The sequence below is a fragment of the Bufo gargarizans genome, chromosome 1 (genome assembly GCF_014858855.1).
Source record: "Bufo gargarizans isolate SCDJY-AF-19 chromosome 1, ASM1485885v1, whole genome shotgun sequence".
Taxonomy (NCBI): domain Eukaryota; kingdom Metazoa; phylum Chordata; class Amphibia; order Anura; family Bufonidae; genus Bufo; species Bufo gargarizans.
The window spans coordinates 702440751-702877419 of record NC_058080.1 but is presented as its reverse complement, the minus strand read 5'-3'; the positions used below and the strand labels follow the sequence as shown (position 1 = coordinate 702877419).

General features: G+C 45.3%; 6 protein-coding genes across 14 annotated transcripts; 3 read left to right on the top strand and 3 right to left on the bottom strand.

The window, feature by feature from the left end:
• Nucleotides 1-43582: 43582 nt before the first annotated feature.
• UBAP1 (ubiquitin associated protein 1) lies at nt 43583-84916 on the top strand. Of its 2 annotated transcripts, XM_044292616.1 has the most exons (7): nt 43585-43706; nt 60206-60246; nt 61870-61994; nt 66117-66992; nt 75472-75672; nt 82090-82191; nt 83325-84916. In XM_044292616.1, the coding sequence occupies exons 2-7, from the start codon at nt 60213-60215 to the stop codon at nt 83463-83465; spliced, it is 1479 nt and encodes a 492-aa protein (XP_044148551.1). In that variant the 5' UTR covers nt 43585-43706; nt 60206-60212; the 3' UTR covers nt 83466-84916. The 2 variants fall into 2 exon arrangements, with proteins under 2 accessions (XP_044148552.1, XP_044148551.1); XM_044292617.1 differs by lacking the exon at nt 82090-82191 and having other exon boundaries at nt 43583-43706.
• A 24131-nt stretch (nt 84917-109047) lies between these two features.
• On the bottom strand, nt 109048-150628 carry KIF24 (kinesin family member 24). Of its 4 annotated transcripts, none has more exons than XM_044276269.1 (13): nt 150404-150628; nt 138345-138919; nt 136551-136740; nt 135305-135402; nt 133455-133670; nt 131575-131662; nt 124054-124175; nt 121088-121193; nt 116800-116871; nt 115871-115980; nt 112784-114910; nt 111952-112045; nt 109048-109555 (listed from the first exon to the last, which is right to left on the bottom strand). In XM_044276269.1, the coding sequence occupies exons 2-13, from the start codon at nt 138896-138898 to the stop codon at nt 109409-109411; spliced, it is 3924 nt and encodes a 1307-aa protein (XP_044132204.1). In that variant the 5' UTR covers nt 138899-138919; nt 150404-150628; the 3' UTR covers nt 109048-109408. The 4 variants fall into 4 exon arrangements, with proteins under 4 accessions (XP_044132204.1, XP_044132207.1, XP_044132206.1 ...); XM_044276272.1 differs by having other exon boundaries at nt 112784-113017; XM_044276271.1 differs by having other exon boundaries at nt 138345-138916; nt 150404-150497.
• Nucleotides 150629-150694: 66 nt separating this feature from the next.
• Nucleotides 150695-154714, top strand: NUDT2 (nudix hydrolase 2). The gene is made up of 3 exons (XM_044276278.1): nt 150695-150866; nt 153426-153551; nt 154306-154714. The coding sequence occupies exons 2-3, from the start codon at nt 153431-153433 to the stop codon at nt 154623-154625; spliced, it is 441 nt and encodes a 146-aa protein (XP_044132213.1). The 5' UTR covers nt 150695-150866; nt 153426-153430; the 3' UTR covers nt 154626-154714.
• A 6597-nt stretch (nt 154715-161311) lies between these two features.
• Nucleotides 161312-216682, bottom strand: LOC122924817. The gene is made up of 7 exons (XM_044276274.1): nt 216660-216682; nt 199253-199425; nt 164927-165412; nt 163479-163595; nt 162487-162552; nt 162256-162346; nt 161312-162179 (listed from the first exon to the last, which is right to left on the bottom strand). The coding sequence occupies exons 2-7, from the start codon at nt 199305-199307 to the stop codon at nt 161975-161977; spliced, it is 1020 nt and encodes a 339-aa protein (XP_044132209.1). The 5' UTR covers nt 199308-199425; nt 216660-216682; the 3' UTR covers nt 161312-161974.
• A 258-nt stretch (nt 216683-216940) lies between these two features.
• On the top strand, nt 216941-343701 carry FAM166B (family with sequence similarity 166 member B). Of its 2 annotated transcripts, XM_044276275.1 has the most exons (7): nt 216941-216994; nt 217841-217931; nt 325613-325839; nt 339312-339487; nt 340833-340971; nt 341749-341967; nt 343109-343701. In XM_044276275.1, exons 2-7 carry the CDS (start codon nt 217861-217863, stop codon nt 343195-343197), a joined length of 921 nt encoding a protein of 306 aa, XP_044132210.1. In that variant the 5' UTR covers nt 216941-216994; nt 217841-217860; the 3' UTR covers nt 343198-343701. The 2 variants fall into 2 exon arrangements, with proteins under 2 accessions (XP_044132210.1, XP_044132211.1); XM_044276276.1 differs by lacking the exons at nt 216941-216994; nt 217841-217931 and adding an exon at nt 317451-317586.
• Nucleotides 343702-344627: 926 nt separating this feature from the next.
• On the bottom strand, nt 344628-409408 carry RUSC2 (RUN and SH3 domain containing 2). 4 transcript variants are annotated; one of them, XM_044276265.1, is made up of 12 exons: nt 409247-409408; nt 397085-399076; nt 366884-367669; nt 365610-365807; nt 363431-363565; nt 362350-362426; nt 360399-360573; nt 358746-358851; nt 358621-358667; nt 355285-356143; nt 353587-353742; nt 344628-348868 (listed from the first exon to the last, which is right to left on the bottom strand). In XM_044276265.1, the coding sequence occupies exons 2-12, from the start codon at nt 398988-398990 to the stop codon at nt 348712-348714; spliced, it is 4602 nt and encodes a 1533-aa protein (XP_044132200.1). In that variant the 5' UTR covers nt 398991-399076; nt 409247-409408; the 3' UTR covers nt 344628-348711. The 4 variants fall into 4 exon arrangements, with proteins under 4 accessions (XP_044132200.1, XP_044132201.1, XP_044132202.1 ...); XM_044276266.1 differs by lacking the exon at nt 409247-409408 and adding an exon at nt 400134-400249; XM_044276267.1 differs by lacking the exon at nt 365610-365807.
• Between the last annotated feature and the right edge of the window lie 27261 nt (nt 409409-436669).

The following is a 436669-nucleotide window of genomic DNA, read 5'->3' as shown; positions in this document are numbered from 1 at the left end:
CTTTATTATGATTTTTTTATTAGAAATAATGCAGACAATTAAAAAAATCCCCATCAATTCCAATACAAAGCAAGTACAGAGCTCAGAACAAAATTATTTCAGGATGTCGTTAATTCGACAATGATTAATCAATTCGACACACGTCCCCGGATAGGGGACGTAACAGGGATTAAACTGATGAGAATAGTACTACAGAAAATACCACTCATATCAGGTGTGACAGTATATTGCACGGCGCAGACACAGTGACCGTGGCGTGTATTCAAACAAAGGGGAGGGAGCCAGCATTTTTTTACCCATCTCACCATTCGAAAAATCTATTCAATTCACCTTTTGGGGACCCTTGGTGTTGTACGTGGCTGGGTGGAGGAAGAAACCTTCAATGACATCAACGGGACATGGTTAGCTTGGTATCCAACCTTGTGCAAATGGGAAGTTTGCTGTTGGGCAAATGGACTGTTTGCGGTGCATTAAAAGGGGAGTTTGGTCTGTCAATGTCTGTGAAGCGGGTGTAACCCTGACACTACCTGATCGATACAACATCATACCTGATCGTATACACACACTGGATGTTTTAAACCACGTTGTTCAAAATTTTTTGGGATTGTTAGGTGATTTATGCCCTTTATGGATTAAAATCCAACTCTGTGTCAACTATGTAATTTTCCATGGGAGTTTTGCCATGGATCCCCCTCTGGCATGCCACAGTCCAGGTGTTAGTCCCCTTGAAACAACTTTTCCATCACTACTGTGGCTAGACAGAGTCCCTGTGGGTTTTAAAATTGGCCTGCCTATTGAAGTCAATGGCGCGAACATTTGCAGAAATTTGCGTTCGCCGTTCGCGAACGGAAAATTTTATGTTCGCGACATCTCTAATCACCACCCCTTTAGACAGTATGAGACTCGGATTTTCAAAATCACCACCTCCAGGAAAACAACGTGACAAGGCATCTGCCTTGACGCTCTACACCCCAGGACGATAGGCGACAGTGAAATTTAATCTGGTTGGGCCGACTCCAGGTAAGCCAGATTTTTGTGATCAGTGAACACCGTGATCGGATGAATCGCTCCTTCCTACCAATGACGCCACTCCTCAAAATCCAACCTAGTAGCCAGTAATTCTCTGTTACCGGCATCATAATTTCGCTCAGCGGGAGAGAGGTTTTTTTAGAGAAAAATGCACATGGTCACCAATTACCAGGTGACAGGCCTTACGATAAAATTGCTCCTACCCCCACCTCGGACGCATCCACTTCCATAATGAAAAGTTGTGATGCATCCAGCTGCACCAATATAGGGGCAGAAAAGAAGATTTCCTTAATCGCAGAAAAGGCTCGGGTCACGGATGATCCGCGAGAATATTGAACTGTCCTCTCAATATTATCAATATTACTCTGCCTTATTGATCAGTAGGTCTATTAAACAGTAATTATTTCCCTAGGCCCCAGAACCTACAATTTGATTATTCAGAGCGTCTCCTTCTGTCCTTATGTTGTACCCAGAGAACAACATAGTCCTTTTGTTCAAGTCAGTCAATAGATGCCCAGCAGATAACGCAATTACAGCTGGCTTCCTCAGGTTGACAAAAGAACTTCCCTTTCTGAAGAGATATCACAGCTAGGTGTGAAGACTGCACCTGGGGGGAGCCATATGGTGTCGCTGCCATAAGGGCCTGTAAGCTAGCTTGCTGCAGACAGGCCGGCACCAAGGTTTCCCAGATTGCAACATGAATCTGAGATATGATTTTTACCTTTTTAAGAGAGACCATGCATCTTACGGACGTAAAAATTACATCATCGTGTCACTCAGAATTCACTGGACGTTTACATAGGACAAACATAACTCTAAGATGTGCCCAGGTAAAGTTATAGTATTACCCCATCATAGAACCAGTTATAATAGTAATATTTGGTATCCCTGAACTCCATATTTTGTGGGGAATATGAATATGTGCTTGTTACTTGTGTACAGCGGAGACATCCCGCGATATGGCACATGCCATATTTCAGAACTGACATTCACCTCAGGAATACAGCCTGCCCAGCAGGCGGACTCTCAATTCCCCGCCTTGATTCTGGGACCCTTTATAACAAAGACCTAGAATCTGCTAAAGGAGTTCTCCACTTTTAACAACACCTGAACAGAACCTCAGCTAGAGAACCTGTGGGCTGAAGGCATATTACACTGGACAAAGGCTTCTTGGACTTTATCCCTGCAACGGACTATTTCACCAACGGACATCTTTTCTGCGGAAACTAAGTATTTTCTTTCTTTTCTCTCTTTTTGTTTATTGGACTATACTTTCCTTGATTATTGTGTTAATAATTACTGTGCATCGTGATAATTTGTATTGTTTATAGATATATAATAAATGACCTCCAAGTCATTTCTCTAGCCATATGCCTGTTTTCAAACACTGCAAAAACTTACCCTAGCCTCTCCGAAGGGAAAGCTACTCGGTTGTGTTATCTAGATAGTGGGTTCCTTGCTCCCATAAATTGCAAGGTGGTGGCAGTTAAACTACCCTGTGTGTAGTTCCGGTCGCAGTTCGTCGCACGCTTACTTGCGGTCAATCGGAGGTCCACTCCCTGCGCTTTCAGCCTATCGACTGTACGGACTCAAGTTAGACTGTCGGTGTGCTGGAAGTGGCCGGGAGGCCTGTTTGCGGATTGACCACTAGGGGCGCTGTGACGGTTTCGTGACGTATTGTGGCCGCGGCGGTCGCAGTTCGTCACATATTGGTAGGCAGCTACTGGGATTCCTTTTTGCATGTGTTTAGAACATCTGAACAGAGATTAACTAATTTACCTCTGTCAGAACCAAACCAATTTGGTGGTGGTGTGGCTGAGTGCAATACATTTATCTGTGTGTACAGAGAGACTGTGTAGTCCAGTACCCTCCCCGAAATCTTGTTTTCTTTATCTATCTTTTATTTGGCGTGAAAATGTCCGGGGAATACAAGAAAATGGCTTTGACAGATCTGGAAAATCTGTGCCAAGAACGGGGCATTGAAGTCGGTCGCAAGACGAAGACCGACCTGATAAAAGACTTGTTCCGATGGGATAACCAACAACTGCGGCTGTTGGATGTGTCTACTGCGGGAGACACCGGCCCATCTGACTCAAGTCCTGAGGAACCGGAGACTGAGAATCCTGACTACTCGGAGGGGGAACATCCTGCGGGCCCTGTTGGCCCCCCAGCGCAGTATTTCAGTACGGATCCTAATTTTTCTTTAAGTACTCGCCCGGAAGCGGCCAGTACCGGACTATCTATTTGTACGGACCCTATGATGCAGCAGGCCCTCCAAAAACTAATGGACACTGACCCGGTAAAGTACCTGCAGTACATGGCGGAGCGCGAAGAACGCCGAGCTGAGAGGGAGGCCGCTGCTGCAGAAAGCCAACGTCGGCATGAACTGAGCATGGCCAGAATACACCAACCCAGCCGAAGCTCATCACCCAACTTTCCTGCGGAAGGAGCAGCATCACACGTGAGTGCAAAATTTAAATTTGCTCCCATTGAAAAGGACACTGACATAGACTTGTTTTTGCGATCCTTTGAGAAAGCCTGCCGTCAGTATCGTCTGCCCCAAGAGCAGTGGGCCAGACACCTGACACCCCTGTTGCGCTACAAAGCGCTGGACGCGTTTGCGGAGTTATCCATAGAGCAGGATGAAGATTATTCCGCCATAAAAGACGCTATCATTGCTAAATACCAGCTGACCCCTGAAGTCTATCGGAAAAGGTTTAGGTCCTTACAAAAGGATCGTACGGACTCTTATCCGGATGTGGTCAGCAGCTTACGCACTACATTCCGCCAGTGGACTTTAGGCCTAACAAAAGGGTCTTATGACATCCTAGAGGACTTGATGGTGCTAGACCAGCTTAAATGTATTTGCCCTGCGGATGTGAGACAATTCGTGCTAGAACGGAAGCCTGCGTCAGCAACCGCTGCTGCAGACTTAGCTGAGACTTTTGTCACAACCCGAGTGCCCGATCTGCGTAAATCTGCACCATCTCACTGGAGAGGAGGTCTGCCCAATGTCAGGGCAGACCCCCCTGCCTCTGTGGGCCGTCCACCACAGAGACCACCAAGTGCAGCTACTGCTTCCAGACCTGGGGCACCTAATGGAATCACCTGTCACTACTGCCGCAAGCCTGGACATATGAAATTCAACTGTCCTGAGCGGAGACAGCCACAGCCGGCATCTAAACCACCTGTACCTCGCCCACGACAGACACAGCCAGCCAGCGCATCCCAGCGTGAACCATCATCTTCAACTGTTTTGTTCGCCGGTGGGGAGGAGATTCACCCCATCACCAGCAATCACCAGCTTGTTACAGTGAATGACCAGCTAGTCACCGGTTTCCGGGACACGGGAGCCGATGTCACCCTGGTGCGTCCGCACCTTGTGCCCACAAAGGACATCATCCCAGACAAGTATCTCACCCTCACGGGGGTGGGGGGCACTCTTTCTCACATTCCCCAAGCCCGGGTTTCCATCGACTGGGGGGTGGGTGTTCAAGAAAAGGTAGTTGGTATCCTAGACCAGCTACCAGTTCCTGTTTTGTTGGGGTCCGATCTAGGCAAGCTGGTATCCTATTATGAACCCGCCACGAACCCCTCGGGATCCCAGGAAGGGGGTCCGCCCTCTGCCCCCACCCAGGTGCTTGGCATCCGGGGGCAAAAGTCTGGGGGAGGGGGGTTGAATGTATCCAATATTAATGTTGATGATATGCATGACGTACCTGCTAATGTGATTTCTACATGTGATATTGAAAATGCTAATCTGCCTTGCTCCGAAGTCATACCTGTCCTAGCTGTGACTCGGAGTCGGGCCACCCAAAACTTGAACTCAGAACACGGGGGAAGAGGCTCCGGTCTCCTCCCACTCCTATGACCCCAGGGAGGGTGACTGTCAGCCACAGGCCTCGTACGCCACGGGCCAGCTGGCTGGAACGGATCAGGCGGCCTTCGAGCATGCACTTCAAACCGATCCTAGCCTGGAGGGTCTCAGAAGACAGGCTGCTGAGCCCCTCGCGGATGGGGCCGGGTTCAAAGTGTACTGGGAAGGTGGGAAGTTGTATAGTGAGGCGATACAACCCACCGAAGGCGAAATGACCGTGAGTACCAAGTCGCTTGTGGTACCTAGTGCCTTCCGGGGGCATGTGCTTAAATCCGCACATGACATCCCCTTGGCAGGGCACCTGGGAATTCGCAGGACACTTGACCGTATTCAGGGGCATTTCTACTGGCCTAGAATGAGGATAGATGTCCTCAATTATTGTCGCTCCTGTACAGTTTGTCAGAAGGTTAAACGAGCTGGGAATCCGCGCAAGGCTCCCCTGTGTCCACTGCCAATCATAAGTGAGCCATTTCACCGAGTGGCAGTCGACATAATTGGACCTCTGCCCATTCCCAGCCGCAGCGGCAAGAGGTACATCTTGACGCTGGTGGATTACGCGACTCGCTACCCAGATGCGGTCGCCCTCTCCTCCCTGAGGGCAGACAAGGTAGCAGACGCGCTAATTACCATATTTTCACGTGTAGGGTTCCCTGCGGAGATGCTCACAGATCAGGGACCACAGTTTATGTCTGAACTGATGGACGCCCTGGCGGCAAAGATCCAGGTGACGCACCTCGTCTCCAGTCCATACCACCCGCAAACCAACGGCCTCTGCGAGCGCTTTAACGCGTCATTAAAGCAGATGCTGGCCACGTTCGTTGAGTCGCAGGGTGGGGACTGGGAACGATACCTGCCTCATCTGCTGTTTGCCTACAGGGAAGTACCGCAAGAGTCCACCGGGTTCTCCCCGTTTGAACTCCTGTATGGCAGGAACGTCCGAGGGCCACTACAGCTGATGCGAGAGACGTGGGAAGGCAAAGGTGATCCCACGGATGTCTCTGTAGTGGATTACATCCTGAAGTTCCGAAACAAAATGGAGTCACTCTCTGCCATGGTAACGGAGAATCTGGCCCAGGCCAAACAGAAACTATGGTACGACCGCACCGCAGGAGACCGGACATTTGAAACAGGAGACAAGGTCTATGCCCTTCTTCCCATAAGGCACAATAAGTTACAGGCGGCATGGGAGGGGCCATACACCATAGAGAAGCGTTTGAACCCCCTGACATACTTGGTGAACATGGGGGGTAGAAAACAGAAGGCCTTTCACATTAACATGCTGAAGGTTCACCAGGATAGAACCCAGTATGTACTCCCAGTGTGCAGCCGGTTAGAACAGGGCGAGACAGGCCCTCTGGTAGATCTGCTGGCTGACACCCGGGAGACGGACGGGGACATAAATGTCAACCCGCAGCTCTCCCCGTCCCAGAGAGAGCAGTTACAGGAGGTGTTAGGTCGGTACCACCGGACCTTCTCAGGTATCCCGGGACGGACCAATCTGGTCGCTCACCGGTTAGATACCGGAGCACATCCCCCCCATCAAGCAATCTGCCTATCGCGTCTATCGGAGGTGCAGGCGGACATGCATCGTGAGGTGGGGGAAATGCTAGAACTGGGGGTCGTTCAGCGGTCCTGTAGTCCATGGGCGGCACCCGTCGTCTTGGTACCCAAGAAAGACAAGACAACGCGGTTCTGCGTGGACTACCGGAAGTTGAACGCTGTAACCACTACGGACGCCTGCCCCATGCCTCGCATCGATGAGATGCTAGATAAGCTGGCGGCTGCCAGCTATCTATCAATCATGAATCTGAGCCGGGGGTACTGGCAGATCCCTCTTGCCCCGGACGCGCGGCAGAAGTCGGCCTTTATCACTCCCTTCGGGCTCTTCGAATTTACGATGATGCCCTTTGGAATGAAAAATGCGCCTGCCACGTTCCAACGGGCTATGAACGACCTGCTGGAGGAAATGCAACCATTCGCTGCAGCATATTTGGACGATATTGCGGTGTTTAGCCCCACCTGGGAAGAACACCTCAAACATCTGTCCCAGGTACTGCAACGGCTGGCTGCAGCCAATTTGACAGTTAAGCCAAGTAAGTGTCAGATCGGCATGACGGAAGTCCAGTATTTAGGGCACCGAGTGGGAGGGAACACCCTGAAACCGGACACGGGAAAGGTTGACGCCATCTTAGCGTGGCCTCGGCCTATCACCAAGCGACAGGTTCAGGCATTCCTGGGGACCGCGGGCTACTATACTCCCTACCTAGGCCTTCAGTATATATTTTTCCTGTGCAATTGGCGATACTATGGCACATGCCTCATTACGTCCGATTGAGGACGAACAGGAAAGATTCCTGAAAATGCCATTTTTGAAAAGCCACAGCAGGATATCCAGGACAGCTTGCTATCAAGTACACTGATGTCTACATTAGAACAACTGCTACTAAAAGAGCTTCGCACCTGGTGGGACTATACGTCATTACAAAAATATATTGAAAAATAAATGATCCCAAGGGGCCTACGCCTAAAAAAGAAACCGTCTATTATTTACTCAGATTCATTTTTAAAGGAATGGGAATCTATTCTGTCCAGCTGTTCCCTAAAATTGATGGACTTAATTGTTCAGAATGAAAAACAGACCTTGGAAGAGTTAAGAAGAGAAATTAAAATCACGCAAGACTCACTACTTGAATATACCAACAACCCAGCTTTTCTCAAGTTTGATGGCAAACTAAAGGAGGATCTTACCTCAACGGAAGAAGCACTCATGCAAATGAAGCAGTCCAAGTTCAATAGAGACTTGCTTGATTACAGTCGCAAAGAAGTGTATACCTGGCCGGACATGCGAGCACAGACTCCAAAATCTATACTAAGAGGCCTACGATCCAAAAGGGCTCAGCGTCGCAGAGTCTCATTCAGCTCTACGGAGGCGGACTCACCTGAATCAGAATGTGATACCAACCAGACACAGACAGAGACATCCAAAAATCGCCCTATACCAGGAACTAATCCACACAGACAAGCGGCAAAAAACGCAGAGGAGGGCGACGACATCGCAAGTCGCCGTTATCCCGCAAGATTCAGGAAGGGAAAGACGACCTACAAATAATTAATTTGTCAGCCTGCTTACGGTCAGACCATGAGCTCAAAGTTCTAGGTCGAGGTTTAACATTTGCGCCGTCATGCCATTTTGATTTGTACAGGACCATATTGGACGTGAACAGACTAGCCCGCAGTCTAACCCTGCAGCAACATTTCCAACCAACAGACTCGCATGTGTGTAGTCCAGGAGATGCTGCGGCTGGTGTGTTCACCTCCAACGTGGATCCTGACTTAGCTATGAATACAACTTTGAACCCAAATCATATATATGATCCAGCCAGTATGTCCTTTAATGAAATGCTACATGTGTATGATTTATTGGAATTGGGAAACACTTGCCCACCGTCCAATCCTGTTTACCGTTCGTCAGATTTCAATCCCTCTAATCGTGATTTCTATCCTGTGCAATCTAGATCTCATGCACTGGATAGATTTTAGGAATTAGTTGAAAAGGATTTAGTCTCTTTGCACAATTCTGTTGTTTCACAACAAAGGGATCCAAATGCCCACAATCTATCCAAAAAAGAATTCCAAGCATTGCATAACCTCAGCAATAGAAATGACATTGTTGTGAAGCAAGCTGACAAGGGGGGAGCGGTGGTCATTCTAGATAGTGAACTCTATAGATCCCTTATCCATCAGATGTTACATAATGACAAGATCTATGATGTTTTACCTGGTGACCCGCTCCCCTCTTTTCAGAAAGAATTGAAAGATCTGTTGTTACAGGGATCCAATATAGGTGTTCTTAATCAAAAAGAATGTGATTATATCTTTGTTGCAGCCCCGGTCATTCCGATCTTACATGCTTTACCAAAAGTGCATAAATCAATCTTCCCCCCTCCACTGAGACCAATCGTCTCAGGCATAGGGTCGTATTCCGAACGCCTATGCCAGTGGGTCGACTCGTTACTGCAACCCTTGATTCCAAATATCCCTGGTTTTTTGAGAGACACTAAATCAGTTTTACAGGCTGTACAAAACCTGGAATGGTCCCAAGATTATCTATGGGTGACAGCTGATGTAGTCGCACTTTACCCTATCTTTCCCCATAAATTGGTGAATATTTCCCTGGTATGGTTTTTGGAGAATTTTGGAAATTTTTCTGTGGTGCTAATGGAGTATGTGGTGGCCGTGGTGGACTTCCTCCTGAGGCGGAATTATTTTATGTTTGATGGAAAGTTTTTCCTGCAGACATCGGGTGTGTCAATGGGGGCTAAGTTCTCTCCCTCCATAGCCAATATATTTATGGCATGGTGGGAGAGGGGCTTTCTCCTCATCGACACCAACCCATTTTCGGATAGCATAAGATGGTATGGCCGTTACATCGATGACCTGATCTTTATCTGGTCTGGTGATGTGGCGGCCATCCCATCATTTGCAGATTATCTGAACGCATGTGTGAACGGTATCCAATTTACCGTTCAACATAGCGCCAGGAGCATCGAGTTCCTGGATCTCCGCCTCAGGGGAGACTCCGCCTCGGCCTCCATTTACACTAGCACCTACAGAAAACCAACATCAGGCAATACAATATTACATGCACAATCATGCCATCCCATGCATACCATCAGAACGATTTTACCATCCAGCATAGGGCAGGCAGCAGACATCAAAATGCGGATGGCTTATCCCGGTGCAACGGCGATCCAGACCGATCAGCGCAGGTTAGCGGCGACGCCACCCGTCTTGCGGACGGATGTCTAGCCACAGACACGGGGGGAGGTGTCACAGATGATCCGCGAGAATATTGAACTGTCCTCCCAATATTATCAATATTACTCTGCCTTATTGATCAGTAGGTCTATTAAACAGTAATTATTTCCCTAGGCCCCAGAACCTACAATTTGATTATTCAGAGCGTCTCCTTCTGTTGTACCCGAAGAACAACATAGTCCTTTTGTTCAAGTCAGTCAATAGATGCCCAGCAGATAACGCAATTACAGCTGGCTTCCTCAGGTTGACAAAAGAACTTCCCTTTCTGAAGAGATATCACAGCTAGGTGTGAAGACTGCACCTGGGGGGAGCCATATGGTGTCGCTGCCATAAGGGCCTGTAAGCTAGCTTGCTGCAGACAGGCCGGCACCAAGGTTTCCCAGATTGCAACATGAATCTGAGATATGATTTTTACCTTTTTAAGAGAGACCATGCATCTTACGGACGTAAAAATTACATCATCGTGTCACTCAGAATTCACTGGACGTTTACATAGGACAAACATAACTCTAAGATGTGCCCAGGTAAAGTTATGGTGTTACCCCATCATAGAACCAGTTATAATAGTAATATTTGGTATCCCTGAACTCCATATTTTGTGGGGAATGTGAATATGTGCTTGTTACTTGTGTACAGCGGAGACATCCCGCGATATGGCACATGCCATATTTCAGAACTGACATTCACCTCAGGAATACAGCCTGCCCAGCAGGCGGACTCTCAATTCCCCGCCTTGATTCTGGGACCCTTTATAACAAAGACCTAGAATCTGCTAAAGGAGTTCTCCACTTTTAACAACACCTGAACAGAACCTCAGCCAGAGAACCTGTGGGCTGAAGGCATATTACACTGGACAAAGGCTTCTTGGACTTTATCCCTGCAACGGACTATTTCACCAACGGACATCTTTTCTGCGGAAACTAAGTATTTTCTTTCTTTTCTCTCTTTTTGTTTATTGGACTATACTTTCCTTGATTATTGTGTTAATAATTACTGTGCATCGTGATAATTTGTATTGTATATAGATATATAATAAATGACCTCCAAGTCATTTCTCTAGCCATATGCCTGTTTTCAAACACTGCAAAAACTTACCCTAGCCTCTCCGAAGGGAAAGCTACTCGGTTGTGTTATCTAGATAGTGGGTTCCTTGCTCCCATAAATTGCAAGGTGGTGGCAGTTAAACTACCCTGTGTGTAGTTCCGGTCGCAGTTCGTTGCACGCTTACTTGCGGTCAATCGGAGGTCCACTCCCTGCGCTTTCAGCCTATCGACTGTACGGACTCAAGTTAGACTGTCGGTGTGCTGGAAGTGGCCGGGAGGCCTGTTTGCGGATTGACCACTAGGGGCGCTGTGACGGTTTTGTGACGTATTGTGGCCGCGGCGGTCGCAGTTCGTCACAGCTCGCAACGCCGAATCCGACCACACTGAGACATCCGTCCCTTTAATAGTCGTCAGTTAAGGGTTTTACTATTGTCGAATAATTTTCGGTAATAGTTGGTAAACCCTAAAAACCGCATAAGAGCCTTCAGATTTTCAGGTTGATCCCAGTCCAATAAAGCACGAACTTTCTCTGGATCCATTCGAAAACCCAAAGATGACAGCAGATAGCCCCAAAACTGCACCTCGTGTACAGCAAAAACACATTTCTCTAATTTTGCGTACAATTTATTGTCTCTTGGGATCTGTAACACCTGTCTCACATTATCCTGATGTGTTTCCATGTCTCGAGAATAAATTAGAATGTCATCTAAATACACGACTGCAAAACTTCCCACCAGGTACTGAAAAATGTCATTCACTAAGTGTTGGAACACCGCAGGAGCATTGGTCAACCTGAAAGGCATGACAAGGTTCTCAAAGTGCCCCTCAGGAGTATTAAAAGCCATCTTCCATTCATCCCCTTCCTTGATCCTAACTAGATTATATGCCCACCCTAGGTCCAACTTGGAGAACACCTCAGCGCCAATAATCTGGTTAAAGAAATCGGGAATCAAAGGAAGAGGGTAAGGATCACGAACAGTAATTCTATTGAGTTCACGAAAATCCAAACATGGCCGAAGACCTCCGTCTTTCTTTTTAACAAAAAAGAACCCTGCTGCCACTGGAGACTTGGAAGGTCTTATATGTCATTTGGCCAAACTGTCAGTAATATACTCTCTCATGGCCTGTCTTTCAGGTTCAGAAATGTTATACAACCTAGATTCAGGCAACTTAGCTCCGGGAATAAGATTGATAGGACGTGGAGGTAAATCCTGGCATCCACTCTCAGAAAACATGTTGGCAAACTTGGATATAAAGGAGGGTAAATTCTTGGTAGTTACAACAGAAAAGGATGTATTAAGACATTTGTCCATGCAATAATCACCCCAATCCAGAATCTGCCTAGCTTGCCAATTGATAGTTGGATTGTGCTTGCTAACCCATTGCAAACCCAGAACCACCGATGCAGGGAGACCTTCCAATACAAAACACAAGATAAATTCTTGATGAAAGTCACCCATTCGTAATCTGATATCATGCACCACTTGAGATAAACACTTCTGAGCAAGAGGTGCATAATCAATGGCGAATACGGAATGTTTTTTTTCTTATACAAATGGTGACGGACAACCCGTGCATACGGACAAACTGAGCATCAATCAGGTTCAGCCCTGCCCCACTGTCGATAAATGCCTCAATCCCCACAGTACTGGACTCTAGCACCACCTCGGCAGTCAGAAGAAATCGGGTACTACCAGTAAAAAACTAATGCACATTTTCTGACTCTCCTTGACCAAGAGTCAAATGAGAATGAAATGTCTTTTTTTCTCTCTTTTTGCCATTGCATGTCTGGACATACATTGATAAAATGTCCCCTTTTTCCGCAGAAAAAACACACTCCCTTCCGATTACCAGTGGATCCAGGGGTAGCTCCCCCTAACTGCATGGGTTCGTCTCCCGACCCAAACCCAGGAGTAGCTTCCCCTAAAGTGTCAGAGGAAGATGATATGTTATGTAATAGAACATCCTGAGAGAGTGGGCCCTTTGATCTCTCTCTCAGGCATATGTCAATGCGTACATCAAGAGACATAGCGGCTTCCAAAGACTCAGGATTCTTATGAAAGGCCAAAGTGTCCTTCAGCCTCTCAGATAATCCCTGACAGAACTCACTACGGAGAGCCGGATCATTCCACTTAGTATCCATAGCCCACCTCCCAAACTCGGAGCAATAGATCTTTGCAGAATGCTCTCCCTGAAGCAGGCCATGTAACTTGGTCTCGGCCAGGGAGGTCCGATCTGGATCATCATAGATTTCAGAGCTCTGAAAATTCATCCACAGATCGGAGGGACTGTGATCCGGTCGGCAGAGAAAAAGCCCAAGACTGGGTGTCCCTTTTAAGCAACAAAATAATCACACCCACTCTCTGACTCTCCTCCCTAGATGAGTGTGGACGTAGCTTAAAATACAATTTGCAAGCTTCACTGAACCGAATAAAATTATCACTTACCCCCGAGAATCTATCCGGGAGGGCAACTTCAGGTTCAAGACAGGTCTGGTAACCACCACTAGGATCAGCCGCCTGTGGTCTCTAAATCTGTGAGACAGTAATGCGGAGGTCAACTACCTCCAGAGACAGCCCCTGCAGCTGTCCTGCACTGATAGCATCCATGGCTGAACTGATACAAACAAAATGACGGTTATTCGGCGGTTTATAATGTAACGGATGCGGTGTGGGTGGGAAACTCCACACCAAGCACAGAAGGAAAGGGGACAGGAACTAGGCCTGGAAACTAGGGTAGAGAAGAAGGTTACCTCCTAAAACAACCCTAATCCAAGTTCTGACTAACTATCAGTATGAGAAAAAATAGTCGGCACTCACTCTGTTTGCACGTTGCACGGGATAGGAATGATATCCACGTATGTTCAAAGAAGGATCCCAGCAATCGTGTCTTCAATCAATGGGATATTTATTTCATCAAACTAGAAATGTCCACAATCCTGGACGCGTTTCGGCTAGCATGCCTTCATCAACAGATACAGGTATATAGAATGACCTAGTTTATATAAAGGAATATACTCCTCCCCTTATGACAACATCACCTACTCCCATTACCTACACAGGTGATGGGAGGAGTGTATAATTAACAAAGAAAATACGCCCATCAGTGAATCACTAAAAATGGGTATGTGCCTCAGATTATACTTCACAATCACATATATATGCAAGAAAAAAATTCCAAATCATGTATATATTTATATACATATTGTACATTTCCAGGTATATAAGATCCCTCGCCGAATATTAGATGTCTGAAAAAAATTAAGCATAAGTATAATGTTAGCTTATTAGATATGCATGATCTCATAATCCCTATTGAGGCCTCTGGGATGTAAAGTATCCAACGTATGGATCCAATACGCCTCTCTGCGCAATAACAGCTTCTTCAGATCACCTCCTCTCCTAGGTCTTTTGACCTGTTCCAAAACTTGGAACCTCAACTGAGCAATCCCATGTTTGCACTGTTCAAAATGAGATGGGATAGGCAACAATACATTTTTTGTACGAATAGTAGATTTGTTTCCCAATGCGATCCCTAATCGCTTGTGTAGTCTCCCCAATATATAATAGGCCGCAGGGACACTTTATCAAATATATCACATTGGTAGATTCACATGTGAAAAAACCTTCAATAGAAAAAGGGCGTCCACTATGGGGATGAAAAAATGTAGAACCTCTGATTATATGGGAACATTGAGAACAGTGCAAACATGGGAACGTACCCTTACGTTGTGTCGCTAATACCGATTGTTTCAGGGTCTTCTTTGTACTTCCAATATCCGAATGTACCAATTTATCCCTATAACTAGAATTCTTCTTATTGCATATCAAGGGTGGATTTTACTCCTCAATGATAGGATAAGCCTTCTGCAACAGAGGCCAATGTTTTCGAATGATATTATCCAATTTCTGGTTATAGGGATGAAATTTATGTACTAATGCTACCCTAGATGATGTATTTCTAGATGGTTTACCAGATTCAATGAGTTTTGTTTGTGTTTGACTCAGGATGGAACGGGGATAACCCCTTTGTTCAAATCGCTGTGTCATCTCATTCATCCTGACAAGTTGCATGTCAGGGTCAGATACAATCCGCTGTACTCGCTGATACTGGGATTTAGGGATAGCTCTTTTCAATGCTGGTGGATGAGAGCTTGTAAAGTGGAGAATGCTGTTCCTATCTGTATCCTTTCTAAACAGGTCTGTAGATAGCTTGCCATGTTGATCCTTTATCACCATCGTGTCCAGAAAGCTAACTTTTTCATTATCCTGAACCAAGGTAAATTTTAAACCCCCGTATGCATGGTTCAGGTGGTCAAGGAAGGTCAATAGGGTCTCATGTGACCCCGCCCATATGCAAAAGATGTCATCAATAAATCTCTTCCAGATAAGGACATTATTTGAATACCATGCGTTGTTATATACTTTTAATTCCTCAAATTGTGACATATATGCATTTGCATAGGGCGGGGCCACATTCGACCCCATCGCGGTCCCCTGTCTTTGTAGGTTAAAGTCATCTTCAAACATAAAATAGTTTTCATATAATACTAATTTCAATAACTGCAACAAAAATTCCTGTTCATCCTTAGTGTATTGACTCCTACCTAATAATGATTTGACTGCTTCAACACCAGTAGCATGGTCTGTGGAGGTATACAAACTTACCACGTCTATAGTTACTAAGAGACTATCAGGTGGAACTGTTTCTAAATCGGCAATTGTGTTGAGAAAATGCTGTGTATCAGATAAAAAAGATTTTGTATCCTTAATTAAAGGAGTCAAAGTTTTCTCCAACACAATGGCCAATGGTGATAGTATAGAGCCTACAGAAGCTACAATTGGTCGCCCTGGGGGGTCAATTAAGGTCTTATGCACCTTGGGCAAAACATAGAAAACCGGGGTGATCGGTGTATGATTAATCAAAAACGTATGTAATTTGCCATCAATAACCCCTAGGGATAAATATTGGTTAACTATTTGCATAATTTTATCTTTGATACGAAACACCGGATCCCCTGATAATTTCATAAAGGTGTCTTCATCCGAAAGTTGACGCATTATTTCTGCAACATATTTTCCCCGATCCATTAGCACAATAGCCCCGCCTTTATCCGCAGGCTTCAGAACAAGATCTTTATCCTCCATCAATGAACCGATAGCCATATTTTCCTGCAATGTCACATTATGTGAAAAACGCAATTCACCCCTCTTTATCGAATCCAACTGGCTCTGAATGTCTCTGTTGACTAAATGAATATAAGTCTCAATAGGGTGGTACACCTTAGGAGGCATGAAACGGCTCTTAATCTTGAGACCCAAATCAGCAAGACGTAAACCAGAATGTCCCTCCTCAACCCCATGCACACCATGCGATTTTTCTGGAGATTCCAAAAAATGCGCCTTAAGTCTTAGTTTACGAAAAAAACGATTCAAATCGATATCAAACTGGAAAAAATGAGTCATTACACTAAGGATGAACAGGAATTTTTGTTGCAGTTATTGAAATTAGTATTATATGAAAACTATTTTATGTTTGAAGATGACTTTTACCTACAAAGACGGGGGACCGCGATGGGGTCGAATGTGGCCCCGCCCTATGCAAATGCATATATGTCACAATTTGAGGAATTAAAAGTATATAACACTGCATGGTATTCAAATAATGTCCTTATCTGGAATAGATTTATTGATGACATCTTTTGCATATGGGCGGGGTCACATGAGACCCTATTGACCTTCCTTGACCACCTGAACCATGCATACGAGGGTTTAAAATTTACCTTGGTTCAGGATAATGAAAAAGTTAGCTTTCTGGACACGATGGTGATAAAGGATCAACATGGCAAGCTATCTACAGACCTGTTTAGAAAAGATACGGATAGGAACAGCATTCTCCACTTCACAAGCTCTCATCCACCGGCATTGAAAAGAGCTATCCCTAAATCCCATTATCAGCGAGTACAGCGGATTGTATCTGACCCTGACATGCAACTTGTCAGGATGAATGAGATGACACAGCGATTTGAACAAAAGGGTTATCCCCGTTCCATCCTGAGTCAAACACAAACAAAACTCATTGAATCTGGTAAACCATCTAGAAATACATCATCTAGGGTAGCATTAGTACATAAATTTCATCCCTAAAACCAGAAATTGGATAATATCATTTGAAAACATTGGCATCTGTTGCAGAAGGCTTATCCTATCATTGAGGAGTTTAAAAATCCACCCTTGATATGCAATAAGAAGAATTCTAGTTATAGGGATAAATTGGTACATTCGGATATTGGAAGTACAAAGAAGACCCTGAAACAATCGGTATTAGCGACACAACGTAAGGGTACGTTCCCATGTTTGCACTGTTCTCAATGTTCCCATATAATCAGAGGTTCTACATTTTTTCATCCCCATAGTGGGCGCCCTTTTTCTATTGAAGGTTTTTTCACATGTGAATCTACCAATGTGATATATTTGATAAAGTGTCCCTGCGGCCTATTATATATTGGGGAGACTACACAAGCGATTAGGGATCGCATTGGGAAACATAAATCTACTATTCGTACAAAAAATGTATTGTTGCCTATCCCATCTCATTTTGAACAGTGCAAACATGGGATTGCTCAGTTGAGGTTCCAAGTTTTGGAACAGGTCAAAAGACCTAGGAGAGGAGGTGATCTGAAGAAGCTGTTATTGCGCAGAGAGGCGTATTGGATCCATACGTTGGATACTTTACATCCCAGAGGCCTTAATAGAGATTATGAGATCATGTATATCTAATAAGCTAACATTATACTTATGCTTTATTTTTTTCAGACATCTAATATTCGGTGAGGGATCTTATATACCTGGAAATGTACAATATGTATATAAATATATACATGATTTGGAATTTTTTTCTTGCATATATGTGATTGTGAAGTATAATCTGAGGCACATACCCATTTTTAGTGATTCACTGATGGGTGTATTTTCTTTGTTAATTATACACCCCTCCCATCACCTGTGTAGGTAATGGGAGTAGGTGATGTTGTCATAAGGGGAGGAGTATATTCCTTTATATAAACTAGGTCATTCTATATACCTGTATCTGTTGATGAAGGCATGCTAGCCGAAACGCGTCCAGGATTGTGGACATTTCTAATTTGATGAAATAAATATCCCATTGATTGAAGACACGATTGCTGGGATCCTTCTTTTAACTATCAGTATGAACTGGCCTTGATGGTAGGAAAGTTCATACACAAGAACCTAGAGCCCTAACACACCCTGTAGGGCCCTGGTATAGTGACAGGACTTGAGACAACCTATTTCTTCACCAAAAAGATGAACAGGAGTCTCCCTCAGGCCTAGATACAAAAGACAGGGAAATACAACAAATAAAATGCAAATAGGGAAGACAACACTTAACTTCACGTGGAGCAAAGGCAGCACCAAGAGCTCAACCGAGATCCAACAACCAGCAGGCCATAGTCCAGAAACTGAAGCGTTAAACTGCACCCCCAGAAGGGGTAAGCAGTAATAAATAGGGGAAGTTAAATGACCAAACTGACAAGACCATCCAGAGGTATGGTCAATACCAAAACAACACAGACACCAATGATCCACAAGGAACCATTCAGATTAACCCACATATTGCCAGCCTCTCTGATCTCCTGGCACCTCTCCCAGGAGTGTCCGTGACATCTATTTCTTCAGGAAAGATAGTTATTCTGATGGTAGTTGATCGCTTTAGTAAAATGGTGCACTTTATAGCGTTGCCGGGCCTACGTAATGCTGTTGAGAACATTGTAAAACTCCATGGCATTCCCTCTGACGTGGTCTCGGATCGTGCGACTCCGTTTATTTCCAGATTCTGGAAGGCGTTCTGTAATCGACTGGGGGTACAACTGTCCTTTTCTTTGGCTTTTCATCCTCAGTCGGACAGACGGAACGCACTAATCAAAGTCTGGAGACTTACTTGAGATTTGTTGTCTCTGAGAACCAGGAGGAGTGGTCTTCGTTTTGTCTTTGGCAGAGTTTGCCATAAACAATCGTAGACAGGAGTCCACTGGTAAGTCGACGTTTTTTGGGGCAAATGGGTTTCAACCGCAGTTTGGCACATTTTCAGGAACGTTTTTCGTCATCATTGTCATCTGTATGGCGGAAAATTCTAAATAACTTGATGAGTATGGGCAACAAGTATAAACGTGTGGCTGACAGGAAACGTATGAATGGTCCTAAGAGTGGGTGATTCTGTGTGGCTGTCCACAAGAAACATTAAGTTGAAGGTAACTTCTTGGAAGTTGGGTGCAAGGTTTATTGTTCCATATAAGATCACTGCCATTATTAATCCTGCAACTTTTCGTCTTGAACTTCCTCAGGCCCTGAAAATTCATAATGTGTTTCATACATCTTTGTTGAAGAGATATGTTGAACCTTTGGAGCTGTCTTCCTTGCCACCCTCTCCTGTCATGGTGGACGGTAGTTTGGAATTTCAGATCGCCAATATAATTGACTCTCGAGTTCTCCGTAGATCTCTTCAGTATCTTGTTCACTGGAAGGATTATGGACCAGAGGAGAGGATGTGGGTACCGGCATCTGACGTGAATGCCAGTCATTTGGTAAAAGCTTTTCACAGGTCTCACCCGGATATGGTCGGTCCTGGGTGCCCGAAGGTCACCCGTAGAAGAGGGGGTACTGTCACGGACATTCCCACGACAGGTGGCAGGAGATTGGTGAGACTGGCAACATGTGGTTTGATCTGACAGGTTTTCCTTGTGGATCAATAGGCATCTGTGTTGTTTCTGGTAATGGCCAAACCCCTTGCCTCAGGTGTTACTAATGTGGTCATTTAACCTTCCTTATTTATTGTTGCTTCTCCCACAATGCTGTGCGGTTTATAGCGTCTTACGGAACTTGGCTATGAAAATAAAAAGTTTCATTTCTTCCAATAAAACATTGCTCTAGCCCCAAATTTTTCATTTTTATAAGGGGTAACAGGAGAAAAAGCACCCCATAATTTGTTACCCATTTTCTTCTGAATACTGCAACACCCCATATGTGGTGGCAAATTGCTGTGGGGGCACATGGCAGGATTCAGAATGGAAGGAACACCATATGGCTTTTGCAGCACAGATTTTGATGGATTGGTTTAGGGGTGCCATTGGATTTTATTTTTAAGTGATTGTCTTATGTGGGGGGTCATTTTTTTGCGGGATGAGGTGACGTTTTCATTGGTACCATTTTGGTGTATATAAGACTTTGATTTGATTGCTTGGTATTACACTTTTTGTGAAGCAAGGTGAAAAAAAATGTCTGATTAGGCATATTTTTTTTTTTATTTTTTTTACAGCATTCACCTGAGGGGCCATATAATGTAATATTTTTATAGAGCAGGTTGTTACGGACGCGGCAATACCTAATATGTTTATCATTTTTATTTTTGTTCAGTTTTAGACAGTGAAAGCCTTTTTGAACGGAATAAAATCTTGTTTTTGTGTTGCCATATTCTGAAAGCCATATTTTTTAAATTTTTATGGGCGATTGTCTTAAGTAGTGTCTAATTTTTTTGCGGGATAAGATGACGGTTTGATTGGTACCATTTTGGGATACATAAGACTTTTTGATCGCTGGTCGATATGGACACGGCGATACCTAGTATGTATACTTTCCTCTTTTTCCCTATTTAAAAAAATAAATATTACTTTATTTTGGGAAAAGGACCCATTTTTTTACTTGAAACTTTTTTATTTTTTATTTCGTAAAACTTTATTTTTTTTTAACATTATTTTTTTACTTTATTTTTTGTCCCACTCTGGAACTTCCAGCAGAGCAGATATGAGACTGCTAGGCCAGGACCGCTGCACATGAGTGCCTATGTGCTCTCCCACAGTCCTGGTCTCTAGAGCAGCCAGCGCCTTTTCCTATGTGGCAGCCTTCCCAGGACTGTGGGAGAGAGGCTGATTGTGCTGAAGGATCGATGGTTGAGAGGCTACAGATGCCACAGTTACTACTACTAAGATTGATGGTACGACCACACAGCGCCGTCATGTGGGGTTAGCGATGTGGACGCACTGTGTTCAAGTACTGCATGGCAGTACAAGCCCTAATTAAACTAATAAGACGCACTGTTTAGTCGGTCTGCACCTTCAATATCACACTGCCATTAACCAAACAGGCCGACTAATGTATATATAATGTACAGTATATAATGAAAATAAGACATTGTATAGTACATGACAACCTTTAACAAACTTAGAACCAGCCCTGTACCTCACATGGATCCAGAGATGTCCCCATTTTTTGCTCTGCTAGAATTATATCAAGCTGACAGCTTACGGGCAGTGTCCTTTCTGCTGCAGCTCAGGAGCATTGTTGCCAACCAGAATTTTCTTTTTTCTGGACAACTTATCCCAAAATAGCGGACAGCCAACGTTTTTTACGGACAATTTAGAAAAATTTAATCTATATCTATATAGGACGTATGTATGTATGTTCCGCGATCACTCAAAAACGCTACCATCAATTTCAACGAAACTTGGTATACACATCCCTTGCTTCCTAGAAAGAAATCTTGTAGGGGTCACAGCTCTCTAGGACGTACTATTCCTAAGATATTCGCAAAAAATGCAAATATGGTACTGTTGAGGGAAGTGTCATATTTGAATATATATGTATATATGCCGTGACATATATACATATATATATTAGCCCTTGTATATGGGCTCCTCCAGGTGGGATCTGTGGATATGCACAGAGATGTATGTAGGCCCCCTTGGCGACATGCATCTCTGTGTATACGTATTGATGGAAGTTATATATGTGCCCCCTTTATGCCCCTTTAATATATATATATATGTGTGCCCCCTTTATGCCCCTTTAATATATATATATATGTGTGCCCCCTTTATGCCCCTTTAATATATATATATATATATATATATATATGTGTGTGCCCCCTTGTTATATATATATATATATATGTGTGCCCCCTTGTTATTGCCCCCTTGATATGTGCCCCCTTTATGCCCCTTTAAGATATATAACATGCCCCCATGTGTAATGTCCGTTCCTATATGCCTATGGATGTGCCCCACGCATCTATAGGCATATATGGCCGGAATCATGCCGTTTGCTGGGAGGAGACCGACAGTTGGACAATCATGTCCAGCGTCGGCCTCTACAAAGGACAGAGGATCAATAGATCCTCTGCCCTTTGTCACCATCTCCGGCCACGCCGGAGATGATGCTCCTAACAGAGACATGGGAACAAAGAGTTCCCATGCCCCTGCGAGTGGCTGACCTCCGGCGCTGTAATTACAGCGCCGGAGGTAAGCGTCCGCTTCACAGGCGGGAGGATCAAGGATCCCCCCCCTGGAAGCGCGCTCCGAGATCCTCGGGCCGGCGCGGTGACGTCATATCACCGCGCCGGCCCACGTATTGAGGCCGGCGGTGCGCATGCGCACTGGCGCGAATAGGAAGACTGCGAGCGGGCGCCGCCAAGTTTAAATAGACCGGCGGCGCCCCGCTCAGCAGTCGGGTAAGTACACCACCAAGCGATCATCCCCTGGACTGACGAGCCCCCCTGGACGGACGAGCCCCCCTGGACAACGAGCATTAAGTATCATTAACCCCCTGCAATATACCCCCCTGCTGCTGATCTATATACCCCCCTGCTGCTGATCTATATACCCCCCGGCTGCTGATCTATATACCCCCCTGCTGCTGATCTATATACCCCCCTGCTGCTGATCTATATACCCCCCTGATCTATATACCCCCCTGCTGCTGATCTATATACCCCCCTGATCTATATACCCCCCTGCTGCTGATCTATTACCCCCCTGCTGCTACCTATATACATCCCCCTGATCCTGCATTCCTCTGGTTAACCCCTAACCCTCTGTGTTCCCCTATAGCCCCTGTTTCCCCCCCCATAACCTTGGGCTACCCTTACCTTCCCCGGTCCTGAGCCCCCCACCCCCTGTGTCTCCCCCAGGATCCCTCTTATTCCCCGCTACCCTGGAATATTGCTACCCCTGTTACCCTTGTTGTGTTTAACCCTTATTTTGTGGCAGCCCTGTCGTGACACCCCCCAGGTACCTCACCCCTAGTACCCCATAGGGATAGTATAGATCCAGGCGGGAGGGCTGTTATACCTGTATGTGTGTATTGTATAGTTAGATTGTGGGTGGAATTTGGGAATGTACTGTGTAGTGTAGTCAGAACCGTGTTAGTATATTGTATTAGCGTGTGTATTTATATTGTAGTGTGCGGTTATAACAATATATATCTATCCCCTTGTTATAGATATATATAGTTATAAACCTAATACCTTTTTGGTTGTAAAGTATCGCCGCAATAGAGTTAGTATATTGTTGACATTGTATTACTAATGTATTATTAATAAATACCGTGTCATTTATCCCTATTGTGTAATGTGTGATTACGAGTGGTAGTCAGTAAGGCGCGTGCAGCTAGTTTAGTGATTAGTGTAGGACAATCAGTAGCGATTTGTTGTTCATTAAGGCATAAATAGGCAGAGCCATCACAAGACGACTACGCCTATTTATGAATATAAATTATTGAGATTTGCATAAATACCAATAGTTAATATCCCCTTCAACATTGGCGAGCCAGGCCCACTGCTGTGAGTTTGTATCTGTGGTTGGTTTTGGAACGGAAAAACCGCTTACGCTGTGAACTAATCAGGTGGGAAGGACGCGGTCAGTGGATCTGAGCGTCCATAGCCTGCAAGTTCAGACAGGTAGAGCGGGTTTTTCTCGATCAGAACCAGACACAGAGCAAACTCTACAGCAGAGAATCTAAAATCTTTCCTGATCTTTGTGTACTAATATTTTCTGATTCCCTTACACGCTAACTGGAGAGAAGTCATCACAACACCACTGAAGAGAGAACCATCATCGTTGAAACAGAAGTCGTCTAGCTGAACGGGAGAAGGCGTTCCGAATATTGAAGGACCTCCTCCACGCAGCAACACAGTATCAACGACACCAATGAAGATGGCCTCTCGTCAAAAAGTGAGTATGAACTTCACCACACTGCAACACCTCAGCAAACATAGCACATACAACCCCATCATCCCCACCACTTACAAATCCACTGAGCTGCTATGGTCCACTTTATTGGACCAGGCATACGCTCACGATAAACTGTGCATTAATCGTAGTGTGTTCAAAAAAACAAAAAAACGACTCCAAATGTTAGCCAAATTGGTTCATACCTTTGAGGATATCATTTGGAAGCCAGAACATCTAGAAACGCTTAACAGCACAACAAAGGCAGAAGAAGTTTCCAACATGGCAAACTTTCACTGCAATTGTTGTGTTGAGAACATTAAACAGTTACACACATTACAAACACAACTACAAGAGAAGTCCCAGTGTACAGCCGAGAGGGGCAGGGAGATTTGCGTGTTAGAGTCTAGACTCTCGGACAAGGAGAGTTTCTACTCTGACATGGACAAGGAACTGCTCAGATTGTACACTGAGATAAATCAGTTCAGGAACAATACGGTATCTATGGATAGCATGATTGTTCAACTTCGAGAGGACCTAGCTGCAAAAACGCAAACCATTGCGGATTTGCAGCAGGTCATCTCGAATCTGTCACGGCCTGGTACTAATAGCATGTTGCCCACGAAACAGGTTTGTGTTTCGGGAACGGCACATGGGGAGACAGCGGCGACAGCGCCAATATCTTCCACGGATCAAACACCCGAGGCAGTAGACACCAGGGGACAGGTGGAACGGACGCTACCTTTTACCCAAACACCCAGGGAGAATAGGGGTAGCAACCGATTCCAGGAACAGGACAACGATTGGAGAGAGGAAAGTGGTTGGCCATTTACCACTTCCAATCCGCCAACGCGTCCGGAAAGACAGGAAGATTTTTATCCTAACCATTCCAGTATGGAAAGGATAAACTTCCTGTTACGGATCTGCAAGGAGATCCCAAAATATGATCCCATTGTAGATCCGTTTACTTCATGTGATATCTTCGAGGGTCACTGTAACAAGTATTCAGTGGCTCACGAATATCGCATGGAGTTATTCAAGTTATGGTTACCTACACACCTAAACCAAAGGTATGAGGTAACTGGGAGGACACAACCCATGAATGGACAGTTTTATGACAAGGAGGAACGTCTCTCCATACTCATGAGACTGGCAACGGGCCATTGGGACGTCACTCCAGATATCCTGTCCAAGTTCAAACCCACTATACATGACGAACCTTTGTCTATGTGTAGTCGGTTTGAAGCCATGTATAGAAGGGTTACAAAGGATCACGGTGTCGGAATTCCACAGGGTATGATACGTATGTTTGTGGAGAAATTCCCATACCTTGATACTGCAATCCGGTTGAGCGCAGCCAGGGAACCATCCCTCACGGATGCTGCTATGATTATTGAGCAGTGCAGACAGGATACACTGCTCAATAAGAAATTTGTCAAAGTGACGGAGCGTGCGCCTGTACCTGATATATCTCAAGATGATCGGGTACAGCACACAAAGGGTAATTCAACTATTCGCCCCACGGCCCCGCCATTGGAAAGGATAGGAAGCATTCGATGCTTCCTATGTTTACAATACGGGCACATAAAGAGGAATTGTCCACAATGGTCACGTAATAACCGGACAAATCCTGAGAGAACGGGCAATAATAACGGTTTCAAGATGAAACCTAATTATGCCAAACCAGTGGGGGAATATCTGGGACATTCACAGGTCCAGACACCAAAACGTGTGGCTGTTGTGAATGACCCTGCGCGGTCGGTAAGGAGTGAGGAATCCCTGGAATCCACACTAAGGGTCCATAACAAGAACCCACAAGTGGCAGTATGTACCTCACAGGTACCTACTGGGAGTCTGGTAGAAATTGATTGAAGATCAGGGATCCCTAAAGAACTGGCGCCAGTATGTCCTATCATACTGGATTCTTCAGGGAGACCCCACATAAAAGCCAAAATCAAAAATCAGGACGCCGAAATCATGCTTGACACTGGTGCGGAAATTTCCATTACCAATGTCAAACATGATTTACATCCCAACAGCCCTCAGTGTGTGGTGATCGGATTTGATCACCAACAAGGGGGGGTGAAGGCCCACAGAATAGAAGAAGTAATTGTCCAGATTACCACTCACACAACCCTTAGGATCCCCATGTGGTATTACCCCGGTTCTGACAACATTATTGGAACCGACGTAATGACACAAAATGGGTGGATCCTAGATCTGGCAAATAGTATTGTATGGAAGGGTCCCAGACAATCCAAGGTGTTTGTCATCCAACGCCAGTTTCTGGGACCACCATTGCCAACAGTAGATGACTCTACTGAAGTACTTGAACACAAATGGCCTGAGATCTCGCATAATCCAGATCTTGAGCCTATTGTGTATGAGTACCCCGACCTGTGGGCCCAGGGAAAAAACGATTGTGGCAGACTGATTGGAGTTCAGGTGGACATACAAGGTCCCGACCCTCCACCTCAACGCCAATACCGCTTTCCGCCAGAAGCCACCCATTCAATTTTGGACACTGTCCAAGAATTGAAAACTAAGGGGGTGGTCATAGAGGGCAATTCTAAATGCAACAATGCCCTCTGGCCAGTAAAGAAAAAGGACACCAATGCATGGAGGCTCACCATAGATCTCCGGGTCCTCAACAAGTACACCCCAATGTCCGCTCCAGTGGTGGCACAGACTCCCGACATCATGGCCAGAATAAGCGGCAAAAGTCGCATATTCTCAACCATAGATGTTGCCAATGGGTTCTTCTCTATTGAACTCACTGAAAACTGTAGGTACAAATTTGCCTTTACAGTAGGGGACAAACAGTACATGTTCGGTGTACTCCCCCAGGGATTCCACAGTAGTCCCACGTATTTTCACCAGGCATTGGCGGCCGTTCTGAGTGTATTTTCACGGCCAGGATGCCTTCTGCAATACGTGGATGACCTGCTCTTACAAACAGAAACCATAGAAGAACACTTGGTTCTGTTAAAAGAGCTATTGGGACTCCTGGCCAAGTCGGGACTCAAGCTGAGTCCCCACAAGGCAAATTTGGCCAGAACGGAGGTGACTTTTCTTGGAGTCCAAATTTCTTTTGGAGCCAAAGGGATCGTGGCAGCCAGAGTGGAAGCCATGGTAAAGTTACCTAGGCCGGGCACTCTACAGGATTTAAGAAAATTCCTGGGAGTTGCTAATTTCATGAGGGAGTTCATAGAGGATTTTGCTGCCAAAGCAAAACCCCTCTATGAACTCCTCAGAGGAGAAGACCCTTCAATCAAAGGTTGGTCTGATGCACAGGAAGAGGCCTTTTCTACTTTGAAAAGGGACCTCTCCTCTGCCCCTGTATTGGCTACCCCCCATCCTGAAGGGGAAATAGCCATACAGGCGCATGCAGGGACGGAGTCTATCTCAGCGGTACTCCTACAGCAGATAGGGTATGACACTAGACCGCTGGGATACTTCTCCAGGTTACTTTCGCCTGTTGAACGAGGGTTCGATGAGTGTGCCAAACAACTGGCAGCCATACACTATGCCGTCAAAACCACTGAGCATATTGTAGGCTTCAGGCCCCTCACTTTGCAGACTCCACACTCTCCATTGGCCCTCCTGCTCCGTGATACACTCCCTGGAGTCTCCCAACAGAGATTTGGGAGGTGGATTATGGATCTCAGTGGCCGGAGTCTACAGGTGAACCACAAAGCCAAGTATGTTCTGTCCCAGTTACTGAACCTAACTGGCACCGAACATGACTGTGGCCAACCAGCGCACATCAACGCGCCACAAATTTTCAGGACCGATAAACATCCAGAAGACAGAGTCATCTTTGTTGATGGCTCTCGATTTTTCATGGATGGGACATATGTCACAGGTTTTGCTGTGCTGGATGAGACCACAGGTACCCAGAATCTTGTCAAGTTACCAGGTCACATGTCGGCACAGCGGGCGGAACTGGAGGCAGTCAAGAAAGCCTTGCTTCTTCAACCCCCAGGGAAACGAATTATATATAGCGACAGTTCATATGTAGTTCGTTCTCTCACCCTGCACCTGGACACATGGAAAAGACGAGGATTTGTGGATAGCCAAAACAAACCTCTGGCTCATTTATCGGTCCTGAAAGAACTTTGGGAATGGGGCATGGCACACCCGGCGGAAGCAGCCATCATAAAAATCCCTGCGCATCAGAAAGGGGATGAGCCTTTGACGCTAGGTAACAACAAGGCGGATGAATTGGCCAAACTAGCGGCAGTATCTGGGATCCTTCAGGAAACAGACACTGAGGCGCTACCAGCCTACCACATTGCAGTTCGTACCAACCTGAGTAAAGGCCCGGTGTCATTTGAGGAGGAACAAGCAAAAGACCCTCTTCTAATGACACACCTCACATCTCCTCAGCATCCCTGGTCAAGACAGCAAGGGATCCTGTGTTATGATACCGGTACACAACAACTTCCTCTTCCCGTGGTTCCACAGCATCTGCAAGCAGAACTGACCCGATTGAACCACCAACTGTTTGGACACCTGGGCCGGGATAAACTCTTGTCTCTCCTGAGAGACAAATTATACTGGCCGGGAATGTCCAACACAGTAGAGGAAGTAACACAACAGTGCCTGGTATGTGCTCAGGTGAACCCAAGGGCTCAGCCCTGAAGCCGGTGTTGCAGCGAGTCCCTCCTGCAGATGGTCCATGGTCCGCACTACAAATAGATTTTATAGGACCTTTACCAACAGGAAGTCGTAACTATCGTTACGCACTGGTGGTAGTGGATGTTTTCTCTAAATGGGTAGAAGCCATCCCCACGGTTAACGATTCGGCTACAACCACTGCCCGTGTTCTCTGGGAACAGGTTCTGTCACGATGGGGGATCCCCAGATTGATAGAGTCAGACAGAGGGACCCATTTCACGGGTAAGGTAATGAAAGCGCTTTGTGGTCTTTTAGACATAAAGCAAAGGTTTCATGTGCCTTACCACCCTCAGTCAGCGGGCATCGTGGAGCGGATGAACCGGACCATAAAAACACGACTTTCTAAAGCACTACTGGAGAAAGGTTCCACATGGGTAACCTCTCTGCCAGCCGTGCTAATGGGAATCCGAGCTACCGAGGCAACCAGTACCGGTATCACCCCGTTCGAACTAATGACCGGACGCAAAATGCCCTTATGCCTGCCCAATGAACCCCTGGTGTCAGAACCAGTGAAGAACGCCATCGCCAGAGACCTGTTTCTCCAACAGGTACAACTAAACCTGAAGGAGTTATTGCCTCATGCAGCAATACGGCTACACAGACCGTATCTACAGGGGGAAACACCAATGCCCTCTGTAGGAGAGCTGGTGATGGTGAAAATCTTCCGTCGGGCCGGCCCCTGGGATGCAAACTGGGAAGGACCCTATCAGGTCCTTGAAGTAATGGGTGACACCATGCTAAAGGTGCAAAGGCCGATGACGACCAAGAAAAAGTCACGTAGGCGGCAGGGAGTTTTGTGGATCCATATCGACCAGGCCAAGGCCACCCGAGCCTCCCCAACTCAATAACATGAACCCTCACAGAGTTGGGTGACCAGGGGGGGGGGGGGTGTGTATTGGTGGGTCGAGGGTGGATCCATGAAACTAATTACACACACATTGAATTAACAGATCACAGGAGGGAGACTCACCAAGGCTACGACTAGCCTGAAAAGATATAGAGATCCTCTGAACATGGCATATCCCCAACTTGTGGCACTGGTGGTAAGCATGATGATGGCGGGCTCAACCTCTTCGGGGGAGGGCCTGGGAGTTAATAAACCCGGCCTTTTAATGGTGGAATGTTTGGAGGGCAAAATCTTGAAACCATACGAGAACTTTTCCTTTATACCAGGACAGTGGTATCTGTATGGTTTCCAGAGGGAGAGTTTTGCCCAAGGTGTAATTCAACATTATACCCCTGTGGAGAATGTGTCTGCCATACAACATGATTTACATGCCCTCTGCCTCAAAGAATTCAGACATTTTCGGGACTCTGACCCTACTCCTATGAGATCCTCAAGATGGGTGTCTAGGGACCCTCACTTGCATCCTTACAAACAAGTGGAAACCAACACTACCACAGTGTTGTGTACCAAGGAGGGGGTTCTGAGTCCTGAGGATGTCACGGGTGCAGAATATAGTGGCTGGTATATCCTTAAGGCTACCTTTATAAGGAGGGATAGCCAAGATGGGCTGAGGGTAAGGACATATTTTGACAGACCCATTCCGGTAAAGGGCACCCTAAAAGCTTATTGTATGTTAAGAGATTCCCAGATGATTATCACTAGGGAATCCAGTTATGTTCAGGGACATGTGTCCACAGATTACATACGAACCAGTATAATGATGCTAAAGTTAAACTGCAGTAACTCTGGCCAGGTCCTATGGAATGACCAGAGTGGTCCGGTAAAACTGGAAGGCTTTTACCGAGCCACCATTTTAAAAGTACGGACAGATGCCAAGGATCTCAGGTATGCTCAGTTAAAGGGATCTCCATCCATACGGTCTTTTATGATCACCATCATGAGAGACAATTGTGTTCAGGAGGTGACTGGATATTATTTCATCACCTATGCCCACTGGGAACAAGATACCCAGATGGTAACCTTGGACACTAATCCCTGGAGATGGGATTTGGTGTGCAATGGAGTGGATACCCCTACAGTGGATGTATGGATGGACGGTACCCCTATGAATGAGGAATACCGGGGTAGGTATGTGTCTTCCGATTGGAAAGACCCCAGTAGCAGGGATATTAACTTTGACATCAATATAGATGGTTCGTTTAGATGGCCTTTTTGCGAGGCAGTAGATGAAGGGTGCTGGACCTTTACACAATGGGTCTATCTGTCTAAATCCAAACCCGTAGGAAAACTAGTGCTACAGGTTGGAGAAAGTGACCAATGGTATCCGTTCAAAGGTAGAGGGCAAGTTTGTGTAACCGTGGTGAGGATCCCCTATGAAGCAACAGGTCTCCAACCTGTAAAAATGCATTTAGACTCTTGCAACGCCCCTATCCATCAATTGGCAGATCCTATAGCTCCTCAACTGTCATCCCCATGGAAGATCATCACGGGGACAAAATTCGTCCTATTTACTTGGAGAATTTCCGTAGATGACTTCCGAGTCGACCAATGGGATCACAGATGTGGGGAGTTTGTGAGGAACCAAATTGACATGATAAGAGGTTGGATAGAGGCGGGGCAAGAGGTAAGAAAGGATGATCTCATACACAGGAATCAAAGGGGAAGAAGAGATCTGATAGCCATGGGACTAGGCGGAGGTGCGTTGGGAGTGGGCGCCCTGAACACTATGGACATGGAAGTCCTGGGAGGTAAACTTGGGGATGTTGCGCGACACGCCGGAGAAGGATTCGAGACCCAGCTTGATGTAAACCACGTCTTAGAGGGTTTGCAGCATTCGCACATAGATGCCACTACCTCTCTATCTTCTGCTTTACGAGAGAAGTTTAGAAGGTTAGTCGTGGGTCTCTTGGAAGAACAGGATAGAGCTCAGCTCGCTCTGGCGTGTACGCAAGTCCAGAGTGAACTCTCAGGCAACCTTAAACATATTGTATCATCATTGTACGGCGGCCACTTTCCATTTAACCTCCGCCAACGTGTAAGTCCTCTTATATCTCCTTTTGCAGCTAATCACACCAACTGGTGGGTAGTACAGTGGCACGGCTGTAGGAATCTCACTTGCACTGCTTCATCATTGGCTCCTGTATCTGGCCATCTTAGACAAGGTTACAGTGCAATTAACTTAGGGGTTGTCATAAATAACCAGACGGTGCTTCATCCACAGCTCCCCGCGGGCGTTCTAACCTATGAGAAAGGCCATCCTTATCTGTTAGACACAGAGGGATGTTGGAAGAAAGGGGATGCTATCCTCTGTCAAGGTAGTCAGGATCGGGTGTTAAGACACCAATGTTGGAGCACCGAGGGGTCCTGTGAGATGAAGGCCAGCCCAATACCCTCTTCCCTTAAATACTTGGGACAGGGGTATTGGTGCTGGTACCAAAGGCAAAACATGTCTTATACAATCTATGGAACTAACTGCACTGAGAGAGGAGTACTCCTCCCTGGAGCGTATTGCACCCTTAGCCCCGTCCTAGGTTTAGATGTCGCAGAGATACAAGGAAGAACACCAATTACCCCGGAGAAAAGACTCGACATCCGCCCCGACGTACCCGTGAGACTCCAGAAAATTCCTCTTGGCTTTGGGGTAGAACTCAAACATCTCCTGCTGGACTTCAGCCAAGAAGACAAAATACTTAAGAATCTTCGAGAAACAGAGAAACAGGCCACCATCCAACTGACGCACGACAAGAATAAAATTACGGCAATCACAACCGCGTTGGACAAAGACTCCAAGATCTCCTGGTGGGAAAGTCTGTTCGGCTACAGTCCAAAGGCAACATCCTTCTTCAACCTATTGATTCATCCGGTGATAGTTCTTCTGGTTCTGGTAATAGTCATGTACACGGGACTGTGTCTAATCTACAGGAGGGTCAAGAGACTTGCGGACCAGCTAAACCAGAACCGGACAGAACTTCACGAAGTTAATCGCAGGAGGCTCAGGACTTAGCTCCAACAAAGTCCTGAAGCCAGAGATCGCATGGACATACGGTTTCCTATGAAGGTCGGGATGAAAATCCAAAAGCCATCCTGTGACCTCATAACATTGTGTGTATGCATACACATATTGTAGTAGATTTTCGTAGGAGGATTCGGGGTATAATCATAGACCACCCTGTGACCTCATCATATTGTGTATAGATTTACATTGATTATTTGCATGTGAGTTCCTCATGTACCCATGGACACTCTAGGTGCAGATGGGCGACAGCCATACTACAATATGGCTGGACGCACACTTGCATCCTATAGTCATTTCCCCAAGGACACAAGGGTCTGTTAACTACCAGTGTCTTGGGAGGTATAGAGAGTAAGGCCAGGTGGCATGAGTCTCTATGGGTACACACTGAATTGAATTGGACTGTATTGGGAGGGATATGACATGTTTGTGTGAGTGGGGTAGAGTAGATTCCCTAGGGTCAGGCCCCTCATCACTAAGGTATTTGCCGCTTCAATATCGACAATGGTGACTTTTTGTAAGGGTTGGACTGAATGATGGTAGTGCGGGGTTCCTTCCCGCAGGTAAAATTTAGGTACTATGACATCACCTCTCACCAGAAAATCTGACCTGCCTTGTAAAAACTTATGTATCTGTCCCGGAGAGAACCTCTCCAACAACTGAGTCTTCAATTAAAATAAAAGTCATTAAAAGGTCAGCCTACGGCCGTCCGTACCCCATAAGGAGGTGCTACATTTACCGGCACTAACATTGGGGGTAACGGACGCCAGAAGAACAACACTGGCAAAGAGAGAGAATACGGTCGCTGAATGGAGTGATCTAAAGACTGCAAGGGTGAAGCCCTTCCGGAGTCAGGAATAGACTACGTTGGGAGTGGCCGACACCTGAAGATCATAGGATACCAAGAAAGTTATCTAAGGAGAAGAACATGGGGTACTCGGGGGATGGAGACGTTTTAATGAGAGGCAGGATGGAGCACGATGGGTGATGTCTAGGTACCTAAGAGTCAGATTACTTTAGTCCTCCCAGAACAGTCACCAAGGGTACGATTGAAGAGGCAAGTGCATCCCAACCCTTCCCCCAAAATGTTTATTGTCGTATTCCCGACAACAGGGGGATTGTTGAGGGAAGTGTCATATTTGAATATATATGTATATATGCCGTGACATATATACATATATATATTAGCCCTTGTATATGGGCTCCTCCAGGTGGGATCTGTGGATATGCACAGAGATGTATGTAGGCCCCCTTGGCGACATGCATCTCTGTGTATACGTATTGATGGAAGTTATATATGTGCCCCCTTTATGCCCCTTTAATATATATATATATGTGTGCCCCCTTTATGCCCCTTTAATATATATATATATATATATATGTGTGTGCCCCCTTGTTATATATATATATATATATGTGTGCCCCCTTGTTATTGCCCCCTTGATATGTGCCCCCTTTATGCCCCTTTAAGATATATAACATGCCCCCATGTGTAATGTCCGTTCCTATATGCCTATGGATGTGCCCCACGCATCTATAGGCATATATGGCCGGAATCATGCCGCTTGCTGGGAGGAGACCGACAGTTGGACAATCATGTCCAGCGTCGGCCTCTACAAAGGACAGAGGATCAATAGATCCTCTGCCCTTTGTCACCATCTCCGGCCACGCCGGAGATGATGCTCCTAACAGAGACATGGGAACAAAGAGTTCCCATGCCCCTGCGAGTGGCTGACCTCCGGCGCTGTAATTACAGCGCCGGAGGTAAGCGTCCGCTTCACAGGCGGGAGGATCAAAGGATCCCCCCCCTGGAAGCGCGCTCCGAGATCCTCGGGCCGGCGCGGTGACGTCATATCACCGCGCCGGCCCACGTATTGAGGCCGGCGGTGCGCATGCGCACGGCGCGAATAGGAAGACTGCGAGCGGGCGCCGCCAAGTTTAAATAGACCGGCGGCGCCCCGCTCAGCAGTCGGGTAAGTACACCACCAAGCGATCATCCCCTGGACTGACGAGCCCCCCTGGACGGACGAGCCCCCCTGGACAACGAGCATTAAGTATCATTAACCCCCTGCAATATACCCCCCTGCTGCTGATCTATATACCCCCCTGCTGCTGATCTATATACCCCCCGGCTGCTGATCTATATACCCCCCTGATCTATATACCCCCCTGCTGCTGATCTATATACCCCCCTGATCTATATACCCCCCTGCTGCTGATCTATATACCCCCCTGCTGCTACCTACAGACGTGGACAAAATTGTTGGTACCCTTTGGTCAATGAAAGAAAAAGTCACAATGGTCACAGAAATAACTTTAATCTGACAAAAGTAATAATAAATTAAAATTCTATAAATGTTAACCAATGAAAGTCAGACATTGTTTTTCAACCATGCTTCAACAGAATTATGTAAAAAAATAAACTCATGAAACAGGCATGGACAAAAATGATGGTACCCCTAACTTAATATTTTGTTGCGCAACCTTTTGAGGCAATCACTGCAATCAAACGCTTCCTGTAACTGTCAATGAGACATCTGCACCTCTCAGCAGGTATTTTGGCCCACTCCTCATGAGCAAACTGCTCCAGTTGTGTCCGGTTTGAAGGGTGCCTTTTCCAGACTGCATGTTTCAGCTCCTTCCAAAGATGCTCAATAGGATTGAGGTCAGGGCTCATAGAAGGCCACTTTAGAATAGTCCAATTTTTTCCTCTTAGCCATTCTTGGGTGTTTTTAGCGGTGTGTTTTGGGTCATTGTCCTGTTGCAAGACCCATGACCTGCGACTGAGACCAAGCTTTCTGACACTGGCTAGTACATTTCTCTCTAGAATTCCTTGATAGTCTTGAGATTTCATTGTACCCTGCACAGATTCAAGACACCCTGTGCCAGACGCAGCAAAGCAGCCCCAGAACATAACAGAGCCTCCTCCATGTTTCACAGTAGGGACAGTGTTCTTTTCTTGATATGCTTCATTTTTTCGTCTGTGAACATACAGCTGATGTGCCTTGGCAAAAACTTCGATTTTTGTCTCATCTGTCCACAGGACATTCTCCCAGAAGCTTTGTGGCTTGTCAACATGTAGTTTGGCATATTCCAGTCTTGCTTTTTTATGATTCGTTTTCAACAATGGTGTCCTCCTTGGTCGTCTCCCATGTAGTCCACTTTGGCTCAAACAACGACGGATGGTGCGATCTGACACTGATGTTCCTTGAGCATGAAGTTCACCTTGAATCTCTTTAGAAGTCTTTCTAGGCTCTTTTGTTACCATTCGGATTATCCGTCTCTTAGATTTGTCATCAATTTTCCTCCTGCGGCCACGTCCAGGGAGGTTGGCTACAGTCCCATGGATCTTAAACTTATGAATAATATGTGCAACTGTACTCACAGGAACATCTAGTTGCTTGGAGATGGTCTTATAGCCTTTACCTTTAACATGCTTGTCTATAATTTTCTTTCTGATCTCTTGAGACAGCTCTTTCCTTTGCTTCCTCTGGTCCATGTCGAGTGTGGTACACACCATATCACCAAACAACACAGTGATTACCTGGAGCCATATATATAGGCCCAATGGCTGATTACAAGGTTGTAGACACCTGTGATGCTAATTAGTGGACACACCTTGAATTAACATGTCCCTTTGGTCACATTATGTTCTGTGTTTTCTAGGGGTACCATCATTTTTGTCCATGCCTGTTTCATGAGTTTATTTTTTTACATAATTCTGTTGAAGCATGGTTGAAAAACAATGTCTGACTTTCATTGGTTAACATTTATAGAATTTTAATTTATTATTACTTTTGTCAGATTAAAGTTATTTCTGTGACCATTGTGACTTTTTCTTTCATTGACCAAAGGGTACCAACAATTTTGTCCACGTCTGTATATACATCCCCCTGATCCTGCATTCCTCTGGTTAACCCCTAACCCTCTGTGTTCCCCTATAGCCCCTGTTTCCCCCCCCATAACCTTGGGCTACCCTTACCTTCCCCGGTCCTGAGCCCCCCACCCCCTGTGTCTCCCCCAGGATCCCTCTTATTCCCCGCTACCCTGGAATATTGCTACCCCTGTTACCCTTGTTGTGTTTAACCCTTATTTTGTGGCAGCCCTGTCGTGACACCCCCCAGGTACCTCACCCCTAGTACCCCATAGGGATAGTATAGATCCAGGCGGGAGGGCTGTTATACCTGTATGTGTGTATTGTATAGTTAGATTGTGGGTGGAATTTGGGAATGTACTGTGTAGTGTAGTCAGAACCGTGTTAGTATATTGTATTAGCGTGTGTATTTATATTGTAGTGTGTGGTTATAACAATATATATCTATCCCCTTGTTATAGATATATATAGTTATAAACCTAATACCTTTTTGGTTGTAAAGTATCGCCGCAATAGAGTTAGTATATTGTTGACATTGTATTACTAATGTATTATTAATAAATACCGTGTCATTTATCCCTATTGTGTAATGTGTGATTACGAGTGGTAGTCAGTAAGGCGCGTGCAGCTAGTTTAGTGATTAGTGTAGGACAATCAGTAGCGATTTGTTGTTCATTAAGGCATAAATAGGCAGAGCCATCACAAGACGACTACGCCTATTTATGAATATTAATTATTGAGATTTGCATAAATACCAATAGTTAATATCCCCTTCAACAGGTACATCACATGACCTACATTAGCCAATAGAAGCCTGCAGATCTTTCTCTTCATATCCCAACTGCCATACACAAGGTCACATGTTCCTTATCAGCCAATAGAAGCTCGCAGGTCCTTAGTCTCCACATACACACAGCTTTACATTAGGTTTCCATAACAACCCAGCCATTTTTCTTCACTGCTATAGGTCAGCTTTAAAGGGGCAGAGCGCTGTGGATGACACTGTTAAGGGAGCGGAGTGCTGTGGAGGTCACAGTTCAGGGGCAGGTAGGGTGGTCATACAGGCCACCCTCAAAAGACGGACTTAAAAACCCTGCCCCCAGGTCCCGCTAAGCCACGCCCCCCTCCCACTCTGCAGTCGACGGGGATTAAAAAAAATGAAGGTAAAAATCAACTTCTGTCAGCTGCAGGGGTGGGAGGGACGGTGACTTTCTCCCTGCAGCTCGCGCTCAGACAGCACAGTGCTGCTGTCTGAGAGTAAGCTATTCAAAAGAACATACCTGTGTTCCCCGAGGCCCTGCGCAGGACGGAGGACAGGGAGTCTGAAGGCCGGGCTGTAAAACCGGACCTCTGGCCACCCTAGGGGCAGGCTGCTGTGGAGGACATAGTTAAGGGGACGGTCCGCTATGGATGTCAGTGTTAAGGGGCAGATTGCTGTAGAGGCCACTTTTAAAGGGGTTATCCCACTTTGCCTTTTTATACTTACCTGCTGCCACCGCGCGTTCACTTCCTGGATTCTGGCTGGGGGTGGGCTTCATTTTGATTGAAGTCTTCTCCAGGCCGGGCTGCGCACTGGACTGAACGCGCATGCCGCCGCGCATGCACCATGGTGACTTATTTCTGGCCAGTATAGTACAGAGCCGACGTGCGCGTTCGCAGCTCTGTACTATTCTGGCGGGGAAGAAGTCACCGTCGCGCATGCGCGGCAGCGTGCGCGTTCAGGACAGCGAGCGGCACGGCCGGGAGAAAAGAAGGAGTCTTCTGCGCAAGCGCGGCCATCGGGATTTTGGAGAAGAGCGGTGGTCGTAACCAGGGGAGACCGAGTCACAACAATAAGGTAAGTGGGGATGAATTTTATCCTAAACGGTGGGAATTTGTTAATCAAATATATTAACAAAAATGATCACTGTCAAATCATTAACAGATTTAACAGTGATCATTATGATGGGAATACCCATTTAAGGGGACAGGGTGTTGTGGAAATCACTGTTAGGCCTCATGCACACGACCGTTGTGTGCATCCGTGGCCGTTGTGCCGTTTTCTGTTTTTTTTCGCTGACCCATTGACTTTCAATGGGTCCGTGGAAAAATCGGAAAATGCACCGTTTTGCAGCCGAGGCCGTGATCCGTGTATCCTGTCCGTCAAAAAAATATGACCTGTCCTATTTTTTTGACGGACAACGGTTCACGGACCCATTCAAGTCAATGGGTCCGTGAAAGAACACGGATGCACACAAGATTGGCATCCGTGTCCGTGATCCGTGGCCGTAGGTTGCTTTCATACAGACGGATCCGAAGATCCGTCTGCATAAAAGCTTTTTCAGATCTAAGTTTTCACTTCGTGAAAACTCATATCCAACAGTATATTCTAACACAGAGGCGTTCCCATGGTGATGGGGATGCTTCTAGTTAGAATACACTACAAACTGTGTACAAGACTGCCCCCTGCTGCCTGGCAGCACCCGATCTCTTACAGGGGGCCGTGATCAGCACAATTAACCCCTTCAGGTGCGGCACCTGAAGGGGTTAATTGTACTATCATATCCCCCTGTAAGAGATCAGGGCTGCCAGGCAGCAGGGGGCAGACCCCCCCCTCCCCAGTTTGAATATCATTGGTGGCCAGTGCGGCCCCCCCCTCCCTCCCTCTATTGTAATAATAGCTTGGTGGCCAGTGTGCGGCCCCCCGGCCCCCCCCCCTTCCTCCCTCTATTGTAATAAATCGTTGGTGGCACAGTGTGCGCCCCCCATCGGGCCCCCCCCTTCCTCCCTCTATTGTAATAAATCGTTGGTGGCACAGTGTGCGCCCCCCATCACCCCCCCCCCTTCCTCCCTCTATTGTAATAAATCGTTGGTGGCACAGTGTGCGCCCCCCATCGGCCCCCCTCCCTATATAGCATTAACAACATTGGTGGCCAGTGTGCGGCCTCCCATCTCCCCCCCCCCCCCGATCATTGGTGGCAGCAGAGTTCCGATCGGAGTCCCAGTTTAATCGCTGGGGCTCCGATCGGTAACCATGGCAACCAGGACGCTACTGCAGTCCTGGTTGCCATGGTTACTTAGCAATAGTACAATAGTAGAAGATTCATAGTTACCTGCTGGCTGCTGCGATGTTCGTGTCCGGCCGGGAGCTCCACCTACTGGTAAGTGACAGGTCTGTGCGGCGCATTGCTAAATGAACTGTCACTTACCAGTAGGAGGAGCTCCCGGCCGGTCACAGACATCGCAGCAGCCAGCAGGTAAGTATGAATCTTCTACTATTGTACTATTGCTAAGTAACCATGGCAACCAGGGCTGCAGTAGCTTCCTGGTTGCCATGGTTACCGATCGGAGCCCCAGCGAATAAACTGGGACTCCAAACGGAACTACGCTGCCACCAATGATTGGGGGGGGGGGAGATGGGAGGCCGCACACTGGCCACCAATGTTGTTACTGCTATAGAGGGAGGGGGGCCGATGGGGGGCGCACACTGTGCCACCAACGATTTATTACAATAGAGGGAGGGAGGGGGGGGCCGATGGGGGGCGCACACTGTGCCACCAACGATTTATTACAATAGAGGGAGGAAGGGGGGGCCGATGGGGGGCGCACACTGTGCCACCAACGATTTATTACAATAGAGGGAGGAAGGGGGGGGCCGCACTGGCCACCAATGATATTCAAACTGGGGGGGGGGGGGTCTGCCCCCTGCTGCCTGGCAGCCCTGATCTCTTACAGGGGGATATGATAGTACAATTAACCCCTTCAGGTGCGGCACCTGAGGAGTTAATTGTGCTGATCACGGCCCCCTGTAAGAGATCGGGTGCTGCCAGGCAGCAGGGGGCAGTCATGTACACAGTTTGTAGTATATTCTAACTAGAAGCGTCCCCATCACCATGGGACGCCTCTGTGTTAGAATATACTGTCGGAAATGAGTTTTCACGCTGTAACTCATATCCGACAGTATATTCTAACATAGAGGCGTTCCCATGGTGATGGGGACGCTTCAAGTTAAAATATACCATCGGATTGGAGAAAACTCCAATCCGATGGTATAAAAGAACTCCAGACTTTACATTGAAAGTCAATGGGGACGGATCCGTTTGAAATGGCACCATATTGTGTCAACGTCAAACGGATCCGTCCCCATTGACTTGCATTGTAATTCAGGACGGATCCGTTTGGCTCCGCACGGCCAGGCGGACACCAAAACGACTTTTTTTTCATGTCCGTGGATCCTCCAAAAATCAAGGAAGGCCCACGGACGAAAAAACGGTCACGGATCACGGACCTACGGACCCCATTTTTGCGGACCGTGAAAAAATACTGTCGTGTGCATGAGGCCTTAAGGAGATGGGGTACTGTCGAGGTCACTAATAAAGGGACGGCCACTGTGGAGGTCACTGTTAAAAGGGGCAGGCTGCTGTGGAGGTCACTGTTAAGGGGGCGGGATGCTGTTGAGGTCACTGTTAAAGGGGCGGACTGCTATGGAGGTCACTGATAAGGGGGCGGACACTGTGGAGGTCTCTGTTAAGGTAAAGGGAACTCTGGAAGTCACAGTTAAGGGGACGGTCCGCCATGGAGGTCAGTGTTAAGGGGGATACTGTGGATATCTTTTAATGACATACACAAACATAAAATGATCTCCAGCCTCAGAAAAAATCACAGACACAGGAAAAAAGTCACCTATTTTACGGACCATCCAGAAATTTCTGTAAGTTTGGTCAGTAAGTGTCTGTGTGTTTGTCAGTGAGTATATGTGTGTGTTTGTCTGCCAGTGAGTGAGTGTCTGTCAGTGAGTTTCTGTGTGTGTGTGTGTTTCAGTGGGTAGGTGTATGTCTCTCAGTGAGTGTCTGTCAGTGAGTGAGTGTGTGTTTGTCAGTGAGTATGTCTGTCAGTGAGTTTCTGTGTACGCCATTCAGTGAGTGAGTGAGTGCGTGTCTGTCTGTCAGTGTGTGTGTGTGTCTGTCAGTGAGTGACATGAGGGGGCAGCAAAATGGATCTTTGCCTAGGGCGGCAAAAATCCTTGCACCTCCCTGGTAGTGATGTCCGGATCATGAACGAATCGTTCTTTTGAATCGATTCAGTTCACTGAACCGGAAGAGTTGATTGCTCTGACTGAGCTGATCCGAGTGAAACAGCTCAGTCATATAGCATAGAGGCAGCAGCAGGCAGTGTAATAGGAGCCGACAGTGGAAGCTAGCCCCGCCCCGCCCCGCCCCGCCCTCCAACCAATCAGAGGCAGCCAGCAGTCCAGCACTGACTCACAGCACAGGGGAAGTCGTGCAGGGACTCAGAGAATCGTCTGAGTTTATTAGTTAAAGGGATTCTGTCACCTCCCCTAACCCAAAATCCGATTTTAAAGCAGCCATGCAGCACAGCTTACCTTGAATAGGCTGTGCTCTTTTATCTTGTAATCCGTCCAGTAGTTTCTGTAAAAAACGACTTTTATGGTTATGCAAATGAGTCCTGAATGTGCCCAGAGGGGCGTTTTGTTCCCCTTAGAGAGCCCAGTACCGCCCCTCTTACAGTGCCCAGCCCGCCTTCCTTGCGACTGTCTAACCGCCCCCAGCCTGCTACAGCCTCTCCTCCCCCTCCCTCACGGCCGAACGAACTCTCGCACAGGCGCAGTACCCACTGATGCTCGCTCTTCCCTGCTGACTGAGGGAAGAGCGAGCATCGGACGTCACTGGGCTCGGCGCATGCCCAGTGACGAGGATGAAGCTCCTGCCCTCAGTCTCCTGCAGATCGCACTGGCGCAGCCCTCAGTGGGTACTGCGCCTGTGCGAGAGTTCGTTCGGCCGTGAGGGAGGGGGAGGAGAGGCTGTGGCAGGCTGGGGGCGGTTAGACAGTCGCAAGGAAGGAAGGCGGGCTGGGCACTGTAAGAGGGGCGGTACTGGGCTCTCTAAGGGGAACAAAACGCCCCTCTGGGCACATTCAGGACTCATTTGCATAACCATAAAAGTCGTTTTTTACAGAAACTACTGGACGGATTACAAGATAGAAGAGCACAGCCTATTCAAGGTAAGCTGTGCTGCATGGCTGCTTTAAAATCGGATTTTGGGTTAGGGGAGGTGACAGAATCCCTTTAAAAGAATCGTGTCACCGTCCAAGTCCCTGCCAGGCTTCCTGCTCTGCGGCTCCCTGTCTCCTGACAAGTCCGTGGGTGGAGGGTGGTTGTATAGTAATGCATGTAGCAGAGCTGTGTGTGTATAGGGTGCTATGGGGGGGGGTATAGTATTGCATGTAGCAGGGCTGTGTGTGTATAGGGTGCTATAGGGGGTATAGTATTGCATGTAGCAGAGCTGTGTGTGTATAGGGCGCTATAGGGAGGGTATAGTATTGCATGTAGCAGAGCTGTGTGTGTATAGGGGGGTATAGTATTGCATGTAGCAGAGCTGTGTGTGTATAGGGTGCTATAGGGGGTATAGTATTGCATGTAGCAGAGCTGTGTGTGTATAGGGTGCTTGTAGCAGAGTAGGAAGCCTGGCAGGGACTCGGTGACAGGATTCTTTTAACTAATAAACTCTTAGACAATTATCTAAATCCCTGCAATAACTATACAGTGTAATTACATCCCAGTCTGCCCCACTGCATTCACTGCAGCAGAGCTGTGTTTGCCAGGAGCGAGTCCCTCCAGACCTTCGGTTCACTTGAGAGCCGACTCAGCAAGTGAACCGAAGATTCGATGAGCTGAGCATGCGCATTGATCTTCAGTTCACTTGCTTCTGCCGGTTCAGGAAGTGAACCGAAGATCCGATTCATGAATCGGTTCTTTTGAATGAACTGATTCAAATGAATCGATTCATGAAAAAGATCCGAACTTCCCATCTCTACTCCCTGGTTGAAGGATGCATGTGTATCTGTGAGAAGGTCAAAGGAATAAGAAAAACAAACAGCAGGTGGCGCCATACAGATACATTTTACGGAATAACTCAGGGGTTATGTTAAATTTGTAATCATATGCAAATACAAAAGATCTCAGATCCAGGTGGTGGTTTGAAAACTTTAGAAACTTTTGGTGTCATACAACCCCTTTAAATTAGAGCATTAGGTCACAAGCGCCCCAGGACCATGCAAAACTATTAGTTATGAGGAGAATGGAGGGGTCCCTCTTAGAAGCCAATAAAATTTCAGCTCTAATCTTTCAGAGGCTCTTTGGAAAATGAAAGCAGAGATGTGATTAGTTACAGCTTCACCTAGGTGTCGCGCTGCTTTTCCTAAGCGTCTCCTCTGGTGTACGTACGTCATTATCCAGGGATAATGTATGCAGTCAGCCAGGCATTGCCGAGCGTCACGTGACTATCCGCGTGTCAGCGTCTCACGTGTTCTACGTGATTACGTCATACGCCAACTTTTGCAGGAAGGAGGAAGTGTTTCAAGATGGCATCGCGCAGTGAGGCCGGGGTTCGGGAGCTGGGTGTGTAGGCAAGTGACAGATTCACCACCGGTAGAGGAGGCGGCCCAGCGGGTGAGTGCCGCCGGGACTTCTTTTTAGTGGGGCTCGCTGGTTTCTGTCACCTGGGTGTTGCGCTCTGTGCCGCCTAACATTGCAACTGTGGGTGGTAAAGGGAGGACAGATTACCGTTTCTCAGCACAGTACCGGGTCCCGCCTGTCTGCTCTGTGTCCTTATCATCCTAGTGTCTGGATCACTGCGCTGGCTGCCATGGTGACTGGACCGTGGACATGACTGGGTTATAGGCATGGTGACTGGATCACTTCCCTGACTGACATGGTGACTGCATCACTGTCCTGACTGACGTGGTGACTGGATGACTGTCCTGACTGACGTGGTGACTGGATGACTGTCCTGACTGACGTGGTGGCTGGATGACTGTCCTGACTGACGTGGTGGCTGGATGACTGTCCTGACTGACGTGGTGGCTGGATGACTGTCCTGACTGACGTGGTGGCTGGATGACTGTCCTGACTGACGTGGTGGCTGGATGACTGTCCTGACTGACGTGGTGGCTGGATGACTGTCCTGACTGACGTGGTGGCTGGATGACTGTCCTGACTGACGTGGTGGCTGGATGACTGTCCTGACTGACGTGGTGGCTGGATGACTGTCCTGACTGACGTGGTGGCTGGATGACTGTCCTGACTGACGTGGTGGCTGGATGACTGTCCTGACTGACGTGGTGGCTGGATGACTGTCCTGACTGACGTGGAGGCTGGATGACTGTCCTGACTGACGTGGAGGCTGGATGACTGTCCTGACTGACGTGGAGGCTGGATGACTGTCCTGACTGACGTGGAGGCTGGATGACTGTCCTGACTGACGTGGAGACTGCCTCCCATTGAAATGAATGGAAGACAGCAACCAGTTGGAAAGCCATGTGACTGACAGCAAAATTTCTGCGAAGACTTAGTGTGAACAGCCCCTAACGCCTGTGTGCATAGTGAGTCTGAGGGGCTCTGTTACATCGTGTTAGAGGCGGGAGGTAATAGCAGCCCGGACACAGCAGGCTTCCAGCAGGTCCCTGGCTGCCTTGACAAGTACTTGTCGCCCTGCAGTTGCATATGTGGGGTGCTTGACAGAGGGAGCTAATGACAGTAGCCTCTGAGGGGTTAAACAGCTTAGATCCGCGATATCACCGATCCCAGCAGTTTGAGCAGAATGCCTGCAGTATAATAAAGCTGACACTCCCATGACGTGGTGTGGGCACAGCTGATCAGCTGGGGTACCAGGGGTCACCCACTCAGCCGATCTGATATATATTGCTTTATCCTGAGGATAGGTCGTCAGTATTAAAAAAAGCAGACAACCGCGGTAGCCTGATCAGACGGGCTGTTGTGGCATAAATGCTGACTGCCAGACAACAAATGCTGCATTCAGTTTGTCCAGCTGAAACCCTGCATTTATACCGGATAAGCGGTCAGATCAGTGCTGGGTTCCATTCTAGTCAGTGGGGATCTGGTGGTACACCAGCATATCCGGGAATGGCTGTCAGGCTACCGGAATTCAAACGCCGTTGTGATCGGGGCCTTGTACACACAACAGAGCCGGGCCGGGGGCTTGTATGGCTGCTCGTGAAGCGGTTGTGTCGCGCTGTAAGCACTGTAGAATGGTCACTCTGTATGGGAAATCTCCGTAGCGCAGCGTCGGCGTTAGACATACCAACGTGCAGGATGGGCTCACAGCAGTCTGTGGGCATTGGGGCAGATTTACTAATCCTGTGGGTGGCATGAACTTATACTGTTTAGACCTGAGCCAGATTTATCACGGGGGCTCAGGTGGGGTCATAAATCTGGTGGTGGGATAGACACTTTTTAAAATTTTTATACCACATATTGGTTGGCTTGGGGTACATTCACGCCGTTGGGGGGTAAAAATACAAAAAACTGTTTTTAACAGGTGCTTTCTGAAACATGGCTGTTAGAAATGGCCCCCTTTAATTGTATGGGGACTGTGGGTCTGTGAAAACAGCCCAAAATAGGACATGAATAAGTCCATTGTCTTCAATGGTTCTGCCGTGTACCCTTATAGTTTGAGACGGAATTTTAATGCGACATAGAAGACAGATTTATGCTGCTGTGTTAAGATCACATGAGGTTGTGTAGACTGGATACAATTGTACCAAACCCTGAGCTTTGAGAAGTTTTAAGTCCACATGGTTCTGAATGCAAATAATGAATATTCCCATTCACTGTCAGCAAGCAGAGATCTTTTTAAAGGTGCTGAATGTTTGGAAAAGAAGCAATAATCATCTATCCACTGGATGTTAGATCAATGGGGGTGCAGTGGTTGGTACCCCTACCGCCTGCCAGAACAGGGGACTCGGCAGTGGGGCATCGTTACATATGCGTCCTGGATTCTATGTGTGTGGTCTGCAATATACATGCAGCGGCCATGTGCGCTCCGTATTATGGATGCGGACCCCTTCACTTGACTGGATCTGCAAGATATGGAGCGGAAGCACTACCAAGCGCATCTGTGGGATTGTACTGCAAAAAGAGCATCGAGGATCCATTCATGTAAATGGGTCCACATCTGTAAACGGGCACGGGGCAAAGGCGTTCGTTTGTGTGAGCCCTAAATCACAGTTGAAAATACTTATGACCAGATATACAACATGGTGCGGCAGAATCTGCGACTTCTTCCCCGCACGTGCCAGATCTAAAAAAGTGGGCGTGGCATTGACGGGCAAGGGGACAGACCAGCAGGCCCGTCTCATTCATAATTTTCTCTGACTTTTAGGCCTAGAAAAGGGTCTAAATGTAAGACGGCAAGGAAACTCTTACGTTTAGAATCGGCGGTGGATACGCTAAAGTTATGTAGAGGCCAGCGTCTAAAACACCGGTCTTAATACATGTGCCCTTTAGTACATGGTGGTTAGTGGCAGTTCCTTCAGACTGGAGTGCCCCTTTAAGCTCCCATCCATTACTGTGCTGGATTATAGAAATATGCTTTTTCCAGCCCGGCCTAATGTACCTGTGCGATATAGGGAGCCAAGTTTCCATTTATGAAAAAGGCTGACTTGTAATACGTGCGCTGCGAGGTGTCTGGACGCTTGGCGTGGTAGGCTGTCACAGCTTTCATTGATTTTAACGGGACAGAATTTTCTCCCTGCATGTTAATTATAAGCGACAAAGATGCCAGTGTGACCGTCTGGGAAAGAAGACTATTTATATAAGCGTCACTGGGCCTTAAAGGAGAAGTCTAGAAGTTATACCGGTAATTTTTTATTTATTTTTTTGCTTTGTGTATTGAAGCTGTCACCCCAATCAATTGTGGAACCTAGGGGTTCGTTCACACATTGCAGTCATATTGCGTTCTTTGCTGTAATTTTGTGAGACTCTTGAAATAAAGAAAAAAACAATATGGCTGCGACATATGACTAAGGGCTCATTTAGACGTCCGTTTGTTGCTTTCCGCATGTGATTTGCAATTTTGCAGATTAGTATGAGGACCCATTCACTTCTATAGGGCCCCAAAAGATGCGAACAGCACTCCGTGTGCTCTCTGTATCTTTTCTTCCGTTCCACGGCCCCGCAAAACGAATAAAACATGTCCTATACCATTGAAGTCTATGGGTCCCCAAAAATGTGGAATGCAATCAATTTTTTATTTATTTTTTGCAGACATGCTGAACTCGCCACAAAAAAAAAAAAAAAAGATCAGCATTTTCGCAGACCTCAAAAATAATGTCCCTGTCTGAATGAGCCCTTAACCATAGGGCATAAAAGCACAAGCTAAGGCCTCTTTCACACTTGCGTTGTCCGGATCCGGCGTGTACTCCACTTGCCGGAGGTACACGCCGGATCCGGAAAAACGCAAGTGTACTGAAAGCATTTGAAGACGGATCCGTCTTCAAAATGCTTTCAGTGTTACTATGGCAGCTAGGACGCTATTAAAGTCCTGGTTGCCATAGTAGTAGTGGAGAGCGGCATACTTACAGTCCGCGCGGCTCCCGGGGCGCTCCAGAATGACGTCAGAGCGCCCCATGCACATGGATGATGTGCCATGCGATCACGTCATCCATGCGCCTGGGGCGCCCTGACGTCACTCTGGAGCGCCCCGGGAGCCGCGCGGATGGTAAGTATGCTGCTCCCCACTACACTTTACCATGGCTGCCAGGACTTTAGCGTCCCGGCAGCCATGGTAACCATTGAGAAAAAGCTAAACGTCGTATGCTGCAATGCGCCGAAACGAGGTTTAGTTTTAAGGCCGGATCCGGATCAATGCCTTTCAATGGGCATTAATTCCGGATCCGGCCTTGCGGCAAGTGTTCAGGACTTTTGGCCGGAGCAAAAAGCGCAGCATGCTGCAGTATTTTCTCCGGCCAAAAAACGTTCCGTTCCGGAACTGAAGACATCCTGATGCATCCTGAACGGATTTCACTCCATTCAGAATGCATTAGGATAATCCTGATCAGGATTCTTCCGGCATAGAGCCCCGACGACGGAACTCTATGCCGGAAGACAAGAACGCAAGTGTGAAAGAGCCCTAACTGTGAAATCAGTGCATGACGATTTCCATTACTTCAGCGACAGATTATAAACCAATGAACCCTCAGTAAAGGAATTGCGCCCCGAATACTGAGCCCAATGATCAGAGTACTACTTTTAAGAACTACAGGATTTTACATTGTCACCTGATCGGCAGGGCTCTGACTCCCAGCATCCCCGCCAATCAGCAGTAGCTGCAGCACTGGAACTAGTAGTGGACAGAACTGGTTGCTGCAGTGGGAGTGGGCGGGGCTGTGTAGTTCTGGGATCTGACTCCCAGCGCTCCTGCCGTGTGTGTAGGATAGGCCATCAATGTAAAAATTCTCAGTTGAAAAGCACCATTGCGACCAAATCTAGCCTCTGCGTTTAGTTGTTCAGTTTTTTCCACGCGGGTGCAATGCGTTTTGATGCGTTTTTCACGCGTGTGATAAAAAACTGAATGTTTACAAACAACATCTCTTAACAACTGTCAGTGAAAAACGCATCGCACCCGCACTTGCTTGCGGATGCAATGTGTTTTTCACGCAGCCCCATTCACTTCTATGGGGCCAGGGCTGCGTGAAAAACGCAGAATATAGAACATGCTGCGATTTTTCACGCAATTCGGAACTGATGCGTGAAAAACAACGCTCATGTACACAGACCCATTGAAATGAATGGGTCAGGATTCAGTGCGAGTGCTATGCGTTCACATCACGCATTGCACCCGCGCGGAAAACTCGCTCGTGTGAAAGGGACTTAAGGCCTCTTTCACACGAACGATACGGATTGGCTCAGGATGCATTCAGTGAAACTCGCAGCATTTCGGAAGCAAGTTCAGTCAGTTCTGTCTGTAATTGCGTTCAGTGATTGTTTTTTTTTTTCCGCGCGGGTGCAATCAGTTTTCATTTGTTTTTCACGAGCATGAAAAAAAGCTGAAGACTTACAAACGTGGACTGCCGGAGGAGGCATTTTATTTATTTCGGGGCCTCTGCTTCATTATAAATTAAATGCCGCTTTCGGTGGCACAGGCCCCATCAAGACCAGCGTGGCCCGCACTGGTCTTGATAAATTGGGGCCTATGTCTACATGTAAAAGTAAGTCACTGTTGTTAGATACATTACTTATTTTGTACAGATCTTGTGGTAAATCCTGAATGATCCTCCAGAGCTGCACTCACAGTTCTGAGGTCCTTCTTTCACGCTTTTTTCAGCCTGGTTGCAGTGCAAGTTAGTAAACGCTTTTCTGAACCCTCCGTAGCTGGTCTTACGGAGTGCCGTCTGCTGCTCTTTGGCTGGAAGACCTCGCCTCAGTTCGTGGGAGGCTTCGGGTCACTGCTTTTTGTCCTGTTTCAATTAAATGCAATATTTAAAGCAGAACTACTGATAATTAATGAAGTGCTGTCAGGAGGGCAGCCGCTCCCTGCGTTGTGTCAGACATAGGCGGGTGAGTTTTCACACGGGTGAGTTTTCCACGCGGGTGCAATGCGTGAGGTTAACGCATTGCACCCGCACTGAATACGGACCCATTCATTTCAATGAGGCTGTGCACATGAGCGGTGATTTTTCACACAAGCAAGTGCAGGCGGTGTGATTTTCACGCATGGTTGCTAAGGAGACGAGGGATGAGCGACCCCATTTACTTTAATTTCGATTTATAACATGGTTATAAGGGAAAATAATAGCATTCTTAATACAGAATGCAAAGTCCAATGTCAATTGAGGGTTAAAAAAAATAATAAAAACATAACTCACCTCATCCACTTGATCGCGCAGCCGGGATCGACTTCTTTGTTCTTCTTGAAGGACCTGCAAAAGGACCTTCGCTGAAGTCAGTGAGCTCACCATGTGGCGAGCGCGGTGACGTCAGCGCAGGTCCTGCTGAATGAAGTATAGAAGGTCCTTTAAGAAGAACAAAGAAGGGGATCGCGGCTGCGCGATCAAGTGGATGAGGTGAGTTATTATTTTTTTAACCCTCAATTGACATTGGAATTTGCATTCTGTATTAAAGAATGCTATTATTTTCCCTTATAACCATGTTATAATGGAAAATAATAAAAATCTACAGAACACTAAACCTGAACTTCAGTGAAGTCCAGGTTCGGGTCTGGGTACCACATTCAGTTTTTTTTTGTTTTTTTTTATTTCTCACGCGCGTACAAAACGCATTGCACTCGTACGGAAAAAACTGAACATCGCAACGCAATCGCAGACAAAACTGACTGCAATTGCGTGCCTACTTACGCGGGTTTCCTGCAATGCACCCTGAACACATCCAGTCCTCTCCCGCGATGCCTGTGTGAAAGAGGCCATAGATTTGAGATCTTTCCAAGTATGAAGAGGTTTCCACAGAGAAGGAAGCTGAGAGGCCTCGTGACTAACAGGATTGCACAGATCTTTGGTATGTGAAATCTTGTCTAAGCCTGAATGGACTAAATGTGTGAGAGGGCAATAAACAAGTTATAGCCAATCATATGAGCGAGGGTTCTGTGCTAAGTCTGTGATTTAAAGGGACAGTAAACCTAATGTATCTGCTTGGGGTGGAGGTGAATGTAATGTGTTCTCTCCTGCTATTGGCTATTCCTGGTGGAGGTGGGGACTCACTGAGGACCTCCATAGACATCTACTTCTATATATGTGAAATGGTCAGAAAGGAAACATGTAATCCTGCTGAGCTGGTCACTTAGACAAAATTCTCTCCTCGTCTAATGTCAGATCCGTAGGGACACTTTAAGGAGCTATAGTCTACTGTGTAGTGGAAACTTGTATGTGGGGGTCCAGGCAGGGTGAATAAAATATCTGACCCTGGTAGGACTAGGTTCACTTATCGTGATGATGATTTAATTTTTTATTTTATTACTTAAAGAGGACCTTTCACTAGAATAAAACATCTAAACTAACTATACAGACATGGAGAGCGGCGCCCAGGGATCCCCCTGCACTTACTGTTATACCTGGGCGCCGCTCCGTTCTCCCGTTATAGCCTCCGGTATCTTCATAGTTAGGCTCCACCCAGGGGAACCTGCCGGCGTCTCATTCTCCCATGCTGCAGCGCTGGCCAATCACAGCGCTCAGCTCATAGCCTGAGAGGCTTTTTCTTCTCTCTCAGTCTATGAGCTGAGCGCTGCGATTGGCCAGCGCTACAACATGGGAGAATGAGACGCCGGCAGGTTCCCCTGGGTGGAGCCTAACTATGCAGATACCGGAGGCTATACCGGGAGAACGGAGCGGCGCCCAGGTATAACAGTAAGTGCAGGGAGATCCCTGGGCGCCGCTCTCCATGTCTGTATAGTTAGTTTAGACGTTTTATTCTAGTGAAAGGTCCCCTTTAAAGGGGGTGTCCAGGACCAAGATATCCATAGGATAGGTCATCAGTATCAGATTTGTGGTAGTCTCACATCCAGCAACCCCGCAGATCAGCTGTTATTTGTGTCTGTGGTTCCAGAAAGTAAAGAATGTACAGAGTTGGAACGCCCCAGCTCCATACACTGCATAGTGGTTGTCTAGGGCAGTGTTTCCCAACCAGTGTGCCTCCAGCTGTTGCAAAACTACGACTCCCAGCATGCCCGCATAGCCAAAGGCTGTCCAGGCATGCTGGGAGTTGTAGTTTTGCAACAGCTGGAGGCACACTGGTTGGGAAACACTGGTCTAGGGTACTGCAGCTCAGCTCACCACCATTTGAATACGATCAGTTGCAGTACCCGAGAATAGCCACTACACAGTATAAGGCGCTGTGGTGTTTTGATTCTGTACACTGTTTACTTGCTGCTGGTAACAGCTGATTGGGGGGGGGTGCCGGGGGTCGGAATCAGTCTGATACTGATGACCTGTTCTGTGGCTAGGTCATCAGTATCTTAGGGCGCATTGACACGACCGTGTTGCCGCCGTGCCTCTGTTGCGAGCTGAAAATCACGAACACCGGCAGTGTGAACTCTGCACTCCCGATTGACTTCAGTGGGTCCATGATTCGTCCAAGATGCGGCAAGAGATAGGACATGTTCTTTCTTTTGCAACGCAGAGGCACGGACCCAGAAGCACGTGGAAGGCCTTGTGTATGGACATTGTCAGGTACATTTAAAGGGTTTATCTGGTAGACACTAGAAGCCTTTTTGTACTGATACGTTTCCATGCATGTTTTATTTTCTGTATGCTCAGAATAGAATACGACAAACCCTTCCAAGAGGAGGACCTGTGCACGGTACAACATAAAATAGTGAGCAAGCAGCCAGCTCCCTCCACCCTTCTTCATCATAGTTTGTAGACCTATCATTTAACCTCCCGTCTCGCTCTCCGTGACCTCTTTTTGCATTTACATGTATTGGACGTTGTTTATACGCCTTAGCCTAAATGAGGTCATTATGTTGATCAGCTGCTGAATCTGTGCCAGAACCCAACGTCTATGCACTTTTTTGGGGGGCGGCCTAAAGTGCAGATATGACGTTCCTGGAAGCTTCCAGCAACTTTCAATCACTTTTTGACTCGCCTGATAATGGCGACTTTGTGCTCTACTTAGAATTGCAGGCATTCACTGTGGACAGAGCTATTTTCTGAAAGTAAACTTTTTTTTGTGTGGTCACTCGTCAGCCAATAACATGAAGTGAGAGCGTTCCCTGTTTAGAGAGAACCTTTTTATAATCTGCCTCTTTCACATGGGGCCTTGTCTCCATTATTTTCTTACAAGGGTCAACAATGGCCGTAGATCATGAACTGTAGCCACGGCCCATGTAACGCACGGTGGTAACCATTTCTGTATAGGTGGAGGAGCAATGTGGCGGTCGCTTTGCTTGATGCAGCGCTACATTTGTTTTCCTTTGAATAAAAAAGGCACATTTATTGCTACCCCTTCCTTTACTACTGCCTCCCAGTCTCTCCATGTAAGTGACGCTGGTATCAACTGTTCCCCAGTAAATAATGTAAGAACATATAGTAGTGTTGTGTTCTCTTTCTAAATGATATAAGCATAGATAGAAATACTGTCCGAAAAATAATGTAAGCCCGAATAGTACTGCCCCCCTGTCTGTCCCTGTAAATAATGTAATCCCGAATAGTAATGCCCCCCTGTCTCTTCCTGTAAATAATGTAAGCCCAGATAGTACTGCCCCCCTGTCTGTCCCTGTAAATGATGGAGGTACAGATAGTACTGCCTCCCTCTCTTCCCGCTTCGCTATCCACCAGTACATGTCGGTGGGATGGTGGTGCTGAGTTTGTACCATTAGCTGTAACATACAGCTGACACCCTTCTGTGGCATCTAAGACAAAAGGAGAGGGCCCCTTGTTTGCACCCGGTCACCTACTCCCTGCCAGTATAATACACTGCAATACACAAATATTCCCGTGTTTATAAGGATTTTCATATTGATGGCCTGTCCTCAGAATGTCATCTATTGGGATTGGCAGGAGTCCGACTCTGGGGACCCCGCTGATCAGCTGTTTAAGTAGGCGGCCTCCTTGTAGCTCTGTCCATATGATAGTATATCTTATTAGAAAAAAATGCCTATTTTTCTACCTTTTTTTTTTTTTTTTTTTCTCTTCCTCTGTCCGCTGAACTGATCTCTCACCCTCAATTCAAATCCATCTTGAGAGATGAGACAGACTATCAGATCATTGGGAGATCAGGTTGCATGGCCCTGATAAGTCTGGGAAAAGGAGGGGTGACCTGCTGGACAGAAGCGCACACACTGGGGGAGATTTATCAAACTGGTGTGAAGTAGAACTGGCTTAGTTGCCCATAGCAACCAATCAGATTCCACCTATAAATGTCAGATCCAAAGTTCAGAAAGACGTTTTTTTTTTGTTTTTTTTTTCACGTGGCCCAGCGAAAGTCTCCAGAGTTGACATGAGTAGTGATGGATGAACATTGGCTGGGAAGTTTTGCGAACGCGTGTTCGCAATCAAATGTTAGCGAACCGTGTGTTCGCGGTGGGCCCCATTCACTTTAATGGCAGGCCAACCTGAAAAAACCTTTAGATCATATTTGCAGCCACCAAATATTTACTAGAAGAACACAAATAGTCCCACAACATGCAGTGACATACCAGAGGGGGATCAATGGCAAAAATTCCCACTAACAAATATGTATTTTAATCAGGGGCCATTTTTATGCGTCTTAAAGGGAAACTCTCAAAATTGTGCCCTGCTGGAGCCTAGGAAGTTTTTATTTTAACCTATTTGGTGGAAGCGGGTATATTGCACCCCTGCCTCAATCAGTTTTTTTTGGGGGGGCACAGGGATATCACACCAGTAGAAATCAGTTATTCCAATAGCGTTTGGCACTCTGTGTGGCAGCAGAACCGCACACAACTGCTGCTCAATTCAAATGCACTATAATATACTCTCTATGTTAGAAAGTAGATTATAAGTATATCACACCCTTCTGTATGTCACACCTCTCGATTAGCACACCTACACCAGTCTTTAAAAGGACTTTTGTGGCCCTATTAGCTAGTGTTTGGTGTCCCCAACAGCCTGTCCCTGCTCCACACAGCAACCTCTCCCTACACTAGCAAAACACATAGGGCCAGATTTATCATGACTCTGACAGCTCACTCCACTTTCTCATATGGCTAAAGTCAGTTTTAGCCAAGTCAGATTTATGATCGGCCCTTTAAGACTGTAATAAATGTGGTTTGACGGTAGCAGTTTATCCGTCAGTAAGCAGCTTTACAAAAGTTGCACGTTTTTATGAAAAAGTCGCATGTTCTATTAAAAAGTCTCATAAGATAAGCATGGTCCTCACTGGAGTGAAATTGCGGCTTTTTTAAATAGTCCCAATAGTAAATCTGTCTAGAGATTCATTTACATAAGAAAACACGCCCACTTTCAGAAAAAAGTCGCAAATTTGTGCGCAGTTTTAGCTTTTGGGACTTTTTTGGGGGACTTTTTCACTCCATTATTCTGACCTGAGCTAATGATAAATCTGGCCCTGAATGTAAAATGGCGACCAGATCGGGTTTATTTATAGGTAGGGGGTATGTCCATGTGCTGAAACGTCTCAATTGGCTGTCCTGTCCCACCTGATGGATGTGTCATGGGTCAATGTTCGGCGCAATGCAAAAGAATATGGCGCATGCGAACATCGCCGTATGTTTGGCAAATCGCGAACGATCAAAGTTCGCCGCAAAACGACCGCCGAGTGAACCGCAAGGCCATCTCTAATAATGAGTCATGTGAGTGGTGAACCATCTCCGAGTCTTCTGATTTGGTTCATGACTTGGCATCTTTCGTAATCGTACTTCCGTTTAAACCGGCCTTTCCACATAGATTACCAGAGTCCTACGGCGTTTTAGTCTTGGCCGTAGCTACCAGTTAGGCCCCATTCACGCGTCTGTGATTTCCATAGGTGAATATGAGCCAAAACCAGGATTGGAGCCTCCACAGACATGAGGTATAACCCTAAGTTCACACCTGAGCGTTTTACAGCGCGTTCAAACGCGCTGTAAAACGCTCAACACATGAAAACCAATGCTTCCCTATGGGAATGGTTCTCACCTGGGCGTTTTACAGCGCGTACGATCGCGCTGTAAAACGCCCGACGCATAATCAAGTACTTGAGCTTCTTTGGGGCGTTTTGACGCGCGTTTGTGGCCATAGGACACTGCAGTCAATCACACAAACGCGCGTCAAACGCGTGTTTACTATTACAAAAAAACGCGTGTTTACTATTACAAAAAAACGCGCGTTTACTATTACAAAAAACGCGCATAGAAACGCTCAGGTGTGAAAGCAGGGTAAGGGAAAGATCTGCATCTGTTCTGTGTTTAGAGCCGCTCCTGGTTTTGGCTCACAATCACTGATGGGGATATCACTGACCGAACACTGATGTGTGAATGAGGTCTTATTCCTTGGTTGCTGTAGGAGACGGCACTGATTTGCCTGGTTTTAGTTCCTTTTTGACCAGTTCTCAATCACCTGCATTAACAGGTTGCCTTACATTGTAGCTTCGCCCTTGGCAAACACGACTTCAATAAGGAGCTAACTACACATTTGCTCCTTGTAATAGAGGTCCTCTCCCCTCTCCTGACAAGTCTGTTTTAGTAACTACTTGCATTCCCAAAGTAATAACAGTTATGGCGTATCTGTTCTCATAAGGGTCCATTCACACATCCGTAATTTGGGTCCGCATTCGTTTCGCAATTTGCGGACCCATTCACTTTCAATGGGGCTGGAACGGATGCAAATCCGCATTTTCGGGATCTGCAATTTCGTTCCTGAAAAAAATACATGTCCTATTCTTGTCTGCAATTGCGGACCAGAAAAGGCATTTTCTATTCTAGTGTTTGGGATGTGCGGTCCACAAATTGCGGATTGCACATTGCGGGTGTACGTATTTTGCGAATCCGCAAAACATTTACGGACATGTGAATGGAGCCTAACTCTGTGCTGTGCCCTTCCTGTATTATTCCTGCTAAAAGTTTACGGATAAACTGTCAGCAGTCTGCAGTAAAGGTTCTGCTGGGTGTTACCTGTAGTGGGCTTGTCTGACTGTCCAGGCAGTGCTGCTGGTGCCATACTGTGCAGGTACACCCCCCCCCCCCCCCTAACTGGTTACCTCCCCTCTGTACCCTTACTGCAGACTGCTAGCAATTCATTCATAACTTCTAGTAGAACTAATAAAGGAATGGCACAACATAGAGCCATAATAATAGATGCTCCAGAATTATTACATGGGGAATGCAGGTAGTTACCGAAAGAGACGTAAAAGGTCTTCTTTAAAATCCAGATTCACCACAGCTTCCGTTTTTGCAGGCACAGACTGTGTATGATGTTCTGGGAGGTGTCTGGAGAGCCACACGCTGGAGACCACCGATATAGACTGCAGATAATTCCTGAAAAGGATTGTGTAGGACGACCCCTATACTTCTGGAGGGATTCTCTTCATTTTTACTTTACACCCAAAGCTGTAGAACTCTCAGCCTGGTTCCTCCCTCTTGCCATCTGCAGGCTGTATGCTGATCTTACCCCGGCCATACACGTGATATAGCAGTTGGCCGAAGGCTCATGTGACCAACAGCCGTTCCTTCAGACGTTCCCCACCCCCGGTACACATGAATGTTTGTTTCTGCCAAGTGTGCATGTGTTCTCACTGGGGAAGTGTAACTGCCCGAGATAGATGGTAGGGCAGACCTGCCAAAATCTCTGGGTTCAGCCAACATAAATCTAATGTGTATGCTCAGCTTTAGGGCTCATTCACACGGCCGTTGTTTGGCCGTTCTGTGCATCATCCATGCAGCTGCCGCAACGGATCCAGACCCATTGAACTTGAATGAGTCCATGATCCGTCCGCACCTCCAAAAAATAAAACATGTTCTACTTTTTTTTTTTTTTTTTTTATACGGAGGCATAGAGAGAAACCCCATGGGACCACTCCATAGTGCTGTGGGGGTTCCGTGCCTCCCTTCCACACCAACCTTCCGGATTGTGGACCCATTCAATTGGGCAATACGGGCACGCCCTAACAACGGCCGGGTGAATGAGCCCTTAGGGTACCTGCACACTATGCGGATTACAAGTGGTTTTCCGACACAGAATTTTATGCCGGAAAAATACAGCGTAATACAGCACCAGCAAAGTAAATGAGATTAGCCGAATCTCATGTACAGTTTGCTTTTTTTCTTCCTTGTGGAAATTGATTTGTTCTGATTTTCAAATCCGCAGCCTGCCATTTGTTTGCCTTATTCCGCACCTTATGTAGAGTGGTTTTCCCCATAGACTTCAATGGGGTTCTTAACATAAACAGAAAATCTGCACAAAAAAACGCACCAACCCCACGAGTGTGGATGTATCTGCAGTGTATCATGGGTTGTGGTGCAGAGGTTCTGCATACAAATCTGCACCGTGTGCAGCTACTCTTAGGCCCCTTGCAGACGAGCGAGTATTCCGTGCGGGTGCATTGCGCTGCATGGAATCCAGACCCATTCATTTCAGTGGGTCTGTGTACATATGCGTTGGTTTTCACCTTCGGTAGAACATGAATAATAGCGCTGATGTGAACATGGCCTGAATTTGTTCTTTATTTTATTTTTATTTTTTCATTAACCACTTCACTACCTTTTTTTTTTTTTTTTTCGTTTTTGCATTTTCATTTTTCTTCCCTATCTTCCTTGAGCCATAATTTAATATTTCCGTTCACAGAGCTGTATGAGGGCTTATTTTTTGCGGAACAAGTTGTACTTTCTAATGCCACCATTAATTATGGCATACAATATAGTAGGAAGCCGTAATTTTTTTTCCAAATGGGGTGGAATTGGGGAAAAAACACAATTCCTCCACCGTTTTACAGGTTTTGTTCCCATGGCGTTTAGTTTGCGGCAAAACTGACCCATAACCTTCATTCTCTGGGTCAGTACGATTGCAACAATACCCTATATGTATAGGTTTTTTGTCTAAATAGTGTAAAAATAAATGAAACTTAGAATTTTTTAGAATTTTTATTTAAATCGCCATATTCTGACCCCCATAACTTTTTTTTTATAGTGTTATCTACTGTGTGGGGGCTCTTTATTTATTTTTCATACTATTTTGGAGTGTGTGACTTTTTAATCAAATTTTATTACAATTTTTTGGGTAAGAGAAGCAATAAAAAAAGGGCAAATTTCCCATTTTTAACCTTTTTTCCGTTATGTCCACAATGTTTATTTTTCTTGTTATTTGTTTTTTTTGTTATACGGAAAGGGGGGGTGATTTAAACTTTTTATATTTTGTTTATTTTTTGTTTTAAGTTTTTTTTATTCTTTATGATTTTGAAGCTCATGTATGAATGATTTTTAAATGTTTAATGTTTAAAATGACTATTTACTGTATATTGTTCTATTCTTATGTTGGCCTGCAATCTGGTTTGAATACTCTGGGTCTCTTCAGCGAGACCCAGGGCATTCAAACCAATTGCCGGCATTCCCATCGGCTGCAGGGGATGGCGGTAGGCTTCCTGTAAGGCCTCTTGCACACGAACGTTGTGTGCCCGTATTGCGGCCCCGCACGGATGCCGACCCATTCACTTGGATGGGTCCGCAATCACGGAGATGCGGAACGGAAGCACGGATCGGAAGCTCTACAGAGTGCTTACGTGGTGTTTCTGTCCGTGCCTCCGCACCGCAAAAAAATAGAACTTGTTCTATTTTTTTGAAATGTGGACGAATCGCGTACCTATTCAAGTTGAATGGGTCTGGATCCGTCCAGGCCGCCGCACGGATGCTGCCTGTACATTGGGGACCCCAAATTGCGGTCCCCAGTGCATGGAATGGATGCACAACGTTCGTGTGCAAGAAGGCTAAGGCCTGTTTCACACGAGCGAGTCCATTGCGGGAATCACGCTACGTGTGTGAGTGTGATCCTCTGCTCTGGACTTGCAGGAGCGCACGGCATTATCATGATTTATAATGCTATGTGTCTCTGCATGGCCTTTTTTTCCACAGAATCATAGTGACCTAAAGCTGTCAGTATAATTCTGTAGAAATAAGGTCAAGCAGAGGCACATAGCATTATAAATCATGATAATGCCGTGCGCTCCTGCGAGTCCAGAGCGGAGGATCACACTCGCACATGGAGCGTGATTCCTGCAATGGACTCGCTCGTGTGAAACAGCCCTAAGTGCGAGCTTCCATGTTTTTGACACTTCAGATGCAGTGATCTCACTTGATCACGACATCTAAAGGCTTTAATTAGCGGCAGGTCTCTGCACACAATATGGATCAAAAATTAAACAAATTGTAAAAATAAAATAAAAATAATAAAGTACATTTGTATTCTCATGTGCAAGTGTGACTCAGCCCTCAGCCTGCATTTGGTGTTTTGCTGTAGTTTGTAGTGGAAGTCTGTGTCCCAATCCTACATGAATTTCTAAAATGGTATCCCCCCAGTATGCCTGGTCTGTGTATTCTGTGCTACTTCACAATTATTCTTTTGGCATTTTCTGTGAATTCGGCTACTTGTTTTTGAGGATGAGGACTGATAACATCTGAATATTCATGGTTTGCGTGTCATGTGGCGATCATGTGAAGGGCTCGTTGCTCTGCTCTCACTCCTGTCTTTCTGTTCTTACAGACTCTAAATGGCTTCTAGGAAGTCGGCTTCGGATTTACACGGTAAGAATAATAGGCGATGAGCAGTCTGCCCAGCCGATGTCCACATCTCCTCTAGTGTTTGCAGAAGCTTTGGCCCTCTCTGTCCCTTCTCTCCAGGTTCAGGGCCTTGCAGTTTCCTAACACGCTTTTGACACAAGCCTAAATGTGTTATCAGTGGAGTATGCCGGCTCCTCGCACATCTGGCGGTAACTTATGTCCCTTCAGCAAATAAACGTTGACCAATCACACAAACTAGATGGTTAGCTAGTCGCCCCCAAACTTCTGAGATTTTTTTACATTTATTTTTATATTAATGAGCCATATGCAACTTTTAGGAACTTAACAAAACCGAGTCGCTTATTTTTTTATATCAGTTTTTTAAACTCCATGTAAACTAGATCCCCGGTTTCATAGTGAATTTTTTCTTTATTTTTTATAATTTTGGGGTTCATTTACTTTATTAATTATTACCTTTATTCCTAGAAATAAAGTAAACAGTGATGTTAACATTATTTTTTGGGATTAATTTTATGGCAATCACTGTGTGGTATAAATAAGATGATAGCTTTATTCCATAAGGCATGATTATGATGTTGCCAAATATATATGATTTTTTTATTTTCTCCCATCCCGGCAACCTGTCAGCTCCCCCACTCTCCCCTCCTGCAGCCTGACTGAGATCACAGCCAACCGAAGGGGGGAGGGAGGCTTTAAGCCCCTTTCAGACGTCGAACTCACAGCGTGAGTATGCGGCAGCTGCCGTCCTGACCTCCCAGCACTAACCCGTAGCAATATATTATGATGCTATGTAACCCTTACAGTTCTGGAATGTACTGGATAACACTGACAGCATTATGTCAGTGTCATCCAATACCTTCGAAAACTATAAATTTACCTGGCATCATAAATCAATATAATTCTATGCGACCCCATCAGGATGGGAGCTGATGCATACTCGCACTGTGAGTCCGGAGTTTGTAACTGTCGCTTGTCTGAAAGGGTCCTTAACTCTTCATATCTGGGGCGTTTTTCACTTTAAGCTGCTTCCAGATCCATCCTGATTTCTAACAGCTATATCTCCCAAAGTAGAGGACATAATGCTGTGACTGTTTTACAGCTTAGTTTGTCAACTTTCAAACAAGGCCAGGCCCATGTCTCTCGCTGCCACCGAGATATGAGGGTGAGTGGTTAAAGCTGCCAACCCCTTTTACCCAGAATGAAGTGTAGAAACTCCAAATGTACCACTTTTTATACAGATTTTTACTGCAGACATATTAGTAAACTTAGGCCACTGTTCTTCTGATGTGAACTCAAGGCATAATAATGTATTTATGATGTTGGGCGTTCCTGCCCGACCACATGTCTACTGTACTTCTATAATGCTGTGAATACAGTACAGGAGACCTTTTGGTGAGGGCGAATTCGCAGCATCATAAATCATTAGAGGAACAGTCCGGCAATCACATAGAACATGTTTCCTGGACCGAACACGCACGTATGGAGTTGGCCCTAAACAATAAAATATACTATAAAAGTTGCAGAACCTCTAATTTATACAATGATTGAGCTTTAGCTAAATGAAGTTTGAAAGCCACTTTTATAACTAATGACTGCTATTCTCTGTGCAATCTGTCTTTATTTTAGGGCCCCTTAGTTACCTAGAGGACGTGCCGTTTAAGATTGGTGACAAATTCAGAGTGCCGGATAAAGTTGGCTTGCCTGTTGGTTTCTGTGTCCCAGACATCAGCCAGCTCATCAGTGATGTCCAGGTAGGGGTCTCTGGTTCTATTCACTGTGTAAAATCTTGGTACCCCCACCAATCAGCTGCAGCCTCTTCAAACAGCTGATCAACGGGAGTTCCCTGAGTTGGATCCCCCGATCTGATATTGATGACCTATCCCCAGATAACCCCTTTAAAGAGGAGTTTTCACCTGTCCTGGCATTATGTATGTAATGTCAGGACAGGTGAAAGGTCCGCTTTAAGTAAAAGGGCAGGTAAATAGTTTTTTTAAAAGGTTTCCTTTTGAAGGGTTTCTGTCACCTTAAAAATAAGTATTACTATATTAGTCACTGCTGTGCGCTTGTTTTTATATGTCATCATTCTCAGGGGCGAACAGCTGTGGATGACGGCGTCGGCCGTGCCCTGTCCGCCTCTATATAAAACGCACTTGCGTCATGACGTATTGAGCGGCCTGAGGAAGCGCGACCCTACGCGCGAAACGGCCGTCGCCGCCTGCAACAGTGTATCCGCCCCTGGACCCACATGTATCTTCTTCCAAGGAAGCCACAATAAAGGTTACCGATTTTTATCCTGGTGAGTGCCGCAACGCTATTATTTTCTCCTCCTTCAAAGAATTACTATATTAGTGCCATCTCACTGCTGCCGCCGTTACTGAGAAAAACGAGCTTTTATAATATGCTAACTAGCCTCTAGGAGCAGGGGGAGGGGGGGGTGCACCTGCATCTAGAGGCTCCGTTCTCCCCCACAAGAGTTATTGGCAAATGGGGATGAAATTTGAGAATTTCATTTTTTTGCCTAATTTTCCATTTTAACCCATTTTTTCCAGTAACAAAGCAAGGGTTAACAGCCAAACAAGACTGTATCTTTATTGCCCTGACTCTGCCGTTTACAGAAACACCCCATATGTGGCCGTAAACTACTGTGCGGCCACACAGCGGGGCGTAGAGTGAAAGGTGCGCCGTTTGGTTTTTGGAAGGTTTTGCTGGACTGGTTTTGCTGGACTGGTTTTTTGACACCATGTCCCATTTGAAGCCCCCCTGATGCACCCCTAGAGTAGAAATTCCATAAAAGTGACCCCCATCTAAGAAACTACACCCCTCAAGGTATTCAAAACTGATTTTACAAAGTTTGTTAACCCTTTAGGTGTTGCACAAGATTTAATGGAAAATAGAGATACAATTTAAAAATTTCACACTTTTGGCAGTTTTTCCATTTTAATATTTTTTTTTTCAGTTACAAAGCAAGGGTTAACAGCCATACAATACTCATTATTTATGGCCCTGATTCTGTAGTTTACAGAAACACCCCATATGTGGTCGTAAACTGCTGTACGGGCACACGGCAGGGCGCAGAAGGAAAGGAATGACAAACGTTTTTTGGAAGGCAGATTTTGCTGGACTGGTTTATTGACACCATGTCCCATTTGAAGCCCCCCTGATGCACCCCTAGAGTAGAAACTCCAAAAAAGTGACCCCATTTTAGAAACTACGGGATAGGGTGGCAGTTTTGTTGGTACTAGTTTAGGGTACATATGATTTTTGGTTGCTTTATATTACACTTTCTGTGCGGCAAGGTAACAAGAAATAGCTTTTTTGGCACAGTTTTTTTGTTATTTACAACATTCATCTGACAGATTAGATCATGTGGTAATTTTATAGAGCAGGCTGTCACGGACGCGGCGATACCTAATACAATTTTTTTTATTTATGTAAGTTTTACACAATGAATTCATTTTTAAAACAAAAAAAAGTTTGTCTCCATAGTCTAAGAGCCAGAGTTTTTTCAGTTTTTGGGCGATTATCTTAAGGGTCTCATTTTTTGCGGGATGAGATGATGGTTTGATTGGCACTATTTTGGGGTGCATATGACTTTTTGATTGCTTGCTATTACACTTTTTGTGATGTAAGATGACAAAAAATGGCTTTTTTTGCACTGTTTTTATTTTTTTGCGGTGGTCATCTGAGGGGTTAGGTCATGTGATATTTTTATAGAGCCAGTCGATACGGACGCGGCGATACCCAATATGTATACTTTTTTTTAAAATTTATGTACGGTAAGTTTTACACAATGATTTCATTTTTGAAACAAAAAAAATCATGTTTTAGTGTTTCCATAGTCTAAGAGCCATAGTTTTCAGTTTTTGGGCGATTATCGTGGGTAGGGTATGATTTTTGCGGGATGAGATGACTGTTTGATTGTTACAATTTTGTCGTACATGCGACTTTTTTGATCACTTTTATTACCTTTTTTGGGAAGTAAGGTGGGCAAAATTTCAATTTTCTCAGTTTTTATTTTTTTATTTTTATGGCGTTCACCGTGCGGGGAAAGTAACATGACCGTTTTATAGATCAGGTCGTTACGGACGCGGGGATACCTAATATATGTAGTGTATTTTTTTATTCAGTGATAAATGTGTTTTTTTATCTTAACTTTTTTCACTTTTTAAAAACACTTTAAAAAAAAGAAATTGACCCAGACCCACTTGGTTCTTGAAGATCCAGTGGGTCTGATGTCTGTATAATACAGTACAGTACACCATATAGGGTACTGCACTGTATTTTACTTACACTTTGTCTGAACAGATCTATGCCTTTAGCATAGATCTGGATCTGTTCAGCACCATGGACAGCAGGATGCCTGAGAAGGCGTCCTGTTGCCATGGGAACCTGCTCAGTAGTGGTTAGAACTGCGCAGATGGGGAAGGGTAAGGACGGGGCTCTCGGGGGGGGGGGGGGGGGGGTCTGTCTGGGGGCTCTCTCCCTCTCCCATCGGAGGGCTGCAAAGGCACAGCAGCCCCCTAATGGGAGAGGGAGGGAGCTCCCTGGGCTGTTAACCTTTTCCATATAGCGGTCTGTACGGACCGCTATATGGAAAGGATTAAACTGCTGACATCGCATCACCGATATCAGCCGTTTATACCAGGGTGCCAGCAATGTACCCACTAGACGCCAATGATTATTCAATGGAAGGCGGGCGGGGGATCACGATCCCACCGCCCGCCTCCAGCACCGCCCACAACCCTCCCCCTGCACCTCCCACCCGGATAAAATCATTGGTGCAGGGGGGAGGGATAAATTTTTTTTTTTTTTTTTTACGAATGCTAAAGTTTCTGATTCCAGATCAGAAACTGCAGAAATCGCAGCAAACCGCAGGTCTGAATTGACCTGCGGTTTGCCGCGATCGCCGACATGGGGGGGGGGGTCACGGGACCCTCCGCGCATTTAGCCGTGTTCCGATCACTGCCAGCCGCACGGCAGTGGTCGAAAATACATGTACGCCCTGTGTCCTTAAGTACCAGGACACAAGGACGTACCTGTACGCCCTATGTCCTTAAGGGGTTAATACCCATTTTTCAGGTGACAGAAAATGTTTAACTCTTCCATATGTAGGCAAAAGAAATATAGTTCAGATATATGTACAGTTTTGAAAAAGACCACTTCTCCTGATATGGCAAACCCTGTGGATGTCGTGGTTATACAGCATGGCCTTCACAGGGCATAGGAAAGAGGCCTTCAAAATTTCACGTGAATGTCAGGAAAGTCCCTTGAAGTTTCCTTATGTGAAAGTGTGACTTCATGTTCCCTATCATCCCACCAAGTTTGGCAATTACATTTGCTTTACTTACAGAGAGGGTATGAATTTTCTATTTAGTTGCGATGGACAGTTTTATAAGTGACAAATGAATATACGTGCTTCCATCTGTAATAAAAATTAAGTAGAATATAATAGCCAAACTTTGGCAGCTGCTCTCTTAATTTTCTACTGTATGGCCATAGTTGACATTCCCTTTTAGGATCCATTCACATGTCCGCATAAATGGGTCCGCATCCGTTCAGCAATTTTGCGGAACGGGTGTGGACCCATTCATTTTCACTGGGGCCGGGAAAGATGCGGACAGCACACTATGTGCTGTATCGCACTTCCACAAAAATATAGAACATGTCCTATTCTTGTCCGCAATTGTGGACAAGAATAGGCATTTTGTATGAGAGTACTGGCCATGTACGTTCCGTGTTTTGCGGACGTGTGAATGCAGCCTAAATATGACACTACTAGCTTGTATAACGCTGCCAGGGAAAGTAAGCGCCATACCCAATGAAATCAATTTGCCAGCCATGAAAACACACCCTCTTTTCTTTATTTTTGACAGTACGACTTTTCCCTGGAGAAGAAAACTGTTCGATGGGCAGAAGAAGTGAAACAGATCAAAGCTGCACAGAAGGAAGCTGAGAGAAAGGCAGAAGTGGCTCGTTGCCAAGCTATTTCTGATGCTCAGGCGGAGAGTGAAGGTGATGCAGGTATAGGATGCCCTCCCCCCTTCAACCCTATCCTTGCAAGCTTCCAGCATAACCGCATCCTGACCCCGACCCCTGCCAACAGCAGAGCCTTTCCACAAAAAGTCTTGAGCCCCCCTCATAGTAAGGCAGATTTTAACCCTGCTGACTTTGAGTGTGAGGAGGACCCCTTTGACAATTTGGAACTGAAGACCATCGATGAGAAAGAAGAGTTGAAGAACATTCTCGACATTCATGTGAGGCCTGCTATGAGCCCAGACTCGAATAGCACAGACACAGTCCAGAGCTCCCAGTCACCACTGAAGGATGAGGACATGCTGTCCACCCTGAAACAGGAAGCTTTAGACTTTAAGCATCTCCACAAGCCCAATGGCTTTATCACTTTACCACAGTTGGAAAACTGTGAACTGCCCCCGTCTTCCAAAGTGTCACTTGCCCCCATGACCACGGTCAGCAATATCAAATCCCTGTCTTTCCCCAAATTAGACTCTGATGAAAGCAGTCAGAAGGTGGCACATGCAAGCACTAACTGCCTGCCCAATGGCACTTTCCTCGAATCCTTAAAATCCAGATCTGCTTATAATGGTGATGAACTGAATGGACACCTGATGTGGAGCCCTTCCCTGCATTTTGACAGTGGGGTTGTGAAGTGTGTATTTCCTCCTTCCACTGTGGGCCCAGTCAGTGGTACAGAAGGAATTTCGAGGACCTGTCTAAGCGGCGACACAAAGGTAAGAGATGACTATTGTGCATAAAGATGTTATGGGAACTGATTTTTAAGACCAGCAAAGTGCTGCATTATAGTTAGCCTGATCTGCACAGATCATCTCCAGCTTTATATTTATTTATATATATATATATATATATATATATATATATATATATATATATATATATTATAATGGGTCCACCATTTCTCAGTAATTTCTGTATATTTCCACTTTTACACATTGTAAATGTTCAGATTTATTACAATATCCAACTCCTAGAGCAGTGATGGCGAACCTTTTACAGACCGAGTGCCCAAACTGCAACCGAAAACCCACTTATTTATCGCAAAGTGCCAACCTAGCGATTTACCCTGAATACCAATACAGTATATCTTCCATGTACTTTATCATGTAGCTGTAATAGCCTGCCTACATTCAGTGCGCTGCCTGTGCTGTTCATAGTGCGCCCTACTCTGATGAATGGCAGGGAAAGTCTAAGGCAAATTGGTACACCATAGACTTTTTCCAGGGCGTCGGTGCCCACTTAGAGAGTTTTAATATATGCAAATTGACCTTTAGGAGCAACAGGGGCGTTGTCATTACACCTAGAAGTTCTGCTCTTTTTGCAACTGCCACGCCCTCTGCACTTTGACAGGGCAAAGCAGTGTAAACTTGATCCCACCTGGCCCTGACTTCTCCTAAAGTGCAGAGGATGAGGCAGTTGCTGAGAGAGCAGAGCCTCTAGGTGTAATGGCAACGCCCCTGTTGCTCCTAGAGGCTCATTTGCATATATTAAAACATCATTTTTCTCAGCAATGCGGACACATATGAACATGGGATCAACATAGACGCCTTCAGCTGCCAAGTGCACATGTAACAGGTCAGCCAGTATCATAGGTACAAATCTGCTGACAGATGCCCTTTAAAGTGTAGACTGGAAATCTGTGCAGCCTGTCAGTTTTTTGTTTTTTTTTGTGTTTTTTTTTTTTTCTTTTCTAATACTAAGCTCCAAATCATCTGCTTCCCTTAGCCTTACATAATTGGCTCCAAATCACCGCATAAGATTGCTGCCAGAGCTTTTTACTGTAAGTCTATTGTTGTGCAGCGTCTGGATCAGAAAGACAGAGCTCCCGGTAACAGTCTTTTTCAAATTAATCAGAACTGAATTCAGGACCCTAAGGCCCCTTTCACGCGGGCGAGTATTCCGCGCGGGTTGAACGCATTGCACCCGCATGGAATCCTGACCCATTCATTTATATGGGGCTGTGCACACGAGCGGTGATTTTCAGCACAGTGACGTCATCAATGGTCCTATTCCTGTGCACAGCAAAGAAGAAGACAGAAGAGAAGCCGGGCTGCGCAATCAAGTGGATTAAGGTGAGTTAATTTTAATTATTTTTTTTTTAACTCCTCCAGCCTTATTGTACTATGCATTCTGTATTAAGAATGTATTATTTTCCCTTATAACATGGTTATAAGGGAAAATAATAGCAATCTTCAGAACACCTAACCCAAACCTGAACTTCTGTGAAGAAGTACGGGTTTGGGTATTAAACATGCAGATTTTTCTCGCGCGTGCAAAACGCATTACAATGTTTTGCACTCGCACGGAAAAATCGTGCATTTTCCCGCAACGCACCCGCATCTTATCCGGGCAAAAAACATGACGCCTCTTTCACACAAACGATACGGATTGGCTTGGGATGCGTTGCGTTAAACTCACACCATTTTGCAAGCAAGTGTTGTCAGTTTTTTGTCTGCGATTGCGTTCAGCTTTATCTGCGCGGGTGCAATGCGCTTTGATACTTTCAAACGAGCGAGTTTTCGATGCGTGAAGTGAACGCATTGCACCCGCATTGAATCCTGAACCATTCATTTAAATGGATCTGTGTACACGAGTTGTTGTTTTTCCACGCATCAGTTCTGCGTTGCTTGAGAATCGCAGCATGTTCTATACTCTGCGTTTTTTACGCAGCCCTGGCCCCATAGGAGTGAATAGGACTTCAGTGAAAAACGCATTGCATCCGGATGTACTGTAACCTGGACGAAGTCCGGATGCAATGTGTTTATCACTGATGGTTGCTAGATATTTGTAAACCTTCAGTTTTTTTTCCACACGTGTGAAAAACTGATAAAAATATTACACCCGCGCGGAAAAAGCTGAACGCGATTGCATGCAAAATTGACTATTTGCTTGCAAAATGGTGCGAGTTTCACTGAACGCATCCTGAGCCAATCCGTATTTGTGTGAAAGAGGCCTAAGGGCATGTTCACACGGTGTTGCCGAAAGTTCATCATGGATTCTGTGCCAAAATTTCAGCATCAGTTTTGTGGTGTCTGCTTCCTGTTTTCAGTTGGAGGTGACGCTGCCATTTTCGTGGTTTAGAGCTGTGACTGTGGCAAGAAAGGATATGTACTTTCTTGGCACAGTGTACTGACAGACCTCCCTGGAAGCCCTGTTAAGTTCGACTAAACCGCGAGCGGGTCTGCGGTATTCAAAGTGAAATGTCGCTGTAGAAACCGCAATGTCCGTTTTGCGGCCCCTCAAAAAATATACAGCATGTCCTATTCTTGTCAGTTTTGCAAATAATGAATAAAAAAATAAAATAAAATGGTGGCACTCAGGCTGGATCCGTGTTTTGTGGACCGCAAAACACTTGCAGCCATGAGCCCGAGCCCAGAGTCTAGAGACACTAAATATTAGCAGCCCCTGCTCTGGAACATTTAGCCCTGCCTTGTATTGGATCCAGGGGGCCACACAACACTACATGTATAGCCGCACAACACTGGCACTGCAGCTATATCAGCTTCTTGCTGGACCAGCTTCATTGAAAAAAAACTAAAAACTGTTGATTAGAGAAACTGTAACGGATCTCCTGGCACCCCGACCGGGTACCTCAGTCGATGGATGCTCCTAGCGCTTCCCGAGGAATCCAAGCACTCCACTTGACACCGTAAGCACTGCAGACTCCACGAACCGCCGAAGCTTGGTTGAGGTCTCAGTCTCCTACCCACCCTGGACCTACGACAAGGCTCCAGTGGGTGAACCTCTCCTAAATCCAGAGAGCAGGAACAGCTCTTACAAGAGCTAGAAGTTATAGCCCGGGGAATATACAGCGTATAGCAATCCCCATACACATGAGACGAGGCTCTCTGTTGAATGTAAAACAGGAACTCTTTATTGAACACACAAGCATTGACTTATACACATTTTCCAACAAGGTTACCATCCCCGTGGACCTGGTTGGGAACTGAGGACATGACATAGCAGCCAATGCTTTACAGTTTAAACACTCCCATACAAAATCCTCCCCTCTGCCTGTGATACAATTACCTTACACAGTGGGTTGATGTAATTATCCCAGGCAGGAGAATACATAGTTTTAAACAATGTTTTCTGTCCTGGAGACAACCGAGGAGTAAGTCAATTATCTCTCAGGACAAAGGGAAATCGCCAATACACACGTGGGGACAATAGGACAGACATCACTATTCAAATATACAATGTCCCAACCATTACAGTAAATATAGACATTTAACATATCCCCAGATGGCTTGGATCTGAGCGCTCAATATATCCAAACAGCGCTCAGATGCCACAAACACAGTCAAATCGCCATGGGGTTTAAGTTTAGCATGGGCTGATGAGAGGGCCCATAATTCTGGGGCAAGAGGCTGGCAACCAGGCTTCTCCAGCATCCAGTGGCGAGGTTGGTTTCGCCACAGAAACAATCCCGGAGGACCTGAAAAGTAATATCAACCCTATTAGGCTAGACATACTGCTTGGTGGGGTTGATCCTCCTTATTAAAACGATCCCTGGATGGCAAAAAATCTGTTTTAGCGTTCCAGTGACAACAGAGGGTTCTTTTTCTATATGTAAATTAGGGCTTTTTTACTTATTTTACTTGTTTGTATAAGATTTGTCTAAATCTGGTCCACTTTGCTACTGCTGTAAAATGCTGTGGCAGTTCCAACCACAAACTTGTCTACAGGCCCCACATGCACTGTTAAAAGGGTTTTGCAATTACATCTATCATCATTCCACATGATAGGTGATGAGTGTGTGATCACTGGGGATCTGACTATTGGGGACCCCCGCTGATTGTGAAATGGGTGTGCCTGAGTTCAATGTGTCAGGGGAGCGTTGGTGCATGTGTGTGACCACAGCTCCATTCACTTCTATGGGACTGATGGAGAAAGCCAATTGAATGGGGGCAGTGTTCACATACTGTAGGGGAAAGCTTGGGATCTAGTGATCACCAGTCAGTGTGGTTTACTATAAAACAGTGACTGAGTCACACCACACAAAAATAAAAGTTTAGGATTTTAGAAAAACTGACTTTTCTAAAATTTGATGAATGGTATACCAGTCCCTATCAGATTGGAACAGTTTCAATGGAGTCCAGAAGAAATGGGACTACTTAAAAGTGGCACTATTGAAGGCAACAGATAATTGCATTAGGCTAGTCAGTAAAAGCAAAAAAAGGAAGAGACCACTGTGGTACTCGGCAGAAGTGTCCAAAATCATTAAAAACAAAAAGATAGCATTTATTAATTATAAAAAAAAATGAGGATGACAAATTTATAAGATTAGGCAGAGAGAGGCCAAACAAGTTATAAGAGCTTCTAAAGCACAGGCAGGAGAGAAATTAGCTCAGTCAGGGAGCGGTCCGTGGTATGCCGGGCTGGATTCCTGTTGAGAGCAGGAGCGCACGGCGTCATTGGTTGCTATGATGCAGTGAGCTTCATGCCGCCGCTGCACTACAGTAATACACTCCTATAATGTATTACTGTAGTGCAGCGGCAACATGAAGCGCACGGCGTCATAGCAACCAATGACGCCGTGCGCTCCTGCTCTCAACAGGAATCCAGCCCGGCATACCACGGACCGCTCTCGGACGCGGAACACGACCTTGTGCATTCGGCCTAAGTAAAACTTTTTTTTTTTTTTTTTTTTTTAGGGGTCAGGAAAAAACAGATCTGACACCATTGACTTAAATTGTTTTTAGTGATGGATCCTGTTTGTTCAGTTTCGAAGACAGGACACAAAACCACAGCTTGCAGCAGTTGTGTCCAGTCACAGAAACAGAATTCTGCCGGAACGGAAGACATCCTGAACGGCGCATACCCCATGCACAATACATCGGCCCTAAACTGAACCGTTTTGGCCCGGTTTTGAGGTCCTCTGCTGGGTCTCAAAACTGGAATATCAAAACGTTGATGTGAAAGTAACCCTACTTAGGGTCTATCCTGGGAACAGGCACTGTGCGGTTATCTGATATTGGAAAGAAAACTAGAACTATTAGCGCTCAGTTAAAGGGGTTGTCTCACTTCAGGAAATGCCATTTATTATGTAGAGAAAGTTAATACCAGCCACTTATTAATGTATTGTGATTGTCCATATTGTCTCCTTTGCTGGCTTCATTCAGTTTTCTATCACATTATACATTGCTCGTTTCCATGGTTGCAACCACCCTGCAATCCAACAGCGTGGGCCGTGCTTGCACACTGTAGAAAAAAGCGCTGGCTTCTCTGGTGGCTGGGACCACAGGAGCGCACATAGGCTGGCGCCTTTTCCTATAGTGTGCAAACACGACCACAAATGCTGGATTGAAGGGTGGTCGTAACCATGGAAACAAGAAGTATATAATGTCATGGAAAAATGACCCCAGCCAGCAAAGGAAGCAATATGGGCAATCGCAATACATTAGTAAGTACCTTGTATTAACTTCCTCTACATGATAAACAGGGTGGATTTGATTTAAATCAAAGTTTTCTACATAAAGACTAATTCTTGCTGGTATAACTTATAATATACAAGTAGATGAAGATTAGGTTGATTCTGCATTCATAGGTTTGTAGAAGTTAGGATTAAGGTATTTTTCTCAACTCTGTTCATGTTATAACATTTTTGCTGTGAAGAAGAGGCATGTGATCTCTGCTGAGTCAAATTCAGCTTTGAGAACTGCAAAAGTAAACCAAGCATCTGTGATAATATCTTGTAGGCAGAGAAACTGCCCAATAATCTTACAAAAACCTCTGGAAGAGCATGACATTGTGAATGGGTTAATGGAATTTATTTACCAAAAAAATTACACATATAGAAACATAGAATGTGTCGGCAGATAAGAACCATTTGGCCCATCTAGTCTGCCCATATACTGAATCCTATGAATAGCCACGGCCCTATCTTATATGAAGGATGGCCTTATGCCTATCCCATGCATGCTTAAACTCCTTCACTGTATTTGCAGCTACCACTTCTGCAGGAAGGCTATTCCATGCATCCACTACTCTAATTTAAAACTATGTCCTCTTGTAGGAGTTTTTCTTTTAAATATTCTCTCCTCTTTTACCTTATTGATTCTCTTTATGTATTTAGAAGTTTCTGTCATATCCCCTCTGTCTCGTCTTTCTTCCAAGCTATACATGTTAAGGTCCTTTAATCTTTCCTGGTAAGTTTTATCCTGCAATCCATGTACTAGTTTAGTAGCTCTTCTCTGAACTCTCTCCAAAGTATCAATATCCTTCTGGAGATATGGTCTCCAGTAGTGATGAGCGAACTTCTGTTTTAAGTTCGGCGTCTAAAGTTCGGCTTCCGGTTAGCGGAGAATCCCGATATGGTTCCCGATATGGATTCCGACTTCCGTTGTGGTCCGTGGTAGCGGAATCAATAATCGGCCATTATTGATTCCGCTACCACGGACCACAACGGAAGTCGGAATCCATATCGGGAACCATATCGGGATTCTCCGCTAACCGGAAGCCGAACTTTAGACGCCAAACTTAAAACAGAAGTTCGCTCATCACTAGTCTCCAGTACTGAGCACAATACTCCAAATGAGGTCTCACTAGGGCTCTGTAGAGCGGCATGAGCACCTGCCTCTTTCTACTGGTAATGCCTCTCCCTATACACCCAAGCATTCTGCTAGCATTTCCTGCTGCTCTATGACATTGTCTGCCTACCTTTAAGTCTTCTGAAATAATGACCCCTAAATCCCTTTCCTCAGATACTGAGGTTAGGACTGTATCACTGATTTTATATTCTGCTCTTGGGTTTTTACGTCCCAGGTGCATTTTCTTGCACTTAACAACATAAAATGTTAGTTGCCAGATTTTTGACCATTCCTCTAGTTTTCCTAAATCCTTTACCATTTGGTGTATCCCTCCAGGAACATCAACCCTGTTACAAATCTTTGTGTCATCAGCAAAAAGACATCTTACCATTGAGGCCTTCTGCAATTTCGCTGATAAAGATATTAAACAATATGGGTCCCAGAACAGATCCCTGAGGTACCCCACTGGTAACAAGACCGTGGTCTGAATATACTCCATTGACTACAACCCTCTGTTGTCTGTCCCTCAGCCACTGCCTAATCCATTCAACAATATAGGAGTCCACGTACAGCCTTATTCTACATAATTAAAAAACGAATCTTTATTTCATGATGGAATAACCTTTGGATGGTAATATATTTTCCTCCAAAAAGCATTTTATATAAAAAAAAATCTGATTTAAAATAAAAAAAAATCTGATTTTAAAATTAAAAAAAATCTTGATTTAAAATTTTAAAAAATCTGATTTAAGTTAAGTTTTTTTTTTATCATTGATTTTTATCCACCCTGATGATAAATGCTATTTGCTGAAGTGAGACAAACCCTTTAAGCTGTTTGGAATGTGGATTAACCCAGCAGAATAGTGAATGCAGCTCTGGATGATGTAATTTAGGCTCAGTATAGGATTCATAATTTTCATAATAAAATGATAGGACAGTCAGTATAAACCATATTTATTTTTATTTTTTATCCCTTAAAGGGGTTGTCCGGGTTCAGAGCTGAACCCGGACATATGCTTTCTTCACCCAGGCAGCCCTCTGGATCGAGCAGGGCAAGAGCTTTTTCAGCAGATCCGGTGACGTACTGGGTCTCGGCTAGGCGGAGGCTTCCACCTAGCAGTATTCCTGGTGACGTCACCGACACTAATGGACGGCCTCCGCCTAACAGTGTAAGTTTGTAAACTTTTTTGTTTACAAACTTACACTGTTAGGCGGAGGCCGTCCATTAGTGTCGGTGACCTGCGCGATGCTCATCTCAGAGGGGCTGCCTGGGTGAAGAACAACCCTGTTAAGGCCTTTTACATGGGCGGTGGATCTAGGCAATTGTCGGGAACTAACGCCCATACCCAATAAATTGGCTTTTATAAAGGTTCTTCCTTTCATCTTTGTCGGGTGTTCATTGGCAGCACTTTGCCCTGTGTTCATAGGGATGTGCTTCCAACAGACAAGGAACTTTTATGGGAATGAACAATCGTACTAATGATCCTTCATCCTCATACAGCAGTGATTTTTACTGCAGGGGATGCACGATCTTCTGAACATTCATTCATTCATTCATTGTCTGCTCTATCGGACTGTGTAAAAGGGCTTCTATAATTGGTGAAACAGAAAATGTATTTGTCCTTTTTTAATAGATTTTCCTCCTTTCTTTTCCTGTTTGCAGTTATCCGCTCATCAGGTTGCGGTGTCCAAAGTGCCCAATAGTGTAACTAACATGAGGCGACTCAGTGTCCCGGGGTACGAGGAGCTACTCCAGGTGCTGTCGAGCAGCGAGCGGCAGTGTGCCGAGACTATTGTCAGTATGGGGTATTCCTATGAGCACGTGATGAGAGCCATGCAGAAGCAAGGACAGAACGTGGAGCAGGTGAGGGCACTTGTAGTATTTGCTGTGTGCTGGTATTACCCTGTGTAACAACACACTTGCTGTGCCAACCTGGCAGAGAGCTTGGTAGGAACAGAAGTATTATGGGCAGAATGACTTGTACAAGGAAATTACCTTTACTGCCATCCAGTATTGCAGCAACAGCTATGTCTGTTCATGTTGCTGCAACACGGATTTCCTCCATTTCTATGAGGGCAATTTGTGATGTGGCGGGTATGGGTATATGAGTATATATATATATGTATATATATATATATATATGTATGTATATATATATATATATATATATATATATATATATATATATATATATATATATTACACACACATATTATATTCCAGAAAAACCTCATTGTGCTCCAGTTAGAAGGGCTGTTTTAGATTTATTAGGGAGTTTGCACATATCATGGGTAAATGAAGTACTCCTCAAAGAGTAAAGACATGACAAGTATAGATATATTTCACATGCACACAAACATTTGAAGGGCATCTATCAGCAGATTTGTCCCTATGACACTGGCTGACCTGTTACATGTGCACTTGGCAGCTGAAGGCATCTGTGTTGGTCCCATGTCCATATGTGCCCGCATTGCTGAGAAAAATTAGGTTTTAATATATGCAAATAAGCCTCTAGGAGCAACAGGGGTGTTGCCATTACACCTAGAGGCTCTGCTCTCTGCAACTGCCGCGCCCTCTCCACTTTGACAGAGCCAGGTGCGATCACATTTACACTGCCTGGCCCTGACTTCTCCTAAAGTAAAAGTGCAGAGGGTCCAGCAGTTGCAGAGAGATCTGTGCTTCTAGGTGTAACCGCAACAGCCCCACCTTTCCTAGAGGATAAGGGTTCATTCACACATCCGCACTTTGGGTCCAGATCCGTTCTGCAATTATGCGAACGGGTGCGGACCCATTAATTTTCAATGGGGATGGAAAAGATTCGGACAGCACAGTGTGCTGTCCGCATGTGCATTTCCAGTCCGCGGCCCCAAACTTCCAGTCCACGGCTCCGCAAAAAAATAGAATATGTCCTATTCTTGTCCGCAGCTGCGGACAAGAATAGACATTTCTATTGGGGTGCCGGCCCGGTGTTTTGCTGATCTGCAAAACACTGCAGACGTGTGAGTAGACCCTTAGGGTGAAAAAGCTTTGATAAATATCCCCCATAGAGTCCAGAAAAGTTGTCATGTTCTACTAAATGCTGTCAAATCGTGATCCGTTAATTTTTACGGGAGAATAAGTTCTGCGTGCAAGACTTTTTCTCCCATTAAAAATAAGGGATCTCTGACCGAACTGAAAAAAAAAATGGATGCAAAATGAGCACAGCTGATATTTAAAATAAAGGATCCTTTTTTTTTTTTTCTTCTGGTCTTATGATAGATCAGAAGAACAGAAAACAAAATGGTGATGTGAACGAACCCTAATGGAGATAAATTCCTAGAGGGAGGGTAACATGCAGCAGTACAGATATAACAGTACACCAGACGCCCTGTGCATTTCCGATCATTCAGCAGGCACTCTGTGACAATGCCGATCATTCAGACCTGCGGTTTGCTGTGTTTCCGTGTCATTCGGGTCTCCGGTGACCCGATAACCCGGAATAGGATGCTTATAATACACCACCAATCACCATCCTTAGATCCTGAGAGATGGCGGTGAAATCACCTCTCAGGATCGCATTCTATTGGCTGGATGGGTGGGGGTTAACTTTCCACAGCTCTCCTTTCCTCCTCCACACTGCTTCCGTGGAGCCAGGAGAGAGGAGCCCGTCCGTCCATCTCTGAACCCAGCGCCACCATAGTGCCATCTGGGACCTCAAGTTATTAGGGACAGGTTAGATTAGGCAGGGAGACTGAGGGATAGTTTTTTTTAGTTTTTTTTCTCTTAGCGTTCCGGCCACTGTTAGCGCATCGCACACCCCACCGCTGATCACCGATATTGAATCTTATTTTTATTTTTTTTTACATTTTTGGGGCTTTCATAATTTTTTTAAATTTTTTTTTTATTTTTTTCTGTTCGGTTTAGAGTGGGTTAGGGCAATGTATAAGTGAACGTGAACACCCCACACACACGCACACTAAAGTTTTACACACACATGCACACTCCCCTATGGCATGCCGGACGTTCTCGGCCGAGGAGGCATACGCCCAGCTTGCTTCCGACTCGGAGAGCCCCAGTGAGGACGAGAATGACCCCACTTTCCTCTTGTCATCCATGTCCTCATCAACTAGTGATGATGATGAGCCCCCAAGGCGGAGCCAGGGGACCCCCATGCCAGGGACCCTGTGGCCCAGCCTTGGGGCTCGTACTAGTTTACCGGCCCACCAGATAAGTCCACCTGAGCCCCCCTACCGGTGAACTTGTATGATGTACCCCAGAGGATTTTGAGCCCGTGATTCCTGACTTTGTTGGCCAACCAGGAATCCAGATTTCCACAGTGGGCTTCACTGAATATGACTTTTTTTTTTTTTTTTTTTTTTTTTTTTCTTCAGTGACCTCTTTGTGAGTCTGATGGTGGAGCAAACAAACTTGTTCGCCTAACAGTTCGTTGCTCAGCACCCGGGCTCCTTTTTGGCTAGGCCTGGTGGCTGGACTCCGGTCAGTGCAGCCAAGATGAGGACGTTTTGGGGCCTCGTGCTGCACGTGTGTACGAGGGGCGAGATTCCCGTATTGAACCCCCAGAATGTCCCTCCACTCTGGGTGTTAGCGGTAAACTTGTGTGGGACCTTATGCACCCACTGCTAGATAAGGGTTACCACCTGTACGTGGATAACATTTTATACTAGTATCCCCTTGTTCCAGTCCCTCGCCGCCAGATCTATGTCCTCTTGTGGGACCGTGCGGAAGAATCAACGCGGCCTCCCTACCCACCCCCTCCAGGTACCTATCCCCAGGGGTGAGACTCGTGCTCTTACTAGTGGAAACCTGTTGCTGGTCCGAAGGCCAAGACTGATGTCCTTATACTGTCCACAATTCACGGTTACGGCACCACCCCTGTCCCTGTGCGAGGTACTGCGGCAACGGTCCTCAAGCCCGATTGTATTGTGGACTACAATCGGTATATGGGAGGAGTTGATCTATCTGATCAAGTCCTTAAGCCATATAACGCCATGGGCAAAACCCGGGCATGGTACAAAAAAGTTGCGGTCTACTTGGTACAGGTTGCCTTGTAAAACTCTTTTGTGCTGTCCCGGAGCGCTGGCAACACAGGGAAATTCCTCCAGTTCTATGAGGCAGTCATCAAGGACCTGATCTTTTCTTAACAGGAAAGAGCAGGCCGGAGTACCTCGGGAACTGGAAAGAAGGGACGGTCCCAAAAAAAGTGCAGCGTGTGGAGGGGGATACAGAAGGACACCACCACTCAGTGTGACACATGCCCCGATCATCCAGGCCTCTGCATTGACGGTTGCTTCAGGGAGTATCACACTTCCATGGAGTACTGAATTTATAATCCCATACCCCAATTCTATTTGGCCACAGATGATCGCCCAGGAAAAAAAATAAAAATAATATGGATCTCAGACTTTGGAGACACTAAAACAAAATTATTTTTTTTTACCAAAAATTATAATATTTTGTAAAACTAAAATAAATTATACGCGGCACCTGAGGGGTTAATTGTGCGGATCACAGCCCCCTGTAAGAGATCGGGTGCTGCCAGGCAGCAGGGGGCAGTCATGTACACAGTTCTTAGTATATTCTAACTTGAAGCGTCCCCATCACCATGGGAACGCCTCTGTGTTAGGATATACTGTCGGATCTGAGTTTTCACGATGTGAAAACTTAGATCTGAAAAAGATGTCTAATGCAGACGGATCCGTTCTGAACGGATGCAAACGTTTGCATTATAGGTGCGGATCCGTCTGTTCAGATACCAGACAGTATTATACATGCAATATGTACAGATATATAGTATATACCGCAGTGCACTGATATGTAAGGTATGAGGTATAATAGATGCAGTGTGTACAGATATATAGTATATACAGCAGTGTACTGATATGAGGTACGAGCTGTCAATACACTGCTGTATTTACTATATACCTGTACACACTGCATATATTATACCCCGTACCTCACATATCAGAACACTTGGGAATATACTATATACCTGTACACACTGCATATATTATACCGCGTACCTTACATAACTGTACACTGCTGTATATACCATACATCTGTACGCACTGCATCTATTATAGCTCTTTTGTGTGCCAGGGCTGTTTTTGTAATCCCAATCCGGCCCTGATGGCATAAATTTTAAAACGCAGCAGCAAGCATAGTTCATGGAACAAAGGGAGAGGCCTGCAGTGGGTAGTGGGAGGGGCTATTAAAGGGGAATGAGGGCCCAATTTAGATTTTTGCTATGGGGCCCAGTGATTTTTATGTACAGCCCTGCCCCCTGATGCACCCCGAGTAGAAACTCCCAAAAAGTGACCCAATTTTGGAAACTACACCCTTCAAGGTATTCAAAACTGATTTTACAAACTTTGTTAACCCTTTAGGTGTTCCACAAGAGTTATTGACAAATGGAGATGAAAGTTCAGAATTTCAATTTTTTTGTAACCTTGCCTCACAAAAATGTAATATAGAGCAACAAAAAATCATATGTACCCTAAAAATAGTCCTAACAAAACTGCCACCTTATCCTGTAGTTTCCAAAATGGGGTCACTTTTTTTGGACTTTCTACTCTAGGGGTGCATCAGGGGGGCTTCAAATGGGACATGGTGTAAATAAACCAGTCCAGCTAAATATGCCTTCCAGAAACCTTATGGTGTTTCTTTCCTTCTGTGCCCTGCCGTGTGCCCATACAGTAGTTTACAACCACATATGGGGTGTTTCTATAAACTACAGAATCAGGGCAATAAATATTGAGTTTGGTTTGGCTGTTAACCCTTGCTTTGTTACTGGAAAAAATTTATTAAAATGGGATATATGCCCAAAAATTTAAATTCTGAAATTTCATCTCAATTTGCCAATAACTCTTGTGGAACACCTAAAGGGTTAACAAAGTTTGTAAAATCAGTTTTGAATACCTTGAGGGGTGTAGTTTCTAGAATGGGGTCATTTTTGGGTGGTTTCTATTATGTAAGCCTCACAAAGTGACTTCAGACCTGAACTGGTCCTTAAAAAGTGGGTTTTGGAAAATTTCTGAAAAATGTCAAGATTTGCTTCTAAACTTCTAAAGCCTTGTAACGTCCCCAAAAAATAAAATGGCATTCCCAAAATGATCCAAACATTAAGTAGACATATGGGGAATGTAATTTAATAACTATTTTTGGAGGTATTACTATGCATTATAGAAGTAGAGAAATTGAAACTTGGAAATTTGATCATTTTTCCAAATTTTTGTTACATTTGGTATTTTTTGTATAAATAAAAATTATTTTTTTTTTTTTTTTACTCCATTTTACCAGTGTCATGAAGTACAATATGTGACGAAAAAACTATCTCGTAATGGCCTGGATAAGTCAGTGTTTTATTCACACATAGTGACACTGGTCAGATTTGCAAAAAATGGCCTGGTCCTTAAGGTGAAAATGAGCCCGGTCCTTAAGGGGTTAAAGAGGAGCTGTCACCACACAATGCAATGTAGTCTGCAGGCAGCACGTTATAGAGCAGGATGAGCGGAGTAGATTGATATATAGTTTTGTGGGAAGAGATTCAGTGAAACTTGTAATTTATTCATTTAAATCTCTGCTATTTCTAATTTTATTGTTCAGAGTAGGTGTTATCAGTAACTGACAGAAATATATATATATATATATATATATATATATATATATATATATATATATATATTATATATTATATATATAATTTTCACTCACTCACACTCTTAGGCCTCTTGCACACGGCTGTTGTGGTTCCGTTCTTTGGGGACCGCAATAACACCTCCCCGTGTACAGCTATCAGTGACGGACAGCTATGTCTGTATACACACTTACACAGAGAATGCTATCAATCACTGGTAACACCTCCCCGTGCACAACTATCAGTGACTGACAGCTATGTCTGTATACACACACAAACAGTAAATACTGTCATGCACTAACACCTCCCCGTGTATAACTGAAGTCAGAAATCACAAATTTATATGTATAAATTGCAAATTTAACTGAATATTTTCCCACAAAACTATATATCCTTCTGCTCAGCTCCTCCTGCTCTAAATATGCTGCCTGCAGATTGCACTGCATTTTATGGTGACAGGTCCTTGTTAAGTAGGAATAAGTTGTTTTGGGTAAATTCCATCCGATGTTACTTTTACCTGTGCTCCATATTGATATGAAAAGTGATACTTTGTCAGGTGCAGCCATGAGTGCAAAGTTACTGTAGTAGGTGTCACACAAAATGGGAATTATATTGATTATGGTGACGATGATCTCCTCTTTACCAAGGTGCTGGAGTACTTGTTCATTCACTCCCAGCTTTGTGAGAAGGGCTTTGATCCATTGCTGGTGGATGAGGCTTTGGAGATGTATCAGTGCTCTGAGGAGAAGGTATGTACACATTGTATGGCTCTATGGTCCATTTATCCTCTTTGCCTTTACTATTATTAAAGGGGTGGTCCACCTTTGGGGGGGGGGGGTTGGGGCTTAGTTGTCTTTAAATATAACTACTATAATACTGCTCCTATGTACAAGAATATAACTACTATAATACTGCCTCCTATGTACAAGAATATAACTACTATAATACTCTGCCATAGTCAGCCTTATCACAGGAGAGGACGACTCAGAGTACAGACAGGGGACCCAGGATTTTGAGGACTGGTGTCAGCGGAACCAGCTCTAGATCAACGCGGGCAAAAACAAGGAGCTGGTGGATTTCCGCAGACACAGGCCCTCTGCTTTGGTTCCGGTGAACATACAGTGAACGGACATTGAGGTGGTGGACTCTTATAAGTGCCTGGGTGTTCACCTGAACAACAAACTGGACTGGAGCCATAACACTGCTGTTTTCAAAAAGGGTCAGAGCAGACTGAGGAGACTGAGGTCCTTTTGAGTGCAGGGGACACTCCTAAAGACCTTCTTTGACTCAGTGGTGGCATCAGCCATATTCTATGGTGTGTTTTGTTGGGGGAGCAGCTTATCGTTGGCTGAGAGACAGAGATTAGATATGCTCATTAAGAAGGCCAGCTCTGTCCTAGGTTGTCCCCTTGATCAAGTGCAGGAGGTGGGTGACAGAAGAACTCTAGCAAAATTAACATCACTGTTAGACAATGTCTCCCACCCTATGCACGAAGCTGTTGTGGAGCTGGAGAGCTCCTTCAGTGACAGATGGCTGCATCCTAGGTGCACGAAGGAACGTTATCGGAGGTCCTTCCTCCCAGCAGCGGTTAGGATTTATAACCACCACTGTTCCCAGAAACTCAGTAGTGAATTTTTTAAGTAAATTCTGTTATGTTTTTCTTGTATTTTACTCTTTAATTTTCTAATTACTCTTATTTTGCTGCTATTATGCCAAAATTTCCCCACTGAGGGACAATAAAGGGATTTTCTTCTATGTACAAGAATATAACTACTATAATACTGCCTCCTGTGTACAAGAATATAACTGCTATAATATCTAATGTATAAAAGACATATTAGTGTTTTATATTAATATTAGTCTTCTGCTTTCTTCTCTCCAGACAATGTTGTTTCTTCAGTTGATGAGCAAGTTTAAAGAAATGGGGTTTGAACAGAAAGAGATAAAGGAAGTTTTGTTACTTCATAACAACGATCAGGACAAGGCGCTGGAAGAGCTAATGGCACGTGCCGGACCTAGCTGAACACCCCCCCTCCCCCCCCATCACAATAGGCTCTTAATGAATGTTTGGATAGGAGAATCCTATGACAAGCTTTCCGTTCAGAGGAGCGCAGAGAGAATACGGCCAAACCTGCTGCGTCCCGCCATGTCACGTGTTCTACTCTGTTTTTCCCTTTTCACAAAAACGCCAGCTACAGGAATATTGTAAGAAGTGCCCTTTCACATCCAAACCTTTACCCCCTTCGATGGAACGAGCAGGTTTCTGAACCATTATGTGCACGACAGTGGGGGAGCTGAATTTAGTATTTGTTGCTTTGCATTGTAAATGGGAACTGAGAAGAATTGATGTGTGAAGCTGCTGATGCTTATACTGGAATATGGACTGTTGTACCCTGATACCGCAAACATTAGTGCAATTCTTTTTTTCTTTTCAGTTATTTAGTGCTACACTGGTCAATAAAATACTCAAAGGAGCATAGAGTGAACAGGGTTAGTCTGCATTTTACTCTGTCCTCCACAGGATCGGCCCCTGATTCTGGCGGCTGCTTGATGGTGGTTACAGTTTAGCGCGGGTAAAGCTGTGATTACTTCTCGGGATTGTTTAATTATATGCTATAAGTTATTGAGTTTTCAAAGCTTTATCTGTGCATCAAAAGACCTTGTTCACTTTACCCCTTCCTCCTGAGGGACTCCTTTTGGAAGCTGTTGACTTAAAACAGGTTGAAACCTTTTGTGGTTCTAGCAGCTGTTGAGCTGTGCAGGGAAGGCGTTTGCAATCTATCAATGAAAATTTTTTTATTTTATTTTTTGGACCGAAATTTACAATTTTGGTTGATGTGGTTTCTTGATGTTACCACTTGCTGGAGAAACAGAAAAATTGACTGAACGTGATGGATTGTTCGAGCTGTCCCTAGGCAAGTATCATGATCAGTTCACAGGATTGCAAAATGGGGATAAATGATCGTAAGTGAAAGTAAAGGAGAAGACCAACCTCAGCGGACGCACTTGGAGGTAGGATGAACAGTTGCCACAGACTTTCCCACAATGCTGTGGCAAAACTACAACTCTCCATCCTTTGACCGCCAGTGGCGGAAGGCCTGATTGAAGTTGTGCTTTTGCCGCTGGTTGGTAACTGTTGCTTTATGGCAAGCTTCGCCTTAGATTTTCATTGATCAGCTGGAGGAATGAGGGTCCCTGCAGCTCAGCAGCAGCTAAACCAAGGCGCAAAGTGGCACGACCTGTCCACGTGAGGCAACTTTCTTTAAGCACTTTGTTCTCCTTGCTTCTGTTCCTTCCCAGAATTATATCTAGTATTTCAAATCATCTTTTGATAGTACAAAGTGTATTATGTTGTACATTGTTTAAGATCAAAACGAGAACATGTAAATCTTAAGTCTTGATGAATATATAAGTAATTTGCTAAATATTTTCTTTCTCCCTACAGAGGTACTAATAAAACTCTAAAAGAACAAACATTTTGTTGACTGCTTCATTTTCCTTGGCTTTGTCACAAGGTTAACTTATTCCCTATCCCCAAGACGGGAGGTAACAGTCTGGGACCCCATCAATCGTGAGAATGGCGCGGCAGGTCAAGCATGCGTGCTGCTGCTCCATTCATTTTCTATGGGACTGCCTGAGATAACCAAATGCTGTACCCAGCTATCTCCAGAAGTCCTATAGAGAATAAATGGAGTGGCAGCAGGCACATCCGACCTGCTGTTCCATTCATACAGGTGGACAGGACCATTGGGGCGGATGCTTAGAGCTTTAGATGACTACTTGCTTATCTTCTATCCTGTCAGCTGCTTCCAGCAGATGACAATGAAGTGGAAAGTCATTTTTAAAGGGCTTCTGTCACCCCCCAAAACAAATTTTTCATTTTTGGGCATATTAAAATTCTTATTGTAAGACTATTCCCTATATAGGGCTCTTACCTTGTTCTGTGGCTTCGTTTCATTAAAAATCAAGCTTTTAAAATATGCAAATTACTTCACTACCATCAAGTAGGGCGTCTACTTGCTGGTAGCCGCTGCATCCTCCTTTTAAAAAAAACGCCCCCTCCTCCAGTTGATTGACAGAGCCAGCGAGTGCTCTCCTCCTCGGCTGGCCCTGTCAGCATTTCAAATCCCGCGCCTGCGCCTTACGTGTCTTCATTCGGCGCAGGCGCTCTGAGAGAAGGACACTCTCCATCAGCACTCCCTCAGTGTGCCGATGACGTCACCTCTAAACCCGAAAGAGAAGACGTCATCGGCGCAGGCGCACTGAGGAAGTGCTGAGGAAGCGAGCGTCCTTCTCTCAGAGCGCCTGCGCCGAATGAAGACCCGTAAGGCGCAGGCGCGGGATTTGAATAGCAGACAGGGCCAGCCGAGGAGAGCCCTCGCTGGCCCTGTCAATCAACTGGAGGAGGTTTTTTTTTTTTTTTTTAAAGGAGGATGCAGCGGCTACCAGCAAGTAGACGCCCTACTTGCTCGTAGTGAAGTAATTTGCATATTTTAAAAGCTCTATTTTTAATGAAACGAAGCCACAGAACAAGGTAAGAGCCCTATATAGGGAATAGTCGTACAATAAGGATTTTAATATGCCCAAAAATGATAAATGAGTTTTGGGGGGTGACAGAAGCCCTTTAACCACTTCAGCCCCCCTAGCTGAAACACCCTTAATGACCAGACCACTTTTAACACTTCTGCACTACACTACTTTCACTGTTTATTGCTCGGTCATGCAACTTACCACCCAAATAAATTTTACCTCCTTTTCTTCTCACTAATAGAGCTTTCATTTGGTGGTATTTTATTGTTGCTGACATTTTTACTTTTTTTGTTATTAATCAAAATTTTATGAAATTTTTGCAAAAAAAGTCATTCTTCAGTTGTAAATTTTTTTTAAAAAAACCACATCCATATATAAATTTTTTGCTAAATTTATTGTTCTACATGTCTTTGATAAAAAAAAAAAAAATGTTTGGGTAAAAAAAAAAATGGTTAGGGTAAAAGTTATAGCATTTACAAACTATGGTACAAAAATGTGAATTTCCGCTTTTTGAAGCAGCTCTGACTTTCTGAGCACCTGTCATGTTTCCTGAGGTTCTACAATGCCCAGACAGTAGAAAAACCCCACAAATAACCCCATTTCGGAAAGTAGACACCCTAAGGTATTCGCTGATGGGCATATTAAGTTCATAGAACTTTTTATTTTTTCACAAGTTAGCGGAAAATGATGAATCTTTTTTTTCCTTACAAAGTCTCATATTCCACTAACTTGGGACAAAAAATAAAAACTTCCATGAACTCACTATGCCCATCATGAAATACCTTGGTGTTTTCTTTCCAAAATGGGGTCACTTGTGGGGTAGTTATACTGCCCTGGCATTTTAGGGTCCCAAATGCGTGCAAAGTAGTTTGAAATCAAAATCTGTAAAAAAATGGCCGGTGAAATCCGAAAGGTGCTCTTTGGAATGTGGGCCCCTTTGCCCACCTAGGCTGCAAAAAAGTGTCACACATGTGGTATCGCCGTACTCAGGAGAAGTTGGAGAATGTGTTTTGGGGTGTCATTTTACATATACCCATGCTGGGTGAGAGAAATATGTTGGTCAAATACCAACTTTGTATAAAAAAAATGGGAAAAGTTGTCTTTTGCAGAGATATTTCTCTCACCCAGCATGGGTATATGTAAAATGACACCCCAAAACACATTCCCCAACTTCTCCTGAGTACGGCGATACCACATGTGTGACACTTTTTTTTTTTTTTTTGCAGCATAGGTGAGCAAAGGGGCCCACGTTCCAAAGAGCACCTTTCGGATTTCACCGGCCATTTTTTACAGATTTTGATTTCAAACTACTTTGCACGCATTTGGGCCCCTAAAATGCCAGGGCAGTATAACTACCCCACAAGTGACCCCATTTTAGAAAGAAGACACCCCAAGGTATTTCGTGATGGGCATAGTGAGTTCATGGAAGTTTTTATTTTTTGTCACAAGTTAGTGGAATATGAGACTTTGTAAGAAAATAAATAAATAAAAATCATCATTTTCCGCTAACTTGTGACAAAAACTAAATTCTAGGAACTCGCCATGCGCCTCACGGAATACCTTGGGGTGTCTTCTTTCCAAAATGGGGTCACTTGTGGGGTAGTTATACTGCCCTGGCATTTTAGGGACCCAAATGCGTGCAAAGTAGTTTGAAATCAAAATCTGTAAAAAATGCCCTGTGAAATCCGAAAAGTGCTCTTTGGAATGTGGGCCCCTTTGCCCACCTAGGCTGCAAAAGTGTCACACATCTGGTATCGCTGTACTCAGGGGAAGTTGGGGAATGTTTTGGGGTGTCATTTTACATATACCCATGCTGGGTGAGAGAAATATCTCGGCAAAAGACATCTTTTCCCATTATTTTTTTTTATACAAAGTTGGCATTTGACCAAGATATTTCTCACCCAGCATAGGTATATGTAAAGTGACACCCAAAAACACATTCCCCAACTTCTCCTGAGTACGGCGATACCACATGTGTGACTTTTTTGCAGCCTAGATGCGCAAAGGGGCCCAAATTCCTTTTAGGAGGGCATTTTTAGACATTTGGATCCCAGACTTCTTCTCACGCTTTAGGGCCCCTAAAAAGCCAGGGCAGTATAAATACCCCACATGTGACCCCATTTTGGAAAAAAGACACCCCAAGGTATTCAAGAGGGGCATGGCGAGTTCATAGAATTTTTTTATTTTTTTTTGGCACAAGTTAGCGGAAATTGATTTATTTATTTATTTATTTATTTATTTATTTTCCTCTCACAAAGTCTCCCTTTCCGCTAACTTGGGACAAAAATGTAAATCTTTCATAGACTCAATATGCCCCTCACGGAATACCTTGGGGTGTCTTCTTTCCGAAATGGGGTCACATGTGGGGTATTTATACTGCCCTGGCATTTTAGGGGCCCAAATGCGTGAGAAGTCTGGAATATAAATGTCTAAAAAAATTTACGCATTTGGATTCCGTGAGGGGTATGGCGAGTTCATGTGAGATTTTATTTTTTGACACAAGTTAGTGGAATATGAGACTTTGTAAGAAAAAAATAAATAAAAATTTCCGCTAACTTGTGCCAAAAAAAATTCTGAATGGAGCCTTACAGGGGGGTGATCAATGACAGGGGTGTGATCAGGGAGTCTATATGGGGTGATCACCCTCGGTCATTGATTACCCCCCTGTAAGGCTCCATTCAGACGTCCGTATGTGTTTTGCGGATCCGATCCGTGGATCCGCAAAACACATACGGACTTATGAATGGAGCCAGCCTTACAGGGGGGTGATCAATGACAGGGGGGTGATCAGGAAGTCTATATGGGCTATATGTCATTGATCACCCCCCTGTAAGGCTCCGTTCAGACGTCCATATGTGTTTTGCGGATCCGATCCATGGATGCGTGGATCCGTAAAACGCATACGGACATCTGAATGGAGCCTTACAGGGGGGTGATCAATGACAGGGGGGTGATCAGGGGGTCTATATGAGGTGATCAGGGGTTCATGAGGGGTTAATAAGTGACGGGGGTGTAGTGTAGTGTACTGGTGGTTGGTGCTACTTTACAGAGCTACTTGTGTCCTCTGGTGGTCGATCCAAGCAAAAGGGACCACCAGAGGACCAGGCAGCAGGTATATTAGACGCTGTTATCAAAACAGCGAATCTACAGCCTGCCAGCGAACGATCGCCGCTGGCAGGCTGTAGATCCAGTCTCTTACCGGCCAATCCTGTGAACGTGCGCGCCTGGGTGCGCGTGTTCACAGGAAATCTCGCCTCTCGCGAGATGACGCACGGATGCGTCCAGGAGGAATGAATCGACCGCCTCCAGGACGCATCCGTGCGTTATGCAGTCCTGGAGCGGTTAAGGAGGTGTGTCTAAATGGGGAATCTCAACTTATAATCCTGTACCACCATATGTTAAGCGACAAAGGTATGTTTTTCATGGGTTTCCTCTGTGTACTTTTAATAGGAACATGTTTTTTCTCGTGCATGGCATTGGGGGGGACAGCACCATGGGTATATGTGCAACTACCACTAGGAGGCACTAGACACAAAAAGTGTTGGCTCCTCCCAGGTGGGGTATACCCTCTTCACAAGCACAAGGCTATTCAGTTTTAGTCTAGTGTCCGTAGGAGGCAGACCTGTCCTGCTTTTTTTGCAGGTCCTGCTGTTTATTTTTTTCTCTCTTCTGCAGGTCTCTGTGATCTCCACCGTTATACCTGCTGCAGGCTGGGGCTCCATCGTATTCCACTTTAGTCCCTACAGACTGCATCCGCAGTGGCTTGCCGGCATTCCCACGGTTCCCGTGTTGAGTCTGCCGAAGGGGTGACCCTGCGGCGCCCGAAGACATCGGATGGTGAGTACTCCCCTGTCCCTGCCCCAGTGTTAGGTTCCCTCCTGTGGCCAGGGGGGTGGGATCCACCTTAGCTGGGGGTCCTGGGAACCCTCCATCTTCCTCCAAGCCAACCCCCCCCCCCCTTTTTTTCTTGGTGGGGGGGTTATATTCTTGTTTCCCCACCTTTCTCTTCCCCCTTGGTTGGTTTTTTTCTCTCCTCCCTGGCCCCACAGTCTTCTCCCCGGCCTTCCCCGCTACTAGGCCTCATCTTCCATGGCCCGTTCCCGTCTCCCAGGTGCTCTGTTTGCCCTGTTCTGCCCACCCCCAGGCGTTGCTACCGGGTACCGGGTCCGCCAAGGGGTAGCTCACAGTACAACCTCGGGTGGTCTCAACAGGGTTACATCCCTCCTCGGCATCCACGGGTCCTCCCCAGGACAGGCCTGAGGCTGGTCACGAATCCTTTCCTGTCACCCCATCTGTTGCCTCTGGGGACACCTCTGCACCGATTCCCTCGGAACAGAGCATCAGGTGGTCTTCCTCCATACAGAAGCCCTCTGGGAGGTCAAGACTGACATGCACGGAGGAACCTCTCCTACCCAGGGTTGGTATCCCTTCTAGTGGATTTTCGGATGGCGCTCCCCTGACTGCACAGGTATTCAACCGCACAGGTAAGGCAGCCGTCCCCGTGTTAAGCATACTGAGTCACCTACGCGGTGTCTCTGGTATGTACGCCTTCTCCTTAACAGGGGGGGGGGTACCTGCACCACTGCCATAGGCTGTACCTGACAAGCCTTCCTGGTTCCCCTATACCAGGGGCTATGCTCTACACATTTGAGAGAGTTTCCACCGGATCCCCATCCTAGTGCTGGTGTTCGCCACTCTCCCTCATTACAGGGGGTCCCTGTTCTAGGCAAGCTGATAGCTCAGGCAAGTGCCTCCTGTAGGTTGGTAAGGAAAAGCAATTATATCTGGCTGTTTCCATCCGCCTTGCTCCTTTTCATAGGTAGAGTACCTACACCTACTCCAGATGCTGAAGCCATTACTCCTGGCTGGATCTATGGTGTTTCATGTGGCACTATTTCTCCCTTCCAGGCGAGATATACAGGCCGCCTTCAATTGCCGTAGCAATTGCACCTGTCTGTTCCCAGCCACTTTGCTCCTTTCATAGGTAGAGTACCTACACCATCTCCTGATGCTGTAGCCAATACCTCTGGCTCCCTTCCGGGCGGGATATACAGGCCACCTTCAATTGCCATAGCAATTGAACCTGTCTGTTCCCAGCCATTTTTGCTCCCTTCATAGGTATAAAACAAACAAATCTCCAGATGCTGTAGCCAATACCCCTGGGCTCTATTGTGTTCCATGCAGCAACATTTCTCCCTACGGGCGAGATATAGAGGCCACTTTCAATTGCCGTAGAATTGCCTCTGTCTGGTTCTAGTGGGCACCAAGCTGCCACCTTGGTCCCTTCATAGGTAGAGTACCTGCACCATCTCCGGATGCTGTAGCTGTTGCTCCTGCCTGGCCTTATGGTGTACCATGTGACATTTTCTCTCCCTTACCGAACGAGATATTGAGACCTCCTCCAATTGCCGTGGCCATTGCACCTACCTCATCATAGTGTGCACCAAACAGCCATCTTACTCCCTTCATAGGTAGAGTTCCTGCACCGTCTCTGATGCTGCAGCCGTTACACATGTCTGGCTCTATGGTGTACTATGCGACCCCGTTTCCCTTTTTTTTTCAGGCGAAATAGAGGGCCTCCTTCAGTTGCCATTGCACCTACCTGATTGTAGTGTGCACCTGTCTTGTTCTCTGTGGTACCCTGCGGCCCTTTTTTCCCCTTCCCGGGCGGAATATAGGTACCATTGCTAACGCGGTAGCTGTTGCACCTCTCTGGTTCTAGGGTGCACCATGTGGCCACATTGCTCCGATCTTAACTGTAGTACCTCTACCATCTCCAGATGCTGTACCCATTACACCTGTCTGGTCGTATCTCTGCACTACACAGCCGTATTTCTACTTTACCGGTTGAGTACCTGTACCCTCCAAATGCGGTCGCATTCCCAGATGCTGTGGCTATGTTTCCACTCTCCTTAGACATGCAGCCACTTTCCCTATATTTTAGGCGTGTGTTTGTATTACTCAAAGTGCTGGGCCCTATGGTGCAATCTGTGGCCCATACAGTTTCTGTATTACTGGGTGCTTTCTGCCCCCGGGTTCTAATCTGTGCTGCGGATGTTGGTTCCACCCTTTTGGTTCTTCCATACATCTCCACTCCGTTACTGTCGTGCTCAATGGTCTCCTTGGACTTCTCAGGGCACTGTCTACAACAGGCCATCCTGGTTGTGCATGGTTACCATATCTGGCAGGGATGGGCCAGCCCAACCCCCACCTTGTCGGTCTAGTGCTACTTCTTGTAGCTCCAGTATATGACTGATCTGTTCTGATCTGGCGGGTGGTCCACATACAACCACGCTCCCTACACCATACCCAGGTGGTTTGTTGGCCTTTGTGCTAGGGTTGCTCTTGCCATCTCTATAAGGTAATACGGTATGCTGTTCTCCGCGTTACCCCAGGTTATAGAGGAGTACTCGCGTTGTTTCCTATTACAGAGCGGCCCATTCCTGGTGGAGTACAGGGATCTCCACTGGATCTTCTACCTTGTTGGGGCACGTAGCTGGTGAGCATCGGCCGCTGCAGCAGTTTTCGGTCATCGCTGGATGTCCTCCGCCACACGGAATCCTTCTGGGGTCATCAGCATTTATCGTCGCTGGACGTCCTCCCTGACGGGTCAGGGACAGGACCACTGAGCGCCACGCACCTGTCTGGTAGGTAATTTTTCAGCTGATTGCTCTGGCATCGGACAGGGTCCCGTAGTTCCTTCTGGGTCCAGGTGTTCTCGGTATTCCCTTATATTCTCTGCTTAGTTGTACTACATGACAGAGAGGCAGTCCCCTTGGACCTTGCCGTCGTCTGCATCTGTCAGGTACTTTCTCCCCCCTGGGAGTTTTCAGTATGCTGGTCGCAGCTGGTTTCTACATTTCTGTGTAGTCTCACCTGGTTTTTTCATGGTGACTTCTGCATTCCTTATGCATATGGATGTCTGTCTATTTAGTGGTACATCCCGAGCTGCTGTACTTGCCCTCTCTGGGACAATGTATACAGTTTGCTAGTCACTATTCTTGGAATGGCTAGTTGTCCATTGCCAATGTCCCTTCCCCTATGGTAGTTTCATTTCTCCTTTCCTGGATATTCTGGCTTGTGTTGTCTTCTGGTGGTTCAGCTCCTGGTTCCTTGTGAGCCCATTCCGGGTATTCCTTTCTGGAGTCCCTGTCCCCGTTCATTTGACCACTCAGGTTCTGCATGACAATCGTTTTTTTTTTTTTGGGGGGGGGGGGGGGGGGGGGGGTCGGGGCCTGGGTTGATTCCCTTTATGGGTTCCAATTGTGGTCCTCTTGGGATTCGTGTCTCTTTTCCCATCCTCCCAAGTCAAGTACCTGGTATTGAGTGGTTTAGTGCTACGGTTTGCAATTCCGCCGTATGGTCTCCTTCGGGAGGGACCTCCTCCTGTTGTAGAACCTTTCCTCCTTAGGCTGTTTGGAGTACTCTCCTTCTACTTCCATGTCTTTCAGTCCAGTGTGTCCTGCTGAGATTTCCTGGGCCTGTATCTGGTTCCTTTTTTCCCCTGATGCTTCACATGCCCAGAGTTTCCTCTGGTCTTACGCTTCACAGCGATATCTTGTTTTCAGAGGCTCGAACCTCGTCTCCTGTTTTTGGGATGCAGGTCTTACTCTCTTTTCCTGGCATTTACCTACAACCCCCTCCTTCTCCAAGGGTTGGCGGTTTCCTCTAGCAGCCTTGGGTTTTCGCCTTTTTAAATAGGACGCTTAACTTCATCACCTGGCCTTGCGGTGAGGGGAGACCTGCTCCCTTCACATGTGAGCCTTGCAATGGCTTCCCTCACTCGTTTGGCTTCCAGTACTTCCTTGTTTCCTTTCTCCCCTGGCCTGTCAGGGGTTGGCCACAGGTTTTTTCGCTCTTTGGGTCTGAGACAATTTAGAGCATTAGGTAGTTCCAACAAGCGGTGCTGTCCTAATTTTTTATCCAGCTCTTGACTGAGCTCGGTGTTCCCTTTTGCCGCCGCCTTGCATTTGGGATTTTCTTCCAGGCATTTTTCCTGGGGTGCTGACAGTCTTCACTGATTCTTCTTTGAGGTTTCTTCCTTGTTATGGAACCTCTTGCCCATTCTGTTTTTTCCTGTTGGGTCACATGGTTCTCCTGCACCTGTATACCCAACCGGTGGCATGGCTGTTCTTTTCCCACCCTCGGGGACGTCCCATGGTGCTGTGTCCCCCAATGCAATGCACGAGAAAATTGGATTTTTGTAAAAATCCTTTTGTCGTAGTAGGCATTGGGGGACACAGATCCCACCCTATGTTTTTACTTCCGCTTCTCCGGGCTGGTCTCTTGATCTTTCCCGGTACGGGAGTTGTTGGTTCCTTGCTTTTCTTCTCTCTCCTACTGCTTTTGGTACAAACTGAATAGCCTTGTGCCTGTGGAGAGGGTATAGCCCACCTGGGAGGAGCCAACACTTTTTGTGTCTAGTGCCTCCTAGTGGTAGTTGGACATATACCCATGGTGCTGTGTCCCCCAATGCCTACTACGAGAAAAGGATTTTACGGCGAGTACAATAATTTTTTTTATTTTAGAGGTAATTGATCTCCGTAAATCCTTTAATCAGGTGTTCGGTAATGCAGCTCAGCCCCACGTAAATGAAAATCAGATGCTGTTTATAAACCAGAGTGATACTGTGTACGAGCACAGCTAACCAGTTTCAATGCATAAGGGTCATTTTCATCATGTTTGGATTATTTTTTTTAACTGATCTATAGGTTTTCATGGAAGTGTGTTTCAAGATTTATTTTTCAATTGCAGAGACAATGCAAGTGTTTTAGAAACCTGTTGCAGGTAGGCATCACCGGTTGCACCACCCTGTATGAAAGCAGTGCCATTTATGTCTTGTCTATGTAGGTGAATTTCTTAGGGGTACAGTTTCTCATTGAGAGACGCAGCAGAATATGGTGACTTATTTTTCACGCCATGCTCCATGGGTAAAAAATATGCAAATTAGTTTATACAAGCTAAGCCAAAGACACTAATTTCTAGATAGCTGTTTTTTGGATTCGTGCCCATCATAAGTACAGAGCCGGGAACTGGATGGATGAAATACCTTTTGATGCTTTGGGGTACTGGTTTGCATACACTTCATATGGACCATTGCCTAAAAAAATTGGTCTCTCTACGCGGTGTGTCTGCTTTGAGAAACATAACCTGCTACCCTGAACTTCATCTAAGGACTCATGCACACAACTGTTGCCGTTTTTGTGGTCCGCAAAACTCGAATACCAGCTCTGTGTTTCGCATTTTACAGAGTGTTCTCTCCTTAATAGAACTTTCCTGTTCTTGTCCATAAAATAGACGGCGATGTGAACAACACACAGGTGTGCTTTCTGCATCTTATGTGGCCCCATTGAAGTGAATGGGTCCATATCCAACCCACAAAAAATGCAGATCGGATGCGGACTAAAAATACATTTGTGTGCATGAGCCCTAAGGGCCCTTTTTCACGTATAGATGATCTGGCAGATATGAACGAAGCAGACACTCCCGATATCTTTATATAGTTATATTTTCTCATTAATATCATTGGGGCACACAGCACCATGGGTAAGCGCCCAGCTACCACTAGGATTCGACACTAGACATTAAAAAGGTTGGCTCAGCCCAGGTGGGCTGTATTTAGTCTAGTGTCCATAGGAGGCAGACACGACCTGCTCTTCTCCTGCAGGTCTTGCTGCTACTTTTTTCATTTTTTTTTCTTTATTTTTATATTTTTTCTCTTCACTTTACAGGAGCAGGTTTTATCCTGCAGCAGGGGGTCTTCATCGTGGAGGTCGGCCTGTCCCCCATTACTGCATCCTCAGTGGAGTACCGGTAATCCCACTCTAGTGCAAGTTTACCGAAAGGGTGACCCTGCGACGGCCGAAGACACCAGATTGTGAGTATGCTCCCTACCCTAGTTAGGTACTCCTTCCCTCCCATCCATCCATACTCAATCGGGGTCCCCCCTGGCCGTCCTTCCTTCCCTCGGCCTCCTATTTTCTCTAGGCCACGCCAGTTCCCACCTTTTTCCTGGCATCCAGAATCTCCGTGGCTCATTTTCTCTCTATATGGTGGTCGCTATGACCCGCCCCCCCATTTCCCTCCCCCCCCCCCCCATTTCCCTCCCCCCTCAGGGCATTCCTTCCTACCCTCACCAGGTCTCGCGGTGTACGCCCGCTTAGGGTGCTTCATTTTCGGCTGTGGCATCTACTTCAGTCCCCGGCTCCGGCTGTGGCATCTACTTCAGTCCCCGGCTCCGGCTGTAATGAGGCTGCATCTGTGTTCCGATTATTTTTTAAAATTTTTTGTTTTCCCCCTGCCATCCAGGGGTTCTATTGGGTAATTTTTTTCTCACCAGTGGCGGTCGCTTTGACCCCCTTTCCGTGCATACTCTTTTTTGTAGCCTTTTGGAGCTTTTTTCCGCTTCCCAGCACCCTGCAGCTTCAGTCCGCTGGGGGTGCCTCATTTTTGGCTACACTATCTACTCTAGCCCCGTCTAGCCAAACTCTTTCCCGGCTTCATGTTTTTTTTCTAGGGGTGTTGCCTCCCTCATGGCCTTCTAGAGGTCTCTGCAGGGAATTTACGGTGGGAAGACGGGATGTCCTTCTTCCCAGAGGGTGCTTTTCCTATCTTCAGTGTCCCTGCCCGCATATAGCGTCATTGGTGGGATGTATTATCTTGGGCCCCTGTTCGGTGGTTAATGTTGTGGCAGGTCCCCTTGCCCTCCATCCCTCCTCCTGGGTTGCATCTGCTCCTGCGGTGGCAGGGGGTTGCTGTGCTATCGGCTTGGCTGGCCTGCATGCGGTGACTGGATCCTGGGCTCATTCGGGTTACCCTAATCTCTGTTCAGGGTTCACCACCTCCCCATGTGGGTCCCTCACCTCCACCGTAGCCTGCGCCCTTTCTCAGCTATGATGATATTATGGAGCTCTTCCCTGCCCTCATGCGGCAGCATCGGGCCCCCTGGAAGTCCTTAACTTCCTGCCTCGTTCCATATCAGGGGGCAGAGTCCAATAGCAGCCTAGGGTCTACCCTCATAGGTTCCGCTCATCCCCTGCATCCTGGAAACTCCTCAGGTTTCTTCTGCCTCATTGGGGGACTCCTCTGCACCGATTCTGACTCTGAACAGAGCACCAGGTGGTCTTTCACCATACAGAATCTCTCTGGGTGGTCAAAGACAAATGTCCACTGAGGAACCTCTCCTCTCCAGGGTTGGTATCCCCTTTAGTGGATTTTCAGATGGCACTCCCCTGGTTGCACAGGTAATTAACCACACAGGTAAGTCAGCTTGCCGCCTCTCCAGTAGGTGGTGCTTTACCCACCACAGTGTTTAGCACGCCGGAACATCTGTGTGGTGTCCCAGGTACGTACGCCTTCTGCTTCACAGGGGGGTACGTGTACCACTGCCAAATGCTGTGTCCAGCAGACTTTTCTGGTACCAATGTATTTCCTTTTCAGCTGGAGTAATTTCACTATTATCAGGGGCTATATTCAACACACCCTCCTAGTCCAAGAGTGTTCCAGGACACCGTATTATTTTTCCAGACGCTGTAGCTAATACACCATCCTGGTGCTAGTGTGCACCACGCAACCATATTACTCCCTTATCAAGCGGAGTACCTGTACCATCTTCACATGCTATAGCCATTTCACCTGTCTGGTTCTAATGCACTCCATGCACCATATTACTCCGTTATTGGGTGGAGTATCTGTACCATCTTCAGACGCTATAGCAATTTCACTTGTCTGGTACTAGTGTGCACCATGTAGCCACATTACTCCTTTATTAGGTGAAGTACCTGTACAATCTCCAGAGGCTGTAGCCATTAAACCTGTCTGTTTCTAGTGTGCACCATACAGCCGTATTTCTCCATTATCAGGCGAAGTATAGATGCCATCTTCAGATGCTGTAGCCATTACACCTGTCTGGTTCTAGTGTGCAACATGCAGCCAAATTGCTCCCATTTTAGGTGGAGTACCTGCACAGTCTCCAAATGCTGTAGCCATTACACCTGTCTGGTTCTAGTGTGCATCACGCAGTCATACTACTCCTTTATCAAGCGAAATAGCTATACCATTGCTGTAGCCATGTCTCCACTCTCATTATAGTGTGCACCATGCAGCCAGATTACCCCCATTCTCAGGCGGAGTAGTTGTAGTATCTCCAAGTGCTGTGCCCTATTGGTACAATCTGTGGCCCATACAGCTCCTGCATTACCCTTTCCTGGCTCTAATGTGTGCTAGGCAATCATGTGGCCCCTTTCATGCGGTGCGATGGTACCATCCCCAGACACTGTATTCATCACTCTTTTCTGGTTCTAGTTTGCCTCTGGCACTTCATTACCGTTGTCCTCGGCGGTGTACTTGTACTATCTCAAGGCGCTGTATCTGACAAACCATCCTGGTTGTAGTATGTACCTGGTAACCATATGTTCTTCCCCCCCCCCCCCCCCCTTCTTGGGCGGAGTAGAGTTGCAATTGTTAGATCCAGTATATTGCTGGCCTGTTCAGATCTGACACCCGGTGCAGTACCTCCTGAACCAGGCCCTCTGCACCAGGTCTTTTTCATTGCCTTGTACTAGGAATGATTTTAAATGTATTGCTTGATGCACTATTTAAGAAGACTTCTCAGTCCTGTTATACACCAGACAACCACACTCCCCCTGCCATGGGCAGGTTGTTGGCTATCATGCTAGGTTTGTTCTTGGTCAACCCTATAAAGTACTGCTGTATTTTGCACAGCCGCGTTACCCCATTTCATGGATGGAGTACTCGCGTTGTTGTTACTGCCTCTCTGCAGACATCACTAACCTGATCAATCACTGTTTTTGATAGAAATTATATTTCTACATGGCAAATAATTTACTAGCAGGTGTAGTAGAGTAATAGAAATCCAACAGTCATGACATGCATGCTGCTGATTCTGTGTAATTGAATCACTAATTGAAAGGGACATGTTCAAAATAATAGCAGTAGTTGCAAAAACAGATGGCAATTATTGCTCTTATTTAAGGAAGGAAGGCAGCAAATGTACATGCTGGTTACAGTGCAATTCTGAGGAAAATGGGTCGTTCCAGACATTGTTCAGAAGAACAGCGTACCTTGATTAAAAAGTTAATTGGAGAGGGGAAAACGTATAAAGAAGTGCAGAAAATGATAGGCTGCTCAGCTAAAATCGCAAATGCTTTAAAATGGCAACCAAAACCTGAAAGACGTGGAGGAAAGCGAAAGACTACCATTCGAATGGATAGAAGAATAGCCATAATGGTAAGGATTCAGCCAACAATCAGCTCCAGGAAGATCAAAGAAGGTCTAAAGTTACTGAGTACTGTTACAATGAGAAGACTCCTATGTGCAAGAAGCCCCTGCAAAGTCCCACTGTTGGGAAAAAAAAGACGTGCTGAAGAGGTTACAATTTGCCAAAGAGCACATTGACTGGCCTAAAGAGAAATGGCGCAACATTTTGTGGACTGATGAAAGTAAGATGGTTCTTTTTGGGTCTAGTGGCCAGAGACAGTTAGTCAGATGACCCCCCCCCCCACAAAAAAAAAAAACACTGAATTCAAGCCACAGTACACTGTGAAGACAGTGAAGCATGGTGGCGCAAGCATCATGATATGGGGATGTTTCTCATACTACGGTGTTGGGCCTATTTGTCACATACCAGGGATCATGGATCAGTTTGAATACTTGAAGAGGTCATGCTGCCTTATGCTGAAGAGGAAATGTCCTTGAAATGGGTGTTCCAACAAGACAACGACCCCAAACACACCAGTAAACATGCAACATCTTGGTTCCAGACCAACAAGATTGATGTTATGTAGTGGCCAGCCCAATCCCCGGATCTTAATCCAATAGAAAACTTGTGGGGTGACATCCAAAAAAGCAGTCTCTGAGGCACAACCAAGAAATAGAGAAGAACTGTGGAATGTAGGCCAATCATCCTGGGCTGGAATACCTGTTCACAGGGGCCAGAAGTTGGTTGACTCCATGCAACACAGATGTACAGCAGTTCTCAGAAACAGTGGTTATACAACTAAATATTAAGTGATTCAAAGGAAAGCAAAATCTTCAAACATTTTTCAGTTTATATAGTGAATGTTTGAGTTTGTAAAGAAGAATACAAACTGCCATTTTTTTGAACAGTCTATTTTTTTTTAGAGGAACCACACAGATTATATATATTTCTATTCATGTTTTTGATTTGGAATAGAATGTGTAGTGTTCCCAATGCAATTGTGTGTTTGGAAATAAAAGCTATTAGAAGGATTTAGAGCTATATTTTTTTTAACACCGTTATTATTTTGAACACAACTGTACATGGCCCAGTCCTGGCAGAGTATCTGGATCACCACTGGATGTTCTATCCTGTAGGGATACGAAGCATTGTGAGCACCAGCCGCTACTGCAGTTTTCGGGTCATCGCTGGACGTCCTCTCTGAATAGGCTGTGACAGGACTATTGAGCGCCACACATCTACTTGGTGGGTGGAATTTTCTGCTGCTCGCTCTGGCATCGGACATGGTCCCGTAGTTCTTATATGGTCCGGGCGTTCTTGGTACTCCCTTATGTTCTCTGATGAGTTGTGCTACATGATAGAAGTGCCATTCGCTTGGGCCTTGCTGTTGTCTGCATCCGTCAGTTTTTTCCCCCTTCCTTGGGAGTTTCATTGTGCTCTGCCGGTAGCTGGTGTCTAAATGTCAGTGTAGTGTCTCCCGACTTCCCAAGGCAAATTCTGCATCCTTTTCTGAAATATGGATGTCTGGCGATTATTTTATTTTTTTTTTTCTTTTACAAAATCCAGGGTGCTGTACTTGCCCCTTCTGGGGCAGTTATACAGTATGCTAGTCACTACACTTGGTATGGCTGGTTAACCATGGCTAATGTTTTTTTCCTTATAGTTGCTACATTTCATTTTTCTGGCTATTATTGTCCTCATGTGGTCCAATTTTGTGGACCCTACTTGAGCCTCTGGTTAATTCTGCTTGGAGTCCCTGCCCCAATGATTCTTAGACCATCTAGCTGGCTGGTTCCCTCTGGGGAAGCTACTCATAGCATCTCTGAACGGACATGCTCTGTATGACAGCTGCTTTATTGGGCCCGGTTTGGTTATTTTCCCTCCTGGGCCCCCATAAGCTTGTCTTCCTCTTAAGATTCTAACCTCTCTTCCAGTCTCCCCAGGTTCAGGTCCTGGTACCTGGGAGTTTGTTGCTGCGGTTTGCAATTTACATTTGTATTAGCCACTTCTGGGATGGAGCTTTCCCTCGATTTAAGAACTGTTCCTCCTTAGGCTGTTTGGAGTCCCCTCTCTTCTACTCCAATATCTCAGACGAGTGTGGTTCCTTTTTTCCGGAGACTTCATGTGGCCAGGGATTTCTCTGGTCTTACATTTCACAGTGATATTTTGTTCCAGATTTTCTGAGGCCTCCATTGTATGGGAAGCATGTCTTTACGTTCCCTTCTCCTGGCCATTACCTAGGACCCCCTTCTCCCCCAGGGGTTGGCTGCTTTCTCTGGCAGGATGGGGTTTCCACCTTCTCATAAGGTGTTTCTCTCTCTTGCCACCTGCCTTGCAGTGGAAGCAGGCTTGCTCCTTTCCCATGGTGAGTCTTTGCTATTCTTTCTCTCAATCGTTCAGCCTCCAGTGCTTCCTTGTTTCCTCTCTACCCTGGCCTTCACATGGTGTTTTCCACGGACAGGCCATGTTTTTAGTCTGAGACTATTTAGATTTTTTTTTCTTGTCGTGTTCCTTTGCTTCCAGGTCTTATGGAATCGCCTTCCTTTTGCCGAGGGGTGGTCCACAGGGTCTTCCTTTTAGCTTGTCTCCAGGAAGTTGTTTTACTTGGTTCATGACTGCTCCTGTCCATTTCCCAGGCATTTTCTCTCCTGCCAGGTTCCATCATAGTCAGTTTTCTTGTTGGGTCTGTCCTCTTAGGCCCCTTTCACATGAGCAAGTTTTCAGCGCGGTTGCAATGCATGACGTGAACGCATAGCACCCGCACTGAATCCTGACCCATTAATTTCAATGGGTCTGTGTACATGTGCGTTTTTTTTTTCTTCACGCATCAGTTTTGCGTTGCGTGAAAAATGGAGCATGTTCTATATTCTGCGTTTTTCATGCAGCCCTGGCCCCATAGAAGTGAATGGGGCTTCAGTGAAAAACGCATTGCACCCATAAGCAAGTGTGGGTTGCTAGATGTTTGTAATCCTTCAGGGTTTTTTTTTTTTTATCACGTGCGTGAAAAACGCATTGCACCCGTGTGGGAAAAAAACTGAACGAAATCGCAGACAAAACTGACTGAACTTGCTTGCAAAATGGTGTGAGTTTCACTGAATGCACCCGGACCTAATCCGTATCGTTCGTGTGAAAGAGGCCTTGTAGATCCTCCTCCAGGAGCATCCTTCTATATGCAGAGCGCTAGGTCATTACCAACAGACGCCTTTCCAGTTGTGCTCCTCTCCTGTTTCTTCAGGGGCTGCCCTAGTTCTTCCACATCCTTCCTCTGGCTCTCTAGTGCACACTTGTTTAACTCTCTGTTCTTGCTCAGGGCATCTAGCCCTGCTCCCTATCCTAGAGCTTCTTTATTTTTCCCACCTTGGGTGGAGTTGGGTGTTTCCCTTTGTTCCTCTCTTGCATATGGCCTTCCACCACAGCCACGTCTCCCATAATCTTTTTTTTTTTTACTCTTCCAGGCCCTGGAGACTCTCGGCTCCCTTCCTTAGTTTTTTATCTATCATTTCATGCTATGGCCTCTCCTGGTCCTGTTGGGTCACATGGTTCTCCTGCATTCTAATTAGTCTTGCTAGTTCATGTGAGGAGAGCAAGGGCTTATGGGAAGTGAGGGAAATACAGGATGGCCTCAAGGGCATGGCAAAGATCACCACAGGAAGTGCAGCAGAGGCCATCTTAGGAAGTTGCTGAAATAGAGGCACAGAGAAATAGGGTTGCTAAGGGCTGAATATAGACATCAGAAAGGTAAAATTAACTTCATGAATGTCTTCCCTTCAGTATCACATATGTTATTAATTTCATTTTTGGTAGTGAAATGGCAGTTACACTTTCAGTGTCAGTTTTCTATTACAATCTTTCATTCTTCATCCCTATATCAGTTTTGTGAGTTAATAATGCAGCATCAGGCCAATTTCAGATGAATATTACAGACTACTGTCTCGGCCTGACCACGGGTCTACTGACCTAGACTCATACCATTATAGATCCTTATGATGCTGTGAATTCAGGTCTGTGACCCCCAACATAATGTGTGCTCAAACACACCAGTAACACACTAGTCTGAAAGTGGCCTAAATGAACACAAATCAAATTCTTATTACATACCTCCAGACACCCAGGATGAGTGTATAAAAAGTCACAACAGGGTAAAAGGCATTAAAATCTTTAATTAAAGTCCCCCCCCAAATTTCATTGAGATAATAATCATGATGAAAAATGAACAATAAAAGTGATGGTCACATATCCCTAACCTGAACCTTCTGCAGTCCAGAAATGACCTCTCATTGCATTGACTCAACCGTTAAGAGCACCCGTCCTGACAGGTTAATTTTATGATGAATACACATTAGACAATTTTGGAGCATCTGTTCATAGAAATCTGCATTGTGGCCTCCTGATAATTTTCCAGGAATTGTATGAATAAGGCCTGTTTCACATATGCATTTTAAGATTCAGCAGGAAAAGGCCTGTGGGATCTCTCTGCATTCCCAGAAGCAACCGCATCACTGTCCAGCAGAGTCACCCAGACAAACACCGCTGCATGAATGGGGCTGGTGGGTATCAGGTAGTGAAGCTAGCCTAAGTTAAGGCCCTATTAGACAGCATGATCTTCAGACCAATTATCAGGAATAAGCTTTCATAGAAACACTTGTTCCCCATAATTGGCCTTTATAATTAAGAAGCACTTATTTGTTAACTGACGGGTATCTTTACTCTTGATAAAAGAAGCCCAGCTATTGGTAACACATCTCCCTGTGTAATCAGCGACGTGCTGCTGATAAAATACAACTGAATATGGGAGTAATGACTGCGGTGGCAAACGCATCACTGCCGCCCCCCCCCCCCCCCCCCCCCCCCATTCAGTTTGCATCGGCCTGTGTAAGGGTGGCCTTTACAGGCTGCAGATTGTGTTGCAGAAATCCATGCGTTTCACACCCAGTTCAAATTAAGTGAACTTATTTTCAGTTGTGGAAATTTCAGCAACAAAATTGGCAGAGTGTGAAGGCACACGAATAAGGCCGGTGCAAATGAGCACCGATGTGTTACCATTAGGGTTGTTGCGGGTATCGAAATTTCGATACCCAATCGATACTTTTGTCCCGGTATCGATACGATACCGGGATTTCCGTTTTTTCGATACTGGGCTGCGCTTCTGCGCAGTCTAGTATCTCTGAACATGAGCGCGCTGCTGTCGGCGCGCTCATGTTCTCTCTCAGCAGCACGGGGAGAAGGAAGCTGTCCTCCCTCCCCCTGTGCTGCTGCTGCTGCCGCTGCCACCAATGAGAAGCGAGGGGCGGAGGAGGGGCGGCAATGAGAAGCGAGGGGCGGCAATGAGAAGCGAGGGGCGGAGGAGGGGCGGCAATGAGAAGCGAGGGGCGGAGGAGGGGCGGCAATGAGAAGCGAGGGGCGGAGGAGGGGCGGCGCCGGCAATGAGAAGAGAGGGGCGGAGGAGGGGCGGGCGCACTGCGCCACCAATGATAGGATTATTTCAACACAGAGCTGCGCCCAGCGATGCCCCAGCACTCACCATTAGTCCTGGGCGCCGCTCCGTTCGCCTGCAGTGCCCCATTACTGTCTCCTCTCCTGCTCCACATGCTGCTGATTACTATCGGAGCGATGGGAGGAGATATCAGCTTCACTAGTGGGCGTTCCTTCTCCCTGCGCTGCGATTGGACAGCGCTACAGCCAGGGAGAAGGAACGCCCACTAGTGAAGCTGATGTCTCCTCCCATCGCTCCGATAGTAATCAGCAGCATGTGGAGCAGGACAGGAGACAGTAATGGGGCACTGCGGGCGAACGGAGCGGCGCCCAGGACTAATGGTGAGTGCTGGGACATTGCTGGGCGCCGCTCTGTGTGGCCTGATAGTGAAAGTCTGGACTCATATACAGTAGTCAGTCTTTAACACATACAGGAGGCGGGTGCCGGCAGCAGAATCGCATTGCCGGCACCCTGCCCCTGACAGGGAGCTGCGATCAGCGGCAGTTAACTGCCGCTGATCTGCCAGTACCCGCCTCCTGTATAAAGAGGTAGTTATCATTGCCCCCCCCCCCCTCAACCCACCCACCCCATTAAAATCATTGGTGGCACAGTGTGCCGGCCCCTCTCAACCCCCCAGTATTAAAATCATTGGTGGCAGTGGCCACAGGGACCTCTCTCCCCCCCCCCCCCCTCATTGGTGGTGCAGTGGCAGCTTCTGATCGGAGCCCCAGCTGTGTAAGCCTGGGGCTCCGATCGGTTACCATGGCAGCCAGGACGCTACAGAAGCCCTGGTTGCCATGGTAACATCCCTGATGCTGTGTGCACAGAGCAGCAGGGACAGTGTGGAGTCCTATTCACCCTGATAGAGATCTATCAGGCTGAATAGGAAAAGGGATGAAAGATCCCAGGTTCTAGCCCCTAAGGGGGAAATAGTCATTAAATAAAAAGTGTAAAAAAAAAAAAAAAAAAAAACACTAAAATATGAAGTATAAATCACCCCCTTTTCCCAATTTCACATATAAAATATTTAAATAATAAACATATTACATCGCCACGTCAGAAAAGTCCAAACTATTAAAATATATTAAAAAAAATCTAGGTGGTGAATGCCGGAACAGAAAAAATAAAATAAAAACTGCGCGATTCGCCATTTTTAAAAATGAGGAATGCACGTGGCTTTTTTTGTTTATTTTTTTCGCGTGGTATCGAATGGTATCGAGTATCGCAATACTTTTTCATGGTATCGAAACCGAATCAAAAAATTGGTATCGCAACAACTCTAGTTACCATCCATCACTGCTCGCACATCGGACTGTGTAATACAGCCCTCAGCATTCCCGTTTGCGCACACTCCAATATTGACCAGTCGGTGTAGACAGAGGCAATGGTAGCACAACATAGAGCTCTAAGAAAAGAGGCCTCTGAATTATTTCACACAAACTATTTGCAACAAAAAAATAATTTGTCCGAGCTGGCAGGTCCTCTTTAGCATCAAGATGGGATCTTTTCAAAATCTGCAGCATACTGTAATAGGACAGATGCGTATGTTCTCATAAATACTGTCCGGTGGAGGTTTTGCTTTGTCCTCATGATTCACAATCTTCTCTTAATACTATTTTATACTGTTTGTATCCACATTTCTTATGCCTGGTTTACTAGGGGGAAACGGATGCTAGAGCTTTGTCCCAATCATCCCAGAGTGTAAATGCCAATCAGTACACATGTAAAAGTTTGTTATCCTGCTGTGATTCATGTTACACTTTTTTTTGTTGCTATGAGGCATCTTAAAAATCAAACTGCACTGCTGCATAGCTACCATCGGTATATAGACAGTGCCACGTGTCTCCAAAGTAACCGGCTACCTGCTGTAGTCTGATTGTACAATAATGCGGTACTTTTCTCCCAGTGCCCAGGGGCGTAGTGTGCATGGAGTAACAGGTGGCTGCAGGATCAGACTACGCTCCAGCATGTCTGTAATCATTGATAGCCGTCTACACAAAACAAGTATATTTAATGAAATCTGTTTCTGAATTTTTTTTTTTTTTACCCCCACGGCAGAAAGAGTGAAAATTAAGTGCTATAGACTACAAGCCTTAGGCCAGGTTCACATCTGCGTTGTGACCGCGGGCACTCTGATGCTGTAACTGTATGCCAGCTTTCAGCTGGACAAAAAAATACTACACGCAGCATGTTATTTTTGTCCAGATGAAAGCTGGCTACATGCACATGAATAAACTCCTAACTCCTGCAGTGTACATAATGTCCCCCATATTGGTCCTCAGCTCTAATTTATTTATTTTAGCAGAAATAAAAACACAATCACCTCATCCACTTGCACACGCAGAGACAGTGGATCCTCTCTTGATTGTGAAGGACCTGTGCTGTGCTCCGTGTGATGATATCACCACACGAACATGCTGGAAGCACGTGGTGATGTCATCATGCTGAGCACAGGTCCTTCATAATCAAGAAAGGAGAGACTGCCTCTGCATGTACAAGGTGAGTGATTTTTTTATTTTTTTTTAACCCATAAAAGGCAATTTTCCACTAGTGTGCCAGTTTTTTCTGGTGCAGTCCTGTCTAAGCAACCATTAAAAACTGTCCTATTGATTTTAATGGGGCCCATCTGGCCGTGAAAACGACCAAAAAATAGGATATGTCCTATTTTCTTACAGTAAATAGCCCCCATAGACTTTAATTGGTCATAAAAATAGTAGAACAAAAAGGATAAAGCTAAAATATTCCCTTCGCCCAATCCCTCTCTCCACCCCGACAACTGTTGGGGGGAGAGTCGGGAGGTTCCCTCACACAATTCACTAATGTAAATGAGGGCCTTTTATCATCTCCCAGCAGCTTGCCTGAAGGAGAGATGGTGAGATACCTACAAGACTTTCACCATCCAGACAACCTGTGGTCTCATTTACATATCTTAACACTGCATATTGTCTTGTTTATATGGCTGTTTTTGTCCATGTCAGATCCTACCAGTTACTGTTCGGTAGTTGTAACATCCATCACTTGCAATGCAGAGTGTACAAATTTGTAGTGCAGAATATCTGCCATGTCTGAACTTTGCGTCACGCACAGGAAAGTATTTTTAATCTGTATGCTATCCACACCAACCCATTTATTTCTATGGTGCTATGCATGCATCCATATTTTTGCAGATCTGTGTGACCGTTCCAAAAATTATAGAACATGTCTTATTCCTGTCTGTATTGCATATGAGAATAGTCCTTTCTGTTGAGGAGAGTGATGAACATGGAAGGTATCTATATCTTACGGACATGGCCGTGTCATGAAGCCTAAATAAGACATTGGCCTAGGGTGGTGGTCTCCAATCTCTTGCTGTATGCCAGGGAAAATATCCCAGCTCACTCTTGTCCTCTCTTTTGATCTTACTGTCCAATTGCAAACTGTAAGAAATATATGAAGAATTTCACGTCCTAGGAAACCAGACCTCTGCTCGGTTTGCTATGAGACCTAGACTTCTAACCTTAGACCCTCTGTCAATTAGAAGGAAATTATCTTCTGCAGGAATTCTACGAGAAGAAGCTCCAAAGAGAAGAACCCTGCAGACTCATCGGTGAAGTAGTGAGTGGTTTTTTATTTTTAACTCCTCCTGACCCACTTTTTAAAGGATTCCCCTAGAAAACCTCTTTACAGGAATTATACTGTATTTTGATACATGTTTCTCATCTTGCATCTCTTGATCATATGTCACATGCTTTGCTTTGAGGCATATTCTGTAAAAGTAGGGGACTCTGAACACACTAAATAAGATGATCATCTTCTGTACATAATTAAAAATATTTCTTCACAAACTAATTTCATATTTTTATTGTCCCTTTTTCTCCTCTCTGTCACGGTTTCCTGATTCAGTTGTGGAGAAAAAAAAAAAGTGGGTCATCTATGAGGATAAGGCCACATGATCAGGTTTTTTGACACCGTTTTTGCAAAAACTAATTCAAATCAGAGGATACATAGTATCCGTGCTTAAAGGGCATCTGTCAGCAGATTTGTACCTATGACACTGGCTGACCTGTTACATGTGCACTTGGCAGCTGAAGGCATCTGTGTTGGTCCCATGTTCATATGTGCCCCCAATGCTGAGAAAAATGATGTTTTAATATATACAAATGAGAGACTGTAGGAGCAACGGGGGCATTGCCGTTACACCTAGAGGTTCTGCTCTCTCTAGAACTGCCGCACCCTCTGCACTTTGACAGGGCCAGGCGTGATGACGTTTACACTGCCTGGTCCTGTCTATCAAAGTGCAGAGGGTGCGGCAGTTGTAGAGCAATCAGAGACTCAAGGTGTAATGGTAACGCCCCCATTGCTCAGAGGCTCATTTGCATATATTAAAACATTTTTCTCAGCAATGAGGTCACAAATGGACATGGGACCAACACAGCTGACTTAAGCTGCCAAGTGCACATGTAACAGGTTAGCCGGTTTCATAGGTACAAATCTTTCTCTTATGATCCATTTGATTTTAAAAACTATATATAAAAAACCTGAACATGTGGCTGTACGCTAAAAATGTTGCTTTATTGTTGGATTAACCAGCAGCACTCAGATGATGCTTAGAATCAAAATTCCTGCAGCAATGCAGAAAATCCCATAAAACTTTTCCATCGATGGAAATACATTTTGGGCTGTTCCTGTGTGTGCAGGACCGGACCGTGGCTCACGATGCAGGTGACTGTTTTTTACCGCCCTCAGCTGACGTGTCAGTAGCAGGTTAAGAGCAGCAGACACAGTCGTCCAGCGCCATAAATTCTGTGGGTTTCTGATCCAGGAACTTCTGCAGCTGAGTTCTCAGGTTCTCGATGTGCTTACACTTGAGGGTCAGGATTTCATCAAGCTTCTTCACATATTCTTGAAAATCCTATAGACAAGATAGCGACATTGTTTCAACCCCTTCCTGACAGTGATTCTCAACTTATTTTCCGTTCACATAGACGTATGAGGGCTTGATTTTTGCAGGACAAGTTGTACCACTTAATACTGTGTATAGGGTTAGAAGCTTGAAATAAAAATTCCAAATTGGGGTGAAACTGGAGGGATAAAAAAAAATAATTCTTCCCAATGCAGTTCAAATTATGGTGCACATTTATTAAGACTGGTATTTGAGCCGCCGGTCTTAAGCCCCTGCACTGGTGGTGGATCGTTGATGTTATATAACTTCAGCGCATCCATTGCCGATTCTGAATGTAAGACCGCTTCTTTGCCATCTTAAATTTAGACCATTTTCTACACCTAAACCAGGCGTACAAAATGATGAATGAGATGGGCCTGCCGGCCCGTCCCCTTCCTCGCCCACACCATGCTCACTTTTTTAGACATGGCGTGAGCGGGGAGAAGTCGCAGATTCTGCCACACCATGGCATGCAACAGAATCTGCACCAGATATACGTGGCGTATATCTGGTCATAAATGACACCCTATGTTAACTTCATTCTGCAGGTCAATACGATTACAGTGATAAAACATTTTTCTTGTGCTTTAAATGCTAATTTTTTTTTTTTGCAAAAATACATTTTCTGTTTGCATCACCATATTCTGCCACCCATAACTTTTTTATATTTACGTCTACAGAGTTGTGTGAAGGGCTGATTTTTTTGCAGGACGATCAATGATACCATTTGGGGTGTGACTTTTTGAGCCCTATTTGTTTTTGCGCAGGGAAGCAACAGAATCGGCCATTCATATGAGACAAATACTCTTATGTTTTAATAGTACAGGCATTTTCAGATGCGGTGATACTAATGATCGTTAACATTTTTTATTTACCGTATTTATTTCTACTTGTAAAATAGGAAAAGGGGTACATTTTTATGTCTGTTTTTTATATTTTAAAAAATGTTTTGACCATTCATTTTTAGTCCCTCCAGGAGACTTCAACATGTGATCATCTGACTGCAATGATTTACCTTTGCAGTCTATAGGAGAATTAGTCTTTCTTCAGGGCTCGACAGGAATTTTGCTATGGCAGGCCTCGGAGTCTTCATGGGGGGCAGCTGTTCACTCACCGGAGTGCTCCAGTAAATGAACACTCAGATGCCGTGGTCACGACTGAACATGTTCATATACTTTTGCAGCATATGCTGGGAAGGATTTAAAAGGGGCTTTTCAAGATCAAGTATTCACAGCCTATTTTGTAGGGTATAACCATATGTGACACCAGACATTACCCATGTACAAAAGCAGCGTTGTTTCTGGAAAAACCCAATTCTTGTAATCAGTGGCGGCCCCAGCGGCTGGACTCCTTCGCTGGCCTAATTCATATTTTTTTCAAATCACATTATATACTGCTTGTTTTCAGGGGTTACAGCCACCGCTGCAGCACAGATACGAGTTGGCCAGGATGGGCGCTGCTATGCCACCAGAGAGGCCAGCACCTTTTCCTGTAGTGTGCTAGCACGACCACCACTGAAATTGCAGCATGGTCATAACCCCTAGATACGAGAAGGATAATGTAATGGATAATGAATCCAGCCAGCAAAGGAGACAATATGGACAATCACAATACATTAGTAAGTGGCTTGTATTAACTTCCTCTACATGACAAATAATATTTGCTGAAGTAAGACAGCCACTTCAAAAAAATAAAAAAACTTTGGAAAAAATTGTTTACTTCTTTCCATCTCCATATTTTGACCCCCATATGTGCTCATTTTTTGCGGGGCAATCAGTGATTTTGGGGTGTGTACAAGTTTTTAATCAGCTATAGAATAAATATTTGTATAAATTAATAGTATGGGCATTTTGGAACACTGTCATGCCCATGATGTTTATTTTTTTATTGTTCATTTTAATTATGGGGAAAGGGGGGTGATTTGAATTATATATTTAATATTTTTTATATGTTGAAAAAAATTTTTTTTACTTCACCCCCAAACCCCCCTTTAGGGAACTGAACATGCAATCAGATTGCATTTCCTATACACAAATGTAATTTAATACATTAGTTTATTCCAATGCATTGCTGCGACCTGCAAACCTATATTGGAATATACCAGCGAAAGGCCTGGTAGCCTCCTACAGGCTTTGGCCTATCACCAACACGGGACAGCTTCCCCAATCTCAGTGCAGGGAAGCTGTTCTGGCCCCGTGGTGCAGCACTCCCAGGGAAAGCTGCCTCAGAAGCAGTGGTTACAATTGACCACGGCATCTGTGGGTTATAGGTCTGTAAACTGTGTTATCGTGTACAACAGCAGAAACTTGGCGCCATTTTTAAAGCCATGATGGGGGTTAAATACAAGGTATGATGAATGCACTCACTGAGCTGGACGTGTGATTCAGAAGCATTTCCTCCTGTGAGCTCAGAGCAGACATCTCATTTAGCTGTTTGCAGTGTGCTTGAATGACAACCTGTCTGAAAAGAAAAAAACATGAAGGTTAATAGAGGGCCAGAGATGACCGGTGAAGGACTTCTATTATGTTGGCTATTTTGTGTACAGTGTGCCTAGAAATACCGACCCCACTAATGACGGATTTACACCAGAGCGGGGAAAGTGGAAGAGGGCGCACTGTGTATGTGCAACGCCCTTCATTCATTTCTATGGGGCCACCCAAAATAGAGCGCTGGCTTGGCTATTTCCATCGGCCCCATACAAATGAATAGGAGCGGTGGCCACGCAAGCACAGTGCGCTCCCATTCACTTGTATGGGTAGAGTGCTTGGCGGTGGCCGGGGTCCTCCAGCCACCACTCTCCCTGCTCCGTTCTCGACGTTCAGACAGTAGGGGCATATCCTAGCGATTATGCCCCCATTGGCTGTGATGGGAATACCCCTTTAGGCAGAGACCTAAATCATCGTTTCTGGGCAACATTGTACTGTGTAAACAGCAATCTTCTGCCCAGAAACAATGAATCTGTATGAAGACATGTCATTACTGTAGCCATCGCTCATCCCCGTATAGTAGAGGTGATTGCTGCATGTGAATGCAGCTCTTCACCTCCACTGATGAGCAGACAATTATTGGGAAGCAACTTATTCTTTCTAAAGAACGGTGTCCCCAATGACTAATACTTCCTTGAATCATGACATCATTATTTAAAAAGTTCACTAATTAACCCCCCAGACAATCTTCATAACCACCAAATTCACTTACTGAGCCTTTTCAAGCATCTTCACTTCTTGACTTGACACACGGGACGACTGTAACGGGCCACTTGAGGCTGGTGTTGTTCTCGGAGTTTGATCCTCTCTGATGAGGACACATTTTGGTGTCTGTTTCTCTTTGGCACCACAGTGGGTAAATATATATTCCATAAGTCTATTTTTAAGATGTTCCAGTTCATTGTCACTTAACGGCAGCTTGAAGGAATCTTCAGAGTCCACCCCGCTGGAATAAAGAGGATCAGTGCTGACATTGGTTGGCGAGGTATTTAAGGGCTTACTGTGGTCTTTGGCAGCTTCTTTTAATTGTTTCCTACCAAATACCAGTGATGGCATAACTATTCCATGAGTTTTTACATTTCCACTACTGTCCTCAGTATCTGCATCATAAAAATGACTAGTCTGATCCCTACATTTAGGTTGAGAAAAATCTAAAAAAGAATCGCTAATGTAGAAGTCATTTTTCCCAGAGGCCGGTGATTGTCCTAGTCTAGGAGAGTTTTTCTCAGCCAAATCTGACTGTATCGGGAACTGTGGAGAACCAGCAGAACTAGACTTTGGTTCAAAGCTGCTGTCTGGGAACCAGTTCTTGCCTCTACACTGGGAGTTCTCAATATGCAAGCTCTCGTTATAACGAAGCATTTTTTTAACAAGATCTGATAGGTTCTTCTCAACAGACTGATCATCCGTGTGAGATTTAACAACCATGGCTTTATCTGAAATTGCACTACTTGATCCATCGCCAACTCCAGACAGATCATGAGGCTCAAGGTTATATGTTGAATCCAATGACCAGTTATCCTTTAACAGGGACACAGTGAGGGGAGCCATCATTGCCGTTTCACACGAGGTATTTGCGGCTGGACTTCTTCCTTCAGGGAATTTGGGTCCTGTTATCGGAGAGCCATTTAAAGACACTGTTTGATTACACCTTTCTTGTAACGGATTTAAGTCTGTACTTGATTTGCGAGACAAAGGCGAGTCATTTATTGTCTTTTTTTTGTTTTCTAGGTCTTCCTGAGAAGAATATGGCTTTTCTGGAGTACGGCCAGTATTGTCAAGAGAATTGGTGGATTCTTCTTCTGAACTCCACATGGTGTGATCACCATTTTCCACTCTTTTTCTGTCTGACAGTCCACAACTACATTTACTGGTTATCATGCTTTTATTCTCCTTCGATTCTGACAAATGATAGTGGAGTCCCTGCCCTATCCCTGAAACTTTTCTGACCTCTAAACTTGGTGTACCCTGATGGAGAAAAAAGGAAAGCCTTTCTCGGACCATCTCTTCTTTTCTTCCTTTCTTCTGGTTGGAAGTAAATGAAAAGGAGTCTTCACTAAAGTCACTGTCATCGGGATCCTCTACTGGAGTCTCTTCACGTTGTGATGCAGCACTCCTGACATGACCCACTGTGACCTCCTGGGGCTTATACTGGTCCAAAATCTTTTCAAGTGGTTGATAGTGAAGTTTCTGAAGAAGAATGGGAGGGTGCTGAATCTGCTGGTGATAGTATCTTAAGTGTTCCTCCCTTTCTTTCTGCTCTGGAAGACCCCTATTTTCACCACCTGTCTTTCTGCAAGTGGGATCGTCATGAGCATCCCACATTCTTGCCGTTATATCTGTAAACATCCCACCTCTGGAAACAATTTGCTTCTGTACCGGCTGCACAGCTTGTACTCTCTGCAGAGGTTGGCGACTGCGATCTTCTTTGGGTTCAATGCCCATGTCTGCCTTAACGCTGTGAGGATTTCTAGGGGTAGGGATCTTATCATGGCTCTCACTCTTCTTTTTGCCTGTCTTTATTGTGCCCTTGACTGGGGTAGTATGGGTTAGCCAAGCTTGGGTTGGACAACCTCTACCCCCTGTATTCGGCTTAGTGCAGATTTTTGGAGTGGATGACAAGGGAACATTGGTTGGATGGAAAACCGATGGACATGACTTGTGCTTAACGATAGTAGAGGAGGAGCTTGACAGCCCGAGTTTTACTTTCTTTGGAGATATTTTTTCCCCCAAGACAGACGGAGAATTCTGACCTCGTTTTGGAGACAAACATGGGGCAGATCTGCCCCGACCGTTGCAGGAGGTAGTGCACTTCATTCCTTTTTTCAGCTCTTTTACTCTAGAAAACAACATGCACATTTAAAGTGGTAGTCCCTATACTATACTTTTTGCATAAGTCAGTAGAAAATATAAGTACATAAAACTTTTTGCTATCAATACAAAAGGGACTTCTAGGCCTACTCTAGTAGCTCCACATTGCAGTGACACCTATTGCAATCATCACCAGTCTCCAGAGGAAAATTCCACTTCTGAAAGACATTTTACAAAAATAACTTATGTTCCCCAATTGATTTTGGTCCAATGCACGCAAAACAAAAGGGGACACGACTTTGCAACTAGTCTCCATGGTTATAGACTATATTTGTAGTCTGATCATGCAGTGATCCTTTCTTCCATCTGCTCTTCCTCTACTGCCTGTGAGCTTAGAGTACCATGACTGCAGAATCAGACTACCCAGGATTTTTTTGCCATAGATACTCATTGGTCTGCATAGGAGCTGTAGACACAATACTATACGAGATATATGGAGCAAGTGTGTACATGGCCTTAAAATAAAGCTCCAGGCAAAACGTTAAAATTCAGTCCATGCGCATTCCCCAAAATAGGGTTAGGGTGGAAAAATGGCTTGTACTAGTTATGTTTGGTTGTCACAATACATTTTTCTTTCCTTGCAGATTCAGTTTTAACTTAAAGGGTTGTACATGGATGGGAGTTTTTGGCAACTACCCCCCCCCCCCCCCCCCCCCCCCCCCATAAACACACACACTTGGCCAGACCTTTAAAAGGAAAGATGAATGACCTACATGTTTCCTGGGGCGACGGGTTGCCAAACCTCCCCCCATTCTTGCACAACCCCTTTAAACACTTGTTGGAAATCCATGATAAGAGGCTACTACATGCAGCCTGGATGCCACTTGTACAATGATGGCTTACCTCAGACCAATACATAACACAACAGGAGTAGTAGTTTCTCATGTTACTACCACTTCTCATGAAGACTCAGATGGTAACTACTTACCTATCGGCATAGCGCAGTGTGTTCAGTGTATGCTCGGTAGCGATGTGACTAGGAGATATGTTGGCAATCATGCAGGTCTTGGAGTTTCCAATAAAGGAATCTTTCAGCACCTGCAGTTGAGATGCAAGAAATCCCTTTAGTGTTGTCTACATTATAACAAATATTGTTCACTCTTTGCAAAATGTAAAAAAATAAGATTCTGCTCCAGCATCACCCAGATCACCCTCATCCTCTGGGTACAAGGTGATAGGTGGTAACCAAGAGAGTCAACCTGTGCTGGTGCCATCACACAGAAGAATTCGAATTGGTAGCCAAGGTCATGTGACATGTCAGATGAATGTTATAAATTTAGGGTACATTCACACAACCGTATTATTTTATCCGCATCCGTTCCGCATTTTGTGGAATAGATGCGGATCCATTCATTTCTATGGGTGAATAAAATCTGCGGACAACGTTCAGTATGTTGTCCGCATCCATGTTTCCACACTTATAGTCCGCAAAAATATGAAGCTTGTGCTACTATTGTCCGCACAGATCGGTCCGCAGCCCCATTCAAGTCAATGGATTCGCAAATTGCGGATGGCATACGGAATGGTTTCCGTATGTCATCCGTTTTTTGCGGCTCAGTTACCGTATTTTTGAAAGGCCTTAATAATTCTATCTTTTTTTTTCCTTCCATTTTTGTGCAGACCGTAAAAACCAGAAGACATACAGAACACAAACGAAAATGTGGACACACAGTTCCGTTATTTGCGGACCGCAAAACGGAAAGGATTACATACGGTCGTGTAAATGTACCCTTACCTTGTAAGTAGGCATGACAGACAACTAACCAAACATAAGGTAAGGCCGGTGAATTTTAATACACAGTCATGTGAACCATGATGGAGGCATAAAACAATCAAACCCTTGAAGATTCTTCCTACCTGGGTCAGTTTGCTCTGTCTGAAAGGTGTATGGGCCTGCTCCTGATCCAGCGCACGTATACATTCTTTCAGCTAAAAAACAAAAGGCAGTTATATAGAAGTAATAGTGTGAGACACATAATACAGTTTTCTAACACATTTCTGCCCAACTGAGTCGCATAGGTGCTTCAAAATGAATCTCCACCTTTAATTATCATGCCGTTTTATATCCAAAATTCTGTTCATATTAATTTCTCACTATAACTCTAGTAGTTGCAGCATAGCTTTTTTCTGATACAAAGCTCCAAATTTCTCAGCCTGACTCTGGTCTCCCTTCCATAGTCTCTTCCTCCTTATATGTACTGTCTATTAGGTTACTTTCACACTTGCAGCAGAGAGATCCGGTCTTAAAAATGCCTGATCAGTCGAAAAAAATGCATTGAAATGCCAGATCCGTCTTTCTGGTGTCATCCGGCAAAACAGATCCGGCATTTATTTTTTTTCACCTTTTTTTCAGTCTGCGCATGCACAGACCGGAAGGACGGATCCGGCACTAATACATTCCTATGGGAAAAAAATGCCGGATCCGGCATTCAGGCAAGTCTTCAGTTTTTTTTTCCCGGGGATAAAACCGTAGCATGCTCCGGTTTTCTCTTTTGCCTGATCAGTCAAAACGACTGAACTGAAGACATCCTGATGCAAACTGAACGGATTGCTCTCCATTCAGAATGCATGGGGATATGCCTGATCAGTTCTTTTCCGGTATAGAGCCCCTGTGACGGAACTCTATGCCAGAAAAAAAAAAGCAAGTGTGAAAGTACCCTTAGATATGTTACTAAAAAACTATTTTACAAGTTCCCTCCCTATTTGTCATGCACTGTTCTCCTTTTCCAGACCCTTCCCTGCTTGTGTAGTGAGCACTGAGCAGATGATGAATTAACAGTAAGTGTATAGATCGGTGTTAGCGCTCATTGCTGCAATGCTGTTCGCCATCTGCTCCGCATCTACTAGGCAGGGAAACACTGGGCAGATAGAGGGGAATGGAGCTGCAAAACAAAAATTAATTCATTGCCCAACTATTCTCAAAAATTAAAAAAGTTGCACAAGGCTCTATAATCATCGGTGGCGATATTATGTTCCCGGATCTAGACTTCTCTGCTCTGTCTAGACGAAACTCTAATGTACACAACCTTATCATAAAAAAGGTTACCTAGATGTATGGAGAGGCCACCACGGAACTGAAAAAGATTATACCTTTTATTCTATACCAAACAACTCCTATTCCAGAATCGATATGTTCCTCTTAAGCAGACTAGACCTACATAAAACCCAAAACCCCATCAATTGGAAATATTTCATGGTCAGACCATGCACCAATATCAATAGATATTAAAGAACAATATCTAGGTCCATCAGCCCCATTATGGAATCTAAAAGATTATATTCACCAATCAATCTCCCAGACTATATTAATAGACATAATATAACTTTCACGGTAAAGACCACTGCTATCCCTATACATCAAGACATTAATGTATAGCAGTAAGATAATAATGCTCCCTCCAGTGGCAGTTTCCAGTAGTGCAGTAAATTTGGCACTGTGTAATTATCAGAAAAACAAAAGCTCCCACCACTATAAAGATATACTAGGAAATACATCAGAATACAATGTTGAACCTATTTGAATAGAAATCTTAATAGTGTTGAAGGGTGGACATTCACTAGAGGTTGTAGAACAATAAGCTCCAAAGGTGGTTAGACAGCTCTACAGATCATTCTTTTTTCTAAATTGCACCTTTTGGATATCGAAGACACGAGTGCTTTTGTTATTTTTTTTTAAGGCTTAAAAGGCAGTTACACTTATTCTTTTTCAATTATTGAGTCATTCATTGACTTCGACACACAAAACCTGTGCTGGAGCTGGTCTGCCCCCGAGACACCCAGTGATCACATGATTGCTCCAGGGCCGTCTTTACCAAGGGGCAAAAGGGGCAGCTGCCCTGGGCCCAGTTGCTCCTGGGGGGCCCAAGGCAGCTGCCTCTTGAGCCCTGCTAGCTACTGCCCCGGGTGTCAGGCTGTCGGCTACACAGGCATCATGATCGTACTGTGTTAATGATCTTAATTCTAGGACCTTAATGAGTTTTGCTCTAGGACCTTAATGACATCATTACCATGTGACCAGTAACCTAGCAATTACTGGTCACATGGCTATGAGGTCATAACAGGTCCTACTGAGTGTTGCAGAAGTTAACTGTGGAGCTTTTTTGTGTAAAGATTACATCAGAAAAAGGTGACGGGGCTGTTATGTTAATATACTGTAAACTACTGTATAGTGGGGTGCTGTATATTGTGTGGTGGGCTGTATATTGTGTGGTGGGGGGGTGGGCTGTATACTGTGTGGTGGGCTGTATACTGTGTGGTGGGCTGTATACTGTGGGGGAGTGCTATACTGCATAGTGTATAGTTTGGGGTGCTGTATACCGTGAGGTGCTGTATACTGTGGGCTGCTATACTGCTCTACTATATACTGTGGGGTACTGTATACTATAGGGTGCTATACTGCATACTGGGGGGTGTTGGGCTGCACTGTAACACTAGGGTGAGCCGAGCCCTGGTCTCCTTTCTGCAGAGCGGTGCCCACTTCCAGCCCAGAGCACTGATCCTGAGCCGCTGGAGTCTTCAGAACTGGAAGTATTTACAGTCATTCACTGGACTCTACCAGATGTGTGGATTTTGTGTGTGTGTGTGTTGTGGTGGAGGGGCGTGATTGCCTGCTAAAGTGTGGGAAGGCGGGATCCAGGGGGCCCAAGTAAATTTTTGCCCAGGGTCCAATCAATATTAAAGACGGCCCTGGATTGCTCTCTCTATTTACTGCATAGAACTCAGTAATAAACCAGTTCTGTCTTCTCGGCCCCCCCCGGCTGTCACTGACAGCCGGGGAGTCAACATGCTCTGATAGATTGCAGGAGAGGTACCTTTAATCCAGTGCAGGACAGTGGCCGCAAACCGTAGCTATGTGGGAAGACTAGATGGGCCAAATGGTTCTTATCTGCCAACACATTCTATGTTTCTAAGTGGGCTGCATGCGGTCTGCAGCCCACGGATGATTCACCCCAGTATAGAGCTTTCCGCATCCCGTCCGTACACTTCTAGCCTCTGGCACTGCGGCAGCCACAAACAGCTGATTGTGGGGGTGCAAGGTGCTGGACCCCCATCGATCTGTTACTAATGACCTATCCCGAGTATAGATCATCAATATCTCTAGCCCAGAGAAGCTCATTAAAGGGGTCGTGTCACTTCAGCAAATAGCATTTATCATGTAGAGAAAGTTAATACAAGGCACTTACTAACGTATTGTCATTGTCCATATTGCTTCCATTGCTGGCTTGATTCATTTTTCCATCACATTATACTCTGCTCATTTCCATGGTTATGACTGAAGGCAAATGTGACTCCATGTTGTCTTCCCTATGATGTACAGAATTGTTATAATATCTCACCTACGCACTTCACATCCTCCCCCACTGTGAGTTAGGTTCACTTCTCTGTCTCAGGACAGATTTTGGGAATCTCCCAGAATTAGAACAAATGTTCTAATTCACTCAGGGTCATTCGGCACAACTGCGTACGTTCTTATATGTGACGTATTACATACCCATAAAAGGGATGTTCCAGTGGTATCTGTATGGGCGTCAATGTTTATCATTTATGATTGGTTTAACTCTGTTGTTGTACAAACTTTTCTGCTGCCTATATGAGGCCAAGCAACAGCATAATAAAATTAGAGTGTTTCTCAGTGATGTGTGTGTCTATTATTGCCAACTGAGAAACATCTCTCCTGACGTCAGTGTCTCAAACCAAGGTTGTCGTAGAGGTCCAGAAAGGTCCAAATCCTTTCAATGACCACCCTGCAATCCAGCAGCATTGGCAGTGCCCGTACACTATATAAAAAAAAAAAAGCCCCAGCCTATGCGAGTTCCCATGGTCCCGGCCACCAGAGAGGCCGGTACTTTTTCTTATAGTGTGCAAGCATTGCCACCGCTACTGGATTGTAGCGTGGTCGTAACCATGGAAACGAGCAGTGTATAATGTGATGGAAAAATGAATCCAGCCAGTAAAGGAAGCAATATGGACAATAACAATATATTAGTAAGTGCCTTGTATTAACTTTCTCTACATGATAAATGCCACTTACTGAAGTGACAGAACCCCTTTAATGATTTTTCCTGGAATCTATTTTGTAAAGATTTAGAATAAAAAAAAAAAAAAAAAAACATATGTGTAACGTTCCAGGGAGGTGCACACTTACTGCTAAGAGGCTCTGGTTAATTTCCGCTCCTTCCATTTTGGTTTGCTTATCTGACTCCCGTGCATCGGATGCTCTTTCACTTCCAGCTAAATCAATGAAGGACATTCTGAAGTAGAAACACGGAAAAGACATCACATTGGTGCATAACACCTGTAACACTGGAATCTAGAACTGAATCCATTCAATATGCTCCTAATGTATGTGGGAGACTCACTATTGACTTGAACATGAGACTATATAGCGTTTAGTTTTTAGGGTTCAAACTTTATATACATCTTTACAGGCGTCAGAGTTTTCTGATGCAGAGCTCCAAAACCCCCGCTTCCCTTCAAATAGCCATGGAGTTAAAGGGATGCATCTTTAAATAACTTTTGATAAATCACAATGACAAGTCAAAAGTTCTGATCATTGGTGGTCTGGGTGCCTTGGGAAGCACCAAAAGTAATGAAAGTAAGGTCTGCTCCTTTAGGACTGACCTATCTTGCAGTAGACGAGTACTCCCACCCCCAGGAGCATCTTAAATGATCTTGTCCAGTTTGTTGCTGGATAGATGGTGACCAGAGAAAGGAATGGTTGTGAGCGCTTTTTTAGAAGCATCGTCAGCCACCCAACAGGAAAGCCATAGGATCCTACGTATGGCTGCCAACAGTGCACAGGGAGGCTTCACAGATGTAGGAACCCACCTGTAAAATTTGAAAAACAATATCGGCTAATTTCTCTGAAGATGCTCTAGCGAGAATACCTGAGCGAAGGCAGGAGGCCGATGCAGCCATAGCTTTGCTGACCCATTTGAAAGCAAAAACAGGGCTGAGCACGGACCCGAGGACTTCAAAAGATAATTTGGTAAAAGACTCAATCTTCTAATCCTTTTGGTAGGAGAAAGAAGCTGCGTCCACCAGAGGCAGGGTAGAAGGTTTTGCAAAGTGGGCGCACTAAAGGGGGTGAAGAACATTTTTTAACAAGGTCCTCAGGGAAAAGGTAGAGCAGATCGAGGCATTTGGGCATATTAAACCTCCTGTCTGGAAAATTCCACTCTTTAGAAAGAGGAGAATCAAAGTCCTCATGATTGTGAAAAAATCTTGGAGAACATTGTGAACAGTGAAATTAAAACCCTTCTTGGTCGGCAGAAGTCTCAGTTTCCTTGACTTGAAGTGTCTCAACTACAGTTGAAATGAGACTGTCTATCATAGAGGAGAGTTTGGAAGACTGCTCCTCATCCATAGTTTGCTCCATATTAGACCACTCAGAAGTGTAGATTACTATTGGGAGAGGACGCCTCTGATCAGTGGTCCCTAGGTATGTGCAAGATACTGTAGAGACTGTGTGAGTAGCCGCCAGGGAGGGTCCGAGTTGCTTTTTGGGGCATCTATGGAGGAACCTAGTAGTAGGGTCTTCTGAGTCCTGTGCTGCAAAATTGGTAAGCAGCCCAGCATCTCAACGATGGCTTTACTAGTAAGAAAGATATCCTGCACTATTTTGGAGATGGAACGCGCCTGTTCCGGGCTGGGACGAAGGGGTCACAGTGGTGGGGTCAGAGAACACCAGCAGGCAGAGACAGGACACGCAGACGGACTTAGTGCGACAAGAGGAGCATGCAAAATGACTGACTGATGTTACCACCTGTCTAGAGTAGCTATGGAAGGGTTAAACCCTATCCCTGTAGGAAGGGGAAGCCAACAGGAGCAGAGATAGCGTTCCACGGAGGTACAGAGCTCTGCAGCAGCAGTGGAATGAGTCTGCTTCATGGAGGATGGTGCTGGGAGGAGCTGGGCTTTCAGGAGTTGCGCAAATGTTCCCGCCACAGACGAGGAGTGGGAGCTGAAGCACGCACTGAAGAGGAAGTCCCACTCCCACAAGTGCAGCCTACACGCCGTCATATCGGGGGCCTAAACTACTGGAGCTCTGACCTTGAGCAACTGAATAGGAGAGCAAAGTCTGCATTTGCAAAGGAGAGAGATGCATCTGGAGGCCTCCAGGGAAGAAAAAGAAGGCATCCAAGGATACTGGATGGCCTATCCGCCATCCAAAACCTACTGCGGAGATGGAGCAAAACACAGGAACGGAGAGGGCAGAGAGAGCTGAGGAACTTGGGACAAAATATGGACTAGTCGCACCTCGCAGTGACAGCAACTATACCCATGGTTTTCTGTGTTCCCCAATGACACATACAGATGTAGCAGGGTTAACACACATGCTTTATGAGACATGTTATCTAAACTAAATGCGTTAAGCATTTGCTTTTCAATGGCTTTTGTTTCAAGATAACGCGATGAGTTAAGAAATTTGAGTTAAGAGTGTGTGTGTTACCCCTGCTATATCTGTATAAGATATTAAGTTTTATTCTGCTAGATTCTGCTCAAGTGCAATTGTGGCAGAGCTTTACTATGAAGTGCACTCTTCCCTCTGCATTGAACTGGTTTAGAGCCCCTCCCCACAGTTTGGAGTGACAGGTGTAGTATCCAACCAGGAGGCCAGTAGAGGTGTGACTCAGAACAGAGGGGAGGGGCTGAGAAGCAGCTCAGTGTAGAGAGCAGCGAGCCCTTCACAGTGAAGCTCTGCCTCCGCTGCACTCAAGGAGCAGAATAAAAGTTCATATTCACACTATTCCTGATAAAAGGTATCTTTGTCCTGCTCTCCCCAGCCCCTACTCAGTACTGTGAACAGTTTGGCATGGTCGAAACTGCTGACTGCTTCCCTTTAATTCCATGGCTGTGTAGTGGAAATCAGGGGAGTTGGTGCTTTGTGTGGAAAAAAAGCCATGGAGTTAAAGGGATGCATCTTTAAAAAACTTTTGATAAATCACAATGACAAGTCAAAAGTTCTGATCATTGGTGGCTCCAAATCCCATAATTAAATATTAAGTTATTCTTATTTTAGGCCTTAAAATAAAATGGGCTGTTTCTACAGGACCCTTATTGTATTGGGGAAAAAACACTAGAATATTGGAGAACCTAGTATTATCTCACCTGCCAAGTTTGCGGTTCCCAACATCTTTGATCTGGATCTGAATGACAGCATGTGAGCGCGAAGAGTCAGAATTCACCCCTGTGGCACCAGTGCTGCGTTCTCTGCTGCCCCTCAAAATCACCTGAGAGGTAAATGGAAATGAGGAATGATGACAAACTGATCGGCTCCCTTCATTACAAAGAACTATGGGGCACATTTATCACCTATTTTTCTGTGGATCGGATGTTTCAGTTTCTCCTATCGATCAAGTGTTTCTATTTCAGTTGATAAATCAGTTTTTTGCTATTCTTTTTAGATTGTTTTAAGGCGTGTCGTATTTTCTACGTGTTATTTATGTCTGGTGTGGCTTTTGAAAGTCATTGAACTAATGGTTTACAAAGTCGCATTTTCCCCAGAAAAGTCGTACATATATTTAAAACAAAATCGCTAATTAAACTGAAAGTCGTATCCATTAATTTTGCGACGGTGTATCTACCACAGAGTCGCAAAAGATCCAACTAATTGCAGCTACATGTGCCAGCCAGGAGCTGACAGAGTTTTGCGCATGTAAACTAATCAAATTTAGACTTTAAAAAGGCGCACTCCCATAAATCGCACTAGTTCGCTGATGAAACAGTTAACTCGAGCTCCGAAACAGACGGAAAAAAAACCAAAAACATGCGCAAATACGATTTTAAGTCTAAGAGAATTCACAAACCTAACAAATGTGATTAAATTGAAAAGTCTGGCCAACACAAATAAAAAATTAAAAAAAAATCTTGATAAATGTGCCCCTGTGTGTTAGGGCTCATTCACACAAACTTAGTTTTCTTCTTCTGTGTCCGTTCCGTTTTTTTACTGCCCGTATGCAGAACCATTCACTTCAACTGGGCTGCAAAAAAACGGAAATGACTCCGTGTGCATTCTGTGTCCATATGTTATACCCCCAAAAAAATTTGGGAAATGAAATAGAACATGTATTACGGACAAGGACAGTTCTATTAGCGCCCATTCCTCCAAATACGGAATGCACACGACCGGTATCCATGTTTAGCGGACTGCATTAGCCCTTACTCTGAAACTCTGCACCTGGGAACAGGGAAAAGTGTCTGCTGGGCGGCTCCCCCACCCCCAACTGGCTCGCATTGAATCAAAGTTCTGAACCTAAATGCTTCCATTTTTTACACAGCTTTTCTCAATGCAATGGCCAGGACAGCCCGGGGGATCGTAGAAGATTTCTGTAAAGTAAAAGATGACTGAAAAAGGAGATTTTTTGTATAACTTACCAGTTAAATCTCTTTCTCGCTCTTCCTTGGGGGACACAGACCTTGGGTATAGCTCAGCTCCCTAGGAGGCGTGACACTAAGTAAAACTGTTAAGCCCCTCCTCCATCAGCTATACCCTCAGCCTGGAGATAGAGGCTACCAGTTGCGTGTCCAAGTAGTGAAAGGATAACAACCAATAACGGAAACAACCAGCCAGCAACCCAACGGGCGCCAGACCATAACCCTGTAACCAAACACAGAAGGGTGGGTGCTGTGTCCCCCAAGGAAGAGCGAGAAAGAGATTTAACTGGTAAGTTATACAAAAAATCTCCTTTTCTCGCCCATTTTCCTTGGGGGACACAGACCTTGGGACGTTCAAGAGCAGTCCAAGAAGGGAGGGACCACAAACCCAAGGCGGAACACCACCAGAGCATCAGGAAACCGCTGCCTGCAAAACCAGGCGGCCCAAAGCAGCATCCGCTGATGGATGCGTATGCACCCTATAGAACTTTGTGAAAGTGTGCAGAGAGGACCAAGTGGCTGCTTTGCACAACTGTTCAGCCGAGGCCCGATGCCTCTGCGCCCAGGAAGCTCCGACTGCTCTGGTGGAATGAGCAGTGATGCCGAAAGGCGGAGGTCTGCCCTTGGCTCGATAAGCCTCAGACACCGCCAGTTTAATGAAACGGGCAATAGCCACCTTGGAGACCGCCAACCCTCTGCGCGAACCCTCCGGAACCACAAACAGGGAGTCCGTGCGCCGAAAGGACCCGGTGACCTCCAAGTAAATCCTCAACGCCCTGACCACATCCAGACGGTGCAGTTCCCGTTCTCTGGGGTGGGAAGGAGAGGGACAGAGCGACGGAAGGACAATGTCCTCATTGATGTGAAAGGCGGAGACCACCTTTGGCAGGAAAGTCGGGGGACAGGCCGAAGCACAACCTTATCCTGGTGGAAGATCAGGAAAGGTTCGGAGCAAGAAAGAGCCGCTAACTCCGACACCCGTCGGAGAGACGTGACGGCCACAAGAAAGATGACCTTGCAGGACAGAAGGCGAAGGGAGACCTCCCGTAAAGGCTCGAAGGGGGCTGATTGGAGCGCCGAGAGCACCACATTCAGGTCCCAGGAAGGAACTGGAGGGCGGTACGGCGGAACAGAGTGAGCCACCCCTTGTAAGAAGGTCTTAATTGGCCCTAGAGGGGCCAGGGGACGCTGGAGAAGAATAGACAGCGCAGAAATCTGACCCTTCAGAGAACTGAGGCACAGCCCCAGGTCCAGACCCGACTGGAGGAAGGACAGGATTGTGGGAAGAGAAAACCGGAGAGGTGGGATGCTCCGGGACTCACAGAACCCCAGATAGGACCTCCAAACCCGATAGTAGATCCTAGAGGATACGGGCTTACGAGCCCGGATCATGGTGCGGACTACGTCCGCGGAGAAACCCCGTCGCGTTAAGACGGCGGTCTCAATAGCCACGCCGTCAAACGTAGCGAGCCTAAATGCTCGTGGAAGATCGGTCCCTGAGAGAGAAGGTCTTCCCTGGAGGGCAGTGGCCACGGTGCGTCTGCCAACAGCAACATTAGGTCGGCGTACCAAGACCGGCGGGGCCAATCCGGGGCGATTAGAATCGCGGGGACGCCCTCTGCCGCGATCCTCCGAAGAACCCGTGGCAGGAGGGGAAAAGGAGGAAAGACGTACAGAAGGGAGAATTCGCGCCACGGAAGGACGAGCGCGTCGGCGCCGTATGCCTTCGGGTCCCGTGCCCTGGCCAGGTATAGGGGGACCTTGTGGTTGAATTTGGAGGCCATGAGGTCCACGTCGGGGCGACCCCAGCGAAGACAAAGGGCTTCGAACACCTCTGGGTGCAGGGACCATTCTCCCGGGTCGATGGTGGACCGGCTGAGGAAATCCGCCGCCCAGTTGTCCACCCCCGGGATGTAAATCGCAGATAAGGCCGGCACGTGCGTCTCCGCCCAGAGGAGAATGAGGGTCACCTCTTGCATCGCTGCCTCCCTGATGGTTTATGTATGCCACAGCCGTGGCATTGTCCGATTGGATCCGAACAGGGTGGCCCCTCAGCAGATGGGTCCAGTGTCTGAGGGACAGAAGAATCGCCCTCAGTTCCAGAATATTGATTGGAAGTCTGGACTCCGATAGAGACCAAACGCCCTGGACGGACCGGGGAGGGAAACCCCCCCCCCCCCCCCCCCCCCGTAAGCTGGCATCTGTGGTAATCACCAGCCAGTTCAGTGGAAGGAAGGACTTCCCCCTTAGAGGGATATGCAACCACCAGCCGAGGGAAGCCCGAGCCAGGGGAGGCAGAAGAAAGGTCCTGTCCAGACTCCTCGGTGATTTGTCCCAGGCCGACAGAATTGCCCTCTGAAAGGTGCGGGATCGGAATTGTGCGAACGGCACCGCTTCGAAACAGGCAACCATCTTTCCCAACAACCACATGCTGGATCTGAGGGAAGGGCGGTGATGACGGAGGAGACTGCGAACCGACCCGCGAAGGGCCAGACGCTTGTCCGACGGAAGGCGGACCTCCGCCAACTCTGTATCCAGGAGCATCCCCAGGAAGATCAGCCGTCTGGAGGGGGTAAGGGAAGATTTGGGGTGGTTGATAATCCAACCGAACCGCGTCAGGGTCTCCAGAGTGAGTTCCACACTGCGGGATGTCTGAGAGAAGGAGGGTGCCTTGACCAGGATGTCGTCCAAGTATGGGAGAAGAAAAACACTTCTTGAACGTAGAAGGGCCAAGACAGGGGCCAGGACCTTGGTGAACACTCGAGGAGCCGTCGCCAGACCAAAGGGAAGGGCGACGAATTGGAAGTGATCGTCCCCCACCGCGAAGCGCAGGAAGCGGTGATGACATGGAGCAACCGGAACGTGGAGGTATGCATCCTGAATGTCGATTGAGGCCATGAAATCCCCTCTTTCCAGGGAGGCCACTGCGGACCTGAGAGACTCCATCCGGAATCTCTGCAGTCGGAGAAAACGGTTCAGGCGTTTTAGGTCCAAGATCGGACGCACTGAGCCTTCCTTCTTGGGAACCACAAAGAGGTTCGAGTAGAACCCCCTGAACCTTTCCGTCGGAGGCACGGGGGCGACGACACCCTTGTCCATTAGAGAGTGAATGGCCGCGAAGAAGGCGGCCACTCGTACGGGATCTCGCGGAGGACGGGATCGGAAGAAACGGTCTGGCGGAATGGACGCAAATTCGATTTTGTATCCGCAAGATACAATCTCGAGCGCCCATGCGTCTGAGATGTGGGCCCGCCATACGTTCCTGAATAGGAGAAGGCGGCCCCCCACCCGGGTGGGTGGGGGCGCACCTTCAGGCAGAGGGCTGCTGGCCTGTGGGAGCCCGTGCAGGCTGGGACTTGCGCCAGGTAGGTTGCGTCCGAAAAAACGGCTTCTTGCGTCTATCCTGGGCTGGGCCAGAGGAAGAAGAACTGGCCGCGGGTCTAGACCCGGTGGGCTTGCGAAAGGACCGAAAACGGGACGAACCAGCGCGACCACGGGGGGCGCCCATTGGCCTGGACTGGGGGAGGTGAGTACTCTTCCCACCCGTGGCCTCTGATATAAGTTCGTCCAGACGGGTTCCGAACAGGCGGGAACCCGTGAATGGTAGGCCGGCCAAAGAGCGTTTGGAAGCGGCGTCCGCCGCCCAAACCTTCAGCCAGAGTTCCCTCCTGACAGAAACTGCCAGGGCAGAGGAACGGGCAATGAGGGCACCCGCATCAAGGGAGGCCTCACAGACGAATTTTCCGGCCTGAACAATTAGTTGGGCTAAGGAACGGAGGTCCTGAACAGGGACGACCGACCCTAACTCCCGTTCCAGTTGCAAACCCCATCCAGAGACCGCTTTGCCAACCCAGGCGGAGGCAAAGACCGGTCTAAGGGCCGAACCAGAGGCAGTAAATATGGCCTTGGAGAGGGATTCCGTACGACGGTCCTCAACAGACTGGAGGGAAGATCCGTCCTGTACAGGAATAGTAGTGCTTTTGGACAGGCGAGCCACGGGAGGATCAACCTTAGGCGGGGATGTCCACGTGGTCACAGAATCCGCTGGAAAGGGATAACAAATGTCCAGCTTTTTGGGTGTAATAAAGCGGACGTTAGGCCGAGTCCAAGCCTTGGATACCACAGAAGAAAAATCAGCGTGTATGGGAAAAACCTTGGAGGCCTGTTTGGGGCGGAGAAAGGACACGCCGGCCTGTTCAGAGCTGGGGGGGTCATCGTGTAGCTGAAAGGTATCACGGATGCTAGTGACAAGATGCCCCACCGCGGACGCCAATTTGGACGGAAGCTCTGAGTCCATGTCCACCTCCGAATCCGCCAGTTCTCCCTCAGAAAGCGTATCCCTTTGAGAGGATAGACTTGACTGAGCTCGCACGCATGGCGGAGAGAGCGAAGCATCTGGAGAAGATGTGCGCTCAACCCTTGAACGTTTCTGAGTATGCCGGGCCCTGGAAGATTCGCTGGGAGGCAGGGAACCAGTGGGGGCGGCAGAAACGGTAGTCCCAGCGGGTGCGACAGGGATTGTGGCAGCCTGCGGGAGAGGCGGTCTATCCACGAGACGGCCCACTACGTGTGTAAGGCTTTCCACCGCCTGAGACAGAGACCTAGCCCAGTCAGGGGGTTCAGAGGCACCGGGGGGCGCAGCGGGAAGCGGGCCCTGCACCGGGGCCTGACATGCAAGGCAATGCGGCTCAGATTGCCCACGCGGAAAAAGTTCCTTACAGGCGGTACAGGCATGGTACCAGGGTTTGGGGGCACCTGTGGGATCTGACATGCTGAAGTGTGGTTGTACTCTAATATAGAGACCACAAAGGGTTATAGCAGCTATGACCAGGAGGGTTAGGAGAGGGTTAACTGTCCTACCAGTGCCTCAGAAGAACGTCAGGAGATGGCCCAGATCAGCAGCAGCAGAGAAGCAATGAACAGCAGTGAGCAGCAGAGAGCAGCAGAGAGCGCCCACAGAAGCCGAGCGATGTACACAGGAGGTTAGAGTCCCCCACCGTGTCCCAGCTTCCTGTCAGGAGTGAGGAAGCGCGGGAAACCTCAGCAGAAAGCGCGGGGAACAAGGTCCGCCCCCTCCAGCGCTTGAAACGTCTCCTGTGAAGGAGAACGTAGCTCCGCCCCCAAAATGACGCACGCGTAAGCCCCGCCCCCTGCCGGGACCGCTAAGCCCCGCCCCCCGGTCTCGGCGGGAAGGGGGAGAGAGAGAAGAGAAAAAATGGAGTCAGCCCCGAATGAGGGGGGGGGGGGGGGGGGAACGGCGTGGGGGTGCTGAGGATGCTGCTGTGCTGCATTGTCCTGCAGATGAGCGCTCAGAATGAGCGACCACGGGTGCCCCCCTTACCCAGAGGGGTAGATGCTGCAGATAGGGACGGGGTATGGGCTGGAATAGCCATCTCACCGTCCGACGTCTTCACCCTCAGTCCTTTCCAGCAGGGTCGCCCCTTCAGCCACTGGCACCGCAGTGGCAGGAAGCTGGAAGAGGGGCTTGGCGTGCGGGCGACCCCCTAGCTGGCGGGATGTAGGGGAGCCATTGCTGCCCAGATCCTCCTATTGTTTCTGTGGGGGAGGCAGCAGTGCAGATAAGTTGGCACTGGCGCAGCTCAACCCCGGGAGAGCAGAGAGGTCTAATGCGTCTCTGGTATCCCTAGGAAAAAATAAAATAACAAAATTAGAAGAAAAAGTAAAAATAACAAGGAGAAAACAGCCCTGCAGTAGCAGAGAGTGTCTTGCCTCCTTGGACACTAAGCTAAAACTGGTAGCCTCTATCTCCAGGCTGAGGGTATAGCTGATGGAGGAGGGGCTTAACAGTTTTACTTAGTGTCACGCCTCCTAGGGAGCTGAGCTATACCCAAGGTCTGTGTCCCCCAAGGAAAATGGGCGAGAAATAATAGTTTATGGAAAGCATTGAGCAAACTTGTGTTCTAAGTTAAGCATCCAAAGTTCGGGTTATCGAAGAATCCAGTTACGGATCCTGCTACCACAGACCATAACGGAATTCGGAATCCATAACGGAACTCTTTAATAACCCAAACTTTGGACGCCTAAAACACAAGTTCACTCAACACTTTTTTTTTTACATGCAGCATTATGAGATGGAGTCGCTCAGCGCAGGATTCAGCAGTATATCAAAGCTTGCTGGACATGTGAGGTCGTATTGGGAACTTTGCATTGAATCCATTTCATAAAAGAAACTACAATAAATTGGCAGCCGACATTCTTTACAGCAGGCAGAGCCAGACAAGGTGCGCCGCTTACCTCAAGCAGGAAATCGACACTCTTAACTTGAACCTCTCGCAGTCCCACGACCTGCACAACGTGCTTCCCGTCTTCTCTAGCGTAGAGTCTGAGGGAAGGAGGCGCAAGACTTCATTAGATGGCACTGGATGTGGTGTACGATAGACAGCTGATTGACCGACACTGACTAAATACAATGGGAGCTGCCCTCGTACATTAGGGGATGGAGCTCATAGCCCTGCTACAAAAAAGGTGCCCCATACAAAACACAGTGGGCGATTTAGGTTCTTCCTATTAAACTGGCCTCCCAAAAAAAATCCATCCTGACAATCAGATGTGACTGCGATCTGTGAAGAGAGACACGTCATTTGCTATTACATAGCACCAATCCAAACAAGCATGGTGGTACCGAGTCCTCCAAACCATGGAGTGCTCTTGGTAGCATTTTCCTATTCTGGTTAAAGGGTTTCTCAAAGATTTTGTCAAATCTGACAGGGAGCAGGGGACAGGGTAAGATTAGAAAAAAATAAATAAAAAAAAAATCATGAAATCCCCTTCTAGGCCTGAACTGATGATGTCACTTTCATTGGTCCGTTAACACTACAGCAAATCACTGGCCTCAGTAGTCACGTGTGACATGGACAGCACAACACTGCTGAGGTCAGGGATTGACCGCAGCAGTCAAGGGACTGATGAAAGGCATGTGACTGCTGCAGGCTCAGGGCAGGGGTCAGAGCACTGATGTGGGACTGGTGGGAAATGTTTAAAGGTAAATAAGTTTCACAAAATCTTGGAAAATCCCTTTAATTTGGCATGGTGCCTTAAAGGGAATCTATCAGTTACTTTGGCTGTATATAACTAAAGACAATGTAATATAGAATCATTCCAAAGATACCTCTGTGCGGGTAAATCCATGTAGCTGAACGCCTGAAAATGAAATTGGTTAGTTATGCTAATGAGCCTCAATGAGCCGCATAGTGGGGCATGACTAACTATTCCAGAAGCCGAAGCCTCTTCACTTGTGCCCAGTACCTCCTTTTGTGACTTCCAGTCTGCTCCTTTCCTCTGCGACATCACCATTTTCTTTAAACTCTGCCCACCTTGTCCCGCTGTGAAATCTCGCACAAACGCAGAACAGGCAACGGCCTGCACTTGCCTGCGAGGGGCATCTGACTTAGTGAAGCTACAGGGCATGCACCAAGTGCTATGACGTCATCCTCTGGATAGGACGTCAATATCTGATCGGTAGGGGGTCTGACACCCACTGACCAGCTGTTCGAGAAGACACAGATGCTCCTGTGAGTGCCGCTGCCTTCTCGCAGCTTACCAAGCACATTGGATAGCAGCTGTGCTTGGTATTGAGCTTAGCCCCATTAACTTGAATGCACCTAGGCCACGTGACCAATAAACATGTCTTCACTGGCCTAGGAAAAGCAGAGAGAAGGCCACGGCGTCCAGAGGGGCGCTGGTGCCTTCTCAAACAGCTGATCAGCAGGGATCCTGGGAGTCAGACCTCCACCAATCACATACTGATTACTTATCCAGAGGATAGGTAATCAGTATTAAAATTGCGGAAAACCCCTTTAAATCACGCCCCACTGGGCACTCTGAGGCTCATTAGCATAACCAACAAACTTGATTTTTGGCAGTTTAGCTACATGGATGACCCACACAAAGGTATCGTTGTAATGAAGGCACTGCTATATCACATTCGCTTTAGTTATAAACAGTAATATACAAAGTAGCTGCCAGATTCCCTTTAATGTGAAGAGAGCATGGCGTGGTGATAGGATCACTTTGACCTACAGCTATACATTAGATGCCAGAACTAGAATTGCACCCATACGCTGACTATGATAAACATTACAGTACACGGCAGCCCCTCCTGGGGTCGGACCTACCTTTTCCGTCCATTTAGCAGGTCATACAGCTGCCCACAGTAGATCTCATAAAAACTGATCCAAACCGAATGGTCTTTTTTCTGTTGATTAGTCTCCAGTTGCTGGAAGATGTCTTTAGCGGCTAAGGCGTAGAGTCCAGGGTTCTTCGGGGTGCCAATCATGGTGTAGGTTTTACCAGCTCCTGTCTGACCATAAGCAAAACACGTGGCATTTCCCCTGATAAAAAAAAATAATAATAAACCATTTCAGGTGACTACCTCTTGAAGCTCATCAAGAGAATGCCAAGAGTGTGCAAAGCAGCAATCAAAGCAAAAGGTGGCTACTTTGAAGAACCTAGAATATGACATATTTTCAGTTGTTTCACACTTTTTTGTTATGTATATAATTCCACATGTGTTAATTCATAGTTTTGATGCCTTCAGTGTGAATCTACAATTTTCATAGTCATGAAAATAAAGAAAACTCTTTAAATGAGAAGGTGTGTCCAAACTTTTGGTCTGTACTGTAGGTGTTTTAACATACGAAGCTGATACAGCGACATTCTTTATGTTTAGTTTTGCCGGAAGATTTCTTCCGGCAAAACTAAGGGTTTTTGCTACATACAAAAATAAAGCAAAACACCCAATGTTATTTGGAGAGGATAAATCTCACCAACTGTAGAGTCAAGCTTCCCCACTCCTCGGGTCCAATACCGGGCTTGTCGGCCTCAAGGGTTCCAAAGGATCGGCGCGTCAGGCGTCACCTGGTTCCGATGTGCCCATGGAAAACTCCAGATCCTGCACAACACTGTGTGCGCACCAAGGCTGGCTGTCCCCTCCTGCTGCCGACTTGTAAAGTGCCTCTTAATTCATTTAAGAAGGTGCCCCTCCACCTTCCGGCCAGCGCCACCGGGAATGACTGCATACTCAGAGCGCATCAAAAGCGCGCAGCACCATCTTGGAAGCGGGACGCCGGCCATCCCCACCACTATGGACCGGGAGCTGCCTGAACACTGCCACAGCGGCTCCCCAATGAGGCTTGGGAAGAGGCTGGAAGCAGGACAGACTTAGGCAATGGCTCCTAAGGAGACTTACGCCACCAGGGATAGGTCCCATTACGGCTCCCAGAGGTGGGAACCAAGTAAGAAAGGAGCGAAAGCTCCTCAGGTACCTCCTATCCGGAGGACAGGAAACCAGAACTAAGGTGTGGTGGGGGTGTGAACCCTTTTATCTCTTCATGTTTCCTATTCTGGATGGGAGGTCCTAGTCGCATGGGTGAGGGGAAACAGCATTGCATGCAGCGCTATAGTTCCCGTCCAAAACTATGGAATCCATAATGGAGACTCCTGATGACACCTCCAATACAGATGTGAACGGAGCCTTACGTTTTTGAAGAGCACCATCAGCCCCATTAAACTAAGTATACTTTTTGGTAGGGTTAATTCTGCTGATTTATTTTCCTAAAAAAGACGTATTTTTTACTGAAGCCCTCATTTGCATAAAGAATAAAAAAGTCTCTCAGGAACCTCAAAACCAGGTATCATTTTAAACAACAGGATCAACCCCAATACGTAGTATGCCTGGTTTGATAGGTTTGAGTCTGCAGACAAGTGTTCTTTCAGAAATTTTAAGGATTTGAATGCAAATTAGAATGTTTTAATTCAATTCACTGACAGTATGTAGAGATCTTGAAGGTGGTGAAGAATTGATCTAAAACGTATTTAAGAAAGCTGCAGGATTTATACAGGGATTAACCTGGGTTAACCCTCAACACCTCGGAATGACATTGACGCACCACATTCATTCACACATCCATAAAATAACATGATGACATAAGCGCACAAGATCACATGATGGAAGAACATCCCCTACCCATTAAACACATGCCGGATGAGCGGGTGAGCAGTCCTCATGTACACATCCTGATTGGTGAACGTCTCACTAAACACTTCATCAAAATAAAATACGTGCTGAAAAAAAGGAAATAAAGCCAATGAAGATCACACACAAGATGATGAGCAAGTCAGAAAGGCGACTGCGGCGGCTGCTGCTTTTAGCCATGCTCAGTGTATGGGCCAATGGGTCACATTTACTGCAGAAGCATAGGTGCCCGTTCCTGTGGGTACTATGATGTGGGCAGTACTTTGAGAATAGTACCATGTGGACTGTTATGCATGGGGCAATGCTTTTACCAGGGAGGGATCAGATTTCACCATTTGGGGTCATGCACATGAACTTATTTTCCTTCCGTATCCGTTCCGTTTTTTTTGCAGACGGTATGCGGAACCATTCATTTGAATGGGACCACAAAAAAAAAGGAACTTACTCTGTGTGCATTCCGTTTCCGTAGGTCCATCCGGCAAAAAAATAGAACATGTCCTATTATTGTCCGCATTACGAACTAGGATAGGATTGTTCTATTAGCGGCCAGCTGTTTCATTCCACAAAATACAGAATGCACACAGACAGCCTCCAGGTATTTTATGGGCCACAAAATACATACGGTCGTGTGCATGAGCCCTTATTCTGACATATTTGGGAATTGTTTTTTAAGCAACTTATATTTTCTGTGCTGTAAATTTAAAGTGGAGCCTCACCTTTTCAAGGGTTCATCACGAGGTCAGGCATGGCGCCAAAGTAAATGAAAAATTAAATTAAAAAAATACTCCTCACATGTCACAGGTGTTCTGCGTCCAGGGCCAAACTTCCATCTCTGATGTTTCCAATCCCAACTGGATCGGAAGTGTGATTTGCCATCTACATGCATGTCACTACCGCCGGCCAATCAATGGCCTTAGTTGTGACCAATGCAGGAGCGGCAGCTCAGTGGTACATGCTATTCCTGCACTGGTCACTAACTGGCCGGCAGAGGTGACAGCACATCACACTTCTGTTCCAGCAAAGATGAGAAGCTGTATCGATGGAAGTTCGGTGCTGGACACGGTGTGCTCGTGAGAGGTGATTTTTTTTGTTTTTTTACTTTGGCACCATGCCCAGCACAATGACCACAAGTTCCCAGCCTCGGAGAACTCCTTTAATTTCAGCTCTGTGGGCGTCCTGTTGAGCACCAGACACGACATTTTAAAAGGCGGCTATCAAGATGCCACTATAGTCATACCTGCAGAATATATTCCTTCAGATTAACAGCTTCTTTCTTCTCATAAATTGCAATGGTCTCCTTGTCTTCTACGGTCACCACACTTACTTCCCCGCGTCTCTCTTCCCTCAAACCCAGTGGACGTTTGCGGACACACACTCTGATTTTATCGCTGTCGGTCCAGGTTCCATCCTTCTCTGTGCAGCTGGGCCTGTCCAATGAAAAAAAAAAAGGTAATAATTAAAAGGGGTTCTCCAACACAAGCACAGATGACATATTGATTAGTCGCTTACAGCGAGGAATTCATGGCACCATCACAGGAAGAAAACATGCCTTGGTGGTCCCATCACTGGAAGATCTCCCTGGATAACCTTAATGGAACGGCCATGGTAGCTAATAAGGTCCTGTGTGTCTCCGCAATAGGCGCTCTGCATCCCTCCAGTGAACGCTGATGTGGCCAACCTGCTTTCATCACTGAACACTATGGTTTGCCATTGATAGCCGCATCAAAGTTCACAGGAGGCCTGCAGAGCGTCTACTGCCGTCCTACACAGTGCGGAGACCCTCGGGGCCAATACCAGGTGTCATGATGTGGGGCACCATTAGCAACCATGGCTTTTCCTGTCTAGTATTTGTGGAGGGAACATTGACCAGCCAGGACATAATGAAACAAGTCCTTTTTGACTCGGGAGACGTGGTATCCCAACAAGAAAACACCTGTACACTGCCTGCCACACAACGTGCTCTTCAGGGTATCCAGTACCTCCTCTGGCCAGCTCCATCAGATCTCTCCTCCATCGAGAATCTCTGGGACTGGATCTCCCGTGCACAGCAGTCAACAACCACCTTGGCTGAACTATGGCTCCAAGTTGAAAGAGCTTGGAATGACAGGAGGACATCCAGCATCTGTATGACCATTACCATGCCAGCCTGTCACAGCATGGGGAGATGCCACTCACCCTGCCTCACCATATATCTGCTGCAGAACCTAAAATAAAGGGGGCACCACCTTGGTTGTGCGATCAGTGACCAAGCACCACTAGCAGTTTATACTTTGTCAATCATATTAGGTTTTCCAAGTGGTTTATTTTCCAGCAGTGTATATTGGCAAGTTTGATAAATTCGATGCCATTTTTGGTGACTCAACATCATTCTAATTTGTAGAGGTAGCAAGCCTTACACATTTACAGTAATAAAGGGGAGAGCCTCCCCAAAAAAACTTGATGGATCTCATGTGTAGGACCATTTTCATACAGCAGCTATTGCAACAAATATCACATCTAAGTCAGCAATAAAGATTACTAGTCAGATGCAAAAGTTTGGGCACCCCTAATTTAGTTAAAGGTATTACCTACGATTAGAAAAACATGGCTGCCTTCTTCCAAAATGAGCACCTCACCGGTCCACAATTTGGGTGCGGTGTCGCAGCTCAGTCCATTCACTTCATTGGAACTGGTACCAGACAACCCAGGAAAGGAGGGTGCGGTTTTTGGAGGAAGGCAGCCGTGATTTTCCCTGACAAACCCTCTATTTTTTTTTTAAATTTAACACAATAAAAATACATGTTAATAAACAGGGACTGAAAGCGCGCTCACATTTTTGCACAGTTTTTACACTTCTGAATTTGTCCTTGTGGGGGCAAAAAAAAATGAATATAATGAGTAATTACACATCCCATTTTGGCGATATAGGTGACTGTTAAGGGAGCTCCCTGCGGAGGTTGACACTAGGAAAATATGTCACCTTACAAAGGGTGCACAAACTTTTGCAAACGTCTCACACAACTAGAACAGACCATGGCATTATCTTCATTACCGTACGTAGGTCTGTGGCACTCCATAGTTGTACCCGGACAGGTGCATCACTCTGTGTACGATGGGGCCCTCGCTATCTGTGGAGCCCGATGTTGTGCCCCCAAGCGCTTTAAGGCAGGACCCCTCGGTGGATGAGTTGGGACTCTCCTCTCCCTTCATTGTGCAGGTTTTCTGGTCGGCAGATGGCACTGGTTCACATAATCCAGTAACATGGTGAGAGGAGGGGAACACGTTTCTGTCTGTCTCGAAGGAGATGTCAAATTGCAGCTGTCTCCGGGTGGCCGATCTGTTACCGGGAGGCTGAAGGTAGACGCAGCCGGGCTGCAGCGGAGGGGTTTGGCCGTCATTGCTTTCCTCAGCTGCCACGCTCTGAATGATTTTTATCAGCTGGAAGAGGCGTTTGCGGTCCTCCATGCTGTGAACGCCCAGCTTGGCGTAATCCCTCATCGTCACCTTTGCCAGCTCCTCAATCTTCTGGAGTCCATGGGCAACAAAGTGCGGATAATACTGCTCCAGGTCGGCCTCGCAGAGGCACTCCAGGAGACAGGAGGCCATCCTTACCAGGACAGGTTACTGCTGTGGATGGAGTAACAAAACAAACACTTTTACAATTATAACATGTAGCAGAGGTATAGCTAGCAACGTTGTCACCAGTTTGATAAGAATTTAGCTGGGACGAAAGTTCAGGAGCTGTCAGGAGTTCAGAGACCAAGCTTGAAGATTCAGCCGACCGGGCAGTTCTCTGACAGATTCAGTGTGAAGCAGAGAGCCTGCTAGTCTGAATGCATTCAAACTGAAGCTAAAGAAAAAAAAACGTTGACAGTTTTTAATTAAGATCAACTGGGGGAAAATATTTTTTTTTCCCAAAATGAGAAGCATATAGTAATTTGAAAAAATGCCCCAAAAGGTGACCATATCCTTTAAAAGAACACAGGCAGGAAAGTGAGGTGGACTTAGATACATCCTAAGGTGACCTGCTGCTAACGTACAGAATTTGTTAAAGAACCAACATGTAAACTATGGGAGTTATTGTCCGAGGACAATAGACATTCTAATGGTTTTCCTACGGCCATTTTTGCAAGTGGAAAAATTCCATGTTACATTATACTCCAGAGCTGCACTCACTATTCTGCTGGTGGGACATACATTACATTACTTATCCTGTACTGATCCTGAGATACATCCTGTATTATACTCCAGAGCTGCACTCACTATTCTGCTGGTGGGACATACATTACATTACTTATCCTGTACTGATCCTGAGATACATCCTGTATTATACTCCAGAGCTGCACTCACTATTCTGCTGGTGAAGTCATTGTGCACATATATTACATTACTTATCCGGTACGGATCCTGAGCTACATCCTGTATTATACGCCAGAGCTATTCTGCTGGTGGAGTCACTGGGGTAGATTTATCAAAATGGTGTAAAGGAAAACTGGCTTAGTTCTCCATAGCAACCAATCAGATTCCACCTTAATTTTTCAAAGCTCCTTCTTTTCCGTCAGTGATCAGTTATTTTTGACAGGAGGAAAAGTCCTGAAAAAAATGACTTTTCCTCCCATCAAAAATAAATTCTCTCACGGAAGTGACCTAAACCGATCATAACTGAGGCTCAAAATAAAGGATCAATTTTCTTTTTCTGTTCTTCTGATGGTGATGTGAACTCAGCCTCACATTGGCGGTTCTCCTGTACCAGTGTACCGACCGCACCAGTATCGGCCGCTTGTGGGAGGGATTAATTAAAAGTAGTTTTCTCACTTCAGCAAATGGCATTGATCATGGCACTTACTAATGTATTGTGATCGTCCATATTGTCTCCTTTGCTGGTTGGATTATTTTTTCCATCACATTATACACTGCTCGTTTCCATGGTTACAGACCCATCTGCAATCCATCAGCGGTTGTCGTGCTTGCACACTACAGCCTCTCTGGTGGCCGAGACCGTGGGAGTGCATATAGGCTGGTGCTTTTTCCTATAGTGTGCAAGCATATAGTGTGCGGTCGTAACCATGGAAACAAGCAGTGTATAATGTGAGGGAAAAATGAATCCAGCCAGCAAAGGAGACAATATGGACAATCACAATACATTAGTAAGTGCCTGGTATTAACGCCCTACATAATAAATACTATTTGCAGAAGTGAGACAACCCCTTTAAGGGCCATCTCCTAATATCGCCATTTGCTAGGGCCATTGCACAGCATATCCTGGTCCCGGTTACTTGTGGTGTGAATTGTGCTTGTACGTCGCCTCAGTTCTGCATTGCGAGGGTTAACCCTTCCCTTGCTGTGTGTGTATGCATCTGTTCGACTAATGAGTTCTGTGTCAGTTTAGTAGATGTCTCTTGAAGGCTATGACCTTCCCTGGTTGAGCAACTTTCTCGTCTCTCATGTCTGTCCTTCCATGTCTTTCTTTGTCCCGTTTGGAGTCTGCCCGTGCCATAGTCATTCTCATAGTCCTAGGGCAGTGTTTCCCAACCAGTGTGCCTCCAGCTGTTGCAAAACTACAACTCCCAGCATGTCCGCACAGCCAAAGGCTGTCCAAGCATGCTGGGAGTTGTAGTTTTGCAACAGCTGGAGGCACACTGGTTGGGAAACACTGTCCTAGGGCAGTGATGGTGAACCTTTTAGAGACCGAGTGCCCAAACTGCAATCAAATACCCACTTATTTATCGCAAATTGCCAATACGGCAATTTAACCTGAATACCAATATAGTATATCTTCCATGTACTTTATCATTTAGTTATAATACCTTAATATCCCACATTCAGTGCGCTGCCTGTGCTGTTCATAGTGCGTCCTGTGCTGATGAATGGCAGGAAAAATCTAAAGCATACTGGTACACCATAGACTTTTTCCAAGGAGCGGGTGCCCACAGAGAGGGCTCTGAGTGCCGCCTCTGGCACCCGTGCCATAGGTTCACCATCACTGTCCTAGGGGGTCTTAATAACCACCAGAGGTCACACTACGTTTTTTGCAGAAGAGTAAAAATATTCCTCCGACCATTTTTGAGGAGTATTTTTACCCGAGGAGGAGTACGAAAGTTGCGGTAATTCAGATATATAATACGTAGGCCTACACTCGCTCACATCTGCGTTGGAGGCTGCGTTTAGAGCCCCTGTGGCAGATTCTGTCGAAAGACCTGACAAAAGAGCCTTGTATGCAGCATTTTTTTGTCCGGTAAAAAGACACGGATCCCATCGTAGGCTACTTTCACACTGGCGTTTTGGTTTCCGTTTGCGGGATCCATTCAGGGCTCTCACAAGCGGTTCAAAACGGATCAGTTTTGCCCTAATGCATTCTGAATGGAAAAGGATCCGCTCAGAATGCATCAGTTTGCCTCCGCTCCGTGCCTGCAGTGTTTTGCTGTCCGTTTGATGAAACTGAGCCAATCGGATCCGTCGTGACACACAATGTAAGTCAATGGGGACCGATCTGTTTTCACTGACACAATTTGGCACAATAGAAAACTGATCCGTCTTCCATTGACTTTTAATGGTGTTCAAGACGGATCCATCTTGGGTATGTTACAGATAATACAAACGGATTCGTTCTGAACGTATGCAGACGGTTGTATTATCTGAACGGACCAATCACGGATCCGCACTAAACGCGAGTGTGAAAGTAGCCATAGTCAGTGGAGACTGTTCAGCTTCTTCCCTGTGGGGTGACAGGAGGAGGGGGGAGCAAGGTCACCAATGGGGGGGGAGAAATCCTATTAGACTTTGTGTCCCCCCCTTCTTGTATTTCTGTAGGTCATGTCCTCATCATGGAACACATGCCTGGGGGCAGCTCTTCTCTCAGACCGGAGACCAGTCACATGAGTCCGCGGCTCCTTACCTCTCCAGCGGCCCTGTCATGTTTCCCGGGGTCCTCGGGCAGCGCACCCCACTCTCCTTACAACCCCCGGAGCCGGCCCCTCCTGCTTCCAGCTCCCCCTGCGGCAGGATCTGTATCGCTCCGGGGCGCGCCTATACCAATAACAGCTCCATGCTGTCCGGAGCTTTGCTATTGGTTATTTCAGGAACAGGCAGCATCGCTGCGCTGCCCGCGCCGTTCACAGTGCAGATGAATCTGGAGGAAAAGTCCAAGGCGTATTGGTACGCCTTAGACTTTTTTCAGGGAGTAAATTGGCCTGAATAGGCGTCTATGACGCTTGTACAGGCGTTATTGCGACCTCTCATAGCCCCTATAGCTAGTGGTGGATCCGCTATAGTTATGAAGAGACGCAGGCCTCCACATAACTTTGGCGCATCCAGCGCCAGCTTCCTAAAACAGGCGTAGAAAATGATGAAAGTAGGGCGCTGCTGGCCCCTCCCCCACCACGCCCCCTTTTTTTAGACCTGGATCGAGCAGGGACATGTAGTAGGGATATTTCTGGATAATAAATTACCCCCCAGTACATAATATGTGTCTGGATCCAAGTGACGGGCTGAATCCTGTTCCGTGTGTTCTCTGCATTCCATCCTAGTTCTTCTGCGATCGGTCCTGCCCATGTTATGAATGTATCTGCTATGTCTCAACTACAGTACGTCCAATTTCCTGAAGTCCGTTCCTGAAGTTCTGTATGTCCATGTTCTTGATCCGTTTGTCTTCGGCCTCATGCACACAACCGTTGTTTTAGTCCGCATCCAAACCACAGTTTTGGTGGCTCGGATTCGGACCCATTCACTTCAATCGGGCCGCACTCTGTGTGCTGTCCGCATCCGTTGCTCTGTTCTGTGGTCCACCCCAAAAATATAACCTTTCCTATTCTTGTCCGTTTTGCGGACTGCAAAGCACACAATGGTTGTGTGCATGAGGCCTTCCAGTGTTCTGTATTCTGCCAGGTTCTGAATTATTGTCATGCCTGTGTCTCTGGCGTTTTCACCAGTGTCTCTGACCTCAGTGGGTCAGCTGCCAAATACACTGGGAACAGGCCAGGAGGTAGCGGTCTGGTTGCTAACCTGCAGCAAAGTCCACATCTCTAAATAGGGGTTAAAGGGTGAATACAAGGGAGGCTCCAGAATAACGCCCTTAAGGTTTTGCCCAACTGGTTACTTGGCACAGTGGTTCCACAACTATTATCCACATGAATGTCCGTAACATAACTCAGGATCAGCACAAAATAAGTAATATATCTACACAGTGGGGCACGTTTACTAAGAACAACTTTTATACTGGCCTTAGGCTACTTTCACCTTAGCGTTTCTATTTTCCGGTATTGAGATCCGTCATAGGGGCTCAATACCGGAAAAAAAAAAAAACGCTTCCATTTTGTCCCCATTCATTGTCAATGGGGACAAAACGTAACTGAATAGAATGGAGCGCTCCAGAATGGATTCCGTTCCGTTCACATACCGTAGAGCAGCATGCTGCAGATTGCTTTCCGTCCTGGGATGAAGACACAATAGAAAACGGATCTGCCCCCCTATCGACTTTCAATGGTGTTGATGACGGATTTGTCTTGGCTATGTTACTGATCTGTTCATAACGGATGCAGATGGTTGTATTATCCGTAACGGAAGCATTTTTGCTGAACCCTGCCGGATCCAGCAAAAACGCTAGTGTGAAAGTAGCCTTAGTTTCTCCCTTGCGCTGCCCCCAAGAATCAGCTTATTTATGACGAGGCGTGCACCTCATCACAAATTAGGTGCAACTAAGGCAGTCCTTGCGACCTGTCGGAAGTGCAGGGGAAGCACCTAAGACCAGCGTAAATGTCCCCCATTGAGTGCAGCTCTGGAGTATAATACAGGATGTAACTCAGAATCAGTACAGGATAAGTAATGTAATGTATGTACACAGTGACTGCACCAGCAGAATAGTGAGTGCAGCTCTGGAGTATAATACAGGATGTAACTCAGGATCAGTACCGGATGAGTAATGTAATGTATGTACACAGTGACTCCACCAGCAGAATAGTGAGTGCAACTCTGGAGTATAATACAGGATGTAACTCAGGATCAGTACAGGACAAGTAATGTAATGTATGTACACAGTGACTGCGCCAGCAGAATAGTGAGTGCAGCTCTGGAGTATAATACAGGAGGTAACTCAGGATCAGTACAGGATAAGTAATGTAATGTATGTACACAGTGACTGCACCAGCAGAAAAGTGAGTGCAGCTCTGGGGTATAATACAGGAGGTAACTCAGGATCAGTACAGGACTAGTGATGTATGTACACAGTAGGGCTGCAACGATTAATCGATGTAATCGATTATATTCGATAACTGGATTCGTTGTCGACGAATCCAGTTATCGAATAATCGCCGATTCGTTGCTATTCGGGCGGGCGGGCGGTCGCTGCATCTTTATTTTACCTTTTTACAATGACGCTCCCGCTCCTGTAACAGCCAGGCAGAGCGGACGGCGGCGTAACGTCACTCAATCACGTGACGCGCCTGCTCCGCCTCCTTCATTCATGAAGTGGGCGGAGCAGGCGCGTCACGTGATTGAGTGACGTTACGCCGCCGTCCGCTCTGCCTGGCTGTTACAGGAGCGGGAGCGTCATTGTAAAAAGGTAAAATAAAGATGCAAGCGCCGGGGCTGTTAGGGGGAAGGGGGGGTCTGTGTATAGCACTGCTATGGGGAGGGGGGAGGATCTGTCTATAGCACTGCTATGGGGAGGGGGGAGGATCTGTCTATAGCACTGCTATGGGGAGGAGGGGGGGTCTGTGTATGGCACTGCTATGGGAAGGGGGGTCTGTGCACTGTTATGAGGAAAGGGATCTGTGCACTGTTATGCCCATAACAGTGCACATATCCCCCTCTCCATAACTACGCCATCCACAGATCCCCCATAATAGTGTCGTCCACAGATCCCCCATAATAGTGTCGTCCACAGATCCCCCATAAACGCCGTCCACAGATCCCCCATAAACGCCGTCCACAGATCCCCCATAATAGTGTCGTCCACAGATCCCCCATAAACGCCGTCCACAGATCCCCCCCATAAGTGTCGTCCACAGATCCCCCCATAAGTGTCGTCCACAGATCCCCCATAAGTGTCGTCCACAGATCCCCCATAAGTGTCGTCCACAGATCCCCCATAAGTGTCGTCCACAGATCCCCCATAAGTGTCGTCCACAGATCCCCCATAAGTGTCGTCCACAGATCCCCCATAAGTGTCGTCCACAGATCCCCCATAAGTGTCGTCCACAGATCCCCCATAAGTGTCGTCCACAGATCCCCCATAAGTGTCGTCCACAGATCCCCCATAAGTGTCGTCCACAGATCCCCCATAAGTGTCGTCCACAGATCCCCCATAAGTGTCGTCCACAATTTGTTTTAATATGGCCTTTGAACATAATTTTTCAAGTAAGATCATATAAACCTCTGTTTTGTAATTTTGTCGTTTTTCCCGATTAATCGATTAATCGTAGAAATTAATCGGCAACTAATCGATTATTCAAATAATCGTTAGCTGCAGCCCTAGTACACAGTGACTGCACCAGCAGAATAGTGAGTGCAGCTCTGAAGTATAATACAGGCCATTACTGTAATTTTTACATGTAAACAGTAAATTGGTGATTCTACATATTAATCAATGGGGACTATGAACGTGACATGGTTTATATATTGAAAGTGATGAAAGCTCTGCTGATGCCAATTTCAACACTACGTGGTACATTACCAGATACAGCTGGCAGCTGCTCCCGGCCACTGAAGGTCAAGACCCCGAGCATGGAAGGAGGGTGGGGGTGATTGTCAGGGTGTATTTTTACACTCCTCCAAACTAAAACAACAGATCTCCTCACTGCGCGGCTTATCACACCGCCTGACAGCTGTCACCCATCCATGCCCGGGCATCATCAATATTAAAACAGTCATTCATCTCTGGGGTGTGACAGAACAGAGGAAAGGGGCGACTTTCTCTTGGGTTACAGCCTAAACAGCAGCAGAGCATCCTCATCAAGTGAGAGGTGATCAGGGTCCCACAGCATCGCAGAGTATTTCAGACGAGGACTGTGCTGATCTCGAGGGGGGCATGGATGGAGCAGAATCCCAGATAGCTTCTAACTATCTTGGTGCAGCTCACAGACATGTCAATAATGTGATCCAGGCAATAAGGGGAACGCCCATTGGATTTAGGGCAGGGAAGCGCTGACACATTAATGAGGAAGCATATGAAGCCAGGTTATGTGGGATCTCTGCGGATGGTGACAGAGGAGATGAAAGCGAAGGACCCATAAGCAGCCCGCACAGGGGCACACCCAGCTCGTCAGAGAATTCAGGGCGCAGGTACCACGTCCTGCACACACAGCTATGGGAGCGCCCTACCAACGCACAGAACTATTTCAATATTCCCATAATAACTTGCTAAGCCGGGCAGATCACAGCTGATAGAGGGGACAGCTGTCTCCTGGCAGCAACTGGAGCCACCCTGCCCACCGCCGGGCACGACAACCATCAAGTATGACCACAGTGTGGAATCAGGCTGGGGGAGGGGTACACTATGCAAGGCTGGTATCTGGATGGACGCAGTGCCAGTGCTAAAGACCTGTACGTGAAATTAGGAAAACTAAAGGGGTATTCCGGTTATAGAAAGTTATCAATTACCCACAAGATAAGGGATAACTATCGTATTGGTGGGGGTCCTACTGCTGGGAGCCCCACTGATTACAAGAACGGGGACTTGCGTACCCCATGGAGCCCCCGTGAAATTTACACAGCAACTGGTTGGAAAAGTGCTCGCTGCTGCATTCATTTCTATGGGAGGGCCCCAGCTTCTTTTCCAACCAGCCACTCCTTCCAATTCAGGGGGGCTCCACAGGGTACACAGGGTCCCCGCTCTTGTAATCGGTAGGACCCCCACTGATCTGATAGTTATCCCCCATCCTGTGGATCAGGGATAACTGTCGGAATACCCCTTTATGGCCGTGTCCGATTACCTGCAGACTTTCACATGACGAGACCACAGCGTTGCACAGCACCAGCAAAGCGGACCAGAATTTCTGAATTCTGCGTACAAAAACCGCAACATAAATTCACCTGCGGTGCGGATTTGAAATATGATGCTCGCCAATTTACGGTGCGGATCTCGCGGGTGAAGAATGTAATACATGCGGAAACACAGCAAAAACCACAGCGGATTTATTTTTTCCGCTGGATTTTCAGTCATATGTGAACCCAGCCCAAGGCTACCTGCCCATTCTGCACATTACATGCAGTTTTTCCACACTAATTTTCATGCGGAAAAACCTCTGCGTAAGTCCTCATGCAGACGACCGTATTTTTGGTCCACGTCCGATTCACATTTTCTGCGGATTGCACGGGGACCTATTCATTTCTATGGCTCTGCAAAAAACAAACAGACAGCACATGGATGGATGTCATCTGCCTGCGGTCCTATTCTTCTAGTCTGTTCTGAGGACTTTAGGCTTTGAGTGAGTCCACTGATAATTGCGGAACGCACGCGGCTTGCAAAACGGATACGGTCGTGTGCAGGAGGACTAATACAGAACCAGCAAAGTGAAAGAGATCGGAGAAATATCATGGACACCCAGTAGGTCTGTTGTTTGTGCCGATTTCACACCTTGCAATGGTATAGTTGGGATCGGGGCAAAACTGGAACAAAATCCGCAATAAAATCGGCAAGTATCACGTGTGAAATTTTGGCGCAGATTTGGTGTGAAAATGCTGAGAAATCCACAAGAAAATCCATGCGGAAATGCTGTTTGAAAACCCGCGATGATTTGCGTGCAGTTGTTATTTATAAGGCCCCTTGCAGACGAGCGAGTTTTCCGTGCGGGTGCAATGTGAACGCATTGCACCCGCACTGAATCCGGACCCATTCATTTCTATGGGGCTGTGCACATGAGCGATGGTTTTCACGCATCAGTTCTGTGTTGCGTGAAAATCGCAGCATGTTCTATATTCTGCAACTCTGGCCCCATAGAAGTGAAAATTGCATCACATCCACAAGAAAGTGCGGATGCGATGCGTTTTTCACGGATAGTTGCTAAGAGATGTTGTTTGAATACCTTCATTTTTTTTATCACGCGGTTGAAAAACGCATTAAATCGCATTGCACCCGCGCAATAAAAACTGAACACGATCGCAGACAAAACTAAATGACTTTGCGAAATCGCGCATTTCACTGAACGCATCCGGACCTATTCCGCTCACGCTCGTCTGCAAGGGGCCTAGAGTCACATTTTTTTTTTTCAATCTTTTTTTCTGCTTTGCGTTTGGAAAGTGCTTTCTTCACTGTTCTATGGGTAGGACACCTCTTTACGTCACATTGGCGCTCCCGACCAGTAATAAATGTCTGCTTGCTGCCCCCCAGTTGTCCATGGGCCGTGTCTGGTACTGCAGCTCAGGTCACCTCACCTGCATTAGGCTGGGCTGCAATTGGCTCCACTTACCAGCGGCCGGCCGTGATCACAGGTGGACCAGTCACCGGCATCACACAGAGGCCGAGGCACGATGACAGGGAGGACCCCGAGTAAGAGCGCGGCCAGGTACCTGCCGTACAACTCCTACCTATTACCATGCTGCGGACCCGCCGGCTAGCATCATACTCCCATCCCTGTGCACCACAGGAGCGAATCTCCAGTGCAATGTCCCCCAGGATGTATACGGTATGTACAGTACACACAGAGGCCATAACGCATACACCGCGCCTCTACAGAGCACTATAGTGCGGTACAGCATCTACACGGCTCTATAATGTACAAGGAGCCTCGACAGAAACTGCAGCGCAAGTATAATATCTACAGTACGTAATATATACTCCACCTGCACAGTGCCTCCAATGCCTCCTCTCCCCCTGCACAGTGCCTCCAATGCCTCCTCTCCCCCAGCAGAGTGCCTCCTCTCCCCCAGCGCAGTGCCTCCAATGCCACCTCTCCCCCAGCACAGTGCCTCCAATGCCACCTCTCCCCCAGCACAGTGCTTCCAATGCCACCTCTCCCCCAGCACAGTGCTTCCAGTGCCACCTCTCCCCCAGCACAGTGCCACCTCTCCCCCAGCACAGTGCCACCTCTCCCCCAGCACAGTGCCACCTCTCCCCCAGCACAGTGCCACCTCTCCCCCAGCACAGTGCCACCTCTCCCCCAGCACAGTGCCACCTCTCCCCCATCACAGTGCCTCCAATGCCACCTCTCCCCCAGCACAGTGCCTCCAATGCCACCTCTCCCCCAGCACAGTGCCTCCTCTACCCCTGCACAGTGCCTCCAGTGCCACCTCTCCTGCACAGTGCCACCTTACCCCTGCACAGTGCCACCTCTCCCCCTGCACAGTGCCACCTCTCCCCCTGCACAGTGCCACCTCTCCCCCTGCACAGTGCCTCCAACGCCACCTCTCCCCCTGCACAGTGCCTCCAGTGCCACCTCTCCCCCTGCACAGTGCCTCCAGTGCCACCTCTCCCCCAGCACAGTGCCTCCAGTGCCACCTCTCCCCCAGCACAGTGCCTCCAGTGCCACCTCTCCCCCAGCACAGTGCCACCTCTCCCCCAGCACAGTGCCACCTCTCCCCCAGCACAGTGCCACCTCTCCCCCTGCACAGTGCCACCTCTCCCCCTGCACAGTGCCACCTCTCCCCCTGCACAGTGCCACCTCTCCCCCTGCACAGTGCCACCTCTCCCCCTGCACAGTGCCACCTCTCCCCCTGCACAGTGCCACCTCTCCCCCTGCACAGTGCCACCTCTCCCCCTGCACAGTGCCACCTCTCCCCCTGCACAGTGCCACCTCTCCCCCTGCACAGTGCCACCTCTCCCCCTGCACAGTGCCACCTCTCCCCCTGCACAGTGCCACCTCTCCCCCTGCACAGTGCCACCTCTCCCCCTGCACAGTGCCACCTCTCTCCTGCACAGTGCCACCTCTCTCCTGCACAGTGCCACCTCTCTGCTGCACAGTGCCACCTCTCTCCTGCACAGTGCCACCTCTCTCCTGCACAGTGCCACCTCTCTCCTGCACAGTGCCACCTCTCTCCTGCACAGTGCCCCCTCTCCTTCAGTACTCTGTGCCTCCATTACCAGTCACCAAACATGTGCTGCCCTGTCCCTATGCCACATCACACAGCAGCGAACACAGTGCCCGCGCAGCACACAGCAGACATTACCGGGGCATGTACCTGTCCGGCGGCTCTCATCTCATCTCATCTGGAGGGGATGGTGACCGTTCGCTCTCTTTTCCCCGCTCTCTCTCCAACCGTCAGTAGGAACACAGCTGTTCTCGTCTCCATGACAACACCGCTCCCGACTGACCAATCCCAGCGTTCAAGGGGTGTGGTCAAGTTAGTATACACACGTGACGCTACCAAACTTCCGTCAACTTATTGGGTCCGGGCTCTGCATATACGTTCTCCTCCGTTCACCACTGGAGCGAACGCCTTCCGGCCACAAACTGTTAAACCACGTCATAAATACATGTCGTGTTGGTATGTGTTATGACGTGATTTACCGGTTTGTGGCCGGAAGGGGTTCGCTTTGCCCACAAGCAAGATGGCCGCTAAACAACTAAATCACGTGACACCTGCAGCTCGTTACTGAACATCCAACTTCCGGCTACGCATGCGCAATATTTCCACTGCCTGGGTACGTATGGAAGCTGGGGCAGGGGCAGGGTATAATTTAGTAACCTAGATTGATAGAAGACTCGTCTGTCAGGCGCAGTCATTATCTAGGGCGACTGTGGACATGTTTTAGGGACAAAAGTCCTTTCTGAGCCCACAAGGACGTCATCTAGGATTCCCAAACCCTATAGAAAAGCTCCATAAGTAGTTGCACTGCTCTTACTGTAAAGAACCCAGGGTTTTCCTGTTCTGGACTCCAGGCCAATAGCTGGGATTCTTCACTGACACGTTGTAACAAGCCTAAAGCAGGGGTGCACAACGTTTCCCGGTTGGGGGCCACATTGCCAGACTAAACCAATGACGAGGGCCGCAATTAAAATTTAAAGGTGTAATAACAACTGAAATATTGTACTTATGGCATATTGAACACACATTATATACCAGTAATGTCTAGTTACACTTCCAGGACTCCCCTCTAATGGGAGAAATACATGAAAAATACATGTGAGCAGCAACAAGACATAGGCATACATGTCTGTTACCAGATGGTTGGGGCCGCACAGAATGGTATCAAGGGCCGCATGTGGCCCCCGGGCCGCAGGTTGTGCACCCCTGGCCTAAAGCCTCTGGCTGTAAAGAAAGAATATTTCCATTCACTGACAACAAGCCATCTCTCCAATCATTCTCCGCCTGGACATGGCGCCCCCTCACTAGGCCTCCCGTTCTGTAGAATGGTGCAGAAGTGGGACTCTATCTGTCCGAAATCTAAATGTCTGAGGTGGAACTACCCCTTTAAGTTTTAAACAAAGACCAGACTACCCGTTTAAAGGGATTGTCTACTTGTATGTGGTGTGCAGTGGAACTGACCCTAGAATGGGGAGACTGATGCATTTATTTAAAGGGGTTTTCCGGTAGGTAATTATATATGAAGGTAGCTGTCATTTCATAATATACTTTTATTATCTTTATTGCTCCTATCTCCCGGTCTGGGCTGTGGTCACATGACCGTGTCCATGCAGCTCTTTCTTATTTCCTGTGATGTCATGTCTATGGGCGGGGCAGTGATAGGGGAGTGTCTATGTAACTAGATGGGTGGGAGGAGCTATACACTAGCTGGGCGTTAGGGGGCGGTGCTGGAGCAGAGAAAGGAGAAGTGCATCATGGGTTTGGTTGGATACAGCAACAGGAAGTGCTACATACAGGACGGAGAAGAACCGCATGATGAAAACGGGTCAGGAAGGTCCAAACTGAAAAAAAAATATAAAATCAACACATCACTATTTTTCTTTTCCAGATTTTTATTCTGTTTTTTGCGGATCCGTGTTTCCGCAAAAACCTTCTGTTATTAATTGTACATCTGCATCCGTTCAGTTTTTCTTCCAAAAAACGGAAGGAGGAATATATGTGCTGCCCCATAGAAATGAATGGGTCCGCAATTAATTGCAGACGTGTGAATGGACCCTAAGGGCTCATGCACACAACAGTATTTTGCGTTCAGTATACTGGCCGTTTTTTTTGTTCAGTATGCGGTACATATACTGAACCATTCATTTCAATGGTTCAGCAAAAAAAACTGAAGTGTCTCCGTGTGCATTCCGTTTCAGTATTTCCGTACCATGAAAAGATAGAACATGTCCTATTCTTGTCCGCAAATCACGGTGCTTGGCTCCATTCAAGTCATTGGGTCCCAAAAAAAACGGAACACATACAGAAATGCGTCCGTATGTCTTCCGTATCCGTTCCGTTTTTGCTGAACCATCTATTGAAAATGTTATGCCCAGCCCAATTTTTTCTATGTAATTACTGTATATGGCATACGGAAAAACGGAAATGAAATGGAAACACAACGGAAACAAAAAACGGAACAACGGATTCTTAAAAAACAGACCGCAAAACCCTGAAAAAGCCATTCGGTCGTGTGCATGTCACAACCAGACAGCTGAGAAGCTCTGACAGAGGCCTTTCAGAACCTCCTCCTTGAGTTTCTTTGTTGTGCTGTTCAGTTCCTCATCTCGTTAGCCTCTCTCAGCTGTCATGGAGTTGGACTGATTGCATCCCTTTAAATTCCTCCCCATAATGCATTACTGGGCGGCTTATACTTCTTCCTGGAGTGTGTGCGCATGCTGATCTTGTTTTCCTGTCTGCTACAAAGTTAAGTGCTGAACGTTTATCTGTTATTTTCTGTTTGCTGGATCCCAGGTGACCCTGACTCCCTCCGTGTCTGGAGTAGGGAGCCGGTGGTCGTGTCCCCTCACTATTGTAGGGTGTTCAGGGGTTATATAGTCGAGGTACGTGGATATGCAACCTTCCACCTCTGGGATCTTTGCATAGGCTGAGCAGCCAGGGAAAGTCTCAGGTCTTGTGCAGGGGTCTCCCTCTTGGTTCCTTAGCTTTGGATCCACTCAGTCATATATGCATGTTGCTTTGTCTTGTTTCCTGTACACCGTCCGTGACAGTGCATGAGCCCTAAAGCTGGATATCCTATGAAAAAGTGATTTAAAAGTGAAATGAATCTGTTGCTCTCGCCCCCATCCCCCACCACTCCTTCCTTTTAATCTGTGGTATTTTGCTGGGCTTGCAGGGACCATGGCGTTGAGGGCCTGTGGTCTGATCATCTTCAGAAGAATCGCAGAGGCGTCTGTAAGTGATATTGAGTTCCTTCTCCTTCAGACGTCCTATGGAATACATCACTGGACCCCTCCCAAAGGTAAGACCTTTACCTGGGTCTCCCTTAAAGAGGACCTTTCACTACAATAAAAAATCTAAACTAAGCATACAGACATGGAAAGCGGCGCCCAGGGAACTGGGCGCCGCTCTCCGTGTCTGTATGCTTAGTTTAGATTTTTTTATTGTAGTGAAAAGTCAGAAAGAGGAGGCGCCACTTGCGCCCGACACCTGCAGGGCCTTATTGCTCAAAGTGAACTTTGGTTTGGTCATAAATCTGCTTCTCTCAGAAGTTCATTCCAAAGAGGAGAGCAGGTCTGGAAATTGAGCTGTCAGATAGTCGGTCTGATGGAATTATCACAGAATGGTATTCTGCAGCTGCCCTACACTGTGAAACACAAAAGCTGCAGATGCCAAACAAAGCAAAAATTTCAATAAAGACCTATTACAAAAATATTTTTTAGGCCAAAATACATCTAAATTATTCAAAAGTTGTCTCCAAAGGTGTCCATAGCCTTTAAGGGTTGTCACAGGTTCCCGATTTATTAGCCTGGATGAAGAGCTGCCAACAAAAGGCAGTTCTGGCTCAGGCAGACCCAGCTCATCCATAGAACTGACCATCAGCTAACCAGCGACCTGCCCGAATCTGAGAAGGGACCATCTTGATGACTAGGGCCCATCAGATATACATCTTAGTATAAAGTTGGTTTCTGTAGTCCATGGGGGACTAGGAAAGGTGCCACGGTGAGTAAAAAGAAAAACATAAACCAAGTTTGTGGCCATTTTGTTTTGTCCAGGCCATGTTGACCCCGGAGAAGATGACATGACCACAGCGTTACGTGAGACAGAGGAGGAGGCCGGACTGCAGCCCGGCCAGTTCCATATTATGGATGGCTTCAGGAAGGAATTAAATTACGAGGTCAACAACAAGCCAAAGACAGTCATCTACTGGCTGGGCGAACTAAAAGATCGGAACGCGCAGGTGAAGCTCTCGAATGAGCACCAGGATTATCGCTGGCTGCGGCTGCAGGAGGCGTGTAGCCACGTCGGCTACCAGGACATGCAGAATACACTAAATGAGGCTTATCAGTTCCTGCAGGGACCGACCAAACCTTGATGCTGCATTAATAGTCTTACCTCAACTGCTCCTGTTTTTTGTCTTGTATTTTTACACTAATGTAACAATAAAAAGAGGGAGAAGAAGAATCCGCCCATTGTAATATCTGGTTATTGTAAAAGCTGCTTTTCAAAACTTTAACACTTTTGGGGTCAAAGAAATGTAGGGTCCCAGCGTGATCGGCGATGGGGAGTGGTCCAGTCAGTGAGAACAGGGGTCCTTTGTCTCCCCTTATGAATGGCGCAGTGGTCGACCATGTGCACTGTGGCTGCATTCATCTCTATAGGACTGCTAAAGGGTTTATCCCACGGAAAATATTCTACAGTTTTCCCACCAGCCCCTGGATCTGAATGCTTGTGTAACTGCATGTAATGTATTCAGTTTTTCACTGAAATCTATCTCTATAGCGCCACCTGCTGTTTGCTTTTTTCTAATTTTTCTGTCCAGCTCCCTGAAATAGAAGCACATGCTCCGTTCCATCCTTTAACTGCCACTAGCTGTAGCGGACAGGACACGCCTTCTAAGGTGCCAGCTTGAAATAAATCTAGCAGCAGAATTGGAGCAATGACTGGAGAGATCTCCGGACCCATGTGACGTACAGGGGTGGTTCTAGCTTTGTGAGGTAGGTAGATTGTATATGTCTGATTTTCATTTTTTTTTATTAATCGTGGTATAACCCCTTTAAAGAAAAGACAAGTGTAGTACTCTGCCTGTGCAGCGCAAATGCTCAGCCACACAGGACCCCCATTCACCCCTTGATTGTATTATGAAGTTTAAAACGTGGCACAACCCCTTTAAAGGGCGGCATATCACCAGGACTGATTGGTGGGCGTCTGACAGCCAGTTAAACGGGTTTTTCCGGCATTTTCATATCGATGGCCTATCCTCAGCAGCGGTATGAGGAGGCTGCGGTGCTCCGTTCTTAGGCCTCTTCCCAGGCGATGTGATTTCTCATTCATCGGACACATGGACTAGGCGCAGCTCAGTCCCTTTCACTTGAATGCAATATCAAACCCAGCCACTATCAAATGGACAGCGCTGTGCTTGCAAGGATGCTGCGGTGCTCACCGAAGCTTCCGCGGCTTCCTCAAGCAGCTGATCAGCCGGGGTGTCGCGAATTGGACCCCATGCTGATTTCATATTGATGACCTACCCTGAGGATAGGCCTTCACCATGAAAATCCCAGAAAACCCCTTAAAAGGGGTTATGCAATATCATAAACAGCCCCCCATGTGCATCATGGGTGACGCTAGGGAGGCTCATCCCCGCCTGCCATTGGCTGCTCCCCCCGACACCGGATGTTTTTATCTGTGTACAGGGAAAAGCGGTGGTGCGGGAGCGGGGTAAGTATATTCCCTGTGAGGGGCCCGGCACATGGGGGGGCTGTTTATTCTATTGGATATCCAGATTTTCCTGTAAGCCAATGCTCCTGGCCACTCACTGTGCAGGGAGCTACAACCAGCCCCATTCACTTGAATGAGCCTCTGTCCCTTCATTCTCATGATCGAGGTTGGACCCCCTGATGATGATGATGTTATGGCATTCCCAAGTTAGATGCTGTAACATTATAAGTTGGGACATACCCCTTCAAACTTTTTTTTTGCTTTTTTTAATGATTTACTGTCTCTTCGGAAAAAAACTGTTAGACGTGCCGTGTAGTAGAAGAGTTTTTATAGGGGTTGTCCAGGATGGCTGCTTTTTACAAAAAACAGCGCCACATTTGTCCAGACATTGTGTGTGTTATTACTGCTCAGCGCCATTCACTTCAGTGGAGATGAGATGCAATACCAGACACAACCTGTAGGTAGGTGTGGCGCTGTTTCTGGAAGAAAGCAGCCATGTTTTTGTATTCAGACATTTTTTGTTAGTTTTAAAAAGTCGTTGTCTACTTTGCATTGATAAGCATATTGGTGCCCTGTGCCCATCATTGGGAGCGTTTGAAGTGATGTAGGCTGTGGCGCTATACCCATATATCATGCAGTCATGTGACCGTAATGCTTTCTTATGGCCACAGACTTTCCATTGCGTGCACTGGTTGCATATTTCAGCAATAAGTCCCCATTATCTTGTATGGTACTTATTATTTTATTTTAGAGGGGTTGTCCTTTAAAATAAAAAACAAACCAGTACTTGGATGTGAATACTTTTGTAATTGTATTGAATTAAAAATTTAGCATGGCCACTGAGTCATTCAATAAAATGTATGTGTATAGCTCCACCTACTGTCTGCTCTTTTCCTTACTTCTCTGTCCACATCAGTAGCATCACTAAGGTGGACGCACATGCTCAGTTTCATTCTTCAACTGTCATCAGCTGTTTCTCCTGTAAGAAGCTGTGACAGATACAGGACGAGAGCTGCAGCAGGACACCCCCTGAGCTGCAGTAGAAAGAACATGCCCTTTGAGCTGTGATAGGGAGAGAGCAGCAGCAGGAAGGACACCCCCACCACCTGAGCTGCCACCATGAAATAAATCTAGCAGAAGAGTTGGAGCAATGAATGGGGAGATCTCTGGATCCATGTGAGGCACAGGTCTGCTTCTAGCTTTATTAGAAAAAGATTGTCATGTACTAGATTATTTCTGACTTTAATTTTTTTACGTTAAGAGTGAAAAAAACCCTCTAAGCTTAATGTCTTAAAGGGATTGTCTCATCACAGACAGTGGGGGTTGGGACCTGCACCTATATCGAGAACGGAGCCCCAAAAGTGGTGGAGAGCGCACTGCGCATGCGCAGCCGCCCTCCATTAATTTTCTATGGGGCCGCTGGCTGAGCTATTTCCGTCGAGCCCATAGAAGTAAATGGGGGCGGTAGCCGGTCATGTGCGGTGCGCTGCCATTCACTTCCATGGGGAGCGCGCTTGGTGGTGGCCGGAAAGGAGTCCTCCAGCCACCACTTTGCGGGGCTCTGTTCCCGATATAGGTGCGGGTCACAGTGGTGGGACCCGCACCTATAAGACAATAGGGGCATATCCTAGCGATATGCCCCCATTGTCTGTGATGAGACAACCCCTTTAAGACCTGAAAGATCCCTTAAAATGATCCCAGGAAAAAATGAACCCGAGCAGGCGGATATTTCTCTCTTTCATGTCTTATCCTGTCTCGACGTATCACTATACACAGTTCTCAAATATCACGTTAAAAATGGCAATGCACCATCTGTTATCAGCGGATTATTCCAGGACTCCCAGTGAATGTAACCGCAGCAAGCATCGGGGGAGGGGAGAGGGTTAGGTGTCCTCCACCAAAGACGCCCTATTCCCAGAGACTTTTAAAAAATGATGTACAAAATTCAGATATCCAGGCTCGCTCATCTACTTGCTGCCTGGGATTATTACACTGTACAATGCTTAGAATATTCACATTATTCATTATCTGAACAAGTTTACAGGATTTATCCCTCTGATAAGAATCAAACCATGTTAAGAGAGTTTTGTTCATCCTGAGCCGCCTGATTTAGAAGTAGAAATACAGAACTATAGTGAGCACTGACACACGGGCAGAGTCAGGGGTTCGTTCATACAGCATTCTTTTTATGCGTGGATTTCAGAGCATATTTTGCCCTAAAATCCGCCTCTCAATAACTATTACCCTATATTGGTGGGGGTCCCCACCAATCACGAGAACAGTGACTCCATACCCCTTGGAGGTCCCTGAAGTGAATGGAGCAGAGGGTCGAGGATGCACACTGCCCCTCTATTCATCTCTATGGGAGTTCCGCAGTCAGATGAGTATATCTCTCAGGTATTTCTGGAACCCCCATAGAGATTAATGGAGTGGCAGTCCACATGTCTGACTTGCTGTTTCGGGGTGCGCTGAAGGGTATGGAATCAACATTCTTGTGATCGGTGGGGATCCCAGTTGTAGCATCCCTGCCAGTCTAATGGTTATCTTTTGTATAGGGGGATAACTTTTAACAACCGGAATACCCCTTTAAAGGTGTATTCCCATCTCAGACAATGGGGGCATATGGCATGCACGACCACCCTCCATTCATTTCTATGGGGCTGCTGGAAAAAAAAAAAGCCAGCGCTCAGCTATTTTCAGCAACCCCATAGAAATGAATGGAGGGCGGCTGCTCATGCGCGGTGCCCCCTCCTTCACTTTGCCGGCTCAGTTTACGAGATAGGTGCGGGTCCCAGAGGTGGGACCTGCACCTGTCAGACATATATGCCCCCATTGTCTGAGATGGAAATACCCCTTTAAGTAAAAAAAAAAATTAAATAAAAGAGAGTGATTTTGGATATTTATGCTAAAATCACTGGTTCCTCAAGGGTTAAATATTGAGTTTGATATTAAATGCCTTGTGAACTAGCAGGTTATATGGGAATCGGATTAGGTGTGGCGCTCATTATATTTTTCCTGATGAATAATATCATGGAGTGACTTAATTATGGGATTAAGAAAATCATTTCCACAGTTAAGTGAACGTTTACTCTATGGTTCACGATCGTCTTTGAGGATTGTTTGATATTGTATGAGATACGCCGTATGCGAAAGCTATCCAGTTGCTTTATATTATGTATTAATTATGTAAGCGTATTAAGCTGCACACACCCTGGAAGAAGGAGGAGAAGCCGAAATCTGGGTCGGGTGGTTTCAGTGTTCCATGTTTTTAATCATGATAAGCACTAAAGGGGGTCAGAAATACGCCTAAGGCTACTTTCACACTTGCGTTGTTAATTCCGGTATTGAGATCTAGCAGAGGCTCTCAATACCAGAATTAAAGGGGTTATCCGATCTTAGACAATGGGGGCATATCACTAGGATATGCCCCCATTGTCTGATAGGTGCGGGTTCCCATCGGTGAACGCTGTGGCTGGAGGACCCCATATTTCCCGGGGTCCGTCCACCACCAAGCGCTAATCCCCGCCTCTCCCATAGAAGTGAATAGGAGCGTTCCACGCATGCGCGGCCCATGCTCCCACTCATTTCTATGGGGCGGACGGCAATAGCCGAGCCAGCGCTCAGCTATTTTCAGCGGCCCTATAGAAATGAATCGAGGGCGGCTGCGCATGTGCAGTGCGCTCTCCTTCACTTTCGGGGCTCCGTTCTCGATATAGGTGCGGGTACCACCAGTGGGACCCGCACCTATAAGACAATGGGGGCATATCCTAGCGATATGCCCCCATTGTCTGAGATGAGACAACCCCTTTAATCAGATCCGTTTTTATTCAACACATCAGGATGCATCCGTTCCGTTAGGATGCGGTTGTGTGAAATACTAAATACATTGTAAGTCAATGGGTGGTGGATCCAGTTTTTTAGGCTTCATAAAAAAGCGGATCCGTCACTATTGACTTACATTGTTTTCAGTGCTGGATCCGTCTTTTTCTGTTTTTATGACCGGACACAAAACCGCAGCTTGAAGACATCCCGATGCATCCTAAACGGATCTCTTTCCATACAGAATGCATGAGGACTAAACGGAAACGTTTTTTCCCGGTATTGAGAACCTCTGCCGGATCTCAATACCGGAAAACAACAACGCAAGTGTGAAAGTAGCCTACATTAGGCATTGTTCATTAGTTTTGAACAATGTCAGCTCACGCACCTTTCCACCCTCCCCTAAGAAGATAGTGGAACAGAGGTAAGGACAGAATTAAATGTGTAAGAAGAAGCATCTAAGCTGCATATCAGCACACACTTGGCTGACACGTTTCTGATCTGTACCATCCTCAAGCATTGCTGCAATGAGTATGGACATGCCATGCGTTTGCTGGGTTACTGATGTGATACTTTGATGCTTTAAATTTAATAAAGAAGACATTTTTTAGAAGTTATTTCTATTTTCTAGATCATGTATTGAAAAGTTACTTGATTTCTGGATTAGTTCATGTCACATTCACCATAATTCTTTATAGTTTCTGGAGGCCAAAGATGCTGTATATATATTGTATTATACTTATTTATATACTAAACACATATGGGGTCATTTATGAAACTGGTGTAACCAATCAGATTCCACCTTTCATTTTCCAAAGGGGCAGTCAAAAATGAAAGGTGGAATCTGATTGGTTGCTATGGGAAACTAAGCCAGTTCTACTCTATATCAGTTTGATAAATGGCCCCAATACTGTATACTCTCAAGAGTTTGGGTGGAGGAGGCTTTCTTCTGCTGAAGAGCTGGGAGATATATCCATGTAGAGTTCTTTTGCCATAAGACAATCAGTTTTAAGAATACATTTTACAGGTCTTCAGTTTAGTATGAAGCCTTGTTGAGGCCAATTTTTGAATGGTCCCACAAGCCTTGGATGGTTAAACAGAGGCTTAGATTGTTAGGCCTCAAGTACACGACCATAGCAGGTCCGTGCCTGTATTGCAGCCCGCAAACAGCGGGTCTGCAACATACGGGCATCGGCCGTGTGCACACTGTATCACAGATTCGGACCCTATTCACTTGAATAGATCCGCAATCCGAAACAGAAGCACAGATCGGAAGTCCACAGAAGCACTACAAAGTGCTTCTGTGAGTTTCTGTCCGTGTCTCCTCACAGCAAAAAAGTGCTGCATGCAATACTTTTTTGTGATGCGGACTGTCGGATGCTGATTCCTGGCGCCATTCAAGTGAATGGATCCACAGGCGGTGCCCGTGTATTATGGACTGCAATTTTCTGTCTGCAGTACGGGCATGGCTGGTTGTGTGCATGAGGCCTAACTCTGTGCAGTAAATACAGAAGGCTGGTCATATATTGGTTGGAAGGTCAGGAATTTAATAGTAATGCAACCCATAAAAGGTCTAGTAGAACCACAGATTATTGTTCTTCCAACATCCGAATACAGGTTTATTATTTGGGAAGACGAAAAACCTATTGGTCTAATGGAGACATAGATTGTTCTTACTCCAACCACCGAAGATGTAATGATGGTATAATATCTGTTTGGAAATGTAATGATTGTTCGAGATCAAGAAGAGACATAGATGTTGTAACTTTAAGTACTATAGACAGATGGTCACATATTAGAAGGACCGAAATCTCATGGTCACGATTTGGAGACAGATTGTTGTTACTGCAACCAATATATCTACAGGTGGACAGTCATAAATTGGTTGACAAGTTAGGATTCTACTGGTCCTACAACCGCTGGAAGGTCTAGAAAAGACATAGATTATTGGGACTTCATCTACTACAACCTACTAAAAATGAGAGGATAGTTATTTATTGGTTGGGAAGACTGAAATCTAATGATCATGCAACCCTTGGAAGTGTAGAGGAGACATCTATTGTTGTTGTGTCACAACTACACAGGAAATCAGAGTAGTCATGTTTTGGCCAGGGAGGAATCATGGATGGGCATAGTTTGGTCATGATGACACATATTTTCATATAAGACTAGCTTTTCATTTTCTTTTCACTGATGATCATACAGAGGAGTGATGGTACCATCCTTCCACTCAATTAGGATCTCTCCATGTCTCAGTGTAGGTGCACTGGAATCTGGACCCGGATAGTCAGACTGGTCAAGCTTGGCAGTTAAAGGGGATTGCTCATAGGAAGAACCAAATTTATGGTGAGGTTTGACGTGGCTTGGCAATGCGGATAAAAGTTTCCGTTTCCTGTAAGGTAAAATATTTATAGAATTTTTAAAATATCCTGTACAACCCTTACAGCAGGCTATTCATTTGGACTTACTTGTTGACACGGACATTCAGTACAAGTATGATGACCCCCAGTATAAATGTGAAGGGGCTTAAGACCAACATGGCTGTTCTCCATCCACTACCTATGGGAACAAGAAGAATATCAAATAAATAAATCTTAAATTATAGTCCAATTTCAGTGCTGAGTTTCAAATTTTCCACCTATTTACTATTTACATCATAAGGAAAAAATTATTATGGGATAATCTAAAACATTACTTACCATCTTCCTCCAAGACGTAGATCTTTTCAGTCAACCTCTCCCAGGAACTGGCAAACTGCTCATCACCTATAATAGTGTTAATTAATAAAACCACATGTGGACTTTAACTGTCAGATTCCTGCTAATATTACAAAGGGTTCCCCTGGTCCTCAGCAACCAGTTCCAGTATTTTGGACTCCCTAAATGCTCCCATATGCTATCCAGGCCTTGCATTGTCAAGGAGGTGTGGTCCTCAACAGGGAGTGGTGCGGAGCTTCCACATAGATTGGACAGCATCTCCTCTGTGGTTCACTCCCTCTCACCTCCTTGACAATGCATGGCCCGCATAGCATACAGGGAACCCAAAATACCAGCAAAAAATCTGGTTCTGTAGAGTGGTGGCTATAGCCAGGTCTAGTTTTTAAAAACCGTGACAGGTTCTCTATAGCCTAGTGATGGGTACTACCTTAAAGGGGTTGTCGCACTTCAGCAAATAGTATGTATCATGTAGGGAAAGTTAATATAAGGCACTTACTAATGTATTGTGATTGTCCATATTGCCTCCTTTGCTGGCTAGACTCATTTTACCATCACATTATACACTGCTCGTTTCCATGGTCACGACCACCCTGAAATCCGTCAGCGGTGGTCATGCTTGCACACTATAGAAAAAGCACTGGCCTCTCTGGTGGCCAGGACCATAGGAGCGCACATTGGCTGGCAATTTTTTTTATGGTGTGCAAGCACAACCACCACTGATGGATTGCAGGGTGGCCGTAACCATGGAAACGAGCAGTGTATAACATGATGGAAAAATGAAACCAGCCAGCAATGGAAGCAAAATGGATCATAACAATACATTAGTAAGTGTCTTGTATTAACTTTCTCTACATGATAAATGCCACTTGCTGAAGTGAGACACAACCCCTTTAATGAGAAATTCCATGCTAAACGTTTTTATCAGCGTTCAAGTATAGGTGGTAATAGCCAACATACTGGTTGTTTGGACTTACCAGAGTCTGTAGTGTAAGCCTGTCCAGGGATGTGTGTGGCGGCGGTGGTGGTCCACTCACTCATGTATGGTAGATGGGGTGAAGATTTTATTCCATCTATTATGTTGCCGGATTTCGCTTTCAAAACATAAAGACATGAAATCGTTTAATATAATGACCTTGGAAGGTTGAAGTTCTGGTCCCATCAGGGCAGCCATTGTCCATATGGCCTATTAGGGCATGCAGATGTGATATGGCACTCCCCATTATGTGTCAAAACGGAAACGGGTCTCTGGCAGACTCAACTTGTCCATCCATGCATTACATGGGCGGCCATTTATTTGCAACTGCTGCACAGGTTCCCCCACTGATAGCTAATGGAGAAACCCAGACGATCAGCTGCCTCATCATCTAATGAGTGGATGTGTTCTCATAGCTGCTCATTTTAAAGACTATGGGGGTGATTCTAATAATGATATTTATATAACAAGTGATTTAATGAGACTAGCGTCCTCTATATCGGTCTTTATATCCCTTTCTCTTCCGAAAGATGCACACCTCATCATAAATTGGGTGCATCCTCCAGCAGCCCGTGCACCAGATTTCACTCATTTATGGTACAAAACTTGTGTATATGATGAAAAATGTGCCAATGGTCCCACATACTTTTCGGAAAGTAGCAACGGTGACCTAAAAATGGCAATTGCGACCAAATTTAGTTGCCATGGCTTTTAAAAAATTTGTAGTATACCGTATGTCTTTTCTTTTTATACAAGAAAACTGGGGTATGGAGTAGATAAATCTCCCCTTTGCGCTTCTTGCGGTCACTGTTACAGTATGGTTTCTACAGTATAGCAGCTCCTCGTCGTTATCTTCAGGACATATTTTTTTCCCACCAGGAAGGTTGTAGGTTAAGGACCTTTCTCAAAGCTGGAGTCAGTTGGGTCCAGACATTTGAGTAACCGTGCATACACAATCCAGCCAGCTGGAAACAGTCACATAAACTCCGCTGACAATTTAAAGGGGTTCTGCAAGACTGGGAACCTCTTAATATTGCAGGACAGGGTGCAGGGATTAAAAAAGACTCATTCATCAACGCTCTGGTTCCAGTGCTGTGCTCCCTTCTCCTCCACTGTTAGTCCCCAATCAATGGCCACAGCAGTGGCAGTGGTCTACTGCCATGCTTGCACACATCACCTCTGAGGCCACTGATTGGCTAGCAGTGGTGACCTGTGTAGACCAGAAACGGACAGTATAGGAAAGTGCTTATCTATACCGTGGGCCCTACAGAAGAATATATGTATGTTTTATTGCGTGAGGGCCTGTGGGTGGCATATGCCATATAGTAGAACACACAAAACACTTTGGTTGTCTAAAGGTAAAGATAACAAAATTAGGCATATTATTTGTATGCATGTATGACACCTGATAATGCAGACATGGCTACCATAAGCCTTTTCTCCTCTTACATTCGTAAGGTACAGTTGTCACTTCCTCTGGATCTCTCTTGGTACTTTGCTCGAGATGAGATATTGGTGTGAAGTTCCTCGGAGGGTGACTCTCTCCACACACCGGTGAGTCCTGCAGCATTTTCCATTTGCTGAACTTATCCATTCTGCTTGACATGGACACCTTTTTGGTCCCTTGCTTGGCAGACAAATGTAAGTTGTGACCATAGAGTGTAAGATAACCCATCTGGTCGCACATCCAGACCTGGTTCCTTCTGCCCTCACAAGGTGCTATCTTCAGCATATAATGGTTGTGGGATTTCATCACTGTTAGGCACTTGTTACTGAGAACATTGATGATGAAGTTGGTGCCCAGGTCCCAGGACCAATACTGATGATGGGAATTAACTTTACACTTGGCCAGCGAGACTCTACCAGTGTCTTCCGCGGCATGGATACACTTCTCCAACTGGATGTTTCTTATCATGAAATTCTGAGCCTTGGTGACTGTGGATTAAAAAAAAAATGTATACGATAAATACAATGTGTCACATCTCAGCCAATATCTCATCCACAGTATTTTCTTCATAAAAACTATAATACTTATTGCCCACGTTGACTTCTGCATCTTGTTTCTAAGGGGCATTGCACAGCCATATTTTCAGTCCATGTTTCATCCACAGATTCCAGATTGGATCTGGACATCTAATTTGGGGCAGATTTTATAAAAAAAAAAATATCTGATAAAACACAGATCAATTGTTTTTCAGAAATCAGTGGGACATATTTAAGAAACTTTGTAATATATATAGTCGTATTGGTTGCCCCTCCTCTGCCTGCAGGCTCTCTGTAAAGAAATCTCCTCAGTCACCATAAATACATCTAGTGTAAAACTGTCCATAGTAGACAGGCAAGAGGAGGGAGGGATATGGCTGCCTATTCTCACTCAGTATTTCAGTGAAAAAACATGCTAGAGAGAAGAACGTCCGACTGACTCAGCAGCAGCTCTTAAAAGGGAGAATGCATGTACAGGGAAGAAAAAATATTTAAAAAAAATATACAGGTTAGGGTACTTTCACACTAGCGTTTTTCTTTTCCAGGACTGAGGTCCGTCAAAAGGGCTCAATGCCGGAACTGATCAGGTATATCCCCATGCATTCTGAATGGAGAGTAATCCGTTCAGGACGTCTTCAATTCAGTCGTTCTGACTGATCAGGCAAAAGATAAAACCGTAGCATGCTACGGTTTTATCTCTGGCTAAAAAAACTGAAGACTTGACAGAATGCCGGCATTTTCCCCCATAGGAATGTATTAGTGTATTCAAAATACCGGAATGCCGGACGCGCAGACCGGTAAAAATGACAAGCGGAGAGACGGATCCGTTCTTGCAATGCATTTGTGAGACGGATCTGGATGCGTCTCACAAATGCTTTCAGTCACACCCAGATCGGCGGATCCGGCAGGCAGTTCCGGCGACGGAACTGCTTGCCGGATCACACTGCCGCAAGTGTGAAAGTAGCCTTACATAGACTTTTCTGAGACATTTCTGGCTGCAGTGGAAAAATGAACAATCTGCGGGATGCTTGCGCTGTTACGGCTTTTCTTTCTGACCTTTTCCCCTTTGAGTGCAGCAGGATTGAAATCTGCAGTAACACATGAAGGTTTTGCTGCAGATTTGAAGAAAGATCCAAGAAGAAACTTTCCATCGCATGTGGACTCAACCCTTTGCCTTTTAAGTTCTCCAGGATTCTTCTTATTATTACTACTATGTAACAATACTCTATGCCTGCAGTGAGGAGAAGCGTCCTCACATACAATATAGATGGTAGCTTCATAGTCATTGCAATGTTTGTACAGACACCGCTTACAGGCGGTTTGGTGACTAATGAGGCTGGACTTTCTTTGTTGATGATATTTTACTGTGACTATAAAGTATTACATCCGCCCTCTGCTGAATGTTTTATGACAATGCTCCGCCACTGATATTAAAATGTGTAACGATGTTCCGACATGCACAGTTTATAGACAGTTTGGCGACAAAGGCTGAGCCTTTGTTGATGGCACATTTCTCTCAATGTATAGTTAAATATTCACAATGTGGTGTTCATGTTATAAGAATCCTCTGTCACGGATGTTATAATGTCCTGTTGAATGCTCTGTGGTATTAGACGGCTTTGGAATTGATATTAAGAAAAATTGGCCAATACTCAAAAAAGCATATCCCAACATAGAAGAGTTCCGTCAGCCACCACTTACATGCTACAAGAGGCCCCAGAACATTAGGGATAAACTCGTCAGAGCAGATATAGGAAGTTTCATCAGATTGCCAAAAGAAATGTTCCTTAAAAGCCAAAGACGAGGAACATTCCCCTGTCTCCACTGCGCAGAATGCTCGAGTGTAATTAGGGGTGAATATGTCACTCACCTGCATACCGGACGACTATACCCCATTAAAGGATTCTTTACGTGCGATTCCAGTTTTGTGGTGTACCTGCTGAAATGTCCATGTGGTCTCGCATATGTAGGTGAGACCACACAACATGTCCGTGACCGCATAAGTAAGCATAAATCCAGACTCGGACACGTGTTGTTACCCATTCCACTCCACTTTATTGAAAAGAAACACCAGATTTCGCAATTGCGATTTCAAATATTGGAACAGACTGATCCCCCCCAGACGTGGCGGTAATCAGACTTTACTTCTGAAGCAAAGGGAAGCTCACTGGATCCATAAACATGGGACTTTATCACCAAATGGTCTTAATCGTGAATGTGACTTCTTTATAGATGCATAAAGTTTATTTATGATATTTGGATACTAACTCGTTCTTCATCTCTCTTCCAGGCCCGCTGACACGCTTATCACATCTGGTGAGGGTGAGCAATACCTTCCTTCCCCCTTCCCCTTTTTTCCCCCCTGCCTTCTGTCCCCTCTTTTTCCCCAATCCTTCCAGGGTAATCTTAGTACCGGGTTTCATCATCCTATATGTACCTACAACCCATACACTCTAATATGGTACACCACATGCACAATTGACCAGATTTGGGTCTTGTATATATACACCCAATACTTTAATGATACAACCGTACTGTTCTTTCTGCCCCTGTTTCCGCCAGTATATATATAATTTTAATACACTTTACTCCTATATAGAGTCACCTACTAGCATCTACTCTTAGGTACATAGCATCCATTCCCACTTGAGGGAGCCTTAAGATGCCGATCGTCTGGACCATGTGATCGGCACTCCGGGGAGCCCATACATTTTAAATAAGGCGCGCATACGGACACAGATCCTGTGATCCAGCGCCGGAGCTACATTGAAGCCACATTAAGGTAACTACATTACAAACGGCTATAAGCATGAGACCCCAGGACCCCCTGCTATCCATAACTACTATCTACATTACAAACAGCCACCAGCATTAGACCCCTGGATTCCTTTTAAACCACCCACTTAATCCATATTATATACTTAGCCACACTTTTCCAACTGGACCTCATTCCTTCACTGGGGTGGCCCCTTTATACATCCAATACTCTACATCCTATACTTTATATACAAGTACAAGTCTATACATGATTCTGCCTCCACCAGACTTACCCATACCATGTCAGGTTACCACGTTTCCTCCTTTATATATATTCTGTTATGTATTCGATTTGTGAGCGCAGGATGCCACATGTACTCCTGCCTGTTCCATACTTGTTTATATGTTTACTCCATCGACCTATTTGATTATGCACTTGTTTGCCTTTTATTTAATTCATTTTTTGCTGTGAATATATCCAGTGCCTCATAGCATGTATGTTATTTTGCCATAGATAATAGACCGCTGAAGAAGGCCTTGACAGGCCGAAACATCCGGTCACATAATCTAATACCTATAATCAATTGCGCTTTTGAGAAATTACTGGATCATGAATTCTGTGTGATATAAATAAAATGCCTTGAACTGCAAATGAAAAGCAGTGTGCCGCAATTTTCTATTTAATTTGCTACGACTGACAAGTCCTTGCTGGCACTGGCAATTACGGTGTGCGGTGCTCTACTTTTATAACATCCATCTGGTGGGACAGGACAGCCAATTGAGACGTTTCAGCACCTCGACACCCCCCACCCTATTAAAAGAACCCGATCTGGCTGTCATTTTACATTCTGTATCACAAAAGTCCTTTTAAGGACTGGTATAGGTGTGCTATCGATAGGTGTGATATACTGAGGGGTGTGATATACTTATAATATACTTTCTAACATAGAAAGTATATAGTGCATTTGTATTGTGCAGCAGTTTTGTACGGTTATGCTGCGATACCGCAGCTATATAGAGGAACAAGCGCTATTGGAACAACTTTTTGCAACGGTGTGATATACCTGTTGCCCTAAAAACTGATTGAGGGGTGTGATATACCTGCTTCCACAAAATACAGATTATGGGGTTCGATACATCTGCTTCCACCAAATATTGATTGAGTGGTGCGATATACCTGCTTCCACAAAATACTGATTGAAGGGGTTCGATATACCTGTTTCCACCAGATATTGATTGAGGCCTGCGATATACCTGCTTCCACAAAATACTGATTAAGGGGTTTGATATACCTGCTTCCACATAATACTGATTGAGGGCTGCGATATACCTGCTTCCACAAAATACTGATTAAGGGGTTCGATATACCTGTTTCCACCAAATATTGATTGAGGCCTACGAGATACCTGCTTTCACAAAATACTGATTATGGAGTTCGATATACCTGCTTCCACAAAATACTGATTGAGGGCTGTGATATAACTGCTTCCACAAAATACTGATTAAGGAGTTTGATATACCTGTTTCCACCAAATATTGATTGAGGCCTGTGAGATACCTGCTTCTTCAAAATACTGATTAAGGGGTTTGATATACCTGCATCAACAAAATACTGATTGAGGGCTGCTATATATATGCTTCCACAAAATACTGATTAAGGGGTTTGATATACCTGCTTCCACAAAATACTGATTGAGGGTTGCGATATACCTGCTTCCACAAATACTGCTCTTCTCTAGGGACTTAGGCACAGGGCCATTTTGAAAATGACAGGCAGAGGAAGAGGCAGGCCGTTCCGCAGGGGTGGTAGGGGTCGGACAGGTGCACCAGGCTGGACCCTAAATGGGAAGTTGGAGAAGGCGTGTGCGATTACTTCAAAGGGCGCACCAGAGTTAGTTGAGTGGCTCACTCACCCTTCCGCTTCTGCACCCTCCTCATCCTCTGTATCTGCACCCTCCTCATCCTCTGTATCTGCACCCTCCTCACTCTCTACTGTGTGCACCCCCAAAGACACCACCACCAGAGCCCCTCCACTCGAGTCAGAGTAATTATTTTCCCATCCATTCCCAGACCTTACTGATGTGCAGTCATTCTTGACATTGGATGAGGAAGAGGAGGTAGCAACGGCCGCCACCCAGCGGTCTGACGACAGTACCCAGATCAGCCCAAGGAGGGTGGTCCCCACTGTTGCTGCCTACTCCGAGATCTCTAATGTCAGTGGTGGTGAAGGTGATGATGATGACGTGTCAATGAATGTCACGTGGGTGCCCACAAAAGAGAAAGAGGAGGAGAGTTCAGAGGGAGGGACGGAGCAGCAGAGAGGGAGGAGAATTAGGCAGTGCTCGCAGGGCACAGGAGGCAAAAAGCAGACTGCAAATGTATCTGGAGCGAGCCATCCACCATGCACGATCACTTCTGGCGCTCCCAGGACGCCGGCACATGGCTCCGCAGTGTGGGCTTTTTTTAACGTGTCAGCTGCTGACAATAGTGTTGCCATCTGCAGCCTGTGCTGTGAACACATAAGTCGCGGTAAGCCCAACACTCACCTAGGGATGACCGTCTTAAGAAGTCACCTGGCCTCCCAACACCGAACCCAGTGGGAGCAACGCCGTCAGAACCCACAAAGCCACACTCCCGGCGCTCCACGTCCTGCCTCTTCTCCTTCTCCTCTTTCCTGCCATTTGTCCCCCACTCCACCGTGCCGTCGTCGTGTTCATCTGGCAGAAGGCAGGCTTCCATGGTCCAAATGATCGAGCGTAAAAAGTTGATGACGCCGGATTATCCTCTTGCCCAATGGCTGATCGCTAGCTTGTCGGAACTGCTAGCCCGCCAACTACTGACATAAAAACTGGTAGACTCGGTGGCCTTTAGAAAATTTGTGGCCATTGGCACACCGCAATGGTAGGTCCCCAGAAGGAAATATTTCTCCCACAGGGGCATCCCAGAGCTCTATGACCATGTTCAGCAGCAAGTTAATATATCTCTGGTACACAGTGTCGGTGCCAAGATACATCTGACCACAGACACTTGGTCTAGCAAACACGGGAAGGGAAGGTACATAACTTTTACTGCCTACTGGGTGAACCTTCTGACAGCAGTCAAGCATGCAACCCGTGGCTCCCGTGTGGATTTGGTGTTACCGCCAAGGATTGGATGCAGGCCTGCCTCTTCTCCTACTCCTTCCTCTGTCTCCTCTTTGGCTGACTCCTCCTTTTCCACTGCTACCGCCTCTTCTGCTCCCCAGAACCTATTCGACGTCCCAGGTAAGACGTTGCCATGCTGTGCTGCAGCTGTTGTGCCTGGAAGCCAAGAGCCACACCGGTCCTGCACTGCTTTCAGCTCTGCGGTCACAGGCCAATCAGTGGCTAACCCCGCTCAATTTGACAGTTGGTAAAGTGGTATGCGACAACGGTGCCAATCTGCCAATCTGCTGAGCGCGCTGAAACAGGGCAAAATGACACACGTGCCGTGCATGGCACACATCCTGAACTTAGTCAGGCAGTGATTCGTTGCCAAATACCCCGGGTCTAGGACGTCTTGCGGCAGGCCAGGAAAATCTCTGGCCATTTTAGAAGATCTTACACGGCCATGGCATGCCTTGCTGACGTTCAACGGCGACACCACTTGCCCGTCAGATGTCTGATTTGTGACAGCCCGACGCGCTGAAACTCCACCTTGTATATGCTTGATAGGCTGCTCCAGCAGCAACGTGCCGTTAACGACTACCTGTACGAACCCTGCAGCAGTACAGGTTCTGGGGAGCTTGGTTTCTTTTTACCGGCCCAGTGGCTGCTCATGCGCAACTGGTCAGTCGCAGCCAGGGCGCCATCAGTGACAATGTATAAAAAGCATAAAGGGCAAGGACCAGTACTGGGTGGCAACGTACTTAGACCCCCGGTACAAACACAAAATGGCGGACATGTTACCAGCATCATAGCGGGCTGGCAGAACGCAGCATTTCCAGGCCTTGCTGCGAAAGATGCTGCATTCTGCTGTTGCGAGCGCTGGCAGAGGAATTTCCACCCACAGAGAAACAGGTGCGTGTACCAATCCTACCGCACCTGCAAGAAGAGGGCGGTTTGAAGATGTGTTGTCACTTCTGATATAAGATTATTCTTACAGTCAACCCATCGACAGCCGCCCTCCAGATCCAGCCTCAGGGAATGCCTAGACCGACAAGTGTGCGACTACATCGATTTAATGGCCAATGTAGACGCTCTGAGAAGCGAGGAACCCCTGGACTACTGGGTGTGCAGGCTTGACCTGTGGCCAGAGCTGGCACAATTTGCCATGGAACTCTTGGCTTGCCCCTTGTCGACTGTCCGAAAGAACGTTCAGCGCAGCTAGTTCACGACAGTGTGCACTACCTCACATTTCTAAAAATGAATAAGACATGGATCTCGGAGGAATTCAACACCTGTGACGATCACGTGTAATTGAATTTCCTCATGCCAACCCACACATATCTGCCACCACCCAGAACAAAGAATGGTCCTTGTCTTATGTCTATACAGCGCCATAAAAGGCACAGAGGGGCTGTTATTACTGGGGGCTGTTATTACTGGCACAGGGGGGCTGTTATTACTGGGGGCTGCTATTACTGGCACAGGGGGGCTGCTATTACTGGCATAGGGGGCTATTATTACTGGCACGGGGGGGGGCTGTTAATACTGGCACATGATTGGGGGCACTATAGGGGCATCTACTGAGGCCACAAAGAAGGGGTATTTTATATGGGCTCTCTGTACAGTACAATTTTATACTGGGACACATGGTGGGTACTATGGGGAAGGGGGGAGAGGAGTACTATGGGGTCATCTACGGGGGGCACTAAGAAGGGGTATTTTATACTGGCACATTATGGGGGCACTATGAGGACATTAGCTCAAATGGGGGCATTACAAGGGGGTATTTTTTGCACTGTCACATTATAAGGAGAATTATTACTACTGGGGGGGGGGGGGCATTATGGTGGGCTTTATTACTCCCCCATGGTATGACCCCCTAGTAGCAGCACCAGCCTCTCCCTGCTCTGCTATCCCTCTGCCCCTTCTCCAAATACTTATTATGAAATCTTTCTCATTAGGATAAAACACCTCATCAGCTCCACCGAGCCCCCGGCCAAAGTGTGGAAGTGGCGTCCGAGATCCCCAAGGGCCAAGCCAAGTAACTGTAAGTTTTCATGTGAAATATGTTTGTTATACACATATAGCCTACACTGTGCCACACAATATTTTTTATTAATTTTTTTTGAGGGGGAGGGGGGGCGCCACAAGGTTAGCTCGCACAGGGCGCCTGAACACCTAAGGCCGGCCCTGGTTCTAGCTACATCACTGCACATCTCCTCTCCTCCAGGCCCGGCCCAGCAGTGACGTCATGCTGCAGCGGGCCTGAGGAGAGAAGGAGCGCTGGGAGCTGCGGTTAGTGAATGACAGGACCGCCGGCTCCCCTGCGCTCCAGCAATGATAGGTATGTGAGGGAGCCACTGGGGCGGAGGGTCATTACACTGTGAGGGCCTCTTACACTGTATAATGACTCCCAGTGCCCCCCATTTAGTATAATGATCCCCAATGACCCTCTATTCATTATGATAACCACCAGAGTCCCCATTCAATCTAATGACCCCCAGTGACCACCATACAGTATAATGACCCCCAGTGCCCCCTCCATACAGTATAACCCCCAGTGTGGGGGCCACTAGGGGTCATTATTCTGAATGGGGGGCGACTGGGGGTTATTATTCTGAATAGAGGGCCACTGTGGGGTCCTTATACTGTGTGTGGGCCACTGTGGGGTCATTATACTGTATTTGGGGGCATTGGGGGGTCATTATACTGTGTGAAGGGCCACTAGTGGTCATTATACCGTATAGAGGCCACTGGTGGTCATTATACCGTGTAGGAGCCACAGCGGGACATGTAAATGTACAAAAATGCCTCAAGGGGCCCACTGGGATTTATTTCCCAAGGACCCACATGAATATCGAGCCGGCCCTGCCTCCAGCCACATCATCACAAGTTCCTTTCTGTCAGGTGAATGCCTAATTTTTGGGGCCTGTACTCCGGTGGCCTAAAATAATTTTTTTCTATGCTCCAGGGGCACATTTTTGAGAGTCTCCCTTTAAGACGCATAAAAATGGCCCCTGATTAAAATACAGGTCCTTCTCAAAAAATTTGCATATTGTGATAAAGTTCATTATTTTCTGTAATGTACTGATAAACATTAGACTTTCATATATTTTAGATTCATTACACACCAACTGAAGTAGTTCAAGCCTTTTATTGTTTTAATATTGATGATTTTGGCATACAGCTCATGAAAACCCAAATTTCCTATCTCAAAAAATTAGCATATTTCATCTGACCAATAAAAGAAAAGTGTTTTTAATGCAAAAAAAGTCAACCTTCAAATAATTATGTTCAGTTATTCACTCAATACTTGGTCGAGAATCCTTTTGCAGAAATGACTGCTTCAATGCGGCGTGGCATGGAGGCAATCAGCCTGTGGCACTGCTGAGGTGTTATGGAGGACCAGGATGCTTCCATAGCGGCCTTAAGCTCATCCAGAGTGTTGGGTCTTGCGTCTCTCAACTTTCTCTTCCCAATATCCCACAGATTCTCTATGGGGTTCAGGTCAGGAGAGTTGGCAGGCCAATTGAGCACAGTAATACCATGGTCAGTAAACCATTTACCAGTGGTTTTGGCACTGTGAGCAGGTGCCAGGTCGTGCTGAAAAATGAAATCTTCATCTCCATAAAGCTTTTCAGCAGATGGAAGCATGAAGTGCTCCAAAATCTCCTGATAGCTAGCTGCATTGACCCTGCCCTTGATAAAACACAGTGGACCAACACCAGCAGCTGACATGGCACCCCAGACCATCACTGACTGTGGGTACTTGACACTGGACTTCAGGCATTTTGGCATTTCCCTCTCCCCAGTCTTCCTCCAGACTCTGGCACCTTGATTTCCGAATGACATGCAACAGTCCAGTGCTGCTTCTCTGTAGCCCAGGTCAGGCGCTTCTGCCGCTGTTTCTGGTTCAAAAGTGGCTTGACTTGGGGAATGCGGCACCTGTAGCCCATTTCCTGCACACGCCTGTACATGGTGGCTCTGGATGTTTCTACTCCAGACTCAGTCCACTGCTTCCGCAGGTCCCCCAAGGTCTGGAATCGGTCCTTCTCCACAATCTTCCTCAGGGTCCGGTCACCTCTTCTCGTTGTGCAGCGTTTTCTGCCACACTTTTTCCTTCCCACAGACTTCCCACTGAGGTGCCTTGATACAGCACTCTGGGAACAGCCTATTCGTTCAGAAATTTATTTCTGTGTCTTACCCTCTTGCTTGAGGGTGTCAATGATGGCCTTCTGGACAGCAGTCAGGTCGGCAGTCTTACCCATGATTGCGGTTTTGAGTAATGAACCAGGCTGGGAGTTTTTAAAAGCCTCAAGAATCTTTTGCAGGTGTTTAGAGTTAATTAGTTGATTCAGATGATTAGGTTAATAGCTCGTTTAGAGAACCTTTTCATGATATGCTAATTTTTTGAGATAGGAATTTTGGGTTTTCATGAGCTGTATGCCAAAATCATCAATATTAAAACAATAAAAGGCTTGAACTACTTCAGTTGGTGTGTAATGAATCTAAAATATATGAAAGTCTAATGTTTATCAGTACATTACAGAAAATAATGAACTTTATCACAATATACTAATTTTTTGAGAAGGACCTGTACATATTTTTTGTGGGAATTTTTGCCGATGATCCCCCTCTGGTATGTCACTGTCCATGTTGTGGGACTATTTGTGCACTTCTAGTAAGTATTTGGTGGCTGCAAATACATATGTTTCGCCTGCCATTAAAGTCAATGGGGCCTGCCGCGAACACACGCCCGTGAACCGTCCCGGCGGATGTTTGTCCATCACTACTGCTCAATGCTCTGTGGTATTAGAATTCACTGACATTGATATTAGGTTGTTCTTTTCAATGATCTCGGGCGGCAGAGTAACTCCCTGATGTCACGTGCCTGCGCCGCCTACTTTATGAATGAAGCAGGCGGCGCAGGCAAGTGACGTCAGTGAGTGACGCGCCGGCCGTCCGGCCTGCCTGCCGGTATTCTACTGAAGCTGTTAGGATGTACGGTACTAATCGGAGTGAGGGGGCATTGTAATCACTTTTATTTGAATAAGTCATTTTATATTTGTGCAGCACTGGAGCGGCGGGGGGATCTGTGGATAACATCCGTGGATGGCACAGTTAAGGGGTGGGGGTCTGTGGATGGCACAGTTATGGGCTGGGGGGGTCTGTGGATGGCACTGTTATGGGGTGGGGGGTCTGTGGATGGCACATATATAACAGTGCCATCCACAGATCCCCCCTGTAACAGTGCCAGCCACAGATCCCCCCTGTAACAGTGTCCGTCATCCACAGATCCCCCCGTAACAGTGTCCGTCATCCACAGATCCCCCCATAACAGTGTCCGTCATCCACAGATCCCCCCATAACAGTGTCCGTCATCCACAGATCCCCCCATAACAGTGTCCGTCATCCACAGATCCCCCCATAACAGTGTCCGTCATCCACATATCCCCCCATAACAGTGTCCGTCATCCACAGATCCCCCCATAACAGTGTCCGTCATCCACAGATCCCCCCATAACAGTGTCCGTCATCCACAGATCCCCCCATAACAGTGTCCGTCATCCACAGATCCCCAGTAATAGTGCCATCCACAGACCACCATTAGTTCCAAACCCACCAAAAGCACACCTTTTGGTTAAAAACATTTTTTTTCTTATTTTCCTCCCCAAAAACCTAGGTGCGTCTTATGGGCCGGTGCGTCTTATAGGGCGAAAAATACGATACTTGAATACTTTACTTTTAATAGTGCTAAAATTATCTGAATACAGAGATTTCTAAAAATCCAAAATCCATCAAATAATGAAATAATATACAAGACTGGCTCTAAAATACAGAGAGGAACCAGACAAACACTTTTATTGTAAATATAATAATGCACACTATATCTCAGATCAAAAAGAGGGTCAAAGAGGGACAGTGGGACTTGGGTCAAAAGTAGAGACTTTCCCTCCAAAAGAGGGACAATTGGGAGGTCTGGTCAAATCATTTGTGTTATTGCAACGCCCTGGAACTTGAATGTTCTATGATATTAGACTGCTCCGACACTTATATCACAATGTGCTGTAGAATGTTCTATGATATCAGACTGCTCCGACACTTATATCACAATGTGCTGTAGAATGTTCTATGATATCAGACTGCTCCGACACTTATATCACAATGTGCTGTAGAATGTTCTATGATATCAGACTTGCTTCTAATAAACACTTTTGCGACAGGAGAAGTAACGGATGTGTCAGTTTTGCGGTCCATATATGAACCTCACGGCAGGCGGAATAGTAAAATATGAGAAAAGACAGCCATTAATCTTCACAGGATAGTCCCCAGAATGGTAGCAATAGAAAGCAAGTAGCTGGACGGCAGCAGGTGGAATCAGGAGAACCTGGGCTAATATACCTGTCGGCTTAGCAGGATTGATCCACTAGGTATAAGATATTATCCAGTAGAAATTTGGGCACGACAGATGTAAGTTGGGCAGGGCCCACTCCCCACAGCAGTTAGGAGAATAGGTCTCTTCCAGGGCACAGTAACTTGCACATTAGCTTCTATTACTGGAAGGGAAGTCCTAGGTATCCCCTCATCAAGCCCTCTACAGAGCGGTCCTTTTTCCCTCTATTTACAGAGTATCAGTAGGGTGTATCTGCTCTCCTTTATCCAAAATGGCGCCCGCCACGTGTCTTCACCGCCTTCACCTCCGTCCCCTCCGCTTCACAGACCGCTCCACCAGCTTACTGACAGGATCTCAGGGGCGCCGGATGGCAAGCAGGCCAAGTAAGGGATGGTGCAGGCCAGGTAAGGGATAGTGCTGCCCAGCGTAGTGCAGCTCCCCGCTAAAGCGCCATATACTGTACCGGCGCTCTGTCCCCAGCGGGGCAGCGCTACTGCCGACCTCTCTCTTCTTCTCCCCCAAGTCAAAACGCTGGGAGTTTGATGGTGTAACTAATGCTGGGTGAACTCAGGATTTTCTCTGGATTCCTCTGGAGCACTGCGTAGCTGCTTCCTTACACCTTGCTGGTTAGGATACGCCCCAGTGCGTGTTATTTCTAGTTGATATTAGAATTAGCTTTTTCCTTGCCTTTATGGGAATCATTTTTACTTCTTGTATTGTTAGAAATCATTTGTTTTCCTATCATCAGCGTACATTGTGAGCCATGTATACACTGCTAGACACATAAACACTGGCCGCTATAGATAATGGTTGTTACGAGCCCAGCGGGGCGGCCATTGTCTTCCAGTTCACATGATGGGAACAGTAATGTTAAGACGCCAAACAGGAAATAGCTGCCTGGTACTTACAGCAAGTTAACGATGAATGCAAATCATAGTATAGAAATTATTTTTATGCTAATTCTATTTTATGCTCTATTTATCAGAATTAAAATTGTGTATGGGGTACAATTATGCCCTCTTATTAGGCTTTATTAAAGGTGTTTTTTTTGGAAGTATAATATTAATGACCTATCTCAATGTGTACGGCGCTGTGCTTGATGAGCTGCAAGGAGGCCGCAGTGCTCAGAGCTTTCAAATAGCTCATCGGCGGGTGTGACAGGAGAACGACCCAGGACACACCAATATTATATTGATCGTAAAAAATATGGATGACTCTATGTGATGTTCATGTTGCATCCAGTTTTTTTTTTTTGCAGACACATTGTAAGAATAGCTATATGACTAGTGTGCTGTCTGCATTTTTTGCAGACCAATTGAAATTAATAGATCGAATGAGGAGCGAAAATACAATCGTGTGAATAGGGCCTTATCTTGATGATAGGTACTCCTGGAAACCTCTTTAAGGCATTTGGACATCTTTGAGGGGCAAGTCTCTAAGGGCTCTTTCACACCTGCGTTATTGTCTTCCGGCATAGAGTTCCGTCATCGGGGCTCTATGCCGGAAGAATCCTGATCAGTTTTATCCTAATGCATTCTGAATGGAGAGAAATCCGTTCAGGATGCATCAGGATGTCTTCAGTTCCGGAACGGAACGTTTTTTGGCCGGAGAAAATACTGCAGCATGCTGCGCTTTTTGCTCCGGCCAAAAATCCTGAAGACTTGCCGCAAGGCCGGATCCGGAATTAATGCCCATTGAAAGGCATTGATCCGGATCCGGCCTGCATTGCCGGATCCGACGTTTAGCTTTTTTAGAGTGGTTACCATGGCTGCCGGGACGCTAAAGTCCTGGCAGCCATGGTAAGTGTAGTGGGGAGCGGGGGAGCAGCATACTTACCATCCGTGCGGCTCCCGGGGCGCTCCAGAGTGACATCAGGGCGCCCCAGGCGCATGGATCACGTGATCGCTTGGCACGTCATCCATGCGCATGGGGCGCTCTGACGTCACTCTGGAGCGCCCCGGGAGCCTTACCCTTCCATCGAAAAGGCTCAATGCTGGAAAAGAACTGATCAGTTTTATCCCCATGCATTCTGAATGGAGAGCAATCCGTTCAGTTTGCATCAGGATTAGAGTTGAGCGAACACCTGGATGTTCGGGTTCGAGAAGTTCGGCCGAACTTCGTCCCGAACCCGAACCCCATTGAAGTCAATGGGGACCCGAACTTTTCGGTACTAAAAAGGCTGTAAAACAGCCCAGGAAAGGGCTAGAGGGCTGCAAAAGGCAGCAACATGTAGGTAAATCCCCTGCAAACAAATGTGGATAGGGAAATGAATTAAAATAAAAATTAAATAAATAAAAATTAACCAAAATCAATTGGAGAGAGGTCCCATAGCAGAGAATCTGGCTTCACGTCACCCACCACTGGAACAGTCCATTCTCAGATATTTAGGCCCCGGCACCCAGGCAGAGGAGAGAGGTCCCGTAACAGAGAATCTGTCTTCATGTCAGCAGAGAATCAGTCTGCATGTCATAGCAGAGAATGAGGCTTCACGTCAGCCACCACTGCAACAGTCCATTGTCATAAATTTAGGCCCAGCACCCAGGCAGAGGAGAGAGGTCCCATAACAGACAATCTGGCTTCATGTCAGCAGAGAATCAGTCTTCATATCATAGCAGAGAATCAGGCTTCACGTCACCCACCACTGTAAGAGTCCATTTTCATAAATTTAGGCCCAGCACCCAGGCAGAGGAGAGAGGTCCCGTAACAGACAATCTGGCTTCATGTCAGCAGAGAATCAGTCTGCATGTCATAGCAGAGAATCAGGCTTCACGTCAGCCACCACTGCAACAGTCCATTGTCATAAATTTAGGCCCAGCACCCAGGCAGAGGAGAGAGGTCCCGTAACAGACAATCTGGCTTCATGTCAGCAGAGAATCAGTCTGCATGTCATAGCAGAGAATCAGGCTTCACGTCACCCACCACTGCAACAGTCCATTGTCAGATATTTAGGCCCAGCACCCAGGCAGAGGAGAGAGGTCCCGTAACAGACAATCTGGCTTCATGTCAGCAGAGAATCAGTCTTCATATCATAGCAGAGAATCAGGCTTCACGCCACCCACCACTGTAAGAGTCCATTTTCATAAATTTAGGCCCAGCACCCAGGCAGAGGAGAGAGGTCCCGTAACAGAGAATCTGGCTTCATGTCAGCAGAGAATTAGTCTGCATGTCATAGCAGAGAATCAGGCTTCACATCACCCAACATTGGAACAGTCCATTGGCATATATTTAGGCCCCGGCACCCAGACAGAGGAGAGGTTCATTCAAATTTGGGTAGCCTCGCAATATAATGGTAAAATGAAAATAAAAATAGGATTGAATGAGGAAGTGCCCTGGAGTACAATAATATATGGTTAAGGGGAGGTAGTTAATGTCTAATCTGGACAAGGGACGGACAGGTCCTGTGGGATCCATGCCTGGTTCATTTTTATGAACGTCAGCTTGTCCACATTGGCTGTAGACAGGCGGCTGCGTTTGTCTGTAATGACGCCCCCTGCGGTGCTGAATACACGTTCAGACAAAACGCTGGCCGCCAGGCAGGCCAGCACCTCCAAGGCATAAAAGGCTAGCTCTGGCCACGTGGACAATTTAGAGACCCAGTAGTTGAATGGGGCCGAACCATCAGTCAGTACGTGGAGGGGTGTGCACACGTACTGTTCCACCATGTTAGTGAAATGTTGCCTCCTGCTAACACGTTGCGTATCAGGTGGTGGTGCAGTTAGCTGTGGCGTGTTGACAAAACTTTTCCACATCTCTGCCATGCTAACCCTGCCCTCAGAGGAGCTGGCCGTGACACAGCTGCCTTGGCGACCTCTTGCTCCTCCTCTGCCTTGGCCTTGGGCTTCCACTTGTTCCCCTGTGACATTTGGGAATGCTCTCAGTAGCGCGTCTACCAACGTGCGCTTGTACTCGCGCATCTTCCTATCACGCTCCAGTGCAGGAAGTAAGGTGGGCACATTGTCTTTGTAGCGTGGATCCAGCAGGGTGGCAACCCAGTAGTCCGCACACGTTAAAATGTGGGCAACTCTGCTGTCGTTGCGCAGGCACTGCAGCATGTAGTCGCTCGTGTGCCAGGCTGCCCAGGGGTAAGGACAAGCTGTCCTCTGTGGGAGGCGTATCGTCATCGTCCTGCCTTTCCCCCCAGCCACGCACCAGTGACGGACCCGAGCTGCGTTGGGTGCCACCCCGCTGTGACCATGCTTCATCCTCATCCTCCTCCACCTCCTCCTCATCCTCGTACTCCTCGTCCTCCAGTAGTGGGCCCTGGCTGACCACATTTGTACCTGGCCTCTGCTGTTGCCAAAAACCTCCCTCTGAGTCACTTCGAAGAGACTGGCCTGAAAGTGCTAAAAATGACCCCTCTTCCTCCTCCTCCTCCTCCTGGGCCACCTCCTCTTCCATCATCGCCCTAAGTGTTTTCTCAAGGAGACATAGAAGTGGTATTGTAACGCTGATAACGGCGTCATCGCCACTGGCCATGTTGGTGGAGTACTCGAAACAGGGCACACAGGTCTCGCATGGAGGCCCAGTCATTGGTGGTGAAGTGGTGCTGTTCTGTAGTGCGACTGACCCGTGCGTGCTGCAGCTGAAACTCCACTATGGCCTGCTGCTGCTCGCACAGTCTGTCCAGCATGTGCAAGGTGGAGTTCCACCTGGTGGGCACGTCGCATATGAGGCGGTGAGCGGGAAGGCCGAAGTTACGCTGTAGCGCAGACAGGCGAGCAGCAGCAGGATGTGAACGCCGGAAGCGCGAACAAACGGCCCGCACTTTATGCAGCAGCTCTGACATGTCGGGGTAGTTGTGAATGAACTTCTGCACCACCAAATTCAGCACATGCGCCAAGCAAGTGATGTGCGTCAAACTGGCTAGTCCCAGAGCTGCAACGAGATTTCGCCCATTATCACACACCACCAGGCCGGGCTTGAGGCTCACCGGCAGCAACCACTCGTCGGTCTGTTGTTCTATACCCTGCCACAACTCCTGTGCGGTGTGGGGCCTGTCCCCCAAACATATGAGTTTCAGAATGGCCTGCTGACGTTTACCCCGGGCTGTGCTGAAGTTGGTGGTGAAGGTGTGTGGCTGACTAGATGAGCAGGTGGAAGAAGAGGAGGAGGAAGTCGAGTAGGAGGAGGTGGCAACAGGAGGCAAAGAATGTTGCCCTGCGATCCTTGGCGGCGGAAGGACGTTCGCCAAACAGCTCTCCGCCTGGGGCCCAGCTGCCACTACATTTACCCAGTGTGCAGTTAGGGAGCTATAGCATCCCTGGCCGTGCATACTGGTCCACGTATCTGTGGTTAGGTGGACCTTGCCACAGATGGCGTTGCGCAGTGCACACTTGATTTTATCGGATACTTGGTTGTGCAGGGAAGGCACGGCTCTCTTGGAGAAGTAGTGCCGGCTGGGAACAACATACTGTGGGACAGCAAGCGACATGAGCTGTTTGAAGCTGTCTGTGTCCACCAGCCTAAATGACAGCATTTCATAGGCCAGTAGTTTAGAAATGCTGGCATTCAGGGCCAGGGATCGAGGGTGGCTAGGTGGGAATTTACGCTTTCTCTCAAATGTTTGTGAGATGGAGAGCTGAACGCTGCCGTGTGACATGGTTGAGATGCTTGGTGACGGAGGTGGTGGTGGTGTTGGTGGTACATCCCCTGTTTGCTGGGCGGCAGGTGCCAACGTTCCTCCAGAGGAAGAGGAAGAGGCCGAGGCGGCAGCAGCAGAAGAGGCCGAGGCGGCAGCAGCAGAAGAGGTAGCAGGGGGAGCCTGAGTGACTTCCTTGGTTTTAAGGTGTTTACTCCACTGCAGTTCATGCTTTGCATGCAGGTGCCTGGTCATGCAGGTTGTGCTCAGGTTCAGAACGTTAATGCCTTGCTTCAGGCTCTGATGGCACAGCGTGCAAACCACTCGGGTCTTGTCGTCAGCACATTGTTTGAAGAAGTGCCATGCCAGGGAACTCCTTGAAGCTGCCTTTGGGGTGCTCGGTCCCAGATGGCGGCGGTCAGTAGCAGGCGGAGTCTCTTGGCGGCGGGTGTTCTGCTTTTGCCCACTGCTCCCTCTTTTGCTACGCTGTTGGCTCGGTCTCACCACTGCCTCTTCCTCCGAACTGTGAAAGTCAGTGGCACGACCTTCATTCCATGTGGGGTCTAGGACCTCATCGTCCCCTGCATCGTCTTCCACCCAGTCTTGATCCCTGACCTCCTGTTCAGTCTGCACACTGCAGAAAGACGCAGCAGTTGGCACCTGTGTTTCGTCATCATCAGAGACATGCTGAGGTGGTATTCCCATGTCCTCATCATCAGGAAACATAAGTGGTTCTGCGTCAGTGCATTCTATGTCTTTCACCGCTGGGGAAGGGCTAGGTGGATGCCCTTGGGAAACCCTGCCAGCGGAGTCTTCAAACAGCATAAGAGACTGCTGCATAACTTGAGGCTGAGACAGTTTCCCTGGTATGCATGGGGGTGATGTGACAGACTGATGGGGTTGGTTTTCAGGCGCCATCTGTGCGCTTTCTGCAGAAGACTGGGTGGGAGATAATGTGAACGTGCTGGATCCACTGTCGGCCACCCAATTGACTAATGCCTGTACCTGCTCAGGCCTTACCATCCTTAGAACGGCATTGGGCCCCACCATATATCGCTGTAAATTCTGGCGGCTACTGGGACCTGAGGTAGTTGGTACACTAGGACGTGTGGATGTGGCAGAACGGCCACGTCCTCTCCCAGCACCAGAGGGTCCACTAACACCACCACGACCATGTCCACGTCCGCGTCCCTTACTAGATGTTTTCCTCATTGTTATCGTTCACTACAACAACAAAAATATTATTTGGCCCAATGTATTGTATTCAAATTCAGCTGAATATAAATTTGAGGCCTAGTATTTAGGCGCTGGGTGACCGGTATAGATTTACTGACAGAATTAGACTTGGAAATGCACAGTAGCGTGTGTGTGAAGTTATTCTGAATGACCCTATGTGCACCTTGAATATTATATACCCTTTTAGGGATAGATTTCAAATAGCTCTGATATAGCAGAAACCACTAAATTATGAAATTGCTAAATTGGGAATTGTTTTTCAACCCAGAACAAAAAATGTGCTTTGACGGACACTAAATAACTTGCCCAGCCAGAACAGTACAGCGGTAACGACAGATTTAGCGGGATATAAATTTGAGGCCTAGTATTTAGGCGCTGGGGGACCGGTATGGATTTACTGACAGAATTAGACTTGGAAATGCACAGTAGCGTGTGTGTGAAGTTATTCTGAATGACCCTATGTGCACCTTGAATATTATATACCCTTTTAGGGATGTATTTAAAGTAGGCCTGATACAGCAGAAACCACTAAATTAGGAAATTGCTAAATTGGGAATTGTATTTCAACCCAGAACAAAAAATGTGCTTTGACGGACACTAAATAACTTGCCCAGCCAGAACAGTACAGCGGTAACGACAGATTTAGCGGGATATAAATTTGAGGCCTAGTATTTAGGCGCTGGGTGACCGGTATGGATTTACTGACAGAATTAGACTGGGATATGGCCAAAAAATAACCACACTATTGCTGGTTAAATGCACTTGGTGTGACAGCTTGGCCAACCACACTACTGAGGGTTAAATGCACTTGGTGACAGGCGCAGCTTGCCCCTGATGTAGTATATGGCCAAAAAATAAACAGACTATTGCTGGTTAAATGCACTTGGTGTGACAGCTTCACCCTGATGTAGGCTTTAGCCAAAAAACAACCACACTATTGAGGGTTAAATGCACTTGGTCGCAGCTTGTGCTGGCGCACCACAAGACACAAAATGGCCGCCGATCACCCCAGAAAAAAGTGACTGACAAACGGTCTGGGCAGCCTAAAAACAGTGAGCAATTGAATTTCAGCAGCTCAATGATGCACAGCTGCAGATCGATCGATTAATCAAGTCCTTTGGAGGAGTTAATCTGCCTAATCTCGCCCTACTGTCGCAGCCGCAACCTCTCCCTACGCTAATCAGAGCAGAGTGACGGGCGGCGCTATGTGACTCCAGCTTAAATAGAGGCTGGGTCACATGGTGCTCTGGCCAATCACAGCCATGCCAATAGTAGGCATGGCTGTGACGGCCTCTTGGGGCAAGTAGTATGACGCTTGTTGATTGGCTGCTTTGCAGCCTTTCAAAAAGCGCCAAGAAAGCGTCACAAAAGCGCCAAGAAAGCGACGAACACCGAACCCGAACCCGGACTTTACAGTTTGGGTTCGCTCATCCCTAATCAGGATGTCTTCAGTTCAGTCTTTTTGACTGATCAGGCAAAAGATAAAACTGCAGCATGCTACGGTTTTATCTCCGGCCCAAAAAACTGAAGACTTGCCTGAATGCCAGATGGCATTTTTCCCATAGGAATGTATTAGTGCCGGAAATACCGGATCCGTCCTTCCGGTCTACGCATGCGCAGACTGAAAAAAAGGTGAAAAAAATAAATGCCAGATCTGTTTTGCCGGATGACACCGGAAAGGCGGATCCGGCATTTCAATGCATTTTTCTGACTGATCAGGATCCTGATCAGTCTTAGGCGCCATTCACACGTCCGCAATGTGTTTTGCGGAAACACGGAGCCACGGATCCACAAAACACGGAAAGCGGCAATGTGCTTTCCGCATTTTGCAGACCGCACATTGCCGGCACTAATAGAATATGCCTGTTCTTGTCCGCAAGAATAGGACATGTTCTATTTTTTTGCGGAAACGGAAGCACGGATGCGGAAGTGCGGATCCGCAAATGTGGATGCGGACAGCACATTCCGGCCCCATTGAAAATGAATGGGTCTGCACCCGTTCCGCAAAATTGCGGAACGGATGCGGATCCATTTTGCGGACGTGTGAATGGACCCTTACAAATGCCATCAGTTGGCATACGTTTCGTCGACGGAATTGCTTGCCGGATCACTCTGCCGCAAGTGTGAAAGTAGCTATAGTGATATAATTTCTTGCCACGTCTTTAATATCAACTTTGAACTCAGTCCAGAACTTTTTCACCTTTTGGTATTGGCCCAAAACTTTTTCTCTTTTTTGTAATCTGTCTAAAGTAGTTCCCATGTAATTAAAAAATTTGTATAGCCACTGAGTTAGGGTACTTTCACACTAGCGTTAAAGTTTTCCGGTACTGAGTTCCGTCATAGGAGCATAATACCAAGAAAAAAAAACGCATCAGTTTTGTCCTAATGCATTCTAAATAGAAAGCAACCGTTCAGTATGCATCAGGATGTCTTCCGTTCCATCCCTTTTTATGGTATTTGGCAAGAGGGTATTTTCTCCGGCTAAAATTCCGGAACACTTATTAACATTAATTTCCATTGAAATGTATTAATGCCGGATCCAGTACCAAGTGTTCAGAAAATTGCTGAATTGACAAATCTGGTTTTCCGGTCTGCGCATACGCAGACCTTTAAAAATTTGAAAATAAATAAATGACGGATCCGTTTTTCCGAATGACACCGGAGAGACAGATCCGGTATTTTAATGCATTTGTCAGACGGATCCGGAAACAAATTATATCTGTTTGCATACTGATTTCCGGATCCAGCAGGCAGTTCCTGCATCGGAACAACGCTAGTCAATAAAATGTATTTGTATATCTGTATAACTACTGTTTGTTTTATTTCTTATTTCTTTGTCCGTCTCAATGAGATGGCCGCACATGCTCAGTTTCATCCTTTACCTGCTTCCTGCGCTGTGATAGGGAGAGCATGGACACGCCCCCTTAGCTGCAGCAGAAAAGACACTCCCCTTGAGCTGTCAGATTGATATAAATCTAGCAGAGCAAAAAATGGGAAGATCTCTGAATCCATGTGAGGTACAGGCCTGTTTTGTTAGAAAGAGAGTGTCATGGACTATATGAGGCCTGGTTTTTATTTTTTTACATTAGTCATGGAACAACCCTTTAAATGGGTTGTCCGGGTTCAGAGCTGACATTGGCTCAAAAAATAGTGGTTATTAGTTATCTTAAAACATAACTTTTACTCATGAAATTAAGAGTCCCGCTCCCTACATGCACGTTTCATAGAAATCATCAGGGGAAATTTAACTAGGACTTTTAGAACAGAGACGATCGGGTGATACCAGGTATAACACACCCATATGATCATCTATAAACTATATGGACTGCTGGAGGGAGTACTGGATAACGCTCCTCAACCATAGTACGGGCATCTCAATAGCCGCGGGCAATAGATCGCACCCGCACTATGTTTAGCGCCAGTTTTTAAATGCCAGATAAGGCAATCACCTGCTGGCGTGCCGCGTCATCGCATCAAGGCATGTGACGAAACTAAGACCTTCGCGCATGCGCAGTGACATGATACTCGGGCGCATTGACCCAGCCGCTCGGCAGGAATCTTTGAGGACGCTGCTCAAGCTAGATGACGTAAGCGAGTCCGAACGCCCTTTATTGACAAGGCGATCAGCTGACACTTACCTCCATTTTCACCCAGGCAGCCCCCCTGACTTCTTTTGCCCAGGCATTTTCAGGAGTTCCGGTGACGTACCGGGCTCTCCATGGGTATGTCAGGGTTCAGCTCTGAACCCGGACAACCCCTTTGAACAAGCTGATGACATCAATATATGACGTAATACATAGGAAACACATAAAGAGGATAACAAATAGGATAACAAATCATCCAGGCCAGGAGGCTGCACCTTGAAAAGTTGTAAATCAAGAGAATTCAACCAGTGATTATTTCTCAGCTGCTGAGCGCAGACAGAGAGGCTTTTATACAGAAAGGACAAGAGTTCTGAAGACATTTACATAATGGCGCTCCTCCTCGTTAATCATCCTGTAGAATTCCTGCTACTATCTCTGGGTTTTATGTATGGTCAGAGGATACTTGGCCACAAAAGAGTTTGGGAGGCACAGTTTTAGTGTTTTCCTTAACACAAGATTAGCAAATATAGTACTGCATAGTCTCTATGTTACAGTGGCAGCTGCTGTGATAAACTTACCTGGTAGACCGGCCCTGCCTCCTGCTGCCACCTGGGCCTGGCTTCCGGACCAGCTCTGTCCCTCCATGCAGGCTGAGGCCTGTTTGTCAGGAAAACCTCTCTTCCTTTGCCCACTGACTTAGCTGACCTGTGCCTGTTACCCTTATTGCCTCTCTGCTGCCGGATTCCCGTATTGCACATACTTCTCCAGCCCTGACCTGGCCTGTCCCTGACTACAATTCTGCGTGACCCCCTGGTGCCTAGTACCAGAGTCTCTGAACCCAGGGATCAGTTGTTAACCACACACAGAGACTACTGCAGGAGGTAGCGGCCTGGTGGCTTCCATGCAGAGAAGTCCACATTCTTGTATAGGGGTTATAGGGTGAAAACCAGGGGACTGCCAGGATAATGTCCTTAGGATTAGCCCAAAGCCAAATCTGTTGGTTAACACAGTTATTCCACACCCACTGCCGTAACACTATAGAGAGCAGAGCAATAGTAATTCTATACTTGTAAAGAATAATAATAGTTACTGTAGTTTTCGCTCCATATGACCCACCAGACCATAAAACACACCTAGAATGTAGAGGAAGAAAATAAGAAAAAAATATTTTTCATCAGACTTTAGATCCGCCCCCCAATCTTCATCAGATCCTGATACTCATCAGACCACAGATCAGACACCCATCAGACCCCCATTTCTCATCAGACCTCATATTCAGACCTCAGATCAGACCCCCATCAGACCTCAGGTCAGACTCCCATAGATTATCATACCTCAGTCCCTATCATACCTCAGATCAGAACCCCATCAGACATCATATCAGACCCCTATTGATTATTTGACCTCAGATCACACTCGAAGTTGGGTCCTAAGTTTATTGGGCCTTACAAAATCTTGTCCGTCATCAATCCCGTTGCCTACCGTCTTGATCTTCCTCAGACTTGGAAGATCCATAATGTTTCTCACAAGTCCCTATTAAAACCTTATGTCCAACCCACTGTACCCTCCTCTTTGCCTCCGCCTCCGATTGTGGTTGATGGTAATCTTGAATTTCAGGTCTCTAGGATTGTGGACTCTTGTATTATCCGCGGTTCTCTTCAGTACCTCGTTCATTGGGAGGGTTATGGTCCTGAGGAGAGGATGCGGGTTCCAGTGGCGGACATTAAGGCCATTCGTCTTATCAGGGCGTTCCATAGGTCCCATCCTGAGAAGGTGGGCTCTGAGTGTCCGGAGTCCACTCGTAGAGGGAGGGGTACTGTCACCGCCAGATATCTGAGAAGTTCTGACAGACGTTCTTCAGTACCTCCTGCATGATGTTCTTTTGTTTTGGTTTCACTTTGACATCTCTTCTCCCTCTCCCAGCTGTCATCTATTAGCAGTGATTGCCTCCCTTTATATCCCCTCCCATACTGCCTCACTTTGCGGTTTATACTACTTCCTGGATTGTGCTCACTGCTAGAGGTTTGCTACTGCTGGTTTCTCAGATAAGTCTATCCCTTTATTTGTGTTTTCCTGTTGGCTTGATTCTAGGTGACTCTGACTCCCTCCGTATTTAGTGCAGGGAGACGGTGGTCGTGTCCCCTCACTATTATAGGGTTTTCAGGTGTCACTCAGTCTAGGTACATGGACATGCAACTTTCTATCACAGAGATCTTTGCATGGGCTGAGCAGTCAGGGAGAGCTATAGGGCTTTAATAGGGCTCACCCTTTTGTTCCTTAGTTTGGGATCAAGTCAGTCGGATCTTTATTTGTTACTTCTTGTTTTCAACACCATCTGTGACACACATCCCCATTGATTATTAGACTTTATATGACCCCTATGAGTATGAGACTTAAAATCAGATTCCCAATTTAGACCCTCATTTATTATTAGATCCCAGACCCCATCGGACCTCAGAATAGAACCCCATTCCTCATTATAATTCAGATTAGAACCCCATCAAACAACTATTCCTCATTAGACTTTAGATCAGACCCCAATCAGACATAAAATAAATAAATTAACTTACCTCTCTTGCTCTGGACTGCGCCGCTACTCGGGAGATCCAGCGGCTCTCTCTGCACTCACCGCTCTCTGCTTTTCTCAGGCCCCCACTTCACCATGACATGACATCACACAGCATTAGTTCATAGTGTGCGCACTACGTCCTGATGCTCTACAGTGAAGAGCGACGTGGAGAAGACCAGGCAGCGGTGAGTACAGCCAGCACCAGGAGTGCTGTATTCACAGTTCCCTGGTCCTGCTGTGTAGTAGTTAGCGCTTCCATAATTAAAGCACGTACTAGTGTTCATTCCATAAGATGCACTGCCATTTTACCCCCACTTTTGGGGGGAAAAAAGTGTGTCTTATGGAGCAAAAGTACGGTATGTTCTTGTACACTGGGCACAGTATTTTAGTAGTTACTAGGCATCAGGGCTGGATTGCCCATCTCCCAATTCTGCCAAATGCCAGATGGGCCAGTGCCGGGATGGGCAGTAGTTGAGAGTATTTGACACCGCAAATGCAGCTGTGCAATTTACCTGATTTTTTTTACTATGTTGGAAAAAGCTAGCTAATGTGTTCCCTGCTGTCCCCATGTACAGATCACTGATACCAGTGATATAATAGTAACAGTCACATACTGTAGATCACTGTGATCACAAGCGCTGGCTCAGCTATCTCCCGCAATCCCATTGAAATGAATAGAGCAGTGCCTCGTTGGCGCGGTGCGCTCTCATTTTATTTCTATGAGACTTCCAAAGTTTGCTCTGCTGATTTCAAGACTAGCATAGAAAGTAATGGAGAGGATGCCCCGCATACGCAGTGCGCTTTCTGTCGCTTTTGGGGACTTTTCTGGAGATAGGTGACATTGGTGGCATATTCTAGTGATATAGCAAAAGATGAGATAACCCCTTTAATCCTAATTTACATGATTATTTTCATTATTTATAATTATTTCATTATTTTTATAATAAAATAATATTATATATATATATATATATATATATATATATATATCTATATATATATATATTTACACACACACACACACACACACACAACTGTTTCCACAGATTTACCATGACAGGTTGCAGATTTCCTTTATTTTCTCCAGGTTTTTTATCTGTTTCCTATTTGAATAGCGCTAGTGGTATGTTGAGTTGCCATGTATAGCACCTGAGGCTGGCACCCCCATGATGGTATGTCACACAATGTACAAATAACCATGTCAAACATTGCCTAAGTATACAAGTACAGACCAAAAGTTTGGACACACCTTCTCATTCAAAGAGTTTTCTTTATTTTCACGACTATGAAAATTGTAGATTCACACTGAAGGCATCAAAACTATGAATTAACACATGTGGAATTATATACCGTATTTTTCGCCCTATAAGACGCACCGGCCCATAAGACGCACCTAGGTTTTTAAGGAGGAAAAAATAAAATAAAAAAATTTGAACCAAAAGGTGTGCCTAATGGTGTTATGTGGGATCTGGGGATGGCACTGTTATGGGGGGGTCGGTGGATGGCATTGTTATGGGGATCTGTGGATGGTACTGTTATAGGGGTCTGTGGATGGCACTGTTATGGGGGGTCCGTGGATGGCACGGTTATGGGGATCTGTGGATGGCACGGTTATGGGGATCTGTGGATGGCACGGTTATGGGGATCTGTGGATGGCACGGTTATGGGGATCTGTGGATGGCACGGTTATGGGGATCTGTGGATGGCACGGTTATGGGGATCTGTGGATGGCACGGTTATGGGGATCTGTGGATGGCACGGTTATGGGGATCTGTGGATGGCACGGTTATGGGGATCTGTGGATGGCACGGTTATGGGGATCTGTGGATGGCACGGTTATGGGGGCACTGTGGATGGCACGGTTATGGGGGGCACTGTGGATGGCACGGTTATGGGGGGCACTGTGGATGGCACGGTTATGGGGGGCACTGTGGATGGCACGGTTATGGGGGGCACTGTGGATGGCACGGTTATGGGGGGCACTGTGGATGGCACTGTTATGGGGGATCTGTTGATGACACATAAATAGCATTTTACGCTATGTGTCCACAGACCCCCATAACAGTGCCATCCATAGAATGACCCCCAATAGGGATGAGGGGCCGGCGTCCAGCTCTGTAACTACAGCGGGCCCGGTGCAGTCACTGTATTCTGCTACACCGGGCCCGCTCACTGTAGGAATCCTAACTGCAGGCAATGCTAACAGTCTTTTATCCAGCCTGTACTTACGATACTAACTTTCCGGCAGGCAGCGGGCAGGAGGCTGAACTGGTGGGCGGGCGCTTACATCGTAACTCACTATGTCACGCGCCGGCTCTCCCTTCTTCATTCATAAAGTGGGCGGAGCCGGCGCGTGACATAGTGAGTTACGTTGTAAGCGCCCGCCCACCAGTTCAGCCTCCTGCCCGCTGCCTGCCGGAAAGTTAGTATCGTAAGTACAGGCTGGATAAAAGACTGTTAGCATTGCCTGCAGTTAGGATTCCTACAGTGAGCGGGCCCGGTGTAGCAGAATACAGTGACTGCACCGGGCCCGCTGTAGTTACAGAGCTGGATGCCGGCCCCTCCTCCCTCATCCATGCCCACTAATACACCCGCCACCGCGCTGCGCAGCATGCGGTCGGCGGTATACAAAGTCAAGTATTCGCCACATAAGACGCACTGCCTTTCCCCCCACAATTTTTGGGGGGAAAAAGTGCATCTTATAGGGCGAAAAATACGGTACATAACAAAAAAGTGTGAAACAACTGAAAATATGTCATATTCTAGGTTCTTCAAAGTAGCCACCTTTTGCTTTGATTACTGCTTTGCACACTCTTGGCATGAAAATAAAGAAAACTCTTTGAATGAGAAGGTGTGTCCAAACTTTTGGTCTGTACTGTAGGTGCCATATAATATGGTGCTCTAATAACACAGCCATAGGTTGGCTTAACAGACAGTGTATTAACTCATGGTGCTACCAATGTGAGAACACAATCGATATGAAAGAAGAAAGCAAAGAATATAGAAAAGAATTTGCACATCTGAATCATAGATCTGATCACAAAGCTATGCCCCAGGCTAAACGTTAAAGCCAAAACTGTAAACTGCCCAAAAAAAAAATACTGCACAAAGTAAGTCTCACACAGTTCAGTTTAAAAGAGTTTTCCGCAATTTTTTTACTGATGACCTGTCCTCTGTCCTCCTCTCGGTACCCCCGCCGATCAGCTGTTTTGAGAAGGCAGCAGCGCTTCCATAATTCCGCTTCTTTTCCTTCTTGGTGTTGCAGTTTCAGTGTTGAGCAGTGTATTAGTGCCTGGGCACCTGATGCCCATGCAAAACGCACTTGTATCACGCAAAATGTCTGTGCTTGTGCTTGTGGTTTTAGAGTCTTTTTAAAAAAATCTGCGGGTGTTTTTTTTTTTCCCTCATTTTATTTATTTTTATGTATTTATTTATTTGTGCATGATAATATATCTATTGATAAATTAACTAATTACTTTATTACTATTAGGGGCCTACTTATTAGCTATCCCCATATACTGATCACTGGTAACAGCACATCGATTACTGACCTCTATAGACAGACAGGCAGAGAAGACAAACATCAGGTCTATGTGCAGGTATGTCTCTGAGCCCCCTCTGAACAAAGTCATTTCCTTTTCTATTTTTCCTGATTTAATTTTACTTTGTAGTTTTAGGATTTCCTCTATTATTTTATTGTAAGATTACATCTCAGGGAGTTTGATAAGCAATGATAATTTTTCTATAGAATCCTAGTAAGAAGGCTGAACCAAAGAAAACATTGATCCTTTGCATCATGTCCGCAATTCTTTTCCACATTTTGCGGAACAGAATTGCGGACCCATTCATTTTATATGGGGCCGCACGATGTACTGCCCGGATCCGGAAATGCGGACCCGCACTTACGGGTCCGCAATTCCGTTCCTGAAAAAAATAGAACATGTCCTATTCTTCTCCGCAATTGCGGACAAGATTAGGCATATTCTATTATAGTGCCGGCTATGTGCGGTCCGCAAAATGCGGAACGCACATTGCCGTTGTCCGTGTTTTGCAAATCCGGCATGACTGTTGCTTTAATTTTATGTGTTATTTTCATGCTATTATACCTGTAGTTGCACTGATGTATGATAGGCCATGTTATTTATGTAATGTGATATGTTACATGTGTGCTGTGCAGGTCTGATAATGCTGGGAAACGCCACCTAACGTACCACAAGAGTAGGTAATGCACTAAGGAGGGTAAAAAGCCCTGTGTGCACAGACCCAGGACTTAGCTGTCAAATAGTGGAAATGTCAAAAGTGGCCCGTGGCGACATATCACCACCCTTGGGCAGGCTGTGATTGCCATTGTAGATGAGCCGCACTGGAATATAATGTATTGCACTGTGATGTAAATGTATGGACTAGAAATAACTGTATCGTAGGAAACACTGAGATTACACTGCCATCTGCTGACAAATTGTATTATTACTGTTGGATAATATATGTAGTTGCAAAGACCTTTCGGGTCGCACCTAAATTGATTTGCATAAGGTCCGTAGAGGGGTTGCGCAGGATGTTTATATTGATGACTTTCTCTTCAAGAGTACACTGCGCATCATCTCATTTGCACTGTGCTAATTGCACTGCACCGCTTATGGACCCCCTTCACAGTAGTTATGCCCAGATATGTACCCACTTCACAGTAGTTATGCCCAGATATGTACCCACTTCACAGTAGTTATGCCAAGATATGTGCCCCCTTCACAGTAGTTATGACCAGATTTGTGCCCCTTTTACAGTAGTTATGCCCAGATATGTACCCACTTCACAGTAGTTATGTCCACATATGTGCCTCCTTCACAGTAGTTATGCCCAGATATGTACCCCTTCACAGTAGTTATACCCAGATATGTGCCACCTTCACAGTAGTTATGCCCAGATATGTACCCACTTCACAGTAGTTATGACCAGATATGTGCCCCCTTCACAGTAGTTATGACCAGATATGTACCCACTTCACAGTAGTTATTCCAAGATATGTGCCCCCTTCACAGTAGTTATGCCCAGATATGTGCCACCTTCACAGAAAGGAAAAAAACTATAAAATCTCACTTAGTTCCTCCGATCATCTGTGCTCCCCAGCAGTAGCAGGATAATGTTTACTGCCCCCTGTTCCCCTTTTGTCAGCGCTCAGCTTTTGTCAGAATGCCATGCATGTGCATAAGTCCTCTCCATTATGTTAGACCTGACTGTGTATTTCAGTGCAACTCTGAAGACTGGGGGGGGAGTAGAAAATAAAAAAATAGAGATCTGAACTCCATATTTGCAGTACTACTCATGTATTACTGTAGATAATGGGGCAAAATCAGGGTGACAGATTCCCTTTAAAAGTGCACAGCAAGAGAGTTTAGATGGTCACATCCAAAATCACAGGGGCACATCCATAAAGCTATCATGAAGACAGCAAACAAATAGTATATGGCAGCACACCGTTATGCATGCAAACAATGGATTAATCTGAATTGCATCATTACTTTACTTACTATAGATGACAAATGGAAGCTCTTTGTGCACATTTTTGATCAAAATTGTGTCGGGCCCATCTACCAACGTCAAGATGACTTCTCCAGATGGGTACCTAACACTAACAGAACTGCCTTTCCTGGCCTAAAGGTCTCATGCATGCGGCCGTTGCCCGGCCGTGCCCATTTTGTGGTCTGCAATATGTGGGCATCGACTGTGTGCTCACCACATCACGGATGCGGACCAATGAATGAACATGTTCTATTTTTTCGCGGTGCAGACGGATCACAGACTAATTCAAGTCTGGGTCCGTCAACAGAATTCACACGGATGTTGCCCGTACATTGGGGATAGTGCACGGAACGGCCGAGCAACGGCTGTGTGCATGAGGCCTTACACTGTAGATCAACTAAAAAGCACAGTCTTCATTAGTTAAAAAGAGCCAGCTGCGGCCCTTCTACTGCGCAGTATTCAAACACAGCGCAGTCGCATCGCAACACAACCGCACCATGTGGTTGTGCCCCACGAGTAGCATAGTTCAATGGCAAACAGACTGCAGTATCTTATATGTGCTACAATTACGTTTCGTATAGAAGTAGTTTAGGCAGGGCCGGCTCCGGCTTCATGTGGGCCCTTGGGCGATAACGTCTCAGTGGGCCCCCTTGTGGCATTTTGCACGGTAACTGCATGTATCATAGATTAAATACCTTACACAGAGCATGCTACAGTGCGGATATATGTGAATCAGTACTTATGTGCCTACTTTTATTTTCTACCCAGTATTTCAGTCCCTCAGGTCTACTCACAGATATGTGCCCCGTACAGTAGATATGCCAAGATATGCCCTCTTCATAATAGATATGCCAAGGTATGTGCCCCCTTCACCCGGCTCCTTCCATGATCTGCGCTCCCCATCAGCAGCAGCAGGACACTGTGACACATCGCGCTGCTGTGTAGGAGGAGCAGAGGCCGATTCCCAGCCTGCCCCGCTCCTCCTCCTACACAGATCAGCAGGACCATGGGTGAGGACATTGTGCTGCTGTGTAGGAGGAGCAGAGGCCGATTCCCAGCCTGCCCGCTCCTCCTCCTACACAGATCAGCAGGACCATGAGTGAGGACATTGTGCTGCTGTGTAGGAGGAGCAGAGGCCGATTCCCAGCCTGCCCCGCTCCTCCTCCTACACAGATCAGCAGGACCATGTGAGAGGACATCGTGCTGCTGTGTAGGAGGAGCAGAGGCCGATTCCCAGCCTGCCCGCTCCTCCTCCTACACAGATCAGCAGGACGATATGAGAGGACATTGTGCTACTGTGGAGCGCTGGCGGCTCAATGGTGGAGCGAGGAGTGAATAGTTCCCTGCTTCAGTGGCGTGCCTACGGTGTTTGGCACCCGGGGTGGGTCCTTTCTCTGGCACCCCCATCCCCCCAATACTGGCACCCCCTCACAGTAGTATTGCCCTCATTGTACAACCTTCACACTAGGTTTGTACAGATGTGTGCCCTCCACAGTAGTTAAGCCCACATTGTGCCCTCTCAGAGTAGTTATACCCTATCTGTGCCCCCTTCACAGTAATAATCCCCATTGTGCCCCCTTCATAGTAGAAATCTCCATTGTGCCCTCTTCACAGTAATAATGCCCACTTCACAGTAATAATGCCCACTGTGCCCCCTTAATTGTAGTAATGCCCTATGGCTCTGTGCCCCCTCCATAGTAGAAATGCCCTCTGTGCCCCTCCACAGTAGAAATGCCCTCTGTGCCCCCTCCATAGTAATAAAAACCTGTGCCCCCTCCATAGTAATAAAGTCCTCTGTGATCTCTCTGTATTAAAAAAAAAAAACACAGTAACTACTCACCTTGTCCCGTTCCTGAAGCTCATAGTCCTCTCTTCCTTGTAGGCACAGATCGCTCTGCAGCACTGTGTGGGTGGAACTTATGCAGATTACCGGTCTGCAGGCTCCGCCCACACAGGCCAGCAGAGCGATCCCTGCTTGCAGGCTGAAGGGTGGAATGGGTAGAAGCCTTCCTGTTTCACCATTTAGCGCGCCGCTGGCCTGAAGAAGGGGAGGAGCGCGGGGAGCTGAGCGGTGAGTGACAGGACCCAGATTCCTGCGCTCCAGCAATGAGTGCTTCCATCTGTATTGATGGAAGCACTCATTGCTTCTGGCAGCTATGCTGTGGGCCCCGGCACTTGCCCGGGTATGCCGGGTGTTGATGCCTGCCTTGAGTTTAGGTAATACCACAGATACAGGGATTTATGGTTCACATGCAGGGATTTGTTGCTGTAATTTCAGCAAGTTAGTATTTTGTAGAATAATTTCTGCTAGCCCCGTACAGATAAATTAGAAAATTGCATGGTTATATTGCTTTTTGGGTTTCTTTTGTGACGTGGTTTGAATTTCAATGAATACCATAATTATACTAACAATACGACTAATAATACACATATTACTACTAATAATAATAATAGAAATAATATTAATAATATCAACAACAGTATAAGGCTACTGTCACACTAGCGTTAATATTTTCCGGTATTGAGATCCGTCATAGGGGACAATGGGGACAAAACGTAACTGAACAGAACGGAATGCTCCAAAATGCATGCTGTGGTTTGCTTTCCGTCCTGGGATGCGGAGCAAGATCCGTCATGTCCCCCATTGACTTTCAATAGTGTTCATGATGCAGATGGTTGTATTATCAGTAACGGAAGCGTTTTTGCTGAACACTGCCGGATCCAGCCAAAAACGCTAGTGTGAAAGTAGCCTAAGAATATTATTGTATCAAAATATAGTGTACTAATTATTAAAACATGTATCATAACTGAATATTTATAACATATATGTATATATACACATAACAACAATACAATCATTACTATTACACTTACCGTATATTATTACTATTATAGTGTTATACGATTATTACTACTACTACTATATTGTTATTTTTAATGTTATGATGTTTGTGATTCTTATTATTATTATTACTGTTATTATATTGTTACAATTTTGTGATTATTATTATAGAACAATACTTTTTACTTACCCTGCAGGAAGATGCAGACAGACGCCAGCAGCCACAGACTGAGAATCCCCATCATCTCCCTAATATCAGAGTAAACTGGATCTCTATCTCTTGGAGTGGAGTTCTGTGTGCTGTGAAATCCTCCAGGCTGCAGAGAGTCAGAGCTTTTCAGTGTCAGGGTGGAGTGTCCATTACTGTAAGGGAAGGGGGTCTGCACAATGACGGGAAATCAGGCCTCAGCACATGGAAAAGAAAAACTTAGAAGGAGTTCTCTTTTGTCAGGCGCAGCAGTCGGCGGTTGAGGGGAGAATGTTAATCAGGGAGACTGGACTCAGAATTAGTTATCCCCTTCTGGTCCTTCCCCCCAATATCATCATCAGACCACATTTAACATAATTAAAGCTAATATCTATCCAAATACATTGTCCATAAGTGACGCCTTAACCCTTTGGTGACCGGGCTGTTTACTGACCAAGCAATTTTTTTTTGCATTTTCTCATTGTCACATTCCAAGAGCTATAACTTTTTTTATTTTTCCATCGCTGTAGCCGTATGAGGGCTTGTTTCTTGCAGGACCATTTGCAGTCTCTAGGACTCGTGCACACGACCATTGGGTGTTTTGCGTTCCCAATTTTCAGATTCTCAAAACACGGATACCTACTGTGTGCATTCCGCATTTTGCGAAACGGAATGTCCGGCCCTTAATAGAACAGTCATATATTATTGTACATTATGCGGACAATAATAGAACATGTTCGATTTTTTTGCGGAACAGCCTTGCAGAAATATGGACACGGAATGCACATTGAGTAACTTCCGTTTTTTTTTCTGCCCCTTTGAAGTGAATGGTTCCGCATACAGAACAGAAACAGAAAAAAAAAACTTTTGTGTGCATGAGTCTTTAATTACACCATTTTTGGGCGACACGTAACTTAAATTTTATTAAAGGGGTAATCTCACCTTAGCCAATTGCATTTATCATGTAGAGAAAGTTATTATGAGGCGCTTACTAATGTATTGTGATTGTCCATATTGCTTCCTTTGCTGGCTTAATTTATTTTACCATCACATTATACACTGCTTGTATCCAGAAGTTACGACCACACTGTAATCCAGCAGCGGTGGCTGTGCTTCCACACTACAGGGATATCGGAAAAAGCGCTGGCCTCTCCGGTGGCTGCGACCGCAGGAGCGCACATAGGCAAACTTGCGCAGCAGCTTCCATCCCAGCCACCTCATATCTGTGCTGTAATGGTGACCATAAGCCCCGATGAGCAATGTATAATACTTTTGCACAGTTACCTTTTCTTTTTTTTTCTTTTTATGTTTTTGCATCACCATATCCCAAGACCCATAACTTTTTCATTTTTGTTTCAACGGAGCTGTGTGAGGGCTTAAAGGGGTATTCACATCTTAGGCACTGGGTGCATATCACACAGCTCCACAAAAAATCTGCAATCATAAAATAAAAACATAAAAAAATCTCTCACATAGCTCCATCGACAGAAAAAAAAAAAATGAATAGTTGTTAGAAAATAGCTGAACTGGTACCCCAGAGGCTATTTGAAAGCAACATGGTGCCTGTGCTGCATTTTCTTCTGAACCCTGCAGCGTACCCAAAAAGCTGTTTACGTCCAAATTTCTGTACCCAGTAGAATCCACCAACTAATTAAGTGATGTGGTATGTCTCAGATAGGGCGAGCTGGGCACAGGATATTGGGCACTGGAATGCCATATCTGTTGAAAACTTGCATTTTCATTTTGCATAGTCCCCTGCTAATTAAATTCTGCAAAATACCTGTGGTGTCAAAATGCTCAATCCACTGCTCGATAAATAACTTGAAGAGTGTAGTTTTTAAAATGGGGTCACCTATAGAGGGTTTCCACTGTACCGGTACCTCAGGGTCCCTGCAAATTTGATGAGCACCCAAAAACCATTCCAGCAAAATCCACACTCCAAAAGCCAAATGGCGCTTCTTTCTTTCTAAGCTTCACCATGTGCCCATACAGCAGCTTACGTCCACATGTATGGCCTTTCCGTATCCAGTAAAACCTGCCTATAAGTAGTGTGGTGTGAGTCTCAGATCGCTCCAGCTGGGCACAGCATATTGGGCACTGAAATGCCATGTTTGTGGAAAAATTGCATGGTCCGCTGCACATTGATTTCTGCAAAATACCAGTGAGGTCAAAATGCTCATTCCACCCCTTAACCCCTTAAGGACTTGGTCATTTTTTGCAAATCTGACCAGTGTCACTTTAAGTGCTGATAACTTTAAAAGGCTTTGACTTATCCAGGCCATTCTGAGATTGTTTTTTCATCACATATTGTCCTTCATGACACTGGTAAAATGAAGTTAAAAAAATGCATTTTTATTTATAAAAAATACCAAATTTACCAAAAATTAGTAAAAAATTGCAAATTTCCAAGTTTCAATTTTTCTACTTCTATAATACATAGTAATACCTCCAAAAGTAGTTATTACTTTACATTCCCCATATGTCTACTTCATGTTTGGATCATTTTGGGAATGATATTTTATTTTTTGGGGATGTTACAAGGCTTAGAAGTTTAGAAGCAAATCTTGAAATTTTTCAGAATTTTTTTTGAAAATTTTTTTTAGGGACCAGTTCAGGTCTGAAGTCACTTTGCGAGGCTTACATAATAGAAACCACACAAAAATGACCCCATTCTATAAACTACACCCCTCAAGGTAGTCAAAACTGATTTTACAAACTTTGTTAACCCTTTAGGTGTTCCCCAAGAATTAATGGAAAATAGAGATACAATTTCAAAATTTCCCTTTTTTGGCAGATTTTCCATTTTAATATTTTTTTTCCTGTTACAAAGCAAGGGTTAACAGCCAAACCAAACTCAAAATGTATGGCCCTGATTCTGTAGTTTACAGAAACACCCCATATGTGGTCGTAAACCGCTGTACGGGCACACGGCAGGACGCAGAAGGAAAGGAATGCCATACGGTTTTTGGAAGGCAGGTTTTGCTGGACTGTTTTTTTGGACACCATGTCTCATTTGAAGCCCCCCTGATTCACCCCTAGAGTAGAAACTCCATAAAAGTGACCCCATCTAAGAAACTACACCTCTCAAGGTATTCAAAACTGATTTTAGAAACTTTGTTAACCCTTTAGGTGTTCCACAAGAGTTATTGGCAAATGGAGATGAAATTTCAGAATTTCAATTTTTGGGCAAATTTTCCATTTTAATCCATTTTTCCCAGTAACAAAGCAAGGGTTAACAGCCAAACAAAACTTAATATTTATGGCCCTGATTCTGTAGTTTACAGAAACACCCCATATGTGGTCGTAAACTACTGTACGGGCACACGGCAGGGCGCAGAAGGAAAGGAATGCCATACGTTTTTTGGAAGGCAGATTTTGCTGGACTGTTTTTTTTTTTTACACTATGTCCCATTTGAAGCCCCCCTGATGCGCCCCTAGAATAAAAACTCCAAAAAAGTGACCCCATTTTAGAAACTACAGGATAGGGTGGCAGTATTGTTGGTACTAGTTTAGGGTACATATGATTTTTGGTTGCTCTATATTACACTTTTTGTGAGGCAAGGTAACAAGAAATAGCTGTTTTGGCACCGTTTTTATTTTTTGTTATTTACAACATTCATCTGACAGGTTAGATAATGTGATATTTTTGTAGACCAGGTTGTCACAGATGCGGCGATACCTAATATGTATACTTTTTTTATTTATGTAAGTTTTACACAATGATTTCATTTTTTAAACAAAAAAAATCATGTTTTAGTGTTTTCATAGTCTGAGAGACATAATTTTTTTAGTTTTTGGGCTATTACCTTGGGTAGGGTATGATTTTTGCGGGATGAGATGACGGTTTTATTGGCACTATTTTGGGGTGTGTGTGACTTTTTGATCGCTTGCTATTACACTTTTTGTGATGTAAGGTGACAAAAAATGGTTTATTTAGCACTTTTTTTTTTTTTTACGGTATTCACCTGAGGGGTTAGGTCATGTGATATTTTTTCTGGAGCAAGTTATTACGGATGCTGCGATACCTAATATGTATACTTTTTTTATGTACGTTTGACACAATGATTTCATTTTTGAAGCAAAAAAAATCATGTTTTAGTGTTTCCATGGTCTGAGAGCCATAATTTTTTTAGTTTTTGGGCGATTACCTTGGGTAGGGTATGATTTTTGCGGGATGAGATGACGGTTTTATTGGCACTATTTTGGGGTGCGTGTGACTTTTTGATCGCTTGCTATTACACTCTTTGTGATGTAAGGTGACAAAAAATTGTTTATTTAGCACATTTTTTATTTTTTTTGCGGTGTTCATCTGAGGGGTTAGGTCATGTGATATTTTTATAGAGCCGGTCGATACCTAATATGTACGCTTTTTTTTATTTATGTAAGTTTTACACAATAACAGCTTTTTTAAAACATAAAAAATGATGTTTTAGTGTCTCCATATTCTGAGCCATATTAAATTTTTTTTTTTGCGATTGTCTCAGGTAGGGGCTAATTTTTTGTGGGATGAGATGACGGTTTTATTGGCACTATTTTGGTGGGCAAACGCCTTTTTCATTGCTTACTGTTGCACTTTTTTTGGTGTAGGGTGACAAAAAAATGGTTTATTTAGCACAGTTTTTATTTTTTACAGTGTTCATCTGAGGGGTTAGGTCATGTGATATGTTTATAGAGCCTGTCGATACGGACGCGGCGATACCTAATATTTTTTTTCCTTATTTTTTTCCTATTTTTTTACTTTATTTTGGGAAAGACGTTTTTGTTTATTTTTACTTGAAACATTTAATTTTTGGGGGGGAAAACTTAATTTTTTTTAACTTTTCTTAACTTTATTTTTTGTCTCACTTTGGGACTTCAACTTTTGGGGGTCTAATCTCTTTTACAATGCATTCCAATACTTCTGTATTGGAATGCATTTGCTGTATGAGTAATACAGTGTGTATTACTCATACAGCTTCCGGCCTGTGAGATCCAGGGGGCTGGATCGTCACAGGATCGTCACCGGAAGGCAGCGCAGATGCCTAAGGAAGGCATCGCACTGCCTTCCATGCCATCAGGTCCCCCCTACAGCCGCATGGGGACCCGATGGCACCGTCGCCCGCCGGATAAGGTAAAACCGCAAACTACAGGTCTGAATTGATCCCCCCGGCGTTGTGACAGGATGCCCGCTGAATGATTTCAGCGGACATCCTGTTCCAATTAACCCCTGCCGCAATGTAATTTTAAACTTAGGACGTACCGGTACGCCCTGGGTCCTTAAGGACTCGGCAAACATGGCGTACCGGTACGTCCTAAGTCCTTAAGGGGTTTCTAAAATGGGGTCACTTCTTGGAGGTTCCATTTATTACTTCTTCCCAGGGCCTCTACAGTTGTCAGCACAAGTGATGTAAATCACCACATTGGGCCTCAAAATGAGCATCGTACTCATATACCTGAGCCCTCTCATACGTTAAGGCAAAGAATAGGGTCACATGTAGGGTGTTTCTGAAAGCAGGAAGCACAGCATAACTATATGATGCCTTGCTTTTCACATGGGTACATGGGTCACTTTCTTAGGAGTTTTTTATTTTTATTTTAGCTCAGAGCCTCTGCAGTTAGCGGCCAGTGCCATATAAATCAACAAACTAGGCCTTAAATGCACATGGTGCCCTTTCCTTTCTGAACTCTGCAGTATGCCCAAACAGCTGTTTATGACCAGATAGGGGGTATTGTCATACTTGGGAAAAATGATGTAACAAAATTTAGGTTACATTTTCTCCTATTACCACTTGTGAAAATTAAACATTTGAGGCTAAAACTACATTTATTTGAAATACAATGTAATTTTTAATTTCATGTCTAAATCTTAAAAAAATTCAGTGAAGCACCTGTGGGGTCAAGCCAATCACTATACCCCTGTGTGAATTCCAATGACTATACCCCTGTGTGAATTCCAATGACTATACCCCTGTGTGAATAGGGTTACGTTTTGGGGGGTTCATACTGTACTGGTACCTCAGGGGCTCTGCAAATGTGACATGGTACCTGGAAACCATTCCAGAAAAATCTGCCTCCTAAAAGCCAAATGGCACTCCTTCCCTTCTAAGCCTTGCCGTGTGCCCATACAGCAGTTTATGACCACATATGGACTATTGTCATATTCAGAGACAAATGGGGGGAAAATCATATTATGGGGTCCTTTTCCTGTTACCTACTGTGAAAATTGAATATTTGGGGCTACATTTTATTAGAAGAAATTATTATTAAATTTATTTTTTTTACAGCCAAGTGTCTCTAAATTCTATGAAACGTACGTGTGGTCACTACACTTCTTAAAAACTTATTTGAGGAGTGTAGTTTCCAAAATGGGTTCTGTAGGGGTGCATCAGGGTCCCTTCAAATGTGACATGGCACTCAAGAACCATCCCAGCAGAATCTGCCCCCCTGCTCCTTCCCTTCTGAGCCCTGCAGTATGCCCATACTACAGTAGTTTACAACCACATATGAGGTGTTTCTGTACTGTAGAGTCAGGGTAATAAATATTGAGGTTTGTTTTGCTCTTAACCCTTGCGGTGCTACAGAAAAAATGGATTCAAATTTAAAATTTGAACAAAAAATTACATTTTTAAATTTAACCTGCATTTTGCTTTAATTCCTATGAAACACCTAAAGGGTTAACAAAGTTTCTAGAATCAATTTTGAATAATTTTAGGAATGTATTTTCTAAAATGGTCATTTATGGGTGGTTTCTATTATGTAAACCCCTCAAAGTCACTTAAAAAACTGAACTGTACCTTAAAGTCAGTTATGGAAATTTTCTTGAAAATTTAAAATAATGCTTCTAAAATTCTAAGACTTCTAACATCCTAAAAAAATAACATAATATCATTTATTTGGCCAACATAAACTAGACATATGGTAAATGTTAACTATTTTTGATGTATCACTGTCTTAACCACCTCCGGACCGCCTAACGCAGATTCGCGTTCCGGAGGTGGCAGCCCTGCGCACAGTCACGCATATATGCGTCATCTCGCGAGACGCGAGATTTCCTGTGAACGCGCGCATACAGGCGCGCGCGCTCACAGGAACGGAAGGTAAGCGAGTGGATCTCCAGCCTGCCAGCAGCGATCGTTCGCTGGCAGGCTGGAGATCTGATTTTTTTAACCCCTAACAGGTATATTAGACGCTGTTTTGATAACAGCGTCTAATATACCTGCTACCTGGTCCTCTGGTGGTCCCTTTTGTTAGGATCGACCACCAGAGGACTCAGGTAGCTCAGTACAGTCGCACCAAACACCACACTACACTACACCCCCCCCCTCCCCCCGTCACTTATTAACCCCTTATAAACCCCTGATCACCCATGATCACCCCATATAAACTCCCTGATCACCCCCCTGTCATTGATCACCCCCCCTGTCAGGCTCCGTTCAGACGTCCGTATGATTTTTACGGATCCACGGATACATGGATCGGATCCGCAAAACGCATACGGACGTCTGAATGGAGCCTTACAGGGGGGTGATCAATGACAAGTGGGTGATCACGCATATAGACTTCCTGATCACTTCCCTGTCATTGATCACCCCTCTGTCATTGATCACCCCCCTGTAAGGCTCCATTCAGACATCCGCATGATTTTTACGGATCCACTGATACATGGATCGGATCCGCAAAACACATGCGGACCTCTGAATGGAGCCTTACAGGGGGGTGATCAATGACAAGGGGGTGATCACGCATATAGACTTCCTGATCACTTCCCTGTCATTGATCACCCCTCTGTCATTGATCACCCCCCTGTAAGGCTCCATTCAGACATCCGCATGATTTTTACGGATCCACTGATACATGGATCGGATCCGCAAAAAGCATACGGACGTCTGAATGGAGCCTTACAGGGGGGTGATCAATGACAAGTGGGTGATCACGCATATAGACTTCCTGATCACTTCCCTGTCATTGATCACCCCTCTGTCATTGATCACCCCCCTGTAAGGCTCCATTCAGACGTCCGTATGATTTTTACGGATCCACGGATACATGGATCGGATCCGCAAAACGCATACGGACGTCTGAATGGAGCCTTACAGGGGGGTGATCAATGACAAGTGGGTGATCACGCATATAGACTTCCTGATCACTTCCCTGTCATTGATCACCCCTCTGTCATTGATCACCCCCCTGTAAGGCTCCATTCAGACATCCGCATGATTTTTACGGATCCACTGATACATGGATCGGATCCGCAAAACACATACGGACGTCTGAATGGAGCCTTACAGGGGGGTGATCAGGGAGTCTATATGGGTGATCACCCCTCTGTCATTGATCACCCCCCCCCAGTAAGGCTCCATTCAGACGTCCGCATGTGTTTTGCGGATCCGATCCATGTATCCGTGGATCCGTAAAAAATCATACGGACGTCTGAATGGAGCCTTACAGGGGGGTGATCAGGGAGTCTATATGGGTGATCACCCCTCTGTCATTGATCACCCCCCCCCGTAAGGCTCCATTCAGACGTCCGCATGTGTTTTGCGGATCCGATCCATGTATCCGTGGATCCGTAAAAAATCATACGGACGTCTGAATGGAGCCTTACAGGGGGGTGATCAGGGAGTCTATATGGGTGATCACCCCTCTGTCATTGATCACCCCCCCCCCTGTAAGGCTCCATTCAGACGTCCGCATGTGTTTTGCGGATCCGATCCATGTATCCGTGGATCCGTAAAAAATCATACGGACGTCTGAATGGAGCCTTACAGGGGGGTGATCAGGGAGTCTATATGGGTGATCACCCCTCTGTCATTGATCACCCCCCCCCCTGTAAGGCTCCATTCAGACGTCCGCATGTGTTTTGCGGATCCGATCCATGTATCCGTGGATCCGTAAAAAATCATACGGACGTCTGAATGGAGCCTTACAGGGGGGTGATCAGGGAGTCTATATGGGTGATCACCCCTCTGTCATTGATCACCCCCCCCCCTGTAAGGCTCCATTCAGACGTCCGCATGTGTTTTGCGGATCCGATCCATGTATCCGTGGATCCGTAAAAAATCATACGGACGTCTGAATGGAGCCTTACAGGGGGGTGATCAGGGAGTCTATATGGGTGATCACCCCTCTGTCATTGATCACCCCCCCCCCCTGAAAGGCTCCATTCAGACGTCCGCATGTGTTTTGCGGATCCGATCCATGTATCCGTGGATCCGTAAAAAATCATACGGACGTCTGAATGGAGCCTTACAGGGGGGTGATCAGGGAGTCTATATGGGTGATCACCCCTCTGTCATTGATCACCCCCCCTGTAAGGCTCCATTCAGACGTCCGCATGTGTTTTGCGGATCCGATCCATGGATCCGTAAAAATCATACGGACGTCTGAATGGAGCCTTACAGGGGGGGTGATCAGTGACAGGGGGGTGATCACCCTGATCACCCCCTGTCATTGATAACCCCCCTGTAAGGCTCCATTCAGACGTCCGCATGTGTTTTGCGGATCCGATCCATGTATCCATGGATCCGTAAAAATCATACGGACGTCTGAATGGAGCCTTACCAGGGGGGTGATCAGTGACAGGGGGGTGATCAGGGAGTCTATATGGGTGATCACCCCCCTGTCATTGATCACCCCCCTGTCATTGATCACCCCCCTGTCATTGATCACTCCCCCTGTAAGGCTCCATTCAGACATTTTTTTGGCCCAAGTTAGCGGCAATTTTTTGTTTGTTTTTGTTTTTGTTTTTTCTTACAAAGTCTCATATTCCACTAACTTGTGTCAAAAAATAAAATCTCACATGAACGCACCATACCCCTCACGGAATCCAAATGCGTAAACATTTTTAGACATTTATATTCCAGACTTCTTCTCACGCTTTAGGGCCCCTAAAAAGCCAGGGCAGTATAAATACCCCACATGTGACCCCATTTCGGAAAGAAGACACCCCAAGGTATTCCGTGAGGGGCATATTGAGTCCATGAAAGATTGAAATTTTTGTCCTAAGTTAGCGGAAAGTGAGACTTTGTGAGAAAAAAACAAAAAAAATCAATTTCCGCTAACTTATGCAAAAAAAAAAAATTTCTATGAACTCGCCAGGCCCCTCATTGAATACCTTGGGGTGTCTTCTTTCCAAAGTGGGGTCACATGTGGGGTATTTATACTGCCCTGGCTTTTTAGGGGCCCGAAAGTGTGAGAAGAAGTCTGGGATCCAAATGTCTAAAAATGCCCTCCTAAAAGGAATTTGGGCACCTTTGCGCATCTAGGCTGCAAAAAAGTGTCACACATCTGGTATCGCCGTACTCAGGAGAAGTTGGGCAATGTGTTTTGGGGTGTGATTTTACATATACCCATGCTGGGTGAGAAAAATATCTTGGTCAAATGCGAACTTTGTATAAAAAAAATGGGAAAAGTTATCTTTTGCCAAGATATTTCTCTCACCCAGCATGGGTATATGTAAAATGACACCCCAAAACACATTCCCCAACTTCTCCTGAGTACGGCGATACCAGATGTGTGACACTTTTTTGCTGCCAAGGTGGGCAAAGGGGCACATATTCCAAAGAGCACCTTTCGGATTTCACAGGCTATTTTTTACAGATTTTGATTGCAAAGTACTTCTTACACATTTGGGCCCCTAAATTGCCAGGGCAGTATAACTACGCCACAAGTGACCCCATTTTGGAAAGAAGACACCCCAAGGTATTCCGTGAGGGGCATGGCGAGTTCCTAGAATTTTTTATTTTTTGTCACAAGTTAGCGGAAAATGATGATTTTTCTTTTTTTTTCTTTTTTCCTTACAAAGTCTCATATTCCACTAACTTGCGACAAAAAATAAAAAATTCTAGGAACTCGCCGTGCCCCTCACGGAATACCTTGGGGTGTCTTCTTTCCAAAATGGGGTCACTTGTGGCGTAGTTATACTGCCCTGGCAATTTAGGGGCCCAAATGTGTAAGAAGTACCTTGCAATCAAAATGTGTAAAAAATGGCCTGCGAAATCCGAAAGGTGCACTTTGGAATATGTGCCCCTTTGCCCACCTTGGCAGCAAAAAAGTGTGACACATCTGGTATCGCCGTACTCAGGAGAAGTTGGGGAATGTGTTTTGGGGTGTCATTTTACATATACCCATGCTGGGTGAGAAAAATATCTTGGTCAAATGCCAACTTTGTATAAAAAAATGGGAAAAGTTGTCTTTTGCCAAGATATTTCTCTCACCCAGCATGGGTATATGTAAAATGACACCCCAAAACACATTCCCCAACTTCTCCTGAGTACGGCGATACCAGATGTGTCACACTTTTTTGCTGCCAAGGTGGGCAAAGGGGCACATATTCCAAAGTGCACCTTTCGGATTTCACCGGTCATTTTTTACAGATTTTGATTGCAAAGTACTTCTCACACATATGGGCCCCTAAATTGCCAGGGCAGTATAACTACGCCACAAGTGACCCCATTTTGGAAAGAAGACACCCCAAGGTATTCCGTGAGGGGCATGGCGAGTTCCTAGAATTTTTTATTTTTTGTCGCAAGTTAGTGGAATATGAGACTTTGTAAGGAAAAAAGAGAAAAAAAAAATCATCATTTTCCGCTAACTTGTGACAAAAAATAAAAAGTTCTATGAACTCACTATGCCCATCAGCGAATACCTTAGGGTGTCTACTTTCCGAAATGGGGTCATTTGTGGGGGTTTTCTACTGTTTGGGCATTGTAGAACCTCAGGAAACATGACAGGTGCTCAGAAAATCAGAGCCGTTTCAAAAAGCGGAAATTCACATTTTTGTACCATAGTGTGTAAACGCTATAACTTTTACCCAAACCATTTTTTTTTTGCCCAAACATTTTTTTTTTATCAAAGACATGTAGAACAATAAATTTGGCGAAAAATTTATATATGGATGTCGTTTTTTTGCAAAATTTTACAGCTGAAAGTGAAAATGTCATTTTTTTGCAAAAAAATCGTTACATTTTGATTAATAACAAAAAAAGTAAAAATGTCAGCAGCAATAAAATACCACCAAATGAAAGCTCTATTAGTGAGAAGAAAAGGAGGTAAAATTCATTTGGGTGGTAAGTTGCATGACCGAGCGATAAACGGTGAAAGGAGTGTAGTGCCGAAGTGTAAAAAGTGCTCTGGTCATGAAGGGGGTTTCAGCTAGCGGGGCTGAAGTGGTTAAACGCAGAGAAATTCCGATTTAGAAAATTAATAATTTTCCAAATTTTCTGTAACTGTTAGATCTTTTTATAAATAAAGGTAAAACATATCGGCCCAGATTTACCGCTAACATGAAGCACCGTGTGTCAAGAGAAAACAGTCTCAGTATTGCTTGGATAAGTAAAAGCATTCCAAAGTTATCACCACATAAAGTGACACGTGTCAGATAAAAGGCAAAAATTGCCTTTTCAGGAAGGTGAAAAATGACTGTTTATGAAAGCGTTTGGAGCTGTGTAAGAAGATAGAAAATATCTTTCACTCTTGTAAGAGAAGAAAGCATATCCTTTGCTAGTCCTTTTGCTATTGGTTGCCGCTGACCCTGTTGTCAATGATGTTAAAGAATCACTCCCACAAAAGTTTTTATTCTGTTAAAAAGGTCCATGATATTAACTATAGTCAAGGTAATCTTCTTACCAGTAACTGTATTTGTCCTTTGTAACCTCCCTTGTGATCCTCAGCGGTATGTCATGTGACCAACACTCTGACTCTTTAACTGATACAGAGACTTATGTGTGGACAGGAAGCCAGATTCTCTATGTATTTCTATGGGAACCTCAATGTCAGTCTCATAGGAATGAATAGAGGAGTAAATGACTTCCTTTCCTGTGTCAGTTGGTGAGGCAGAGTATTGGTCACATGACACAGCTGAGGATCAGAAGGGAGGTTATAACTTACAAATACGATCACTGGGAAGAAGATAACTTTCACTACAATTTACATCATGTACATTTCCAATAGTCCAGAGAATAAAGATTTTTGTGGGAGTGCTTCTTTAAACTTTTAAGTTGCTGTTGCTGAGAACATGACAGTATTGCAAATGTTATACTTATGCATGATCTCCCCTCACTTAAGTGTGCCATTTAACTTGCATCCATGTATGAAATGCCATGTAATGTGCCTGTGATCTGATGATGCATGAAACGCCAACTATATAGTGAGGCATGGCAGGAGGTGTTCTTGTGATGCCACAGGTAGCCTGTGGTGTAATACTAGCACTTTGAGGGTCATATACCTTGGGCAGGATGTCAATAGGCTTTGCAAGAGAAATACACTATGAGGTGGTGAACCGCCCTGTGTGATCTGTGGGTCATTAGTAGTAGTGGAAAGGGTTAACTGCAGACAAAAGGCTACTATCAAAATGAGGTCACCAGCATCATCACATAAGCTAGCACGTCCCTAGAGGAGATAAACAGAACTGTGCACAGAACTCATGGAGAAGAGACTAAGACACAGCACTGAGAGAGAGAGAAAGAGAGATGGAAAGCAATGTAGATTCCTGCGTGTAGCTAGCTAACAATGGAGGTGAGTAGTACTAGCCATAAAGTCACTCAACTCAGGGCCTGGATGGAGCAATGATGCAGCTGAGTGCCATAAAGGTTGTCAAGGGAGAGAGCAAGCTGTGGACTCTTAAAGGGACTGTGAATAGTTGCCTGACAGTATCTGCATGTAACCTGTTGCCTCTTACCGAGACTGAGCCTTCTTTGAGAGACTATAACCATTAAAGGGGTTTCTGAGACATTATAACTGATGACCTATCCTCTGGATAGGTCATCAGTATCTAATTGGTGGGGGTCCAACACCCGGGAACTCCGCCGATCAGCTGTTTGAGAAGGCACCAGCGCTCCTGTGAGCTTTCCCTAGGCTGTGTGATGACACGTTCATTGGTTACATGGCCTATGTGCAGCTCTGTGAATGGGGCTGAGCGCAATACCAAGCACATCCGCTATACAATGTACAAAGCTGAGCTTGGTGAGCAGGGAGAAGGACATGGTGCCCACAGGGGCTCCGGAGTCTTCTCAGACAGCTGATCGGCGGAGGTCCCGGGTGTCGACCCCCCGATCAGATAAAGATGAGCTATCCAGAGGATAGGTCATCAGTTGTAAAATACTGGAAAACCCTTTTAATTATGTTGCCACCTCAGTAACCTCCAAGCTGCATGTCTCTAGTGTCAGCAGTAAAATATGATGCTCCTTTTAGATTCCTTAAACCATCCTAGAGTAGAGAGCCACGCATACCACTCAAGTTCTGACCCCCTTACAGCTAAGATGACTGAATGAAACAACATAAATATACAAATATTAAAGATATGTAAGGGATCGCTCTCTCACAGGGGGTCGCAATCACAGACTTCTCCCCTGACAACGGGGTTCAAGTCCAAATTGTGCTTTATTTTGGCACTCCAGCACAAACATAATGAAATAAATAAACACCTGCCCGTCTAGGCACTACCTCACCTAAGGTTGTCTCTACTTCACCTATAGAGCGCGGTTCTGACACGGAATTTGATCCGGCTTTCCTTAGCCAAACGGTCCAGCAGCCTCAAAGCTGTGATCCCACCAGTACCTTTGGGGGATTATAGAAGAAAACGTAAGGCAGCTCTCACCTGCAGTAGTAAAATCACCAGAGGTGCACGGATGCCGCTCCTGGATGCGGTATATACAGTAAGAAAAAGAAGAAAATCCAGCTCTCTCCGGTGAAAAAATGAAAAACTTTAATCCAGCAAGTTTAAAATCCATACAGGTGTACAAATAGCAGTCAACGTGTTTCAGACCTCAGAGAAATATGGGTCCTTCCTCATGACAAACGTGTTTATGAAATGGGAGCTCCCTCTTAAGTAGCACATACTAACCCCAGGCTGATAGGTATCACCTGGGAGGTGGAGACCCAAGGGGGCGTTCCCATGCACATGACACAGAAGAAAACCCTTTTTAATCAAGGGCAAACACCAGCAAAAAGGAAAAAAAAGGAAAAGAACCTTATATACAGGTAAATTAAATCACTAAAACAGTGATCATATATAAAAATACAAATACAAAGAGAGCAAAAATACTAATGGCAAAGAATGTGTGTAAGAAAAAAGACGGCACGATCCCACATTAGTACTGTAAAATGAGATCATGGCGTCTATTCAACCCACAGGGCTGGCGAGATTCTAACTGGAAGATCCAGAAGGCCTCCCTGTTAAGGAGTTTCCTCCTGTGATCTCCCCCCCTAGGCGGCAAAAAAACTCTTTCTATGCCCTTAACCTGTAGGTGGGATACATCACCAGCATGTACCACTGCAAAGTGCAGGCTGACCGCAGAGACATTCCGGTCCTTATAATGAGGCACATCGGAAATGTGTCTGCGGATCCGATTTTTTAAAGGAGTGGTGGTGCAGCCCACATACAACAAGGAACACAGTGTACATGTAATAAGATACACCACATGCTTGGTATTACAATTAATATAGGACTGAATATTGTATACCCTTTCGTTGTTCATGGACTTAAACGTTTTTTCAGTAGTCATGTGTTGGCAACAGATGCATTTTTTGTGACCACACTTAAAATTCCCTTTATGCTGTAACCAGATGGCTTGTGGTTTTTTGGACACTGAAAAAAAGCTGGGACTAATGATATTACCCAGGGTGGGTGCTTTCCTGGCTACACATTTAATTCCGTTGGACACAATATCAGACCATTCGTTATCAAAATTGAGTACATTCAGATATTTCTTCATAATTTTACATATGGCAGAGAACTCTTGGCTGTATTGTGTAACGAAATAAGTTGCTTGCTGACAGTGAGTGGAGTTCACTAGTGGTCTGCGTGCCTGGGACTGTTCCGGAAAAATCAATGACTGTCTGTTGATTTGTGAAACCATTTTTTTAGCATGTTGTATATCCTGCTGTAAATAGTCCCTGCGTAACAGTCTATTAGTAATATTAGAGGCTTCTATCTCAAAAGCTCTCTGATCGGAACAGTTACGACGGGCACGTATAAGTTCCCCCCTAGGAATGCTATGGATAGTATGGGAGGGATGGCATGACTTGGCCAGAAGTATGGTATTACCTGCTAGTTGTTTGCGGTGAGTTAGTGTATTAACTACACTGGTGGAGGGGTCCCCCCTCAGGCACAGATCCAGAAATTGTATCTCAGTTCGGTGAGTATGAAAAACAAATTGTATGTCATCCACCTTGGAATTAAAATATTTCATAAGCTCCGGTATGGACGTCACATCACCAGACCACACCATCAGCAGGTCATCAATGTAACGTCCATACCAGAGTAGGTGGTCCAGGAGTGGGAGGGTGTCGATGAGGAGAAAGTGTCCCTCCCACCACGCCATAAATATATTAGCTATGGAGGGAGAGAACTTAGCCCCCATCGACACCCCCGACAGCTGAAGATAAAAATTCTCACCAAACAAAAAATAATTGTGCCTGAGGAGGAAATCCACCACGTGGACAACATATTCCCTCAAAGTCTGGGTGTAGTCACTGTAGTATTCAAAAAACCACCTCAGCGCAATGATGGCCAAATTGTGGGGAATATTAGTGTATAGGGATGTAATATCCGCTGTTATCCACGAGTCGTTATCCTTCCACTTAAATTCAGCAAAGGCTTGTAGCACCGCCCTAGTGTCCTTGAGAAACCCTGGAATGTGTGGTATCAGGGGCTGTAATAGGGAGTCCACCCACTCAGAAAATCGCTCGGAATATGAGCCGATACCAGCCACAATGGGTCTGAGGGGTGGGGGGAATACATCCTTGTGGACTTTAGGCAAAGCATGAAAAATAGGTGCTATAGGATGTTCCACAAAGATGTATTCCCTCTCCCTAACACTAAGACAGCCACATGATACCCCACAGTCCAGGAGTTTCTTCATTTCTGATTGAAAATTCCTCAATGGGTCATAGGGCAAGCGAACATAAACATTAGTATCATCTAGCATGGTGGTAACAAGGGATCCATACAGGCCCTTATCCAATACAACTACTGACCCCCCCTTATCTGCCTCCTTAATGATGATATCCTCCCTTGCTCCTAGATCACGCAAGGCAATTTTTTCCACTGCGGTCATGTTGGAATAACTCTGTGTCCTCGAAGTATCATGCAAAATACATAATTCTTTTTCAACCAATTCCTGGTATTTGTCTAAGGCAATTGAACGGGATTGAATAGGGTAAAAATCCCTATTATGTGTTTTAAAGGACACAGAGGTATTAACATGACCCCCCTCATCCCTAGTACCAGTTTGAAGAAAATTACAATGGACAAGTTCAGCAAAGCTCATAGTATTGCCATATAATACTGGCGTAACATTAACACTAACAGACTTACTACTAGACATATCAGTGCATGCTGTAGATAAAGGCCTGCTGTCATGTCCATGATTAATGGCAGGGTTCATTAGGGGCTGCTGGGGAGAAAAAGCGGCATTACCATGGTTCCTACCAGAGTCTCGTGTGGTCTGCTGTAAGGAGGGAACAGTGTTGCTATGGACGATATCCGAGTCCCATGGAGCTAACTGCAAAGAGAGAGTGGCGCCGTCATGACCACTGTCGGGGTCACGTGGGCCCCCGTTGCAGGGAGGAAGCAACATCGTCCTGACGGATATCAAAGTCCAGTGAAGCTTGTGGTGAAGAGGAAACAACACTGCCAAGTGCATCACCCAGAGGTTCCCCCCGGAAATGTTTCCTCAACGTTAGGTTCCGGGCGAACCTATTAACATCGAGGATCGTTCGGTACAAGTTGAAATGATGCGTGGGAGAAAAACGAAAGTCCCTTTTGTAAGACCATAATTTGCTGGGATGAAATAATAGATGCCGACAGATTGATGACTTGTATGTCTTCATTTATCTTTTCTGTCTGGACGGGTAGCGGTGACTTTTTCCGGTGCCGCCAGCCTGCCCGTCGTTTTTTGCATCTTTTCTGTGCTGATTGGCAGGTGTTAAACGTGGATTGGGATCCCTTTCCACACTGCTCATAGGGGGATCAGTAGCATCTGGTGAAGACTCCTGTGAGTCGCGTTCAGTAGAACTAAATGATACACGGCCAGATCTTTTTTGTCTATTGCGGGATCTGCGCAAAAAAGGAGCACGGTGTGCTCATGCGTACTTCAGCCCAGGTGTAAACTGTGTTGTTGCTGTAGTCAAGCAGATCCCTATTAAATTTGCTCTGCTTGAAGAGTATAAGATCTTCCTCTACCTTTTCAAGATTGCTCTTAAGTTGATCGTCTGCATCCGCAAAACTTGGCATGTCGGCATGGGCTGATAACAGGTCCTGTGCTGTTTTTATTTCCTCTCTCAAGGCAGAGAGGGAATCCTGTTCATGATGTATTATCAGCTCCAGCAATTTAAATGAGCAATCCGATATAATAGTTTGCCACTGCAAAACAAAGGAGTCAGAATAGATGGTCGTCGGATTCTTCTTAATCCATAAGCCACGGGAGATCATTTTCTTGTCAATATACTTCTGCAATGAAGTGGCATCCCACCATGTCCGTAACTCCTTTAGTAACAGATTTTCTAATGTCGACATCTGCATTTTCATATTGAGTACATCCTGTAATTCCTGTTTAGGAGCGTCAAAAATGGCATTCATCATTCTTATCCTGTTGTTATCATTTTCCACAGGGCGTAACGAGATATGTGCCATGCTCCAAGGGAATACGGAAAAAACTTGCTGTATGTATACAAAGTCCTTGCAGGGAGTGCACGCCACCAGGTAAGCAATAATAGAAGAAAACGTAAGGCAGCTCTCACCTGCAGTAGTAAAATCACCAGAGGTGCACGGATGCTGCTCCTGGATGCGGTATATACAGTAAGAAAAAGAAAAAAATCCAGCTCTCTCCGGTGAAAAAATGAAAAACTTTAATCCAGCAAGTATAAAATCCATACAGGTGTACAAATAGCAGTCAACGCGTTTCAGACCTCAGAGAAATATGGGTCCTTCCTCATGACAAACGTGTTTATGAAATGGGAGCTCCCTCTTAAGTAGCACATACTAACCCCAGGCTGATAGGTATCACCTGGGAGGTGGAGACCCAAGGGGGCGTTCCCATGCACATGACACAGAAGAAAACCCTTTTTAATCAAGGGCAAACACCAGCAAAAAGGGAAAAAAAAAAAGGAAAAGAACCTTATATACAGGTTTTTTTCAGTGTCCAAAAAACCACAAGCCATCTGGTTACAGCATAAAGGGAATTTTAAGTGTGGTCACAAAAAATGCATCTGTTGCCAACACATGACTACTGAGAAAACGTTTAAGTCCATGAACAACGAAAGGGTATACAATATTCAGTCCTATATTAATTGTAATACCAAGCATGTGGTGTATCTTATTACATGTACACTGTGTTCCTTGTTGTATGTGGGCTGCACCACCACTCCTTAAAAAAATCGGATCCGCAGACACATTTCCGATGTGCCTCATTATAAGGACCGGAATGTCTCTGCGGTCAGCCTGCATTTTGCAGTGGTACATGCTGGTGATGTATCCCACCTACAGGTTAAGGGCATAGAAAGAGTTTTTTTGCCGCCTAGGGGGGGAGATCACAGGAGGAAACTCCTTAACAGGGAGGCCTTCTGGATCTTCCAGTTAGAATCTCGCCAGCCCTGTGGGTTGAATAGACGCCATGATCTCATTTTACAGTTCTAATGTGGGATCGTGCCGTCTTTTTTCTTACACACATTCTTTGCCATTAGTATTTTTGCTCTCTTTGTATTTGTATTTTTATATATGATCACTGTTTTAGTGATTTAATTTACCTGTATATAAGGTTCTTTTCCTTTTTTCCTTTTTTTTCCTTTTTGCTGGTGTTTGCCCTTGATTAAAAAGGGTTTTCTTCTGTGTCATGTGCATGGGAACGCCCCCTTGGGTCTCCACCTCCCAGGTGATACCTATCAGCCTGGGGTTAGTATGTGCTACTTAAGAGGGAGCTCCCATTTCATAAACACGTTTGTCATGAGGAAGGACCCATATTTCTCTGAGGTCTGAAACGCGTTGACTGCTATTTGTACACCTGTATGGATTTTAAACTTGCTGGATTAAAGTTTTTCATTTTTTCACCGGAGAGAGCTGGATTTTCTTCTTTTTCTTTGGGGGATTATGGTCCAGAAGTCCTCCCGACTCCGACTGTGCAACCCTCTTTCCGCAAGCGTCACTGAGCCCCCCAAACTTCAGGCTTTCACACAGCCTCGTGGCCCCTTAGCACTCCTGGCTGAGACCACACAGACCCTCTGCAGGGTTCTTTTCCAAAATCCCCTCTCTCACATACACAGAGGGTTGTTTTATCCCTCCATGATTACAACAGCAGGCCTCACCTGCGATCTCCTCAGCTAAAGGCAATACGTGTACTGGAAGGGTGTGGAGTGGCAGATCCCACTACCAAACCTATCCACCAGTCAAAATAAAATCCAGCCCAGACAAAACTGTCTCAGCAAACTACACTTATTTATTCTGCTTGCCAGAAGAATAAATTGAATTTCCTGAGCCTTGATGCAAAACCTATAATAGGGGTTCTCCGGGTTCAGGGTTGGACACGGACATAAGTTCCCCTTCATTCCTTTAGCATGTACGAGTGGAGCATCAGAGCATTTCATTGCTCTGATGCTCCCCTTGCCTTGCGCTGCATTGGGTAATAGTGATACCTGCCTCTAAAACTGCCCAGAACAGCACTATAAACCGCTCATCGTGTCGGTTACGTCACCGGGCTCCCTGCTAGGCAGAAGTCTCTACCTAGCATATTGATGTGAAGCCTGATACGTCACCGGCTCACAACAAACAGACCTTGCCCTGCGCAATGCAGCACAAGGCAGGGGGAGCATCGGAGCAAGAAAATGCTCAGATGCTCCACTAGTACATAATAAAGCGTTGAAGGGGAGCTTATAACCGGGTTCAGCCCTGAACCCGGATAACCCCTTTAACAGGGCCCACAACTTCACATACAGTTTATAGTACTAGTGTGTATTCTGCTACCTCAATAATAATAATAAACATTGGGATGTAGAGTACAGGATAATATACAGTACCTTGTGATGTCACAGTACAGGATAATCAAAATTGTGATGTCACAGTACAGGGATAATATACATTGTGATGTCACAGTACAGAGATAATTTACATTGTGATATCACAGTACAGGGATAATATACATTGTGATGTCACCGTAAATGGATAATATACATTGTGATGTCACTGTACAGAGATAATTTACATTGTGATGTCAGGGTACAGAATTATAAACATTGTGATGTCACAGTACAGGGAGAATATACATCGTGATGTCATTGTACAGAATAATAAACAATTTGGTGTCACAGTACAGGGATAATATACATTGTGATGTCACAGTACCAAGATAATATACATTGTGATGTCACAGTACAGAATAATAAACATTTTGATGTCACAGTATAGGCAATAGCGGATTACAATAGGGGCGTTCGGGTCAGCAGCCCCGGGCCCAGCATCGCTGGGGGGCCCAACGCCTACCCGAACTCCCACATACTGCGGCAGGGCACGGGAGCGCATAGTTCCCTGCCCTCCCGACGATCACTGCCATAGGCTTCAAGCCTAGTAGGCCTGAGGCCTATGCGGTAGTGAAATCCCGGCGCATGCGGGCGTGATGACGTCATTGCGTGCCTGCGCTGGGACGCAGCACAGTGACGTGTGAGCGCCTGCCTCATCCTGGCCTGTACCTTCTGTGAGCAAGCGCCTGGCCCTGAACATAGGTGAGTATTTAGTTTATTGTTTTATTTTTTATGTGCCTACTTTGGGGACATGGGGGGGGACAGGAGGACATATTAGTACAGACAGTACATCAGGGGGAAATTACTATGTGGGGAAAAATTATTATGGGGGGATTACTATGTGGGGACAAATTACTATGTGGGGGCAGCATGGGGCAAATTACTATGTGGGGCAGTATGGGGGAAAATACTATGTGGGGGCAGTGTGGGGGAAACTACTGTGTGGGGGCAGTGTGGGTGAAATGACTGTGTGGGGGCAGTGTGGTGGAAATTACTATTTGGGGGCAAATTACTATATGGGTCAGTGTGGGGGAAATTGCTATATGGGGCAGTGTGGGGGAAATTACTATATGGGGCAGTGTGGGGGAAATTACTATATGGGGCAGTGTGGGGGAAATTACTATATGGGGCAGTGTGGGGGAAATTACTATATGGGGCAGTGTGGAAAAAATTTGTATATGGGGCAGTGTGGAAAAAATTTGTATATGGGGCAGTGTGGGGAAAATTAGTATATGGGGGGAAATGACTATGTGCGGCAGTGTGGGGGAAACTACTGTGTGGAGGCAGTGTGGGGGAAATTACTATTTGGGGGAAATTACTATATGGGGCAGTGTGGGGGAAATTACTATATGGGGCAGTGTGGGGGAAATTACTATATAGGGCAGTGTGGAAAAAATTATTATATGGGGCAGTGTGGGGAAAATTAGTATATGGGGGGAAATTACTATGTGCGGCAGTGTGGGGGAAACTACTGTGTGAAGGCAGTGTGGGGGAAATTACTATTTGGGGCAAATTACTATATGGGGCAGTGTGGGGGAAATTACTATATGGGGCAGTGTGGGGGAAATTACTATATGGGGCAGTGTGGGGGAAATTACTATATGGGGCAGTGTGGGGGAAATTACTATATAGGACAGTGTGGAAAAAATTATATGGGGCAGTGTGGGGAAAATTAGTATATGGGGCAGTGTGGGGAAAATTACTATGTGGGGGAAAATTACTATGTGGGGGAAACTACTGTGTGGAAGCAGTGTGGGGGAAATTACTATATAGGGCAAATTACTATATGGGGCAGTGTGGGGGAAATTACTATTTGGGGGAAATTACTATATGGGCAGTGTGGGGGAAATTACTATATAGGGCAGTGTGGGAAAAATTAGTATATGGGCAGTGTGGGGAAAATTACTATGTGGGGGAAAATTACTAATGTGGGGCAGTGTGGTGGAAATTACTAAGTGGGGCAGTGTGGGAGAAAATACTGTGTGGGGGAAATTACTATGTGGGGGCAGTGTGGGGGAAATTACTACGTGGGGGGAAATTACTATGTGGGGCAGAGTAGGGGAAACTACTGTGTGGGGCATTGTGGTGGAAATTACTATGTGGGGCAGTGCTGGTAAAATTACTATGTGGGGGCAAATTACTATATGGGGCAGTGTAGGGGAAAACTACTGTGTAGGGGCAGTGTGAGGGAAATTACTATATGGGGGCAGTGTGGGGGAAATTACTATGTGGGAGCAGTGTGGGGGAAATTACTATGTGGGGGGAAATTACTATTTGAGGCAGTATGGGGGAAACTACTGTGTGGGGGCAGTGTGGTGGAAATTACTATGTGGAGCAGTGTGGGAGAAACTACAGTGAGGTGGCAGTGTGGTGGAAATTACTATGTGGGCAGTGTGGTGGAAATTACTATGTGGGGCAGTGTAAGAGAAACTGCTGTGTGGGGGCAGTGTGGGGAAAACTACTATTTGAGGGCAAATTACTATATGGGGCAGTGTGGGGGAAATTACTATGTGGGAGCAGTGTGGGGGAAATTACTATGTGGGGGCAAATTACTATGTGGGGCAGTTTGGGGGAAACTACTGTGTGGGGGCAGTACGGTGGAAATTACTATGTGGGGCAGTGTGAGAGAAACTACTGTGTGGGGGCAGTGTGGTGGAAATTACTGTGTGGGGCAGTGTAAGAGAAACTGCTGTGTGGGGAAAACTACTGTGTAGGGGGAAATTACTATATGGGGCAGTGTGATGGAAATTACTATATGGGGGCAGTGTGGGGGAAATTACTATGTGGGGGCAACTTTCTATATGGTGTCAGTGTGGTATAAATTACCATGTGGGGCAGTGTGGGGGAAACTACTGTGTGGGGGCAGTGTGGGGGAAATTACTATGTGGGGGCAACTTTCTATATGGGGTCAGTGTGGTATAAATTACTATGTGGGGCAGTGTGGAGGAAACTACTGTGTGGGGGCAGAGTGAGTGAAATTACACTGTGTGGGGGCAGTGTGAGTGAAATTACTATGTGGGGGCAAATTACTGTGTGGGGGCAGTGTGGGGAAAACTACTGTGTGGGGAAAATTACTATATGGGGCAGTGTGGGGGAAATTACTATATGGGGCATTGTGGGGGAAATTACTATGTGGGGGAAATTACTATATAGGGGCAAATTACTATGTGGGGCAGTGTGTGGGAAATTACTATGTGGGGGCAGTGTCGTGGAAATTACTGTGTGGGGGCAATATGAGGGAAATAATTGTGTTGGGGCAGTAGGGAAAATTACTGTGTGGTGGAAATTACTGTGTGGGGCAGTGTGGGGGAAAATTACTATTTGGGGCAGTATGGGGGAAACTACTGTGTGGGGGCAGTGTGGTGGAAATTACTGTGTGGGGCAGTGTGGGAGAAACTACTGTGAGGGGGCAGTGTGGTGGAAATTACTATGTGGGGCAGTGTGAGAGAAACTACTGTGTGGGGGCAGTGTGGTGGAAATTACTATGTGGGGCAGTGTGAGAGAAACTACTGTGTGGGGGCAGTGTGGTGGAAATTACTATGTGGGGCAGTGTAAGAGAAACTACTGTGTGGGGGCAGTGTGGGGAAAACTACTGTGTGGGGGGGAAATTACTATATGGGGCAGTGTGAGGGAAATTACTATATAGGGGCAGTGTGAGGGAAATTACTATGTGGCGGCAACTTTCTATATGGGGTCAGTGTGGTATAAATTACTATGTGGGGCAGTGTGGGGGAAACTACTGTGTGGGGGCAGTGTGGGGGAAATTACTATGTGGGGGCAACTTTCTATATGGGGTCAGTGTGGTATAAATTACTGTGTGGGGGAAACTACTGTGTGGGGGCAGAGTGAGTGAAATTACTATGTGGGGGCAAATTACTATATGGGGCAGTGTGGGGGAAACTACTGTGTGGGGGCAGTGTGGTGGAAGTTACTATGTGGGGCAGTGTGGGAGAAACTACTGTGTGGGGGCAGTGTGGGGAAAACTACTGTGTGGGGAAAATTACTATATGGGGCAGTGTGGGGGAAATTACTATATGGGGGCATTGTGGGGGAAATTACTATGTGGGGTAAATTACTATGTGGGGTAAATTACTATATAGGGGCAAATTACTATGTGGGGGCAGCGTGGTGAAAATTACTATGTGGGGCAGTATGGGGGAAATTTCTGTGTGGTGGCAGTGTGGGTTAAATTACTAGGTGGGGGCAAATTACTATATGGTGCAGTGTGTGATGAAATTACTATGTGGGGGCAGTGTCGTGGAAATTACTGTGTGGGGGCAATATGAGGGAAATTATTGTGTTGGGGCAGTGGGGAAAATTACTGTGTGGGAGAAATTACTATGTGGGGACAGTGTGGTGGAAATTACTGTGTGGGGCTGGGGCAGTATGGGGGAAATTACTATGTGGGGGCAAATTACTATTTGGGGCAGTATGGGGGAAACTACTGTTTGGGGGCAGTGTGGTAGAAATTACTATGTGGGGCAGTGTGGGAGAAACTACTGTGAGGGGGCAGTGTGGTGGAAATTACTATGTGGGCAGCGTGGTGGAAATTACTATGTGGGGCAGTGTAAGAGAAACTGCTGTGTGGGGGCAGTGTGGGGAAAACTACTATTTGGGGGCAAATTACTATATGGGGCAGTGTGGGGGAAATTACTATGTGGGAGCAGTGTGGGGGAAATTACTTTGTGGGGGGCAAATTACTATGTGGGGCAGTTTGGGGGAAACTACTGTGTGGGGGCAGTACGGTGGAAATTACTATGTGGGGCAGTGTGAGAGAAACTACTGTGTGGGGGCAGTGTGGTGGAAATTACTATGTGGGGCAGTGTAAGAGAAACTACTGTGTGGGGGCAGTGTGGGGAAAACTACTGTGTGGGGGGAAATTACTATATGGGGCAGTGTGGGGGAAATTACTATGTGGGAGCAGTGTGGGGGAAATTACTATGTGGGGGCAAATTACTATGTGGGGCAGTTTGGGGGAAACTACTGTTTGGGGGCAGTACGGTGGAAATTACTATGTGGGGCAGTGTGAGAGAAACTACTGTGTGGGGACAGTATGGTGGAAATTACTATGTGGGGCAGTGTAAGAGAAACTGCTGTGTGGGTGCAGTGTGGGGAAAACTACTGTGTGGGGGGAAACTACTATATGGGGCAGTGTGAGGGAAATTACTATATGGGGGCAGTGTGAGGGAAATTACTATATGGGGGCAGTGGGGGGGAAATTACTATGTGGGGGCAACTTTCTATATGGGGTCAGTGTGGTATAAATTACTATGTGGGGCAGTGTGGGGGAAACCACTGTGTGGGGGCAGTGTGGGGGAAATTACTATGTGGGGCAATGTAAGAGAAACTGCTGTGTGGGGGCAGTGTGGGGAAAACTACTGTGTGGGGGAAAATTACTATATGGGGGCAGTGTGAGGGAAATTACTATATGGGGGCAGTGTGGGGGAAATTACTATGTGGGGGCAGCTTTCTATATGGGGGCAGTGTGGTATAAATTACTATGTGGGGCAGTGTGGGGGAAACTACTGTGTGGGGGCAGAGTTAGTGAAATTAGACTATGTGGGGGCAGTGTGAGTGAAATTACTATGTGGGGGCAAATTACTATATGGGGCAGTGTGGGAGAAACTACTGTGTGGGGGCAGGGTGGTGGAAATTACTATGTGGGGCAGTGTGGGAGAAACTACTGTTTGGGGGCAGTGTGGGGAAAACTACTGTGTGGGGGAAATTACTATATGGGGGCATTGTGGGGGAAATTACTATATAGGGGGAAATTACTATGTGAGGGCAGTGTGGTGAAAATTACTATGTGGGGCAGTGTGGGGGAAATTTCTGTGTGGTGGCAGTGTGGGTTAAATTACTAGGTGGGGCAAATTACTATATGGGGTAGTGTCGTGGAAATTACTGTGTGGGGGCAATATGAGGGAAATTATTGTGTTGGGGCAGTGGGGAAAATTACTGTGTGGGAGAAATGACTATGTGGGGACAGTGTGGTGGAAATTACTGTGTGGGGCTGGGGCAGTGTGGGGGCAGTGTGGGGGAAATTACTGTGTGGGGCTGGGGCAGTGTGGGGTCAAATTACTATGGGGGATTATTATGTGTGGAAAAATTTTGGGGACACTATACAGGGATTACTACTAGTGTTGATCGCAAATATTCTAATTGCAAATTTTTATTGCAAATATCGTCACTTTGAGAATTCGCAAAGAGCTAGAATTTAGTGCTTTATCTTCATAATCGTGAATATTCTAGATTTTTTTTCATTAGTACCCTCACTGCATCTTGCTTGTGGGCCAATGAGAAGGCTGCAATATCGTTGTCTGAGCTTAGCAACATCCCTAGCGACCAATAGGAAAGTTGCCTACCCCTTAATATATAGGAAACTCCCATTTTCTGCAGTTTTTTTGCAGTTCTGACACAGGACACAAACTCTAATCTATAGACTGTGTGTGTGTGTGTGTGTGTGGGGGGGGGGGGTATATAGTGTGCGGCAGGAAAATGGATGTGCAATGTGCATGTGAGAGATATTTCTTTGCTGTCCATACATACACGCTACAGACATAGTGCTGTTACAACAATACTTAGTGCAACAATCAGTAATATCTACCGAGGCCTGATAAAATGTGAAGTTGCATGTATTGCGCCAAAAAATATGCGCATCATTAGTTCCGATTTGCGCAATCGCGAATATATTGGAGCGCTCTATCTGCATATAAAGCTATTGTTCTGCCATGCATGCAAAATGTAATCGAAAACAGTGTTGTAATGTAAAATTACTTACAGTGATCAGGAGTTCTTCCTCACAGTCACGAAAGTTGCTGCCAACCATTTTCTCCAGTCTCAGGAAACTTCTAGCAGCTTGAAAAATTTAGCAAAAGTGATCCACGCCTGTATTGCGCGCGCAATATGCGCATATTACATTGCTGGTTTTCGGAATCAAGAAAATGACTGGAGACCACGAAATCTAGAATTTATGGCAAATATTAGGCCAAAAATGTGCGAAATATCACAAAAACGAATATTGCCTATGCTGCTCATGACTAATTATTACCTGGAGCACAATATAGGGTGTTATTATTACTGGGGGCACTATAGGTGACATTATAACTGCTGTAGACACTATAGGGACATTCGGGGTAATTTATCAAACTTGTGTAAAGTAGAACTGGCTTAGGCTACTTTCACACTAGTGTTTTTGCTGGACCCGGCAGGGTTCAGCAAAATCGCTTCCTTTACTGATAATACAACCATCTGCCTCCGCATTCCAGGACGTAAAGCAAACTACAACATGATGCGGTTTGCTCTCCGGTATTGGAACGCAACTAAACGGAGCAGAATGCATTTTGGAGCATTCCGTTCTGTTCAGTTTTGTCCCTATTAATTGTCAATCCGCCCCTATGACGGATCTCAATACCGGAAAACTAAAACGCTAGTGTCAAAGTAGCCCATAGCAGCCAATCAGATTCCACCTTTCATTTTTGACACCTCTTTTTCGAAATCCAGTTCTACTTTACACCAGTTTGATAAATGACCCCAATTATGTCTATTAGGGTCACTATTTTTTCAGCGGTATAGTACCTGGGGCATTGGGGAGCACAACAGGCACAGTATTGGGAGTGGCAGCAGGATGACACTGTTGGGACACCAGGATGGGGAGGTTGATGGAAAAATTGAGAAATCGAACGTGTCTAACTTCGGTAGAGACGAGATGCGGCTGAAAGAATTTGTCATGGCGGACTGGGTCGAATGGAGGAGAAGAGGAAAGAGAAGGTCTACATGACAGGAGATGTCCCTGGATGTAAGTGGTATGTCGTGCTATATTCTCCTCCAAGTGTTTTTTATAATAGGGAGGGGCCCAAGTTGGGTACACAGTCCCACGCCTATCATGCACTTAATCCGCCCCTGAGTACATGGATAATAAACTCTGTGATGTCACAGTACGGGGATAATAAACACTGTGATGTCACAGTACAGGGATAATAAACACAGTGATGTCACAGTACAGGGATAATAAACACTGATGTCACAGTACAGGGATAATAAACACTGTGATGTCACAGTACAGGGATAATAACCATTGTGATGTCACAGTACAGGGATAATATACATTGTGATATCACAGTGCAGAGATAATATATATATATATTGTGATGTCATTGTACAGAATAATAAACATTCTGATGTCACAGTACAGGGATAATATACATTGTGATGTCACAGTACAGAGATCATATACATTGTAATGTCAGAGTACAGAATAATACACATTGTGATGTCACAGTACAGGATAATGTACATTGTGATGTCACAGTACAGGATAATGAACATTGTGATGTCACAGTACAAGATAATGTACATTGTGATGTCACTGTACCGAAAAAGAAAATAAATAGTGTGACATTCTTTTTATGGCAAAGTGGCCCCACGACCTAGCTGAGCCATGAACCACTTCATCCCCTTTAGTTAGGTCTCTATTGCTTGCCTACATGTGTAGCAGTTACAGACAATATTCCAGGGTTTTACTTCAGTCTTGTTAAGATCTCTGCCTACTGACAGTGAATGAAAACATTTAGTCCAAAGCCTGTCATGAGTTAGTCCTACTCAAACAGCTGCTAGCAATATCTCTGAACAGAAAAAACAGGAGAGAGATCTCCTCTTTTCAAAACGGCCACCCAAATAAACTCATTTAGGGAGATTTACTTATAAAAAGCAGAGAAATTATTGAGCAATATGCAACAAAAACTTGACATACAAACATAATACACAAAGCAAATTCCTTGCCTCGTCCATCAAAGGGGTGTGGCTTAGCTGGAGCATGGTGTAGATATTGGAAGGGGAGTGGTTTTACATGGAAAAATTTGCACCAACATTCTCGCGCAAAATTCCAGTGCAAAGTAAGCCAACTAATAGATGGTATAGACTTGTATAATGTATAAATAGCTTTGCACCAGAAAAAAGTATAGTGCCATTAGCCGTTTTGTTGGTGGGGTATGATCTGTGACAAATTTAAGACGTGATTGCAAAATCTTTATGTGTTTCATGCCATGCTCAGTGTTTATTTTCTATTTACTGAAGGTCAAGGATTTTTAGCTAGATTTATCAGTTGACACATTTTAAAAAGTTTCAAAAAAAAGTCACAAGTTTCTCCAGTTCCTTGCTGCTCTAATGGCATGGACTGACAGAAGTGACAATCCGGTGCATTTAACCCCTACATGCCGCGGGCCATAGCACCTGCGGCAAGTAAGCGGTTACAGATTGGCACCCCACAAATGAGATTGTGGGGTGCCGATCTCTGAGGAAGCAGGCAAGGGCCTGATGGAGACCCCAGGCCTGCCTCCAGTAAGTCTCTACATGCTGTGCCGCTCTGGGGCAGCCTGCTGGTGAATGTCAGTATAGCACTGACCGGAAAATACATTGTGCTACATGGATAGTGCAATGTATTTTAGAAGCTATCAAAAGATCGCCTATTATAGTCCCCTTGTAGGACTATCAAATGGTTAAAAAAAGTTTTATTAAATTAATTAAATTCCAAGTTAAAAAGTACACCTTTCTCTATTAAAATGCTTTCCAATGGAAAAAATTACAAAAATAAAATTTCCTTCACATTTTTGGTATTGCCGCATTTGTAAAAACCCGCACTACACAGTTTTCATGTAACTTATCCCATCTGGTGAACACATACCCCAAAATGATACCAATGAAAACTACAATGCGTCCTGCAAAAAGCCCTCACACAGCTCAGTAGAATTATTTTTTTTTTAAGTTATGGGATGCAGCGATGCAAAAACATTTTCTTCTTTTAAAAAAAAAGGGTCATTACTGCACAAAAGGAGCAAAAAGTAAAAAAAATATTATTTAGTATCTCGTAGTCGTACTGACACAGAGAATATGAACACAACAAAATTTATAACACAAAAACTCATTGGCAATATTGCAGTTTTTTTCCTATCTCCTGCCAGAACGAGTTAATAAAAGTTAATCAGTAAGTTATGTGTACCCCAAAAATAGCACTATTAAAAACTACAACTTGTACTGAAAAAACAACCACTCACAGGGCCGGCCTTTGGGGTGTGCGAGCTGTGCGGCCGCACAGGGTGCCATGGCAACAAAGGCGCCCGGCGGCCGACACAGCTCGCAGTCGGTCTCTTACAGCAGGCCGGCCCGAGATTTGTGAGGCGAGCCTGGCAAGCTTAGCCACTGCAGCTGCCAGGTCAGGTTCCGGAGCGTGGAGGAGGAGCTTAGGGGCGCAGGCGCAGCGTCCAAGTGCTGCCCCTTCAGAGAGAGCCGCTCAATGTGTGAGGGCGGCGGCTGGTGCTCTGCAGACAGGGAGGGAGCAGAAGACTTCAAATAGTGAGTACCTGTTCTTTATTGTTTTTCTTTTTTTTTTTAACCAAATATCTTTGATTAAATGGGGGCAGGATCTAATTATGGGGGGCAGGGGACTGGATAAGAGTGACAGACACTGGGTATGATTAAGGGGGAAGGGGACTGGATAAGGGTGACACTGGGTATGATTAAGGGGCAGGGGACTGGCTTTGGTTGTGTCACGGCGGACGTGCACTCAGTATAACAGATAACGCACCAACCAGGCTCTGGACGAGAGACAGGGGAAGGGTCACCTCCTAGCTCATCCCTGACCTCTTTCCCTGCACTGCTCAGCCCACATGCAGACCTTGAAGGTAGGTGTGCTGTGTCCTCCAGCCTGGGCTGACAAAACCCTGAACTCCCTGAGATGGAGAAGTGGGGAAATAGGAGCAGCCTGCTCGCACAGAACAGGGCCGGCGTTATAACCCGGCATCCCCGGGCAAGTGCCGGGGCCCAATGCTCCTGGGGGGGGCTCACTGAGCTGCTATGAGCACTTCCATCAATACAGATGGGAGCTCTCACTGCTGTCATTTCACTTACGCAGTACCCCCCTGGTGGGCCCTCTGAGCTGCAGAGACACAGAACACGCCCCCTCTACACAGGACACATGCTGCCTGAGGAGAGAGACCGGAGGGCTGGAGCTGGAGCAGAGAAGTGTGAGGACAGTCTGTGAGTCTGCACTGTGACTGTCTCTTGTCTGTGGGACAGAAGGGGGGGGGGACTCTTCGATCTGCTGCTGCTTCATTCTATTTAGTTGTGTTACTGTTTCATTAAGCAGTTTGTCTCCATGACACCTGCCCCCCCCCACATATCCTGTCCTATCTCATCCTCATGGGGCCCCTGCTGTCTCCTTTCCTCCCTCATGTATCCAGAGCTCCTGTCCCACCCTTCTATCTCCTATTGCTGCCCTGCACAGACCTCCTGCCACTACTTCTTGTATGAATCCCCCTCAGAGCCCCTTCCACCTACTTGCTGTGTCCACCCCTCCTGTCCATCCAGGGCCCCTGTCTCACTCCTCTGCCTCTCATTATGGTGGCATCTGAACAGCATTCACCATAAGGACCTTCTAACGTCACAGAGTCATGTGACTGTGCCCCCCACCCCGTACTGTACCCCCTTTATACCCTGCATTCTGCCCTCTTACCACACCCTGTGCAGTGCCCCTAGTCATTCCCTGTACTGTGCCCTCTTATACCCTTTTATCCGGTCACTGTATGGTGGTTTTATCATTGTATGGCGGTGTTATCACTATATGGCGGTGGTATCCAATAACTGCATGGCCATAACTGTATCCCCTTCCATGCCCACACCACTTTTTTTAGACCTGGCATGAGCAGGAAAAGATACAGATTGCGGTGCTAAGGACCTTTGCGCCACAATCTGTGTCAGAAATACGCCTAATATAGACGTATTTCTATATAATAAATGACCACCTAATTGTATTATTATTCGGGGGTAGGGCTAATATCTTTATAGTATATAGATTCTAGTGTATTATACTGTGCCCTGTATTTCCCAGTAGAAAATGATCCTTGGGAAGCATAGCCCTCATCCCTGACCACCAGGACCAGGTAGCGCTCTGTCAGTACATGGCGGCCTCCCCTCTCGGCCACGCTGCTCCGCTGTGTACTGGCGCTTATTCTGACACTAGGGCTGGGTTCACATCCCATTTGTGCCATCCATTTAATGTATACCAAAAATGTATGTGTTAACAGATGTCTCAGACTGATGCCGTACAGTGGCGTCCGTTCACCATACAATCCTCAGACTGATGCCGTACAGTGGCGTCCGTTCACCATACAGTTCCATGGTAGAAAAAACATATACGTTAACATATGCATTTTTTACTTGACTCTGCAGGATACAAAAACGTGGAGTGCTGCACATTTGCATACATCAAACCGATAGGAAAAACGTGATGTGAACACACATTGGGGGGGAGGGGGCGTACAAAAATTTGCTGTGGGGCCCAGTCAGTTCTAGCTACATCACTGCACATCTCCTTCTCTCCTCCAGGCCTGGCTCACTGCTGCAGCGGGCCACCGGAGAGAAGGAGCACAGGGAGCTGCGGTTAGTGAATGACAGGACCACCAGCTCCCCTGCTCTCCAGCAATGATAGGTATGTGAGGGGGCCACTGGGGGGTCATTCATCACACTGTGAGGGCCCCTTACACAGTATAATGACTCCCAGTGCCCCCCATTTAGTATAATGATCCCCATTGACCCTCCATTTAGCATAATGACCACCAGAGCCCCCATTAAATAGAATAACCCCTCGTGCCCCCTCCATACAGTATAACCCCCAGTGTGGAGGCGACTGGGGGTCATTATTCTGAATGGAGGGTCACTGTGGGGTCATTATACTGTGAGGGCCCTTTACATAGTATAATGATCCCCAGTGTCCCCCATTTAGTATAATGATCACCAATGACCCTCCATTCAGTATAATGACCCCCAGAGCCCCCTCCATACAGTATTCCCCCAGTGTGGGGGCTACTGGGGGTCATTATTCTGAATGGGGGCGACTGGGGGTTATTATTCTGAATGCAGGGCCACAGGTGGTCATTATACAGTGGGGGGGGGAATTGGGGGTTCATTATACTGTGTGAAGGGCCACTAGTAGTCATTATACTGTGTGAAGGGCCACTAGTAGTCATTATACTGTGTGAAGGGCCACTAGTAGTCATTATACTGTGTGAAGGGCCACTAGTAGTCATTATACTGTATAGGGGCCACTGGGGGTCATTATACCGTGTGGGAGCCACAGGGGGACATGTCAATGTAAAAAAATGCCTCATGGGGGCCCACTGGGATTTATCGCCCAAGGGCCCACATGAACCTGGAGCCGGCCCTGGCACAGAACCTGGATGGGATAGATGACACAAACAACCAAACTAGAAATAACACTTATCTTAGAGAGCAGGAACTGACAGCCAACCTTCCCTCCAAGCTTCCCAGACCACAATGATCAGTATAATCCGCTCAGAGCACTTAGCTGGAGGCCATTTAAACTAATGACTCCACCCAGTGCACCTGATGAGAGGCGGATCCAGCACAGCACCAAAACAAATACTAAACTCGTGCTGCTATCCTGGCCGACCTCCGCACATCGTCAGAGTGGGGCATGACAGTACCCCCCTTCTACGGGTGACCTCCGGACACCCCGGACCAACCTTATCCGGATGGAAGCTATGAAAGGCTCTCACCAGTCGGCTGGCGTTGACATCTGACGCCGGAACCCACATCCTCTCCTCAGGACCGTATCCCCTCCAGTGTACCAGGTACTGGAGGGAACCCCGAAGAACTCTCGAGTCGAGAATCCTGGAGATCTCGAACTCCAAGTCTCCCTCGACTAAAACAGGAGGAGGAGGCAATGGCGATGGTACCACCGGTTTAACATATTTTTTTAGTAAAGACCTGTGGAAGACATCATGGATCCTGCAAGTCTGCGGAAGATCCAGCCGAAACGCCACAGGATTGATCACCGCAGAAATTTTATACGGACCAACAAATCTTGGACCCAATTTCCAAGATGGCACTCTCAACTTGATATTCTTAGTGGACAACCACACCAGATCACTCACACACAGGTCCGGACCAGTCACACGTCTCCTGTCAGCCATTCGTTTATACCTCTCATCCTCTCCAAATTCCCTTGAATCCTCCGCCAGATAGAGGACAAGGCAGAAGAGAATCTCTCCTCCTCTGGCATCCCGGAGGAACCAGACCCAGAAAAGGTACCAAACTGAGGATGGAAACCGTATGCGCCAAAAAATGGCGACTTACCCGTGGACTCCTGCCTACGGTTATTCAATGCAAATTCTGCTAAGGACAAGAATGAGGACCAGTCCTCCTGATTCTCAGCCACAAAGCACCTCAAGTAGGTCTCCAGGTTTTGATTGGTACGCTCCGTCTGACCATTCGACTGCGGATGAAAAGCCGACGAGAATGAAAGTTGAATGCCAAGCCGTGAGCAGAATGCCCTCCAAAACCTGGAGACAAACTGCGTGCCCCTATCAGAGACCACATCCAAAGGAATACCGTGCAATTTCACAATATTATCCACAAAAATCTGCGCAAGAGTCTTAGCGTTAGAAAGACTCATTAGTGGTATAAAGTGAGCCATTTTACTGAAACGGTCGACTACCACCAAAATCACTGTTCTCCCGGAGGAACTCGGCAGGTCCGTAATAAAGTCCATGGACAAATGCGTCCAAGGACGAGATGGAATAGACAATGGAAGAAGTGAACCAGGCGGTCGAGTATGAGCAACCTTTGACCGAGCACAGGTTTCACAAGCTGTCACGTAATTCTCAATGCTCTTACGTAACCCTGGCCACCAGAACCTCCGGGACACCAGATCACAGGTGGACTTACCACCAGGATGTCCAGCGAGAACAGTATCGTGATGTTCCTTGAACACCTTGTATCGTAGGCCCTCAGGAACAAACAACCTCCCTGGGGGACAAGAACCAGGAGCCCCCTCCTGAGCTCCCAACACCTCCATCTCCAATTCAGGGTACAGAGCGGAGACCACCACCCCATCCGCCAAAATCGGCGCTGGATCTTCTGAATCACCTCCCCCAGGGAAGCTGCGAGACAAGGCATCTGCCTTGACGTTCTTGACCCCTGGGCGAAAGGTAACCACGAAATTGAACCTGGTAGAAAACAGTGACCATCTGGCCTGCCTAGGGTTCAGACGCTTGGCAGATTGCAGGTAAGCCAAATTCTTATGGTCTGTATACACCATAACGGGGTGAGACGCCCCCTCTAACCAGTGACGCCATTCCATCGTCAGAGTGGGGCATGACAGGTTGACACTGGGTATGATTAAGGGGGGCAGGGGACTGGGTAAGGGTGACACTGGGTATGATTAAGGGGGCAGGGGACTGGGTAAGGGTGACACAGGGTATGATTAAGGGGGGCAGGAGACTGGCTATGGGTGACACTGGGTATGATTGTACTTGTTTGCACTTATCTTATCTTATTATCTGTAATAAAAAAAACTGTTTGTTACAAAGATTGTTTTGCTCTTTGTGTATGTTTAGGTGAACTGGGGGGGCCGCCACAAGATTAGCTCGCACAGGGCGCCTGAACACCTAAGGCCAGCCCTGAGCACTAATACCACTATATAGACGGAAAAATAAAAAATAATCACTTGGTCGTTAGGTAAAGATAGGATAGGTCATCATTATCACATCAGCGGGGGTTTGAGTCTCGGCAAACCCGCCAATCAGCCGTTTCAAGGAGTCACCGCGCACCCTGGAGCTCTGGCAAGTGCAGCCAGCTCCCGGCAGCTTTCCAACCACAGTGCCCTACATCATATAGCGGCTTACTTGGTATTGCAGCTCAATCCCAGTCCCAGATCAATGGGGCTTAGTTGCAACTAAAAACTCACTGAAAAAAGTGGCCTAAACGGGTGAAAATGCTTCAAACCCAGACACTGTAGTGTGTCTATAACCGGGGAGCAATTCCTCCGCATGCGGTCTGCAGACAATGGCAATCCCTAGCAAAAAATGCGTACAATGGAGGATGCCGGGGCGGATCGCATGCACCACAAGAACATCTTACACAAAATGATACATTGTGCAGATGAAAAAATATACATACAAAAATCACTGCAAAAAATGCATCAAAATGATACCCAACTGACGATACCAGCTAATTGCTCAGGTCGATGTTAAAACCTGAGAACTTTGCCAATGTCTTCCAGTCAGGAACATATCGGAGCCCCTCAGTGCACCACTGTCACGGTGTCTCAGCACGCATGGGGTCCTACCACTCAACTGCCCGGCATCCTCCATTGTACGCATTTTTTTCTGGGGATTGCCGTTGTCTGCGGACCGCATGCGGAGGAATTGATCCCCCGGTTATAGACACACTACAGTGTCTGGGTTTGAAGCATTTTCACCCGTTTAGGCCACTTTTTTCAGTGAGTTTTTTGTCTTTATGTGTATGGAATGTGCCAGTTTATATTGTTGGTAACATTCTCTTGCACGTGGCAGCTTCTGTGTCACACGTGCTCACAGCTTTATCCTACCTCACAGTGCATTGGTGATACCACTATGGAGGCATGTGGGAGTCTGGCTGAGTTGGTTTCTAGCACCGATTCAGACCCTGCTCACACACCACGGGCAGTTGAGTGGTAGGACCCCATGCGTGCTGAGACACCGTGACGTGGTGCATGAGGGGCTCCGATATGTTCCTGACTGGAAGACATTGGCAAAGTTCTCAGCTTTTAACATCGGCCTGAGGACTTAGCTAGTATTGTCAGTTGCGTATCATTTTGGGGCATTTTTTGCTGTGTATTTTGTATTTATTTTTTTCTTGCAACTAGGTCATGTGACTGATGTACAGAGATGTCACCGGCCTACGAAGAGGCCACGCCACTCACAGACCGCCGGCCTCTTCTAACAGCTGATTGGCAAGGATCTGACACCCAGGACCCCCCGCCGATCTGATATCAATGACCTATACAAAGGATAGGTCATCAATATAAATTACCAGATAACCCCTTTAAGGCCCAAAACAGTCTGGTCACTAAGGCGTTAAAAAGAGCACTGCAAGTTTTTACTCCACCTTTTAAACAGTTGCAGTTGAAAAATATGAAATGCTGATCTTGATACATTCCTCCAGTCACTCCTCTCCACAAGCACACGAAGACAAGCAAACTACAGATACGGTATCTGTACACTTATGTAACATTTACTGGCGAGACACAGACCTCCGTGAACCTGCTCCCACTGCGAACCTTCAAAGTTCAGTACTGGAAAACAATACTTCATTATAATTGTCTGAACACTTGGGAATATTCCAGACAGGAAACCTCATTATTTTGTCAGGAAAACATAGAATTGAAATAAACCTGCTTATTCCTCTGAAGTTACATTCTTACCATTTGTGAATCTGAGCCAATATTAAACTCATCTGCAATAGTAAACAAACCACTCAGGAAAAGGGTCAGTAGTTATATTATTGTACATAGGAGGCAGTATTATAGTAGTTATATTATTGTACATAGGAGGCGGTTCTATAGTAGTTATATTCTTGTACATAGGAGCAATATTATAGTAGTTATATTCTTGTACATAGGAGCAGTATTATAGTAGTTATATTCTAGTACATATGAGCAGTATTATAGTAGTTATATTCTTGTACATATGATCAGTATTATACTAGTTATATTCTTGTACATAGGAGGCAGTATTATAGTAGTTATATTATTGTACATAGGAGGCAGTATTATAGTAGTTATATTCTTGTACATATGAGCAGTATTCTAGTAATTATATTCTTGTACATAGGAGGCAGTATTATAGTAGTTATATTCTTGTACATATGAGCAGTATTATAGTAGTTATATTCTTGTACATATGAGCAGTATTATAGTAGTTATATTCTTGTACATAGGAGGCAGTATTATAGTAGTTATATTCTTGTACATAGGAGCAGTATTATAGTAGTTATAGCCTTGAACATAGGAGCAGTATTATAGTAGTTATATTCTTAACCATATTTCTTTTTATTGAAAGAAAAAGCAGAGGCTAAACGCCCATACATGACTACATCACAATGACAAGGAATCACAATATGAGTCCGACATTTACATCATGCATAGACATCATATACAATCACGTTTATCAAACATAAAATAAAATTTAGCCAAGGGATGGGAGACATAGGGGGGGAACACACAAGAGGGGAAGGAACGGGGAGAACAGGGAAGTGGGAGATTCTGCTCTGCTAAGCAAAGTTTCTATACGTTTTCCATGGAGACCACAGTTTTAGGAAGCGGGAACGTGAGTTAGTTTCCCAGTGTGCCAGCTCCTCAAAACGGTAGATCTGGTCTACCTTGTCTGTCCACATTAGGGTAGTCGGGGGAGAGTCATTTTTCCATAGAAAAGGAATAAGCAGCTTAGCTGCTGTAAGCAACATGGTCGGGAGGTTATCTCTGGCAGGGGTGAGGGTTGTATTGGGGCGACATAATAAAATAAGTTTAGCATCCAGAACTATCATAGAATTGCAAATTTGGTTAATCAATGGCTCAATTGATTTCCAAAATGTCTGGATTTTTCGACATGACCACCAAATATGTGACAAGGAACCAATTTCCAAGCCGCACCTCCAACAAGCTTCTGGAACTTCCGGGTTCAACTTATGTAAGAATTCAGGCGTCTTATACCATCTACTGAGGAGTTTGAAGGAATTCTCCTGAATCCTCACGCAGCGGTTAAAGCCGTGCGAATGTGCCAGAATAAAGGCTCTTTCCGGCTCCGTAAGGTTCAAAGAGAGCTCCCTCTCCCAGGAGGTCAGAAAACGGAGCTCCGGGGGGAGTGAGGAGAGTATTTCTTTATACATCTGAGATAGCGGCCTAATGGCGGGTTTAGTGGCCATGACCTTCTTCTCAAGCCAAGATAAAGAGCTGTTAACAGGAAGGGACCTAACACCCCCTGTAATATCCCTCTTAAAATCAGCCAGGTGGAAAAATGGCGCAGTCTTGACCTCGGGGAGGTCCAGCAACAAATCCAAATTCAAGCTGCCATCCGGTAAGAGGACATCCCGCAGAGACATGTCAGCGAGCCTAGACCAGATACCGGAGGGGCTTAAAATGGATGGATGGAGGTAGTTTTGTAGCAGTTTAAGTGGCATACCTAGGTTAGGAAAGTTGAATGTTTGAGATTGGACCATTTTAGACCACTCTACCAGCATACCCTTCCAGACCAGGGAGGATGCATAATGGTTGGCCGAAAAGGCTCGGACACCCCACAGAGTGAGCTGATCTTGGTTAGTGAGCAGTGCAGATTCAAGGCGAGAGCAAAGGGAGCTAGATTGACAAGACATAGCAGCAATGCATCTACAAAGTTGTACAGCAGTATAATAAACTTTAACATCTGGCATCCCAAAGCCTCCGAGCAGTGGCGTACATACAGGGGTCGCACTTGCGACCGGGCCCGGCACTCCAGGGGGCCCGGCCGCCTGTGGACCCGCCCTGCAGTAGTACTGTGCCTGTATAACCCGGGCGGCCGGCCGGGGCCCGCCCCCCCAGTGTTGAGTTTCCCTGCTGCCAGCCCTACCCTCCCCTAAGTCTCCTCCCCGGCCGCCTGTGGACTGCAGTAGTGCTGTGCCTGTATAACCCGGTGGCCGGCCCGGGGCCCGCCCCCCCAGTGTTGTTTCCTTGCTACCAGCCAGTGCAGTTTCTATGTAAAATTTCTCTCAGGGCGAGTGTCAAAAAAACTCCCCCCCCCCCCTCCCCTCAAAACTGCTCGATGAAATAAGTGTCTCCCCATTGTAAAAAATGTGGAACCACATTGCACGGACGGTCACAGTGACGCACTGTCCCATAGACTCAGGCTCTCACTCACAGCAGGCTTCTTTCTCAGCACTGCTCCGGGCGGGCGGTAACAGGCAGGCAGTGCGGGCGGTGGTGCTCACCTCACTCACTGTACGTCACGCAGTGCGTGAGCGCCGCCGCCCGCACTGCCTGCCTGTGGGGGGACATTATTTTTAATAAGGATCACTATGGACATTATTTAGAATGGAGGCTGCTGTGGATGTCATTATAACTGTATAATGTCTGATAGGCCTAGTCCTGAGTTATATTACCCTGCCCTGTATAATAATGTACCCTGATACCCCTTAGTTATATTACTCCAGCGGGGTAATATAACTAAGGGGTATCAGGGATGGGTACATTATTATACAGGGCATGGGCAGGGTAATATAACTCAGCTCAGGACTAGGCTTATCAGACATTATACAGTTATAATGAGTAATGACACCAACAGCAGCCTCCATTCTAAATAATGTCCATAGTGATCCTTATTAAACTTAATGTCCCCCACAGTGACAGTGGCCCCCCCCCCCCCCCCCCCCTTATCAGATCCGGAATTGCGGACCCGGATCCGCAATTCCGATCCTGAAAAAAAATAGTACATGTCCTATTCTTGTCCCCAATAACGGACAAGAATAGGCATATTCTCTTAGTGCCGGCAATGTGCGGTCCGCAAAATGTAGTATTAATAACTAAACAATTAAATAATACACATATTGCATTGTCTACTTACCACCAGGACAATTAGATGATCTGGTCTCTGGCTCTTGGTCTGGCTCTGCGGACTCTCTTGTCACTCTCTTCTCCCCCCCCTCCCCCCCCTCCCTTGTCACTCTCTTCTCCCCCCCCTCCCTTGTCACTCTCTTCTCCCCCCCCCTCCCTTGTCACTCTCTTCTCCCCCCCCTCCCTTGTCACTCTCTTCTCCCCCCCCTCCCTTGTCACTCTCTTCCCCCCCTCACCCCCCTCGTCACTCTCATTCTACACCCCCCACCCCCTTCGTCACTGTCATTCTACCCCCCCCCTGTCACTGTCATTCTACCCCACCCCCCCCTGTCACTGTCATTCTACCCCACCCCCCCTGTCACTGTCATTGTCATTCTACCCCCCCCTGTCACTGTCATTCTACCCCCCCCCTGTCACTGTCATTCTACCCCCCCCTGTCACTGTCATTCTACCCCCCCCCCTGTCACTGTCATTCTACCCCACCCCCCCCTGTCACTGTCATTCTACCCCACCCCCCCCTGTCACTGTCATTCTACCCCCCCCCCTGTCACTGTCATTCTACCCCCCCCTGTCACTGTCATTCTACCCCCCCCCTGTCACTGTCATTCTACCCCCCCTGTCACTGTCATTCTACCCCCCCCCTGTCACTGTCATTCTACCCCCCCCCTGTCACTGTCATTCTACCCCCCCCCCTGTCACTGTCATTGTCATTCTACCCCCCCCCCTGTCACTGTCATTCTACCCCCCCCCCTGTCACTGTCATTCTACCCCCCCCCTGTCACTGTCATTCTACCCCCCCCCTGTCACTGTCATTCTACCCCCCCCCCCTGTCACTGTCATTCTACCCCCCCCCTGTCACTGTCATTCTACCCCCCCCCTGTCACTGTCATTCTAACCCCCCCCCCTGTCACTGTCATTCTACCCCCCCCCTGTCACTGTCATTCTACCCCCCCCCCTGTCACTGTCATTCTACCCCCCCCCTGTCACTGTCATTCTACCCCCCCCCCCTGTCACTGTCATTCTACCCCCCCCCCTCATTTCCTCCCCCTTGTCAATGTCACCTCTAGTGTAGCGTGGCCGAGCTCTGTTCGCTCCGCGGTACAGGAGCTTTTGTTTCCTGTACTCGGCTGACAGGAAGCGCTCACTTAGTGTGCACTTCCTTTCAGTCCGGCCGGGTACAGGAAACAAATGCTCCTGTACCCCGGGCGGACCAAACAGAGCTCGGCCACGCTACAATAACATGAGGGGCGCTCAGGAGGCTCAGCATGAGGGGCGCCGCCGGCCGGCCGCCCGATCCTTTGCCTACAGAACGAAATTATTATTTTTTTTTTTACATCAACAGGCGCCCCCTGTATCTGATAGCGCCCCGGGCGGCCGCCCGTCCCGCCCGCCCCTAGAAACGGCCCTGCTACCAGCCCTACCCTCCCTTGAGTCTCCTCCCCCTGAGCAGTGGCTACCTACCATATAGGCAGACGGGGCCCCAAAGTGGAGGAGAGGCCCCGCCCCCTAATTGCTCCTATTTATCTTTCTAAAGCTAAAGGACCTTTGATGATGTCATCAGAGGTCCTGTAAGGGAACTGCACAGTGTAAAGTGTAGTTCCCAGGTTAGAACAGTGCATCTGCCAGGACCTGTGATGACATCATATTCAACATCACAGGTCCTGCAGAATCTAGCAAAGGAACTGCACCAAAAATGGTGTAGTTCCTAGGTTTCAAAGGTATATCTGCCAGGACCTGTGATGACATCATCCCAGGTCCTTCAACCCCTAACAGCAAGTATTAGAAGTTCACAATCAGCTCTGCGTTAATTCATACAGACTGGACTGGAGTGGTAAGAGGAGGTCCTCCACTTTTCATCATTTACCCCCCCTCCATGCCCTGTTTTTACTCATTGCTCACTCATATATAATACTTCAGACAGTTAGGCTACTTTCACACCTGCGTTCGATCGGATCCGTTCTGAACGGATCCGCTCCTATAATGCAGACGTTTGCATCCGTTCAGAACGGATCCGTCTGCATTATAACTTAGAAAATTTTTCGAAGTGTGAAAGTAGCCTGAGCGGATCCGTTCAGACTTTACATTGAAAGTCAATGGGGGACGGATCCGCTTGAAGATTGAGCCATATGGTGTCATCTTCAAGCGGATCCGTCCCCATTGACTTACATTGTAAGTCGGAACGGATCCACTCGCCTCCGCACAGCCAGGCGGACACCCGAACGCTGCAAGCAGCATTCAGGTGTCCGCTCACTGAGCGGAGGTGGAGGCTGAGCGCTGGCAGACGGATGCATTCTCAGTGGATCCGCCTCCACTGAGAATGCATTAGGGCCAGACGGCTGCGTTCAGGGCCGCTTGTGAGCCCCTTCAAACGGAGCTCACGAGCGGACACCTGAACGCAGGTGTGAAAGTAGCCTTACAGTGACCACTACCTCATATACCTCACACACACAGTGACCATAATGTATAACTGACCACATATATCTGTAAACACTGCAGCTACAGTATTATACCTTCTATGTCTCACATCAATACACTGCTGTGTGTGTGTGTTTGTGTGTATATATATATACACACATACACACACACACTGCATATATTACACAGTATTATACATGCAATATGTACAGATATATAGTATATACCGCAGTGTACTGATATGTGAGGTATGAGGTATAATAGATGCAGTGTGTATAGATATATAGTATATACAGCGGTGTACTGATATGTGAGGTACGAGGTGTCAATACACTGCTGTATTTACTATATACCTGTACACACCATCTATTATACCTCACATATTACACTACTGTATATACTGTATACACTGCATATTTTATACCCCGTACCTCACATATCAGTACACTGCTGTATATACTATATACCTGTACACACTGCATATATTATACCCTGTACCTCACATATCAGTACACTGCTGTATATACTATATACCTGTACACACTGCATATATTATACCCTGTACCTCACATATCAGTACACTGCTGTATATACTATATATCTGTACACACTGCATCTATTATACCTCACATATTACACTACTGTATATACTGTATACACTGCATATTTTATACCCCGTACCTCACATATCAGTACACTGCTGTATATACTATATACCTGTACACACTGCATATATTATACCCTGTACCTCACATATCAGAACACTAGGGAATATACTATATACCTGTACACACTGCATATATTATACCGCGTTCCTCATATGACTGTACACCGCTGTATATAATATACATCTGTACACACTGCATCTATTATACCTCTTTTGTGTGCCAGGGCTGTTTTGTAATCCCAATCCGGGCCTGATGGCATAAATTATAAAACGCAGCAGCAAGAATAGTTCATGGAACAAAGGGAGGGGCTATTAAAGGGGAATGGGGACCCAATTTAGATTCCTGCTATGGGCCCCAGTGATTTTTATGTACGCTCCTGCCCCTGAGTCTCCTCCCTGGCCGGCAGTGCGGCGTGCCGGACATGACGTTGAGATGCAGGGACAGGGAGAAGGCGCCGGAAAAATAAAGGGAGAGGGAGAGCGCTGCGCAAAGAAGCCGGTCCGGCTTTCAGAGTGAGGTCTGATGGGGGCTGAGAGTTGGGCAATGTATGTAAAGTTATGACCGGTGACTTGTGCTATGAAGTAATGGTTTTTTTTCTGTTGTCTTGGGGTGCAGCTCTTTTGTGTAGGCACTTCTATTGAGCTTCTAGTATATGCTTGGATGTAGCAGAGCTGGTTTTGTCATGCATTTCTTTTGCCTTCATATAGTAAAATACTTCATTGGCCTATCAATGGCTTTATAACTAACTCTGCTATATTTCTGTAGCCTACAACCTCTGACTGCCCAGTTGAAACTACTACACCCAACATGTTCTGGCAGTAATAGTAAATGGATAATGGTGCAATTCTGAGCTACTAGTCTATATAATACATATGTAGCCTACATATTTATTGAGAAAGGCTCGCAAGAGCTGAAACGTCGCAAGATTTGCCATAATATGGGTGAATAAAACCACTTGATTTCGTCAATATCTGGAGTGCAGTCCTATTTCTTCGATTATATATATATATATATATATATATATATATACTGTATATTACTATATACAAGAGGATGATATTCGGTATAACCCACGGTTGAGAAAGGCTCGCAAGAGCTGAAACGTCGCAAGATTTGCCATAATATGGGTGAATAAAACCACTTGATTTCGTCAATATCTGGAGTGCAGTCCTATTTCTTCGATTATATTATTGGGGACTGCCGTTATCCCCCTTGGATTTTGCACCCATTTCCTAGGTTGGTGCTCCCGCTGGACTTTCTTTTTCTATATATATATATATATATATATATATATAACAAGGAAAGACACCGCAGCACATCCGTAGGTGAAAAATTGTGGATCTTTATTCACCCTTGCGACGTTTCAGTCCTCTTACTGGGACTATTTTCAAGCGCTTGAAAATAGTCCCAGTAAGAGGACTGAAACGTCGCAAGGGTGAATAAAGATCCACAATTTTTCACCTACGGATGTGCTGCGGTGTCTTTCCTTGTTTTATATCACACACCTTGGTAAGGTGTTTCCACCGCTGGCACCCATCGGTTTGATACTAGGTGTGCTGCCCTGATTCTACACAGTCTATATATATATATATATATATATATATATATATACACACACACACATACACACACGCGCGGCAGCGGGTTTGGGGGGGGGGGGGGCCCATGGATCAGTTTCGCACCGGGGCCCCGTGGATTGTGTGTACGCCACTGCCTCCGAGCTTCTTATCCCTAGTGAGGACTGAATAGGCAATACGAGGAGATTTGCCATTCCAAAGAAAGCGTGTGAACACCCGGCGGACTTCTGCGAAATATGAGTTTGGTAACCAAATAGGGAGGGTCTGTAGCAAATATAGGAATTTGGGGAGGATAAAGGTTTTAAGGTAATTTTTCCTACCAACCCAAGATACGAAAGGTAGTTTCAGAGTCTGGAGGTGGGTACGAACTGATTGAAGCAGCGGCGTGTAATTGAGTGAGGCCAACTCCTGGATATTAGCCGATATATGTGTCCCTAGGAACGTAATGTCCCTGAATGCCCATACGAATGGGGTATCGCGTTTAAGCGTATTAATCACAGCTTGGGAGCATGAAATGTTGAGTGCCATAGACTTCCCATAATTAATTTTAAAATTTGATACGAACCCAAAGTCCTCAAATATATTCAATAACTTAGGTAAGGCCTCTCTAGGGTTAGATGTTATAACCAAAAGGTCGTCCGCAAATGCTGCAGTAACATGGGTGCCGGCGCCCACCTGGAGGCCCTTAATATCTGGGTCCGCCCTAATCTTGCACAGCAGAGTCTCCATCACCAATACAAATAATGCCGGAGACAGGGGGCACCCCTGCCTTGTCCCATTAGTGATGTGAAATGGAGGGGACAATGTACCATTAACTTTGACCACGGCAGAGGGGGCCGAATATAAGGTGTAAATGGCAGCAATAAACTGATCAGAAAGACCAAACCTCGCCAGGGCCCGAGACATAAATTACCAGCTGACCCTGTCGAAGGCCTTCTCCGCATCAGTGCTCACCAACACTAAGGCCTCGTTCACACTTCAGTGTTTGGTCAGTGATTTCCATCAGTGATTTGTGAGCCAAAACCAGGTGCAGCTCTAAACATAGAACAGGAGCAGATCTTTCCCTTCTACCTAATGTCTATGGAGGCTCCACTTCTGGTTTTGGCTCACAAATCACTGATGGAAATCACTGACCAAACACTGAAGTGTGAACTAGGCCTAAGGCTGAGTTCACACGAGCGTGACAGATTTGGTCCGGATGCGTTCAGGGTGCGTTCAGTTAAACTCGCACCATTTTGCAAGCAAGTTCAGTCAGTTTTGGCTGCAATTGCTTTTAGTTGTTCAGTTTTTTCCGCGCGGGTGCAGTGCGTTTTGATGCGTTTTCACGCGCGTGATAAAAAACTGAAGGTTTACAAACAACATCTCCTAGCAACCATCAGTGAAAAACGCATTGCATCCGCACTTGCTTGCAGATGCAATGCGTTATTAACGCAGCCCCATTCACTTCTATGGAGCCAGGGCTGCGTGAAAAACGCAGAATATAGAACATCCTGCGATTTTAAAGCATTGCAGAAGTGATGCATGAAAAAAAATGCTCATGTGCACAGCCCCATTGAAATGAATGGGTCAGGATTCAGTGCAGGTGCAATGCGTTCACCTACTGCATTGCACCCGCGCGGAAATCTCGCCCGTGTGAACGCAGCCTAAGGCCTCTTTCACACGGGCGTCATGTTTTTTGCCCGGATAAGAGCCGGGTGCGTTGCGGGAAAATGCATGATTTTTCCGCGCGAGTGCAAAACATTGTCATGCGTTTTGCACTCGCGTGAGAAAAATCGCGCATGTTTGGTACCCAGACCCGAACTTCTTCACAGAAGTTCGGGCTTGGGATTGATGTTCTGAAGATTGTATTATTTTCCCTTATAACATGGTTATAAGGGAAAATAATAGCATTCTGAATACAGAATGCTTAGTATAATAGTGCTGGAAGGGTTAAAAATAATAAAAAAGTTAACTCACCTTCTCCTCTTGTTCGCGTAGATCCCGGTCTGTTCTTTAGCTGTGGACTGAATGACCTGTGGTGACGTCAGATCACATGCTCCAATCACATGGTCCATCACCGTGGTGATGGAGCATGTGATCTGACGTCATCAAAGGTCCTTTAGCCCACAGCTAAAGAACAGACCGGGATCTACGCTAACAAGAGGAGAAGGTGAGTTAACTTTTTTATTATTTTTAACCCTTCCAGCACTATTATACTATGCATTCTGTATTCAGAATGCTATTATTTTCCCTTATAACCATGTTATAAGGGAAAATAATACAGTGAATAGACTGTCACCTAGAACCCATGCGTGAAAATCGCACCGCATCCGCACTTGCTTGCGGATGCTTGCGATTTTCACGCAACCCCATTCATTTCTATAGGGCCTGCGTTACGTGAAAAACGCACAAAGAGGAGCATGCTGCGATTTTCACGCAACGCACAAGTGATGCGTGAAAATCACCGCTCGTGTGCACAGCCCCATAGAAATGAATGGGTCAGGATTCAGTGCGGGTGCAGTGCGTTCACCGCACGCATCGCACCCGCACGGAAAACTCGCCCGTGTGAAAGGGGCCTAAGGGTTTCACAAATTTCTTGGCCCTGTGTATAAGGTGAAGAAGCCGTATTGTGTTCTCCGACCCCTGTCTGCCGTGGACAAAGCCCACTTGTTCTCCATGGACAATGTCAGGAAGGACATCTTGGAGCCTGGTAGCTAAGATTTTCGCCCACCACTTCACATCAGCATTGAGCAAGGAGATCGGCCTATAATTACTGCAGCAAGTCGGGTCCTTATTCTCCTTATGTAGGACAGTAATGTGCGCCAATAAGGAGTGGGGGGCAAGGGAACCTCCAGAGAGGAGGTAATTGCACAGATTCTTAAAACGGGGAATTAAGATATCCTGGAAAGATTTGTAGTAAATGATGGAAAAACCATCCGGACCCGGGCTTTTACCCGAGGGGATGGACATGAGCACCTTATGGATTTCAGAGTCAGTAACAGGTCTAGTTAAGTGAGCCGCTTTTGTTTGGGATATGGAAGGAAGGTCTAGAGACTGTAAAAATTTGTCCATGGCTTCTGAGAGGTCACCAGGGGTGGCCCCGTTAGGGGGAGGTAGATTATACAGAGCCTCATAAAAGGCGCAGAAAGCCTTAGCGATATCAGGGGTGGATTTATGCACCTTCCCATTTGGATCTTTAATAGAGGAAACAAAGGAGTCAGAGAATTGCTTCTTAGCTATGGCTGACATCAATCTGTTTCCTCTATTTCCATGGGCGTAAGCCTTAAACCTGGAGCGTAGTACCAGCTTTGCCGATGTGACATTTAGCATATTTCTTAGATGTGTCCTAGCTTCCGTGAGTTCTGCTAGGGTATGAAGGGCCTGTGATTCCTTGTGCGAGGATTCAAGGCGGGCAATTTTTGTCAAAAGGGCATCTAGAGCCTGCGTCCTCCGTTTCTTCACATAAGCCCCTAAGGCAATGAGTTCCCCCCTTAACACTACCTTATGAGATTCCCATAGTATGGAAGGGGAGGGAGGGGAGTCAGGTGTATCAGTTAGCGTGAAAAATTCAGAGATGGAGGCTTTAATCTTAGAAGCGTGAATGGGGTCCAAAATCAAAGTGTCATTTAGACGCCATAGACAGGGAAAAGTGGATGAAAACAGGAGCGTGGTCAGAAAGTGTAATGGAACCTATACGAGCTTTGGAGACATTGTGCAGATGTGACTCAGAGAGGAATAAGTAATCTAACCTGTGAAAGGAAGCTTTGGCATGGGATAATAGGAAAAATCCCGGCCGTTGGGGTTTAGTGAGCGCCATACATCCAAAACCTTCAATTTCTTCAGAGAGATTTTTAACCGTCTCAGGAGCCTATAAGAAACAGAAGGTCTGCCTGTGGAGGTATCAATGGCAGGGTCTAAGGCCACGTTGAAATCACCCCCCAGAATAAGCAATCCCTCTGTGAACGAGGAGAGAAGGCTTAAGGTTTGAACGAGCCATGGGACTTGGCCTCTATTAGGGGCATACAAATTGGCAAAAGTCACAAGAGACTCACCTAAAACACCTTTCACGAAGATATATCTGCCCTCTGGGTCCACAGTAGTAGCAGAGTGTTTGAAGGGGAGGCTTCTGTGCACAGCCACACTAACCCCCCTACTGGCAGTGCCATAGGTACTGTGGAACCATTGAGCAAACTTCCTAGGGGGAAGGTTAGGAACCCTACCCGATTTAAAGTGAGTCTCCTGTAAGAAAGCCACTGAAACTTTGTCCCTCAAAAGGAGGGAGAGAGTTTGGGACCTTTTGCATGGCTCGTTCAAACCATGTACATTTAAAGAAGCAACTACAATAGACGCCATTGCAATAATAAATCACACAAATGCCAGCACAGAGTATCCATGGAAATGCTTAGTAGCACACAGTAGTTCAGAGCAGAGAAAGGGAAGGTAGAAAGAGGGGATAGACAAAACACGACAAAATAATAAAACAGTGAAAAAACAAACCGGTAAATAACCAGTACAGAAAACATGAGATCTGGAGAGAAGTAAATGCTTCACTTATCGTCAGCTCAGACAGGGTTGAGCTGGCGAGGGGGCAAGTAAAGCACCTTGCGGTCTCTAACAATGGACCAACAAAAATATGTCCAGCACAGGGAACTTGCCGGTCTTTGCCCTGCATAGGGGTAGCGATACCTACAGCAACAGGAGCAATGTCCAGAAAAAATAAAGGAAAGTCTCCTAATCGTCCTGTCATGGTAAACAGAGCAGCAAACAGAGAACAGCAGAAGAGGAAAACTCCTGCATAAAAAACTGAGTAACATGAAAATAAAAAACAGTCACCTCCAGGCCTGGAGAGAGCAAACAGGAACCTCATAGGTCGTCATGCGTTCGAAAATGGCGATCAGGTGGGGTTCTTATCCATCCTGCCCCTTCCCAGACGGTCAGATTTTCCAGCCGAAACCTTCTGCCAGTTAGCAACACGAGGTGGGGCTGGTAGGGGGCCATCTTGATCAGCCGGGAGCCATGAAGGAATGTCAACAGGGGGTACCCCAAGCGCTTCCCAGACCGAGGCCAGATCCTGAGGAGAACGAACGGTAAGTAATTTACCATTTCTGGAAATCGCCAACCCGAAAGGGTACAACCAACGGAATGGAATCGATGATCTCTTCAAGACATCCAGAAGAGGCCGCAGCAGGCGCCGTTTGGCCAAAGTGGACGGAGCCAGGTCTTGAAACATCTGAATCGGTGCGTTTTCGTACTCCAGGGCTTCCGATTCCCGCTGTTTCTGTAGGAGGGCCGCAGTGTCGACAAAGCTCAATAAGCCACAGATCACATCCCGCGGTGGTTCCTGTGGCTTTGGTCTAGGGCGTAATGCCCTGTGTATACGCTCGATCACTATTCCGGCCGCCCTCTCTGCGCCCAGTAGGTTTGAAAATATTTTGCGCGCAACTGACGGCAAGGCCTCTACCGCATGTGATTCAGGTAGGCCCCGTATGCGGATATTCCGCCTTCGACTGCGGTTTTCCTGGTCTTCTAGTTTCAGGAACGCATCATTCAATAAGGCCTTGTGGGCCGCTAATACTTCTGCGGCTTTACTTTCGTACGCCATGATGTCTTCTTGAGCAGACTCCAGGGAAACGACTCTCTGGCCTAGATGTTTCAAGTCGTCTTTTATGTCAGATAAGCCTTGCTTGAGAGGTGAGAGAGCTGAATCTAGGATTCTCTTAAGGGTCCGTTCAGAAAGTGGTGAGATATCCGAGCCACTTCCCGCGTCCGAGAGGTCTCCTGCATCAGAGTCGTGAGTAATGGATGCCGCCATGTTAGGGCCTCTCTGCACAGCGAGCCTCGGAGTTTTCCTGAGGAACTCCATTTCTGGCTGCTTGGAGTGTAGTGGGGTCGTCTCTGGACTTGTCCTTGCCAGTCTTCCCCATATTAGTGCAAATTATAGCTTAATTTAGGGCAAATGAGCCGGAATGCTGGAGGAGCTCAAGCTCGTGCAGCCATTCAGCAGCGTGGCTAGGCTCCGCCCCTATAGTAGTTATATTCTTGTACATAGGAGCAGTATTATAGTAGTTATATTCTTGTACATAGGAGCAGTATTATAGTAGTTATATTCTTGTACATAGGAGGCAGTGTTATAGTAGTTATATTCTTGTACATAGGAGCAGTATTATAGTAGTAATGTTCTTGTACATAGGAGCAGTATTATAGTAGTTATATTCTTGTACATAGGAGCAGTATTATAGTAGTTATATTATTGTACATAGGAGGCAGTATTATAGTAGTTATATTCTTATACATAGGAGCAGTATTATAGTAGTTATATTCTTGTACATAGGAGGCAGTGTTATAGTAGTTATATTCTTGTACATAGGAGCAGTATTATAGTAGTTATATTCTTGTACATAAGAGCAGTATTATAGTAGTTATATTCTTGTACATAGGAGCAGTATTATGGTAGTTATATTCTTGTACATAGGAGGCAGTATTATAGTAGTTATAATCTTGTACATAGGAGCAGTATTATAGTAGTTATATTCTTGTACATAGGAGGAAGTATTATAGTAGTTATATTCTTGTACATAGAAGCAGTGTTATACTAGTTATATTCTTGTACACAGGAGGCAGTATTATAGTAGTTACAGTTGCAAGAAAAAGTATGTGAACCCTTTGGAATTATATGGATTTCTGCACAAATTGGTCATAAAATGTGATCTGATCTCTATCTATGTCACAACAATAGACAATCACAGTCTGCTTAAATTAATAACACACAAATAATTATGAACCACACACCATGTTCCAGCTTCTCAATACACCTACTTCTCATCAGGTGTGGGTTGGTAACAGCAGTGACTGTGGTTCACACTAATGTGAGGGTATGGATATTTGGCACACTTGTATAGCGTGTTACAATATGATCTGCCCAGCTGACCTGGTGCTCATTAAGATTACTACCAGTGTAAACTTGCCAGATACAGTGTTACCCTAGAATTTAGGCACACTAATAAAGTGTCTGAGCAATGGTGATCAGATTTAAATAGAAAAAGCCATTAAGCATCAGTAGCTGCACGCCACTGATATTGTGCGTGCAACAATAAATGGCCCCCGGCACTATGATGGCCGTAGGGTGGCCGCCACAGTGCGCTCTTTAAGAGCAGGTAGCCCCTCCCGCACAAGGCGGAGCCCCCCAACGAACATCCAATCAGACGAGGAGGCGTGTGTCACCACTCCTACATCTGCGGACAAACATGCACGGTGCCGGAGGGTGAGCATGATGTAATGAATGTATTCAGTGACTATATCGCGGCCGTACATCGTGCTGTGGAGACAAAGCAGGTTATTATTCAAGGCAAATCAATGATCCTAATATGAATAGACCTCATAAATGGCCTGAGAAGATACTTTACCTAAACAGATAAGATGATGGTACGTCTTTCAAAATACCGAAGGGATTTAGTAACAGATGGTACGATTATCACAGTTAATAAAACTGCAATAAACTTAGTAAACTCCAAAAAGGGGAATATATTATTGGCACACTGGTACAACTTAGTATGTATCATGCACATTTAGATGTCATTCTGTGCAGTGAAGTGCGGAGATCTCTCAGATAAAAACTATAATAAGCATACATGTGCATATGTAGTACCCCCAGCCATCCAAGATTAGAAATACGGTGGATGTGGATACTAGCTAAATCAGGGACATGAACAGGACAAAGATACCCTCTCCCAACCCATACAGGGGTAACTGTTCATATGAAGCAGGTGTAGGATATATAATCATTTAGTCCATAAGGCTTAACGATATGGAGTCTGAATGTCCACTCAGCTTCTTTACATAGAAGGAGGTTATCAATGTCACCTCCTCTAGGTGATGGTTTAATATGTTCAATTCCCTGGAAACTTATGCAGTTAGATCTGCCCGCATGATGTCTCAATACATGTTGCGCTATGGGTGTATCATCCTGTTTGGCAATATTGGATAGATGCTCCTCTATCCGTCTCCTCAACTCCCTTTTAGTTTTACCCACATATTGCTTCTGGCATATACAGGTCCTTCTAAAAAAATTAGCATATTGTGATAAAGTTCATTATTTTCTGTAATGTACTGATAAACATTAGACTTTCATATATTTTAGATTCATTACACACCAACTGAAGTAGTTCAAGCCTTTTATTGTTTTAATATTGATGATTTTGGCATACAGCTCATGAAAACCCAAAATTCCTATCTCAAAAAATTAGCATATCATGAAAAGGTTCTCTATACGAGCTATTAACCTAATCATCTGAATCAACTAATTAACTCTAAACACCTGCAAAAGATTCCTGAGGCTTTTAAAAACTCCCAGCCTGGTTCATTACTCAAAACCGCAATCATGGGTAAGACTGCCGACCTGACTGCTGTCCAGAAGGCCATCATTGACACCCTCAAGCAAGAGGGTAAGACACAGAAAGAAATTTCTGAACGAATAGGCTGTTCCCAGAGTGCTGTATCAAGGCACCTCAGTGGGAAGTCTGTGGGAAGGAAAAAGTGTGGCAGAAAACGCTGCACAACGAGAAGAGGTGACCGGACCCTGAGGAAGATTGTGGAGAAGGACCGATTCCAGACCTTGGGGGACTGAGGAAGCAGTGGACTGAGTCTGGAGTAGAAACATCCAGAGCCACCGTGTACAGGCGTGTGCAGGAAATGGGCTACAGGTGCCGCATTCCCCAGGTCAAGCCACTTTTGAACCAGAAACAGCGGCAGAAGCGCCTGACCTGGGCTACAGAGAAGCAGCACTGGACTGTTGCATGTCATTCGGAAATCAAGGTGCCAGAGTCTGGAGGAAGACTGGGGAGAGGGAAATGCCAAAATGTCTAAAGTCCAGTGTCAAGTACCCACAGTCAGTGATGGTCTGGGGTGCCATGTCAGCTGCTGGTGTTGGTCCACTGTGTTTTATCAAGGGCAGGGTCAATGCAGCTCGCTATCAGGAGATTTTGGAGCACTTCATGCTTCCATCTGCTGAAAAGCTTTATGGAGATGAAGATTTCATTTTTCAGCACAACCTGGCACCTGCTCACAGTGCCAAAACCACTGGTAAATGGTTTACTGACCATGGTATTACTGTGCTCAATTGGCCTGCCAACTCTCCTGACCTGAACCCCATAGAGAATCTGTGGGATATTGGGAAGAGAAAGTTGAGAGACGCAAGACCCAACACTCTGGATGAGCTTAAGGCCGCTATCGAAGCATCCTGGGCCTCCATAACACCTCAGCAGTGCCACAGGCTGATTGCCTCCATGCCACGCCGCATTGAAGCAGTCATTTCTGCAAAAGGATTCCCGACCAAGTATTGAGTGCATAACTGAACATAATTATTTGAAGGTTGACTTTTTTTGTATTAAAAACACTTTTCTTTTATTGGTCGGATGAAATATGCTAATTTTTTGAGATAGGAAATTTGGGTTTTCATGAGCTGTATGCCAAAATCATCAATATTAAAACAATAAAAGGCTTGAACTACTTCAGTTGGTGTGTAATGAATCTAAAATATATGAAAGTCTAATGTTTATCAGTACATTACAGAAAATATTGAACTTTATCACAATATGCTAATTTTTTGAGAAGGACCTGTATACTACGCCAACGGTTTTGCAGTTAATGAATGATCTGATATTATAACTGTGTCTCGTTACCGATCTAGTGACAGTGCTGCCTTTTTTGATCGCTTGACATGCAGCACAGCCCCCACATTTGAAGGTGCCACATGGTTTGTTTGAAAGCCACGTCTCATTTAGGCTACTTTCACACTAGCGTTCGGCTGTCCGCTTGTGAGCTCCGTTTGAAGGGGCTCACAAGCGGACCCGAACGCATCCGTACTGCCCTAATGCATTCTGAGTGGACGCGGATCCGCTCAGAATGCATCAGTCTGGCAGCGTTCAGCCTCCGCTCCGCTCAGCAGGCGGACACCTGAACGCTGCTTGCAGTGTTCGGATGTCCGCCTGGCCGTGCGGAGGCATGCGGATCTGTCCAGATTTACAATGTAAGTCAATGGGGACGGATCCGTTTGAAGATGACACCATATGGCTCAATCTTCAAACGGATCCGTCCCCCATTGACTTTACATTGAAAGTCTGGACGGATCCGTCTGAGGCTACTTTCACACAGAAATTTTTTAACATTATAATGCAGACGGATCCGTACTGAACGCAAGTGTGAAAGTAGCCTTACTGGGGTCCTGAAGACACTGTGGGTCAATCTAGCTCTCAAATTACCGCCTCTCCGGTATGTAATCTAGGGAAAATCAGCCACCAAATTTCCCGCACTTTGTGCGCCAGATCAAATGTGCCAATAATCCTTAATTGATCATCATCCGTGTCTCTTTTTTGGGGATACAGTAAACTCTCCCTGTTGCAGCCAACACTGCAACACTTCTTTGAAGATCACTAGCTGCCATCTTAACCACCTCAGCTCCCCTAGTTTAAACACCCTTAATGACCAGACCACTTTTTACAATTCTGCACTACACTACTTTCACCATTTATTGCTCGGTCATGCAACTTACCACCCAAATGAATTTTACCTCCTTTTCTTCTCACTAATAGAGCTTTCATTTGGTGGTATTTCATTGCTGCTGACATTTTTACTTTTGTTGTTATTAATCGAAATTTAACTAAATTTTTGCAAACAAATGACATTTTTCACTTTCAGTTGTAATAAAAAAAAAAAAAAACGACATCCATATATAAATTTTTTGATAAATTTATTGTTCTACATGTCTATGATAACCACCCTAAGGTATTTGCTGATGGGCATAGTGAGTTCATAGAACTTTTTATTTTTTGTCACAAGTTAGCGGAAAATGATGATTTTTGTTTTCTTTTTTTTTTTCCTTACAAAGTCTCATTTTCCACTAACTTGTGACAAAAAATAAAAACTTCCATGAACTCATTATGCCCATCATGAAATACCTTGGGGTGTCTTCTTTCCAAAATGGGGTCACTTGTGGCGTAGTTATACTGCCCTGGCATTTTAGGGGCCCAGATGCGTGAGAAGTAGTTTGAAATCAAAATCTGTAAAAAATGCCCTGTGAAATCCGAAAGTTGCTCTTTGGAATGTGGGCCCCTTTGCCCACCTAGGCTGCAAAAAAGTGTCACACATGTGGTATCGCCGTACTCAGGAGAAGTTGGGGAATGTGTTTTGGGGTGTCATTTTACATATACCCATGCTGGGTGAGAGAAATATCTCGGCAAAAGACAACTTATCCCATTTTTTTATACAAAGTTGGCATTTGACCAAAATATTTATCTCACCCAGCATTGGTATATGTAAAATGACACCCCAAAACACATTCCCCAACTTCTCCTGAGCTATATAACAATTCGAAAGTGAGGGTAAAAATCAATAGAGTAATATCAGAATCGATACCTCTGCAGAGGGGAACTCGTCAGGGGTGCCCACTCTCCCCATTATTGTTCGCCATATTTGTCGAGCTGCTGGCCTGTAAGGTACGAGCAGATGACAAAATAAGGGGGTTCGGGGGAAACGGCGCATCGGATAAAATATGTCTTTACGCTGACGACATTTTGTTTTTTGTGGAAGGGGGGATACCAATGGTATTATACCTGATGGAAATAGTAAATCAGTTTGGTCTTATGTCTGGCTTCAGGGTGAACTGGGCAAAGTCGGTGTTGCTCCCAATTGGCCATGAAATAGGGCAGGAGGAAATCAACGTTAAAATTCTGAAACCAACGGAGTCGTTTGAATATTTGGGCATTAAAGTTAGCTCGAGGATACAGGAGTATCTAGAACTCAATATTGAGCCTCTTTTAAAAAGGGATCAAAGAAAAAACAAGTACCTGGCAAAAATTGTTAATTCGACAGGTGGATCGAATTGCGATAATAAAGATGGTCCTGTTGCCGCAGATTTTGTATGTTATTTCCTCCTGCCCTGTATGGATAGGGGACCATTTTTTCAATGCATTAGAAGGAGTGATAAATGATCTTATCTGGGGGAGAAAAAGGGTCAGGTTGAAACAAAAATACTTATGGTTAGATGAGGAAGATGGTGGCCTGTCCGTTCCATGCTTTCGGGGTTATTACTACGCATCCCAGCTTCAGTGGTTGATGATGGAGGATGATAGACTGCGTCGTTTTTTGGAAGGGGAATTAGGATGTCTCCAATATAATATTATTAGCACTTTAGAAACCGGAGCAATAAAAATAAAGGGCAGGCAGTGCCCAATTAGTAATATGATACACTTAGTTTGGGTTAACGTTAAAAAATGATTGGGTATAAATCACTCATTAAGGTTCACCCCTATTTGGGGAAATTTGAACTTAAAAGAATTTTGGAAGTTTGAAGATTATGTATTTTGGGACAAAAAGGGTATTAGGTATGTGTCCCAGATGGTGCTGGAAGGACAGGTGAAGACACTAGAGGAAATGGGTCTAAGTATAGATAAAGATTGTCTCACATGGTTTAGATACGCTAGACTAAAACATGCATTTGACACTACCGAGAATAGAGAATATTTCACTACGAAACACTCAGATTTTGCTGAATTCTGTTACCAGGAAATAGGGAGTAAAGTATCAATCTCACAGATTTATAAAAAATATAAAGAAGGGGTTAGGGGGGGTGATTAGATTCAATAGTGAAAAGAAATGGGCACAAGTGGTGGAACCTTCAATTTTGGATTGGAGAAGTATTTACAAAAATATAAAAAGAAGTACTATTTCCAGTAATTTCCGATTTTTTCAACTTTTCCGTATTCCTTGTGAAGCAAAAGCAAATAGGATAGGGAAAAAATCTTTTTAATGTATTGAGTAATTTTGGAGTACATGATGGTGTATATTTGTATAGGTGTAATGTCTATTTCCTATGTCTTTGGGGTCCTTTTGCTGTTTTGTTTTCAACGAGATGTATGAAGAAAATGATAAATAAATATAATAAAAAATAAATAAAAAAAATCTGTAAAAAATGCCCTGTGAAATCCGAAAGTTGCTCTTTGGAATGTGGGCCCCTTTGCCCACCTAGGCTGCAAAAAAGTGTCACACATGTGGTATCGCCGTACTCAGGAGAAGTTGGGGAATGTGTTTTGGGGTGTCATTTTACATATACCAATGCTGGGTGAGATAAATATTTTGGTCAAATGCCAACTTTGTATAAAAAAATGGGATAAGTTGTCTTTTGCCGAGATATTTCTCTCACCCAGCATGGGTATATGTAAAATGACACCCCAAAACACATTCCCCAACTTCTCCTGAGTACAGCGATACCACATGTGTGACACTTTTTTGCAGCCTAGATGCGCAAAGGGGCCCAAATTCCTTTTAGGAGGGCATTTTTAGACATTTGGATCCCAGACTTCTTCTCACGCTTTAGGGCCCGATGATCTCTTCCTGAAATTTGAGGAAGGATCGTGTTCTCCCAGCCTTACTGTAGAGAACAAAACTATTATACAGAGCCAATTGAATTAAATATACAGACACCTTCTTATACCAGCGTCTGGTGCGTCGGGAAACTAAATACGGAGCCAACATCTGGTCATTGAAGTCCACCCCTCCCATGAGCAAATTATAGTCGTGGACACAGAGGGGCTTTTCAATGACACTGGTTGCTCATTCAATTTGGATTGTTGTGTCTGCGTGAATGGAGGAGAGCATGTAAACATCACGCTTGTCTCTCCATTTCACCGCAAGCAGTTCTTGGTTACACAAGGCAGCCCTCTCCCCCCTTGCAAGACGGGTGGTAACAAGCCATTGGGGGAAGCCCGCGTGACTAGTTCGCACGGTGCCACAGCAGCCAATCTGTTCTAGGAACAAATGCCTGAAGAGGGCCACACCTGTGTAGAAATTGTCCACATAAAGATGGTACCCCTTGCCAAATAAGGGTGACACCAAGTCCCAGACTGTCTTCCCACTGCTCCCCAGGTAGTCAGGGCAACCGACCGGCTCCAGGGTCTGATCTTTACCCTCATAGATCCGAAATTTGTGGGTATAGCTTGTGGCCCTTTCACAGAGCTTATACAATTTGACCCCATACCGGGCGCACTTGCTTGGGATGTATTGTTTGAAGCCAAGGCGCCCAGTAAAATGTATAAGGGACTCGTCTACGCAGATGTTTTGCTCAGGGGTATACAAATCTGCAAATTTCTGGTTGAAGTGGTCTATGAGGGGCCGAATTTTGTGGAGCCGGTCAAAAGCTGGATGGCCTCTGGGACGGGAGGTGGTGTTATCGCTAAAGTGCAGGAAACGCAGGATGGCCTCAAATCGTGCCCTGGACATGGCAGCAGAGAACATGGGCATGTGATGAATTGGGTTCGTGGACCAATATGACTGCAATTCATGCTTTTTGGTTAGACCCTGTCACGGACGGTGTACAGGAAACAAGACAAAGCAACATGCATATATGACTGAGTGGATCCAAAGCTAAGGAACCAAAAGGGAGACCCCTGCACAAGACCTGAGACTATCCCTGGCTGCTCAGCCTATGCAAAGATCCGAAAGGTGGAGGTTTGCATATCCACGTACCTCGACTATATAACCCCTGAACACCCTACAATAGTGAGGGGACACGACCACCGGCTCCCTACTCCAGACACGGAGGGAGTCAGGGTCACCTGGGATCCAGCAAACAGAAAATAACAGATAAATGTTCAGCACTTAAAGGAGTTGTCCAGGTTCAGAGCTGAACCCGGACATACCCTTATTTTCACCCCGGCAGCCCCCCTGAGCCTAGCATCGGAGCATCTCATGCTCCGATGCACTCCAGTGCCCTGCGCTAGATCGCGCAGGGCACGGGCTCTTGTGTTTTCAATTACACACTGCCGGGCGGTAACTTCCGCCCAGCAGTGTGTTCGGTGACGTCACCGGTTCTGAGGGGCGGGCTTTAGCTCTGCCCTAGCCGTTTTACTGGCTAGGGCAGAGCCAAATCCCGCCCATCAGTGCCGGTGACGTCACCGGGGTTCCTGTCAGCCCCATAGAGAGCCCGGTACGTCACCGGAACTCAGAAAAATGCCTTTGCCCTGTGCAATTTAGCGCAGGGCAAAGGAGAGCATCGGAGCATGAACTGCTCCGATGCTCATGTGAGGGGGGCTGCCTGGGTGAAAATGGAGGGTTGTCCAGGTTCAGCTCTGAACCTGGACAACCCCTTTAACTTTGTAGCAGACAGGAAAACAAGATCAGCATGCACACACACTCCAGGAGGAAGTATAAGCCGCCCAGCAATGCACCATGGGGAGGGATTTAAAGGGAAGCAATCAGTCCAACTCCATGACAGCTGAGAGAGGCTAACGAGATGAGGAACTGAACAGCACAACAAAGAGAACTCAAGGAGGAGGTTCTGAAAGGCCTCTGTCAGAGCTTCTCAGCTGTCTGGTTGTGACAGTACCCCTCCCTCTACGAGTGGACTCCGGACACTCAGAGCCCACCTTCTCAGGATGGGACCTATGGAAAGCCCTGATGAGACGAGAGGCCTTAATGTCCGTCACTGGGACCCACATCCTCTCCTCAGGACCATAACCCTCCCAATGAACAAGGTACTGAAGAGAACCGCGAACAAGACGAGAATCCACAATCCTAGAGACCTGAAATTCAAGATTCCCATCAACCATAATCGGAGGAGGAGGCAAAGGCGAGGGTACAATGGGTTGAACATAAGGTTTCAATAAGGACTTATGAAAAACATTATGGATCTTCCAAGTCTGAGGAAGATCAAGATGGTAGGCAACAGGATTGATGACAGACAGGATTTTGTTAGGCCCAATAAACCTAGGACCCAACTTCCAGGAGGGAACCTTCAATTTGATATTCTTGGTAGACAACCACACCAGATCACCAACATTCAGGTCCGGACCAAGCACACGTCTCTTATCTGCCACACGCTTATATCTCTCACTCATGCTCTTTAGATTATCCTGAATCTTTTGCCAAATAGATGACAAAGACGAGGAGAATCTGTCCTCATCAGGTAAACCAGAAGACCCCTCTCCCGAGAAAGTCCCAAGCTGCGGATGAAACCCATATGCACCAAAAAAATGGTGACTTATCAGAGGACTCCTGACGACGGTTATTTAACGCAAACTCAGCAAGGGACAAAAAAGAACACCAATCCTCTTGATTCTCCGCCACAAAACAGCGCAGATATGTCTCCAGATTCTGATTGACGCGCTCTGTCTGGCCATTCGACTGCGGGTGGAAAGCAGAAGAGAATGACAACCGAACCCCCAAGCGAGAACAGAAAGCCTTCCAGAATCTGGAAACAAACTGCGTGCCCCTATCAGAGACTATGTCTGAAGGAATACCGTGCAATTTGACAATGTGATCAATAAATGCCTGCGCCAGCGTCTTAGCATTGGGCAAACCAGGAAAACAAGATCAGCATGCACACACACTCCAGGAGGAAGTATAAGCCGCCCAGCAATGCACCATGGGGAGGGATTTAAAGGGAAGCAATCAGTCCAACTCCATGACAGCTGAGAGAGGCTAACGAGATGAGGAACTGAACAGCACAACAAAGAGAACTCAAGGAGGAGGTTCTGAAAGGGCTCTGGCAGAGCTTCTCAGCTGTCTGGTTGTGACAGACCCATGTTGAGGAGAAGGCCCAGAAAATTATTCAATTCAGAAACTTGGACTGGTTTCCACCGGAAAGGCTAGGCATGAAAGCTTCCCGGGTTGGCGGATATAAATTGAGTGGCATACCGATTTGTTTCTGCCACGACTATGTCCATGAGCTCCGCAGTCAAGAACAGCTCAAAAAATCCCAGGGCCAAACCGATCTGAGCTGTCTCAACCCGAACTCCAGACTGGGCGGTGAAAGGGGGAACTAATGGTGCGGCTGAAGTTGGGGACTGCCAATCAGGGTTTGCCAGCACCTCAGGGACTCTAGGGGGTCTACGGGCCTGGCTGCGACGGGGTAACTATTGCACGTGCCACCGTACCAGCTTCAACTGCCCTTCTGGTGCTCGCCTACTTCACCATGTTGTACGGCAGTGCTGGTACTAGGTCCAGGATGGGCTGCGCTGCTGGTGTATGCCTCACCGCGTAATCCGACAGCGCCAGCCCCACTCTGCTGCCCTTGAAGCGGATCCTGCGCAACCTGTGGTCTAGCGACACGGGGCCGGGTACGCCTGTTGGTATCAGGGACCTCAACCTCCTCGTCCGAACTTGGGTCAGACTGCCACTGCTTTCTACAGGTTCGTATTCTGACCCGCTGGATTCATCAGATGAGGGTTCCCACTCCTCATCCGACTGGGTCAGAAGCCTGTAGGCCTCTTCAGAAGAATACCCCTTGTTTGACATTTGGACTACTCAATTTTGGGGGTATTCCCTGAGACTACCCAAGAAAAAAAGCAAGCCTGTCTTACAAATGGGAGGCTAGCGAAGTACCGGAGGCCGCTGCGATTGATAAAAAATATCAAAACTGATTTTTTTATCGCCGCTGCGCTTGGAAAGTGATTGTGCATTGATCAAAAAATATATTTTTTTGTCACTGCGGCGGGGCGGGCGTGGGTGAACGCACGGTGTGGGCGACAGATCAGGCCTGATCGGGCAAACACTGCGTTTTGGGAGGAGAGCGAACTAAGGTGACACTAATACTATTATAGATCTGACTGTGATCAGTTTTGATCACTTACAGATACTATAAAAGTACAAATGCTGATTAGCGATACGCTAATCAGCGAATCACTGACTGCGGTGCGGTGGGCTGGGCGCTAACCGATTGCTAACTACCTAACCAAGGGGCCTAAACTATCCTAAAGCCTATCAGTCAATACCAGTGGGAAAAAAAAGTGACAGTTTACACTGATCACTTTTTTCCTTTCACTAGGCGATTGACAGGGGCGATCAAGGGGTTAATGGGGGGGGTGATCTGGGGCTAAGTGTGCTGTTGGTGGCTACTCACTGTGAACTGTGCTCCTCTGCCTGGACCAACCGACGATAAGGACCAGCAGAGGAGCACAGCAGCCATTTAACACATTATATTTATAAATATAATGTGTTAACTGGCTTCTGATTCGTTTTTTTAAAAATCATCAGCTTGCCAGCCACGATCATTGGCTGGCAAGCTGATGACGTGACCCCCCTCTAACTTTTGCCGGCCCGCGATGCGCATGTGCGGGCCGGCTGAGCGCGTCATCTGGGACGCTGGGGGCGTACTGTCTCTCCAGGGGGAGACAGTACGCCCCACAACTGTGCAGATGGGACCGTGGTCTCTGCACTTACAGCACAGGGGGTAGGGACAGTCGGTCCTGTCCCCCAGCAACAGGGCTGTTTATCCAAATTGGAGACAGTCGGTCTCCCTCTCCAACAACCAGGCTCCAACCGGGCTTCTTCCGTGGTAGCGCTGGCACCAGGGCAGAGTACCGCTGATCCCTGCCCACAAAGCAACCTCCACTCCAACCAGGGAGCAACACAGAGACCGGAAGTACCCGTTACCAACATACCCTTAGTGGACTCACTGGACAGAGACAGGCTACCAAATTCAACAGGTCCAGTATTTGATTGTGGGTGGGCTGCCAGACTAACTCAGGTACCGACCGTCGTGAGGTCAGGTATCTGGTTAGTCTTCCCTGGAAGGGGGAGATGTGTGGCGAAACCAACCTCGCCACTGGGTTTTGGAGGGGCCTGTTTGCCAGCCTCTTGTCTCAGGATTATGGCCCATACTAACTTTGAAGGAGAAGATAGTCCGGCCGCACAGCTTAAATCTGGGGAACTGTTTTGGGCAGGAAAGCCATGCTTGCGGCCGGTCAAATGTGACTTCCATGGAATTCGGGAACCCCTGCTCGGATCTGGGTGATTTTTGGATATGTTGTTCACCCAGATCAGAGCTATCCATGGATGTATACATTATGGGGATATGTGGGGTTTTGAGGTGTGTGACAGAACCATCTGTCTTTGGAATTGTATTGTATGTTATGTGAGGGTACCCAGATAGCTATGCCATGGAGCCTGTTCGTGAAATTAAACACTTTGGCTCCATGTCGATTTTATTGTATTCGTGTAGTCTGAGTGCCATTCACCTAATATGCACTCAGACTTGAGCTATCTGGGGATATGTTAAATGTCTGTGTTTACTGTAAGGGTTGTGACATTGTATGTTTAAATGGTGATTTCTGTCCTGTTGTCCCCACATGTGTGTTGGCGATTTCCCTTTGTCCTGAGAGATAATTGAATTGCTCCTCGGGTGTCTCTAGGGCAGAGAGGAGGAAACCATGATGCATTGTGGGGATGTATTGTGTCTGTATAACCTGAATTGCTGCATATCTGTCCTGTGTCACAGTCTTCCATCTGGTCCCCTAGGGGAGTGTCCACCAGATGGGGACCTGCATAAATACGGGCGGGTAGCCCCCAATAAAGTTTTCCTGTTTTACACTCAACATAGAGCCTCGTCTCATGTGTGTGGGGATTGCTATACGTGTATACTCCCCTGGCTATTACTCCTAGCTCTTGTAAGAGCTGTTCCTGTTCCTGGTTCCTGCGGTGGTATCGGTGTAGAGCAGAGTGCTTGGAGTCCTCGGGAGGCACTGGGAGCATCCATCAACGGAGGTACCCAGTCGGGGTGTCTGGAGTTCCTTTACACCGTTAAAGGTGTATTCCCATCTCAGACAATGGGGGCATATCGCTAGGACATTGTCTGATAGGTGCGGGTCCCACCGCTGGGATCCGCACCTACAATGAGAACGAAGCGGGGAGCGCTGTGATGGAGGACCCCAGATTTCCCAGGGTCCATTCACCACCAAGCGCTGCTCCCATAGAAGTGAATGGGAGGGCACCACACATACACGGCCCATGCTCCCATTAATTTCTATGGGGCAGACGGCAATAGCCAAGCCAGCGCTCGGCTATTTTCGGCGGCCCTATAGAAATGAATGGAGGGCAGCTGCGAATACTTAGTGCGCCCTCCGTTCATTTCCCAGCTCCATTCTCATTGTAGGTTAGGGTCCCAGAGATGGGACCCGCACCTATTAGACAATGGGGGCATACCCTAGCGATTTGCCCCCATTGTCTAAAATGGGAAAAACCCTTTTATTGTGCATTTTTAAGAGTGTACAATATTATCTAATGATCTTATAGCCAAAATGAATGCTTATTGCCTTTAAGAATGAAATCAGCTTGAACCAAAGTTCTGTTATGTGGCTGAAGAGGCCAAAATGAGTTCATGGCAAAGTTCAGTTTATATAAAAGTCATAGTGAATATGAACGGATATTGTATTTTAAAAGTTATTGCTAAAAGATATGGGTTTATCTATAGGGAGTATACTGGCTTCTCCAGACATGTCTGTCTAAAGGGAACAATGTTGGTTTCATGGCTAAACCAGGACAAGATACAAATTTATCTCCTTAAGACACATCTGGTGTGTGATGTCTATTCATATATTCAAAAGTATTATATATATTCATGTGTGCTTTTATTTAGCTTTTTAGTATGAACATATCAATAATTCATATACAATATGCAATATTGATATATAGTATAACCAAATATTAAGGTATACTTTATGCCGTGTGTATCTCACTGAGTGAATATAGTCTCAGGGGGTATAGAAAGCACTAAGGTTTTCTGCTGTTGGAAAGATTACTTCAGAGTGTCAAAGAAGTATCCCTCCTCATTGATGTAGGTTTCAAAGGTCAAATGTATAATATGTAGCAAAAATCTGAAGTCTGATGTTGTACAACTGTGCCATCTGGAGGCAGATGGACAATATTATATTATTTTACCATTTGTTTTATACCATGTCAAGGGTTATTATGACATCATTGTGTTATTAGCATACGAATACACATAGAAACATAGAATGTGTCGGCAGATAAGAACCATTTGGCCCATCTAGTCTGCCCAATATACTGAATACTATGGATAGCCCCTGGCCCTATCTCATATGAAGGATGGCCTTATGCCTATCCCATGCATGCTTAAACTCCTTCACTGTATTTGCAGCTACCACTTCTGCAGGAAGTCTATTCCATGCATCCACTACTCTCTCAGTAAAGTAATAATTCCTGATATTACTTTTAAACCTTTGCCCCGCGGGGGGCGGAGCTAACCAATGGCCGGGTAAGACGCGCTTTACCTCGGCTCCCGACCGACTCCAACTTCACCGACCCACAGGACACCCTCCGCTCTGCTGAGCACATGACAGGTCGCAGGGGGAGACCCCCATCGACGCCTGCTCCGACACGCCGCAAAACGGGAGCGATTTCCCGCTTCTTCGCCTCCTCCAGCCAGACAGACGCTGACAAAGAAGGAGCCGATTTTTCCAAGATGGCGCCTAAGAAGGTCAGAGCCGCGTCCCCGATACATCATGAGGACTCAGGTCCACAGGCCTCAGAGTCACTGCAGCAGCTGAGGGGTACACCTACCGGTTCACCGGCGTCCTATACTACGGCAGCAAGCTCCGGCTCGTCGGCGGCTGCATCCCCGCCATATACAGGGTCGTCCTCAGCAGCACCTCAGGGACACTCCCCTAGAAGCCGCTGCTCTCAGGCCACGCTTCTTGAAACAGGGGCGTCCATGTCCCCACAAAGAGAGGATGAGGACTGGGACTGGAAGGTTCACCTCAAATCCCTCCCCACCAGGCATGAAATAGATGCCTTATTTTCCAGGCTGGAAACATCTCATAAAAGAGACATTGAGGCCTTGCAGCACGACTTGAAGCAGGTGGGCCAGAGGGTGGAGGAGACTGAATCCATGCAGGATCAAGTACTGGGGGCCTTAGAATCACACCAGCAAGTCATCCAGACACACTCTGCTCAGATCCAAGATATCATCACACATCTGGACGATATTGAAAATAGAAATAGGAGGAACAACCTGCGCATTAGAGGCCTCCCTGAAGATATTTTACCACAAGATCTTGAGAAATGGGCCATTTCCTTTTTCAATACATTGCTGTCCAGAGATCTAGGACAATCTCTTGAAATAAATCGTATCCACAGAGCCCTTGGCCCTAAATTAAGCGATCCTAATCGCCCCAGAGATGTCATATGCCGTATACATTTCTTTAAAGATAAGGAGGCCATCTTGAAAGCTGCCAGATCTGCAGGCAAGATCATGCATGCTGACAAAGAAGTCATCATTCTACAGGATCTAGCTAGACGCACCTTACAGCTACGCAAAGCGCTGAAACCGCTTTTGACAGCACTCAAAGCCAAGGACATTCCGTACAGATGGGGATACCCATTTCAATTATCTGCCTCTAAAGAAGGAAGGTCAGCTGTATTCAGATCCCTTGATGACCTCGCTAACCTCTGTGCAGCCTTTGATATCCCGCTTTTGGAGTTGCCGGACTGGCCTAGTCCGAGGCAACCCATTCCAATTCCACAGAGGGAAAGATGGCAGATGATCTCACCCAAGCAGAAGAGGGCTCCTAGACACGGGCCTAATCCGGACGATTGACTGTTGGGATGTTCCTGCTCACTCTCCTGAGGGGATTTGCACCCTCCTGTTGCCTTCATTGTTCTATACTGTTATAAGTGTTATATGCTTACTATTATCTTGTGGATGGGTCTTCTAGACCTTCATACACACCTGTCCTGTTACTTTCAGCAAATGTTATGCTTGCGTTATTGTAAGTTGGAGTCCAGTAAGGAGATGGTCGGTCCTTGCTTTCTCCCTACCTCACTTAGGGATCGCGGCACATACCGCTGCGAACGACCTCAGTCGTTACCTAGCACCTTTTGAACCGGCGTTGTCGGTTCTTCCAAATAAGATTTACATGTTCTATATATACACTACCTTATGTTTTGTTGTTCCCTTTTCTGTTTTCCCTTCCTTATGTGTCCTTCCCTATACCCCTACTGCATTCCTGATGGTACTGAAAGGATCTGAAAGATTATGCCTTCCTCTCACTAATGTCACTCAAAATGGCACCCATATCGTTTTGCACTTTTAATGTTAGGGGTTTCAATAAACCCGAGAAGCGTAGTCAGATTTTATACAGCCTCCATAAAAAGAGAGTTATGATTGCTATGATCCAGGAAACTCACTTTAAAACAGGGGCCGTTCCCCATTATGCTAACCGTTATTATCAGAATTGGTTCCATGGTCCTAACCCCAACAGCAGGTCGGGAGGAGTTTCTATAGGACTCCACAAATCGTTTAGCCATACAGTCTTGTCTTCTGAGATAGACTTGAAAGGCAGGTTTATTTTCGTTAAGCTCTCTGTGGATCACTCTGTTATAACTGTAGCTAATGTCTATTTTCCTAACCAGGGACAGACAACATATGGATCCAAGATTTTGAAAAAATTATCCAAATTTGCAGATGGTTCTCCGATCATAGTTGATCAAACTTTAATCTAGTGATGGACCCGCTGTTGGATTCCTCATCTGGTAAGTCCTCAATCTCCCCGAGTTCTTTGCGCAGATTCAAATCTGAGCTCATGGCACTCCGCCTGGTGGATTTATGGCGCATTTTACATCCAGGTGTCAGGGATTATAGCTTCCACTCACCAATCCATAACAGTTATGGTAGACTCGACCATATCTTTATATCTCAACAACTGCTGGATTCTGGGCCTAAATGCTCTATTGACACTCGCCTGTGGTCTGATCATGCGCCGGTGTGTGGCATTATTTCTTCCCAACCTTCTTGCCCCCGGCCCTTCTCATGGAGACTGAATGACAACCTGCTATCGGATATAGCCTGCTTAGCAGACATCCGGAAAGCTATTACTGACTTTACTAAGGATCATCTATCGGATTTGACTGCCCCCCCTATTAAATGGGAGGCCCTCAAATGCGTGCTTAGGGGGGTGTTTATTTCACATGGTTCCAGACTGAAAAAAGAACGCTCCCACAAATTGAAATCTCTTTTATCTGATCTTGCCATAAAAGAAAATTTAAACAAGAATTCCCCTACTGATACTCTAAAGTCGGACATTTCTTTAGTTCAGCATCAAATACTACAGATCCTCGACCAAAAATCCCTATGTTTTAGAGATAAAATTAGACACAGGTTTTTTGAGTATGGTAATAAATGTGGTAGCTGGCTAGCTAGGGCCTTACATCCCCGAACTACTCTGACTCACGTCCCTTCCATTAATACAGGTGCAGGAGGTTCCGTACATACTGTAACCCAGTAGATATCACGGCGGAGTTTCAATCCTTTTATGCATCCTTATATAATCTCCCAGCATCTACTCTCCCACGGGAATCCCTTGGTGATGTAACTCGTGAATACCTAACCCAATTTGGCCCCACCCCCATATCGGATGAAGATGCGGTCACGTTGGAAGACGATTTTACCCTCCCTGAACTAGAATCAGTGATCAAGAATCTGAAGAATGGGAAATCCCCAGGCCCTGATGGGTTGACCTCTCGGTTTTATAAAACCCTCCGAGAAGATCTAACACCCTTACTGGTTGAAACCTTTAATTCCATCTCACCGGATTGTCCATTTACATGGCAAGCCCTTCAGGCACATATCACAGTCATTCCCAAGCCAGGCAGGGACCCAGCTTCATGCTCTAATTATAGGCCTATTTCCTTGCTCAATGTGGATCTCAAAATGTATGCCAAGCTTTTGGCGCTGAGGATCCATCCCTACATCTCAGGTTGTATCCACAGGGAGCAAGTAGGATTTGTACCAAGACGGGAAGCCCGAGATAATACACTTAAAACGTTAGGGCTGATAGCGAGGGCACAACAAACCAAAATCCCACTATGCCTTCTCGCTGTAGACGCTGAGAAGGCGTTTGACAGGGTAAGCTGGCTGTTCTTGGAGGAAACCCTGCGCCACATTGGCTTAGGAGACAAAATGATCCATAGGATATTAGCTCTTTACTCCTCCCCTTCAGCCTGTGTTCGTGTTAATGGTCTTCTGTCTGCCCCTTTTGAGATCCGGAATGGAACACGTCAAGGGTGTCCCTTGTCGCCCTTTTTATACACTCGTGATGGAATCCCTTGCTAATGCTCTTCGGGCAAATCCTTCCATCTTGGGTCTCAAACTTGGTAATACAGAGCACAAACTGTCCCTGTTCGCAGACGACCTGCTTATATACTTAACCTCTCCCAGGATTGGCCTGCCCTCGATTCTTCGTGAATTTGATCTCTTTGGACGCCTTAGTAACTTTAAAGTCAATGTGCAGAAATCAGAGATTTTAAATATAAACATGCCCCAACGGGAAGTTAATTCTTTAAAGGACTCTTTCTCCTTTAAGTGGACCTCCCAACACATTAAATATTTAGGAGTTTACATTCCAGCAAACTTGGCACATGTTTTTAAACTTAACTATTTACCCTTGCTTAGAGCTATAGGTTCCAGTTTCCATAAGTGGACTCCACTCCAGATCTCTTGGTTCGGGAGGATTAATGTGGTGAAAATGGACATTTTACCGCGCCTCCTATATTTGTTCCAGACGATCCCATGTAAAATCCCTTTAACCTATTTTGCTAACTTTAGGAGAATGGTATCGGTTTTTGTATGGAAAGCACCCAGGGCTAGACTTAGTTATAGCTTGATATCCCGCTCTAAAGCTTTGGGAGGTACGGGACTACCAAATTTTATCTCATATTATAGAGCGACAATCATGAATTGTGTGCTTGATTTATGTCACAACCGCTCTACTAAACTATGGGTGGAAATTGAGCACGAAATGGCACCTCATTTGACCACTGGAGTTTTTTGGTTGTCCCCTACTTCCTTGAACTTATTACCTAACTCACAATCCCCGATGCTTCTATACACCTTGGCTAGGCTCTGGGCTAAATTTGCGGTCAAACTCAGCCTTATGCATTCTCCTGGTCCTCTCATGACACTCACGGGCCATGCAGATCTTCCCACAGGTTTGAGTCAGCTCCCAGCCCTGGCAGCCCAGAATAGACATCCAATCAAATTAATAGATGTTTATAAACAGAATGGTTTGCTCCCTTTGGATGACCTCTCCCACATTATCCCTGCGGGCCCTGGACGCTGGCTCCTCTACTTTCAGTTGCGAAGCTTTATTAAATCCCTGATACCTGGATTGCGGTCATGTCCCCCTTTAACTGAATTTGAGAAAATGTGCACAGCGAGGTCAGCTCCTGATCATGCTATATCTTTATTGTATGCCATGTTGAACTCTGGGGAGAAAGAGGATTCATCCACAGGTACTCAAGGAACTAAACTCAAATTCATGTCTGATTGGGAATCGGAACTGGGCTCTACCTTCTCTGCAGACCAATGGTCTAGATCACTCCTGTTCACTCATAAATTAACTGTGTCCTGTAATCTACAGGAACTCAACTATAAAATCCTTACCAGATGGTATAGGACCCCAGTGCGATTACACCAATTTTATCCTCAGGTTCCTGATGCATGCTGGAGGTGTCTTAATGCTAGGGGCTCCATGACACATATATGGTGGGACTGTCCAGGTGTGGCCCCCCTGTGGAGGGAGATCTTTGACTTATATAATTTCTTATACACAGCTACTATTACACCCTCACCTGCGTTAGCTCTTCTATCCATGTTCTCAGGGCGGATTTCGCAGATTAAGAAGGGTGCCCTTCGCTTGTTTATATTAGCTATGAGACAGATAATTCCCCGTCAATGGAGGTCTACGGAGAGTCTTTTGAGAGTGATCTGGTCTAACGCTCTGGACTCACTAGTCCATATGGATGAGTTAGGCGCTGTGGAATCAGGATCTGCTTCGGCCTTCTGGGGGACTTGGGACCCATGGAACCAGTTTCGCTCCTCCACATCGTTTCATGATTGGCTGACAACAGGTATTATCCCGGGTAATAGCTCCTAAATACTAGACTAAGCAGAACCTTTTTTCCTATACACCTCCTTCCCCCCTTCCTTCTGTCTATGTCTTGTCTCGGTCTGTCATGTCTTGTGATGTCTCTCCTTGTCCTATGTGGTTACTTGTCTGGAATTTGGAGAATATATGCCATGTGTGCTCGTAGATTCATGTCCAGAAGCCTTCACGGGCTTGTTATTTGAAAATAGTGTTCTGTAATGCTAACTATAGAATGTACTACTACCTCAGACTTATTTGTATGACCAGTTTACGACCTTTGTAATTTCCATGTTTATGTATACATATTGGATATATATATACATTACTCATTTATACGCTTTAATAAAATAATGATTGAACCGTAAACCTTTGCCCCGCTAATTTAAAACTATGTCCTCTTGTAGCAGTTTTTCTTCTTTTAAATATTCTCTCCTCTTTTACCTTGTTGATTCCCTTTATGTATCTAAAAGTTTCTATCATATCCCCTCTATCTCGTCTTTCTTCCAAGCTATACATGTTAAGGTCCTTTAATGTTTCCTGGTACGTTTTATCCTGCAATCCATGTACCAGTTTAGTAGCTCTTCTCTGAACTCTCTCCAAAGTATCAATATCCTTCTGGAGATATGGTCTCCAGTACTGAGCACAATACTCCAAATGAGGTCTCACTAGTGCTCTGTAGAGCGGCATGAGCACCTCCCTCTTTCTACTAGTAATGCCTCTCCCTATACACCCAAGTATTCTGCTAGCATTTCCTGCTGCTCTGTGACATTGTCTGCCTACCTTTAAGTCTTCTGAAATAATGACCGCTAAATCCCTTTCCTCAGATACTGAGGTTAGGACTGTACCACTGATTTTATATTCTGCTCTTGGGTTTTTACGCCCCAGGTGCATTATTTTGCACTTATCCACATTAAATTTTTAGTTGCCAGATTTTTGACCATTCCTCTAGTTTTCCTAAATCCTTTTCCATTTGGTGTATCCCTCCAGGAACATCAACCCTGTTACAAATCTTTGTGTCATCAGCAAAAAGACACACCTTACCATCGAGGCCTTTTGCAATTTCGCTGATAAAGATATTAAACAATATGGGTCCCAGAACAGATCCCTGAGGTACCCCACTGGTAACAAGACCTTGGTCTGAATATACTCCATTGACTACAACCCTCTGTTGCCTGTCCCTCAGCCACTGCCTAATCCATTCAACAATATGGGAGTCCAAGCCCAAAGACTGCAATTTATTGATAAGCCTTCTGTGTGGGACAGTATCAAAAGCCTTACTGAAGTCTAGATAAGCGATGTCTACTGCACCTCCGCCATCTATTGTTTTAGTCACCCAATCAAAAAAATCAATAAGATTAGTTTGACATGATCTCCCTGAAGTAAACCCATGCTGTTTTTCATCTTTCAATCCATGGGATTTTAGATGTTCCACAATCCTCTCCTTAAGTATGGTTTCCATTAATTTCCCCACTATTGATGTCAGGCTTACTGGCCACCTTACCTGATTGGGAATCCCTAATCCAGAAGGGGATGATTCTTAGATAAGGTGGGGAATAATTACTCGTGTGCAGGGCATCAAAGGGAGCTCACAAACCAAAAAACTCACAAAGAAATCTGACCACAAGAAAGATAGACCAAAAGAAACTTGGATTATTATTTTTTTACTACTAGTAAGGTTCTTGAGAACTGGTCCCATCTGAAACTCTGTCTACCTCTGACCCGGTAATGTATACTGTACTTATTGCTCGTGATATTAATAAGATATTTATCTCGGTATATAGCCAAAAGTCCCCATACTGTGGGAATATATAGTGTTAGGCGCCTCCATAATGCTGATTATTCTCTTAGCAAAGATGCATATTGCTAATAGAAGATCTGGCATTATTTGAAAAGAGCACTAAACCTTTGGGAAGTTATATTCGTCTGATTGCCAAGCTGGATATTTTGTCATATTAATATCATATATTTTTGATTGGTCATAGGGAAACAGAGTCAAGGGATAACATTTATTTTTTCTATATTAATCCGTGTTTTATTGTTATAGCCTGTTTGGTAAACAGAAGATCCTAAGTTTCTCCTGGTATATAAATCATTGGTCTGTTTGTTAAAAGTTATAGTATTGGCATTTGTGGCATAAGTAACTTTAAGTTGTACTGTGCTGGTGAGATAGTGGTGTGATAGCACCACCGTGTGGTGTATTTTGGGTATTATTTTACAGCTTCATTATTTGTCTTTGCAATTGTATTGATTTTATATTCTTGGTTTGTATTGTGTATAATAAATTGCATATATATTTTGCATAGACAATTGTCCCTTTGTTTCACTGCTTGCACAAATCAAATTAAGATCCTCGATAAAAGAAATTAGAGGCGATTATGTCCGCCTTAAGGATCATATACTTTTTTTGTTGTTTTTTTTGTTTGATCCTCTCTTTTATATGAAGATTCTTTTTATATAGAAGATATGACACTTTAAGCCTTATGGACTAAATGATTATATATCCTACACCTGTATGGGTTGGGAGGGGGTATCTTTGTCCTTTTTATGTCCCTAATTTAGCTAGTATCCACATCCACTGTATTTCTAATCTTGGATGTCTAGGGGTACTACATATGCGGATGTATGCTTATTATAGTTTTCATCTGAGAGATCTCCGCACTTCACTGCACAGAATGACATCTAAATGTGCATGATACATACTAAGTTGTACCAGTGTGCCAATAATATATTCCCTTTTTTGGGGTTTACTAAGTTTATTGCAGTTTTATTAACTGTGACAATCGTACCATCTGTTACTAAGGCCGCATGCACACGACCGTGGTGTGTTTTGCGGTGTGCAAATCGCGGATCCGCAAAACATGGATGGCGTCCGTGCGCGTTCCGCAATTTGCGGAACGGCACGGACAGACTAAAATATAAATGCCTATTCTTGTCCGCAAAGCGCAGACAAGAATAGGACATGTTATATTTTTTAGCGCGGCCACGGAACGGAGCAACGGATGCAGACAGCCCACGGAGTGTTGTCCGCATCTTTTGTGGCCCCATTGAAGTGAATGGGTCCGCATCCGAGCCGCCAAAGCAGCAGCTCGGATGCAGACCAAAACAACCGCCGTGTGCATGAGGCCTAAATCCCTTCAGTATTTTGAAAGATGTACAATCATCTTATCTGTTTAGGTAAAGTATCTTCTCATGCCAGTTATGAGGTCTATTCATATTAGGATCATTGATTTGCCTTGAATAATAACCTGCTTTGTCTCCACAGCACGATGTACTGCTGCAATATAGTCACTGAATACATTCATTACATCATGCTCACCCTCCGGCACCATGCATGTTTGTCTGTAGATGTAGGAGGAGTGGTGACACACGCCTCTTCGCCTGATTGGATGTTTGCTGCGGGGCTTCGTCTTGAGGGGGAGGGGCTACCTGCTCTTAAGGAGCGCACTGTGGCGGCCACCCTACGGCCATCATAGTGCCGGGGGCCACTTATTGTTGCACGCACAATATCAGTGGCGTGCAGCTACTGATGCTTAATAGTTTTTTTCTATTTAAATCGGCTCCACCATATGTGCCTTTACTCCTGATGAATAGCTGGGAATACCCAGCAGGGAAACGCGTCGAGGAAGACGCTGTTTATGAAGCCAGTTAGATATGTAGCCAAACCTAAGTGAGGGTGATTTACATAGGGATTACACATAGGGCAACAGCGTGTTTAACTAAACTCCTGCTATCTGGCCAAGCAAAAGGTGTGCTCAGTGGATCACCATTGCTCAGACACCTTATTAGTGTGCCTGATTTATAGGGTAACAGTCCTCCCCTGCATATAGGAAACGGAACAGATCCATTTTGCAGCCCATAGACTTCTATTATGACGGAATGAATAACGGAATGCCTCTAAAGGTATTCCGTTATGCATTCCGTCGTAGAATTGCACTACGTGACAAGGGATCTGCTTTCCGTTCTTAACCCCAGGACGATAAGTGACAATGAAATTGAATCTGGTGAAAAGCAAAGACCATCTGGCCTGCCTCGGGTTCAGTCATTTAGCTGACTCCAGGTAAGCCAGATTTTTGTGATCTGTGAAAACCGTGATTGGATGAATCGCCCCTTCCAACCAATGACGCCACTTCTGAAAAGCCAGCTTAATAGCCAGCAACTCTCTGTTACCCACATCGTAATTTCCCTGTGTGGCAGAGAGTTTTTTAGAGAAAAATGCACATGGGCGCCATTTACCAGTTGACGGGCCCTATGATAAGACTGCTCCTAACCCCACCTCAGACGCGTCAACTTCCACAATGAAAGGTTGTGATACATCCGGCTGCACCATTATAGGGGCAGAAGCGAAGCACTCCTTAACTGCAGAAAAGGCTTGCAATGGCGAATCAGACCACACTGAAACATCCGTCCCTTTCTTAGTCATGTCATTTAAGGGTTTTACCACTGTCGAATAAATGTTTGGTAATAGTTGGTGAACCCCAAAAACCGCATAAGAGCCTTCAGATTTTCAGGTCGATCCCAGTCCAATACAGCACAGACTTTCTCTGGATCCATTTGAAAACCTGAAAATGACAGCAGATAGCCCAAGAATTGCACCTCATGTACAGAAAAAACACACTTCTCTAATTTTACGTACAATTTATTATCTCTTAGGATCTGTAACACCTGTCTAACGTGATCCTGATGTATCTCCACATCTGGAGAATAATTTAGTTTGTCATCCAAATTCACGACAACAAACCTCCCCACCAGGTGATGAAAAATTTCATTCACAAAATGCCGGAAAACCGCATTGGTCAACCCCAAAGGCATGACCAGGTTCTCCAAGTCACCCTCTGGAGTATTAAAAGACGTCTTCCATTCATCCTCTTCCTTGATCCTGACCAGATTATATGCCCCCTTCTAAAGTCCAACTTGGTGAACACCTTGGCATCAACAATCTGGTTAAACAAATCAGGAATCAAAGGAAGGGGGTAAGAATCACGGACAGTAATCCGATTGAGCTCACGGAAATCCAGACATGGCCTAAAAGTTCTGTCCTTTTTTTTAACAAACCCTGCTGCCACTGGAGATTTGGAAGATCTCATGTGTCCTTTAGCCAAACTCTTTGTAATATACTCTCTCATAGCCGTTCTTTCGGGTCCAGAAAGGTTATACAACCTAGATTTGGACAACTTAGGTTGATAGGACAATCATATTCCCGATGCGGAGATAAATCCTGGCATCCACTCTCAGAAAATACATCGCAAAATCAGATATAAAAGAGGGTAATGTTTTAGTGGTTAAATCAGAAAAAGATGTATTCAGACAATTGTCAACACAATAATCACCCCAATCCAGAATCTGTCTAGCTTGCCAATCGATAATTGGATTGTGCTTGCTTAACCACGGTAAACCCAGAACCAACGGAGCAGGGAGACCCTCCACACAAAACACAAGATGAATCCCTGATGAAAGTTACCCACTCCTAACCGGATGTCATGCACCATCTGAGATAAACACTTCTGAGTTAGAGGTGCAGAATCAATAGCAAAAATGGAAATGTTTTTCTCTATTGCACTTGGAGACAACCAATGCATACAGACGAACTGAGCATCAATCAGGTTCACCCCTGCCCAACTGTCAATAAACACCTTAATCCCCACAGTCATGGACTCTAGCGCCACCTCGGCAGTCAGGAGAAATCGGGTACTACCAGTCAAAGACAAATACACGTTCTTTGACTTCCCTCTCACCCCCTCCAAGAGTCAGATGGGAATTAGACATCCCTTTTTTTTTTACGCTGAATACATCGATAAAATGTCCCTTTTGTCCACAGAAAAAACACACTCCCTTCCTACGACTAATACGTTTAAAAGCAGATCCAGGAGTAGCTCCCCCTAATTGCATGGGGACTTTGATAAAGTGAAGGGGAATACTGAAAAAAACAATTGGGAAACAAAAGACAAACACAAAAATGGTCACTCAATAACATACACATAAATCTCCACAGGAAAGACAAGGAGATAATATATCATCCTCTACTGACTAGTTAAGAGTCAAGGACATGCAAGTGGAACGCACGCTACTCGCGCGCGCTCCACCGCCACCAGAGAGAGGTATCACATGATTTCCCAGGCTGCCGGAAACACAGTGAAGCGCTGCGCCATCGTCTCTTGTCTCTAGGCAACCAAGTGACATCCGGACGCAGCGCTCACTCGCTGTCAATGATATCTGACAGCTGTTTAACTGAGCTGAATCGCCCCATAATGGATTTAAAAAGACAGGTACCACACAGTTTGTTATTGATAAGAATTACCAATAACTACAAGTCGGAGAGGAGGGTTATATGATTCAAATAAAGCAGCTAAAGTTCTGCTGCTCATTCAGACCAAAAGGGTATACGGTGTTTAGATAGAAGAGCCACCTCACTTCACATTGGAGAATTCTTCTATCCCAAGCTCCTTGTCTTCCTGTTGGTTTAATCCTCTCAATGCCCATAAATGAAAGACACTCTGTTTTACCATCGTGTTCCATTCTCACGTGACATGAGACAGAAGTGTCCCTTAAATTATTCATGTCGCCAATATGCTCCCCAATTCTCCTTATCAACTCTCTCGTTGTTTTACCGACATACTCTTTTCCGCAGGAACCTGTGATTATATAAACCACCACTTTAGATTTGCAGTTTATCAGGTCCCTGATTTCGTACGTTCTATTAGTATTGTTACTCTTAAAAGTTTTTCCGTACTATTTGCAGTATGCTCTGCATCTGTACCCTGTGCATCTATAATTCCCATGAGTACGTTTATCCAACCATGTTCTCAATGCTGGTGCTGGTGAAAAATGACTTTTAACCATCCAATCTCTTACACTCCTCTCTCTCCTTACATGTAATGCTAGGACGTTCTTTGATAACTTCACAAACATCAGGGTCCATTCTAAGTACATGCCAGTGTAGTGTCCCACTAGGTAAATGTGGGCACTACACAAGGGTCAATTGGGCCACGTTGTCCTCCTACTCCTAAGGGACAGTGGCAGTGTATTTAACAGTCCATTTTAATGCATTTTAATATGTATTTATGTGTATTCTCCCCTGTTAGCTGTGCAGAAGGCCTATTAGGGTGCAGTTATTCATCCTAGACACTAGAGGGAGATAGGGAGCCCCTAGTATATATATTCAGGCCCAGACAGGGAGGAGGGAGTCTGTAGTCAGGAGTCTGTGGAGACAGAAGTGAGAGGGCACCAGCCAGAGACATGCTGAGGGCCTCCTCCTGACATGCAGCTAGACAGCCCAGGCTTCTAGTTGCCACCAGGAGGCTAGTGGAGGAGTATAGCCTGCCTGAAGTTTCCTGAGCCTATGTTAGCTCAGAAGATCCACCCCAAGAGAAGAGTTTGCCTCCCACAAGCCAAGCAGAGCCAGTGTTCCAGCTAGTCAAGTAAGCTGAAGGGCAGAAGTATTATTAATTTAAAGCAAGGATAAATACGGGAGGAAGATTTCTACCAAGGATAAAAGCCAGTATTAGGGCATCCGGGCCTTGGGATAAGAACAGACAGGAGTTCTTAGGAACAGTGTACAGTATTTCTGAGGAGAAGGTACAGCCTGATCTGAGTGTGTTGTTGTTACCCTCTGAGTATCTTGCAAGGAACAGTATACCTGCCATTGATGTGTAAGAGCCTGCTTGTGAAGTGAACTTGCTATATGGGACTGTATTGACAACCAACTGTACAAAGTTGAACTGTTTCCAGTAAAGAAAAGTTTGGTTCACCATACCATCGTGTTCCTCACTTATTACTGCTAGAAATCGGTGTGCCACTGTTACAGGCACTGGCGTCCCGTTTCTTAAAGGGACCTTGCCCCAGGCACATTAAACAACTGCAACATCCAGGGCACCTCATCCACCATCAGGCCTGGTCCCAAAATACAGAGTGTGCCCTAGAGGTCTCCTGTGCCAGCCTCTCCATCACTGCTGTACGCTTGCCCAGGGTTCTCCTACAAAACTGTGAGTAACCCTCTCTTGCCCATTTACCGTGACCTCACATCGCAATACCCTGCAGGTTGGCGTACTGCACCAGTGCTTAGAAATAGTTTTCCTCACACTGGTAGACGCCTCATTATGTGCCAATGAGGCGAATCTCCTGTATTTTTTTTTTGGGGGGTTACTCTTTGGAGTTTGCCTATTTTTAGGGGTAAGGAGGGATGTACGGTCACATGCCAGGGCTACCTGATAAGCTGATTTAAGTGTGTCTACGGGGTAGCCACGGTCCCAGAATCTGGTTTTCAGATCAGCTGCGTTCCTTAGGAAGTCAGAATGTTGAGAGCAGTTCCTCCTTAGCCGCAAATATTAGCCTTGGGAGATCCCTTTTTTTAGGGGGAATGGATCGTTGCTCTCCCACCTTAGAAGAGAATTGGTAGAAGTGGGTTTACTAAAGGTAGAGGTGTCAAGTGTACCATTGCAATTTTTGATTATACAAATATCCAAAAATGGCAATTGTGTCAGATTACATTCAGACGTAAACCGCAGGCCAATATCGATGGTATTCAGGCTATTTGCCCATATGGAAAATAATTCTGGACTGCCCTTCCAGATAGCAAACATGTCATCGATATAACGTGCCCACATCTGGACATTCTGAAGCTCCATCATGGTTTCATCCTTGAAGACCACAGTAGTCTCCCACCAGCTAAGGAACAAATTGGCATACGATGGGGCACAGGGGCTCCCCATTGCAGTGCCCCTGAGCTGGTGGTAGAATCTGCCATTGAAAAGAAAATAGTTTTTTTTCAGAGAGAACTCATGCAATTGGGGGACAAATTGATTATGTGCCGTGAACTGTCCTCCATGTGTGGAACAAAAAATGTGCCACTGCAGGCAGGCCCCATTTATGTGGGATTGAGGAAGGCCTCAACATCAATACTGCCCAATATACACTCTTCTTCCAGTTGGATGCCTTCAAGTTGTTTCATCAGGTCCCCAGTGTCTCTTACATGTGAGGGGAGAGATAGTACAAAAGGTGACAGAATCTTATCAATATAAATGCCCACATTCTGACTTAAACTATCTACTCCCGAGACGATCGGGCACCCCTTTAATGGGTCATACTCCTTGTGTAATTTTGGAAGGCAATAAAACGTGGCTATTTGCGGTTGCTGTTAGACGTAGGTGGATAGGGGACACTTCCCCACACCAGGTACGGACGATCATCACTGACCGTGCCTATATTCTCCACTCTACAAGAAATTGTCCTTGACTCTGAACTAGTAAGTAGAGAATGATATATTATCTCCTCATCTTTCCTGTGGAGATTTATGTGTATGTTTTTTAGTGACCATTTTTGTGTTTGTCTTTTGTTTCCGTTTAGTTTTTTTCAGTATTCCCCTTCACTTTATCAAAGTCCCCTGATGAGTTCTGTTGGTGGAACGAAACGTTGCATGTAGGGAATTCTAGTGAGGGTATTTGTAGGGATTAGGCGCCATAACAGGGAAAGGTTCCATATGGGGTCACCACTATCGGGGCGGGTGCTCTGTGTCTGTTAGGCAGGTGCTAATTAGTTCCCTGACCCTCTGGCAGGCAGGGTTTACATTCAGGGCTAATTAAGAGATTGACTACTCACTGCCACCGACATTATGAGCACTGGTGGTCACTTGTGTCCTATTGCCACGAACATTAGGATATTTACGTCACACAACTGAGGTTGACCTGAACACTTCTGGAAGTGGTAAGATCTACTCTTTATTATTATAATACTGCAGCCTCAGGAGGTGGTGATTTTGTTTGTTTACTCAATGCAATTGTTAGTTGTCTACAATTTTAAACAATTATAGTAAAAGTTATGTTTTAATTGTATACCCGGTCCACAGTGTTTTGATATATACATGATAATCCTTAGTGTATTGAGGTATTTCGTTTATTTCTGACAATTTGCACGCCTCCTTAAACAAAATGAAATTATCACTTCCCCAGAGAATCTGTCCGGGATGGCAAGTTAAGGTTTGAGACAGGCCTCGTAACCACCACTAGGACCAGCAGCCTGTGGTCTCTGAATCTGCAAGACGGTCGTGCGGAGGTCAGCTACCTCCAGAGACAGCCCCTGCAGCTGTCCGGCCAGTGCAACAATAGGGTCCATGGCTGTACTCAAACAAGCAAAAAATTGATGGTTTTGGCGGTTTATAATGTCACATTCGGGTGTGGGAGGGAAACACCACACCAAACATAGGAGGGAAAGGGGTGCAGGAATAAGGCCTGGAAACCAGGGAAAGGAGATGGACACCTCCTAGTAAAACTTTAATCAAAGTCCTGACTAACTACCAGTATGAACAGACCCCAGAGGTAGGTGAGTTCATACACAGGAATACCCAGTGTCCTAACTCACCCTAAAGGACCCTGGTACTAATGTCAGGACTGAGACAACCTGTTCCTCCAAAAGGAAGGACCGAACAGGAGTCTCCCTCAGGCCTTAATACAAATGACAGGGAAATGCAACACACAAAATAACCCAAACAAAATACAAAAGGGAAAGAAAACGCTTAACTTCAAGTGGCTATGGCAGCACCAGGAACTCAGCCAAGATCCACACACCAGCTAGTCACAACTCAAACTGAAGATATAAACCGCACAGCATAGTGGGAGAAACAACAATAAATAGAGAAGGTTAAATTACCATAATAACCGCACCTGGGGAAAGAAGCAACACAGGCGTCATTTGATCCAAACAGAAAACATGTCAGATCAAACCACATGTTGCCAGTCTCACTGATCTCCTGCCACCTGTCGCGGGAAAACCTGTGACACTATTAGCCTTCAGTAAGGGTACAGAGGGCAGGTAACAAGTTGGGGGGGTGTCCCTGCCCAGTCTGAAAATGACAACACTGATTGGATAGAGTGTGTCTGTGCAGGTACACACCCACAGCTGGTTACCACCCCTCTGTACCCTTACTGCAGACTGCTAGCCATTCATTCATAATTTCAAATAGAAATAATAAAAGAATGGCACAACATGGAGACATAGGAATAGAGGCTCCAGAATTATTACATGGGGAATGCAAAAAGCTTTTAAAACAGGCATGTCAGGAGTGGTGAAAGGGCCTCTTAATGTCAGTTATAATGCCTGGCAGGGCTGACTCTTCTAAGTAAACATTCCTTTCTTCCCCTGATCCATTGCTGTATTTGGGAGAAAAAGGTGTTTTTAAAAATATGCAAATTGCAGCTTAAAGGGACTCTGTCACCAGTTTCTGACCCCCACTTTTAAAAATATGGTTCTGTGTATGGAGCCCTTGTGATTCGTATTGTGGTCTTATAAGCTAAATCTGCAGGCTCATTTAGTTAAAAAAACGTTTTATCTAACCTGTCAGTCATCTTGTTAAGGTGCCTAGGGCGTTGCTCATGGCTTGAAGATGCCGCCCGCCGCCGCCGCCGTTCGTGCCCAGCTCCTCCTCTGCTCTCATCAGCGCCGACTGAAAATACTTAGATACGCCTCCGGCTCTCCCTCACTCCCCCCTCCTTCTTTTCTAAGATCCCGCGCGTGCGGCAGTGTTCGCGTTATCGGGAGGTTGAGCGAAGTGCCCGCGCATGCGCACTTCGCTCAATGAGACTGAACGGAAAAGTCTGCACGGGCGCACAATAGGAATCACAAGGGCTCCATGCACAGAACCATATTTTTAAAAGTGGGGGTAAGAAACTGGTGACAGAGTCCCTTTAAGTGCCCTAAAGGTGGGCCCTAGCCACTCGGTGCACCTTATCTTCTATGCTCTGCTTCCCTGCACACTCCTGCCCCCACTTAATTCACATGACCAAGCATCTAGGTAGAGTGAGAATGTCCAGAAAAGCAGAATGGAGGAGCTAAGGTGCACCATAAGACAAGGCCAACCTTTGGTGCACTTAAGTTGGGGAGGTGTCCCTTCCCAGTCTGAAAATGACACAGTGGTGTTGCTAGGGCTGGTGTCACCCGGTGCGGTAGAAAATGGTGTCACCCCCCCCTGGGACGAGTCACGTAGGGGACGTCCATCAAGCTCCGTCCTGCCGCCGCCGCGCCGCTGACATCCCTTCACTGAGCCTGCCGACCGACCCAAGCGGTAACTCGGGGGGGGGGGGGGGTTTGGATAGTAAACAAACCGCTGACGTGGGGGGGGGGGCTAGGCAGACAGATTGGCAACAGGGGGGGGAATTTTTTTGGGGGGGATCGGAATATGCCCCCCCACATTGCCCCACATTAAGTAATATGCCCCCCTACACTGCCCCACATTAAGTAATATGCCCCCCTATACTGCCCTACATTAAGTAATATGCCCCCCACACTGCCCCACATTAAGTAATATGCCCCCCCACACTGCCCCACATTAAGTAATATGCCCCCCACACTGCCCCACATTAAGTAATATGCCCCCCACACTGCCCCACATTAAGTAATATGCCCCCCCACACTGCCCCACATTAAGTAATATGCCCCCCCACACTGCCCCACATGAAAGGGGTTCTGCACTTTGTTTTAACTGATGATCTATCCTCTGGATAGATCATCAGCATCTGATGATCTATCCAGAGGATAGATCATCAGTTAAAACACGCGGGACCCCGCCAATCAGCTGTTTGAGAAAGCAGCGGCGCTCCAGCAGCGCCGCGGCCTTCTCACTGTTTACCGCTGGCCCAGTGACGTCACGACTAGTATCAACTAGCGTGGGCGGGGCTAAGCTCTGTTTACTTGAATGGAGCTTAGACGCGCCCAGGCCAGTTGATACTAGTCGTGACGTCACTGAGCCAGCGGCGCTGCTGCCTTCTCAAACTGCTGATCAGCGGGGGTCCCGGGTGTCGGACCCCCGCTGATCAGATGCTGATGATCTATCCAGAGGATAGATCATCAGTTAAAACAAAGTGGAGAACCCCTTTAAGTAATATGTCCCCCCCACACTGCCCTCAATTATGTAATTTGCCCCCCACTAAGTAATTTTTCCCCACACTGCCCTCCATTATGTAGTTTGCGGCATTTCCAGGAAATGCACTTTAATGCTCCATGAGTCATGGAGCATTAAAGTGCATTTCCACCTTCTGTTCAAGCTTTACCCTGGCTGGACCTGGAGGCCCCCACCCCCAGCCCCCCCCTAAATATAATAAATACTATAATGGGGTATTAAATGAAATCTAAATATAAAGTCAATATGCGCTCTCTGCGCTACCTACCACACCTCCTCCTCCCTCAGGCGCGGCAGTGGCAGGTCTGGCTGGCTGTGTGAGTGAGTCACCACCCAATCCATTAGCTCCAGACTCGAGTCCTGGGCCTGCAGGCTGCTCCTGCAGTGCAGCCGCGGCAGCGCTACTCACCAGGTAGTCACACCCCCTTCTCCACGTGACGGCCGGACCGACATCCTTGCTACTGAGTAAGGAGTAGTGATGGGAAGTTCGGATCTTTTAGGTGAATCGGTTCATTTGAATCAGCTCATTCAAATGAACCGATTCATGAATCGGATCTTCGGTTCACTTGCTGAGTCACTGACTGCTGAGCTGACTCGCAAGTGAACCGAAGACTCTAGGTGCCGGTGCGCATGCGCAGATGCTATACATTCGATTCACTTGCTGCTGACTCAGTGCAGTTGGCTCTTCAGCTCTCTAATTAGTAATGAGTCAGGATCAGGAAGAGTGATTTATTATAGGGATAGTGAAGGGAAGCTGAGGCTGACGCCGGACAGGAGGACTCAGGAGTCAGAAGCTGTCACTGTGGTGTGTCAATGTTACCCACAGTGACAACAGTCTGACACTGACAGTAGTACAATGAACCAAGTGAAGTGAAATGTGAATGCACAGGGAAAACTATGTGCTGAATTGATAACAGTATTACAGTAACACAGTCACTGGCTGATAATAACATAGTCCCCACAGTCATCACTCAGGAAAATAACTAGTGTGCAATTTGTGCACGATTTTCTAATAAACCTGAAGAGAGATTGTCACCCTGTCGGATCCGTCCCTCCACCGCTCCGTCCCCGGATCCCATTGACTATAATGGGGACGGGGGTGGAGCTACGGCACAGTACGGCAGTTTGCGGTGAGAGGCCGCCGGACTAAAAAGTTGGACATGCAGGACTTTTAGTAGGGGGACGAGCAGTAGCCATCCCTCATCCTCATGCACATGGCTCACGGGCTCAATATAGAGTAAGATAAAGATATAACACACTCCGTCTCCCACATGAACGGTGACATCTCTTTTGACAGCCAATTTGATCCTAAAGGGTTAATTTAACCTGGAATCTAAACTTTGTGTCATCTGTCACTTCTCTTATCTCTCTGCTCCTATCCCTGACCCTGGGTTCAGACCTGAGCGTTCTGAAACGAGCGCTCTGTATGCGCGATTGTACCGGCGTTTACAATCGCGCATACAGAGACAAGCGAACACACATTGTCGCGCGTTCCCGAATATCTCTATGTACGGGAACGCGCGACAAAACGCCCCAAAAAAGCTCAAGAACTTGTTTCATCATCGGGCATTTTTACAGCGCGATCGTACGTGCTGTAAAACGCCCAGGTGAGAGCCATTCCCATAGGGAATCATTGGTTTCTCCTTGTTGAGCGTTTTACAGCGCGTAGGAATGCGCTGTAAAACGCTCAGGTGTGAACTTAGGGTTAATCTTATCACTGCTTCAACAAAAGCAGCCAGACAGCCTCAGCCTCAGTGTAAACTGTTCTAGAGTCTGACTCACGGCTCTTTTAACTCAAAGAATCGAATGAGTCACAAACTAAGTCGGACTTTAGATTCTTTAAACTTGTGACTCATTCGATTCATTTCTATTCTGACTCCCTGCACTTGTGTGACTCAGACGACTCGATTCAGAGAGCTGCCAGTGTGCTTGCCCCGCCCCCTCAGCTCTGGTCGGTGATTGGTTGGTGGGCGGGGAGGGGCTGGCAGAAGCCAGCTTCCACTCTGAGATCATATTACGCTCCTCCCCGTCCCTCCCTCAGGCTCCCTGCTGCCAGCGTCTCTGCATTGTCTGTGACTGAGCTGAGCCGTTTCAAAACGGCTCGGATCAGTCAAGGAGAACTCCGGCGGCCGCGGGTGACACCCCATCAGACTGGTGTCACCCGGTGCGGCCCGCACCCCCCGCACCCCCCTCGCAACGCCACTGAAATGACAGTACTGATTGGATAGAGTGAGTCTGTGCAGGTACACGCCCCCAACTGGTTACCTCCCCTCTGTACCCTTACCGCAGACTGCTAGCAATTCATTCATAACTTCAAATAGAAATCATAAGGAAAGGCACAACATAGAGAATAGATGGTCCAGAATTGTTATTACATGGGGAATGCATGAAGCCATTAAAACAGGCATGTCAGGATTGGTGAAAGGTCCTCTTTAATAGGGTTGATCCTCCTGACAGATGACCTTGAAGAAAATGCTCCTTTTAGCAACTCACACAAAGTAAATTTGTGTAGATTCACACATAGAGTTTTAGTTGCAGTTTTATCTACTTTTGTGTTGTTGTTTTTTTGTGGTTTTTGCTGATAAAACCCACCTGCAGATGTTAGCTGAAAATCTGGTTTCCATCATAAATTGGTGATACTCAAATACTGCAGCATTCACTTCAGCTTCAGCTACTACAAAATGGACAGAGCTGTGCAGTTCCGGCACAGAAGTACTGATCATCGAGGTTTGGGGTGTCGGACCCCCACTGATCAGACAGTGATTGCTCATCCTAAAGATAGGTTAGCACTTGTGAAGGGAGAACTCATTTAGGCTATCTACACATGTTGAGGAATACGCGCGTTTTTTCTGTGAAAATTCTTGTGCGGAAAAACTGCAGTGTAGTACAGTACCATCAATGTGTATGAGATTAGACAAATGTCATGTACACTTTGCTTCTTCATCCGTGCGGATTTAGAAATTAGCAAATTATGTTTGCGGTTTTAGCTGTAGATTTCACCCTTTTTTTAATTCAATCTTTTTTATTGTAAACTTTTTTAACAATAGAAACGCAAAAGAAAACATGTTCAGTGGACGCAGCCACCTATTTAAAACATTCAGATAAGATTGCATCATTGAGATATATATTTTTTGGCACAATAAAGTTGTCACAACCGTATCTATCTCTTTATTCATATTGTTAGGAGTAAGAAAGCACCATGGCATCCGCTCGGATGCTGCCTACATGGTACTTAATATGGAATAAAAGGAAGTATACTCTGAGTAACCAAAGAAACAAGTAACAAAGAAACTCTCCTGGCACCCACACCCCTTATGAGTTTGTAGCCTATTTACTTTCTCAGTAGATAGTCATAGGTTTATTTTATGCTTCTCGTACATTTGTCAAGGGGTGTTTGGGGTGGTTCATCCACAATTCTCATGTTCTCTCCACTATTCTCTTATTGATCATAGTAGCGGGTAACATTTTCTCATAATGACATGTATTCAAAGTTCGAATTACTTCTTCTACTTTCGGGGGGTCTGTCTCTTTCCAGTGGCGTGTTATCACCAATTTAGAACTTAAAACTATATGACCTATGAGTTATTTTGTCAAGGGGATATATCTGTTTATACCAATAAACAATAATGCTAGAGCTGGGGATGGTGTTATGATCATTGCACAAACTTCAGAGATTAGCGCAAATATCCCATGCCAAAATAACCTTAGTTTGGGACAACTCCACAGGATATGCATTAATGTCCCTAGTTGCCCGCATCGTCTCCAACAGCATGCAGACACTCCTGGGTAAATTCTACTCAATCTATGCGGAGTGAAATACCAGCGAAGAATAGTCTTTATTCCTGCTTCGTAGTGTGTAACACATCTGAATGTGGTAGTCAAGTATGTCAAAGCTGTTGCCCATTTTTCAGTTGTGAAGACTTGGTTCAGGTCAGCTTCCCATGCTAAAATGGGTGGTGTTTTGATTAAGGCGTCTTTGTCACTCAGAGTATCATAAAAGCTTTTGGTAAGTATAGGAGAGCAAGGGAGTCCGGAGCAGTCTAAATATGTCAGAATTAATCTTTGGGGGGGGGGGGGGGGTATAGAAGAAGAGGGTTCAAGAAATGTAGAATTCTCAAGTTAAATTCCCTATGTGGGATCTGGAAGATTGCTTGAATTACCTCAAAAGGTTTCAGGGTAGTACCGTCCATTAATTGAGTTACATTTTTTACCCCATCCTGATACTAGCTGGTGAGGTCAATGTCCGCAGTTCCCAGCTCCAACGTTGAAGTGGTAATGACTTGTGTTGAAAGGAAAGTTGATTTCCCACTAGAGGAGTGCAGCTGGTTCCACAGTGTTATGGCATGTTGCATTGTAAGTAAGAAGTTGTCTAGGAGTACCTTTTTCCAAGAAGAATTAATCAGAATATGAGCCTAGAATATGGCTCTTTATCTGTACCCATGGTTTCTGGTTTCCCGCTAACCACCACTCTTTCAGGAAAGACAAGCCTATAGCTCTGTAATAATCTCTGATCAAGGATAGCTATGTTGAAGCTGCGGGACGTAACTCCGTTCGCTCATACTTGGGCAGATGGATTTGAGTAGAGGCATGAAATTGCCTGTTTTATTTGACCCTGAAATCCCATTTTATCCAGGATAGAGAAGGCAAATGACTATCTTAACCTATCAAATGCCTTTTCCGCTTCAAGAGTAACTGCAAGTAATGGGATCTCTCTGGATTCTGCGTAATCAAAGATATTTAAAAGTCTCCTAGCAGGGGCGTACACAGAAATCATTGGGCCCCATAGCAAGAATTTAGATTGGGCCCCCATGCCCGTTCCTAGTCCCTCCTACTATGCGCCCTGGCTCCTCTCACTACCCTCCCTAACTTCTCTCCTGCCCCACCTCATGCAGAAGTATTTTGTTCTACAAAATGGCAGTACTCATGCCGGATCCCAACAGACCCATTAGGGTACTTTCACACTTGCGGCAGGACGGATCCGACAGGCTGTTCACCATGTCGGATCCATCCTGTGGCTATTTCGCCGTGCCGCCGGACCGCCGCTCCGTCCCCATTGACTATATGGTGCACGGCGAAAGTCGCCGGACTAAAAAGTCAGACATGCAGTACCTTTTAGTCCGGCGCTTTCGCCGTGCATCGCCATGCTGCGCCAGAGCTCCGCCCCCGTTATAGTCAATGGGGACGGAGCGGCGGTCGCACGAAATAGCCGCAGGACGGATCCGACATGGTGAACAGCCTGTCGGATCCGTCCTGCCGCAAGTGTGAAAGTAGCCTTAGAGAATGGGATCTGATAGGTCCCGGCGGTGTTCAGCATATATTGACAAGAATCTGGGGCGTTACATGATGTAATACCACCCAACTTTCCTGCTGTCCAGCATGGCACATGCACATGCGCATAGACATGAGAAAAGTTTGAGGACGCGAGTGCCCCCCTTCCCATATCCTCTGTGTCATGCAGGACAGCTGGGAGACACTGTCATTACTCGCTATCCTGCATGACACATGTGCAGAGACAGGAGTCTCTGGGAAAGCTGGGTGCCCCCCTCCCCCCTGCCTTTCCATGTTCTTACTATCTGCATTTATGCCTTGCAGGATAGCAGGAAATCTGAGGGACATTGCATGATGTAATAACACCCAGCTTTTCTGCTGTCCTGCATGGCACATGTGGAGAGACATGAGAATAGTCTGAGAAAGCTGAGTGACACAACTCCCACCTACCCTCATATCTCATCAGGCCTCTGCACTTGTGCCATGCAGGACATCAGGAAAGCCGAGTCACATTACATAATAGCACCCAGCTTTCCTCCTGTTCTGAATGACATATGTGCAGAGGAATAGCCTGGGAAAGCTGAGTGCCCCCCCCCCCCTGCACTGTCCTCACCTACAAGTGGTCACTTACTTCATTACTGGTGGGGTAGTGGCAATCCAGAGAGGAATCAGGCATAATGGAGCTAACAGGTGGGAGGCGGGGCTAGCCGACTGGAGGCGGGGCTAGGAGGCGGGGCTAGCAGACGGGAGACAGTTAGGAAGATAGACGGGGGCGGGGACTCTCCTCCACTGCGGTCCCCTCTTCCTCACGGGCCCCATAGCAGCTGCGTGGTCTGCCTATATGGTAGGTACGCCACTGTCTCCTAGTGTTGTCTGCTGCTTGACGTCCTTTAATGAAACCCGCTTGATCTGGTGAGACCAATGCAGGTAGTAGTAGAGCTAAATGGTTTGCAATCAACTTAGAGAAGATTTTTATGTCTGTGTTGAGCAAAGATATGGGCCTAAAATTCTGAGGGACGTTATCGGGTTTACCAGGTTTGGGAAGCATGATTATAAGGGCAGTTTGCATTTCGGCTGGAAATGGTATTCCCGTGGCTGCTCTTTGATATATTGAAGATAAGTGGGGGAGTAATAGGTTGGTAAATTGTTTATAATATTTACTCGACAGTCCATCTGGGCCAGGTGGTTTGCCTAGTGGGAGGGACTTAATCACCAACTCTATTTCCTGTTCAGAAATAGGTTTGTTGAGTTGGATAATTTGAGCTTCGGAGAGAAAGGGTAGTGATGCCGTGGTTAGGAAATCTTGTACTAGATTAGAATATGAGTCCGGAAGTGGAATCTGATCTCCAAGGTTGTAAAGTTTCTCATAGTATGACCTAAATTGGTCCACAATGTCCCTTGGATCTGTTAGTTTTCCCTTTTCGTGATGGTGTATGATATATGGGATTTGGGATCTGGATTGTGTGGCCTTTAGCTTAGAAGCTAGGAGCTTTCCTGCTTTGTTACCTTGGGCATAATACCTGGCTTTTGTACGGGATTGGGCTTTCTCATAGTTAAATGTAAGAATAGTTCTCAACTTATTTCTCTCAGCTGCTATCTCCACTGACCTTGTGGCAAGTGGATGCTGTTTGTTTGCCTGTTCTAGTTTGGCTAACTTGGCAATAATGAGGTCTATGGGGGGAATTTATCATTAGGAGAATATTTGAAGTCAGTTTTGCTTGAGTTTACGTTAAAATACTTTATGCCACATGTATCAAATGTCACATGTTGTCTAGAGAATCTCCTCTAGTTTTCCTATTCCACCCTCCTCCTCCTTAAGTGATATTGTGACTTTTTTGCAACTTAAAAAAAAAGTCGCAATGATAAATCTGGAGTGAAACTCTTTAACATAGCTCACCACGCCCACTTTTCCACCCATATTACCAAACTGGAGTGAGTGGTGTACACATGCAAAAATTCGCAAAATGTTGTGCAAGTGAATGTAAAAAGTCGCAAATTTTTCGCAATCGCATACATTTTTCAAAAAAGTTGCAAAAGCCCTATTTTACGACTTTTTGATGCCAGAGTTCTGGAGTGAAGGTATGATAAATCAGGTCCTATGTTTTCTTCTCTACTGGGTGGATAATATTCTGTATTTGTTGTGACGCCAATTGCAGCGTGCGCAGGGTACTATCCTAGGGGCCTTCGAAGGTGTTATAACGCACGTCCCAGGTTAGGAATGCCAGAGTGGTGTAAGGGCCTATAATGTCTCTGTAGTTTGGTGGTAGTTGTGTCACGGTGTCTCCTACCTGGGTACGGCTGGACTCCGGACTCCTGGCTCACTTTGCAGAATAAATGATGTCCAGACCTTAAGATGAAGTTCAAATGTTGCTTTACTTGAGGTAACTTGCATCCAAACGGTATACAGCTTTGGTCTCTTGGTCCCAGCAGGTTTTGGCAATAATTGGCAGGAATGAGTACTTCTGCTTTAAATGTGGAGCTTGCAGGATAAACGTCTGCTTGGAAGCTCTAACTGTGGCAGGATTAGCTTCTGCACTTATCTGTAACTTCTGCTGTGTGGGGACAGGCTAGCTGAGGAGGAATTGGCTTCTCCTATGGCTCTGGACTTATCTCACAGAGATTCTCAGGAGATGTTTTCTTACTGGAACTTTGACTGTAGTTTCTGCTTTCCTCATCCAGCTGAGCTGAAGGTGCTCAGACTGGGTATATGGCCAAGTCTTAGCCGAGATTAGGTCCTTGCTGTCTTCCCTATGCAGGGGGTATACTATATCTGGCTCTAACAGTTTTTTCCCTCCCTTGCTGCAGGAAGAGGAACTAGCCCACTCTCTCTAGAAGGGGGGAGGGGGGCAGAAAAAAACCAGGATTGTTTTACTCAACTGCCATAACATTAAGACTATCTCTGCCAATGATGTTGCCACCTGCTGGTAACCAGGCTAATTACATGAACAATTGCATTTAACATAGATTTATATGCACATTTGTGGAAGACATAAGCAAAATCATATCTGATGACAGTATAAAGGCTCCTAGAAAATAGTAGCGGGGTAGAGGCGCGTAGTAACACAACTCTGGGGTGTTACATATGGGTCTGGGACAGAGTCGACATTAAATTTAAAGTATTCTGTTATGGCATCAGTTATTTCCTGGTTATATTTATTATGTCCCTATAAAGTATTATTTCTCCAGATAGGTGCCCTTTGAGCTTGGTATTGCTCATTTAGGGATAGGGTTATTGTCGCATGGTCTGACCACTGTATAAGCCCTATTGTGGTAGATGTAGTATGGAATAGAGTGTTGCGATCTACTAAAAACATATCTAATCGAGAATAGGATGAGTGTGGAGGAGAAAAGTAGGTGTAATCCCTTTCGGCACTATGTTGGGCCTTCTATACATCTGTAAGCCCCTCAGTACGCAAAAAAGAGCGTCGGCTAGTATTAGTTGTGTCAATTGTCAGGTCAACCACAGTGTTAAAATCTTCACATAAAATCAGTTTGCCCTGTTTCATTTTGTTAATTTTTTTTATGAGTCTGTGAAGAAAAGCCATTTGATGAGCGTTAGGTGCATATAGATTCACTATTGTGTATACAATATTATTATTACATATTAAAATGATATATCTGCCCTTGCTATCATTACTACTTTAGTTTTCTTACTATTATGGGCATGAATGACGGTTGGATAGAGGCGATGCCACAGTAACAGATGAGACTCCTGTACACAGAAAATATCCAAGTGTGCGGCTAGCAGTCTCCCTCCAAGCGTAGGTTCTTTTTTGAGGACTGTTTAACCGCCATTTTAATCCCCATTAAGCTTATGGGACAGTGCGAGCGAGTACTATGGGTGCCAGAGAACATTAACCTATAAGCGAACTGCAAATAAAAAACAAGTTTAAAAAAAAAGTCCTTAATTAAAGACCACTTACGGTAAATTGGGGGAACAGTTCCATGTAGTAACCAAGGGTGATGACTACCCAAAGCGAGCAGGCACGTTGTCACCTGATACATGGTCATCTCTTGTGGTTTCTTCCGTGGGGGACCGTGTTCCATTCTTTGCACAAGGTGGGGAGGTTTGGAGAATCCTTGTCTTTCTGCTGTTCCATTGGAATTTTCAATCCTTTAAGGAGTTGTTTCCCTTCTTCATAAGATTTCACCACATATAATGTCCCATCTGCGGAGATGAGTAGTATAAGTGGGTATCCCCATCTAGATACGATATTGTTGCTGCGTAGTGCGGTCGTAATAGGGATAAATGTCCTGCGTTGGCGGAGTGTAGCTGCAGAAAGATCAGTGAACAGCTTGACTGTTTGGAAAGGGGCGGGGGTTGGTTTCTGGATTTTCGCGCCGCCGCTATTAATGCCTCTTTGATATGAAAAAAATGAATCCTTGCCAAAGTGTCTCTAGTACATCATTGCCCAGGAATTGTGGTTTTGGCACTCTATGCGCTCTATCAATAATCATGTCTTGTGTCGACAAATCTGGTATGAGTAAGGAAAATAGCTTTTGAAGATAAGGCTGCAGGCACTGTCTCTGGTATGCCTCGAAACTTGATGTTATTGCGGCGGGAGCAGTCTTCAATATCTGCCATTTTAGCTTTCAACATCTCCATCTTATCCGCCATATCATTATGAGCATCAAACAGCATTTTGTGAAGTGGCATATTCACCCATTTTATTTTCAACATGTAGTACCCTGTAATTCGTGGACAGAGGTTGACAAGGGAAGAATCAGCTGTGCCATGTCTACATGCAGGGAGGTTTTAAGTTCCGACACCGGTTGGTCCGATGTGGGAAAGTCTGTGATGGACTCATGTGCCCTTGCTTTGGGTGGAGAGCTGTGTGCAGAGGCACTAACCTGGTCTGGCTCTGGTGTTTCCAGCCGCGGCCTTTGCTTCAGTGGGCTGCAGGTAGGTGACGCAAGGCTCTCCCTTGTGCAGCCGCCATCTTGGTGGGATTGCGCTCCCATCTGTGGCGCACTGTCCTCCTCCGGGGTTGGGGGCAATGAGGGTGGTGGAGATTCCGACAGTATCAGAGGAGCCACGTCGGAGGCAGGGGATCTCAACCGTGGTGTGTGTGGATACAGCGATCCTTGATAAGAGGTTGGAGATGGGTTAAGGCCTTAAATGCCGGCGCAATCTTTGCTCCGGTCCTTTTCAAAGTATAACTCCAGGTTGTTAGACACTTTGGGGAGTTGTCTTTTTGATTTCCCCATCTTCAGCTGGTGTTCCACCGATGGATTTTTTATAATTAGGGTCAGGTATAAGCGAGATATAGCTGTGGATTTGTCGCTTTGTGCCGGAGCGCCTCAGTTATGCAGCCATCTCCCTCGGCAGCCTAGGGAAGGGTGAGATCTGCGGCAAAACTGCATCACACCTGCACCAAAAACCACAAGTAACACATGAGATTTTTGGTGCAGTTTTGGTTTACCCGCACCCGTGTGCAGGCACCCTTAAGGTGTAATGAGAATATACTTAGTAACATTGTTTATAAGGCTGAAAAAAAATGTAGTTTATAAGGATCAAAAAAGACATCTGTCCATCCAGTTCGGCCTCTTATCCTGCAACTTGATCTAGGGGAAGTCAAAAAAAAAAACCTGTGAGGTAGAAGCCAATTTTCCTAACTTTAGGGGGAAAAAATTCCTTCGCGACTTCAATAAGGCAATCAGAATTAGGGCTCATGTACACGACCGTATGTATTTTGCGGTCTGCAAAAACCGGATCCGCAAAAAACACAGATGACATCTGTGTGCATTCCATTGTTTGCGGAACGGAACAGCTGGACGTTCATAGAACAGTACATTCCTTGTCCGTAATGCAGACAATAATAAGACATGTTCTATTTTTTTGCAGAACAGAAATACGGACATACAGAAACGGAATGCACACAGAGTAACTTCAGTTATTTTTTCTGAATAACCCTAATTTTGATCATCTCTCAGGGTACTGTAGTCCACCCATTCCAGTTATTACTTTAGTTGCCCTCCTCTGGACCCTCTCCAGCTCTGCTATGTCTGCCTTGTTCACAGGAGCCCAGAACTGTACACAGTACTCCATGTGTGATTTGTGAAGTGGTAGGACTATGTACTCATCACCGCCATCTATGCCCCTTTTGATTCAACTCATTTTCTTAACGGCCTTGGCAGCAGCTGCCTGACACTGCTTTCTACAGCTTAGTTTGCTGTTCACTAAAATACCTAGGTCCTTTTCCATGTCTGTGTCACCCAGTGTTTTACTATTTAGTATGACTGGTGACTTGCATTATTCCTTCCCATGTGCATAACCTTACATTTGTCAGTGTTAGGGTCCATTCAGACGTCTAGAGTGCATTGCGGATCCGCAAATTGCGGCTCCGCAATACACCCGGCCGGCACCCCCATAGAACTGCCTATTCTTGTCCGCAATTGCGGACAAGAATAGGACATGTTCTATTTTTTTCTGGTGCCGCGGACCGGAAGATCGGGGGCGCGCTCCTGAGATGCAGAGAGAACATAGTGTGCTCTCTGCATCCATTCTGTCCCCATAGAGAATGAATGGGTCCACACCCGTTCCACAATTTGCGGAACGGATGCGGACCCATTATACGGATGAATGAATGAAGCCTTAAACCTCGTCTGCCACTTATCTGCCCAAGCCTCCAATCTATCCAGATCCATCTGTAGCAGTATACTGTTCGCTGTAGTGTATATACAGTATACTGTCCTATGTAGTATATATACAGTATATTGTCCTCTGTAGTATATATACTGTCATCTGTAGTATATACAGTATACTGTCCTCTGTAGTGTATATACAGTATACTGTCCTCTGTAGTATATTCAGTATACTGTCCTCTGTAGTATATATACAGTATACTATCCTCTGTAGTATATATACAGTATACTGTCCTCTGTAGTATATACAGTATACTGTCCTCTGTAGTGTATATACAGTATACTGTCCTCTGTAGTATATATACAGTATACTATCCTCTGTAGTATATATACAGTATACTGTCCTCTGTAGTATATACAGTACACTGTCCTCTGTAGTGTATATACAGTATACTATCCTCTGTAGTATATATACAGTATACTGTCCTCTGTAGTATATATACAGTATACTGTCCTCTGTAGTATATACAGTATACTGTCCTCTGTAGTGTATATACAGTATACTGTCCTCTGTAGTATATATACAGTATACTATCCTCTGTAGTATATATACAGTATACTGTCCTCTGTAGTATATATACAGTATACTGTCCTCTGTAGTATATATAAAGTATACTGTCCTCTGTAGTGTATATACAGTATACTCTCCTCTGTAGTATATATACAGTATACTGTCCTCTGTAGTGTTAATTACTTTGCACAGTTTAGTGTCATCTGCAAAAATTGATATTTTACTGTGCAAGCCTTCTACAAGATCATTAATAAATATATTGAAGAGAATAGGGCCCAATACTGACCCTGAGGTACCCCACTAGTGACAGTGACCCAATCTGAGTGTGTACCATTAATAACCACCCTCTGTTTTCTATCACTCAGTCAGTTACTTACCCACATACAGACGTTTTCTCCCAGTCCGAGCATTCTCATTTTATATACTAGCCTTTCTTGCGGTACAGTGTCAAATGCTTTGGAGAAGTCCAGATATACGACATCCATTGATTCGCCGCTGTCAAGTCTAGAACTTACCTCCTCATAGAAACTGATTAAATTAGTTTGACATGACCGATCCCTCATGAAGCCATGCTGATATGGCGTTATTTTCTTATTTTCATTGAGGTACTCCAAGATAGCATCTCTTAGGGTACTTTCACACTAGCGTTTTTGTTTTCCAGTATTGAGTTCCGTCACAGGGGCTCAATACCGGAAAAGAACTGATCAGTTTTATCCTAATGCATTCTGAATGGAGAGCAATCCGTTCAGTATGCACCAGGATGTCATCAGTTCAGTCCCTTGTATTTTGGCCGGAGAAAATACCGCAGCATGCTGCAGTTTTCTCTCCGGTCAAAAATCCTGAACACTTGCCGGAATGCCGGATCCGGCATTCATTTCCATTAAAATGCATTAATGCCGGATCCGGCCCCAAGTGTTCCAGCAAAACGGATCCGGTTTTGCGGGCTGCACATGCGCAGACTTTTAAAAATGAGAAAAAAAATACCGGATCCGTTTTTCCGGATGACAACCGGAAAAACGGATCCGGTATTGCAATGCATTTGGGAGACGCATCCGGATCCGTCTCTCAAATGCATCAGTTGGCGTCCAGATTGCCGGATCTGGCAGGCAGTTCCGGTGACGGAACTGTCTGACGGAATTCTCTGCTGCAAGTGTGAAAGTACCCTTAAAAAACCTTCAAACAGTTTACCCACAACAGATGTTAAACCTACCGGCCTATAGTTTCCAGGCTCTGTTTTTGGACCCTTTTTTGAATATTGGCACCACATTTGCTATGCGCCAATCCTGTGGGACATTCCCTGTCAGTATAGAGTCCGCAAATATCAGAAATAAGGGTCTGGCTATGACATGACTTATTCTCTTAGGATACGGGGGTGTATGCCATCCGGTCCTGGCGAATGTTGTATTATGTAGTTTGGTAACATTTGGTATTTACTGGAAGAAATTTTTTATTTGTACATTGAATTAATGACAATGACATGTGACAACATTTTGATGAATGGTCAGGTGGCGCCGGGGCTGAATACCGTGTCTCGGGCACATAGTATTCCTCTTCTGTATTGTGTCCTGTTTAATTGCTTTTTCTGAATATTGTCTTTTATCTTGTATATAACCCCACCTCTATTTACTTTGTATCAGTATAAGGAGCTTGGGCCAATGTTCATAAGAGGACTAAGCGGTTTGTCTGGTAAACATTTGGTCAGTATATTAAGTATCCTTGGTGATGACAGAGGGAAGGAAGGTATAATATGAAATGTAAATCTACATGTGATTTTCTATTATTTAAAGATCACCTGTCACCAAGATCAACCCTATTAAGCCATGCATGCTACCTGGTAGGGTTGACCCTGCAGATTAGACTCTGTTGCAGCATTGCAAGCAAAACAGTATTTAATTCCATATGCAAATTAGCACTTCGGTGCACCAAGAGGCAGAAAGGGTGTGGCAAACACAGGAAAGCTGAGGAGCTGCGGTGCACTGAGGGGCTAGGGTCTGCCCCTGAGGAACCGAAGCCCTAATTTGCATAGGGAATTAAAATCTTTTTTTGCCTGCAATGACACAACAGATTTCCACCATCCCAGGTAAGCTTTTAATTATCAGTATCAACCCTAAGGCCTGTTTCAGTATTTGTAAGCCAAAACCAGAAGTAGAACCTACAGAGAAAAGGTATATTAGACATATCTGCATTTCCTCTGTGTTTTGGACCCACTCCAGGTTTTGGCTTACAAATACTGATGCAAAAATACTGACCAAATACTGATCGTGTGAAAGAGGCTTAAGTGGCAGTATAATAAGGTTGATCCTACTGATAGGTGCTTGTTAAGGAAAGAGTTTACATTAGGATGCTGTATAAAATTTGCAATCCTGTAGTATTGCTTCCAATATTTAAAAGAATTAAAAAAGGAAAAAAAAAATTATGTGATTTTCACAAAAAAAACAACATACAGTACATGCAGGTGTGCCGTACATTTGTCGTAATATTGCACCGTCCTGTAGCCTGTGTATCTGTGACACACAATAGACACGTAAAAAATAATTTTTTATGTCCAATCCGTTACGATGAATGGATAGGGTCCAATTTTGGACCAGATACATTGACGATATTTTGATTATCTGGTAAGGATCCACCAAGGAGCTGGAGGAATTTATGGCTACATTGAACAGGAATTTTTATAACATTAAGTTGACATATAAATATAGCAAACAGAAGATGGATTTTCCAGATGTGGAATTATTGGTGGACCCCATGGGATATATTCAAACTGATCTATATAGGAAACCCACAGCGACCAACACAGTGTTACATGCATCCTCGGCCCACCCTCACCATTTAATTAACAGCATTCCTGTAGGACAGTTCTTATGGCTTAAACTGATTTGTTCGCCTGCGCCGAAGACAGAAGTGAACGGCGCAGGCGCGTGAATTCGTCCGATGGCTATGATGGAGGCAGGCATTCAAGACGAGATGGGCGGGCATACAGTGTGAGTAGACCGAGCCTCTAGGTGCTGAAAAGACGCCCCCATAGCACCTAGAGGCTCATTTGCATAGGAATAAAAGTTAGTTTTTTAATGAAACCACACAAAGCTTTAAGAATTGCATGGTTATGGAGATCAGACACTAGCAGATCGCTAGTGTCTGAAAGCTAATTTGGTCATACTGAAGTGGTAGAAACCCTTTAAGTCTCTACCGAAACATTTTAGACTTAAATATGATAGTAATGGTGATCTCCTCAGGGTGTGGGGTATCAATCAGATCTATCAGACCATTCGAGGAGGTGCCATAAACTCGGTACGCTATCCTCTAGCGGTCTTAATGAATATTACAGTTTTGCCCCATTCCTCTGATGGGAATACCTCCCTGTCTGAGTGAAATCCCTGTGAAATTAATTAAAAATGTGTGGAATTGAGATTAATTTTTTCCCTGCTATTCCTTGGTTCTTCCTGCTTTTGAACAATATGGGTGGCCCCACTTGATGCCGGATGTTATGTTTGGAGGGTCTTTATTTTTATTTTTTATCTTTATTCTTTTTAGATTCCACTTACCTTATTGTATTTTCTGGTTGACACTGAGTGATGGATACCCGATTTGATATTTTTTTGTTTGCAATGGATAATATCGACTTGTCCCTGGATATTCTATGTATATGATGTATACTATTGATTTATTTAGGATTTGGCAATTCATTAATTTTTGTATTTATATATGAATTGTACAGTTTTTTATTAATATTTGGATAAATGTCTTAGTTTTGATATTTAACCCATAAGAAAAAAAAAAAAATTAATTTGTGTAATTTTTTTAGTGTATGTTTTCATTAATGGAGTGGGGAGTTGGGTGGGGACATCTGTGCGTAGGGTGTCCTTGCTCAACTTGCTCTTCTCCCTTTTACACTATTAAAACATGATTGTGTGGTTAGAAATGTTTAGTAATATTTCACTTTGCCACTGCATGTTTGCACTATTTGCACTTTCGCACAATGAACACTTTATTATGTCTGTCTTCTTTGCACTTATTTCATTATTCGTGCCACTTTGAGAGACCTTGACGGGGTGCGCGGGCTCCGGTATGTTCTTGATATAAGAATATATTGGCGAAAGTCTCATTTTAATATCAGTGTGAGGGTTTAGCCATATATTGTCAATTGCATTTTCCATTGTAGTGCACCATTTTTTCTTTGCGTTATATAGCCAATTACATCCAAACATTTGGCTCCTCCATTGTATGCATTTTTGCTGGGGATTGCTGTTAGCAACGGATCACATGTGCAGGATTTTCTCCCCCGATTATATATGCACAACAGCATATGGAGGTTTTGAGCATCTTTCTGCCTTTTTATGACCACGTTATTTTGTTTGTACATGCATGCAGTGGCGTAGCTATAGGGGTCGCAGCGGTCGCAATTGCGACCGGGCCCCTGAGTCAGGGGGGCCCACAGGGCCCCCTCAAGCCAGGAGAATGCAGCCGCAGCTGAATAACTAAAATAAGATTTACAGGGGGCGGAGCGGAGGCCGAGAGGAGAGGCCCTGTGTGACGCGCACTGTGCAGGGCAGCTGGGCAGGCGAAGTGAGGAGGGGCCGGGGGAGCGGCTTCAGTTGAGGTGCGACGCAGGACTTAGTCACGTACCTCACTGTGACCTCCTGCGGCGGATCTCGCGAGATGACGCGATGACGCGGCGCGGGAAGGCACAGTGAGCGAGGCATTGGTGACCGCCTGTACCAGGATGCCACAAGCTGTGAAGGAGAGAGAGGTAAGTATTAATTATTTCTCCTAAGCAGGTGCCTACTCCACCTTCCCCTCATCCTGACCCAATGTTTAGATTCGTTTAGCCAAACAAGAGTTATGGATGGGGTTGATGACAATATTTAAGGTGGCCACACACAGGGAAACACATCTATTTTGCCCACAGAGTAAGAGCAGCTTTTTTAAGCGGTACTCCACTATGTAATGGCCCCCTCTTTATTATTAATATAATGGCCCCCTCTTTATTATTAACGTAATGGCCCCCATTATATTAATAATAAAGAGAGGGCCATTATAATAATAATAAAGAGGGGCCATTATATTAATAATAAAGAGGGGCCATTATATTAATAATAAAGAGGGGGCTATTATATTAATATTAAAGAGGGGGCCATTATATTAATAACAAAGAGGGGGCCATTATATTAATAACAAAGAGGGGGCCATTATATTAATAATAAAATGGGGGCCATTATAATATACAGGGGGAATAATATTATGGGGAATGGGGGACTATCTGTCTGGCTCTAGCCCAGTATTGGGGGGCAGCAGGATGAGTTGTTGAGACACCAGGAAGGAGAGGATGATAGTAAAGTGAGGAACCTAAAAAAAATTCTGTGAAACTCTGCAGAGACGAGAAGCGGCTGAAAGAAGGTATCATGGCGGTCTTATCTCTAGATGAAGACGTTGAGAAAAGTCTACATCACAGGAGATGTCACTGGATGTAACAGGTATGGTGCGGCATTCTCCTGTAATAATATTATCCATGCACATATCTGTTTCTCGGTAGGGTAAGGGGTATATAGAATTTGGCCCATACTGCCTCAGCCCGGCCCCAGACTTCAGGTCACACTGTGCGTGTTCTGAATTCTGGGGCCTCACACCCATCTACAACATTATCTGTACTCAGAGTTATCACTGTGTTACATAGGACTGCTAGTGATCTACTACAGTATTTGTTAAAAGGGGCGTGCCCGGGGTAGGGGGGCACCATTTTTGGCTTGCCCCGGGTGCAGGCAACCCACGCTACGCCACTGATACTGGTCAAGTTGCCGGCCGGATAAAAGGGGTTAGGTCAGGAATTTGGCATGGTGGGGAGGGAGGTGCCGTTTCAATTTTTGCCTCAGGCAGCATAAAGGCTATGTGCTTCCCGGCCCCTGGCCACAAAGCACTGAGGGAAGGGGGGCCCAAGCTGAACTCTTGTACCGGGGCCCATGAGCCTTTAGCTACGCCCCTGCATGCATGTCTTGAGGTGTGACAACTCCAGGTTTGAATGTGCCTTGATTTTGATTTAATGGTAACATTCAGGTGCACCTGTGTGGCCTACGTCACATGAGCCGGTGATAGGTGGGACTCACAGCCTCCTCCCTCCTCCCATTGTATGTGTGATTTTACGCTGGAGGCAACTGGGAGTACTATATGCCCCTATCCGTAATTGCTCATATGGCATAGATAGGTTAGCGTTAGGTTGGTGTGATTTTCTATGAGCAGCAAACAATAGGAAAGGCCACAGACTGACTGCGGTCATATATTCCTAAATCAGATATTTGCCTACTTCAACAGAGCAACAACAAGCCATATATATCGCTCCTTTGCGGCCAAGTGTTCCACGCCAGGTTGTATTCTGGATACCTCATGGTGAAGCAAAGTACCAGCTCCCGATCACATGAGACGCTGTACAAGCGCACGGACTATACCCAGCGGTCAGGGTAAAGCAACTCTAGCCTGGACGCAAACACTGCGTGTGATCCTAAGGAGTGGTAACGTAACCATTATCATTACTAAGTGTTGTTATACACACTATAAGTTGTTACTATTGCCACTAAATTAATATCGAGTGGATTTCAAAGAGACTGCAACCTCTCTACACAGCGGTCTCCTATATACAGGTCACTACCAAGACCATATGGAGTATCAAGGTGCAAACATGTTACAACTTTATTATTGACGCTGCTACATTATACGTATATCGGTGATTCATGCATACTGCTGTGGCCACACATTGAATACGTTTTATAATATATATGAATCTTTCAGTCTGCCCTTACCTGCCAAATATATGAGCAACAGTGGATCGCTTCAATTTAAATCAGCATTATCAGAGACTGACCCATTGTCTGTCATCTAGGAACTGAACTTATACTTAGCATTGGGTCCAGCTGATTCTATATAAATGCACAAAACTGAATTAGACAATATTTTTGTTTTCTTTGTATCATTTCTGATTTTATTTTTTATATGAATCAGCTATAGAAATGTGGTTTATAGTGGAGAACCTATAATTGATAATACAGTCCTGATCAAAAGTTTAAGACCACTTGAAAAATGGCAAAAAATCATATTTAGCATGGCTGGATCTTAGCAAGGTTCCAAGTAGAGCTTCAACATGCAACAAGAAGAAATGAGAGTGAGACAAAACATTTTTTGAGCATTCAATTTAATGAAAACAACGAATAAACTGAAACAGGCTGTTTTTCAGCTGATCCAAAGTTTAGGACCACATGCCTTTAAAAGGCCAAATCTGTGCAAAGATGTGGATTCATTGTCATTTTCTGTCAGGTAGTCACACGTTGTCATGGCAAAGGCAAAAAAACTCTCCCTTTTTGAACGTGGTCGGGTTGTTGAACTGCATAAGTAGGGTCTCTCACAGCGCGCCATCGCTGCTGAGGTGGGACGCAGTAAGACAGTCATTTGGAATTTCTTCAATTCTTAAATGATCCTGAGGGTTATGTCACAAAAAAGTCAAGTGGAAGACCCCAAAAAATTTCACCAGCACTGAGCCGGAGGATCCAATTGGCTGTCCGTCAAGACACTGGACGATCCTCGACCCAAATTAAGGCCCTTACTGGTGCTGACTGCAGCCCCATAACCATCAGACGGCATCTGAGACTGAAGGGCTTCAAAAACAAAAAACTTTTTCAAAGACCTCGTCTCCTTGAACGCCACAGAACTGCTCGTTTGGACTTTGCAAGAGAGCACCAAACATGGGACATTCAAAGGTGGAAGAAAGTTTTATTCTCTGATGAGAAAAAATTTAACCTTGATGGTCCTGATGGTTTCCAACGTTACTGGCATGACAAGCAGATCCCACCTGAGATGTTTTCTATGCGCCACAGTGGAGGGGGCACCATAATGGTCTGGGGTGCTTTTTCCTTCAGTGAAACAGTGGAGCTTCAGGAAGTGCAGGGGCGTCAAACGGCCGCTGGCTATGTCCAGATGTTGCAGAGAGCATTCCTCATGACTGAGGGCCCTCGTCTGTGTGGTAACGACTGGGTTTTTCAACAGGACAACGCTACAGTACACAATGCCCGCAAGACAAGGGACTTCTTCCAGGAGAATAACATCACTCTTTTGGCCCATCCTGCGTGTTCCCCTGATCTAAATTCAATTGAGAACCTTTGGGGATGGATGGCAAGGGAAGTTTACAAAAATGAACAACAGTTCCAGACAGTAGATGGCCTTCGTGCGGCCGTCTTCACCACTTGGAGAAATGTTCCCACTCACCTCATGGAAACGCTTGCATTAAGCATGCCGAAGCGAATTTTTGAAGTGATAAACAATAACGGCGGAGCTACTCATTACTGAGTTCATGTTTGGAAGTTGGATTTCTGTTTTGGGGGGGTTTAGTTTTTTTTTGGGAGGTGTGGTCCTAAACTTTTGATCAGCTGAAAAACAGCCTGTTTCCGTTTATTCGTTGTTTTCATTAAATTGAATGCTCAAAAAATGTTTTGTCTCACTCCCATTTCTTGTTGCATGTTGAAGCTCTACTTGGAACCTTGTTAAGATCCAGCCATGCTAAATAGGATTTTTTGCCATTTTTCAAGTGGTCTTAAACTTTTGATCAGGACTGTATGATCAATTAAGATATTATACTTACCAATATTCAGAATCTTTTTCTGCTTCATTTAACCTATAACAGATGGTTATCATCATTTTCTGAATAAACCACTACAAAAGAAATGAATATTAGTTTTTGATTAAGGATACTACAAATATCAACAGTGCATTGATCTAATATTCAATGATTTACTAGATAGGAGATTTGATCCGTTACCAGTACGGTCTGTTTTATGTGTATTTTTACGAATTTTATTTTTTTGTTGATAAATGTGTTTATACTAACATACACTGGAGTACTCTGTGTGACACCAGATAATTGAGTGCCCTCCAATTTCCACTATATATATTTCATTATTCATATTCTTCACTATATTGAGAATTTTATTGAGCAATTTATACAATGAATTTCTGGACATGGACTTGATCAGGCTTGGACTTGCCCACTGGGAGGCGGGGAATTCTTTGGTAGGACCCCAGTCTCGTGCACCCGGATATAAGACAGAGGAATAATTATTTCTCTTGTTTCTCAGGAGAGATAATTTATGTAGCCACTAGGTGGCAGTATGGGCACAGCGATGCAGCCTCCTACTGGTGTAAATTGTACAGGAGGCCTTGCAGTATCTTCTAAACTTCCCGGCTGCTGGCAGCGAAGGAGGAGAGAACTTGTCTGGCCATCCTCCTGCCCTCCCTGCTGTCAGAAAACTGGCTACTGGAGAGAAGGACTCAGGTGTGTGCAGTAGTGAGTTATAGGAGACTGTAAGGGGGAAACAGGGGATGTGTTTATAGCAGACCCAGATCTATGAATGTGTGCTGCTCCCTGCAGAGTTTAGAGTGGCATTGGGGGGACCCTGCCCTAGGTCCCCCCAATGCCTCTGCTTTAGGTGCACCCTCATAAGCGCCCCAGCTCCAGATGCCCCCCAATGCCCCCACTCTAAATGCACCCCTAATATTGCATCTTTTCCAGTTGCCCCCTTATTACCTCTGCTCCAGAATCACCACTATTACCCTGCCTCAGGTGACCCAAATGCCTCTGCTTTAGGTGCACCCCCATTAGTGCCCCAGCTCCAGATGCCCCCACTCTAAATACACCACTAATATTGCCTCCTCTCCAGTTACCCCTGCTCCAGGATCCACACTACAACCCTGCCTCAGGTGACCCTAATGCCTCTGTTTCAGTTATGACCCTCAGTTTGTGCCCTTTGCTCACGTTGCTCCTCTAGCACCTTTGCTTGGGCTTTGTTAAAGGTTATGACCTGCAAAGGGGGTTGGACTTATGACCGAAAAATTCTGCACAGTGCGTCACATTCTCCGGTATTGACACGTATGGTTTACATGGCGGCAGTGATGATATTCCGTATTTACAGGCATTATTGCTGCCATGTAAGAGATACTGGTGGTAAAGTGGTTTAAAGGGGTTGTCCAGGTTTTCAAGTTATCCTCTCCACACCATAGGGCATAACTATATGATCAGTGGGGTCCGATTCTGCGACCCCCTACTGATCCCAGGAACGGGTCCTGTTCCCCCTTTTTGATGGTGTGGCAGGCCACACATCCGCCCTGCTGCTCCATTTATTCTCTTTGGGACCACTGGAAATAGCCAGCGCTGTACTCCGCCATCTCTAGTGACCCCATAGAGAATGGATGGAGAGGCATGGCATATGCTCGACCTGCCACTCAGTCAAGAAGGGGGATCAGTGGGGGCTCCAGTGTTCAGACCCCCACGGATCACTTAGTTATCCCCGATCCTGCGGATAGAGGATAACTAGAAAAGTGGACACAGGCCCTTTAACAGGCGAGCATTTCTATTTTAGTTTGACACATATTTTGGGACAGATATTTATCCTTTAAAGATAGGGAATGTGAAAAGGTCCAACAGCTATGACACGACATGTGATAAGTATCTGATTGATGGGGGTCTGACTGCTGGGACCCCCATGATGAAGGGAACGTGGTATTAAGACTCCTGTGTGCATAGGTTGGCGGTAATGTAATTGAATGTCTCTGGTTCCCTTTTTTCATGATCAGTGGGTGTTCCAGCAGTCAGACCCCAGCAATCTGATATTTATCACCTATCCTGTAGATAGGCAATAGGTCATTATGGTAGGACAACCCTTTTAAATATACTGTAGATTATGTGCAATCTGAGGGTTACCATTTGGTAAATTTCATGCCAGACATTTATGCTTAAAGGGGTTAAAGGGTTTGTCTCACTTCAGTAAATGGCATTTATCATGCAGTTAATACAAGGCCCTTACTAATGTATTGTGATTCTCCATATTGCCTCCTTTCCATCACATCATACACAGCTCGTGTCCGTGGTTATGACCACCGTGTAATCCAGCAGTGGTGGCCATGCTTACACACTATAGGGAAAGTCTGGAAGTGCGCATAGGCCAACACCTTTACCTATAGTGTGCAAGCACGGCCACCTGCTGCTGGATTACATGGTGGTAATAACCACGGATACGTTCTGTGTATAATGTGATGGAAAGGAGGCAATATGGACAATCACAATACATTAGTAAGTGCCTTGTATTAACGTTCTCTACATGATAAATGACAATTGCTGATGCAAGACAAGCCCTTTAACCCCTTTACGTGTGCTACACTTAATAGGGTTAGGCATAAATGTCTTGGTGTGTGCATTGCGTGTTTCCTATGTGTGATTGGTGTGTGCTATAAGTGTTTTATGTATCAGAGGTGTATGTGCAGCACGTGACATATGCATCAGTGGCATGTGAGCCACGTATAAGTGTCTTGTGTCCCACATCTGTCCAGTGAGTGATTGGTGTGCGCTGCATGTGTCCTGAAGTGCAGGATATCCATATATGTGTCAATTCTGCCACATGTATGTTTGTGCATTTTGCTGTGAATGTCCGCCATCATACTTCATCTGTAATAGTACTGTCATCACTGTAAGTGCTCATGAACAGTGATGGCCAGTTCGCCATGTTCGCCCGCGAACACATGCGGGCTGCCATCTTAACTCACAAGTCCGGCGATGCACAGGTAAGTCCTTGCCTGTGCCACAAGCCGGTCTGAAACAAATGCGGTCACCGGGAGCAGGCAGTTCCGAGAACAGCCGCCGGGGGCCTTCATCGGGCTGTTCTCGGAACTGCATGCTCCCGGTGACCGCATTTGATTTCAGACCGTCTCCCGGCACAGGTAAGGGCTTACCTGTGCATCGCCGGACTTGTGAGTTAAGATGGCAGCCCGCATGTGTTCGCGGGCGAACATGGCGAACTGGCCATCACTGCTCATGAACACGACCGTCGGATGGTTTTCAGTCTGCAAATTGCGGATTTGCAAAACATGGATACCGGGTGTGTGCATTCCACATTATGCGGAACAGAACGGCCGGCCTCTAATAGAACGGTCCTATCCATGTCTGTAATATGGACAATAATAGGACATTTTCTATCATTTTGCAGAACGACATACAGACACGGAATGCACACGGAGTCATTTTTATTTTTTTGGCTGCCCCATTGAAGTAAAGAGAACGGTACGGACATGGAAAAAAAATACTGTCATGTGATTTTCGGTGTTGCCCTTCACTCTCGCGAGATTAGTGATCACATGTCTGCAACTGAGGTCATGTGATCGGCCGTATCCTGGTTCTTATAGTCATATATTGACATTTTTGAAAGAAAAAAAAATTTTGTACCTATAATAAATTTGCAAAAGAAAAAGAAAAATTGGAGTGCCGTGGATTATCTCTATTTATTTGTATCCTGGTTCTTGTCTTGTAGGATTTGGGATCACATGCCCTCTTGATCTCTCGCGATGTTTGTATGTCCCTGTGTGTTTTTTTTGGTTCTCACGGGACTTGTGGAGCCAGTTTGGATACTCGTGTGATACTGATCACGCGGCGCCATTATTGCTGGCTGAAGCAATTAGGCCTCTAATTGGAATAATCAGTGTGGCACAGGTATATATAGGTGGATGTTACTATCCCTTGCATTCACTTTTTCCCTGACGAAGCCGGGGGACCTCCATGCAGACATTGGGTGTTTGATGTATGTTTTTAACATCCACTACTGTGTGGTTTGTGATACCGGGCTTTATGTGCGGCCTATTGTGAAGTCGCTGTACACTTCAGGTGTCTGGATGCCTAGGCAGATTCCACTTAAATTTTACACTACTGTAGTATATATATATATATATTTTTTTTCTGGTATGTTCACATATAAACTTGCCCTGGTCTGCATGTGAGTTAGACCTCATGCACACAACAGTATTTTTTTGCGGTCCGCAAAAAGGGGTTCCGTTGTTCCGTGATCCGTGTCCGTTTTTGTTTCCGTGTGTCTTCCTTTATTTTTGGAGGATCTCCAGACATAAAGGAAAGTAAAAAAAAAAATCTAAGCCAAGTTTGCCATGCAAAGGATAGGAAAAAAACGGACGCGGACGACAATCTTGTGTGCCTCCGTGTTTTTTCACGGACCCATTGACTTGAATGGGGCCGCAAACCGTTTTCCATGAAAAAAATAGGACAGGTTATATTTTTTTGACGGACTGAAACCACGGATCACGGACGCGGATGACAAACGGTGCATTAGCCGAGTTTTCAACTGACCCATTGAAAGTCAATGGGTCCGCAGAAAATCACGAAAAACGGAACAGACACGGAATGAAACGGTCGTGTGCATGAGGCCTTAGTCCCCTACTAGTTAGGTTGTTTTTAACCTGTTTTCTCTCTTACATTCATGTGGATTCCTCTGATTTAATGCAATAATGTTTTAATAGAATCAATAAAGGAAATTTAAAATATAAAAAAATATAAAACATTTTTACCTTTTGGTGTACTGATTCTTATACGGGCTATAACACCTTTATTGTACAGTAGGTTTAGAATATACCGCACATGTCCTACCTTTGTCCGCTTAGCTAGTTCTAGTGTGCGGCATATACACTGCCAGTATCTGCACTTTTCGGACCACGAAACGGATACGGTTGTGTGCGTCAGGCATTACACTGAATTCTGTGCCGAAAAATTTGCTTGCAATTTGCAAGCTGCATCCAAAAATTCATCAGATTTAGATTTTTCGCGGCTGTCACGTCACGGTCACATCACATCGCCTTTAGTGACATGACCACATTCACAGACATCACGTGTGATGATAGAGCGTGAGCTTAATGTCACATGACCAAAGTCGCCATGTAGCCCTAGCATTAGGAGGATCTTATTTTTTTTTTTTCTCAAGAAAATTTTTATTGTCAAGTAAGATAAGACAAAGTAGCAGATATTATGTGGACGCAGCCACTCACAAGCGGTACACCTACATACATCTCATGATAAGTGGACGCAGCCACCATTAAGTAATTTGACAGTTTTATTATTGTAAGAAGTCCTACGGCACCCGCTCGGGTGCTGCCAACGTAGAACTTAGGAAAATGTTAAGGAAGGAACCAAAACAGTAGTACACTTGGCAACCAAGAAAGTAAATTATAGGGGAGGAAGGGGGAAGGACAAGAATATAGGGAAAAGGAACCGATGGAAAGACAGTAATGGACATATAATTTCCTACATAAAATAAACCCTTCTAGGCCACCACACAGAGTCAGTCAAGGATCTAGGGAGGGAAGTTTTATTACTAGGGCATGGGGAACTTAGCTAGCCAGGGAGACCATGATGCATAGAAAAATTTCAGCCTACCCACTCTCTGAGCCCACAGGTGTTCAAAGATAGCATGCGTAGAGATTCTGTCTATTAACTCATTTAGGGAAGGGATCTTAGATGATTTCCAAAGTTTGGCTATCAGTATTTTGGCCGTTAATAAAATGTGACAAAATATAGTTCTAAGTTGTTTGGGAATTGTGTCGATATCTAAAGAAAGGAGTGCCATAGCTGGAGACCATGTAAAACCGCGGCCTAAGACATCTTCTATTAGTCTTTTAACCTCCACCCAAAACGGAAGGAGTCCAGCACATTCCCAGAATATATGAATGAGATCACCAGGCATCATATGGCAACGCCAACACAGATTCTCCGTATTGGGATAGAACCTAGCTAGCTTGACTGGGGTGAAGTACCAACGTGTGAGAAGCTTATGATAACCCTCCACCAAGCTGGCACTTCTAGTAGCTTTATAGGTAGTTCTAATCGCGATCTGCCACTTGGATAAAGAAAACGAGAGTTTAAGATCTTTTTCCCAATTCAGTAGATGCGCTTTTTTTGTTAAACATTCATCTTTTATCACCATTTTATATATTTTACTCGTGGGAACCTGCGGAGCACCTTGCGAACGAGACAGGGTATTAAGGAGAACCAATGGGAGTCTCACCACTCTTTCAGGACCCTTAGCTAGGAAGTGGACCAGTCTAGTGAACTGGTACTCATAAGAGTCCGGTATGTTAAACGAAGTTTGCAGACTTGCAAATGGCTTAATGCCATGTTCGTCGTAGAAATCATTTAGTACCTGAATCCCAGCTTTCCGCCATCCACTCACCGAGAAGTCTGCTATGTAATATTGCAGTATCTCAATGGGGGTCTGAAGAGTTTTCAATGGCGACGCAAGCTCCGCCTGTTGTAACAGTAATTTCCAAGCTTGAATAGAAGCTTTAATTGTCAATGATGTGGGCAGCGGAAAATTCTTATCTATGGCATATAATAAAAGAAGCGAGTGTAGAGACTTCCCCTTATTCAGATCTACCTCTATCTGTTTCCAACTTGGAAAATGCTCGGGACTAAACCAAAATTTTAGTTGTTTTAAGAGAAAAGAGATATAATAACCATGGAGATTCGGGACACTTAGGCCACCATGGGCTCTATGGCTATAGAGTATAGAGGCTGCAATTCTGTGAGGGCCCTTATTCCATATAAAGGAAAGCATTTGAGATTTAAATTTGGTAAAGGTCGAAGCAGGGATGGGAATAGGAAGTGTCCTAAACAGATATAGGATTTTTGGGAGTATCATCATTTTATAAATTACTACCCGCCCTAGCCAGGACAGCTCTAGTTTGGAGTATCTCATCAATTCGGTTTGAAGAGAATTGAACATCGCATCATAGTTGCACTTGACTAACCTAGAAAGCGGGAAGCAAATTTGGACCCCTAGATAAGTAATAGAGTGTTCTGCCCATTGGAAACGAAATTCCTTTACCAAAATCTCTCTCAAGGATGGAGGAATCTTAATATTTAATATCTGGGATTTGGACTCATTAACTTTATAATACGAAACTTCTCCAAATTTTTTAATAATCTGAGTAGCTGCCCGTAAAGATGGAATGGGATCAGTTATGGAAAGGATGACGTCATCAGCAAACAGCCCTATTTTATGTTGACGATTGCCCGCCGGGATACCTCGAATCTTATCTGACATCCTTATCATCTCTGCGAAGGGTTCCATAACCATTAAAAAGAGGAAAGGCGAGAGGGGGCACCCCTGACGAGTACCATTTGTGATTAAAAACGGGGAGGACAAGGACCCGTTTACCAATACCCTAGCCGAGGGGGAAGTATACAGTGCTAAAATTGCGTTCTTTATGTGACCAGCAAACCCAAATTTGTCCAGCACAGCCGAAGCATATCCCCAATGGATTCGGTCGAACGCCTTCTCTGCATCCAAAGTAAGAAGCAGAGAAGGCGTCGCCATACTCCCAGCTTTCTGCAATAGACCCAGCATCCTTCTAGTACCATCAGGAGCCTCTCTGCCTCTTGTAAAGCCCACTTGATCACTATGAATTAACATAGGCAAGATTTTCTGGAGTCTATTGGCTAGTAGCTTGGCATACAGCTTTATATCACTATTAAGAAGGGAAATAGGGCGAAAATTTGCAGGCGAATCTGGTGTTTTCCCTGGTTTCGGGATAGTAACAATGGTAGCCTGTAGCATTTCAGATGGGAATTGTTCCCCAAGTAACACCCCATTGAAAAGTTTCACCAGGTGGGGCTGCAAAATAGAGGAGAATATCTGATAGTACTCGTTGGAAAATCCATCAGGGCCGGGTGACTTGTTAGCCTTAAGAGACTTAATAATAGTCTCGATTTCCGAATCAGAAATTGGGGAGTTTAATTCCGCCACTTGTGCAGAGTTTAGAGCGGGCAAATTGACTTTTTGAAGAAAGGAAGTAATGGTCTCTGCGGATGGTTGAGTCGTGGAGGTGTCTTTGTTAAGGTTATATAGTTTCGAATAGTATTGGTTAAATGCCTCTGCTATTTTATTTGGGTGAGTAATTTTCGTTATCTTATCAGGGCCTAGTATAAAGGGAATATTGATTTTTTGAGCCAGAGGTTTTACTTTCCTCGCCATCAATCTGCTTGGTTTATTGTATGATTTATAGTAAGACATGCGCATAGAAGTTAGCTGGCGGTCATAATCTATTTGGAGGGTAGAGTGAATTTCATGTCTCAAGGACATTAATTTTCTATGTGATAATAGAGATGGATCCACCCTCACTTGTTCTTCTAGTCTAGCCTCTTCTTCCAGAAGGGATGACAATTTGGCTTCCCTAGCTTTTTTGAATTGAGAACTTTGCTTAAGCAGTTCCCCTCTAATGGTAGCTTTATGAGCTTGCCAAAGAGTAAAGTTGCTAACATCCCCTGTGTCATTAAGGGAGAAGTATTCTATTATAGCTGATTTAGTACATGCATTGTAGGTGGGGTGACGGAGAAGGAAAGTGTTATTTCTCCACAGCCTTTGTGTATTGATCGGTAACATCTGAGAGATAGTACAGGAAATTGGCGCATGATCGGACCAAGATGTTATCCCTATTGCTGAACTAGAGATCTTAGACAAGAGGGATCTGTCTGATAGAAATAGATCAATTCGGGAGAAGGATCTGTGTCTAGCAGAATAGAAGCTATATTCTTTTGAGTTCGCATTTAAACAACGGAACGTGTCATATAACTGATTTTCCCGAATCCATCGTCCCAACGAAGGAGCCAATCTATTATTTAAGTTGGAGGAGTCCATGGATCTATCTGGGACAATGTTAAAGTCTCCACATATCATCAGAGATCCCTTTTGTACTTTACGGATTTTTTTCAGGATTCTGTTTAGAAACTTGACCGGGGATTTATTGGGAGCGTAGATATTGACCAGGGTCATTGCTGTTGATCCTATCAAGCCTACCATAATAATATATCGCCCTCCCTCATCACATATCACTTTATCAGCTTGAAAGCCCAGTGAATTTTTAATTGCAATAGCCACCCCTGCTTTCTTCTTACTCGAGTTCGCAAGTAACACCATAGAGAACTCCTTGTTGGATAAGTTTGGATGTTTGCCCCTCACAAAGTGTGTTTCTTGAATACAAACTATGTCAGTCTGAGAGGAGCGAACATCCTTCCACAGTGAGGATCTCTTATAGGGGGAATTGAGCCCCTTAGTATTAATAGATAGTACCTTAACTGCCATCATAAATAAAGACACTTTGAGGTTGAATACATAGTGTGGCCTCTATATCTCTAGATCGTGTAGGAAATCGATGTATTGTTGAATAACCATCTATAGAAAAAAAAAGATAGATAAGATAATGAAAAGGAAAAGGGGAGACAAGAGGGAAAAGGGAATATAACAACAACAATAAGGTTAGTGCAACCTGCATTATAAACTGAAGCTAGGTGACCAGAATTTGTTATGACTGGTCTGGAGAAGGTTATTAGAAAAACCTGGACCAGAGAAATCTGGGGGAAACAGTCCGGCCCTACTCCTCCATCCTTAATATGGTGAGAAAAAGAAAGAACATTAACAAAGGGAACAACGACCCTTCTCAGCCGTAACTTTAGAATCAGTCTCCCACCGTGGACCAATCCGGGATTACATGGGCATTAGGCTTCTTCTTTGCTGGTGTCGGCGAACTCGGTCTTCCAACATTCCAGGATTTAAGTAGCGCTTCACCCTCTTCCGGGTTCTTGATGACAACTGTTTTCCCATCTTTGAGGATTAAAAGTTTCATCGGAAATCCCCACTTATACGGAATCTGTAAATCTCTCAAGACTTTGGTGATTGGGGAAAGCTGTTTTCTCGCTTGCAATGTCAATTGTGACAGATCGGCAAAAATTTGAATGTCCTGAAAAGGAGCAGGAAGGTTGCGGTTTTTCTTCATATAAGCAACTAGCTCTTCTTTTATGCAATAAAAATGAAAGCGTGCGATAACATCTTTGGGCACTGAGGCTGGGAGATGTTTCGGTTTAGGCAGGTGATGGGCTCTGTCGATCAGAAGGAGATTAGGATCCTTGTCTGGAAACACCAATTTTAGCATTTCTCCTAGATGTTGTTGTAAATTAGCTGGGTTGATCGTATCAGAGATCCCTCTGAATTTCAGGTTATTTCGCCTGTTCCTGTCTTCCAGGTCTGCCATTTTAGCTCTCAACCCCGCCACTTCATCTTCTAGAGAGTAATGTGCATCAATGAGGCTATTATGTGAGCTGGTTAACTCTCCCATCTTGCATTCAATGTGGTTCACTCTGGAACCTAAATCATCTACCGCAGAGGTAATGGTGGTAGCTACCTGCTGGAGCTGTGCTGTGAGGGAATGGTGAACTGCCGTCATCATCGCTTTTAGTGAGCTTTCCGACACTGCTTGATCCGTGCAGATAAAGCTTTGGAGGGGATCCGACAATGTAGCCCCTGAACTAGCTATGTTTAAGGAATGTGCTCGGGCCTTATCTGGAAGAGGGGTCCCGCCTGCCCTGGAGCCTGATGTATAATCGCTCACCGGGAGCGGAGATGTCATGGCGGCCCCTTGTTCATGCCCAGTGTCCACCCTGTGATCTCCGCTTCTGGGGTTATCTCTATGCGATGTGCGCACTTGTTCGTCTCCCTCTTCTGGTAGTTCATACCTGGGTGAAGGACGCGAAGCGCTTCCCCTGTTAGGGTGCTTGGCTACGCTGTCTTCCTCCTGCCGCGCTGGTGAAGCGGCACGTCTCAATGGCGGGAAACCATCCTCCGGCTCCTGTGCAGGGAAGAAGTCCGTCAGCCTTCTGAGACCCGGGCGAGACGCTTTTTTCCTGGTCATCATGACCTTGGGGTGGAAGGGAGCTTGGGGAGATAGTTCTGGCCTCTGTTCCACTTCGTCAAGACGCTGTAGGACGCTTTATCATGGATGGTAGTGTGGAGCTCTTTCACTGAGCAGCCATCTCAGACGGCAGCAGGCCACGCCCCCCAGGAGGATCTTATTTAAAACTGCCCCTACTAGGTGAACCCTATAATACACTGATAGGACCATATTCAGACTTTACCCTGGGAATCAGAGAAGGAAAGCAGGTGCTGTTTTTGGGCATCCTGTAATGCGGCGCTGGATTGTAGATGGGAAAAGTGGAAGCTTTATTTTTTATGAACAATTCAGGCTTAGTTGCCATTCAGGTCTCCAGGAAAGCTGGGTGGGAGCTGTAATGGCAGAGACAATCCAGACTTCCCTGTCTATAAAAGCTGTATAGATTATACAGATGTCGGGGTGATTCCCCAGCCTGCACGGTTCTTGCACTCTGGTGTGACAGTGACCAGGAGATGAGCACTGGCTGCACCCTGCTCCTCCTCTCACTGCCTGGAGTCCTCCTCCTCCTCCTCCTGTTACTAGTTTCTAATCATCCCTGACAACACACAATACACAGCGACACACACTGACACTCAGTGACTGCGACAGACACAGGGAAGCAGATCCCCGCAGAGGACCCCAGGTGGCATGGCAGCTTCCTACCCCCCAAAAATCAGCCCAATGCTGATGACACCTGATCCCCATTTTATCCCAGGGTAAGTCCAACTCTTAATACTCCTCGTGCTTTTCACGTAGAATGGACTCGTGCTGGGCATAGTAGCTTCCATATTAGTGATGCGCAAAATCCAGCCTTTATATAAACAAGAAAGTTCCCATTCACTGACAGCAAGCAGAAATCTTGAAATGGTGAGACACTGGAACACAAAAGACATTAGAAAGTTGCAGAACTTTTCTTTACTCAGTACTGAAAACCCATTGATCGATACAAACATAATACTGTTTTCTATGGTTTGTGTCCTTGCTGCAGTATATCAGTCTTTGTAATACAGGAGTATCTAATCCTACACGATTCAGTTATCCGAGTGATGTGATACCTGGGGGCACTATGGCATGACATATCTGACCCTACGGAATGTGTCGGGGAGATTGTATCGCTGTGTATCTAATCCTATGGAATACTCAGGAGAGTCAGTATCACAATGTATCTGAGCCTTTGGAATACTCAGGGGAAACTGTATCACAATGTATCTGAGCTTATGTAATACTCAGGAAAGTCAGTATCACAATGTATCTGAGCCTATGTAATACTCAGGAAAGTCAGTATCACAATGTATCTGAGCCTTTTAAATACTCAAGAGAGTCAGTATCACAATGTATCTGAGCCTTTGTAATACTCAGGGGAAACTGTATCACAATGTATCTGAGCCTATGTAATACTCAGGAGAGTCAGTATCACAATGTATCTGAGCCTTTGGAATACTCAGGAAACTGTAGCACAATGTATCTGAGCCTATGTAATACTCAGGGGAAACTGTAGCACAATGTATCTGAGCATATGTAATACTCAGGTGAAACTCTATCACAATATATCTAATCCTATTGAATACTCAGGAAGACTGTATCATAATGTATCTAAACCCATGTAATACTCAGAAAACTGTAGCACAATGTATCTGAGCCTATGTAATACTCAGGGGAGTCTTACCACACTGTATCTGAGTCTATGTAATACTCAAGGCAGACTATCCCAATGTGTCTAAGCCTATGGAATACTCAGGGAAAACTGTATCGCAGTGTATCTGAGTCTATAGAATGCTTGGGGGGGACTGTATCACAATGTATCTGAGCCTCACTCATACTCAAGATTCACTCTGCTACAATGTTTCTACACTTATGTGCCACCTGTATACTTTGTTGCGCGGTATCTAGGCACGCCCGCGCCCCGCCCACATACCTGGAGAAAGTGCAGTGTTGCCCATAGCAACCAATCCGATTGTTGTGATCAGGGTACAGCGCCTGGCCGGTTGCTATGTTCTCCAGTAGTGATAAGTTAATACATGGAATCTAGGCTCATGCACCTTGAAATATCACAGGTACATGTGGGTGCACTGTAGAATACTGGAAGCCATTGAATAAATATCCTTATGAGGGGTTTGTCCAGAAGTAGAAAAATGGCCAGTCCACAGCTCCAGCCCATTCACTTCAATAGAGCTGACCTGCAATACCAGACATGGACAGGTGAGGCGCTGTTTTGAGACAAACTTAGCCATGTTTTTCTGTCATATATAACTTCCTTAAAAAGTGTGTTACTACAGATGTAGTATTCCTTAAAATGGCTTCTCATCTGCTTTGTATGAGAGCAGCTACACAGCACAACTAGTGCAGAGTTCCGAAGCACACTACAATGAGCAGTGCGATGCACAGGTGCACACTGCCATGGCTAGAAACACAAAGAAAAAAATACTATGCAACAGCACTCTGCAAACCAAATAAAGTACATTAATGCCATAGTAATAGAAAACATTCTGGTGCTAATTCTACGCTTATTTTGTAAATGTGATACTCTTGGCAAATGCATTTTGTACAAAATTATGTGGGCCCTTCTGCCAAACGTCAAGGCGACCTCTGTAAGACGGGAACCCAACACTAAATGCTACCTGCTATGTGTCATAACGGCCACCATAAAATTCAGGGAGTGCAGGTTCTACATGCATGCTGGGTCCACTCTGATTTTTATCATTTTTGGTGCCAAAATGGCCTCCATTAAATTCAAGGAATGCAGGTACCAACATGCATGCCGAGCCCACTCTATACCTCCCCTGGTGCCAGACGGCCTCCAATGAATGCAATGGGAGTCCACTCTATACCTCATGTTGGTACCTGCATTCCCTGAATTTAATGGAGGCCATTTTGGCACCAAAAATGATCAAAAGCAGAGTGGATCCAGCATGCATGTGGAACCTGCACTCCCTGAATTTTATAGTGGCCGTTATGGCACATAACAGGTAGCATTTAGTGTTAGGTTCCTGTCTTACAAAGATCACCTTGACGTTTGGCAGACGGGCCCACATAATTTTGTACTAAATGTATTTGCCAAGAATCTCAAATTTACTAAATAAATGTAGCATTAGCACCAGAATGTTTTCTATTACTATGGCATTAATGTACTTTATTTGGTTTGCAGAGTGCTGTTGCATTGTATTTTTTTCATAGCATGGCGGTAGCAGGGGCGGACTGACAACTCGTGGGCCCCCTGGGCATTAGGAGATTATGGGGCCCCTGTGTCCCCGCCCACCCTCAAACCACACCCACACACAGCCCCACACACATATCACGCCATGTCGGCTCCAGGCTCATGTGGACTCTTGGGCGATAAAGTCTCACTGGGCCCCCTTACACAGTGATAACTCTCTGAGTACAGATAATATAGATGTCCCCTGCAGTCCTATGTAACAAAACAGATAACACAGTGATGGCTATCTGAGTACAGAAAATGTAGTAGTGTTACCTGCAGTCCTATGTAAAACCACAGATAACACTAGTCCTGATAATGTGGTAGTGTTACCTGCAGTCCTATGTAAAACCACAGATAACACTAGTGTAGATCATGTGGTAATCAGTGATGGCCAGTGATGGCCAGATGAACACATGAGGGCTGCCATCTTTCTTCACCAGTCCGGCGAGGCACAGGTAAGCCCTTACCTGTGCCTGTGCCGCGAGCCGGTCTGAAAACAAATGCGGTCACCGGGAGCAGGCAGTTCTGAGAACAGCCCGATGCAGTCCCCCGGTGGCTGTTTTTGGAACTGCCTGCTCCTGGTGACCGCACTTGTTTTCAGACCGGCTCGCGCACAGGCACAGGTAAGGGCTTACCTGTGCCTCGCCGGACTTGTGAAAAAAGATGGCAGCACGCATATGTTCGCGGGCGAACAATGCGAACTGGCCATCACTGGTGGTAATGTTATCTACGTCCTTAGTGTGCCTCCCTGTGTCTCTCCCATGGAGTCCATGCTGGTGGCGCTGCCTTCTCTTCCATCTTCTTCTTCTTGCCCCGCACAGAACATCCTGATGCAGCTGCGTCAAGACATAGGAACACTGTGGGCATGGGGATGGTGACACACACAGGGAGAGACGGTCAGGGTCAGACACACACACACACACACAGGGACAGACACACACACACACAGGGACATGGACATACATACATACATACATATACATACATATACATACATATACATACATACATACATACACACACACACAGGGACAGACACACACACAAGGAGAGACACACAGCTAGGCCTCACCACACTCCAGACAGGCTCCTCTCCGTACAGGAACACACAGGGTCACTAGTGGGGGGGGGGGGCAGGGTTACTAGTGGGGTGACTGGAAGAGGGGGGACAGGGTCACTAGTGGGGTGACAGAAGGCGGGAGGAGCAGAGTCACCAGTGGGATGACAGGAGGAGGGGGGAGCAATGTCACTAGTGGGGTGACAGGAGGAGGGGGGAGCAATGTCACTAGTGGGGTGACAGGAGGAGGGGGGGAGCAGGGTCACTAGTGGGGTGACAGGAGGGAGGGAGCAGGGTCACTAGTGGGGTGGACAGGAGGAGGAGGAGCAGGGTCACTGGGGGTGAGCAGAGTCACTAGTGGGGTAACAGGAGGAGGGGGGAGCAGGGTCACTAATGGGGTGACAGGAGGAGGGGTGCAGGGTCAATAGTGGGGTTATAGGAGGAGGGCAGAGCAGGGTCACTAGTGGGGGGACAAGAGGAGGGGGAGCAGGATCACTAGTGGGGGGACAAGAGGAGGGGGAGCAGGGTCACTGGGGAGGACAGAAAGAGGGGAAGCAGGGTCATTAGTGGGGGGACAAGAGGAGGGGGAAGCATGGTTACTAGTGGGAGAAGCAAGGTCACTAGTGGGGTGACAGGAGGAGGAGGCGCAGGGTCACTAGTGGGGTGACAGGAGGAGGGGGGAGCAGGGTTACTAGTGGGGTGACAGGAGGAGGGGGAGCAGGGTTACTAGTGGGGGGAGCAGGCTTACTAGTGGGGTGAAAGGAGGAGGGGGGGAGCAGGGTCACTACTCTCCCATCTCCTCATCAAAGAGGCTGAAAAGATGCTTTTTATGGCGCATTACCAGTAATGCACACAGGTACCTGCTTCATGTTCATAGGGGCCGGGCTGCGGGTGCCTCCCAGTGACAGATCGTAGCACGTTCACTTTCAGGCAGAAAATGGCACTTGGCATCTGTACATACAACTATAGCCTGTGCCTGTGGGTGCATAGGGATGCAGCAAGAGCGCAGCGCAGGAACCGCACGGCACGTATGAGGAGGTGGGCCCACCATGGTGGAATGTGGACCCAGGCAGCACAACGAGCGGGGGAACGGAGGCACTGGGCAGTGCTGCAGCAGCCATAGCAAGTGAAGTGGCGAGGTGATCAAGTCATCTAAAGTTAAGTGTGTGTGACTTGTGCTTATTGAAGTGGCAAGCAGCAGCGCTGGAGCTGCCTACACCTGCACTAATCATTAACTGTCTGAGCCTGGCGGGACCCCTAGTGGCCTCGGGCCCTCGGTCCATGCCCGAGTGCTCGAATGGTCAGTCCGCCCCTGGCAGTAGTCATTTTAAAGAACGCTACATCTGTATATGCCCACAGGAACCATGGTGCACCTACCATAGAGGTGGAGTATGGGGCTGACAGTGGGAGGGGGGCCAGGCTTTTTTACAGTTTCCCCTGCTTGCTGTGACGTTGTAGAAGCTACCGGTAGCTGCAACTAAGAGGAGCTCACTACATATAGATCTATACAGTTCTGAGTTCAATCCTAGCCATATAAATCCATAGGCAGTGGCCTCCCCCTAGTGGTAGCTGCAGACAGAGGCGTGGTTAGTGCTGCAATCTCTTTCTAGGCCAGTTACGTCCCGTTCATCAGTTGCATGGCCTATGTGCAGCCCAGTTCCATTCAAGTCAATGTACCCAGGCTGCAATACCAAGCACAGCCACTATAAAATGTATGGCGCTGTGCCTGGTAAGCTGCAAGGAGGCCGCCAGAGTCAGACACCCACTGATCAGATAATGATGACCTATGCTGAGAACAGGCAATGAATATTGTAATCGTGGGGAACGCCTTTAAAGGGCATCTGTCAGCAGATTTGTACCTATAAAACTGGATGACCTTTTGCATGTGCACTTGGCAGCTGAAGGCGTCTGTGTTGGTCCCATGTACATATGTGCCCGCGTTGCTGAGAAAAATGAGGTTATAATATATGCAAATGAGCCTCTAGGAGCAATGGGGGCGTTACCATTACTCCTAGAGGCTCAGCTCTTTCTGCAACTGCCGAGCCCTCTGCACTTTGATTGACAGGACCAGGCAGTGTAAACGTGATCACATCTGGCCTTGTCAATCAAAGTTCAGAGGGCACAGAAGTTGCAGAGAGAGCAGAGCCTTTAGGTGTAACGGAAACGCCCCCGTTGCTCCTAGAGGCTCATTTGCATATAATAAAAAAAACATTTTTCTCAGCAACGCGGACACATATGAACATGGGACCAACACAGATGTTCTCAGCTGCCAAGCGCCCGTGTAACAGGTCAGCCAGTGTCAAAGGTTTCAGTCTATCTGGTGTGATACAACAGCTTTATATAACACAATAATTGGTCTTTTCCTGCCCTGCTCGGCGGTTTTAGATGATGACAGACTATAGTGCCGCACAGTAACTGATCTCTGGTTTCCAGTATCAGCACTGGATACACTGGTGGCTGCTCAATGGTTTCCTGTCATCATTGTGAGTTGCTTCAGGCCGAGTCCTTGTGTGTACACATCTCCATGGTGGCAGTCAGGCTTGGATACCGCAGGGCCCGGGACACCAGAGACTTGTGACAATACAGCAGTGCCCCCTAGAGGTCTAAATCACTTAAAAAGGTTTTCCAAAATTCTGATATTGATGACCTATAGGCCGATGCATAAAAAAAGCACAGGTTCAACCCTTAGAGGAGCCTGCGATATTCCATTTTGGTTTTTCACTCCCCATCTTCCCAGAGCCATAACTTTTTTTATTTTTCTGTTCACATAACCATATGAGAGCTTTTTTTTTTTTTGGGGGGGGGGGGGGAAGTTGCACTTTCTAATGGCTCCGTTTAATATTGCATATGATGTAGCAGGGAGCAGGAAAAAATTCCAAATGAAGACACAATTCCAAAAAAAAACACAATTCCGCCACAGTTTTCTGGGTTTTGTTTTTACAGCGTTCTCTATGCGGTAAAACTGAGCTGTTACTTTCATTCTCCAGGTCAGTATGATTAGGGCAATATCACATTTGTAAAGTTTTTCTGGCGTTTTAATACTTAAGACGTTTAGTCACTGTATACATACATTATTATTTATCCTGTACTGATCCTGAGTTACATCCTGTATTATACTCCAGAGCTGCACTCACTATTCTGCTGGTGCAGTCACTGTGCACATACATTACATTACTTATCCTGTACTGATCCTGAGTTACATCCTGTATTATACTCCAGAGCTGCACTCACTATTCTGCTGGTGCAGTCACTGTGCACATACATTACATTACTTATCCTGTACTGATCCTGAGTTACATCCGGTATTATACTCCAGAGCTGCACTCGCTATTCTGCTGGTGCAGTCACTGTGTACATACATTACTTATCCTGTACTGATCCTGAGTTACATCCTGCATTATACTCCAGAGCTGCACTCGCTATTCTGCTGGTGAAGTCACTGTGTACATACATTGCATTACTTGTCCTGTACTGATCCTGAGTTACATCCTGTATTATACTCCAGAGCTGCACTCCCTATTCTGCTGGTGCAGTCACTGTGTACATACATTACTTATCCTGTACTGATCTTAAGTTACATCCTGTATTATACTCCAGAGCTGCACTCACTATACTGCTGGCGCAGTCACTGTGTACATACATTACATAACTTATCCTGTACTGATCCTGAGTTATATCCTGTATTATACTCCAGAGCTGCACTCACTATTCTGCTGGTGAAGTCACTGTGTACATACATTACATTACTTATCCTGTACTGATCCTGAGTTACATCCTGTATTATACTCCAGAGCTGCACTCACTGTTCTGCTGGTGAAGTCACTGTGTACATACATTACATAACTTATCCTGTACTGATCCTGAGTTATATCCTGTATTATACTCCAGAGCTGCACTCACTATTCTGCTGGTGAAGTCACTGTGTACATACATTATATTACTTATCCTGTACTGATCCTGAGTTACATCCTGTAGTATACTCCAGAGCTGCACTCACTATTCTGCTGGTGCAGTCACTGTGTACATACATTGCATTACTTGTCCTGTACTGATCCTGAGTTACATCCTGTATTATACTCCAGAGCTGCACTCACTGTTCTGCTGGTGGAGTCACTATGTACATACATTACATTACTTATCCTGTACTGATCCTGAGTTACATCCTGTATTATACTCCAGAGCTGCACTCACTATTCTGCAGGTGGAGTCACTGTGTACCTAGATTACATTCATTTTAATCACTGTATAGTCATCTGAGAAATTCACTACCTTGCAGCGCTACAAGTAGGTCATTATCGCACAGCGACATACATGTACCATGCTGTGATGCCATGGGCTTAGGACTGGAGCTGCATCATCACTTGCAGGATTAGGATAGGTGCCAGTCGTATTAATACATCCCATCATTTTAGTCTGTCCCTTAAGTACCAAACCAGTCCCCTTCCTTAATGGGTTAATGTAAATAATGTCTCCTGTGTGTCTATTGCAGGTATGGCGGCTTCTGCCCCCAGTACAAGTATAACATGGGTAAGACCTATGGGAAGCTGACCGGCCAACTGCTGACCAGTCCCGATGTCCACCACTCAGGGCAGCTGGTGCTCCAGTCCTGTCCATTCCCTCCACCTCGTTGTGATACCAACCTGGGCATGTCAAACAGGAGGAAACCACGTCTGGGAGACCACAAGCTCTACTGGAGTATGATCCCAGGTTATACCGGTAATGTGGCCCTCAGGAGCCGATGTGTTTTGCCTTAATTTTTGCTTATATCTTTATTTTAGCAAAACTCATTTGTGCCCTCAAGCATCCATACTTTTCTTTTGCCACTTTTGAAAGGCTTTTCACATTTTCAAGCATCTATTATTTTATGTAGTAGATTAATGAGCAGGCACTCTAAATATGGTACATGGAAGACAATTTTATTGAATATTAAAATATAGAGATATAAAACCATAAAATACAAATATATTATCAATAGTAGCAAGATATAGAAACAGAATAATTTTAGCAACAATGGTAATAAGAAAGCAAACAGTCACTAATAGCAGTTGGAGGATCTTAGTAGTATGGACAGCAATCGATATGCATATATAGAAACAGAAACTTTCTCTAAAATTGGATTAGTGGTGATAGTTCCATATATTAATCTCCATGTAGTGTATTCCACTGTCTGTTTAAAGGTTGAAGCGCTATATAGTATAGCAACAATCTGTGAAGTCCCCTATATACAATCTGTGAAGTCTCCTATATATTCTTATACATATTTTTATATATTGTTATATATCTCTACATATGTCTACATTGCTTTCAAAGAAAAACTTTAAAAAAAATTTGAAAAGTATTTTTATTTTATTTTAAATTTGCAACTGAAAATGCATTATCATATTGTGATTAGAACAACAAGGTTCATATTCCTCTAATGTATTCTATATATATTTTTATGTGTATTTTTAAATGAATATATATATATATATATATTTTTTTATCCACAAATTATTTGCAAACTTGATGAATAGCAACATTCTCTATATAAAAGGACTGAGATATTTTTATAAGAAAAAACCTAACTTTATCCAAAGGACTTTATATAGATACCATTCCGGATTAAACTCCGGCCTTTTTGACAGACCGACACAGGATAAAAAGGAAACAGGATGTGAAGTATGCTTGACCACTGAGGAAGGAGCAAGTCTTAGCTCCGAAACATGTTTGGGTGAACAAGCATATGAAGATTACAACTACACCGCTGGAGCGCTCTAAGAGAAACTGAGAGAGAAAAAAATCTCACAAGATTAGACCTTAACATCTATAAAGTGGAACCCCGACAGCTGGATAAAGAAATCAAGTGGCATCCTGGATATTGGAGAGGCGGAACTGGTATACAGAGACGCCGCCATTACACGTGGAACGCCGACTTTGTAAAGAAGCTGTGACCGGAGGATCCATACACTAAAGGTCAGCCTGTTCTCACTTTAGGAGCGGGACGCCGCACCAGAGAGCAGCGCAACTGTGAGTAAATTGAATTGCACAACTGAAGATTCACTATCTCTATATATTAAAAAGCGGGACTCTGTCTATATGAAAAAGCGGGACTGTGTCTATATTAAAAAGTGACACTATATTCACATATATAAAGAAAGAAGACCCCTAGGCAAATAAACAGCGGCACATTCAAAACGGCAACATCGATGTCAAAGTGTTACAAATAGAAACAGTGTTGCCACGTTGTTGCTATACTATATAGCGCTTCAACCTTTAAACAGACAGTGGAATACACTACATGGAGATTAATATATGGAACTATCACCACTAATCCAATTTTAGAGAAAGTTTCTGTTTCTATATATGCATATCGATTGCTGTCCATACTACTAAGATCCTCCAACTGCTATTAGTGACTGTTTGCTTTCTTATTACCATTGTTGCTAAAATTATTCTGTTTCTATATCTTGCTACTATTGATAATATATTTGTATTTTATGGTTTTATATCTCTATATTTTAATATTCAATAAAATTGTCTTCCATGTACCATATTTAGAGTGCCTGCTCATTAATCTACTACTTTAAATTTTAACTGACAAGGGTGAGTCAAATTGAGCAAGAGCACCTGTTTTCCAAAAAACCTGTGGAGAGCCGCCTTTCTTTGTTATATCTATTATTTTATACTAGGACTCTCTGTGGAGGCCAAACATCGTTTAGGGGCTGAAAAGAGAGAAACGGAATAGTAAAAAAAAAATCATCCTGGTAAAAGTACCGTACTATACCCAGATAATACCACAACACAGTGTCCACATAGGTATAATATATAGTGCTCATATAACAGTTGTGTGTGGTCTTCAAATAACAGTGCAATGCCTGTACAATATCACAGTATAGTGGCCAAATATCAGTACAATATAATGCCCAAATAATACCATCGTATAGTGCCCAAACAGTTCTACTGTTCAGTTTACGCATAAAAGTAGCATATAATACATCAAAACAGTACCATACAATGCCCGAATAGTAGTAGCATATAGTGGCTAAATAATACCACCAAATATCAGTGCCATATAGTGCCCAAATAGAATCATTAAAGGGGTATTCCCATCACAATGATCACTGTTTAATCTGTTAATGATAATAAATAAATATATTGTATTGGCAAATTCCCACCCTTCTTGATAGAATTCTTTCCCTCCTACCTAATTGTTGTCATATGGTATCCCATAGATACGGCCACAGCTTGCCTCCCGAATTCATGGGCCACGCTTGCGCCGAAGACAGTTTATTTTCACCCAGCCGGCCGCTCATTGCAGTACTGAATGTGCACGCTGCCGCGCATGCGCAAGGCTTATTTCTTCAGTGCCGCGTCTAATACAGAGCCGCGCATGCCCTGTATGCAGCGCAGCTCTGTATGAGACACGGCACTAAAGAAATAAGCTTTGCGCATGCGCGGCAGCGTGTGCATTCAGTACTGCAATGAGCGGCCGGCTGGGTGAAAATAAACTGTCTTCTGCGCAAGCGCGGCCCAGGGTTTCGGGAGAGAAGTGGTGGCCATAGGAGACACATGAACGAGCAGGCAAGGAGTGTGATGTCAGAAAGAGGCGTGACAGGGCTTCACTCAAACTGCCTAAGCCCGCCAGCCTTAGAAGCAGGAATCCAGGAAGTGACCAGCAGAGCTGGCTGCAGGTGAGGAGGAAAGAGCAAGATGGGAATACCCCTTTAAAGGGAACCTGTCACCTCCAAAAGTGATATAAAACTGCCAGCATTACCTTATAGCAGCCCCCAGTCTGTAACTGATCGTGTGTGAGCCAGAAACTCGTTAATCCATACTTCAGAAAAACGCTTTTTTAATCTCCCTGAGCGCTCTGTTTGCAGTCAGGCTTGAAGTCAAGGGGGCAGCGACCTCTTCCTCGCCCCCTCCTGACTATGATTTACATATTTACCATTCCTTGGGATCGTGCCAGTCTGGTGCCTGCGCGGTGCGCCACTTGGGACTGCACGATCCCATCTCGTGCTCCCGCAGTCAGCCGGGCATAATGTTGTAACTGCGCATGCGCCGGCCGGCTTGATTCGGCGCGCGCTGACAATAATCTGCATAAGTGACTTATATTCACAGCACGAGCGTGATCACTGGCTTGCCTGTGAATATAACTCGCGAGCGCGCACGCTGGATATTGCCGTCACAAGCCGAATCGAGCCAGCCGGCGCATGCGCAGTTATAGGCATCATGCCCAGCTGACTGCGGGAGCCCGAGATGGGATCGTGCAGTTACAAGCGGTGCACCGCGCAGGCGCCAGACTGGCACGATCCCAAGGAATGGTTAATATGTAAATCATAGTCAGGAGGGGCGAGGAAAAGGCGGGCATTGCTTGACTTGAAGCAGGGAGGTCGCTGCCCCCTTGACTTCAAGCCTGACTGCAAACAGAGCGCTCAGGGAGATTAGAAAAGCGTTTTTCTAAAGTATGGATTACCGAGTTTCTGGCTCACACACGATCAGTTACAGACTGGGGGCTGCTATAAGGTAATGCTGGCAGTTTTATATCACTTTTGGAGGTGACAGGTTCCCTTTGAGTCTTACAGTGTCAAAAATATTGCTGTAAAGTGCCCACATAATAGTACCATACGGTAAAAATTGCAGCAGTGCCATACAGTGCTTAAATAATACCACCACACAGAGCCCAAGTAGTGGTGTCATACACTGCGCCAATAATCTACTGTACCGCTTTTATAGTAACAGCCATGCTGGGCCCCATATAACACCACAGCAATCTGAATGGCGGGATGGAGTCTACAGTGCGTTATAACTGCATTTGTTAGAGTCCTACATGTCAATAGGATCTCCTCATGCGAGCACGCTACACGTTGCAGTAGACATGATATGTCACAGTAGTAGCGTCCATTCTCAAGATGTTTTCTCCTTTTTGCCCCATACTCCTCCATTTTATTGTAGGCAATGATGTATAAATTACATGGGATTATAGATCATACAAACCCGCATCCAAAACACTTACCAAATACAACTGAAATAAATAAATAAATAAGACACGTGGACACAATATATGGTGGAAGATTTTGGCCACGACCAGCTTTATTAAAGAACAGCTTAAACCAAATAAACATTAAACCAATGTACCAATATAACCTTTATAACCACGTAACGGCCCAGCCATAAGCTCGGACCAACCAGCTTAATACCATAGATTAGACCAGCCATAAGCTCGGCCTAAATACCCGAATAACTCGTCCGCTCACCATTTCAGTGAGCGACTTTACCCCTCCTTCTAATAAAGCGGTCGTGACAACATAGCAAAATTGGGAGGGCGGGCGGGTGCAGCTCTAATCTTGCGGTTTTGGCTGACAGCTGTATCACTGACAGCCACCGCAATATATACACGGATAGACCCCAACCCCACAAATTAACAGCCAATGCCCTAACTGTTGCTGGGCATCAACAATTAATCTGCCCAGCAACCTTCCCCTATAGGTGCCCTAACTAGCCAATCCCCAACCCTTGACCTCCCCTCAGCAACACTGGCTAAATTTAGCCACACTGACCACCACTTTCGGCGGGAAAATTTCCCGCCAAAACCTCACCTAATGACCTGGTCATGATCAAAATCCCATGCGGATCCTTCCATATTAAATTCCAGGATCCTAACATGGGATTATAGATCATACAAACCCGCATCCAAAACACTTACCAAATACAACTGAAATAAATAAAGAAGACACGTGGACACAATATATGGTGGAAGATTTTGGCCACGACCAGCTTTATTAAAGAACAGCTTAAACCAAATAAACATTAAACCAATGTACCAATATAACCTTTATAACCACGTAACGGCCCAGCCATAAGCTCGGACCAACCAGCTTAATACCATAGATTAGACCAGCCATAAGCTCGGCCTAAATACCCGAATAACTCGTCCGCTCACCATTTCAGTGAGCGACTTTACCCCTCCTTCTAATAAAGCGGTCGTGACAACATAGCAAAATTGGGAGGGCGGGCGGGTGCAGCTCTAATCTTGCGGTTTTGGCTGACAGCTGTATCACTGACAGCCACCGCAATATATACACGGATAGACCCCAACCCCACAAATTAACAGCCAATGCCCTAACTGTTGCTGGGCATCAACAATTAATCTGCCCAGCAACCTTCCCCTATAGGTGCCCTAACTAGCCAATCCCCAACCCTTGACCTCCCCTCAGCAACACTGGCTAAATTTAGCCACACTGACCACCACTTTCGGCGGGAAAATTTCCCGCCAAAACCTCACCTAATGACCTGGTCATGATCAAAATCCCATGCGGATCCTTCCATATTAAATTCCAGGATCCTAACATGGGATTATAGATCATACAAACCCGCATCCAAAACACTTACCAAATACAACTGAAATAAATAAATAAGACACGTGGACACAATATATGGTGGAAGATTTTGGCCACGACCAGCTTTATTAAAGAACAGCTTAAACCAAATAAACATTAAACCAATGTACCAATATAACATTTATAACCACGTAACGGCCCAGCCATAAGCTCGGACCAACCAGCTTAATACCATAGATTAGACCAGCCATAAGCTCGGCCTAAATACCCGAATAACTCGTCCGCTCACCATTTCAGTGAGCGACTTTACCCACCGGACCAGACCGACTAAGCAGGAGGCATGGGCCCACCCATAGCTGCTTCTATCATAGCCTGAAAGCCCAAATTAAAAATATCAAGACCAATGGAAGACAGATGAACACCATCAGAAAAATACAGGCCGGGCAAACCTCCCTCCAAGTCCACGTGTCGATAGGAGAAACCCCAAACCAAGGGCATAAATTTCGCCATGACTCTGTTGATGCGAATCCTAATCTTATCCAGGTATTTCAGATTCGCACAAGATAGCCATACCAGCCGCGGAACCATCTCTGAAAAAAACAAACGTGACCCAGGAAACAATTGCCGCATCCGGACCAAAGCACGCTTCATGCTGAAGGCTAACTCCATGGTCCCAAGCTTCCCCACGTCATTGCCACCAGCATGAAGAATAATAATATCAGGGTCCAGATACAACGAACACATTTCTAAAACCACATCAATAATACCCTCCCAGCGCAGTCCTCTGACACCATTCCAATGGACCCTAACATCATCCATAGACCATGACAGGTTATCACCGTACGACCTTCCTGCAGCTCTCCGCTGGGCCCAATGAATGAAGGAATGGCCGACGATCCATACGGTGATGCCTTGGAAACCTGAGAAGACAAACAACATTAGAGGGCATCGGGAAAGGGACGAACATACATCTTAAAGCGATTGGAGGACCATCTCCCAATCCTCTTAATTATTGAAGTACCCAAACCGAATTGAGCTGCTGTGGATGCAGCCCCGATCCTAAAGGAATGTGATGTAAACCGAAAGTCCTCCAAACCCAATACACTAAGACATTTACACAAGACCCTCCGAAACTGTTACTGTGTTAAAGGAGAAAAATCCTGATGAACAAAAAACAAAGAACCACCGACTGGTCTGCACTTCCAGAAACGCGATAGCATACTCACCGGGCAGAGGTCACCTGACCTGACCCTGCCCACCCGAATCCAAGAACCTTGTCCAGCCTGATCCGTCTTAGGCCTCATGCACACGACCGTTGTGTGCATCCGTGGCCGTTGTGCCGTTTTCCGTTTTTTTTCGCGGACCCATTGACTTTCAATGGGTCCGTGGAAAAATCGGAAAATGCACCGTTTTGCAGCCGAGGCCGTGATCCGTGTATCCTGTCCGTCAAAAAAATATGACCTGTCCTATTTTTTTGACGGACAACGGTTCACGGACCCATTCAAGTCAATGGGTCCGTGAAAGAACACGGATGCACACAAGATTGGCATCCGTGTCCGTGATCCGTGGCCGTAGGTTGCTTTCATACAGACGGATCCGAAGATCCGTCTGCATAAAAGCTTTTTCTGATCTAAGTTTTCACTTCGTGAAAACTCATTTCCGACAGTATATTCTAACACAGAAGCGTTCCCATGGTGATGGGGACGCTTCCAGTTAGAATACACTGCAAACTTGGTACAAGACTGCCCCCTGCTGCCTGGCACCACCCGATCTCTTACAGGGGGATATGATAGCACAATTAACCTCTTCAGGTGCGGCACCTAAAGGGGTTAATTGTACTATCATATTCTCCTGTAAGAGATCAGGGCTGCCAGGCAGCAGGGGGCAGACCCCCTCCTCCCCAGTTTGAATATCGTTGGTGGCACAGTGTGTGCCCATCGCCCCCCCCTTCCTCCCTCTATAGTTAAAAATCGTTGGTGGCACAGTGTGTGCCCATCGCCCCCCCCTTCCTCCCTCTATAGTTAAAAATCGTTGGTGGCACAGTGTGTGCCCATGGCCCCCCCCCCTTCCTCCCTCTATAGTTAAAAATCGTTGGTGGCACAGTGTGTGCCCATCGCCCCCCCCCCCCCTTCCTCCCTCTATAGTTAAAAATCATACTTACCTGCTTGCTGCTGCGATGTCTGTGACCGGCCGGGAGCTCCTCCTACTGGTAAGTGACAGTTCTTTAGCAATGCACCGCACAGACCTTTCACTTACCAGTAGGTGGAGCTCCCGGCCGGTCACAGACATCGCAGCAGCAGGCAGGTAAGTATGAATCTTCTACAATTGTACTATTGCTAAGTAACCATGGCAACCAGGGATGCAGTAGCTTCCTGGTTGCCATGGTTACCGATCGGAGCCCCGCTGCCACCAATGATGGGGGGGGGAAGATGGAGGGGGGCGATGGTCGGCGCACACTGTGCCACCAACGATTTTTAACTATAGAGGGAGGAAGGGGGGGGGGCGATGGGCACACACTGTGCCACCAACGATTTTTAACTATAGAGGGAGGAAGGGGGGGGCGATGGGCACACACTGTGCCACCAACGATTTTTAACTATAGAGGGAGGAAGGGGGGGGGCGATGGGCACACACTGTGCCACCAACGATTTTTAACTATAGAGGGAGGAAGGGGGGGGGGGCGATGGGCACACACTGTGCCACCAACGATTTTTAACTATAGAGGGAGGAAGGGGGGGGGGCGATGGGCACACACTGTGCCACCAACGATTTTTAACTATAGAGGGAGGAAGGGGGGGGGGCGATGGGCACACACTGTGCCACCAACGATTTTTAACTATAGAGGGAGGAAGGGGGGGGGGGGCGATGGGCACACACTGTGCCACCAACGATTTTTAACTATAGAGGGAGGAAGGGGGGGGCGATGGGCACACACTGTGCCACCAACGATATTCAAACTGGGGAGGGGGGGGGTCTGCCCCCTGCTGCCTGGCAGCCCTGATCTCTTACAGGAGAATATGATAGTACAATTAACCCCTTTAGGTGCCGCACCTGAAGAGGTTAATTGTGCTATCATATCCCCCTGTAAGAGATCGGGTGGTGCCAGGCAGCAGGGGGCAGTCTTGTACCAAGTTTGCAGTGTAGTCTAACCTGAAGCGTCCCCATCACCATGGGAACGCCTCTGTGTTAGAATATACTGTCGGAAATGAGTTTCACGAAGTAGCTCATATCCGACAGTATATTCTAACGTAGAGGCGTTCCCATGGTGATGGGGACGCTTCAAGTTATGTTCGGGTGTCCGCCTGGCCGTGCGGAGGCAAGCGGATCCGTCCAGACTTATAATGTAAGTCAATGGGGACGGATCCGTTTGAAGATGACACACTGTGGCTCAATTTTCAAACGGATCCGTCCCCCATTGACTTTCAATGTAAAGTCTGGACGGATCCGTCTGAGGCTACTTTCACACTTAGAAATGTTTTAACAATATAATGCAGACGGATCCGCTCTGAACGGAGCCACCGTCTGCATTATATGAACACAAGTGTGAAAGTAAAGGGACTCCTGACTTTACATTGAAAGTCAATGGGGACGGATCCGTTTGCAATTGCACCATATTGTGTCAACTTCAAACGGATCCGTCCCCATTGACTTGCATTGTAATTCAGGATGGATCCGTTTGGCTCCGCACGGCCAGGCGGACGCCAAAACGACTTTTTTTTCATGTCCGTGGATCCTCCAAAAATCAAGGAAGACCCACGGACGAAAAAACGGTCACGGATCACGGACCCACGGACCCCGTTTTTGCGGACCGTGAAAAAAAACGGTCGTGTGCATGAGGCCTTAGTAGTAGGAAGAAAAAACAAAACATAGTTAGCATGAATGTGCACATTAGCTAACAATAGCCCTAAGCCAGACCTGCTGCTTTTCAGCAACAGCTCGCTTATCCTGAAAGCTCCAAAAAACATGCACAAAAATACGGTAGAAAAAAGCAGAGACTCATAATCACTGATGCAAACCACAGCTGTAGCTTCACACAAAGCAACCAATAAATCAGGGGAGATAGGACATCTGCTGTCAGAAGAACAATTACCTCTCTTTTGTAACCCTTCAATATCTGCTTCACCATGAAAAATTCCAGAAAAGAAGGAACCCCCAAAATCCTGAGAAAAAATGAAACACCGGACAAGATCCTAACTACAGTGGCATGAGCTAACCTAATCTTAAAAAGAGACAGACAAAAAGCTAACGCCGAAACCTCATTACTCACAAAGGGAGACCCACCTCTACCTTCCACAAAACGACACCAACGACTCCACGAACGGACATAGTCTGACCACGTCGCTGGGGCTACTGACTGAAGATACGACATTCCTAGGACCAGATCAGACTCCACAGATGTGGAGGGCACATTTCCCCTTCCAAATCGGCACCCGCTGCCAATGAGCGAAATCTCTGAAACTGAAACCGAGACAAAGCATCAGCAATAGAATTATCTATACCTGGAATATGGCGCGCCTTTATCCAAATATTCAGCTGCAAACAAAGCAAAACTAAATGGCATAACAGCTTTACAACTAACGGACACTTTGAGGACAAGCAATTAACCGCAAATAACACCCCCTTATTATCTGTGTGTAGAAAGATCCTTTTATTAGCAAAAAACCTACCCCATAAAACCAGAGCCACAATAACAGGGAACAATTCTAAAACCACTATATTCTTCGTTACACCATTATCCATCCAAGATGAATGCCACGCAGCCGCACACCAGTGCCCATTCCAGAAAGCCCCGAAACCAGATGCCCCCGCTGCATCCGTGAACAGCTTCAAAGAGGGGGCAAACACAAACTGATCCTGCCAAAAGGAACGACCATTATAATTCCTAAAAAACTCCAACCAAATCACTAAATCATCCTTACTATCCCTACACAACCGAACATGAAAAACCGGATTCCTAATACCTGCAATTAAGGCCGCCAGCCGACGACAAAAAACCCGACCCATTGGCATAACTCTAGATGCAAAAGCCAAAAGACCCAGCAATGACTGAATCTCCTTAACCGTAGCTTTCCTCCTACTCAACAGATCTGAAATCACTGAACAAATTTTAATTACCTTCTCCTGAGGAAGACGGAACTCCCCCTTTACCGAATCAATAGTAATACCTAAATACTCCAAACAATTAACAGGATAAACAGTCTTCTCAGCAGACAAAAGAACACCAAACTCGGAACAAACCTGGAAAAACGAATCCAACAAATCAGAACAAACTGGGGAACCAACTGGACTAATAAACAAAAAATCATCTAAATAATGCGTCACTGTGCCTTTCATGCACCGAACAGACACAACCCATTCAATAAAAGAGGAAAAAGCTTCGAAATAAAAACAGGATACAGAACAACCCATAGGTAAACATCTGTCAAAATAAAACAACCCTTGAAACTGAAAACCCAGAGAATTAAAACAAGACGGGTGAACCGGCAATAAGTGAAAAGCCAACTGAATGTCGGCCTTTGCCATTAAAGCACCCTGACCAAACGAGCGAACCATGTCCACTGCAGCGTCAAAGGTAGCATATTTAACAGAACATAATGCCTTATCAATCTCATCATTTAAAGATGCCCCATAAGGGAAAGATAAATTATGAATCAAACGAAAGGCATTTGGTTCCCTCTTGGGTACAATACCCAATGGTGAGAGACGGAAATTGACAAACGGAGGGGAAGAGAAAGGACCAGAAATCCTATCCGCCTCCAACTCCTTCATCAACTTCGCACGCACCACGGATGGGAATTGGTTAACTGAAGACAGGTTATTAACCCATTCACAACCAGAACCTGAAAATGAAGGCAAAATAAAACCCACAGAAAAACTTTTAAGTAGTAATTCCGCCATCTTGCGATTTGGATACTGCTCTAACCATGGACCCATGCTCGCTACCCTTACTGGAGTCCAGGCTCTTTGAAACATACTCCCTTGCGGATGGCTGAGAGGGCAGATTTGCTTTCTTGAAGCAACGCACCATGGGGTGGCTGCCTCCGCAAAAGGTACACTCATGCCGATATCTACATGAGGAAGGCCATCGACACTGCGACTCATTGAACGCAAAGCAAGTGCCCTTCCTCAAAGCAGACGGCTGAGAAACTGTTGAAGACGGCTGCTGCCTAGGGGCGGAAAAGGATGTACGATGCGGCACCAACAAATTGAGCCACAAACCCACATCCTTTGCCCCCCAACGCATACCAGGGTATACAGACAATTTTTGCCTAACACCTTCATCATAAGAAAACCACCCCACACCACCAAAATTTTTATAGGCTTCTAAAACATTATCTAAATGCTGAAATAACCCAGAACACTTTTGAGGAAATTTCTCACCCATGACACTACAAAAAATACAATACGCCTGCAACCAATTGTTGAATGACCGAGGAATCGGACGTCGCCGATCCTCCTCGGTCTTCTCATCACGCTTGTCAATTTAATTACAAAATCCTTAGACGCAGGCAGAAGAGATAAAATATCAACAAATTCATTACGCCAAATTTTTTCTTTAACAGAAACAGGCAAATGAAAACCTAAGGGAGACATCTCGCAAGGGAGAGCCTCCTTGTAACAAGTCTCTGCTACCCCCTTCCGCTTACAAAATAACGGAAGAGGGAGGGAACCTTCGCTGTCAGAATTCTGCTCATCCCTCTGCCCGACCGACCGCCATGCGGACGTAACATCATCCGCAACGGCAGACGGCACAGCAGATAGCGGAACAGCGGGAATCATAGCTTGAAGCGAGGAGAGGACAGAGGACAAGGAGGTAAGTACCGGAGCTAAGCCACTAAGGCACTCACCATCAGACGAAGCCTCAGTCCTGCGAGGAGGGGAAAGCGATGACGCTCCTGGTGGCAAAGAGGTATCTTCCTGGCACGCATCCGCCCGCAGCTCAACACCGGAGTGGAGCTGCACAGCTGGACGCTGCCCCTGATGACCGCGGGTCCTGGACCTCTTCCCACTTCTGCGGCGAAAAGAAGAAGTTCCTTGACTGTCCACCAGAGGGCGCCCGGGAAACAAAGGACCGCCGGAACCATCAGCCACATCAAAGTTCCTGGGGGACACAGAAGGCTGCTGCACCACCGGAAGTGACATCACACCTGCACCGCTACTTCCGGGTCTGGACTCCGATGCCTGCCGCTTCTCTGGACGCCGCCGCTCAGCAGAGGACCTGGAGGGAGAAGGGGAAAAACGGGTGCGCTGCCTCCTCTCACGCTGAGAAGAGCGCAGCGCAGGCAAGGCAGCAACAGGGATCGCAGGCTCCGGTCCATCACCGCAGAGGGCTCCCACAGCTCCAGGCAACTCCCGAACAGCAGGCGACAGGTCCGACAGGCAAGCCTCAAACCAGGCAGACGCTCCCTCCTCCTCAGCACGGCTCCGCAGGGCAGCAATGAAATCCTCCATCAGGTACGGCCGACAGCAACGGCAGACAGCAGGCGAATCCTCACAGGTGGCAGACAGGCAGAGTGCTGCTCTAATCTTGCGGTTTTGGCTGACAGCTGTATCACTGACAGCCACCGCAATATATACACGGATAGACCCCAACCCCACAAATCATCAGCCAATGCCCTAACTGTTGCTGGGCATCAACAATTAATCTGCCCAGCAACCTTTCCCTATAGGTGCCCTAACTAGCCAATCCCCAACCCTTGACCTCCCCTCAGCAACACTGGCTAAATTTAGCCACACTGACCACCACTTTCGGCGGGAAAATTTCCCGCCAAAACCTCACCTAATGACCTGGTCATGATCAAAATCCCATGCGGATCCTTCCATATTAAATTCCAGGATCCTAACATTCCCTTCTTCTTGTCTTCTCAGGCTTCATCCCTAGATCTCAGAAATTCTTTGCTAAGACGTACGCCGAGACCACTCGGGATGCCCTGACTGACTTTCAAAAGGATCAGGACCAGCAGCAGAGTCACCTGAAGGAGCAGCTACTGGTCAGTAAACTTCAGAGCGGTCAGCAGCCGCCGCGGACTGAGCATGAGAAGCAGGTGAGCGGAGAACTGATTTCTGGCTTATCTTAGTGCAGGGGGGCTGCACAAACTTTGACCTGGGGCTAGATCTTGGCCTACACGTTCATCTGTGTCCCGATAGCTAAAGGGCGTCTGTTAGAAGATTTGTCCCTATGACACTGGCTGACCTGTTGCATGTGTGCTTGAAAGCTGAACGCAGCTGTGTTGGCCCCATGTTCATATGTGCCCGCATTGCTGAGGAACATGATGTTTTAATATATGCAAATGAGCCGCTAGGAGCAACGGGGGCGTTGCCATTACACCTTGAGGCTCTGCTCTCTCCGCCACTGCCGTGTTCTCTCCACTTTGATTGACAGAGTCAGGCAGTGAAAACATCATCACACTCGCTTAGTCCTATCAATCAAAGTGCAGAGGGTGCGGAAGTTGCAGAGAGAGCAGAGCCTCTAGGTGTAACGGACACGCCCCCATTGATCCTAGAGGATCATTTGCATATACTGAAGCTTCATTGCATGCAGGCACATATGAACACAGAGGATTTTATCAACAGAATTTGGCAAATATTCTGTGCCAAAAACCATGAGGAGGCAGCATAGTGACCACCTCTCAATGTTTTCAGTGCGAGGCCATGCTGCATCCGTGCGGCTGCTGTCTTTTGCAACCGCGCCAAGAAAGGATATGTCCTTCCTTGACGTGGTGTCCACACAGACGCAGACGAAACATTACATGGGGGTAAACCACAAGTGGGTCTGCTGCATTCAACAGCAGAAACGAGAGGGTTTATTCCGTGGAATATGCAGTGGAGTTTGTGAACTAGCCCTTAGTGAGAAGAGAGAGGGAAGAAGCAACACGCGGCATGGAGGCAAGTGCTAATGGTGCACTCTTCACAGGGGCACGCACTGTGTGCAGGGTACTGTTATGAGGGCACCGTGTGAGTTCTGTTTTAATCAACTTAAAGGATCAGTCCAGGCAAAAGTGTTAAAAACTGCAATAAAAGGTGCAGAAGATGACTGATAAAGCATATTATCTTCCGCTGGTTGTTATTGGAAACTGTCAGCAAGCTTATCATCAGACGTCCTGATGAGCTCCTATACTGCAGTTAATTGTCCTGATATAATGTGACTGTCCAGGGCATGCTACCGTATTTAGACAACACTTCCCGGAATACAGACTCTGAACAAGCAGGGAATGCAAAGAAATTTTGAATCCTAAAAAGAGACTGCTGCTCAGGCGCTATCTTGTAGCACCGAGGACCGTTGCCATGTCTGTAGATATGGAATTGAGAAGGTTTCACCTTATTCTGCCCCCTCAGTCTGTAATCAGTGATGACGGAGGTGTTTTTTTCTGTTTCACTCCCTACTTCCAGCTGATCACAGCCAAGTATCGGACTCCACTCCCAGCACTGTCTAAGGAGCCAGCGCCCTATGTCTCTCCCAATGCCTTCCAGATACAGATCTCCCCATACTACATGGGAGAGGAGGACCCCCAGAAGTATTTCATCTCAGGTGGTGTTTTTATATATTTATTTATCGATAACAATATTAAATTTTTTTTTCCTGAAGGACAATGGACAATTTTATCAACCATCTCAGTTTGCTCTCTTTTTGTAGGGTTGTCACATAGCTTCTTGCTGTATAAGGCTGATGTCACACCAACATTATCCAGAGTTCTGTGCCTCTTAATTATATGAGTGCATCATACACCAGCATATTTCCTTATCAAGACTGGAGTAAGAAACACCAGTCTTAATAAATGTCCCTCAAAATGTCCACGTTTGAACACCATTTCGTTCTTGCAATCTATATATGTTCAAAATACTGTGCTGAATTATTTCTTAATATATTTTTCAACAGTGGAAGCTCTATTTTCCTGACACACAGCTCCAAATTCCCCGTGTGCAGATAGTTAAGTGATCCAATTTTGTCTGCCTGCTATGACCACAAGAGGGAGCTTTAGAGCTTATTGTATACTGTTTTATTAATAAGTTCAACGCATAAACAGTAAACTCGTGATCTCCCTCTTGTGGTGGCTGCAGGAATTTTATCATGTAGTTCTATAATGTGAAAGGAAAGAGTTTAGAACTCTATGTCATACAAACCGATCTCCGAACCCGATAAACATATATTATGAAATGAATCAGCACAGAATGTTGGATCTTAAAGGAACAGGGTGAATATTAATATTCTAGATTTTTCAAAGCTCAGGTCGGTAGAGTACATGGACTATTTTGTACTTTTAATGTGTTCTATTTCCTTATGTGCGACATCTTTATGTTCCCACAGGTTACACTGGGTACGTCCCCCGCTCTCGTTTTCTCATTGGCACTGGTTATCCCATCACCACGAACAGAGCTATAACAGAGTTTTCTGAAATGACTCTGAAAAAAGGATCCAAAATAGGCTTCCAGGAAGCCCAAGAAGGGAGCAGACACCAGTCTGACCAGAGCCACATCTACCTGGAGCAGCTGGGCCTACTGCCCCGCTATACGGGATATGTGCCAGGTGAGGGACTTCTAAAGGTGGCTTGTATGGCTAAGGGTAGCTGCACACAGGAAACAAAAAACTCAATAAAAAACGCACATAAATCCACAATATTTATGACTTTTTTTGCCTTTTTGTGCATTTTTATGTGTTTTTGGTGCAGATTGTCTGGTTATTTTAACAACTCTATTCAAATCTATGGGGAAAACCACTGTACATAAGGTGGGGAATCGCAACAATTGGATTTTAAAGATTTTAAAATCCTCGCGGCAGGTCAATTTCCGCTCGTAAGAAAATACTCAATGGGGCAGATTTACTAATAAATGCGGTGGTGGCCTAAATGTGGAGGCCAAGAAATGGAGTAAAACTACTTAAACTGTGTGGTGTAGACCTAAAGTAGACAGTTTTTTTGAGGTTGAGAAATAGTTGGCGGGGATACATTTTTGTTGGCTTTGTGGTTATTTGCTTCTCCATAAGAGCTCAAAAGGCGCAAAACTCAAAATATGATCATTCTAAAAATTCCTTCATAGAGGTTAGAGCTTCCTTTTTTTTCTAATACAGAGCTTCAAATCCCCAGCATAGGCTCAGATAACATGCTGGCTACCTAGAGTGACCCCACCGATCAGCTGCTTGAAGAGGCCATGGCGGTCCTGTTGCCTTTTCCTAGGCCAGACATCACACGTTCGGTCACATGACCTGGGCTAATAAATAAATATAATCATTAAAGGGAACCTGTCACTGGGATTTTGTGTATAGAGCTGAGGACATGGGTTGCTAGATGGCCGCTAGCATATCCGCAATATCCAGTCCCCATAGCTCTGTGTGCTTTTATTTGGTAAAAAAAACCGCTTTGATACATATGCAAATTAACCTGAGATGAGTCCTGTCCCTGACTCATCTCACATACAGGACACATCTCAGGGTAATTTGCATATGCATCAAATCGTTTTTTTTACACAATAAAAGCACACAGAGCTATGGGGACTGGGTATTGCGGATGTGCTAGCGGCCCATGTCCTCAGCTCTATGCACAAAATCCCAGTGACAGGTTCCCTTTAAAACCCGGAATACCTCTTTAAATGTCTATATGTATTAGATCTTAGTTCTAAACTGCTTTAATAATGAATTAACCTTCCCCATCTTGTCCCAACTATTCCTACAGGTTACAAGTTTCAGTACGGACACACCTACGGCAACCTTACCCAAAATGCACTGGGTCAGTCAACGCTGCAAAAGCAAATGGTGAATTAGGGAGCCACAGGATCTACTGAGCCAAGAGCAGCTTCGCCCCCTGGTGGATAATTTAGTTACCTGCAGACACTCAAGGGCCAGAGTGATATAATGAAGATTCACATACTTATCCCGCATTGCAGGCCGCACTGGTCTTCCACTGTTCGGCTGTGGTGGACACAACAAGACGGGTACGGGCCTATGTATAAATGACTGTGGGCTAAAGCCATAGGAAGTGAGACAATCATTATTCCAAAGTGCAAAACATGGAGACATTCACTAAGTTTACATGTAATAAATATGTGTGCGAACACGTGTACAGTATGTATTACTTCCCTCTAAAGTAATATATGTTATACTTTTCAAATTACGTTCAAAACTATGTTTTCTAAAATAATAGAAGAAAATCTATATATTTAATGTATACATATGCACCTCTTAGACCAGTGTCTGTATACCTGAACATCAGGGGCATAAATAAATCTCATTGGGCCCCATAAACTTAATAGGGGCCCTCTGCACTTAGTTTCCCAGTGTACATGCATGAAACACCCCCAGGCAATGCAGAACATGTGCAATGCCCCAGATTTCTGACGAATTTACAAATACATTTTAATTAAATACAAATTGTGATAAAAAAAAAGTTGCCTTTCGCCTCACCTACTTTATCCAACTTCAATGTTGGAAAAAGTAGGAAAGGTGCTTCAAATATAGGGCGCTCATTCTGAACACCATATTTCTCAATGCATTCTCTGTGTACCCAGAGGACTACAATTAAGAAACCAGGTGAGATGGCTACACGTGTGTACTTGAACTCTCAATGTATTTACACCAGAAAACTGGGAAAAGTATATTGATATGTCTCCTGCTTCCCTTCTATTACAAAGCTAGCTGGCTGCCTGCAGCCACCACTAGGGGGAGCTCAGTGAATAGGAATTATTACAACTACCATAGAAGCTGGAATAATCGCTTTGCTTTGAGCTCCCCCTAGTGGCGGCATGAAAATGCAGTGTTTTGACATCGGGAAGAGAAGAACCAGTTCTGTACCAGGCCCTCCTCATCCCCCAGACCCTATAGCAGTGGCGTGGTCTTCCTCTATTGAAAGTATGCCACTGCCACACATGCCTATGTGTACTCACTCAAAGATCCCATTTCTGGGAGTAGGAATATAATGGACAAAGACAGAAAATGCACTTTTCATGGCAGGGGTGTGCTTGCCCTCATAATTAGGGGCAAAACCAGGTCGTTTTGGTTCAGTCTCCCTGAGTTTTGGAAGGGCTGATATTAGTGTAGGACACACCCCTGCTTAGCGAATCCCCGCCCCTACCATACATTTGTAAATGTGTGTATAGCTCCATCACATCCTAAATGAGAAAACCCGCCATCCTGCACACCCTTCAATTATTAATATCAGTTTTTAATTGTTCCAAAAAATAATCACCACCTTGAAGTTTATATTCAGCACCTTTTTTTTATTAATATGCGTAATAAATAAACAAACCAATAAATATACATATATATGGCAGAGGACACCAAGATGACGGCACAGGTGACAGACGAGGAGAGTTAGTTTCAGCACGAGCGGATGTACAGACGCCAGTAGCTTCGCAGATTAACCCTCAACCCCTTACGGAAAATGGGCATGATAGGAGTGATAGGTGCAGAAAATAACTAGGATCAGGGTGGAAAATGGTGAGGGGGCCTGCAGAGAATATATGGGTGTATCCCCCTGATCCGTTCACCAGTCCGTTAATTACAATTGCTTTATTACTGCATATACAAGTAAACGTAGGCTCTTCTAAAATGGCTGCAGAGTTTCTGTAAGAAATGTATTAATATGGATTGCACGGAAAGAGATAGGGGAGCCGATATTCCAATAGTATTTCCTGCTATTGGCCATTGCCAGGCCGTGTGCACATCACCACTACTTTCTGCATGCCCCTCACTAAAGCACAAAGCAAGTGAATAGGAGTAGAAGAGGCAAGAACGGGATATAAAAAGTGAAACTAGTAGCAATTATGGCAAATTTAGATTCACTGTGATCCAATGCAAAGAGTCAGACTGAAATTCTGGGGGCTTGTCCGGGCAGAAAGTAGTGGCTCTGTGACCCCTCCATTTTTAATTGTGATCATTCTGTAAAGCTGCTGCAATTTTTTCCCTTAGAAGAAGATTTGATGAAGAGTCAATCTAGGAAGAGTTGTAACAAATAGACCACAATTGTTATTAAAGTGGTTTTCCAATTTGCATCAACATCCTTTAAATGAATCATTTCTGAAGGTCGCTGTAGTTCTGCAATGTTATTTTGTTTACCTTTATTGTAACTATCGTTTGCGCGGTGGTCACATGACCATGTCCATGCAGCTCTTTCTTATCTCCTGTGATGTCATGTCCATGGGTGGGGCAGTGATAGGGGAAGTGTCTATGTAATTAGCTATAAACTAGCTGGGTGTGATTAGGAATGGTCCTGGAGCGGTGGTAGAGGAAGGAGAAGTGCATCATGGGTTTGGTTGGATACAGCAAAAGGAAGTGCCACATAAAGCATGAAAACAAATCAGAGTGCTTGATTTACATGTTGAAAACCAGTGAGGAAAGTCTGAATTAAAAAAAGAAAAAAGCATGGGGTAGATGAAGATGAGGAAAGCAGCTACATGAGCACATCACAGTAATCCTGGAAACCCCTTTAAGAGGCCCCATTGCTTGTGAACTGTGACCACTATTAGTACTGTGCCATGAGCAATAATTGACCCAATTCTACTTCATAATTCCGCTTTCTTAGTGGTGGATCTGGAGCTTCTGTTAGTTTCATTGTTCTGGTCCCGTAGTGGAGCAGAATAATAGAAATGATCGATGGAAGCGTGACGCTGATGTGAACAGGCATGATCAGATATACCGGTCTTCTTGTCTACAGTCAGATGTACAGTAAATGACTCTTCTGCCCCTCTGACTAAAGCCAAAATCTCTGCAACCAGATTCACATTAAACACATTTCTCCTGTGCCAACCATGTCCCGTGGTCTGGTTTATTAACCGGTATAATAGTTACAGTGTAACCCCGCCAGTGTACTAGTATCATCTTTCTCCAGTGATCTCCCATCAATCATGTTATTTCATGAGTACCGTTCTATGGTGTAAAAAAAAACTAAAAACACTAATCAATCCCCCAGGACCTGCACCAGTCCAAAAACTGTGTACAGCCATATGGATTTCCCATGATCAGACCTTTTCTTACCATAGTTCTATTTATTTAGATCCCATTAAACCCCCGCGGTGCATCCCATGATGAGATAACATTGACAATCATGGCCAATTGCTATTGTTTACCCCAGTCCTGAGCCTAAAATGAATGGAAATGGGCCCCCTCTGTTTTGACGCCTTCATCCGACTCCAAGCAAGCTGCCACCGTTAATTAAGCACCTCCTATGGGAATGGGACCCCCCCTTGCTTTGTCTCCTTTGTCTGACTCCAAGCAAGCAAGCACCCTTCATCAAGAACCTCCTTGACCTTCTTTGAGTAGCCAACATCACAGAGGAGCTGAGTTTTGTTCTCGGCTCCGCAGGCCCCATAGGTCTGTTTTTATGGTTTGCTGCTCTTTTTGTGCCTCCCGATCCTCAGCAGTCATGTATTAATATACCATGCTCTACATAATATAATACAGGAGGTATCTTCCAGGCAACTAAGGGAAATATGGAAATTTAGCGGGTAACACCCTCCGAGAAATGGGGAGGGTAAACAATTTGTTTCCCCTCCTCCGGAAGTGTCTATGGATAACAAGTCCGGTACCCACATCAGCTACTCTTGGCCTAACCTAACCAAACTGCAGATCCTTTCATTTATACACATGACGGATACATCAAGGATATCAGCAGCCCAGTCCTGCCCTTTTAAATACGACATTAAACCCTTCCCCCCCCCCTCCCATAGACTACAACACACAGTGCAAGCAACCAGCACACACACTGTCTGCCATATCTCTATATGCAGCGTAGTACGTACAAGCGGTACCCAGCCCCCCTAAAATTACTGGGTGAATTATCGCCCTTAATATCCAGTAGTACAAATACTAATCTGGTGCGATATTACAACAGAAAGCGCAACTACGTCGATGAGGGAGCATCCCTCTATAACACTAGGGGGCGATCAGACATCGTGACTGAATCGTAAGCTCTTGGGATCCAAGAAACAAAATGTAAAAAGTCTGTGAAATGAACAAAGTGCTGTAATAAGTCATAGGGATATAATAGCTCGGTTTAGCGATATATATAACAATGTCACTATATACAGTAGATTGTACGTTCTCATGAATGGCACCTCGTCATCGGCCATATATCGCCTATATTTTCAAAATTTGCATCCAAATCGCCAATACCCCAGAAAGCTCCCTCATCAGAATTGAAGCAGCAGGTGGCAGTTTAGTACCCGGGCATACATAACCACCAATAAGGGCATACCGCGTGGTATATAATGACGCATATACACTAAGTAATAGTAGGATAATTACATATACATTTGTATAGGGAGAGAGCCAGATGAATATCTCAGGGTGCCACCAGCGTGTTATGTCAATGCCCCTCAGTTCTGTCTATGCATTAGGACCCCCTTCCCCTACCTAACCCATAGGGGTCCATAGCAGTACCTATAACTCATATTGCCATTCACTTATGAGTTAGGGGCCTGCCTCAGGAGCCTAGGAGCGCCCTACAAGTCATATTGCTACATGATGCTTACATGGACTCTCTACAGGCACAGGTGCGGTTACCATCGCTGCAACACCATCCACTGGGTGAGGGGCCCCCCAAGCATAGGGGCCCATATGCAATTGCATCCCCTAAAAACCCTTATTATATATAACACATTTCTCATCCCATCCCAGCTCCAAATCCACTGCCAGGCCACCCATCGTCCAAAATCCAGTTCTCAGGTCATATCAAGCCGTGAAATGACACCTTAAGGTTCCCGGATTCTCCTCTTGGGCATCTTCCTTCCACACGTGATCTTCCTTCTCCTCTCAGCCATCTATATTAATGCAAGGACACAAGCCAATGTAATATAAGCAGCTAATGGCATGTGCTTCCAATAACCAAGTCGAGTGTAAGCTCTTGGGTTTGGACGCTGCAGGTTGTTCCGCTATCCTAAGGGGGAGAAAAAGAAGTCTAGAGCCTTTGATATTTAAGTGCTAGTTACAGAGGAACGGTGGGAAAAGGCAGACGTTTAGTTGCCGGTTAGGAGTCCGACCATAAGCATTGGGGAAAGTCACAGTATTATCTAAGATGTCTGCATGCACAGCTCACGTCAATATCACGGCTAGCACACGTGCACGTTGGTTTGGGCGCAGAAGGAGAGAATACTGTATGAATGTGACCTGTCCCACCACACTTGTCCCGTCATGATGCCCCAATTTCCTCCCAGAGGTCAATGGAGACACCATGAAATAACTCTGTTCTGTAGAAGAAGCACAGAGGTCTCTGCGCGTTCCTCGTGCCGCTGTCAGAACGAGCTCCGTCTTGGAGAGTCTTGAACGCAACGTGTCTCGCAAATGTTAGGAGTCTAGTCGATCAGGTTGAGGAACAAACTTCAGGGGCATAAGAGGATTCCGGTTTCGTAGGCCGCATCGTGGCAGGTCCGAATGCGCTTTGTATACGCAGCTGATGTCATTCTGTTTGGGTTCTGGGTGGTGACAAGAAGAACTGGCATGTCTAGAGGATGAAGAGTAAAATGCGTTAGTCAGAGTAGCAAGCATAGTCAGCCACTTATAAGACTGTGAATAACTGTATTTGGTCACTAAAAATCATAGAAGACAAAGGAGGCCACTCTGTGCGTAGAGTTATCACTGTGTTACATAGGACTGCAGGTAACATCTACTACAATATCTGTACTCTGAGAGTTATCACTGTGCTATCTGTGGTATTACATAGGACTGCAGGTAACATCTACTACATTATCTGTACTCAGAGTTAACACTGTGTTATCTGTGGTACTACATAGGACTGCAAGTGACATCTACTACATTATCTGTACTCAGAGAGTTATCACTGTGTTATCTGAGGTGTTACATAGGACTGCAAGTGACATATATTACATTATCTGTACTTTGAGAGTGATCACTGTGTTTTCTGTGGTGTTACATAGGACTGCAGGTAATATCTACTACTTTATCTGTACTCAGAGAGTTATCACTGTGTTTTCTGTGGTGTTACATAGGACTGCAGGTAATATCTACTACATTATCTGTACTCTGAGAGTTATCACTGTATTATCTGTGGTGTTACATAGGACTGCAGGTAACACTACTACATTATCTGTACTCAGAGAGTTATTACTGTGTTTTCTGTGGTGTTACATAGGACTGCAGGTAACCTCTACTACATTATATGTACTCAGAGTTATCACTGTGTTTTCTCTAATGTTACATAGGACTGCAGGTAACACTACTACACTATCTGTACTCAGAGAGTTATCACTGTGATATTTGCGGTGTTACATAGGACTGCAAGTAACATCTACTACATGATCTGTACTCAGAGAGTTATTGCTGTGTTATCTGTGGTGGTACATAGGACTGCAGGTGACATCTACTACATTAGCTGTACTCAGAGAGTTATTACTGTGTTATCTGTGGTGTTACATAGGACTGCAAGTAACATCTACTACATGATCTGTACTCAGAGACTTATTACTGTGTTATCTGTGGTGTTACATAGGACTGCAGGTGACATCTACTACATTATCTGCACTCAGAGAGTTATTACTGTGTTATCTGTGGTGTTACATAGGACTGCAGGTGACATCTACTACATTATCTGCACTCAGAGAGTTATTACTGTGTTATCTGTGGTGTTACATAGGACTGCAGGTGACATCTACTACATTATCTGTACTCAGAGAGTTATTACTGTGTTATCTGTGGTGTTACATAGGACTGCAAGTAACATCTACTACATGATCTGTACTCAGAGACTTATTACTGTGTTATCTGTGGTGTTACATAGGACTGCAGGTGACATCTACTACATTATCTGCACTCAGAGAGTTATTACTGTGTTATCTGTGGTGTTACATAGGACTGCAGGTGACATCTACTACATTATCTGCACTCAGAGAGTTATTACTGTGTTATCTGTGGTGTTACATAGGACTGCAGGTGACATCTACTACATTATCTGCACTCAGAGAGTTATTACTGTGTTATCTGTGGTGTTACATAGGACTGCAGGTGACATCTACTACATTATCTGCACTCAGAGAGTTATTACTGTGTTATCTGTGGTGTTACATAGGACTGCAGGTGACATCTACTACATTATCTGTACTCAGAGAGTTATTACTGTGTTATCTGTGGTGTTACATAGGTCTGCAGGTAACATCTACTACATTATCTTTACTTTGAGAGTTATCACTGTGTTATCTGTGGTGTTACATAGGACTGCAAGTGACATCTACTACATTATCTGTACTCAGAGAGTTATTACTGTGTTATCTGTGGTGTTACATAGGACTGCACATAACATCTACTACATGGTTTCAGAGCTAACATTTATCCCCAAAGTGTTAAATAACATTCCCCTCTGCTACATCTCTGTGTCCTATTACGCAGCCAAAATTCTATAGTAGCTGAATGTGCTCCTGGTTCAGTAACAGAGTGCATACTCACATACAGATATTAGGATTCATTACATGTACAGTACAGACCAAAAGTTTGGACACACCTTCTCATTCAAAGAGTTTTCTTTATTTTCATGACTATAAAAATTGTAAATTCACACTGAAGGCATCAAAACTATGAATTAACACATGTGGAATTATATACATAACAAAAAAGTGTGAAACAACTGAAAATATGTCATATTCTAGGTTCTTCAAAGTAGCCACCTTTTGCTTTGATTACTGCTTTGAACACTCTTGGCATTCTCTTGATGAGCTTCAAGAGGTAGTCGCCTTAAATGGTCTTCCAACAGTCTTGAAGGAGTTCCCAGAGATGCTTAGCACTTGTTGGCCCTTTTGCCTTCACTCTGCGGTCCAGCTCACCCCAAACCATCTCCATTGGGTTCAGGTCCGGTGACTGTGGAGGCCAGGTCATCTGGCGCAGCACCCCATCACTCTCCTTCATGGTCAAATAGCCCTTACACAGCCTGGAGGTGTGTTTGGGGTCATTGTCCTGTTGAAAAATAAATTATGGTCCAACTAAACGCAAACCGGATGGAATAGCATGCCGCTGCAATATGCTGTGGTAGCCATGCTGGTTCAGTATGCCTTCAATTTTGAATAAATCCCCAACAGTGTCATCAGCAAAGCACCCCCACACCATCACACCTCCTCCTCCATGCTTCACGGTGAGAACCAGGCATGTAGAGTCCATCCGTTCACCTTTTCTGCGCTGCACAAAGACACGGTGGTTGGAACCAAAGATCTCAAATTTGGACTCATCAGACCAAAGCACAGATTTCCACTGGTCTAATGTCCATTCCTTGTGTTCTTTAGCCCAAACAAGTGACTCTTGGTCTTCCTTTCCTGGGGCGGTCCGCATGTGAGCCAGTTTCTTTGTAGCACTTGATGGTTTTTGTGACTGCACTTAGGGACACTTTCAAAGTTTTCCCAATTTTTCGGGACTGACTGGCCTTCATTTCTTAAAGTAATGATGGCCACTCGTTTTTCTTTACTTAGCTGCTTTTTTCTTGCCATAATACAAATTCCAACAGTCTATTCAGTAGGACTATCAGCTGTGTATCCACCTGACTTCTCCACAACGCAACTGATGGTCCCAACCCCATTTATAAGGCAAGAAATCCCACTTATTAAACCTGACAGGGCACACCTGTGAAGTGAAAACCATCTCAGGTGACTCCCTCTTGAAGCTCATCAAGAGAATGCCAAGAGTGTGCAAAGCAGTAATCAAAGCAAAAGGTGGCTACTTTGAAGAACCTAGAATATGACATATTTTCAGTTGTTTCACGCTTTTTTGTTATGTATATAATTCCACATGTGTTAATTCATAGTTTTGATGCCTTCAGTGTGAATCTACAATTTTTATAGTCATGAAAATAAAGAAAACTCTTTGAATGAGAAGGTGTGTCCAAACTTTTGGTCTGTACTATATATATATATATATATATATATATCTATATACTACAGTGGTGTCAAATCTAAGTGGAATCTGCCTAGGCATCCAGGCACCTAAACTGTACAGCGACTTCACAATAGGCTGCACATAAAGCCCGGTATCACAAACCACAAACTTTTGGTCTGTACTGTACATTACGTGTAGCTTTGGGTTTACAGATACATTTTAAAAATAAAAGTTCCACGTGATGGAAGACAAGAAATGACCAACCAAGGTCTCCTCTGTGATGGACGGCTATAGGGATTGATCATGACGGACATGTAAACAATGGTGCATCTGTCTGCTGGGATTTCTGCATGGCTGACATGATCTGCACACAAATGCTCTGCTGTAGAATGACTGCAAACTGAGGCAGACGAGGCTTCTAATGAGTCATCGCATGAAGATCACCATGAAGCCTGCGGTACCCTGGACGGCGAATACAAATGCTACTGTATCTTCCTGTTATTCAGTCCAGATACCGACCGAAATATTACTATAATCATGTAAATGAAGCTTCATATGGCCTGTGGATATAAAGCAGTATGCTTCCATTCACTGGTAGCAAGCAGAGATTTTGAAATGGTTGAGGAAAAAAAGTTTAAAGTATAATAGATAGGTGGCGTCTGTGAGACCAGATACCACCTTTCTGTACCCTACAGACACCACTCGGAAAATCCAGTTTTCGTGGGCTTTATAATTGAGGAAAGCGGCAGAAATCCATGTTCCTAATCATCCTCTATAACATGTCCGAAGTTTTGGGTGGAATTCCCCTTTAAATATTTCAAACCGAATGGGGGAGGAGTCAGGAGCAAGAGAGTGGTCTGGTTGTAGCCAGGGTGCCAGATGGGGGACACCAACAGGCTACTCTTCCTCAGGCCTCATGCACACGGCTGTAGCCGTCTTTGCAGTCCGCAAATTGTGGAGCCACAAAACATGGATACCGGCCGTGTGCGTTCGGCATTTTGCAGAATGATACATGCTGTCCTCTCTTAGAACTGCTTATTCTTGTCCGCAAAACAGACCAGAAAAGGACATGTTCTATCTTTTTCCGAAGCGCCAGAACAGACATACAAAATCTGCATCTTTTGCGTCCCAATTGAAGTGAATGGGGCTGCGAAACAGCACATGGCGCACGGTCATGTGGATGAGGCCTTACCCAGGGTAATAAGACACAGGGCTAGTGCAGCAAACCAAATCTTTGCTCGAGCAAATGGGAGTACTAGCAGCGACGTTGGGGTCACGCTCCCCATTATATCCTGCTTTATGGTCATTGCAAATGAAATAATGTAGAAGACAATCTGTTGGGGAACTTACTGGGGGTTCTGAGACGACGGGGACACAGATGCGGCTCCTCTTTCGGCAGCCATGCTTTCCTTCTCAGAGGACGCCTCTCCCCATATTCCTGCGCTCACTGTCTGAGCCACCATCTGGAACACGGACTTATCGAGGCTGAGCCAGCCCGAGGGCAGCCTGCGGCCGGGACAGAAGAGGAGACATCAAACATTTATAGTAATACAAGGGCAATGATGTGAAGGTGTACAAGACGTGCTCTACCTCGAGCTTATATGTTAAATATCCATAGGTTCTAACAAATGTGAATATTTCCTTTATGTCACCAGAACATGCCGTAAAATTAAAGGGGGATGACACGTGCATACAGTACCTCTCCCATCTTTGTATTGCAAATTTTCATGGGGAACCCCAACTATCAGATTTGAATGCAATATTCTGTGAATTTCCTATAAATGTTTTTGGTCAGAATATATCTGTAAGTATTGATATGTATATAGAGAGAACTTAAAGGGGTTATCCAAGACTAAAAAATGTCCCCCCATATGCCAGGCCCCTCACACTGCATCTACTTACCTGGCTCCCCGCTCCCCGCTCCGCTCCTGGTCCCCGCACCGCTGCTGCTGCTTCTCCCTGTGAGCAGATGAAAACATCCGGTGTCGGGGGGAAGCAGCCAATGGCAGGCGATGACAGGGACGAGCCTCCCTAGCATTGCGGGTGACGCTAGGGAGGCTTGTCCCCATCACTGCCTGCCATTGGCTGCTCCCCCCCGACACCGGATGTTTTCATCTGCTCACAGGGAGAAGCAGCAGCAGCGGTGCGGGGACCAGGAGCGGAGCGGGGAGCGGGGAGCCAGGTAAGTAGATGCAGTGTGAGGGGCCTGGCATATGGGGGGACATTTTTTAGTCTTGGATAAGCCCTTTAATCTTATGCGATAATATCATCTTCCACACTCACTATTCTGCTGGTGGAATCACTGTGTACATACATTACTTATCCTGTACTGATCGTGAGTTACATCCTGTATTATACTCCAGAGCTGCACTCACTGTTCTGCTGGTGGAGTCACTGTGTATATACATTACTTATCCTGTACTGATCGTGAGTTACATCCTGTATTATACTCCAGAGCTGCACTCACTGTTCTGCTGGTGAAGTCACTGTGTACATACATTACATTACTTATCCTGTACTGATTGTGAGTTACATCCGGTATTATACTCCAGAGCTGCACTCACTATTCTGCTGGTGGAATCACTGTGTACATACATTACTTATCCTGTACTAATCGTGAGTTACATCCGGTATTATACTCCAGACCAGAGCTGTACTCACTATTCTGCTGGTGGAGTCGCTGTGTACATACATTACATTACTTATCCTGTACTGATCCTGTTACATCCTGTATTATACTCTACTGTTGCATTAAAGTTTCTGGGCATTATAGGAAACAGTCAACAAGTTTGTAATAGGACACATGCCTAGAAACTTAGCTGACCTCATCTGTTGCAGAAGGCCACTTAGTTCACATCAGATGAATGTACTGCATCTGCTGTCACACCAACATTTTCCAGACTGCAAATCACCACAGCAGACACTGAACAAGCAGGGATTACAACTTCCTGGAACTTTTTAAGATGTCTGCCATGTTCTTCTGTTTTTTTTTTTTTTATGAGATGGTGCCCCCCCCTCCAATTAAACATCTGGGTGAATGAGTCTTACCTGTTAGTTTGCTTTACTTCAGTCATAGTCCTCCTTGACCCAAATAAGTGTCCCCATTTCCTGGCTGGACTGCCCTGTACATTCTCTTTAGCCACACCCTGCTCTTGGCCACTGGGCTGAGTGGTCTTTTCGGAGTTCCCGCTCTCTTTTTTCTGCCCACGTTTCAGTTCATTGAGCACAGACTCGGGGGGGCTGCCCATCCACGACTTGCGATTATCCTTCTGTGTGTCATCTCCCATGTCTTTCTTACAAGGTTTGTCTTCCACTGTCCCTTCTACACAGGGACAAGCCTCTGCTCCATCTATAACACCCTCTCTGGGTGGTGGCATTTTTTTGGGTGTCCCACCATTTCCAGGTCTTCTCCTATCTTGGCGTGTAAACCTGGCCGTATCAGTTGAGTTCTCAATATACACCTGGGAGCTCTGCATTAGCTGGTACCACCACCCGGCCTGCTTGTCCCGCTTCACCTCCATTGCAGTCTCTTTCTTGTGCTCTTCATCAAGTTCCACGGCGGCGGCACCTTCCCCTGTCGGCCTTTCATCACTGTTGGACTCCTCGGAAGATGTCTTCACAAGACTTTTCTTTTCTTGGCCGGCCTGCTCTTCTTCATCGCGGCTTCTCATGAGCTGTATGGTGGAGTGAACGGACTGCAAAAGGTCTTGCTTCACACGGAGCATCTCCTTTTTCTGCTGCTGTTCTCTGCTCATCTGGACCAAGTGGTGCTCAAACAGAAGGTCCAAGTCAAAAGGTAAAAGTGACAGAGGTTGGAGAAGGAGAAGAAGTTCTTCAAACAGCGGTTGACAAACTCCATGGGACACAGACAAGAAGCCAACAGGGTCAAAGTGAGCCCAGATGATATCTAGAGGAAGGACAAAACAGGCATCATTCCAGAGGATGTTCTATCCGGCTGGTCAACTCTTACAGGGGTCCCTGTCAGTGAATGGAAACATTCCTCTTTCCACTCAGAGGCTCATATTCAGTCTGGACCTAATGCTGCAGGAGCTGCAGTTTGTTACAATGTAACAGTATAGTTAAGAGCAATCAGCCAGAAGTCCACTACAGGATATGTCTTTTATAGAGATTGCCGAGACTGATACATTGTAACAAATCCATTAAATGGCCGTCTCGTAATTACATCTTCATTTTCTTACATCAGGCAAACAACATTGTTTCAACTCAAATTATTTAAAACATGCTTGTCTACATATTGCTGTTACATGGCGCCCCCTGCTGTTCCATTGATTTCTTCTTAGAATGTCCACCTAATGTGTCCACTGCTGGTGAGAAGCAGGTGAGTGTACCGATTCTGATTGGCCAGCCTGTACCATAGCAAAAATCAGTCCGCTGCCCATGTACAAAACAATCCGGGCAATGGGACTGAGCTACTGAGCATGTGTGACCAAAAGGACTGGACATGTTAGGTGGATATTCTGAGAGGGAATTGAAAGAAGAGCAGGGGGCGCCATAACATGTATGAACTGCACGGAACATTTTTTTTAATGACTGCAATTAAAAGGGGTTTCTGGGAGTACAACATTGATGGCCTATCAGTGTCAGATCAGTGGGGGTCAATCAGCAGTTTGAAGAGGCATGGTGCTCCATTGAGTGCTACAGCCTCTTCCTAAGGCCGAATGTACACGGCCGAGAGCAGTCCGTGGTATGCCGGCCTGGATTACTGCTGACAGCAGGAGCGCATGCAGTCATTGGTTGCTATGACGCCGTGCTCTTCATGCCGCCGCTGCACTACAGTAATACATACCACGGACCGCTCACGGCCGTGTGCATCCGGCCTAAGCCAGTGACGATACGTTCATCAGTCACATGTGCAGCTCAGTCTCACTCAATACCAAGCACAGCCTCTATGCAATGAATGGCGCTGTACTGCGTAAGGAGAGAGGAGGCTGCAGTGCTAGTCCGAGCGCTAAGGCGCTTTCAAACAGCTGATCAGCGAGGGTGTCAGGAGTCAGAATCCCACCGATCAGATACTAATAACCGATCCTGAGGTTCCCATTACGTTTTTATGAGTAAATATATTAATTACTAATAGTAATAATAAATCTGAATTTGTGGGACAACCCTTTAGTTGTGTTGGTGGGATTATTTTAGGATTCTCAAAATTTAAGCAGTGAAGCAAGCAGAGATCCTGAAAATGGTTAAGAATTGAAATGCAATGTAGATATCAGAAGGTTGCAGAATAGTATATTATATATATTCACAATTTATAGTACAGTATATGGGGAAACAGCCGGGCTTCTGTAATGTACTGGTCATCGCATTTGCCTTAGGCCTCATGCACACGACTGTTCAGTTTCTTGCGGTCCGCAAATTGCGGATCTGCAAAACACGGAAGCCGCCCGTGTTCCTTCCGCAATTTGAGAAACGGAATGGGCGGCCCATTGTAGAAATCCTTATTCTTGTCCGCAAAACGGACAAGAATAGGACATGTTATATTTTTTTTGCGGAGCTACGGAACGGAGCAACGGATGCGGACAGCACACGGAGTGCTGTCCGCATCTTTTGCGGCCCCATTGAAGTGAATGGGTCCACACCCGAGACGCAAAAAATGCGGCTCGGATGCGGACCAGAGCAACGGTCGTGTGCATGAGGCCTTAGGCCTTATTCACATGTCCGTGTCAGTGATGGCATCAGTGACAAGATGGTCAGTGGTTCATCCATGAAGATGTCTGTGAAGGATCCTTGTTTGGTCCATGTGTTCATTTTTTGCCCAACATGTGTCATCCGTATTACAATGCTCAGCTGAAAATTCATTTCAAGAGCATTTCCTAGCAATGATCTGTGAAACATGGATGAAAAATAGATGCCCTCCGTGTTGTGTCTAAGTATTTTCACAGACTCATTTACTATAATTGACGCGAGTGAGCCATGAACATGGACAAACATAGGGCTTAATTCCGTGAAGTAACCACGGCCCCATGGACTGGAAATTCACGGATGTGTGAATACACACATTAAAATCAATAGGTATGTGTGCTGTCCATGGAGAACACAGACAGCACACGTTGGTGATTCACTAATGTGTGAATAAGGCCTTACAATTTATGTGGTTTTTCACTGTGGAAAATCTGTGGCAAATCCACAGCAAAATCTGCGGTAAAAATTCCAAAGCAGAAAACCCCAGCTGCAAGATTTAGGACAGAGATCAGCAACCTTCGGCACTCTAGCTGTGGTGAAACTACGACTCCCAGCATGTATACTTGCTTAGCTGTATTCAGAACTCCCACAGAAGTGAATGGAGCATGCTGGGAGTTGTAGTTTCACCACATCTGGAGTCCCAAAGGTTGCTGACCCCTGATATAGGAGATCTACCACACTTACCTTCATGGTTATACAGATGGTTGAACCAGAATTCAAGTGAACGGATACTGAAAGATATGGAAATGACAATCAGTTATGACCTGAAGGAGTGCAGCGGAGTGTCTACAGCTGGACGATGGACTCACTTGAGAAGACCAAAGATGAAGGCGTTGAAGCGCAGGTTGTGATTGCACAGCTCGGAGAACTGGTTCACCTTCTGGCACAGCGTGTGCAGCAGTTTGGTGGAAGGACCTGAATGGAAGGATATCATTTGCAGATCAGTGACCATCGGGTACCATATAGTTACATGAGTATAGATTAAGCGTGCGTTTAATTTTAAAAATGTGGTGGTGACCTTTTAGAGTTTCTCCACCTAAATATATTTAGAATTATCTGATTAATACCCCAGGCTGAGACGGAGACATTATGTGGTGCCAGCTGGTAAGTTTTCCCCTTCTCTGGGTACAATCTACCATTATTATGAGCAGATGAGTCCTGTCTGACAATCTGGTTGCTAGGGATATGCAGCCCAACAACCACAGTCTTTTCAGTGGATTTATCAGGCAGGGTACGGTAGCTCACCTCCGAATAAAAGTGAATGCCAGTATCGGAAGACCTATCTGTGGCCCGGAGAAGGGACAGATAAGGGACAAGGAAGCTTGATGACATAACCAAACCAAACCTTTATTACTGAAGTGTCAACAGTAAAAAAAAAAAAGGAAAATAAATGTAAATTGAGACTCCCTCTAAATATTGGATTTGCATTGGATTTTCTACTGAATGCACAAGTACATCAGTTCTAGAAGCTTCATGGCAAGGTTTCTAGTTTGACCTTCTGGATTTAAGAACTCAGAGGTATGCCTCATTGGCTAGTAAATAATGGCCAGGGGATAGAGAAAGGCTCATAGGGTGAGTATGTTCAGTACGTGGATAATCCACAAGAGAAATTGGTTTGCTCACCTATTGGGTGCAACCACAATGAAGGCTCAGCGTGGATGGTTAACAGTTGGTGCAGCCCAGGTTCATCCAAACACCTTGGGCGGGAGCCACCCCACCACTTGGGTGTGAGGTACAAATAGAAAAGTGCTTGACTTTATCAGTCTAACGGATGGACAAACAGGAGGCGCACTTTTCAACTGGGTATTTCACAATATTCAATTTATTGGTAGACAACACGTTTCAAGTCTTGTGTGATTGGTGTAACTCCTGGATTCAGTCAGCGATGCGAGCGGCACGGCTGGTGTCAGCAGCACATGGAGGACGTCGACCAACGTCCTCCACGTGCTGCTGACACACAAGCCGTGCCGCTCGCATCGCTGACTGAAACCAGGAGTTACACCAATCAACCCCTGGTACACATAAGACTTGATAAAGGGGTCCGGAGTACCCCGAAATGCGTTGTCTACCAATAAATTGAATATTGTGAAATACCCAGTTGCAAAGTGCGCCTCCTGTTTGTCAATCCGTTAGACTGATAAAGTCAAGCACTTTTCTCAATGGCTAGTGGGGAGCATAACACGTCATGCTTGGAAATTAGACACCTTGTTCCAGTGTTTACTGCATTCCATTCCCACATCTCCACTAGCTATCCTCCAGACCATTGAACACTGGCGTCCGTTTCATGCTACAAGCATTATCCCTTGAATTAATTTATATAACCCAAGCTCATCCAGAAAAACATCTATTCTACCTGTTGTGAGCATCTTGTGGTTGCTGTGGAGGTCGCACAGCTTGTGTAGGAACCAGTAATACGCGCCCAGTAACCCTATAACTATGTGCTGGGTCCTTGGTGACCATACCTAGTTGTGTTGATGCCTCCACCACTGTCCATGGCATGTTTCTTCTTTGTCCAATAATAACATCCAAGACACACGGCTTCAAGCCATCACTCAGGATGTCCCTGATGGCCGGACATAGGTATTTCAAGATCAGATGTCCAATATTGGGGCTCACTGAGCTGTTCCCCAGTTTGGCCTGTAGACAATGCAGAGAAAAAAATATATGCGTTACCCTCTGCCATCAACAACTGTATTTCTAGGGTTTCCCATAAAATAAATATCCCATCACTGGGACCCCACTAACAGTCCCATAGAGTTTGAATAGAGTAGCAGTGTACATGCTTGACCACTGCTCCAAGCAAGGTCATGTGGGACTTGCAAACTCCAGTGGTCAATGCTTATTCTCATTGAGGAGACTTGGACCCTTCCATTCTTGTGATCAATAGAGGGCTGAGAAAGATGGCTGACAACTATATAGGAACTGAAGTGTAGTAGCAGACGTATAAGTGGTCACACTGCTGTCCTAGGAGCAGCTAAGAAATCAATCAAGATAATTAGTGACAGAGATTATTTATTGCTATATATAAAAATATATATATATACAGTGTTAAAGTGCACGGTAGAGGTGTGGAGGGGGTGTATGTCTCACTCGGTTTTCCAGTTTAGTTGGGTGAGAGGCTAGGTGTGATCCCTAAGGTGGCATGTTAGTCACAGCCAGGAGGCTGCTCGATCGTATGGTTGAGTGAAGCTGGATCTCTCCCTTGGTGTGAACAGTGAACTAGAGGTGAGTTAGGGAGACCTCTGTATAGTGAGCGCCTAGCCGGACAAGGATTTATTGTTTTGTGTTGATGTAACACGTTGTGACTTAATCGTGCCAAGTGATGCCAAACTTGGAAGTTTGATGTGCTGTGTGACAAATAAAGCACTGTTTGATGAGAAGTCTGTCATCACTGCCCCAGGCAGAGAAAGCGATCCCTTACAATATATATATATACACACCAAGGTCTCCTATACATGTTATAAATTGCACAAACTGCATGGCAGCAGAGTTAGGCTTTCACACTAGCAGTAGCCTTTTCCAGCAGGGGAACAGCCTGCCGAATCCGTGCTACCGCAAGTCCATTGTGCCGCCGGAAGTCCGCTCCTGCCCTATTCACTATAATAGGGGCGGGCTGGAGGTCCGGCCACAGCCCGGCAAACAAGCCGAGAGGAGGCCGGACAAAAAACGCAGCATGTTGTATTTTTTGTACGGCCGGCCACCATTATAGTGAATGGATCCAGAAGGCTGCTGGAAAAGGTGAAAGTAGCCTTATATCAATTTGTATTTCAAGGGGGAAAGTGGTAACGGTTTTCATTGCGGAGACACAGCTGTATTTGGAGACTTGCCTTTCAGGAATGCTTCATGGGAAAAAAGTATGCAAATGAACTGATACTAGCCAAAGACGCGTATCTAGAACCCCAAAACAGTGCTGTCTATAGATGGGTATCTCTGGTATGAGCTAATTAGCAAATTCTTTTCCCAAGAAGCACTGAATGAAAATATGTCTCCAGAAACCACCATGTCTCTTCAATGAGAACCAGCACCTGAGCTGCATCTCCAGCATCTCATTCAGATGACCGTTCTGCAGCTCTGTACAAATGAAGGGCAAGAACCCCCAATACAGAGCTATCCTAGGCCGGGGAACGTGGTCTGTGTCTTACCCTGTCTCATGTAAGAAAAATGTTGTTGGCAGCATATCCATGACAAAACTTCTTGGCCTTCAGCTCTCTTCTAAAATATTCATATAAAAGCTGAATCGTAACTACTTTCTATGAGTTTCGGCTTGTCAATGGCGAGATTGAATTATCATAGCACAGGAAGTGTTGTCATAGGGACAGGGGTAAACAAATAACTGTTTTTCTCCAGTGGTTTTCACTATGCAGTATGCATATTCAATATTTCTGCAATTTAGTTTTTGATATCCTGCCTGACCTTCACTCCTGGGTCCCGGCTTGTTCCAAAATGAGCTACGACCAGGTCTACTGCCGTATTCACAGCCTTCACCAGCCCTGGGGAGAGAGTGCAACATTGTGAGGGATTATTTTCATTGAAAAGTAGCAAGAAATATTATCGACTAATTTACTGCAGCGTAAAGACGCCAATTTTCTAGCGGTCTGTTTTGTTATTAAGTCACGAGGCACCTATACGCCCATTCTAGAGATAGGTGAGGGTGCCAGAGGTGAGACCTGCACCTATCTGACATTGGTGGCATGTCCTAGTGATATGCTGCCAATGTGTGAGATGGGCCAGCCCCTTTAAGTACAGATGGAGCAGTTTGTAATTTGACTATGACATGTCACAAAAGCAGTTGGAAGCCATTGAAAAAAAATTCTTGCAGCTGTTTATTTAACTTATTAAGTGTCAAGAAAAGGAATTTTACATCTGTATGTGAGCTACTAAGAAACCCACAGAATCTTGAATGCAGCTTTGGATGTGACTTGAGTCTAAATCATGAGCCGTCACCTCTCCTGACATGTCTATTTTAGCGACCACTTACATCCTCCATGTAATAACAATTCTATGTCTGTATCTATTCTTATGGCTTTATGTTGGGCCATTCCTTTATTATTCCTTCTAGAAATTATGAATGAATTGCTAGCAGTTTGCAGTGGAGGTCCGGATGGGTGTTACTAGTTGGGGCTGTGTCCCTACACAGTCTGATAGTATCACACTGTGCAGGAACACCCCCCTCCCCAACTGGTAACATCCAGCCGGACCTTCATTGCAAACTGCTAGCAATTCATTCATAACTTGTCGTAGGAGAATTAGAGGAATTCCTCATGTTTCAATGCAGATTCAAAGCAAATTCATATGCTGTATGATTAACATGTTGGAGTGGATGTTCCATAGGGGGGGTGCTCATGAGGCTGCTATGGGATACCTGGAGAGACAGGGCCCATTCCAGGTTGGTCTCATTCCCAATTTTAGTGGGGTGGGAGAAGTTATAAGAAATGCGCCCAATTTGTACATTTCCTACAGTGCTCCTGACCCCTGTGTGCACCAACGACCTTACCCCTCTTCTGCAAGAGATCAATAGACACAGATTCAACGCTGCTGTCTGGGGACAGGCAGAACTCCGCCGGGGGGCGCTCCGTCACTGAGAAGTAGTCTGGGAAAAAGTCACTTGAGATCAGAGCCGAAGGTTTTCCTGTGAGGAGAAAAGACATAGAACAGTTAGGAGGGAGCAGGAGAAAAATAAGATATCGGTGAGGAAAATTATATGAAAGTCAAGAAATTCATTCCAAAAGACAAAAAAGAATGTGTGATAAAAGGAAAAGTGAGAATCAGCGTAGTTGAGACCTACTGACTCTGCCACATGCTCTCCTCAAATACTGTTCACCGCTAGAAGTAACTTTATGCATCCATCCTGGATATATTCTATTCATTCATTCGTTTATTCATTCCTTAGCAGTTCACTATCTTATTTTTCATACAATACATCATTCTTTTATCCCACACACATCTTTCTTCAAATCATTTTTTCCTAAATCAGTATTTCACTATATAATTCAAATTAAGTCTTCATATAGTTTGCTCGTTCATTCACACATTCACTGTCCCTTCATATCATTCCCCCTTAGATCCATATGAAATACCTTTTGCTTGCTTTATTCATTCATTCATTCATTCACTCTAGCACTGCCTATAGCTATTTCCAAATCCCTATATGGAATGTATCCTTTCCTAGTTCCAGCTCTCTGTATTATTCACAAATTCGTAAATCCCTCTATAAGTGTCATAATTCATTCCTTTTTTCCTTATTTCGCTCTCTTCTCTCTTTTTTCCTTCCTGCATTATATTATTCACTTGTTATTCAAATACTTTTCATTGTTATTGTGTTCATTCACTCATGCATTCACCCCACTGGATATTATGCATTACGGCTGTATCCATCTTCCCACATGTTTATTAAACCTATCGCCTGCTTATTATTCATTTAATTCTAGAATTTACACGGGTCATTATTGTCTCATGTTTTCGTTCCTAGATCTTGCTTCTACCTAGCGTTCAATCGCTTCTGCTAAACATTCATACCTTTTCTACTTATGATTCTCTCTAAAATCCTTCTTGATATATACCAGACAATTCATTGCAAATTTTCACTCATATCATACATCCATCCATCGCTAGCTGTAGACACTTTATAAGGCTACATTCACACGTCAGTATTTTCCTATATCCCGATTTTCGGTCCGTTTTTTGCGGATCCGTTGTTCCTGAAAATGTTTCCGTATGTCATCCGTTTTTGCGGATCCGCAAAAAACGGAAACATGTATAAAGTTCAATAATCAAATAAAGTTGTTTGGATTTCTTTGAAAAAAAATTGGAAAAAAAACAAAAACAAATTTGTTATGTGTTTCCAGGAACGGATTCCGCAAAAACGGATGACATACGGAATGACATCCACATGTCTTCCGTTTTTTGCGAATCCATTGACTTTGTATTGTACCAGGATCCGAATTTTGCGGACAAGAATAGGACATGTTTTATATTTAAACGGACATGCGGAACGGAACAACGGAAATGGACAGCACACATTGTGCAGTCCGATTTTTTCCAGGACCCATTGAAAATGAATGGGTCCAGATCTGGTCCTGATCTGTTCCGCAAAAAACGGAACAGATCAGGAAAGAAAAAACTGGACGTGTGAATGGACCCTTACACTGATTCATTTGATTGTTCATTAATTCACTCATTTAATAATTTGTTCATTCACTGCTAAACCACACTCTGCTTTTTATTTATTCATTCCACATTTTCACTCTTCTTATACTTTATTCCTACATATGCACTTTTTATAACATTGACTCACTTGGTTGTTCATTCAGTCATTCTTTCATTTATTGCCAAACTGCACTCTGCGTTTTATTTATTCATTCTAAATGTATACTTATATCATTCGTTCATTCATTCACTTGTTCATTTATTGCTAAAGTACATTCTGCATTTAATTAAATAATTAATTCCTATTATCCACTCATATCATTTATAACATTGACTTACGTAGTTGCTCATTTGGTCAGTTATTCACTAATTAATTAATCAATCATTTCTTCATTTGCTTATTCCTTTTCGGATTTCTCTCCTTGCCTTTCTAGTCATATTAGTATAATCTTGCCCATTTCTTTTAACCCATTGTCTTCAGCCCACCCCCATCATACTCAGGTAACTCAGTATCATTCACTTCGCACCGTGGAAGCGTGAGTGTAAATGGTTGCCGTTGATACTGCTTGAAAAGTCGAAGAAATGGTTCCTTCTCACTGTCTTCGTCTCATGCTTTCTGTCCAGACTCCCAGAAAGTCCTGTTACTCCATGAACTCGGTCGAGGCATAGTGGGTTCCGGCGTCTATACTCCCTCCACTTCAAGGCTTGAGGGGAGAGGTGATTGGCTATGCAATCGTCACACACAACAAGAGCAAAGAATCAGGAGAGAGAGAAGGAAGAAGTGACTAAGGTTAGTAAAGAAGAGACAGAGGTCAAGTGAAAAGAGCAGCAACCAAATCCCAGCGCTCATATCCAACTGATGTTAGTGATAGCAATAGAGGAGAAAATACAATGGGCCTTGCAAGTTAGCCCCTGACGTCCAAGGAGATAGGGAGCCTGAGATTCTTGACCAACAACTATGAGTGGTGGGAACCTAGGATACAGATACTGCAGTGCTGGAAAACAAAAGGCTCACAGGCCAAGCTGACCTTGTCTCCTATAACGTATCAGGAAAAAAGGACAACTATCAGCCATATCTTTGCATCCTGGGATGTGGTGGTAGGATGTCCTTGTGAAGCAACATAGTAGAAGGCTCCATGTCCATACTTCCTAGGAGATTTCCTACCCTACAAATACCTTTCAATGTGTGTCTACATTTAATTACAACCCTGAGGAACCACATGGGTACTTTAAAGTACTCCTTCCATGTCACGCAGCTCTAATACATTTCTGAAGGAATAAGCAACATGCATGACAAAAAGGGAACTGAAAAAAGGTTTTCACTAAATAGAACCCATCATCGACCACTGGTCACCTTGGGCTCATGTTGCTCTGTGTTTTACATCTTACTCTAGATGCCCAATCACAGTGATGTAACCATGGTTGGCAGCCATGACAGGAGCAACAGGGAACCAAGCAGACCAAGGCTCTTCTACGGGTTTATTTACACACACATCCATAGGTGGATGTGCACATAGACCTATCTGTCCATTCTGTCTCTAGAATGCAATAATTCCTGAAATGGTCAGCAAACTTTTCTTCACAAGGTTGCATGTGAGAAGTCCATGCCCATGACAACACTTCCTGATCCTGGCAGCTCAGTGTTATCAGGGGATTGAAATAGAAAACTGGTTGCACAGGAAGTGTTACCATGGGGACAGAATCTTTTTTTAATAGGAGACCTATAATTTCAACAACAACTGGATTCCAATTTAAGGATTATAACACTTTAAAAAAAATGTAACTCATGAAGTTTTCATACCATTAACAGGTCTTGAGAGCATGATATTTTCAGGGACTCGTTTGGCTTTGTCCTCTTCATTTCGTTCAGGCTGGGTGACCTCATGGAGAACAGTGTTCAGCAGGGGTAGAGAATTAATGGCTGGAAGTCCATGCTTCGTCACTTGTGTGCTTGGTTCCTTGAGTGGTTCTCTCTTGACTAGTGGCCTTGGCACCTCCATCTTCGGAGACCCTTCATATTTACGAGTGGGTTTGGCAGCTCCAGGTAACGTGGTCCCTCGGACCTGTGTTGCTCTTAAAGGCAGAAGATTGGCTGAGATTGGACAGGAGCGACTTCTAGGTGGTTGATTCTCCTTTGCTTTTTCTGGAGATGGAGAGCTGGAGGAACCAGAGTCCATACTTTGAAAGAACATGGCATTACTCCGAATTGGGGAATAACTGCCCAGTGGAGATGGTCGGGTTGTTTCTGGTGCTTGCTTTGCATTCTGATCATCTCTGATGGTCGTCAGTCCATCAAGAGAAAGTTTACCAGGCACATTGATCACTCTACTCTGGCCAACATTGACCTCCATCTGGCCGGCCAGAGTGACTGGTGCTGACGATTGGGACTCTGACACATTACGTTGACTAGACAATCGATTGCTGGACAGTCCGTACAGCTGGGATAGACTAGAAGTGAAGTGGCTGTGCAGGGGACGAGTTTTAGGTTTGCTAAAATGATGCTGGAAAACAAATGGTTGTATTGGTAAGGTGGTCGGACGCTGGTCTTTGCTGTAGCGGAAAACCGGTTTGGCTTCTGCCCCCATACCTGACAAGTCAAGACACAACAAAGTCTATCAGATCATTTGGTCACATAATAATATTACATCCTGGAGTTTCAACTTATTAATCCACAAAGACCTATTCAACAAATGTTATTTGATAAATTGTCTGTAGGCTTTCCACTGATGTTGTCAGGTGAGCAGTTAGGGCATTTATGTTGTGTGTTACCCAGTTGCTTAATGCACAGTGTCCAGGCCTCCTACAGCATTTCAGAGATTCAATAAGTGGTCTACATCTCCAATGACTCATGAGAGATGTTCCGCAAATGGTGTTACCTTGTGAAACCCCTGTGTAATGAACCTTTGGATGCTTAAACTTTGCTCTCTGATCTTTACAATAGAGGGTGGGGATGAGATGCAAAAACAAGAGGCCTGATGTCTGGGTATAAAACTTTACAGTCTTTAGGAAAAGAGAAGCCATCATGACAATCTGGACCGGAAGAAGGAGAAAAGGAAAGCGATCGTCTCCTGTGTGTCACTGGATGTAATTTTTATGTCTACTGTAGTCCACAGTCTGTATATAGACTACAGACTATATATAGAACTGGTATCTCACTATTTGTTCTCTGTATGGTGGTTTTATTACTTATATTAGTTTTTGTATAGTGGTAGCATACACTTATCCCTGACTGAAAGAGCAAGTGTACGCATTGCCCTGACTGTGTGATGCTCTTTGTGTTGATGGTGAAGCTTAATGTTCATATGTAAGGGAGTGGCCAGAAGCATAACTAAACTTAGAAGTGATATGAGATGGGTGCAGAGATATTTCCATGTGTAAACAGCCTTACTTAAAGGGTTTTTTCCAGGCTCCTGACATTGATGACCTATCCTCAGGCTATGCCATTAATATCTGATTGGCAAGGGTCTGACACCCCACACCCCGCCGATCAACTGTTCCCTGCAGTCTCCGATGCTGGGACTAGTACTGTGAATAAAACAGGAAACACAGCTCCGTTCAAAGTGTAGTGGTCATGTTGGGTTACTGCAGTTTAACTCCCATTCACTTCAATGGAAGCTGAGCTGCAGTAACCCAGTACGGCCACTACACTTTAAATGGAGATGTCTGCTTCCTTCTCCATTCAAAGTCACGGTGCCAGAAGCTGCAGGGAACAGCTGTTTGGCGCAGGTTGTTGGGTGTCAGACACCTACCGATCAGATATAAATGACCTATCCTGAGGATAAGTCATCAATTTCAGGAGCCTGGAATACCCCTTTTAAGGGCTCATGCACACAAAAAAACGGATCCGGAAAAATATGGATGACATCCGTGTGCATTCCATATTTTGAGAAACGGAACAGCTGGCCCTTCATAGAACAGTAGTATCCTTGTCCGTAATGCAGACAATAATAGGACATGTTCTATTTTGGACATACGGAAACGGAATGCACACAGAGTAACCTCTGTTTTTTTGCAGACCCATTGAAGTGAATGGTTCCGCATACGGTCTGCAAAAAAAAAACGGAACGGACACGGAAAGAAAATACGTTCATGTGGATGAGCCCTAAAGCTGAAGGGTGGCGGCTTTCTTTCATTTTCTCCCTCTCAGCAAAATTCCCTAGACACTGCCCTGTGTTACACCACCATGTGCCGTTACTGAATCTCATTACAGTATAATCTCCGGGGACAGCATGAGCCGTTATATGAAGGCAAGCTTGTGCAATATCAGTTATTTATCCATATATCATACAATGACACATCAGCAGACTGATTTGCATTTCCAGGTTAACGGGCTTGTTCTTATATAATTTAAATATTCATTATTTTCCCATTACAAGGCTTAATACTGAGGCTGTTCCATCCATCGCCTTCACTCTGACATTACAAGCTGCTCATAATGAGGTTTAATCAGAAGGCAAAGCAGGTTCTGCCGCTGTGTTATGTTGGCACAAATCCAGATTGCTCAGCTCGCCCAAAAACAAGAAAAAAAAGAAGTAAATCAGTATTTTCAGGACGAGGCTTGGAGCAGCAACCGCAGTGATTCCCGGAGAAGTTCCCAAGACTTGTATCTGCGACACAGCAACGAGTGGAGTCTGCAGGGATTCACCGCTGCTAAACCACATCATATGTTTAGTTCTGCTTATTAATCAGTGCACAAGTTCTGGGATAAATGTGAATATAAACCATCCTATCGCCCCCCGATGGTTCATAGGAAGATATTACAATATTTACAAGATGCAGATTGAATAACGAGGTGGCTGGTAATAAGATTTATCTGTAGGCCATAAGATTTCTGGAAATCTACCGTACAGTAGACTATTCTCTAGACTGCCCGAAGGCTCTATTCTCATTCGTTAAAGCATATAGTGGCATCTGTCGACCACAGAATCCCTTGCAAAAAAAAGTATACCGCAGGGTATATGTTTTAGTGTGTGATGCGTGATGATAGGAAAGCGTATTCAGCTATGAATTTCTATACAGTAGAAAAAAAAATGTGTATACTAACTCCCATTGCTATCTTGCAAGCATTGATGTTGAGTCTCTATACACATCAATTCCACACGAAAAAGGCCTAGCAGCAACGGCCCATTTCCTGAGATCCAGAGGTACACAATGTCAAAACCATAACAATTTCATCATGTGCCTCTTGGAATACACTCTTACACACAATTTCTTCGTGTATGGCGGGTCCTTCTACCACCAGCTCAGGGGGACAGCTATGGGCAGTCCCTGTGCCCCTACCTATGCAAATCTCTTCCTGGGCTGGTGGGAAGACAAATTTGTGCTCCCTGACCACTTTATGTGGTGGAACAGTAAGATCATCTTTTGGACCCGCTATATCGATGATATTTTCTTGGTGTGGAGTGACAGTAAGGAAAAATTCGAGGACTTTGTATCTGCTCTGAATGTAAACGATGTGGGCCTTAGGTTTACGAGTGAGCTACAATCCAAAAGTATCACCTTCCTTGATGTGGAGATTACATCGGTAGCCGGGAATCTCACGACAAATATCTATCGTAAGCCGACTGCCACTATTAACATCTTACGTTGGGATAGTCACCATCCCCTGGCCGTAAAAAGAGGTATCCCAAAAGGCCAATACCTCCGCGCACCCCGAAAGTGCTCCGATAAGGAGAATTTCTACAGCGAGTCAAGAAAACTTAAAAACAGGCTACTGCAGAGAGGCTATCCCAGATCCACTCTCAGGGAAGCATTCAAGACAGCAGAGAATAGTGATAGGGGAGACCTACTGGTACCTAGAAATAAAGAAAGAGGGGACAAAAGTGTGATTCGCCTGGTCTCTACCTATGATGCGGCTAACAGGGAAATCACTTCTATCCTGAGAACCCACTGGCCCATCTTAACGACGATCTGTCTAAAGCTATCTCCTCCTTCCCACAAATAACGTACTGCCTGGGGTATGAGCCTGAGAGATAGACTGTGCATAGCCACTATATCGGTGCCAAGAAGGAGGGTACGTGGCTTGGCAGACAGCCGAAAGGGGTTTTTAGATGCGGGGCCTGTAAGGCCTGTAAATTCATCTGTACCTCAAAAACAATTACTTGCTCAATGACCAACTTTGTTCACACCATCGGTACTTTCGCCAACTGCAAAACACGGGGGGTCGTGTATATTTGTCAGTGTTCCTGCCCCATAGACTATATTGGTAAGACCTACAGGGAGCTTAGGCGTAGAGTGTGTGAGCATGTAAACGATATAGCCAAAAAGAAGGATACCTCTGTGGCCAATCATGTGAATGACCAACAGGGTGGGGACCCTAGATCCATCAGTTTTTCTGTACTTGAAGTCGTTCCCCCTGGGACCGGAAAATACTCCAAAAGGAGTCTGAGTGGATTTATTGCTTCCGGTCTCAGTCACCGGGTGGTCTAAATGAACGACTGACATATACATGCTTTATTTGATAATTCTATTGGATATGGCCCCTTCTTTCTTGTCTAAGAAATAGCCCCTACCTCCGTTCATGCAGGTATCTTTAACTATGTCCCTTTTTGACCATGCGGGTGCGGGAAGCACCACTGTTAGAGTAGTGACATATACATTTTATTGTCACGGTATCTTTGTCCCACATACATATATCCTGTTCTAAAGTATAGAGGACTATGTATGATTTGGGGTGCACATCTTTGTTATATCACCTGTTTTACTCCTCCTATTTTCTTCTACTGAGGGCTCAAAAGTTATATACATAAAATAATAATCCTCTGGGGGAAGTTTTTTATCCTTTGTTTACTTAGTGGGGGCCGAGACATGGCTGTCCGCTAATTTTTTAACACCAAATCTATACCTATATCTAGTGACCGGTGCCCAGACGATTCTTCAGCGCTTCTGGCCGCGCTTCCTGGTTCATGCGTTCAAATATGCGGTCCAAATACCGGAAGTGACGTATCGCATCATCGCGGTAGTTCCACTTACCGGAAGTTCACTATCTCCCTGTAGGTCTTACCAATATAGTCTTTGGGGCAGGGACACTGACAAATATACACGACCCCCCGTCTTTTGCAGTTGGCGAAAGTACCGATGGTGTGAACAAAGTTGGTCATTGAGCAAGTAATTGTTTTTGAGGTACAGATGAAGTGTCACCACACACCGGCACTTAAATTCTGAACGCTGCCAGACCCGCTTGAGCCCTCCAAGCCTCCTATATACTTGATCGGTGAGTGCTTTCAACATTGTGAGACAGGCTTACCTGTCCCCTATTTAGCAACTTATATCTGCTTTGTTTGTCTCTATTTACAGATCATCTTTATGACAGAGGTTTGTTTCATCATTGAATAGAACCTAACAGGTTACATATATAGGAGCTAGGTATCATTTTTTATTTATATCAGTTTTTTCCGTTACTCCCTACGTTCATTAATTTTACATCACCTCCTGATGAGCTGCTATATGCAGCTGAAACGCGTTGGGGTTGTTTTTTGTGTTTTGTTTATACATATTTTCATCTGTATATGTGTTTTTGTTTTCCTTGGATCTATTTATTTCCAATCCAGGTCTGAGAGTAGGGCTTTATTAGGGCAATAGAGAGACTTAGGTACAGGGGCAGGGTGATTCCACCATCAGGTGACATCCCTGTGCACAGGACTCTAGATCTGAGGGTCATCTAGGGAAAGATTCTTTCCCACCCATTTACCCATTACCCCCATCATTCCTAGTCAGCACTCTATTGACCCCATTTAAGAATTTATCCTATCTACAGTAGGAGTTCTTGTTTAATATATCTATCATACTTAGGATATCACCTGAGCAAACTGTTTTTGCTCCATAACCCAGTTTATTAATAAAGGTATCGTTTTTAGTAAGCACGTTAAATTCAAGTTTTTTCTGTATACTGACATCATGTCTCGATGGAGGCCCAAAGGGTACTGTTTTGACCTCTGTTAGTTAAAGGCAGCCCCATAGATATGCTTGGTCTAAGCAATTTAGGACTTGGGCCCTAGAGGATAAAACGTACCTGAGTTTTCAAAGAAAAGTTTGCATAATGGTTGTGCTTCTTTGTACAATAACTGTGAAGGAACAGGTCTTTTTTAAGCTTCCCTAATGTTTTTTTCAGCCATTTTACTCTTTCAGCTGCACAGCTAGATGCATTTCACTCAGAAGCAGGGGGTGTCTCCCTTCTGCCAAAACTCTACTGCTGTGATGTCCTTTTCCTTACTTCCCATTATGTTTGTTTTCAACTTTGGAGCTCACAGAACAGATAGAGATTTAAGTTCTGCAAATTGCGGATCCGCAAAAAATATGGATACCGGCCGTGTGTGCACCGCATGTTGCGGAACGCACATGGGCAGCAATTGCAAACAAGAATAGGACATGCTCTACCTTTTTTGCTGGAGTGCGGAACATTGGTATGGATGCGGACAGTATACTGAGTGCTGTCCGCATCTTTTGTTGCCCCATTGAAATTAATTGGTCCGCATTTGTTCCTCAAAATTGCGGAACTGATGCGAACGCATAAATATGGTCATCTGAATCAGTCCTTATAGAAAGGCAGGAGGCTCCTATAGTCTTTAAAGGGAACCTGTCACCTGGATTTTGTGTATAGAGCTGAGGACATGGGTTGCTAGATCGCCGCTAGCACATCCGCAATACCCAGTCCCCATAGCTCTGTGTGCTTTTATTATGTCAAAAAAAACTATTTTATATATATGTAAATGAGGCTACTAACATTTCCGGAGCCCAACCATGTCCACTGTGAAGGAGCCCAGCACCGCCCCGCATACTCCGAATCTCTTCCTTGCTCACGACGTCACAAAGCTAACGAGCAGTAATCTCGCGATGAGCGAGCTAGCGCATGCGCAGTGTCGGCATAGTGTTTCTTCCCTGTGCTGGCATCAGCCTCAGGGAACGAACTGTGCATGCGCTAGCTTTGTGACGTCGGGGAACAAGGAGGAGATTCGGAGGATGCAGGGCGGTGCTGGGCTCAGTCAGAATGCTGGACTCATCTCTCAAGCAATGAGGAGACAGGAATCATCTAAGGTTCATTTACATATCTATAAAATCGTTTTTTTTTTTACACAATAAAAGCACACAGAGCTATGGGGACTGGGTATTGCGGATGTGCTAGCGGCCATCTAGCAACCCATGTTCTCAGCTCTATACCCAAAATCCCAGTCACAGGTTCCCTTTAAAAGCAGTGTAGAAGCAGTTCTTTTATCGGGCTCAGGATCTAGGCTAGCTGTGACAGGCCCCCACTTCCTCTCAGCCATCTTCTGAGTCTGTGTTACCAGGGATGGATCTTGCCTCACAGCAGGCAGTGGACTACAAATTAGGTGGAAGTGAGACTCCTAGTGGCCGTGACTACAGCTTTTTATTTAGGTGGATGCAGGCAGATTTTTTTAATGAAGTGATTTAGAAATTTGATGGTTACACCATGAAATTGTGTGACTCTTGTGCAGTGAGTCTTTAAAGTGTAACTCTCATACTTTTTTTTATTTTCTAGTTTATTAGAGCTAGGCGTGTATACCTGAGTAAGGGTCCATTCACATGTCGGATCCGCAATACATCCGGCCGGCACCCTCAAAGAACTGCCTATTCTTGTCCGCAATTGCGGACAAGAATAGGACATGTTCTATTTTTTTCCGGACCCGTGGACCGGAAGTTCGGGGCCGCGCTCCGGAAATGCGGATTCATTCCTACCCCTCAGAGAATTAATGGGTCCGCACTCATTTTGGATAATTGCGGAACGGGTGCAGACACATTCTACAGATGTGTGAATGGACCCTTAGTCTGTCAATGATTGTCAAAAGATCTGTAATTATTGTACCTTATAATAACAGCTTTTTTAAAAGACCGTTGCTATGGCTTGTCTGTCTCTGGCTAAGAAGACAGGAAGACGGAGGGGCGGTCCTTCACACTGCATGCCTGTTTTAGGCTTCAGAGTGAGGAGGCGTGTCTCTCAGTAATCCAATCTGATTGGCTGGCAGGGAGCTGCTGGCTACAGCAAGTGTGTATGGAAAGTGAGGGAAAGCAGTTTTGGCCTCAGAGAACTGGCAGAGGAGCCATCTTGAGAAGGTTCTTATATTGTAAATGTTTAAACAGCTGTAACTAAGGGAAAAACTCAAGGAAAACAGTGGTATGTGAAGAAACTAAAGACTGCTTTATGCATAATGCTGCTGTAGCAATAACATATGCTAAAATAGATTTTTTTTTATGAAAACATGACGGTTACCCTTTAAGGTAGGTAGAGATTTGGTAGGAATCACAGTGTATTTGTTTTCCATGTCCATTCCATTTTTTTTGCGGCCTGTACGTGGAACCATTGACGTCAATGGGTCCGCCAAAAAATGGAAACGACTGTGCATGCATTCCGTTTCCATATGTCCACATGGCCATTCCGCAAAAAAGATAGAACATGTCCTATCCTTGTCAGTTTTGGAGACAAGGATAGGCATTGTTACAAAGGGTCCACAAAAAAAACTGATGCAATGCAGATGTCACATGGTCGTCATTTGTATTTTTTGCAGACACCTACCTACGCCGTCTAGTGACTGTAACTATCGCCTTTTTATCTCTAAGAAATATCTATCATTTTAAACAATTACTTCCCTTTAGAATACAGATAACTGAATCAATTTGCCAATTTTTTATCTACAAAGCTTCTGCCATGACTAAAGATGAGTAAACTGAGATTCCCCCTAGTAAGACAGTACTGAAATAATACTGCAATACAGTGCTGAAATATTACTGCCTTGGAATAGCCAAATGCTATATAAGTGCATCAAATAAATAAATAATACCTCCATACACTAATAATACTAATATACATTGCCCAAATAATACCACCATATACTGTCCAAATAATATTGCAATACAATAACTAAATAATATCTCCATACAGTTGCAAAATAGTACTGCATTATATTGCCCAAATTACACCTCCACACAGTAAACAAAAATACACCCAGAGTAACTAACTGACACTGCCATACAATGCCCACATAATGCAATACAGTGCTTAAGTAAGCCCCTCATACAACACCAAATGAATACCACTAAGCACAGGGCCGTCTTTACCAAGGGGCAAAAGGGGCAGCTGCCCTGGGCCCAGTTGCTCCTGGGGGGCCCAAGGCAGCTGCCTCTTGAGCCCTGCTAGCTACTGCCCTGGGTGTCAGGCTGTCGGCTACACAGGCATCATGATCGTACTGTGTTAATGCTCTTAATTCTAGGACCTTAATGAGTTTTGCTCTAGGACCTTAATGACATCATTACCATGTGACCAGTAACCTAGCAATTACTGGTCACATGGCTATGAGGTCATCACAGGTCCTGTGGAATGTTGCAGAAGTTAACTGTGGAGCTTTTTTGTGTAAAGATTACATCAGAAAAAGGTGACAGGGGCTGTTATGTTAATATACTGTAAACTACTATATAGTGGGGTGCTGTATACTGTGTGGTGGGCTGTATATTGTGTGGTCGGCTGTATATTGTGTGGTGGGCTATATATTGTGTAATGGGCTGTATATTGTGTGGTGGGCTGTATACTGTGGGGGAGGGGGGGTGGCCTGTATACTGTGTGGGGGCCTGTATACTGTGTGGTGGGCTGTATACTGTGGGGGCCTGTATAGTGTGGGGGGGGGGCCTGTATAGTGGGGGGGAGTGCTATACTGCTGTACTGTATAGTGTGGGGGGCTGTATCGTGTATAGTTTGGGGTGCTGTATACAGTGAGGTGTTGTATACCGTGAGGTGTTGTATACTGTGGGCTGCTATACTGCTCTACTATATACTATGGGGTACTGTATAGTGTGTGGTGCTAAACTGCATACTGTGTGGTGCTGTATACTATAGGGTGCTATACTGCATACTGTGGGGTGCTGGGGTGCACTGTAACACTAGGGTGAGCCGAGTCCTGGTCTCCTTCCTGCAGAGCGGTGCCCACTTCCAGCCCAGAACACTGATCCTGAGCCGCTGGAGTCTTCAGAACTGGAAGTATTTACAGTCATTCACTGGACTCTACCAGATGTGTGGATTTTTTGTGTGTGTGTTGTGGTGGAGGGCGTGATATGCCTGCTAAGGTGTGGGAAGGCGGGATCCAGGGGGCCCAAGTACATTTTTGCCCAGGGTCCAATCAATATTAAAGACGGCCCTGACTAAGCAGCAGCCATATAATATTGCACAGTTTTTTAAACAATACCATCAGACATGGCTCAAAGATAATACTGATATGCAGTGCCCAAATAATTCCACCAGGCACTGTTCAAATCAGATTGCTGTACAATAACCAATAATACCTCCATATAGTTACTAAATTGTACTGCCATATATTGCCCAAATTAAATCTCCATACAATAAGTGAATAATACCTCCATACAGTATTGGAAAATACAGCCATAGAGTAACAAACTGAGACTGCCATGCAGCACCCTAATAACATGCACTATAGAGCTTAGATGATACCCTCACACAACACCAAACGAATACCACTTAAGCAGTAGCCATATAATACCACACATTTTTTTTTTTAATACTATAATAATGACTGAAATACTGCATATAGATCCTGAGTAATACTGCTATGCAGTGCATAAAATAATTCCACCATGTAGTGTCTATACAATACCCAAACAATGCACCATACAGTACTCAGTGCCATTGCTCTCCACATACTGTATGGGCAGGGGGGAAATAAATGCCTCGCCTAGTTACCAAGGCCTGGGCCCTGTCTCTGGAGCTGAAGGTGCATGGTAGGAATTTCGAGTATGTAAGGATAAAATCTGCAGCTACATTATAGCCATGCCTGCTGTGCATAAAGATGGGGGCAGTGCCTGAGACTTATGGCAGAAGCCCAGTGTGGCCGAGCGCAGTAGTCACAATGGCTCAGCCCCTCTCTTCTGCAGGGATGTTGTCCACATCAGATTTTGTCACCTGTAGGGCTGTACGCGTACTCTTAGGCCCCTTTCACACGAGCGAGTTTTCCGCGCGGGTGCAATGTGTGACGTGAACGCATTGCACCCGCACTGAATCCGGACCCATTCATTTCAATGGGTCTGTGTACATGAGCGCTTTTTTTCCACACATCACTTCTGCGTTGCATGAAAAACGAAGCATGTTCTATATTCTGCCTTTTTCACGCAGCACTGGCCCCATAGAAGTGAATGGGGCTTCAGTGAAAAACGCATTTCATCTGGAAACAAGTGCGGGTGCGATGCGTTTTTCACTGATGGTTGCTAGGGAATGTTGTTTGTAAGCCTTCTGTTTTTTATCACGCGCGTGAAAGAAAAACGCATCAAAACGCATTGCACCTGTGTGGAAAAAAAAAAAATGAACAACTGAACTCAATAGCAGACAAAACTGACTGAACTTGCTTGCAAAATGGTGCGAGTTTCACTGAACGCATCCGGACCTAATCTGTCACGCTCGTGTGAAAGGGGCCTTAGGCCAAAACTAGCAAACAGTAAGGCCCCTTTCACAGGGCGAGTTTTCCGTGCGGGTGCAATGCGTGCGGTGAACGCATTGCACCCGCACTGAATCCTGACCCATTCATTTCTTTGAGGCTGTGCACACGAGCGGTGATTTTCACGCATCACTTGTGCGTTGAGTGAAAATCGCAGCATGTGCTATATTGTGCGATTTTCACGCGACGCAGGCCCCATAGAAGTGAATGGGGTGCGTGAAAATCGCATAGCATCCGCAAGCAAGTGCGGATGCTATGCGATTTTCACGCATGGTTGCTAGGTGACAGTCTATTCACTGTATTATTTTCCTTTATATCATGGTTATAAGGGAAAATAATAGCATTCTGAATACAGAATGCATAGTATAATAGTGCTGGAGGGGTTAAAAAAAATAAAAAAGTTAACTCACCTTCTCCTCTTGATCGCGTAGTTCCCGGTCTCTTTACTTCTTGAATGAGCTGTGGGCTAAAGGACCTGTGGTGACGTCCGATCACATGCTCCATCACCATGGTGATGGACCATGTGATTGGAGCATGTGATCTGAGGTCTCCACAGGTCATTTAGCCCACAGCTCATTCAAGAAGTAAAGATACCGGGAACTACGCGATCAAGAGGAGAAGGTGAGTTAACTTTTTTTTATTTTTTTTTAACCCTCAATTGATCACCTACTAAGCATTCTGTATTCAGAATGCTATTATTTTCCCTTATAACCATGTTATAAGGGAAAATAATACAATCTTCAGAACATCAATCCCAAGCCCGAACTTCTGTGAAGAAGTTCGGGTTTGGGTACCAAACATGCACGATTTTTCTCACGCGAGTGCAAAACGCATTACAATGTTTTGCACATTTTTCCGCAACGCACCCGCCTCTTATCCGGGCCAAAAATAAGACGCCCGTGTGAAAGAGGCCTAAGGCCTCTTTCACACGAGAGTGACGATTTGGTCCGGATGCGTTCAGGGTGCGTTCAGTGAAACTCGCACTATTTTGCAAGCAAGTTCAGTCAGTTTTGTCTGCGATTGCGTTTAGTTGTTCAGTTTTTCCGCGCGGGTGCAATGCGTTTTGATGCGTTTTTCACGCGCGTGATAAAAAACTGAATCTTTACAAAGAACATCTCTTATCAACCATCAGTGAAAAACGCATCACACCCGCACTTGCTTGAGGATGCAATGCGTTTTTCATGCAGCCCCATTCACTTCTATGGGGCCAGGGCTGCGTGAAAAACGCAGAATATAGAACATGCTGCGATTTTCACGCAACGCAGAACTGAGGCGTGAAAAACAACACTCCTGTACACAGCCCCATTGAAAGTAATGGGTCAGGATTCAGTGCGGGTGCTATGCGTTCACATCACGCATTGCACCCGCGCGGAAAACTCGCTCGTGTGAAAGGGACCTAAGGCCTCTTTCACATGGGCGCTGCGGGAAAATGTGCGGGTGCATTGCAGGAACACGCACAATTTTTCCGCTGAAGTGCAAAACATTGTAATGCGTTTTGCACTCGCGTGAGAAAAATCGTGCATATTTGGTACCCAAACCCGAACTTCTTCACAGAAGTTCGGGCTTGGGATCGGTGTTCTGTAGATTGTATTATTTTCCCTTATAACATGGTTAGTAACATGTATAACAATGCATAGTAAAATAGCGCTGGAGGGGTTAAAAATAATAATAATAATAATTTAACTCACCTTAATCCACTTGATCGCAAAGCCCGGCATCTCCTTCTGTCTTCATCTTAGCTGCGTGCAGTAACAGGACCTGTGGTGACGTCACTCCGGTCATCACATGATCCATCACATGATCTTTTACCATGGTGATGGATCATGTGATAGACCATGTGATGACCGGAGTGACGTCACCACAGGTCCTGTTACTGCACACAGCTAAGATGAAGACAGAAGGAGATGCCGGGCTTTGCGATCAAGTGGATTAAGGTGAGTTAAAAATTTTTTTTTTTTTTTTTTAACCCCTCCAGCGCTGTTTTACTATGCATTCTGTATTCAGAATGCTATTATTTTCCCTTATAAACATGTTATAAGGGAAAATAATAATGATCGGGTCTCCGTCCCGATCGTCTCCTAGCAACCATTGAGTGAAAATCGCACCGCATCCGCACTTGCTTGCGGATGCTTGCGATTTTCACGCAACCCTATTCATTTCTATGGGGCCTGCGTTACGTGAAAAATGCAAAATATAGAGCGTGCTGCGATTTTTTACGCAACGCACAAGTGATGCGTGAAAATCACCGCTCATGTGAACAGCTCCATAGAAATGAATGGGTCGGTATTCAGTGCGGGTGCAATGCGTTCAACTCACGCATCGCATCCGCGCGGAAAACTCGCTCGTGTGAAAAAGGCCTAACTGTTGGGCAACATCATTAGTATATAAGGGAAATGTATCCTCCTAAAGCATGTTCTGCACTTCCAGGTTCTGATCCGCAAAATGTCTCCAAGCTACTTAACTCCATACATTGCTGGTTTCATTAAAAAAAACACACCTCCTAGCTGGATAGAAGTAGAAGATTCGGTGTAGGCTCCGGGCTGCTGTCCCCGGACACTGATGTTACTCAGTAACCAAACCACACAACCCAATACACGACGTGCGGCGGCTACACCCTCCTTGAGGGAATGGATAACACGTGGAGGGATCAGTATCTTACAGAACATCCTCTCATAGTCCCAACGATGACGACATCATCCAAGTCTTATCAAATACGTGAAAAATACCGACTGTTTAAACAATAACGCACATACTGTACACACACACATACATCAGGGGCCAAAAGGTTGGAGTCTGCTTACTTTTAGGGCTCATGCACACTGCAATTTGCGGTCCCCATTGCACAGGTAACATCCGTGGGTACGTCATCCGTCCGCACCGCACTCTGTAATGCTTCCGTGCCTCCGTTCCGCACCGCACCTTCCGGACTACGGACCCATTCAAGTTCGCAACCATAAAGCGGGGTGCACACGGCCGGTGCCTGCATATTGCTTGTTTGCAGGCCGCAATACGGGAACGGCCGGGCAACGTCCGTGTGCATGAGCCCTTATCCTGTTGATAAAAGAAGTCCAGAGATGGGGGCTTCTGTGTGTGAATGTATGTGTCTGTAAATGTGGATGTATATACACAAGGACATTATGTGTGTATGTGTGTATATATGTACAGTATGTGTGTTTATATTGTGGGGACTCACTCTGGTAGACAGGATTAGGGGATGCAGTATAGAGGCAACAACAAGTTCCCAACACAGAGACATGACTTCTGAGCCCAGCTGCCTATTTAAGGACAGCCAAGTGCTGCCAAAACCCGGACCGGCATTTAAAATCCGGTCCAGTATTTGACTTCACCTCGCTGTAAATCAGCCCAGCAGCACATGCTGGGGGGAAAATACCTGCTTTCTCAGACCAAACCTCTCACTGTGTAACTATATGTACAGTATGTGTGTATGAATGTGATTGTATGTATGTGTGTAAATGTATATGTACAGTATGTGCGAATGTATGTGTGTATATGAGTATGTACAGTACATGTGTATGTGATTGTATGTGTGTATATGTGTATGTACAGTATTTATGTAGGAACATACGTATTTGCAGTATGTGTGTATGTATGTGATTGTATAGGTGTATGTATGTATGTATGTGTGTCTACAATGTGTGTCTGTGTATGTTTTTATGTCTCTTTGTTTATGTCCAGGTCTATATTCATATACCGTATATGTGTCAATTTGTGTGCGAGCATCAATACTGTGTAGGTCTGTATCAGTATGTATGTTTCTTATATATCAATGTGTAAATGTCTCTGTATGGGCTCGTTCACATGACCGTTGGTGTCCCATGCCCGTGCTGTAAACCACAAATTGCGGTCCGTAATGCACGGGCACCTTCCGTGGGGCAGGCGCATGGGGATCGCAGACCCATTCACTTGCGGTGCGGAGGCACGGAATGGAACCCCAGAAAGCACTCCGTAGTGCTTCCGTAGTGTTCCGCTCCGTGCTTCCGTTCAGCATCTCCGGATTTGCGGACCCATTGAAATGAATGGGTCTTCATCCGTGATGCGGAATGACAACGGAACGGTGCCCCTGTATTGCGGATCCGCAAATATACAGGAACGGGAAACCAACGGTCGTGTGAACGAGCCCTATGTCTGTGCCCATGTGTGTGTATATGTATGTGTATCTGTGTATGTATAGGTCTATGTGTTTGCGAGAACACATATATATCCATGTACATATATAAGTATATGTGAATGTAATACTGGGTGTGATTGCCGCACATACACAGCATGTCCGGGCCTCCCTCATGTATATGTACAGTATGCACTGTATCTCTATATATTTGTACATACAGTTGCTAGAAACACACGTACGTACAGATACAAGACTAATTCCTTCAATATGTATATACAGTATATCCGTCAGCACTGCAGATGAGCCGGGGAGGACGGTATCCAGTAAGACATGTCTGCCTGGGGCGCGTCCCCTCCTCTCTAATGACACAGGCAGCTGTCTGCATCCTCTATTTTTACATGGAATGTCCCCGTCACTGCATTACTCATGATGTCCAGGACTCTCCAGTAAATGCGCAGGCCTCCGCTGTCATACGTAGAATTATCTATAGGATGGACATCAAACAGCACAGAAAAGGTTCAGCTTTTAGATTTCATATTTCCAGACACCAGCAGCTGCCGAGGAAAACCGAAATTCTGTAGTCAGCCAGGGATTGTCTGCCTTCTTTCCATGATGCAGCATACAGTATTTCCCTGCTCCTGCGGACTGCGGGCTATTGTCTGATACAAAGTGTCTAATAAACAGGAGGATCAATAATAAAATTGTGTAAATGTTTATAAAAAGGTTTAAACAAAAAATTACTTTTACTTCCTGCTCTAATCTGACAGCTCACTGTTATCATAGGGCCATTCCGAATCCAGCGGTCATTTTTTGAAAAGGGGGATAGATTTGGATGCCCCACAGTTATAATATCCAGTCTAAGGGCTCATGTACACGACCGTATGTATTTTGCGGTCCGCAAAAAGTACGTATGATGTCCGTGTGCATTCTGTATTTTGCGGAACGGAACAGCCGGCCCCTAACAGAACAGTCCTATCCTTGTCTGTAATGCGGATAATAATATGATAAGTTCTATTTTTCTGTGGCACAGGTATGCGGACATACGGAAACGGAATGCACACAAAGTAACTTCCGTTTTTTTTGCAGACCCATTGGTCCGCAAAAAAACCAGAACGGACACGGAAAGAAAATACATTTGTGTGCATGAGCCGTAATAGATAGGGTGCATTCACACAACCGTATGTATTTTGTGGTCCGGACAATTCGGATCCACAAAAAATACGGATGACGTCCATTGTGACATCCATGTTGTGTCGTTATTTTTTTGCAGATCCATTGTAACAATGCCTGTCCTTGTCCACAAAACAGACAAGAATAGGACATGTTCTATCTTTTTCGTGGGGCTACTGAACGGACATACGGATGCGGACAGCACACGCTCTGCTGTTCACATTTTTTGGTGATCCTTTGAAACGAATGGGTCCGCATCCTATCCACATAAAATGCGGATCAAATGTGGACCACAAATACGGTCATGTGAATGGACCCATATATACATTTATTTAAAGGGCTTCTGTCAGCCCACTAAACCCTTTTTTTTTTTCCGTTAATATTAATCCCTACACTGCAAGCTCCCTGTACATAAGCTAAATATTAATTTTCGTTCAGTAGATATTGTTAAAAATCAAGTTTTATCATATGTAAATTACCTTGCTACCAGCAAGTAGGGCGGCTACTTGCTGGTAGCAGCCGCATCCTCCTCTCATCATGACGCCCCCTCCGCCGTTTGATTGACAGGGCCAGGGAACGGGTTCGTTCTCTGCTGGCCCTGTTCGAATTCAAAATATCGCGCCTGCGCCGTACCTTTCTTTAATCGGCGCAGGCGCACTGAGAGGCGGCCTCTCTCCCGGCCGCTCCATCCTCAATGCGCCTGCGCCGGGTGTAGATGTGACGTCATCGGCGCAGGCGCACTGAGAGGCGGCCTCTCTCCCGGCCGCTCCATCCTCAATGCGCCTGCGCCGATGACGTCACATCTACACCCGGCGCAGGCGCATTGAGGATGGAGCGGCCGGGAGAGAGGCCGCCTCTCAGTGCGCCTGCGCCGATTAAAGAAAGGTACGGCGCAGGCGCGATATTTTGAATTCGAACAGGGCCAGCAGAGAACGAACCCGTTCCCTGGCCCTGTCAATCAAACGGCGGAGGGGGCGTCATGATGAGAGGAGGATGCGGCTGCTACCAGCAAGTAGCCGCCCTACTTGCTGGTAGACAGGTAATTTACATATGATAAAACTTGATTTTTAACAATATCTACTGAACGAAAATCACAGTCTGCTTAAACTAATAACACACAAAGAATTAAATGTTACCATGTTTTTATTGAACACACCATGTAAACATTCACAGTGCGGGTGGAAAAAGTATGTGAACCCTTGGATTTAATAACTGGTTGGACCTCCTTTGGCAGCAATAACTTCAACAAAACGTTTCCTGTAGTTGCAGATCAGACGTGCACAACGGTCAGGAGTAATTCTTGACCATTCCTCTTTACAGAACTGTTTCAGTTCAGCAATATTCTTGGGATGTCTGGTGTGAATCGCTTTCTTGAGGTCATGCCACAGCATCTCAATCAGGTTGAGGTCAGGACTCTGACTGGGCCACTCCAGAAGATGTATTTTCTTCTGTTTAAGCCATTCTGTTGTTGATTTACTTCTATGCTTTGGGTCGTTGTCCTGTTGCAGCACCCATCTTCTGTTGAGCTTCAACTGGTGGACAGATGGCCTTAAGTTCTCCTGCCAAATGTCTTGATAAACTTGGGAATTCATTTTTCCTTCGATGATAGCAATCCGTCCAGGCCCTGATGCAGCAAAGCAGCCCCAAACCATGATGCCCCCACCACCATACTTCACAGTTAGGATGAGGTTTTGATGTTAGTGTGCTGTGCCTCTTTTACTCCACACATAGTGTTGTGTGTTTCTTCCAAACAACTCAACTTTGGTTTCATCTGTCCACAGAATATTTTGCCAGTACTGCTGTGGAACTGTCACGAGGGTGTCAAGAGCCACGCCTGACTCCGTTGTACCCGGGGTCAGGAGGTCGCAGCGGTTGGCTGCACGCTCTATGTCAGATAGGGAAGTTTCCTTATTGTAGCTTTCTGGGTTTGCTTTACAAACCCTTTTGGCTCACTCAGGGATCCGTAGCTCCTTCTCTCAGCTGTTCCTTGTCCAGCACTCCCAATCCTCCTTATATTCCCCTCTCACACTTCTCTGGTTGCCAGATATAGAGCTTCCTGCCTGGACATCTATTCTGACCCACTGGAACTGTGTTGCTGCGTTCTCTGAGTGTTGCCTTAGAACGCTACCCTCCGGATCCCTGTTGGACCTTTGTGGACAATTGTTGCCGTCCACCTGGGTGTTTGTGTTTGTCTGTGTTTGTCTGTCCTCTCCCTGGTGTTTCCCTCTTAGTGCAGTGGTGAGGACTAGCGATCCCACCGGCCCGTTCATTATCTAGGGCTCATTTCAGGGAAAGCCAGGGTTTAGGCACGTGATCGCCGCACGGGTGAGGAACCCGTCTAGGGACGTCAGGGCAGGCAGGTGCCAGCTGCAAGGTGAGTTAGGGGTCACCACCTTTCCCTCTCCCTTGGGCAGGGCTTTCCCTGTTTTCCTCCCTGTGCGTGTTGCCGGTCATTACAGGAACATCCAGGTGCTCTTGTGCAAACTGCAAACATGCAGCAATGTTTTTTTTGGACAGCAGTGGCTTCCTCTGTGGTATCCTCCTATGAAATCCATTCTTGTTTATTGTTTTGCATATCATAGATTCGCTAACAGGGATGTTAGCATATGCCAGAGACTTTTGTAAGTCTTTAGCTGACACTCTAGGCTTTTTCTTCACCTCATTGAGCACTCTGCGCTGTGCTCCTGCAGTCATCTTTACAGGACGGCCACTCCCAGGGAGAGTAGCATCAGCGCTGAACTTTCTCCATTTATAGACAATTTGTCTTACCGTGGACTGATGAACAGCAAGGCTTTTGGAGATACTTTTATAACCCTTTCCAGCTTTATGCAAGTCAACAATTCTTAATCATAGGTCTTCTGAGAGCTCTTTTGTGCGAGGCATCATTCACATTAGGCAATGCTTTTTGTGAAAAGCAAACCCAGAACTGGTGTGTGTTTTTTATAGGGCAGGGCAGCTGTAACCAACACCTCCAATCTCCTCTCATTGATTGGACTCCAGTTGGCTGACACCTCACTCCATTTAGCTCTTGGAGATGTAATTAGTCTAGGGGTTCACATACTTTTTCCACCTGCACTGTGAATGTTTACATGGTGTGTTAAAAAAAAACATGGTAACATTTAATTCTTTGTGTGTTATTAGTTTAAGCAGACTGTGATTGTCTATTGTTGTGACTTAGATGAATATCAGATCACATTTTATGACCAATTTGTGCAGAAATCCATATCATTCCAAAGGGTTCACATACTTTTTCTTGCAACTGTATATGACATGGAAAAATTTAAAACAAACTCACCAAATATTCTACAAAAACATGTTTAACCACTTCCAGGCTATTTGCCCCCTTCCTGACAAGGCCTAATTTAGCAAATCTGACATGTGTGACTTTATGGGGTAATAACTTTGGAACGCTTTTACTTATCCAAGCCATTCAGAGACTGTTTTCTCGTGACACATTTTACATCATGTTAATGGTAAATTTGAGTCAATATATTTTACCTTTATTTATAAAAAAATCAAAAGTTAATGTAAATTTGAAAAAATTCACTGTTTTCTACATTTGAATCTCTCAGCTTTTAAGGCCTCATGCACACGACCGTATTTTGTTTCAGTGTCCGATCCGTTTTTTTTGCGGATAGGATGCGGACCCATTCATTTCAATGGGTCCGCAAAAAACACGGACAGCACACCGTGTGCTGTTCGAATCAGTATGTCCGTTCCGTTGCTCCACTAAAAAATTTGTGCATGTCCTATTTTTTTCTAGTTTGCGGACAAGGATAGGCATTATTACAATGGATCCGCAAAAAAAACGGATACGCAAAAAAAAACGGATGCCATACGTAACATTATCCGGGTTTTTTGCGGATCCGCAATTTGCGGATCGCAAAACACATACGGTCGTGTGCATGTAGCCTAAGACAGATAGTGATACCTCATAAAATATTCATTAATCAACATTCACCATACTTTATGTTGGCATCATTTTGGGAATGTTTTTTAATTTTTCTAGGACGTTAGAAGGTTTCGAATTTTAGAAGAAATTTTTTAATTTTTTAAGAAAATTTCCAAAATCAACTTTAAGAACCAGTTCAGTTCTGAAGTCACCTTGAGGAGCTCACATAATAGAAACTACCCATAAATGACCCCATTTCAAAAACGACACCCCTCAAACTATTCAAAACCGGTTGTAGAAATGTTGTTAACCCTTTAAGTATTCTACAGAAATTAAAGCAAAATGTGGTCGTAAACCGCTGTATGGGCACACGGCAGGGCAAGGAGCGCCATATGGTTTTTGGTGGGCAGATTTTGCTGGAATGGTCTTAGGGCGCTATGTTGCATTTGAAGAGACCCTGAGGTATCCTGACAGTGAAAACCCCCAAAGAGTGACTACATTTTGTAAACTACACCACCCAAGGAATTTTTAAGGGGTGTAGTGAGTAGAGTTGAGTGAACTTGTGTTTTAAGTTCTGCGTCCAAAGTTTGGGTTCGGGTTATCGAAGAATCCCGTTATGGATTCCGCTACCACGGACCATAACAGGATTTGGAATCCATAACAGGATTTTTCGATAACCCGAACTTTGGACGCAGAACTTAAAACACAAGTTCGCTCAACACAAGTAGTGAGCTTGACCCAACAGGCGTTTCATAGAATTTAGAATACTTGGCTGTGAAAATGAAAAATAATTATTATTTTTTTACAAGAAAATGGTGCTTTAGCCCCAAACTTTCTTTTTCACAAAAGATAAGCAGAGAATATCCCCCACAATTTGCTACCCATTTTCTCCTGAATACGGTAACACCCCTATTGTGGTCAAAAATTGTAATTTGGGGATACGCCAGGGCTCAGAAGGGAAGGAGTGTCACCTGGATTTTCTAACAAGGAATTTTCTGTCATGGTTTAACTTGGTTTTAGCGATAACTTTTTAATTTTTTTGTTGACTGAGCTGCATGAGGGCTTATTTTGTGCGGGACAAGCTGTCGTTTTTATTTGGGGTACATTTGGCTTTCTGGTCAATTTTATTAAATTTTTTTGGGAGGTGAAGTCACAAAAAAAGCAGTTTGGTGTCATTTTTCTATTTTTATAATTTTTTACACCGTTCACTTGATGGGGTAGATCATGTGATATTTTCATACTGTAGATCTGGTCATTACTGATGCAACAATGCCAAATATGTCTAGTTTTTATTTTTACATTTTACATAATAAGAACATTTTTAGAAAAAAAATCATGCTTTTGTGTTGCCATTTTCTTAGCCATATTTATTTTTCATTTTTCTGGCTATGGTCTTGTGTGAGGGCTTGTTTTTTGAGGGATGAGGTGACGTTTTTAATGCTATCATTTTGAGGTACATACAACTTTTTGATTGATTGATATTATGTTTTTTGAGAGCTAAGGTGACTAAAAAAAAGCTGTTTTGGAGTAATTTTTATTAGGTTTTTTTACGCCGTTCACTTGACGGAGTAGATCATGTGATATTTTTGTAGAGCCAGTTGTTACGGACGTGGCAATGCCAAATAAGTCTATTTTTTGATGTTTTTTTTAAACAATAAGAGCATTTTTAGAAATAAAATCATGTTTTTGTGTTGCAATTTTCCTAGAGCCATATTTTTTGGACTATGGTCTTGTGTGGTGGCTCATTTTTTGCGGGATAAGGTGACGTTTTTATTGCTACCATTTTGGGGTATATACAACTTTGAGGTAACAAAAAATCTTTTTTGACGTAAGGTTTATTTTTTATTTTTTTTACGGCGTTCACCTGATGGGGTAGATGATGTCATATTTTTGTAGAGCCGGTCGCTACAGACGTGGTGATACCAAATATGTTTATTTTATTTTTTCTATTTTGAAAATTTTTTCAATGGCTTAATTCAGAGGAATTTTTTTTTTACATGTGAAACTTAATTATCTTTTTTTTTTTATAAAACACTATTATTATTTTTTTTTTTTTTTACACTTTGTGCCCCCCCTAAGGTCATACAAGACCTCTGGGGTTCATTTAGCTTTTTTTTTTCCCCCCCCCCACTATTGATTTCTCCTGTATCTGGGGCTGACATAGTAGTCCCAGTTACAGGGGAAATACACCCCCCAGAGAGGCTGTACAGCAGTATACTACGCTGTACAGCCTCAGTGCAGGGCTGATCGAGGTCTGTGGAAGACCCGACAGCTTCTGCACTCCCCCAGCCCTCACCGGGCCGGGCCAGGAAGCGGCAGATCGCTTCCTTGCTGTATACTCAACGCTCATTCAGCACTGTGTATACAGTGATCTAGAAGGCAGGGACACCCAGGAACAATCCCTGCCTTCTCTCCGGGGTGCCCTGCTGTCACTAATCGTGCAGCTGCCATCTCTGAAAGGACGTTCCAAAACGTCCGATCAGAGATAAACCCAACCGCCGAGGACGTTTATAGTCAATGGGTGGTCGGGAAGTGGTTAAAGGGCATCTGTCAGCAGTTTTGTACCTATGATACTGGCTGACCTGTTACATGTGCACTTGGCAGCTGAAGGCACCTGTGTTGGTCCTATGTTCATATGTGCCATCTGCACTTTGACAGGACCAGGTGTTATGATGTTTTGACTGCCTGGTCCTATCGATCAAAGTGGAGCGTGCTCGGCAGTTGCAGAGAGATCAGAGCCTCTAAGTGTAACGGCAACGCCCCCGTTGCTCCTAGTGGCCCATTTGCCTCTATTAAAATATCATTTTCTCAGCAATGCGGGCACATATGAAGATGGGACCAACACAGACGCCTTCAGCTGCCAAGTGCACATGGAACAGGTCAGCCGGTGTCATAGGTACAAAACTGCTGACAGATGTCTTTTAACATAAAAATATGATTTAAACAATAGGTCATTTTCTGATGACACATTTCCTTTAACTAAGCCTAAAAGTGCCCACACACATTAGATAAGTGTCACCTCAACGCTTTTTGGCTGATAACTATTCCTCCAGGTCCCGCCAATGACATGCACACTCGGCTCAGCCAAGAACAACCACAATGAGTAAAAGACAAACATTAAAATGGGAAATGTAGGTGAGGGATAATAATAAACCTCTCACAAATACTTCGGGATGAATAGAAATACAGTAATGCTACAACGGTATCTCTCCGCAAAAACTATCAATGCACAAAACAACATGTGCAGATACATCATAAGCAGATGTAAAGAGCTGAAAACTGTCTGGTTCCGATCATCCTTATAATGGAAACATAACATTACCTGTCACACAGTCATCACTGATATCCGCAGAGAAGTGTAATGTCTAAAATTAAAGTAATCCTCCTCAATCTAGAGACGGATTCTGATATCGGTTTATGTTAGTATAAGCGTGTATTTGTTATAAAAATTGCAAACTTGTAAAGAGTAGTTATAGCCAGATATAACATTTATTTATTGCATAGGTACGGGGCAGTATTATAGTAGTTATATTCTTGTACATAGGAGGCAGTAATATAGTAGATATATTCTTGTATACTGGAGAGTATTATAGTAGTTATATTCTTGTACATAGGAGCAGTATTATAGTAGTTATATTCTTTGTCAATTGTCTTTTTATTGAAAAGCATCAAGAAAAGCATAACATACAATGATGTATACATCCAGATTCTTGCAAACGATCATATCCGCAAATGACAAATGCATAGACATTATGCTTAAGACATATGAAAAGCATCAAGAAAAGCACAGCATACAGTGATGTATATGTCAAGATTGTTGCGAACAATCGTATCCGCAATTGACATATGCAAAGACATATAAAAGGTGCATTTTCCATGTCAAGGTCAGGAAATATTGGCAATTGACAATCAAAGTATAACCTGAGGTAGGTAAGGTCAACATAAACTAATAAGGGGGGGGGGGATACAAAATGTCCCTAGAACTGGACAGATACGGTCCAGGCAGTTGAGGTGCATGTGATGGATCCAAAGAGAGGAAGATGGTTGGCTTCTTCCTTTCCTGCTAATGTGTCTGTCACGACTATGAGGCTATCATAAGGTTGTTATCTGCTAAAAAACCCTAAGATGCTGAAGTACCATTCACTCGCCTATACTCAACCCATGGGGCCCATAACTTCTTATGTTTCTCGTGTGTCCTAAGTTCCCACCCTGCCAGTTCTTCCATACGGTGTATATGATCTAGTTTGTTTAACCATTGAGAGACTGTAGGGGGGTCTTCACTCAGCCACTTTTGGGGGATGAGTAAGCGTGCAGCTTGAATCAGGTGTGTAGGAAGCTTGTTCTTTGATGGCAAAAGGTCCTTTGTTGGGAGCCATAAAAGGACCAGTTGAGGGGATAATGTCAGTTTAATGTTTAGAATTTCGTTAATGAACCGGGAGACGTTATCCCAGTATCCTCTTATTTTAGGACAGGACCAGAAAATGTGGAGAAGAGTGCCACCCTCCTCTCCACATCTCCAGCACCTGTCGTGGTCACTCAAGCCACTAAGAAATAGTTGTTTGGGGGTAAGGTACCACTGCGTGAGAACCTTATATGAATGTTCCTGGATCTTCACACAGCGGGAGAAGCCATGCGAGTGAGCGTGCATGCGGAGAATATCCGTCTCTATAGTAGTTATATTCTTGTACATAGGAGCAGTATTATAGTAGTTATATTCTTGTACATAGGAGCAGTATTATAGTAGTTATATTCTTGTACATAGGAGCAGTATTATAGTAGTTATATTCTTGTACATAGGAGCAGTATTATAGTAGTTATATTCTTGTACATAGGAGCAGTATTATTGTAGTTATATTCTTGTACATAGGAGCAGTATTATAGTAGTTACCGTATTTTTCGCTTTATAAGACGCACCTGATGATAAGACGCACCTAGGTTTTTGAGGAGGAAAATAAGAAAAAAAAAATTTGAACCAAAAGGTGTGCTTTTGGTAGCTTTTGAACTAAAGGTGGTCTGTGGATGATGTACTGTTATGGGGATCTGGGGATGACGCACTGTTATGGGGATCTGTGGATGACACTGTTATGGGGGGATCTGTGGATGACGCACTGTTATGGGGGATCTGTGGATGACGCACTGTTATGGGGGGATCTGTGGATGACGCACTGTTATGGGGGGATCTGTGGATGACGCACTGTTATGGGGGATCTGTGGATGACGCACTGTTATGGGGGATCTGTGGATTACACTGAGGGGGGATCTGTGCATTACACTGAGGGGGGATCTGTGCATGACACTGAGGGGGGATCTGTGCATGACACTGAGGGGGATCTGTGCATGACACTGAGGGGGATCTGTGCATGACACTGAGGGGGGATCTGTGCATGACACGGAGGAGGGATCTGTGCATGACACTGATGGGGGATCTGTGGATAACACTTATGGGGCTCTGTGGATGACACTTATGTCATCCACAGATCCCCCTAAGTGTCAGCTACAGATCCCCCATCAGATGCATCAGTGTGGAGGGAGGAGGCGGAGACACTCATGGCGGGGCCCGGTGCAGTGACTCTACTCTAATACACCGGGCCCCGCAACTGTTAAACATTCAATCTGATCTATATCTAATAGTATATGCTCTGTACGGCTCTTACTGTAGTATCGTAAGTATAGCGCAGACCGGCATCTCCATCGGTCATGCGCCACCTGCCGCAGCTCCCTCCTCATGCGCCGTCTGCTCCAGCTCCCTCTGTCATGCGCCGCCTGCCCCAGCTCACTCCTCATGCGCCGCCTGCCTGCTTATCACACTTTATGAATGAACAGGCAGGCGGCGCATGACAGAGGGAGCTGGGGCAGGCGGCGCATGACAGAGGGAGCTGGAGCAGACGGCGCATGAGGAAGGAGGTGCGGCAAGCGGCGCATGACCGAGGGAGATGCCGGTCTGCGCTATACTTACGATACTACAGTAAGAGCCGTACAGAGCATATACTATTAGATATAGATCAGATTGAATGTTTAACAGTTGCGGGGCCCGGTGTATTAGAGTAGAGTCACTGCACCGGGCCCCGCCTCCTCCCTCCACACTGTCACTGATACTTCGCTGGCCGCGCTGTGCAGCATAGCGGCCAGCGAAGTATTCGCTTTATAAGACGCACAGCCATTTTCCCCCCACTTTTGGGGGGGAAAAAGTGCGTCTTATAAAGCGAAAAATACGGTATATTGTTGTACATAGGAGCAGTATTATAGTAGTTATATTTTTGTACATAGGTGCAGTATTATAGCAGTTATATTCTTGTACATATGGGGCAGTATTATAGTAGTAGTATTCTTGTACATAGGAGCAGTATTATAGTAGTTATATTATTGTACATAGGAGCAGTATTATAGTAGTTATATTCTTCTATATAGGGGGAAGTATTATAGTAGTTATATTCTTGTACATAGGGGGCAGTATTATAGTAGTTATATTTTTGTACATAGGAGCAGTATTATAGTAGTTATATTTTTGTACATAGGTGCAGTATTATAGCAGTTATATTCTTGTACATAGGGGGCAGTATTATAGTAGTTATATTCTTGTATATAGGAGGCAGTATTATAGTAGTAGTATTCTTGTACATAGGAGCAGTATTATAGTAGTTATATTATTGTACATAGGAGCAGTATTATAGTAGTTATATTCTTCTATATAGGGGGAAGTATTATAGTAGTTATATTCTTGTACATAGGGGGCAGTATTATAGTAGTTATATTTTTGTACATAGGAGCAGTATTATAGTAGTTATATTTTTGTACATAGGTGCAGTATTATAGCAGTTATATTCTTGTACATAGGGGGCAGTATTATAGTAGTTATATTCTTGTATATAGGAGGCAGTATTATAGTAGTAGTATTCTTGTACATAGGAGCAATATTATAGTAGTTATATTCTTCTATATAGGGGGAAGTATTATAGTAGTTCCTATTGGATGATTATGAAGAAGAGCCCAGATGCCGGAGGCGTCAAGTATATCTCTGTGGATATATGCTTGAAGCAGGGACAATGGGAGGCGAGCGTGTGGAAATCTCAGCTCATTATTTACAAATAGCTTAGACCATTCCGCTAGTACCGCTTTCCACATAAACAAAACATTTGTGGAGTTATGCAGGCAGGGGCGGACCCCCCATAAGGCAAGTTTTTCTCTATAGGCAAGGGTGGTGGCCTCCAGACGGGCGCACATCGACGCTGGTTTGCCCGCCATTAAATCTAAACCCCTGATCACTTGGGTAGCCTTGTAGTAAAGGCAGATATCCGGTAGCCCAAATCCACCAAACCTTCTTTCTCTTGTTAGAGTCGGGTAGGCTACTCTAGCTTTTTTACTCTTCCAAATGAAGGAAGAGAAGATTCTTTTGATGTCATTGAAGTAGGAATTAGGCAGCTAGATAGGTAGTGTTTGTAAAAGGTAAATGAATTTAGGGACAATGTAGGTCTTTAAGTAGTTCTTCCTGCCCATCCAAGAAATAAATGGAAGCTTTACTGTCTGTAGGTGCTGTCGTATGTCTTTCAGAAGCGGGGCATAGTTTAAACCAAATAAGTCAGCATCCGGGTGAATGTGGAACTGCAAGGAGGAGAGTGGGGTGCCTGGGATAGGAAATGTAAGCACTTTGGCTTTGTATTGCCTGGCCCATTCCACCAATAGACTCTTCCATAGGGGCGAGAAGAAGTAGCTACCTGGTGAACAAGGGGATGGACCCCAAAGGATCCGTCTTATTTTAGTGGTAAGCAGAGAGCACTCTAGACGCACATATGGAGCATCATAGAAGTTATTGAGAAGAGACAGACCCCGGAATAATTGAAAAGCCGCATAATAGGAGCGCATGTCAGGCAGACCGAATCCGCCAAACATCTTCTCTCTGGTCAGCACAGAGTAAGCAATTCTGGAAGGTTTATTTCCCCACAAAAAGAGAGAGAAAACGCGGCGGATGTCGACAAAAAATGAGTGTGGCAGCCAAATAGGCAAAACTTGTAGTAGATACAAGAATTTAGGGGCTATAAAGGTCTTGAGGTAGCTCCTCCTTCCACACCAGGAGATAAATGGGAGTTTGATAGAATGTAAGTGTTTCCTAACCGATGAGAGTAAGGGGGCATAATTAAGAGCAAACAAGTCCTTTGCTTATACAGGGACATGCACACCTAAAAATACTATGTCTTTTGTAGCCCATTGAAAGGGGGTAATTTTCTGAAGGGCCACTTTCACCAAGTCCGGGCAGGTAACATTGAGGGCCATGGACTTACTATAGTTGATTTTGAAGTTTGAAACAAAGCCAAACTCCTCGAAAAGGGATAGAAGCCTAGGGAAGGATGTTTCGGGATTAGATGTCATTATTAGTAGGTCATCAGCAAATGCGGCTGTCAAGTGGGTCTGAGAGTTGATGGTGAGGCCCCTAATAGCAGGGTCCTGCCGGATCCTACAGAGCAAAGTCTCCATAACTATGACAAATAAAGTAGTTATATTCTTGTACATAGGAGCAGTATTATAGCAGTTATATTCTTGTACATAGGAGCAGTATTATAGTAGTTATACTCTTGTACGTAGGAATCAGTATTATAGTATTTATATTCTTGTACATAGGAGCAGTATTATAGTAGTTATATTCTTGTACATAGGAGCAGTATTATAGTAGGTATATTCTTGTACTTAGGAGGCAGTATTATAGTAGTTATATTCTTGTACATAGGAGCAGTATTATACTAGTTATAGTCTTGTACATAGGAGCAGTATTATAGTAGTTATATTCTTGTACATAGGAGCAGTATTATAGTAGTTATATTCTTGTACATAGGAGCAGTATTACAGTAGTTATATTCTTGTACATAGGGGCAGTATTATAGTAGTTATATTCTTGTACATAGGAGCAGTATTATAGTAGGTATATTCTTGTACTTAGGAGGCAGTATTATAGCAGTTATGGTACATTCTTGTACATGAGGTTGTATTATAGTAGCTATATTCTTGTACACAGGAGCATTATTATAGTAGTTACATTCTTCTACATGGGGGTAGTATTATAGTAGCTATATTCTAGTACATAGGGGGCAGTATTATAATCATTGTACAGAGAAAATAGTATTTTATAGTAAAATATTCTTGTACATAGGAGACAGTATTATAGTAGTTATATTGTAGCACATAGGAGTAGTATTATAGTAGCTAAATTCTTGTACATAGATGGAAATATTATGGTAATTATATTCTTGTACATAGGAGCAGTATTATAGTAGTAGTGACTCAGAGCTAATTATTAGAAAGATCAGAAATCTTAGCATACTGTTAACCTCTAATTTGCAGAAAAGCAAAATATATCTTCATATTTCCACTTACCATCACCTTTTACTCTTGGGTCTCTTTGAAGGAAGTTAAGCCCAGAACCTCCAGCATCCAGGGCATTGTATTTCAATGTCTGATCAATACTAGCTTCGGTAGTTGCACATGCTTGGTTAGTACTAGATGTGGGCTTTGAAGTTGTGGCCTTAGTATCAACATCGTCACTTGAGCAACCTTCACATGTACGGCTCATGCAGTGTAAAAATGACATAGGTGGAAGGCTATGACTACGAAACTCTCCATGTTCATAAGTTCTACTACCATCCCGATGATACTCTGGAATTGGCGAGAACTCCAAAGAAGAATCTCCACTGGATCTTAATGGTGGACTGGATCCATTCTTTTTTCTGCTCTTGGCTAATTCCAAAAATGATGTTACCCTCTTATGAGATGAGCCCTGGGTATGGACTACTTGACCTTCACTTAATTTGACAGGACAGCTCATCATACGCTCTAAAGACCCTAGTCGATTGGAAGGACTTTTGTCCAAGCTGCGATCATAACTTCGAGACCGTTGTCTACCTGTATTAAAGTTTGGTGGTGACACATTTACATAGACTTGACCCTCAATTGTGTCTGACTTCGATCTTTCTATTAGGGGTTTGGGGTCATTTGTGTCTGAACTGGACTGTGGCTGTTGGAAAAGGAAATACTCGGTTGGCTGCACTGGGCTTCCCTTTGTATGGTCATCCGAGCAGCTGGTAATTGAAGAACCAGCAGGGCTAGGAGAAGACTGAGATGATAAGTCACATGTGACCAATTTATAATAATTTTGAGTAGCCACAACTAGCCTTGCTTGGCTTTGGAAACATGAGGTTAGTTCTGAACTTTCTCCATTACATGGCACTGAGTCACAATTAAGATGGTATGAGTTACAGTTGGCATCCAGCTCAGGAGAAGACGAGTGATGGTGGCAACTACATGGCTTGCCTGAAGTTTCTTGAACATGTGAGTCGCAAGACATCTTGGATTCTGTGGGTGAACTTTGCAGATCAAGGTAGAAAGCTCCTGTGTCTGGATGACTGCAAAATGAAGAGTCACATGAGAGATTCCCAGAATTTAGATTGGATCTAGGTTGTCCATTCATCTTGTTATACAATGCACTGAAATTAACAAGGATCCCATCTGAACTATTGCATGAGGAGTCACTCACATAGCTCACCTGTTGGTCCATTTCTGACTGGCTCGAGGCACTGTAGCACCTGCAGTGCCTTAGTGAATCTGAACCATTGCAGGTGCACTCTCTGCTTTGGAGAAAGTCCTGGTTTCCTAAATCTGAGCTCTCATTCCAATCCAGGGTGAAGCTAGGACCACCATGATGATTCCAAGACTGGTCCTCAATAATTGAAGACCCTGGGTTGCCATTTGTACCTTTCTGCAAATCATCCGGTGAAGTCTTCTCTTCTTGCCCATCCATAAGTCCAGACCTTCCCGTCAATATCCATGGCTTCACAACAGGTGGATTATCATGAAGATGGAAAGGAGGCAAGGACAGATCTTGAAACTGAAATCCTGTTTTTGGTCCACCTAAAGCAGTATGGAGATGGAAGGACTTTTCCCCTTCACTTCCACTTGATGTGTTATTTTCATCTTCATCGTTTGGAAGGAATGGGTTATGTCGCTTTCTAGTGATTGGTCCCTGACAATCTTCTTCCTTTTTGCTCCCCCTTTCTTTTGTTGATGGTTCAGAAGTTTGGATTAAACTGCTGTAGACCAATGAGTCAGCCTGTGATAGGTCCCGTTCTGGTAGAGAAGTAGTTCTCGTAATTCCAAGGTCATTCTTGCTGTATGAGTGGGATCTGTTGGAGGTTGGACAGCGTTGCCTATCTGGTACTTGGCAGTGCACCAGTGGGATATGATGTACTATTAAGGTTTCTCCAGCTAGCTTTGGTGGATTATCCATAGTTAGGTTGGTCTCCTTTTAGGACATTGGGTACTCTCACCGTCTCAAGGTTGGAGAAAGGTTTTACATATTATTTGAGAAGATACCTGGAGGAAGAAAAAGAATAAATGGATGTTACTAACACTTATCTCAAGAGATAATCAATTTTACAATAGTATCGTTCCTTTACGTTTACAGTCTTTTGCATTGTGGTATAAGCTTTGCAACCCGAGTCGTAACTGGGTTTTTCTTCACCCAGTTTAAAGTTTCAGCTTGTAACTCTAGACATGTATTTAAATATCCTTGCAATGCAAATTGGCTTGTTGACAGCCCCTATGGCACTTAGGGCACTATCAAACTCAAGGTCCTCCAGCTGTTGCAAAACTACAACTCTCAGCATGCCCTGATAGCTGTAGGATATCCAGGCATGATGATGGGAGTTGTAGTTTTGCAACAGCTGGAGGGCCATGAGTTCGACATCCTCGCATAAGATATTTCCTTCCAGCCTCACCTACAACCCTTGTCCCTTGCTACATCCCTACGGTCTCTCTTTGTGTGTGTGTGTGTGTGTGTGTATATATATATATATATATATATATATATATAAAAAAATGCTTGTGTGTTTGTGATTATTGGAGTAGTCGCCTTAGTGTATTGTGACCTAAATTACAAACATAAAATATGTTTATGGGATCCACTGATTGTCAATGCATACTTTCGGGAACTCTTCATTTGGACAACCATAACAATTAAGCACAATCGTTTATTTATATGGCCCTGGAAAAATGTGACATTGACTGCAGCACCAGATAAACTGGCACCTGGGGCACACACCGATCACACCCTGGCACTGAATATATACTATTACACATGCCACCCAACATACTTCAGTGAAATCTAAGAGATCAGTGCACAAAAACAATGCACTAGTGTCCTACAAAGGTTAAGCACTGAGGTTTGAGCCGCTTACTCATCTTGAGAAGGCTTACATTGCATCTTGTCAAAATTCGTATCCCCAAGCATCCTCTAAATGTTAAGAGTTACAAAAGTTAAATGCATAACTCCCTAATGTAGCATAAAATATCTGAAATCAGTTTTACCAAGACATTGCGACCACAAATGTTTAACAAGTGCTATAGATCATCATCTCGTGCAGTAACTCACCCGTGCTGGGGCAAGAGCCCGGCTGCTCGTGTGACATACATGACAAGTGGAAACTAATTAAGGACCCTCAGCCAAGAATAGATCATGACAACAGCAAACAGGCTTCTTCTGTCCGGCTGAACAACTGACTGGGAGGGAGATAGGAGGAGATAACACAACCAGAAACCAGAACTGGTGGATACACCCAGCTATCCAAAACAGAGGTAGGAGGAGACCCAAAATGAGAAAAGAAGGGGACGACCCATCAAAATATATAGACTAAAAGATCAACTAAGCTATTTACCAGGACGGAAAATAAGAAAATCTCACAGTCAATAGCCAAGACGGGAAGATATTCCCCATGGGGCCACTGACGAGGACACAAATGAATAATTGGGTGCAACTGCCAGGGTAGCATGCAAAGTTATGGGGCCCAGAAGCCATGAGGGCCCACATGAACATCCTCACTCTCTCCTTGACAAAATTGTAGTTCCCCTGGAGAAGCGAGTCCTGCACAATTTCTTACTATCTAGTAGCAAAGGGGATGAGAACAATGAGAGGTTGGGCTTCTGATCTCCATAAGATCCACAGCATCTACAAGGTCTGCTTCTATGGTACGTACACCCCTGCCCTAATGATACAATCTCAAATATTGACAAGGATGAGACAGAAGAAGACCCAAAGGCTGGTGGAATTCAGGACACATTCTATAAGTAAATCCATCAGCTCTACTAACCAGAACAGAGGATGGAACTAAGACCAAAGCTATGAGGCTAGACAGGTCAACATGGAGTGATATATATCTGAGAAGAAACATTAGAAGCACGTTTCTAAGGTATATCTAGTCTAGCTGACTAGAAGAAGGAAATTCTGAGGGACAGAGGCAAGCAGATACATCCACCTAGTTTTCTGACCAAGATACACCTTTCTGTACTCACCTCCAAAACTAGGTGACTAAAGAAAGTACTGTATACCACAATTAGAGTAGGAAACCCTGACAACTGAAAGAGATAGATAGACCCAACTGTGTTATTAAGGGTAGACTGGAATAGGCACCCATCAGAGCTTCTGCCTCAGTGACAGGTGGACCCTAACCCCAAACCGGAGACCACCAAATCATGGCCCAGACTAATATATACACCTTTCTACACCAGACTGACCAGGACTGAGAAAGTAATAGACCCTGGTGTCAATTATACCTAAGACTGTAGCTGCCTAGCAGACAAACCCAACTGAGCAACTCTCCAAGATGGGTGTACAGGGCAAATAGATTCACCCACCTGATTTGGTAACCAGGACATCTCTTCATGAGAACATAAGGGCTTTTTCAGGTATAGAGGGAAACCACTGAGGAGCACAGGTTGAAGTAACGCACAGTAGGAAATTAGTGAAGTGATGGGACAAAAATCTGACACCTGTCTATACACGTCAGACATATGAGCCATGATGTGACTCATTACAGCCAGGTTAATCACCCATACAGCTATGTCTGGTATTGTGATATCCTCAGCTACTTATGCAATTCATAGTTCATCCAAAGAAATTGGAAATAGATCAGTTACAACAGCTTCTCTAAGCTCTTGATATCCAGGGGAGCAGATAGTTTTTCCTACAACAGATTACTGTAAAGGCAATACTCGTCAGAATACAAAAATCCACAGAAAACTCTGTGCAGACACTGAACAAGCAGGGGATGCTGGGAAATCTCTGCTCTGCAGCTTGGACCCAGAATTATTTGTCACTTTTTACCCTCAGATCGTAACCTGAGGTGGACAGCTAATACCTACCACAAATATTCCACTTGCCTCAGGGTAACAGGGAGAATATTGAGATTTCAGTGGAGAAAACATAATTGTGACTACACCCCAGACACATTTCTCACCTATATCTCTTATATATGCATTTTTAATAGAAAATTCAATAACAGACTGTAACAATTGAGATGACTATTGAATTAAAGTCATTAATTGTATTTCAACTGATTTTTCCATTCATTGAACTGTGGGTTTATTGTGTGCAGTGTCTGCACCAGTGAATACACCGCTCCAGAGCCCTGTGTCTATTGGATTGTAAGACATAGATCCCATATAGAATACGTCCAGGTAACAAACTTTTCACTAGTTCTTTGACCCGACCAATGTGGCAGGAGCATAACAAGAAATGACAGCAAAAAATACAGCAGGGCACAGATTTCATGTTCTCTTTACCCTCAAAGTAGCTTTCTCCTGTGCCCACACTGACCCCCTACTTAGTAACATCTGTATGAGCTGCCAAGAGAAGTGGGGGGAAATGACAAATGTTTTGGGTACAATTCTGACATAGAAAAGTGCTAGTCAAAGAGGTAATAATGCTCCCTCTGGTTAAGGCCCCCTGCACACAAAGGTGTGCACCCCGTGGTCGTGCTGAGGCCCGCAAAATGCGCAGTCCGTGGGGCAGCCGCAGCGGATCGCGGACCCATTCACTTGAACGGAAGTACGGGACGAAACCCCGTAGTGCTTCCGTAGGGTTCCGTTCCCTGCTTCCGTTCCGCACCATTCCGCATCTCTGGATTTGCGGACCCATTCAAGTGAATGGGTCCGCATCCGCGATGCGGAATGCCCACGGAACGGCACCCGTGTATTGCGGATCCGCAAACGCTGTCCGCAATACGGCAACGGGAAGCACATGTTCGTGTGCAGGGGGCTTAAGACTATAACCAGGGGCGGATTGGCCATAGACCCTACAGGGAAATTTCCCAGTGGGCCAATGCCCGGAGGCCACCCAAGCACCCCTGATGGCCGCAGACCAGGTACATAGTCATCTGATGCTCAACTGCTGGACTCCTGAACTCAACTGTATTACCATCCTCACGACGATGATACAGCTTCAGGGAGCATTCACACGACCGTAAGTGTTTTGCGGTCCACAAATTGCAGATCCGCAAAACACGGATACCGGCCATGTGCGTTCCGCATTTTGCAGACCGCACCTGGCCGGCGCTATATAGAGAATGCCTATTCTTGTCCGCGGACAGGAGTAGGACATGCTCTATCTTTTTTGCGGGGCCACGGAACGGAACAACTAATGCGGACAGCACACGGTGTGCTGTCCGCATCTTTTGCGGATTTGCGGAACGGATGCAGACTATCCTGTGGAGAGAGCGGCAGTATTTTGTGCTGCACTATGGTATTGCAGGCTAGGCTTGTCTACTTCTCTTGTCCCTGCCTACTTACGTTGACCCGTCTTCAATCAATTTAGTCCCACCTACAATATGGGGACACTTTTATTTACTTTTTTCCAGGGCCAGTCTAAAGGGTTTCTGTCATCAGAAAAATGGGTATTAACCTGGCGGACATTAGCGACGTGCAAATGTCAGCTGAACAGAGAGTTCCCCGGTAGACAGGAGACCAACGCTGGCCTGACCCTGTCAATCAAGTGTAGAAGGGGCGTAAGAAAGAGGTAAGTGAACGGAGCCTCTAGGAGCAGGTGCAACGTACCCCCCTGCTCCTAGAGGCTCATTTGCATATTATAAAAGTTTGCTTTTCTAAATAACGGTGACATGGGACTAATTTAGTTATGTTCAGCTGACATTAGCACATCGCTAATGTCAGCCAGGTTAATACCCAATTGAGATGACTATTGAATTAAAGTCATTCATTGTATTTCAACTGATTTTTCCATTCATTGAACTGTGGGTTTATTGTGTGCAGTGTCTGCACCAGTGAATACACCGCTCCAGAGCCCTGTGTCTATTGGATTGTAAGACATAGATCCCATATAGAATACGTCCCACCCACTGGGAAATTTCCCTGTAGGGTCTATGGCCAATCCGCCCCTGGTTATAGTCTTATGCCCCCTGCACACGAACATGTGCTTCCCGTTGCCGTATTGCGGACCGCAATTGCGGATCCGCAATACACGGGTGCCGTTCCGTGGGCATTCCGCATCACGGATGCGGACCCATTCACTTGAATGGGTCCGCAAATCCAGAGATGCGGAATGGTGCGGAACGGAAGCAGGGAACGGAACCCTACGGAAGCACTACGGAGTGCTTCCATGGGGTTTCGTCCCGTACTTCCGTTCTGCGGACGGTCGGATTGCGGACCCATTCAAGTGAATGGGTCCGCGATCCGCTGCGGCTGCCCCACGGACTGTGCATTTTTCTGATGACAGAAACCCTTTAAGTTCCCAATCCACCCCTGACTATAATACTGCTCTTATGTAAGAGACTATGACTACTATAATACTGCTCCTACGTACAAGAATATAACTACTATAATACTGCTCCTATGTACAAGAATATAACTGCTATAATACTGCCTCCTATGTACAAGAATATAACTACTATAATACTGCCTCCTATGTACAAGAATATAACTACTATAATACTACCTTCTATGTACAAGAATATAACTACTATAATACTGCCTCCTATGTGCAAGAATATAACTACCATAATACTGCTCCTATGTACAAGAATATAACTACTATAATACTGCCTCCTATGTACAAGAATATAGCTACTATAATACTGCTCCTATGTACAAGAATATAACTACTATAATACTACCTTCTATGTACAAGAATATAACTACTATAATACTGCTCCGATGTACAAGTAAATAACTACTATAATACTGCACCTATGTACAAGAATATAACTACTATAATACTGCCTCCTATATACAAGAATATAACTGCTATAATACTGCTCCTATGTACAAGAATATAACTACCATAATACTGCTCCTATGTACAAGAATATAACTACTATAATACTGCCTCCTATGTACAAGAATATAACTACTATAATACTGCTCCTATGTACCAGAATATAACTACTATAATACTGCGTCGATAGGAACAGTACTACTTCCTGCTTTGTGTCGGTGTGTCATATATACATGTATTTATACATAATATAGGAATCTACAGATGGAAATGCTGAGACTCATGCAAGTTCCTTGGAAATTATATCATCCGCCCTGCCCGTAATAACTTCCAGTACGTGCCGTATGATGTGTCTAGAATATTCCACTGTTATGTCTGCTGACAACTAGATTTAATATGGGGATTTTTTTGTATACAGATGAAGGTCATGATAAAGTTCCAGTTGTCCAGCCCCTAATACCCCAGTAGTCTGCCCTGTGTTCGGGAACTGAAGTCCAGATAAGTAATGGCGTGAGTATGAGGTGTTCACTAAATAGGCATAACGTAAAGCTCATCCACTCTGTAAACTCTATAAGGGAGATTTGTCAAAACTGGTGTAAAGTAGAACTGGCTTAGTTGCCCATAGCAACCAATCAGATTCCACCTTTCATTTTTCATAGCTCCTTTGGAAAATGAAGGGTGGAATCTCATTGGTTGCTATGGGCAACTAAGCCAGCTTTCCTTTACACCAGTTTTGATAAATATCCGCCTATGAGCATGTTCTCATGGTTAATTTTTTTGTCAGAACCTGTGTGAGTCATCCATGGAAATCTGTTCTGAGTTCAAATGCTAACGTACCTGGAAATAAAACCAAAATGTGGGCCTCATTTATCAAAACTGCCTGAGAGTAAAACTGTCTTAGTTACCCCTAGCAACCAATCAGAGCTCAGCTTTCATTTTTCCAAAGCCCTTTAGGAAATGAAAGCTGAGCTCTGATTGGTTGCTATGGGAAACTAAGGGCTCTTTCACACCTGTGTTCTTTTGTTCCGGCATAGAGTTCCGTCGTCGGGGCTCTATGCCGGAAGAATCCTGATCAGTTTTATCCTAATGCATTCTGAATGGAGAGAAATCCGTTCAGGATGCATCAGGATGTCTTCAGTTCCGGACCAGAACGTTTTTTGGCCGGAGAAAATACCGCAGCATGCTGCGCTTTTTGCTCCGGCCAAAAATCCTGAACACTTGCCGCAAGGCCGGATCCGGAATTAATGCCCATTGAAAGGCATTAATCCGGATCTGGCCTTAAGCTAAACGTCGTTTCAGCGCATTGCCGTATCCGACGTTTAGCTTTTTCTGAATGGTTACCATGGCTGCCGGGATGCTAAAGTCCTGTTTGCCATGGTAAAGTGTAGTGGGGAGCGGGGGAGCAGTATACTTACCATCTGTGCGGCTCCCGGGCGCTCCAGAGTGACGTCAGGGCGCCCCACGCGCATGGATGACGTGATCGCATGGCACGTCATCCATGCGCATGGGGCGCTCTGACGTCATTCTGGAGCGCCCCGGGAGCCGCGCGGACTGTAAGTATACCGCTCCCCCGCCCCCCGCTACTACTATAGCAACCAGGACTTTAATAGCGTCCTGGGTGCCATAGTAACACTGAACGCATTTTGAAGACGGATCCGTCTTCAAATGCTTTCAGTTCACTTGCGTTTTTCCGGATCCGGCGTGTAATTCCGGCAAGTGGAGTACACGCCGGATCCGGACAACGCAAGTGTGAAAGAGGCCTAAGACAGTTTTAATAAATGAAGCCCAAATATTTGACTGTGTCTGTGCAGATGAGCACTCGCCACATGAAAGAAACACACTTGGTTCCATGTTGATAAGTGGCCCCAGTAGTTTATGCAAAGGAATTCCTAGGTGCAACAAGGACATTGCCATTGCACCTCATTGTACTATTTCATGGCCAGGCGTGAGTATGTCTACACCGTCGGGCCCTGTCAGTCAAAGCGGGGGGAAGGTGCGGCTGGCACAGAAACTGACTGGAGATTCGGTACAGCAAAGTGCAAAGGCAACGCCCTCGTTGCACTTTGGGGCTCATTTGCATAAACTACAAAAGCTTATTCCTCCAAACTGGGGCCACATATCAACATGGGGCCAAATGTATTTCTTTCATCTGACAACGTCCCATCTGCACAGTCAAAAGGTTTTATTTCCAGGCATGGGATGACAGATTCACTTTAAGTCTGCATTGCGGGGTAAAAACAGCTGCCATGTCCGGTCTTCAGGCGGCTTCTGTACAGAAAGTAGTCACCTGCGGATAAGCCCCATTGGAATGATAAGCCTCGCAGGGTCAGCCTTATTTTCTGCCTTGGATTCCACTGTTGTTTTTTTAGTTGGAAAAATCTACCATGTGAACAAGGCCTTAAAAGGGTTTTCACTGCTGTTTTCATGTATTTATTATCTTAGTAGTTTAGGGGAAAAAATGATTGCATAGAAACAATCAGCAAGCAGGTCAGCTGGTGCTGGATCGTAATATGGCTTCATTATAATTGCAGACTGAATATCCATTGCATTATCATATAAAATGTAATATTCATGAGTAGGAAATTAGAAAACATTAGAGGGAGATTTATCAAAACTGGTGTAACGTAGAACTGGCTTAGTTGCCCATAGCAACCAATCAGATTCCACCTTTCATTTTCAGAGCTTCTTTGGAAAACTAAGTCAGTTCTAAACCCACTGAGTCTATTGATTAGAGAAGGTGAAAAATAGCAGCACAACCAACATCAGCTTGCTGACTGTTTCCACTAAAAACAAATATAAAAATAAGTGAAAGATGATTTTTATGTTATAATTGGCTTATTATTATTTTTGTGCTGACCATATAGCTGGTGTCATTAAGTGGAGCTTGTCTTTACTGGTTTCGGACCTTTACTGGTTTATGCTGATCTAAATTACTGGGAGTGTCTAGCTCTGTCACAGATCACTGGTCGGAGGGCGAATTTCACCCTCATCTTGCTGTTTGTTTCCCATCTCTCCACATTAGAGGACCACTCTGCTCATCTCTTGTGTCACCCAGGGTGAAGCAGAGGGGTAATCATCATCCCAGGCTCAAGAAATGAAATATTAAGTAGATACATGATCTGCGACTATCACGTGACCCAGGCTGAGCGATGACACCAGGCCTATCGCTGCCTCATATGTACACGCAATAGGGGGACATATAGGGTTAATTTAAAGAGGATCAGTCGGAGAAAGTGACTGTAATAGACCAGGAAACAGGGACAATATATATGTATAGTATATTGTATGTGACCATGGAGGATCCATAATATCTATATGATAGATAGATAGATAGATAGATAGATAGATAGATAGATAGATAGATAGATAGATAGATAAATGATAGATTAAAGATAGATAGATAGATTAAAGAAAGATAGGTGATAGATAGAATATGAGCTAGATAGATAGATAGATAGATAGATAGATAGATAGATAGATAGATAGATAATAGAGAGATAGATTAAAGATAGATAGATAGATAGATTAAAGAAAGGTAGGTGATAGATAGATAGATGATAGATAGATAGATAGATAGATAGATAGATAGATAGATTAAAGAAAGGTAGGTGATAGATAGATAGATGATAGATAGATAGATAGATAGATAGATAGATAGATAGATATTAGATAGATGATAGATAGATAGATAGATAGATAGATAGATAGATAGATAAATGATAGATAATAGATAAATGATAGATGATAGATAGATAATAGATAAATGATAGATGATAGATAGATAATAGATAAATGATAGATGATAGATAGATAATAGATAAATGATAGATGATAGATAGATAGATAGATAGATAGATAGAATATAGATAGATGATAGATAGATAGATGATAGATAATAGATAGATGATAGATAGATAATAGATAAATGATAGATGATAGATAGATAGATAGATAGATAGATAGATAATAGATAGATGATAGATAATAGATAGATGATGGATAGATAGATAGATAGATAGATGATAGATAGATAATAGATAGATGATGACACAGGTCCACAGTACCACATTGCAGTGACACAGGACAATGTGTGGCCCTCCCTCTGTACAGGGGCAGCTCCGGTGCCCAGGCCTCTGCGTATCTCCCATCTACAGAGCGCAGCATCCCCACCACACAGACAATGACAGGCCGGAGAGATGCAGCAGAGCCGGGTGTCACATGCCCCCAGCCCTATACCTATACCTATACACACACATATACACACATATATATACACACACACACACACACACATATATATACACACATACATACACACATACATACATACACACAGCAGGAACCCGCCCATGGCCGCTCGCCGCACTCAGGCGCAGCTCCTTTCCTCCGCCGCCGCACAAGGTGACACACGGACGGCGCGCACAATGGAGGCAGCACCCAGCCTGTTCTCAGGGAGGGTGACAGCCGCATCCCTCCGCACTCACCCAGCTCCGCTCTCCTTAACATGGCATCCCATTCCTGGCAGCGCTCGCGCATCACAGCCCTGCCAGTGCAGCTGGCCTGACGTCAGCACTGCCTCTGCCCAGTGAGAGGCGCCACCACTGTGGGTCCAGGCAGAGAGGAGGGAGAAGCTGCAAGGTAGCAGGGATGTGAAGGCAGAGGAGGAGGAGGATGGAGGAAGGGTGGGAAGAAGAGGCTGGATTAACCCCTTACTTGACAGCTCTGCATGCCCATTTCATGCCCACCCCCCGACACCGCCTCCTGCAAATTGAGCCTCTAATGCCAGCTGCTATTTACAAATTGCACTCTGTATAATTAGGGTGTAGATTGTGTGGAGTCTCCATAGGGAGTGTGAAATGCTACCAGGAGGGCTTCACTGAGGGGGATGGGCTCCATAACAGGAGGATGCTTCATGTGCCATGCATGGACCTAGGAGCTGACGCTCTAACCTTGCTTAGTGGGCAGTATCACACATGATGGGCTTAGGTTACTTTCACATTAGCGTTATTCTTTTCCGGTATTGAAATCCAGTAAAGGGGCTCAATACCGGAAAAAACGCATCAGTTCTCTCCTAATACATTCTGAATGGAAAGCAATCCGTTCAGTATGCATCAGGGTGTCTTCTGTTCCGTCCATTGTAGGGTATTTGACCGGACAAAAAATCCCGGAACACTACCGGCATTAATTTCCATAGAGATGTATTAATACCGGATCCGGTGCCAACTGTTCTGGAAATTGCCGTGTCGCCGGATCCGGTTTTCCGGTCTGCGGATGCGCCGGGACATGGGAGGAGCTATTTTTGCTTTTGATCTTTGAAAAAATTGAATACCGCATCCGTTATTCCGGATGATCGCCAGAACTGCCTGCCAGATCTGAACAATGCTAGTGTGAAAGTACCCTTAGGGTCCATTCACACGTCTGTAGTGGATTGCGGATCCGCAATACACAATTGCAGACAAGAATAAGGACATGTTCTATTTTTTTCCGGAGCCGTGGACTGGAAGATCGGGTGCGCGCTCCGGAATGCGGATGCGGACAGCACACTGTGCTGTCCGCATCTATTCCTGCCCCATAGAGAATGAATGGGTCCGCACCCGATCCGCAATTTGCAGAACGGATGTGGACCCATTCTACAGACGTGTGAAAGGACCCTTAGATACACCAGAACATGAAATCACAATGATGGCCTAAGATACACCGGACAGTATTGCACATTGTTAGCTTGGATACAGCAGCATAGAAGTCACACATGATAGGTTTAGTTACAGCGGCCCAACAGACCGTCTCACACACTATAGGCTTAGATACACACAGCTCATCAGACAGCATCACTAATAATGGCCTAAGATACACAGCTCATCAGACAATATTGCACATTATTGGCTTAGATACAGCAGCAAAACCACCAGTATCACGCAATATTGACTTAGATACAGCAGCTAAACGACCAGTAACACACATTATTGGCTGAGATACAGCAGCTTCCTATGAAGCTCTAGCTCATAAGACAGTATTGCACATTATCAGATTAGATACAGCAGCTTAACAGTCACATATAATAAGATTACTTACAGCAGCTCAGTAGACAGTATCACACATTATAAGCTTAGATACACACAGCTCAGAAGACAGTATCATACATAATAGCGTTAGATACACATAGCTCAGCCGACAGTATCACACATTATAGTGTTAGATACACACAGCTCGACAGACAGTATTGCACATTATAAGCTTAGATACAGCAGCTCAACAGTCACATATGAGAGGATTAGCTACAGCATCTCAGCAGGCAGTATCACACATTATAGGCTTAGATACACACAGCTCAGCAAACAGTATCACAGAAGATTGCATTAGATACACCAATTGATCAAACAGTATCACACATTATCTGCTTAGATACAGCAGACAGTAGAAGACATGACTGGATTAGATACAACGGTTCAGCAGACAGTATGACACATAACAGGCTTATATACACTCAGCAGGCAGTATCACATATGAGGTTTAGATACACTAGCTCAGAAACACAATATTACATGTGATAGGCTTGTATTATTATTATTATTTATTATTTAAGCGCCATTCATTCCATAGCGCTGTACATATGATATGATAAGGGGTGCACATACATAATACAGACAATTGCACTAATCATAAACAAAATGAGTTACAAACTGGTACAGAAGGAGAGAGGGCCCTGCCCGTGAGGGCTTACAATCTACATGGTATGGGAGAAGGACACAGTAGGTGCGGGTGAAGCAGGTCGTGGCGGTATAGAGGCAGCAGGGTCACTGGTTGTAGGCTTGTCTGAAGAGGTGGGTTTTCAGGTTTCTTTTGAAGGATTCCACTGTAGGTGAGAGTCTGATATGTTGGGGTAGCGACTTCCAGAGTATGGGGGATGCACGGGAGAAATCCTGGAGTCGATTGTGGGAAGAGGCAATAAGAGGAGAGGAGAGAAGGAGGTCTTGTGAGGATCGGAGAGTGCGTGTGGGGATGTATCGGGAAAGTAGCTCAGAGATGTAGGGAGGGGACAGGTTATGGACGGCCTTGTATGTATTTGTAAGTACTTTGAAGTGAATTCGTTGGGCAATGGGGAGCCAGTGAAGGGATTGGCAGAGGGGAGAGGCAGAGGAATAATAGGGTGAGAGGTGGATTAGTCGGGCAGCAGAGTTGAGGATAGATTGGAGGGGTGCAAGAGTGCTAGATGGAAGGCCACAGAGGAGAATGTTGCAGTAGTCTAGGCGGGAGATAATGAGGGCATGTACAAGTATTTTCGCAGATTCAAAGTTAAGGAAAGCACGGATGCGGGAGATGTTTTTGAGTTGGAGACGGCAGGTGGTGGAAAGGGCTTGGATGTGCGGTCGGAAGGAAAGGGCAGAATCCAAGATCACTCCAAGGCAGCGGGCTTTGTTGACTGGGGATAGTGTGCAGCCATTGATCGTGATAGATAGGTCTGTAGGGGGGGGGTTGAACAAGATGGGGGAAAGATTATGAATTCTGTATGTGCCTGTTTAGCAGACAGTATCATATTTGATCGGCTTAGATATACGCGGCAGATAATTGAAGCTTAGATACAATGGCTCTGCAACACTGTATTACAGATAATAGGCTTGGATACAGCAGTTTACCAGAAAGTATCACACATGATAAAACCTGCAGTATATACTGTAGCTTCAAGGGGCCAACCAGTTTGTTGGCCACCATTGTATTTATTAATGGGATTTTCCAGGCTCCTGATATTGCTGGACTGTCCACAGGATAGGTTATCAATATCTGATCGGTGGGGGTCCGACACCCGGGATCCCCGCTCTATTCATAAACTTCTAGCAGGAATAATAAAGGAATGGCACATGATAGAGTCATAAGAACAGATGCTCGAGAAATGTTCTCACATGGGGAATGCAGGTAGTTGGTGAAACAGACCTGTCAGGAGCCGGGACGGGTCCTGTTTAGTGATACTGTGCAGTAACATATATCATAGGAAGAGACAACTGAGATTTGGAGAATACTGAGAACTGCACCCATCATGTGGAACTGAGATAGACAATATGATAAAGTGTTTATTACACGGGGAGTAGTACTGTGCATATAACTAATCCTAGCATGTATTAAGGGGAACATTTATCAAACCAGATACGTATGTTTTGTGGTGTAAAAAATGGTCACAGAACATGTCGATTGCAAGTTTTTTTGTGACATTTCTGCGACATTTAGGAGCCACAGCACTGTACAGTGTGGAAAGAAAAGAGATTAGAGCTGGATTATTATGGCACGTTTATTGTCTGTGACACTTGGAAATGTCTAATATAGATGTTGCATCCTATTCCTCGGTGTATTTTTGAAGCCATACAACACAATTTGTGCACCCACACAATGCAAAAGCAGAGGGGTTGCCTCACTTCAGCAAAGTGGCATTTATCATGTAGAGGAAGTTATTACCAGGCACTTACTAATGTATTGTGATTGTCCATATTGCCTCCTTTGCTGTCTGGATTCATTTTTCCATCACAATATACACTACTCGTTTCCATGGTTACAGGCCACCCTGCAATCCATCAGTGGTGGTCGTGCTTGCACACTATAGGAAAAAGCTCCGGCCTCTCTGGTGGCCGGAACCGTGGGGACCGCACATAGGTTAGTACTTTTTCCTATAGTGTGCAAGCATGGTCACCGCTGATGGATTGCAGGGTGGTTGTAACCATGGAAACAAGTAGTGTATATTGTGATGGAAAAATGAATCCAGCCAGCAAAGGAGACAATACGGACAATCAGAATACATTAGTGCCTGCTATTAACTTCCTCTACATAATAAATACAGACAACCCCTTTAAAAGTGACATGAAAACAATATCAGATGATAAATGTCCCCCTAAGGCCTCATGCACACGACCGTTGTATTGGTCCGCATCCGAGCATCAGTTTTTGCGGCTCCGGTGCGGACCCATTCACTTCAATGGGGCAGCAAAAGTGTGCTGTCCGCATCCGTTGCTCCGTTCCGTGGTCCGCAAAAAAAAAAAAATATATAACCTGTCCTATTCTTGTCCGTTTTGCGGACAAGAATAGGCAGTTATATTAATGGCTGTCCATGCCGTTCCGCAAATTGCGGAATGCACACGGTCGCCATCCGTGTTTTGAGGATCCGCAATTTGCAGACAGCAAAACACACAACGGTCGTGTGCATGAGGCCTAAGAGTGTAAGTATACAAGCAACAGCGATACACAATAGATCAGGGATGCTCAACCTGCGGCCCTCCAGCTGTTGCAAAACTACAACTCCCAGCATGCCTTAATAGCTGTAGGCTGTCCAGGCATACTGGGAGTTGTAGTTCAGCTGGAGGGCCGCAGGTTGAGCATCCCTGCAATAGATGGTAAAACAAGAGAAGTGCAACTGATAGAGTCCATACAGACAAGGAACCTACACAGCAAGCAGCACTCCAGACAATATAAGTGATGAGTACAGAGATACTGTATGTTGTCTGACATTTTTGACAGGATATGCAACGGAGACTCCAAAAAAGATGTGAACAAAGCCTAAACTAAATATATCAGCAGCATAAATCTCTCTCCTGTCTTCCTAGTTTGCTAAAATGTAGCAAGTAAAATGTATCAGCCTGAAGTCACAGAGGATTTACTACACTGGATACAACAGTAACAAATCCTGAGCTGTGAGAAGTATTAGGTATATACAGACACAGCCTCTGGATGTAAATAACAATGGTTCTATTTACTGAAAGCAAGCAGAGATTTCATTAGGGCTGTTTACTTTATTATTATTTATTCAACAACTTTAAAAATAAATAAATAAAATCCATAACTTGTCAATGATAACTAGCAAGAAAGCGCTGGCTAACAGGAAAGCCAGTTCCCACCATGATCTCACATGTATATAATAGAATTGAGCAAATATCTAAATGTATCGATTAGAGAACCTTTAAAGATGCAGTTCATTTCACATTTGCCAAATTTTTTTAAAAAGAGAGAGAGAGAGACTAGTATTCTACATTGGGTTTCTCAACAATATATACGCCTTGTCTGCGTGGGACTCTTTCTCATTATGGAGAGCACCTTGTATGCATAGTATGTGTGTAGAGTATTGTAGGCCAGACAAGGCCCCTCTGGGTTTCTCAGGAAGATATTCAAATTCGGTTTCCTAAGCCTTGTTGATGCAAGCAGATGTAAGATGTCTTAATTTTCATATAATTTTCCCAGAAACCCAGAGGAGCGTTGACTGGCTTACCCCACAACCATACTCGGTACCCTCCATAAGAAAAAATAGTACCCCAACCAAAGCCTCTCTGGCAGCCAAGCAAAGCTTCTTTGAGCAGTTCTGTTGGGTGAAAAAAAAAGTACTGTTGCAGGACTTTTTTTTTTTTTTTCAGTCTGAAAAGCAGATGGCAACTGTGCAACAGGATTTTTTTTTTTTTTTTTGTTACAGTATCCTGGGCATAAGAACTCATATACATGAACATATATTTTGTCCACATGCAATTTCTGTGGGTCGGATATGGACCCATTTACTTCAATATATGTTCCGTTTGGTGCCATCTGCACATATATAGAATATATCCTATTCTTGTCCACATTACAGAGAAGGATAGGACTGTTGTGCTGGATGTTCTCTTCAGCAAAATGCAGAATGCACATGGCCGGTATCTGCATTTTACAGATTCACAATTTGCTGACTGCATAACATCACGGTTAAGTGCATGAGCCCTAACTGACAAGATACTGTGCAAAAAAAATAAAACACATCCTGTTTTTTCCCTCTGCGTTTGACAGATCCAAAAACAAAACAGTGGAATGAACTTTCCCTCGTTATAAGTATTGTTATATATTCAACTGAAAGCAAAGCATGTAAACTATCTCTTCTTCCAGAAAAAAAACAAAAGAACCAGAATGTCCCAAGAAAAAAAAATTGCCTTGTTTAGCTGACTGGCCTTAGGTAGTACTCTTTGTGATTTTCTTTATCATTAGGGAGACCAATAAATATTGGAAAGAATGGATGCAAATTTGCATATCTCAACTCTGCGGCATTAGACAGAATATACCCTTTTTTTGTTTTTGGCAGGCAAAAAAAAGAAAGAAAAGAACGCTAATTTTATATCATGCCAGACAAATTAATACATGTGGCTTTGCATATCTTTCCTAGAAACCAAGAGTACTCATCATATTTTTTCTGTCTCCTTAATGATAAAGAGCACCCCGAAGAGTATCCTCCCCAAGTCCAGGCAACCAAGCAAGATAATTTTCTGTTATCACATGCTGGCTTTTCTTGTGCTTCTGGAAAGCAAGTTTACTTGAATGTTTTATTAAGAAGTATATTCTTGAGTGGGATGTTCTACTTCCCTTGTTTTGCATCGGTTGAATGTTGCTTTAGTGATCTGTCTGGTTCTTTTGAAATGAATCCTAAAACAGCTTTGCTCATTCTTAGTTTTAACAAGCCCATATATTTAGCGTTTTATTTTAGACAAGTGAAGAGACGTCTGCATGTGAAAAACGTGCGTAAGGCTAAGTTCACACTTCATTCATTTGGTTAGTTATTTCTATTAGTTATTGTGATCCAGTTGTGGGTAAAAAAAACACAGAGCATGTATTATACCTTACCTCTATGTAGACTTCACTACTGAATTTGGCTCACAATAACTGACCAAATAACTGGTGTGAATTCAGCCTAATTTTTTTTTTCTAAAATGACTTAAAAAGGCTATGTTTCATAACTACAGCATATCCTTATAGTCATTGCTCAGCCTTTTATACTTATAAGGCAAATCTAGAAAAACAGCTAAGCCAAGACCAAACCAGCAGCTAACTCTTTCAGAACAAAAAGCCCTTTATCGGAGCAAATCAGAGAAAGTCGGCTTTCTTAGTTGAGAGGCCTAGGGGTGACCTCTGGGTGGGTACTCTTTCTATTATGAAGACCAGTTAATATAAGTGATGACTATTGTAAGCTATGCTGTGCTCCTCTTGCAAATTAGTATATATAATATCAGCTGCGTAAAAAAATAATTATCTTTCTTATCATGTCTGCCCAAAGAGCTAATTTAAATATTTTTCCCAAAAACCCACAGTTATGCAAATTTGCTGTCCTCACCAAAAAAAATTTTTATTAAAAGACTGAGAAATGATTAGAAGGCTACACTGTAGTTGTGAAACACTAAGCTTTTTTGCCTGAAATGAATTTCAAAATATTTGGGTTTGTTGGAATCCAATTTTTTTATTTTTTTATTTCAGGATGAATTTCAAATTGAGAGAATTAATTTGTTTAACTCTAGTATCTATAAGTATACATAACTTCTTGTGCTTCATAGATCAATTTTCCCTTTTAGTTTTTTGGTGATAACCTCAAACTGTTCAATCAGTGCTTTTTCATAACAATATTTTTTTTTCTTTACTGCTATGCGTGGATCCCCACATAATGCTTTTCAGGAAAAGAGACATGAAAGCTGCTCTCTATTCTAAAAGAAAAGGAAACCAGAGTGTCTTATGCTACATCCAACTGTTCTGGGTAACTACCCTTTAACAGAGCTGAGCCAGGGAAAATAGAAAAAAAAACTCTGCTTGGCTGCCTGAGAGGCCTTGGTTGGTATTATTTCTTGTTATGAAGGGTGCCAAGTATGCATGTTATGTATCATAAGCCAATGTTTATCTGGGTTTCTGGGAAAAATATAGGAAAATTAGTCCATTTTACATCTGCTGGCATCAGATAGGCTAAGAAAAGCTAATTTGAATATCTTTCCCAGAAACCCAGTGGGCATTGCCTGGCCTACAATACTTTACACACATACTATGCATACTATGCACTCTCCGTAATAAGTAAGAGTAACCCCTCCAGACAATTAATATATATATTAAATGGATCTTGATCCATCCAGACCGCTGCACGGATGTTGCCCGTGCATTGGGGACCACAAATTGCAGTCCCCAATGGCCATGTGCATGAGCCCTAACAGTGCAGATAACAAGCTGAAGTCTATGGTTACCATCAGCTGAGGGGTGTGTCAAGAGGTTCTGCAGCAGCTGGTGGGTGTATTATAATGTCCTGCAGCAGCTAATGTGTGCAGTATGAGGTTTTTCCTGCAGTTGCCTATGTAAGAAGCAGGCATGAAGTTAAATGATAAACACCTGCACACTAGAGGGAGCTCCTTACATGCATAATGACTTCAGTGGGAACTATATGCAGAGAGCTCCCCCTAGTGGCGTCTGCAGGCCGCCAACTTTTAGAATGTGATATTATAGATGTGTGATATGTTCAACAGAGGATTTGGATCCGAAAAAAAAGAGCTTCGGTCACAATGATATTTAATGAACTTTATCAGCACAGAATTTTTAGAATTAACCACTGCTGCTAATACCGTTAACCCCCTACTACCAGTAATTAGGTGTTAGCTTCTAAACCACTCTGTTCTTGCTTGGATCCAGGGACCTGTCCTGATTATGTCCAGGAAATAATGGTGTAGGACTCTTTATAGTTTATCAGAGCACTCTCTTTTGTAACTGAGGGTAGGTTGACACACCGTTTTTTGGAAGAGGTTTTAAGGCAGGTTTTCCTGCAGGTTTTTCTAAAGGAATCGGAAATATAGAGGAAGGATTTTTATTTCTCCTCCCTGCTGACTTTAGGCAAATCGGCCTCAAAATCTCCTCCAAAAAGCTGTGTGAACCTACCCCGAGGATCCACCACCAGGACCCCCTTATTTACATAGAGTCCCATCATCTGTAAGCATGGGGACACTGATTTTGAGAATAGGCAAGTTCCCGACAGATCCCTGCTCCAAGATGGAGGCCTCAGTCACAAACTGTTCCCAGCTCACAGGAAGGGAGGGTTTTTCCTGGCAGCTTCCAAAACCATCCACAGAACATTCCTCGCATGTGTTTATCTGCAGACGTCAGAGAAGAATGGAATTCCAGACATTTCTCACAGAAACATAGCATGGATAGAGCTATATCTGCTGTGCAGGGAAGAGTGAAGTCATATGGGTCCATTCAGACCTATCAAGCGTAATAATATAGTATAATACAATACAACATAAATAATCTATATATATTGCTCTGCCTATGACATCATGTCTTTCTTACAGGGACCATTATAATAAGTCGTATATTGAACTTTTAGTGCTTTACTGTATAACGTTGCACTTTTTTTCACTGATGAGTGGCGTCAGTGATATATTTATGCCAATAAACGAAATCCACAACAATTCTACCCTTCAGGGCGATAATATGCAGTAACTACCCCGTGTCTGCCACAGTTGGCTTTCTATGTGCAAACTCTTCCTCTCCAGGCTATCATCTGATACTTTTTAGTTATTCCTGTGTATATTTGGCTTTATGCCCCGGGACTTTGTCATTTTGGTAAATAAATCTGCTCCCATCAGTCCTCTTGCAGACTGCAGCAGGTTTTCCCCGGGGGATTTTGCTTTGTAGACTTTGTTTTGTTTTCTACTTTCATAAATCTTATAGATCCTTCTGTGGATTCCTCCCGACTGCATTCTGCTTCTGCCACCAGGGCAGTCATCAGCGCCAGGTAAACCTACAGTGCACGGGCTTGAAGCGTCCATATCAATCTTGTTAAGAATGCACATTTGTCACTGCAAGGCTGGGGTACATCAGGGACCTGTGATTATCCCCAGGGGTGCACCTAGCCTTTCTGCTGCCTGAGGCGAAATCTTGACCTAACCCCTTTGCCACAATGAAAGTGCTCATTGCCCATGGCCCTTCTGCTGCCCTCCTCTTGCCCCTACCTAGTGCTGCCTAAGCGATTGTCTCACCTGGCCTCATTGGTGGTGCACCCCTGATTAGCACCCACCTTACCGGAACTGGTTTTTGGGGACACTGACTTTTCATTGTGTATAGTCTCCATATTTACAGTATATGTATATATACATGGCTATACGTGAGTTGCGAAAGAAAACAGGTTGCATAAAACTTTCTTTCCTTCGCAGGGCGGACTTATGGGTGGAAAGGGTTAATGTGAACTGTTTGCGCATTAAAATTGTGTTTTATTACCATGTGCCTGTACCATTAGCAATAATTGCTTGTTAATGCTGATGTGTGAGGTTTTCCACATGTAATGTAGATGTAGTCGGAGGCGAATGGGTGGGGGGACTCCTAGAGGCTAGAGTCTGTAGCGGTGGCGCCATTAGGAGGTGGAGCTGAGCCTAACAACTGTGATAGCGGGTTGTTTCCCGCCAAATAGTGAGTTACATTACATGCCGCGTTGGCCGTACGGGTCTTGACCACAAAGCAAACCACGCAATTGTGTGGGGCCACCTCCTGGTATGCAAGTCAGACAGTGCCAGATCTTGGCTGGGGGGCATAGAAGCCAACAGCCCCCGTCCCCGCCATTCACTCTCATAGGCCTTAGGTCACGGTGCAGGAGCTAGTGATCTACGTGACATTGTGCGCAGGGTATGTAGGCGGCGTGATTACATCATTGTGTCACCTGCACTGGGACAGATGGCGACATTGTACTGCGCCCAGTAAAAAAAAGTACTTACCTCAGTCCTGAGGGGGAGGGTATAATAGGGGCACTGCTGGCAACATGACGTATAAATCTTTTTATGGAAGGAAAGTAAATAGAGGCATCATAATTTCATACATAAATAGTGCTGGCAACATTATAGTTATATTGGGGCAGAAAAGAGGGGAACACATAAATAAGGGAGGCACTACTGGGGGCATTATAAAAAATATAGGGGGCACTACTGGGGGCATTAAAAGTAAAGAGGGCACTGCTGGGGGACATAATACAGGGGGAACTACTGGAGGCAGTACAGAGGGGGGAGTATTGTAAATAAAGGGGCACTGCTGGGGGACATAATACAGGGGGAACTACTGGAGGCAGTAATGAGGGGGGAGTATTGTAAATAAAGGGGCACTGCTGGGGGACATAATACAGGGGGAACTACTGGAGGCAGTACAGAGGGGGGAGTATTGTAAATAAAGGGGCACTGCTGGGGGACATAATACAGGGGGAACTACTGGAGGCAGTAATGAGGGGGGAGTATTGTAAATAAAGGGGCACTGCTGGGGGACATAATACAGGGGGAACTACTGGAGGCAGTACAGAGGGGGGAGTATTGTAAATAAAGGGGCACAGCTGGAGGACATTAGAATAATACAGGGGGCACGGCTGGGGACATTAAACATGCTGGGGAAACTACAGGGGGAAATTTTAAATACTAGTGGCACTACTGGACTAGAGGCCTTATAAATACTGGAGGGCATTAAACATGTTAAACATATGTGGGGCAATAATGGGGCATTATAACTGCATTACTACTACTACTACTGGGATACTGTGGGGCATAATATGGAGGGCATTGCTACTAACGGGGGCACTTTTGGAGAGCATTATCACTATTGGGGACACCGGTGCCTCTACATAACTTCAGCGATCCACTGCTTATTAAGACTAGCGTCTGAAAAGTCAATCTTAAAAAATGACCCCCTATGTGTAGGTCACTGTTATTATGTAAATATAGTATTTGGGGGCCTTGGGGAGCATAGCAGCCGCAGTATTGGGGAAAGCAGGAGCATGTAGTACTGTTGAGGCACTAGGAGGGGGAGGGGGGTGATGGAAAAGTGAGGAATCTAACATGTCTGAGTGGTAAACTCTGCAGAGACGAGTTGCGACTGGAATACTTTATCATGATGGTCTGGTTGGAATGGAGAAGATAAGGGAAAGAGACCTTCTACATCAGAGGAGACATCTCTGGATGTAAAAGGCATGTTGTGCCATATGTAGTGTCCAGTTCAAATATGCCTTTAGCAATAGGGCTGAGGGGTATGGTTTAGGTTCAGAATTTGGCACAGGCAGAGATGGGGGCGACATTTCAGTTTTTACCTCAGGCAGCAGAAGGGGTACAATTGGCCCAGGCCACAACTTTCAACTGTAGCTGCGGCCTAAGGATGAAGATACTATTGTGGACAGAAGGGAACTGCTGACGGGACTGCTAGGTGTCCTGATTAGGGCCCCCCAGACATAATTTTGTTTGGGGGCCCAAGAAATACCAAGCCTACTGCTGGATACAGATATAACTGAGCATTTGCCTCAGCATTGGATGGACACTGAGGCATTGGTTCACTGCCCCACCATTCAACGCTTTGTTGTGACGCAGGTCGTGTGATGAGGTGATGGTGGCTACTACATCACTGTAGGACATTGTGGGACCAGGAAAAGGTAAGTATTGTGCAGTGTGTGGACTACATACAGTATGGGGACACAGAACAAGAGTAAATGTGAGGCAATGTATACAGGGGACACAGAACACGAGGCACTACCTATATGGGGACTACCACTGGGGGTTCTGTGTGTGACATTTATTTTCAGGGGGCACAGTATGTGACATGACTGTATTCAGGAGCACAGCATGTGGCACTAAGATGAGTATGTGTCAGTATATCCGTTGCTGCAGCTTTGGTAAAGTGACAGGCCATGACCTGAAGAAGTCATCATGGTAGCCGGAACCGGATGGTGAATAACTGGAGGAGACATCACCTAGAAGTCACTAAATGTAAATGTTTATTTTGCGCCTGACTCAGTCTGTATCTGTGTTGTGGCCTCTCGTACAGTCTGCAGAGCAATGGTGGGTGGTAGCATTCTCTTTTGTGAAACAACAACACCCAGCATACATCACCACCTCTTCAGGACATACTGGGAACTGTAGTTTCACACTGGACAAACTTCTGTGGCAAGGGCTAATCTGACTAATGGTATGTGCTCGGAGCTGGTTTTAAACTGGTGCTGTATTTATGTAATAGGCTTGGTTCTGGTTCTGTATTTATGTACCGAGCCTGGTTCTGGTGCTGTATTTATGTACTGAGCTTGGTTCTGGTGCTGTATTTATGTACCAAGCTTGGTTCTGGTTCTGTATTTATGTACCGAGCTTGGTTCTGGTGCTGTATTTATGTACTGAGCTTGGTTCTGATGCTGTATTTATGTAATGAGCTTGGTTCTGGTGCTGTATTTATGTACCGAGCTTGGTTCTGTATTTATGTACTGAGCTTGGTTCTGGTGCTGTATTTATGTACCAAGCTTGGTTCTGGTGCTGTATTTATGTAATGGGCTTGGTTCTGGTGCTGTATTTATGTACCGAGCTTGGTTCTGGTTCTGTATTTATGTACCGAGCTTGGTTCTGGTGCTGTATTTATGTACCGAGCTTGGTTCTGGTTCTGTATTTATGTACCGAGCTTGGTTCTGGTGCTGTATTTATGTACTGAGCTTGGTTCTGATGCTGTATTTATGTAATAGACTTGGTTCTGGTGCTGTATTTATCTAATGAGCTTGGTTCTGGTGCTGCATTTATGTACCAAGCTTGGTTCTGATGCTGTATTTATGTAATGGGCTTGGTTCTGGTGCTGTATTTATGTAATGGGCTTGGTTCTGGTGCTGTATTTATGTACCGAGCTTGGTTCTGGTGCTGTATTTATGTACAGAGCTTGGTTCTGGTGCTGTAGTTATGTACTGAGCTTGGTTCTGGTGCTGTATTTATGTAATGGGCTTGGTTCTGGTGCTGTATTTATGTACCGAGCTTGGTTCTGGTGCTGTATTTATGTACCGAGCTTGGTTCTGGTGCTGTATTTATGTAATGAGCTTGGTTCTGGTGCTGTATTTATGTACCGAGCTTGGTTCTGGTGCTGTATTTATGTACCGAGCTTGGTTCTGGTGCTGTATTTATGTAATGAGCTTGGTTCTGGTGCTGTATTTATGTACCGAGCTTGGTTCTGGTGCTGTATTTATGTACTGAGCTTGGTTCTGGTGCTGTATTTATGTACCGAGCTTGGTTCTGGTGCTGTATTTATGTACCGAGCTTGGTTCTGGTGCTGTATTTATGTAATGAGCTTGGTTCTGGTGCTGTAGTTATGTACTGAGCTTGGTTCTGGTGCTGTATTTATGTACCGAGCTTGGTTCTGGTGCTGTATTTATGTAATGAGCTTGGTTCTGGTGCTGTATTTATGTAATGAGCTTGGTTCTGGTGCTGTATTTATGTACTGAGCTTGGTTCTGGTGCTGTATTTATGTACTGAGCTTGGTTCTGGTGCTGTATTTATGTACTGAGCTTGGTTCTGGTGCTGTATTTATGTACTGAGCTTGGTTCTGGCAATGTATTTATGTACTGAACTTGGTTCTGGTGCTGTATTTATGTAATGAGCTTGGTTCTGGTGCTGTATTTATGTACTGAGCTTGGTTCTGGTGCTGTATTTATGTACTGAGCTTGGTTCTGGTGCTGTATTTATGTAATGAGCTTGGTTCTGGTGCTGTATTTATGTAATGAGCTTGGTTCTGGTGCTGTATTTATGTACCAAGCTTGGCTCTGGTGCTGTATTTATGTACTGAGCTTGGTTCTGGTGCTGTATTTATGTACTGAGCTTGGTTCTGGTGCTGTATTTATGTACCGAGCTTGGTTCTGGTGCTGTATTTATGTACCAAGCCTGGTTCTGGCAATGTATTTATGTACTGAGCCTGGTTCTGGTGCTGTATTTATGTACCAAGCCTGGTTCTGGCAATGTATTTATGTACTGAGCTTGGTTCTGGTGCTGTATTTATGTACCAAGCTTGGTTCTGGCAATGTATTTATGTACTGAGCTTGGTTCTGGTGCTGTATTTATGTACTGAGCTTGGTTCTGGTGCTGTATTTATGTACCGAGCTTGGTTCTGGTGCTGTATTTATGTACCAAGCTTGGTTCTGGTGCTGTATTTATGTAATGGGCTTGGTTCTGGTGCTGTATTTATGTACCGAGCTTGGTTCTGGTTCTGTATTTATGTACCGAGCTTGGTTCTGGTGCTGTATTTATGTACCCAGCTTGGTTCTGGTTCTGTATTTATGTACCGAGCTTGGTTCTGGTGCTGTATTTATGTACTGAGCTTGGTTCTGATGCTGTATTTATGTAATAGGCTTGGTTCTGGTGCTGTATTTATGTAATGGGCTTGGTTCTGGTGCTGTATTTATGTACCGAGCTTGGTTCTGGTGCTGTATTTATGTACAGAGCTTGGTTCTGGTGCTGTAGTTATGTACTGAGCTTGGTTCTGGTGCTGTATTTATGTAATGGGCTTGGTTCTGGTGCTGTATTTATGTACCGAGCTTGGTTCTGGTGCTGTATTTATGTACCGAGCTTGGTTCTGGTGCTGTATTTATGTAATGAGCTTGGTTCTGGTGCTGTATTTATGTACCGAGCTTGGTTCTGGTGCTGTATTTATGTACCGAGCTTGGTTCTGGTGCTGTATTTATGTAATGAGCTTGGTTCTGGTGCTGTATTTGTGTACCGAGCTTGGTTCTGGTGCTGTATTTATGTACCGAGCTTGGTTCTGGTGCTGTATTTATGTACGGAGCTTGGTTCTGGTGCTGTAGTTATGTACTGAGCTTGGTTCTGGTGCTGTATTTATGTACCGAGCTTGGTTCTGGTGCTGTATTTATGTACCGAGCTTGGTTCTGGTGCTGTATTTATGTACCGAGCTTGGTTCTGGTGCTGTATTTATGTACCGAGCTTGGTTCTGGTGCTGTATTTATGTAATGAGCTTGGTTCTGGTGCTGTAGTTATGTACTGAGCTTGGTTCTGGTGCTGTATTTATGTACTGAGCTTGGTTCTGGTGCTGTATTTATGTACCGAGCTTGGTTCTGGTGCTGTATTTATGTACTGAGCTTGGTTCTGGTGCTGTATTTATGTACTGAGCTTGGTTCTGGCAATGTATTTATGTACTGAACTTGGTTCTGGTGCTGTATTTATGTAATGAGCTTGGTTCTGGTGCTGTATTTATGTACTGAGCTTGGTTCTGGTGCTGTATTTATGTACTGAGCTTGGTTCTGGTGCTGTATTTATGTAATGAGCTTGGTTCTGGTGCTGTATTTATGTAATGAGCTTGGTTCTGGTGCTGTATTTATGTACCAAGCTTGGCTCTGGTGCTGTATTTATGTACTGAGCTTGGTTCTGGTGCTGTATTTATGTAATGAGCTTGGTTCTGGTGCTGTATTTATGTACTGAGCTTGGTTCTGGTGCTGTATTTATGTACCGAGCTTGGTTCTGGTGCTGTATTTATGTACTGAGCTTGGTTCTGGTGCTGTATTTATGTACTGAGCTTGGTTCTGGCAATGTATTTATGTACTGAACTTGGTTCTGGTGCTGTATTTATGTAATGAACTTGGTTCTGGTGCTGTATTTATGTACTGAGCTTGGTTCTGGTGCTGTATTTATGTACTGAGCTTGGTTCTGGTGCTGTATTTATGTAATGAGCTTGGTTCTGGTGCTGTATTTATGTAATGAGCTTGGTTCTGGTGCTGTATTTATGTACCAAGCTTGGCTCTGGTGCTGTATTTATGTACTGAGCTTGGTTCTGGTGCTGTATTTATGTACTGAGCTTGGTTCTGGTGCTGTATTTATGTACCGAGCTTGGTTCTGGTGCTGTATTTATGTACCAAGCCTGGTTCTGGCAATGTATTTATGTACTGAGCCTGGTTCTGGTGCTGTATTTATGTACCAAGCCTGGTTCTGGCAATGTATTTATGTACTGAGCTTGGTTCTGGTGCTGTATTTATGTACCAAGCTTGGTTCTGGCAATGTATTTATGTACTGAGCTTGGTTCTGGTGCTGTATTTATGTACTGAGCTTGGTTCTGGTGCTGTATTTATGTACTGAGCTTGGTTCTGGTGCTTCTTGTACAGAACACCATGTAACCTAATGTCGGCCCTGGTTACACAAGTCACTATGTGTGACGTCTGGCTGACCACCAAAGCAGCCTATATGGACGGCGGCTGACGGATTGACAAGCAGGCCTCCGTGATGGGAGTCAGGAGAAGTGTCACCTGAATCCTGCTTGTGTTTGAACTATACTGCTTAGGCTACTTTCACACTAGCGTTCGATCGGATCCGTTCTGAACGGATCCGCTCATATTAATGCAGACGGTGGCTCAGTTCAGAACGGATCCGTCTGCACTATATTGGCAAAAAATGGCTAAGTGTGAAATTAGCCTGAGCGGATCCGTCCAGACTTTTACATTGAAAGTCAATGGGGGACGGATCCGTTTGAAGATTGAGCCATATTGTGGTATTTTCGGTCCACATCCGATCCACGTTTTTTGAGGATCGGATGTGAACCCATTCACTTTTATGGGGCTGCAAAAAATACGGAGAGCACACAGGTGTCAACCTTGTGGCTGTCCACATCTGTGCACCCGTGCCGCAAATTATGAACATATCCCATTCTAGTCCATTTTTCAGACAAGCTCAGGCGTTTTCACAATGGGATTTGTAAAAAGTGCGGGATGCACACTGATCGCATCCATATTTTGCGGATCCGCGATTTACGGACTGCACAGCGGATACGCTCGTGTGCAGGAGGCCTAACAATGAGAACATTTTGTAGATTATAATATGGGGACTATTCTATCACAGCATAAGGAGCGGTCATGGGGGAGGGGACAGGATCGCAGCCGCTCCGCCAGATCTATATCCATTAGGCTGCAGTATGAAGAAGCCATTAACAGCCCCTCCTCTACCATACATTATACCAGGGAGAGCAGCTTCTTGTCCCTGGGCCTTGATCTGTCTTATCAATTTATATGACATTAATCATCAGCAGCAGATACATAAATGGGTTCAAATGGTGGAGGACCCTCCGCTCCACAAAAGACAGAAAATCTCTGAGTGCCAGAAAAATTTGATGCAGCCCTGCAAATACAGATACTGATTATTTAATACCCATACTCTGTTACATCCAGGGCTGCAGTGACATTTCATCATGGCTTTACACTCCAGTCACATCCAGAGCTGTTATGGTTTTTTTAAATTGTGTCTTTTTTTTGAAGATATCACATTTTTTCACAAACATCCAGTCACATCCCAAAACCGCCACCCGCACCTTCCAAAGATGCTCTTCATCAGTAGTAGTCCATAAAGTCTGATTCGAAAAAGCATTTGACAGAGGACTTTGTTCATTCTCCTCTCACTGACGCCAATTAAAAATTAAAAGTTGTTTCACTTTAGCAAATAGCATTCATCATGTAAAGGAAGTTAATAGAAGGCACTTACTAATGTATCGTGATTGTCCTTTGCTGGCTGGATTCATTTTTCCATTACATTATACACTGCTCGTTTCCATAGTTATGACCACCCTGCGACCCATCAGTGGTGGTCGTGCTTGTACACTATAGGAAAAAGCATTAGCCTATGCACACTCCTACAGTTCCGGCCACCAGAGAGGCTGGAGATTTTTCCTATAGTGTAAAAGCACGACTACGCTGTTGGATTGCAGGGTGGTCTGTAACCATGGAAACGAGTGGTGTATAATGTGATGAAAAAAATGAATCCAGCCAGCAAAGGAAGCGATATGGATAATAACAATACATTAGTAAGTGCCTTGTATTAACTTTCTCTTCATAATAAATGCCATTTGCTGAACTGAGACAACCCCTTTAAGGCTACTTTCACACCTGCGTTCAGGTGTCCGCTCGTGAGCTCCGTTTGAAGGGGCTCACAAGCAGCCCTGAATGCAGCCGTCTGGCCCTAATGCATTCTCAGTGGAGGCGGATCCACTGAGAATGCATCCGTCTGCCAGCGCTCAGCCTCCGCTCCGCTCAGTGAGCGGACACCTGAACGGTGCAAGCAGCATTTGGGTGTCCGCCTGGCCGTGCGGAGGCGTGCGGATCCGTCCAGACTTATAATGGAAGTCAATGGGGACGGATCCGCTTGAAGATGACACCATATGGCTCAATCTTCAAGCGGATCCGTCCCCCATTGACTTTCAATGTAAAGTCTGAACGGATCCGCTCAGGCTACTTTCACACTTAGAAATTTTTCTAAGTTATAATGCAGACGGATCCGTTCTGAACAGAGCCACCGTCTGCATTAATATGAGCGGATCCGTTCAGAACGGATCCGATCGAACGCTAGTGTGAAAGTAGCCTTATGGAAATGCCAGTGTACTTTATTAGCATTATAACACAAAGGCGTAATTTAAGGTGTCCCCTCCAAAAAGGCCTGTTACCTCTACTAAGGTAGATATGGAGCCTCCAACCACCAATGGTGCTGGAGTGAGATCCAGCCTCAACTGCAGATTACACTAGGCTCAGACAATATCTCTGGAGTTCCTGGAAGGTAGACCAAGGGCATCGATCCAAGCTATCTACATCTTCTCAAATTTAGTGCTTGCACCCCTCTTCCTGTATGTCCCTCTTTCAGGGTTAACCAGTCAGTTAAAGGGCATCTGTCAGCAGATTTGTACCTACAGCAGAGTATAAGCTCAGGGGTGTGTCCATTCTGCTGCAGCTCTCCCCCTATCACAGTTTAAAGAGCAGAAGGATGGAACTGAGCACGTGCATCCACCTCAGGGAGGTGGACAGAGAAATAACAAGAAGAGCGAACAGCAGATGTCGCTATACAGCGACATTATATTGAACTAGACATTAAGCCCGTTATAATAACGGGCGCTAGAACAGTAGTGCATAAACAGTCTATATTAACCGCCTCCGGACCGCCTAACGCAGGATTGCGGTCCGGAGGCGGTCGATTCATTCCTCCTTGACGCGCTGGCGCGTCATCTCGCGAGATGCGAGATTTCCTGTGGAAGCGCACACAGGAGCGCGCGTTCACAGGAACAGCAGGTAAACGAGTGCATCTACAGCCTGCCAGCGGCGATCATTCGCTGGCAGGCTATAGATGCGATTTTTTTAACCCTTGAAAGGTATATCAGACGCTGTTTTGTTAACAGCGTCTGATATACCTGCTACCTGGTGCTCTGGTGGTCCCTTTTGCTTGGATCGACCACCAGAAGACACAGGCAGCTCTGTAAGTAGCACCAAACACCACTACACTACATCCCCCACCCCCCTGTCATTGATCACCCCCCTGTAAGGCTCCATTCAGACGTCCGTAGGGCAGAGCAGCGGTCCAATGGTTAGCCCCTCCATACAGCGGTCCCTAAGGACCACTGCATGGAAGGGGTTAAACGGCTGACATCGGTTGGCCGTTTTAAGCAGTGTTAGCTGGACATTACAGCTAACACTCTGCCCGTTGCGCGCTCTGCATCTCCTGAGCCGAGTGAGGAGCGGACAGCGGCGGGGGAGCTGTGGCCTCGGCATGCCCAGTACAAAACTGGTGACACACACACGGACACAGCGCACTCACACATTTTCTTTTTATCAGACCTCAGCTCAGAGCCCCAATCAGACCAATATTAATCAAATCCCCAGTATTAATCAGACCTCAGATCAGACCTCCCCTCAGACCCCTAATATTAATAAGACCCCCAATCAGACCTCTGCTTAGACCTCCAATGTTTATAAAACCCCCAATCAGACCTCAGATCAGACCCCAATGTTTATTAGACTCCTAATCAGACGTCCGATCAGACCCCAATGTTTATTATTATTAAAAAATGCTGAATATTTTTGTGGGACAACCCCTTTACCGTCTGTGGAAAGCAGGGAAATGCACCTGAATCCGGGAAGAGCTGATCCTTCTCAGGCTTAGGGTGGACCACAATAATGGCCTCCTGCATGGACACAGGGAGAGACCCTGACCCTAAAACTTTGTGAAGGATCAATTTGTCTGTTTTTCGCCCTCCATGTGTCATCTGTATTCCATGTACACTGCTAGGCTCAAAATTTATTTCCAGAGCATCTCCTAGGAGCGACCCGTGAAAACCACGGACCAAACACGGATGCATCGAGTGTGCAGGAGGCATCCGAAATCATGGACAAAATTAGGGCATGCTTCCAAGGTGTCACCGCGGACCCATGCTCCATGGAAAACAACTTAGCACACATTAAAGTCAATGGGTACGCGAGCTGCCCCTGGAGACCACAGACAGCACATGTGAAAGAGGCCCAACTCTGTACCAACTATTGGTAGGCTAATAGACACAGAATTTTTGCCATAATTGTGGCAATTTTGGTGCAAAATGCCCCCTTACAGATGATTTCTCTAAACCTAGATGCACCAAATAAATGGTGCTACATTTTTGGCACAATTTACGCCAAATGCTAGGTGCACTCACATTAGGAAATGTGGACCACCTTTGACTTTCGGAAACCTGTGGCTGATGGGTGGGAGTGATTGGACCCCACCATTCTCATGTTACTGACCTCTCCTATGGATGGTCATCAGAAGCTTAGTTCCAAAAAAAACCTTTTAATCAAGTGAAATTTGTAGTCTAATGCATTTGCAACTACGAAAAAAATCCTGATAATGCACACGGCCGTAAGTGCTTTGCGGTTCACAAAACACGGATCCTGGTAGTCAGCATTCTGCCTTTTTTTTTCCCTATCTAGAGAAAAGTCCTATTTTTGTCCATAAAACGGACAAAAATAGGACATGTTCTATTCTTTTGCTCGGCTGCGGAACGGACATAGGGATCCGAACAGCACGCAGTGTGCTGTCCACATCTTTTGCAGCCCCATTAAAATGAATGGGTCCACATCTGATCTGCAAAAACGCGGATTGTTTGCGGTACAAAACTATGGCCATGTGCATGAGGCCTAACGGTGATAATAATTAGTGTTGGGCGCGAATATTCGTATCGCAAATTTTAATTGCGAATGTCACCACTTTAAGAATTTAGAATATAGTGCTATATATTCGTATTCGCGAATATTCTAGATTTTTCTTTTACTTGAACCCATGATCCCTCCCTGCTTCTTGCTTGTGGGCCAATGAGAAGGCTGCAATGTCTTTGTCTGAGCTTAGCAACATCCCTAGCAACCAATAGGAAAAATGCCTACCCCTTACTATATAGGAACCTCCCCAGCAGCCATTTTCTGTAGTTTTATGGAGTTCTGAGAGAGACAGCAGTGTCATTGCTGTGCTCTGTGCTTTACTGTTCAATTACATTAGATCCCCAATGCGGTCCCCTATGCATGGGCAACATCCGTGGTCTGTCCGTGCCGCAAAAAAAAACTCGGTGCTTTCGGTGTTCCGTTCCGCATCTCCGGAATTGCGGACCCATTCAAGTGAATTGGTCCACATTCGTGATGCGTGGTGCACATGGCCGGCGGCAGTGGATTGCAGACCACGAGATAGTCAGTGTAGGTTATATCCTGATATAGTGTAGCTGTGCAGGGTGTTAGGTAGTGTGATAGGTTCTGCTGTCCATACATGCATGTTACAGACATAGTGCTGTGATGTCACAACAATACTTAGTGCACGAATCAGTAATATGTGGTCAGACCTGATAAAATGTGAAGTTGCACGTATTGCGCAAAAATATGCGCATCATTAATTGCCTATTTGCGCAATCGCGAATATATTGGAGCACTCTATCTGCATATAAAGCTATTGTAATGTTCTGCCGTGCCAACCATTTTCTCCAGTCTCAGGAAACTTCTAGCAGCTTGAAAAATTTAGCAAAAGTGACCCACGCCTGTATTGTGCGCCCATTACGCGAATATTACATTGCCGTTTTTCGCAATCAAGAATATAATTTATAACAAATATTCGCCCAAATATTCGCGAAATATCGCGAATTCAAATATTGCCCCTGCCGCTCATCACTAATAATAATCTCTATAGTATACAAAACTGAAAGTCAAATCCTGAGGTTAGGGTAGAAAGAGTCTGCAGAAGGTCAGATATTCAATTAATGAATAGCTACCAGTGTTTGCTGCTGACACCTAGTGGTCATTTTTGGTACTTCAAGTCTTTAAATCATCCGTAGATGTCTGTGATATAGTGATACACTGTTATGGAGGCATCTGTAGATGCAGGGCTGCCATTAGGAATTTCTGAGCCCCATAGAAGCAAACCGTGTGCCCTCCAGCCTTTCTCTAATTCATGGCCCTTTTTTTTTGCATCAGGCCATTTTGCAATACACATAAGTAAGAAATTATGGGTTAAATGAAGGAAAAAACTATTGTGCCAATTTTATTTACACTGCTTACAGATCTCCATAAATAATGTGTTGTATTGGTTATTATGATGACAGGGATACCATATTTAATAGCAAGTGTGTTTAAAAAAAAGCATTTATTGTAATGGTTTCTGCTCCGTTATTTGTTTTTAAATCATTTTGGCGAAAAATTTAATTTTTACTATAAAATAAAGGTTATTAATACTATTGATTTAACTACTTTATTACTGGAGTGTTTACTCTCCTTTTTTTACCAAGCCACTTTTTACATTTTCACTGTGGGCCTCTCTGCAAAAAACTATAGTATTTTTCACCCTATAAGACGCACCTTAGAGGAGGAAAATAAGACATTTTCTTTTTATCAGACCTCAGCTCAGAGCCCCAATCAGACCAATATTAATCAAATCCCCAGTATTAATCAGACCTCAGATCAGACCTCCCCTCAGACCCCTAATATTAATAAGACCCCCAATCAGACCTCTGCTTAGACCTCCAATGTTTATAAAACCCCCAATCAGACCTCAGATCAGACCCCAATGTTTATTAGACTCCTAATCAGACGTCCGATCAGACCCCAATGTTTATTAGACTCACAATCAGACCTCAGATCAGACCCCCAGTGTTAATAAGACCGCCAGTCAGACCCCAGACCAGACCCCCATGTAAATAAGATCCCCATGTTAATCAGACCTCAGATCAGACAAAAAAAACAAATAAATGAACTTATCTCTTCGCTGCCGCTCCTGAGATCCAGCACTTTTCCTGATCTTTCTGGCGCCAGCAAAGTGTGCGGCGCCAACAGACGAAGACAGAAAGTGGTGAGTACAGAGTCCGCACAGGTAGCACTGCATTCATCGCTTCCCCGGTCCTGGAAGCACTCATTAGTATTCGCCCCATAAGACACAATGACATTTTCCCTCCACTTTTGGGGGGAAAAAGTCTTGTCTCGTTATTGGGGGGATTCCCTGTATGCTGTTAGAGACTGATTGCCAGGAGTGTAAGCTGACTGTACGCTTTTCCTGTTCGTCTGCTGACAGCTATTTGCGAGGTTCCAGTTTGGAGTGCTATTTTGTATCCAGTTCGGGAGGTTGGTGTTCTGCAGTAGCTGTGCCTGTCTCTCAGAAAGGGGCATATCGCCTAAACGGATCTTAACCCCTTGTCTACAGCCAGAAGGACAGCTACAGGAGACACCATTTCTGTGGATTCTACAATTTAAGGGCAACGCATGTCTCAGTACAGCGACCCTAAAAGCACCAGGATGGAACCAGCAGTGGAGTACAGATACTCTGTTGAGGAATTTGACCGTATGATGTGGTTGCGGCTGAACTTCTTCGGACCCAATCCAGCTGAGAAATACGTGAAGTTCGTGAGGAGTCTAGTGTTCAAGACCCTACTATACCGGGCAGAAGGTGACGGTCAGCTGCCACGTTGGGTGGACCTCCATCGGAAGTTACAGTTGCGGGACAGAAGGAGCCCAGTCTCCATTCCCCAGTGGCAGTGTGAAGTGCAGGGAGGGGAGAGCAGCGGCCTCCCTCCCCAGCGGCAGGCTGAGTTACAGGGGGCAGAGGTAGTTGTTCCTGCCCCCCAGCAGCAGCATGATTTTTTGGGAATTGGGAGCCCAGTCTCCATTCCCCAGCGGCAGGCGGAGTTACAGGGGGCAGAGACAGTCAGTCCTGTCCCCCAGCGGCAGAGTGTCCTACAGGGAATAGAGAGCCCAGTCTCCTTTCCCCAGCAGCAGGACACTGTATTGGGAGCGGAGGCGGTCGGTCGCCCTCCCCAGCGGCTGGAAGTATGTATGGGAGAGGAGCTCGTTACCCCCTCTCCCCAGCGGCAGCTTAACGCACCAGGGGGAGACAGTAAGCCCCACAACTGTGCAGATGGGACCGTGGTCTCTGCACTCACAGCACAGGGGGTAGGGACAGTCGGTCCTGTCCCCCAGCAACAGGGCTGTTTAGCCAAAGAGGAGACAGTCGGTCTCCCCCTCAAACAACCAGATCTCCAGCCATCTCCGCAGGGATACCAGGAGGAGGTAAGCGAGCCCTCCCCTTCCCAGCTACTTCCCAACCGAGTTCTGGGGGCAGGGGATGAGCCTGCAATACCCACTGATCCCTTCCCAGCGGAAGAGCTGGCATCAGGGCAGAGCGCAGTCGGCCTCTGCCCTCCCCTATCCTTTTGTCCAGAGACTGACTTCCCACAGGCATCCCCAGCGGAAGAGCTGGCATCTGGGTAGAGCGCAGTCGGCCTCTGCCCACCAAGTACCTACAGCTCCAAGCTGGAGAACCACAAAGCAAGGAGTAGCAGATGCCCACTCAACAGCTGGGGACATACAGAACAGAGCCAGGCCCTAAGATTCAACAGGTCCAGTATTTGGTTGTGGGTGGGCTGCCAGACTAACTCAGGTACCGACCGGCGTGAGGTCAGGTATCTGGTTAGTCTTCTCTGGGGGGGGGAGATGTGTGGCGAAACCAACCTCGCCACTGGGTTTTGGAGGGGGCTGTTTAAAAGCCTCTTGCCTCAGGATTATGGCCCATAGTAACCTTAAAGGAGAAGACAGACTGGCCGCACAGCTTAAATCTGTCTGTAGAATTGTATTTTATGTTATTATGCGTTCGGTTAAATTGTATGTTATGTGAGGGCACCCAGATAGCTAATATTATTGTATTTGTGTATTCTGAGTGCCATTCACCTAATGATATGCACTCAGACTTGAGCTATCTGGGGATATGTTAAATGTCTGTGTTTGCTGTGGGGGTGTGCCATTGTGTGTTTAAATGGTGATGTCTGTCCTGTTGTCTCCACATGTGTATTGGTGATCTCCCTTTGTCCTGAGAGATAATTGGATTGCCTTCGGTTGTCTCTGGGACAGAGAGGAGGAAACCATGATGCATTGTGGGGATGTGTTGTATCTGTTCTGTGTCGCAGTCTCCCTTCTGGTCCTCTAGGGGGCGGGAACGTTTAGTTGCTGTACTTGCATTGTGTGTGTTGTAAGGTATTGATTGGTTGGATTTCAAAACCCTGTGGGCAGTACTATGTATGTTTCTTATGAATAAAAGAGGCTGTACTTGAAGTACAGTCAGACCACTGCTAGACTCTCAAGACGGAGCCTTGTCTCGTTATTGGGGGGATTCCCTGTATGCTGTTAGAGACTGATTGCCAGGAGTGTAAGCTGACTGTACGCTTTTCCTGTTCGTCTGCTGACAGCTATTTGCGAGGTTCCAGTTTGGAGTGCTATTTTGTATCCAGTTCGGGAGGTTGGTGTTCTGCAGTAGCTGTGCCTGTCTCTCAGAAAGGGGCATATCGCCTAAACGGATCTTAACCCCTTGTCTGCTGAAACGGTCCGTTACAGCGGCCCTGCTGGCTTTATATACGGGTGCATCTCAATAATTAGAATATCATTTAAAAGTTAATTTATGGCGACACTGGTTGCATGAAAGCTGCTGCGGCCAGGATCGTAGAGTAGCGATGATCCCATAGAAATGAATGGGATCACTGCGCCAGTCGCAAGAAATCCAACACTGCTGCAACTGGTACAGTGATTCCATTTATTTCTATGGGAGCACCAGTAGTCAGTGAACCTTCCTGCAACAGCTTTTGCGTGACCAGTGTTACTGTGTAACCGTACCCTAATTCAATTTAAAAAGTTGAATATATATATTATGTACATTCATTGCACACAGTGATCTGCACACAGTGATCTATTTCAAGTGTTTATTTCTGTTATTGCTGATGATTATGGCTTACAGCTAATGAAAAACCAAAAGACCATTTAACCACTTCAGCCCCCCTAGCTTAAACCCCCTTAATGACCAGACCACTTATTACACTTCTGCACTACACTACTTTCACCGTTTATTGCTCGGTCATGCAACTTACCACCCAAATGAATTTTACCTCCTTTTCTTCTCACTAATAGAGCTTTCATTTGGTGGTATTTCATTGCTGGTGACATTTTTACTTTTTTGTTATTAATCGAAATTTACCGAAATTTTTGCAAAAAAATGAAATTTTTCACTTTCAGTTGTAATTATTATTTTTTAATTACATTTCTATATAAATTTTTCTCTAAA

Excerpts from the sequence above, each read along its gene's own strand:
- FAM166B (XM_044276275.1), top strand. The coding sequence starts at position 217,861 with ATGCTCCAAGGGAATACGGAAAAAACTTGCTGTATGTATACAAAGTCC. Across the intron at positions 325,840-339,311 it reads TATGATCCCAGGTTATACCG|GCTTCATCCCTAGATCTCAG; the intron begins GTAATGTGGCCC and ends TTGTCTTCTCAG. Across the intron at positions 340,972-341,748 it reads CCAGAAGTATTTCATCTCAG|GTTACACTGGGTACGTCCCC; the intron begins GTGGTGTTTTTA and ends ATGTTCCCACAG.
- UBAP1 (XM_044292616.1), top strand. The coding sequence starts at position 60,213 with ATGGCTTCTAGGAAGTCGGCTTCGGATTTACACG. Across the intron at positions 60,247-61,869 it reads GTCGGCTTCGGATTTACACG|GGCCCCTTAGTTACCTAGAG; the intron begins GTAAGAATAATA and ends TCTTTATTTTAG. Across the intron at positions 75,673-82,089 it reads AAGGACAGAACGTGGAGCAG|GTGCTGGAGTACTTGTTCAT; the intron begins GTGAGGGCACTT and ends CTCTTTACCAAG.
- LOC122924817 (XM_044276274.1), bottom strand. The coding sequence starts at position 199,307 with ATGATGGGGATTCTCAGTCTGTGGCTGCTGGCGTCTGTCTGCATCTTC. Across the intron at positions 162,553-163,478 it reads GGCTTACACTACAGACTCTG|GTGATGAGCAGTTTGCCAGT; the intron begins GTAAGTCCAAAC and ends ACACTATTATAG. Across the intron at positions 162,347-162,486 it reads CTACGTCTTGGAGGAAGATG|GTAGTGGATGGAGAACAGCC; the intron begins GTAAGTAATGTT and ends TTGTTCCCATAG.
- NUDT2 (XM_044276278.1), top strand. The coding sequence starts at position 153,431 with ATGGCGTTGAGGGCCTGTGGTCTGATCATCTTCAGAAGAATCGCAGAG. Across the intron at positions 153,552-154,305 it reads TCACTGGACCCCTCCCAAAG|GCCATGTTGACCCCGGAGAA; the intron begins GTAAGACCTTTA and ends TGTTTTGTCCAG.
- RUSC2 (XM_044276265.1), bottom strand. The coding sequence starts at position 398,990 with ATGGATAATCCACCAAAGCTAGCTGGAGAAACCTTAATAGTACATCAT. Across the intron at positions 358,852-360,398 it reads GGAGGCATCAACACAACTAG|GTCCTTCCACCAAACTGCTG; the intron begins GTATGGTCACCA and ends CCTTCCATTCAG. Across the intron at positions 348,869-353,586 it reads CCGTCGTCTCAGAACCCCCA|ACATGCCAGTTCTTCTTGTC; the intron begins GTAAGTTCCCCA and ends TTCATCCTCTAG.
- KIF24 (XM_044276269.1), bottom strand. The coding sequence starts at position 138,898 with ATGGCCTCCTGTCTCCTGGAGTGCCTCTGCGAGGCCGACCTGGAGCAG. Across the intron at positions 136,741-138,344 it reads GTGCCACAGACCTACGTACG|GCCCAGCTGCACAGAGAAGG; the intron begins GTAATGAAGATA and ends TTCATTGGACAG. Across the intron at positions 116,872-121,087 it reads TTAACCAGAGCCTCTTAGCA|CTGAAAGAATGTATACGTGC; the intron begins GTAAGTGTGCAC and ends TTTGTTTTTTAG.